Source organism: Acanthaster planci, linkage group LG11 (assembly GCF_054643075.1).
Source record: "Acanthaster planci isolate LZ-2023a linkage group LG11, COTS_SCS, whole genome shotgun sequence".
Taxonomy (NCBI): Eukaryota; Metazoa; Echinodermata; class Asteroidea; order Valvatida; family Acanthasteridae; genus Acanthaster; species Acanthaster planci.
In genome coordinates, this window is record NC_141787.1 from 3593602 (window position 1) to 4039509 (window position 445908).

The window sequence follows — 445908 nt, forward strand, 5'->3', positions numbered from 1 at the left end:
ACGAAAGAGCAGAAGCGCTAGCCAACGAACGGGTGGCGGTTTTAAAAAAAGATCTTATGAAAAAAATTGGCGAATAAGTTTTACAAAGTCGGTTAAGTACGACCGGAGGGAGAACGACCGGAGGGAGTACGAAGAGAATCCACCCACTTATCGAGAAGCGACTATTCCGACGGCACCTGTAAAAGACTGGTAAAGATTTTTTTTTAAATTCTTTTAAAATAAATGGGAGGCAATTTTAGTAGTCTAAATATTTTAGTAAACGAAGACAATTCCTTTACAGCTGAATTTCCAAATTTAACGCACGCGTATAATTTACCGAGAGTAACCACGGATGAAGCGGTCAATCGCTGGTCTAGTCCGAAGTCGATATCGTTTTACCAAAATCAATTGAATTTTGCGGTTTATTGTGCGAGGACGGCCTGCGGTGGGGGATTTGATCTGCTGTCCGACCCTAATCCGTACGTCTCGGCTTTATTTAACTTTCACGTGTATTACACCGTACGAAAAATATTTTACGACTGCGTGATGCCCATTCCGAGCGACGACGTATTTGACGCGTTACACAATAATTACGACCATCGGTTTACCGACACGTGTCTTTTATACGGAGTAGACCCGAATAAATCGTATAAACAAACGAGAGACACTTTGTCGAACGGATTAGGCACCGCTTATTATTACAACAATGGATATATACCTGTTCCGGATAAAAACTACGACGCGCACGACTTACACGTGACCAACGGTAAATACAAGGGATCTACTTACATGGGATTTGGATGGGCTAAGCCACCTAAAGGTTCCGGTCACGCGAGTACATACACAGTTACTTGGATTTCACAGTCGGACGCGGTTACTTTGGCCTGGTGGGATTTTGTTCCTAAAAAGTCTCGGTTGACGGACGTGGGAATCACCAAGGTAAACGAATCAATTCGAGCTTACGTCTACGCGTTACTAGGGGCACAGGCGCAGACCAAGACCAGCGTTTTGGCCACCAGCACCGGATTAGACGCGCGACGGCAATTTATTACGGTCGTGGAATCTTTAATTAATTCGGGCCCCGATCTCGAACAGTCGATCGACCAATATCAAGATTCGTTACAATACGCAAAAACGCCTTTAAACTTCGTAGTCGCCCCGGGTTTGTACCTGGTACCCTCGGACATGGACTTGCGCATCGGTACGTTTGAGGGATATAACAATAATTTACAAGTCGCGACTGAGGATATGAAGACTGGATACGTACCGAGTTTGAATAGCGAAGTGAGCGGAGCAACAAACGGAGCGAGTTTAAAAGGTGATTTTAATGAAGAAGCGATCAAACCAGAACCAGAAGTGTTACCGAGGAGGTCAATTGTAAAGCCGGTTTTTAGTAAGCCTTTAGACGCACACAACGAAGAAAAACTGTCTTTAACCATCGGAGCTGTTGCCGTTAGCGTAATTTGTTTTACGTTATACAAGGTTTTAACTTGAACGGTTTGAACTAAGACATTAAAAAATTCGCCCCAAATTTGGGACGAATTTTTATCTTATTTTAAAATCTAATTTTACCCTTTTTGCACGTACGTCAAAAGCAAAACACCCGCGCCCACGAACAAGGACACGTGATCTGCCACTCATCCAACAGCTTTACTCGCCACGTTAAAAATCCAACTCAAAATGCTACCCATGATCCCGGGTAAAGCATCCAAAGCTTTCAACCCGAGTTTCTTCAATACGTTTGCCAGGTTTTTTAGTTGACGTTTGATCCAATCGGTAATTCCACCTTTGGAAGGAGGAGCTGGCGTTGGTGTCGGTTCAGGCGTTGGTGTCGGTTCAGGTGTTGGTTTGATCGCTCCGCTAGCTCCGGCACCCCTGACGCTGGCCACTATACTACTAACGATGGTACTTACCGCTAAACTAAAAGCCGTTAAGATGCTCGCGATCGTAACGCCCTGTTCTCTAAATAAAATATTAATTCTATCGCGCAGCGTTAAATCTTTACCTAAAGCTGTTTTAATCGTTTCTTTTAACATTCTAAGTTGGTTTTTAAATCCCCAGGTTAAATTTTTTTGTTGTGTAATTGTTGCTTCTAACTCGTTGTTAAGATCTCTAAGCGTTTTAAGCTTCGTTTCTTTTTCTTCTTGAGTGATACCCGGTTCCTTCAATGCATCTTCGGTTGTCTGAATATTTTCTTTTAATCTTGCAATCTTAGCTTCTGCGAGTCGTAATTGACCCCTTACTAATTTCATGCTTTGGATGTAACCTAAAATCTCTCTTGGTTCATATTCTGAAAGAACACCTTCTGGGTCAAAGGTTGCTTCTTCTCTTGGTGCAACGTCTTCTGGGTCAAAGGTTGCTTCTTCTCTTGGTGCAACGTCTTCTGGGTCAAGGGTTGCTTCTTCTCTGCCAAAGTCTCTGTACTGTTGCGCTATTTCTTGAATTTGATCGAGTTTTCGTCTAATTCGTCTACAGGTCCTTCTTCATTTACAGTTTTTTTTATATTTTCTGTAACGACTTCCATCGCTTCTAGACTCTGTCTAGCCTGGGTTACCTTTTTGCCGTAATTTTCAAATCCTAAAATATTTTGAACAAAGCCCGTCCCGGAATATCCGGCCTCTCTCGCGTGTTTGGCAATCGTATCGAGATTTACAAATCGACCACCTCCCCCTTCCTTTGACTAGTTAATAGTACTTCCCTTCTTGCCCATATTTCATCACCTTTGAAAAATAGCCCTTTATTTTTTCGATATGTAAATAATTTGTAATTGAGTTTAGGCGGTACGTCCGTTCTACACATGTCACGGTAATTTTTGTAAAATTCATCGACTTTTGGATTAGTTACCTCTGGGCCAGAGCCGGGTCGGGGATTTAGGTCAAATTTTTGTTCAACCGGCGTTATTGTTTTTTTTTACAATTTTGTCACTAGTATTAAAGGTATTTTCTGGCTCTTCTTTTTCTTCTGCCGTTGCACCTTCTATAAAGGACGTTTCTTGTCGATCTGGAAATAAGTTATCGTTTACAAAATCTTGGTCGTTTTGATCTTGATCTTGATTTTGATCTTCCAAGAGAGGTATTTCCTCGGGATCGAATCCTCCTTCTGCCATTTTTTTTATAATATATGTTTTTAAGCAGTTGGCAGGCTCGCGGGTAGAATACCCTGCGCCACCAACCAACCTTGGGTAGCCAATGCACCGCTAGACAACACCGTCAATTTCAACGCGTCCTCGGCGGACAACCTATTTAGATCTGGTGGTTTTATTTTAAATAGCTTGCTCGATAGCATAGCGTAACCGAGTGAGATTCCCGAGACGACGGCACCGTGGTAAACCGTATTTGCGATTCCGTTTACGTCGATTGATTTAGCGTTACTCATATTTATATATAAAGAACTTTTTAATGAAGCGAAGCGTGAAACGAACGAAGTGTGAATATTCATTCCATATCTAAAATTGGTTCCTGTTTAGGAATACTCACTTCTCGTTTTGGTTGAATAACTTGTCGTGCACTAGGCTGGGCGCTCGACTTGTTTCTCCACATTAAGTAGATCACAACCCCCGCGAGCCCCAATCCACCGAGTATAAAGCTTCTGTTCTCTGTAACCGTTTGATAGATCTTGCTCTCTTCGTTGCTCGCTCCGCTCGCTTCGCCCGCTAATTTCATCTTGACTAGTTGTTGCTTCATCTATTTGTTATGTTCGGCTATTTTTTTTTAGCTTGTTCTACACGCTTCGGATTTTTAGCTTTAGTTACCGTTGACATTTGATTGTTCGCTGGTGTTGGGTTCGCTGGTGTCGGGTTCGCTTCGTTCACTTCGTTTGTTGACATCCTCTTTTATAATAAGAGAACTTTTGTTGAATTCTAGATGCTTAGTGGTAATCAACGCTGCTGTAAGTGGGGATAGGTAAACTCCGTATTTATAACAAACTTCAGTGAGTAAGTGTCCCATCATTTGATTTATAATCGGGTCGTCGTTTAAATCCTTGGTCAGTGCTTCTTCAGACTTTAAGTTGACGTTAAACCCGAGTAGATCGATCGGAGTAGCTATTCCTAGCAAGCGAGAGTAGAGGCTCAAAATCGAGTAACCAAGGGTTCTAACAATCTCTTTGCCAAACTTAACTTCGTACAAATTGAACAGCTTTTCTTGTTCTTTGGGTGACAGAGCTTCAATCTCTTTGATCGTGTGTTCTTTGCCGAGGTACTTCTTACTCTCGCCCGACGCGACTATCGCGCAGAGGTGGTCTTTTACGTTTGGTTGGTGCTCAGTTGATTCGCTTTTTGATTCGTTGAGTATAGATTTAATATCGTCCATTTAATTATATGATTTTTAAATTTCTTATAGGAGTGCTTTAGGTGTAGGTATTCAACCGTATAATAAGTCACGTTAGCCGCGATAACTAATTGAATAACTAGCTGAACGTATTCTAGCAGAGCTGTCATTTAATTATAACAAAAATAAAATTGCTTGAGCACAGCTGAGTTAGCTATGCTCAAGCAAAGGGTAACTAATTAGTAACTAGTTAATCAACAAAGTAAAGCAAATAAATAACTAGCTAAACGTATTGTAACATAGCTATTATTTTGTTATAAGTAATTAAAATTTAGTTACAACTGGGCTGAGTTAGCCCGATTATAACAAAAGTTAACTAGTTTTATAGTAATGGTGAGAGTATTCAATCTCTAGTTTATTCGACTTTTTAGCGTTGTTACATTTTAAGCAGCAGAGGACACAGTTAGGCTTAATATGACCAATTTTGTTATCCAGCCGCTCGATGGTACAAAGATCGTCTCTATTTTCTAAGAATTGCATTTCGGCTTTGCAATCTGGGTAAAAACAGCGCGGATAATCCTCAATTAACCCGCGGCAAAAGCCCGTGTCGATGAAACGATCGGGATCAAATCTATCGTATTTCTTATCTGATTTTCTAGAGTCGCTAATCCAACCTCTAATCGTCACTTTGATTGGGTCAGAACAAATCTTACAATAATATCTTTCTTTTTCGTGTTTGCAAATCGATGCTCCACCACATTCAATGCAACGACATTTTTGTTTCCCATGCTCACAAATCGATGCTCCGTCACATTTAACGCATTGATTTCTTAGTCTTCCGTGCTCGCAGATACCCGAACCGCCACATTTTGCGCATTGATGTCTTTGTCGCCCGTGAGGACACTTATTTTGTTCTTGATAATCTCGTATTTTAGCAATACAATTTTACAAGTCAAATTGACTTTACCGGTTCTTTGTACGGAGAAGTTTGTCAAGTCTAAGAGACAACTACACTTAACGCAAGTTTTTTTTTTACTTTCGATCATATTATTTAATAAAGGTAATTAAAAAATTTTTCTCGTTTTTATTGAACTAAATAACTCGCGGGTGGTTCCGTATTTAAAACCAATTAACTGAACCGAACGTCGCGTAGGTGTCTTTTGATCTCTTCTCGTTTTTCGTCTGGTACAACGTCGTTTTCGTCGAGGCATTGATCAAACGAATTACGATCCTTGCAATGAAATATCGCGGTCCAGGCTGTATTCTCTCGGAAGTCTTTTAAAACCGAATTGTACTTTTGTGTTAGAAGCCAGCAGCTGTGGAGGTAGTACCTACCCGAGAACGCCATTTTAGACAACGCGCAAACTGAACCACTTTTAGACTTCTTTCGATATTTAATAAACTGATCGGCCGCACAGTCGTCGATAATAAATAATGTATTTATCCCATCAAATATTTTCTGGTAGAGTTCTATTGCCTCGTTTAATTCTAGTCTTTCCCGATCTAAATCACAAAGATAAAACGTTTTCGTCGGTGTATATCCACAACCTGTCGAGATAAGTTTTGTTCTTAAAAAGCGTCGGACATATAATTACGATAGCTTCAAAGGCGAATTTATATTCGGTCTCTAAAAGATTTAAAATCCAGTTGGTTTTCCCGCTGCCCGTCTTACCCACGATTAAGGCGCAGTGCGGATTTTTAAACATCTCGTTCATTTAATTTTAATAAACTAAACTCTTGAAGTTTCCGTCCTCTACCGTGAGTTGCGCCAAGAACACGTACATCGTCAGCGGCCCGCTCGTTTCTGCCGTTCGTTCCATCTGTATAGAAATGTCCCCGCCTCCGCCGAGAGGTCTACCCGATCCGTGAGCGGAATTGTCGTCGGAACTTCTGAAGTCGAGCCAGAGACCGTACTTGTCTTTTAGATAGTCGGCTAGGTCTACTCCCAACAAAGATATGTCCGAGACGACCCCTCTAGCCAATTCTTTATCCGAATCGCCGAAATATTTAGTAACTTCGTTCCAATGTTGATATTCAAACAGACCTTGCGAGTACAATTAATTAGGTCTACCTTCGACCGTAACAATCGTTTTTGTGATATGTGGATTACAAATTTTTTGCGGATTCTTGATCGTCGGATCTTTAAAGAGGATCAAAATTCCTTTTAGACTTCTAATACTCTGGTCGATGCTAATGTTCCATAGCGTGTCACTCTTGTTTACCGCTTGCTTCTTCCACGAGTGAATCCGGTCGAATAGGTAATACATCGTTTTTTTATTTTTTAGTGTTTGCGCCAAGTCTCGATTGGTAACGACTTCGTATTCCAAGGTCAAATCCGAAATGAAGTATTCCGCGGCGGTATCTGACGAGTTGACCACTTTGTCGTGCCCGTTAAAAGTTAGTTGATACGTCAGAGGCTCTTTAAACCACGAAGGATAAAACGGGGTGTGATCCGTCAACATAGGCGTGTCTAGTGGAATCGCGTACCTGTTTTTAAAAGCGTCGGCGATTGCCTTGTCCTTACCGTCGTTTGTGGCAGCATTAGCATCGTCAGCCCCTAGACGTATCTTGGCTACGTTTTCTTTCTCTAGTCCACAAAGTACGCCATATTTTTGGTCTGCGACGGGGGTAACCAATTGTCCTTGAAATTGTGAAATACGTCTGCATCCCGGTAACTTACGATCTTGTTTCCCTGGAGACTCACATTTATTTCCGAAACCAGGTTTCTCGCCACGTTGTTATAAACCGTCCTGTTGTCGGCCGAGGCGCCGTCTAAATCCAGTTTAAAAGCCAACTTTGCCGTACCGGGTACAATGACGTCGTCCGTGCCTAAAGCCGGGAATTTTACGTTTAACGTGTGACCCTCGGCTATGGTGCTCGGGTTGTGCGTAATTGTGACTTCGCGCCTTTCGCCTTTGATCGCACGAGGAACTTTAAGTCTGCGACTCGGGTTAATTTTTTTGGTGTACATCTTACTTTTATATAATACGATTCTTATTTTATTTAACCTTATTTTAAAAATGGCTAGTGCTTTGATGATGGTTGGAGGAGCGATAGTAAACGCCTTGGCATTCACGGGATCAAATTTTTTATTTAGCAGTTTATCAAAAAGTAAAGTCGACGAAGAACAAAAGCGTCACGACCTCGCGTTAGAGCAATTGGCGCAAGCGAAGGAATCCTGGGAACAAAAACGCGTACACATGCTAGACTTTTTAAACGAACGAATGCGACAAGAACGCGCGAGTCAGCAGACATTTGTAAACGTAGACGAAGCCCTACGGGCGTATTCGGAATTGACCGGTAAGAGTATTACCCAGTTACCGCCAGAGCCTAAGTTATCCGATTTTTACGAGCCTTCCGAAAATCAAAAAATTCGCGAGTTTGTTTGGATTATAGGTGGAACTGCGATAGTCGGATTGTTGGCTTATCGATTTGCGTAACTTATTTTAAAATGAACCAAACTTTTAAAAAACTATTTTACAGGCCACAGGGTTACTGGCGAGGAGAAAGTGCTGTCGATCGTCTACACGAAAAGACCGGTGCAGACAAATCGGTCGTCAGAAACTGGCTTAAAAAGCAGGCTGTTTGGCAAATATACTTACCAAAACCAAATTACGTACCAAGACCTACAATGTTGCAATCAGAATCGGTCGAACCTAATTACGCGCATCAAATGGACGTTTTGTATTTACCCTGGGACCGCGTTAAAAGAAAAACGTACGCTTTGACCGTAGTAGACGTGGGTTCGCGGTATAAAGAGGCAGAACCGTTGACCAGTAAAACCGCCGAGCAAGTGAGTGAAGCAATAAAGAAAATTTAGGAGCGATCACCTCTGACCTGGCCCAAATTCGTAATGGTAGACTCGGGATCTGAATTCAAAGGTGAGTTCAAACGGCTAATGACAAAAAATAAAGTACAAATTCAAGTGGGTGAACCTGGGGTACACAGATCTCAAGGAATCGTGGAAAGGTTTAACCGCACTTTAGCTGAAAGGTTATTTGGCCACCAATACGCTCAAGAAATGATAAACGTGGGTGTGCGTAACGTGGAATGGGTGGTGCGTTTGCCCCAGGTCGTGAAATCGTTAAACGAGGAAAAAACGCGGTTAATCGATGCCGTTCCTGCAGAAGCTATAAAATTAGCGAGTGGAGTGAAACAAGAATCGAGTGCACCTGTAAGAACTACCCAAAGAGAACTTCCTCCAGACGCGGTCGTTAGGTACCTCTATTACCCGGGCGAGCAAGAGGGCGGCACCGTCAGAAGGGCGACAGATCCGATATGGTCCGTGGACGTTTATCAAATTGGAAGGCGAACAAGTCAATTTAAACGGATGAATGGCAAGAGGGTCAAAACGGGCCCAACTTTATAATATCTGTTAAACGGACCAAATAGGAGTTTCGTCAAAGAGGAACTTAGGTAGTACCCGAGGACACCGAATTACCGGGGTAGGTAATTCCCGTCAGCTCACTTCGTTCGCTTATGCCCGTAAGCTAACGTATCGATTCCATTCGGTAATATGTAGCGCTTTGTGTCCAACGGTGACAAACTAAGTTTATTTTGTGAAATGGTGAACACCCGATGTTTATCCGATCTAAATAGTTGTTGTTTATTGCAATAATGCGTTTTGTCAAATAGGCAGCTTTTATACATCTCGTGGGTCAAGCTTTTCTCAGTTACTACCTTGGAAACCCCTTTCGCCTTCTTTAAATTGTGATCGACCGTCAGAATTAAATACATTTTCGGTCTGATACAAACGGCTTCTAAAATTGTTTTGCCACCAAATTCGTCTTTCATTTTGCCTATAACTTTTTTATTTTTGACGCTGTAAAGCGGATGATCTGGCGGGTAATTACTAAAGTCAAATAAATTGCACTTTTCGTTTAGGTAACCAGTTAAATCGTCGGAGCTTCGCTCGATTTGAACTAATAGAGAATCAGTGTCCGTATAAAGTAAGCGTACTTTTTCACCAAAAGTTGATTTTAGTTCGTTGTAGTAGAAATCGTACATTAACGTTTTTGAGATATCGAGAATACTTACACCGCAATATATTCGCTTATTTAATTTTGTTTTGGTTCGGTACATCTCCACAAACGAAAGAGAACAGTCCCCACATGGTACTGTCGATTTGTAATTTGGTTTATAAGTTAATTTTTTTGTATTTGGCGGCGTCTTGTTCGTCCCTCAGTAAATGACCGTCAATTCGATATCTTACATTTTCCATCGTCTTGCCAAAGACCGAGTTATTCATCAATTTGAAAAAGTCTTTCTCAAAATCATTTTTTGCTTTCTTGCGCAATTTCGTGTTTTTGTCAATATAGCTCTTCATCCACGGCTTTTGAAGAAAACGCAGTACCCGGTGAACTTCTTTGATCCACAACCCTAGTTTGAGATATTTTTGCAATGTACGATAATGAACCACATATTTTTATTTGGTGTTGAGAACGCCACTAGTTTGTCTACCGAGGTGTCTACTCTCGTACTCGCTTCACCATTACCAATTAAATCCTGTTGGTAACTCGAAAACCATTCGTTCGGCACCGACATATTTTCGGGTGCAAGTGGAAAGTCATTATGTTTGTCATGGTGACGTTCCGGGTAATCTAAAGAGATCTCAAACATGTAACCGTAGTCGTCAGTTAGTCGCAACTCTTGGATGTAATAGTAATTAAATTTTGCTAAGTCTGTTTCCCAGGTAAATTCCCCTACGGGCAAATATTTGCTCATCGCCCAGCCGTATAAATTATTTGCGTCTAGGTACATGATCTGTGACTCTGGCTTATTGGGGTCGTAATCAGGTAGTTCTGGATTATTGGCCTTTGCATATCGCTTTGCACCCACACTCGAGATACCACCTCTTTTTGCCCTTTCAAAGAACAAGTGCTTGTCGATGTCTGTCAGTAGTTCCAGTTGGATACCCAAATGCTTTAAGAGGGCGTCCCACGACAGGCCTGGCGCCGTATAATAGTTGGCCGGGTCAAGGCCGTAGTTCTTCTTGCATACCTTCCGGAAGTTTTCAAATACACCCGCTAGCAATAGTGCGTCCGTTTCCACGTATAGGTCGTGGTAGTCGCCTAGGTTTTGGCAATTAAATTTTTCCCATACTGTCTCCGCGCGAGCATATTCTTGCTCGGTTATCCCTCCCTGCTTCAGAGAGCTATAGAAAGCGTCTACTGGTGGGAGTTGTCTCTCTTGGAACCGATCAAAGGAGTCTATATATTCATAGGGGTAAATTCCCTTTTCCAAGAGTAAATGACTATTATTTGTAAACCTTTCGCAAAGTAAGTTAAAATCATCGGTTAAACAATTTTTAACCAACCGATCTAGCGAAGCCGCCATGAAATGAAAGGAGTCTAAAAATCTGAGTTGGCCAAAAGAAAACGAAATGTAGTTCTCGGTATTTTTAGCAATCAACTTAATTGATTTCCCATAAAATTCGTGAGCGCCTTGCATAATCAAGTGTGCGTCGTATTTCTCCAAGTTGTGTAAGATCACCGGAATAGGTGTTTGATCGACCACTATTCTTAACTTGAGATTACAACTAGCGTGCGCTGGGCCTCGGTACTTCCCCGTCACGTGACAATGATCCCTAACCTTTCTAAAATTGTTAATGGGCTTTTCGCAATCTAAGCATTTCCATTCTTTGAACTCTTTGCATTCTTTGCCTTCAACTTTAACTATACGGCAAAACTTGATTTTTTTCTTCTTTTGTCTCTGGTGTTTTTGGAATATCACATTGACAGTGAGATTCATCCGCTTTTGCTCGATCTATCAACTTTTCACAGATCCAACATCTAGTACATTGTTCGTAAATTTTTTGTAATTGATCGTTCCAAATCAACGGCTCTTTGTTTTTAAACGTTTCGTTTATATTCTCTGTTTCCTGAGAAAGTGACCCTACAAAATCAACAGCCGCGTCTTGACCTCTATAAGTCTTTTGGCTAGTGCAAACTCCATCGCATCTGACGACCGCGTATGAGTATCCGCAAGGCTTGTGAATCTGTGTTTTAACCGTGTTTGTGTCTGCAGGCGGTAATTTTTCTAAAACAGACTCAAAATCGGCGTAAATGACAAAAGGCGCGTCTTGTTTATTTTTGTAATTTTTGAACTTGAGTATATTCTCACCTTTGACCGGCAACTCGACCGTACATGTGGGAACGTTTAAGCCTTGACAATCTTCTTTGTGTCTTATTAACTTTTCTTCCGTTTGGAAATGCGACATGCAATTGAAACACCAGTGTTTTTGGCCGTCGTGTTTATTGATGTCACCCGTCAACCTAGAAAAATTTTCAATCCAACAATAATGGTTCTTCTCGCCCTTGTTAAATAAAAGTAAATTGATCGATTCTCTCTGCGCTCGTAGTCCGCTCGCTCCGCTCGCTCCTTCCTCCATGCGGTTGCTTTTGTGGAGAACGTAACGACCGTCTTTTTTGGTGTAACCAAACACATTGATCGCCAAGTTATTTTGCGATTCGATACGTGGAATTTGTGAAATCGGTGTTGGAAAGCTTATGTTTGTAAAATTTAAACCATCTGATTCTGACCGGTAAGTCGAAGGTCGCTCCTTATTAATTTTATATTTTGGAATTGTTTCTAGCTGGCTTTTGACGTCGTCTGAATATAATTTTAAAGCTGCTCTCAACGCCCATCGGATACATTCTTGATCTTTATTTTGGACGTTTATGATTGCTTTTTTGTCTAACAGTTCCTTAGGCAACGGAATGTAAGAAGAACCCACTGGATTATATTTAACCACGTTGATGTAAAAAGCGACGACTTTGTCAAAGATCCAACCCGAGCCTTTTTGTGTATGAGCCTCCACCTGTTCGATTTGTTCTTCGCGTTGCTTAGCAAGTGCATTTTTAACACCAGGTTTATTTGTTACTACGTCTTGATCACTCTGAAAGGAAAGGTGCCGTAGTCAATCGTTTCGTCAAGTTTTTCCAATCTAAACTGCACTTTAAGATGTGTTTGTAATTTGTAACTCCCGATTTCTTTGAGTTCGGCCAACGCTGTTTTCTCTATCAACTGCTTGTAAAAATCAAAAAAATGTATTAAATCGTCTTCATAGAAGCGAGGAATCAACTCTCAATTACGAAAATTATCTTTAAAACGCCTTATACGTTTAATGTCTACTTCCTCGAGTTCTTTAGGTTGTGTATAAGCTTTAATCGCATTGATAAAGTCCTGTTTGACGTATCTGTCTTTGTTTGCATAAGGAATATTATATTTTTGTACCGTTTTCAACAGCTGCCGATATGACTGACTCGGGAGGTACCTAAATTGTTTTTGATCCGCTCGTATAGCGTTTATTAGTTCAAATCGCGTATGATGTTTACGTTTTGGTGCCAATAACGGAACATTATACCGTTTGACAAAATCTTCTAAAAACGCCTTCTTAAATCGATTGAAATTCGTTAGTAGAGGTCGGTATTGCTGGTTGCTCATATCTCTATTTTTATATAGGTTTCTAAATTTTTTTCCATTTTTATTCAACATGTTTTTTAATACTACTATTTTTTATATAAAGAGCATTTATTTAAGGTGGTTTGTTTTGATTTGAACAGAGCCAAGGTCAGTGAAGGGAAATCCCTTTTTTGTTTGTGCAAGTCGGTGCCAGTCACGAGTTCAGATCGGGCAAGTCGAGACTTGTTTGCGAGTGATTGCCAGGTCACGAGTTGTTTACAGCCGGGGTCAAAAGTTGAGTGGGAATCCCCGGCGCTAGTCACGGGTTGTTTAGCCAGCGAGCGAGCGAGCGGCGCCGGGGTCAAAAGGTGAGTGGAAATCCCCGAGATTTTTGGGTCGATGTACTACCCAAGGGTTTTGAGCAAAAACCGGGCAAAAAGGGGCGTGTGCTCCAGAACTGTCCCTCTCCTACTACTCCCGGCACCACTGAATGTTGCTTTTAGCACCTGTGGGTGCGGGGAACGTCGCCAGCGGTGTTCGGGCGACACATTTTGGGTGTGGTTTTCTGATGCACCGGGAAGTGTTGTTTTTTGCACCACAGTTTTGCATGTATTTTTGTATTTTTTAAATGTATATTTTAACTATTTGTATTCTTAACATATTAATATAGGTGTTATTTTCATTGTTTTATATTGCAAAGCGCCTTGGAGCCTTTTTGGATAAGGGCGCTATATAAGTGTGTAATAATAATAATAGTAATACGAATATTAATAATAAAAAATGTGGTATTTTCCTTTTTGTCGTTTTTTAAAGAACTTTTCAACCGGACACTTTTTCAGATAATGCTAAATAAACACTGAAAAGGTAATCACAGGATGAGAAATGTACTGCTCGTGACAAGCAAAAATAGAATTTAGAATTATGGATTTATTAACAGTCTCTCTACAATCTGTGGCTAGATTCAATAACTAATGATGACCACTTACATGTCATACTAGAGCAAATGAAACAAAACAATGTATTTGTATTAATATAAAAAACGAATAACCCTGAAAGTAACATGATAAACAATATGTACATTAACACATTAAAAATGATTCACTGTGGCAGTCTCTCATGATTAGTAATATTACGATTAGCCACAAAAAGTAAAACTCCTAATTCATGGTACAATGATATTTACAATGAGCAACTTTACATGTACAAAACTGGTACAATCTGATATGCATAATAACAGAATCTAAGCTCTGCCTCCAAAATTGTGATAATGGGCTCTCGTTATTACGAAATCAGCCATAATAAAATTCCGGTTATAACAAACACAAAACTGTGGTCCCGGTGAAAACGTGCACATTTCTATGGGGAGACAATCTGTTACAGCGAAATCGCATTTTACAAAGGTTTTCTTGACTCCGTTGCCAGAACCACTGTTGACGGCCCATTTATAACGAGCGTTAATGAATCGTAGTGGTGAAAACACGTGCGCAGTGCACCACAGTGGTTTCCCGCCGGGCCGAACCGTTGCCAACGAAGGCATGGTGGAAATGCTGCAACCAGTCAATGTACAGTTCCTGCCAAAACAGGTCGTATGTTCCACTGCATCGGATACTAATGCTGCTGTACAGCTGTAAGTCGAAGAAACAATGCCGTCACGATTTGTTATTATTTTTTTTAATTTTGTTTGCACGTTCATTCACAACAATTGATCTCATGTCCATTTTTGTGTTTTCCGTGTTCGTGAATTTAATTGGAGATTGTACTGCTCGTACTCAAAGCGAGCGTGCTTCCATAAAATTTGCAGCCGCTGTACGAGGCTTATCGCCCGCCCCGGCCAGATGCGTCACGCACGCTTACAACGCGATATGCATACATCGTTTGCCAGTTTCCTGTTCTCATGACAAGCATAGTGCACGATAACAAAAATCAAAGATTTTTTTTTACATTGATTACACGAATGCCAAAACAAAAAATCCCTTCCAAATTCCGATAAAAATACCCCAAATAAGTGCGCTTAACTATTCTCGCATCTCAAGAGCCCAATAATCGCCCACACTGATTATTCATATTGCTGCGAAAAAAATCTAGCGTACCTGCCAATGAGACTGTGTGTTTTCATGACGTGCTTTTGCAAGACACAGCTATCCATCGCAACATCATGCTTCTTCAGCGACCATCTCGCCCGCGGGTGGCCGCGCCGCAGTGGGCGTGTAAACTCAGACTATCGATCAATCGTGTCATGCAACTGGTGTCGAAAATAATCAGGACAAGCGGAAAATTAAATAAAAATGTCTCTCCATGACACAATTCGTGTTGGAAAGGCTACTTAGTACAGGGATCAGGGCTCCAGTTGATGAGTCTTCACATTCTTCCGGGTACACACAGGCCTACATGTGCATGCCGTTTAGTTACTGTTAGCTTCGTCGTAATCCATGGCGATCGAAAATCTTTTAAAAATCCCTGGATCGATGTTTCCACATGTATTTTTATTTATTTTTCTTAAATCTTACATGCACATTAAACATGTTGTCAGTATATGACAGTGAAGTTTATTATTCTAAACACATCACAATATATTTGATTAATCATAACCGAGAGATTAACATCAACCGCGTTCACGTGTATGCATGTACACTACATAGCATTGTAGATGATTATTGAACCTATATTAATAAGCACTGTATGCTAAGTGCTTGTCCGAGAGCTTGCGAAAAAAAACGCAAAAATACATCTTGAAAATTATTGAACCTGTTCATTCAATGCACCGTAGCCATTGCATTGCGTTCCGACTACAATGAATTTCGGATACACCGAACGATTTTACTTGGTCCCGCGGACTTCGTAATAACGAGAGTCGACTCAGTGCAATATGCTGACTAATTTCTGGGAGTTCCTTAGAAAAATAAACTGAACGGGATTCATTCTGATAAAAGTAACTTGTGTGCGATCAGGTGTCATTATTGTATAGGAGGACTGTTGGGCTCCGGAGACTTGAAATGCGAGCATCCACTGAGAGGCTGGTAGAAAGGGGGCAGATCACACTGTACCTTACACTAAATATTGTCGCAAAGGATTTTGCAAACCAATGTATCAATTTGGACAAGCAGTTGTTTTCTGTTGGCTTAACATTTGTACTTTATCACAGTTAAAGTGAAGCAAAGCCCATGTCCAAATAAACTGGATGGGCTAAGAGTTCTAAGCACGTCTACACAAAGTGGCTGCTTTCGAGTTTTATTTTTTTTCCTACAAGCAAAACAACATTTAACAAGCTTCAGCAACTACCAACTCATTACAGCTTGCATTCGGACTTTGTAGTCATCGCTTGATGTATTCATAACCCCTATATTGCCAAAGGGAGGGGATACAGGGAGTAACAGCCAAAGTTTGTTGGGTGTACATGGAATGATCCACCCAGTATGAGCACATCCCAAAAGTGAACTACAGAAATAAACCAATCTAGCAGTCAAATAGAGGAAAGAACATGACAGAATAATTTACGATTTACATGTACGGATATGGCATTACTGTAGTGCTCACTCTACGTGTATTCCATGGTCAACAATGGGCTCACACTGTAGACAACATAAACCGGTGCAGTTGGGACTTTTCTGTGACATTTGTACAACACTTGTTTTGATCTGTAATAGTTAATAGACTATAGTATGTAACTATGAAATATGGTGAAATATGACTTTCACTGGTGAAACTCTCAACAAAATCAAGACAATTTTCAGATAAGTTACCCATTTCAAATATCAAGTCTTAAATCCTCAACATTAAAATATGAAAATGTTTAGGTGCTCAACGTCCAATTACAGTCTTTCCTCATGCATGCTGAACTTGACTTAATTGTTTGTGTTCCATTTACGTAAGCATTTGTGTCCCAACTATTATACAACATCGACATAAACCATCATGAAAACAATGGCACTGCTTCAAAAGCCAAATGCTATTTCAAAGAAAAATGTTCTTCCTAAAGACGGTGACTCTATACCCAGTCATTCTCATCACTGACTTTGCATTAGTTAGGTAATGATCTCAGAGAAGCTCAAGCTTTGACCTGCCCAAAATACTGTACAGACAAGTCTTCCCACGGCATACTAAAACATACCAACACAAAAAAAAAAAACCCACAAAAAACAAACAAAAAACCCCCAATACTCCATGCCATACAAATGACACATACACACAAAAAATGCTGTCTGAGATGAAGGGTAAGTCACAGTTAACTTATCAACTACACGTACATCATGCAAGCCTCTCTTGATTCTCCACAAGCATCAACAATCAGAGCGCCATATTTTGATAGTTTTATCGTTTTCAAGAGCAGCAGAAGCTATCAGATTCTCCGTGGGATGACATGCTGTGCATAGCACCACATCTGCATGAAAAAATAAGTTAAGAAGTTAATAATTATTGTTTTTGTCTTTTCGAAGCTTTATAAAGTGATTGTTCATACATTTATGAATATGATACATCCTCTTTGTTGTATTCTTTTTTATAAAAGCATCATTTGACAAAAAATCTAAAGAATATATTATGGGAGAAAGTGCATTCCTGGTCTCATTTTTTTTTATTATCAAGCCAAACCATGCTGTGCACACATATCCATCAAATATGAGACATTTACACTTTTAAATGTTAAAACAAAGTTCAAGGTCCATTTACAAGTTTAAAATTTTAAAGTTTGATACTTTATTGACATGTTCTGGTATTCATATTTAGTTTCGACAATGGCTGTAAAGTGTAAATTTGCTTATATTTTGAGCATCAGGAGAAATCCAGTGTCTGGTCACTAAGGATATCTTCTTTTAATAATTTAATGTCAGTTTCCCATTATTAGAAAGTATAATCCACTCCCTGCCCGGGATTCCAGATCCGGACACGTATGCTATGTATGCGTGGCCGGGGTCTCTGAACTCGGACAAAGGGAACAGGGCCTTGAAACAAAAGACCGTACTTGGAACAAAAGACCCGGCTGCTGGGAACTACTGACATTTTTTCACTCTCAAAAGTGGAGATAATCCAGCCTTGTTTTGAAACAGTATACCACGGTTTGGGGCCCATTTGAGTGGGCGCATTCACACGTTAGCGGCCCATACAATCCACACAACCCTAGCTGTATGAGAGGGGGGATTGTAAATTTTAGCATTTTTCCCTTTTAACCGCTCGAACAGGTGTTCCCATTGAGGATTAAGGCCTAACCGCTTGAGTGGGTGATTCTCGATAAAGTGGTAGGATGGGGACAAGGCAAAAGTGATTCACTCGAATATGTGGCTCTGACGAGGATACAGGCCTTAACCGCGAGTGGAAGTTCCCTAACGGGATGTGCCTCCTGCTCAACAGTCGTGCATGAAGCCGACTGATGCGGCTAGATCAAGCCAGCGTTGTTCGCATGATCTCTTATGAAACGAGGGCAAGGCCAAGCCACATTAGTGGGTGCTCTGTATCCTAAGTGGCTCAGATGAGGACTCCGGCCTTAACCGCGATGCTGGATTCCACGGTAGTCAGAAATCCCCCGGGACATCCTTTACTTATGACCATTCTATCTCTCTGCCCTCCAACAGACAACCTAGTCAACTAAGCTAGTGCCTCCACTGACCGCCTAAGACGCAACGAGTCAGCTGAATGACCACCCAGCAAGTTTTTGGTGATTGCGAGCCAGTGGGAAATCAAGGGGTGGGGTATACTGTATTTGTTGTCTGGATTTTTTTTTTAATTTTCAGTACAGAAAATATAAAAAAAAATTGGAAACATTGCAGAGTATTTCCAAACAGTATTATTGTTATTTATGTATCTTTTGTTTCTTTTTTTGGGGGGGGGGAAATAATTTCCATACATAGTTTACAACTTGCTCTCCTATTTCATGTTTAGGAAGGAATGAAATGGAATTTGAATTTCTGAAGTGGAATTTGGGATTTGGCGAAACGGAAAATTTCCATTTTTGAAATGGAAAATCATTGGTTCTACCCATTTAGGTTTGGCTTAGCTGTACTTAAGCTAAGACAAAGCAATGATATTTTCAGCTTCATAATTGTCTCCAAATACATAACAAGTTGTTCCTGGATGGCATCGGCTTAGGTAGAGAAGGTTGAGTTTCATCTGCCAGAGCTTTGGAAAGAGAACATTTAGAATATTTGTTCCATACACCTCACTCACTCACTCACTCATTCTGTGGTACTGATGTACCAGAATTGGAGGTCTGTATCTATTACTGCCATCAGCACAATGGAGTGGATACCATTGTAACAGTAGAATGAACTGGAGCTTGCAGGGGGTTGGATAACAATGTGCTTGCCATCAATTGCTCCAAGGTGCATGGGAAAATTCCACACTTTGTCAAACTGTTTAGAAATGATTTCCACCCAGCCTTGGAACTAGACACAATGATTTATCCGTGAAAAATACCAACTAATAGCTTGTTGAGTCCTTCTTAGAAGGTTCCTTTAATGTACTGCAGTAATAAGCCTGCTCTTTCCAACACCAGAGCCAATCCCTTGCCTAGACTCATTTCTCAGTTCCCTTCAAGATGGGAATTGATGTTGCTGCAGTCTTTTGTTCCCTTGAGGTCATTTTCAAAATTCTCAGCCAAAAGCAAGATACTTCGTAATGTTGTCAAGCACTACTTGGAAATGTTAGCTACTGCAGTTTTAAACATTGCCCTATTGCGAATTACTTGTGTCACATTCACTTTGCATTTGAATTAGTTGATGTGACATTGAAGTTGCCTTGACTGAATATAAAGTGAAACAGACTGCTTGTAACTCAATTGCCTCATGTGAAAATACTTCAATTTACATGTTTTTTACCTGTGTGGCCTTGTAATTTCTGTACAATCTCTTTGGTTTGTAGGTTCCAAATGTAGACCATGTTGTCCTCTGAACCAGACACTATCCACTGTATCATATCAAAATCGAGAGAAATAAGGAGAAATTCAGCAAGATTTCTCCTAATAATGTAAAAAATTGTGATTTCATTATGTGGTTCCACATTACGTATTACAGGTGAAACACACGATACCCACTAAGTTTGCACACAATCTGTCATTACCTTTTATTAATCTATAAGTCCCATACCTTCCCATTTCAATATGTGTTTTTACCTATGCAAATGAGTGGCAGCCTGGACGACAAAATGTTTCAGTTTGAGGATATTGGGCCAACAAACACACCTACAAAAAGTTACAAATAAAACCATGGACATTCCTGCATTTTTGTTAAATGCATGTTCATCTCCATGCATGTTTCACCTTTCAGCTCGTCCTCACTGCAAGGGAAATGCAGTACAGTTACGTTGGTTCCTGTTAGTAAAATGCCATTTTTGTAAATGGACCACCCCAGGAACCAATTTAATACAACAGCACCACTTATACTTGTCCGAAGTTTGCAAAAAAGTCAGGCAAGCAAAATCATCAAAACCAGCAAGATATTTTGAAACTTTCTGCAAATTAATAACAAAATGTTACATGTAGGGTCTATCCACATATACATTTGTTTCTTTTTGTGAGTTTTAAGGTCAAACCTCCCAACTTATGGCAAATATCATGGAAAATTTTCTGCAATGGAGTCATTAGTGTTGCATACACGTATTCCACAGCTGCCTGTAGACATGCGCACATTACATACAATTGTGGATTGAAAGTTATGACCCAAATGGTTGAGAATGCTTAATTAGAATTTATAATTTTGTGCAGATTCATAGGTGCATGTGTGCACAAGCACACGTAAATGAATATGTGAAAGTACTTGAGGACTACACAAGCAAGGTGTCTCCTTCTTTGGGCACATGCAGCTAAGCTGCAACTATGTGCATTAACCACTTCCTGCCGAGGACTCCGAGATCGGAGACGTATGGTTTATATGGGTGGCCGGGGTCTACGAACTCGGACAAAGAAAACAGGGCCCTGTAACAAAAGACCGTACTCCGAACAAAAGACCAGGCTGCTGGGAATTACCGACATTTTTCCTCTCAAAAGTGGTGATAATCCAGCCTTGTTTTGAAACCCGTATACCAGGGTTTGGGGCATTGACAGCGAGCGGATTACCACTGGGGACAAAAGCGCTCCACCACTGCAGCGATGAGCCACAAAGCACCATTGCACGCTAATCTGACCCCTATTGAAAAGAGGTCAGCAGTGCACTAAGCCAGGTTCGTGAACAAAAGACAGTTATACAACACCGCACAATCTGGGCTCTGTTTACAAGGCTTCTAGCCTGGCTGAAATACTCGGGCGTCAATGAAGGTCACCTGTCAACTTAGAGTAGTGCCTAAAGATTACTTGGTGCGGCTATAAACGACTGTTAAATGAAAGGATGAATTTTTGAAGGATTATGAAAACGGAAAAAAAGTTTATACTGTTGCATTCAAACTAAGTTCAAAATTGGCTTGGGACAACTTCCTTTATTTTATTTTTTTGTCTTATTTCTGTTGCTGGGCCATTGGGTCTGCTATTGTATCCAATATGTGCTTCCAATATGTGGATTCCCAAGGAATGCACATGCCAAATTTGAAGTTCTCAAGTCATTGCACTGACAAGATTTCTATCGTTTTAGCAGTTGTGACCTTGACCTTTATTTTTCAGACCCAAATTCATAGGCCACTGAGGATCACCAATAGTAATTCACAACCAATTTTGAAGTTCATACGCAAAGACTTTCTCAAGTTATTGCGCTGACAATAATATTGGGGACATACACACCCATAATTACTTGTTGCATAGTGGTGGGGACAAACACGCGATATTTCACCTATTTTGTGGTGAACAGACATGTTACGGGGACAGAGAAATGTCCCCAAGACCCAGTTGTTATTTGCCTTATAAAAAAATGTCCCCTTAACCTGGTGAATGCCTACCCACACACACAAGGACAGGTGGAAACAGTATGCCCCTTCGACTTCGCTGGTGGTGCATAAAAACCAGCACAAGTCTTTCTACCGTCAAGCCTCAAATACATAACTGATAACACATGGGCTAACATGCTATACATTTCATGAGCGTGTTATGAACGACGTCACAGACAAGAAAAAAAACAAACAAATAAAACTAAATGGAGTATGATTTGTAATAACAAACTTACCTTGCCTCCTGTCACAGAGAAATTTGCAAAAATGCAATACTTTTCATTTTTGTGTCCAGTGTAAGTCTTCAAACATTTGCCTTTGCTGTAGTCCCACAACTTTAACGTGCTAGTGATAAAACAAATTGAAACAAAATGAATCAACCAAAGTGAGTCACTCAAGCATAAAGACTCCAGTGCCACTGTATATTAAACATTGCACTATTGCTACCTTGCAACCTGATCCAGACTGCGGCTTTGAATCTAACACTTGGCCAACCTGTGGATCAAACAAGACACTTTGGTCCTCATATTCCTATATTCCCAGCGACAATAGAGATGGTTACTGTCCTTGAACTAGCTGTGTTGACATCAAGCCAAAATGTTTTATGGGCCATACGAATGACAGTAAATGAGCGATAAGGAATGTTGAAAACTATGTTAGAGCAGTCAATGTCTGTTCTGTGTGCTTGAATAGCAGCTGACATTATCCTGGGTTTTAAGTGTTTTGATGAAGTTCATATACCAACTATTGAAGGTCTGAGATATTATTCTCTGTTTGCCTTTGCAGTTTTCCGTCAACAGTACATTACATGAACTTAAATACTTACTTCATACATTAAACTTCCGCCCCCCAACACTAGTTGGGGTACGAGTCTATTAGAGAATACTCACCTGAATCACCTACAAATGCATTACTTCCCTAGCACCAGCTAGCCATTCGCTGAAACTTCATAAATTGCTATGTGCCCTCCTCTGCCACACTACAACGTATTATTGCCGCCATAATTGTCCCCTTTCAAAAATGTTCCAGTGTCATAGCCAGAGTGGAGAGGACGGGAGGGAATCTGTGATTCGGGTAGGTATTCCCTAGTAAACTAATACCATACTACTGTGGGGGGGAGTCTACTGTGTTCAGTACCTGAATCACCTGCTAATGCAGAATAGCACTGTTTATCGAAGGAGGGTTGGCAAGGACACACCAATCTCAGGATTGTATGATAAATTCTGCTAATGTGATAGCAGATCCAGGTTCATACAATTAATAATATAAATTGCACCTGATCAAAGGGTACATGGAATCACACATAATATAAATTGTGAGATCTAAATGACACTCAGCCACAAAGGATGCTAGATAGATGGACTTCTACAAAGTGGGGGTTGGGGGACTTTGGTATTGCTGATGTAAGAACTGCCCTGCTGTGGGTAGACTCTGTAAAATACCTGCCACTGGACAGAGAGTATACGTAGAAGGGAATTTCCAACATGCCACTTTGCAGATGTCAGCAGTAGGCACACCCTTGAAATATGCCCAAATGAGGCTAATTTGTATTTAGAAATTTGATAGTGGCTATTGCAGTGGGCAGTGGTGTTACGTGTCACTGGAAAAGGGGCTGAGTTGAAGTAATAAATAATTTTCAAGTTCCGCGATGGACATACAGTAGGTGGCGATAAACATTCCCCCAGGCCCAGAGCTTCAATGGTTGTGATTTAAACTAATGGGAACTGCTGCAATAGCTATTGCTACTTGAAGGCCCAAATTATAAAGATGGAAGAAAATCTGTAACGGTACTTATAGATGTATCAGTTTGTGATAAAGATTGGTCTGTGCACCAATAATGAAACCCTGTGTCGATTGTTGTAAATCTCACCATTGACAACCGCTGTTCTTGTGCAGCGGTGGCTGCTGCGTCGCTATAAAGGCCTGTCAACTTGAAGGATCATTGCACAAGGGCCAGCAAGCCAGGTGGAAAATCTCTGACTGTAAGTGTAGAATCTTGGACTTTGGTTGGAAGAGGATATCAGCTTGTTTTGTAAGAATAAGTGGTGGATGGACGAGGGGTCTAGTAAGCTGAGGGTACTACAGTTGGCGTGGCCAAAACTGAGCAATGAGATTGATGTAAGACAGCTCTTGCAATATCTTTGCCAGTACTTCTCAGGAGTTTTATTTGTGGGAAGGCGAATGGGGAATGTAAACATGTCATTTCAACTGATTGCCTACGCCTGTGGATGGGGCAACCAGGAGCTGAATACCGGACAGCCGATATTTCCTGTTGATACGAACAGGTCATTGCCAAGTCTGGCAAGTGTGGAAAATACTGACTGGGTTACTTCTTGGTGAAGTGTCCACTCTGTGGGAATAATAATAACAACAGCAAGACTAATATAGCACCATTCCATCTAGATCATGGCGCTACGCAACACATGATAATGAGACTATACTGGAAAAACATGCCTTTTTAAGTGTTTCCTGAATTATAATATTGTGTCCTGCGACCTAATGTTTGATGGTATTATGTTCCAAAGCTTTGGGCCAGCAATTATGAAGGCTTTATCTATGGAGGTGTTTCTAGATCTTGGGATTGAGAGGAGTGTGGCATCACAATTGGATTGAAGACCAGGTTGGGACACGCTGAGGTGTATGAGGTCTTGACAGTATCGAGGAGCTGTGCGATGAAGACATTTGAAGATGAGAAGAGCCATCTTGAAATAAGATTCTGTTATGGACAGGAAGCCAATGAAGTTCAGTAAGTAATGCAGAAACTGATGTACGCCAATCCGTGTTGAATATAATGCGTGCAGCCTGGTTTTGTAGCCATTGAAGCCTATCAAGCTCCGACTTTGTGATGCCATATAGTAAAGAGTTACCATAGTCCAAATGGGACAGAATCCATGTCACATGGTGACAAGTTTCAAAATGCAGAAACCAGCGAATCCGTGAAATGTTACGAAGTTGGAAATGGATGCTGTGGTTGAGGTTTAGAACGTGATTTGACATTGACATGGATGAATCAAAATAGACACCAAGATTGCGAACTGATTGATTGTTTACATTTAGATTCTGTTTATAGTTTTATTCATAGAGTAATCTCGCGATCCCTCCCTGAAAGATTTCAGTTAGTTTTGTTCTTTGTTTCCGTAAAGCGAGTTCCCCACATGTTTACATTTTGTTCTTTTAGTTTTTTTCCTTTATGGCTCTTGAGCTATTTTTCCGGGTTACATTATCTTGATTGAGAAAAGACTGTTTATGCATCCCCCCAGGCCCCTAATTCTAGTCTTGAATTAAAAAATAGCAGCAGCAATTTGGTTAATGAAAAGAATACAAAGTGGCCAAAATATGCCCAAAATGGCTAGTTGTAGTACTAGGCCTAAGAAATCTAAGAAGCACTAATTGGTCCTTTCAGGAGGTTCACATTCTCAGTGTCTTTTTTTCAGGAGAATACAAACAAGCTATTTGGAACATCCCACAAAGGCAGAGAGTGTGGAGAGGGACAAACGGAAGTATTGGAAGATGGCAGCTGACACCCTTAGGGCCAGTGGTGGAGAACCAAAGGACTTGCAGAAGATTAGGAAAAAGTGGCAAGATATTGCATGTGATGACTGGAAGTACTACAGGGAAAGACAAACAATGGTATTTGGATATGAGACAGTTTCATTGATTCTGATGGATCAAGGGTCTGTGTGCAAGTGGCTCACCAAGTCCATACAAGGAGATTCTTTTGGACAACTTGCGTCAGGAATACACCATAAAATGGACAGAGGTGCTCAGGAAAATGAATGTAAATTCTAGAACAAAATTGTCAGAAATCCATCATAAATGGACTTCTCTTCACTCTCTGACTAAAAAGGTATTTTAAAGGTAAGAAGGGGAATAGATATGTGCTTGGCCGGTCTTAATCTAAGGTTTAAGACTGGCTCAGAAGACTGAACACTAATTAACCCTATTATATGTTGCTGTTTCAGGAAGAGGACAAATGCCAGTTTCAGCCAGCCTACAACATGACACTGGCATTGTGGATAGAGAAGGAAACCTGCCCTGAGGCCACCGAAATTCTGAACCAAGTGGCAGAAGGTAAAAGTGTGATAAATTACTTCTATGAACTCACAAGCAACTGTACCTTATTAACTATGATGTCTGAGAAAGCATATCCCAACTTTACAAACGTACAACTTGAATAGTTAAAAAGTTTTTGAATTCATTTGAAAATTCCATGGAAAGGTACAATTACATTAATCTTTAATTTTATGCAGCCGTCAGTCATACTGAGGACCATGTGGATGTTGGGGAAGTAGTGGTTATGATGCAACAAGGTTGTGACCCTGAGTCACCAAAAGTGAAGAGGAGAAACTCCTCCACTGCAAGAGACAGCGACGTCAACTATGACAAGTTTGGAGACAGAAAGAGAGAAGCTTGCTTTGGAGAGGAAAAGACTGTAAATTCAGAAAGAGCAGCTGCAAGTCTTAAAGGAACTCAACACAAACCATAAGTAGTTCTTCAAATAGAAACCTGAAATAAATCACAGAACTGTAGGGCCAACTTATAGCTACAACCTTCACATACATTCCATATATAATTAAAATTTTTTGTTTGCTCAGCTTGTTTGCACAACTTAATTTGAAATAAACTGGAGTAAAACAGTGCATACTCCCTTGGTTGACACTCACTTTCAATACAACTTGTTCAAATTTGGTTTCATCAGCTGCCTATGAGAACCCTTTCTTTTTGAGACTTTTGACAAATTCACGTTATTGAGGAAAGCTTCCCAATTTTGTGTTACTCTCAATTAAACTGGAAAATAAACATTCACTAAAACAAAAAGTTGGTTACCTTGTGTTTCATTCTAGTTGTTTGAATTTTAGTCTTTTGTAGTACTACGTGTACTATTAGTATGCAACAGTGTTGTATTTGAGTCGATTACAAGTCTTGTCACAAGTCTGTTCACAAGGCTAGTCATAAGTAACAGGGTGAACTATGACAAAGAATGCTTTTCTCACAGCTCATTTGAATGGCTTGTGAATTGCTTCAAACTGAATGACTTGTGATGGACTTACAGGGACTTGTGACAGACGCGAATACAACACTAGTATGCGACAAACACAACATTATTCTGTGTTCCATGAATGCAAGTGCAATAGTGAATTTGTCTTAAAGCAAACTTGACATGCATTACAGATGGAATATGTCTACTGTATATAAAAAACAAGTGAACTCAATATGCAAATGTGCACACATTTTATAACAATTTAGATTTATTATTTTCCTTACATCAATAACAAGAAAGCAGTGTCTTCACAAAGGATGGGAATTGTATATAAACTCATGGAATTCCAGGATGTTGATGTGACTCCCGAGAAGGGGCAGACACCAAGTCCCTGATATTTGTAGGGGAGGCAGGGAGGTGCCCCATCCCCACTGGGAAGTGTCGGTCGTGATGGCAAGCTGCGGAGCAGGTCTTGGGGAAGGAGAGGCCTTTAGTGAGGTTGGAGCTTGATAACCACCAGCTAAGATGCGGGATGATGAACTTCATCGCCAGCATGGGTAAGTCTATTGGGTCCCGGCTGGGGTGGAAGAATGCCAGCAGATGCAGTTGAATTGGACGCATGTAGGGACGGCAGAATGGAACCAGGTCCATGAGACTCGCCATGAGGCCAAGGAGGTGAAGCCAAACCTGGGGCTGAGTGGCGAGGAGGAAGAAGTTGACGCAGGTGACCATGTTGGTGACGTGATTTAGGGTATTGAGTCACGCTGCCCCACTGGAGGTCGCGAGTTGCCCCAAGGTAGGTTCGACGTTGAGTGGGAGTGGGTCTTGACTTCTGGTGGTTTATGAGGATCCCCAGGCTCGTGGAGTGGTTGTAGACGAGGCAGATGGAAGCCTTAACCTCGATTGCGGACTCGCTGACAATGAGCCAGTTGTCCCGGTATTGAAAGATTAGGACGTCTCGGCAATGGAGGTAAGCCATGATAGACCTGACGACATGTGTGAAAACCATGGGGGACGTCGAAAGGCTGAAGGGAAGCACCACAAATTCAAAGGTTTGGACGTCATAGATGAATCGCAGGAACTTTTGGTCCTTGGAGTGGATCAGAATGTGCAGGTACACGTCCTTCAGACGCACTGTAGAGGCCCAGGTTGGGATGGGAAGAGACTGGGTGACTGTATGCAAGGTCTCCATGCGCAAGCGCCAAGGGCAACTTAATCTGTTCAGCAGTTTGAGGTTGAGGATTGAGTGCAATGCTCCTTCTTTGGGGTGAGGAAGAATGTTGAAATGAACTCGTTGCAGGATGGGTGAGAGACTGGGGCAATAGGTCGTTTCTGAAGAAGGGAGCTGGTTTCCGACTCCAGAGTCCGGCATTGGGTGGAGTGGGGATCATAGTCAGACAGAGATGATGCCAAGGAGGCCCAAAACTTGGATCATGTGATGCTTGAGTATGCAGAAATGGGACTCGGGAGGGGTGACGCTAGCCACGGAGTCGATATCGTCTTCCCTGGAAGAGAATTAACCACTTCCTGCCGGGGCAGTTGTCAATGTTGATGATGCTGAGCTGGGATATTTATCCTTTGTTTGTTTTCAAAATTCTTTAAAAATAACTATCTTCATTTACTGGACATTTACAAACACGTGAAGAACTGTCTGGTGACCACTCCAGCGGACAGACAAAATGTATTGATGCTTGAGTATTTCAGCCAGGCCTGCAGCCTTGTAAAAAGAGCCCAGATTGTGCTGTGTTATATAACTTTCTTTTGTTCACGAACATGGCTCAGTGTGCTGCTGACCTTTCAATAGGGGCCAGATTAGCATGCAGCGGTGCTGTGTGGTGGAGCGCTTTTGTCCCTGGTGATAATCTGCTCGCTCTAAATACCCCAAACCGTTCAAACTGTTTCAAAACAAGGCTGGACTATCTCCACTTTTGAGAGTGAAAAAATGTCGGTAATTCTCAGCAGCCTGGTCTTTTGCTCTGAGTACGGTCTTTTGTTACAAGGCCCTGTTCCCTTTGTCTGAGTTCAGAGATCCTTGCCACGCATATAAAGCATATATGTCCAGATCCGGAATCCCCAGCAGGGAGTGGTTAACGGATGGACGACCGAGGGGAACGGAGTGAATCTCCTCAGGTATCCAAGACCAGAGGCAGAGGAGGTTGTGAGGTGCAGGAGCCTTGACAGCATAGTAGACCGGTGGGTTCGGCAGTTCTGGTGACTGGTCCACACTCCAGTGACTCTTTCAATGGGGCAGCCACAGAAAGTGACGGGGAAACGGCCTGTGCTTCGCACTCTTCTGCTTCACACTTTTCTGCTCTTGAATTGGAGTCCAGTGGAGGGTAGAGGCATGAAGTGGGTAGTATTGGTGGAGGCATGGGCTTGCCTCTGTGAGGTGTCTGCAATTCCATACCATCCGGTGATACCAAAAATGGTACAGCCACCTCGCAATTGTCCACTCTCATAGCCGGGACAGGGGCTCAGGGAGCTCTATTACACATGGGGACTGGGGCAACGTCAGCCCAATCCTCTTGATCCTGTGTGGTGCTCAGGACGGTGAATTCCCATGGACACCCAGCTCCCATACTGGTGCTAATAACGCCAAAGCCAATGGGGTATTCATACCTGGCTCTAAGTGGATGTACCCAGTTGCTTCCAAGATGACCTGTAGAAAGCGTGCAGATATGCACGGAGACACAAGAAAAAAGAGAGACACATGCAAATGTACCAAAGTGGCATTAGCTGGAATCGAACCTCCAACACTGCAATCAGAAATCAAAGGCTCTAACCACTAGTCTGCATGCCCCTGAAATTTTGAAAGGTGGCAAAGGGGAAGCCTTAAAGGGATCATTACCAGGCAAAGTTCTGTAAAAAATAATGACAGAGGGACTAAAAAAATTCTTATAACAAGTAAATAAAGCCATAAAGGGTGACTACTGGCCCCAGGAATACAATTATCATAACAAGTGTGCTAGGAAGGACTTGTAAAAATATACAAATGTATAAGAAGGAAGCACTGACTTGGCTAAAGAAAAAGTCTTGGCCAAGCTGTACAAATAGTGGGGGCGCTGTACAAACAGCATTAGCAGGTACGGTGATAAATATATGTAATAGCATGAAAACAAATTAAAATGTATTATTTTGCAAAAATGTGACACAATAGTGACACAAAAAAAAGATATGAGATAAAAGTATGGAATTGTACAATACTCAACAGTTGATCAGGATAAGACAGATCAGCTTTAGCAAAACATTTAATGTCATTACACAATAACCACAACTACTTTGCTATTGAAGGTGAATGAGAACATGGAGATAGATATCATGGAGATTTATGAATGATGCCCATGTGTGCTGTAAAATTTACTATGTGATTGTTGAAGTATCTCCATGTTGAAGCACTGGAGGTGAGTTAATGTGTTGAGAGGATGCAAATTAATGATTTGACATTATTTGCCAAGATCTTTCTTCAAAGCCAGGAAAAAAGTGGATTGAAAGTTGACTCAATGTCTTGAGCGTTCAACTTATGCCATTGTTTCTGTAGGAAGGATTGGTTGTAACGAATTACCCCAACAGCAATCCATCCTGAGTTATTCCTCATGACTCTATGGAATGTTGCTGTTGGCCATCAACAAGTTCAGAGGCTAGGGCTAGTGTAGAGTCGCTAAGCTAATTTACACCAGCCTCCGAAGTAGGAGGCACATGTCTTAATGCAGAACTCAGTACATCCACATGGAATACAGTTTGTTTTGGAAGAATGTCATGTGAAAAGAGGGGTTCCCTCTGAAAGGTCTGAGGAGGTCAAAAGAGATATGCAGGTCCCACACAAAAGGAGGGTTTATATGTGCAGGTCATGTGCATAGTCATGTGGTCACACGGTTATGTGCATACCATCAGTGTGTATGACTTCAGCTTCGAGCAACTCCATGAATCGATCAGCAGATATATAGTTTCCAAAGTGTGGAAGGCCATGTAGGCAGGACTTGACATAAACAAAACTCCTATTGTATTTCAACATGTCTAGGAGATGGAACCATGATTGGTAGTTGTCAGGAGTAAGATGTGGGTGACTGCTCAAAGAAGACACCACATTCTTCATCCAGATACAGTAGGATGAGCCAGTAACCACAGATGGTCATATTCTCTTGAGTTTGGTTAGTGGAGGCTCACCAAGTTATAGCTTTGGCCAAACATTTCATGTGACTGTACAAACGTTTAAAGGAATGTTTAGTAACGTCGACACAAGACGAGCCTCGGGGCAAAAGCTGGAAGCCTGTATCATACTCTATTGAAATGAGCAAACTATCTTGGAAGACAATCAATGTCAACATCTAATGACAACTGTAGGGGAGTAGGACTTGATTGGTCAGTTCCATGTAATCCTCCCCGATTGATTGTGTGGGTCGGGTCTACTGGAGAATACCTACCCAAACAGTCCCTACATATGCAAATTTCCCATGTGCCCATGGCCTTTCGCTGAATAAGACTTTATCATCCAATATGCCCTATGACCTGCAGTCTCACCGCCATGATAGTCGACTAAAGTCGTAGCCTGGTGGAGAGGATGGGCAGGAGAAGACTGTTCGGGTAGGTATTCTCTAGTAGACCCGACCCACACAATCAATGTGGGGGAGGAGTCTACTGCGCTCTACCTACCCAAACAGTCACTACATATGCAGAATGGCACTGTTACTGGTGGTGGGTTGGCTACTGAGCATGGCTACATAAGTCTTGACTTCTCTCGATTGATGATGAAGCCCAGGCGAGAAGAAAGGTCGTAGGTTGGACGAGTTGATGGAAAATGAGCACGTCCAGCTGGCGTAAATGGGCGGCAATGGTCTTCGCAACTCGAGTGCCAGTGTGTAGCCTTGCTGATTGAATAGAAGATCTCAATGCAAAAGCAGTCAAGTGGGATCTCTGGGAGATCCGAGACCCGAAGACTCCAGCCTAGTCACATTGCATTTGAAAGATGCGTGGCCGGTGCCCCTCTTGGGGGGAGCAGGAGCTGGAAGGCCGAGGACTTGGATCATATCATGCTGCAGGAGATGGAGCCTTCAGAGGGGGTGAGGTCGCCCGTTGAGTCGGCGTCGTCTTCTCCTGACGATTGTGTCTGCTGAGGTGCAGCCATGACAGGGTCAGATCTATGGGTGCTCCCGTATGTGACCGAAGGTTCAGGAGGGGGACACCACCTTGGCCCAGGCTTCAGTGAGTACTGCGCTCCGAGTAGTCGTTCGTAACCGCAGAGCGGGTTGAGGCTGCGGGAGCCGGGTGCGAAAGATCCGGGTCCGGAGCGGTGGAAACTTGCTCAGGTCTGTCGCTTAGGCAGCGAACAAAGGAGATCAGAGATTCACTGATGGACTGGAACGCTGTCAACCATGGCTCAGGGGAGCATTCACATTGTTTAGAATGACGTCTCTTCTTGGTCTTCAAAGCAACCAATGAAGGGGAAGAACAGCGCTTGCCTTCTGATCTGGAACGAGGGGGAGATTCAGCAGTCGACGCTGTGGGTAAAGTCAAAGGCTGATCCCCCGGAGGGCAGACAGGAGTTTGACTAGTACAGAAGCCGTCTTCTTGGGGCGGTGGACCAGCCGCACCATCTCCCAAATTACTGGGAATGCCAAGCCAGAAGCCAGAGCCGTGGATGGGTTGTGGAGGTCTGAAGCCATGGCGGCGAAGTAGTCCTGTGGGTTCCGCAAAGCCTGGCGAGTTCTTCCTGGGTGCCCTGGCACCTTGGATTGGAGAACCATCAGGCAATCCCAACCCAGTGGAGCACAGGGAGCCTGCCCTGATGGCGTTGGTATGAGGCCGGCTAGGTGTTGGGTCGGCCGGTGCTACCGAGGATGCAGCCTTGTGTGTAGCAGAGCTACGGAGGCCGGAAGCCGTTGCAGGCGGTTGGAGAACAGGAGCCCCGTTAGTCCGCTGGCTTTTGTGAGCCGTAGGTGTTTTGTCGGTCAACTTGTTGGGTCTTTGACGGTCATAGGAAGCGCTGGCTCAGTTGACTCCGCGGTCTGTTGGAAGGCGGAGAAATAGAAATTATAAGTCCACAAATTCCCCATGGGAGTCTGACTACTGCGGAATTGAGCGTCGCGGTTAAGGCCAGAGTCCTCGTCTGAGCCGCTTAGGAAATGGAATGCTCTCTCGTGTGGCTTGGCCTTGCCCTCATTTCGTCCGTGATCAGAGCTCACGCGTGAACACGCGGGCTGGATCTAGCCTCATCAGAGCCACATATTGGGGTGAAGACCCATGCAGCTAGGCCTTGTCCCCATTAAACCACTTTAAATCAAAAGTGCTCTCTCAAGCAGTTAGGCCATAACCCACAATTGCTGCTACAATTGCTCTCTCATGCAGCAATTGTTGTGTGGATTATACGGGCCACTTTATCAAATGAATGAACCACACAAGCAGCCAAGCCTATGGGGAGTGTAGGGTTGACTGTTCCTTTTAGAACTCACGGTAAACACCTGCAGAATGCACACACAAATAAAAAGACAAAAAAGGGCACCGAGAAACAAGAAAATAACACTCTTACCAACACAAATGAAATCACATAAGGTAAAGGTTTATTCAGACATGATGACTGGATGATACAATCAACACAGAAGTGTGTAGCGAAAATGGAAAACTCGAATATGTCTAAAAGACACGTCCTTTGCGATACGGCGCTGAGAAAAGAAGGATGATCATGACGGTGAGACCGCAGTGCATTGTGGGAGATCATAGGGCATCTTGGATGATAAAGTCTTATTCAGGGAATGGCCATGCGCACATGGGAAATTTGCATATGTAGTAACTGTTTGGGTAGGCAGAGCGAAGTAGACCCAAGTATTTTCCTATGAACAACCATTATCTGGTATGGGTCCACATACAGTATTTTCTTATCAGGAGGCAGAGTAACTTCGGAGCCAAAACTGACCACCTCAAGCTCATCGGACAATGCAACCATGCTGCGGCTAACAGGCAGTGGCTGCCGGACCACATCTACCTGGTGCAACTATGTCAGCCTGGTCTGTTAGGCTGGGGGATTGTGCGGGGTTGGTAGTATGTAGCGATATCAAAGTTGAAGTTCCGGTTGGGAGACGTAGCCACATGTGAAATCATTCAGTGGTTAAGTAGGGTGTTTGAGTAAGGTAGCTCACACAGATAGAACTGACTGGACTACCTCCATGAGTTCTTGCTAGAAATAGCCTAGAGACGATTTGTTATCACGATAAGACACGGCTGTTGTCTGAGTGTTACTAGCTCACAAAGAGCCAGTTGCAAGCACTGAGAGGGTAATTCGAAGCAGAGGTGAAGAGTCTCTTCGGGAAAGTTCGGTAAGCTGTCTACCAACTTAATTCCAGCATTGATGGGCGGTGGAATAGGATTATTGTCCCAGCAATACATGCCTAAATGTCTGACGGTTTCCATCAATGTGAAATTTATTACTATACACCATAGAACATTACTTTAATTAATGCCTAGATGAATACCCTAAAACATGCAAGATGAAAGGGAAATGATCACGTTCCCTGTGGGACTTGCATACCGGTAAACCAGGAAACTAAGTAGTTAGTGCTAGCAAGGGGAAGGGTTCAGCATCTACGCACAGAGAATGCCCCATATGACTACTCATCTACTTCTTACCATGTGCAGGTTTGTGGTAAAGAGTCCACCCATCCTTTCAATTATATCTAACATGACTGGAGGAACCAACTCAAGGCACTCAGATTACTTACTTTTATGATCACGGTGACCCTGACTGTGTCAGACCTAGTAGCAGGCAGTGGATACATCTTGGACACGATCGTACCTTGTGCTTGTCTGCACTAGACCTCATAAGCATATACAGTAAATGACTCGGAAATGGCCACACTCCAGTGAGTGCATGATCGGCTCTACTGGGTGTTCAGGGTAGGCCCATCCTCAACTGGCACCGATCTGGTATTCTATAACCAGGCTGACACCGTTAGGGCAGACACCCCAACACTGACTATCAAGAATTAAGAATCCTTCTCCCCACAATTCAACAGGATGTCATTGGAATACAGCCTACTGAACATGTGACCATATTGAAAATGGTATTTCACTTGTCAATAACAATACATTTGGGTAATGGTGTCAGAATCCATCACGTCAGCTTTCCATGAACATGGAAAAACCAGCACTGCATTGTATAAGAGTTGAGTCTGTGTCCATGATGATGTAGAGTACCGCACGTACTCACCGATTCCACAAAATTTTGATTTCCACAAGAGTTTGCATCATCTGAAATGGTCTGCAATAATTTTCATTTCCTAATTGTCTTGATTCACTGCGAAATTCAGTGAAAAATTCACAACATGGTGCTTAATCTTGGTTCCTAAATGTTCTAGCTAGCAATGCATAGTATTATATACAACATAGCTTGTTGATAGAGGGTATTTTCGTCCGTTAACAATTTTGTTATCTCGTCCATGATTACGTCCATCTCACAGCTGGTACGCATCAAAAGAGGGGACTGCCCCGGATGTGGCAAGTGCAACATGTACTGCACTGACTGTTTGCATAAGTTGGATAAGTCGTGTTACTGTACATTCACAAGATTACATGGATTACGAGTTTCCAGTAATACATAGGCGTGTCAAAATTGTGATTTGGTGGAAATTTTAGGGGCAAAATCAGAATGGCGGAAACTAAGTGAAAAAGCCAAATTTTTCCACCGCAGTAAAGAGGGTTGGGAGGTCTTCTGGGGGTATGCAGTACTTTCTCTACTATATTCCATTACTGTTGAGGATGGCAGTCACGGGATACGATGGAGGCAAGGTCCATGTTTCCTGACCAGGATGAGGCCACTAGGAATTTGCCACACTTCTTAGTGTGCATGGCTGTCTCAGGATACAGGACAAGGTCTGTGTTCCCTGATCAGGGTAAGGCCGCTTGGGGCATATTGCACTTTCTTGCTTTTACCCCATTCTCGCCAAGTGCCGCTGTATCAGGATACAATGGAAGTCTGGGCCCATGTTCCCTGACCAGGATGAAACCGTTTGCGGCATACTGCACTTTCTTCGTTTATTCAACTCTCGGTGGTCAGCAGGTCGTGGCAAGCATGCTTTGATACTATCATTATCAGGGGAGAAACAAACGCACACTTAAAGGATGTACAAGGAAATTCAGAAAATATCCACGCAGAAAAGTGGAAAATTTACTTCAGATTTATTCTCAAAGATTACATAAAAGAGAAAACACAAGACTTTATAAAAAGACAAACCTACTATGAGCTCAGTTAATCAAAATATTAACACAGAAGTGAAACAAGGATCCTGATAAATAGCGAGGTATCAAATACATGTCCATAAAGTATGATACTAAGAAAAGAAGGACGATCACAGTGGCAATGATGCATTGTATTGTGGCAGATGAGGGCACACTGCACTTGATCAAGTTTTAGAGAATGGCAAACTGGCATTAGGGAAATAATATGTTAGCAAGCGTTTCAGGTAAGTTGAACGCAGAAGACTTGACATCATTACTGCAGATGCTACAGATGGGAGAAGTTGAATTTTTACCTTTTTTTAAAGTTTAATTACATTATTCAGTGATAACTCTGCCCACAACAATGGCAAGAAAGTTTGAGGACCCTGGCCATCACAATGCTGAAACATCACTAAATGTGAACTGCAATAGTTATTTGCTACTTGCAACATCAAGGAACAAAGAACATTATTTTGAAATCTGAATACCTTGATATGTGAACTTTATATTTAATGGAAATCATGATACATTAGCAGCCAAATCCACATTAAAATATCTTCATTTTTTTTAGACTTGCAATGCCACTACATGAATTTGTCTTCAAGTCACAAATGAACATTTTATTTATATACACAAAAATTGGACTTGGCCCTTCTTTTATTTAGTGAACACTTACTTGTCTAACGTAGCAGCCAGTATGTACTTGCCATTGGGTGAAAACTTGACAAATGATACTGGGGGGTTGTCATCATCTACAAAAAAGTTAAAAGAACTTGAAAGGCTACACTACCTCCTAAATACATGTTTTTGTGTAAGGTTAAATGATGTAATATTGAATGTGTAAGTTTATTTATGTTACATACTTAAAATGAAAAAGAAATGAGCACATGGATCCCTGAGCTACTCTACACTAACCCAGCAAGAATCCTGCAAAGGATCAATGTACATGTAAAGTATATAATCTAGGTCTCAGTTAGCATTTTTTTCCCTCACTATATATCAGATCTTGCTCTGGGTCTGATGCTACAGTGTTGAGTATGAACACAATTGCTAGATCATGCCCAATACAACTCAGTGTAACCATGTATGAAAGTTCTGAATTCACCCAGCACTACTTCAGACTTGCCCACCCTGAGTTACAGCATGTGACTGAGTATGAAACATTAACATAATTTTCGGAATATAAGCCATGGCTTATACATTGATTCTAATGCTGAAAAATGACTCTGCGGCTCATACGCCAGATGGCTTACATTATGCAGCAACATTTGAAGGATAAATTCAGTCACTGTATGCACAGTGCTTGTCCGAGACTCGGACCGGCCAGCCAACCCCGGCAAGCTTGGTGGTCGAGTGGTTAAGACATCTGCACTAATAAGCAGGAGGTCGTGGGTTCGAGTCCCACTCGAGTAAGCTTGTGAGGTTTCTTTTCGCAAGCTCTCGGACAAGCACTGTGCATACAGTGCTTATTAATATACGTTGGGTAAAGGGCAAACCCGTTATATAATTAACATCTCCCCAACGCAAAAATACATCTTAAAATAGTTCGCGGTACCCGCTGCTTCATTTGACTCGGACCGGCCAGCCGACCCCGGCAAGCTCGGTGGTCGAGTGGTTAGGACATCTGCACTAGTAAGCAGGAGGTTGTGGGTTTGAGTCCCACCCGAGTAAGCTTGTGAGGTTTTTTTCACAAGCTTTCGGACAAGCACTGTGCACACAGTGCTTATTAATATACGTTGGGTAAAGGGCAAACCCGTTATATAATTAACATCTCCCCAACGCAAAAATACATCTTAAAAATAGTTTGTGGTACCCGCTGCTTCATTTGACTCGGACCGGCCAGCCGACCCCGGCAAGCTCGGTGGTCGAGTGGTTAAGACATCTGCACTAGTAAGCAGGAGGTCGTGGGTTCGAGTCCCACCCGAGTAAGCTTGTGAGTTTTTTTTCGCAAGCTCTCGGACAAGCACTGTGCATACAGTGCTTATTAATATACGTTGGGTAAAGGGCAAACCCGTTATATAATTAACATCTCCCCAACGCAAAAATACATCTTAAAAAAAAACAACAGTGTTGTAGTCGAGACCACTTAAGACCTACACAAGACCAGCACAAAACCAACCAAAGACGTCCAGTCTGAATTCAAGCCACACTCTATTCTACTGAACTGCAACAAAAAAATTCCTTTGTCATTGATTAACCTGTTACTTGTGACTGGTCTTAAGCATGGTCTTGTATCTGGTCTTGATTATGTAAAACACTGATAAATAAAGGGCAAGAGCTGCTGCACGGCCCACACATGACATTTTTGACGAGAAAAAGTTCGCTTATGAGATAAAACAATCTTTTGATTTTATTGTACATTCCTGTCCACATAACTTTTGCTAGCCTCTTGGAAAAAAGGGCAAGAGCTGCTACATAGTCTATGCAGAGCAATCATCTAGCATGTATAAATCCTTAATTTTCAGGACTTAAAATTCATTTCTAGTAGTGGTATTCATTTGCACTTTGCTTAGATTTATTAGGATTGCATGTGTAATGGAAATATTGATGTATTGTACTGGCGTTTTACTTCAGCACATAGCACAATGACCTTTGTGGTTAGATTGTCAGCATTGTGATGTGGCTGATATGCCAGTGAGGCTTATACAACGACTTTAAATCTTAATTTTCCAATTCTTGTATGCTGCGGCTTCTACACCGCATGGCTTATATTCTGAATATTATGTTAAGTTACAAGATTTTGCTTAACAGGAACACAAAAGAACTTTTTACAATAAAAAAGGTCCTTTAAAATCTTAAACCTTATCAGAGCTCATAAACTGGGATTGTCGAGCAAAGTTACAGTGTACATCTACTTACTAGAGTAAGCTGTTATCAGCTTAGTTGACCAGATAACTCCTTTCTTCACAAATCACCAAGAGAAGAATGGAAATTCAGTTAAGTCCATGCAAGAAAAACATCACTTACCGATCAATGTCTTCAAGCACTGGCCTGATGCTGTATCCCAGATTCGACTATAAAAGTACATACAAAAGATGCGTATCAACTTTTAAACCCTTGGATTTTCACAAATTTTCAGATGTACACATGTACAAGGTACAGAATGTTTGACCATGTAAAAATGAAAAATTTGACACAACTCATTTTTAAATAAGGTGTGCACAAGGTTTGAGCTAGCTATATGTACATCCGAACAAAATTGTGTCTGGGAATTATGAAAAGTCTAGTCAAGTGCACACAAATTTGTTGCAAACTCAACTACACAGTTGTAGCATAAATGCACATGTACGTGATGTAATGGGTTTGTCAACTGTATAGTGCAGGGGATAGTATAATTGATAGCTCGCTATACAACTGAAAAAGTCGAGTCAAAATTTACGCAAGTTCTATTTTTTAATTCATTGAAATTCTTAGTTTTGAACTAATTTTCTCTTAATTAACCCTTACTCTGCCGCAAGCATACCAGTACGTCCACTTAATTCCCCATCCATAGGTTGCCCGAGTACCAGTAAATTCGTAAGGTAAAGGTAAGGGCAAAACCCGTATAAAAAAGCCCAATAATTTAGTCATTTACATGTTACGGCTGCCTAAGTAAGTGAGGCAGTTTGATTGGCTAAATCCTTTATAATATGGAACATGTTAGCTCATCACAAGATGTAAAAAACCTGCATCATGCATGCAGCTTGTGTTGAGAATGGCATTGTGCAGCAAGACAAACCAAAAATCTGGGAGAGAAGTTTTGGATTCTTACTGTTCTGTTATTTTCACGAGTTCCCTTTGTGTTTTGCCGTTGCAGTTGTGAAAACACGTGTGAAAAGCTCAATGCATCAAAGCAATACTGTGCTGGTTCCTGCAAAGCAGTGCCTATGCAAAAGAACATGTGATAGAAATGTGGCAACCAGTCTAGCAATGGTACACTACACCAGCCATACTTACTTGCAAGCCTATAGTTGCATGTTGAAAACTATCGATAGTACAAGCAGATTTCTGGAAGTTAATTAACAGAACTTAGTCTCTTTTCTGTGAGTATGTTTTCTATGTTAGAGAGTTTAATTTGAGGTTGTTTTGCCCGTACTCGAGGCAAGCATGCTTTCACAAAATTTCCTTTCAGCTAAAAGTGTGAGTTCATTCATTCACGAAGAACTTTTGACAATCAGAATTGTGCACCACACATACAAGCACTAAGAAAGAGAAAGTGTATTAATACAGGCATTTATTTTTGCAGAAGAGGGCATTGCTGCTTGAAGTATTGGCACCTTCAGGACCTGTGTTTCTGTGTACAGGAGTTTATCACATTGTACAGTACATGTACACTGCATGATTTGTGTGTATATGATGTACATGTTCATGAACTGTGCATGCACGGAATTGACATTGAAGCTGGCTTGCCAGCTTCACACGTTGCAACATTTGTGAGTATCAATTCTGGAAGTATTTTGTGCCAATACATTTGCAATGGGACTTATTTTAAAGACTACTATTCATTCCTATTGGTCAGTTGACAAGGTAGTTGCTACTCCATTTTGGGAAAATTTCATGTAACATAATCGGTATCAGCTGTTTCTGAAATTTCTACACCTAGAGAATAAAAGCAAGGCTGCCCCACACCATAATAAAAATTATGATTTGCTGTATAAGGTGCACCCTACATGTACATACGAAAAATTCTGCAACTGCTGAAGGGTTGTGTACACTCCAATTTACACTTTCTGGACTCCTGGTTGTGAGCTTGTGTAACCAAGAGGTCTAATTAACGAGAAAAAATATTTGAAGGAAACAGCACTACAGAAGAAGAAGCAGCAACGAACAGGATCTGGATGTTTTCTTTAGGTAATTAAAAAGAATCACACCCAGTCAGTATAAATTACAGAGTATCAAATTTAGAATCCACCAGAGCCTTGTATAAATTAAACGACAGTCAACTGGTGGCTAAATCAACACTAGATGATGTCAAGACCAATGGCAGGTCAAGAAGGTGGATGAGGTAAAACTTTCATACCGGTATGTATGCAAGACAGATATTCACACAGCCTTGATGATCTGTGCCACCTAGCCGCTATGAATCCCCCAAATCTAGGGAATGATCGCACAGAAATAAAACTCTGCACTAGTGCTGATCAACGGTATAGCTGATTATTACCAATTTTGGCAAGTGTATGGAAGAAGTGCTCTTCATGGAGCTTGGAGTGGCTCTACTCAAAAATTGTGCTATCATGGATCATGAATGACTATCGAGGCCAAAGGGACATTTTGCAAGCTGTCTCCAGATTACAAGCCAAACTAGTTAATAAATTTTGCCTCACAATGTAAGGAATTTACAAACACAAAAGGATGATGTGTCTGAAAGAAATTCACCTCAAAAAGGGGGAAATTATTTTTAATGAGCATGTTTTATCTGCTGTTAACAGGCCATAATATAGTCAGCCAGTCAAACGTACTAGTAACATCTTGACAATGCGAACCTCAAGGGAATAGAGTTATCCTAAAAATTTCTTATGGATTGAAATAAACCACTTTATTGTAGTACCTTTGTGATGCAAAACTTTCATTTCGCTTAGTCTTTTTTACAACATGACACGCTGTACATAACCGCTGCAGTGTCAGTGATTGGACTACCTGAAGGGGGTTACATTTCCGTCCATGGTAGCAATCAGGCTACCTTTGGTAGCTTGAAAGCCAGGATTTGTTGCAGGTTCAAGAATGCAGCTTGCACAGAAGTGGTCCTAGTGAGAAACGAAATGCGCTTGGCAGTGATGACTCTTAACCCTAGACTTACAATGCTTTCAATGCCATTTGAAGCATTGTGGTGGCAGTTTTTTGGATCAGAAACTTCAAAATAAGTGGATATAGTGGTTTGGGCATAGTTTGAGTTACGGAGGTACTGTTGTACATAAAAGCCTTTTAATCCATGATGTACGTAGCACTGGTGTGGTCCACATGTGACATGACCAGCGCTGACAATTTGTGCAGGTGCATTCTGCGTGTATGTGGTGGTGCAGCATCCGGGACATTTCCTCTGTACAGTAGCTGGTGTGAAGGTGTTTTGCAGATCTGTTGTCTGTTCCGATGTTCCTCATCAAAACTGTAGTTTTTCTGTTTTATATACTTACAGCAAGATAATATTTTCGCTTGATAAAAAGGTAGGGAAGATTTACCCTGACAGAACAATGTGTTGCTTCCTGTGTAGAAAACAGAGTCCTGTTTCAGGCAGACCATGATTGCACGCAATGTCATCTGTTATTACGCTCTCTTTTATTATTATGTACATTGTACATGGCCACATGTAAGCACAAATCAGCAATCACAACACCATTGTTCGGTAAATTGTTTTGTAATGTTATTTACATTTTTTTGGTTGGCATGACAATCGCACAGAGTTTTAGCTGGTAACCTTTGTTTTTGAGCAAGTTTTTTTGGTACATCAGCAAATTTTGTACTGAAGCAGCTCCGTGAAATTGGGTCACGTATCAACAGCATTTGCTCATTGTTGATGCTTTTACATTTTCAAAATAAGTGGATATAGTGGTTTGGGCATAGTTCGAGTTACGGAGGTATTGTTGTACATAAAAAATTTTACCTTTGCTTTTGCTGTTGCATCACAACTGATTTTTTTGTGCTGTATATTTATACAGCACAAAAAAATTAGTTGTACTTCTGTGTTCTGTCAAGGAGCCTAAAATATAAGTATACAGTTTCTGAACTAGATATAATCTGCAACAACTTCATACCTAAAGATACTGATTTGGAAATGCTATGGCAGATTTTGATGGAAACAATCAGTTGCAAACAAATTTGTAGATCCATTGTTCGCATTCACAAACATTTCGACACACAAATTTGACTATTTTTCCCACACTTAAAGTACTCTGACTTGTACTCATAATTAGAAATAATTGTACTTGTACTCGGAGATACAAGTACTCATACTCTTACCTGTAGGTACTAGTACTCGTACTTGAAAATCAGTTTTGTACTTGGCTGGTAAAGTAATCGGACTTTCAGGTACTCAGAAAATTAAGTACTTGGCAGCACTCTGTACTCGTAAAAAAGTACTCGACTACAACACTGTGACAATCTACAGCCCAGGATTAAAACAGAGTTTTAAACAGATTGAAACTCTGCGGCAATATGGTGGGTAACCAGAAGACACTAAACAATTTCAGGAGTTTGATGGATTTCAGAAATATACACTGACTAGTTGACGCTACTCAAGCTCCTGTGACTTGAGGTGTTGTGACCAAAGTTATATCAATGCTGTGATAAACTTCAGCTTCCCAGCTTGATTCTGGGCAGCATGGATGGCCTAGTTGTGTTGATGGCCAATGGTGTGACGGTTGTCTTTGACTTGGGCAATGTAGGTGCGGTGAAGGCCACCTCCTTGGCAAAAAGATTCTGATGTTTGGTTATGAGGGTCCACGAAGATAGCCAAATGCACCTCCGCTCCTTAAAAGCCGTGGCTGATTAGGCGAAGACGGCTTCTTAGCGGTGGCAGGTGCTACCTGGGTGCAAGCGTACAGGTCGGTAGAAGACAGCCGAACCGGGAAATGCACACCAAGGCAGTAGCACATAAGGGCATGATGCGAAGCATCAAAACGCCTGTCCATGATTTCAGTTATCAGGGTTTCAGTTGTAGAGCAGAACTGTCTCGACTGTTGACTTAAAGAGCTGCATTTTGACACTACCGCAGGCTGCTCCATCCCAAACAGATGTAAGTTTTCGGGAAGCAATCCAGGCCAGCTGTTGACACTGTTGAATGGCGCTTCTACTATCTGCCACGTTGCAACCAAGGTAGCAAAAGTCCTCGCAGACCGCAAGGGCAATGTTGGTTGTTGTGCGGATGATAGAATGTGGAGAGTCTCTAATGTACATGACCTTTGTCTTGCTGGCATAGAGTCTGGCATAGTAGGCCCACTTTGGCTGATGCTGTCTCAAAATGATGTAGTTGGCTTTGTGCTGCTTCCGCATCATTGGACATTAGCACAGCATCGTTGTAATCCGTCACACTGATAGACGTCCTCTCACAGTGTACCCATCTTCGAGAATGAGCGACATGCACAAGATGTAGTTCATGACGATGACAAACATGTCGGGCACCAGTGTATCTCCTTGAAGTACACAGGATGTTGTGTCAAACTCATCAGTACAGCCTGAGGATGGACGCACACATGCAGCTGTGTTGGCGTACAGAATTTCTCTAAGAGCCCCACGGACAGCACAGTCGAAAGCCTTGGAGAAATCCACAAAGGTTATCACCAAGCTCCACTTCTTTGAGCGGCATGTGTTGATTACCATTCGAAGACATGTAATTTGTTCAACAGTATTACAATAAGGTAAAAAACCAGCCTGCCATGGCAGGATGAGTGTCTCCAGCCGCTCCCGTAGACGAATCAATAGGACACGGTTGAAGAATTTTGTATGAACTGACAAAAGACTGAGTCCGCACTGATTGGTGAGTGACGTACTGTTCCTTTTTGGGGGATTGCGACGATGATGGAGCGTCTCCATTCCAGTGGAGGTCCGCCGCAAGCCAGCATGGTGTTCATGATGGGTGGAACGCAATCCAACAGCGGGAGGGTGCCAACGATGTCAGATGGCAGCTCATCAGGACCTGCAGCTTTCCCAGATGGAGTTTGTAGGGCAGCCTTGCGGAGTTTGTCAATTGTGATGTAATTGATGCTGACATTGATATCTGATGCCAGCGGCAGTGGTCCAGGTGGCGACAGATCCAGTTCTAGGGGCTGGATATTCAAGAGCCCACGAAAGTAGCCAGCTATTTTCGATAGCTTGTCTTGTGTGGACTCAGCAGTGATGATGGCAGTGGGTCACACTTTTTTGCCGGTGATCTTATCAATAGCTCGCCAGATGGCTTGGCTCATGGTGGTGTTGTGAAATCTCAGTGGTTATTTGATGTATAAGCTCCTCCCTCAGCCGTTCATATGTGTTTTCAAGGTTCACCTTCCATTGTCGGTGATTTGAATTTGGATTTGTTTGGGGAGTAGCTCTGAGTTGATGTCTGGCTTGTTTTTCCTCTGGGTCTGCATCCCATAAACATACTCTCCGTGAGGGGTGATGCCCGGGTATAACTTTGGCTGTGATGTGTCTAACTGATTCAACATAAGCTGTGTAGCCTGGTCTTCGGTCCAGCTTTCCCAAAACTTTGTCAATAAAACGCTGTCATGTGGCGGGCATTCTCGGAGCAGACCAAAGCAGTGGATGATCTTTCTGGGCGTGTTTCGTCGACTCCCACAATCTAAGACTGAGTGTGCACGTTTACAAGTGTGTGATCTGAGCAAACGCATCCTGGTTTGATGTTGCATACCTTGTGTATCGAAGTTGTCCATTTCTTATTCACGAAGATGTAATCTAGCGCACACTTTCGTTTCTGTAGTCCATGAAAAGTTGGCAGCTGGGAATGGCACTGTCACATGACACCATTACATGCCACTAGGTCGCTGCTAACGACAAAGTCCAAGACCGCTTCAATGTGAGGTGTCATGCGAGCACAAGCTTGATGATGGCAGCTGTTCTTTACCGTGAAACCATCCGGTGGGAGATCAGCGTTTAGATCACAGACGAATGCCATTATGTCACGACGTGGTTTCGAGGCCAGATATCCACCGACGATGTTGATACAATCGTTGGTCTCAGTGATGTCACCAGCACAGGCAGTTGGCACATGACAGTTTGTCAGGTGCAAGCGCTTATTGTTCAGTTGCACAGTTGTTGAGATTATTCAATAGTGTATCGGTTCTACATTAAGTACAGTTTGATCGACTCTGGGAGAGACCGGAAACCTCCACCCCTGTGGTCCCATGCAAGGGCAGTGGCAAGATGTGCTTTCCAGCCACATCCAACGTCAATGCACATGGTAGGCATGTCCAAAACCCTGCAATGTTCCTGAATCCCATTTATGTCGTAGTTTTGGGCTTTACAGAGCTTGGTCAGCTCATACAGTTGGTAGTCCTTCTTAAGAATTTGAACATTAAAAGTTCCAATGGTCACTGATGCGGGGGCAGATGTTAGTGCCTCACGGCCCGAGCTGGCAGGCTCCAGGTCCGTTGGTGCTGCAGGTTTAAGACGGTTTCCATACACATGGTTTTCAAACAACGGACATTTTGATCTTGTGGTGCTTTTTCCTGCCCTTGTTCCTTGTCTGGTCCTGCGTTTGCACAAACCAAGCCTATCTTTGTTGTATTGTGTTTGGCTATTCACCTTGTGCACAGTCCATGACAGGCTCATCAAGACGATCCTGCTGTATATCATGGTTGCAAGGCACTCCTGAATTGGCAGTTTGCTTGTAAAAAACCTTCAAAAGCAGGAAAAGCAGGATATCCAATATTCTCCAGAGTAATCCAGAGTTGTCAGCGGTGTTGGGAACTCTGATTTGCATGCTCCTCAGGGGTAACTACATCCTGGAAAAGCTAAGAACCTGGATCTTTTCGGGAGCTATGGGAGCAGCCTGTTGTTTGTGGCGCTAACAACTACAGAAATATACGCGTATGCGATAATGATTAGGTCTCTAGGATGAAAAATATACTACTGTACACAGAGGAAGGCTGGGTCATCACCGTCATGCAATTCTAATATTATGGCCCTGATACAATAAAAAGTGATGAAAGAATGCTTGCCTTCATTATGAGACATTACTGTCACGCGCACAACTTTTCTTTGATGAGCTGAGCATGTTCACACGGGCTGCTATTGTCACGTTGACAAGCACTGGGTGGGCATCAACCGCAACCACATAATAAGGCCGTATTCGAAGCGGGCTTCCAGAGCTACGGCTAGGTCTATTGTCTGCGCGTCTCCATGCATTTCCAATGGAGTGAATACCATGACCTAGCCCTAGACAAGAGATTTGGATGCAGCCTAAATCAGGCACTAATGATGTGCCCTCAAGCACTTTGTACATGTATCACATGACCCAGCACAGAAACCCTGACCGACTGGCCCGCGCGCTGCATTATGCGGTAACAGCCCTATCACGCAAAGCAAATGAATAAAATCCCCAAGACGTAGACACAGGTACCGGTACATAACTTCATTGGTTCATTGTTTATTAATGTACCACATAAAAATATGTTTAATGATGATGTTTGAGGAAAACATGCACAGTACGGATAGCCTAAAATCCACTTCATGTGCAACTCAGCTTGCAAGCCAACTGCCGTAAGCCAGTAAGGTAGTGTGTGCACTGAAGCGTGTAACATTCGATAACTCGAACGTCGGATAACTCGAACTTTTCGTCCATTCTCCTGAGCTTTGACTTATCGAGATTTTACTGTATATACTAAAGTCACAGCAAAACATACTAAAGTTACAAATTCAGGGCCAAGGGTTATGAAGAGACAGCAGCGAAAGCCCTCTGAAAAAGGAATGCTGCTCATTTCTTAGTGCAGTTCATAATTTATGAGCTGCAGAGACAAAAGCCTGCTTACCTAGCATAGACAAAGTTCTCCCCTAGGAAAATTCAACAAAATTTCTATGAATGATCGGGGCCAATTTCGCAGTGCTGCTTAAGCGGAAAATTTGTGTGAGTGTGTATGAGTTACTCATAATGTGCCATTTTTCCCAGTTACACTTTTTTCAATTTTTGGGTGGAGAATCAGGGTAGGGAATTATGGTATTTTTAAAGGGACTAGGTCATTTTTCTTTTTTTTTTTTGAAGGGTTGTCAGTCTTTTATGTTCATTGGTCAGAGGTTAGGTCCTAACCAACACAGTGTTGTTTTAGTGGATCTGTGAGTGGACACGATGGCGGAAGCACTGACTACCCTTCAGTTTTGTGGATTTGATCCACTTCCCAATGGTTTCACCCAAAGTTGCCAAGAGGAACCAGTGACTGTTGACCAACAGTCCAGCATCTTACAGTTATTGCAGCATCAAGCCTGTATGCAGAGAGTCATACTGCAACAGTTTCACCAAATCCACACATTGAAGGCGATGAGCACCCAGATTATTGGTGAGCAGCAGCGACAGAATAATTACATCCACAACTTGGAATCCATGCTGAACTTTGACAAGACAAAGTCTCCCAGTAACCCCAATCACCATCAATGAGTCTATACCCAAGAGTCCTGAAGCCCCTAAAGTCCCCTCTAGATACCCGAAAGCAGCCCCTGCCAGTGCTCGAATTGATGAAGAGCCAAACCATGAGAGTGGAGGCGTAACAAGAAGTGGCCACAGTCTGCAGGAAGCCCAGCAGCGAGATCCAGCCATACGGAGGGTCGCGGATATGAAGCTGGACAGTCTCAAGAGGATGAGTCGTAGTAAGATGGCCCATGAGCCCAAGGTGGTGCAGCGGCTGCTACAGGTGTGGGATAACGTGGAAGTGAAGGGCGGCCTACTATTTACAGGACTGGTGGAACCAAGCTCAGATACTTGAAGTACTACCCCACATGATTAAGTATGACATCTTCAGGAGCCTTCACCACAGTATGGAGACATTAAACTTTGGACAGGTGCTAAAACTTGTGAAGCAGAAATTCTTTTGACCCAAACTTCATAATGAGACCATGGCATACACGAGGCAACACTGGAAACAATTCAAACAGACGTCTATGGCTTGACTGCAGATGTCCACGCATGCCATTCCTCCACCAGAGGAGTTCCAAGACTCATGTACGTGGTGAGTCGTTAATACCGGTTTTGTCCCTAAATGCCTGAGTGTATTTGGTTGGTTACCTGTACAATAATAACTGTTTCATGTTGCTAAGTTATGCTGTATAATGTGTATGAATATTTGTATTCAATTTAGTTTCATTTGCATTGCTGAGGACAGCAATGATTTAAGATGGGGCAAGTGTGGCAGAGCCAGAAATGAGTATGTTATTTAAATGCATGTTTTTACACAGCAGTAGTTCCCCTTTAAAAATGTATAGCTTTAGTTTGGAGTCCTTGATTTTTTTTTAGTAGTGTGCCCCACTATTTGTTTAAACCCCAGCTTCCCCCATACAGTGGAATGCTGCTATAACGAACAAAACAGGGTTAATGCTAAATGTTCGGTACAACGGTCGTTTGGTATAGCGAATTTAACTGCTGAACATTTCGTTGCCATGTTGAATAGCGCCTCTCTTGTCTAACCAAAGTGCACCCTCTTGTGATACCTTGGTTCGCTGTTTTCGTGATGTTTTGCCATTGCATTCAAGTTTAAGGTTTCTAGAAATGTATCTGTTAACTATTTTTGTTTTTTATTTAAACTTGAGTCAAAAAGTTGATATCAAGTTTATCCTAAAAGTCGTGAAACTACTGCTCAGGATTGATCTCTGATGCATGCTGTGGCGAATTTCGGTTGACTTGTGTATCAGTGGCTCCCTCTTTAGACTATTGTTAGTGCAATGCCACCGTGCGCGTACGTGTGCTTTTCTTCCGATCATGTAACCAGTGTCTATTCAATACCGTTGACAAATAGTGGCTTTCCCTTCTAATCCTTGGGGAAATAATGGCCACTTGTCACTTTCCAACATGAAAAAATACTGACTGTTTATCATGTTGACGTTCGGAAATTACAAACGGCAACTGAATACTGTTCGGTGGTTTCCATGCACAAATTCTTGGGAGCCAAGGACGATGTTCGATACAGCCAAATGTTCGGTTTAGCTGTGTTCGGTATAGCGGCGTTCCACTGTATAGTGTGGGCTCATGGTCTGGCCACACTCAGTGTAGCAAATCACCAGAGACCAGTCAACTTCATATGTATTTTCCCTCCTAACTGGAGTGTGGTTTTTCTGCTTGAGCCCTATTCTGCTAGAAGTCAGTAATTGAAGTCCTAGTGTAGACGAATAAGGTCAATTTTATCATACACACAATGTGTTGGTCTTGGTTTAGTCCTTTTTTTTTTCATTTTTTTCCAGTACTTTTTCATTAATAAATTCTTGTTTCCTTTTTTGAAGGCAAATATTGGTGTGTGAGTCCTTATTAATTCAGTTTCCTGTGACCTTTCCCTAAAAGATCCCTGGTTTAGTTAGATTTATTATTGTTTTGTGAGGTTCCCCATAGTGTGCCATTTTTCCCCTTTACATGAATAACTATTCGCTGAAAAGACTTAATCATCTGAGGTGCCCCTCGACCTCCCACTATGTACTGTGGTCATGCCACCATGTTTGTCCTCTTCAAAGTGACTAAAAATGTCAAAGTCAGGTGGGGAGGACAGGCAGGAGAGGACTGTCTGGGTTGGTATTCTCTGGTAGACCCGACCCACACAGTTACTGTGGGGGAAGAGTCTACGGTGTCGGTGACAGGATAACAGATGGAGCTGGAGAGGTCACATGCAAAGCCTGCACCAAGGTACTAGATCGACCATACTCGCCATCAGCCTGAGGAGGCGAAGCCAAGTGATGGCTGGTGAAAACTGGGTTGAGCAAAGAAGAGACACACTCCCGGAGCTTGGCAATACGTTCGGCTGTCGGGGTGATAATGCCCTTGTGGAGGTTGAGTTTCACCCCGAGGTAAGTCGGGAATTGAGATGGGACAGACTTGATTTTTCCTGATTGATGATGAAGCCAAGGCGGGAAGAAAGGTCGTAGGTTAGGCAAGTTGATGCTACGGCCTTCTCTGGGGTGCAGCCTATAATCAGTCAGTCGTCCAGATACTGGAAAATCAGGTCCAGCTGTCATAGATGAGCGGCAACAGTTTTTCGCCATCCGAGTTGAAACCCTAGTGCTAGGGCCCCAAATTCGTAGACATCTCCCATGTATATGAACCGAAGGAACTTGCAGTCTGCTTCATGGATGGGAATGTGTAGATAGGCATCCCGAGGGTCGATCTTCCTTGCCCAGGATGGAATTGGGATGAAACATATCACTGAAAGTATGGTTTCCATTCGGAATTTCTGGGGCGGATGTATTTGTTGAGTGGCCTGAGATTGATTGGTTATTTGTCGGTCCACTTCTTGATAGTAAGAAAGAAGGTGGCTAGGAAGCTGTCCTTCACGCGGTCAGGTTGAATGTGACTGACAACTTGGTTCTGGAGCAGGGAGTGTAGTTTGGGAGTGTATGACGGAGGGGTACTCTTAAACTTTAGGAAGTAGCCGTGTGCGACAGTTGACAGGATCCAGCTGTCTGAAGTGATCTCCCACCAGAACCCTGCTAAACTGCTATAGATGACCGCCGATGGGTTCCAAGTTGGCAGCTATAGAATTTGAAGTGTAGGTGTAGTCATTGGTGACGTTCCCTGAAGGACTGGGGGGGCGTGATGAAGATCCTCGACCTGATGGGGCTTGGTTCAGTCTGGTTGAGGTGCGAGTTGAGGCTCAACACTGGGTCGGTTGCAGAAGTGGAGGACGAAAAGAGTGGCAAGAGGAGTATGTCTTGGGTGGCAGTGGCTTGGGGTTCTGAAGCCGGCGTGGCTGAGTTTGGCGTAATACCGGGGTCATTGGCTCTGAGTAGTCATGTGTGACTGCAGAACGGCTTGAGGGTGGAGGATCCATGGGAGGTAAGTCCAGGTCTGGAGTGGAAAAAGCCGGTGGGGGTTTATCGCTCAGACAGCGGAAGATTGAGGAGAGAGTTTCATTAATGGACTGGAATGCTGTCATCCATGGTTCAGGTGGAGATAGCCGTTGTTTTGAGTGGTGTCTCTTCTTGGTTTTTGAAGAAACCAATGAAGAAGAACGCTTGCCCTTGGGCCTGGAAGGTGGGGGTGAACCGGTGACTGATGCAGTGAAAAGGGACGGAGGCCCATCCTTTGGCGGGCAGTCGGGAGCTTGCCTGGCGTGGGTGTCGTCATCTTGGGGTGATGGACCAGTCATAGAAAGTTCTGGTTTACCAGGAATACCAAGCTGAAAGCCAGAGCCGCCGACTGGTTGTGGAGGTCAAAGACCATGGCGGTGTAGCAATCTGGTGGGCTTCACAGTACCCGGTGAATTTTGTCAGATGCGACAGTACCGTGGGTCAAGGAGGTATCAGGCAGGCCAGTCCCAATGGAATGTGCGGAGCCTGTCCTGGCATTATTGGTATGAAGCCAACTAGATGTCTGCTCAGTCGACGGTACCGAAGAGGCGGCCTTGTGTACTGAAGAGCTAAGGCGGCCGGTAGCCGTTGCGGGCCTGCAGGCTTTTCTTAGCCACAGGTGATCAATGGGTTGACTCATTTCTTGGGTGGTCAGTGTAGATGTTGGCTCGGTTGACTCCGTTGTCTGTTGGAGGGTGGAGAGATGGAATGGTAATGAGTCAGGAATGTCCCAAGGGGGGAGGTTCCAACTAACACAGAGACCAAGCTCGCGGTTAGGGGGCTTACCAGTAAGGCCTGACCGTTCTCCCCGGGGAAAGTCTGTGAACTTTTTTTTAACAAAAGAGCACTTGACAATGACGACCGTACGCAGCAAGAACGGTGTATGTTAATCAGCAAACATGAATATTCCGTTCACCCTACGTTCAGAACGTGCATTGTTGTACCTATGTACATTTATGCATGTACATGCACAGGTGTATGTGCATACACTTTAACGCATGGTTGATGTAATATCGAAAAAGATCTCTTGGTTATAGTTCATCAAATCTACTGTGATATGTTTACAATAATAAAATTCACTGTCATATGAAAACATATTAAATGTGCATGTGAGATTAAAAAAAGCAAATACATGTACATGTAAAAACATCAATCCAGGGATTTTTGAAAAGGCTTTCAATCGCCATGGATGACAATGAAGCTAAACAGCATGCACATGTAGGCCTGTGTGTACATGCAAGTATGTGAAGACTTATCAACTGGAGCCCCCATCCATGTAACTAGTCTTTCCAACAAAGATTGTGTCACAGAGAGACATTCTAATTTAATTTTCCGTCTGTCTTATGATTTTTGACACAACCTGCAAGGCATCAGTAGTCCCAGTTCACTCGCCCACTGTGCGCTAGATAGTTACTGAAGAAGCATGACACCATTGAAGGAATATTTCGATTGGATAGCTATGTCTCGCAAAACTTACGCCATGAAAACGCACAGTCTCATTGGCGGATACGCTAGGTCTTTTTGCAGCAATATGAATAATTCAGTGTTCAGCGATTAGTTGGGCTCTTGAGATGTGGGAGTAGTCAAGCGAACGTATTTGGGCGTATTTTTATCGGAATTAGGGAAGGAATTTTTGTTTTGATGTTTGTGTAATCAATGTAAAAAATCACGGCTGTAGAGCTGCATTCTTATACAACGTTCATGTACATGAAGTGGAACGTACGCAACCCTTTTGGGCAGGTATTGTACATTGGCTGGTTGCCGCATTTCCCTCACGCCTTCTTTGGCAACGGTTCAGCCCGGCAGGAACCAGTGTGATGCACTGCGCACATGTTTTAACCACCCTGATTGGTAAACCATTTTTACAAATGGGTCGTCAACAAGGGTTTTTAACAACTTCCTGCCGGGGACTCCGGGATAGGAGACGTATGGTTTATATGGGTGGCCGGGGTCTCCGAACTCGGACTAAGGAAACAGGGCCCTGTAACAAAAGACTGTACTCCAAACAAAAGACCAGGCTGCTGGGCATTACCGGCATTGTTCACTCTCAAAAGTGGTGATAATCCAGCCTTGTTTTGAAATCCTATACCAGGGTTTGGGGCATTGAGAGCAAGCGGATTACCACCTGGGACAAAAGCGCTCCACCACCGCAGCGATGAGCCATACAGCACCGCTGCACGCTAATCTGGCCCCTATTGAAAAGAGGTCAGCAGTTCACTGAGCCAGGTTCGTGAACAAAAGACAGTTATATAACACCACACAATCTGGGCTCTGTTTACAAGGCTGCAGGCCTGGCTGAAATACTCGGGCGTCAATGAAGGTCACCTATCAACTTAGTAGTGCCTGAAGATTACTTCATGTGGCTATAAACGACCGTTAATCGAAATGATGAATTTTTGAAGGATTTTGAAAATAAAAAAATGATAGTCATGCCGGCCCAGCATCATCAACATTGAAAAATGCCCCGGCACGAAGTGGTTAAGGCAACGGCCTCACGAAAACCATTCGTTTTAACAGGAATTTCGTACAATGTGATTTCGCTGTAAAAGATTTTTCCCCCAAAGAAACATGCGCGTTTTTGCCGGGACCACAGACGTGTGTTTGTTACCTGAATTTTGTTATGGCCTATTTCATAATAAAATCCGTGGAAAGAACGTAATATGTGAATGTTTCTCCAAGTTTGATTAACTTAACTTTTGTTCGAACATCGCCCGGTCTGCAGAAAAATGGCAATATGTAAATGTATCTGAGTTGATCGTGTTTTCCAACATTGTCCAGTCCGCAGAAAGAATGCAGTATGCAAATATCTCCGTGTCTCTTGTGACGTAGTTTATCTCTAACAATAGTGGGCGGCTGGGCCAGCTCATTAACTCATTGCATGCTCGAGTGCACACGGGTGTGCAGTTCGCTAACTTTCCGGCCCCTAAGCAACGACAGACTTGCCATGAATAAAGCGGACTTCACGCGGAAGAACGGTAAAGTCTTACTGGTAAGCCCCCTAAAGGCCAGAGTCCTCGTCTGAGCCACCCAGAATACGGAGTGCCCACTCATGCAACTGGATCTCTGCCCTTATTCTGTATGAGATTGGACCTCTAGCAAACATCGTAGGCTCAATCTACCGCTTCAGTCGCCTCCATACTTGACTTTGAGCAGGGGATGTCCCAATGGGGGATCCCCTGCTTGCAGCTAAGGCCTATATCCCTATCAGAGCCGCACGGAATTGAGTGCATCACTCCAGCAGCTAGGCCTTGTCCCCATCTGATTGCTTTATAAAGGAGCGCCCACTCAAGCCATTTGGCTTTTATCCACAAATGAATGCTTAAATAATAAAGTACCCACTCAAGTGGTTAAATGAGAAAACCACTAAAAATTACATTCCACCCTCTCATACAGCTAGTGATTTGTGGATTAGAGTGGCCACTAAAGCATGAAGCCCCCACTCTAGCTGCTAGGCCTATGGGGACTGTAGGGTTGACCAGTCCTCGTAACACTAACGGTAATCACCTGCAGAATGTACACACAGAAAAGATAAGAAAAAAGACACCAAAAACAAGGAAATAACACTCTTACTAACAAGATTAAAAACCACACTAGGTAAAAGTTTATTCAGGAAAGACTACCTGATGATTCAAGCCAACACACGACTGTGTAGTGAAAACGGAACTCGAAAAACAGGCAGATGTCTAAAAGATACGTCTGTTGCGGTATTGCACTGAGAAAAGAAAGACAAACGTGGTGGCATGACCGTAGTGCATAGTGGGATTTCAAGGGGTACCCTGGATGATTGAGTCTTTTCAGCGAATGTAGCTAAACGTGCATGGGGAATTTCCATATACATGTATAGTGATTGTTTGGGTAGGTAGAGTACCGTAGACTTCCAGGTTTAAAAGAAACATACAATTGCGTCATCTGCATAGCAATGCACATCAGGTAAATGTGACTGAAAACATTGAATAAAGCAGATGAGTACATAATAAATAAAAAAGGTCCCAAACAGGAACCCTGAGGGACACCACAAGTAACGTCAAACTTGTCAGACTGTGTGCAGTGTAAGCAGACACGTTGAGCACGTCAAGATAAATATGAAGAAAACCAATTTAGTGCTGAGCCCGAAATGCCAAATCTGGAATGAATATGGTTCAATAAAATGTCACGATCAACAGTATCGAAAGCAGCTGAAAGATCAAGTAAAACAAGGAGGATCACATGCTGAGAATTCCTTTTCAAAAGAAAATCGTTGCTCAGTTTGAGTAAAGCAGTTTCGGTGCCATGATTTGTCCAGTATGCAGACTGATATGTGGGATACAGATTATTGACACTAATAATAGCAGTAATGGAATAACGAGTAACTCTTTCCAACTAGTTGGAAAGGTCCCAGAAATTAATGAACCATAAATTATTTTAGTGATAACTGGCAAAAGGACATCCAAACAGTTAATGACAACTGATGTGGGGACAGGGTCAAGGGAACATGATTTAGGATTCCCGACTTCCCTTTTGGTGACGGGAGAAAAACAATCTAATTGAACTGGGCAATTGTTGTTGACAAAACCTGCAGGAAGATGACCAATCTCTTCCAAACTAGATAACTGCTGATTGAGTTCCACACGGATATTGCCAACCTTTGACATGAAAAACCTTCCCATGCTTTTAGCAAAATCAAATCCACCATCATCAGAAGGGATGGAGGATCTATCTAGATTAAGTAATTTTTGTGTATCTCTGAATAATTTTCTCACATCACTAGAATGTTCATCAATGGTTTTAGTACGAAATTGCACCTTGCTTTGTTCATAAATACTGGTAGCAATATTTCTACTAACTTTATAATACTAAAAATCAGTGGCATTTTTGGTGGATCACCATTTACGTTCAGCTTCCCGCTTCATTCGTTTGGCAACATTGACATCGTGGTTATGCCATGGAACCAAGGGGCCACTTTTGATTCATTAGGTGCATTCAGGAGCATGGCGATCCAACAACTGAGTAATAGTAGTGTTATACACACTAACCATGTCAGAGATATGTCAATGATCAAAGCAATCAGATTCATAGCACATTTTGAAGCCAGCAGATTATTGTTAAATGCTTCTACCTCAATTGCCCTTATGTTCCTAAACATTCGCATTTTGAAACTACTAGAAGGTTTGAAAAATTTAGGTCGCGTAACACTGAAGGGTGATTAAAAATCAAATTACTAATGACAGGCGGGCTATGTATAATAGAATCTGAGTTTCGTGTAATAGTCAGATCAAGTACATGCCCGGCCCGGTGGGCTGGTTATCAACAAACTGCTGAAAGCCAAAAGATGTAACTCAGCAAAGCATCATGATTATTCATTTCATTAACATTAAAATTGAAATCACCAGCAATTAACAAAGGTTCACTAACCAAAATAATAGATTCAAGATAATTCTTCAAAGAATACAGAAGTAGTTACTCAGTGATTTGGAGAGTAAGGTGGCCTATAAATAGCTACTATATGTAATTTATGAGAGCCCAGTTGTAATAACCATTCATAATATTCAAATTAAGACAGTTCTTCTGCGGCAACTTTCTCAGCTCTGAAAGAATCACGTAAAAGTACTGCAGTGCCCCCTCCCATGCAATGACAATGAGGGTGATCAAAACAATGAAAGCCATGTGGTGTTAAGCTCAGTTCTAAGGACAGTGTCAATGTCCTTGAGCTAATTTTCTGTCAAGATGAGAATATCCAAGCTAGTGGAGGAACAGTAGTCTTGTATTACAGCTGCTTTGTTCCTCACTGACTGAGCGTTGATACAGCTAAACTTAATTGATCATCCACATTTAGGTTGACTCAGTGGCAGTAGCTGAGATCTTGCAATCTCTGTCCAGTGTCAGCCAACGGTTGGTCATGTGTCTGCTCTACTACATGTACATGTATGTAAGGCAGGCAAATAAATATACCACAACTACATCTCCATACAATGCTTGAGTATGTTGCTTTGCTAAAAGGTTTTGACTGGTGTTGGTAGAGGTAGTGGGACATAACGTACATGTATCCCTATGTTACAAGAGCACGTAAACACACACTTGCAGTTTATGTAAAATTCAAACAGTGTTCAACTGTGTTCATACAAATCACATAAAGGAAGCATTATGGGCTGTAACAAAACCAACAATCTAGGACACCATTATCATTTTCAGGGTTTGAATTTTATGAAAAAAAAAACACTCAGGAGTAGTAACTGCAGAATTATACTGGATCAGAACTAGTTTTACAAGGCCAGTGGTGGTGGCTTGGCATGTACATCTTTCACTGGAATGACTGGTATGAAGGCAAGGAAGCATCACCATATTTTGACACAATGCAAAAATTTTTTTGTTCAACTTCAATCAATGTAATGAAATTAAAGCATGCCATTAATTAGACATCAACTGAACATATTTGGGTGTCATTTTGTTAATATAGGCAGAATAGAGCTAGCATCAGACAGCAGGCATCAACATTCACAGCTGTCTGTAAACGAGGACGAGTAAGCCTAACTTATTCTTTGGAACAAGTAAAGCTTTAGAACTTATTGCCATGGATGGGTACTCTTCCCTTCAAAGTGCTTTTTTACAACTTACAACAGCAGTCCTAAAATGAACCTTTTACCTTTCTTCCTTTTCACATGCTAAAAATGCTCATGTGATTTTGTCACAAAATATTTCATGCATTGTTCATGCAACCTTGCACATACAAACTGTGCATATGATATTGATTTCAACCCCATGGTGTTGCACAGTGCTCCCCGTGGCTATTCCAAAAATAAAATAACCACTAGGGATGTTGTTGGTATGACGTATGGTTTACATTCAGCAGGGCACTTTTCCACACATGGAAAAAGGCATACAAAACTGAGTTTTAAAATACCAGGGGTTTGAACTGTTAAAGCCTACTTGCACTGATCTATACATTTGGAATTGGCTGACATGTCTCATTGCCCGTTTAAAACAAGGAGCAACTAGCCTAATAATTTAATTCTATATTACTAATTTTGGTAAATTTTGTAGACATTTAATGAACTATGAAATGAATAATTAAGCCATGGAAGTCTTCTGTGGAGAGGCAAGTTCGGGAAACCAGAGATGTAAGTGATCAACGAAGTAATTTCCTGAAAATCGCTGAAAGCCAATAAATTGTGCGAGACTGCGGGGGATGGCTTGCACGACCAAGAAACTAACGGCAGGGGTCCAGATGCCCTTACGTTTTGGGTTTTAACAGATAAAAATGAATAGTTTGAGATACCTTTTTGACATAAAATCAAACACTAATGAAGATGTGATGTGCCATGGAGGGGCTCCAAAGGGCAAATTACATGATGCAGTCATGGCAGTCATGTCAGCAGGCACAGCTCCTTTTTCCCTTTCTAGCTGGGACTTGAACATATTTTGTAATGTTTGGTTTGAATCTCTGTCCCTCCTATGCTGGTGGGTTTCGGAGTTACAGTGTCCAATTATCATCTTCTTCCCGCTTGATAAAATAATAACATAGTTGCAACTTCCATGTGATGCATTTGGCCAAGGCCACTGTTATGAAGCTTGCGCACATAGTCTGACACAAAATATCCATCCGGGTCCTTTTCCTTGAGCCATGTCCACTTGAATTTATTCTTGATTCCCTTGTCAATTTCTTTGATATCCGCTTTCCGATCAACTTCCATGCTGATAAAAAATTTCTATCCAAACACGCAGTCACTTGTCACTAAATTTCGCACATGATCATTCGCACAACACATGCATTGACACGCAATTAATCAACATTTCCTGGTGGTATCGCATTCGCAACTCCATTACCAGTGATGGGATTACAACGGGAACCAACAAACCAGGGAGAGGTAGAAGGTTGCACCAACCTTGTTCCTACTACAATTACAGTACATGTCACCAGTGCGCCCTTGGGATGATACATGTGATAAGTGCATAGGCCATGCATGCGCTTTATGCGTGATTTGCTATGTTGGTGAACATCGAATTGCAGGCCGCCTGCATGTGCCAGTATGGATCATGCATGTATAAATGTACATTATCAAAGTGGAAAATGAACGTTTTGTCATTTCTGGTAACGGTAACTTTTCACACTATTTCCAGAAATCCAGAAATTTCCGGAAATCTTACATCCCTGAGCCAACCCATACTTTAGTGGTTAATTTGAGCGACTTTCCCTTTGTTGATTAGGTAATTGGAACCCACAATTTTAAACTGGTGGGGTCCTGCTAGGATTTTGTTACAATACAGTGCACATACACGTCCATCGGACATGGTAAAAAATTTATTTTGTGGCCTGCTATTCAGTCTGACATGTGTGATCCAGGTTTTGATAAAAAAAAAGCTGAGATGGGGATGGTTAATATTTTTGGCGGATTGAATGCGCGGAATAAAAAAATTAGTACACGGAGGGGCATGGAAAAATTTAGACCACGAGTGATCCAGGTATACATAAATGCTGTTTCAGGAAGGAATATTTTGGTGGATTGGATGCCTGGTATCATTACGAAGTCCAGGTTTATGGATAAAAACAAATGCTGAGACGAGCCTTGTCCATCAAAAGACTCGGCCACTAAAAAAGGCAACTGGCCCCATTACTTTGCAAAAATAAACATTTTACATGGTCAGTCGGTTGTCAATCTTTGTTTAAATAAAAAGCTCCTCAGGGAATTTGTTTGAAATTGAGTGTCGTTGTTAATGTCCGTCCAAATTGAAAATCCTCTCCCACATTAAGTGTGGGTCGGGTCTCCTAGTGATACTTACCCCTGCCCAGCCTATATATGCATATTTCCCATGTGCCTATTACAATTCGCTGAAAAGACTTCATTATGCATGCTGCTTGATCCTCCACAATGCACTAAGATCCCACTGCCATGTTCATCCTTCTTTTTGAAGCAGTGAAAAACCACTGGAGCCAAAGTGGGGAAGGATGGGCGGGAGTGGCTGGGCAGGGATAAGTATCACTAGGAGACCCAACCCACACTTAATGTGGGAGAGGAGTCTCCTGCATTCACATACCCCTGCCCAGCTTACATTTGCAGAGTGGCACCATACCCTGGAGTTGGGTCGGCGACAGGAGTGTAGTTGCTAATAGAAACATAAGGCAGGCGTCGCCAGATCAAGCACTTACAAGAAGAAACTCCAAGAATGAAGTATGCATCGTCTGGCCAGGAACAGTGCTGGATATTGTCCAGATTGCTGAGCACAAGGTAGCTGTGCCATGGGCTGTTTCGCTCTGCAGAACATCTTTCAAGTAACAATCGGTAAAGGTGGAGAGAGATTTCCAACAAGTCCCCTGGCAGATTTCTGCTAGAGGAACTCCTCTGAAGTACGATCAGGATGCAGAAGCGGCCTGAACATCTACGCCCTTACGTGAAATTGGGTCGTCTCATCATGTTGTGTTAGCCAGTTTCAGTTAGCGAATATGATGGCCGAAACCATCCATTGGGTAATAGTGTCCTTTGATGCCGGATGAAAGGGTTTTGCCGTAGTGATGAAGAGTTGAGAAGCAGATTCTTGTCGATGTTTGATCCTGGCAAGATCCCACTTGAGAGTCTGAACTGGACACCACCAGAGTCAGAGTCATCTCCCAAAAGTGAGGCTATGTCGGGAACGATTATATCGAGAGATCAGAAGGTAGGCATCTGGTTTTTCGTCAGGAACCGGATGGTTGGGACAAGACGAACCTTGTGTGGCTCCTGGCGGATGAGCCCATCGGCAATCGACAGGGCATGTAGTTCGCTATCTCGTCTCGATGTAACAACCATGAGGAAGAGCACTAGCTTGATGCTGGCAAGAACTTGAGGAAAGCTTCTGAGGTCCCGGGATAAGATGAGGTGTTTGATGTGAGGACGCTCGACAAATATCCTTTGAAGGAAATACAGGATAGCAGAAACCTGAGTGGACAGTCGGCAATGCCAACGAGTAGTTGCAGATGGCAGTAACCTGGAGGCCCGAGTGAAACAGATACACGAACAAACCTGAGCTTCCGTTGGAGAAACATCGTGATCGTTGTACCCTCTAGTAAAATGCAGTAGGCCGAGGTAAATCTTGTTAGTAGACAGCCGTTGACCCTGGGCCGAACTAGACGCACCATCTGCAGAAGAACCCGATGCCCCAAAAAGTCGTTGGACAATGTCCAGCACATCAAGTGAAAAACTCTGACTGGAGGGACCAGCAGCTGTTGTACCAGGAGTCTCGTCAGTCTTTGAAACCACAGTTGGCAAGGCCAGAATGGGGCGATGAGGAGGATTCGACATAGCTCCGTTCTATCTTGGACAGGACCAGCGGGATGAGGGAGATTGGAGGGCCTGACCAGTCAATCTGTAGGGTGTCTGTCACCTACGCCCGTGGACGAGGGAACCTGGAGCAGAACATTGGAGGGTGGGCATTGTCGGTGAGAGCGAAGAGGTTGAATTAAGGATGCTCAATCTCCACGAAAATTTGGATGACAACATTCAGATAAAGAGTCCACTCTGTCGGTTGGACAGCACCCAAGAGAGTGCATCTGCTATTCTGTTGCTGGTTTCTGCTATGTGAAGAGCTTGAAGGCTGATCCCCTGATTGATTTTCCACATGAAGGGGTGTCACGCAAGGGTGCAGGAGTTGAGGAGGGCGAGTGCTGCTCTGACGATTGATGTACGCCTCTGTTGTTGAAATGTTGCTCTGGACTCGAGCAGAACAACCTACGAACTACTGTTGCAAGTGACGAAGAACGTTGAACACTGCTTGGAGTTCTAACACATTGACATGTTTGCCTAAGGTGCAGAGTAGAGAGAGACTCCCCATCTGCATAGCGACGCATCCATCGTCACGGTCACATCTGGACTTGGAGGGACGAAAGTAAGGCATGCAAAAAAAGGCTGAAATATTCACTAAGAAATGAATAATGAGCCTTGTTACGTAGCGCTTGGGCGTTCTGGGCATCTTCCCATGACCCTGTACCGCCAACTCCATACCTCCAACTCAAGATGTCCCCGCCTCTTCGGCCAACCGAAGATACACAAACCGGACATCCCTCTGCACCCCATCGTAGCGTCTCGTGGGGGTCCAACCTACAATGTCGCCAAGCTCCTTGCCAAGATCCTTCACCCCCTCGTTGGCAACAGGGAGCACCACATCAAGAACTCAGATCAGTTCGCCTCTTTCATCCAAGACCTCACCCTGCAACCTAACGACATCATGGTCAGCTTTGACATTGTATCACTCTTCACCAACGTCCCCACCACCGACGCTGCAACATCGCACGAGAACGCTTGGAACAAGACCCTTCCCTCCAAGAATGCACAGACCTCACTCCGCACCAGATCCAAGACCTGCTCACAGCTTGTGTAACGACTACCAGCTTGCGATGGCGAGACAAGTACTTCGAACAAACCACGGGAACCTCTATGGGATCTCCTATATCCCCGGTTCTTGCTGATATCTACATGGACCAATTCGAACAAACAGCCATCACCACAGCCGATCTCCGCCCCACAGTCTGGCTCAGATATGTTGACGACACGTTTGTCATATGGCCCCACGGTCAAGACAATCTAGTCACATTTCTGGCACACCTCAACAGGCTCTGTCCCAGCATCCAGTTCACCATGGAACAAGAAAGAGATGGCACCATCTCCTTCTTGGATGTTGAGGTGGCCAGACAACCTGATGGGACCCTCTCCCACAACGTGTACCGCAAGCCCACCCACACGGACCGGTATCTCCACAATCGATCATTCCACCATCCCAGAATCAAGAAATCGGTCAACACCACACTTGTCCGCCGGGCGTACGTGTGCGACAAGAACAACTTGCCAGGCAAACTACAACACATCTCCACAGCACTACAACGGAACGGTTACATGACAAGTCAAGTCAAGATCCAAGCACCTACACCCCACCCCGACCAACGGGTCTCCTCTACCCCAGGTCAACCATATAGACACATTAGTTCAGTCACCCTCCCGTTCATAGGCCATACATCCCACCGCATCTAGCGCATCCTTCAAGAACAAGGAATCAGAGTATTCCACACCGCACCAAGCAAGATCAAGCACATTCTCCAGTCACACAAGGACACCCAGGACCCAACGACAAGACCCGGTGTCTACAAGATACCTTGTGAATGCGGCCTGGTGTACATCATGGAGACAGGCAGGGATCTGTCTACACGTCTCAATGAACACAAGGCCCATGGCTGACGAGGAGAATTTGACAAATCATCCATCATCAAGCATTCCCACAAAACAGACCACGTCATCCAATGGCAGAATGCACATCTCATCACCAGCATCGAACGGTGGCATCCCCGACGAATAAGAGAGGCCATTGAGATAAACAAACACAAGACAGTCACCCAAGACATCGGCCTTCACATCAGTGACATCTGGCGCCCCATCCTGTCCAGTGGGTCCCCTATACCCGAGGACACTTAGCGTATTGCCACTTGGGTCCTCTATACCCAGGCAACCACACACCTCAACAGTCCCACACACACTGACACACCTGAATGAGCAGCAACACATCCACCCACAGATACAAGCAAGCAACAGTTCCCGCCTAAACGCCTCAGTGAACCCGCAGCCAGGATCCCATCTTTCACACCTCACCGCACATGCCCAGCATATAAAGCCACACTCAAGTTAGGGTCAAGCAGTCTCCTGACGACGGACAGAGTACACTGTTCCGAAACGTTGAGTAAACCGGTTCTTCTCAGAACCACACATACTCATAAAAGAGAATATTGTACATGGTGTAACTGCAAAAAAATCCTTAACTAAGAGCCTTGTTACATTATACTTTGTTAGAAGTGGCCGTTTGTATCCTTGAGTTAGAGGAGTACGGCCACATCATTATATGCATGGGAAATAAGGTAATTCTGCATCACTGCACAAAATAGAAAAATCTGCAGGTACATGTAAGGTGCGCCCGAAGACGGAAGTCGCTCAATGATTTAAGAATCCAGAAGTATTATAATATTCCCAATTATTTGCTAGCACAAAGAGCATGAGCAGATAAAATGGTGATGTTGAGAAAACCTTGCAGATTATTCCACTTCGTTTTGATTCTGCGGGGTGCAGTCGAAAAGACAACCATGGCAAGCAAATAAAAACAAGAGAGCCCTGACAGTAGCCACACTTTTGCCAGACCTGGTAACATTCACAGTATATACACTCTGGACACGTCCACTACAAAGGAACTCATGTCCGGATAGTATGTGGGGCGTGGCCAGGCCGAACAGAAGAAAACATGGAGATCCCAGAATTATTAGATGAAAGGAGCGTGTGGAATTTGCAACAATGTGAAGTTTGGTGAACTCGGACACCTGAGGCGTAGACACTGAATTGAATGGCGTGATCACCAGTCAGAGATAGAGGAGAGCCTGTCCGGAGATCGTGGTTGATTGTTACTGCACTTGAGTGCCTCGATGACGAAGTTTCAGACATCGGAGGGCTCGATGGGACATTGGGTTTGCAGGTAGGGCATTGAAATCTACTGCAGTCATAAATGACCCAAAAACGGTGGGGAGAAAAAAAACACACAAATGGTTGGCTGATTGTATCGCATTTTATTCACCGGGATAACTCCAGAGAGTGGTAGAGAGATGCCTAAATAGCAGATTTCTCTGATCCCTGCCTAGCTGCCCCCCCTCCCCGCACGGGAGTCTCAGGTGCGAGCCGTTGGTCTGATGTGTAGTGTAGTGGGAGGCCTATAAGCAATTGTCCGAGTCGCAGTCTGGGTTCAACATGCATTACCCAGACTTGTATTCACAAGTATATAGGTACGAGCAAATAATGTAAGATAGCCCAGGAGAGTATACATATACATGTACCTCCTACATGCCTGGATGCCCCTAAAAGTGGACAGATCAAGACATAGGCATAGGCCTGGATAAGAAATGTCACCGCACTGTAAAGAAAAGAATTGGTCAAACAGTGTTGGGCATTCATTATTTGCCCAACCTTGGTTAAAGTTGCCACATCATTGGTTGATTTCCATCACTGTTGGTCAAACATTGACCAACGATTGGAAAAATTTGCACAAGGTTGGGAAGTTGATATTTACACCAACATTGGGTAAAATATCAACCAAAAAAGACCAACCTTTTCACAATGCAGTTGTACCTGGATAAGTTGAAGAATTATTATTGAATGAATTTATTAAGCGCAAATTCAATTAAAAAAAAAATGCATGGGCGTTCATGTATTGGATGGAATGACGGAGCCGGATGTGAAGCCGGCAATGAAGCTGGAAGTCGGAAGCGGAACCGGTTACAAATCCAAGTGAGGATCCGGATGGGGATCCTCACGCAGGGGATTTGGGTCAGGAGCAGTCGCCGGGGAGTGGAGGTTGACTTGAAGCAGCTGACTAAAAGTGGACAGTGTCTCTGAGGGAGCGAACCACCGTCATAAAATTAGATGAAAAAATACATGTATCTTGCTTAGGTGTAGAGCAAGATTTTGAATTTGAAACCCCGCAGAAGACGATTGCTGTGCACGCTTCTTATGTGCAGGTGATCCGGCCGTAGAACCTGAAAGAAAAACCTGTGGTGTCAGCAGAATGTCCAGCATGCTGGTCGTGATCGGCTGAAGTGGACTGAAATGCCAGGGAGCTGTGGTGGAAGCATCCTGGCCGAATAGCCCTCGCCGGCAGCCAGTGAAAGACAAGATCACTCATCATTTCCACGCAAGAGCGATCCAGCCGATATGAGGCATGAAGGGTGGTGCTTGAATAAAGTGTGTCCTTGCCCCGCAGGCGTAGGGTGTGATGACAGGAGTCCGAGAACATGGATTATGTCACGATCAAGAAGGCGGAGGCGGCCCCTCAGGTTGGGTCAGGCCAGCAATAGAGTCAATGTCGTCACCCACTGGGCCATCGGTCGGTAGAGTTGCCCGGGGATGCGGTAAGTAGCAACGCCCGGTACCCACAGCATAGAGAAAGGAACCGCTCATCATTCTCTGGTCACCGTGATCAAGGGTAGTGTTGCGGCATAGCATGCTCAACCCGATCTGAAGAAATGTGGAGTGGGTGTTGATGACCAAGGGTAGTTTTGTGGCCCAGTACGCTCAGCCCGGTCGGTAGGTGTTCGGAGCAGTCATCAGTGATCAAAGGCAGTGTTGTGGCATAGCACGCTCTGCCAGATCAATTCCGGTGGTGGTCATCAGTGATTGATGGTATTGGTGCGGCATAGCACGCTCAACCCGATCATGTAGATAAAGGTCCGGGGTAGTGTTGCAGCATAGCACGCTCAACCCCAGTCTATTTACTCCACTGGGTCTCTCCCCGTCAAGGCTGTTAATCAGATAAAGCAAACTGCACCACAAAGGAGTGGGGCAGCCCGCCAAGCCCCGCTCCACGGCCAGATCTATACAGTGTTGGGCCGTTATTATTCGAACACACGCACCACATTGAGAACAAAGGGCTGCCCAGCCCTGTTCAACAGCCATACACAACACACTAGGACGGTAGGTTACACCCAAACCTGTCAATAATGCACAGAAAAAAGAGGCAGAAAAGAACAACAGAAATACGAGATTCAAAATACGAAAATAAGCACTCTTACCAATAGATAAGAAATCACTTTTTATTCATACACAGAAATCAAGTCAATTCACAAACACGAAAGGTACAGAACTGGAAACTCTGAAAATGCCATCAAGACACGTCCACAAATGATAAGCACTGAGAAAAGGACGAACATGGATGCATTGTGGAGGGTCAAGGGGCAGTATGCATGATCAAGTCTTTTCAGCGAACTGTAATAGGCACATGGGAAATTTCCATATATAGGCTGGGAAGGGGTATGTGAACGCAAGAGACTTTACATTTTGGAAATAGTTTTGTAGTACATGTATCTCCTGCTCATAGCACACTGACCATTTCACTGGAATTTGAGGTCTATTTGAGCTGAAGGCAGACTGAATAATTTTCAGATCTGGATGTAGGAAAATGACTGTACTCAGGCCTTGAAATTCAATCTGAACTTTTGATCTGCTTAAATTTCAAAGATGCAGACACTTTTCTGGGTTCCCTCATGTTCTCCCTTACTTGTAACTTGGGACTCACTTCCACAGGACTCACTCTGTGGCCGAAATTGACAATGGACATCAGCGAGCTTTGTGTGAGAGAGGAATTTCCCTATTCATGCTGCTTGTTAACATAACAATATTGAACACACAATAGGGATATTGTGCTGCGTGTAGCGGGTGGACAGGTAACTTGGAAAAATGTGCCGTGGGGCACCGTGGCGTGCCGATTAAAATCTTTTTGACATTTGCCTAACTTAATTACTTACCAAAGCCCATCATAGCTGCTGGACACAATGAGAGACCCATCACGATTGAAATCAACCTGTCATGGACGAGGAGAAAATATATGGTAAAATATAATGTATACATTGCCACTGTACTTCTAGGAGAGTCAATTAAACCAGAGGAGCTCAAAAGTGGAGTCAAATGGCTTCCCAAGTGCCTTATGTGACCCGTATCACCACAAAACACTTCACATATATTTCGATCAGGAAGATTACGAGCACTATCCACTCTTTCGAACCGGTTCAGATTTTCTTTTTTACCCAGTGCTATTCTCCTTTGTAATTCAAATTTTAGTGGATAATTATTGTATGCATCCAATGCTTTTTCAATCAGATTAGACTTTTTAAAATAAATTATCTGGCATATCAGTATTCAGATCTGCTTCATTTATCATTATGGGTTTTTATTGTTTTTTTTTTCTTAGGTTTGGCCTTTTTCAACTAAGGTTTTATGTTGGTGGTTAATATATATTTCTTTTTTACCTTCTTTGTTGTCTTAAGCAAACGTATGTGTTTTAAATTTTTGTATCTTGTTTTTATGTGCACATTGGGAAGAATTTCACTTTTAAAGTTTTTTTAATTGTGATGAAATAAAATATTGAATTAATTTCATACAATAACCTTGGTACATGTATATACGGAGTAAAACTATCAGTAGAACAATACAAACAGATAAAATGAGTTTCGCTCTTTCCTGATATAATACCCTTTACATTGAATGCTGTCAAATGTTGCTGTCAAAACAAAATTGCCCAGGTGGGACTCTAACCAATGACCACTGGTATAAACGTGTAGACAATGAGATGAGGGTAGTTATTAAAGTGGTCAGCAGGGTGGTTCAGATTCAACACAGCAAGGGGTACCACCATCATTGAGTGTTAATGAAATACTGTTAGCAGTAGGGAAGAGAACAATTTCAACATTGGGTTTTCCCAAAACCGATGAAATGCAATTAACACTACTACTCCATACTTTACTGTGAATCCTTCTAGTCTATTCCTTTCATTTTATTCATACCAGAACTCTCTGCGACTTTTCTTCAGAACGGTCTTCATGATTTTTCTTTTAAACTTTGCAAGATCATAAATTCTGATCCCAAGATATGCATACAACCTAAAAGTGTGATGTCTTGGTGAAGTTATCAAATACATGTATTTAATCACAAATTTATGAAAATTGTTAGGTTTTAGATATAATTCCTACTGAATACCAAAGAAGTGGAAACAATGTCATCACACAATTTATTATAAATTTTTCAAATATTTGTGAGTTTCTCCTTGATATTATCTCTCTGATCTACATGTCCTGTTAAGGTCAAAGAGCACATACTTTATAGAGAGATATGTTTTACATAGTACCGTAATTTTAACCACTTCCTGCCGGGGCAGTTATCAATGTCGATGATGCTGGGCTGGGATATTTATAATTTTTTTTTCTGTTTTCAAAATTCTTAAAAATTTCTATCTTCATTTACTGGACATTTACAAACACGTGAAGGATTGTCTGGTGGCCCCTCTAGCCTGACAGACAAAATCTATTGACGCCTGAGCCATTTCAGCCAGGCCTGCAGCCTTGTAAAAAGAGCCTAGATTGTGCGGTGATATATAACTTTCTTTTGTTCATGAACCTGGCTCAGTGCGCTGCTGACCTCTTTTCAATAGGGGCCAGATTAGCATGCAGCGGTGCTGTGTGGCTCATCACTGCGGTGGTGGAGCGCTTTTGTCCCTGGTGGTGGAGCGCTTTTGTCCCTGGTGGTAATTCGCTCGCTCTCAATGCCCCAAAGTGTGGTATACTGTTTCAAAACAAGGCTGGATTATCTCCACTTTTGAGAGTGAAAAAATGTTGGTAATGCCCAGCAGCCTGGTCTTTTGTTCCGAGTACGGTCTTTTGTGACAAGGCTCTGTTCCCTTTGTCCAAGTTTGGAGACCTTGTTCACACATATATAGCATACGTGTCCAGATCCCCGGCAGGAAGTGGGTAAGAATATAAGCTGTGGCTTAATTGTTGATTCGCACGCTGAAAAATGTCTCTGTGGCTTATATGCTGGGCAGACTAAATGGAAAACTTAGAGGGATAAAAACCAGTTGCAAAAGCCACGCACGGGCCACACATACCACATGCTGGTGGTGCAGTCACGTTTTCATTGGTTGCTGTTTACATAACTTGAACCTCAGAGAATAAATAAAAAATTGAGTTTTTGGATTTTGAATTATTAAATGGAATTCCCCAAGTCATGGTGTCACTGAACACATACATGAACTGTGTACGTTATCAAAACAAACTTTACTTGCTCTGTTGTGTAGCTTTTAGTGATTTTCCCGCTTTTTATTCATTCTTATGGTATATTTTTTGCACCCAAATATTCATTTTACTGACACTTTTTTTGCAACCTAAAGGTTTCTTTCCACCGCCAAATGAAAATCAAACGCTTATATAATACGTGTACCTTATCACTGCATGTACCAAATCTTGTCTTTTCACTGATAGTATTTGGTGTGACATGTCACAGAATTTCGGGTTTGTTTTCAGTTGGGTTTTCTGATGACATCACTTTCTGTGGTCACGTGGTTATCAGGATGAATCAGCGATTGGGTCTGCTGTAGCAGTCAGGATAGCCTGAAAGCAGGATTTTTCGCGGTCAGTACAGGGTGTGGTGTACGCAGTGAGTTCCGTGCTGCGCAGTATGCAACACAGGCAGTTGTGCTTGGCAGTGATGACTTGAACCAAGGTCTCGCAGCGGTCCTTTACCTGCTATTCTGGCAATGTTTTTTTAACATCACAAAAACTTTGAGATAGCCAGATGTATTACGGAGGTATTTTTGTACATATATCATCTGCTTTTAGCGAGAAAAAGTTGGCCTACGAGATAAAACGGTCTTTCAACTTAACCCCTTCACACCAGGAGACAGCTATAGCCGTGCCTAGAGAAAAGTCTAATTGCCGGGAGACGGCTATAGCCACATACCACACATGCAACTGTTGTTCAGTGTACATCTGTAATTTACTGGCAGCTTTGCATTGAATGGAAATCTGGGGCGACTTGGAGAGTTGGTTGATCCCAATACTCAGTAAAAAGGAATTTTTCCTCAGAATACCCCATTGTCTTTGATTGAATATCCTGGGTAATTTTCGGGGAGCGTTGCTCGATGCCGCGGTCAGGGCTTATGCAACGTGCTTTGTGTGGGCTCAGAGTGCTTTGAATACATGCCATTGACATGGTGTGCGTGTGCAATTGTTTACGGTCCTGCTGGGCTGTGAACACGTGGACAGCACCCTAGCACTAGAACTAAATCATACAGATGGTGTGATGTTTGTTCTAGAAATGGTAAAAGAAAAGAGACAAAATTCATGTGTGAAATTTGTGAAGTTCCACTTTGCGCTGTTCCTTGTTTCAAGGTTTATCACACTTGAATCAATTGCTTAGTTATGCAAAGTTTCCTTTATTCCAAGACATCGTGTAATGAAACAGTGCATGCAATTTTAGGGCAACTCCTTCAAGGTTTATTAACTTGAATCAATTACTTATTAATGTACAATAACTTCTATTCCAAGATATCGTGTAATGCACAACCACCCGTTAAGGGGTTAACTTACTTTGAGTTATCAACATTTTATTGTACATCCCCGTCCACATAATTTGGCTGTCTGCTTGGAAAAAAGGACAAGAGCTGCTGCATGGCCCACGCAGGACAATCATCCAGCCCGCAAAATTATTAACTTTTGAGGACTTAACACCTGTTTTTAACGGTGGCACCCATTTGTACTCTGCTAGAATTTACTGGGATTGCATATGTGTAGTGGTACCATTGCCAGACATGTAGTGGAACCATTGAAGTACTGTGTCAATGGTTCCACAACACATGCAATCCTAATGAATTCTAGCAAACATCTAACCTTGCGATACGGATAATGAGAATAAGTTTGGAATGATGGTTATTTACATTTTTGTTGACAAAAGTTTTAGAACCCAGCAAGAAAGTACAAATGATGGTGGGGGCTTAGATGAATTAAATAAAATTTTAAGTAGGCATACCTGTTTTTTATAGGTAGGATAATCACACATGTTGAGTTAAAACCCTGAGAAACTATTCAGATTGAAGTTTTTCAAAATGAAATAAAAACTGAGGTGTACGGTATTGACCTGTTAAGCTAGTTTGTAGTTGTTTTTCATTGATGCGCATCAAAATAATTTTGTACCATAACAATTGTGCAGTAACGAAACATGTATCAGATATCCCATAGTTTATTAGACATTTTCCCCTTTCCTCAGCAAAAGTACGAAAAAAACACAAAGCGAAGCCCCATCCCTCCAAAGAGCAGAAAAAAGGGTAGAAGTCAGTCTCAAACTGATAATTTTGCTGTTTACAAGGACCAAATGGGAGAAATGGGAATCTGAAACAAAGCTAATACATTTAATGTAATAAATGTTAAACAGAGCCCTCAGGTGTCAAATAATATCCAATCACCACTCCCCCACCCCGTATCGGCAAGTCAGGCAGATGCCTCTATCCTTTAATTTCATCCTGGCTAGAATGTTGCCTGTGGTCTGGCAATATTATTCTGATGTGTAACATGACATGACCTCAAAGGTTCACTCTTTGCAGGACAATATCTAGAGAAAAACAAATCTAATTTGCGTTAAAGAAAGTATGTTTTCATGTGCAGGCAGGGATGTGTTACATGTGTAGTAAAAAACTGATACCATCATTAGGATTATGTGGTTGTGTGTCACGTGACTCATTGTTATAGGCAACTCTTTACAAGCCAATATTTGCAGAACTGCAAATCCCATCTGATTAAAAGCTACAGGTAGTACATTTACAGCCAACAACGTTTTACGAGTAAAAGGTATTTTAATATGTTTAAAAGTATTACTTACATGTATAAGCTTGTTAAAATACATGTACTTTTAAACATGACAATGTTTTCAAGGGACACTCTTCACAGAACAATATCTGAAGAATTACACGTATATCCAACTGATAAGATAAAATTCTTGTAACAGACATTATTCAAAACAAATACTGGTAGCCACTGAATTTTCTTGGTCCAAGTATCAAATACCTCCTCCACATACACTGTACGTGTGGGACAAGTCTGCTAGAGAATATCTACCCAGTCACTACATATGCAAATGTCCCAAGTACCTATTGTTATTCGCTGAAAAGGCTTATCATCCACAGTACCCCCTGACTTCCCACAATGCACTGTGGTCAAGCCACCATGTTCGTCATTTTCAAAAGCGACTCAGGTTGGAATCAGAGTGGGAAGGACAGGGGGTGAGGACTGTTGGGGTAGGTATTCTCTAGCAGACTCATCCCACACATTCGTGGGAGAGAAGTTGCATTCAACCTACCCCAAACAGTCACTACACATGCAGAATGGCACTGGTCTTACGTGAAGGGTTGGCCACAACACATTCACTGGACAGGATGAGCACAAATTCATAAATTGTAAATTACGATAACAAACTTGTGCACTAGAGCAGGTCAAAGACCAGATACATCATAATTAGGTCTTTAGGATGACTTGCCATCTACCCACTCTGCAGGAGGTCCCCTTGACCTCTGTGCTGCCGACAGTAAGATATTCTTGCCACTTGCGGAGTCCTTCTGCAAGGCATCCTTCAGAACGTAAATGGTGAAGGTAGAGGGAAACTTCTAACATGCAGCCTTGCACATGTCTGCAGTGGAAAGCCCCTGAAAATAAGACCAAGATAGCTGCCCTTACATCATGGGCTTCAATGTAGCGTTAACTTTTTTCATAAGGGCAAGATGGCCACTTTGGAATGGCAAATTTGATGGCTAAGACAGTCCAGTGGGCAACAGTGTTTCTGGCCACTGAGGTATGGGTAGTGATACATATTTGAATAATGGTCTTTTTCAGATTCTTGGTCTTTGCTGAGTACCACTTCAGTACGTGGACCAGGAAAAAGAGTTTGTCCGTGTTGTCTCTGGTGTGTAAGGCAATCAAGGGCACACAAATATCCAGCGGCTCAAATGATGGAGTCTTTGTGGGAAAACCAATAGTCAGGATGAGATGGACACCACGCGGCTCCCAGCGAATGCAACCTTCGGCAACAGAGAAGGCTTGTAGTTTACTGCCTCTTCTGGAAGTAGCCACAGCTAGGAGGAAGGCTAACTTGGTGCTGGCATGTATTAGGGATGTGTCACTGGGGGGCAGTAAGCATGTGGAGGACTTGCTTAAGTCCCAGGACATGACTAGCCGCTTGTTTGGGGGGGGGTCAATAAACATACCATGCAGGAGATGATGAAGGGCAATGTTGTCGGAGATTGAGGACTGGTTTTTGAAGTCGGCCTGTATGGCAGCCAAGGCTGATCTGTGGTTGCCGATTAAAGAGATTTGTATCCATGAGTGAAAAAGGTACATTAAGAAATATACAAAAGCGCTTAGAGGAGCGATGGTTGGACCACCTGGTGAAAGGCTATATTCTGCTGTTGTCAATTGTATGGGTGGATAAGAGTCGTGCCTGCTCAGCAGAAGGTTCACTGGACAATGTCCAGCATGTTAAGTGAAGGTACTTGCCTGCTGGATCCCTGACCTGGGCTGTTGGAGGATGTCTGGTCTGGTCGGGAAGACAAATGGTTGGTGAACCAAAAGCATGGTTAGTCCTGAGAACTAGTAATATCTTGCAGTGTTCACACTCTATCTTGGAGAGGACCAGAGTGATCAGTGCGATAGGTGGGAAGGCGTATGCTAGTAGGTCGGTCTAATTGATCTGTACAGTGTGTCTATTGCCCACACACTTAGATACCATGCACTGGTTCAAAACACCAGAAGGGTGTTGTCCACTGATAAGAAGAGATCGATGTGGGTCTCTTATCACCAAGAAGAGTGCTCTGACTATGCCGAGATGTACACTTCACTCAGTTGGGCAGAACGTTCTGTAGCAGATAGCATCTACTACTGTATTGTTGAGCCCTACAATGAGGGGTGCTTGTGAACTCGAGGAGTATCCATGAGAGTCATGAGTACTAATCTGTCCGAGGTAATGTCCCGCTAGAACACTGCCAACTGTTGTGGATGGCTGCCAACAGGATCAGGACCGGCGGTCGTAGGTGGTGAAACGATGTGGTCATCGGCAACATCCCCGGAATGAACACGGGGCACATGAATAAATACCCTTGTCCCTGATGGGCTTTGACTCAATCTGGGAGAGGTACGAGTTGAGGCCCTGTGCTGGCTTGGCTGCTGCAATGGGGGGACAAAAGGAGCAATGAGCAGGATAAGTCTGATGAAGTGAGGGTTTGGGTTGGCAGATGTTGCGCAACTGAGGTTTGCTGTGTAGCCAAAGGTGCTGTTTCATGGAATGATAGTTCTTGGTAGTCAATCCGTTTAGCATCGGCCTTCAATATGTTAAAAAAAATTGCCACTGAAAAGATCCTCTCCGTTGAGCAGGAGTTCCTAGAGGCAAGCCTTCACACTTACATAGAGAATGTGAATAGCATCTAGGGCAATGGATCTCCAGGTAGAAGTTGCAAGGCAGAGAATTCGAACGAATTGTCCAAATGCGCTGTTAATTCCTTTGTCAAGGCCGCAGAAGGCTAAAGCCGCCAAGTCCAGGGTAACCGGAGAAGTCTCGAGAATTCCCGAGGTCTTTGGTTGACTCAGGTACTTTTGGAACTGACAGGAAGTTATTGAAGTGCTAAGTAGAGGTAGTTTGATGCAGCTCTATTAGAGCGCATGCTAGACAATGGTATATTCCAACAACAAAGAATATTATTACCATTCCCATGACAAAGACGTGACACCCTAGACCACGCTAGGGCAAACGTGACTTGAACTATGTCTTTAAGAAGGAGCCAGAGATACCGGTAGGTCGCCCCAAGAGAACCCATCATGATAATATATGACCAAAGTAGGATTAATATTTCCCGCACGGGGTAAACCTCAGCAGCCATATTAACCACTCTGATGTGGTAAATAAATGTGGTAAAGGGGCTACACACGTTTACTGTCCTCAATTTAGTCACGAATGCTAGTTGTGTCAGGCCTTGTAACAGTTACAGTAAAGAGGTCTTGGGCATGCCCACAATTATGGTAAACTTATGCCTGAAAAATGCAGGGCAGGTCACCCAAAGGTTAGGCCCATTCACGTTTGGTGTGATACCGTACTAGGTCGCCGGGGGTATATGCTATGTTTCCTATCTTACCCTGATTTTGGTGCGCGTGGCAGTCACAGGATGCTATTGGAGTGAAGCATGTGCTCTCTGACCAAGATACAACTGCTTGTGGCATACCTCATTTCCTCTCTCATATCCCATTCTCAGTGGTTGTGGCAGTCACAGGATACAACGGAAGCCAGGTCCGTGTTCCCTGCAGAGGAGCATTTCTGGTCGTAGCCAGTGTGAGTTAAGTCATTCCGGGTGAAAGGACCAGTTGAGGCATGGTTGGATGTTCTGGAGATATCACATTGAAACCTGGGGTTGCGGATGGGCTGTGGTGGTCTAACACACAGTCATTTTGCATGTCCAAATTCAATTACAGTCACAGAGCCAATGGTATTACAGTCCCACAGCTATCCACAGTGTACGGACTGATAGGATGGCACAATTCTGTGCCTTATTTCATGTAGTTCTTCATGCTTTACTTCAGGTATCGGTGATCTCCGCTGTAAATGAACTTGCGTTCTTTATTTGCACGGAGCTCACGATTCTGGATCTCAGGTAGGTGTTCTCTGAAGTACATGTATATTATCCTACTGCATTGTTCACCCGGCGCCTGACTATATCGTGCTGGTGTTGGTTCGCGAAGTCCGCTGATGTCACTCTGCAGACTTCGCACACTTGTGCTTCCGTCGTGTTCCCCGCATTCCTATGCATGTGGCAACGTATAAGGTTGTAGGGGGCTGACTTTTAAATATCACTGCAGCGCACATGCAATCGGGTGGAGATTTGAATCAGCTTCCCACAGCAAAGCGACCAGACTGGTCCTGATCTTACATTTTGAGTGATTGGGGTTTTCTTTGTTTTTCAATTGTTTCAGTGTGTTCCGTGTGCTGCCGGTAACATTTTGGAAACTGCTTGTGTCTTGTGATAACGTGACTGTGAACATAATTATAAATCTCCGTTGGATAAATTAAGCGCCTTTTTAGGGAATCCCTTCCCTCCTATAAGTGTATGCATTTGTAACACCTGGTTAGTCGAAGAGCACTGTATGATGAAAGTTTAATAATAATATAAATAATGATCGTTCTTCTGCTGAAGAACTGATTGTCTGGACTATTGTCACAGCTACGGTGGCCAAGCTCATAGTCTCATTAATTTCACACCCGTCATATCCTCTCTAGGCCATTTTGGAAACTGAACAAATAAATCATGGATTTTTTGGCCTGTTTTAATTCAACCCACAATTGAGACAATTGGAAATAGGTTTCACCTGGCAAGCTACGCAGTATGTGTCATCATCAATACTTTCTCCAGCACGGATAACACAGTGCATGTAGGCCTATATGTGTGCATGTCTACTGTATAACAGAAAAACCTGAGCTTGTCATCTGCGATGTGCGGACTAGAACTTGCGAAAAATAACTCTACCCCAACATTTGAGTCATTCTTCATCGCTCCACTGAACTTACTGTGCAACTAACTGTGCACTTTTACATGTTGTTTAAATAGCCATGTGTATGGTTCGCATACCGAGCAGTCGACTTGTTCCTAGAAGTAGTTTATGTAGGTCCTATTCCATTACACCATGTGACCGGCACCTTACCATTACACACTGTCGGTTTCCAAACCCTGTTTCCATAATTATTCAGGCTTCATTCAGACAAGCCGGAGGGCGTAAAATTTTGGTTTCTAAAACGGCTCTGACATTGCGCGCTGCGCTGAATGAAAATCCCGCGCTCACTTAGATGTATATGCAACGACTGTTTTATGTACATGAATGATATCTGCAAAGGGAGCGGGCGCGTTGGGCTGTCAGTCGTGGATATATTGAACAAAATCTCCTACTTTACTTTGCTTCTCTTTTTGAAAATAATTATCTATAAACATGAAGAAGAATCAAAAAGCAATTAACTGATGGCAACATTGTTGACTGTCACAGTCACTTTCTGTGACTCCCTCAGACAAATTATTGTGTGGGATAAATGCCATGCACTCATGAAATAATTGGAAAACATCCACAATTTACGTTTCTATTTACAGTACGCCAACAAATTTAATTTCCTTACTTCCAATAAAGTGATCCCGTGTATTCTAAAGATGAACATATAAACCCCCAGATAATTATGTGCAGTTTCTTTCAATACAGTTCAATGATATTAATGTCAGTATATTTCACTCCAAGGATTTAAAGAGGATTCTACCCCCTCTATAAAAAGACAACTTTTCAAATTTCACCACCAATGAAGTAGGTTAACATTTTTCATCAAAATTCAAATTTACACCAGTACCAGATTGAAATGAATTTCCCAGTAATTTAACCTTTTATATGATTATGACATCACATGTCCATTAAGCAACTCATAAATGAAAATCTCGACTATGAATGTATTGGATCCAGACAACATTTTCCTTCAATTCACAGCACAACATTACCACAAATTACAGCTTCCACCAGTTTATAAATTCTCTTAATTCTGGATCCACTGAACTCCTAAACCTCATTCAATACTTTAATTTATTCAATTTCTATATCCTCTCTGGATCCATCAATCTACTTCTTGTCAGCTTCACTGGGATATATTCCAACTGTATCAATTCTCCAGGTCCATTTACAAGATTTTTACTTTTACAAAATTTTTGCACTTTTTCAGTCTCGCTTCTATCAGCCCTTCCACTGGGAACTCAAACGATACTGCTGAAATGTCCACGTCAACCTAAAACAATTCAGTTCTTGCATGGAGAAGCCAAATCCAACTGGGAAGAGCCATGGCCATGTTTGCTCAGAGTGGTCCCTTTCATGTCCCTTTCCTATAGACTGTCTCCTCCAGGTTAGTGCAGTCCAAAGCTCCCCAGCTCAACTGGTGAAAGCTTTCTTCTATGGGCTTCGATTCTCCAATCCCCAAATCTTAAGTGCCATCTAAAAGAGTAATGTGTCAACATCTGATTTACTCTCTCTGCACTGAGTGAATTAGTTTCTGAATGATATTTGGCCTTACTGCAATTACAATGGTACAGTTGGTGTAAATTAAAACAAGATATTTGTAAAATCAGGCTAAAGCTTTTACTTACGGTTAGGAGATTTTCTACCTGTTTTAAGAAAGGCAGCAGAGATTGCTTGTCTGAAAATGCGGAACTTGATGCCTTGAGGACCGATCGCTCGGAGATTCCCAGCCTGTTATAAATACTTCATTCTTTGGTAGGCTGTACCAGACCTCAATGTTCGAGGTATCGTCTTCCAGGCGGGCGAAAAATCATGATCATTTTTAATAGCTGATCCACCGGACAGATAGAGACTGTGTTCCCACTTGTAAATGCCCCCGTATTTCGATTGTAATTTGGGAAAAAGTTAATTTCTTAAACCAGATTTAGCAGAATAACAATATAATTATGGTTCCATTATCCGTTAACACAATGGGAATACTATACATTCCTCCACATTCCTTCGGTGCGATCACTTCATTCTCATTCTCAGTTTCACGTTAATTTTGTACAATCGTGTTTCCTTCAATTATATTGTGGAAAGGCCAAGTCCCTGCATTACGTTTTACCTAATCATGTTAGGAGCTTACAGCAATAGCCATTCTGCTTTTTTATCTGAATGTTTTTGCATTGCATTGAACGATATTTGAACAATGCTTTTTTCTGAATGCCAATCACAAACGTTCTTTGGAATAAATGACGATGTACATGAAGCATGGCAAGTAAGTTTGCCGACTTAGCGTTATTTAAATAAGACGCCCGAATGTCATCAAATATTCGTTAGTATCATTACCATAACAAAGGCGCAGGACATGTGACTACTTCATTAACTTGACCACACATGAACGATTAGCTTCGCTAAGTGCGCGAACTTACTTGCCCTTCACAATGGCCAGATGTTTGCGAACCTTCGTGAACAGTTCTCAAAGTCAATTTTGAAGCCACCCCTAAATGGCTAGGCTTGTAACTAGTACAATAGGGTAGTCATGGCAGATCACACTTCATAGTACTGACGGTAGACACCTACATGATGCACATACAAAGAAACTGAAGTACATCACCAAAATACAATAAATAACAATCTCACCAACAAATATAGAGAGCTCTTTACTTTATTCAGACAGGAGAAAAAGAGTTGACACTGAACTGTTTGGTGAGAACAGAGACTTGAAAAATCAGAAAAACCTGCCTAAAAAGACAAGTCTGTTATGTTACAGTCCTGAGAAAAGGACGAACATGGCGGCGTGACAGCAATGGCTTGCTGACATTGTAAATCAATTGTTGACAGACACGCGTACCAATTAGGTTCATCAAGTCCTTAAAAAATCAAGTTTAACCAATTGCTCCCGGGGAGCCCAGTTTCGAGCTCATAGGCTTTATACAGGAAACCTGCGAGCCCGAAACCACACAAAAAGGATAGGTCTTATAACAAAAGACCATACTTGGAACAAAAGACTGAGCTGCTGGGAATTGCTAACATTTTTCAATTGTCAAAAGAGGAGGAAATCTGTCATTGTTTTGAAAGATTATACCACTGTTTGTGGCATTCAGCACGAGCAGATTACCACTGGGGACAAAAGTGCTCCAGCGCTCCAGTGATACAATACTGCTACATGCTAATCTGGCCCCTAGATAAGACTTGAAGCTATGCATGGTGGAAGTACTAAATTAGGTTAGGCTTGCAGTCACACCATGTACAAGAAAATATCTCTTTCATGAGTGTGTGGTTCTGAGAAGAACCAATGGTGAACACTTGACGTTCTGAACAGTATCTGGCCCTATTGTAAAGACGCCAGCCTGTGCCAGTTACGTAACACTGCACCATCTGGGCTTTTTTACCAGACTGCATGCCTGTCTGAAATACTCGAGCATCAATAGATGTTGTCTGTTAAATTAGAGCAGCCACCAGACAGCCATTCTGGTATATATCAAACGGATACGGACATGGTGTTCATATTTTGGGATCGGACAGAACTTGAATCAGAGTTGATAATATTTATTTCCCACGTTTTGGAGAATAGCAGGAAACTGTTTTCTTAGGAAATCGATAAACGCATAATAATGGGGTGTTGGGATCTGTATAAAGAGGGAAGAAAGGAGTATTGTAATCAGTGCTAGCAAGCACTCATTACAAGACACATGTACATTTATTTTATTGGCATAACTATTCAATAACGTCAGGGTTAAACCCAACACCCGTGCGGAGGAGGATTCTAAATGTTTTGGGGCGTAGGTTTTTCAGGGCATTTTGTAATTTTTTTTTCCTTGACATAGAATCCTCTGATGAAGCGTTCAAGTATTTGAAATGGCAGGAGATGCAATTTTGTCATTCTTTTCAACCTATTTCAGCCATTGTAACTGGTCTTATTGGTTTTAAGTGGGTACCACAAATTACAAAAATGCACAACCTGATGTTTACCAGAAGTCCATGAAGTATTTGCGTACAACATTGATACTATTTTATAAAGTCTTATAAAACTGTTGTATAAAGCATTCAATAAAGGGACCTCTTATCTCCAGTACTGTGCCATTGCCCATTTTAAGAGGGTGTTTAACCACTACCAGCCGGGGACTCCGAAATCGGAGCCGTATGGTTTATATGTGTGGCCGGGGTCTCCAAACTCGGACAAAGGAAACAGGGCCCTGTAACAAAAGACCGTACTCCGAACAAAAGACCAGGCTGCTGGGCGTTACCGGCATTTTTCACTCTCAAAAGTGGTGATAATCCAGCGTTATTTTGAAACCGTATACCAGGGTTTGGGTATTTAGAGCAAGCGGATTACCACCGGGGACAAAAGCTCTCCACCACCGCAGCGATGAGCCACACAGCACCGCTGCATGCTAATCTGGCCCCTATTGAAAAGAGGTCAGCAGTGCACTGAGCAAGGTTCGTGAACAAAAGACAGTTATATAACACCGCACAATCTGGGCTCTGTTTACAAGGCTGCAGGCCTGGCTGAAATATTCGGGCGTCAATGAAGGTCACTTGTCAACTTAGAGTAGTGCCTAAAGATTACTCCGTGCGGCTATAAACGACTGTTAAATGGAATGATGAATTGTTGAAGGATTCTGAAAACGGAAAAAATGATAGTCATGCCGGCCCAACATCCTCAACGTTGAAAAATGCCCCGGCACGAAGTGGTTAACAAGCGTAAAAATAAGACCAATTTTTTAACACCCATGACGGTATCATTGCCAAGTCCCTTATTTTGCCACTTACTGAGAAAATCAATGAGACTTGAAAATTGTGGCGAAATTAAGGCGTGGCGAAATTAAGGCCAGGCAAAAAAAAAAAAACAGTCACAGAGGTAAGAGTGTCAATGTCATCCGACCCTTGATTCCTATGCAACAAACGGTCTAGGGTCAGATACATTTTAAACATGTGAATAATCTTAAATGAAGACACAGGTCAATATCTTTGAAGGATATTACTGTGAAACCTTGTACACTAAAAAAAATCTTCATGATGAGATGTTATATGTCATCGGGTGTCATATTACACAAAACTGAACGTTAATATTTTTAACTTCAATATATTCATATAAAATCAATCATGCAATCTCTCATCTTTCTTTTGTGGCAAGTGTTGACAATAAATTTATGCTCTTGTCCTGAAGGTGAAATCACCTGACCCATGTTTCCAGTCAAAACCGGAAGTGCCTTGTAATTTAAAGGCTGTCTATATTATTTACAGGATTTCAAAAACGGGACTGCAAATTATCTTGAAATATCTTAGTGTAAAGTAAGTACATAAAATAGTGTCAGACAATCTGTGAAATCTTACCACCTGGAATGCTGTCATTTTTGAGAAAAGACAAATTTTAATTTTTTTTCCAAAGGGAAATACAATTCGTCCAAATCATGTTAGAAATACAAGGAAAAATTGGTGGCTGACAGGAGTAAAAAATTGAAGAATTCAAGAGGGGGATTGCACAGGGTCGGGAATTGCCAGGAGCCACAGAAGGAGAGGCCCGTAATTTGAATGATGAGGTTGATTTAGTGGCAGTATTCTTTGGGATGATGCTGTAAAGGGCCCTCGGGATGTAGGTGTTTGTACGGGAAATAGCAACAAGGGTGTATCAGCTGCACATGAATGGGAAGGTCATTCAGACATGGATGGGCCAGCAGAAGTGATACTGGATACTGGCTTGACAGAGGAAGAAGATAGAATGAAGATGGGAATAGAAGAGATAATGTCATTACAAGTTAAAGATAGCATTCTTGCACTACGTCGAGTTGAAGGAAAAGGTTGGCTGATGCTACACGGACTGTTAACAAGATTCTAGATCAGATCAGAACTAATATATCTGATCTTAACAGCCTTGTTTATGCAGGTGCTGTTGTTGTGATGGAACAGGTCGGATGTAAGCAACCTGACAACACCAACAGGGGTGTGACACCTTGGTGGAAGCATTAGTTCGAAGGACAGATCAAGGAACAGCAAAGGGATCTGAGCACGATTGAGCAGAAGGACAGAGGTGCAATGAGGATGTCTGACATGAGAGACAAGCTGCTGGTCAAGAATGGAGTTTTTGGTCAAGGGATGACAGCCATCTAGGAAGAGATCAAATAGCAACCCCAACTATGGTAAACAAAAACGGGGAATACAGTTTAATATACTCGCGTGGTATCTAAGTAATATATACATGTATAAAGTGGTACTGTGACTGCTGAATAAATACTAATAATGTGATAAAAATGTGATAAAAATATGGACCAATTCTATGGGTTTTTCAAAAACTGTCCACGTTTGTACCATTTGGTGGTGCTGTGCAGAAATGCTTTTTTTACCACCGAAAAACTTCATGACCTCACAGGACCTGGTTTCATGGATATGTTTTTGTATGAAGGCCTGCATGCCTGAGCTGCACGGCCTAGCCTGACACTTTTTTGGGAATAAAATAACAACATAAAAAAACATTGAAAACGTCTGTCCTTTACTCTGAACTTACCCACCCATATTTATCAAACGATCTTGGTCTCCTTCACCACCTCGTTCACCGGTTGTGGCCCCATCGTAAGCCCGATCGGGATCCTGTCGGCGCTTTGCTGGCATGATCAGTTCAAAGTGGAAAGGCTCTGTGCCTCGGACTTGGGACAGTGTATTGCTACACACTTGTTCCTATACTTCGTGTAATTATGTGCATTGACTTGACTGTGCCAACTCCGGCTCAGTGAGAACATACATCAGCCGGAGAACCGTTTCCACTGTGCTATGTCGACAAAATCCTGGAAAAGCTCATGAGATGTAAATGAAGCGATGATGACACGCTCCATTCACGAAAGCTAGCAATGGTGCTTGGCAGAAACAAAAGTTATTTTATTTTACCACAAATATTGCTGAATCCGGGTGTATATGGCATGGATGTCTATAATGGGATCCAAGTAAACATACCACGGCCAGATTTCTCATTTTCTTCCACTGATGTGATTGCTCTTTAAGCAGTGAATCAAGGCAAAGGCGGCCAAGGTGAAGAGGTATGAAGATAGGATTAAACAGTTTCATCAGAATAGTCTGTTTAGGGTTAACCAAAGACAGCTATTCCGGAAATTGAATGGGCAGAGGCAACCGAGGCTAAGTCCTCTTAGGGAGGCATTTGGGACAAGCCAGTTTGTCACAACTGGGCAGAGTAGCTTCAAGAAGTGAGGGAAGAACTGAAAGGTTCACAGGAAGCACAGATCAATGTGGAAAAGGTGAAGAAGCAGTTGAGGAAGGTAGTGAATTGGAAAGTGCCGGGTGTGGATCACGTTCACAGGTACTGGTGGAACAATTTCTGCAGGTAGACTTGCAGGGCATTTAGAGGAGTGTGTCGGGTGTGGGAATCTTCCAAGGTAGATGTTTGAAGGTAGGACAGTTTCACTTATGAAGGATGTCAAGAAAGGAAGGGTTGCAAGTTATTACAGACTTATTGTCGTCCCATTGTTTACAAGCTCTTGACAGGGTACTAAGGATATCTATACCCATTTGGAGAAGAATGGCTTATTCCAGATGAGTAGAAGGGATGTAAGAAGACGATAAGAGGAATGAAGTATCAACTGGTGATTGACAAGGCCGTGTTGAAAGACTGCTTTTGGTTGTACTGGTGCTGATGCCATTGTCGCTGATTTTGCAAAAGGTTAGTGCGGGTTGTATGAAGAATAATGATGGCTGCCGAGTCCATCATCTCCTTTTTATAGATGACTTGAAGTTGTTTGCCAAGAATGAGGAGATTGATTCTCTGGTGCAGACAGTCCAGGTGTTCAGGGGATATCAGAATGCAGTTCGGTATCAAGATATGAGTAAACTTTGCTGTTGAGAAGGGGATAGAGAGTGGACTCTGATGGCATTCTTCTACCCGATGGATCTATGCTAAAGGCATTGGTGGAGAAAGAAGGATACAAGTATCTTGGGGTGTTGGAGGCGGACAGCATGATGCATGGGAAAGTGAAAGAAAGCATAAGTAAAGAGTACACCAGAAGGGTTAAAAAGTGTCTGAAGTCAAAACTGAATGGTGGCAATACGGTGAAGGCGGTCAATACCTGGGCTGTGTTGCTGATGAGATGCAATGCTGGGATTGTTGACTGGACCAAGGCTGAGTTGGAGTTTCTTGACAGGAAGTCCAGGAAACTGATGACAATGCATGGAATGCTGCATCCGAGGGCTTTGAGGAATGAAGGAGGACGGGGACTGATAAGTGTGGTGGATTATGTGAGCATGAGAAGAGGAGTCTTGACAGATAAGTTTCTTGGGCTCAGTGTTGACTGCTGAAAACGGCCAAGAAATATGTTGTAGGAATGGAGCCAGGGTGTACAAGAGGAAGGAGGAGAGGTTCCAGGACTGAGAGGTCAAGCTGCTTCATGGTAAGTTTCTAAAAGAAACGGAGGACGAGGCAGGAAACAAGACCTGAGGAAGGTTGAAAAATGGTGACTTGAAGGAGATGGAAGGGTTGCTAACAACAGCACAGGACCAAGCACCAAGGACTAACATGATGTAGGATGTGTGGGGAGAGAGAGGAGACTGTATATTATTTGGTTTGTGAATGCAGCAAGATGGCCAAAACAGATTACAAGGGAAGGCACAACAAATCAGCAAAGGTAATTCCCTGGGATCTATGTTGGAAATGGGGAGTGGCAGTCAAGGGGAAGTGGCGGGAGTGTGTCCCAGAAAAGGTAAAAGAGACAGAGTATGTCAACGTTCTCTGGGTTTTTATCATCCAGACTGACCATATTATAGAACATAGGCGGCCGGATGTTGTTGTTCTACATAAAAAGCTGCGGACTTGTGCCACATTATAGATGTGGCAGTACCGGGAGACACCAGAGTTGCCAGCAAAACATCTTGATACGATTGGTTCAGCAGTCAAGGTGGAATTGCTGCAGAAGGCGGCTCTCCTTGGCACTGCTCGAATTCTACAGAAGATGCTCAAGATCTGGGGCTAAGGGATGCAGCTTGACTCAAGTTATTCCAATGGATAAGAATGAGATCTCTTATCTCGTTGTGCATAATCAAATAACAATCATCATCATCATAATAAGCATTTATAAAAAGCACAAATCCACCTGAGAAATCAGGTACATTTTCATCTACAACAATTCCTTTCCTCGTAATCTGCAATGGTTGAGATCAATGGGATAAGTTCTTCAGGAAGTGTACTTTTAATGTCACGTGACTTGTCCAGATGAAATCATCACCACGAGTTCAATAATTTTCTATATCACTACCCTTTCTAGTTATCCACAAAGTTTCAACCCGATGGAGCACAAATGCCAGGGGATGTAGGGCTTTGAGGAGTTCACATTTTGTCTCGTGACTTGTCACCTGATCATGTCATCATGTCATCATGGCAATAGTCATCTAAATAGCTTCCCTTTAAAGATATCTGCAACGTTGAACCCAATTGGATATATACTTCAGGAGATTTAGAGTTTTAAATAGTGCACTTTTAATGTCATGTGATTTGCTACCTGATGACATCATCATCACATGAGGTCTATTTTGTCTAAAACACTTCCCCTTCTAAATACCTGCCAAGTTTCAACCAAATCGGACATGCACTTCAGGAGATATAGTACTTTAAAGGATGCAACTTTAATGTCACGTGACTCGTCATCATGTGAGGTCAATTTCTGTTTATAAACCTTCCCTTCCTAACTACCTGCAAGGTTTCAACTCAATCACACATGTACAGTACAGTACAGTATTGTAGCGAAATAGTGGGGTGGTTAGAGCGCCCTTTTTAATTATTTGCAGTTAAGCATTTATACCCCATAATCATAACCCGCGCATGTGTATATAAGGAGTGCGCGCGAGCTACTCGCGGTCTTTCCTGTCTTTCTGTTGTTCGGTCATATTTGTGCATGACGAGTTCGTACTGCTGCTTGGTTTGGCTGTCAGAGCAGAACGCTGTGCTGGAGAGTGATTACTGGGCACTAGGTTAGTGCGACTTCATTCAGTTATTGTAATTAGTCCTGATAAGCACTCACATCTCTTTTATGGTCATCTTTTATGTAATTCAGCAGTAAACAGTGCAAGTCAAGACGTAGGTGGTGTAAACAATTTGCAAATCCACAAGCCGCCTAATTAGGAGTTGCCTATTTAGGAGTCTCCTGTTTAAGAGAGTGCCAATATTAAAATAATCAACCAATCAAATTGGAAGCCAACCAGAGTCTTTATTGAGTTCGTCCAGGAAATCCCCCAGTACCAGTAACCCACGGTACCGGCCCCCTTTCTGCCAGCCCCCAAGACCAGACCCGTGGGTGCAACTTGTTAGGCTTCGGCGCCTGGCGGTAGACTGCCTCCAAACGGACCTGCCCCCCTGGTCGCCTCTACAGCCGCTCGTCGGGTCGACCAAAGGCACGCCCGAGGCTCCGTCGCTGGAGACCGCTACAGTATTGATATTGCGGCAAGAGCTTAGACTAGAGATTTTAAACTTATTGTAATGGACATTTGTACAGCTTTTTCACATGTTTTTATTGCCATGTTAATCTATCGTACGGTGCTGAGGGCTGCCGGTGAAGGGCCTCCAGCGGAGTGCCCTGACCTGTTTCTTTTGTGCTGGGTGTGCACCGGAATTGGCTTCTATTTTGGGATTCTTGTGCTTTGTCGGGAGCGGGAGGGGATTTGGCAAAATGCCTAGACGGCCTAAGGAATTGTTATACTATGTTATACATTGCTTGACGTGTTTTTTTTTGTTTAGAGCTTGAGTGTCAAGTTGGCAGTTGTTCTGACAGCAGTGCGGAAAGTTGTCCACTGAGTTTGTGTAGTGAATACATTCAGTTTTTCCAGTTGGAAATCCCGTGTCCGCTCCCTCTTCCTGTTAAGCAGTCATGAGGGATAAGAACCCCTGAGTCCACGCTACAATATGTTCTATTGGCGTTCCATACAATGCGATCTTATCTCCGCACCATGTGCTCGGCGATTTGCCAGGTCCCGAGGTTCAGGCAAGTATATGCTCTATGCACAGCGCGCTGTCTATGTTACAGGCAGATATTGGGCATCCAATGCAAAGTATGCGAATGGGATTTTCGAGTTCGCAATATATACTGTAAGGGTTTTTTGTCGACGGCGCTTCATCTGTGTGAAAAAGTACACCAGTTAAGCACTTCATGCAGCTGACTCCAACGTTTTAGCTGTCATCTAATGGAAACTTCACGCTTGTATCTGTTATGGTTAATTTTTTTTACCAAATTCTGAAGAATAAAAGTACTTTTTATTGTAACTTCCGGTCTGATGATGTCACCGGCCGAAACTTCACACATGTGTTGACTGTGTAAAGATAATCATCTAAATCAATTTTCAGGTGCTTTGGACAAACTTCGCCACAGACATCTATTCAAAATTTATTTTTCACAATTTTTAACCTGTCGCTAGAGGGCGCTCGACAATTACGTGACGTCATCAGTAGATGATGTGAAGAATACTATACCCCAACAGACTAACAACGTTGAAAACATCTTGATACCTATGACCACTTTTAAACAATAAGACCACTTCCCATTTCGACCGGAAGGAAGGGTCATGTGATTTGACCCACACAAGATAAATTGAAGACCACATTTTATCCTGCCACTTGCTGCAAACAGAATGTTGCGGGAGGCCATGTTTGATTTTATATGGACTTTTATAAATTTAACATAATACTTAGATATTGGAAATTTAATAATAAATCACTCGATGACATCAGCATGACATAATTATTTCAGTATTATCTTCGTTTTATAGTTAGTGCTTTGTGTAACTTTGATGACAATCGATGATTGCTAAGTTACCAAAATGGTGCCTTGAAAACGTGTACAAAGTCAATGGGCTGAAATAAATATTGAAAAATCAATAATAAATCACTACATTTATGACATTATGACGTCATTGTTCTAGGACCATCCATACTTATTAAAGGGTCCTTCATTGGTACCAGTTTGGTGAAAATCCAAAGTTGCAAAAGCACTAAAGTCGTGGGGACAAAAAACGTGCACAAATTGAATGGGCTTTTGAGTAGAAGAAGGAAAAGAGGAATAAGAAGAAACGAGAGGTTATCTGTCTGTTTGCCAACAGAACAGAGGGCTTTTTTGCATTCCTTTGTACATTTGAACAACTAAGACATCATAACATCAAGTCATTTTTCGTATATAACACCTCTCAAATTATCTGCAAAGTTTCAACCTGATAGGACATGTACTTCAGGAGATGTAGGGCTTTAAAGAATGCACCTTTAATATCACGTGATTTGTCTCCTGATGACGTCATCATCACCTGAAGTCAATATTCCTCTAAAGCACTTCCTTCACAAGATATCAGCAAGATTTGAACCCGATCGCATATCTACTTAAGGAGATATAGGGCCCTTAAGAGTGCACCTTTAATGTCCTATGACTTGTCTCCTGATGAGGTCATCATCACGAGGTCAATATTAAGCCACAAGAAAAAAAAAAAGAACAGAACTAACGCCTTTTTTGCAAAACTGCAAAAAAGCCTCCTTCTGAAGATGGCAGAGGTCTGCTGATGCAGAGGTCTGCTACTAAATGCCTACCCCAAACAGTCACTAAATATGCAAATTTCTTTTGCATATGATTCCATTCGGTAAAAACTTTATCAACCATAGTGCGTCCTGTACTCCGAAGATGCATAGTGGGGCATACGCCATGTTCGTCCTTTTCAGGTATAAAACTGTCTGAGCCAAAAGCGATGAAGGATGGGACGGAGGAGACTGTTTGTGGTAGGTATTGTGGCCTAACCCCACAAACATATTTATTTAATCTTACGCAAGAATGAGCAGCTATCCAAACGCAAGAGGGGATATCAGTTAACGAACGGTGGATTATGCCTTAGGGGCTGTTCGTTTGGTGGAAGTTACCACTGCTCTATGATTAGGTAATTGATCCCAATGTCAATAAAGATTACAATTAATGTCAATACCAGTGATACAATCTCACAGTGACCAGTGATTTCTAAGGCAATTATATGATTGGTTTATTCAATGTCAGTGCTCAGCTATCTGTTATATACAACAGCAATTAACTATATACAAAATTATCCTCACGAGGATGTAGTCCTACGTGGTCAACTGCACCACGAATGTGATTAATCAGCCTTATCCTTAACCTACACCAGAATAACCCTCACGGTGATCAGGGTAAACCTCACAGCGATCAGGGTAACCCTCACAATAACTAGGTAACCCTCACAGTGATCAGGGCAACCCTCTAGTCTAAATAAATAATCTACCAATGGCTTATAACTGAAAAGTCTTAACCACACAAGCGAATACAATCTTCGTAACTGTACAACACAACACAATGGTGTAGACTTGTACAACAATAATCTATACTGCCTTACGAAGCAACACAGTTCCCAAACTGCAACAAGATTTAAGGTGACTTCAATAACCCTCACCCACTTCAAGTTATTACGAAATAACACAGGTAAGTTGATTAAGAAGGCGATTATAATAGTCCTCACCAGACTCTAACGGAAACCTGCAGCCAGTAAACCTCAATGAGGAAAGCAAGCTCCCAGACAAAGATGCAACCAACTGTCGCTATGCCAACAAGCATCGAACAACCACACACAATCCTTTTAGTCTAAGCTCCGCTAATTCACCAATTAACTGATTCACACGGGTTCCCTAACCCTATAATCTACCACTTCTTAAATAAACGAGACTGTCTAACGATTCCCCAATCTTCAAAGAGATCTGATATAATCGGCAGCTCCGGCAACTGAGAACAAGCACCACACAAACTGATTGCACCAGGTACACTTGAGGTAGATCCCCAACCACCAGCGGTCGTACGTCAGATTTACACACGAAACTCAGAACACAACACAACTCCACAGAGCTCTGGTTAGCACGCTGCCATCTTGAGAAGTCCTGGCAACCCACGCAGCAAGCGCCCAGACCTAAGGTAATGCGCGTCTCTGATTGGTTGCCGCGCGCATGTTTAATGCATGAATTAGACGCTCCTGAATTATTAATGATCCAGACTAAACACAAGTCTGCGCAGCTACCCTGTTTCGCCACAGTATTGAATAGTAAACCTCTCCCACATTTCTGTGGGGGAAGAGTCCTCTGCTTTCAACCTACCCCAAACAGTCAGTAAATATGCAGAGTCGCACCAATCCCCAGGAGGAAGGTAGGGCAAGGACGTACTATGTCCAGAAAGTGTGTTAGAAGAGGATATAAACCTCGCTTAGTATAGTGCGGACTCACCAGATCATGAAGCTGTTAGATAGTTCCAGTGGTGGTCTGCCCAGCTGAAGAGCCCTTCTGCGATGACATCACCGATGACATCCATGTGAGGAGTCTCTTTGTAAGACATTGGTGAGGCAGCATGTGATGAATGTTGATAATGTTGATGAAGACTTCCAACATGCCGCCTTCCATATTTCGTTCATGGGAACGTCTCGGAAATAGGACCATGAGGTTGAGACTGCCCTGATGTCATGAAATCTGATAAGACGTTGAGTCTGATTGTCTGTGGAATTTGGCCAGTTCGGGTTGGCAAATTTAATGGCTGAAACTGCCCACCTGGCTAAAAGTGTCTCTGGTTGCCACTAGATATGGCTTTACTGTTGAGTAAATGAAGAGCTAAAATGTTGTACCTCCAAGCATTCCTAGCTAGGTACCATTTAAGAGTTTGGACTAGCCACCAAGGCTTGTCATTTGGGGTCCCAATGTGTTTAGTAATGTCTGGCACAAAAATATCAGGAGGATGGGAGGACACAGACTGATTCTTGGTGAGGAATCCCTGAGCAGGGATGCGGCAAACACCATGGGGTTTCCATCAGATGTGGCCATCAGCGGTGGAGAACGCTTTCAGTTCGCTGCCTTGATGTATGGGAGTAACTGCTCATAGAAATGCCAGCTTCAATGTCAGGTTGAGTAGCGAAGCTTCACTGAGAGGTTTGAAGGGTGGACCAGCAAGCAGATGAAGCACAGCTGACAGTTCCCAAGAAGGAATTAACCTTTTGGTAGGGGGCACTGAAGAAACATCCCTTGGCCTTCTTGATTAAGGGCGCTGTTGTTGGATACCGTCGAATAATCAGGAAAACCATCATGATAGCTGTAATAGCCGAACGGTAGTTCCAGCAGATTAGAAATACTGGAGGGAAGGTATAGGCCGACATACCTTCCCAGATGATCTGACAAGGCGTTCATTGCCCAAGCCTGTAGGTGGTAGTGCAGAGCACTGGCAGTAGGGTATTCTCTGCTGTTCAGTCTCCTGATCTTGTTGAAGACTTGTTGGACCACACCGGTGCGAAGAGTCCACTCCATTAGGCAGATATTCCCACAGGAGAGGGCATCTGCAATGGAGTTGTCAATGCCCGGTTTGTGGGTCACCCGGGGATCAATGTTATGATCCTGAGCCAACAGGAACATTTGTCTTGTCAGGAGGCAGAGCCGAGGAGAACGCATGGTCCTGACGGCTGACGTACAATACCATTGTGGAGTTGTCTGAACAAATGAGGATGAGTTTGCCTAGAAAGCTCTAACAGAAGGACTTCAGAGCATTGAATGCTGCCTAGAGTTCTAAGACATTGATGTGACTCTCTCGGAACTGGAGTTCCCAGATTTCTGATGCTTGAAAAGGAGGGAGGCTCCCCAGCCGAGGCTGTTATGATTGCTTCTGGCTCCGCTTTGCCGAAAGGAATTCTGGATGAGAGGTGGCTCTTAACCAGCCACCACTGGAGATGAGGGTGGATGAAGTCTGTTATGGGGACAGGGAGATTGATGGAGTCTCCTTTTGGTCTGTAGAAGGCTAGTAGATGAAGCTGTAATGCGCGCATACACAGTCTGCAGAGAGGAACTTAGTTCACCATGCCAGCCATCAGTCAGAGAAGTTGGAGCCACACATGGGCGGGAGCTGACTGCTCGTAAAGAGGACCTTCACGCAATCCAATTGAGCTTAGACTTCTCCAGATTGATAATGAAGCCCACGGCGCTTGCGACATTGCAGGGTAAGATGAGTAGAGGATGCTGCCTCGTCAAATGATTTGCCAATGATGAGCCAGTCATCAAGATGTTGGAACAGCATGACGTCCAGCTTTCAGAGATAAGCTGTATTGATCTTTACAACCCTTGTGAACACTATCAGAGAAGTGGAGAAGCCGAAGGGAAGAGCTCCGAACTAGAATAGTTTCCCATCCTACAAGAAGCGCAGGCACTTGGAACTTTGTGGGTGTATTGGGACATGAAAGTATGCGTCCTTCAGGAAGAGGCCCAACAAGAATTTGGAAACTTGAAAAACTGTCTGTAATGTGTTCATGCAGATTTTTTTGGGCTGAATGAACATGTTCAGAGGCTTGAGGTTGATGATGGGTCTCCACATGGGGCACACATTGCGTGTTTTGCAGAAATTACCTGGGAGTGAAGAGCAGTCCCCCAAAATAAACAATATAAACAATTGTGCTGTATTTGTTTAACTCGAAGTTTTGGTGTAAAATACTTCCACAAAGTGTAAACAGAACGCGGGTCTAGGAATCATTTCTGACACGCAGACTTCGTCTTTTTACACCGGAACACTTGCAAGTGCGCTACAATGATGATCGATCTAGACACATAAACCACACCGGGACCGCAAAATCAGACTTGCAGGAATTGGCCCAATTATTACCGTGGGCCCATTGTAGCCAGTGCGTCGGCAAGCCAACTGATGGCTCTTTACGGTGGCTGCAGCAATGCATTGGAGATCTTTTTGTATGCCGCATGCGCCATACGTACCAAAGTTACCTCTGGCCTAATGGTCTGCCCAACTGCTTGTGTTCGCCCATGCGATGGTTGCCCAATTAGAGCCACAAACCACACCATGCTCACCCGCAGTGGACCAACCATGTGACTGCATTGCAGAGCCTTTGCGTAGCAACAAAACAACAAAAATCCTCAGCAAAAAGTCTTTCAATGAACAAAATAACCACAATGTTATTTCAAAAGTCATCGTAGGAAGATTTACAGTAGCTTTGCGTCAGCGTATAGGTACATGTTATGATACACATCATATTAATGACTTAACTTCAAAAGAAATTGGGACCTTCTTTTAACCACTTCCTGCCGGGGAATCCAGGATCGGAGACGTATGGTTTATATGGGTGGCCGGGGTCTCCGAACTCGGACAAAGGAAACAGGGCCCTGTAACAAAAGACCGTACTCCGAACAAAAGACCAGGCTGCTGGGCATAACCGGCATTTTTCACTCTCAAAAGTGGTGATACTCTAGCCTTGTTTTAAAACCGCATAACAGGGTTTGGGGCATTGAGAGCGAGCACACTACCACCGTGGACAAGAGCGCTCCACCAACGCAGCGATGAGCCACACAGCACCGCTGCACGCTAATCTGGCCCCTATTGAAAACAGGTCGGCAGTGCACTAAGCCAGGTTTGAGAACAAAAGACAGTTATACAACACTGCACAATCTGGGCTCTGTTTACAAGGCTGCTGGCCTGGCTGAAATACTCGGGCATCAATGAAGGTCACCTTTCATTAAATGAAATGATGAATTTTTGAAGGACTTTGAAAATGGAAAAAATGATAGTCATGCCGGCACAGCATCATCAACATTGAAAAATGCCCCGGCATGAAGTGGTTAACTCGAATTTTGGATAACTCAAATTTGTTGTCCATTCCCCAGAGATTTGAAGGTATTGAGATTTTACTGTATTACAGTTTATTTGCTTGTAATATGACATCACTGTGTCAACCTTGTAGGCACACCTCAGGAACAGGGTTAATGGTAATACCAGCTTTACAAGTTCATACATTATACATTAAACAAAATCTTGCATATAAAAAACAATGGCAGCATAAAGTGGTCAAAAAGTGTATGATTCACTATGTGGCCAATGCAAAAAATACATGTACTTACAGCTGACACAGGGTCTGAATGTGCTGGCAGAGTCTTCAGACATTTTCCAGTCTTCACGTCCCATATCCTTACACTCTCATCAAACTAAGCAAACAATCAACAACAAAAATCACTTTTAGATAAAAACTATTATTTACAATTGTATTAGCTGTGAGGCTTTCAACCTTGTATTTTTCTGCACTTGAGTTGTTCTTAAATATTTTACCTTTACTACCAAGTTTTCTTTTCTTGTATTAAAAGCACTGTACATTTGCTAAGGTTTGTTCAAAATAAAGGCATGTACCAGTAGTTACATGATGGTCAAAAGGGCAGCAAGAAACTGGAGCAACTCGAGGTAAAAAAAAATGTACATGTAAACAAATTGTTCTGCAATGTTTGTCATCAAGAATACAGTGCCAAAATCAAAAGAATCATGGAAGGATTTGACGAACTGTTTTGTCAAGAAATTTTATTTGGAAAAAAAATAAGATTCACCATGAATGAAAATTATCATCACCTTGCTGTATGATTGGATAAAGCCTTTAATGGTTTGCCAGAGTTTTGATTATTTCTGTTTGTATTTGTCATTAATAAATTTACCATGCACAATAAAACTAGGAACATGTATGTACAAAGGTTTGTGTGGAGGCAACTTGTATCTTCACCCTCATACCAATAACCACAACAAAAACTAAACACACACACACACAAAATTCAAATTGCACTAGTTCATATGGCCAATACTCGCACACGTTTTGAATATAAATTTGAAATGTGAAAGTATCACATGCCGCTCTAACTGCACTTAAGCTGCTACATGTGGTTCAGAGAAGAAATAGTTTGTCTAAAATCTTGACATTCTTACTTTTAAAAATGTTACATGCATTTTTGTTATTTAAATTGCATTTTAAGGGGGAAAAGTATGTTACTTCATTTTAATTGTTAAAACCCTATACGGAGGCATCCGCTGATTTTTAAGAATCAGTTTTTGCTAATTAGTTGATTAGAAAAAAGAATTTACGACCAACTGCAATCACCTTCCATCTAATCCTACCTCTGTTCATGCTAAACAGCCTGGTTTTGTCACCATAAAGGTTAGGGTGTTGCATTACTTGTTATTGCTCAGTGTTTTTAGTTTACACTTTTCTTTATTGCGTTTTTTGTCATATAAGTTCAAAACCCATCAGCTGGATCTTGTACTTATTATTGATTGTTACTCTTTGGTTGACAATTCTATTTATTTTTGAATAAATGCATGTGAACTACACTTTGTTTTCAAACTGTTCTATTACAAGAATGTGGAATCATGTAGTCAACTCAAAGTTGGTTTTTCAGGTCATGCATCAAATGTTATTTCAGATCTGCAGTTGGAACACCCCCCCTAACACCCCCCCAAAAAATACCTAAGAAAATTTTGTTTGCCGAATTTATTATTTACAGGGAGCAGAGGACATCCACTTATGAAATTAAAACTGTTTAGAAGTTAATCTTTGTTTAGAAATTGATGATAACAGGATTATAAGACCTGTATCCACAAAATCCACATGTCCAGCCGCAATGGGGGAGGGGGGAAAATTAGGGGTTGAAAAGTACATGAAGGTAAATGTGGCTAGTTTCAAAGGGGAAAAATACTTTACTTGACTTTATCTGTACATTCTGTGCATAACTGAACTGCATCAGCAAAATAATGAATTGCTGCTTTACGGCATTTGCATAAAGGTGATCATTGTAAGTACAGCTGCATCTGAAATATTACTTACCGAGCCGGAAACAATCAGGTTGGACTGTGGATTGAAGTTGCAGCAGAACACATAGTTGCTATGACCCTTCAACGTCTTCAAACACTTTCCCTGATGGCAAGATTATAATAATTTTTGTCTTTTGTTTGTTCAACCAAGATGCACATCCAAGTCTAATTCATAACATAACTATTAGCTGAAGGCTGTTAGGTAAAGGTTTTACATGTATGAATTACAGAGCATTTTTATACATATCCGATGCGTTTTCATCTCCATTCATGAACACAGTACAAACAATCATGTACAGTACAATGCTGCTATAATGAACACCACTACATTGAAATAATGGGTATACCGAACATCTCCCTTGGCTCAAAGATTTTCTGTGCACTGTTACCAAACATTAAAATTTCATTTAAATAAAAGAAGCATACAGTGTACTTGGGACGGATGATGATGACTCAAAAATTAACCACTTCGTGCCGGGGCATTTTCCAATGTTGATGATGCTGGGCCGGCATGACTATCATTTTTTCCGTTTTCAAAATCCTTCAAAAATTCATCATTTCATTTAATGGTCGTTTATAGCCACACAAAGTAATCTTCAGGCACTATTCTAAGTTGATAGGTGACCTTCATTGACGCCCGAGTATTTCAGCCAGGCCTGCAGCCTTGTAAACAGAGCCCAGATTGTGCGGTGTTATATAACTGTCTTTTGTTCACGAACCTTGCTCAGTGCACTGCTGACCTCTTTTCAATAGGGGCCAGTTTAGCGTGCAGCGGTGCTGTGTGGCTCATCGCTGCGGTGGTGGAGCGCTTTTGTTCCCGGTGGTAATCCGCTCGCTCTCAATGCCCCAAAGCCTGGTATAGAGTTTCAAAACAAGGCTGGATTATCACCACTTTTGAGAGTGAAAAATGTCGGTTATGCCCAGCAGCCTGGTCTTTTGTTCGGAGTACGGTCTTTTGTTACAGGGCCCTGTTTCCTTTGTCCGAGTTCGGAGACCCCGGCCACCCATATAAACCATACGTCTCTGATCCCAGAGTCCCCGGCAGGAAGTGGTTAAGGAAAATTTGCTTGAAGGAATAATGGCCAATGGCAAATTTGAAAGACCAATAAACAAGTGGTGTGGTCTACATTGGATATCTTCAGGATACATGTATATGTGTGTGCATGCACCGGTGGCCAATACAGACTGACCACTGAATGCGGGAATCCAACACGTCTTTCTTTTGATGGGACATTTTACTGTTGTGGCTCCAGTGCACAGAATGGCTCCTGGCCCATCCATTACTGTCCAATAGCAGCAGAAACCACGGTAAAAAATAATAAAAGTCAAATGTAATCTTTGTAACTATAGGAAATTTTATGGAAACTTAAATTTGTTTCGTAATTTGAACTCTTGTGAGATCTACCTGAAAGGTGAAATATAACCAACACATGCTCATATTGGCCAGAATGGAAGACCAAATGGGCCAAGGAACAGGCACACAGGTGACTAAAAATCACCAAACCGAAGGACTACTACAGTGTATATGTATATCGATCATTTTGTGTGGACCCCATAGCAATATTGGAGTACTCCTACTTATACACAACTGAGTATACCTGAGTACTCAACCCCAAATTTATGATAATGATTATCAGTACTAGAGAAATAAATGTACTTGGCCCGTACTCAATTCTAGGTACTTGGATTTTGGGTGTACTCAACCCCTTAGGTACTTGACCCCAGTACTTGAAAAAAGAAAAAAACAGTACATCATTTTTTATCAATAGCATTTTCTGGTGTTGGGTTGAAAAGTGAAAATTGCATTGCTCAACCTTCACCACAATGCAATTTGACAGTACGTTCACTCTGTAGTCTGTAACATGTACAGAATGCTTACCATGCCCTTGGTACATGTACAAGGGACCTTTCTGCTAGTCTCATGTCTGGCTCCACAGTTTTTACTATAAGAAATCGTAGTGTGATGAACCGAGTTTGCACTTCATGAGCATCACATTGTTTTCCATGGTGCACGCACATGGACTGACACTGACAGATATTTTGTTGCGCTTTCTCCTAGCTTCTTCATAGTGGAATATTTCAGCAATTTCCGATATGTGATTTACTTTTAACTTTCAACACTTTATTTTTTCTGTTCAATTCTTTGGCACTAGGTTCTATGTTTTCCATCATTCTCCAACCTGTAGGTCTCAGTCTTGGAAACAAATGGTTGTCTCAGTCCTGGTGTCTACTCAGTTATCCATTTTTTCTATTGCTTGTTGTAAGAAATGCTCGGTCAACACAAGCTGCTAGAGAATTCGTTGATTTGTTAATATGTAAACAATTCTGCACAAACACACACTACAAGTGTTACTACTTGAGAGATTGCTGCATGGTATGTTTGTTTTAAATAATATACATGTACCGGTAGATGTGTTCACACATTTCATTTATTTATTTATTTCTATTCTTGGTATTGTGCACATGTATTTACATGCATGTAAATGTGCTTGGACGCAGACTTGGGTACTTGGACTCGACCCAGTCCTTGGCCTCGAATGTACTTGGTGCTTTGGACGTGGAATGGATTCATCAATGTAATGGTACTCGGCCCGGGATGCGGCTCCTAAAGTACTCTATACTCAGATTCGAGGACTCAACTCCAACACTGCCCAACAACAGCCTGACGTCATTTGAACCAGAAAGTGTAGTGCAAACAAATGGAATACGCATGTGTTGGTTCACACATACATATATAATTGGGTGTGTGACGTATTCACATCAGTAAGACTATAGTTCTGTATGACATTATAAGGAGAGTCCATCACAGTCTTTCACCAAGTCCCTGCAATTCATAACAAGTGATTCAGTCATGAGCCAAGTCAAGTGGGATTCAAGTGAACTTTGATGAAAGCATTGCTTTGTCCTTACTCACCCTGTTACTTATATGTACGAGTGGTCTAGGTCATTTGATTGGACTAGAAAAGTTGTGATTGGCTTGACTACAACACTGATGGTTAAGCACTTTATTATTAAGGGAAATTTTTGTTACTGTGGAAAGTCACTTAATAACTGCATATCAGACAGGTTTCCACCTTGTGTGTGAACATATAATATTGCATGGGTACTGTTTTCTATCAACACCTTCGCTTACAAGTACTGCAGTGGAATGTCACTATAATGGACGAAGCTATATTGAACATTCAGCTACACTGAACATCCCCCTTAGGCATTTTGAGATGTGACAAAGAGGTCGATGTGGGGTCTGTCTATAGCCTCAAGGACTGAATGTACTACTGATTGTTGTGGTTTATGAAGAACCCAAGACTCTGTGGAGAGGTTGTAGACAAGGCAGGTGGAAGTCATAACCTCGGTTGCAGACCTGCAGATGATGAGCCAGTCGTCCAGATATTGAAAGATCAGGATGTCTCAGTGATGAAGGTAAGCCGTGATAGACCAGACGGCGTGCGTGAAAACCATGGGGGACATTGAAAGGCCGAAGGGTAGCATCACAAATTTGAAAGTTTGGCTGTCGAACATAAAGTGGAGGAACTTCTGGTCCTTGGGGTGAATCAGAATGTGCAGGTACTCATCCTTCAGATCCACTGTCGAGGCCAAGGCTGGGATCAGCAGAGACTAGATGACTGTACGCAAAGTTTCCATGCAAAAGTGCCGAGGGCAAATGAATCTGTTTAGTGCTTTGAAGTTGAGGATTGGGCACCAGATGTTCAGCTCCTTCTTTGGGGTGAGGGAGAATGTTGAAACGAACCCGTCGTGGGATGGGTGAGAGACTGGGTTGATGGCTCGTTTCTGAGGAAGTCACAGTTGGCCCCTGACAGGCCCAGGTTTGGGGCAGATAGCAAATCGATGGAGTTATTAGTGACCGTCCCCTAAATGAATGGGGTATGTGCCCGGAACTTGCACTGGATTTGTGAGACCTGCTGGGAGGCTGTGGTCTGTTGAAGGAGGAGCTGTAGTGTACGGTCAGGGGACAAAAAGAGCTTGAGGTAGAGCAGGAACCCCAGCGGCAAGGCGGAGCAGCCCTAGGCGCAGGGGGCAGAGAAGAATCCGGGAATAAAATCTTGTGGGATGCCTTGATCAACTTGCCTCTGATTGTAGGGTCTTGGTGAACTGACGCGCAAAGAGGTCTTTGCCATAGAGGGGAAGACCCCTGGGTATAGGATGTGCATAACTACCATGGTATTGGGCATTGTTTCAAAATTCCCATCAGTTGGCTTTAGGACAGGGCTATCCGACTGATAAAAAATGGACCGATAGCCACCCTATCACTTTTCCCTGTGGCCATCGGTTGGCTTACAGGATGGAATGTAGGGGGGGCGGGATTGCTTTGGGGCCTGGGGACCTGGAGGACAAGTGGCTAGTTGGGCATTGACAGATGACAGCAGATGGTAACCATTAGCCTGGTTTGGGGTTATACCGAGTTAAAGAGGTTACTTTTACTTTACAATTAGTTGCTCATCTCATGTATACTGTTGGTGTTTTATTCAGCTCTGAGCTTGACTTTCTTTCACATGTCACATCAGCTATTTCTCTGCATAATGTTCATGCCAAAACCATGTACTTATGCTTTTAAAATAAAATTGATCATAGAAGGGGTAAATAACTATTTACTCCTGATTTGTTTTAATCTTTTGGAGGGGGCTTACTGGTAAGGCCTGACCATTCTTCCTGGGGGAAATCCGCTGGAGTCCATGAACTTTTTTAAACAAAAGAGCACTTGGCAATGATGACCATACGTGGCAAGTATGTTAAAATGCAAACATGAATATTCCATTCACTCCACGTTCAGAATGCCCTACCCAAATTTAGGTCAGGTCATTTAAATATCAATGTCAACTGGAAAGTCCACAATTGGAACAGCTGATTCCATGACCTGTGTGTACCGGAGAGTCCAGCCAATCCGCAATTGGAATGACATGTTCATTATAATCGTCGGCTATTATGCTAATCTGAGTTTGGAACTCCTGACATAAATGATTGGAGCAGGTTCAGTGATGATAGTAGGCCAGTGCAACTAGTTGAATGTACATATACATGTACATACCACGCAGAGCATGCAGTGCCGCACCACACGTGCACAAGATACACTCACGATCGCCTGTTCTGAGCAGCAACACGTTGGGAATGCACCATGCCCAATGAATGTAAACATTGTGATAGCGTCTTCTTTACTTGTCAGAAATTTTATTTTACAAATCAGTGTTTAATTTTGTGATGTTTAATTCCAAATTGTTCCCTGTAATTCCTCCACCATCGAAAGGCTGAATTGTAAACTGTTTGGTGCCCGGTTGAATTCATTCACCAAAATAGGGATCATTTATTCTTTTTCGTGTTTAATTTTTAATGTATAAACATTTGTGAAATAAAAAAGTTTTGTTTGCCTAAAGTAATAATTACTTTCTGTGTAAGGTGATTTAAAAATATTTTATTTGCTATAAGCTTTCCCGATGTTGTTTCTATAAAAATAGGGTTTCATCCCTCCCCTTGAAGATGGAAGAGTCTGAGTCATGTGAACATGACTGACCATCCAGGATGCACCTCGTCCGTCAACATGCATCATGCATGTTTGTAAAAGTCATTAGCATTCAGGTGATCTACTCACATGCACAATACAGGCATAATTTTGTGCTCAAGGTTTTGTATATGTGACGTTATTTTACTTCACATCGCGTTCACAAGAAGTACAACTCAAGATTCATGATGTAAAGGTAGAATAATGGACCGTGATACAAGTTCCTTTAATGCAGGGTCACACCAATAGTGATGCCATAAAGCATTTGCTGCTATAAAATTTGCCAGAGGGCAAATTATGTTCAACATTTGCCAACTCTCAAATAACCGGCGCGAACGTGAATGTAATTTTTTTACGTAAGTTGGTGCCGAATTTGTGCTGTGAATTTTCTAAACTGAACACCCGCTTCACAAAATTCGCAGCTGATAATGCATCTTGAAGGTAAAACTGCATTTCAACATACACATGTGCAGTCGACTCTCATTATTATGAAATCCATGTAGAAACATTCGTTCTATCCAAAATTCATTGTAGGTGGAAGGAACACAGGACAACGGCTTTGGTGCATTGTTGTACATATGCACATTTATGCATGTATGCGCATACACGTGAATGCGTGGTTGATGTTATATCAAAAAGATCTCTCGGTTATAGTTAACCAAATATACTGTGATGTGTTTAGAATAATAAATTAATACAATAACGTTTAATGTGCATATACATATGAAAGAATACAAATACATAATACACATGAAAGAATCGATCCAGGGATTTTTGAAAGGCTTTCGATTGCCATGGATGACAATGAAGCTAAACAGCATGCACATGTAGGCCTGTGTGTAAAAGGAAGAATGTGAAGACTTATCAACTGGAGCCCCCCTCCATGTAACTGCTCTTTCCAACACAAACTGTGACACAGAGAGACATTCTTATTTAATTTTCCGTCTGTCTTATGATTTTCGACACTAGCTGCATGGCATCGATAGTGTGAGTTCACTCGCCCACTGTGGCATGGCCACCCCTGCGCAAGATGGAAGCTGAAGAAGCTTGATATCATGAAGGAATTTTGCGATTGGATAACTGTGTCTTGCAAAATGTACATCATGAAAACACAGTCTCATTGGCGGGTACGCTAGGTCTTTTTGCAGCAGTGTGAATAATTCAGTGTTTGACAATTAGTTGGGCTCTTGAGATGTGGGAGTTGTCAAGCAAACATATTTGGGCATATTTTTATCGGAATTGGGAAGGGAATTTTTGTTTTGACGTTTGTGTAATCAATGTAAAAAATCACTGATTTTTGATTCGTGCTTTACGCTTGTCATGACTACAGGAAACTGGCAGACGATGCCTGTGTCTATTGCGAAAAGTGTCAAACTGTGCAGTCACTCAATGACACGTGCAGGTACATTAGAAGAAAGTACAATTTTCTTTTTTTTTTTGGAGGCAATATTGATTGAGGAATGCAAATAATATCTTGCCATGTTTTTTTTCCAACACCATTCCAGAATCATTGAAACCATGAGAATGACAGGTGACGGACGAATGCAGGGGAAATTGAACCCAATTATAGTATTTCCAGCTTAAGACAATTCAATTTTCTTGAAGATAGAAATATACTAGATTTGGAGTTTCATGAATAGACTTCGTGATGCAATTAGGATGTTACAAAATTTTACCCTGGATCAATAAAATTAGGCCCGCTATTACAGTCGACACTACGTTTTCTTGCCAAATGTTTTTCTGGCATCTGAAGGAGATCATTATATCTCTTCTTGTATTTGTGTAGAAGTTAAGAATTTTTAACTGGTTTAAATGCATAGTTTATAACAGTTCAGTTGTAATAAATGTGTTTTAAATTTCAGTTAACTTACAAAAAAAATTCAATATTTAAAAATTTTCAATAAATCTAAACATAACGTTTAGTATACTCTGATCAATTCTAGTTTTGTTTAGCTTGATACATGTACATATGATACGTCTTAATATTGTATTTGACTTCCACCTGAAGCTTAAGCTGACATATGTACATGTATGATTATACTTTGGGCATAGATTAATTCTGGAATTGAACAGTAACATCCTAAACATACATGTATGATGCTCACTGAAACAATTTATCAAGAACTTCATTCAGTGTTTGTATTTGTTATATTCCTCACTTCAACCTTTCTTAAAAGACTATACTTCATTCTTTGAAGTGTGGGAAATACGCATAATCCTTTAATATTACATTTGAGTATTTTCCATTTCTTGCTTTTTTATTTCGTGCTACCGTGTCAATTGAATAAAAATTAAGAATAACCTGATGTTGATATCGATCAATTAATGATTAAACATATCTGCAAATGCAGGAACACGTAACAGCACATGTACTTAATAACCACAAACCTATTAGGGGAAAAAGAAGATCTGATGGTTCCAAAATATTTTCTTGAGAGGTCAAAATATTAACTAAAACTTGTTGAGCAGTTATGAAAGGCATATTTTGATTTGTTTTCAACATCATTCACGTTAGATTTAATTCCTTCCTGCAATTGACTCTGACCTTAATCAGGTCTGAAGAAAAACAGGCTTGTGGCAACACAGTAAAACATATTATACTATAAAGTCACAGAGGAATACTGAAGAACAGCCTTGTATTGAGGAAAAGGAAAGAGAGACATTAAATCATGCCAGCCACACATGGTATATCCATCAACAGTGACTTCAGTTTAGTGAATAATGGTGGGGGTGCTGCTCCACTGAAACCACATAGCCTTGGGAGTAATGCACTGTATCAGTCCAGCCCCAGGCTTTTTTCAGTTGGAATTGGCTGCTTGAGAACAATTCACCTGATAGCCAACTAATAACGAATGTATCAGACAGACCATTCTGTTGGACACCTACCCGATAGGAATTTTGAAATGGTGCCTTAGCGGGATGGGAAGAGGTAATCAGACAGGATATTCATGAGAACTATTTGAAAGCTGTAGTGGTGTTCTGGTCAAGGGTCTGGACAGCATAGGCTGCAAGGTCCAAGGACACCAGTGAATCATCCTCGCAGGCATAGAAAAGCTACTCCACAAGAAGAGACAGGAAGGCTGTACAGTGTAGGCTGGACGGTAGAGCTGTGAAGCAAGCGGTATCGTTGGAAGGGTGGGCTGGCTTCTGTGAGGTGATCACAATGCCAAAAAAGGTACAGCCAACTTTGCAGTGGTCCAGTGGACTCTGCTCTCTTGGCTGCGACAGGGGCTTGGGGAGCCCTAACATGCCTAATACAAACAGGGGACCAAGGAGACATCAGCCCCATCCTCTTGATCCTGTGTGGCACTCAGGATGGTCAACCCACCTAGACGCCCAGCTCCTGTACTGGTTGACACTTAAGGGAATGGGGGTGTTCACATTTGTTTTACTGAGTTATTGGAATCGACACTAAGCTCTGAGCAGATGTGCCCAGTTACTCCCACGATGACCGGTTGAGTGGCCTCCAGATATGTACAGACAAGAAAAAGAGAGAACACACACAAATGTGCCGAAATGGAATCAACCCTTCGACCTTGCCATCAGAAGCCAAAGGCCCTAAGCACTAGGCTACATGCCTCTGATATTGAGGTAGCAAAGGGGGAGCCTTGAGGGATCGTTACCAAAGCAAAGTACCGTAAAAATAACGACAAGGGGATGAAAAATTCTTATACAAGCCAGAGGAATCGTACCAAGTAAATAATGCCATGAGGATAACTACTGGCCCGGAGAATAAAATTATCGGGCCAGGAAAGACATGTACAAATATATAAAAATAAGCATTGACTCATCTAAAGCAAGGTACTGGCCAAGCAATATAAATAGTGGGGGCGCCATACAAATAACCTTATTAGGTATGGTGATAAAAATACATAGTAGTCATAAAGACAAACATAAAATGTGACTTATCACAAAAATGTGATTGAATAGTGACACAAACAGATATGGGTATAAAGGTATGGTACAGTACAACGCCTCACAGTTGATTAGGATAACACAGATCAGCTTCAGTGACACAGAACGCTCGATAAAATGGAGATGGTCGAAAGACACATCTGTAAGCAAAAAGCACTAAGAAAAAGGACGAGCATGGCAGCAAACACACCTTGGGTGGACCGATAGGGGGCGCACTACGGTTGATAAAATGTTCAGCGAACAGTAATAGAGCACTATGGAAACATGCATATATAGTGACTGTCTGGGTAAGTTGACCGCAATGGACACCAGTGTAACTGTGCCTACCAGTCACACACAAATTTCAAGTGATGACTCAAGGGAAACTTGATTTCATTGTGCTTCTAGTGAAGACTACCCGAAAGGTGAAACATGAAAGATGATGGACATACATTTATCAAAATGTAGGAATTTGAACTTTTTTATCTTCAACTTTATTTCTGTGTGTGAGTGCTGGCCACAAATCCTCACACTTAAACTTTTGTGGGGCGGCCGGCAGTGGCACGTTTGAATGGGCCAGAGTTCATAACAGAAGTATGCATCTGTGACTGAGAACTGCTGTACTGAGCAACTGTTCAGTACAGAGAAAATTTTCAACCACAACATATTACAACTATGCGGAATATTTTGTGTAGACCCTGTCAAGTTTGTTTTTATGGTGTTCCACTGTACTGGTCCATGTGAATAGACAATAAATCACCAACTGCTGGAGTTGTCAAGTGGATATTGAATTTGAAGCAAGTGCTCTAGGATTTTGTAACAACTATTTATTCAATACGTACATGATAACATGGATAAACATGAAGAAAATGTTTCTCTAAAACTATTAAATATTTATTAGATTCCCTGAGTGTCTCTGCTCTGTACTTGTAAGTATACTTACGGTGCTAAAATCCCACACTTTGAGAGTTTTGTCATCTGATGCCGACACAAGCAGGCGGGAGTCACTTGACCAAGCAACATCTGAAATTCCCTATAAACAATCATGACATGGCAAATTCAAAAGAAAAAAATGAATAGCTTTAATATCCATATAAGAAAGCAAGAGTTTGAGTATTCTCACTAGTCCAAAGCCTGCCATTGGCAACTTTTATCACAGGATAAAGCACATCGATGTAAGGTATTTAAAATATGTAAAAAATTAAATACATAGCCCCAAAATCAACACAGCATATGCCTGCCTCTGAATTTTTTCAGAGCTTTTTGAAGATTCATGAAAACTGTATTTGGGGCACTTCCACACTAATAGGGTACAACTGATAGCAAATTTAGGATTTGAAAATTGGCCACTGGAGGGTATCACAGAGCAAGACATTGTGATAATTTTTTCCTGTACATTTTGAGCCGTGATAACAAAGTGATTGAAAAATATGAAGGACTTTCTCTGTACTTAAGAAAATACTAGGGCCACTGACAAGAATTATGCAGATAACATGGACTGAATATTTGCTCTTAAGGGTCCACGAAAATCTCCGTGGACACACTGTTCATTAACTGTTTAAAATATTCACTAGTATGCCAATAACAAAATGGGGAATGGAAAACGGAACAAAGGTCCCTTAGTTAATTTTACTGACCCCTCACACGAATGTTTCAATCCTGACTAATGATGGTATTAAGTGTGACATACATTTTAGAACCACAAATCACAGCAAAATTATACAGGTAGTCTAAGAGAAACATGGACATGGCCGCGGAATGTTGAATGTAAAATAAATACATTTACATGTCTATGTATACAATGAATGGTAAAGCAGGTGTACACACAGTACACTCATCGTCGCAGCAATCGGCAGCATTTCTTACCCTTTGCTGTTTGCGTGAAAGCTTCTCTTTGACATTGTTCACAGGCTTTCTTGGATTTCCTAAAGATCATCAGCATGGAATCTGACTTCAATAATCATTTGAATTTCATCCCAAATGAGTCATACATGTTCTCAAGAAAACACTCTGGCTCAAAATGAACACTATGCAGTTTGGAGCTTGCTGTTGGTCCTGACCATTATTTTGGCCCTGGTCAGCCTGACTTTCAATGCTCAAACTTGTCTAAATATTTCTTTGATTGGAAAGTTATGCAGACTTGTCTCATCTTTATAGATATTGCTGCAGCCCACGGCAACACCTAGCAGTGCACGATGATGTATTCTTAAATGCACGCCACAGATACTCAATTTTCTATGTTAATGAGATACCTCTTGGGGGTGGGGTCGTTTCCCAAAATAATTTTAAAAATCTTTTTCTTCAATTTATTTTTCAAAACAACAAGTTTTGCTTCCTGGAAATACTTTAAAAACCTATAATTTTCAGTTATAACTAATACATTTCATTTTTCACAGGCCCTTTTAACCCCTTCACTGTGGGATTTTGACCGCGACTGCTGGGCTGTGGTATGCCCTAAATGGAGGGCTTTGTCCAGCAGCAGACCCCATTGAACCAGCAGCTGCATGGTGAATAGACTGTATGTGTGGTATGCACTAATTCTCACACAGTGGTGCGGTAATAGCAGTCCTCCACAATGAAGGGGTTAAATTGACCCGGACACTTTTTATTATGTGCATAAATTTACCAAAACGTCACCTCATTTATAACCATAACCCATTTAGGATTGAAAACAGCCAAACCAAGCAAAATTTTCCAGGTCTTTAAGACACATGTATGTAATGTACGTAATGTGGGCAAATCTGGGACATACCGGTATCCGTTGATGATACATACATGTATGTAACATTGTGGACAAAATACCCTGTGGCATCTTAAAGATACAATAAATTCCCTTAGTTTTTAACTTTTTACAGATAAACACTGCTGTGGGGATCAGAATTACAGGTAGGTGACAACATTGGTAAAATAAACAAAAATGGACTGCCATACACCCCAAAAACTTACTTGAAAGAAAATACATGTACATGACAGCCTCAGTCAATCTATAACACATTTTCACCTAGAATGCTGTATAGTTTTTAAAGAACAGACATTGTATTTTCTTTTTTCACAATGGTCGGCCAGTAACTGTGTAAAAATTTGTTTCATTTTAAATACCACATCTGTTACCAGGTGCCGATTTCTGTGTGTGGTATATAAAGATGTTATAAGATCCACTACAAATGGGTAATTCCTCCCCCACAGTAGTGTGGGTCGAGTCTACTAGAGAATACCTACCCAAACAGTCACTACATATCCAATTTCCCATGCATGTATAGCTATTCACTGAAAAGACTTGATCATCCATGGTGCCCCTTGACCTCCAACTATGCGATGCAGTCATGCCGCCATGTTCGTCCTTTTTGAAAGCAACTAGGAATGTCGTAGCCAAGTGGGGAGGACGGGCAGGAGAAGACTGGTTGGGTAGGTATTCTCTAGTAGACTCAACCCACACTACTGTGGGAAGAAGTCTACGGCGCTCTACCTACCCAAACAGTCACTACATATCCAGAGTGGCACTGGTCTATCATCGAGAAAGGAATATGCCTGTCACGAGTCCAAGCCAGATATGGACTCAGTATTAGGAAGAAACATTGAAAAGGACACAGCAGGAAGGAAATACCTGGAGTCATGTGTCGTCTAAGGAATGGGAGTCGATGGTGGAGCACATTATGTAACTGTGACAGCAGACAGTTGCTAAGTATGATTGAAAACTGCAGTTCCGAGTCTCATAGTAGAAGAAAAGAATCGTTACTGCACTTACTGGTCTTTGAATTGAACCACTACAATGTACACTGTTCATCCTGCCTTGAGTAGTGGGGAACTGTTTGCTGCTAATGTAGATGTTAGGGATATTAGGGATCTAGGAAGGTCTGAACAACACAAAGAGAATTGTCTTTCCTGGCCAATTCTGACAGAATTACCGGCAGTAAGGTTAACAGAGAGGTATGTACATGTAGGTCTTACATGTCTGACATTTTTACCCTGTTGGAAGGAGACGAAAAGGGTTGTCTGCGACTAAGACCTGAAGACGAGTGGGTCTGGCGCAGGACAACAGTAGCTAGATGTTCCATGTGAAGGAAGGGACAGCAATGCACAGAGTCTGTTGTCAGGTACCTAAGGAACTGACTAGGTCACATTGTGATGTAGTGTCTATTCTACTGCGTGAATCTTTCTCTGACAGCAAGCATATGTATTAGTTAAAGGAGTTGTTGGCCTCGAGATGTGGATTACCTTCGGGTTAATCTCAAAGTCCAATGTTCATAAGAACAACTGTCTATTGAGGAGGCCAAGGCGTAGGGAAAGCATACCTCCGTAGTGATTTATCTGGCATAGGGAGGGCGTACCACTGTAGTGATTTATCCGGTGAAGCTACAATGTGATAACCAACGTTAGAGAGTCTGCCCTGAATGAAGTAGAGGAACTTGAATTTGGAATGGGAATCAAACAATTTAAGTCCAAAAAAGTCTGGGTTGAATCTGACAGGGGTTGAGCTACTTTAAGAGGAACCCCATGTACATGCAATAACTACGTGTGTCAACAGAGATAGTAATTCAATGAGTTTGGCTGAACCAACAGGCAGACATAAATCCAAGAGGGTAGCCGAACGAACAGACACAGGTATTCATCTGATTGAAGAGGTGTCTCCAAACCTTACTACTATAGTAGGTAGCAAAGTAAGTGAAGTATCTAAAATTGATCACGAAGGTACCTGAGAATTAGGTAGCCATTAGCGTCAGGTCTAGGGAACAAGGCAGCGTTGAAGTTCCTTTTTGGTCTGTATCTCCCTACGTTGCCTGTGAGAATTGTGGAGAGGGCAGAGCAGAATTTGGCCATTGTGTGGAACGGTGAGGGAAGAAGAACTGTGGTAGTGCTTGTTCCCAAAATCCTTCGTGACCACTGGTTAGTTTATGAAAGGGCAGGCTTACACTCATCCCTGAACAAAGGTTTTAAAGGGAGGTGTAAATAGAGGTGACACTTTTTGTTTGAAACCCCAAGTACGAGTGTTATTTGCCCTGGATAAGGACTGACCTCATCTTTATCGGGTAAGGAATTGTTGTCGGAAGACTAGTTAAGAGTGGCAGATGACGTCACTGTATTGAAGAACTACGGGCATTTAAACAGCATAAATGGGGGATTAAAGTCAGACTGCATAAATCTGAAAGGATGAAAAGTTGGGAGTCATGAATGGAGCGTCCATGCAAAAACTTAAAATCATTAATAGTACTGCATGACGGAAATACAGTGATCATATTTTGCATTCAGAATCAGAAAAAGTGCAGACATAAGTACCTTTCGAAAGTCCAAATCAATTTCATTTCAATGAATAGAGATTGTTCATCGAATATCAAAAATGATACCAGTCAAGTAAAGCTCTTTGTTTCAATCACGCGGGGCGTAATTGGAAGAGATAACACAAGGTATCATTTTGACAAAATTTGCGGCCGACAGAAGACCCACTTTTGTTGGAACTCGCAACAGTTACAGTAACTACATCTAGACATGCCCACAAGGGGAGAACTCATAGAAGATACAGTACACATGTATGAAATTTGGACACGCCTACATCGGAAGATCTCGTGTGCGGACAGTGAACTTGGCTGGTACGGACGCCGTCTTGTTGGGTTGTGGAGGTTGTAGTAGCCAGGTAGGCTACACTCCACGGTCCCTGGTGAGTTCTTGCTGTGTGTCCCGGCACCGTGAGCCGAGGAATCATCAGGCGGGCCTGACCCGGTGGAACGATGGGGCCCAACCTGGTGTTGTCAGTATGAGGCCGACTAGATGTCTGGTCGGCCAAGACTACCGAGGATGTGGCCTTGCGTGCTGCACAGCTACGATGGCAGGTAACCATTGTGGGCCGCGGGGGGAGGGGAGGAGAGGAACCCTGTTGGCCCGCTGGCTTTTCTGAGTCATAGGTTGTCAATCAGCCTCGTTGAATCTTAGGCAGTCGGTGGAGGCACTGGCTCGGTTGACTAGGTTGTCTATTGGAGGGCGGAGAGATAGAATGGTCATAAGTCAAGAATGTCCCGGGGGGGGGGGAATCTGACAACTGTGGAATCCAGTGTCGCAGTTAAGGCTGGAGTCCTTCTCAGAGCCGCTTAGGATACACTCACGCTTACAGAGCGTTCACTCATGCGGCTTGGCCTTGCCTTTATTCCGTAAGAGAATGAGGGCAAGAGATCAGGGCTCGATCTAGCCACATCAGTCAGCTCCATGCACGACTGTCGAGCAGGAGGTACATCCCCTTAGGGACCCCCCCACTCGTGGCTAAGGCTTACATCCTTGTCAGAGCCACATATACAAGTGAATCACTCATGCGGCCAGGCCTTGTCCCCATCCTACCGCTTTATCGAGAATCGCCCACTCAAGTGGTTAGTCCTTTATCCACAACAGCTGCTTAAATAAGGGAACGCCCGCTCAAGCGTTTAAAGGGAAAACTGCTAAAAATTACAATTCGCCCTCTCATGCAACTAGGGCTGTGTGGATTATATGGGCCACTAACGTGTGAATGCGCCCATTCAAGCAGCAAGGCCTATGGGGAATGTAGGGTTGACCGTTCCTCGTGACACCAACGGTAAAGACCTGCAAAAGCAAATACAGAGAAAAGAAAAGGGCACCAAAAACATGGAAATAGCACCCTTACCAATAAAATTATAATCTCATAAGGTAAAGTTTTTCAGGATGGATGATTCAAGTCAACACAGAACCATGAGGGGAAAATGGAACTCGAAAAACTCAAACATGTCTAAAAGACACGTCCATTGCGATAGGGCACTGACAAAAGAAGGACGAACATGGCGGCATGACCGCAATGCGTTGAGGAAGGTCAAGGTGCACCATGGATGATCAAGTCTTTTCAGCGAATAGCTATACGCGCATAAGAAATCTGCACATGTAGTGACTGTTTGGGTAGGTACACCGCCGTAGACATCATAATTTCATCAACCACATTAAGTGTTGGTCAGGTCTACTAAAGAGTACCTAACCAACAGTTATTACATATGCAAATTTCCCCGGCGCCTATTATTTATTCATTGAAAAGATTTGATCACCCGCGGTGTACCCTGACCTCCCCCAATGCAACACGGCCTCGCCGCCATGATTGTCCTTTTTGAAAGCAACTCAAAAGGTTGGAGCCAGAGTGGGGAGGACAGGTGGAAGAGGACTGTTTGGGTAGGTATTCTCTAGTAGACTCGACCCACACTTACTGTGGGGGAGAAGTCTACGCACTCTACCTACCCAAACAGTCACTACATATACAGAGTAGCACCAGTCTAGGTCAGGGGTTGGCAACAACACAGGTTATGCCTAGAATACACTTTCACATATAAACAAGGAAGAGTGTATAAATTTAAGAAATAATGAATCAACTTCAAGAGGACTTGTCGTCCGTACATCCTAAAGGAGGTCACTTTGACATCTGCACTGTGGACAGTAGGATTCCCCTGCCATTTGCGGTGTTGCTCTGCAGGACATCCATCCAAGTAGCAGGAGGCAGAGGGAGACTTCCAACATGAAGCTTTGCATATGTCTGCAATGTTAACGTCTCGAGAGTAAGACCAAGGTGCAGATACTGCTCTTTCATAATGAACCCTGATGCAGTGTTGACTATGTTGATCAGAGCTTGACGGCTAGACTGGATTAGTAAATCTAATGGCCAAGGCCAACTAGTGGGCAATAGTGACTGACGCTGCAAGACGGTATGGTCTCGTGATAGTCGTAAGCAACGGGGTTATCGTCTCTCTCATGCTATCGTTTTAGTCAGGTACCACTTCAGGACACAAACAGGGCACCAAAGTTAATCCGCATTGTCTCCAGTATGTAAGGAGATGGAGAGTGCAAAGATATCAGAAGGATCAAGTGAGGGAGTCTGATCCTTCCTAAAGAAGCCAATTGAAGGAATGACGTGAAAACTGTGGGGCTCCAAATGTAGACAGCATTCAGCACTGGGTAAAGCCTGTAGTTTGCTGCCCTCTCTAGAGGTAATCATTGTCAGGAGAGAGGTCAACCTGACGCTGGTGTACTTAAGGGAGGCATTATTTAAGGCTCAAAGGAAGGACAGGAAAGTATTTACAGAACCTAGCTTAGGTCTCGTGACCAGACCAATTTCCCGACAAGGGATGCTGGATGAACATATGAAAAAGGTGATGGAATGCCATGCTGCTAGAGGCGGTTGAACAGACTTTGAAATTTACCTTGATAACAGGAGAAGAATGAAATAGGTCGGAGATCGAGACACAGACTTCATGTAACCTAAATAGATGTAGTTTCAGTCTTCATTGAGCAAGGAGTTCCTCACTAAAGGCTTGCTAAGTTGGATGCATAAGTTGTTTTTAGTGGCAGTGTACAACACCGGAACACATGGAAGAGGGTTGAAGACGTTCATGTCAATTTGAAGGTAAGCCAAGTGCCGTGGTAAGCCGTGTTGGGCGTGGCCACCAGCAAACTGACTGCGACAGAAGACATTGATCACTTTCATTCAAGAGTGAAAAAAAAAAGGCTGGTGTAGAGGAGTCAGGCCACATGACAATTGTGATATGAATAATTGAAGGAGCGTCCATAGGAACTCACTCAGACAAAAAGAGAACTCACTGTAGTACACGTTAAACGTGACAACAGGAAATGGCTAATAATTTCCGCTCACAAAAAAGATATCCATAGACAAAAAACCACTTCAATATCCAAAATCGTGCTAAGGATTAACAACTGAAAGCATTTATTTCAGAAACTGACAAGGCGTGATGAAGTACACCTCTTCATTTCAATCACGCTTGGCGTAATCAGGAGAGAATGCCTGTTTCACCATCGCACTAAAATAGTGGGCTCACAGCAAGCCTACTTTTGATGGACCTCGTAGCAGTCACAGTGAGCAGATTTTGGACATGCGTACTTTGAAGTAAATGCACTTGGCTGGTGTGCGGTATGGCAAGGCTCCATGGCAGAATTCATGGTCACGTGGAGCCATGTGAGGACCACAGATTGGTCATTCCGTGAATCACAGAGTTGTATGTGGTGAGCCGCCATGGAAATAGATTCTCACCCCACCTAGAGTGGGATGAGTCTACTACTGCATACCTACCACATTACAAATACATATGCATTATTTCCTATCCATTACTTCCATTCGCTAAATTCTCGATCACCAGCAGTATGCCCTCACTCACTTGACTCCTGCGAAGACGGCCGCCATGTTCTTCTTCTTTTTCGACACCCAAAGTGCACCGAGGCTGCAAGGGGAGGGGAGGAGGGAGGTTGGTAATCTGATAGGTAGGCAGTAGTAGACTCATCCCACTCTAGGTGGGTAGAGAGGCCACTGCCTGTAACCTACACAGATTACCAGTACATATGCAGAGTAGCACGGAACCAGAGGATGGCATGAAGGCGAGAGTGCACTGACAACCCTGAACCCCAGGTGTCATATACAACCTGCAAAGAACAAGAACGACGGATTAGTAAAAGGGTTTACCACTGATGACAAAGTTTCAGACACCAAAAGGATTAGGTGTGTGGAAGTCATAAGGGGTCTGCGGGCATAGCGCAGAATTATCTCCAGCTGGTTCCGTCCCAGGTAACACCCGGTAGGCTGGTAGAAGATCCGGGTTTCTGGTAGAAAATCTTAAGGAAGCCTGTGGGCAAGCAGTACAGTGGCAGGGAAAACCAACCAATGCCCCAGCTACTCGCGGAACCCTGCAGTATGGCGTTGCTGGACCGGACGACAAGCCAAAGTGAGTTGCCCGTGCCACCTGTTTGACGGACTCGCTTACGCCCCAGACGGCCAGTAGAAGGGCGTAGATTGGCCAGAGGTTGCTGGGTGCTAGAAGACTGCCTGCAGGGAGCATCCAACATGCTAAGATTGCCCAAGCGGTGTTACCAGAACCGGATGGTAAGCCGAGCCACGTCAGCTATAAGTCACCCAAAAGCGCGTCCGTGGGCTTGCTCCACCATGCCCCAGAAGGCCAGTAGGGGGTGCGTGGACGGGCCAAAGACACTTGAAGAAGGCCCATGGGTGCGGTGCTGATCGACCGGATGTATCATCCCATATGAGAGGACCAGCCAACAGACTGCTGCAAGTCGTGAAGAACTCAAAAAAATAACTCGCAATGCAGGTATCGCATGGTCATACTTTGGACCGACTAAAGGGAATAGTAAACCTACGCACTGTCCTATTCCCTAGGTTAGCAAGGACCGAAACCACTGCACCACTGTCCTTACTAACCAAGCAATCCCTGGCCCGGGAATGGGCGAATTTATACTCGAGGCAGGGTAAAGAGGAAACTCTCCAAATCTCCCTCTAGAACTTGAATCTAATACACAGAAAGGGAGAAGCAATACCAAAAGAACAAAGAGGAAGCCAAAATTTCCAGCAAAATACAAACAGAAATCAACAAGCAAACACATGTCACAGAATAACGAGACAACCATTCTCAAAATAAGATAATCAACAAATATATACAGATAAGTAATGGGAACAAGCAGAATAAAGAGACAAACATACTCAAATTTATTCTGGAATCATCAAATATATATAGAACAAAGCAAACAGTGCCACCAGGTGAAAACCAACCAAAAACACAGGTACGAAAGCAGACCCCAAGAGGTTCCCATTGAATATGGCCATCAGCAATGGACAGTGCTTTAATTTTGCAGCCTTGACGAGCAGTGATGACGGCTAGAGGAATGGCCACCTTAATACCTTAAAGGTCTCATGTGGAGTCGGTATCTGTCGACCAACTTGAAACACATTTTATCAGATTGTCCATGCGGGCATCCACAGAAACAGCCATGCAGCGGTGGAGATCCAGAACAGCCCAGAGAAATGTGGGCATCTGCGACAGAGTTGTTCTTGACTTGTCGTAGTTGATTAGACACCTGAGACGGGTAAGACCGTGGTGGTGGCTGAAATAGCCTTGGCTCTTGAGCGACCCGGGATTAACAAGTCATCCAGGTACTGAAAGATGAGAATGTCACAGCAACGAAGATAAGCCCCCACTACTTGGACCACTTTGATGAACACTCTCGGTGCAGTGGAAAGACCGAATGGGAGAGTATGAAACTCCTAGGTTTGATCCCGATACGAGAAGTGCAGGAACTGGCGATCGTCGGGATAAATAGGTATGTGAAGATAAGCATCCTTCAGGTCTTTGGAGCTGCCTAAGTCGGAGTGGAGATTGAGCAAAGAACTGTGCAAAGAGTCTTCATCCGGAACCGCCTGGGACAAATGAATTGGTTGAGTGGCCTTAGGTTGAGAATTACTCTCCATTTTCCCACTCTTTCTTCGGGGTTAGAAAAACGGTGGACCAGAATCCCATGCAAGCATGGAGCACTGTAGTGGAATGATAGCCCGTTTCTGCAGCAGGTTTGCAACTTCCAACTCTAAGGTACCATGCTTGGACTGATTTATGGGGATCTGAGTTGGCTGAAACACTGTATTGGATGAAGAGGCACTCGTGAACTCGATGTGACAACCATGTAGAAGAGTATCAAGGACCCATCAGTCTGACGCTATTTTCCCCCATCCCAGAACCCTGTGAAAGTTGGAAGATGGCCACCAATGGGTTCAGGATTGACGACTGAAGAGGGAGCGGAACAATCACCTACGCCAACCCCTGAATGACCACGGGGGCGGCGGGTGACACCACGCTGGGCACTGGAGGAAGCCGGAGCTGAGAAACATGTCTGCTCCCAAGCAGGTTGCAAAGGCAAGTGAGCATGTCTAAGGAGGCCCTATAGGATGACGCACCAGAGGAGTGGAGTGTTGCGGATGTCTTGGCAGAGTCGAACGAGAAACACGAGGGCAAGAGTCGGATGGCTGATGAAAGGAGACCTTCCAACCACTGTTGATTCACTTGACCTCACTTTCGAGAAGAGAAGTAAGCTGGCCCACAAAGATATCGTTAGCAAACAGGGGAAGACTCTTGAGGGCAGAATTAACTGACTCGTAGGGAATATTCATAGCCAGAATAGCTGATTCCCTAAGTCGTGACAAGAAGAGATATCTTAGCAAACTGCTCAAGCCATGTAAGCAAGGAATCATCGAGGCAATGACAAGCCATAGACACAAGCTCTGGTGAAATATCAGAGCCTGGGACAGTAACTTGGTAAGGAGGAGAAAAGAATGCAGCGAATACCCGAGTGAGCAGCTATGTCAACATCCTTTAGAGCTGACTCCATTCGCTGGAGATTCTTATCTTGAAATACGTTGTGAGCAGACTCCACTACGCCCCAGAAGGCCAATAGGGGGTGCATGGACGGGCCTAAGATGCTCGAAGCTCGAAGAAGGCCCCTGGGTGCGCAGCTGGCCTTTTTTTATTTCTGAGAACATATATGTATCGAGAAGAACTCAGAGAGTGAACTTATGAGCTCAACAGTACAGAAATGGAGCAAATGCGTGTATCGCACGGTCGTACCTCGGACCGACCAAAAGGGAAGGAAAAGTAAACTTATGCACTGTCCTATTCCCTAGGTTAGCAAGGACCGAAACCACCACACCACTGTCCTTACTAACAAAGCGATCCCAGGCCCACAAATGGGTGAACTACTCAGAGAGGAGTGAAGAGCTAACTCTCAAAATTTCCCTCTAAAGCTTAAATCTAATGAACAGAAAGGGAGAAATAACACCAAAGAACAAGGAAACGCCAAATTTCTGGCAAAAGAAAAGCAGAAATCAAGAAGCAAAAACAAATCACAGAATAACAAGACAACTGCTCTCACAGACATCCTGATAAAAATCGATAAATATATACAAAAATGCCACAACTGGAGCAAAGCCAATTTAGGTACATACAGACAAGATATGCAAACAAGTAGAGTAAGAGACAAATTTATTATGAAATCAATGAAATATGCACAAGACAGTGCCACCAGGCGAAGTTTAGAAAAAGGAAATACGAAAAATAGGTCGATACAAAATCAGTCTGCCAACCTATGCAAGACTGAAATTATACATGTATATAAAAATAAATATAAAAAAATATATGTATACACAAAAGGAAAAAGGAACCGTCTTACTGTTCACAAGAACGAGAATGAACAAACAAATGAGATGATTGAGAAATGACACAAAAAACACAAGTAGCGAAGGAAAAACTCTGCAAAATTTTCGAAGCCAGACCAAACACGTCCAATTGTAATGGTGCTAAAAAAGAGGAAGAACATGACGGCCGCCTTCAAGGGAGTTGAGTGAGGGCGCACTGCTGGTGATTGAGAATTTAAGAAATAATGCATTTGTATTGGTAATCTGCATAGGTTGCAGGCAGTAGACTTGCAAAATTTCTTCCAGAGGGCCCCTTGGGAAAACGCCAAATTACAGGCTGCTAAGGAGCATGAAAAAACCCCAACAGCTTGAACATTATTAGATTCGGATGCCTGGGGATGCGACTGGAGAGACTCAGCGGTAGGTCTGCATCATGATGGCAAATTCACTGGGCCAGAGCTAAAAAAAGATGGGAAGACTGTCCGGAAAATGCTATTTGTTCGTTTTTGATTGGGTACGGTCATTAGAGATCACCAGGTAAGGCATGGACTCACTTCCCTGTTGCCAGGGTGGGCCTACCAATGGAAGCGAGAGCCACCCCAGAAGGCTGTGACGGAGACTCTGGATTGGGTCCTCATACCGATGGTTTATTCACCACAGCAGCGATACGGGAAGTCAGCCTGGGAAGTGCTACTGTCTGGATGCCCATGCTGTAGATATGTCAGGGGCTATGGGGTATCTCTGTGTAACGGCTGCCTGGATAGGTGGGGCCGTGGCTCATGTTCATCTCCGCAGGGAGCCTGATGGAGTACCGCAATACAGATAAGACAAGCATTGATAACATAAGGAAAATTTTCAGGATGTATTTTTTTTTATTTGTTTGTTTGTTTATTTTATTTATATTTTTTTGGGGGAGTCCCAAGTCTTTCTTATTCTTTGTTTTCCATAAAGGTATTTGTAAAGTTCCAAGGACCTTGTTAAACCGTGTTCCACTATAGTTATCTCAGAAACATTCTTCTGGATGACCCTAGATAAAGGGCAAGCGACGAGAAGCACAGCATGCATTGCCGGGAATTGTATACACTGGGGCCGCTCTGGATTACAAGAGGGAGCGGTTGCGTAGGGTAAAGAGCCTACTTCACACCTGGAAGCCTTGGCGGGTGGTTAAGCAGAGGACCGTCAGGCTGAAGCGGACTGCGATGCATGCCAAGTTCTGGCTACAGACCAGAATATATCTCCACGCATGAACGATCAAGTGGGAGTTTTGGAAAAGTTGACCCAGAAGATTCCAGTCACGCTGTGTCGGTTAAACAAGCCATGACTGATGTCCTCATCTGGCAGAGTGGCTGATGGCAGGCCGAGCACTTGAATCATGTCTCAATGAAGAAGATGGAGGCGACAATCGGATGGAGTGAGGGCACTGATGGAATCAACTTCGTTTTCATCAGAAGACAATACTAGTTGCCCAGCTGGGAAAAGGGCAGTGCCTCATTCAGAGCTATGCGCAGTCCCGTGGGCAGTGGTCTGCTCCTGTGAGGAATGCCTGGCTGGTGTGCATTTCTGGTGTGGAACCCTGTCATCATGGTGAGGGTGGAGGGGGCTGGTCTGCGGTGGAGGCAGGTGGCAGTCTAACGCCAAGGCGGCGAGTAATGGAGGTCATAGCTTAATTGATGGACTGGAAGGCTGACAGCCAAGCCGCAGAGGTATGTTCATTGTGGTCGGAGTGGAGCCTCTTCTTGGGTTTCAAAGAATTTGATGAAGAGGAGTGCTTATGCTCGCCTTTCCCAGTGGCAGGCAATCCGGCGGCAGAGGTAGCAGACAGGGTTGCGGGAGGTGCAACGCCCGGGACACATTCCTGGACGAGATAAATGGGAACTGCAGAATTCCGGCAAGAGGGACCATAAGAAGTAAGGTCAGATGGCCTGGATATGCTCAGCTGAAAGCCTGAGCCATGGATGGGCTGAGGCAGAAGAACCTGGCAGCTTTAGAACCTGGTAAGCTCTGCGGATCCTGAAAAAGAATAAGCAGGTACTGTGGTGTCATGGCTCCACAGTACACCAGCGGGGCAGGCCCCAGCCCTTGTGGGAAGCCCAGCCTGGTGACTTCACTATCTGAGCGAGGGGGAATACGCGTGGGGGCTGCCAAAGAAGTGGTCTTCTTGGCCGATGTCAAACGGCAGGTGGTACTCTTCAGCGTCCCTGGGGGAACACTGGCTGAGATGCCGTGTGGATTCCTCTGCACCATGTTCGGCGAAGGGAGTGGCATACTTCACGATGATAGTAGGACGGGCCCGGGAGACGTCTGATGGTATACACTCTGGGGAGTCCCGGCCGGCACGTCAGGCCAGCAATTGACCGAGGAGACAGGGTTCTTGCCAGATCCTGGTGGTGTTCTTGCTCGGGTCTTCCATAGTTGATCAAGGAGCTTCCCCGTCAGCTCCGTGGAGCCGAACAAACCAGGGGCCTGGCCAGATCCTGGCTGAAACCCCATGGACAACGGTAAGGCCTTTTTCCTTGTCCTGGTAGCTGGAGAAGACAGGGGAGTATGACAGATCCTGACAGCGACCCCCTGAATTCAAGGCCTTGCTAAGGCCTCTAATTTATTGGTAGGGTAGACACAGGCGTAGCTGGAATGAACCTCATAGTACCAAAGGTAAACACCTGCAGGGTGCACATACAAGAAAACTGAAGAAAAGAACACAAAATATACACGAAAAGAACACTCTTACCAATAACTGGATTAAATCAAGGTAATACTTTATTTACAAAGGAAGGAAAGGTGATCAAATCGACACAGAACCGTGTAGCGAAAATGGAAGCTCAATAATCGAAGATGCCGCACTGCATTGTGGGAGGTCAGGGTGCACCATGGGTGATCAAATCTTTTCAGTGAATAAATAATAGGCACCTGGAAAATTTCCATATGTAGTGACTGTTTGGGTAGGTAGAGCATCGTAGACTTTGGAATAAAAGCTGTGTGGTGTATAAGCCACAGCATGCAAAAAGTTAAGATTTAAAATCCCAGTATAAACCGTGGACTCTTTCGTGACCACAGAAAGTGATGTTATCAGAAAACCTAAGTGAAAACAAGTCCTAAATTCTGTGGAATGGTGCATTGTTGATACATTTGTGTGTTGCTGCTGTGACCCTAGGTTAGTTTAGCCCTTACTCCAATTGAAGTAAAAGACCCAGGTAACAAAACAACCCTTCTAATCACTTTACTGTACATTGCATTTATTGATTATTGCTGAATAAATTGTACATATTTCCTGTACCAACAGTTCTCTTGTCAAGGATTTCTTTCTTTACAGGTTCATTGTGTAAAAGGCTAATTAACACTCACAGAGCATGAAATTAGACCAAAAAGTGCTTGGAGAAAATGTCATCACACAATCAGTTTTGTTCTGCCATTTCCAGCTTCTGATCTGCCATGACCGAGGGCTGTGTTCAAGCAAACTACGTGTGTTCTGCAGGAGTAAGACTCGCAGGTCAACGAGGGTATACTCTCATTGCACATACAGAAATACACCACACTCAGGTGGAGGAACAGTGTGAATGCAGCCAACCACTACTGGTCCATATTGTCTGGTACCCAGGCAATATGTCATCCATGGTTACCACGGAAAATTGAACATTGGTTGACAGCATGACCTACGTTTTATGATGCACAAAGAATTATGGGGCAATTTCATGTCTGTGCATATGTGTGTTCATACATGCGTGGCGCAGGGTGGCATGGGCCAGTGATGAGCGATCAGCCATGATGAATGCCTTAGGCGTGATCAAAGTAATTCTAACATAAAACTAATAATAAATTGGACGCCATAATCCCACATATTGGGTTGATATTTTAAGAGCTGTTATTGATATGTTGGTCGGACAATTTACCTGAGCGTCTTTAATTTTTTTCTGACAGACACAATAAGTGCTCAAAAAATGTCTGATGTCCAACCGTACATGTAATTTCACACTGCACTAAGTCACAATTGGCAGTATATTCCTCCAAAACGGACCCGCACCCTTAGCCTTGAGGTCGCTCTGTGTGGTCTCTCGTCTAGGGAAGAACGTAAGGTTGGGAAGCTTGACTCTATCACTAACAGTGCTAGATTTGATCCCATCAACTAAGGGTTTGGCTTGGGCGGTATTTTGGTATTACGGAATACTGCAGTTTTGTTTTTAATACCGAGCAATACCGACTAACAATCCATGAATACCGGAATACCGACTAATTCGGTATTGAATTTCAATACCGCGGTATTCTGGCTAATTTTTTCAGAATGTTCCCACAACCCTCATAAGATGAAAGCAGACAATTATATCCACAACATTGACTGCATACTTTGTGGTTTCAGTCATCCAGCATCACGTTTGTATTGTGTCTTTTGGTGAAGAGATAAGACATAACGTGGTACTTCAGCACGCAGCCATCAACCTGCCTGTCAAAAGGTTTTGTTTCCCTATCGCCGCCGTCAAGTTTGCGGTTTTGGAATAGCTTTTAGGCAGTGCTTTTTGTATTACTCATTGGAACATGTACACACGTACATGTATCACAGCCCTACACGTTGGGAATTAAAAATCAGCTGGTCTTCCGTGTCCGCACTCGACTTTATTTTCCGAATATTTTTATTGGCGGATCAGAAAATGCGAATGCTGCTTGTGCTAGCCTTGTGCTCTCTTAGGGTCTTTTTTGTCCTTTATATACAACATGTACAAGTATTGTGTGAAAATCTATCTAACCAAGGCCAGGAATGTGTGTTATAAACTATACAATGATTCCATAAATCTGCATCTGTTCAACATCCACAGCAATCAACGATCTTTTTTATTCTCACATTCGTTCCAACCATAAGAAAAGAGAAGCAAAAACCCGATTCCTCACTTGTCACAGCTTGTATTTCAGTTTTTCTGGAATAAAATTAGGATAACGTGGTTGATCAAAAAGATCTCTCGGTTATGATTAATCAAATACCTTGTGATGTGTTTAGAATAATAAACTTCACTGTCATAGGACAACATGTTTAATGTGCATGTGAAATTCAAAAAGGCAAATACATGTGAAAGGATCGATCCAGGGATTTTTAAAAGACTTTCCATCGCCATGGATGACGACGAAGCCAACAGTAACTAACCTGCATGCACATGTAGGCCTGGATGTACCTGCAAGAATGTGAAGGCTCATCAACTAAAGCCCCCATCCATGTAAGTAGTCTTTCCAACACAAATTGTGTCACGGAGAGACTTTTTTTGTTTAATTTTTTGCCCCTCTTTTGATTTTTGACACAAGCTGCATGACACGATTTATTGGTAGTCCGAGATCACTCGTCCACTGCGGCACGGCCGCCCGCGCGCGAGATGGTCGCTGAGGAAGCATAATGTCATGAACAAGTACTGCGATTGGATAGCTGTGTCTTGCTAAATGTACGTCATGAAAATGCACAGTCTCACTGGTGGGCACGCTAGATCTTTTTGCAGCAATATTGTGAGGGTCGGTAGCCTTTTCAGGGACACTGTAGTGTTGTCTTCTGGAAACTTCTGGAAAGCGAATTACCGCCCAAGGGCCTGTCGCCCTTAAGCAATTTAGTCCAATCATATTGTAATAAAGTCTCGTTGGAATCTATCATTTACGTGCCAATGTAAAGGTAATTAACCTACAAAAATTTTCAATAATTAATATTGGGTCTAAACTTGCGCGTCTTCATTTTGCAACATTTTTGGTATTGTTCTAGCGTATGAATATTATGGGGAAATGTGTCTTCCACGTACGCCGGACGAACGCTCGCTCCTTTTCTGGCTGACACCGAATGGTGAGACAAGCGTTTTTAATTGGGCCTATTTTTCTGCTTTTTGTTTCTCACATATGCCACTGTTGTTGTAATCTTGAGGTTGGGAGAGTGCATTCACCCTCCCTATGATTGCTGGTTGACTGTCCAGCCAATTGGACGTCTCCTAAATGAGATATTTTGTACCCAAAAATCCTGTCAACAATTCCAGCGATCACATGTGTGTTCATCACATGTGATCGACCGTACGTAACATGTGCGACCATATGTGTACCGTACTGCATGCTCATGTCATGTTGTGCTTTTTCTTGTGTACGCAGCCACTGTGTAGAGCGAGGGCAATCCCGACTGGCGTCCGGGGAATTTAGATTAGGAATTTACTAAGTCCGGGGAATTTATTAGAGAAACCTATCTTTGGGGAATTGTCTTTTGTATTGGAACCTTATTGGGGTAACTTTGTCATCTTTTTTTTGTGATCTGGAGATAAGTTAACAAATATTACAGTGAAGTTAAAACTGAATACTAGTGTGATTGATGATTGATTATTTCTGGTCTGTTGTCTGTTTCCCTTGGAGCATCCGGTCATAAAACACTGGCGGACTCACCACAACGAAGTGCAAAACTGCACTACCCTGTCCTGACCCGTGACAATATGAATAATTCAGTGTTGGGCGATTAGTTGGACTCTTGAGACACGAGAATGGTCATGCGAACTTATTTGGGGCATATTTTATCGGAAATGCAACAATCCATAACAATGACGTGGAAGTGTGTTGGTACAAGGAGAAAATAGGACAAATAGCTTGACATTATTATCCTGATTTATTTCCCAATCCTATGTCACACTTTTGTACCCATTAGTGTGAATATATAAAGAAGAAGCGTTTAGCAATATTTGAATAGCCTTTAGCTCGGCACATTGTAACACCAGATCAAACTTCTGTCATCACACATTTATTCCCTATGTACAGTATATGTGCAAACACACACACACCAAGATTGAAAAGTCAGTAGAGTTGTCTTGTGTGTTAAACTTAACAGCACTTTTGCCCCTCCCCCCCCGCTTCCAGTTTCTGGTCAGTGCATGCGTCGCCATAGACCTATGTGTTGGCAAAATAAAGTAGTTTTTATTTGGTATAAAACGATATCCAAAAGCTGCCAAACTTGTTTTATTGACTGTAATCCTGGTACTGCGTAATTTTAACATGGTTTTGATGGGGTATGTTTGAGTAGTATGAACAGTAACGGAGTCCCCCTAGTTCTCTAGAAATTAACTCGGGCACTCTTTTTCAGATGATGTCATTTCTGTATTATACATTTACATCTGGGAACCAGACAAACGAGGTGCTCTTATGTCCTGTGTACATGTTCAAGCTGAAAATGCTTTTAAATAGTTAAAAACTGCAGGGGCCAGTCTCTTGTAGTGTTGGTAGCAGCTGGTGTTACGTGTGCAAGAAGTTGCAATGGACGTTGTGCGTTATACGCATATCATTTTCAGAAAAAAAGAGCAACGAGAAAAAAGCCACGTCATCGCACCACTTTTGGAGCCAGTTGCTGACCAGAAACCGGAGACTGTTGGGGGGGCCTTATAGCCAGCTTTTTTTTAAAGCAAATAGCACTCTTTGGTAGTGTCCCGGAGTGTTGCAAAATATGAGGTTGAGGTAAAAATGAAGTGTATGAATATAAAACAAATAGTAATATAAAGAATTTAGGGGATACAGATTCTTACCAGTTTGTGGCCAGAAACAGTCTTCTCAAATTTTCCATCATATGCACCCCATATTTTGATCAATTTATCTGCAGCTGTCAAAAAAAAAAGGTTGGATAAATGTATGAGAAGCCCAGTTCAACAATATTTTACATGCATACATGTACATTAGCAGTTTGTATTAAGGTAAATGTTTGTGTACATTTAATAAACTATAATATGGAAACACACATTTTTAGAAGTGAGACAGTGTAATTAACTGAAGCACTATTTCAAATAAAATGAGCCAACAGTACATGTACATTGTACACTCACTTTAGCCTATCAAATTCTGCAGCTGGCTCTGTGTAACTTGGTCAGGCATAATGCAATACACATGTACTCACTACTGTACTTTGAGCCTGGGTGTTACTTCTACTAGTGAAAAAAATCCTTCAGAGTGTTTCATGACATTTAATGCCATATTACACCACCTGACATGCCTGATCACGACTACACGCACGCAAAGGAAAGTCACGTTAGATGCGACTGTCGCTACACAAAATGGCAACCGATGAAAAAAAAGCCAATGGCGCCCTCTTTTTCTCCTGTACATTAGCGCCCTCTTTTGCCATGACTCTTTATGTTTTTTATTATTTTGTTTTTTTATTTTGTTGGAAATCGGAACGTTCTGTGTTTTTGCGGTCTGTAAACTTAAAAATTAGGACAATTCTGATTTAATCGGAACGGTAGGCACTATATGGAATTGGTGTTCTCTGGATTCACTTCATATTTCTGATGATTGTCTTGTCTATTCCCTCCAATAAAGCAAAACCTCTTTTGTGCGTAAATCCTGAACTGTGTGAGGTCAAGAGTTTTTTTCAAAAGGGAGTTAAATCAATACGAAATTTGGTTCCTGCTATTTTGAAATGTGAACCATGGGTTATACTTCTTTGAAACCAATATGTATGGCAGCTAGGTCTGATCTGTAGATACATGTATGAGCTGTAGAGACTTGTAGCTCCGAATGAAAGAAGAACATAGGGAAGTCTGTTATAGCACTCATAGGAGCATTAGCTGGAGTCAAAGCCTGACTATCAAAGCACAACAAAATGCTAAAATCTGCTGTCACAAATTTGAAAGGTGGGCAGATGACATTGCGTTGCTATAAAGTCCCGGTAAACAGGAAGATCTTTAGAAGTTGGGTGTTGTTTGAAATAGCAAACAGATCGACGTACATGTAAGGCCGCTCCCATCCCAGGGAGAGTGTATCCCCCACTACGTTGTCAGACCCTGCCATGTGGATCGTCTGCAGGTCAACTGCATAATCCTATGTCCTTTCCGTTCACATGGCTTTAGTTGGTGATGCGAAAGAGGAGGCAAGAAAGCCGCAAGACTTACTCAAAGACTGATGTGACATTATAATCCAGAGCCCCTAGTGTAACTGTCGTGATAAGAGGGAAAGTAATGAAATAGGCCAGAGTCTGAGACAAAGACTTCATGAAACCTAGATAAAGTTGGTGTCAGTCTTTAACGAGCAAGGAGTTCCTGATGGAAGGCTTGCTAAGTCAGATGCATAAGTTGTCTTTAGCCGCAGTGTATAACACCTGAATATGCAGAAGGGTGCTGAAGATGTTCATGTCGAATTGAAGGTAAGCCGTGTCCCATACCTGGCATGGTGGTCGCTGCTCTTACTGTTATGGAAGACTGATCAATTTCAAGCATGCATAAAAAATAATTATTAGTAATTTCCACTCAAGGGAAGGATCTCCACAAATGAAAAAGCACTTCGATATTGAAATCGTGTTGAGAATAAACAACTAAAAGTATTCATTTCAGAAACGAAAAGGATACCCACTCTTCATTTTGATCATACTCGACGTTATCGGAAGAGAAAGCCCAGGACACTATCCCAACAAAATGTTGTTGTTGGTTTAATGGCGCTTTCAGCAACTCAGACTATTTGCGCCAATAACTGTACATTTCTTCATACACTTTATTAATCAACATCACATTATGGAGTTAGGAAGAAGGTCCTGTTTTTGAGGTAGGAGGAAACCAGAGTACCCGGAGAAAATCTGCGAGAGTGGGTATGGAGTGGAAACCAAATGCACTTAAAGCCTGGGCCAAACCGGGACTCGAACCCGGGCCTCACTGGTGCAAAGCGAGGAAAGAACCACTACGCTAACCCGCTCCCCCTCCCAACGAAATGGTCTACTCACAGCAGGCCTACTTTTGATGGACCTCATAACAGTCACAGTAAACATATTTTGGACATGCCCACTTCGAAGTGAACACACTCTTGGACAGTGTGCAGTATGGCCGGGTTGCACAGCAGAATCTGTGGTCATGTGGAGCCACGAAATGGGGGCCACAGAATGGTCATTCTGTGGAACACAGGGCTGTATGTGGTGAGCTGCAGTGGAAATAGATTCACAAAATTTCTCCTGCAGGGCCCCTTGGGGAAAACTCTGCATTACGGGGTGCCAAGGGTACGGAAAAATCCAAAAGAATTGAAGATAGTTAGGTTCAGATGCCTGGGAATGCAGACTGAAAAGACATAGCAGTAGGTCTGCATCATGATGGTGAATTCACCAGGACAGAACTGAAAAAGATAGGAAGACTGCCTGGAAAAACACTATTTGCTCATTCCTCTCTGGGTGCCCAATGACGTAGTCTCGATTTCCGGTAGATTTAGACCTCTGGCGGTCATCAGAGATCACCAGGTAAGGCATAGACTCACTTTCAAGTGGCCTGGGCGGGCCTACTGATGGCACCAAGAGCTGCCCCAGTATCTGAAGACGTGGGGCAGTCGGTTGACTGCCATGGGCATGGTCGGTGTCTTCCTCCGGAAGGAAGACTGAAGGATCCAGAATCTGGAACATGTCAAAGGCGGTGAAGACGCTGATAAAATCGGTGTCATCTTCAACCAAAGACACAGTCACCTCGCTTGGACTGAAGTAAGGCCATGCTATAGTCAAGCTCCAAGGTGACCCATAGATTCACGGGTGGTTAAGGGGAGGACCATCAGGCTGGAACGGACTCGAACACGTGTCAAGTTCTGGCTGGAGACTAGAATATCTCTATGCACAAACGTTCAAGCAGGAGTTATGGAAAAATTGGCCCGAAAGATGCCAGTCAAGCCATGTCATTTAAACAAGCCGTGATTCATGTTCTCCTCAGGCAAAGTGGCTGACGGCAGGCCAAGAACCTATATCATATCTCACTGAAAAAGACAGAGGCAACAATCAGAGTGAGGGCGCTGATGGCATCAACTTTGTTCCCCTCGGAAGACAATGCTGGTTGCCCAGTCGGGGACAGGGCAGTTTCTCATTCCCAGCAATGCGCAGCACCCAGGGGAGGGCATGTTTCCGGTCAAGATCAAGCTACGGTGCTGAGAAAAGAAGGACGATCATGGCGGTGAGGCCGCACTGCATCGTGGGAGGTCAGGGTGCATCATGGATGATCAAATCTTTTCTGTAAATAAATAATAGGCACATGGGAAATTTGCATATGTAGTGACTGGGTAGGAAGAGATCTGTAGTGACAAAGAATTTTTCATGAAAAAGCGGAATATTCTCCGTACTACCATGAAGACGGAAAATTAATGCTGCATTGTACAAGTTCAAGTCCATGATGATGTAAAGTATCGCATGTGCTCACAGATTCCATAAAATTTTGATTTCCACAAGAGTTTACATAAACTGAAATGGTCCGCAATAATTTTTCATTTCCTAAATGTGTTGATTCACCGCAAAATTCAGCATGAATTCTGAGCAAAATTCCCAGCATGGTGCTTGCATACTTGACATGATCGTGGACAATTTCAAAACAGTGCTCTTGGATCCAAACGTTCTTAGCTGTGGTTCCAATGCATAGTGTTTAACAGTTACAATGCAGCTTGTTAAGAGCAGGCATTTAATCATGTGATTATGTCCAACTCATGGCAAGGACATGTCAAAAGATGGCGCAGCCAGGGATGTGGGGCGTTGTAGTACAGTACACGCACAAGATTACGTACAAATTTTCTGGTAAATGATAGGCATGTCAAAATTGTGATTTGGCAGAAATTTTAGAAAAATTGCAGAAACAAAGTGAAAAAGAAGAAATTTCCTGCCAAAATCGGGAGGGTTGGGAGGTCTGTCGATAGTATTTTCTTACATTGATAAAGGTAAATATTAAATCACTTTTGTGACAATTTTTGGTAGCTGACCTCCCAAAAATTCCCCAACCTACCAACCCTATTTTTAAGAGGCATGTAATCGTAAGAAGAGTCTTCTTGGCCCAACTTGAGTTATGTGTTTTTTTTCCCATCTTTATGTGCTTCTGCATGTTCTGAGATCCAACATGGGCAAAATTTAGAATTATCATGTCACAGTTATATGTGCTGCAAAACACGTAGGCTAAGCTTCTCCACAATGAGACCTTGCAACAAAGACCCATATTTTTGGTTTGTTTGTCCCTAAACTTCTGCTGACTTGTTGCCACTGTGCAAAACAAAGTCCAGTTGCTTGCCATAAAATCCCAGAATCAAGTCCTTGATAGTCTTCCCCCAATCAACTTCGCACAACTGTGATATTCAGGATGACTCAATGTGTGTGACAATGTTGATGTACATGTACAGTACAGTGCATGAACGTACACAATCACGTTGGCAATGAAGTGCTTTATATATTTCCCCAAGTTCATCGTAGCATTCATTGGTGAGACTAGGTGCTTCACATTTCTGATGTGCCCATTACGAGAGGCTGGCTTCGGGTGCATAGCTATACACAACTATGTAGTTTTGTACCTTGGAATTGGAAATTGCAATAATCTAATCCTGGATCGTACAGTCGTAAATGGACAAAACAAATCATAAAACTCATGCTTAGATTGTACAAGTTGGCATCTCTGAGGGATCTTTTATGGGTCCACTAAGTTCATCCTCTAGATTGATCCTCTGAGCAGTATCATCAGCTCACACAGTGGTATTTGTCACACGATGTACAGTTAAGGCCAGAGTACAGGTTCACGCAATGACATGATATATTGATCACACACACGTTAGGTGCAACACACGTTCCTGATATATCATGCAGGGTGTCCTCAATACACACACTAAAAAGGGTTGGCCCGACAACGGAAACGTGTATTGGGTAAACCGCACGTGCTATGCCTTAAGTGGTGTCACTGACCTGTGAACGTGAAGTAGGGAAATGCCGCACGCTCGCAAACTGGCACTGCATTCCGTTCACCACAATTACATGCATGTTGGCATGTCTTTGAAATCATGGCGTACGTGTTACACCCCTTTTAAATTGAAGAGCCGAATGTTTAAAAATCCGATCACGACGCACAACGAACTACACTGAGTTGTCTTAACGTGCAATAATGACCGTAAAATAATGCTTATGATATCGATCGGTGCACCCTTAGTGTAGATATTAATGTCACCAACAAGCAGTCTGTTCACGAAGATTGCTGGCTTGATTTGATTCGGCACAACTGATTCATGAAATCTCATGAAATGGGATTAACAATCCACCTTTAGTGAAAAAGATATCTCTTGTCGCTCTGAAATGATCTGGATTGCACAGGATCACCAGGAATACTTTCCTGACGGGTCAACGTACAGTACATCTCCGTACATGGAAAAAGACAACATTTATCCACTGAGGCATCCATTTCTTCAGCAAGATCGAATCAAGTAACATGCAGATGCAAAAATCAAGCATTAACATTCTTTTCAAGAAAATGTTGGTCAAGGTAAAAAAAAATACGCTCGTGACACCTGTAACTATATTATTTTGCAGGGCCCGCAGCGGGATGCCCTGACGAAAACAAAATTATGCCTGGGCCGCTCCGCTACAACTTCCCCCGCCCAGATTTTGTCCACTGGATTTCCATTCTGCTATCCTAATTTTCCAAAGTACAAAAACGTTTATTGCGCTACGATGGAATAAGTTTGTCGACATTTATATTGGAAATTATGCAGTACCGTCTTTAGATCTGGATACAACGTAGACCCATAAACAGGGCCCAACAAATACTCCTCTGTCGTACCAGTATAGGGCAGAGGAAAACAGAACGTACCATGAAGAAACTGAAGAACGATTTCGTAGTTTTAGATTGCAAAACCAATTCAGTCCAACTGCGGACGGACAATCCACAACTTAATCGCCCACATTGTGTGATCCTGTGTTTTCTTCAAAATAAAAGCTTTTAATTTGATATACAGGATTGTCACAAGCGTAGCTGCCATTTTCTCAATCGGTTTATAATTATCCGGATCAGCAAGTTCGGACAAAAAAATCAAGCTAGAAAGTGAGAAATCGTACGTATCAGTCAGAACCACCCGAGAAATTCTGATTATCTGGCAATGCATATAATTTTGGTCGTGTAACGAAATTCTATTGACTCTGAAACAAAACTCAATTGGGTGTATGTTTTGAAAATTTCACAAATATTATGTACAATGGCTTAACTGAACACGGACCTTCATATGCATCCGTCTCTCAAGAACAAGCAACGTGAAACAGGCACGGACCGACTACGAATGTACCACCGATTGACCAGTCACGTACCTGCATAGCACGACGTCACATAAAATTGATTATGCACGTGTAGTTGGGTAGGTGATCTGTATTACGAACATTAACGAGGCCAAAAGTCTTTAGGATAAATTTAAGTGCCAATTAATTTTTTTTTAATAGCCATTTGATTCAATCAGTCATTTTGTGGCAGGGAGAGCCAGCTTTGCCTTAATTACAAGTTTCATACAGTTCTTTTTTAATAAAAGCTAATCCACGCCGCGTCTGGACTTTTCACTGGTACTACATGTATATTCGCTTCCTAAAATAAAAAAAAATGAAAAAGGAATAAATTATTGCAAGAAAAATCCTGCTTGTCAAAAATCAGCTTTTAATGGCCAAATGCACGTCCCATCAACTTTAGTGTTGTAAATTTGTTTTTAAGAGCCTGAGGAAAGTGGCCAGGAAAAAGCCTCAGTCCAAATGGACTGATGTCTAATAAAGAAAAAAAAAACGGGGATCGGGGGAAAGGGGCGGATGTGGGCGGTGATGCTAAGAATTCATTTTGATAGCTAGAAACACTATTTTCAGACCATGTTGCACTTAGGTGTAGTCATGTGGATGTATTCAGTGAGTTTCAGCCTACATGTATTTCCTTTTCTTTCAGAAAGTGATTCATTGTTTTACGGCCGTCAGATTTTTTTTATCTTATCATAAATTCTTTCAGCTAGTTTGCGTCATTGACTTGGTTGTACTTTCTGCAAAAGTTACTTATTCGACAAAGTTTTGTAAAGCATTGAAGGTATGTTCAAGATTTTGTTGTGACAAAAGCTTTTGAAAATAGTTGTAGCTCTTAAATTATTCATTAAAACCGAACAAGCACTTTTGCCAAATAAAAGCTAAAGCTGGGGTAGCATCTTCATCCAGTTCTCCAGCATTTGTATTGAACATCGATGACACAGGAAGATTTTGAGGGTTTCCTAAATGAAAAAAAGGTAAGTCAGAGATAGGACAGCATATATATCATTGCCACATCTTTTAAAACTGCATCTTAGAACGGTACAGTTAACCTTTAGCCTAAATTACTGATTTCGAGCATACAAAAATCGGTTGAGCACTAACAGTTCTTTCACAAAAATGGTGCAGCTCGTATTTACCACAGTAAACGCTAAACTTAACTCTAAACTTCCAGGGTGATTCCCGAAAGAACACTTCTCCCTTATTGCAAATTCCAGCGGTTGACCGTGTCAAGTGGAATAAACAGGCGATAAGGAAAACCTCAAATGTGATGGCTTTTGATCATTAGGTGAAACTTTGTGCTTGTTTCAACGAGACAGGTTTTGAGTTAATAGAACTATTAAGGCCAAAATGTTATTTTGGACATTTGTCACCCTTGATAAATACATGTACATGAATTCTGATATCTTTTCATCACTAGAAATTTAAAAAGTGAATCAATGAACGTGTGAACCTGGTGTCTGTTGTTAATTCTTTTAATACCCAGAACATGAAAGTTCCTCAAGTCATTTACACCGTAATAGCGAGTGCTCAATACCACAAACTAAACCATGCTATGCACTCGTACTACTCTGTGATTCCCTTGCCCCATAAGGATTGTAAGGAATTGAGTTACAGACAAGAAACCAGGCAAAGCTAATCATTTACGAAAACAGTTTTCCAGAAGACTCGGTCAGATCCAAATTTGTTCTATGCATGAAATCTCTGTAAATTTTTCATGTTTGCACTGTTGGTAAACGCGTATTTTAGGATTAAATATATATTTCTTAAAACAAAAATTGTCAGGGATTTTTATCCGCTTTTCTCAAATGTTTGGGAGTTCGTGCAGCTGGGACCTGGGCACTAAAAATAATCCTTTTCAACATATAAATTTGCTTGTTCATAATTTAGCGGTTGTGTGTTCTCACACAGGTCGTCGAAGTATTTTCTGTTGCGTTTTCTTGTGTATCGTGCTGGGTCACACAACCATGGCCGATAAATAAAGTGAATTCAACATCGCTTGCTCGTGTTGTGTGTCTGGTGAGGTCAGTTGGGGAAAACATGAGTAAACAATTGTTTCCTTGTCCCCAGGAATGGGTAGTTTTTTTAATCATTTCTCCCAGGAATTTCAAGGAAGAATCAGCAGCACTGAATTTTTTTTCTCGGCGTAGGTCAAAGGGTTGTCAGCAGGTCGTCTCTTTCTCCAGTGGATAAATTTGTTCACGCCGATATTGACATCGGTCAATAAAATTATATGTCGCATCATGTCCACAAAACATCGTTCGTATAAGTGTACTTGAGGATGTTTGCATTTACAGATACTTTTTCTCATACAAGTTTATATTTTGCAGAAGCTTCCTGTCAGCTTTCCGTGAAGTGGATACTTCCAACACGAATAACTTTGTCAAATGTGTGAGGATTTATCTGGCCGTAGGGCCGCTACTCACTGTTCGTTGGGAGTTGTGAATTCACTTGCTTCGATTACTGACAGTTTTACAGATGTTTGTTCTCAGTCTCACACAGGACACACAAACACTTCCTTTTAGGCTGTGTGTGTTTTCGTGGATCGCGCTGAATATGGGCTGATAAAAAAGTGAATTTGACACCAATTTGCCAACCGCTTGGTCGTGTGTCGTCCAGTTAGGTTAGTTGGGTAAGACTTGGGTGAAAAATTACGTCCTTGTTTACACAATTTTGAAGGTCATCATGATTTTTAAAGGAAATTGAAGACAGGGTCGGCTGCATAAAAAAGCATTCTTCAGCGATAGAAGCCACGGGGTTGATCGGGTGGTTGGTCACCCGTCCACTGAAAAAAAAATTGCTTCATGATATCAGTGACGACAGTCAACTCTACGTTTTGCATGAAATTCGCCGGGTATGACACGGTTTCCTTAAATTCAAAGAAATTACGGCTTTGCTTTCCGCCAAAAATCTGTTTGCATGATCGTGCAGCTAGGAAAAATAATTATTTCAAAGAACGGTTTGCAAAATCATATTTGAGGATTGGGTATATTCTTTTTCTCGAACAAATTTATATTTTACGGAAACATTCTGCCGGCTTTTGTTTTCGTGAAGAGGCTACTTTAAACACAGATAGCTTTGTTAAATGTGTGCGGGTTCATCCGGCCACTGGGCCACTACTGCCAATTTTTTTTCCCGTTGGGAGTTATTGAATCTTTGTTCAGATCACACACTGCACTTTTGTTCTCACACTGGACACGAAAATATTGCCTGTGAGGCATTGCGTGTTTCTTTGTGTATCGCGCTGAATATGAGCTGATAAATATGTGAATTTGACACCAGTTTGCATAGCGCTTATTCGTGTATCGTGTTCGGTGACGCAGGCAGGGATTGTGGTTGACTGTAAATGGCTTGGGATTGGTTGGGGCTTAGTGGTCTCCCGGGCTAACCACAACTGCGTGTATTGCGTTCTTGCACACACGTTATATAGAGCGTGTCTTCCACTCCCTATACATGCACGCACCCGTTATCATGTATCGTGTAAACCTTTACTCTGGCCGTAACTGTATGCAGATGATACGTACATGTAATTGTATCTTATCAGCAATTCCAGTAAGCAAGTGTTGCTGTCAGTTCTCTGCAGGAGTACATCAAGGATGTTCAGTCATGGGCTACTGCTGACATGGTCAAGTCTAATTGTTCAAAGACTGAGGTCCTTCACTTGATGTCACGATTTTGGAAGTCCAAGAACTTAACACTAATAAATATTGACGGTCAGTTATTGGGATCTCTGAATCTCTGCAATCTGGGGGTAATTCTGGACAGCCATCTGCATCAACACATCCGCAACACTCCTCGAGCAGCATCATACAGATTGTATAAAATTGGGAAACTCTTAAGGGAGCCCGGCGGACAGACTGATGCGTGAAAGCCTTTCAAAGGCTGAGCCAAGCTTCAGCCAAGCCTAGGCCAATGGACCTTCATAATCCCCAGCCGATAAAAATAGACTGAGCTCCTATGAATAGACCTCAATAACGCTCTCTTCTCCAGCTCAGACTTGACTGGACGATCAGCCCTCTTTTGTGTTCTTCCCAGCTGAGTGCATTCCCGCATAACAAAAGAAGCCCGAGCAGCCTTGTTGGGCCTCTTTGATTTTCGTGATTGACATACATGTATGGGGATTATAGGGTTGGTTTTGGCTGGACAAGCTGGTTCCTACTAGGCAAAAAGGCCGGGCTTCTGGACGGCGGCGCCGCTCAATTATTGTTGAGTATTGTTATTCTTTCTGTTTCGAGTCTAATACAGCAATTTGCGTGGTTCGGGGAAGATTATTTTTGTCATGTTTTTATCAAGTATAACTTTTATATCAAATTGGCTCTCCAGCTAGGTGCATGTTTGTGGTATTACTATCTTCGTAAAAATTATTTAAAACCAATTTCAATTTTTCCTCTGACACTCAAAGCAACAGAACAACAAAACAACAAGAACAAACTCCAAACAAAACAAATAACAATTTCAGTATTGTTGTGCCCTTTGGATGTGTTTCTTTTATGTAGAAGTCTTGGCCCCTAGACGAAATAAATGTATCAGGCCACTCTTATTACGAAATCGGCAACAAACCTGTGGTTCCAGCGAAAACGAGCACATATCTGTGGGGAATAAAATCTGTTACAGCCAAATCGCTACCACGAACTTCCTGTTTCAACAACAGGTTTTCGTGACTCCGTTGCCTGAAAAATCATTGTTGAGGATCTATTAATAACGAGTGTTTGCGAATCGTGGTGGTCAAAATATGTGCCCAGTACACCTCACTGGTTCCCGATGGGCCAAACTGTTGCCATAGAAGGCATGATGGAAATGCGGAAACCAGTCAATGTACCGTTCCTGCCAGAAAGGGTCGTACGTCAGCTCTTAGCTCTATAGTTGGAAGTCGAAAAAAACACTGCCGTCACAAATTTTTCTGCAGGTTCATTCACAAAAATTGATCTCATGTCTAATGTTTGTGTTTTCTGTGTTGATGGGTTTGAGGTTGTACTGCTTGTACTCGAAACGAGCATGTTTCCACAAAATTTCCATCCACAGCAGGAGGCTTATCGCCCAATGCATCGATCACACTCGCTTACAAAACGGTATACAGACATCGTTTGCCAGTTTCCTGTCATCACAAACGTAAGGCATGATTCAAAAATCAATGAATTCTTACCCATACTGAATTATGCATATTGTTGCAAAAACCCGTACCCGTCAACCAATGAGACTGTGTGGTTTCATGACGTATATTTTGCAGGACACAGCTGTCCAATCGCAATATGTATTCCTTCATGACATCATGCTTTTCAGCGACGATTTCGCACGGGGGCACGGCGGGCAGACGCGCCGCAAGTGAGCGAGTGAACTCGGACTAGGAATCATTCGTGTCATAAAGTCAGTGTCGAACTCAAAAGAGAGACGGAAAATGAAATAAAAATGTCGCTCCATGACACGGTTTGTGTTGGAAACACTACTCACAAGGATGGGGGCTCCAATACATACAGGCCTACTTGCGCATGCCGTTTAGCTTCGTCGTCATCCATGGCGATCGAATGTCTAATCTCACATGCACATTAAACACGTTATTATATGACAGTGAATTTTTTTTCTATTATGATTGATTGAATCAAAGTGCTGCGCACTGCATGGTATTTTTCTACAATTGTGAACAGAAGTGAGGACAGCCGTCTAAGTGCGCCAAATTTTACAGCTGTACTATACAGTATTCAAAAGTAGGCCGACACCAGCCATGTGGATGCAATGCCTAGGGCCATTTTCCCATACCTGACTTCGGCTACGTCTCATGCTTGAACTGTTTTTTTTTTTGTAAGTGCAGTAATAAGTCTGATAGCGTCACGAAACATCAAGATGCAAATGAGCCAAAGATTAACTTCATTTTAATTTTAAGCTTTTGAGATCGCCATCATTTCTTATTAAAATTATTCTGCCTGCCCAGTTTAACAACGTGGGAGAAAAGACAAGGGGGAAAGAAAAATTGGGATGCCTTTCTTTTGGGAAAAACCAAGTTATTCAGCCCTAGAGAGCCACTGCAGAGATCATTTACATGAAAAAAGAAAGGTAAAGTTGAAATAAGAATAACGCCACACTTCTTTAAATCATTCTTTGACAGGATAAGTTTCCCTCTTCCAGGTACATTGTATGACCCAGCCCCTACTTTAATATCAAAAGGAGTTCATCACAATCAAAGTTTAAACTGACGTTTGAATTTTAATAGGAGGAATACTGCTGCTGTGAGACGAGAAAACTTCGAGGTACAATTGAAATTCAAAGCATGTTTTATTTCATTCCATTTTAAGCAATTTTACAGTTAATTGCGACCACCTTATTCTTTCTTGTAATTTAACAGCTATGAAAACAGCTTAGGCGGCTTTGCAAAAAGGTTGCCGCGGTTTGACCGTTGCGGTCGCCGCGGTTTGGCCGGGTTGCTAAGGATCGTACAAACCACGGTTTGGCTGCATCAAAATCACTCATGCGAAGGCAAGTTAATGAGCTACGAGTGGAAATTGCAGCATTGTAATGCTAAAGCACGTCATGAATAATGCATTATCAGCTGTCCAAAACGCGGTGATCGCGGCACGTTTTTATGAAGACCAAAGTTTTTCGGAACGTCGGCGATCGCTCGTATGCCCACTGACTTGCGTAAATATGAACGCGGTGACTGTGTTGATATCGAAGGAGAATCAACGATCACACATAGTATGAATGAAACACAACGTTTTCAAACGTGATTTTGATCGGGTAATTGCTTCGAAATATAGAACAGCAAATGCTAGCTTAAAACTTGTATTACATACGTGCTTAATGTTTCTTCCACCTTGGTGGTACGAGTGTATAATTGCCTTCTACTACCGGCTTGTATCAAATCCATTGACTTTGCGGTAGGCCGATGTCATGTGCGCTCCAATGGCCGGCGCCAATAAAAAGCCCAAATGAGAGCTGCCAACTTTTACAAACTCATTTTAGTATTCAGAAAAGAAAAAATTGTAGAGAAAATTTGTATTTTTCATGCGGCACTCTCAGTGAAACACTGTACGTGAAAAGCAGGATTTTTTTGCGCCGCACTGATTGTTCGAATTGCAACAACAGCAATGGTAACTAAAAGCGAGGATGAAATTTTCTTTCGGAAAGTTGTAATCACAGTGGTGTAATAAATCACTGGTATCAAAGATTGTGCGCTTCTTACTTTACGGATTCCTGGCCCGGCCAATGGACATCGTGAAACGCCATGAAAAAAGGCGAGACCATGCAACCAGCGTATATGCATTAAACACGTAGTACCACCATGTCACGCGCTCGCAAATAAACTGTGATCCAATAGACAAGACATTCAGTCATTTATCGGTCATATTTTGCCAGCTCTTAGATGCGTTGTGCACGTACAATACACGCACCACACTCAAAACACAAAAACAAACAAAACGATCCGTTCATCACAGACTGGAATTTAAGTCTATGGAATGTAGTGAGAATTTAGGTTCAACACTACGCTCCTTACGCAGTTCTTCGCGCTATAAAATCACATCGTTGTACTTCTCGCAAAATTCTTCATGCGTGCGTATTCCGATGCCCTTGTGTTTTCTTTATCGGGAGCAACTGAACTGCAAACAAGCCAAGTAAAATCACACATCGGACTTATCGATGTCATTGACGCTTATTATCGGGCTTCCTACTTCAGTATAAAGCTCGTACGCAATAATGCGCTCATTTTAACAAATTAAAGCCGTATTTTTAACATGAATATCGTATTGTCGTATTCCTGGTGAATTTCCATGCGAAAATCCGTACTGGTTGGCAGCTCTGCCAAAATAAACCAGCATGCCCATTGATGATACGGACCCGTTGGTCAACTACACATAATTTTACAGTGTTTTCCTACCGGTACCCCAGGCTTTTGACGGAATGGCGAACACTCATGTTCAACATCAAGTGACTGAATTTTTATAATGGTCATTTTATTAGTGTCTCTATAAGCCACTTTGGGACAACAAATATCAGAAGTATTTCACACACATGGGTGGTGGGACACAAAGGCCTTATCTTCCACCACTGCCCAAGAGTTTAATCCCTGAATATGAAACCTGCAAGGACGCTTCTTGCAAAGTTGAAGTCAACGAGTGACTGTCCTTTACTGTTGTTCGGCATATCCTAATGCTTCTAATTTGGTTATGAAAGCAGCCCAAACGTCCGCTAATTTTATTATCAAAACAACTACATAAAAACAAAAAGAGAACCACGGTTATGATTAAACAGACAACGAATCAAACAATAATCACAGAGGAAGAAAACAAGTGTTATTTATGAGAAAACCTAGGATGAGGACATTAAAGGAAAATATTTAAATAGAACAGCAGAAAGTAACAGGAAAACTTAAAAAGCACAGTTGAATGCGCAAAATAGATACGATAACTTTTAATTATCACAAATTAATATTGTAACCAGGAAAATCGTAGCGGCTCCTTTCCCCACCGCAAGTTGTACAACTCCACTCAAAATACATGCAAGGTCCAATTAAAGAGGGTGATTGACACTCCACTGCAAGTTCATCAGGTTGATTGACACTGACCCAGTTATCAGGTCTGCTGTTGAGGCTCCGTTCCAGGATCAAAGGATTTTGCAAGAAGCCGCTAGAATTACAAATAGGGAAATATGATTCGTTCATCCTTGTTTAGCTTTAGTGGTACTTTTTGCGAGCTGTGATTTGGGGATACCGAATTCGGCAGTCGCAGACTAGGGTTTTTACGTTCAACCGCCAATGTGTGTTCTTGTACATATATTTGTTAACGGGAACGGGGAAGAAGCAGGTGTTTACGGAAGAAACAGGTCGGTTGTCATTGTCCTATATGGAATATTCCGAAAAGGAAAGTCCATGTCAGTTGGTGGGATAGCTCTTCATTTGTACTGTTTGGGTTGTTGATAATTTTTTTATTCTCTCTTCTTTGTTTTTGGTTTCACTGGCTGTAAATTCATATTTAAAAAATTGGGCCCAGTTTGGAATGTTTTATGGATTGAGAGATTGCGAAGCACTTGCTCGAACCGATTCACTCGTACCCACCGCCCGTGCAGCGCGTACTATATACTGTAGCGAATTCAACCCACCTTCACTTCACGTACACGGCTATTGTATGTGTACACGGCTATTGAATGTATACACGGCTACTGCATGAATGGGCCGTTGCCTCCCTTTCCGATTTCGACGCTGTCATGGAGACATTTGGGGTAAACACAAAAGCCTGGTAGAACATGTACTAGTGCGTGCATCGCGGCCAACGCGGTCGTGTCGAAGTGATCGAAGCAAACGTTGTTGCTCATACTCTATTTCCATTGCTATACGGTGTTTGCTGATGAATTATGAAAGATGTCAGAACGTAATTTTTCTTCAAATAATTTGCTCCCATGCGTGGCCGAATTCATTCGGCAGAGGGAACTGATAAAGGCCACGCACATTTCTTCGGATCAGTGTCAGTTGTCGTTCGTTTCCGTGAGCGGGAGTGATGCATCTCCAAAATGTCCAATGCGTCCTGACTGGCAACCATTATCTGGTAAGTGGTAGGCCTATGCAAGAATTATTATTTTATGACAGTTGTGATATTTTATATGACAGTTGTGATAAGTTATATTCATTTCTTCAACCTTGCCCTTCCAAGTCTTTCAAACAGTGGTAACTCTTGTATGTGAAAACATTATTGGCCTAGGCAAATAAAATGCAACTTACTGGGGCATGTACATGTTGGCCTACACGTAGCCTTCAGTCAGTCATGGCAGTAGGCCTAAATGTCATATGTTAATACTTGCGGTTCTGATTTTAAGGAATGTTTAGGTTGGTTCTACATGCTCTAAAAGGCCCCATAAACGTAAGTTCATTACGCCAACCCACGTCATATTTGCTGGCCGCTTGGGGACCAAAAATAAAATTAAATTTTGTAGTCAACATGCTGTAGGCCTACACATGTACCATACTCGTATTTCCAGAAATCATTAGAAACTTAAAAACATTTGAACTATTTAAAACACCCACAAGCTCTTCCTTTGCTACCAGAAATTGAGGTACAAGTGCTTTAATTTCAGCTACTAAAATCAAGGAAACAAATGTCACAGTGTACCGACACCAAAATTCACCGGCCCCCACAGTTATGGAATCACCCATTTTGTATATGTAGTCGACATGCTTTTGGCCTACACATGTACCACACATGTATTTCCAGAAATGTAATGTTCATTTAGGCTCTCAATTAACCTTTACACCAGTTACAGGGTGTACATAGACACCCTACATACACCTTGTGAGGTACGTGGACAACCCTACATTGCATGTATTGTTAATATATGCCTAATTGTATTACCTATGGCACCCCCCCCAAAAAAAATGCTGCTTGCCCACACCACTTTTTCTTAGTCAGATGATAAACTAATAATTTATATGAGAATTTTATTTTCTGTAGAAAATGACCTTAAAGCTTGAATGAGTAACAGATAAAGTGACAGGTGAAAAAACAAGGCAGTTTTGTTAATATTTCGTTAAATCTCCAATCTCTTTCTTGTTTAGGTCTGGAGAACACAGTTACACTTCCAGTACAGTCTAAGAGAAAGTCATCTTCACAAGTCAGTGTTTCAGAATCACAAATACAAGTTAAGAGAGGTCGTCCATCCATTGAGGAGCTATTTCCTGGCATCATTGAGGTAACAGAGACCTTCATTGAACAAAATGGATTTGAGGCCCACCGCAGACGACAAGAGACAGCGGGGCAGTGTGGAACAACACTAAACAGCATACGTGATCACCTTTTCCAAGTGGTTCCTGGCCTAAAAGATTACAAAGGAGATTTATGTAAGTCACTTTTTCTCTAAATGGGTAATTCTATAAATAAGGGTTCCAATTTTGTGACATTTTGGTCTCTCCATTACACATGAAATATGCGGTATTTTTGTACCTAATATTATAACAACTTTAATAATGAAACATTAAATTATTTACAAAAATACTCAATGATTTCACATGTAACGGAGAGACCCCAGAATATCCATTGAATCATTGCAGAACAGGTACTGAGCAAATCAAATCAACTCTGCAGGAAAATGTAATCAGGAAAAATCCAGAAAATTATTTTCACATTTCACTTCAGATGTAGAAATACTGCTGCTGTTACTGGCATGATATCATAGCTTTACTCATGAATATGGAAATTCTCATTAGCATAAAACAAAACTTGCAATTACAGCCCATAGCTTTTACGGATTTGAATTTAATGGATAGTGACATGAGAAATAAGTTGTTTGGCATGATTTAAGGGAATGAAAACTGTATTACACCCACCCTTTAATTTGTTGAACATTTGTTTAGGATAATTGGTTTCATTGTGATTTTTTGCAGCCTTATCCACCATCCGCAGATGGATGACAGCTCCAAACAAGCTGAGGACTTCTGCAAAAAAATACAAAGGAGTTATTGATGCTAAGGTCCCAGCCAAGATCAACTCCAGGCGAAATCCTAACGATAATGAACATTATTACTCAGCCCGAGTGAAATATGCCCTGGAGGCATGTAGCAGAACATCGCCATCATTGCTGATGATTTCAGTTGACAATAAGAACAAATTACGGATTAGTTCAGCCACAACAGCAGTAGACAGGAGATGTACCATTACACATATCTTTCCCTCCAATGACACACCCAATTACTGGGATCATGACTTTCCGAACCCTGGATATCTAATTACGCCAGCTGGATATCTCATGATGTCTCCCCCAGACCCTCCTCAGATGACCCATGACAAAAATGGCCGAAAAGCTTACAGGTAACTTTTTAAAATCTTGTTTAGAAAAGTTCTAATTTGAGTCGCCCAAAACAAAGCTAAAAGCCACTCAAGGTTAAGGGTTATAAGCAAGACAATTGACACATGTTCACAATCTTCTTAAACTTATCAACCGAGTCAACCAAAGTGGGGGGGGGCTGTTAACATGGCTCTTCGTTCTGCAATATGATATCTTAATAGTAATGTCTTAATGCTGAAGTAATCTGATTATGAAAGCAGGTGAGTGAAGGGAATTTAATTTATGATTAAAGAAAGTGCATGTATAATCCTGAATATTGTTTCTTTTTTCTTAGCCTGCCTACTCGAAGTGGGATCAAGGTGATAAACCGAGGACCACACTCCAAGACCAGTATTGCTAGCCATGCAAGCGACTTGTTCCCCCTAATCCAGGAAAGTAAGAAGACTTGCATAACCATCTTGGCCGACGGGGGGTCAGACTTCAATGTCAATCATTTGACGAACGAATTTTTCTACATGAGACTATTCCGCGATCTGCACCTTGATGTTCTGCTGGCCACTACCCATTGCCCAGGGTTTTCAGCCCGTAACCCCATTGAGCACGTTTGGTCCGTACTGACAAGGGCATCTGTTTCTATTTATCTTCCGGACCACCTCCCTGGTAAGTCCAATCCAGCCAAGGAGCCAGAAGGAAACATCAGACGAGAGAAGGAGAGGGAGGTGTTCGATGCAGCCCTTGAAAAGTTAGACAGATACTGGAGCAACCTCTACTACGACGGGCTAAAGATTGGTGTTGGCCATAAGAAGTCGGATGATGAGGATCATCCATACACCACAGCTGATTATGAACACTCCCATAAAGTATTGACAGGGTCCTATAGGAATCTCCAGCAAGAAGAGGACATGTGTGAAGAAGTCCGTTTCTTCAAACGTCATGTAGATCGGCGGGTTGGTATGGTAATTTTTGTGAAATGCCTCCCACCAGATCAGTGTAGCCATTGTGTGAGACATTCAATCATCAATGAAGAGGCTGTCAAACTTTACAGGAAGTTCCCTTCTCCCATCCCTTCAAGCACCCATCCCGGACACTTTGCTTCATTCCTGGAGGTACTCGAATATAATAATACCGGTGCACCAGATGAAAATATGCCCTACGTCTCCAGTAAGCAGCTAGGGAGATGTCAGTACTGCAAGTACGTGTTCACTTCTAAGACAGACCAAAAAACACATCGACGATTATTTCATCATAATGGGGAACAGTAACTTCTAACTTCGTCTGGGAAAGGAGTGTGTCAACGTGAGATAGAAAATGAAAGATGAGCAATCCAAAGAAGGGGGACTAGTTCCTTTTTCTTGCTTATTCGATTTCTCTCTGCTAAAAGCATTGCCAAAATCTGTTTTTAAAAATTGTAGACAAGTCAAAATGCATAAATTACAGAAAGCATACCAGACTTTTATTAAATCTTTTTATTATTCAGTTATCAAATATTTTGGTAAATGCAACATCGTTATGAGCATGTAGAAGAAATTTTCCTTCTTTGAAAAAGGTACTTATTGAATGCATTGAAATAATGATGTTGAACTCAGCCCACACTAGTTGTTAATTTTTGAAGACTGTAAAGATATTAATATATTGCAGTTTCATGTGCAAAGCTGATATAAAACACATTAAGGGGATTGCCATCACCTTGTACTTTCTGATCATGACATTTTCAGTCCATTTACAAATTTAAAATGCAAATAATGTATAAAATTGTCAAACACTGGCATTGAACTCCGCACACACTATTAGTTAATTCATGAAGACCGTGAAGACATTAAGTTATTACAGTAACATAATCAAATGTTTCTCCCCTGTCCGATGTTGAATATATTTAGAGTTTACGACATTTAGCATTCACACTGTCTCTAAGCTGACGAAGTTCTGCTCCTGATGAACATCCAGGGTACTCCTTTTCTACTTGAGACAACAGGGCCTTAAATTTATCCTCTCTGCTAAGGGCTAGTTTAACAACAGGTCCCGATTTACTTGGAGCGACACCACCATTATATGAGCGCTGTAACAGTTCCTCCCTGGAGTAGAAGATTGGTAGCAGCTTTAACAGGAGCGCACTACCACTGGTACTCTTGAAGAATACGTCTTCATAGACCCGCTTTTCGATGGCAAGGGTTGCTATATCCGGATCACCGATGGTCACGATACTGCTGTTGGAGTCAGGTGAGATGTAGGATGGATGCCGGCGGCTTTCTCTGCACGGAACAGGATTAGGAACTGAATTGTTCGCAAGAAGTGCAGCTGTTAGGGCCGAAATATTGTCCTTGAATAACTCACTAAATGAGGAGAACTCTTGGGAGAGTTTTGCCAAATCGGATTTGACCGACTGAACCTCCATCATGAGCATCTTCTGGTTTGCCTTTATCTCCTGTAGCTCATCAGTCGGTGCAAACAAGCTGTTGAGAAAGTCACTTGTTAGTGATGTATCTGCTCCAGCCGGCTTCGGGGAGGGAGGCGGAGGTGACATAGCAGATGGAGGTGATGGGGGAGGTGAAGATGAGGGGGCCGGTGGAGGCAACTGGGCAGGTGGAGGCGACGCAGGTGGACGCAACATGGCGGATGAAGGTGACATGGCAGATGGAGGCACCAGGGCACGTAGAGGTGACGGGGCAGGTGGAAGTGACAAGGCAGGTGGAGGCGATGCGGGTGGAGGCAACGTTGCAGTTGGAAGCAGCATGACGGGTGGAGGCGATGGGGCACGTGGAGGTGACGGGGCAGGCGGAGGCGTTGTAGGAGATGGAGATGATGTTGGTCGACGCTTGGCACTTTCAGGTCCACTGTTTGCTGACAAATCGCTGAGTTCCACCTTGCGCTTGTCCCCTGGCTTTAGAAGTGAGACGAGCGGTTCATCATCAGAGTCAGTGTCCTGGTTGGTAGAAGAACCTGAAACAAAGCAGTGACCAAATTTGAAAATAAACCCTTAAAGTATGACAGTAACATGGTACATGTACCATCAAAAACAAAAAGGGGACTTTTTGTCCATCGACACTTCCGTTAAAGTACTCGTTACTTGGGGAACAATATTTCAATCCATATCCATAAATTTGATATACCTAACAGCTCAACCATATAGATTACAAGGCAAAGCATCCATCTGGAAACATAAAATATCTTGTGTGGTAAATTTTGCGTGTGGAGCTATGCTGTTAACCATCAATTGACTACTTCCAATCAAATGACTTGGATTATTCATTTGTACATTTTGCAGGCCAGTCATTTGAAACAATGTAGGGTATATAGGAAGCTATTCCAATCTTTGATTTTTCTAGGAAAAACTTGGGTTGAAAACTCTAGTTCTTGCGTAGATTTGGCTGAGTTCGGGTTTAAGACCCTGAGTAGAATGGATACACTTATTTGGGGTTATGAAGTGAAAACCATGTGAATTGCAACTGGATTCGAAAAAAAACAAAACTGAGTTCAACGAGTCATAATTACAGTGTCTTAATGCCTATGAGAAAGCCGTCTTCTGTTTTGAAGTATAGAAGTATAGAAAAAGAAGATAAAGAAAAGCAAAAAACTCACCAGGCACTCTGACGATCTTCGCTTTGTAGCAGCCGGATTTATAGGTGACTGGCACCACTGCATCAGCGACGATATCGGCATCCTTACATTTCAGCCTCCCCCTTGCTACATCTTCCACAACTCCAGCATATCTCGCTGGAGTTAACCACGAAACAGTAACTTGATTATGCATTGCTTGAGCTTGACGGTGATTTACGTTGACTTCAGTACTCTGCAGAATCGCAAGTTGGAATGCCAGGAACACTTCGTTTTGCTGCTTTTTAATACGCCGTTTGAAACTTCTTTGATTGACACTTGACAGGTGATCAGCGGCAACATAAATTATTGCGGCGCATCTTTAGAAGACCTTCACATTGACTTCTGCAAAGCACTGGGCGCTTTTGTAAAAAGACACCGATCCAGAAACAATCATAAGCGTATGGTCGCCATTTTCCCTTTGACACAATAGAGCTTAATTAGTTGGCATGGCCATCAACTTTAAGCGTTCGTGAGGATGTATTGATCAGCACGGAACTTTTGACAACTTGGAGGAACGACGATGCGTCCACCAGGCCTGATGTATTTTGCAATGGGAATACGAAGTCGGCAATTTCAGTGGTGACTGATAAATACATGTGTAAATCTGTCTGTAATTAATGCACCTTCCTCGCGAGTGGTATTGTGTTTCCATGCTAAATGCCTAGTACGAAGAGTATCAAAAATCCGACACATGAGGGGAATGGATATTTCAGAGCAATGCATTGGGAGAGTATGACATTACATGTATTTGCTGAAGGTGGGTTTATACTGCAAGGGAGGCGGGGAGAGAACGAGAAGTATAATCCCAAACTTCTTTATGGTTTATGGTCTACCCTTTTGCAGTTCATTGCAGAAGCAGATCTCCCCCATTGTTTTGGGGAAAATGCTACTGAATTTTTTTTTCTCGAGGTGACCATGTTCAAAGAATATTGGGTATTTTTTTGAACATTTTTACACAAAACGACTACTGGAAAACTTTTTCGAGGTGACCATGTTCAATGAATTTTGGTAAACTTTTGCTTGGTTCAACATAGCTGAAATATTTCCTAAAAATTTCTTGATTCAAGCTGCTTCCACAGAACGCCGAAAGCCATTTCTTTTCCCCCTTTTTTTTAAAGTTTGACTATGGATCCGCTGCTGGAAAAAATATATAATTTATACGGACAACAATCGGATTTAGGAGAAAATGGGGGGAACCTTAGTATTTGAAATGTGTATGTAATCATGGCGCCGGAAAAAAAGAAGCTTATTAACTACCTTTGGCCAGTAGTACAGACTACAACGCTCGCAGATCTACTCCCTTTCATAAATCTCTGATGAAATTATGTGAATGCGACTTTATTTTGAATGATGATTTCAGTAGGGATAAAAACGTTTGGCAACATGCTAACGTTGATGCTGGTTTTTACTTTTTACAAAAACGCAAACTGTAAGTAAAGTTGACATTAAGAAAAACACAACGAAATTCACCAGGGTTGCAATGTGTTCATCAATTTTTGCAGATAAAAAAGAGCGCGAATACCTTCTGTGTCATGTAAATATAGCAGGACGTCTTGCTCGATACGTACATGTGCATGCTGATAATTCAATCAAATGCATTTTTTTGCAGGAAACTTGAAATTTAAAGCTTCAGTTTATTCACAACATCAGATGGTTAACGTTATCAAAATTTCGTTGGCATTTGGATTTTTTGATCACTTATGGGTCTCAACCAAAAATACTACTTTACGTATAATACATGTACGTTACGGGGATCATTTCCCAGAACTACAAACCAACATCACAAAACACAAACAACGCAGCTGGGGTAAAAGTATGTTCTTAGGAGCAAAACAGTGACATACAATGTGCGCGTTTTTCCCCCTTAAAAAATGCCCGAGAAATATGGGAGTCGGTATGCCGGCTTCCTGAAAAGTACCTAGACAGCTTTGGAATGTCACCGCGGTGGCCGCAGTCAGTTGCTAATTCCTCCGTGGAACCGACCGCGGTCCGAACGTATTTCACACTGGGGGCTTTTCTTTCATATGCTCCTATTTGCAGCGATCCAGCGAAGCGCAACTTTACCTCACGACTGAGGCCTGAACACGCTAGCAAGACCACTAGTACATGTACAGTCTACAGCGCTCGCCGATCTATCACCTTTCACAAATCTCTGATGAAATTACGTGAACGCCACTTTATTTTGAATGATGATTTCAGAAGGGATAAAAACGTTTGGCAACATGCTAACGTTGAGGCCGGTTTTTCCTTTTTACAAAAACGCAAATTCTAAGTAAAGTTGACATTAAGAAAAACACAACGAAATTCATCAGTGTTGAAATGTGTTCATCAATTTTTGCAGATAAAAAAGAGCGCGAATACGTTTTGTGTCATGTAAATATAGCAGGACGTCTGGCTCGATATATACATGTACGTAACCCAGCCCTTGACTTTTTAGTTGAACGTACTGTACATAACGGTTGTGTTCAATACATGTACAAAAGTGTTGAAGTCAACATGTCAAATTTAAGTCAAGTCGGGAGTCGCAAGTAATATTTTTTCAAGTCAAGTCGTGCCTCACATTTAGTCACAAAAAGAAATAGAAATGCGACTCCAGTCATCAACACGGCTCATCCAGATATTTACTCTATAAATCATAAACTGTCAAATGCACTTTTTTCGTGCAGGAAGCTCTGAAATTTAAAACTTCAGTTTATTACATGAGATTCTTATTAGCGTTATCCAAACTTTGTTGGCATTTTGCATTTGTCATCACTCACAAGTCTCAACCAAAAATACTACTTTACGTATACGTTACGGAGATCATTTCCCAGAACTGCAAACCAACAACACAAACAACGCAGCCGGAGCAAAAGTATGTTCTTGGGAGCGAAACAGTGACATACAAGGTGCGCGTTTTTCCCCCTTAAAAATGCCCGAGAAATATTGGAGTCCGTATGCCGGCTTCCTGAAAAGTACCTAGACAGCTTTGGAATGTCACCGCGGTGGCCGCAGTCAGTTGCTAATTCCTCTGTGGCACCGACCGCGATCACCGCGGTCCGCACGTATTTCAATAACAATAGGGGCTTTGTTAGTCAGTTGCTCTGATATGTAAAGTGAGCAGGACACCGCGGTCGTCGGCTTGTAACTAAGGATTGGACAAACCGCGGTGACTTCGGTCAAACCGCGGTTCAACCTTTTTGCAAAGCCGCCTTAGAGAATAAATAGGTGTTTATTCTAATTCTGTTGTGAGTCACCCTGGTGGGATGAAATAATGACGACACTAATTCCCCCCAACCCTCTGTGAAGCCTTCTTGCATTTGTTATTTACAGCATCCCGGATCGCTCTCGCCCCCATCCCAACAGTGTCCCCTGGAAACTCCTTTTCTGCCTGCACAAGTATTGCCTGATACCGTTCTTCATCTATCAGAGCACGTTTGTGGACGATGCCATGTGCTGTCCGGGTTGGTCCTCCGTTGACGTTGCTGCACACAAGCTCGTCATCCCGGAATAGATGGCCAACGAGTTTCAGCACTAAGTGCTTACCGCTTGTGGACATGAGCAATTTATCCTCATAGACGGCTCTTTTCATCGAGGTTGTTGCCCTGCCTCCCCCAATGATGACATCATCGCTAGTTGATCCGTCTAAAAACCGAGGGGTCGCGGGAGACACACTAGGTGATTTGGGAGCATCCTTTGCTCAAATGTACTCTAATAGTTTCGTTTGCAGTCTGTTTGTGTGGTCCACTTTTCTGTTCAGCTGGGCCATGTCGTCTCCCATGGACTTTTGCTGACTGATAAGAGTCCTTACGAGTCCTGGCAAAGCCAGCAGTTCAGCAAACACCGCGTCAGACGAAGATCTGGCCAATAGGGGTGGCGACGCTGGCTCAAGTGCGGCCAACTGGGGAGGCGAAGCTGGCTCCGGTGCGGCCGATGGGGGTGGCGAGGCTGGCCCCGGTGCAGCCGACGGGGGTGGTGAGGCTGGCTTCGGTGCAGCCGATGGGGGTGGTGAGGCTGGCTTCGGTGCAGCCGATGGGGGTGGTGAGGCTGGCCCCGGTGCAGCCGACGGGGGTGGCGAGGCTGGCTTCAGTGCGACCAGGGGGGGTGGCGAGGCTGGCTCCGGTGCAGCCGATGGGGGTGGCGGGGCTGGGTCCGGTGCAGCCGACGGGGGGTGGTGAGGCTGGCTTCGGTGTAGCCGATGTGGGTGGCGAGGCTGGCTTCGGTGCGACCAGGGGGGGTGGCGAGGCTGGCTCCGGTGCAGCCGATGGGGGTGGCGAGGCTGGGTCCGGTGCAGCCGACGGGGGTGGTGAGGCTGGCTTCGGTGTAGCCGATGGGGGTGGCGAGGCTGGCTTCGGTGCGACCAGGGGGGGTGGCGAGGCTGGGTCCGGTGCGACCAGGGGGGGTGGTGAGGCTGGCTCCGGTGCGACCATTGTAGCTTTTGCCGGGGGGGAGGTTGGTTTTAGCTCCGACAGGGGCACGTCGTCATCAGAGTCTTCACTGGATGACTCGTTGAAGATTCTTCGCTTTGGAGCTGTAAAGCAAGAGAGAAGAGGAAAAGTTGGGCAATGTAACAAATCACTTCACAACGCAACCGACGAAAAGGATTTAAACGTCTCCTCTAATCGCCAACATGTTATCTTTTTCTGGATATTACACTGGAGTCCATACTTATACTGTAGTCCATACTTCATAACCATCAGTTATGATCCCAATTTTTGAAATTCCTCATGCATGAAGTGTATCTTTTTATATGCCGCTTTTACAAAGTTTGGACCTCATACAGAATCAAAAGTTATTCTCCACTGCATATTACGTCTGAAATGTTACACAAATAATGAGAACAGGGGCAGGTGGATTCAGTTTAACTCAGCAAAGCTTCATTACCTCTCCCATGGAAAACAATAAATAATGGCAAGTTTGGATATTTCTTAGCTGCCTTCTTTGTTTGTTCCACAAACTTTAGGTCGAGTAGGTTTCAACCATTATTCATCCATCAAATAGTTTCTACCGATGAAAATAATGCTTCAAACGACACTTACGATTCATATCAAGAATCTCCGCCTTGTGAAATCCGCTCTTGTACTTCACATTGTCTATGCTGCCTGCCTGGATCTCAATTCCCTTGTTTTTCTTGGCCATAATTCTGCTCAAGGGTACAACATCGGCTTGATTTTCCTTAACCACTTCGGACCGGGGCATTTTTCAACGTTGAGGATGCTGGGCCGGCAAGACTATCATTTTTTCCGTTTTCAAAATCCTTTAACAATTCATCATTCCATTTAACGGTCGTTTATAGCCGCACAGGGTAATCTTCAGGCACTACTCTAAGTTGACAGGTGACCTTCATTGACTCCCGAATATTTCAGCCAGGCCTGCAGCCTTGTAAACAGAGCCCAGATTGTGCGGTGTTATACAACTGTCTTTTGTTCACGAACCTGGCTCAGTGCACTGCTGACCTCTTTTCAATAGGGGCCAGATTAGCATGCAGCGGTGCTGTGTGGCTCATCCTGCGGTGGTGGAGAGCTTTTGTCCCCGGTGGTAATCCGCTTGCTCTAAATACCACAAACCCTGGTATACGGTTTCAAAATAACGCTGGATTACCACCACTTTTGAGAGTGAAAAATGCCGGTCATGCCCAGCAGCCTGGTCTTTTGTTCGGAGTACGGTCTTTTGTTACAGGGCCCTGTTTCCTTTGTCCCAGTTCGGAGACCCCGGCCACACATATAAACCATACGACTCCGATTTCGGAGTCCCCGGCTGGTAGTGGTTAAGCCACTTGATCTGAACCACACGGGAACTCATAATTACAATTTACGAATATTTAGAAGCTGAAGTGCGCTGGGTGTTTTGGGAGAAAGTGCGAAGCAATTAATGCCGCGATTAGCAGATGTGCTAGTGATGACGCTGCTCCAAGCTGTGATTTGCACGGAACACTGCTTTAACATTGTTCTGACCCCCCTCCCCCGCTGACCCCTTGTCAACCGCAACGCAAGCAAGCACATTGTGCCCTGAGAGGAGCCCCTTCGCCGGTACACATCAAGGGTGAGGGTCTCCTTACTACATTGCCTTTGTGTAAGCCGCGCGGTAGTGCCTACACTGGCCCCAACAACGGATGAGTCCTAGCCCCACAACCTCCGTTCAGAGTGGGCTATTGTTTTGTAGCCACTCGGCAAAAACCTCAAGGATGCAGGGGCCCTTTGCCCCATCCCCAGTTAGCCAATTAAAAATTTAGCCCTCCCATTGCACTTTCCCATTGCATTACTCGTGGTCAACACGCTTGTTTGTCTGATAGCGTGGATTTGCACTTTTAGTTTATGCGTATCTGACTTCCAAAGTAGCTAGTGAAATTCTTGAAGGTTTGTTGCACTGTCAATAATACTGAAGATATGATTTGTGAGGATGGATGGTGACGCCAAACCGGCAGGGATGAGGAACTCGTATTCAAACGACGAGCCCAAGCAAACAAGGAACGACGGCACAAACGTCAAAAGTGTGACCAAAAAAGAGGACGTGCCCCGCTGGAGAAAATTCACCCACAGATCGTTCCAGTGGTGAATGACTTTTTGGCACTCTGTGGACATGAAGCACAGAAAGACAGAAGTACAACAACAGGGACAGTTGGTACAACTATCCCAAAGCTGGTTGCTCACATCAAGGAGAACGTTCCCAAAGTTCTGGAGACTCATCCCAAACTGAGTGAGTATATTGATATCGATAAAAAAGCTAATGACACCCCCAAAAATGGAAGATCAAGAAATAGGCCTACGTCATTCTCTTATAATCGCCATATTTTTAATACCAACATTTCTTCTAGACTGCCCCTTTCCAAAGTCATGAGAGTGCAATCATTTTACACGTACCAACCGAGAACGTAAATTATGCCCCTTAGCGCCACGTCAAGTAAGTGTTTCATGGTAACCACTGTCGCACGGATAGTCATAAAATTGCTGCCGACTACAGTCCATGGTAAAGCTAGCAATGCTTCTCCATTTCCCATGAACTGTTGGCCGTTTAATTTGTAACCACACAATAAAAGAACTTTTTCCTCCGAATATTGGGCAGCACTACGTATTACGGCCCTTAGGGCCTTACTCCCCTGGGGTCAATCGCCGTCCAAATTAATGTTTTAATCTATTTAAAATTCCAAGAGATCTGTTGGTCTCTATTGGGCATGCATCATTCTCACGGAATGCCTATGTTACAGTAGGCCAATGTTTAAAACTTTGTTTTTCATGATCTAACTACTTGTTTTTTTTCCTTCAACAGACGACACAACAGTGGCTCGGATGATGATGCCTCCCAATCAAGAGAGGAAATCGTCTACCGTTTATCGTCAGACGTTCGATGCACGGGTTATGCCAGCTATAAACAAGAAAAACGTCGGCAACGAGGACGACCATTTCTACACAGCAAGGGCGAACTACGTCTTGGAATTTGCGTCTATGGTTGGAGCAGAGGTGCTGGCCATGGACAACAAAGACAAAATCAAGGTCGGCCGTACAACCCTCGCAGTGGACCGAAGGACCAGAAATAAACGACTGTTCCCCCAAGACGACCGGCCAAATTACTACGACCATGATTTCCCGACCCCCAAATACTTGCTCACACCCTGCGGATACTTGCGTCTTACAACTACAGAAGACCCAGCAATGACAACTGATGAACACAGCAGAAAACACTATGCGTAAGTGTGAAAACTCGCTCATGATTGAATAGGCCTAAATGGGTACTTGTGCATGTATACAAGCGGAAACACAAAACACACGGAAAGAAATTTTAAAATTGCTGTTAACAGCCTCACATTTCGACCCTAGCAGGATCTATATCTATATGGTTCGCGGTATCCGCTGCTTCATTTGACTCGGACCGGCCAGCCGACCCCGGCAAGCTCGGTGGTCGAGTGGTTAAGACATAAGCACTAGTAAGCAGGTCGTGGGTTCGAGTCCCACCCGAGTAAGCTTGTGAGGTTTTTTCGCAAGCTCTCGGACAAGCACTGAGCATACAGTGTTTATTAATATCCGTTGGGTAAGGGCAAACCCGTTATATATAATTAACATCTCCCCAACGCAAAAAAAAAAAATACATCTTGAAAATAGTTCGCGGTACCCGCTGCTTCATTTGACTCGGACCGGCCAGCCGACCCGGCAAGCTCGGTGGTCCAGTGGTTAAGACATCTGCACTAGTAAGCAGGAGGTCGTGGGTTCAAGTCCCACCCGAGTAAGCTTGTGAGGTTTTTTTCGCAAGCTCTCAGACAAGCACTGAGCATACAGTGTTTATTAATATACGTTGGGTAAGGGCAAACCCGTTATATATAAAGGATCTATATCAAAGAGAAAGAGAAGAAAAATTCTAAGAACATGTAATATAATCGCATGACAATTTGGTATTCACGTGGCGACGACAGAGAGGGAAGTGTATTCCTAAAAGAATAAGCAGTAAAAATGCGAGAAGGCGGGAAAGGACAAAACTTTAATACAGACAATGAAGATGTGACGATGTTATGCCACTAAATGGCAATGTTTCCTGGTATTCAAAACCCAGTGACCATTGCCATAGATGTAAAAATGATCTAAACGGCAATTTTAATCTTTCTACAGGCATCCAGAGGTCGGGCCATCGTTCTTAGTGAACAGAGGGCCACACGACGAGGTGACCATTGAAACCCACATCGGGGACGTACTTCAGATGGTCCATGGCATGGTAGCTGCAAGGAAGACCATCCTCGTTCTCATCGTCGATGGAGGATGTGATTACAACATCAACCATCCAGCCAAAGAAATCTTCTATGGTCGCCTTTTTAGGGACACCAATCTGGATGGCCTCGTCGTCACATCTTATTCTCCCGGGTACTCATCCCTCAATCCCACTGAACGGCTCTGGGGACAGGTCACCAAAGCGCTGTCATCAGTGTACCTTTTTGACACACTTCCAGGTATTAAATATTTGTTTGTCTTGCTGTGATTGTTTGCTTTTCCTGTTTCGAGTTTTTACCTGGCAGCAATAGATATATACTATATTTACAAATAAACTAATTATCTGTATCATCAAAATTCACCCCCTTTCTAACTAGTTACATAACATGCATATATACTCCATGGTTGCGACGTCTGACTGGTACCCGGCATTTGCGTGTTGTCATTATGGAAATGCACAAACCACTATTTCATTAAGCCATTAAAATGAAAATTCGTTGCTGTGGAAAAAGTACTAACAGAGTAAACATCAACTGAACCAGTTAAGGACAACTGAGATGAATGTGCCCAATATTTTTGCATGTCCTACTTGACGGGAAAATTGTTTCACAATGTGTAATACACATCATGTAGAGGCGTTATAATAATTGTCGAGATTTTGCGGGTCCATTTCCATAAACCATCCGTTTCCTTTTTAATTTCAGGAGAGGACCGCCCACCATGCTCCCGAACTGATCTGACTGAAGACCAGAAGCTTCAGAAGGAGCATCAAGTTTTTAACTTGGCTATGGGACGCCTCGAACGCTACCTCTGCAGTGTCAAATACTGTCAACAGCCGTTGACAGTATCCCATGTCTAAAGTGGCACAGGGAGGGGAATTTATGGTGATTACCATGAGGTAAAGCAAATAATCAATGCCTCCGCAAAGAAGCTCCGTGACCATCGTAATCTTCAGCAAGAGAATCTTTTCCTTCACAACCACATGGACAAACGCAAAGGGCAGCTGATTCTTTTCAAGTGCCAAAAAGCGACTTGTGGCCACTGCTCCTCTCGACCATGTGTTGCCAAAACTCAGACCATGCAGATTCTCCGTGACTTTCTCACACCTGAGCCATCGACGTCTCTCCCAGGGCATTTCATCACTTTCCGCGAAGCCCTCGCTCGACCTCGAGGGCTTCCTGACGGCCATATGCCCTCTGTACGTGACAGCGTTCATGGCCGCTGTGAACAGCCTGGCTGCAGATATATCTTTACGTCGGAGAAGGGACGAAAAGACCACCGTCTGAAAATCCACCAACCATGAAGTTTAAGCTGATTTTGATTGTTCTTAATTGTTAATTGTTACAAAATTCAAATCCAAGGTGTACATTTGGCAGAAGAAAAGTGGCGATTCCGTTTTCAAAAATCCTCAATTCTGTTCCCGATTCAGGAATTCCCACAAAAACATTTCATCAGTATTAGTCTATGACAAGTCCATGTTTCAAGAGTCGTAATTTTATTTCACGTGTATCTTCATGCATTAAAAAATATCCTGTATATAAGTCATGCAACAGCCGTCGATACAGCAAATAATCCAAATCGAAATGTCCGCCATTTAAGTTTACCCACTGGCGAGAATATTTGGAAATTCGTCACAAATGTTAGGGCTTTGTTTGTTTGTTTGTGACTCCAGTTCATACCTCTCTTATATTAGGAAGTGGATAGTTTTTCTATCATGTTCACAGTGTAGTGAGATCCAAAGGTCTGATTTCGTTTGAAAAAAAGGGTTAGTTCTTGTTCTGTTTTGCCGCTGTAGTCTCGTCCGTTCTGTACGGCTGTTCGCCATTAATCAAGGCGTCCATGAGCAAAAACTTCAGTGACATCTTTGAAGAATTTCGGTCCTTTATGAAGTTACGTGATTTCTAATTTAGGTCTATGTGACTTAATAAAGTTTGATGTTACCGGCATTGCAAAAATATGTCCTTGCATAGTGCATTCTTCTAATATATTTATGATGCATTCTTCAAAAATTCAAAAGTTTGTACTCAAGTGAAAGAAATTAATTCCTTATTGATATTTTTCATGTTACCAACATGCCACTGTTTTAAAGAATACTGAATTATGGTTGAATTGGAAGATTAAAGACCTTGGAGTACGTCTGTCGTTGGCATATGATTGAAAATTACCGACTAATGTATTGCTGTTCAGTTTACCACACAACTTGGCTGATAATTCGTATAATTTGTAGATTGTTTATGTTATGATTAAAATGTTGATCTATTAGAAGGGAGAGAATCCTTCGACTCTGAATAACTGTCTCACTCTCCATTCCAGTATGTCGCTAGTTTCCTTTACATAGGACTCTATAATGGGCCTACTTCAATACAGGAAGCCTTTATTAGGCCCCAACACAGTTGTGCTATGCGTCTCAAAAGTAGGGTCGGTAGGCCTAGGTGGGATATTTTTGTTTGTTTAGGGAACAATCTGTGTGCTGATTGAATGGCATCAACGGGGAGACATCTTCCAAAATTATCTCAAAAAATGATTAACACCTGTCTTAATCTATGTAAACATTTCTACATTCCGCAATTCTCAAGAAAATCATACACGATTCACACAGTGCATGCTACTTAGGCGACCACGACGGAAAACTGGCCAACAATGTCCGCGTGTATCGCGTGGTAAGCGTGCGTGATGCATCTGGACCGGCGGGCGATAAACCTTGTGCCACGAGCAGAACAACCTCAAATTAAACTCATGAACGCAGAAAATACATACATAAATAAGAGACCAAGTTCTGTGAATTGCAGAAAACCTCTTCCAACATCGGTATCTTTTCGACCCGCAGCCTTTGGGGTTGCATCTGTGACGTGTACGGCCGATGTAGAGTGGACTTGCACAGTAACATGTACATGACGTGTTTGGTGCAGACTGGATCTGGTTCCTACATTTCCATCACACATTCTTTGCATGGGCGCGGCGGGAACCAGAGCACCTTTTTGTGCATTGAGCTTGTTTTCACGATCACCACTGCGACAGCGAAACATGAATCGGAACCCGTGAAAATAACGCCTTTTTTCAAAAATTGCAAATGCAAGGAGGAAGACATATAAAAACAAGCATTTTAAATATCAAAAAAGATTTTTGAAGGATGTTTGTGAAGACAGAAAAGACATCAGATTACAACTGGCCCATGCAATAGATCAGCTGGTCCGCCGACTTTTCCACAGGTCTATTCTCGGGCCAGCAGACCACCATTTTCGACCCCTGAAAAGTGGACTGTACTGGTCCAGTCAGGCCCCCAGAAGGCCCAGCTTTATTGATTGGTATTCCTTTCTTCACACCCAAGAATGATTCTGTCGGCTCCTCAAAGGAATTCCATATGTTGATTCCAGTTTAGTTTAACAATACTCCCCTGACAAAGAACCAAGATAATGAACTTCTGCTCTCTGCAAGGCCTAGGCTTGGCTCAGCCTTTGAAAGGCTTTCACGCATCAGTCTGTCCGCCGGGCTCCCTAAATTACCTTGACCAGAATTCCAACCGTCTTGTCTTGCCTTTGTGACATCCAACTTAGACTACTTCAACAGTTTACTGTTTGCTTTACCCCACACTCACATGGTACATGAACATGTATCTCTTCAGCATCTACAAAATACTACAACCAGCATGGTTGTCAGGGCAAAGCGCAGTGAACACATCACACCCATACTGCAGTCTTTGCACTGGCTACCCATCAGTCAGTGTATTCGGTTCAAATTCTTCTTCTTGCTTATAAAATTAGAAATGGACTAGCACCAGCATAGCTCAAGGATCTCACCAGGCCAAAGGTCTCAACCAACTTCACATTAACATCTTGCTCAAAGCCCGCACACCAACACCTGTTACGGTCAGCGGGCATTTGTTGTCGCTGCAGCTACTCTCAGGAATAGGCTCCCACCCTTAATACACACATTCAGGACCTAACTAAAGACACACTTATTCAAAATTTGAATTATGCTTAAAATACCTGTTAAAGTGCTTTATGCATTCAATATATTATTGGTATTGTTGTTGTTCTTCTTATTATTATTATATTATTAAACGTAAAAAAACGTTATTTTCAAACGTATTAAACGTTATTTTCAAAAGCTCACACATACATAATGAGACGATCCAAGATGGTGTACACAGTGTGAAAAGCTGTCACAAAATCTGCGTCATCACTGAGTGGAAGGAATGTTATCAAACAGTGGAAACATAAATTTATTTGATAAAAAAAAAAATCACACAGGTTGATCATGTACTTATAACTGCAAAACTGGTGTTTAAAATTGTGCATACAAGTGTGATCAGACTTTTCCACGCTAGTGTATACGTATACTTTTATGAAGGTGGTAGTACTGGTATTTTAACTGAATGAATTTTAAGTTTTCAACAAGGGGGTTTGGTAACATTACATGAGCAAAGGGAAACAAAGTGCACCATTTTAGGGGACTCCAATGTACACTGAAGAAGGAAGTCAAATGTACTTACAAGAGCTGGCTAACCATTCTCCATTGGGGCTAAATTTCACAGAAGAAACTGCCTTTGTATGGCCAGCTAGGGTGAACTTCAGGGAGTAGTTAGGTTTCTGGGGAAAAAAACAATCAACTTTAAGTCTGATGTACACAGCATGAAAAATAGCAAAATGGGTTTGGAACGGGTATGTGCATCCATGACTGCAAATAATGAACGACTGCTACACTGAACCTTTTGTGTGGACCCTGTTGTGTTTGTTACAGCAACATTCCACTGTACATGCATTTTTATGCTATTTCACACGATTTGCAAAAATTTGCAATCTCTTATGCATACAAATAAGATATTGAGAAAATACATACGGCACATGCATGTACTTGACTGGAAAAAAAAACATTGTTAATCTTTCTAAGTCACATTTCCAAATATTTGATGGACTCTCCAATTTTGAAAAAAGTCAACCGACTGGCATACAAATTTAAAATTTCAGGTGTTTAAAATTTCCATATTCAAAGAGGCAACTGATTCCTTACTTTTATTTAGACTATAAATATATGGGCAATAATTAGCCTTCACACAAATAGTCAGTTTTCAATCTGTACCATCTCTGAAAATATTTTTGAAACCCTTCAAAAATGCCAAGTACCAGTATCAAATCAAATGAGAAATTTACAGGTGCCAAAATATGACATAGCACCAAAACATTCAGAGGCTACCGTATGCTGACAACAAGGAAACTGTTAAAAGATATCAAGCTAAAACTTTTTTTCTTTGGTTTGTAAAGATTTTTAGGAGTTTTCTCCAGCGAATCTAATTTAGGGCACATGGTTGGGTGTTTAATGAAGTCCGCTGATATCAGATTTGTCAATTTTTTGATATGTCTGAAATCCAATATTGAGTTATTGATACATGTATATTGAATATTTCCCATGTGCAGTACACTCTCAACTCAAGCCTGGGTTACTCATTAATGAACGTACTTCATGATCATACATGTAGGTAGAAATCCCAGGGGGATGGGGAGATATCATTCTGGGGCAACGCTTTAAATAGCGCCTAAATCAGTCGCAAATGCGACCAAAATTTTGCTAATGCGATCATATTTTCACCATCCAGTCGCCATTTGCGACTTGAGATAGCTTAAAAACTAAATACAAATGTATTTTAACAATTTTGAGTATGCTTAAAAATTAAAAAAAGCAATGATTACGTACTCAAAGTTCGTTCCGGAAATGTAGAAATGGCAGCGCAAGTCACATCGAGTCGCATCGAGTGTGCTGTACATGTACATATACCATACTTTACATGTACATGTGTCGCGATCATGCGCACGGTGTGGTTGGTTCCCAATCTAAACATACGTTGTTGATACGGACACCAGGGCCATTTTACAAACCATGGCATGGCATGGGCTCCATTTTTTGCTGCTTTTTTGCTGCAACGTAAATGAAACCTGAAACGGAGCTCATGTCAGAATTAAAGGGTGTCACTGTGATTTAGAGTGTCAGAAATAGTAAAATTCATGCAGCAGAGTGTCCTACGACACGCTGAAACTACTGATATAACGTCCGTGGCTGAACCCTTGGCAAAAACCCTGATTTCGTGGGTTGACCTCATTTGTGCTTGCATGCAAGTTGTGTGGTAGACGTGTGCCGCGCCAGGTCATGATTCTTCGGCATGGATGGATGATGTAAACACAGGGTATTTATACTACATGTGTGTACGTACGTTCATGAATATTCAGCACACGTGATTACTAAATGTTCATAAAAGCGCTGGCGCCTAGATTTTTCCCCATTAGGAGCCAATTGTTACCAAATATTGTTTTCTATTTAAAGGATTGCCCAGGGAGATGGGGAAATACCCCTCCCCTCCCATTTTTTACCTGAGGGATTATCAATGTAATCAACCCCCACACTTTCAAGTCACTTACTACATGTATGTACACCCTTAGCCTGCACCAGCGACTGCACATGCCAGCCTCACAATCTCACCGGGATGGAGGTCGTGCTGAGCTTTCAAAAATCATTCCCCTCCCCCACATGTGACAAGAAATCTCTGTCCATGTGCATGCTTTATGTACATGAATACCTCAATAGCTTGAAATGCCTGCATAGTACCTGTACCTGATTTGTTTGACCAATACCAAAAACACCATCGAAATAGTCACCAACAAGTCAAGCCAGATCACAAACTTTTCTTGAGTCATTACTCCCCAATGCACTTAGTCCTTTCAGGTGGTATACGATATGCACACTGTAAGCTACATGTACCACTTCATTATTTTAGATTATAAAAAATGGGCAATTATAGCTTTAACACCAATTGCCTTTCTGTATAAGAAAAAACATGTAAATGTATGTAGACAAAGATGCTACTACATCAAATAAGCAATTTGTGGGTGCCAAAATGTACAGTAGCCAACTGCAGCCTGCACACTAAAAGTCTGATTTCTGGCTGTTTGTGGTGGCCAATGCAACCCCATTGGGAAAATTGGCTTTCGAATTAGTCTGATTTTTATTACTGGATGCAGTTCATGGTTCAAGCAAGGCAGCGTGTGTTTACGAATATGGAGCAAAACTAGAAACTACGTCACACAATTTGATTTGTTTATTCACACATGTATATCCATTTAATGATAAAACACTTTTCAGCCAGTATACAGTTAAGGCCAGAATAAATGTTCAAACGATACATGATGTTGCATGTGTGTGTGTATAGGGAGTTGAAGACACACTTTAAACGTGTGAACGAGAACACAATACACACAGCTGCATTTAGCCTGATGGACCGTTACCAATCTAAGCCAATTAAAGTCAACCACAATCCCCCCCCCCCCGTGAGCCTAGCACAACATGATACACAAACAAGCGGTTGGCATAACTTGGCGAAATGGTGTTTATTTGATTTGCTTATTTATTTTATTTTCCAACTCAGATCTTCCTAGCCGATGGGACACCACGCTGTGCAAAAAATCCTGGCTGCAGCTCTTAAAAACTGCCTATTGTACCCAACACTACTGTTATGTAATTGGGCACTCCAATTCTAATCCACAGGGCTCCTCGCAACCCACCAAGAAGATTTAAGGTGGTCCTGCCCTGGAGAGCAGAGAGAGTTTATAACAAAAAGGATCAAAAGTGGGAATCAGAAATCCAACCTAAATGTCTTCTAGAAATTGTCCAAAAACAAATTTTGTAAAAGCATTTGTTTTGAATCCGCCGAATAAAATTTTTAATTATCAGGTCATTTTGAATCACCCTCCAATTGTATCATTCCAATGGTGCCCAAAAATTCAAAGCCATTTTTATTACCAAAATGGTAAATTCAACAAAAGGATGATTACTTTCTGTTAGACTGTACCAATTTCGTCAGTACTGATACCATTTGATACGGTAGAATAGTTAAATTAGAAACATTTCCCTTTCTAACGTCAAAGTAGTCGTGTCCACCTCAGCATGTGCTGGTTCAAGGGTATCCTCTCTTTTTGTCAGAAGTTCGACAAATCAATTATTGTTTTATTGGATGATGATATAATTAAAGATTGGGAGTGTGGCAGATTTTTCCATTACAAAATGTCTGGATTCACACGATTTGCAGTGAAAATTTGGTTCAAATTCAAACTTACTTTACGAAAAAAAATAATCCAGTGGATTCCCCATTTTTTTGTGCAATTGAGACACTATTCTTCTTTGTATGAATCTAGTTTTTATAATCTGGAGAACTCATTTATAATAGCTTTTGATCAAATTTGGCATCACTCATTTTCAGGTGACAAACAATAATTCGGGGGTTATTTTAAAGCGTATTTTTGCAGAACCTTTTATGAAGCAGGGCACAATATCAATGCTACCGAAAAATAAGATGGTTAATTTAATTAGGATTTGTCATATAACATTTCATTATTTACATGTATGCTCGGTTTCATGGAAATCAACTACGGTAAAATTTACATCCTATCTTTTTGCAATCAGAGCATGCAAAATCAAACACAGCCTGTTGGTATGTTGCTGTTAAATGCAAATTGTGTACTTTAGTAATGAGGCGACACTGTACTCCATAGACAACTTATTGTTTCTTCAATAATCTGGAGATAAATGATAATACTGGGATAAGGAAGTAATTGTTCACTTTTGTTTTCCCCCCACTGAATTACAGCTGGACACGATGCAAGAGCTGGTGTCAAATATAATGTATTTATTTATCGGCCCAGATTCAGTGTGATACACGAAAAATACACCCAGCCCAACAGACAATATGCTTTGCTGTCCTGTGTGAGAACACATATCTGTAAAATTGTCAGTAATTTAGGCAAATTAAAAAAAGACCTCGTGATGAGCAGGATCGTTAAATCAATAAAAGACTGGGGAGGGGGATTGCCAACTTAAAAGTGGAACTTTCGGCGCTGTGAACTCGTAAACAAACGTCCATCGTGTGCTTTGGAACACATCATTATTGAAGAAGTTGCATGTTTGTCACAAATCAGGTGTTGGTGATGAATATACGGATACAAACAAAACAAAACAGCCCTTACAAGTGGAACTAAGAAGTGAGTGGGGGGATGCTGAGCTCCCCGAACTCTCCCAACCTACGGTCCTAAACCCATTTGTAGTGCTGTGGCCAGATGAACCCCCACACATTTGAAAAACCTTCTTATGTGCCGAGCTACCACTTCCTTATAAACTTGTACAATAAAAAGAACACACCCAATCTTCATATACTGTACATGTAAATACAAACATTCTGAAATAGTTACACAGACGCATATTTTTGTGGAGAACAAGGCCGTAGTGTCTTTGAATTGATTGAAACCAAGTCAAGCCCAGTGGACTTTACACTATGCAACATAGTATAAACATATTTTTTCCAAGTGCTGCATGTGAGCAACCGCCTGACCAACCCTCTGGCCCAGATCTAGGAAAAAATACATTTTCAAAGCTACTATTTCTTTCCTGAATTGCCTGTCAGAAAATGATAAACCACAGTTTTTTAAGGACAAAAGAAGTAAATGTTCCCCCTTGTTTTCCCCTGACAAATGGCCAGATTTGCTTGCATACAGGCAACAAAATTGCTGGAAATCGGGTCATGCTCGACAATCTGCATGAATGCAACACTGGCATGAATTGGGAATGGGCAACATCAATAACATGAACTTGAGATGATTTTTCAATTTGACTGGTCAGGTGACTTCACTTCTGATCATTAGGGAAGGTATACAATTTTATTGCCGTGGGCTATGGTCTTGATCCTAACTCGTCCTTTGGCATGAGAGGAAGGGTTGTCAAAATCAAGGGGGCCACAAAATAACAAAAACATGCAGAACCGAAGGTCATCTACACGTTCACAAGGTATGATTTCAGGTGCCTTTGTTCTTATATTAATTAAATTCAAGTAAATTTTTGCATCAAATGTACATATATTCCTTCAGTAATGACCTTCAGCGTCTGCAATATTTGAGAATTATGTCAAGCATAGGATAGTCAAAGACTCATGATAAATCAATTATTTCTGTCCCCATTGAGTGTGCGAAAATTACATATATATATGAATATATATACAGTGGAACGCCACTATAATGCACACAACGGGGTCCACACTAAATGTTCGGTACAGCGGTCGTTCGGTATAGCGAAATTAATTGCCGAACGTTTTGTTGCCATGTTGAATAGCACCCGCTCTTGTTTAACTCAAGTGCACCCTCTTGTGATACTATGATTCACTGTTTTCATGATGTTTTGCCATTGCATTCACGTTTCTAGAGGTTCATTGAGGTGTCCAGAAATGTATCTGTTAATTATTTTTGTTTTTATTAAATCTTGAGTTACAGAATTGCTATTTATTTTATCTTAAAAGTTGTGAAGCTACCGCTCAGGATCGATCTCTGATACACGCTGTGGCGAATCTCAGTTGATTTGCAACTACATAACGTTCGGTAGGTTTTGTGCACAAAATATTGGGACCCAAGGACGATGTTCAGTACAGCCAAATGTTCAGTGTAACGGTGTTCCATATAGCGACATTCCACTGTACATTGTATGAACCCAACTACACATGCACAATCAGTTTTTCTGTGACATCACGGCCATGTGCATTGCCAGGCCAGCCTGTTCTACGTAGAGTCGAGACTTTCAAAAGCATTTATTCACTCGATCATTTGAATGTCTTATTTTTGTTAAGTATGTGTACTAGAATTCCTTTTCATGGAAAGCATTTCAATGCCTGAAGAAATCAGCTTGTTTGTTGATTCCATCTGGCAGAAACACAGATGCCTGTGTTGATTAATTTTAGCATTTTCCATGTGTTCAGGTGTAACATGTTACATTCAACTGAAAGGGAAAGTGGCATCGGCATTTGGGATGATAGTGTTTCAGATCATTTGAGAAGGGGGATATTTTGGTATCTTTTTTACAAAAGGTGGAAAGTTACTCCCATTTCATTTGAGATTTCATAAATCAATTGTCCTGCAAACTCAGCCAGCAGTCTTGGTGATCAGGTGAGAAAATCCTGGCCGGTGGAACAGAGGAGTGCTTGATGGTGGCATTCTTATCTGCGGTAAGGTACAGGTATTGTTGCGCTTTGAATGTATCAACTCGTGTAATTCCTTTTGCATTATAATCAGATTTGTAAGCATGGGCCTCTTGATTAGTGATTGTACATGTAAGCAGCAATTTTCAGGACATTATCGCACAACTTGCTTAAGATTGTGGTAAATGAAACACAATGCCCCTGTGTGAGCATGTACGTGCAGCACTTCCCTTATTCAAAGGTCAGTAACACTAGTTAGGGCACTGCATATGCGGTTTACGCAATACACGTTTCTGCTGTCAGCCAACTCTGATTGGTATGTGTATTGAGGATGACCTGCACTTTAAATCAGTACGCATGTACTGGGCTAACGTATGTGCGACCAATGTATTGTGTCATTGCTTGAACATTTATTCTGGCTTTAACTATACATGTACAAATTATGAAATTACATTTTTGACCGAAAAGTACATTAGAATCAACAAAAGGAAGAAGCAAGTTTTCAATTTGACAGTCCAGCATTGCAGAGCAGGCTGCAAATTCCAGCCGATGGTGAATACACGGCTCAGGGCCCACTGTGGTGTTGCGAGGCACACAGTTTTACACAGAGGCTCCCTGTATTTCAGGGAGACTGTAGGCAAGGCCAAAGGAACGCCAATACCATGGAGGAAAATTTGCATTATGTATTGGCAAAACAAAGGAAATCTCTTTGTGCGCACACACTATAAGCACAACCATGCCAAGCATCACCATGAGATCGTGCCAACAATTAGCACAATTTTCTTCTGTAGTAAGCATGACTATTCTGCTTACTGTTCAGCAGCGCCATGGCAATTGGCCCAGATAATGGCGCACATGATTTTACGATGGTTTATTTTCCAGTTACAGGTACCAATTGCCACTATGTTGCAAAGCAAAGATAATGTAACAACCATGTTAACTCACAATGGAGATTCATTTCTGTCAATTATCTGGCTTGCATTTAATGTTTTTGATAGAACGTCCAGTATCGAAATTTTTGACATTTCGACATTGGCAAAATAAATTTGATATCACATAATCAAGTAATATCGATACCTTGAAAAACCTCTGGCTGAGTGGCCGAACATGTTTCTTTTGTCAATGTATTACATTGGGTGCGTACCGGAAATTGTTTCTATTTTGGAGTTCTATTGTTTGGTCACACGGGAAGGGCTTGGCCAAGTTTTAGGATGGGTAAAGTTATACAGTGTTATAATGCAAGTGTTGTTGAATACAAGTTACTGGATATAGCTCTTGTTGTTATTGTGCTGACAACATCATGGAATCCACCACTCTTTACTTTTGAATAAACCTGAGCTTTCATGATTACAAATTCCATGTTCATGTGTCCCCTCTTTTTGGAAACCCTCAATAGGAGGACAAGAACCTGATAGTTTACGCAATACTATGACTAAGCCTAAGCTGGCCATGTGTGATATTTGGATCCTTGGCATTCTTGACGCAACAAACTGAAAATGTTATGACCAGGAGATTGGAACCAGTCCAGAATTTTGTGCTTATGTACAACACTGTGTCTGGCTTTGATCACAAATGCTGCTAAGTGCTATACGGTTGTGCTGAATAATGATGGCAAACTCGTTATGTTCGTTCCATAAAGTGTGGTGAACTTCTTGCCATTTAGATAAACTGTGAAGACAGTGGAAAATAGGGAAAATCCAATGAAAAAAAACAGCAGGGCAAGGAGAATTTTGGCGGGGTGGCAAAACTTTAGTAAGGCGGTCTAAAATTTGTGCAGGGCGACCCGCCCTGCTAAAACCCCACGTGGAGAATACTGCCAGTAATTACCACATGATGTACGTTGATAAAGGTTTGGAATCTTTTACTAAGGTCATTAAGTCAAGAATCAGAACATATAACAATATGAAAAGCCCAATTACAAAAATGGTTTGATTTTTTTTCATGATCAATTTAAGAAAATTACACATAGGTGCTTAATTTGCATACAAATACACGTACATTGGCTTTTAAAGGTTTTTATTCTGCACTGATTGATTTTGAATCTACTATCATCATCTCTTTTGCAGTTTCTTAGGATCTCTTTCATAGTTAGGTGGTTTAATTATATTTTTTCAGTCACCCACGGTTATTTTAATTAGTTGTAACATTCACTGAGTATGAAATTCCTCCTCCACAGCAGTGTGGGAAGAGTCTCCTAATGAATACCTACCCGAACAGTCACTAAAATATGCAAATACCTTTGCATTCGCTTCGATTCGTTAAAAACTTTATAAACCGTAGTGCACCCTCTAGGCCCATGATGCATACATAATGGCACAGCCGCCATGTATGTCCTTTTTCAGAGCATGAGGCCCAAGCCAGTGTGGGGAGGACAAGAGGGCTGTGAATGTTTAAGTAGGTATTCATTACAGTAAAAGGTAATCGATGACTCGCGGTGTCGTGTTGCTGGTAGCGACGTTTCGGCTGCTAGTGCTGCTAGCCTTCATCAGGCAACTGAAGTCTGGATGCTGCAGGGTCTGCTATATACCGCCGGACCGCGTCCTCCGCGTGTCCCCCGCCGTGTATTGCAGACGCAGTACAGGTGACCTCAGCGGGCGTCGCCCGCTCCACTTCATGGGCGTGAAGGGGCGTGTCCTCGGTATGGCTCCGTTGCGCTCCGGTGGTTGTGTTGGCGGATGGTGGGGAGCCAGAAACCGGGGATGTCGATGCCGCTGTCTCTGTTGATGTTGTGTCTATTCAGGCGGATGTGGATGGCCTCCTTGACGCGTCTTGTGTACCAATGCTGGTCTTGGTCCACGCACTGCACGCTGTCCCAATCGGGGTGGTGACCAGCTCCCCAGGTGTGCTCGGCTACCGCTGACGACTCCACACGGGAGAGTCTCACGTCGCGTTGGTGCTCCTTGATTCTCTCGCCGATTGGTCTGCCAGTTTCGCCGATGTATACCTTGCCACAGTCACCGCATGGTATCTTGTAGACCACTCCTCCGCGTCTTCCGGGTGGGATGGGGTCCTTAGGGCGCACGAGTTGGCTCCTTAAGGTGGTGGGTGATCGGAACACGGTGCGGACGCCGTGGTCTTCCAGGATCCTCTTCAGCCGTCCGGAGATACCGTCCACAAAGGGAAGAACGGTGAAAGCCTTGTACTCCGGTCACTCCACTTCGATGCTGGTCTTGGGTCTCTGACTGTCGGATGAAGGACGCTGGATACCCGTTCGCCTTGAGGGCAGCGGTGACTCGGCGTCTCTCGGAGGCTGTGTGGCGTGGTCTGGTAACCAGGCGCGGTCATGTAGGCACTTGGCCACGCCCCTCTTGACGGACACTGGGTGGTGTGAGTCAAAGGCCAGGTACTGGTCGGTGTGGGTAGGCTTGCGATACACAGTGCTGGTCAGACTGGTATTCATTAGCAGACTCTTCTCGCACTGCTGTGGGGGAGGAGTCAACTGTGCTCAACCGACCCAAACAGTCACTAAATATGCAGAGTAGCGCTGTACCCCAAAGGAGGTAGGGGAGGACGGACTGAAAGTATGTGTGTCTGTGTGGAATGAGGGTCTACAGTAGAAAGCAGGAGACCATTGGATACCATGTAGAGCTGGAGGTAACTCACAAAATGTGGGTATTTGTATTCTCGGTGAAGAGGCAATATAGACACGCCAGGAAAGAACTTGTCACAAAACTTTATTAAGTTAGCATGGCATGAGGTAAAGGGCCATAGAATTTCTTACATTTGTCACGTGAATAACTTCCCAAGGACACTGCCAAAGGATGTTGGCCAAGTATGCCATCCTAGCGCCATGCATCACGATAGGGTGGCTGAGATTGAAGTCTGTGAAGGTACATGTAAGCCATTTGGGATAGGTGAACTTAATGGCTGAGGAAACCCAACTAGCTGGAGTATATCAGGGTAATGTTAGAAGTATAGCACCTCTCAGCTTTGAGTCCTGAATAGAAATCATCACAAAGATTAGGGACAGGACAGCAAGGCTTGTAATTAGGAGAGCAGGAGTACTCTATGACATTAAAGATGAAGTTGTATTGTCAGAGAGCTGAGAATGAATAGCCAGACCACAATCCAGGAAAGAAGTAGTTACTGGAAGTAGAAAGGCTGGCCTCACTGATATGTGTGGCGATAAGGTCTCTACAAAGGATTCCAAGGACATTGGAAGGGCTCACGGACACGCTACGGGTCCCAACTGGGTATAAACTGGTTGGAACAAATACGGAGAGAATGTGCCAGGAAGAGAGTACCCACTGTCAGTGTTGTCTGGAGGAAAGACTTCAGGTAGCAGTGACTGCAGGCAGTAGCTACATGCTATTGCTGACTGCAGTTCCAAGTTATAAAGGAGAAAAGAATCAGCTCCTGTGTTCGTTGGTGCCTGAATTGGAAGCACACTCTGTTCGATACACCATGAACAGAGAACTGATTACTATTGTTGTAGGTGTATGCCAGAAGCCTGGATAATTGCAGCACCAGGGTTGAAAGGCCTGAATTGCATGAAAAGAAGATATCTATCTTGTCCAGTTCTTGCTGAATTTTCAGGATCAGAGCCAACGGGGAGAGGCAAATGGACGAGCAACCCTACCCTGCTGAAAAGAAAATGGTGCAGAACATCAGCAACTAAGTGTTCCATCGGGGGAGGGAAGTCAGTATTTAGCTTGTCAAGTGCATCTAAAGACTGACTCAGTCACGTCACTCAGTGACGGACTTGTCGTGATGCATGAGTGAGCGGTGGACGTGCCCCCGTGTTTGATGAGGTTTTCTGCATTTTTGGGGAACATAACGTAACGCAGTTACCTCCGTTTGTTACAAATATATTCTAGTCGTCTTCCAGACAGTCAGTTCTGGTTTTTATCAAGATCTTGCCAGTTTTGGAGCATATTTCCTGATGAGACAGCAGCCATTTCATTGACTGTGAATGTGCACATGTGTACGTACATGTGGACAGCAGCCATTTTTTTGCTTATGTACTTTGATTTTCCAATCAGCCACTACAGACGGGAAGTAGGACAAAACTGCAATTATATGTGCTTATGAGGCTAAAGAACATCACTACTTGGTTTTAAGACAGTAACCTGTAGTTGCTTCATTTTGCTAGTCTGCATGACTCTAGTCATTTCTTGGCGAGTTCTTTGACGACCACGTCACCTTTCTACGTGCACTGTCATTGAGTATGGCCATCCAGCGGCAAGCACATCTGGGGATTGTGTGTTACATGCATAGGGCTTTGTGTCCAACATATTGGTGCCTAGTTTTCGGATAGTGGGTATCATTTTCTCGCTGCTGAGCAGACCAAACTTTACTTGTGTCATTGATTTCACGATTTGTGGCCATGGCCCGTAAGAAGGATATTTCCAAAATAACACAATATAAAATCAACCCTGACCTCCCGCAACATTCTGTTTGCAGCAAGTGCCAGGATAAAATATGGTCTTCAATTCATCTTGTGTGGGTCAAATCACGTGACCCTTCCTTCCGGTCGAAACCGGAAGTGGTCTTATTGTTAAAAAGTGGTAATAGGTATCGAGTTGTTTTCGACAGTGTTAGTCTGCTGGGGTATAGTATTTTTCAAATTATCTACTGATGCCGTCACCTAATTGTCAAGCACGTACCCTCTAGTAACAGGTTAAAAATTCCGAAAAATGAATTTTGAATGGATGTTTGTGGCAAAGTTTGTCCAAATCACCTGAAAATTGATGTAGATGACCATCTTTACTCAGTCAACACAGGTGTGAAGTTTGGGGCTGATGACGTGATCAGACTGGAAGTTACAATAAAAACTTCTTTAATTCTTCAAAATTTGGTAACAAATCAACAGTAAGAGATATATAAGCGTGAATTGTGCACGAGATGACAGCTAAAACATTGGAGTCAGCTACATGAAGTGCATAACTGGTGTACTTTATCACACACGTGAAGCGCCGCTGACAAAAACCCCCTAAACTATAAATTGCCAACTCGAAAATCCCATTAGCATGCTGTGCATGTGTGTGGACGCCCAATATCTGCCTGCAACATAGACGGCACACAGTGCGTAGGCTACAGCTAAGAAGTTGACCTGGGATGAAGCAGTTCCATTGCAGTTGGAAAATTCTTGGTGTTCCCGGGTGCAGTCACAACATCAAGCAGTTAAAAATTTCGTGATGTATCAAACATGAGTTTGATGATGCTGTAGTAGAACTCCATCATTTTTGTGATGCAAGCTCTAAAGCCTATGGTTGGTGTAGTTATGTCAGGTGTGTCAATGAGTGTGGCTTGATACATGTACAACTGATTCTCAGTAAGAATAAAGTTGTCCCACTTAAGTTGTGTACAATTCCTCGCTTAGAACTTCAAGCTGCAGTGCCTGCAGCAAAGGTTAATGCACTGTTGAAACAGGAATTAGATATTGAGATCACTAGGTCATATTTCTGGACAGACTCGGAGACAGTTCTGAAATACATAGGTAACGATAGTAGGAGATTCCATGTTTTTGTTGGCAATAGAGTTAGCCTCATAAGAGAGTTGACAGAACCAAAACAGTGGAATCATATTATTAGTAAATCTAATCCAGCCGACCTATTGACAAGACCGCAGTCATGCTTGAAATCAGATGACAGATGGTTCTGTGGTCCAGAAATATTGTATGGATACAAATATGAGTGGAATCTAGGTGAGAGAAAGTCAATCGAGTTATCAGGTGATGATCCGTAAATCCCCTACTATCACACCTTCTGACGTCGTTGTGAGTCTTGGTGCTACAGGAGAGGGGGTGTGCCATTCGAGCCAAATTGTTGAGAATGATCCTTTAGAGCATATGATGAACCATTACTCCTCCTGGAACAGGATGAAGCGGGCCTTAGCATGGTGGTCAAGATTTGTTATGTATCTTATGTATGTAGACACCATTATGCGAAACCATGTCAGCAACTCATGGCCGATCTACCTAAAGAGTGTGTAGAATCTGGTAAACTGCCATTTTCATATGTTGGTATAGACATGTTTGGCCCATTTTATGTCAAGTATGGGAGATCAGAAATCAAGCGTTATGGTTGTTTATTTACCTGTTTTGGAACTAGAGCAATTCACATTGAAAAACTGATTGCTTTGGACACGGAATCATTTTTAAATGGTCTTAGACGGTTTATTACAATAAACGTAGAGGTTACCCAGAGGTCAATTATTCAGATAATGGTACCAATTTTCTTGGTGGTGAAGCCGAGTTACAAAGAAGTATGACAGAGCTTTCCCAGAAGATTATTAATGCTTATGCTGTAAAACAGAGTATCGTATGGCATTTTAACCCACCTAAAACATCACATATGGGAGGTATTTGGGAATGTTTAATTGGTCTAATTAAACGAGTTATGATTGCCGTACTCCCAAGAACAGTAAGATTGACTGATGAAATTCTGGAGACTGTGTTTTGTGAAGTAGAGGTCATTGTTAATGGACGATTGTTAACCAAGTTGAATGATGATCCTAGTGATCCTACGCCTATTACGCCAAATCATTTATTGCTCTTGAGAGACAGTTCCAGTCATTCTCCTGGTAGGTTTAGTCATAAGCATCTGCGTAGTCAGTGGAAACACGTTCAACATTTAGCGAATCAGTTTTGGCAAAAATGGTTGAAGTTTTACCTACCAGAACTACAGCGTAGATCTAAATGGGTAAATCCTGTTGAAAATCTTGCCGTAAGTGATCTTGTACTTATGTCAGAGGAGACGACGCCTAGAAACTTGTGGCCACTTGCCGTTGTCAAAGATGTGATGCATGGTAGAGATGGCTTGGTTAGATCAATCAAGTTGAAGCCTCGAGCCATAGAACTTGTGCGTCCGTCTAGTGACCAAAGTTATTTTACTAGAAGCTTCGGGATCATCTTAAATTGCCAGTTAAATCAAAGATTGTACGTCAAATTGTTGTAAGTAATGTTTATAAGACAGATCTATTTTTATGAATTGTGATCCTATGCGAAAAAGGTACTGATTAACGGTTTATGACTCCTGCTGGACAAGACTTTATGGATTTGTAATAAGATTTATATTTTGCATATTAAACTTTGCCACTCCTACATGTTATAAATCTCAACACGTTAAATATTGATGATGAAATGATTATGGTCTGTTTAATTGGTGATGTAAATCTCGTGGTCCAATGACAGGTTTAAATGTGTGATTATATTGAGAATTATAGCGATTGTGTAAGAACTATGACGTCTAATGAATGCTTATGCATAATTATTATGGTTGTGAGTTATAAATTGTGAAAGCTTGAGTTTGGAATTGCTATTCGGGGGAGTGTTATCGTTGCCGATAAGTTATTTTACTTGTAGCGATTTGGTGTTGCGTAATTTGCATAGTACAGTACGTCTAGTCCAGCTGTAGCAGCTGGGTTCGACTTGTGCGAATTGTTGCCTTTGAAGATTCCTTTTTATGACTGGGTTAAACTTGCATATGATGTCAGGCCACACGGTTCTTACATTCCTTTATGTATTATTATTCATTGGAATGTAATTTGCAATGCATATTACGTCATGTGGTATCATTCAGCCAATCACGTTTCGCTATTCCCTTGCCACGTGATCATACCGAGTACATCAGTGCGGGAAATTCCATTTCGGGTCATTCTTCGTTAAATGCCGTCGGAAGCTGAAGACTGTAAGTTAAATTGTGTTTTCTTCATGTTAAAGATAGAAAATATGCCCACGAGGTATATTTGAGATCCCTGTGTATTTATTGATATCTTTTCTTACGTGACTTGGAAAACTTATTGCAACACTGCTGTGTATATTTGTTCGTAATTTGAGTCGACATTTGGAAGGTTTATCGTCGTATTTTGCATGGGCGTATGCAGGCTATATGGAATTATGTGTGAGTTTGTAAAAGTATTTGCCTGTTGTGATATGTTATTTGTGACGTTTATCTTCTTATAGTTGCTCGGTGTATTTTTGTATTTTCAGCACCAGAATGCCACTGTAAACCCTGAAACCTCCCGCTAGCCCGTTTATTTCAGTAGGTATCTTGAATACAATTCACTGCGTGTATTCCAGGGGTGTCGATCCCGAATACAATTTGTAAGTGTGTAATTAGACATACGTTGTAATGATAGGCCTACATGTGATAATGTATGCGTACAACTGAGGGAGAGATCAATTTATTGAATATTGAAGATGTTGTAAATTCATTTGAAAGTACAATTGCAGGCAACAGAATCTCGTTTAGCAAAGCGGTAAAATTCCTGAATTTTGACAGAAGATTGTATGTTAACATGTAGTTTGGGCTTGATTATAATTGAATTTGAATTTTTTATATGCCCACTTATAAACTTCTAATCTATTTAAATGTATCTATTTATTTCAGTTTCACCGAAACCTCATGGAGTTGTGTTATTGGGATTGGCATCTTGCGTCACTGCATTCCATTCTTTGGTGTTTTCGTGTGCACATCGGTGACAATATCTAAAAAAAAATGCAACCAATAGGACATGAGATATATAGATGCATGTGTATATATGTCCCTGGCATATTTTTTCAAGATTTCTGCAATAATTGTGAACACACAGACCAGGTTTTGGAAGCATTATGCAAAGATTCAGCAGTTACAAGTTCCTGATATTTTAAACTTGTTCCCAAGTCTTCTTAAGTCTTTTCCTCGATATTTATCGGTGCGCACCCCAAGCGGGCCCGAGAACTCCTTAAGTACATGCATGTGATTAGGATGGCCGCAGCGCGGTTTGCGGGTAAGGGCTGGTTAGAATACGATCGCCAATTCAGGTTGCGCCAACAATTCCACCCAAATAGATCCTGGGCTATCATTTACGGCGAACTGTGGGCCCTGTTTGTGACCGCCCCTGCTGGCCCCAGCTCCAGCCTTGGGACCCAAAAAGGGGTCAATTCTAGCTTTCCCAAGCAGCGCCCTTTCAACTTCTTTCGTGGCAGGGCTTCATCCCGTGGATCCAGATTTTGTTTCGCATTCAACCGCACAGAGTGTACCAATTCCCAATAAGCAAGTACGCCCACAAATGTTCCTCCTGCCAATCCCCCGAACACGGGGGCACCTCATGCACAGCACAAAACAGCAAATCTAGCGTCTCCCACCGCTAAGGCGCTACTTCCCACTCCTAGTCCTTGTAATCCGAACATCTCAACAACTTGCATTAATAAAACCCATTGTTTATGCTGCCTAGCATATACTCCAGTACAGTTGTCTGCTTTATTACCATTTCTTGACCTATATCCTTATAAAGAGGCTGCGACGTGCCTACGTAATGGGTTTTCCGCTGGGTTCAAACTGGGGTTCCAAGGAGCAAGGACTAGTTTTGATTCTCCCGATGCTCAATCTGTCAACAAAAACACTTCTGCTGCCCTAGATAAATTGTCCAATGAGATTGCTCATGGGCGCATGGCGGGTCCCTTTACAGATACGCCATTGCTAAATCTCAGAATTTCCCCAATAGGGCTTGTCCCGAAACCGGAACCAGGACACTATCGTCTTATACATGTACATAATTTGTCTTATCCAGAATCTGGGTCAGTTAATGAAGGGATCAACACACAGCTTTGCACGGTGCATTACACAAATTTTGATCATGCGGTCGACTTGGTAGTAGAGGCAGGAAAAGGCGCATTTTTGGCTAAAGCAGATGTAAAATCAGCATTCCGTCTGCTCCCCATTCACCCTGACGATTTTTGTCTCTTGGGCATCAAATTGCTCGATCACTTTTACGTTGACAAAGCTCTGTGCCGTGCTATTCCTCCCTGGGCGGGCATTCCTCAGACGCCTCATTGACCTACTCTCAGGTGTTAAGAAGCCCTGGCACTTCATTCAATTGTCGCGGGGTCCCAAGATCAACCTGAATATGTGGCTGGTATTTCTGCGTAGTTTCAATGGAAGGGCCATCATTCCAGATCGGTTTTGGTTGGAAGACACCGACCTGCAGTTATTCGCGGATGCAAGCGGTGGCATCGGGTTTGGTGGCTACCTCAATGGAAATTGGTTCTGTGACACTTGGCCCCAGTCCGTTTTGGCTGATTCTCGGTCAATCCCATGGCTGGAATTCTTTCCGGTAGTTGTTGCACTAGCTCTGTGGGGAAAGCGTCTGACAGGTAAGCAGATTATCATTCGCTCTGACAACAAGGTTGTAGTTGCTATTGTTAATAAACAGTCTTCCAAGTGCCCTAAGATTATGCATTTGGTCAAATTCTTTGTCCTGCGGTGCCTCTCGGACAACGTCTCCTTCAAGGCCACTCACATTCCAGGTGTTAAAAACCAAATTGCTGACGCCTTGTCTCGTTCCCAGATGACCCAGTTTCGGGAGCTGGCTCCACATGCGGCCATTCAGGGTATGGAAATCCCAGCCTTCCTTTGGAAAATTTAATGGGCAAGGCAGAGCGACTCCTCGGAGCTTCCATGGCCAGCAGCACGTGGAAGAGCTACAATAGAGGGGTTTCACTGTTTCAAGAATTTCGCCTTCAAACTGGCTTACAGACTTGCTGGCCGGCTCCATATGGCCAGGTTGTGGCATTCATAGCTCATTTGTCCCTGCAGGGCCTGGCCTCTTCCACAATTAGTTCCTACACCTCTGCTATTTCGTTTGTTCACAAAATACACAACTGGCCCGATCCAACTAATAACTTCTCGGTTCAAAAAATTAGGGAGGGTTGCCGACGGCAGTCTCATCAGTCAGACAGCCGTCGCCCCATCACAGCTGGCCTCTTGCAGAAGATCTGCACCATATTAGGCCACATCACTTCATCGGATTTCGAACGTTCCTTGTTTTGTTCTGCTTTCCTCTTAGCATTCTATGGGTTTTTACGGGTAGGTGAGTTTACTGTAGGCAGTAAACATGCCGACAGCTCTCGCACTCTGGGGCTCAATGATGTTTGGTTTTAGGGCTCCAATCCATTAGTCATGACTGTAAGACTCTGTGTTTCCAAAACCGATCAGCGGGGAGAGACTGCAACTCTCTGTTTTCATAGTACGCTCCCCCCTTCCTGCTGCCCAGGACACTCACTAGCAGGCTATTTGCACAAGCGGCCCACTTCAGGGGGTCCCCTCTTCATCCACTTTGATGGATCCCCCTAACCGCCTTTCAGTTCCGTCACATGCTCAAAAAGTCAGTGGAAGCAGCAGGAGTTCCCTCAGCAGGCTTCAGCGGTCACAGCTTCCGCATAGGAGCCGCCACATCCGCGGCCCTTAATGGTATTCAGTCTCAGAGATTCAGACTCTGGGTCGTTGGAAGTCCCCAGCGGTAAATCTCTACATCCGTCCCCATAGGGTCTAGTTAGGAAAATATTTCATTCCTTTATTGCTAAGTACAATTCATCAGGTAATTGACTTTAACACTGGGTTTTGGAAAGGCCTTTGCTCTCGTTCCCTTATTTTATTTATCAACAGGCACTACACGCACATGGGTAATTGGAGACAGCATCGTCTTCAGAGCCAGTCAGTCCGACCCTCGATGTTCAGCTACACAGTGCCTCCAGTGGTTTGGCGTGAGGGGAGCAAAACTAATAGAGCTAATTCCCATGCTCAACCGTCATTTGAAATCAAGGCCAGTGCCAAAAACCCTTGTCATTCATTTGGGTACAAACGACTTGTTCTCAACCTAAGTCAGGGAGCTACGTCGTAAGATTAAAATGTACCTCTGTACTGTTCGGGAAATACTCCTGACCACTCGTATTGTTTGGTCAGATATCTTATATCGATTGTTTTATTATGGGGAGACAAACATGGGGTTGGCAAGACCAATGTTCATGCTTTAAACAAGTTTGCTCACAGGGTTTACCACCAAATCGGCAATGCCAGTGCAATCATTCATGCACACAACATAAATGCATCAGATCAATCCCTATTCTGGCGCGATGGCCTACACCTCTCCGCTGTTGGCAATATAAAATTCTGCGAGAATTTGCACAATGCGCTGGCCTTCTTTTCACTCTATCCAGATGCACCTTGTTACCCAGCTTAATGTTTAGAGGTTTCACGCACCCCCGGGACCGGTTTGGCTATTTAGTCTGGTTAATTTTGTTTTTTGTTTTTTGGAGGGGAGGGTTGGCAAGTTTCCTGAATGTCAACTTGTTTGGTGATATGTCTATTCAATTTGAGTAGGAAATGCCCCTTCTCTAGCCTAGGGACATCTTCCCAAGGCTAGCCTCCCTGTACATTGGGGAGGTGGTTTAGTTCGAACTTCATCTGATCTCTTACAGATTTTAATACTTTAAATCATGTACTTGTTCAATGTTCTTGCTTGTTGAAAAAGTTTGGAAAAAAGTCAAGAAAATTAATTCGGTGGTGGACAACCGAAGAAATGGCAGAAAGTTGTCTCTGTGTTCTCATTTCCTCTGGAGCCATTTGATTAACGTGTTAAGGTTCATCAAAACAACACCGTGCCTTGTTAAATATGCCAACTGTGGCAGCACTTTCATAAAAGTAATGACTTCTGTGCAGCACAAAACCTCAGGGACCCAGCTCGCACAATCACTTCCAGATAGAACCTGGATCATCAAGTAGAAACTCGTCAAGTTCATCTACAGGTACATATTTCAAGCAATACAGTATTTATGAATATTTGGTTGAACCAGACGGAATTCTTTTCTTATGATCAAAGCATAAACAGAAGTAGCCTCCTAATACATACACATGCACATTATTATTAAAATAGTTTCTCACTTACATGGCCATCACCAATAATAATTTAGTAAAGCTATAAGCACACAAACGCATGAGAAACTTATACATTTTATCCTGTTGAGAAACGATTAATTTTTCAATGAAAAGTACCTTTACAATCAGCTGTAGTAATTAACCCTGGCCCCCTAGGCCTTTTTGTTAGGCACCATCCTCAATCCTTCAAAACCCTCTGATTATCCATGCAAAAATTGCATTCAGCAATTTTGCTGATGTTGGCCAACATCCGCGCGATTACACATAAAAACCCTTCTGGGAAATGCTCCGAATGAAGAATCCAATATAATAATTATGTTCTTTGCTTTTACAAAGTGCTGACACACAGGAAAATTCCTTAAGCGCAGCACCGGTATAGCTATTGAATCTTGCTTCGCACACTTCGCGGATAATCGGAATGCGTACTTCGCGCAAACAGTAGCCTACTTAACATAAAATTACAACAACAAAGGCTATTGTCATGCGATACAAATGAACCTGCTAAGCTCCTCCTCCACTGGTAACTAAGGATTAACTTAGTTCGCGAATGTTCGCTGACTTCGCAAACGGTCAATTTTGAAGCCAAGCCTAAATTGAATAATTTTCAAAACTGGAACTAGGGAAATGACTATTCTTTTAATTTGACATTGTGGTCTTCATTACACTAAATTTAATGTAACCAAAATTGACTGTGTTGAGTTTTGATTTAAAGCAAAAAAATGTACTATGTTCACATACCAGTGCATTCTTGTACTGAAGAAATGCCAAAGAATCACAAGAAAGCTGCGAGTGGTTAAGGCATGAGGTCAAAATACAGACGGTTTAGAAACAGTTAAACGGTTGGTGTTAATCCCCCTTCATTCTGTTCGTCTTTTGGTGTTGGACAGTTCAATTATTTGAAAGGAACCGTCTACCCTAGACTGTCTAGCTTCACAAGCAACCCTAGCAACAATGGAGTTTGTGGCTGACACAGCTATAGTTGTGAACAAATGATCCTATTCAAGAAGAACTTCACTGGCTCCGGTCAGCCTTCCTGGGCTGGATGTGAGGATTAGTGGTTAACATCTTGTGAAAGAGACGCGAAATCAACCGCATTCTGGCTACAGACATTTCTTTAGCTTCATGAACGTTTTGAGTGGGTATTTCAAGACAAAAAGACATCGCCACAAGATCACTGTTCGTTTTTAAGCGTTTTTTAGACTGTAAAATAAATATGTTTATACGGGAGTGACGGGAAATGCCAATTACGGTTGCCTCATTTTACCACCTGATCTATCGTCTCTGAAATGAAATATCCACACACGCACATTATGAATTTATTTGGAACTTCAGTCAAGTGTACCATATTCTTTTAAGGTAATAAAAAAGTCAAACTCTGCATCAAATAGTGCTACAAGTATGTGTAGAGGTTCGGTTCTGTTTGGACAGGGCTCGGACATTTTTTGCCGAACTTTGGATCGGATGGGGTTCGGACATGTACACACATGTACACGTACAATGCACACTGAGACATCGAAAGACTCGTTAAGATCGTGCCGCAAAGGGCTATAAAGTATTTCTATGTATAAAATTATGAATCTCCCATCTGTCCCCATCCGCGAGCAACTTTGATTTGAATACTTTTTTAAATAAACTGTTTCCCCGGAGTCTGTCTACGAGTACATTCCATATAAAATTACCGCCTGAGGTGTGACAGTTTCTGACCGTGTTTTGCCGACCAGAAGCGGTTGTGCTGGGACCACGTTTGACTCAACAAGACTATCGTAAAAAATGTTCAAATAGAAAAAATCCCAGCATGCTCAAATAGGACTTTCCTCCAGTACAGAATACAAGGTTAAAATCAAATTTCGAGCAAATTGTGTTTTGGTTATTTTTGCAAAATAGACGGCTTTCGTAAACTATGAAAATGGCTTTTGTTGCATATCTGAAGAGGAACCTTTCCAAGGGCAGCGTGCACGTGATCAAAGGGGCGATTTTCCATCAGTCTCTTTTGGAGGGATAACAGCATTTTGTTTTTGAGATCTGGCAAAAATTCCATTACAACACGTTCGCACTACAATCAAAGCCTTCATGGTCAAATGAAAGGCAAGTTAGGCCACCGCACGAACAAAATCTCCTCGCATGCTGCGCTGAAGCACATCATCCACCGAACCGCTTGGCAAAATTTTCATCCAGGGATGCCTTGGATCGAGCGCAAGTCTGACTGTGATCGGCATCCAACCAAATTTCGTTTTGCACTCCATTTACGAGACCATTGGCCTAATATGGAATGTCATTACCCTAATATGGAACGTAAGGGCGTGGCTATCGGAGATTGGCAAATAAAATAATAAATCTGAATATATATGAGCAACACAACTACTCAATACACTTGTTTTATCAGGAAGTTAAAACAGTCTCCCCATCTAAATCCTCCTGCGGAGGTGCAAAGGAAAGAGCTGTTGTTATGACTCATCCACCAGGCCGCAGAAGTCTATGATGAGGTAATGCGATGAGCTGACCATTGTTTACTGGAAGCTGCAGAGTGCAGGTGTACTCGACCGCAACGGTTTGGCAAGCCTCGTCAAAGCGTTCGTCTGTTCGATGTTGACCATCGGTTGGGCTTACCGTTAACAAAGCGTTGAATGCTTTCAAAAACGTTTGTATTTTGACTTCACGCCTAATTACGTCGTTTCAATGGGGAATTATAAAACATTGTTAACACCACTGATAAGTTGCATTTTTCAAGTGTGTAGTTATTGACCTGATGAACAATAGATTTTTACAACAGTTGGCAGGGGGTATCATGCACTGTGCAGACACTTTGATTACCGTGCATTAAACATTGTTACAACGGTAACAGTTTTACCATGGTGAGCATGTTCCATTCTTTTACTGTGAGCACTACTGGAGTTTTACCGACAAAACAAAAAATGAACCCATTTTCTATGGCTTTATCGTGTAATAAAATCCCTCCCCCTCCGTTTATATGTGGCGTATGTGTTGTTACCTTTGGTAAATTAGAGATAGCTGTAGTTGATGCACTAGTTGTGGTTGGAGTTGTAGCTGGTGAAGTTTTGCTGTGTGATTCCTTCTTAATTTGCTGCTCCACCTTTTTGTCTTCACTGGTCGCCATTCTGTAACTACAAGTCAACAAACTGATAAAGTTGAATACTTGAACATGAACTTCACTCACCTCACAATTAACTGAGTTTATCTACAAAAGTAAAGTAACATTCTACATGTCTACTGATATTCTACTTTTATTTCATATACATCACATACATGTAAATGTGCCTCATATCTCATAGTTTTACATGCAGCCCGTCCAAAGACTCACAAACATGTAAAGGATGGAGGATTCAGCTTTCTACCATCCATACACGTAAATCCCAATAGGTGTGTACAGTTACATGTACGTATATCACAGAGGTAGCAACAAGTCATTTCTTACAAGTCCAAGCCAAGTCAAGTCGCATGTCATTATATGCAAGTCCAAGTCAAGTCACAAGTCATTAGGTCCAGTCACAAGTCAAGTCACAAGTCATTTGGTCTAAACACAAGTAACAAGTCTCTTTGTCCAAGTACATGTATAAGTCTTGGGCAGATTTTCAAGTACCAGAGGCCCTTAAGTTATTTAGATTCAATAGCCATTTGTAGCCAGATATTACATGACCATGAAAACGATGATCTACAGCGCAGAATGGCTGAAAATCTATTTCCTGTAGGCCTAGGCTTATTTGTGGGTAAGACCCCCCCCCCGGCACACAAGTCACAACATTACTGCTTATCATGGGGTTTGTGATGCTGCACGAAATTACTCATTGTGTTTGGGCCATCAGTGACTGCGGATCCACATATTTTACAAACAGCAGACCGTTTACTTGCTGTTGAATTGTAATCGTGGTATGCGAAATTAACCAACTGTGGATGGAACAACACTGCTAGAAGCCACCATGGTTGCTTGTCACTGATGACATAATAGGCGCTGTTTATCCCAGTCACGTGTCAACGCAATGCAACGTAGCAGCATGGTTTGCATTCTGCCCTGATTTACAGCTGCAGCTAAGTGAAATAGAAGCCAAGCAAGCCGAAGTCCGTTTTTTATGAACATGTAACCCCGTCCCAAAAGAGGTCTTGGGTTACAATTTCATTTCTTTATGACTATGTTTTCCTTTTGCATGTTTAAATTGTTCTTTCCTTAGCTTTTGCCTTTTCTACTGGTAAGTAGTGTTCCAGTGGTGAAATTTGATCTATTGCCTGTTCCTTTTGTCAAATAGCCTGCTCTTTCTTCAGTTTATCTTTAATGTTCCTGCTTTCCTAGAAGATCTTAGGATGCTCTTTGTATCCACTGCCTTTAATCTCTGACTAGTACACCAGCGTGTACACTCCCAGTAAACTTTTCAGGAGATCAGCAGGATGTTGGGACACTTAATCCCTAATTGCTGTTCACACCTTACCCAAGCTGTGAAAGCCATAAACTTCTGCTGAGTGCTCATCTGTCCACAATGTAGACACTAAATGACCAATCAGTATTGGAGTCGTATGACATTTGTTAAGTTGTCCAATGAGAGCTGGTCATGTGGCAAGGGCATGTTCCGGGGGGGGGGGCAGTTTGCCCCAGAGTTTTGGCAAGCTTTGCATTCCAAACTTTGCCATCGTGCTGACTACATACTCGCCACATCTTGTCCGCACTCTCCACTATTTTTCTTTGGACTGGAGAACCCCAAAATCTACGTCTTCCCCTTAAGTTCACAAATGTTGGCTCTCTATCTTAGTTACTGAACTGCACATTCTGAAAGAGGGTCTGGAGGGGAGTCTCTGTAGTCCACCTGAAGAGCTGTCCGCAGGCATCCCAGCCACTGAGCTATTGTGACTTGCAGACACAGTACACCAAGGCATCTGTGGCATTAATCACCCGCATCAACCTTGCAAGATCCTTAAGTATTCCTTTGTGTTACATTTCTTCTGAACTTTTGCTCTTCACTTTTGTCAACTGGCTACACAACATGACAAACTCCTGTTCTCCCACCTTGGAATGACTCGTTGCAACTCATCTCTACATCTAGAACTTTGGCGCCAATTTTTTTCCTTGAGCTCAAAGTGTATTCTAACTTAACTGGATCCTGCATTTTCTGTAAATCTCCTGTTTTAATTTATAGCCACCTGAATTGGTGTTCTCTGGATTCACTTCATATTTCTCACATTGATTGGCTTGTCTATTCCCTCCAATAAAGCAAAATCTCTTTTGCACGTAAATCCTGAAATGTGTGGGGTCAAGAGTTTTTCGAAAGGGAATTAGATTAATATGAAATTTGGTTCCTGCTATTTTGAAACGTGAACTACCGGTTACAGAGGCAAGGTGTAAACTGAATAGCTTAAATTAAAAATATACGGGGCCAGTCGAGTAGCGTCTGACTTGGGTTAGTAACAAGTCATGTTTTGCAAGTCCAAGTCAAGTCACAAGTCATTTTTTGCAAGTCCAAGTCAAGTCATAAGTCAAAGCTGGTATTTACGACTCAAGTCAACAAAATAGCGACTCAAGTCCGGCTTGAGGCCAAGTCACTTGACTCAAGTCAGCAACTCTGTTGTATCATGTTTACACTGCAAAACTGACATGAAGGACGGTGTATACGTCTGTTAATTAAATGAGACAAGGAGTTTCATATTTGCCTAAAAACTGTGAAGAAAATCCCTCATCAAGCTGTGTTTGCCACTTTTATATGAAAAATCCTGTGCAGATGCACATGTATGTGGGATAGTAAGCTACAGGTAAAGTGGCTCGCTTTGCAGAACAATCAACAGTACAAGTAAAATGAGTGAATAGTACAGTCCCCTAACATGGCGCACTTAAGCATTTACATGTACCTCATCTTTCGTTGTGCATTTGCCGAAAAACATTAAACTTCATCCAGTAAAATACTTGTAGCTGCAATACTACCCTGATAATACATGTAAATGCTGTTGAACCTACATTGTATTTGGTGCGAAAGGGCTTATTTTGGGACCCATCTTAAAAATTTAAATGTGTCCTGTACTTGAAAACAATTGGAAAATTGGGCCAAAGTTTCTTTGAAACTTTTAGGTGGGTACGTACAGTACAGCAACCTTAGGATTTTAATATGAGAAGATTGATAACATTTCACTTACTGTGAAATTGGAAGTGAACGTGTTGCTCTAGCAAGGCAAGAAGGTCGAAAACTGAAACGTCGAAACACACCGCACATTTAGGAACAGTGCTATGCAAGGATACATCAACAACATATTTCATGCAAAGAGACACATGTACAATTTTTTGTACATAATGAGGAATTTGGATGGGTATAGATCTCTCTCACAGGACATTATATTCATCTATGGGAAAAGCATAACTGCGTATTCAGTGCTAATAGGTGCATTTGCATGTAAATTGGACCAGCTAACCACTGCCAGCCGGGCAACCCATTTGGGGTACATAGGCTTTATATGCAGAGCTGGGGAGCCCAGAACTGGGACAAAAGAGTTGGGCCTTATAGCAAAAGACCATGCTCAGCACAAAAGACTGAGCTGCTGGGCATTACCAACATTTTTTCACTCTCAATAGTGGAGATAATCCAGCCTTGTTTTGAAACAGTTTACCAAGGTTTGAGGCATTTAGAGCGAGTGGATTACCACTGCAGACAAAAACTCTCGACCATAGCACCACTGCATGCTAGTCTGGCCCATATTGAAAAGAGGCCAGCAGTATACTGTGCCGGGAACAAAAGAATCTTACATAACACTGCACGATGTGGGCTCTTTTTCCAAGGCTGCAGGCCAGGCTGAAATATTCAGGAGTCAATGAATTTACCTGTCACTTTAGAGTAGCACCCAAAGAGTCCTTCATTTTGGTATAAACGACCATTAAATGAAATGATGAATTTTTGAAGAATTTTGAAAACGGAAAATCTTGAAAATGACCCGGCATCTTGTCTTGCTCAAGAAAAGTCCACTCGGCAGTAAGTGCTTAATAGGACCCTTGGCATACTTCTCTGTCGATACTGGACCCTCACCCAAGAGACAGGTTAAATGCATGACTTTTAAATGCCCTGACTTCTGCTACATTTTATTAGCTTAAATTTCACCAGTATGCTTACTTCTTACGTACATGTATGTGCCAGACTACCTGCAGGTTTCTATTTACTGGGAACTTATTTTTCACTACAATTTAGGATGAAAGTTTCATTGGCCAGACAGACCCTTTCTCAAGGCTCCCACTGCTTTAGAAGTGTAGGGCTGAGGGGTTAAATGCCAGTCAAAATCTCTACATCTAGAAAATTAATGCAACAAACAGTTTTATGGTGGCAAAACTATTTTTGAAATTGTTTGGAAATGTACGTGCTCTGCGAATTATTGGCTGTTTCGGACACTCGCCGAAACAGCTTTTGTTTTTCTAAAGATTAATTGGATTTTTGCAATTTCATAAAAAATGCATTCTTTTAGTTATGTTTAAGGGAGGGCTTTTTGCAATTTTGCCAATATGGCATTATTTTTGTTCTGTTTTTAGCTTTTTTTTTCAACTTGGCAAAAAAAGGAATTCTTTTTTGTGTTTTTTGGCTTTTTCGCTAGATAAAAAAAAGACATTCTTTTGGGGTTTTTTTTGGCCTGGGGGCTTTATCGCAATTTAGCAAAAAAGGCATTACTTCTGTTATTTTGGGGGGTTGCAAGTTGCAAAAAGGAAGTTCTTTTGGTTTTTGGCTTTTCACAAGTTTCGAAAAAAGGCATTACTTCAGTTCTTTTTTTTTCACATTTTTAGGCAAGTTGCAAAAAAGACATTCTTTTTGTTCTTTTTTTTCATCTTCTTCTGATGATGATGACCCAAATCCCCTTTGTTTTGAACACATTTCCTCCATCACCGACTTTAATCCCTTAGCAACTTTGGATCTTCGTCAAACTTCAATCAATGAAAGACCCTTGTCTAAAGATGTGCATGGAACATTGACGTCATGATGACATCATCAAGTAATTTTTTATATTGACTTTGCACACGTTTTCATGACAGTATTTTGGTGATTTGGCGATTTCAATTGTAACCAAAGTTACAGCTAACAAAGACCCTGATGCAAAAATACGTCCAAATTTATGACATGATTACGTCATTACGTGATTTTATGATAATTTTTTAATATTTAATTTTTCCCTATCGGTTTTGTACACGTTTTTCAACAGCCAGACTTTGGGATTCCGGTCAATCTAATTGATTTGATATTTGTGTACAATTGTAGTCCAGCACGAAGAGAAGGTCCCAGAACAAAATCGTCATAATGCCATCATCAGGGGTCACGTGACATCAGATTAAAGCTGCAGTTTTTCTAAATAGGTTTTGTACAAGTTTTTGTACTTACATTTGATTTTGACGAGTGAGTAATAATTAACTTCGGCAGAAGATTACAATGAGAATGAAACAGAAACTTTTTTTTTCATCTTCATTTGATTTGAAATATACCCAAGAGTCAGAATATCAAGTAATATTTCATAAAAATGTTTCAGTTTAAATGCAAATCATGTGACTTGAATTTAAAGGTGCAATTTTCTGCACTGGGATTTTTAGCCCCTTGACTTGGTACACGTTTTCAAGCTACCATTTTCGTAACTTGTCAATCTTCGATTATCATAAAACATACAACCAACAAAAAAGCCTGACATAAAAAACACGCCAATTTTATGATGTCACCTTCTGATTTTTTATTGAGTTTTGAATATTTTATATTCCCCATAGGTTTTCAAAATGTTTTTGTTACACAACCAGGCTTCAGCAATTTTCTTAATTTGATCCAAGAACAACATCGTCATAATGACATCATTCGCTGTCAAGTGACATGACATTAAAGGAGCAAACTTCACAGCCTTATATCTCCCGAAGGACATGTCCAATTTGTTTGAAAGGGAAGTGAAATAGACAAAAATTGGCCTTATGTGATAATGATGTCATCATGTGACGAGTCACGTGACACTAAAGGGTCACTTTTTCAAGCAATGTATCTTGTGAAGTACTGGTCCTATGGGTTCAAACATTGCATTTACATGTATCTGGAAAGAGGAGGCCTTTAGACGAATAATGGCCCAATGTGATAATGACGTCATCAGAAGACAAGTCATGTGACAGTAAAGTTGCACTCTTCAAAGCCCTATATCTCGTGACATACATGCCACATTGGGTTCAAACCTGGCATGTATCTTGAAAGAGAAAGGCTTTAGACAAATATCGACCTTACATGTATGTGATAACATCATCATGTGACAAGTCACATGACATTAAAGGTGCACTCTATAAAGCACTGTATCTCGTCATACATGACCCATTAGGTTTAAACTTTGCAGATATCTTGAAAGGGGAGGGCTTTAGGCGAACATTGACCTGATGTGATGATGACCTCATCATGTGACAAGTCATATGACATTAAATTTGCACTCTTCAAAGGACTTTATCTTGTGAAGTACCTGTCGGACTGAATTCAAATCTTGCAGATATCTTGAAAGGGGGTGCTTCAGACAAACATAGACCTGATGTGATAATGACGTCATCATGTGACATTAAATGTGCACTCTTCAAAGTACTGTATATCATGAAGTACATGTCCCACCCAGTTGAAACTTTGCAGATAACAAAGGGAAGGGTTATAGACTAAAATTGACCTCATGTGATAATGACATCATCAGGTAAGAAGTCAAGTACAAGGTGCACTCGTTAAAGCACTTTATTTCCTTAAGTTCATGTCTAATTAGGTTGAAACCTTGGACCCAAATTGTCATGATGAAAGAATTCAGGTTTGTGCAGTGAATTAATTTTTCAAATTTACAAAAGAATGCGGAAAAAAAATCTGTTCTGTTGGTAAACGGACAGATTAGCTCTTTTTTTTTTCCTTCTTCCACTTTTTCCTTACCGACATAACACAGGTCGTTCTACACATGACTTTTGCCTCTTACTCGTACTTACAGCTGATGCCTTTCAAATTTTGCACATACTTAGACTACCATCTGAAGATGTGTGCCGAATTGTGATGTCATCATGACATCATAGCCTGAATTCTTTGAATATTTAAATTTTCCCCATGTTTTGTACACATTTTTCAAAGCCCTTTTGGGCCACGTAGCAATTGCACCACATTGCACCATCATCAGTTATAGAAACCAAAGCCTGTTACACCAAAACTGTGCCAGAATCAGGAGTCAAATTACAAGTGCTTGAATATTATTTATGTTAAATGTTTAAAGTTCCACACAAAATCAACCATGACTTCCCGAAGATTGCTTTTTGCATGTTGCTGCAAGAAATATTGAGCTCTGAAACTTTACACTTTAGTTCAGAGAAGCCACTGTAAACCATGATTACCATTGCAAGAAATAAACAAAGAAACATTCATCTCATCCAAACATAATGTGACTTTGTAAGCATGCCCTCTTGGACGTTGTTAAAGTAACTTTTGATGTGAATAACTATTAACCCTGTGTGAAGGATGAACAAGCACTGAATTTAAAGCTTTGATTGAAAACAATCCTAATCAAAACAATACTGAGTCCACTTTCAAATTTCACATACATCTTTGTTTTTAAGATTCCTCTCCATTTCAGCATTGGCCCCTTATCGTTAAAGTCAGTTTTCAGATACATGTTTTTATAATTAGTAAAATATATTGTTTTCTTTGTAAATTGAAAGTTCCATCTGATCATCAGAAAGAAATTGGCAGAGATAGTTGATTGGCAGATATGGTTGGTGAAGTTTTACCAGTACTTTAATTGCAAAATGGTTTTTAGTCTGGTCTAGTAAGCTCCTTTGCTCTGCACCATCTGGATTTGCTACATTAAGTGGGATGTCCTCCCATTCCTGCTTGTGTTTTATAGAGAAAACAATTCTGAAGCATGAATTGTAGGTTTGTTTTTTTTCACATTTCTTCAATTACAAATAAACCTGAGAGTCAAAACATCAACCAATATTTCGTTAAAAAAATTCAACTCAAACACAAATCATGTGACATGAATTTAAAGGTGCAGTTTTTCTATATACATGTACATTGCAGATATTTTATATGTATTTCTAATGACTCAGGCTCAAGCAGGTTTATCTATCTGATTGACTTCATACTGGGGTACATTATTTAGTCAACCAGCTAAAGAGCATGTCAGAACAAAATCGTCACAGTGACATCATCAGGTGTCAGGTGACATGAGATTAAACATGCAGTTTTCTCCATAGGTTTTGTGCATGTTTTTCTAAAGTCAAAGACTCAGGCACTCATCCATCCGACTGACTTCGCATTATGTGCATATTTACTCCATCAGCCCAAGAGGGTGTTAGACAAAAATTGTAACTGTGAGGGGTCATGTTGCAGTTGTAGTCTTTCTCCATAGGTTTTCTATACTTTTTTCACTATGCAGTTTTCTTAACAACTCAGTGGTTCCCAGCTTCAGCTAAGGATTACTAAGAGAATTAAAAAGAAATAAGAGGAAATTTTAACTGTTGTTTGAATAAAAATATACTCATGTCAAATTATCCAGTAATATTTTTGAAAGATTATTCATTTCAATGTTTTCTACAAACGTTTAGGGCACATTCTTCTGTCACAGTTCAAGTACTCATCCATCTGACTGACTTTGTATTAAAAGCATATGTACAGGTAGTCCATCAGCCCCAAAGGTGTCAGAAAAACATCATCCCTGTGACGTTATCAGGTGTCACGCAGTGTTGTAGTACTCATATTCGGTACTCAAGTACTACTCGAGTACCGTTTTCAGAGTACTCGTACTCATACTCGGATGTCCAAGTACTCGTACTGAACTACAATTCTTGTACTCGCGCTACAAAATACTCAGAACTCGACATCCAAAAATTGTACTCAAGCATCAAAGTACTCGTACTCGGTTAACAGTACTCGATTAAAAAACCCTTTAAGTTAACTTACCACGCACAGCCGTCAAAATTAGGCACAAAAATATAGACTCCAATGACCCAATATTCGATACGGTTCTGACAACGAGAAGGCCGAGCGTGGGACCATTAAGGCATATGACCCATTCGCCGTCTGTGCGCATACTTAACCAATCACGTGCGCAAAATTATATTGGTACTTTAGAATGGTTCTGCGATTTACTTGGGCATTGGTAGTCTGGTTCCTGGACCCGAAAATTTTAACAATGAACCCAGCATACAGAAAATCACAGGCATGTGAATAATTGAGTCCGGAAAATAGACTTCGCCGCGCTGTGCACGTTGTGTCAACTGCTGTAACGCACTTGTAGTGACCTTGATATTGCTAGCCAAATCACTTGTTCTTGTAGCCACGTCATCTGCATTCGGTGTTTCTTTTATACAGTGGCAGGTCTTAAAGAGTCTCTAAATTAAGATAAAACTACTTTTGAATTAGAAGTACTTGTACTCGTACGTGCAAGTACTTGTACTTGGAAACCAGTACTTGTACTCGGCTGGCAAAGTACTCGCCCTGTATTTGTACTCAGAAGTGAAAGTACTCAGCAGTACTAGGTACTCAGAAAAAAGTACTCGACTACAACACTGGTGTCACGTGACATGACACAAAAGGTTCAAACTACAATTTTCTATATTTTTCGATGTACTTGTTCAATTTGGATGAAATCTTCAGGTATCTAGAAAGGGGAGTGTTAGAGACTCTATCTGCAAACTATAAAATTCAATGGGATATGTAAATGTACTTCAGGTTTCAACACAATTAGAATGTTCATGTACTTCAAAAGATATGGAAATTTAAGTTTACACCTTTAATGTCATGTGACACCTGATGACCTCATGGTGATGATTTCCTTTGCAGACCCTCTCTGGGCGATGGACTTAATATGAACCTGATGTGAAGTCAGTCAGATCGATAGCAGTGCTTAAGTCTGTGGCTCTAAAACATGATATCAAACCTATTTTTTACATCCTCTGGGCCCGAAAGACTAAATATGCAACTGATATGAAGTCAATGGATAAAAGTGCTGGAGTCTGTGACATTAGGAAAACGTGCACAAAACCTTGGAGAAAAACTACACCTTTGGAGTCATGTTACATGATTTGCACTGGAATCAAAAGTTTTTACCAAACATTGGTTGACTTTTTACGAAAGCCCTGCAGTGCCATCAAGTATATTTTTCAAAAAGTGAATTGTATTTTTTGAAGTCCATTTTAATGTATTTTTTCTGACTTGGTTTTTGCGAGATATATTTTTTAAAAAGTTTATTCTCCAGTTCGTTGTGATGAGACCTGTATTTAGGAATATTTTTGATATTTTTGGTTAACATATCATTTTTATGAGATCTATTTTTTATTAAGTTTGCTTTTGTGAGATACATTTTTTCCAAGCTAATTTTCAGGAAATTTACATAAAAAAACATCCACACTTGAAAAAATCTCGTTAAAACAAATTAAGAAAAATATACATGTACATGTATCTTGTAAAAACAATGTTGAAACAACAATAAAATTTTTAAAAATTAACTTCGAATAAATATACTTTATAAAAATGAACTTTGAAAAATACAGTTTTTGAAAATATATACTTGACGGCACTCAAGGGCATTTGTAATAAGTTGACTCTTGGATATGTTTGTAATCGAATAAATATGGGGAAAATGTGATTTCTCTCAGGATCAAACTGCACATAAACAGTGTATAAGTACACATAATAGAAAATGAAGAAGAAAGACTTGGGGCCTGGCAGTTTCCCTTGTTATAAGCGAAATGTTTAATGGTGCTCTTTATACCAGAGTTTGACTGTACACTTGTTCATTTGAACAAACCTGAAAAAAAATAAAACAATTGGGTGGTTGGAAACATTGTCATCATGAAATAAGGAAAAATACAAATTTTTTAGAAATGTTAAAGCACTTTCCAAAAGCACTCTCCCACCTCTTATCCAGAAGCAGAGTTTTCCCAAATTTCTGTTAAGTGACTATATCCTATTCCTGTACATGCAGTAGGTGAATGATGAACTGAATAAGTGATCTGACTTGAACAGTAGATTGTGCATCTGATACATTGCACAGAATTTGGGTGGTCTTACTACATGTGAAAGCTTTTGTTTTTTCAACCAAGGTATTTGAAAAAAGAAATTAAACTGGAATAAATAATACAATATTTTCTGACAAGTGCACTTATTTTCTGGATTTATTTTCTTCGTTCTTTAATCGTATGAACATTCCATATTGTCGCTTTCCTTTGATAGTCCTTTTTCTGTTTGCTTCTTGTCCTTTATTGCTATGAAAGCTAAACAAATGTGGCCAAAAAATGCTTCAAAACCTCAGTGACTTTCTGTTACAAGGAAAATTTCCCACTAAACAAAGCAGAAATGCAAGCACAGTAGTCTGGTACCATACAATCATACTTGACAAAGTACGGGTAAAAATACGCTACCACCGCATCACCATTCTAAGCATATGTGTTCTTGTGAAAGGGAAGGGTCCGGTATAATGGAGATCAATGGTCTGGTCTACCAAAATATGCGACATGCAGGATCATTGCATGAACAGTGGAACGCTGCTATAATGAACACGACAGGGTCCACATTACATGTTCGATACAGCGGTCATTTGGTGAAGGGAAATTGTTTCGTTGCCATGTTGAATAGCGCCCTCTTTTGTCTGACTGAAGTGCACCCTCTTGTGATCCTATGATTCACATTGGAGGTTTCTAGAAATGTATCTGTTAATTTTTTCATATGATAAAGATTGAATTGACAATATCCCTCAGAGCTACATGTACATGTAATCGTAGAAATAGGTGAGGAACTGGTGAAAGTGATAACTGCATTGTGTCAAAAGATTTGGGAGACCAAGGAGTGGCCCTATGAATGGACTCAGGCCCTGGTCATAGCCTCCCCAAGAAAGGAAAGCTGAAGTTCTGCCAAAAACTACACGACAATCAGCTTCATCTGCCATGTCACCAAAGTGATGCTGAGAATTATTCTAAAACATTTAAAGCCTGCTGCAGAATAACTCTTGGCTGAAGAACAGGCTGGCTTTCGGGCAGGAAGAAGCGCAGTTGAACAAATTTTCAATGTTAGACTCATCACAGAAGAACATTTTTAACATCAGCACATCATCTTTCATAACTTCATTGATTTTAAGAAGGCCTTTGACCCGGTCTGGCATGATGACCTATCATTTATGGCACATGATGCAGGACTTTGGCATTGAAAAAGGGTTGATCCAAATCACTGAATTGCTGCACAAAAACACAAGCAGTGCGATGCTCCTCAACAATGAAAAAGGTGAACTCTTTGAGACAACTGTAGGCGTTAGACAGGGCTGTTTACTTCCCCCGTCCTTTTTAACATCTTCCCTGAGCACATCATGACTGATACCCAAGCTGACTATCACACCTCAATTTCCATTTGCAACTAGGGATTCGCTGATGATATTGACCTCATGGCCAGCAGCAACTCCGAACTGCAGCACCTGAAAGACAGGCTCATAACCAAGGACGCCCATAGAAGAAGCTGGATCAGTAATGTGAAGAAATGGATGGACCTCAATATGCAAGAGCTCCTCGCAACAGCCTATCAAAGAGAAAGACGGAGAGCTCTCTCTATTGACATAGCTTTTCAGCTTCCCCTACAATCACCAAGATGGTCATGGAACCAAAACCAAAAGCAAGATCGATTTATCTTTTGAACAAAACAAGCATTTTGCAAATTTCTTTTGGAAGACCTCGGCTAAGGAACCTACATGTACATTTTTATGTTAGGAACATTTGTGATGTTGTGATGTCATCAAACAGACAATCTGTCCGATGAACATGAAATTATCAGTGCTGACTTCCTACAACTTACTTATTTGTAGTAGTAAAGTTAGGACTTCATATTTTCTCCTGTGTACGTAGAAACAAGTGACCGTTGCTTCCAGTCAAAACCAGAAATGCCTTATTTGAAACTGATAATCGAATACATGTGCATGTATCTTGCTTTCAATAGTGTTAGTCTCTGGTCATATAGGTCAAGTTTGGGCGGCCTGTTCTTGACATGTTTCTTGTTTTCACACTCGAATGGCGGGAACACGACTCAAGAACACTGTTCTTGGAACAGGATCACACACCACCTCCTAGTCAGGTTTTACAGGAACACACAGTAAAACTCATGAGATTTTGAGTTTTGAACAGCAGCAAAAAGTTGAGAGATGGCTTCCAAAGCCATAGACAATGGGAAGTTTTGCAAAATTAACATTAATTATTTTCCATAACACAGAAATGAAGGTTCCTGTTTATATAGAAAAGAATTCAGTCCATCCAAACATCAACTCTCGAATAACGTAGCCCACATGGATGCTGCCATGTTGCATGTTGCTTGTCACTAATACCTGCGATAACCGGTTCTTTGTTCCCCACGTTCAAGCCGCCGGTCCATGAACAACAAATCGAGCTGTTCGTGCACAAACGGGAACAAACCACCAGAACTCGGCCAAAGAATATTTCAAAAACTTGGACTGGTGACATCAAGCCATTCTCGAGCGCCCTGTGGCAACAGATTTAAGAAATTCCAAAATGGATTTTGAGTTGATGTCTTCAGCTGATGTTTGCTTGAAAATTAGTAGACAATGATCTTAATACTTACATTTATGACAAAATTCGGGTTGATGACCAAAGCTATGATGAAGAGACGTTCAGTTCTTTAACCCTAACCCTCAAGCATATCATTTGGCTAACAGGACTCAGTACTACTAAATACTATGTACATGTAGTAATCTGAGCCTGAAGGACCGAGCCCTGCAAATTACTACTGGCTAGGGCACTTCGTCCGTACTTACTCACACAGGGCACAATAAAGTCATGCATTTACAGTGCCATAGCACTGTACGGTGCATTGTTTTATCTATTGTATTTTCTGGCTTCAGAGAGTAAGGTCAAATACTCATACAAGCGGCAGCACTGTTTGTCACATTTTACTACTAAGTAGTAATTTTCAGTATTAGGTAGGATTAGGGTTAGTCTTAAATTGCTTATCAAGTGATAGAATATACATCAGTAATTTTCCAAGGTTTTGGGCTCGTCTTATTGTGTATATATACGCAACCGTTGATGACGAAAAATACCTACCGGTAACTGCCATCCGCCTCTAATGCAAGCAACACTGAACTGTTGAGTGTAGACTGTATGCTTTGTACACGTACGTCTTACACGGCGGTTCAGAGCCTGTTTAGGGCTGCAAGCAGCAGCATGACCATGTAGCATTGAAGGCAAGCGTTCATGTATGTTAAGACTGCTCATTGTCATATGCTTTCAGAGACAGGCAGAGTCATGGTGGGGAAACCAAATCAGTGTGTGGTGTAATGGCTAGCAAGGAGTGTTGTGGTCTGGCAGACCTAAATATGATTCCAGCTTGTTACGTACATGATTTTTTGCCACCCCAAAGAGGAGGTAAGATTTTACTTTTATTTTTTTCAACGGATTCCTATAATTCAGGTAGTTTATTCTTCCTGAAATTCAGATAATTATTTTTCTTTGGAATCATCTCAAATTTACCTTCTCATTTGTATTCGAGGATCCAACTGCTAGTTTGTTATATCAAAAGATCGTTCCTCTAGGGGACAGGAGTATTAATTCAAAGCAGGAGAATCAAACAAAGGCCTAACTCATATTTTTATAAAGGGGGGTGACACCACTGTTATTTTGCCAAGATTTTACAAGATTGGCTGATTTAGGGGTATAAATTAAAACCATACCCTCCATTCCACTGACTTATTTCATGTTTTGATTAACTGCTTTGAGAAGAATTGAGAAACACATAGCGGCCTTTTCCAAGGTCAAATTTAAGATCTTGTAATAGGCCTATAGCCCCCCCCAGCACAAAGTCTGAGAGAACAAACAATGTACACACAGGGTCTGTCTGCAGATGAAAAAGCGTGATATATTTAGGTGCTCTTGCCCTTTAAAATAAGCATTTTTCCACAGCCAAGAATACTCAGTAAATTTACGTTGAAATAATATGCCTCTTCGACAACGTAACACTATGGATTCACAGGAAAAAAATTTATGGGAGTGGGGCGGACATCATACCACACAGTTCTGGAAGTAGGCCTACACGTAGGTACAACTAAGGGCAAGTTCGATCAAGGACAGGCCACGACAAATCGCCTGTCCAATAGCCCGAGGCAATCAAATGTTCCTTCCGGCAATTAAAATTCTAACTAGGTGTGCCCATTCGGGCAAGTCCAGAAAAGCTGATTTCTTTTCTGTCTTCATAAAGTATCTTTCAATAACTTTTCCTCAGGTTACAATGCTTGTTTTTGTATGTTTTTGTACTTACATTTGCAATTTTTGGAAAGAAAACTTTCGTTATTTTCACAAGTTGTCATTCACGTTTTTGCTAGCTGTGGGCATGTGTTTTCACCACTGTGACGTCACAGTGGTGAAAACACATGCCCACAGCTCAATGCATTAAACGAACCTGCTCTGAATCCCGCCGCGCTGCGCCCATGCAAAGAAATGTAGCATTCAGAACCAGTCTTTACATGTACTGTATGTTCCGGTCGATTAATCTACATCTGCCATACATGCACGCAACCCTAACGCCACAGGCAAAAAAAAAATCGATGTTGCTAGAGGTTTTCTGTAAGTTCCTTCACAGAACTTGGTCTCTTATTTATGTCTGTATTTTCTGTGTTCATGAGTTTAATTTGAGTTTGTTTTATTCGTACTTGAAGCAAGCATCTTTCAACAAAGTTCCTGCCACGGCACAAGGTTTTTCACCCACTGGTCTGGATACCTCACGCACCCTTACCACGCGATACATTGTTGGCCAGTTTGCCGTCGTGATTGCCTGAGTCACACTGTGTGATTTGCCCATAATTCTTGTGAACTGTTACCTGTACAATTTTTACATTGATTAAGCAGGTATGCCTCACGAATGCCTTGTAATGGGATTCCTGTTGAAAATGCGCACATTCTAAATTTGCATGCGTAATGTTTAATTTTGCACAACCATGTGTATTGCCATAAAAACTATGCACATCAATAAAAATTGTTTGGATACATAAACTACAGACAGCTTTCGGACGTAAGAGATTACACGTTCTGCACGATTTTGTCAGGTCTGTTTCGCATGTGACATGCACTGTGTGAGCTGCATGTACAGCACGGTATATGTACTTGTGGGGCTGAGGCAGCTACATTATGCATCACACCGGCTGGCCTGAGAAATTTCACCATTCAAGCATTTTGATGAATATTGCCATGTGAGAACTATTAAATTCCCCTGTTGACATTTAATTCGGAAAATTCTTGGAGCCGTACATGTATTTATTAGAAATATATCTGCAATAAAATTAAAAGTAGGATCTCTTAATCAGTGTTGTAGGTCTCGAGACCGGTCTCGGTCTCAACAACCAGTGGTCTCGATAGTACCCAGTGGTCTCAGTCTTGATCTCGGTCTCAGATGTTGAAGGTCTTGATATTTTTCCTGGTATCGAGTCGAGACCAGTAAAAAAACATAGATCAACCATACTATGCACCATCTACTGTAATTCACGCCTTTGTATGTACTTCATGTTTTCAACCTCAGATTTATTCGGTGTGCTCTTGCATAGTATGACTATAGAATCATTGTAATAAGCACTGGGGGCAAGTGCAGATACTGTGGCACGTACTACACGGAGTATAGTACATGTATATCAGTCAACCAGTGCATGCATGTGGTGCGTGCTAGGGCCAACCACACACACGACTAAGGTACCTTTCCAAATGCACGTCAGCACTTGCGCCAAGCATTGCATACCAATCCAAATGACTCTGAGAGTAATTTTGATGGCCGAACGCAATACATACATGTACATGTGCTATGTGAATGTCTAAAGTCTGGTTGCCCGAATTTAATTTTCAGTTGCCGGACAAGAATGTTGTTGGTCTCTAAGCTTTTAGTAATTACAGTTGTTTTCCTAGTTCCGGATCTCTTGAAATAAATAGGCCTAGGCCTACCCACCTTTTTGCTATTGCTCTGCAGCGTTACACGCCTAAGACGTCTTCTTTTTGAAAGGTAAAATGAAAGTCTTGCTGTACAAATTTTGCTCCCAAAAAATTTCAAGAAAAGGAATTCTGGCCAAATTTGCGAATTGCACTTCAAAGTTTGTTGACGGTTTTTCAACAATCACAGAAGCACAAAAAAATCAACACCAAAAAATTACAGGTCAGTAGGTCACTTACTACACAAGATTCCATAAATGTTTTTCCTAGTTTTAGATAGAGCATGCACGTACACATACGAAAGTCTTGAACTCAACTACACATGCTTAACAGATTTGACTTAATGAGTTTGTCAACTTTGCGTCAAGAAGGGAATTTATGACTGATGGCTTGCTGAGCAGTTAAGTCAAAATTTATGCAGGCTATCCATTTCAATGCACTGAATTCTAATATATAAACTAATCCCCTTTAAAATGAGACATGCTTTACCAGAAAATATGCTTGTTACAATGTTTTTAGCTGAGAAATGGGTTTACGCTTCACTGCTTTTTATGTGTAAAGAAGATTTTAAAGAGATCCAGATTTGGCTGAACCGATCCAGTACTAGAAAAAGTGTCTTTGTCACTTTTGTAAGACAAAGTTAAAAGCTTAAAATTTGAAAATATTTTTGAAGTACCTCCTGCATACATGTACAAGGTAGACCTCTGACCCAATTTCAATGGAATTTGAAGATAATTGAGCTGTAACATGACTGAATAAATTTTTCACAATCTGGGAAACAACTGAATATAGACGCGACTGCATTGTTCATGCCAACTATTCGACCGGACATACCATGGTGCACCTACCCAAACAAGTACAGTTGTGCAACATCAAGGTTAGGATGTCAATCTTTTTTGGTGGTCTTTTTTTGAGATCTTTTGTCTGTGCATGGTGCTGAAATGCCTAAAATGCCGCAACCAAAAACCAGGTAATTGCCCATCAGGCTGGCAGCCTGAAACATTTGGTTGTCCAACAAAATATTTGGCTGTCCCGGGACGTCGGACTACCGATTCTGCAAGCCCTGATCTAACACAACTTTGTTTTATTTTAGGATGATCTAGGGGAGGGGGTTGAAACCTGCTAGAATTTAATCAATTTCATTTTGTAAATTTGTGCTTTCTTGATTTTACTGATGTATCATAATACTGCTATCCGGGAGCTTGCAAAGTACATGTATGCTCTAATGAGTAATGACTAAAGCATACATCATTAAAATTGTCTTTCTGTCTAAAAAATATTTCTTTGAAGATTACTTCTTATGTTGTGCCATTTTGTCAGCACATACATAAAAGGAGCAAGACAAGCATTTAAATAAAATGCTTCTTTAAAATGGACACAGTAATCATGGTGCTGTTAGGCAGATTGACATTAATTCTTTGTGTATGATCACTCAAGGTTATATTTTTTTAAGTCGTGGTTGACTGAACATGATAACAATGCAGCTTCCTTCCACACAATGCCTGGGAGAGCATCTTCTCCACACACCAATGCACAAACAATACACATCTCTGCTTTCTCTGCACACCCAGGATAGTCTTTTGTATATTCATGAGCGTATGTTTAAATGCAAATGGAATGATGTTAATTTTCAAGACGTATTTTTGCGTAGGGGAGATGTTAATTTACATAACGGGTTTTGCCCTTACCCAACATACAAGTATATATTATTAATAAACACTGCATGCTCAGTGCTTGTCCGAGAGCTTGCGAAAAAAGTCACAAGTTTACTCAGGTGGGACTCGAACCCACGACCTCCTGCTTACTAGTGCTGACGTCTTAAACACTCAACCACCGAGCTTGCCGGGGTCGGTGAATGAATAAGAATCAGACGTCCTAGGTGTAGTGACAAAAGCAACTGTTGATAGTAATTAATTATCTTAACTTTTGGAGTGACCGCTGACTTGTGATATGCCATTAGTGGCTCTGATTGTTCCTTGAGGTATTGCTGTTGGAAAAAGTTTTTTTAATTTAATAAAATTTGAGAAGTGTACATCGAACCTGTGGAGATTATTTCCCCACCATTGTCATTGAGCACTGTTAGAGAAAGGCACTAGTTCTGACAGTGGTTATTTTATACTTTGGTGTCACAAGTTTTTGTTCATAGAAAGACATTTTTGTTGTCAATCAGCTGACAAATAATACATTACATGTACTGTAAATCATTTAAACTGTGCACCTTTGTGTAGCAAATCTTTCTGTTGCGTTGTGCATGTGTGGCGCATTGCGGTGGTCCCATTTCTAATACCGCACTGCAACGCAGTGCCTTGCACATGCGTACTTGGGCAGGGTTTCCCGATGAGTCAGACGACCTTTTTCATCACATGAGGGTGCACCTGTGTGAGATTTGGCTACGCAAAAGCTCTGCATTGCAGTCACGTGGTTGGTCCACTGCGTGTGAGCACACTGTGGTTTGTGCCTCTAATTGGGCAGCCATTGCACGGGTGAATGCGAGCAGTTGGGCCAGACCATTAGGCCAGACTTAGCTTCCATACGTGTGGCGTGTGCGGCATACACAAAGATCTCCAATGCATTGTCACAGCCACCGCAAAAAGCTATTGGTTGGCCTGCCAACGCACTGGCTACTATGGGCCCACAGTAGCAATTGGGCCAATTCCTGCAAGTCGGATTTTGCGGTCATGGTGTGGTTACGTGTCTAGATGGATCATCATTGTAGCATGCTTGCAAGTGTTTCGGTGTGAAGAGACGAAGTGTGCATGTCAGAAATGATTCATAACTAGACCCGCATTCTGTTTACACTTTCTGGATGTTTTTTGGCAGCGGTTTCTTTTGGATCTCCTACACAAAAACTTCGAGGTAAACGAATCTGGCAATGTGAGCAGTTCAAGTTACGGATTTGTTTTTGTACATGAAAGCCTATTCTTTCAGCCGGAATTAATTATTCTTCGAGTTAAGTGGAGTTTCGAGTTAACAGATTTTGAGTTATTGAGATTTTACTGTACGTTGATAGAATTTACTCCTCTGTGGGTAGGAAGCATGAGAGACTGTGACAAGGTATGACAATAAATCTGTCCCTTGTCAGGAGCTCTAGGGTGACACTGCAACAGTACTTTATGAGTGTCCAGTGCAAGCAGTTTTCGAACATACACTGGCCCCATGTTAAACTGATGGAGTTTGCAAGTTCAATGGGTCGAAATCAGTGGAAAACAAAGCAGTTGTCAATGTCATCAATCTCCGAGTCGCTGTCATCATCATCGGTGATGGTGGTGCTCTAAAGCAAACCAATTTTTGAAGAGGCTTGAAGTTGAAACACATTTGAGCACGGATGGGGCGAAGTGGAGATGGGGCGAAGTGGTTAGGGGCGAAGTGGTTATGGGCGAGGTGGTTAGGGGCAATGTGGAAATGGGGCGAAGTGACTGTAAACAGTGTCAGACACCTTATATTTATAAATAAATCGGCACATTCAAAATCCCATAGTGTTACAAAGCAGCGAAAAGTTGCACTGTGAGGCACACGTAGGATATGGAGAGCGCCTCAAAAATCTGGGATAGAGGAGAACTTGCCCACGTTGGTCACAGTCATTGACAGTCATGACATTGATTAGCCTAACCGTTACTAACCATGCTAATTGCGTTTGTGTAGTGAGTCCGAGTCCAGGCAACGTTCGTCATGTTCGTCGTGCTCGTGGACGGGGGCTTGCAAAGCTTGAAACAACACACTCATCATGCTCACAGTGTCGTAGTCATATTCACATTGTCTTGTTTGTCATGTTTATGAAACAAGATGTAATACCTACCGTTTTAAGGTTAGCCTTGTCGAGTACGAATTGCACCAATACACAACACGTGCTCCAACCTATACCTCGAATGTTCCCACATGCGTGCATGCACCAAACCATAGCACGAGAGATGCAACGCGACGCCGGTATGCTCTTAACTACGGAGGCCCGTTAGTGCCAATTTGAACAATGCAAACATTTTTTGTTGCAATATTGTTCTTATAAATCATTGGTAATCACACCAAGGATTCCTCAAAAGCACCCTCAGCACTGTAGCTCACAAGCCTGAAGAAACCTGTAGAGAGGAGGGTATAATGCGCACGCATCCTACTCTTGTTAACCGGAGCAACCGCGCCAACGTGCCCCAACTGTTGCATTATTTCGCAGAGTTATTGCATTATTATGCAATATTATTGTATTCTTTCATGATAAGCATTATTTTTGCAGGGTTAACATTTCGCAAGACTGTTGCGTTATTAAAAAAAATGTTGCGATATTTTGCAATATTATTGCGTTATTTTGCAATAAACAAAATTTTTGCACACATGTAGTTAAAATTGGCACTAACGGGCTTCCGTCGTTTACACGTCAGGGAACCAGACTAACGTATTATTTTTGGCTTGCGGCCACTGATCTCGATTATACTTGAAGCACAGATGTATATAATAAGGACTCGCAATGCCCTTAATAAGCTTATGGGTGCAGACCAGTGAATCAGTTGCCATAGACAACAGTGAAAGATATCCTCACTTCAAAAAATCAGGAAAAATACTCACAAGTTTCACAGGTGTTCAAGACACATATCAAATTCATCATCTTTCATTTTTCCCTTCAATTTTCAGTGGCTTAACCGATGACTTTTGAAGATATTTCTCTCCAGAGAAAATCCCCCCTAAAAACAGTCAGGGGGTCCATCCGATCCATTTTGGAAATTAATTCCTACATTCCAAGGCAAAATAGAGCCATTTGGAGGGCTCCGTTTGGTCCGATACTTTCAGAAATACAAGCTGACAGTCCTGCCCCTGTATTTCATCCACCTTTTTAACAAACCGCACAGTCCGTGTGCCACGAAAGGCTCTAATAGAGAATTTGACAGCCTACAAATCGCGATTTGGTCTGCATGGGCAATTTTTCACCTATTTACTTGCATGCAATCTTATAGAGTTTGAATGCACTTGGGACCATTTTACCGAGCCGAATACAGAGCTTGCCCGGCTCTCTTCTATTGGCGTCGGGAAGAACAAAGACAGGCATTGCCAGGAAAGCTTTGTATTCGGCTCGGTAAACGTGAGTGGATTCAATGATCTCTACAAGGTGATTAAGGGCATTGCGAGCCTGATTTTATTATACACATTTGTATTCGGCTCAGTAAAATGGCCGCTGGTTGACTTCTATTTCATACAAAGCTGGCAAGTCCAGGTTTTTTGAAAATACGTCCATGGCTTGAGGCGGATTCCACCAAATGGTCGTATTTCTATGCACGAGTCATTGATATTTACAGTAAGACAGGCCATATCAGGAGGCATCGTAGAAATATATCTATAAATCCCGAATTTAGGACTGATAGTTTCCAGTTCAGGGGATTTCTTTCACAAAAAGCCAAACATTGCAGGCCTAAATTGGACAGAGGCGGGCGGCTACATTCAGAAATTAGCGCTTAGTTTTACTGCTATTTTTGGGGGTATTTTCGTTTAAAGGCGATAAAAAAAATTAAAATTCTTGACTAGCCCCATGAAATTGAAACGAAAAGTTATCTTCCGGCCATAATCTTGAATATCCAGTGAAAAAAAAAACGGAGGCCGACCCCTTCACGAGAGTCAACAGGCGGCTCTATTTCGGTCCGATTTTGCACTGTTTTCTACGGGCGCGTGTTTGGTGTAGTGCAACCTTGAAATTACACATGAGTCTATGGAACTGGCCGCGGTCAGTTCCTATGGAATTGTGTGTTATTTTCGGCAGTAGCCAAGTGATTCGGACACGTACAGCCTATCGTTGACACTGCATGTCCCGAAGCTATTATTTAGTCAAGGTGCGCGCTTTGCTCGTCGCCCAGCACCCGAACGTGGCGCTGGGTTGGCAGGGCTAGGGCAAATGGCATTGTATCATTCCCATGGGTACGATACGATTTGCCGCCTCAAACTGGTTCCCACTACGCCTTGCGCGATCTAACCCATAGTATTTCTATCATTTAAATATCCCACTATATTTAAATTGGGCCTTTAGTGAGTGTGTTTACGTGCGATGCAGATTTAAGCGTGCGTGACGTGCAGGAGAATACGTGGACGCGAGCGTGCATGCTTTTGCAATACACATGCGATCGACTTCACTTTTATGTATGTTCATCCCGTAGACATATAAACCACTACCCGTGGACAGACAGCTCCTATTCAGAGAAACGGCGGGGTACCGTAGCCGAGAGGGCATCCGACTAAATCAAAAAGTGTGGGCAAATTCACCCACATAATTCTTCAACTGTGTGTAAATTCAAAGGGAATTTGCACACAGTTGAAGAATTGCAGCCATGACATTCTATGAAGCCATTTCGATTGTGAACAAAATCGTCTATTTACTTAATCTGGCCCATGCATATTCCAAACAATGTGGTTGCAACATTTGAAAAGAAAAGATAACAGTACCAAAGAGTAAAAAAGAAACGTATTTTGAAAGCACATGTAAATAAATCTGCATTCCCAGTGCGTCACGTGCAATTCGCACTGACGCGATGCCATTCATCGTTCGCCCACTGCTTGCCCTCCCTTTTCAAAATCAAGGTTGTACGCGCAACACTGGTGGTCTATATGTCTGTGGTTAACAGTTCATCCAGGGGTTAGTGAAGGAACGCGCACGCAGCCCATGTCGAGGTTGGCCTTGTACCAACCTGTGAAATATGGAAGGGCTGCGTTGCACCGTGATCAGAATACCGACAAAAATATAATATCAAATCAATGCTCTGAAATGTGTGATTGCTGAGCTTTCGGTAACTGAATACCTTCTTCAGGGCAAGCAGATTCAGTTCGGAAAGAACGCGGAAAAATTCACCTTCATTCCCCCTGGATGCAGCGTTCCAAGCTCGAAAATGACGCGCTGCTCCAGTTCCTTACACTGTACATCAGATGACGCTTTCCGCAGGATGCAGACGCTTACGCCACCGAGGGTATGTGGCGGCGCGCAAAAGTGCTGTGCAACAGTGAGACCAGGTGTTTGTTGGCGCACACTGCGCAAGCGTTCCGCGAAGCGGTCACCAAGGTGACGCTTGGTCTCTCCGATGTAAAGTTTACCACAGCGACGACATGTAATGCAATAAACCACATAACTCCAGTGGTCCTCGGTCGAACTTGCCCATGGCGGCTCAACTGGTAACACGAACTTCTGGTTGCATGACACCAAATACGTTCCCGTAGAAACAGTGCAAAATCAGACGGAAATAGCGCCGCCTGTTGACTCTCGGGAAGAAGGTGGCCTCCGTTTTTTCCCCGGAAATTCAACATTATGGCCAGAAGATCACATTTCGTTTCAAGTTTATGGAAGTTAGCCACGATTTTTTTTTTAATTCGCCTTTCCTCGAAGATACCCCCAAAATAGTAGTAAAACTATGCGCTCAGCTCTGAATGTAGCCACCCGCCTCTATCCAAAATAGGCCCACGATTTTGGTCTTTTTGTAAAAGAAATACACGTACCCCTAACTGAAACCTACCAGTCCCATTCAGGATTTATAGAAAATCCCTCCTGATTATGGCATGTCTTATTGTAAAAACACTGTGGGATAACAAATACTAGTGAGCTCGTGCGCAGAAATCCAACGACTTGGTCTTGGTGGAATGCACCCCTCAGAAGACCTGGCCCTGGTAGTCTTTCGTCGTGCCAACAGCCGATGTGCGCAAATATAGACTGCGATGTACTATCCTCCCTGAGCTGAAATGTACCCCCCCCCAATCGGCGGAAGAAAGACAGATGGCATGGGGGGTTGCGCATGATGTGCTTGCAACGGCCTGTGCGCCTCTTCCATTTATTAGAAGAGGGTGTTCGTAAGGAACTGCTTCATGTAGGGCTATAATATCCAACGTTTCTGTTATCTACGAGGATTATTGAAGCACTAATTCTATTTCCAGTGTGTTTACGAGTCCTTTGTCTCATGGAGATTCTAGAATTAGAAAAGGATTCCCATTTTGGCTTCTTGGTCCTGCTGTGAATCCTGCACGCGAACACGCTTATAATTCATACGCTGCGCCGTGATCTCCTCAAATTAACACCTCTAACATCCATGCATAACAACAATTTATTTTGTAAAACTCCCACCTTTACGTTGAGGTTTTTCCTGAAATGTGAAAGCCTCACCTGCAGACTGTAGTCGTTAAAAGGAACCCTTCCCTTCAACTTGACTGTTTTTTTCCACACCGTTGTTTAAAAAATAAACGATGCGTCCCATTTAAATTCTGTCCAGTAAGTTTGGTATGCGTATCCGCCCGAGTTGAAGTGCACCCCAAGCAGCAAAAGAAAGACAGATGGTTGTAAGTTTTTCAAGCGGGTTGTTGCACACGTTCTGCCTTTACGCAAAGACCATACTTTAATTGAGGAATAAATTCGTTACACGTACTCGGCGTACCCCGCGTCGCAAACGTGCCACCGATCTCCATTTTTCAGTTCATTTTTATGATTTATATTTTGGAATTTTTTTGTTAGAAATAAATCCGAACCTGGCAATGTTTTTTCTTGAAAGTTAATTTGGAAATAATACAGGCCTACCTCATTGAAAAAAAAGTTCATAATACAATATAATTCCTAAAAACTATTTGTTACCAACAAAATGGAAACATTATTTATAAATATATATGTTACTAGAACGAACAAGTGAATGTGTGTCTCGAACAAGCAAAATTTGGAAAAACGCTGTTTTTTTTGTCGAAAAACACTGGGTTTTTTTCCCGAAAATCTCTGCATTCAAATCTTGCCGCCCTCTGCTGGATTGCTTCTAGTCTGTTTTTGTGATGTTGGTGGTACGGATCCCAGAAACTAGCACAATATTCCAGCTTAGGTGTGACTAGGGTTTTGTAGGCAATATCCTTCACCATTAGAGAGCAGCTGTGGGGGTTTCTACGGATTAAACCAAGCATTTTGTTTGCCTCTGAAGAGACACTGCTTATTATCAGCCCAACTTAGTTTGTGATTTATTTCTACTTCCAGGTAAGTATGGCTATTTGTCTTCTCGAGTGGTTTTCCGTTCATCATGTAAGTAGACAACATAGGTTTTTTCTTGTGAGTAATATGCATAATGTAACATTTTGCAATGTTAAATTTAATTTGCCCACATGACTCCCATTTGCTGAGCATGTTTATGTCGTCTTGAAGAGCTTTAGCATCATTTCTTGTCTTTCTTTCTCGATATCAAAAGAGTTCCTCTGGTAATTTTTGGATAATAATTACTAACTCGAACCACCCCACGAAACACTCATGTTGGGATTTTACCTTTGTCCCCCTTAACCAACAGTTAGGAAAAGTCACACGGAGATGGGGAAAAAATCAATGAACGACTTTCACGTCTGGCGATATGGTCCCAGGTCTCTTTGTTCATGCACGCTTGTTTTCACTGTCAGTGCTTACGTAAAAACAAGGTTGTAAAACGTTGCAAAGATTTACATTCCTGTAGTCAATGGGCTGTATGTTCCGTTGATTTGACATGACGCAGTTGTTGTCAACAATGGTTAAATAGAATATTACAATCTCTCTTACAAGTAGGTCATTGTTGTAAATTTATCAGCTAATAAATCAGTAGTAGGGGAGGGACAGTTCTGGAGCACACGCCCCTTTTTATCCCGTTTTTGCTCAAAACCCTTGGGTAGTACATCGACTCAAAAAATCGTGGGAATCTTTTTGGTGAGAAAAAATGGGAAAAAATATAAATTACGTGAACCCCCGGTTTTTGCCCACCAAAAACCCCTGGGTAGTACATCGACAAAAAAGGCCCGGCTGTGAGGTGCCGGGTGAATATATACATTCTGAGCCAAAACCTCCTTTCACCCATCACACTCACCGCTCGCTTCGCTCGCTCACCTTTTGACCCTGCTCCCTCTGGTCGCTTCGCTTCGCTCGCTGTAAACAACTCGTACTAGCGCCGGGGATTTCCGCTTCACTGACCTTGAACTTTTGACTAGCACCGATCGCACCAGCAATAACTCACAAACAAAAAGGGACTTCCCGTCGGCCTGAACTCGTGACCTTGGCTCTGTTCAAAGCAAAACACGCTGATGTTTACAATCGCCTTAAATAAATGGCCTACATATAAAAAAATAGTATATAAAAGAAACATGGCGACAAAAAATGGAAAAAATTTTAGAAACCTACTTATAAATAGAGACATGAGCAACCAAGAACAGAGACCTCTATTAAAATATTTTACTCGATTTAAGAAGGCGTTTTTAGAAGATTTTGTCAAACGGTATAACGTTCCGCTACTGGCACCAAAACGTAAACATCATACACGATCAGAACTAATAAACGCTATCAAAGAAGATCAAAAACAATTTAGGTACCTCCCGCGTCAGTCATATCGGCAGCTGTTGAAAACGGTACAAAAATATAATATTCCTTTTGCAAACAAAGACAGATATGTCAAACAGGACTTTATTGAAGCGATTAAAGCTTAAACTCAGCCGGAGGAAATTGCGGAAGTCGACATTAGAAACGTCAGGCGCTTTCAGGGTAATTTTCGCAATTGGGAATTGATACCTCGTTTCTTTGAATACGACCTAATACACTTTTTTGATTTTTACAAAGCTTTCATCGAGAAAAAAGCTTTGGAAGAACTGAAAGAAATTGGTTCGTACAAATTGCAAACAAATATCAAAGTTCAGTTTAGATTGGAAAAACCTGAAAAAACTGAATTTGGCGTATTCCCCTTTCCGAGCGACAACGATGCCGTCGCAAATAAAGCCGACGTTAAAAACGCACTCGCTGAACAACGCGAAGCGCAAATAAAAGAGGTGGAGGCTCATACACAAAAAGGCTCGGGTTGGATCTTTGACAAAGTCGTCGCTTTTTACATCAACGTGGTTAAATATAATCCAGTGGGTTCTTCTTACATTCCGTTGCCTAAGGAACTGTTAGACAAAAAAAGCAATCATAAACGTCCAAAATAAAGATCAAGAATGTATCCGATGGGCGTTGCGGGCAGCTTTAAAATTATATTCAGACGGAGTCAAAAGTCAGCTAGAAACAAATCCAAAATATAAAATAAATAAGGAGCGGCCTTCGACTTACCGGTCAGAATCAGATGGTTTAAATTAAACGTAAGCTTTCTAACACCAATTTCACAAATCCCACGAATCGAATCGCAAAATAATTTGGCAATTAACGTATTTGGTTATACCAAAAAAGACGGTCTTTACATTCTTCACAAAAGCAAGAAATAAACGAATGCGACAAGAACGAGCAAGCTTGTAGATAATCTCCATTCCCCAGACGAACCTATAAATTTACTTTACTTTAACAAAGGTGAAAAGAGTCACTACTGTTGGATTAAAAAATTTTCTAGGTTGACGGGTGATATCAATCATCACGATGGTCAAAAACACTGGTGCTTAAAATGCATGTCGCATTTCCAAACGGAAGAAAAGTTAACCAGACACAAAGAAGATTGTCAAGGGTTAAACGTTCCCACATGTACGGTCGAGTTGCTGGTCAAGGGCGAGAATATACTCAAGTTTGAAAATTACAAAAATAAGCAAGATGCACCTTTTGTAATTTACGCCGATTTTGAGTCTGTTTTAGAAAAATTACCGCCGACTGATACAAACACGGTGAAAACATAGATTCACAAGCCTTGTGGCTACTCATACGCGGTCGTCAGATGCGATGGAGTTTGCACTAGCCGAAAAACATTCAGAGGCCTAGACGCGGCTGTTAATTTTGTAGGGTCACTTTCTCAGGAAACAAAGAAGATCAACGAAACGTTTAAAAATAAAGCGAAATTGATTTGGTCACCCGAGTTACAAAAAATCTACGAAAATTGTCATAGATGTTGGATCTGCGAAAAGTTGATAGATCGAGCAAAGCGAGCGGATGAATCTCACTGTCAATGTGATATTCCAAAACCACCAGAGACAAAAGAAGAAAAAACCAAGTTTTGTCGTATAGTTAAAGTTGAAGGCAAAGATAAAGAGTTCAAAGAATGGGTATGTTTGGATTGCAAAAAGCCCATCAATAATTTTAGAAAGGTTAGAGATCATTGTCACGTGACGGGGAAGTACCGAGGCCCAGCGCACGCTAGTTGTAATCTCAAGTTAAGAATAGTGGTCGATCAAACACCCATTCCGGTGATTTTACATAATCTCGAGAAATACGATGCGCACTTGATTATGCAGGGCGCTCACGAATTTTACGGGAAATCAATTAAGTTGACCGCTAAAAATACCGAGAACTACATTTCGTTCTCCTTTGACCAACTCAGGTTCTTAGACTCCTTTCATTTCATGGCGGCCTCCTTAGATCGGTTGGTTAAAAACTGTTCACCCGATGATTTTAACTTACTTTGTAAAAGGTTTACAAATAATAGTCATTTACTCTTGGAAAAGGGAATTTACCCCCTATGAGTATATCGATGATTCCTTTGATCGGTTCCAAGAGAGAACAGTAGACGCTTTCTATAGCTCTCTGAAGCAGGGAGGAATAACCGAGCAAGAATACACTCGTGCAGAGACAGTATGGCAAGCCTTTGGTTGTAAAAACTTGGGGGATTACCACGACCTATACGTGGAAACGGACGTGTTATTGCTAGCGGCTGTTTTTGGGAACTTTCGGAAGGTATGTAAACAACACTACGGCCTTGACCCAGCCAACTATTACACGTCACCGGGTCTGTCGTGGGACGCTTTATTAAAACATTCGGGGGTCCAATTGGAACTACTGACAGACATCGATCAACACGTATTTTTTGGAAAGGGCCAAAAGAGGCGGGATTTCTTCTGTGGGTGCAAAGCGATATGCAAAGGCCAATAATCCAGAACTACCTGATTACGACCCAAATAAGCCAGAGTCACAGATCATGTATTTGGACGCAAATAATTTATACGGCTGGGCGATGAGCAAATATCTGCCTGTAGGGGAATTTACCTGGGAAACAGACTTAGAAAAATTTAATTACTATTACATCCAAGAGTTGCGACTAACTGACGACTACGGTTACATGTTTGAAATCACTTTAGATTACCCAGAACGTCACCATGACAAACATAATGACTTTCCACTTGCACCCGAAAATATCTCGGTACCAAACGAATGGCTTTCGAGTTACCAACAGGATTTAATTGGTAATGGAAAACCGACCTCGGTAGACAAACTCGTGTCTACTCTCAACACCAAAGAAAAATACGTGGTTCACTATCGTACATTGCAAAAATATCTCAAACCAGGGTTGTGGATCAAAGAAGTTCACCGAGTATTAAAATTTCGTCAAAAGCCGTGGATGAAAAGCTATATTGACAAAAACACAAAATTGCGCAAGAAAGCAAAAAATGATTTTGAGAAAGACTTTTTCAAATTGATGAACAACTCGGTCTTTGGCAAGACGATGGAAAATGTCAGATATCGAATTGACGGTCATTTATTGAGGGACGTACAAGATGCTGACAAATACAAAAAATTAACTTATAAACCAAATTACAAATCGACAGTACCATTTGAGGATTGCGAGCTTTCGTTTGTGGAGATGTACTGAACCAAAACAAAATTAAATAAGCCAATCTATTGCGGTGTAAGTATTCTCGATATCTCAAAAACGTTGATGTATGATTTTGTACTACAACGAACTAAAATAAACTTTTGGTGAAAGAGTAAATTTACTTTACACGGACACTGATTCTCTATTAGTTCAAATCGAGCGAAGCTCCGACGATTTAACTGGCTACCTAAACGAAAAGCGCAATTTATTTGACTTTAGTAATTACCCACCCGATCATCCGCTTTACAGCGCCAAAAATAAAATCGGTAAAATGAAAGACGAATTTGGTGGCAAAACAATTTTAGAAGCCGTTTGTATCATACCGAAAATGTATTCGATCTTAACTACCGATCACAATTTAAAGGAGGCAAAAGGGGTTTCCAAAGTAGTAACCGAGAAACGGTTAACCCACGAGATGTATAAAAGCTGTCTATTTGACCAAACGCATTATTTCAATAAACAACAATTATTTAGATCGGATAAACATCGGGTGTTTACGATCTCTCAACAGAAACTTAGTCTGTCACCGTTGGACACAAAGCGCTACATATTGCCGAACGGAATCGATACGTTGGCTTACGGGCATAAGGACATAAGCTAATCAACAGCGAAGCGAGTATTACCGAAGCGAGTATTACCTACCCCGGTAATTTGGTATCTTCGGGCACGACCTGAAGTTCCTCTTTGACGAAACTCCTATTTGGTCCGTTTAAAAGGTAATATAAAGTGGGACCTGTTTCGATCCTCTTGCCTTTCACTCGTTTAAATTGACTGGTGCGCTTTTCAATTTGATAGACGTCCACGGACCAGATCGGATCCGTTGCCCTTCTGACGGTGCCGCCCTCTTGCTCGCCCGGGTAATAGAGGTACCTAACTAATACACTTGGAGGAAGTTCTCGCTCGCTCCGCTCGCTCACAGGTGCACTCGGCGTCTGTTTCACTCGGTCTAATTTTATAGCTTCTGCAGGAACGGCATCTGTTAACCGCGTTTTTTCCTCGTTTAACGATTTCACGACTTGAGGCAAACGCTCTACCCATTCCACGTTACGCTCACCCACGTTTAACATCTCTTGAGCGTACTGATGACCGAATAACCTTTCAGCTAAAGTACGGTTAAACCTTTCCACGATTCCTTGAGATCTATGCACCCCAGGTTCACCCACTCGAATTTGTACTTTATTTTTTGTCATTAACCGTTTGAAGTCGCCTTTGAATTCAGATCCCGAGTCTACCATTACGAATTTGGGCCAGGTCAGAGGTGATCGCTCGTAAATTTTCTTGGTCGCTTCGGTTGCATGTTCGGCAGTTTTACTGGTCAACGGCTCTGCCTCTTTATACCGCGAACCCATGTCTACCACGGTCAAAGCGTATTTAAACGTTTTTCTTTTAACGCGGTCCCAGGGTAAATAAAGTACGTCCATTTGATGCGCGTAATTAGGTTCGACCGATTCTGATTGCAACATTGTAGGTCTGGGTACGTAATTTGGTTTTGGTAAATATAATTGCCAAATGGCCTGCTTTTTTAGCCAGTTCCTGACGACCGACTTGTCTGCACCGGTCTTTTTGTGTAGATGATCGACCGCGCTTTCTCCTCGCCAGTAACCCTGTGGGCTGTAAAACAACTTTGAAAATTCTCTCTCCATTTTAAAATAAGTTACGCAAATCAATAAGCTAACAACCCCACCAAGGCCGTCCCGGATATAATCCAAACAAACTCTCGAATCTTTTGGTCTTCGGAAGGCTCGTAAAAATCAGACAATTTAGGCTCTGGCGGTAATGGGACAATATTCTTACCGGTCAATTCCGAATAAGCTCGTAAGGCTTCGTCCACGTTTACAAATGTTTGCTGACTCGCGCGTTCTTGTCGCATTCGTTCGTTTAAAAAGTCTAGCATGTGTACGCGGTTTTGTTCCCATTCTTCTTTCGCTTGCGCCAGTTGTTCTAACGTGAGGTCGTGTTGCTTTCGTTCGCTCGCTACGCTCGCTTCACCTTTTGATAAACTGCTGAATAAAAAATTTGAGCCCGTGAATGCCAAGGCGTTTACTATCGCTCCTCCAACCATCATTAAAGCACTAGCCATTTTTAAAATAAGGTTAAATTAAATATGGATAACGAGCGAAGCGAAGCAACGAGCAAAGCGAGTTTTACCGAAATTAATAACAAATTAATCGAAATTCAAACCGAACAGGTAGAAACTCAGCTAAAGATCGACGACGTGCATGCTAATATTGTTCATATGTTAGATAATTTCCCAAAGTGAAAAATACGAAAACCTGTTTTTTTGTAGCGGGTTTTACGTTTGTTGCTTTTTATTTAATTTTTAAAATAAAACAAGAACCGTAAATAAGAATAGTATTATATAAAAGTAATGTACACCAAAAAGCTAAACCCGAGTCGCAGGCTTAAAGTTCCTCGCGCGATCAAAGGCGAAAGGCACGAAGTCACCATTACGCACAACCCGAGCACCATAGCCGCGGGTCACACGTTAAACGTAAAACTTCCAGCTCTAGGCATAGACGAAGTCATGGTACCCGGCACCGCCAAACTCGCTTTTAAACTCGATCTAGACGGCGCCTCGGACGATAACCGGACAGTTTATAACAACGTGGCTCGAAACTTGATTTCAGAAATTAAAGTGCGTCTTCAAGGCACGGACATCGTAAGTTACCGCGACGCCAACGTATTTCACAATTTTAAGGACAATTGGCTACCCCTGTCGCAGACTAAAAACATGGCGTATTATGGTTTGGAAAGGGAAAACGTCGCCAAGATACGTCTAGGGGCTGGCGATGCTAATGCCGCTGCGAACGACGGTAAAGACAAAGCGATTGCCGACGCTTTTAAAAACAGATACGCGATTCCACTGGACACGTCGATGTTGACGGATCACGCTCCGCTTTATCCTTCGTGGTTTAAAGAGCCTCTGACGTATCAACTGACTTTTAACGGACACGACAAAGTGGTCAACTCGTCAGATACCGCTGCAGAATATCAAATTTCGGACCTGACCTTGGGAAACGAAGTTGTTACCAATCAAGACTTGGCGCAAACCTTGAAAAACAAAAAAACGATGTATTACCTATTTGACCGGATTCATTCGTGGAAAAAACAGGCCGTAGGCCTAAACAAGAGTGACACGCTATGGAACATTAGCATCGACCAGAGTTTCAAAAGTCTAAAAGGGGTGTTGATTCTATTCAGAGACCCGACGATCAAGAACCCGCAAAAATTTTATAATCCGCACATCACAAAAACGATTGTTACGGTTGAAGGGAAACCGAATCAACTGTATTCGCAAGGTCTGTTTGAGTATCAGTTGGAATGAAGTAACTAGGCCTAAGTATTCGGAGACTCGGATAAAGAATCAGCTAGAGGGACCGTCAAAGATTTAAACTTAACAGGAGTAGATCTAGCTGGCTATCTAAAAGACAAGTACGGTCTCTGGCTCGATTTTAGAAGTTCCGACGACAATTCGGCCCACGGATCGGGCAGACTTCTCGGTGGAGGAGATATCGCAATTCAAATGGAACGTGAAGCCGAAACCGCAGGACCGCTGACGATGTACGTGTTTTTGGTGATGGATGCGCAACTGACGGTGGAGGATGGAAACTTCAAGAGTTTAGTTTATTAAACTGGACTTAAATTAAATGAGCTCCATGTTTAAAAATCCTCACTGCGCCTTAATCGTGGGCAAAACTGGGTCGGGTAAGACTCAGTGGATTTTAAATTTGTTAGAGACGGAATACCGTTTTACGTTTGAAGCCATAGTCATATATCTGCCCGACGCTTTTTAAAAACAAAACGTATTTAGAACGACTATGGATATACACCGACGAAAACGTTTATCTTTGTGATTTAGATCGAGAGAAACTAGAATTAAACGAAGCGATTGAACTTTATCAAAAAATTTTTGACGGGGTCTATACTTTGTTTATTATTGACGACTGTGCGGCCGATCAATTTATTAAGTACCAAAAGAAATTTAAGAGTAGCAATACTTGCGCTCTCAGTAAGATGGCGTTCTCCGGCCGACATTACAACCATTCGTATTGGCTTCTAACGCAAAAGTATAATTCGGTGCTAAAAGACTTCCGACAGAATACCGCTTGGGCCGCGATATTTCATCGTAAAGATCGTGGTTCCTTTGACCAATGTCTCGACGAAAACGATGTAGTACCGGACGAAAAACGAGAGGAGATCAAAAGGCACCTCCGCGACGTTAACTTTAGTAAATTGGTATTAAATACCGAACCGCCCGCAAATTATTTAGTTCATTAAACTAATGTTAACTTGCTATGAGCTAATTTTATTTGCTTCAAATTAATTCCCTTTTGTTATAATCGGGCTAACTCAGCCTGGTTATAACTAATTTTATTTTTAGTTATAATTAAATGATAGTCTTGCTAGAATACGTTCAGCTATTTGCCTAGTTAGTTATAGCAGCCAACTTGACTTACTATACGATCGAGTACCTGTGCTTTAAACAAACGGTCAACAAATTTAAAACGTATATATTTAAATGGACGACATCAAAAGTATTGTCACCGATTCAAAAACAGAATCAACCTCAAACGTAAAAGATAGACTTTGTGCGATAGCCGCGTCAGGCGAGAGAAAAAAATATCTCGGCAAAGAATACTCGATCAAGGAGCTTGAAACCGTGTCATCCAAAGATCAAGAAAAATTATTCAATTTGTACGAAGTTAAGTTTGGCAAAGAGATCGTAAAAACTCTCGGCCACGCGATTTTGAGCCTGTATTCTCGCCTACTCGGTATAGCTACTCCGATCGATCTACTCGGATTCAACGTCAACTTAACGTCCGAAGAAGCGCTGACTAAAGACTTAAACGACGACCCGATTATAAGTCAGACCATGGGACACATACTAACAGAGATCTGTTATAAATACGGGGTTTACCTATCCCCACTTACAGCAGCGTTGATTACAACAAAACATCTAGAATTCAACAAAAGTTCTCTTATTATAAAAGAGGATGTCAACGAACGAAGTGAACCAAACAAACGAAGCGAACCAAACAAACGAATCGAACAACAACCAAATTCAGACGGTAACTAAAGCTAAAAATCCAAGGCGTGTAGAACAAGGTAAAAAATTAGCCGAGCAAAACAAAAAGATGAAGCAACAGCTCGCCAAGATGAAACTAACGGGAGAAGAAAACACCGAGGAAAAAAAAATCTAGCTTTACCCAAACGGCCTTTGAAAACAGAAGCTTGATATTTTGTGGATTGGGTATCACTGGGGTTCTTCTCTATTTAATTTGGAAAAACAAGTCGAGCGCTCAACCTACTCGACAAGTTATTCAACCAAAACGAGAAGCGGAGCGAGAGATAATTCCTAACCAAGAACCAATTTTAGATATGGAATAAATTTAAAAGTTCTTCATATATAAATATGAGTAATGCTAAATCAATCGACGTAAACGGAATCGCCAATACGGTTTACCACGGTGCCGTCGTTTTGGGAATTTCTATTGGATATGCTATGCTGTCGAGTAGGCTTTTTAAAATAAAACCGCCGGACCTAAATAAGTTGTCTGCCGAAGACGCGTTGAAATTGACCGCGCTGTCTAGCGGTGCATTGGCCACCCAGGGTTGGTTGGTAGCGCAGGGTATCCTGCCCGCGAGTTTTCCTTTGAGCGGTTAAGTTTTCTTATTTTAAAGTTAAAGTGAAATGGCTGAAGGAGGAGTTGATTTTGAAGAAATACCACTAGAAAACAAAGAGGAGACCGATCAAGACTCGCAATTGGAGTGGGAGGACTTAATACTTAATCCAACGCATGATTACTGCGTGATCTCTGCTAATCAACATGGTTTTTTACCTCATAGATCTTGTGTCACTCAATTATTGAATGTCTATCATACTTGGGCCGCACAGCTTGATCAGCGTAATCCACCCAGAATTGATGCTGTTTTTTTGGATATGAGCAAAGCCTTTGACCGCATGCCCCATGACACACTTCTGCATAAGCTCGCTTCTGGGTTCAGCATAGGAGGTGCTCTCTGGAGTTGGATAAAAGATTTCTTGGTGGGCCGACTTCAGAGAGTGACTTTTGTTGGTCGAACCTCGGAGTGGTCTTTGGTGAAGTCCGGTGTTCCTCAGGGCAGTGTTTTGGGGCCCCTACTTTTCAACCTTTTCATCAGTGACATTTCCCGCAACATTAACTCACCTTGTGTTTGGTTGCAGATGACGTACTATTATATCGTTCCATTCGTACAGATTTGGATGTCTCTGAACTTCAGAATGATCTTAATGAGCTGAGTGCTTGGAGTGCCTCTAATGGTATGACCTTCAACACATCTAAAACTAAAATTATGCACATTTCCCGTAAGCGGGCTCAGTTCTTTCCAGCTTACATTCTTTCCGGCACTGCTCTCACAGCATCAAACACGGTCAAATATCTTGGCGTCACTCTAAGCGCTCAGCTCTCATGGAATGATCACATTAAATCTGTCAGCTCATCAGCCAATCGTATGCTCGGGTTTATCAAAACCGTGGCTTTTAATGCCTCTGTACACGCTAAACTGGCCCTTTATAAGGCTCTTGTTCTCCCCATCGTAGAATATGCACTCCCTGCTTGGCTGCCCCAAACAAAGAAGCAGGATGATACGCTAGAAAATATTCAACGACGTGCCACTCGATTCATTTTAGGTCAGAAACGTGGAGTTATGTCTTACACAGAGAGACTTGAGATCCTCAACTGGTCAACTTTATCCAATCGCCGTAATTTTGCAGTGTTGTCCCTTGTATGTAAGTGTCTTCTTAATCTTGTCAAGTGTGAAATGTGTCAGACTAAGGTTACCGTGAATTCCAGACATACCAATATTGTTAGTTTTAATCATCTCCAGCCTAGAACACAATCTCTTCATTTATCCTGCTTTCATCAGTTTCCCCGGTTGTGGTCTAATCTCCCTGAACACGTTTCTAACACTCTTATTTTGAAACCTTTTTCACAATTCCTGGCAGTATTGAAAAATACTGTCCTTTACCCTGATTCTTAGGCTTGTTTTTTGTTCTTGTTTATTTGTTTTATTTTGTTTTTCCATTTAGGCCTACCGCTATTCAATTCATGTAGTGTGGAAGTTCTTCTTTTATCTCCATTTATATCTTTTTACCTCATGTTTGGCTACCCTTGTTTTGTTAGTGCAATCCTCTATTCATTATTTTGTTTTTGTTCCCATATGCAATCTCATAATGTCATTTATTGTATGTGTATATCCTGGATAATTTTTTTTTATTATTATTCTGCTTTTTAAGTATTTAATTACAGAAGAAGTAACGCTTTATTGTTGGATGAATTTATTTATTTATTTATTTATTGTTTAATTTATACAAGGTGCCACAAAGTATTTTTAAATGTGTGTTTTTTAAAATTTATTCTTAATGTCTTCATGTTCAGTGTTTTTACATGTACATGTATATACAGTATACTTATTTTATTAATTTGTTAATTTCCCACATCTTGATGTGGGGAGACAGGTCTGTGACCACAGTGATTCCGTATTACTTTTGTCTCCCCTATGCCCATCTTGCTTGTGATGTATATTGAATTTTTGGCATGAATAAATAATAATAATAATAATAATATTCTTTTTCACCCTCTTCGCCGTTTTTAAAAGACAGATTATACTTCTGCAACGTTTTTCTCGATTTTGGTGGTGGCGGTTTTCTCCAAACGTGATGATTGTAGTACCGATCTCCCATGTCGGCGGGGGTGTACGAGGAAACCCAACCGAGAATTAGACCGCAATGTTTACAGACGTATTTTTCGTCCATTTCGTGTATTTGGTGGTTGCAAGTGTTTTCCGGTGTACGTTGGTTCCCGCTGCCCGCTATGTGTACTTCCTTTAGATTCAGCAAGTGGCAAAGTTCCGCATCAGTCATTTTTTATATCAGGGTTTATTTATTTAAGGTAAAAAAAAAATTAACCTGGGATTTCTACATCAGCGTCGTATTTAATAATTAATCCAATTTTGTATAAGTCCGCGTCGAGTTTAGACGATGAACCGGGCAGTGGCTCGTTCTCTCGCGCGTGCCTCAGCTTTTTATGCTTGCCGTCTACGAGCACCACGTGATCCATTCCTTCCAACTCGACACAATTTACGCAGCAGGTGCAGTAGGTACAACCAAAACATTCGATACAATTGCTGCATTGGTAACAGTCCTCGCAACTGTCCAAGGCATTTGAATTTCTGCAGTCGTATGAATTAAAACAAGCCACGCAATGTATACATCTACCACAATCGTCGCAGGTGGAGCAGTCCTTACATCTGACGCAGTCTTGACATTCATGACAATTGTGGCATTCTTTACAATCGATGCATTTGCGTAAACTTTTGGAATTTAAACAACGAAAGCAATCGTACGAATCTATCAAGTTGATCGAATTTCTCGTGTCTTTGCAAAAATAACAATTCACGTTTGTAGTTTTATCTACCATTTATTTTTATGTATTTTTATTATTGTTTTTTCGGGGTTTTTTTTACAATGGGAAAGTCGAGACTTATTTGTGAGTGATTGCCAGTCACGAGTTGTTTACAGCCGGGGTCAAAAGTTCAAGGTCAGTGAAGTGGAAATCCCCGGCCCTAGTCACGAGTTGTTTACAGCGAGCGAAGCGAAGCGACCAGAGGGAGTAGGGTCAAAAGGTGAGCGAGCGAAGCGAGCGGTGAGTGTGATGGGTGAAAGGAGGTTTTGGCTCAGAATGTATATATTCACCCGGCACCTCACAGCCGGGCCTTTTTTGTCGATGTACTACCCAGGGGTTTTTGGTGGGCAAAAACCGGGGGTTCACGTAATTTATATTTTTTCCCATTTTTTCTCACCAAAAAGATTCCCACGATTTTTTGAGTCGATGTACTACCCTAGGGTTTTGAGCAAAAACGGGGTAAAAAGGGGCGTGTGCTCCAGAACTGTCCCTCTCCTACTACTAAATCAAAACAGTTTTATCGACACACTACCGTAAAATTTCAAACCGTAAACGTTCATCTGCGTAAGAGACCGCCGCATTGGACTGTTTTTCATGTATTTTAAATTTTCGAAGTGATGGGTCAGTTTTTGACAGGATATTTCTCTTTTAGGTCAGCTAATTTTTCAGTTTTTATAAATTGATATACTAACAAATATGTTTCAAAGCCCCTTTTCCACGTTGGTTTTGTTAAGAAGAAACTGAACGAACAAAATGTTACTAATTCTAAAACTTGAATACGTTATTTTTCCTACCCGAGGGTTTCGGAAGTGCGCCATCAGTGATCAACTTTCAGGCTCTACACCTTTTACACGGACGTTAATAGAGGGATCCCAATACGACGCTTTTAGCGTCGATCTGCGCACTTCCGCGTTTGCGCGTGTGACGTACCGAAGTGACTACGTGACGGGCACACGACTGTGTGTGCAGGGGTAGCTTACATAGTGACGTACGTTGCATTTTTGTATTTTTAGTCATTTTTTATCTAGTGTTTTTCTTGTATTTATTGAAATTTTTATGCAGACCCTCCTGACAGTAATTGAGTTCGCTTTTAGATTATCTGTTAGGGGTGTCAGCAAATATTGTTCTTATATATTCATATATTGATCGGTTTTTGTATTTTGTGTTGGTTTTTGTACCCTGACAAATAATAATAATAAATGAAACAGTGTTGGCCTCTCTGTACAAAAGAAGCCCACGTAATACATGTATACGGTGTGATGGCGTTGTGTGGACTCGCACACGTCCACACAATGTTCCCCTCTCTCTGAAAAATAGTTTCTGAGGCATTTTGGGGTCAAGGCTACCTGTGGCAAAATGAAGAGGAACAGTCCAGGAAATCATCACCAAAATTCCAGCTCGAAGGAGTTATCCTAGTAGGAGAAAAGGAGCTTTTTCCTCAAGTTTCCTTGCAGACGGAGCTCTTCTATGTATTAACACAGCCACGAATCGAGGTCGGTTTGTAAATCGAGGACGTCTTCAATTCGCAATAAAGTGAAATTTGAGGCCACAGTGAGCATTTGTGATGGTCAGCGAAATCTCAAGGCGTTTGGAAGCCATACTCGGTGTACGTATTTAACATGCCAGGTGTTTACGTTTACGTTTACGTTTAACGTGTGGCCGGCTGCTATGGTGCTCGGATTGTGCGTTACAGTTACTTCGCGTCTTTCGCCTTTGATAGCACGAGGTATTTTTAACCGGCGGTTTAGGTTTAGTTTCTTTGTGTATTGAATTTCCATGTCTTTTTATAATAGACGGTTTTATAATTTAAAAGTTTTCAATTTGAGGGTCAAATCACAAACAGGTTTATTTCCAAATCACAAACATAAAAGACAACGCAATGAAAGACACACCTGCCGCAAAAAAAGTCTTCGTATTTACCCAATAGATTTCTCTTACAGAAAGTTTCGACACTCATTTCTGCCAGCACGGCGCTGATATGATCAATGTCTGTTCGCACGTCACCCAGCATACCCTCAATGCTAGTTTGAACAGTTTGCATTTCTGTCAACTTCTCTAAAAGTTCTTGCTCCATTTTAAAATATATAAAATAAAAAGGCGAGTGCATTAAAGACGGTCGGAGGAGCCGTAGTCAATGCGTTGGCGTTCACCGATTCCAACTTTTTATTTAGCAGCCTGTCTTAAAATCAAATCGATGCAGAAAGAAAGCGACATGACCCTGCCTCGGAACAACTGGCGCAAGCTCAGCAGACCTGGGGAAAAAATTGCGTACAGTTGTTGGACTTTTTAAACGAACGGACGAGACAAGAGTGTGCGAGTCAGCGGAAGTTTACCGAAGTAGACCAAGCGTTGCGTGCTAACTTTGAGTTGATGGGTAAACACGTGATGGCTTTGCCACCAGAGCCCAAGTTGTCCGATTTTACGTGCCTTCAGAAGATCAGAAAGTTCGTGAATTGGTGTGGATTCTAGGCGGTACCGCACTGGCATTTTTTTGGCATACTAGTTTGGTTAACTTTATTTTAAAATGGACAAAGAATTTTCAAAATTGTTTTACAGCCCACAAGGCTATTGGAAAGGCGAAAACGCTGTAGATAAGTTACATGAAAAAATGGGTGCGGATAAAAGCGTGGTAAGAAATTGGCAAAAAAAGCAAGCTATTTGGGAAATTTATTTACCTGCCCCTGGATACGTGCCCAGGCCGAGTACTTTACAACAGGAATCGGTAAAACCCAACTACGCCCATCAAACGGATATATGATATTTACCGTGGGACTAAGTTAAAAGAAAACTCATAAATACGTTTTGACCGTAACTGACATTGGGTCGAGATATAAAGAAGCAGGACCGTTGGTAATTAAAACGGCTGAGCAAGTTGCAGAAGCTATAAAATGGATTAATGGCAGGTTGGAATTAAATTTGCCCAAAATTGCGATGGTAGACCCGGGTTCGGAGTTTAAAGGCGAGTTTTAAAAAGTCTTGGCCAAAAATAAGGTTGAAATTCAAGTAGACGAATCTAGCGTGCACAGATCATAAGGAGTCGTTGAACGGTTCAACAGAACTTTGGCCGAACGATTGTTTGGTCATCCGTACGTACAGGAAATGTTAAACGTTGTTAACGTGACGTGGAATGGGTTGCAAGATTACCTCAGGTTATAAAAGCGTTAAATGAAGAAGAAAAAAAACAGATTTACAGATAAAAAAACAGCAGCAGCCATAAAGTTAGATATAGTGAAGCAACTACCGGCCACACCCGTCCCAAAAAAGGAGAGAAATCGAACTACCTTCAGATACAGTCGACCGGTATCTATGGTACCCCGGCGAGCAAGAAGGCGGTAATGTCAGAAGGGCAACAGATCCCATTTGGAGTGAGGACGTTTATCAAGTGGAAAAACGCACCAGTCAGTTCAAAAGGATCAAAGGCAAAAAAGGTGAAAACGGGGCCGACTTTATATTATTAACTCCCCGGTTTGAATCGGGGTCCCAAACGGAGCTTTGTTAGAGAAGACCTTCAAGTCGTGCCTGCGGATACCGAAATACCGCCTGCTTCTAAAGTTTGATAGAAATGATAATGGCCGTAGGCTAAAGTATCGATGCCAGTTGGTAATAGGTTACGTTTTGTGTCCAACGGCGACAAGCTCAATTTATTTTGAACGATTGTGTAAACCAAGTTTTTCTTCGATCTACTGTGATGCTGGGTCGTAAAAACCTACTTGCAACCAAACAACACTTCTTTGTCAGCTTCGTGTCGCAGTTGTTTCTCAGTCACAACTTTTGTTAGACCTTTCGCTCTTTTCAAGTTAACTTGGCCTTCGAGTAGGATCGAATGGGGCGTAAGCAAACGACTTCCTTCACCGGTTGGCTGCCAAATTCGTCTTTCATCTCACCGATGACTTTTTTTGGATCGTGAAGCACATGTGCGGGTGCATAGTTGGAAAAGTCGAATAACTCACGCTTTTGACGTAGGTAACCATATAAGTCCTCGGTTTGGATCTGAACCAGCAAGCCGTCGGTGTCAATAGACAAACGTCGTTGTCAAATTCTGCTTTTAACGCGTTGTAATAGAAAGCATACATTTACGTTTTAGACAAGTCGAGCTCGCTTACGCCGCAGTAAATGGGCTTATTCAACTTGGTTATTATGCGATACATTTTGATAAACGAGAGATTGCACGGTGTAGTCGATTTGTAATGCGGTTTAGATACCAGGCGTTTATATCGTTCTGCATCCTGTAAGTCTCTCAGCAGGTGACCGTTTATTTGGTATCTTACGTTTTCCATCGTTTTACCAAATACCGAGCTGTTCATCAGTTTAAAGAAGTCTTTCTCGAAATCAGATTTGGCTTGTTTGCGCAATTTGGTGTTTTTATCGATGTAACTGGGCATTTAAGGCGCCTGCCTGAAGGAGTTTACATGATTAACCCTTTTTAACTGTAAACCGAGTTCTCGATATTTTTGCAACGCATGATAGTGAATCACGTATTTCTGTTTGGAGGAAAGCGTTGCCATGAGTTTGTCTACGGACGTAACATTTTCCCAGTTGCATATCAAGTCTTTCTGGTATTCGCTCGGGGTTGAAATGTTTTCAGGTGCCAGCGGAGAGTCATTGTGTTTATTGTGCAAATCGATCAAACGAGTTTACGTACTCGTATGGGTAAATGCCTTTCTATAAAAACAGGTTTGTGTTTTGGGGAAATCTTTCGCGCAATAACTTAAAATCGTCTGGGGAGTATTTTTTTACCAATCGATCGAGTGAAGGGGCCATAAAATGAAACGAGTCTAGAAAACTAAGCTGACCAAAAGGAAACAAAATATAATTCTCAGTATTTTTAGCAATGACTTTGATTTTACTCCCGCATGATTAAATGCGTGTCATTCTTTTTCAAGTTGTGTAGCACGACCGGAATAGGCGTTTGTTTAGACACGATCGGAGTTTGAGATTGCAATTAACGTGTGCTGGGCCCCTGTAATTACCCGTTACGTGGCAATGTTCGCGAACTTTTCTAAACCTGTTGATGGGTTTCTCGCAGCTCATACAAAATGTAGTCGACGTAACCGCGGTCGTTTATGAAACTAAAGTCGATCTTTTGGGTTTTAGTTTTTGGGTCGGCTGGGATAGGACATTGACATTGCGATTCTTTGGTTGGATAGAGTGGTTTTTCACATACCCAGTAGATGTTGCATTTGTTGTGGCGTTTATGAAGTTCTGACGTCCATTGAGGAGGCTTGGATCGGCAAACATTTCGTTAATAGTTTTCGTTTCTTGGATTACGATTTTACGAAATGAGTGGCTGCGTCTTGCCCTCGGTATGTTTTGCGACTCCTACATACACCGTCACATCGCACAACTGCGTAAGAGTAACCGCATGGCTCATGAAGTTGCGTTTTAATCATGTTGGCTTCTTCTGGTGCGAGAGATTCTGAAACAGATTCGAAATCAAAACAAACGGGGCGTCTTGTTTGTTTTTGCAGTTTTCAAATTTGATAATGGTTTAGCCTTTTTCGGGCAGTACAACTTTAGAAGGTGCTGCATCTATGCCTTGGCAGTCTTCTTTCTGCCGGTTTGGTCTTTGTTTTGATTGAAAGTGGGATAGGCACATGAAACACCAATGTTGTTTACCGTCGTGATTGTCAATGGCACTAGCCAACCGGAAGAAATTTTTGATCCGACAATAATGGGCTTTTTCAGCTCAGTTAATATGAAGTAAGTTTATGGGTTCCTCTTCTATTTTGGAATGATAAATTATAAACACGCCGTCTTTGCAGGTGTACCTAAATACATTGATCGCCAAGTTGTTTTGAGCTTCGATGCGTGAAATCTGCGATATTGGAGTAGGAAAGTCTACGTTTGAAAAGTTTAAACCCTCGTCTGTTGTGTACGTTGAAGTTCTTTCGTCGTGTATTTTGTAATCTGGATTGCTTTGGAGTTGATGCTTGACGTTTTTTTTAATTTAATCCTAGAGCAACTCTTATCGCTCAGCGTATGCATTGTTGATCTTTTTTGTTTTTAACGTTAATGACCGCAGTTTTAACCGATAGTTCTTTAGGAAGTGGAAAGTAAGTCGCTCCTTCTGGATTATAACGCGCCACGTTAATATAAAACGCGACAACTTTGTCAAACATCTATCCAGAGTCCCGTTGAGTAAGAGCTTCTACATCTTCCATTTTTTTCTTTGTTGTTTTAATAAGTTTTTGATATCTGGTTCGGGAAACATGGCAATATTTTTACTCGAAAACGCCAACTTTCGTTTCAGGTCCGGGCTTTTCTATTTTAAATTGAACCTTGATCGCGGTGTGCAACTTGTAAAATTCGGCAAATGCTTTCTTTTCGATGTAACTCTTGTAGAAATCGAACAAGTGTACCAAGTCGTCTACAAAGAAACTAGGCTTCAATCCCCAATTTCTGTAGTTACCTTGAGAGCGTCAGACGTTTTGGATGTCTGTCTCTGCAATAGCTTCCGGTTGAGTTTAGGCTTTAATCGCGGTAATGAGATCTTTCCGTAACACGTTGCCGTTTGCACCTGTGGCAGTAAAGTTTATGTCGTTGTCTTGTACTACCTGTAAGAGCTGACGGTAAGTTTGGCGCTGTATGTTTCTGAATGAACGCTGGCTCGCTTGAATTGCGCGTACGAGCTCTGGTTTAGTATGTTGGCGACGGTGAAGTGGAGGTAATGGTATGTTATATTGTTTGACAAAGTGGAATACAAATGATTTTTTAAATTTGATTAAAGCCTGACAACACGGGCGGCGTTGTGGTTTGGTTCATGGATTTCTGTTCATGTTCATATTTATACATTGGTAATTATAATTTTATTTCTATTTTTCTTGAAGCCTCAAGTTCCCATTTGTTTAGGGGGCTTGAGTTCTTTTCTTTTCCCGGGGGCGACAAGGATTTTATATGAGGGTGAGAAACTTTTCCGGAGGTGGGAGAGGGCCCGAGAAAGGGGCCGGGTAGGCATAGTGGGGAAATTTGGGGTGGTACTGTCATTCTCACACTACTAATGGTCATGCATGATGCATGAGGTTAAAAGGTCAAAAGATATAAAGTCTGCACCTCAAGTTCGCGCGTTGTGTACGTGCAAGATTTGTGTATTCTGTATATGTGTACATGCGCATGTACCCCCCACATGCTCGCACATATGGGCGGCCAAATGGGACCAAATTAACAATGACAAGAACTTAAGCAATAATCACCGAAATAAAGATAACAAACGCAGATATATAAACACAGAAATAAAAATGTAACCATGCATAATGCAGGGAACGAGAACGAGTAAAAAAAGGGGGCGCTAGAATTCCAAGATTTGCGGGTGCGCAACACTATGATTGTACCCACGTGCACACCAAGAATGTACATGTACATGTATTTTCTACATGTCACACTGCAAAAACTGGGGTGTTAAATTTAACACCTGCGGTGTTATCAGAAGCCTACACCAACACTTTTCACATGGTGTTAAAAGTTTGGTGTTATTTGGTGTTACTTGTGACAACTTCTAGTGCGCTGTAACACTTATAGGTGTGAAAACTAACATCATCAGTGTTAAAGTAACACTTTATGGTGTGGTCACCTGATAACACCCAAAAGTTTTGATTTTAACACCCGAGCTTTTACAGTGCAAGCCTGTCGGCCGGAAGTGGACTACAATGTTAAACCTTTTGGTTGAGCTGAAGAAGTTCGGCGGGCTTCTGATTTTTTATTCATTTTGTTTCCTTCTTCGGGAGTGCTGTAAAATTCGGCAAAGTCGTGGTCACTTTTTAAAATCGCGACGCCAGCCAGCAAACGACTGTACCAAAATCCATCTGCGGAGATCTTCCGCATTGTGGAAATTCGATTCAATTCTAAAAATACGTTCGATTTTGGAAAAAAAGCATCCCGTTTCGTCAAAACATGTTTCAATCTTTTTGACCCGAACTCTGCTTCGCAATAAGTCAGTGTAATACTGCTTCCTATTTCTCGAATGCTCTTGTTGTCGTCATTTCAATGGGCCACTGTACGCGCGAAGTTGGGTCTCTTTAGTGAGCATTGTAAGTGCGGTATATGTTACAATTTTGATAACAAGTTATTTCGTGCTTAAAGTACATGTACCTAACAAAATTTCAATAACAATTTAAAAATCTCGAAAGTCCACAATGCCGACAAAGTAAATCAAACAACGGTAACAGTTCCTTCAGACAAAATTAAGCTTGACTTTTTCTAGACATCATTAGGCTGTCATCTACAAAGCAGAGGTGTTCCCCCGCATATTTTGCCCAGATTCACCACTTAAAATACGGGCCAGGCTAGCTAGACATCCCCTGGAACACCATTTTTCTAATACCACAAAACCCTAATGGGCCTTTCACATCCTTAGGCTAATGTCAGTTCATGTGAAAAGTACTAGGAGAGACAGCTCAAAAACATCGTTATACATCTGAGACCTCTGTAACATTTGTTACATTCTTGGATATATTAACCGAACGTATTTTTTGTCTTTGTGTGTACGTTTTCGGTGAATAAAGTTTCATCTATATGTAATTTCTATATTCTCAATCATGCCAATAGAAATGATGCAGACACCGTTTTGATGTCGATACTATTACACTGGAATGAACCTCTGTGCAGGAGCCCTGCTTTTACTGTTGAAGAGGGAGATGTAAAAAAAAATGTCGAAACGTACGCGTTGCATTCTATTCAGCCCAATAAACCGTATCTATCCTAAGAACGTCGAATGAAACAGGGCATGCACCCAGCAGACTTCGCTCCCGTCAAACTAATGGCCGGGCACCGCTATATTCCGAAAAGAAGACATGAGTTGTTGTCACACTGCTTCCTATTTCTCGAATGCCCTTTTTTTGGTCTACACTCTAGTAGAAGTCTCTTTATTTGAGCATAATTAGTCTCACAATTGTCCATCTCAGCTCAATAAACCCATGATCGCGAAGCGCGGCAACCCGCTAGAGGTGCATTCCACCAAATGGTCGTATTTCTGCGTACGAGCTCATTAATATTTTGTGATCCCACGGGGTTTTTACAATAAGACATGCCATAATCAGGAGAGATCGTAGACATATTTCTATAAATTTCGACTTTGGGATCACAATTTCCAGTATGGGGTATTTCCTTCATAAAATGCCTCAAATTGCGGGCATAATTTGATTGGGTAGAGGCGGGCGGCTACATTTAGAGCTGAGCGCACAGTTTTACTTATATTTTGGGGGTATCTTCAGGGAAAGGCGAATAAAAAAAATTCGTAGCTCCCCCCCAAAAAAACTGAAATGAAAAGCAATCTTCTGGCCATAATCTTGAATTTCCAGTGGAAAAGACAAACAAACGGAAGCCAACTTGAACCTCTTCAAGAGAGTCAACAGGCGGCGCTACTTCGATCTGATATAGGAGTGCACTGAACTAATTGAAGCCCCATTGAAAAAAATGTAACATCGATCACGTTTGCAGCCCCGGTGTGAGCAATCGAAGTCCCTCTGGCCTCTCAAACAAAACCAAAGTCTTCTGGGGAATTCAGCTTTCAATTGATTTTCAATTTTTAGTAGGTTAACCAATGAAATTTTTATTTATCCATAAAAAAAAACAATCACCCCCTCCAAAAGTGAACGTTTCCAAGTCTGTCAGTGGCCATTTTTCAAATTAAAACCCCTCCACTTTTTAGGCTCTTGGGACAATTTTTCAGGACCATTTTTCATGCTTTGCCCTTGGACGGGAGCCTTCGAATCTAGGGAGTTCATTCTGGGCCATTCTTCCACAATTCCACAATTTTCTTGGGCAACACAATCTCCTCTTTTTGAAATAAACTGTTAGTGGTACCTTTAAGCGCCTGCGCCTGGCGAAGAATTTCCCTTTAATTGAGTAGTGCACTTTTAGTGTAGTGCAACCCTACTGGGTGCACCACTACAAATAAATTCCCATAGACAGCAGTGATAAATCCCCATACTTCACAAATATTTTAAAAATACTCACAACTCTGCACAGAAAAATGATGTTCCACATGTCCCCTTTCATTTTCCTTTCAATTTTTGGGGGGTTGACCAATGAATTTTTGATAAATTTTTACCAGAAGCAGACCACCCCTAAAATGATGAAAAGTCCCTGTCCAGAAAAATATCCATTTTGAAAAACCACCCCCCTGCAAAATGGCTCAAATAGTGCCACTTTCGGACACTATTGCATCCAAATTGCTCAGAATTGGAAGCCCCGAGTCCGGCCCAGAGGTTCAGTCGCAGATTTCTTCAATTCCCCAGTTCCATGGCTCTCAGGACCCTCTAATATAGTGTTGTGAAATTACTCAACATGAACTGTTGATCGGTTATTAGTTAATGATTATTAGTTATTTCTGGTATTATTACCTGACAGCGCTCTGCGATTATTAGTTCGTTCACGTCGCGTCTCCAGCGTGCATTGACAGTGCACAGTTGAGTTACCGCCGCGTGCGCGCTGTCTGAGCCACTTGCTTGCTTGGTCGCGCTAGCGGCCCTCTTGCGGTGAGCGTGAGACACTAATGTTCTTTAAATTACGCGGCACGCTGTTTTGTTCTACCTTATGTGACTAAATGTTGTGATGGAATGTTTTGTTTAATACTTTGTGAAAACAAGCCCAACCTGTATAATAGCCACGCTAGATTGTAGATAGAGAGTTCGTGTTCTGAACTTGGACCGTTCGGATCTGTGCCCGGAATTAAACCAGCTGTGAATTAAGTATAGATCTGTGTGACTGCCCTTTAATTTGCCCGTTTCGACGGCGAACCCGCGACAATAAATATTTTGAGTCTACAACTTTTATTAATGAGCTCGGCGGACATATTTCTGGCCTAAACACGAGGGTGCACCCTTCTCGTCTAGTACATCAACCTCGTTCGCACATGTGAGTGTAGTCCACTAATTCAGGCGCCATTGAAAACAGTGTTCGGGCCCAATAATATGCGTACCAACATCCCTGAGGCATCTGAAACACACGTTAAATGATTGTATGTATGGTCCATAATCTTTTACTTTCTTTTCAAATGTCTGTGGGTGAACCGATTACAGTTTCAGTTATTCTCTAAAAACAACATTACCCCCCAAAAAGTGATTTTTCCAAAGTCTGATTGCAGCCATTTTTTCAAGTGACAACCCTCAACTTTCTCGGGCATTTAGGACTATTTTTCAACAGTGTTTTTTTTAGCCACTCTGCTCTCAGATGAAAGCCCAAAGACCCAGGAAGTTGATTCTGGCAAAGATTTACACAATCTCACCATTTTGGGGGCCATACAATCTCCTTTTTCAAAAGATAATGCGGGGGCACTTTTAATGCTAATGAGGTGGCCGGAAATTCTCGCTTGAGTATTAAATGGACTGCACCCTAATGAGCTCGCCGGAAATTTTCGCTTGAGTTATAGTGGACTGCTCCCTAGTCTTGGCCCAAGACGTCAGTGATCGATAGTTGTTTTATTTCTGTTGAAAAGCGCCCCGCACAACTAGGGGTCCAGCCACGATTTTTTTATATGACGTCCGTGGGTCCAGCCCACTAATTCAAGCCCCATTAAAAACAGTGTAAAATCAGCACCGTTCAGGGCCCAATAGCATGCACGCCAACATCCCTGAGATTTCTGAAACTCAAATGAAATTCTTGTCTGGTCACTTATCTTTCAATTTCTTTCAATTTTTTTGTGGGTTAACCAATTACATTTTTAATTATTCCCACAAAACAAATCACCCCCCAAAAAGTGAGTTTTCTGAGGTCTGATTGCAGCCATTTTTCAAGTGGCAACCCTCAACTTTCTCGGGCACTTAGGACCATTTTTCAACCATAGTTTTTAGCCCTTCTGCTCTCATATGAAAGCTCAAAGACCCAGGGAGTTGATCCTGGCAACGATTTACACAATCACGCCATTTTGGGGGCCAAACAATCTCCTTTTTCAGAGGATACTGTGGGGGAGGCACTTTTAATGCTAATGAGCTGGTCAGAATTCCTCACTTGAATTAGTGGTCTGCACCCCTAGGTTTTACTTACTCTCACTGGCGCACAGTCTAATTATGAGTCGTTAGCGGGCGCACTATGCACGGTGTCCGCTATCAAGCACTAACGTCTTGAAACCAAGACTAACTGCACCCATGTACAATCTTTCCGCGCCATGTTTAAACCCGCGGCGTGTAGCAAAAAAGTGCTACACCATTGACTTGTGCACAAACCCGGTGCTACACAATGCTACACGGGAAAATAAAAAAGGAAGGGGCCGCAGCGTGTAGCAAAAAAGTGCTACACCATTGACTCGTGCACAAACCCAGTGCTACACAGTGCAACACGTGCGTGAGACAAGTCAGAGGAAATCGTGCAATAAAGTTTCGCGGGTGTTCTGTTCTGTTCTAAGGGTGCAGTGTCCCAATTCAAGGAAAATTCTCCGCCGGGCCGAGGCGCAGAAAAAGTACCCCCAGAGATTGTTTCGAAAAGAGGGGTCTGTTTGGGCCAGGAAATGGTGGAATTGTGTCAGTATGGCCCAGGATCATCTCTGTAGATTCAGGGGCACCCATCTGGGGGCAAAGCAGACAAAAATGGGATTGAAAATTAGTCAGAAGAGCCCCAGGAAGGTGAGGGATGTCATTTGAAAAATGGCCGCTGGGAGGGCTTGGCAACATTCACTTTTTGGGGGGTGAGTTTGTTTTGGGCGGATAATTAAAAAATTCATTGGTTAACCTACTAAAAATTGAAAATCAAATGAAATCTGAAGGACCAAACAGCACATTGATTTTTGTTTGAGAGGCCTCAGGGACTTCAGTTGCCTGCCATGGGGCTCCAAACTTGGTTGATTTTACACTATTTTCAATGGAGCTTGAATTAGTTCAGTGCACCCTATATTGCCAAGATGGCGGCGTCCTGGATGTCATGGCGGTTGGATTGAAAAATCATTTCTCACGTTTGCGATAGTTACACCAGTGGTGGAAAGACCGGAACAAGCCAGGGATAGCAGTTTTATGAATTGTGAGACATGAGAAACATTTGATTGTTGGCAGCAACACTCCACTGGTAAATACCCATGCAATCATGTGGAAATTCTGAAAAACAATTAACTCTGTCACTGTTCATGCTGTTTTGCGTGTAATTTTCAAGAAATCAGCAGTGACCGAAGGACTTGATGGTTTCCGTGGGCCAACCCTAACCGAGCTTAACCCTAACGGAGGCCAACCCTAATGACGGCTAACCCTAACGGAGGCCAACCCTAATTATGAAGGGTAACCCTAACAGGGCCCTAACCAAGGGTGGGGGTACTTCCTCGATGGTCAAGTACAGCCCGCGCACCAACTGACCAAGCTGTGGATATATGCGCAGGTGACTGAAAGTTCTCGAAACACTCTCCTTGGTGGTTTGTTCCACTCTTGTGTTGGAAGTGCCCTATTTTGGGCTCAGGTTTTCAACTCTTGGGCTGGAGCGTGTCAACAGGAATAAATTCTACGTAGAGCTTTCATGTCAAAGCATGGCTGAAGTTTCATAATTTTCTTGTATTTGATCTCTGCTGTTGGTAGTGTATGGCCAAAGCGGTAACCCTTCCTTATCAGTAGGACATGCTAGTTGAAGCTATTTATGGGGAAAGGTGCAATTTTCAAATGCTGATTGGACATTCTTCTGTTTGCACTATAGTAGAAGTGTACATGTACAGTGTATGTATAGGCAGTTTGTGCACATTTGCTATTGGCTGACCTTGATGATTTACTCCCCATAGCACAGCCAGTCGACTTTTTTTTCCAATTTATTTTCAAAAATTGAGTTTTTTGGAACATTCTCAACCATTCAGCATTGTTTCTGTGTCAGACTGTGAAAAAGGGGTGTATATAAAGGGTGCAGTGTCCCAATTCAAGGAAAATTCTCCGCCGGGCCGAGGCGCAGAAAAAGTACCCCCAGAGATTGTTTCGAAAAGAGGGGTCTGTTTGGGCCAGGAAATGGTGGAATTGTGTCAGTATGGCCCAGGATCATCTCTGTAGATTCAGGGGCACCCATCTGGGGGCAAAGCAGACAAAAATGGGATTGAAAATTAGTCAGAAGAGCCCCAGGAAGGTGAGGGATGTCATTTGAAAAATGGCCGCTGGGAGGGCTTGGCAACATTCACTTTTTGGGGGGTGAGTTTGTTTTGGGCGGATAATTAAAAAATTCATTGGTTAACCTACTAAAAATTGAAAATCAAATGAAATCTGAAGGACCAAACAGCACATTGATTTTTGTTTGAGAGGCCTCAGGGACTTCAGTTGCCTGCCATGGGGCTCCAAACTTGGTTGATTTTACACTATTTTCAATGGAGCTTGAATTAGTTCAGTGCACCCTATATTGCCAAGATGGCGGCGTCCTGGATGTCATGGCGGTTGGATTGAAAAATCATTTCTCACGTTTGCGATAGTTACACCAGTGGTGGAAAGACCGGAACAAGCCAGGGATAGCAGTTTTATGAATTGTGAGACATGAGAAACATTTGATTGTTGGCAGCAACACTCCACTGGTAAATACCCATGCAATCATGTGGAAATTCTGAAAAACAATTAACTCTGTCACTGTTCATGCTGTTTTGCGTGTAATTTTCAAGAAATCAGCAGTGACCGAAGGACTTGATGGTTTCCGTGGGCCAACCCTAACCGAGCTTAACCCTAACGGAGGCCAACCCTAATGACGGCTAACCCTAACGGAGGCCAACCCTAATTATGAAGGGTAACCCTAACAGGGCCCTAACCAAGGGTGGGGGTACTTCCTCGATGGTCAAGTACAGCCCGCGCACCAACTGACCAAGCTGTGGATATATGCGCAGGTGACTGAAAGTTCTCGAAACACTCTCCTTGGTGGTTTGTTCCACTCTTGTGTTGGAAGTGCCCTATTTTGGGCTCAGGTTTTCAACTCTTGGGCTGGAGCGTGTCAACAGGAATAAATTCTACGTAGAGCTTTCATGTCAAAGCATGGCTGAAGTTTCATAATTTTCTTGTATTTGATCTCTGCTGTTGGTAGTGTATGGCCAAAGCGGTAACCCTTCCTTATCAGTAGGACATGCTAGTTGAAGCTATTTATGGGGAAAGGTGCAATTTTCAAATGCTGATTGGACATTCTTCTGTTTGCACTATAGTAGAAGTGTACATGTACAGTGTATGTATAGGCAGTTTGTGCACATTTGCTATTGGCTGACCTTGATGATTTACTCCCCATAGCACAGCCAGTCGACTTTTTTTTCCAATTTATTTTCAAAAATTGAGTTTTTTGGAACATTCTCAACCATTCAGCATTGTTTCTGTGTCAGACTGTGAAAAAGGGGTGTATATAAAGGGTGCAGTGTCCCAATTCAAGGAAAATTCTCCGCCGGGCCGAGGCGCAGAAAAAGTACCCCCAGAGATTGTTTCGAAAAGAGGGGTCTGTTTGGGCCAGGAAATGGTGGAATTGTGTCAGTATGGCCCAGGATCATCTCTGTAGATTCAGGGGCACCCATCTGGGGGCAAAGCAGACAAAAATGGGATTGAAAATTAGTCAGAAGAGCCCCAGGAAGGTGAGGGATGTCATTTGAAAAATGGCCGCTGGGAGGGCTTGGCAACATTCACTTTTTGGGGGGTGAGTTTGTTTTGGGCGGATAATTAAAAAATTCATTGGTTAACCTACTAAAAATTGAAAATCAAATGAAATCTGAAGGACCAAACAGCACATTGATTTTTGTTTGAGAGGCCTCAGGGACTTCAGTTGCCTGCCATGGGGCTCCAAACTTGGTTGATTTTACACTATTTTCAATGGAGCTTGAATTAGTTCAGTGCACCCTATATTGCCAAGATGGCGGCGTCCTGGATGTCATGGCGGTTGGATTGAAAAATCATTTCTCACGTTTGCGATAGTTACACCAGTGGTGGAAAGACCGGAACAAGCCAGGGATAGCAGTTTTATGAATTGTGAGACATGAGAAACATTTGATTGTTGGCAGCAACACTCCACTGGTAAATACCCATGCAATCATGTGGAAATTCTGAAAAACAATTAACTCTGTCACTGTTCATGCTGTTTTGCGTGTAATTTTCAAGAAATCAGCAGTGACCGAAGGACTTGATGGTTTCCGTGGGCCAACCCTAACCGAGCTTAACCCTAACGGAGGCCAACCCTAATGACGGCTAACCCTAACGGAGGCCAACCCTAATTATGAAGGGTAACCCTAACAGGGCCCTAACCAAGGGTGGGGGTACTTCCTCGATGGTCAAGTACAGCCCGCGCACCAACTGACCAAGCTGTGGATATATGCGCAGGTGACTGAAAGTTCTCGAAACACTCTCCTTGGTGGTTTGTTCCACTCTTGTGTTGGAAGTGCCCTATTTTGGGCTCAGGTTTTCAACTCTTGGGCTGGAGCGTGTCAACAGGAATAAATTCTACGTAGAGCTTTCATGTCAAAGCATGGCTGAAGTTTCATAATTTTCTTGTATTTGATCTCTGCTGTTGGTAGTGTATGGCCAAAGCGGTAACCCTTCCTTATCAGTAGGACATGCTAGTTGAAGCTATTTATGGGGAAAGGTGCAATTTTCAAATGCTGATTGGACATTCTTCTGTTTGCACTATAGTAGAAGTGTACATGTACAGTGTATGTATAGGCAGTTTGTGCACATTTGCTATTGGCTGACCTTGATGATTTACTCCCCATAGCACAGCCAGTCGACTTTTTTTTCCAATTTATTTTCAAAAATTGAGTTTTTTGGAACATTCTCAACCATTCAGCATTGTTTCTGTGTCAGACTGTGAAAAAGGGGTGTATATAAAGGGTGCAGTGTCCCAATTCAAGGAAAATTCTCCGCCGGGCCGAGGCGCAGAAAAAGTACCCCCAGAGATTGTTTCGAAAAGAGGGGTCTGTTTGGGCCAGGAAATGGTGGAATTGTGTCAGTATGGCCCAGGATCATCTCTGTAGATTCAGGGGCACCCATCTGGGGGCAAAGCAGACAAAAATGGGATTGAAAATTAGTCAGAAGAGCCCCAGGAAGGTGAGGGATGTCATTTGAAAAATGGCCGCTGGGAGGGCTTGGCAACATTCACTTTTTGGGGGGTGAGTTTGTTTTGGGCGGATAATTAAAAAATTCATTGGTTAACCTACTAAAAATTGAAAATCAAATGAAATCTGAAGGACCAAACAGCACATTGATTTTTGTTTGAGAGGCCTCAGGGACTTCAGTTGCCTGCCATGGGGCTCCAAACTTGGTTGATTTTACACTATTTTCAATGGAGCTTGAATTAGTTCAGTGCACCCTATATTGCCAAGATGGCGGCGTCCTGGATGTCATGGCGGTTGGATTGAAAAATCATTTCTCACGTTTGCGATAGTTACACCAGTGGTGGAAAGACCGGAACAAGCCAGGGATAGCAGTTTTATGAATTGTGAGACATGAGAAACATTTGATTGTTGGCAGCAACACTCCACTGGTAAATACCCATGCAATCATGTGGAAATTCTGAAAAACAATTAACTCTGTCACTGTTCATGCTGTTTTGCGTGTAATTTTCAAGAAATCAGCAGTGACCGAAGGACTTGATGGTTTCCGTGGGCCAACCCTAACCGAGCTTAACCCTAACGGAGGCCAACCCTAATGACGGCTAACCCTAACGGAGGCCAACCCTAATTATGAAGGGTAACCCTAACAGGGCCCTAACCAAGGGTGGGGGTACTTCCTCGATGGTCAAGTACAGCCCGCGCACCAACTGACCAAGCTGTGGATATATGCGCAGGTGACTGAAAGTTCTCGAAACACTCTCCTTGGTGGTTTGTTCCACTCTTGTGTTGGAAGTGCCCTATTTTGGGCTCAGGTTTTCAACTCTTGGGCTGGAGCGTGTCAACAGGAATAAATTCTACGTAGAGCTTTCATGTCAAAGCATGGCTGAAGTTTCATAATTTTCTTGTATTTGATCTCTGCTGTTGGTAGTGTATGGCCAAAGCGGTAACCCTTCCTTATCAGTAGGACATGCTAGTTGAAGCTATTTATGGGGAAAGGTGCAATTTTCAAATGCTGATTGGACATTCTTCTGTTTGCACTATAGTAGAAGTGTACATGTACAGTGTATGTATAGGCAGTTTGTGCACATTTGCTATTGGCTGACCTTGATGATTTACTCCCCATAGCACAGCCAGTCGACTTTTTTTTCCAATTTATTTTCAAAAATTGAGTTTTTTGGAACATTCTCAACCATTCAGCATTGTTTCTGTGTCAGACTGTGAAAAAGGGGTGTATATAAAGGGTGCAGTGTCCCAATTCAAGGAAAATTCTCCGCCGGGCCGAGGCGCAGAAAAAGTACCCCCAGAGATTGTTTCGAAAAGAGGGGTCTGTTTGGGCCAGGAAATGGTGGAATTGTGTCAGTATGGCCCAGGATCATCTCTGTAGATTCAGGGGCACCCATCTGGGGGCAAAGCAGACAAAAATGGGATTGAAAATTAGTCAGAAGAGCCCCAGGAAGGTGAGGGATGTCATTTGAAAAATGGCCGCTGGGAGGGCTTGGCAACATTCACTTTTTGGGGGGTGAGTTTGTTTTGGGCGGATAATTAAAAAATTCATTGGTTAACCTACTAAAAATTGAAAATCAAATGAAATCTGAAGGACCAAACAGCACATTGATTTTTGTTTGAGAGGCCTCAGGGACTTCAGTTGCCTGCCATGGGGCTCCAAACTTGGTTGATTTTACACTATTTTCAATGGAGCTTGAATTAGTTCAGTGCACCCCTAAGCGTACGTAGATACGTGATGCTTTCTCAGCGTACCTGTGAACTTCTGCTCGTTAATGCGCATGCTCAGTTCTGCAGCAGAGTATAGCAGCGGTGCAACTAGGGCCCTTTTTCAATACTCGACTTGAGCGCCACTGAGGCTTCGTTCCCAAAACCAATCCCCGATTGTGGGCTTGAAGCGTTTACATTAAATTAGATTGATGTAATTTCTGGCTTTCTTGCATTTTATTTGATGTTCTGTGACACTATTAGACTAATTACTGCGCTTACAGCTTCAAAGTCAGTTAGCTAAAACAGGTGAACCTGAGACGGAGCCAGAATTGAGTATTGGAAAACGGCCTCGGGCCGTTTTCCAACTTTCGGCTCCGTCTCAGGTCAACTGGTTTTTTTTTTTTACCAGCTGACGTTGAAGCTGTAGGCACCATAATCAGTCTACTAGTGGCACAGAACATTAAATAAGATGCAAGAAAGCCAAAAAATTACAGTAATCAGATGTAATTTAAACGCTTCAGGCCCACAATCGGGGATTGGTTTTGGGAACGAACCTGAGACGGAGACGAAGTTGAGTATTGGAAAACGGCCAAGGAAGACCGTGTGGATATGGATTCGGCCATCTCTTTTGTGGCTAGCATATATGGCCATGTTGGTTCCCGGCGCGGCTCGGCTTGCGCTTGCGCGAGTTGGGGTTGCACCGCACTAGCACTAGTACTATACTGCGGACTGGCGCGACACGCATTAGTACAGTAGGCCACAAATTACAAATTCAATACATTGCCATAAAGTCTCTTCGTGTGTCCCATCCTCCATGACATGTCCTATGATTATTTGTACAGAACCGTAAGTTTCCAGTAACACACATCGAAAAAGTCAGCGTCGTTACAGTCTTAAGTTAAAAGGGTAGGTATATTACATGTTGTTCGTAAACTCATTGAAAGAAAATGACAAAGCAGTGCCACTGCCAGTTACCCACGGCTAGTACTACTAGTACTAGTACTAGGCTAGGGAGTCCAGCGAAATGGCACCTTTAAATTGTATATCTGAAAGCGTGTAAATGTGTTTGTTTTCAATCAGTGATTTCTGCCCTTTTTGTGCATCAAATTCTAGATTTTGAAAAACATTTGTGTTGTGAAAAAACTGAAATTAGTGTTAGTACCATTTATTATGCCGGTTTAGGTCGAGTTTTGGGTGTAAAGTATGAAAATAATATAAGAATCTGGATTGGAGCCGCTTACTGTACGTCAACAACTGTTATGACTGTGTGTGGCCATCTTTGTTGTCGTGTGACGTAGTCTCGTCTAAGCCTAATACCTTGTGAGTCTCAACCAGGTTTAGAACAATGATGTCATTATCTTGTAGAGCTTATAATAGTTAATACTCTTTCATTTGATGTACGACTCCAGGCATCTGACCAAAGCACCGTCAAGACTTGTTTTGGCTTGTGAAGACTACAAGAGGGTAACAAAAAATGTGCAATTTTCTGTTGAAAATCCCCCAAAACATGTGTAAGGAGTTGATGAAACATATATGAAATGGTGTTTATTTGGAAGCTTGGAATTTCAGGAAGAAAAGGAAGTTGTTTATTTGTCAAAAATTGATGTCGAACTGGTGCCAAACAGCCCTTTTGTATTGGGGTGCTATCGTGCATCTATGGTGTATGTATGTTCATCAGATTGGTGCATGGTGTACGGGTAGCAAGATGCAAATAACAAGTGCATAAACCACACATGTTGTTTCAATCAAATGTTATCAAAAGATCCTGTCAAACACGAACACACTTTAACTTATGACACCTGACAGACTTGGTCCCTTATTTTTATAGTTATTTATTGACGATAGAATATCACATCATATGTGTGCTTCAGTGATCTTTCACACATCACTAAAAATTTCAAGCCCAACTCAACTGACCTGTTACTGTATACATGTACATGTATCCTTGTTAGGGAGCAGGCCATGACAATTTTTTTTTTTTTTTTTTTTTTAGTTTGCCCATTCGGGCAGGCCATGGCGTAAATTTGCTTCTTCTCCTACCTCCATGATTTAACTAAGGCCTACTGCATACTTGCAGTATTTTATTAGGCTAAAAACACATATGTACATGTGATAGGCCTACATGTAGTTGTGCTGTGCATGCAATGTGCCTCTCAAAAATTGGGTCAGTAGGTCAGAACTTTGTTTTGTTTGGGGGTAATTTTGTGCTGATTGAATGGCATCAGCGGGGAGGAAAGATTCCAAATGTATCTCAAAAAGTGATGAACTTTGTCTTTATGTAAAAATTTCTACATACAGCAATACACAAGAAAATTGTGAAAAATTCACACAATCACGACGGCAATCACATTGGTAAACCGGCCAACAATGTCCATTTAGGTCCTAATGCAGTAATCTGGTAATGGTGTAGGCTATCGCGTGGTAAGCGGGCGTGATTCACTTGACCAGTGGGCGCTAAAATGAGCAGAACGACCTCAAATTTCTCATGAACGAAGAAAGTATAGACATAAATAAGAGACCAATTCTGTGAATTGACTTGCAGAAAACCTCCTGCAACCATTCTGCAACATAACATTAATGTCTTTGCGGCCTGCAGCTGGCCTTTTGCATTCGCAACGCGTACGGCCGATGAAGAGTGTTTATGTACAGTACATGCAGTACATGTACTGTACAGACTGGTACTGGTTGCTACATTTGCATTATGCATTCTTGTGCATGGGTGCGGCAGGAACCAGAGCAGATTCGTTTAATGCACAGAGTTTTGCGCACGTGTTTTCATCACTGTGACAGCGCGCAAAGAATTATGGGGTGATTTGTGCAAGTGAATACATGTGCGGTGTGCACGGTGTTCCAGTCAAATGTAAGCAATCAAGGAGCGATGTGTATGCTGTTTCTGTGTGCCTTGCTGAACAGGGTCAGTCGGTATGCATGTGTAGGGCACTACAACCAAGAGAAAAAAAGGGCACTGCCATCTTGGCTTTTGGGAGGCACCACGGCCAAATGGGAGGGCACCGACGGTCATGGCCGTCGTGAAATTCAAGGCCTGCCATTGGTACATGTAGTATATTATCGCTCAGTCGGTCTTGACATGGAACAGCTGTCGAGAAGATTAGGGGTCAAGTGACGTAATGTTCAAAGACCCTATTTTAAAGATGGCGACTGTGAGAGCGAGCCCGTTAGATGAATGGATTAAAGGCAAAAAGTCTGGAAAATACCTGCATAACGTGAGTGAAATCATTCCATAAATGGCTTTTAGAAAGTGGAAAGGTCAAGGATCATATCGGTGTGCAAAAGAAATTTTGCCCAAGATGATAAGTGGGTACCCCGAAAATTTTCAGTACGCTGACATGAAATTGCGTATACGGATGTGTGGCTAAGGTCAGTAAGGATGGAGCGGGAGTGAAAGTCTGTGCCACACTAGTGGGGCTAGTAGTAGGCCTAGTAGCCCCACACGTCATGCACGTAGGGCTGTGGTGGCTCGCTTTTACAATCTGTCTCTTTTCTGTCGCCACCTCAAGAGACATATGGTAAACAGAGCCACTACACTACAGCTACGTATAAGGCTAGTAACTCCCAGAACTGTAGGATCCGATGTCCGCCCCACAGTTCCAGGGGTAGGCCTAGCTCAGGTGGACTCCCTGACTGTACTATGTTACGGAGGGAGTCCAGGATATAAAGGGTGCAAAATCGGAGGAAAAATTTAGTAAGTAAAATTTGCAACATTTCTACCTTTTCCAAGGAGCCAGTATCACGTCTGTAACTCCTATGCTTCCTTATCTCCACGTTTGGTGGGTTAAGAAATTCAACACATCACTATCAAAGGCAAAAATGGGAAAAGTCGGACATAACGTTAACCCCTTGACGACAGAAATTTCTTCCCGAAAGCCGACTCCAAGAATTCCAGCCTCACTTGGCCACGAAGGCCACCTGCCAAACCGCAAATTCTCCGTTTTTGGCCCTGCATGCTCTGCATGCTTCAAATTACATGGTGAAAAGGCTGATTGTTTGGTGGCATGCGGCTCTGCTCACCCTTCCATGTTCCCGTTGCCTCTTTTCAAAGTGGGGACAATTGTGAAGCTGGTGATTATGATGCAAAATCAGTCTTTTCATTTCTGGGCTCCGAACAAAGACCAATTACCATATATACAAGAGCCAGGGTCTGCCTTCTTCCACAGTGTTCGCTCGAGAATGGGCCGAGAATAATAGCTGAAAAGCGGGCTGAGAATCTCGATTTTTACGGCAGCTCTATCGGCGTCCCGGTCTTGCCATTGTTGTGGACTGTTTTCAGCCGTTCTCCGGTGAAGTTCGTAAAGTGTGCGTGCGCAACTATTCGGCGTACCAGCTTCTGAGCTGTGTACACGCACATCAAAACTACATGTTCTGACTGGAACCAGTGAAACTTAAGTCTAACTGAATCCATTCAGAACTGAATCTGCTTGCCCTGAAGAAGGTACTCAGTTACCGAAAGCTCGGCAATCATTATTTCAGAGTACTGATTTATATTATATTCTTGTCAATATTCTAACCAAATCTACTGGTTTCGAAAATGCTCACATAAAGCACGGACCGCACAACATGGTTCTCACCATTGATCTCCATGCCGAGTACACACAACATTGGGCCGGAAGCGAGGCTGTGGCGTGCGTTGGGGAAAATTGGCCTAGTATAATACCTGCACGCAAGCTGAGTCTACTATGGCTAGTACGGGAAAGTTAAAATTCATGATTTGTACAAATCCTGGCCATTTTTGAGCATGTATTATGTGTTAACAGGTGGACTGTAATAGACAGACAAAAGGTGTCCACAAAATTCAACAGTAGTTAAGGGATCCGGCAGTTCCGTGTCGAGTGGAAAGGGTATTATCCAGCAAGGCTTTGGCACATTTCTGTTGCTAGCAATTTACTAATATCTGTTGATTTGTACCATTTTAAAAGTTATACCAAATACATTTTTTGTTAGAGATGGAGAACTTTTACAGAAAGCGCTAGTTAGATAAATGTTTTTAATAGACTAGACTGATAATGAGAGTCAAAAACAGTGATTAACAATCATGATCTCTTTGGCCTGAATTTAAAAACAAAAAATCACCTACTTTGAGGTTTAAAACTTTTGACATAGTCTATCTCTCCATTGCTCTAAAATCAAACTCGTCACTGCCAATTACCAATTCAGTCTGTTTATTGTATGTATAGTTTAAGAATAAAAAAGGAAAGGCTGATCAAAAGCCTGATTTGTACATGATTGCTCCTTACCGCACATGCACGCGCCAGTACTGCCTCTTCATACTGTGTTCCCGATCAGTATAGCGTCGCTCTTGCCTGTTCATCACAATCATCATGCCCACAATATAATCCTCTTTCCATTCCTCAATTATCAAGATAAGTTACTGTTTCATTTTGATAAAAAAACAGATCTCTACAATATTGTTTATTTATACATCTAACCAATAAAACTCTATGAACAAATTAAACACGTTTAATACTTCATAGAGAGATTGTTGATGAACTTCTTCCCTTACAACTTCAAGAACCCTGCATATACAAAGCCTTCCACGCTAACCGAGGTTATTCTTATAAAATAGCAGGCTGTGTCACAAATTTATGTTTATAAACCGAAATTTAAAGCAGAACAAAATATGAACATTTTAGGGGTAAAGAATAGGGGATTAATTGGTCAGTTTGAAGCCCCCGATCTGACTGATACGGAACTGCGTTTTTTAATATCGGCTTGACGACAGGCGGGTGAAAGCCGGGTACCAGTCAAGGCCTCCGTGTAGGAGGCGAGCACCATACCTTCACTGGAAATTGCACAGGAGTAGTGTGTGCACGCAGCTCGGATTCTTGTATTGTACGTGCGTGCACTTCACAACTAGTCCCGAGAACAGATGAATTACGTCTACAAAAGTAACGTCTTTCACTTAATTTCCTCGATTTAATAGTCTATGGTTCGTTCTGAAATTCCAAACCCCCCCCACGAAAAACTTGCAAATGTGAAAAATTAGTTTCTTCAACAAGGTAAATCAAGAACAAATTAGAACCAATTTTGTGTTCATTTTGTACACAACTTTTATACCCTGGACATCAGTCGTAATGAAATGAAGACAACGTCCAACCTGGGCTAGGGGTATGTCTGACTGCCAGTGTGACTATTCCTTTTTTTGATTTTGAACGGGATCGGCCATACTATTAACTAACGCTCCACAACAGTACGTATAGTAGGTATGTCAACAGTACGGACCGATTTTCCTGGAGCGGCCGGTATCTACACCAACTTCATGTCACCAAAAATAGGAATGATCACTGTGTAGACCCCCAAAATCGTCATATAATTTGTTTCATCCTTTGTCTTTCAAATACATGAAAAAAATGTGGAGTATCTTCACACATAAAGTGGAGAATGAGGTTTTAAAATACGCATTTGTCCATGGGCAGCATCAAAATCACCTTTTTGGACTCACAGCTACTTGAATCTTGCCGCTGAAATGCAACATGTTCCGATCTTTTCATCGCGCTTTCGAAATGATATTGTCTTCATATCCCACAAAAACTTGCCTTTTTGGAAAGTGGATGTTCCCTAGTTTGATGTCAGAGGTCAAATATATTGTGCATTTTGCCTTCTGTTTTTGGCAACGTACGAAGGTTCTACTATCTTCGCTGACCTTAGACTTTTGACTGACGTACATTGAATTCTTAAAAAAAAAAGAAACGTGCTTTATATATTTTGAATCTTTAGTTCATATTCTACAACTTTGCTGGAGAACATGTTATTGTATCTGTTCAATATCACCTCACAAAATTCAATTTTGTTTCGTTGCATCGGTATAATAAATTTTGACGGTCTTCGTGCACATGGCAGCATGGCAGCAATGCCTTCTTGCGCGAATGACACGACGGGCAATTTGCACGTTGAACTTTGCGAGCATGTTTGTGGCTGGTATCGTCTGGAGATCGACAGTTTGGTCTTGCATCAAGTCCTACCAGATACAAGTACATAGATTCATTTTGTGTTACTGTTTCGTTATAAAATACAAAATTAGAGGAGTATTTTTCGTTTAATGATGGGTGAGTAAGTCGGAGAGAGGGAATGGTAGATTTACGGTGGGAGCCCACACAGGTCACTCTCAGTTATTACGCCATTGTGCATGTGCAGTAGGTCGAAGCCATGTGTACAATCATTGTTACGCCCTCTGAAACTACATTTTAATTGGATTTATTGAAACTCTGGGTTTATAAATCACAAACTGATCATTAAGTACTTCTTTCGCAAATGTTTATCTTTTCGGCTTTTTTTCCCCTTTTTGTGGCCTCTATTTTTTCTACTTTTCTCTTTATGTCTTATGGGATTTTTAGCTGTTAGTTTTTTCTTTTTAGCTGTTTCAACAAGAGCCGGAACAGGTTGTTTTTTCGTTACAATTTTAAAAAAAAAAATTTTGTTTGGGCTTTTTCGCAATTTTGTAAAAAAGGCATTCTTTTTGTTCTTTTTGTTGCATCTTCTGCTCAAAAGCCCATTTGTTTTGTACACGTTTTTGTCACTGCCACTTTAGTGCTTTTACAACTTTAGATTTTCATCATACTTAAAACAATGATGAACCCTCATGCACAGATGGTCCCAGAAACATTATGTCATGATGACGTCATCAAGCGATTTATTATTGACAATTTCAATATTTATTTTAGCCCATTGACTTTGTACATGTTTTTGAGGCACTATTTTCGTACCTAAGAAATCTTTTATCGTCGTCAAACTTACAGCAAGCACTAACTATAAAATGAAGATAATTCTGAAATATTTACGTCATGATGAGGTCATCAAGTAATTAATTGTTAAATTTTGAATATTTAAATATTCAGGAGGCAAGTCACGTGACATTAAAGGTGCACTCTTTACGGCCCTGTATCCCCCAAAGTACTTGTCCGATCAGGTTCAAATCTTGCAGATATCTTGAAAAGGGAGTGCTTTAGAGGAAAATTGACCTCATGTGATGTTGACGTCATCAGGATTGAAGTCATGTGACATTAAATGTGCACTCTCTAAGCCTACGTATTTCCCGACATGGATGTCGAATGGGGTTCAAATCTTGCAGATTTCTTGAACATGGAGTGCTTTAGAGGAAAATTGACCTCATCTGATGATGACTTTAGCAGAAGACAAGTCATGTGACATTAAAGGTACACTCTTTAAAGCCACATATCTCTTGAAGTAAATGTCAGATTTGGTTCATATCTTGCAGATTTCTTGTGAAGGGGGTGCTTTAGAGGAATATTGACCTTATCTGATGATGACGTTATCAGGAGACAAGTCACTTGACATTAAAGTTGCACTCTGTAAGGCCCATTATCTCCAAAAGGACATGGCCCAGTGTGTTGAAAGTTAGCAGATATCTGGAAGGGGATGTGTGAAAGACGAAAATTGACCTCATGGGGTGATGACATCATCAGTACACAAGTCATGTGACATTAAAGGTGTATCATTTAGAGCCTTATATCTCCAAAAGTATATGTCTCAGCTGGATGAAACTTCGCAGGTGTGCAATCACGGCGATGGGTTTTTCAATGAAAAGCAAAAAAGCCCTTTGTTCTGTTGCAAACAGACATAGAACATCTCTTTGGCTTTTTCGCAAGTTTGCGAAAAAGGTATTCTTTTTGTTCTGTTTTTTTGCTTCTTCCTTTTTCCTCTGCTCAAAAGCCTGTTTGTTTTTTACACGTTTTTTCTACCACTCACTTTAGTCTTTTGCAACTTGGATCATCATCAAAGTTATACCAATAACAAACCCTTATGCACAGATGGTCCTAGAAACATGATGTCATGATGACGTCATCAAGTGATTTATTATTAAATTTTGTATATTCAAATATTCTGTTAAATTTATAAAAAAACCATATAAAATCGACCCTGGCCTCCTGCAACATTCTGTTTGCAGCAAGTGACAGAATAAAATGTGGCCTTGAATTCATTTCGCGTGAGTCAAATCACATGACCCTTCCTTCCGGTCAAAACTGGAAGTGGTCTTATTTAAAAGTGGTAATAGGTATCGAGTTGTTTTCAATGGTGTTAGTCTGCTGGGGTATAGTATTTTTCAAATTATCTACTGATGATGTCACCTTATTGAGGAGCGCCCTCTAGCGACAGGTTAAAAATTCTGAAAAATGAATTTTGAATGGATGTCCGTGGCGAAGTTTGTCCAAATCGCCTGAAAGTTGATGTAGATGACCATCTTTACCCAGTCAACACTTGTGTGAAGTTTGGGGCTGATGACGTCATCAGACCGGAAATTACAATAAAAACTTCTTTTGTTCTTCAAAATTCGGTAAAAAATCAACTGTAAGCGATATAAGCGTGAATTGCGCACGAAATGAAAGCTAAAACATTGGAGTCAGCTGCATGATGTGCATAGCTGGTGTACTTTTTCACATACATGAATTGCCACCGACAAAAACCCCCTTAAAATATATATTGCCAACTCGAAAATGCCATTAGCATGCTGTGCATATGCTACTGTGTGTGTGTGGATGCCCAATATCTGCCTGTAACATAGACGGCACAGCGTGCGTAGGGCATTATACTCGGGACTTGGCAAAATGCCGACCACGTGCTGCTGAGAGCAGATCGCATTGTATGGAACGCCAAAAGGGACAAATAATTAAGATGTCTAATCTGTGCCTTTTCCGCGTTAAGTATAATGTTTTGTACTGTATATTGTATTGTACATGTCTTTTTGGGTTGAAACCTTGCAGGCAGTTAGGAAGGGAAGGTTTACAAACGGAAATTGACCTCAGGTGATGACAATACCATCAGCAGACGAGTCGTGTAACATTAAATGGTGCCTCTTTTAAAGTTCTATATCTCCTGAAGTGTATATCCAATTTGGTTCAAATCTTGCAGATATCTTGGAAAGGGAGTGCTTTAGAGGAATTTTGACCTCGTGTGATCATGACTTCATCAGGAGACAAGTTACGTGACATTAAAGGTGCACTCTTTAAGGCCCTATATCTCCTGAAGTACATGTCCGATTGGGTTCAAATCTTCCAGACATCTTGAAAAGGGAATGCTTTAGAGGTATATTGACCTAATGGGATAATGACGTCATCAGCAGACAAGTCACGTGATATTAAGGGTGCACTCTTTAAGGCCCTATATCTCCTGAAGTACATGCCTGATCAGGTTCAAATCTTCAAGACATCTTCAAAAGGAAGTACTTTTGAGGTATATTGACTTTATGTGATGATGCAACATCAGGAGACAAGTCACGTGACATGAAGTGTTAACCTTTAAGGCCCTATGTCTCCTGAAGTAGGTATCCTGTTGGGTTCAAATCTTGCAGATATCTTGAAAATTAGGGACTGCTTTAGAGGTATACTGACCTTGTGTGATGATGACGTCCTCAGGAGACAAGTCACGTGACCTTAAAGTTGCACTCTTTAACCACTACCTGCTGGGGACTCCGGAATCGGAGACATATGGTTTATATGCGTGGCTGGGATCTCCGAACTCAGACAAAGGAAACAGGGCCCTGTAACAAAAGACAGTACTCCAAACAAAAGACCAGGCTGCTGGGCATTACCAACATTTTTCACTCTCAAAAGTGGTGATAATCAAGGCTGCTGGCCTGGCTGAAATACTCGGGCGTCAATGAAGGTCACCTGTCAACTTAGAGTAGTACCTGAAGATTACTCCGTGCGGCTGTAAACGACCGTTAAATGAAACAATGAATTTTTGAAAGATTTTGAAAATGGAAAAAATGATAGTCATGCCGGCCCAGCATCATCAACATTGAAAAGTGCCCCGGCATGAAGTGGTTAAAGCCCTATATCTCTTGAAGTATGTGTTCTATCAGGTTGAAACTTTGCAGATAACTTGACATGAGATTAAAGCTGCAGTTTTCCACATAGGTTTTATACACGTTTTTCTACTACGCAATATTATCTTTCTTCTTGAGAGTAGTCCTTAACTTCGGCTGAGAATTGCTATGAGAACGAAAAAAAAATCTTTTTTTTTTTCGTCTTCGTTTGATTACATGTATGCCCAAGATTCTGAATAACAAATAATATTTCATAATTTTCTTTCAGTTTAAAAGCAAATCACATGACATCATAAAGGAGCAGCTTTTTGCATGGGTGTTTTCAGTCCATTGACTTTGTACACATTTTCGAGCCACTATTTGGAAACCTTCGCGATGTTTGATTGCTATGAAAGTGATATCGAACAAAGACCCTTATGCAAGAATTCTTCAACAGAAATGACGTCATGATGATATCATCATGTGATTTACTATTGATTTGTCAATAGTTATTTCAGCCCATTGACTTTGTACACATTTTCAAGCCATCATTTGGGCAATTATCAGAGGTTTGATCAACATCAAAGTTACAGACAACAAAGACCCTGGTGGAAGAATTATGCTAAATTTAAGATGTCGCGATGACGTCATCACCTATTTCGAAATTGATATTTTTGATATTTAATCTTCCCCCATAGGTTTTGTACACATTTTTCAACAACCTGTCTTCGGCACTCAGGTCACTACGACTTATTTCCTTCAGTGTACGCTTGAAGCCCCTCGTGAACAGAGGCTCCCACAAAAGAATTGTCAAAATTGATTTTTCAATATTTGTTTCTGCCTTTTGACTTTGTACACGTTTTCAAGCCACCATTTTTTGGGTTATTTTGAGAGGTTTGATCAACATCAAAGTTACTGTCAACGAAGACCCTGATGAAAGAATTTTGCTTAATTTATGACGTCATAATGACGTCATCACCTATTTTCAAATTGACTTCTGGATATTTAATCTTCCCCATAGGTTTTGTACACGTTTTCCATCAGCCTGTCCTCGGCACTTTGGTCAATCTGAATTATTTCCTTCAACATACACTTGAAGTCCCTTATGAAGAGAGGCCCCCAAAGTAAAATCGTCAACATGACATCATCAGGGGTCACGTGACATGAGATTGAAGCTGCAGTTTTCTCCATACGTTTTGTTCACGTTTTTCTACTACGCAATATTATCGATCTTAATGAGAGTAGTCCTGAACTTCGGCTGAGAATTACTTTGAGAACGAAAGAAAAATAGTAAATTTTTTTTTTCACCTTCGTTTGATTACAAATATGCCCAAGAGTCCGAATATCAAATAATATTTCAGATTTTTTGTTCAGTATAAACGCAAATCGCGTGACATGACTTTAAAGCCACATTTTCTTCCACAGGTTTTGTGCATGTTTTTCTATAAACGTCAAAGACTGGTGCACTCATACATCTGAGTGACTTTGTATTGGGAGCATAGGTAGTCCAACAACCCGTGGGGCTGTCAAACTAAAATCGTCATGTTGATGTCATTACGAGTCACGTGACATGAGATTAAAGCTGCATTTTTCTCTATAGGTTTATTGCCATGCAAAATATTGTGTGCGCAAAGGGGTGCATGGGCAAAGTGGCGCGTACCATGGGGAAAGTGGTACATGTATGTGAATGGATGACAGGGTTGTGATAATGTGATTGAAGTGGTAAATGGGCGAAAATGTCTGCTGGTGTACTGCCCTTGCCCTTAGTGGTGTAACTATGGGGGGGGGGGGTTGCGCCCCCTCCCCCAGTGGATGCCTGTGCCAAAAGCCATGTATGTAAAGGCAAAACCAGGTCAGGGGGAGAGGGTAAATGTTATTTTTTTTGAAGACAACTGTTCTTATTTTACCAAGATCTTTTACATACTGATAGATATCTCCTTAAACAAATTTTCTTTTTTAAAAATTCTACGAGAACAGTGATTTTATGATGACATCATCCGAGGTCATGTAACACGCCTGTGAAGTTAAATCCTTAGCAGTCTGACTGAGATTAAACTTTTGCATCTTCCCAAAACATTGGTTGGTGTCATGATGACCTCATCTTTAACATTTTAATATTTTTCAGTGTGATTCTAAGCAATAAAAATTTTTCAAACATGAACCAATCACCATAAAATTCATACAGCTCTTTGAACCTCAGCTCCAGATATTTGCAAAGTGATATATCATGATGACATTATTAGGTCGTTTATTATTACATTTTGAATATTCATAAAACATACAGACTTTCAGTGTCAGTTGCATGCCTTATAACTGGAGAACTTTGAGTCTGATTGGTTTAGTTTGTGTTCGTATGTAGTTGGGGATGTGTTATAGATGATAATTCACAATATAATGAGGTCACTTGAATAGAGGTCTCTGACATCTCAGAGGCGCATAATTTAAGACCTACATGTGTAACTAGAGAACCTTGAGACAGATTGGGTTCACTCTTGGTACATGTAGATAGGAAGACTGGACGTGATTCAGTTTAAATTAAAGTTGACTATCCGATGATTTCATTACAGGTACATGTATGATGTCATCTTAGAGGTGAACATTTTTATGGGTCTATGAAAAAGAATTGTAGATCCAATTCCATTTATTGTTGTGTGTAGGTAGATAGGGATGTATCAGCTGATGCTAAATTAAACATTTTCTTCAAAAATTTATTTTTCTCCATATCTCATAGACTTGTGCACAGTTGTACATGTATTTCGTCAACGTCTCTAATAGCAACATTCTTTTGACCAAACAAGGTTTTTCTCAAAAGTTGAAAAGGCAGAAAATCTGTCTTCTGTTGTCGGACACTATCTGTATATTGACAGTATCTGATCATCTTTTTCATAAATTTTTATTTCAGTCCATCTTCACGTGGAAGTTTGCTGTGATGGGTGATGTCAAAAATTTTCTGTACAGTTTCTGTGGCAAGAAGAAGGTGACCCCAGACTATGAGATCAAGAACTCTGGCCCCAAACATCGGCAGAGGTTTTTGTGTGAAGTAAGTAAATGCAGTATTGGTGAGCTGTGAAGCAAATGTGAGCCTGTGTAATCCTGATTTCTGTCTGTCTGTCCGTCTGTCCGTTTGCCGTAGTGTAAATGTACATCTGGCCGTCTGCCCAATTTTGAAATTTTTGCCTGTGGTATGTTGGAAATAGTATGTGTCAGTTGTACTTGTTTGTTTGAATTTTGTGTTTTATGAGCATCAGAACTTTATGTGTGATCATTTCTTTGAAATTTGTTTATATACATGTACACATTTGATGAAGAAATTGAACCCCCAAATGTTTTTGTGTGTGTCACATGTAGACACATGTACATACATACATACCATCTGATTGAGATGATTAGGTAAGGGTGAAGAGTTGAAGATGGATAGAATGATGGAATGGGGCGGAGTAGAGATTAATGGAATGATGGTTTGTGGGACAAAATAGAAGATGGATGGGATTATGGGGTGGAGGCAGAGTCAGACATAGATGGATAGATGGGATGGGGCGGATTAGGGGATTGATGGGATGGGACGGAGGTGGAAATGGATGAGATGGTTTGGTGGAGGAATTGGAGATGGTTGGAATGACCACAGCATGAAGGGGCGTAGTAGGAGATGGATGGGAAGCAGAGTCGGAATTGGATGGAAGAATAGGATGAGCAGAGTTGGCGATGGATAGGATGATGGAATGGGGGTTGGAGTAGGACCAGTGTGGGAATTCAGCTTTTTAGCTGATTTCAGTTTTTTTTGTTTAGATGTTGATCCTGAATTTCATTTTTTGTAACACCTTGTCTATAAAAAGTAAGGGAACTTTTTACATTTCAGCTTTTGTTAGCTGTTTTCAGCTTTAATTTTAAGTTGCTACTCATACCCCTGGTAGAAGAGGGATGGGATGATAGAATGGGGGCTGAGTAGATGGATTATATTTTGCTAATCTAAAAGGAATTTGTAAAAAGTCCCTACTAATTAATACATGTTTTGCCTTCAAAATGACACTAAGCATTATGAAATATGAGGGATGGACAGAAACTTCATTCTGAAAAGTAAGTTTTGTAGTTCAGAAAAGACAGAACACCTGAAATTGTTTTACATATTAATAGCTCACATGTTGTCATACTGTAAAAGGTTGGGATTAAACTGAAAGCCCCACAGTAATTAACAGGAATGGGGGCAGATTAGGAGATGGATTGGATGATGGGCTGGAGGTGGAGTCAAGAGATGGATAGAATGATGGGCTGGAGGTGGAGTCAAGAAATGGATGGAATGATGGGATGAGGTAGAGTTGGAGATGGATTACAGATGATGTTAGGGGATAGAGTAGGAGATGGATAGGATGGTGGGGGTATGGGTGGAGTACAGGGGTGAGATTTGTCAGCTTTTTAACTGATTTCAACTTTTTTGTTTTGGATTTCATCTTTTTTCTTCACGGGCTGTGTACAAAAGTATCTATAGAAATTTTCACAGTTCAGCTTCTTAATGCCTCTTTTCAGCTGTTTTTAGCTATTTTTATCATTGGTCAATCTCACCCTTGACAGTAGGAGATGGATGGGATGACAGGGTTGGGGCATAACCTTTTTGAGTATCATCCAATTTTTTTTTTACTGGTACTTGCTGTTTGTAAAAATTGTGGCAGAGCTTGCACTTGTTTGGTATGATTTCCTTGTACGTGTATTAGTGCCATTTGTAATTTGCATGGATGACTCTTAACATGAGCATTTTTTTCGGTTACAAATAAATTTAGGTAAATATTAAGAAAATGTACATGGTGAATGTTCATATGTACATGGTGAATGTCCATACGTACATGGGCATTTGGTCAGCTTGTCTGGCTCCTGTCATTTTCCTGGAGATAGGAATAAGTTATGAATTATACTCGGATTCACAAATGAACAAACTTCAAGACCAACTAAAGGAACATGGTTGTGAACAACTCTGAGCTGTTTTGGAACTTTCTGTTTTTTTCTACCATTTCAATTGTTGTGAGGGATGGCCATTCATAATAATTCTCAGGCCAGTAGCGTCATGACCTATTAGCCAAACCTGCTGGGTTTGATGTTACTGACCCAAAGATTATAAAGGTAAAGGTGAGTGGAAGGTGCAAGTTTGTCCTTATATCCCAGCGATTTGAATATGAAAAGTCACATGTACATGTACATTCAGGACTTCAGCAGTCTACATGTCAAAAATTCTCTTGAATTCTTCCAAACGTAAACGGGCTCACACTATCATTTGAAGTTTGCTACACCTACTTGTAGCAACAGTGTGGTTGAAAAACTCATGTTTTTGATCTGAAATCTGATGACAGTATCACATGACTTTTGCAGTCACACATGCATGTAAACATACATGTACATGTACATAACACAGCATCTGCTTGCTCCCCTTGCAGCTAAACAAGCTGACACCTTTTGCCACATTGCCGGATCAGATCCCCCATCGGGTGGATCAGATCCAGCAATTGTGTGCAGTGGGAACGCTAACCGTTATAAGGTGAATCAGGATCAGATCCACCTTTCTTGATCCTCCTCTGGAGCAGGATACAGATCCCCCAATTGGTGGATCAGATCCTGCACAAGTGGCGCAAAACTTTTGCGGTCTGATGAACAAAGAAATACACTTTGGCGTGTAGCTCGTGAAATTTTTAACATGCACAGTATGCGCAATAAACAACTGCTTAACTTCGGGCTAGCAAAACGTGTCACCAAGCATGCGCAATGCGTGCATGCCACGATGTGTACCTAGCCCTTTTACAATTTTTGTTGCACATTCATTCGTTTCTTAACCATTTTCATTTGTGTAATTTCACTTGCTTTCCATCAAAAACTAATTCTATGTTAGCGTTTAGCCCGCAGCGTGTAACAGAGTATCAAAAATGGAAGCAAACTTTGAATAGACAACCTCCGAAAAGGTGGATCAAGTATAAGTGGGAACGCGACTTGCGGTCTCATTGCGGTAAGATAATGATCACACCAAAATGCTGCATCAAGATCCACCTTTTCCCAATTCAAGTGGGAACATGCTGTTAGGGTACATGTACGTAATGCCCTCGTATTAATGACTGTAAAATTCCACAAGTGGGGTGGCTTTCCAAAACTTTATAGGTATGTATCCGTAGCTGGGCACAGCCCATCTACGGGTACACGTACATGTACCTATTGGTTTGTTGTGTTCCATCTTCCTCACTTTTTTCCTGCTGTTAATTGTCTGGGACTTTTATCTGAGATGATGTACCACATAAACCTGAAACTTGACACATATCAATATCAACCTTATTCCCTGGATCTGCATACAAATGAGATGTTATGATGGTATCATCAAGTAAAAAAAAAATGTGATTTTAGTAGAAAGAAACTTACCTTTATCTCATGAACAGTTACACATACATGTACATTGTACAGTGTTCATGTTTTGGGATCTGACGGATCTTGGGTTAGACATAAGGCTGAGTCAATTCGAATATTTCACTATTTGAATATTTGACTTTCAATTCGATTGAATATCCGAATATTCAGTTGTACTGACTGGCAGACTGTCGATGAACAAACCATATACAAAATCAGTTGCAATAGTGTACACAATTGTGCATTGTAATCACAATAATAGCTTCTCACTTCTAGAACTACATGTACTCGGTACATGTGTCTCAAGCCACAATTTAGCAAGATTTAACAGATGAACAATACTTCCTGCCCTGCTGAAAATTTCTTTTCTTTAAAATTTGTAGCCCTACATATAACAATGCCAAATCTTTGATTTTAATGTAACCCCTTCCCAAAAGAGGTCTTACATGTAGGTTACAATTCCAATTTTATTTGTTTATGACTATGTTTTCCTTTTGCATACAGTACTTAAATTGTTCTTTCCTTAACTTTTAACTTTTCTGCTGGTAAGCAGTGTTCCAGTGTTGAACCTTTGATCTATTTCCTTTTCCTTTGTTTGTCAAATAGCCTGCTCTTCCTTCAGTTTATCTTTAATGTTCCTGCTTTCTTAGGAGATCACAGGATACTCTTTCTATCCACTGCCTTTAGTCTCTTACTAGTACACCCGTGTGTACACTCCCAGTAAGCTTTTCAGGAGATCAGCAGGATGTTGGGACACTTAATCCCTAGTTGTTGTTCATACTTTACCCATAGTTTATAGCTGTGAAAGCTATAAACTTCTGCTGATTGCTCATCTGCCTAGATACTACTAATACAGAGACCGTTCCCAGCCGTGCGAAGGCCAGGAATGCATTCTTTTGTTCAAGTTACATGTACCTCCACTTTGCACGCGTGAGAACGGCTGTCCTGTTCCCCGCGTTTCTCTACAACAAAAGACCCGTGTGCACACGGTAAGATGTTGTGACCCCCATGGGTGGCACAAAACCTGTGCGAAGAAAATGTGGTAGGGAAGAGGAAGAAAGAAGAAAAACAATTTTATCGACCAAACACTGTTGACATTCAGCCAAGGCTCAAGAACAGCTTGTATGCATGTTCTTCACATCTTTGTTGTGACCCTGCTGTTCTCGCACGCACAGGAACGGCCAACAACACTCTTTGAATCACTCATACAAGCGAAAGGGGAGGAACAAGTGCTCTTAGGAACGAGGATGAAGGGGAGGGCGTGCAGAACGGAAGGGAATGGGTGCGAACAGTCTCTGTATTTTGATCCCATCCCTAAATGACCAATCAGTATTGGAGTCATGTGTGACATTTTTTAAGTTGTCCAATGAGAGCCTGAGCTAGTCATGTGGCAAGGGCATTCTGGGTGGCAGTTTGCCTCAGAGTTTTGGGCAAGCCTGGTATTCCCAAACTTTGCCGTCATGCTGACTACATGCCTGCCGAATTTTGTCTGCGCTCTGCACTTTTTTCTTTGGACCGGAGGACTTCAAAATCCAAGTCTTCCCCTTATGTTCATGAGTGTTGGCTCTCTATTTTAGGTAAGTTTGAGTTCCTATTTATATCATTTTATACTATTGTGTGTCGTTTCTGGGGTTTAGCCATTGCATTTTTCACGGTGAATCTTGTTTCAAATTATGAAAAGAATTGTACCGATTGATTTTATTAGGTGTGGACTTTCGGATGTCTGAGAAGTCTAAGCAAATTCGTGATGTTGAAGGTTTTGTTATCTCGTACTTTCCACTAGCCAGTAATCTTCTGAGACTAGATCCAAAAGAAATGTTTCCTCGGAAAGCTTTCCTTTTACATTTAGCTTAAGACATGTGTTTAGTGAATTATTTGAGGTGGTTTGAGTGTACTTTTCAATCATTTCATGTTAAGAAAATCGCTGGAGGGGAAGTGGACACATTCCAGTATTCAGAATGGTCTGTTGCAATTAATTATCTATAGACCACCTTACTCTGTAAATCATCCTTTTACAATCAACCAGTTTGTCAGTGAGTTCGCGAACTGTTTGGAATCATTGTCTTACCTCCTGAACCAGTTGTAATAACCGGCGATTTCAATATTCACATTGACATTCCTGATGACCCCATCACCGATCGGTTTTTAGTGCTTCTTGAATCTATGGGTCTTCAGCAACACGTAAACAAGCCTACACACGAGATGGATCACATATTAGATCTTGTTATTACCTGTAATGTTGTATTCTGTAGTGTTGTACTTGTATTCTGGACATCAGAAATTAGAATTTGCAAGACGGGTTAATGATCAATAATACTAAGTGTGAATTCCTGATTATTTGACCCTGGCAGCAGTTGCAGAAAATAAATTTCCAACGTCACAGTGGGCGATTCTGTAATCCCTCCATTCACATGCATCAGGAATTTGGGATCATGGTTTGATTCACAAATGACAATGGACATCCACTTCACTAAGGCTTGTGCAGCATTTTTTTTACCTTCACAATCTTAGGCACATCAGTAAATTCCTCTTTCACGATTTGCTTTCAGTGTTAATTCACACATTTGTGACCAGCCGTCTGGACTATTGTAATAATCTTTTGTATGGTTTATCAGCAGCACAGATAATGAGATTACAGCAAATCCAGCATGCTATCTGCAGCTACCTGTAGAGTTCTTACGAATACACTCAAGTTTCAACACATAACACCAATACTGCATCACCTTCACTGGTGACCTGTTTTGTACAGGTTTCACTTCAAAATCATCCTGTTAACATACAAAGCCATCCATGGTCTTACTCCTAGATACTTAATGAATCTTGTCATCATTAAGGAGGAGTCTAGATATCATCTCAGGTCAGCAAGCAACGGTCCTTTGTTAAGTTACCCCAACGGTAAAATGCTACCCAGACTTGGCGACAGGGCATTTGCAATTGCTGCTCCCCAATTATGGAATGCCTTGCCATGGCACATGTGGTGCAAGCAGAGCCTTGCCGTTTTTAAATATGAAGTGAAAACTTTCCTTTTTAAATTTTGCATTTGCACAGTGATATTGCACTGCAAAATTCATTTTTTTATTAGTTTTATCTGGTAGGGTTATTATTATTTTTAAACGTAGGTTTAGCTGTGATTCGTTATTTGAGTGTCACAATGTCTGATATAATTACTTCACTCTTATCATAGATAGGGTTAGAGGCCTCTGTCCCGGGAAAGATTGAGACATCACTGATGCAAGCAGGTTAGGTTCTCCCTCTTGGCGAGACAGACGTATCGCCGTACTACGGTTTGGGTACTATTGCGATGACACTCATTTATCCTTATTCATTTATCCTTATGTTTTCATTTCTTAAATTAATTGTTTTTACGTTAACTTGTACTGCGCCGTTGATCATTTTTATGAAAACGGTGCATTATACATTTTCAATTATTACTATTAAAGTTATCTGACCTTTGCTTTTGGCGTTATGAAGGATCAAAGTTCAGATGCATTTGACTGTCAGATAATTTCAAATGAGTACATTGGTCAATATCTTCTAAACAGTTTACAGGTAGGATATAAACGCAAAACCTTGTACCAACATCAACATAAAAAGCATGAAAACTCCAGCACCGTATTGTAATACATGTAGGTTGAAAAGTAAAAAAGGCATTTTCAGTTGATGTGTGTCTGCCCTAATTACGTGTACTTGGAATGTGTTTTCTTTTGATTCATGAACACTGTATAGAAAGTGCTTGTCTGAGAGCTCATGAAAAAATTGAAAAGATTTTTAAAAAGATTTTAACGTTTGTGTACATCTCTAGTTGAGTTTGAACGCTATTTTTTACTACGTAAGCATGCTTTTTATAACATGCATTATACATAACAAGTTCATTTTGAGCATAATATTATGAATGTGGGAAAGCCATATACATGTAATCTGTTGCAACTGGACATGTATAGAATGTCTTGTGTATAATTTGCTGTTATAAGTTTCCTTTTCTTTGGTGATCTGTGCTTCTACAATTGACTTCCATTATTACGAAATCGGCTGTAACAAAATAACAGTTATAACAAACACCCATCTTTAGTGAAAATGCGCACATTTCTATGGGGAAAAAATCTGTTACAACGAAATTGCATTGTATGAAATACAACAAAAGGTTTTGTGACTTTGCTACCCGAAAAACCATTGTTGACAACCCATTTGTAATGAACGTTTACGAATTGTGGTGGTTAAAATGCTCGCAATGTGCTGAGGCAATGCTGCACTGGTTCCTGCCGGATTGAACCACTGTCAAAAAACACATGATGGAAATATGGCAACCAGTTCTGTATCGTTGCTCAATGTGAACACAGAAATTGATCCCCTGTCTATGTTTGTCTCTTCTGTGTTAATGGATTTAATTTGAGGTCGTACTGCTTGTACTGGAAGCGAGCGTGTTTTCATTAAATTTCCTGAAATTTTGCACACATCTGCTTACAATGTGATATATAGACGTTGTTTGTCAGTTTCCCATTGTGATGAGTAGCATTGTGCTCGATTAAAAAATGAATGATTTCTCAGAAATTGATTATAGCAAAGCTAGAACAAAAACTTCCATTGCCAATTCTGAAAAAGTACACCTCAAATAAGTTCGCTTAACTACTCTTGTTTCTCAAGAGCCCTGATCGCCCAACACTGAATTATTCATATGGCTGCTAAATAACTACGACGTACATTTTGGAAGACATACATGTACATGTAGCTATCCAATCACAATATTCCCTTCTGACATCATGCTTCTTCATTGACCTCGCTGGACGAGTAATCTCGACTATAATTCTTTATCGTGGTCATTTGGCTAGTGTCGAACATCAAAAGACAGAGGGAAAATAAACTAAAAATGTCTCCCCATGACACAATTTGTGTTTGAAAGACCACTTACATGGGGGGGGGGAGCTTAAGTTGATGAGTTTTCACATTCTGTCAGGTACACACTGGCCTACATGTACGTGCCATTATGTTAGCTTCATCACGTTCCTCATCCATGGCGATTGAGTCTTTAAAAAATCCCTGGCCTGATGCTTTTATTTGCTGTTTATCCAACATGTACATTAAATATGTTTTCATATGACAGTGAAGTTTATTATTCTTAACACGTCACAATGTGTTTGATTGATCATAACCGAGAGATCTTTTTGACATCGATCACGTTCACGTGTATGCATGTACATGTACCTGTACAGTACATGTAAATGTGCATGATATTGTACACAATAGGACCTGTTCATACATGTACCCGCAGCCACTGCAGAGCATTCCACCAATTACAAGTTTCGGATATAGTGAACATTTTCACTACATCTCAACAGTTTTGTAATAACGAGAGTCGACTGTACATGTACATGTGCATGTACTTCGCAATGAACCAACAAGTAACCCTTCCTCAGAAAATTTTTATAATAAGCAAATTTTGGGTTCACAATTTGAATTGAAAAACAGAAAACCAGCAGTGTCTTCCCTGAATGACATCACAACAACAGCATCTTCAGTTGTCAAGAATGGCATGGACCATGTTATGTAAAGTGCTCTAATCAGTGCAGTTACATGTAACTATAACCCCAAATGATAACCCCAAATGGATGTAAAATAGTTGTCATGTAAATACATCAAAGACGTTGTACAAAAATTGCATGGAATCATCAAATTGATTCTGGCTGAATCAAATAATTTCAGTAAGGTTAATTTAAGTAGGTAAATTTACAGTAAGTCTTTCAGATGAAATTTTTGAAAAGATTCACTATTAGTGCCATTTAAAATCTCTTATAGGAGTGAATGCAGTTCTTAAAAGAAACAGTATATCACATTTTGGACAGAATGTTCAGTCTGTTGTCAGATGTCTCCTGACAATTAACAGAGCAAGTTACGCAAACCGTACTGTATACATGTACCCATATATGTACTGGCTCTTTTCAGAAGCACCACAAACCTTTCTCTCATTGTGTGGGGGTATGTCCACCGTGAAAAAACTTCAACTGTTTAAGTGAGAAAATAAATTTCCAACAAATTTAATAACGAAGACATCTTACTTCATGGTTTTGTGGTGCATTTTATTCATGCTGCAGGTTCGAGTGCCTGGCTACAATTACGTTGGAGCAGGGAACTCCACAGGGAAGAAAGATGCTCAGACCAATGCTGCTAAAGACTTTTTACTGTACCTGGTACGAGTAGGAGAAGTCAGGGAATCAGACATACCAACATTAGCACTGGTAGGTTTACACGTGCCTAGTTCAGCTTTCAGATTTATGCATCTGTCTATTATACACATAGTGGGTGCCATTGTGACTTCTCCAAACTTGAGTGAATGGGTAGTTTAATAGACACCTCCACTATCCCCATGTTCAAAAAAAAAAAAAAAAAGCACATGTTTTCCAACAGTGGGAATTTCAATGGTGTAAGATCCAGAACAGGGGTCGATATTAACTTCAATCTCTTGGCCCCCAGGGCCAGTGGGAAGTGCATTGCACTGGCCCTCATGAAAATTTGGTTGAGTACGCCTTGGATAATGCTTATATTTACTCTACATTTACCCTATTTGTGCATGTGTGAAAATTTGGGCTGATGATGTGGAAAAGCCCTATGTTCTGTTAAAACAGATTGAATCTTCAGTTTTTCACATATGTGTAAGTGAAAAAGCCGTTACGTTTGTCTTTTTTTCTTTTTGGGGGCAGGTCCAACCCATAGACTTTTAACATGTTATACTCCACCAATGACTTTGATTGAAAACAAACTCATATTCCACTAACACTTAACAAAATCCCTTAACCACTTGCTGCCAGGTATCCCTGTTCGGGCACCATGGGTTTATACACACAGCCGGGGTGCCCGAAATGGGACAAAAGAGCTGGCCCGTGTAACAAAGACTGTACTCGGAACAAAAGACCTGCTACTGGGAATTGCCATTATTTTTTGGCTTGCATTTTCGAAGGTAATCCGTCACTGTTTTCAAACAGTATACAACTGTTTGGGGCATAGCGCGCCCGCGGATTAGCACTGCGGACAAAAGTGCTCCAGGGCCCCATTGATGAGTGACACAGCACCGCTGCATGCTAATCTCCGCGTTTGAAAAGATGCCACGTGCATTCACTGGTGACAAAGGGAATTACACAACACCTCACAATTCTGGGCTCTCTTTACAGGGCTGCAGGCCTGGATGAAATCTCAGGCATCAAAAAGGTTGCCTGTCAGCTTAGAGTAGCCACCAAACAGTCATTTGTGTGGGTGTAAGGCGTGAGGTCAAAATACAAACGCTTTTGAAAGTGTCCAATGCTTTGTAAACGGTAAGCCTCACGGACGGTCAACATTGTAAAGACGAACGCTTCAGCGAGGCTGGCCAAACCGTTGCGGTCGAGTGCACCTTGCACTCTGCAGCTTCCAGTAAACAATGGGCAGCTCATCGCATTACGGCATCACAGACTTCTGCGGTCTGGTGGATTAGTCATAACAATAGCTCTTTACTTTGCAGCTCCACAGGAGGATTTAGATCGGCAGACTGTTTTAAACATCGTGATAAAACACGTGTATTGAGTAGTTGTGTTGCGCTGTCGGTTTCTAGACCCAGTCTTTTCAGGTCTCAATACCCTGTAATCTTGATATTTTGTCTCGGTATCGTGAGTTAAATACACACCTAACTGTATACCTGCAGAATCGAATATACTAACTCGAAATAGTATTTACCTGAATCATACACGACGTAGTGTTCTGTTCGCCAACATGTAGTTACAGATAAAATCTTTTTTTTTTTGCCTGTGTGCACAAGCTGGGACTCAGCATTGCGTGCTCGCACGTTCTCATGTGTAGGATCGAGGAAGACACGTACGCGAACTACGCACTTTCTGCTTCGAAGCTGTCCCTGCACCATTTAAGGATACAAGTACATGTTTTTTCTTGAAGTCAATAGTACATGCGTGCACGTTGCAATGTGTTTTGTACATACGATTCTTTTGTACTCTTTGAATACTTTGTGGCTGCACAAAATTCTTGTTGGCAAAACAAACATGTCGGGTTTTATACTTATCTCTGGTGTTTGACTTTACCTATTGAACTTAAATGCACAGTAAATTAAAACAATAAACACAATTTAATCTAGTGCTGCCGGTGAACCACCGAACCAAGGCAAAAATCATCAAACAAAGCACTTTTGAACCGAACCAAACTGTTCGGTTCGGATGTACGGCTTTAATAAGGCATTTTATTGATGGCATGCGGGAAAACATACAAAAATACAAGAAAACTTAACAAAAACAAACACAACGAAAAATGGATAATGAGTTATACAGCGTGCTCCACACGTGCGTGAACATACTGAAACTTACAATGGCCCGCATCATGAGATGGTTGTAAAAAGCATGTGGTGAGAATCACTCAGAAATCAACCAAGAACATGCAGCGTACGGCATTGTCGCTGCATAACATTTCTAAATTCTCACTACATCCAATCGTGCTCATGTATATTCAGATTTATTATTTTATTTGCCAATCTACGATAGCCACGCCCTTACGTTCCGTACGAATTTTGGTTGGATGCCGATCACAGTCGGACTCGCGCTCGATCCAAGGCATCCCCGGATGAAAATTTTGCCAAGCGGTTCGGTGCATGCTGTGCTTCAGCGCAGCGCGAGGAGATTTTTGTTCGCGCGGTGGCCTAACTTGCCTTTCAGTTGACCATGAAGGGTTGTAATGGAATTTGCCAGATCTCAAATAACAAAATGCTGTTATTATTCCTTCGAAAGAGGCTAATGAAAAATCGCCCCTTTGGTCACGTGCACGCCGTCCTTGGAAAGGTTCCCCCTCAGATATGCAACGAAAGCCATTTTCCTAGTTTTCAAAACTATTCCTAGTTTTCAAAACTATTTCGCAAAAATAACCAAAACACAATTTGCTCGAAATTTGATTTTAATCTTGTATTCTGTACTGGAGGAAAGTTCCAATTGAGCATGCTGTTTTTTTCTATTTGCACAAGTCTTACGGTCGTTTTGTTGAGTCGAGTCAAGCGTGGTCCGAACACAACCGCTTCTGGTCGGTAAAACACGGTCGGAAACTGTCACACCCTCGAGGATAACTTTATATGGAATGTACTCGTAAACAAGCTCTTGGGAAAAAGTTTATAAAAAAAGGTATTCAAATCAAAGTGCTCGCGGATCGGGAGAGATAGCAGATTCATAATTTTACACGTAGAAATACTTTATAGGCCTTTGCAGCTCGATCGTAGCGAGCCTTTCATGTCTCAGTGTGCATTGTACGTGTACATGTTGTGTACATGTCCGAACCCAAACCGATCCGAAGTTCAGCAAAAAATGTCCAAGCCCTGTTTGAACCGAACACATACTTGCAGAACTATTTGATGCAGAGTTTGACATTTTTTTTATTATCTTCAAAGAATATGGTACAAGGGACAGAAGTTCCAAATAAATTCACATTGCGTCTACGTGAATATTTCCTTTCATAGACGATATATTAGGCGGTAAAATGAGGCAACCGTGTTTGGCATTCCCCGGCACTCCCATATAAACGCATTTATTTTCCAGTCCAAAAAAACCCTTAAACACGAACAATTATCTTGGGGCGATGCTTTTTGTCATGAAATACCCACTCAAAACGTATCTGAAGCTAGATAAATGTCTGTAGCCTGGAATGCAGTTGATTTTGCGTCTTTCTATCACAAGGTGTTAACCACTAATCCTCACGGCCTGCCCGGGAAGACTGACCTGGGCCAATGAAGTTCTCCCTGAATAGGATCTTTTGTTCACAACCAAGGCTGTGTAAGCCACAAACTCCATTGTTGTCAGGGTTGCTCGTGAAGCTAGACAGTCCAGGGCAGACGGTTCTTTCCAAACCGTTGAACTGTCCAACACCAAAAGACAAACGGAATGAAGGGGGATTAACACTAACCGTTCAACTGTTTCTAAACCGTCTGTATTTTGACCTCACGCCTAAATGTCCATTAAATGAAATGATGAATTTTTGAAGAATTTTGAAAAATGAAAATCATGAAAATCTTTTGTGTGTGTGCGCTTCATTTTTAAACGCACCTGACAGCAAGTGGTTAAGAGATCTGTGTCCTCAAAGAGTGAGGTTTTGATGATGTCATCAGGTGATTTATTATTGAATGTCAAATGTTTATTTCAAGCCATTGATTTTGTAGACAGTTTTTCAAGAGGCCTTTTAAACTTAGCAGTCTTGCATCTTCATCAAAATTACACCAAGGAAAAACTTTTATGCAGAGATAGTCATAGAAAAATGATGTCATGATAGCACAAGGTGTTATTATACAAGCAATTAACAGTTTGGTATTTTTATCTTTTAAAGGAACCAGGAAATAGAAATATTTTTATACATTTTACTGAAAACCCTTAAAATGGCATCTTTGGGTTTCAATTAAATTAACCTGTTTTTAAATTTTTGTTTTGCAATCTTAACCCATATTTTGTGCTTTGTTGGTTTTTATTCTGATATATATTTGCATATTCATGAGCAGAACTATGATGTCACCCAGTGCACTGAATCTCATTGTTGCACTGGTTTGTGCACAGAAAATTTCTAGATTTTTTTAACCTCTGCTATGGCAGATTTCATTTTCTTTTGGCAATTTATTGCTGTGTAAGTACTGTTATATGGCAATAATCCAGTAAAACTCCTTTTCACAGAAATGTTCCCAGATAGCAAATTTAGGATTCGCAATTTAAACATGAAAACATGCAACCTGAACCATGTCTTCCTGGATTTACATCAAAGTGAAAGCGCCCTCACTTGTCCAGAATGTTTGGTCAACTTTTAATGTATGAAAAAGTGCACTGTTTAATTCACATAATAAAAAAAAAAAGTCAAACAGTCTTCATACATGGAAAAGAGTGTAGAGATACACAAAAAGTGATTCTAAGAAAAATTCAGTTCCTGGATCCTTTAAGATTCATATAAAAGCACTTGTTTGATCCCTTGGCTTGCTTTATGCGGCAATTAACAGAGTAAATTTAGATGTTAATTTTTTGTTGTGTGCAAAATCACGTGTCTCCTGTGTTCACATACCCATGCCCAGCCTACATATGCAAATTTCCCATGTGCCTATTACAATTTGCTGAAAAGACTTGATTATACATGCTGCCCCTTGACCCTCCAAAATGCGCTGTGGTCCCACCGCCATGTTTGTCCTTCTTTTCTCAGCGCCTATCATTTACGGACATGTCTTTTATGGCATTTTCCGAGTTTCGAGTTCCGTACCTTTCACTTTTGTGAATCGACTTGATTCCTGTTATGAGATAAAGAGTGATTTCTTATCTTTTGGTAAGAGTGCTTATTTTCATATTTTGTTCTTTGCATGCTGTGTTTTTTTGTTCTTTTCTGCCTTGGCTGTCCTTCATCCCTCACAAGGGACGTTCTTGAAGACTGAAGTGGTCTCTGTTGTCCAGCCAGATCCATTCCCCCGGCACCGGATCATCTCCCGGCTCGTAGTGGCTCTATCCGTTGGCATTGCAATTGGGGCGAGTAAACTTACTCCCCCGTTAGCTCGGTCTGGGCGTTTGACATTCATCCCCAGTGCCCGTGCTCTGAATTCTTTTGGTGGTCTCCGTACTACCAGCGCTTACCGTTGAAGACGTGTATTCATTGTATGGCTCACCAGTCTACACACCAGGACAGCCCCACGCCTCCCGGGCCAGCTACAACGACTGCCACACGCCATGGACTACGGCTATCAGATGAACTTCTCAGTGATTCACTCGGGTTTGACTTGGAAGTTACAACGCCTCAGGCTGATGGCCCATCGTTTTCATGGGTGCCAATTCAGAGGTGCCACCTACCTATGTGGGCTCTTCACCAACCACTTTTCAGGCTACAGAACTGCATCATTGCCGTAGTTCTTGAATGCCACTCATCACTGCGGCTTCTGGCTACCGGCTACAGTTATCTGACCAAGATGTTTCTGTCTCAGCTGTCCGGCAGCTCGGTGCGCTTCGACCTATCACAGCCTGCATTCCAGACATGCTGCTGATGTTCCGGGTTCTTAGGTTCTTCCTTCAGGATCTACGACCGGATTACTGCACATAAGAAGCGTAAATGCAAGAAATACCGCTCTACACCTGGGCATTTCTTCACGCTGTCCACCTTAGCCGGCTGCCATGAGTCAATCTCCACTCCCCTGGTGACTGCGCCAGATTCGGATGCCCTGTGTGAGAATCCTTGTATCTGGCTCCGCTTCTGGCTTCAGATCCAGTTTCATCTCTGGCTTCACACCCTGCTCCGTTGATCTGTCTTATACATGGCAGCGCCCGTTTACACATGTATTTTGGGAAATGAATTTGTCCTTAATAAATTCATTCAATAGTAATAATAATAATTCTTCAACTTAACCGGGTTCTATTTACGACTTGCATCTAGCCCCACCCATGTGCCTCTGCCTTGATCTGTCCAGGCTTTAGGGCATCCAGGCGTGCAGGAACTACATTTGCACTCTCCCGTGTGGAGTCGTCAGCGGTAGCCGAGCACACCTGGGGAGCTGGTCACCACCCCAATTGGGACGGCGTGCAGTGCGTGGACCAAGACCAGCATTGGTACACAAGACGCGTCAAGGAGGCCATACACATCTGCCTGAATGGACACAACATCAACAGGGACAGTGGCATTGACATCCCCCGGTTCTTAATTTAACACAATTAACACGAGCATGCTTGAGACGAAATCACGCTTAAGACGAGCATATTTCTTCAGTCCCGTTGAAAATGTACACATCACATACAGTATTTCTAGACATCAGAAGAGCTTCATGGAAAGGCACTTACGAAGACAAGTTAGTTCCATCTGTCGATGCTCTGAGATTCCACCGGCTTAGATCTTGCTGGGTAAGTACAATTTGGGGGAAATCTTTGCAACCTGTTTTCACTTACCCAGATATTTCTTAATATGGATAGTCTCCCGTAAATCGCTTTCAGTTGATGTGGAATGGGATACTGAGGAGAATGTACAGAAAATTTTAAAAAATGTGCAATTTCTGACAAGCTAATCAATTATGTGGACCTGGTTGTTCTTGTAAGGAATGTCAGAGTACTGTTAGCAACCCTGAATCTGTGACGATTGAACATGACAGTTAAGATACTGACTCTGCATCGTTGTCCATTTGTAGTGATGTAGACAATTTGAAGGATATTCCAGAAGTCACTGAAGACACATGTTCAGTCCATAGTACAGATGAAGACTGCTATGAATAGATTAGTGTCTGACTAGATGAAAACAGTGATAAATAGATAAGTGTCTGACCAGATGAAAACAGTGATAAATAGATTAGTGTCTGACTACATCACCTTGTTCTTTTTTTTCCTTTTCCTTTGTGAATGTACATGTACCTACATGTACATGCATGTTTAAAATTTAAAACTTTATTTGCATTGCTTTACTGTAAATTGATAAATGCTAATATCGGCAGGGTTTGTTTCATTTACCACTTAATGCCAAAGTTGCTATACATACATGTATGTAAAATATATGTGTGTATTACATTTTTTAAATTGTACCTTGCCATCCTTTTCATGCAGTGGTAGTGTTGTATTTGAAAAGAAAATTACTGTTTTTAAGTCGCATGAACAAATGTATAGCATATGTGCTTGCAGGCTTATCTGGGCTTCGTGAACAACTATATAGCTCTTGTTTAAACTCAAATGCGCATACGTTATCAATAAATTCCTCAGTTTGCTTGAGCCATTCAGACTTCAGTGACATTGTTGCAAGCAGGGTTTAATGTACATGCCATCTTATGATGATCGGTTTGGGGCCCATTGGAGTGGGAAGACTTTCATGTAGACCTGTGGGAAAGCCTCAGTGCAATGCTTTTTTGAAGATGGTCACCGGTTTGTGACACTTGCAAAATCTTTTGAAAACACTGACACACATTTGTGGATTAGTGTTTTATGGTGTCACAACTGAACAATAATAACAGTGGATGTACGAGAAATGGGAATTACTAAATGAATAGACAGGCCCTAGGTTAAATCCCCGACAATACACAAGTGCAAGGGCATTTTCAAGAGATAACTGGCCATGCGTTGGTGGTAGACAGCCTTTAAGTGCTAAATTTAATGGTGTTATACATAGTGGATTGGATTAGCATTAGTCGCAAATGCTCTGGCCTAGATGCCATTTTAGTATAGTATAGTTTGACTAAGAAGCTATGTTAATGGGGGTATGATAAGGTAGCTCACAGTAAGCAGTTATTTGGCGACTAAATGAGGTCAGGAAAGATTTAGAAGACAGTAAGCGAGTTCACGTAGTACGACTCGATAGCAAATTGTGGGCAATAAGCCTACATGACCAGACCGGCCCCTCGATATTCAAAGAAGGATGACACCAAGTAGCGTTTGCAATTTTCGGCGTGGACCCAATTTACAAAGTTTCAGTTTTGACCTGGCAGTTACAAGGAGCTTTGCAAGCGATGGCCTCAAGAAACGTGTTTTTTTGGCAACGTCACAGCTGTAGAAGTTTTCGTACTATGCATGGCAAAGCGATGACAGATCACAAACACACATATTCGGAAATAAAATATGATTATAAAAATTATTGGAAAATGTAAATGGAAAAAACATTATGGCAATACTTCTCATTTCAACAATCGTTGGAGGAGAAAGAGGATTGAGGCAATAGAATTGTTACAGCGTGGAAGAACATATTTGTTCTTCTGGCCGTTCATAAAAATGTGTGGCTAAGGTTAATAAAGCGAAGGTCTGTTAGGCATACAGAGCGATGGATATGCCAGTTGTGATTTAAATCACAATGCTTTTTGACAAGATTCAAGGAATAAGCCCGAAAGGAAGAAGTGAAAGGCAATGTTTCTGCAAGAAGTGGGCTTAAGGGACGGATCCAGCTTCAGGTGTCAGGGGCAAATTCAAGAGAGAAATGTGGTTTTGAACTCATTGAATATGATGTTGGGGACACAGATTAAAGCTTTACTCTTGGTCCTGACATCCATGCTTTTATTTATTGGTCTTGTTTTCTTAGGGTTTTGTGGCTTATATTTAATAGAAAGACACCGAAACACTTTTTTCTCACTTACCTAGGATGGGTTCTGTATATTAAACCAAACCAAACAAAAAACAAAACCAAAAACAAAACAAATACAAAAAACCCCACAAAAACCGTAAAAGTTGACATCGCACTGAGTGCGCCCCTATGGAATGTGTACAAGGAGTACAAGGGACCAGTCAACCTGGCATACATGTAGGTGCAATGGAAGGCAATCAGGGCCCTGGTGATCATGGCCGGGGATGGTGATTGACCTATATCATAGCCAACCATTTTAGCTTTATGCCTTTGAAACGGTTTTAACAACCTTCCTCCAAAAAAGGGAGTCTTGAAACAGTAACAAATACAGTAGAAATGGAAAATAAAAAAAATATACATTTGTGTATAATTATATTAAAGAGGGAGGTGCCCTCTGGCTATGAAAGTAATCAAAGATTGGCTCAGCGAAAGGGCAGGAGAGGGAGAGTAACCAATGTTTGGCTCCATGGAAAAACCAGGAGCCTGAGGAAAAGGGAATTAATAAGCCCCTTGGCTATAATAAAAGAAAAGCAAAGATGGGCTTGCCAAAAGAAAGGCTGGAGCAGGGAAAAGTCAATTCCAGCCAAACTGGGAAATGCCCTCTAAAATGTTGGCTTCTCTTCCAAATCTCTGACTGCATTACTTTGAAGGTACATGATCAGGATGGGCAAAAAATAGCAAAATTTGATATCATGAAAATAAGGGAAAGTAATGACATCTGAGCATCATATCGATCAATTATGTTTGGGGGTCAGGCCGTAGTAAAACCATTTTGCTGGCTACTGGCCGTAGTTTGTGCGTTTTTGCTCTGAATGGCACTATGTGAGCCGTTCAAGCATTTGTGCCTTGGCTATATTAAAAAAAGGCAATGGCTATATTAAAAAAAGGCAAAGAGTGGCTTGCCTCATGACAGAGAGGAGCAGGGTAAAAGGGAATGACCCTGTTTGCTGTGAAAGCATGCTTACAGTAGCTCGCCAATCGACGGGAGCAAAATAAAGGGGAATGAGCCCTTGGAAATAGGTGTAAACAGAAAGAAGTTGCATTTGACAAATAAGTTGCGCAGGGTGAGATGGCGGTGAGTTAGGGATGGGTGAGATATGGGGCAGGAAAGGGGTTATGCCCGCATTACAAAGGAGCAAAGGGAAGGAAGGTTGACGGGATCTGAAAGTTGCAGCAAAGAATCTGTCTGCCCGTACCTCAGACTAAAGACTCTGGAGCTTGAACAAAGCGAGCATGAGGGCACAAGAGGCCATCAGTTTAAAATCAGGTTGCTGTAAAGGGCGGATGGCAATAAGTGGGAGCATAGTTTAACAAGATAGGGGTTAGTTGCAGAGAAACGCATGAAGCCTGGGGAGGAACGTGTCTTTTTAAAATCCCACCCACCCCCAAGGGAAAGGGTCGCTTGCTTGGGCTCTGGTGCCTACGCTCGAATCTCTCAGAAAAGACTCTGGAGCTCGAACAAAGCGGTAATGCAGATAGTTTACTATTGCTTGGTGGACAGTCTCAGCCATTGTCTTTGCTAGCCGGCTCAGTATGATGAGATGACTTGGGCTTACGTCAAGGCCCATGATGTTCGGGTCACCTCTACATCCTGGTCATACTTCAGAGGGGTTCCTCCAGCTGAAATCTGCCAGGCGGCTTGTTGGAAATCTCCTTCCACCTTCACCGAATGCTACCTTAAAGATGTTCTGCGGAATGAAACGGCCCATGGCAGAGCAACCCTGCGCTTGTCAGTCCAGGCAACATCCAACGCTGCTGTGGGCTGGGTGGCTGATAGCTAGACTTAGTAGGGTCGCTGGGTGGACACTCACTCTCACGATGCCCGCTGTATGTTCTCCTAGTTAATATACTCCTGTCGCCGACCATCCTTCATTGTTTAGTGCCACTCTGCATATGTAGGCTGGGCAGGGGTATGTGAACGCAGGAGACTCCTTTCCCACGTGGAATGGGTTGGGTCTCCTGCTGATACTTGCCCCTGCCCAGCCACTCCTGCCCATCCTTCCCCACTTCGACTCCGGTGACCTTACTGCTTCGAAAAGAATGACAAACATGGCGTTGGGACCGCAGTGCATTGTGGAGGGTCAAGGGGCAGAATACATAATCAAATCTTTTCAGTGAATTGTAAAAGACGCATGGGAAATTTACATGTGTAGGCTGGGCAGGGGTCAGTATCACAAGGAGACTTGACCCACTTCACGTGGGGAAGGACTCTGAGCATTAGATGTTCATCATGAATCATATTTTATATCTTGGACGTCATTTTTTGGGCCGTTTTTTGTGAACGTCATTCTGTTTGACAGATTTTCTTGTGAGAAAACTTAGTACAAAGAGAAAAATCTCGGAGTATCGCCATTCCAAGGAGGTTCTCATGAATATCAAAAGAAAAAGAGGGCACACTCTCTGGGCTGATGTCAAAGGTCAAACAGCCCGTGATGCAGCAAAACATTCCCCTAACGTCACCGTGAGATATTGACTGATGCTGCAAAATTCATCATGATCGGTATTGGGACTGTGGTTCTCTGTAATGTACTTGGAAGAAAATGTGATCGATCCAGTCAAAAAGATGATGGTTTGGGGTGCTTTTGTGCCCTTTTTTTGGAGAGCTTGTGTTGTGCAACGATTTTGATTTTACTCGCTGTTTTTCGCGGTCAATTTTTTGACAGAATTGAATGACGTTCATGACTGCTGAATAAATTCATTGCTGTTCGCTTCATGAAAAATGAACCCCCAAAGTTAAACATAATCTAATGGTCCATATTTTGAGGAGCTTGCAAGTTGCAAAATCCCTCTGTTCTGTTCTTAACCCCTGGACGATGGGAATTTCTTTCCGAAAGACGACTCAAAGAATTCCAGCCTTGCTTGGCCACGAAGGCCACCTGCCAAACCGCAAATTCTTGGTTTGTGGCCCTGCGTGCTCTGCACACTTTGAATTACACAGTGAAAAGGCTGAGTGTTCGGTGGCATGCGGCTCTACTCAAGCTTCCACATTCCCGTTGCCTCTTTTCAAAATGGGGACTATTGTGAAGCTAGTGATTATGATGCAAATTCGGTCTTTTCATTTCTGGGCTATACACAAAGGCCAATCACCATATATGCAAGATCCAGGGCTGCCTTCTTTCACCCTGTTCACTCGAGCGTGGGCCGAGAATAATAGCTGAAAAGCGGGCTGAGGATCTCAATTTTTACGATGGCTCTAGCCGTTTCCCGGTGTGAAGGGGTCAAACATACATAGACCTCTGGTTACGTGTACATGTATGTCTTGGGTTGTACGTATGGGAGCTATATGTATACATATACGGCACTGGGTACAGAATAGTCTGTAAGTTCTCAACACTGACCTTCTAATGAAGAAATAGTGTGCGATGGCAGTGGATTGATTTAGATTTCTTTTGATTATGAACCGTAAATGTTGAGTCACGCTCATAACAACTGTACCAACATGAAAACTCGACAAAGGTCGTGACTTTGTTCCTTGTTCCCTGTTTTAGGAAACATTTCATATGCATGTTGCCCATACATACTGGGTACAAGGCTGTGTTTCTGTGGTTAAACTGGAATACACCAGCAAGTGTAGGCTCCACGTGGTACACATTGCATGTTAGTAACAAACAGGACACGATTGCAATCACGGTTAGAAAAGTCTGCAAATTTAATTCTTCACAACAGTTGCAGATTCCTTGGGTGTTCTAAATTTACGGATGGGTTATTTTTAATTGATTGGGGCAACTGGGCATACTGAAACTTTTGGCAGTAATAGAGCAGCATCAGCATGCATGCTTGTAACCACTCAGGACACCACATGTTACGAATGTTACCATAAACTAAGATGACTTTACAAAATACACAATCTCTCAGTTATTCACCTGAACTTAGGTACAGGCAGTAAGAAGACAAAACAACATCAAACACAACAGGAATAAAATCAAACCACATTACAGACTTTTTTAATCCATCATTATTTCTATGTCACATCTTGATGTCTCATTTACAACCATTACCGTCATATTTAGTTCCATGAAAATGTGATGGTTGTGTTCATGATAACGTTATTGCATTAATAACTAGTTTTATTCAGGTTTTTATAAACCAAGCCTCATGTTTCCGGTATTAAATAGTTGTACATTTGTCTGTTTTGAAGATGTGTGCTTGTAAACTTGGCATACTTGGGTTTATTTAATCGTATATTGAACATGTAGATGGATATGTGCCTGTATTAATACTGTGTGTATGATGAAACAAATCTTTGAGAAAATCTTTGAGTATCAACTTAAATACATTAAATTTGATTCACTTTTAGCCCACACATGAAGAAAGTCAACCCCCATGTGAACTGCCAACAGGAGTGTCCCTGGCCCCTCACCTTGCTGTTGGAGATTTAGCATACCCTCCAAAAGGTAACAAAATCTTCAATTGTTTATAGTTGTATCTTGAGATGCACAATTGCACATGCAGGAGAGAGGAATGGTCATCCCTACATCTTTTTAGTTGCAGAACTATAGTGATGAGTTTGATGTATGGATACAGGTATTTGTGAATTGTGCAGCATGTATGTGTATATAATGCCAAGTTCTGTCTGTCCATCTATCCATCAGGCGGCTGTCCTTCCTATTTGTCCGTACATTCAGCTATTTGCCATCATGTTAAGACTTTGAAGTTTTGCTTGTCGTTAATAGAGTACCAAAGTGAATACATCACGTGTACAATTAGTGTGTAAAATGCATTAGGGCAAGAACCAGCGCTTGAACCAACACGTGCGCGTACTCCATTCAGTTGCACTAAACTTTCTGGTTCACAGTGACGTCACACATCAGTACTCCATATGGAAATAATAAGCAGTGGGTTTGGTTTTTTTATTTTATCAATACTAAAACCTCACATGTGCTGGTAAGAGGATCATATGGTGGTGCCATTTTTTGCACTGCAACTTTTGAAATGTTGGAGACAAATTTTATGTGCCAGCTGCATGCAGGTAGCCTAAATTGTTTGTGTTTGCGTGGGTAAAAAAATTATGTTGGTTTCAGTGAGACAAGAGAATTTTTCTCCCATAATTCACGATTTAAAAAAATTGATATAAAATACGGCTGTGCCAAATGTCAGAATATTCAGACATGTAATCTGAATTATCGATTAGTCGAGCATTGTTTTTCAAAATTGAATATTGGGATGAAAAATTCATGAATAATGAAAGGAAAAATTCATTTCTTATGTCACATTCTATGCCCCAGTGCAGTAGTTACAGTTCTCTTCCAAAATGTAATTCTACAGCTAAGTTTGTTGCAGTGCCCTTCATATGGAGTGAAATATGTAAACGCCTATCCTATGTCTATTATTACTATTGCTGCTACTGGTATATTCATGTAGTTTTTAATCCAGAGTATTGAGAAGCACCCGGATTGTCTGGTCTGTACTCTACCATAAAAAAAACATGTTGGAAGGATTTGGCTGAGCAGTACTGAAAATGAGACTACTGTCCATTTGTGCAGTTACATTTACAGAACATAAATGTCTCAGTTGAACTTTCGGTAATGGAGGTTTGCTCTCTAGCTCCCTGCACACATTAGTGGATAGATGTCATGGAACAAAATAACAAGTACAACTTCATGCAATGAAGATACCTCTGTCTCATTCATTAGCAAAAAAAGTTCAAAAATAAATAAGACACAGATACTGTATGTGCAATTGGTGAAATTTGAGTTCTTTCTCGGGCTTACGTTTAGGTTTTTCTTATTGCAAGTCAAATCACAAAGAGAAATGCATAATTTTGCATCAAGTGTAGTGAAGAATAAGATGCATCAAAATATACAGGTTACATGCTCGGGAAGTACTGTTGCACTGGTTCCCACTGCTACTGGTACATGCTACATGTGCCGGTAATTGCAAGAAATCAACTATCATGGATTGACCAGCAGCTGATTTCACGAAACTTTACGCAATGACGTAACTCCACTTACGCCACATTTTATTGCGTAAGTTGTGCAACAAATAAAACTTATTTTACAAAACATACACACTGCATAAGTCCGGGACTTATGCAACAAATTATGGTGTAACTTGCGCAGTCATTTTAGGTGGTGTAGGTTGCGCCAAACGAAGTGACAATGAATGATTTGACATGCTTGTCGGGTTCGGTTAAGCCTCATTACTAGAGTCATTAACCACTTCGTGCTGGGGCATTTTTCAATGTTGATGATGCTGGGCCGGCATGACTCATTTTTTCCGTTTTCAAAATCCTTCAAAAAATTCATCATTTTATTTAATGGTCGTTTATAGCCGCACGAAGTAATCTTCAGGCACTACTCTAAGTTGATAGGTGACCTTCATTGACGCACGAGTATTTCAGCCAGGCCTGCAGCCTTGTAAACAGAGCCCAGATTGTGCGGTGTTATATAACTGTCTTTTGTTCACGAACCTGGCTCAGTGCACTGCTGACCTCTTTTCAATAGGGGCCAGATTAGCGTGCAGCGGTGCTGTGTGGCTCATCGCTGCGGTGGTGGAGCGCTTTTATCCCCAGTGGTAATCCGCTTGCTCTCAATGCCCCAAACCCTGGTATAGGGTTTCAAAATAACGCTGGATTATCACCACTTTTGAGAGTGAAAAATGCCGGTAACGCCCAGCAGCCTGGTCTTTTGTTTGGAGTACGGTCTTTTGTTACAGGGCCCTGTTTCCTTTGTCCGAGTTCAGCGACCCCGGCCACCCATATAAATCATAAGTCTCCGATCCCGGAGTCCCCGACAGGAAGTGGTTAAGGATTATACGAGAAATGAACAACAATAATAAACTTGTTTGGCTGTGAGAAAACTGCAAAACTTTTTGTCCAGTTCCGACGAAGAAAAGATGAAAAATTGTTCAATATGAAGGGCAGATGTGATTCAACGACTGTTTGATGACTGCTGTTATATTGGAAAAGAACAGCTGTTGTAAAAGCAATTTTTGTCCTCGTCCAAGAAATTTAATATTTGACGTGGTGCATCTACGCAACTTTTTGTGAAATCGAACGTAAGCATATTGCACAGCTACGGCATAAATTTGTGGCGCAAGGCTTATGCATGGTTTAAAGTTACACCACATTTCGTGATGTTTGCTGCAGGAGTCAGTTTTTAGCTTTGAACAAACAAAAGACCTGTCATGGTCTGTGCTCACAGCAAGATATTGTGGCCCCCATGGTGGCACAAAACCTATTCAAAGAAAATGTGAAGTCCCTGAAACAAGAATGATGTACTAACATCCGTCCATGGGTAGGAAATAAAATTCTTGGTGAATAGCGAATGGCAAGGAAAATTGAATTTTGGGCCACTCTTCTGATTGGTATTTCTTTTTATTTCTCTGAAGTAGAGCACTTAAGCATTGCATTCCACAAAGTAATACAAAGATCTGCATTTTTTAACCACTTAATCACCAAAAAAACTCAAACAAACAAAAAACAAAAACATCTTGAAATAGTTCGCAGTACTCGCTGCTACACCTGACTCAGACCGGCCAGCTGACCATGGCAAGCTCGCTGGTCGAGTGGTTAAGACGACTGCACTAGTAGGTGGGAAGTCATGGGTTCGAGTCCCACCCAAGTGAGCTTGTGAATTTTTTCGCAAGCTCTTGCACAAGTACTGAGCATGCAGTATTTATTGATACATACGTTGGGTAAGGGCAAAACCTGTTGTAAATTAACATCTCCCCAACGCCCAAAAAAAAAAATCCATCTTGGAATGGAACAAAGTTGTTTTTTTTTTACGTATAAACCTTAGTAAGTTCGGCAATGATGTGGGTTAATTGGACCCGATACACAAGTCACATGGTTCATTTTCACTTCGTTTGGTGCAACTTACATCACCTAAAATGACTGCGTAAGTTATGCCATAATTTGGTTTGTAAGTTTTGTGAAATCCGTCTTAATTTGGGTTGCAACATGCGCAATGAAATGTGGCGTAAGTGGAGTTATGCCATAGTGCAAAGTTTCGTGAAATTGGCTGCAGGGCTTTTCAACAAAAGTAAGACCACTGCTGATTTCTAACATTTTGGAAAATGGCCCATGCAGAAAGATGAATTAACCAAAGCACTGAGTAATAGGTAAAAGTGTGTCCACAGAATTAAGAAGTAGCTTCCTTGAACGGGGTCAACGGCACAGCACTTCATACTAGAATAAAAAATGATCTTATGAACATCATCGACAGAAAGTCGACTAAAACTGGATGAAGTATCAAATGAAAAAGTGCCAGAAGGGGGAGACGACTGAGAAGAACTTATTGCATATGTCAATTTAAGTTGAATATTTGATATTTTCTTGACCAAAAAATCACCCCATCTCTTCAGTGAACGTCAAATCATCCGTATGTGAAGGCAACAAAACATTATTTGTGCTCTGCCTAAATAAGTCGTAGTCATGCTGAAGCTTGCTTGTCATCCATTTACGTTCAAGTTTCCCATGTTCTCTTTTCATTCGTCTAATCTCATCATTAAACCATGGAACGCAAGGCGGAGCATTAATGGTTTTAGTTACAGCAGGAGCATCATGATTAACAATAGAATGTAAAACGTTATAAGAAGTGGAAAAATAATCAGAGTCCTTAGAATTACATGATGTTAAATCACCGCAATATAAGTTCAGATGACAGAATATAATTTTTGAACCTTTTCATGTCAGCAAAATTGATGCTCCTGTAAGACAGTTTTCATAGATAAGCTCGGTCTACTCAAATTTAATGTACACAAAACTGGAGAATGATCTGTAAACAAGTAATCACTAATTGGGCTGCACTGAAGTAATGAATCTGACTTCTGAGTAGTGAGTAAATCCAATGTGTGACCTTGTACATGAGTGGGTTGGTCAAATGATTCCATTATTTTGGAAAAACGAAGTGCATCGCTGTCATCAGAGACATCAACATGAATATTAAAATCACCAGCAATTAACAAAGGTATGTTAGACAATAAAACAGTGTTAAGATAATCAGAAAACTCACATAAAAACAAGCATGATGTGACACAATGGTTAGAGGAGTACGGTCGTCTATAAATGATGACTATACGCAATTGGTGAGAACACACACCTACAATCCATTCAGAAAACTCAAAAGATGACTTTTCAGCAGCAGCTACCTTTTTGGTACCTTTTTTCACGTAGAAGGGCTGTTCCGCTACCACATCTGCTGTCACACGGGCGATCCAGAAGTTTGTTACCTGAAGAAGTGGCTGCTGATATATAAGCACAGTCACCGTCCTTTAACCAGGTCTCGGTCAACATGAAAATATTGACTCCACTGGTGCAAACATAATGAAGGAACTTAATATGGTGTCCACCTGACTTGGGAGGAGCATTCTGAAATGAAGGTGTAACCAGTGTTTGGCCAGCAGACACAAATCATGATTGATGACGAATGAGTGGTTGATGGCCAACAATGACAGAGATTTTATCTTTACAGTTTAGACCTCGTTTGTGTTGTTTTGCCCATTTTCCTCTGTGTTTTAAAATTTCATTAATTTTAAACAGAAGTTTTTCTGTGGTAACATGACAACATGATGAATAACGGAGATGCAAAAGTTCATCTTGAGAGTATGAATGTGAAGGACCAGTAGTACACAGTCAGTGGAACACGTTTCTGTCACGTTGAGCAAGGAACTACCATCATCATTGGAACAAAATTAATGAGGTTCTGGATTGACAGCCACATCTATGAAGATGGTAATATCCAGAGAGGGATCTCGACAATTCATATAAACACAGGTCTGTTCGTGTTTGGACCGTTTCGAAATGGGTAATACTAGAACAAAACCAGCTCTTAATGCTGAACGATGATTAACCCTAACACTCCTCAGTCCTCCAACAGGTGAAGGATTGAGGAGTGTTAGGGTTAATCAAAACTGAAAGGAGTACTAGAATCATAGGATGAATTCTCCTGCGACTACAGCTGATCACTTGTGGAGTACAAAACTCAGTGTGGACATCATAAGTTGCAGCAGGGCTGCTCCTCTGTACGAAGTGAGTACACACGGTACTACCATTGTTCTACATACATAAGTAGCTGCCATATTAATGTTACAGTGCACACTAGACAATCAAGGGTCCAGACATCTAACTGAGGAACAGCAGAATCCAAGAATTTACAGCACATTACACATAAAAGTCCACCAATAAGTGCCAGTACAAAGGAAACAGCAATAATACGAAATACAGATGGTGAATACAAATGAAGATAAAATAAGATTAGAAAACTATAGAACGGAATTTAAAAAAGAAATGGCAGCTCCTACAAAGAGTGCCCTCTACCAACCTCATCCCATCTTCTATCAAGGCTTGGAAACATTTCGCAGTGATTTTAAAAGCAAAGCACAGGCCTGTAAACAGTGCATCCATCGGTTCCCTGATGTCTCTGTAGACCCCAGCACTCTCCTGTAATGGGGAAAATGTACATTGCTCCATTTTTATTGCATATTGGCCCTGGTGTCCCTCAAGCAGTGCCATAAACACCTGTGAGTTCGTTTCATGTGTCCCTAGACCTTGCTTCTCCAGGGATTGACACCTCAAAGTCCCCTTATTTTTAAGGCCATCTAAGGGCAAGGATCAGATGTGACACTCTTGGCGAGCCTTGAGGAACTAACCTTAATTACATGTATGTCACACACCCCCTCCAGGATGAAGCAATTAGTGCTGCTGGAAGCCTGTAACACACCTCTGTGAACACCTGCACACGACTGCAGCTGTTAAATACAATATGAATGTAACCCATTCCCAAAAGAGGTCCGGGGTTAGAATTCCAATTTTATTTGTTTATGACTATGTTTTCCTTTTGCATACTTAAATTGTTCTTTCCTGAGCTTTTGACTTTTCTATTGGTAAGCAGTGTTCAGTGGTGAACCTTTGATCCGTTGCCTATTCCTTTTCTCAAATAACCTGCTCTTTCTTCAGTTTATCTTTAATGTTCCTACTTTCCTAGGAAATCACAGGATGCTCTTTGTATCCACTGCCTTTAATCTCAGACTAGTACACCAGTGTGTACACTTTTCAGGAGATCAGCAGGATGTAGGGACACTTAATCCCTAATTGTTGTTTGCACCTTACCCAAGCTGTGAAAGCCATAAACTTCTGCTGAGTGCTCATCTACCTAGATACTAAATGACCAATCAGTATTGGAGTCACTCGTGACATTTTTTAGTTGTCCAATGAGAGCCTGAGCCAGTCAAGTGGCAAGGGCATGTTCTGGGTGGCAGTTTGCCTGAGAGTTTTAGCAAGCTTGGCATTCCAAACTTTGCCATCGTGCTGGACCAGAGGACCTCCAAATCCAAGTCTCCCCTTATGTTTACGAGTGTTGGCTCTCTATCTTAGTTAATGAACCGCATGTTCGGAAAGAGGGTCTGGAGGGGAGTCTCTGTAGTCCACCTGAAGAGCTGTCCCCAGGCATCCCAGCCACTGAGCTATTGTGACTTGCAGACACAGCACAAGTACACCAAGGCATCTGTGGCATTAATCACCAGCATCAATCTTGCAAGATCCGCAAATATTCCTTTGCGTTACATTTCTTCTGCTGAACTTTTGCTTTTCACTTTTGTCAACTGGCTACACAACATGGCAGACTCCTGTTCTCCCACCTTGGAACAACTTGTTGCAACTCATGTCTACGTCTAGAACTTTAGCGCCATTTTTTCCTCGAGTTCAAAGTGTATTCTAACTTGACAGGATCCTGCATTTTCTGTAAATCTATTTTAATTTATGACCATCTACATTAGTGTTCTCTGGATTCACTTCATATTTCTCATATTGATTGGCTTGTTTATTCTCTCCAATAAGGGAGAATCTCTTTTGTGTGTAAATCCTGAATTGTGTGAGGTCAAGAGTTTTCAAAAGGGAATTGAATTAATATAAAATTTGGTTCTTGTTATTTTGAAATGTGAACCACAGGTTACATGAATCTCAGCGCACTGGACCATATCGCCACACCCATGCAAACAATAGGTGTAAATGCCTTCAGGCAGTCACAACTCGATTGTGAAGCGAATGGCTACATCCTACTGAAGTCAAGAGCCCAATGTGGCATAGCTGTACGCAATCTCAACAGACTGGTGGCTGCAGCTCAAAGTTGCTGCTTAATAGCTGATGTGAGCATATTTGCACCTCCGCATCTGAAGGGACAGACTAGGGCAAGCCAGGTGCACAGCCACACTTGCCCACCTGTTAAAATAAGGATACTAAACTTTACCTTGCATCCTCCGAAACCTTGAAAGCAACACACACAGTCATAACACTATTAAACCCCTGCAACCTGATGAATTTCATATTTTGGTATACTCCCAGGGTATTCATGTATTTAATACTGAACAAGCCCCTGGACCACCTGGAAGTGGGAACGCCAGATACGCGACTGATTTGTCATCTGTTGCCCTCAATGTCCACAGCAATGCAAATGGTCCAGAAAATCAAGAAGAATCTCCTTATATGGACCTGGTGCACATGTGGCGAGTTGTGCGTGCTGTGGCTCTTAACCAACAAGAATTGATTAAAATGTCTTGTATACATCCAGGTGGTAGTGTGTTTCCATGCAGTGGGCATTCTCAAATCACAGCAGACATTATCAAATGTGACCCACCATCCCCAAACCAGGCTGAAGTCAGTGTTTGTGATGTTGGACAATTCCTCGCCTTCAGTTTTTTTACACATCAAGGTGATCCTTGTTAGATGTAAATTCTGTCTACAGAAAGCTTTTTACGGGTAGTAATAGCTGTAAAACTCCCATGAAGATTTGAATAGTGGAAGTTCCACTATTTTAGAGTTATGAAGTTACCTACTGCAGCTTCGTTTTGGGATTTATGAATGTTCAGTAATAGTGCATTGAAAATTGGGGAGCAGAGGGCATACCTGATTGTTTGGCATTGTGGTGTTTGGTATAGTAGGATGTCATTGGAGCGGCAGAATACATGTATCTGTTATAACCTCATAATCATTGCAACCCACCATATCTTTTGTAGGAAAATTAAAACAAAATCTCAAAAGGGGTAGTTCTCATTTGCCTGCACTTTTAAAGCTGTACTAAAACTGAATTGAGAATTGGGATTTTGTCCCTCAATAGCATGTACTGTTGTAATCCTTCACATATATTTGCTAACAAAACATTTCCAATGTTTTCTTCAGTCTGAAATAGAGCAGTTTTAGGCCCTTTTGTCCAGGCTGAATAAGCCTTTTGTGAAAACGGCTGTGTCGTCATCCAGCAATTTGCATATCCTGCATAATGCATGAATGAACGATGACATAGGCGGTGATACTCCATCAACACATGCTGTGTACTGTACATGTACATCGTGAAAGTGGAAAAAAACCCCCAAAAATGAAGATGTCTGGGAAGAACATAGCATTGACGAGGAAAAAGTTGATTTATCTGAGGCCAGTGGCGAAGATTCATCAGATTCGGACCCACCAGATGACCTCGAAGGCGATGAAATACATGATGCCGAGGCCTACCGCTTCAAGCCAGTTGGACCATACTGATGACGATGGGGATGGTAACGCTGTGTCAGCTTTCGGTGGACAAGAGCAAGATCAGTTTGGGAACACAGATTGGTAAAATGGTAGGCCTAAATCACAGTTTTTTGTTGCCATTGAAATGGCTGAATACCTCGAACCTGACTTAGTACACGTATTTTCAAGATGTATTTTTGCGTTGGGGAGATGTTAATTATATATAACGGGTTTTGCCCTTACCCAACGTATATTAATAAGCACTGTATGCTCAGTGCTTGTCCGAGAGCTTGCAAAAAAACCTCAGAAGCTTACTCAGGTGGGACTCGAACCCACGACCTCCTGCTTACTAGTGCAGATGTCTTAACTACTCGACCACTGAGCTTGCCGGGGTCGGTACTATTGGTTTTCCACATTATTATTAGTGTTTCCAATTTTTTAAATTTTTTACTTAGGAAATATCGCCACATGGCATATCGTCAAGCAGTTCGGTGGTGTTGAGGTTGGATGCCACAACAGTCCCATTGCCATCATGCATATTCAAATTTAGACAGCGAGTACAAGGGATTCCAATATCCTTAATTGGATTAGTGTTTTGTCATTTTTTTGTATGTAGGGTAAAAACACAACACACAATCTTTATTGTGCATGCGAATTCTTTTAATCCTCCTCAATACAACTTGCTGCTTTTGACTCACTGCTGTCAACTTATTCTATAACTGTACAAGCAAGTTTTCAAATCCACACTGTGGTTACAGTACATGTATTCAATATTGAATTATTGCATAAGTAATACTTTGAAATAAACTAAGTGCATTCCAGCATGAAGCATGTACATGTGTACATACATGTATATTTGTGGAGGAGTATATTATTTCAGCACCCATGTCTATTGCCATTTGATCTGTGCCTAAGAATTAGGTATAATGCTCTCAACTTGCACATATTTCTCACAAAACAACCTCTTTTTCAAAGTTTCTTACATTAAATTGTCAGATCTTTTTCCTTTTAATATGTATTGTTCCTGCTCTCAAATTGGATTTTTTCCTGACGTGAATCCTCAAAATTGGTTTGTTCAATTTGGGTCTGAAATACATGTACATGTATTTCACACAACAGAGATGTAGGAACTGAATAATTTGTGAACCTCAAAAAAAAAAAAAATTTGAAATGTATCTACATTCTCACCCTGCCAATCTGAGGTCTTGGAACTTTACGAATAACACGTACCTTGTGTTTTTATGACAGAAACCTTGTGTTTTTACGAGTGGAATACATGTACAAAGAAAAATAAAGACCAGGACCTAATCTTTTTGATGTAACATTTGGTATGGTAAACATTGTACGCAATGTACATTTATCAACAGTGTTCTTCTTCTTTTGCACCATTGTTGACTGGGTGCCATGGTAGAATCGCAGCAATTCATCGCAGGAAGGGGCTGTAACACAAAAACACAGCCCTTCCCAATAAAACAGGTTTGTCTGCCTGCTCCCAGAAAATGTAGATAGGGATCAGTCCATACTTCAAACATTATGTAGCCTACATAACTGGGGGACTTTTGTTTCATTTTTTTGTAGTTCTTCCCACATGGCCAACTTGGACACACGGCAATTACATTCTGCTCCACTGCCCATTTTTCCCATAGGATTTTGAATCACTCATGCTCACTGATAAGTGATATAGTTTACTAATACTAGGCCCTGCCTCAGCCTAACTATCTTTTTTATGTCCAAGTGTTTAGGCCTTGGGTATAAGTCACACATTTCGACAATTCGTTTTAAGGTCTTATTTCAGTCCAGTTATAAATCTTAAAACCAAAACCATGGCATTAAGGTCCCTACTTCATGTTACAACTGAAAACAAAATATCCTCCAGAGTTTCGAAGAAATGCAAAGGATTTAAGGCTCTATAATCCAAGAAAATAAACCCAAATGTTCGGCCTAGGCCTACCCTTTGTTTCTCCCTCTTCTCAAATGCAGTAGCTGAGAACTGACAGTTCTAGCGCAATCCCCTTCTCCACTCTCCTTCGTCCTCTTCGCCGGGGGTTGGCACAAACATCGCAGGTCAAAGATCAAGGTAGTGAAGTGGGAAACCCTGGTGCTTCTACTGCACAAACATTTTGGCTCTCAAACAAAAAAGGGACTTCCCCTCACTTTCCCAAGTGCCTTGCCTGAACTTGTGACTTCCACTTAAAGCGTGGCTCTGTTCTAAGCAAAATGCGCTGTGTTAACAACCGCCTAAAATAAACGGACTATATATAAAAATAACAATATATAAAAAACATGTCAAGTCGCGGGAAAAAATGAGAAAAATTTTCAAAAACCTATATATAAATAGAAACATGAGCAACCCAAAACACAGACCACTATTATCGACCTTCAATCGTTTCAAGAAGGCGTTTTAGCAGATTTTGTCAAGCAGTATAACATTCCATTACCGGTACTCAAACGTAACTTTCACACCAAACCCGAGCTCGTCCAAGCCATTCGAACGAACCAAAGGCAATTCAGGTACCTCCTGCGTCAGTCATATCTCCAGCTGTTAAAAATGGTTCAAGAACACGACATCCCATTTACACACAAGGGCAGAGTCATCAAACAAGATCTCATCAAAGCGATTAAAGCTTACACTCAACCCTAGGAAATTGCAGAAGTTGACATTAGAAATATGAGACGCTTTCTGGGTAACTACCGCAATTGGGAATTGATACCCAGCTTTTTTAAATACGATCTCGTGCACTTTTTTTATTTTTACAAAACTTTCATTGAGAAGAAAGCGTTAGACGAGTTAAAAGAAATCGGCTCTTATAAATTACAAACGGCTCTAAAAGTGCAGTTTAGATTGGAAAAACCTGACCGAACTGACCTTGGCGTATTTACCTTCCCGAGTCAAAATAAAGTGGTCGTAAGTAAAGCCAACGTTAAAATTGTACTCGCAGAACAGAGGCAAAAACAGATAGAGGACATAGAGGCTCATACACTACACGGATCAGGATGGATCTTTGATAAAGTTGACGCTTTTTACATCAACGTGGTTAAATATAACCCGGTGGGTGCGACTTACATTCCACTACCTGTGCAATTGGCTTACAAAAAAGCAATCATAAACGTCCAAAACAACGACCAGCAGTGTATCAGATGGGCACTGAGAGCAGCTTTAAAATTATATTCAGACTACGTCAAAAATCAGTCAGAAACAAAACCAAAATTTAGAATAAACAACGAGTGCATCTCAACTTACACAGAAGCAGATGGTCTAAATCTTACGAACATAAGCTTTCCAACACCCATTTCACAAATCTCACGCATCGAAGCACAGAACAACTTAGCAATTAATGTGTTTGGTTATGACAAAAAGACGGTGTTTACATACTTAACAAAACTAAGCGCATGGGCGAACCGATCAATTCACTTTATTATACCCGAGGCTAAGAGGCAGGTGATTTTGTTAGGTCTCTTTCTGAGGAAGCAGACAAGATCAACAAAACATTTGAAAATAAAAAGCTGTAAATTTGGTCGTGCAAGATACAAAAAAATTTACGAAAATTGTAATCGCTGTTGGATCTGTGAAAAGCTTATCGGCAAGACAAAAGAATCTCAGTGTCAGTGCCCAATTCCAAACGAACCAAAAACAAAGGACGAAAAAGCCGCCTTTAGTTCAGTTAATGAATCCAATTTGTTCATAGAATTCCTCTGTGTGACGTGTACAAAGCCTATCAACAAATTTGGAAAGGTCAGAGATCACTGTCACATGACGGGTAAGTACCGAGGCTCCATGCACGCCAGTTGTAATCTCAAGTTAAGAGTTGTCCCAAATCAAACGCCCATTCCGGTTATTTTACACAATTTGGAGAAATATGAAGCGCATTTAATCATGCAGGGCGCTCGCGAGCTTAACCGCAAAGAGAGTAAATTAATTGCTAAAAATACCGAGAACTACTTTTCGTTTTCATTTGACCAACTTAGGTTCCTAGCCTCCTTTCATTTCACGGTAGCTTCCCTAGATCGATCAGTTAAAAATTGTTCACCCGATGATTTTTAACTTACTTCGGGAAAGATTCCCAGAAACACGGATTTATTATTGGGAAAAAGGTATTTACCCTTACGAGTATATCGACTCCTTTGACTGTTTTGAAGAAGGGAGCCTACCGCAAAGAGACATGTTTTATAGCACTTTGAGACAATCCACCATGACCGAGAAAGAACACGCTCGTGCACAAACAGTATGGCACACGTTTAACTGTAAAAACCTAGGCGACTACCACGACCTATACGTGGAAACGGATGTTCTGTTACTAGCGGGTGTATTGGAGAACTCCCGCAAAGTCTGTAAACAGAACTACGACCTTGACCCAGCTAACTATTACATGTCACTGGGCCTGTCGTGGGATGCATTGTTAAAGCACTCGGGTGTAAAATTAGAACTATTGACTGACATTGATAAGCACCTGTTATATGAAAGGGCAAAAAGAGGCGGTATCTCGAGTGTGGATGCAAAGCGTTATGCAAAGGCGAACAATCCAGGCCTACCAGACTATGACCCAATTAACAGAGACACACAGTATGTACCTGGACTCGAACAATTTGAACGGCTGGGCCATGAGTCAATCGTTACCTGTTGGAGAGTTTCAGTGGGTTGAAAACTTCGACAAGTTTAATCCTGAGTTTATTCATAACATTCCGCCAAATGACTCGCTTGGTTACATGTTTGAAGTGACTTTAGACTACCTGCAGCACTTGCATGACAAACACAATGACTTTCCGCTGGCACCTGAGAATTTAGTTGTTCTCAATGAATGGTTTTCAAGCTACCAAAATAACCTGATTAACAAAGGTAAGAAAGTAACCTCGGTCGACAAACTCGTGGCGACTTTAGGCACAAAACATAAATACGTAGTTCATTATCATACGTTGCAAAAGTACCTGGATCTCAGCTTCCAGTTAAAAGAGGTTCACCGCGTAATGTCGTTTAAACAGGCGCCTTGGATGAAAAGCTACATCGATAAAAATACTGAGTTATGTAGATTAGTCAAGTCCGATTTTGAGAAAAACTTTTTCAAATTAATGAATAACTCGGTTTTTGGCAAAACGATGGAAAATGACAGATTCCGAATGGACGGTCGTTTATTGAGAGAGGTACAAGATGCAGATAAGTACAGAAAATTAACCTTTAAACCGAATTACAAATCGATGGTACTGTTTAAAGAGTGCGACCTTTCATTCGTGGAAATGTATCGCGTAAAAACCAAGCTGAACAAGCCCATTTACTGCGGGGTAAGCATGCTCGACTTATCCAAAATGTTATTGTATGATTTCTATTATAACACTCTGAAGGCTGATTTTGACGCCAAAATAAGTTTACTTTATACATACACTGATTCTCTGTTAGTCCAGATTTGTGCTGATGATTTAAATGGCTGCTTGAGTAAAAAGCGTAAACTATTTGACTTTAGTAATTACCTGCCCGATCATAAACTTTACGATCTCAAAAACAAAAAAGTCATAGGCAAGATGAAAGATGAATTTGGAGGTAAGGTCATTTCGGAAGTCGTTTGCATTAGGCCTAAAATGTACTCTATTTTAATGGAAGACCAAAATTTAAAGAAAGCGAAAGGCGTGACAAAAGTAGTCACCCAAAAAAGGCTAACCCTCGAGATGTATAAAAGCTGCCTATTTGAACGGGTACAACATTTTAATAAACAGCAGTTATTTAGATCTGATAAACACGAGATATTCACCATCACACAAAATAAGCCGAGTCTTTCACTGCTAGACACAAAGTGCTATATATTATCAAACGGCATAGACATCGTTAATTTGCGGATTTAAGGCGACTGACCTAGAGCGCGCCACGCAAGTGTCCACACGAGCGAAGCGATCAAAAGAACTTGAGGCAAACGCTGTACCCATTCTACGTTACGTTCACCTACATTTAACGTTTCCTGTGCATATTGATAACCGAATAACCTTTCAGCTAAAGTTTGATTAAACCTGTCCATGATCCCCTGTGACCTGTGAACGCCCGGCTCTCCCACTTGTACTGATACGCCTTTCTTAACAAACATCTTTTTAAACTCGCCTTTAAATTCCGACCCCGAGTCTACCATATAACCTTGGGCCAAGTCAAGGGTGATCTTTTATAAATTTGTTTCACGGCTTCTAATGCTTGCTTGGCGGTTTTACTGGTCAACGGTTCTGCTTCTTTATATTGCGAACCGACGTCTACTACAGTTAAAGTTTATTTAAACATTTTTCTTTTAACTTGATCCCAGGGCAAGTACAAAATATCTAATTGATGGACTTCATTTGGTTTGATAAACTCGGTTTGCAACGTAGGCCTTGGCACGTACGTAGGTGCAGGTAAATAAATTTGCCAAATGGCTTGCTTTTTTAGCCAGGATCGCACGGTTGACTTGTCTGCACCCGTCTTTTTGTGTAAATGGTCAACGGCGCTTTTACCTTTTCAATAGCCTTGCGGGCTGTAAAACAGTTTTTTAAAAGTTTCTTCCTTTCCTTCCTTCCTTTCCTTTCCTTCCATTTCTTAAAGTTAAAGCTTTTTAAAATAAACTTACTTTAAATCAAAATGGCAAGCGCTTTAATGATGGTAGGAGGAGCGATAGTAAACGCTCTGGCATTTTCGGGTTCAAATTTTTTGTTTGGTAGTCTGGCAAAAAGTAAAGTCGACGAGGAACGTAAACACCACGACCTCGCGTTAGAACAACTAGCGCAAGCAAAACCAGAGTTGGAGCAAACTCGCCTACACATGTTAGACTTTCTAAACGAGCGAATGTGTCAAGAGGGCGCGAGTCAACAGACATTTGTAAACGTGGACGAAGCATTACAAGCTTACAGTGAATTGACAGGTAAACAGTTGCCGCCGTTGCCTCCTGAGCCAAAGTTGTCTGATTTCTATGTACCTTCGGAAGATCAAAAGGTTAGAGAATTAGTATGGATTCTAGGCGGAACTGCTTTGGTCGTTTTTTTGGTTTACTGGTACGTTAAGTTCACTTTATTTTAAAAAGAACTTAAACTCAAAAATGAACCAAAGGAAGAAGAAATTAAAGATAAGTTGGCCAATATACAAACTGACCTAAGCAACATCGAGCAAATACTTGGTGACATTTGTGCCGACGTAGATCACATTGGTGATATGGTTTTAGAAATCCAAAATTTTTTAGCTGAAATGGAATCTGAAGCGTTTGGAAAGCGAAATAATTAATGGAATATGAAGACCTATTTTTTGCAGCGGGTATATCGTTAATCGTGCTATCTTTCTTGTTTAAGATTTTTCAGTAAAATAAAAATCGTATATATTAAGAAAATGTCTCAACAATACACTAAAAAACTAAACCCGAGTCGCAGGCTCAAAGTACATGTACCTCGCACGATCAAAGGCAAAAGATGCAAAGTAACCATTGCAGTGGGTCACACGTTAAACGTTAAATTCCCTGCTTTAGGCATAGACGACATAATAGTACGCGGCACTGCGAAACTGGCCTTTAAACTCAACCTAGATGGAGCATCAGACGATAATCAAACCATGTATAACAACTTGGCGAGAAATTTGGTTTCAGAAATTGACATCAGCTTACAGGGAATCAAAATCGTCAGTTACAGAGACGCAGACGTATTTCACAATTTTAAAGACAACTGGCTACCAATTTCACAGACGAAAAACATGGCGTACTTTGGCCTAGAACGTGAAAACATGTCCAAGTTGCGTTTAGGTGCGGGCGACAAAAACGAAGCTGCGAACAATGTTAAAGATAAAGCAATTGCAGATGCTTTTAAAAGCGATACGAGGTTTCATTAGACATGCCGATGTTGACCAACCACGGACCTTTCTATCCGTCGGGGTTTAAAGAGCCTTTGACGTATCAGTTGACTTTTAACGTGGTTAACTCGGCAGACACTACCACAGAATATGCAATCTCTGATATGTCCTTAGGATACGAAGTCCTCACAAACCGAGACCTGGCCCAGCCCTGCAGGCCAATCACAAGGGTGCCATCTATTACCTATTTGACAGGATTCATTCTTGGAAAAAAAAAGCGGTAAACAAGTCTGATACACTATGGAACATCAGCGTCGATCAAACAAATAAAAGTCTAAAAGGCGTCTTGATTCTGTTCAAAGATCCGGCCGTGAAAAACCCCCCAGAGATTTTACAATCCGCACATAAGTAAAACAGTCATAACGGTCGAAGGCAAGCCAAATCAACTTTATTCACAAGGGCTATTTGAATATCAACATTGGAACGAAGTCAACAAGTGTTTCGGTGACTTGGACACTGGATCGGCTCACGCGGTATCCAAAGACTTAAACTTAACCGGAGTAGACATGGCCGACTATTTAAAAGATAAGTATGGTTTGTGGCTCAATTTTAGGAGCTCTGATGATAATTCTGTGGATGGATCGGGTAGACCACTCGGCGGAGGTGGCAACATATCGATACAGATGGAACGCGAGGCTGAAACTGCAGGGCCTTTGATGATGTATGTGTTTTTGGTGATGAACGCGCAGTTGACGGTAGAAGATGGAAATGGAGTTTGGTTTATTAAGTAGATTTTAAATTTTAAAAAATGTTAAATAAAATGAACCAGATGTATAAAAGTCCACACTGCGCTTTGATCATGGGTAAAACTGGCTCAGGTAAAACAAAGTGGGTGCTTGATTTATTGGAAACTGAATATCGGTTCACGTTTGAAGCGATAGTAATTATATGCCCCACGTTGTCTGAAAATAAAACTTATTTGGAGCGGCTGTGGGTCTATGCAGACGACAACGTTTATTTATGCGACTTAGATCGGGAACGACTAGAGTTAGACGAGGCAATTGAACTTCATCAAAAATTATTTGACGGTGTGTATACTTTGTTTATCGTAGACGACTGCACAGCTGACCAGTTCATCAAATATCGTAAAAAATCCAAAGGAAGCAGCACGTGTGCTTTGAGTAAGATGGCCTTCAGCTGTAGACATTACTTACATAGCTGTTGGTTATTAAGCCAAAAGTACAATTCGGTGCTCAAAGACTACCGCGAGAATACGACGTGGACTGCTTTATTTCATTGTAAAGACCGTAACAGTTTTGATAGTGTTTAGACAAGAACGATGTAGTCTCCAATGAGAACATGACTCGATTAAAAATCATTTAAGAGACGTAAAGTTTAGTAAATTGGTTTTGAACACAGAGCCACCGGTTAGTTATTGGCTTTGGTAGTTACCTTGAATAGATGTTCAATGTTTGCTTAAAACTGGCTTAGGTTTGCTTAAAACTGGGGTAGTTTAGCTAATTTTTATTTTGTTATAAAGAATAGCAATGTTGCAATTGATTCAACTAGTTACCAAGCTAGGTATTGCGATCAATTTAACGTACTACACAATTGAGTACCTACGACTTAAACATACGTTTAACAAATTTAAAACCTTTATATTTAAAACATATATAACAAAATGGACCAACCAAATCACGAAACTGTCAAGAGTATCCTCACAGACAAAAACCGCAGAACCCAAACCTAACATCAAAGACAGACTCTGTTCAGTAGTGGCCTCAGGCGAATCAAAGAAATACCTCGGCAAAGAATTTACCATCAAAGACATCGAGTCCTTAACCCCGGCAGAACAGGAAAAGCTTTTTTAATTCGTACGAAGTCAAATTCCACAAAGAAATTGTCAAAACCTTAGGTCACTCAATTTGCATCTTGTACACGCGTTTACTAGGAATAGCTTTTGCCTTTGTCTAAGTCTGTTTTTTATTTCGGGTAAGGGGTCATTTGGCATAATTAATTTCAGTCTTTTATAAATGCCATTTATAAATATTAAAAAATCTTTATCTCTCTGGTTCATACAATTGATACAATAAGTACAAGTAAAACAAGAGATACATTCGATACAACTTTCACAAGAATAACAGTTCCAGCAACTATCCCATTCCTGACAAGATTCAAAATCAGAACAATTGGTACATCCTGCGTAATGTGTGCAATGCCTGCAGTCCTGGCACGGATAAATATGGCGACAGTCTGAACAGCGGTTAGAATAACTGCCGTCTATTACGTTAACAGGCGTTTTTACATTTTTGCAAAAGTGACAATTGACGTTGTTTGGTTTTTTCATCTCTAATTTTTATATAAGGTTTTAAAAAAAAATCTCATTTTTTCTCAATCTTCAAACTCGTCTTTATAATCAAATCCACTAAATGCTTGTAGCACAGATTTATTTGAAATAAGACCGTCATTTCTAATTTTCAACATAGCCGCCTATACTTTATACCTGACACTGGCACCACATGACATTGAACCGTGAGTACCGTAGTGTACATCTTTTGGGTGAATAAAAGATTGTGCGTCACATCTCTTATCGGTAAATTTTTCGATATTTGACTAGTTAATAGGTCTTTTTCGGTGATCAAATAGAGAAGCATAGGGATCTATTTTAACATACATTCGATTCTTGGCCGTGTAAGGTGGTTTAACGACGTATTCGATCTTGTTCAAATCATCAATATCGCGACTGGCTTTGTAGGCGTTTATGGTATTAGACGGAATGTTAGACCTGATGGCGACTTGAGATTTGATAAACCTATCAGCATGATCGGTAGCACTGATCCCGGTGGCTATGGAGGGCAATTTCAAACTCGGTACTGCTCCCGGCTTGAGTATGTATCTTGTCTTCAGGCCAAATTGTTGCTTCAGCCCAGACGACCGATCTTGCCAGTTGTCATCAATTCTAAGTGTTAATTCCATACTTGTACTGCCGAAAACTCCGCCTGAGTGGTGCAGACAACTCGCACCCACTTTCGACAAACTCGGCTGTTTTGGGGAATTGATAAAGCGTAACATTGCGATTCTTTCGAGGATGTTCTGGCACAACCGCCAATCACACAATCTGGGGGCATGCTGAGATGTAGGCAGAAGTAGAAAAATTATAAATTCTCATCCGCGTTTTCACTCGATCCCGTACGTGCACTGAGCTATGAGCTGAGCACTAGCGCTGGTCGCGAGACTACTACCACATTCGTCACGACTTTGCGCGGTTCCCTTAATTCATATTGCGTTGATGTTGGTTTCGGACAGAGAACCAGGAACCCTGTTTTATGTAGCGCCAACAAAGAAAGTTTTCTCAAAACGACGATCTGCAGACACAAAATTCTCAGTTTTTATTAGTCATTTAACACCATAAGCCATTATGAAAAACAACCAAAAGAAGTATTGCTGGAAACTTTGAGACATTGTTTATATGGTAAAAAAATTTTATTTCGTTTTTTCAACTCTGTCATAGTGCAGCTTTAAATCATGGTTGGCGATAGTCAGAAAAGTTAGAAGCTATCTCAGTTAATAAAAAGCAGTTTTGTGTGTTAAGGAAACTGCGTCTGTTGTGTCTTGTTCATCTGGTCCAAATGTTCAAATAAAATGCCATTTTTCTGTCAGCTGTTAACTTAAAATGGCTTCTTCAAAGCAATCTTTTAATGGTGCAATATATTGTAAATTGTTTGCATTTAGAAACCACCTAGCCCCATGAGAACCCAGTCTGAGCCTAAAAGGGGTATTTGGTGGATATTTTGGGGATGTGGGTATGTTGTCTGTAATATTAAAAACATTCCTGGGATTTCAACAAACAATGACCAACACAAAGGTATGTGTGTGGGGGGGATGTTCTCTGTCCCATATCTTGCTTCAAATGTACATGTTTAGGCACATTTGAGATGATTTGCAGTATACTTTTGTAACTTTCTAAATGAAAAAGGTGGTCCCAATATTGGACAGGAAGATCAAAGGGATAGTGGACTGCCATCCTACCAGCGGAATTTCTTTGATAGGAGAGGGGAGAAGAGGAACATTGAAGAGGTAAGACAGATAAGAGGTCGTCCTGATTCGAAAATCATGGTGCAATCTGAAATCATGAATTGCTGTACAATTTGAGGAATTCTTACATAAACGTGCATCTCTCAGTTGAATAGCCATTCATCAACGACAAACTGAGCTGCTTATTGTACATGTCCGAGGGTAGTTAGTGACCTTGACTACACTCCTGGTCAAAATTTTTGGAATATCTGGTAATAGCCATACCTTCCATAGGTTCCCTATTCTCCCTGGTCAATGTTGTCATGTTGAGCTGAAGCACAGACCGCACATTGAGACCCAACGTTGAGGGGGGCACAGGGGTAGGAGCCCAACATCATTTGGCCAGGATTGCTAGACTTGGTTCACACCATTGGTGTGCACTTGTATACCATGCTGTTATGCATTGCCCTTTTTGTATTTGTGGAAAACAAAAAATGGCAGTCGAAGGTTGAAGAAAAGAAGGTACTTGCACTTGTATTTTTTGGGCAAATTGGACAAGTGAAAGAAAAAGGGAGATAACTACATGTATTTATTTTGTGTTGTGTAACAGTAGGCAAGTCCTACAGGGAAAACAATTAAAAGGCATTTTTCTGGGATGTAGTGCAATGCACGATCCTTGCAATGTACATGTAGAGTGTTATGTTTTAACACTTAGGTCGAGTTCGGGCAGCCTGTTCTTGACACGGGTTTCTTGTGCTCGCGCTCGAACGGCGGGAACACGACTCAAGAACACTGTTCTCGGAACAGGATTACACACCACCTCCTTGTCGGGGTTTTACAGGAACGCACGGAAAAACTCGTGAGATTTAGATTTTTGAACAGCTGCAAAAAGTAGACAGATGGCTTCCAGAGCCATAGACAATGGGAAGTTTTGCAAAATTAACATTAATTATTTTCCGTAACACAGAAATGAATGTTCCTGTTTATATAGAAAATAATTCAGCCCATCCAAACATTAACTCTCGAATAATGCAGCCTACATGGAAGATTCCATGTTGCATGTTGCTTTTCACTAACTACCAGCGATCGAGCAGCCGACCCATGAACAACAAATCGAGCTGTTCGTGAACATACGGGAACTAGCAGCTTGAACTCGACCTTAGAGTACCCGTTAATAAGAGGCAGTCCGTGGCGCTCTAACTACCCAAACAGTCACTACATATGTAAGTTTCCCAGGCGCCTACTAATTGCACCCTGACCTCCCACAGTGCAATATGGCCTCATCGCCATGATCGGCCTTCTTTTTTCAAAATGTGTCTTTCTAGGGATCTTCGATTTGTCAAGTTTCCATTTTCTCTGAACAGTTCTGTGTCGATTTGATAATCCATCCTTCCTTCTTGAATAAAGTTTTACCTTCATTTTCACACTTCATGTGGTAAGAGTGTTTTTCTGGTATATATTTGGTGTTTTTTTTGCAACTTTGCGAAAAAGACATACTTTTTGTCCTTTTTGTTTGCTTCTTCCTCTTCTCCTGCTCAAAGTCCATTTGTAATTTGTGATTTATAAAATCAACAGTGGTCTCCCGCAACATTCTGTTTGCGGCAAGTGCCAAAGTAAACTTGTGATGATAATTGAAAAATTGTGAATGTAATTAGGAAAACAAATAAATACGAGTGTTTTGACTTGGAAAAGTTGAGAGGTGTTTTGTGAAGAAAACTAGGCCAAAATATTTGGCCTAGAATGGCATCAAAGTTTCTCTGTGTGGAGAATGAGAAGTTCCCACTCTAGTTGTTATATATGGCTCTATGAGAAAAATATGCTCATTTACATCCAGGTATTGTATGTCATTGTCTGGGACATATCTGGGTTCCTGGGTACATGTGACTTATCAAATACATGGTTGTTAAACTTCCACCCACTTGCTATGTTTTATTGTGATATACTGTACATGTACTTTTAATACAGGTAAAACATGATAATCTAATGTAAGGTATTCATTTTCATTCCTTTCGCATAAAGTCTGAAAACTTAGATCTGAATGCTGGTATCCATGGCAACTGGACACTATCTAATGCAAAGTCACGTCTGCACCAGTATCTCCAGGTGAACCGTCTACCAGCTGAATACAAGTACTCATCAGTCGGTCAAGACCACAACAGGTGAAGCTTTGCATCCTTTTTTCACTTGAAAGTGGGGTAAATCTTTAATTTGACTTTAGTCAAATATTAAATATTTTAATACTGTAAAATGTAAGGAACTTAAGAAGTCTCTATCGTCAGTGTTGTTTTCATAAATTAAAACATTTTGAACCCCCAACATTAGATTGGTAAGATGTGGGTGTTTTTAATTTGATTTTTTAATGAGGAAGTCAAGCCATGTACATTTATGTAAGAGCTAACTGAGGTGGCTATTTTCATTTCCAGTGTATGCATTTTAAAACTTCTCTAAGGCACATGGTTAACTCGATCTGACATGCGAAATCTGAGTTTGCATCTGAAATTTATTTTGTTGGAAAAAGTAGCTGCAGGGGTTTTCATGTTTATTTATAATCTAAAATATGTGTTTTTGCCCTTCAAATTCTAAAAATCTACAGGATTTTTTGTTGAAATTTGCTACAGTTAAAACATAAGAACTCTTATTTTCTCACAATTTCAGTTCGCAAGATCTGGGCTACGATTATGTGTGTTTGAAATGTGAAGATCAAATGAAATATAATGAATTGTGTTGAAAGGTGTAGCAACACCTCTTGTTCCAATTAGTCAGATTTCCTTGCCTACAACAGGGCACTTGTTTATATTCTTAATTCTGGAAATTGAAAGATATGCACATTGTACACTTGTACATTTTATTTGAATTCTGAATAACCACTTGCTGCTGGGGAGCCCGGTTTCAGGCACATATTCTTTATATGCACAGCTGGGGTGTCCAAAATCAGACAAAGGGAACTGGGCCTTGTAAAAAAAAGCAAAAACGTACTCGTATCAAAAGACCAGGCTGCTGGGAATTACCAACATTTTTTCTCTGTCAATAGCAGAAATAATCCAGCATTTTTTGAAACAGTATACCACTGTTTGGGGCATTCAGTGCGAGCGGATTATTAGTCTGGTTCCCTGCTCAAAGATTCCCTGACGACCCTTGGTAAAGAATCTTAGGTCAGGCATCACCCATGGATATAAATTGATGTGATGCAAGAGTCAGAGGTCACAAGTTGAAAGCCCGGATGTTTTCGATTTCATCCTCTTACGTTGTGTGTTCCAATTCAGCTGAGTGTTCCCTAATGAGACGCACTTGAAACAATCTCAGAAAATTCAAAATCATGCATAATAATTTTCAAAATTCTTTTAGTTGATCAATTCTTTCCACGCACACACCTATCAACAAGTAAGTTGTTTGTAACTTTGTTGTAATATGCCTATGCATGATTGCTGACAGTTTACGTTCAACAAGCCCGCCTACCTGACCGGGAGTAACTGTCAACATCAACGGTACCATCCGAACATGCAGAATGTAGATGGGACGACTTCGGAATATTTCTGCTATTTCTGGAAAACTGGAGGAATTCCTCCAGTCCATTTGGTGATACCGGACCCTTGATTCATTGGGTAGTCAGAATCATCGGGTCTGGTATCCAGACTAGCGGATTACCACCAGGGACAAAACTGCTCTACCACTGCAGCGATGAGCCACAAAGTACCGCTGCATGCTAATCTGGCCCCTATTGAAAAGACGTCAGCAACGCATTGTGCCACTTTCGGGAACTAAAGAAAATTATGTAGCATGCACAATTTGGGCTCTTTTTAGAAGGCAGCAGGCCTGGCTGGAATGTCAATAGATGTCAATAGATGTTGTCTCTCAGATTAGAGTAGGACCAGACAGTCCTTTGTGTGGGTGGAAGTGTCCAGTAAATGAAGACATGAATTTGTAAAGAATTTTAAAAACAGAAAAAAAATGAAAAATACTCTGGCCCAGCAGAATCAACATTTATAAATGCCCTTGGCAGGAAGTGGTTATGTTGCCTATAACTGGAAATTCTTTTGGAGGCTTAATTTTTTGTCTTCAGCAGGGACTAAAAGGTGTAACTGTGACATACATGTAGCATTAGCCATTTTGCATGTAGAAGTCTTCTTGTAAATTTAGATTGATTTGTGAGAAGATTTCTACAAGAATAAAACTGTACAATATACACGTTGTTTTCTTCATGTGGGCTGTGTAAATAGAAACCCTGAAGATTAAAAACTTTGTATCGGGAAAAACTATCTGTTAGCGACCCTGTCAGTGCAGTGTGAAGATGTGTCACAGAGAGTCACATACATACATACATGCATAAATCTTTTCAAACTGAAAGAATGATGTTAGTGACTCTCTGTAATACTTCTTCATTTAAGGGGTCACATGGCCATTGCCTTTGACTTGGTGGAAATCATCAGCCCAGATCTGGTGAACTGATGGAAGTGGACAAAATTATTCAGCTGATCTTGTAATAAAGGTTTGTAACTTTAAGACAGATGTAGCCTGTTCTTTAAACAATTTAGTTGCTTTGAAAAAGCTGATTACATGTAGTTTATTTTGGGGTATCAATCCTCCATTGGACTATTTCACTGACTGATTGTCAACACCCAAATTGTAACATAACCCTATATTTTTTAAAAACTTTAAAAATATGGTATAACAATAGAAAATTATTTACATTTTTGTTCAACCACCCACGAATATCAAAGATAACATATGACTTGCTCTGACGAGAAGACACAAAAGGACAAAATAAATAAGTCTGTGTACAAATACTAGCCCAACATAAAAATCTGTCAGGATTGTGGCCGTGATCTGGAATCACTCATTCACACCTGAATGAATAGGAGGAAGTGCAGTTTCTAAAATGTTGGCACATTCTATCTGATCTAGTATTTTGTAACCGATATATTGCAATAAATATAATGCTATCTGTTCTTGTGTAAACAAGCAAGATAATAATCTGCTAATTTGCAGATTTCAGACTTTTGGAAAAGAAAACTTGTCGTCCTCACCCAGCTTTCTAAGTTTAAATATGCAAGAACGAAAGAGAAATTTTCCCTTTCGTTCGATTACAAATGTACCCTAGAGTTCAAATATCAAGTAATATTTCATACATATCTTTCATTTTAAATGCGAGTCAAGTGACATGAACGTAAAGGAGCAGTTTCTCTGCATATGTATTTTAGGCCATTGACTTTGTACGTTTTCAAGCCACCACAATAGTAACTTTGCGATGTTTGGTTGTTATCAAAGTGAAAGTCAACAAAGATCTGATACAAAAATTTGTGTAATTGGATGACGTCATGATGACGTGATTATCTGATTTGTTATTGATTTTTCAACATTATTTCAGCCCATTGACTTTATACATTTTCAGGCCTCCATTTTGGTAACTTCCTGATGTTTGATCATCATCAAAGTGACAGCCAACAAAGACCCTGATAAAAAGAATTTTGCTAAATTTATGATGATGTCATGATCATGTCATCACCTATTTTTAAGTTGATTTGTGGATATTTAATTTTCCCCATAGATTTTGTACATGTTTTTCAACAGCTAGTCTTCGGCACCTTGGACAATCTCACTTATTTCATTTATGTGCGCTAGAAGTCCACCATGGATAGAGGCTCCCAGGAAAAAAAATTGTCAAAATGACTTCATCAGGGGTCACGTGACATGAGATCAAAGCTGCAGTTTTTCCATATGTTTTGTTCACGTTTACTACTGAAAACTTGTGAGTAGTTGTTAACTTTGGCTTAAGATTGCTATGAGAACGAAAGAGAAATCATGTATTTTATGTTGTGTTATTTAATTTAATACGTACCCAAGAGTCCAAATTTCGAATATTTCAGAAAATGTTTTCTGTTTAAAGGCAAATCACGTGACACAAGTTTAAAGGAGCATTCCTCCTGTTCTGCATGGGGATTGAATAAATCCAACAATAGGCCCTTTCTCCCAGGGTAGAACTCCCAGCTTAGGTGAGTGCCAAGGGAAGAACAAGAGCTCATTAGAAGTTCCATTTTGTGCGTCCTTTGTGATGTTAATTTTCCATCCCCCATGTTCATGGATGCCTGCAACAGCAGAATGATGCGAAACATGGCAAGTTGTGATAATACAGAGCATATACAATGCCAGCGGATGATATGCAAACACAAACTTTGTAACGGAAGGGCAAATTTTTGTGTGAGGAGCACATGAGTGCTGCATTGGGCAGGCGGCGTCAGCCAGGCTTTAGCCGGGGCATGCACAAAGCTTCCTTCATTTCAGTCACATGGCCACCAGAAAGAATTAATGATTGCAAGCTACATTTGGGCGGCTTGCTTGAAAGCTGAACCGGAGTCAGAGGCAGCATGTAGGGAGAATTAAAAATGTTAACATCTCATAATTTGCAAATGTTGTCTAATGGTACCTTGTTTTCATTTTGCATAGTCTAAAGTTTATAACATCATGTTTAATGTTTAAGGAGTGGTACACTAATATCGTAAATTTTTTTATCAAGCAGCAAGAATTCTTGCTTCGCTCATGTTACAAGTGTGGGATAGTACGTGTAGTTCTTTTTCAGCTGGTTAAAGAAGTTTCTTTGGTTATGCATTTAGATCATGTGCATTTATGCAGTATAAAGAATTATCGCTGTGTTTGATACACCGAATGACATATTGTCCAAGAATATGCATACCTAGCTAAGCCTTGTCAAGATTGCAGCATGTAGCCCGCACATGCTGGCCCAGCCCGGCCTGGCCCAGACACACAATGTATGGACAACATTAACAAAGCAGCCTGCTTTTGCATTCACAAGCCTACACTAAAAGGGTTGGTGTTGATCGTGCATTCTTTGCAACTACAATGTAGCACAGTATGCTGTTTAATGCGTTTTGCCAAAATGGATTTTATTGGCTAGCTTTGTCAATTTGGGGGTGCTGATTTAGAAAAATACATGTAAGGTGCCATTTTTTTCTGCATTTTTTTCTTAGTAAGACAATCAGATAATATGAGTTTCCAGCTATACCCAGATTGCTGTTCTTCTCAGATGGTCTTCTTCCTATCCCAATTGACAAGAGCTTTTGTCCATGCCATTGAAGAGTACAACATGGAGCCACCAAGTGAATCTGAAGTAAATGATTCACAAAGTATTGAGAGCCGAAACAAAGCATGCATCATTGATGCAATGGCAGTCATCCAATCTATCAAGAAAGGTCCAAGGATGGTTTATTGCTCCAATTTTGCAAACGCCTTTGTTTTATCAGGATTAGTGGTGTAATAATACCACTGTCGCGATATGATACGTATCAGGATACGTATCATAAAAACAAAGAAACAAATAAGACGAAAGCCAATTTAAAACAGTTCACTTGGTAACTTAATAACTTATAGATGATGAGGACAACAAGCTTCTGCCACTTTCTCACGGTACGATACGTATCGCTATACTTAGGTTGTAATATGATACATATCATGATACGTACTGTAAAATCAAAGAAACAAATAAGACGAAAGCCAATTTAAATCAATTCACTAGGTAACTTACTAACTTATAGGTGATGAGGACAAGAGCTTCTGCAAGGTGAAAATTAAACAAAGAACTGCATTTATTTCTCTAAGTGTTTGTGGTTTATAAATATTAGGCCAAAGAAGGTGATAGCTATGCTTCCTAATACATTAAAAAAAAATTGGGTAGGTGGGTAATATCTTTTTTTTTTTCTTCTAAAGTTTTGGGTCAAATATTTTAGGGTGGAGAATCCTTTTTTTTTTTATTAAAAAGGGATTTTGATGGTCTGCGGTGTATTCCATCCACTGTTTTTTCTGTGGATTTGTAACTTGAGGATCAGTCCTGTCAAAGATTGCATAAATCAGAGCCTCTTCAGACAGTTATATATTTGTGTTGTACTGACATTTCGATAAATTAATATCCAGTATTGTTTGAAAGCTTCTACAAATCCTGCTGTGACACAAAAACTTTAAGCGCCCCTCCCCAGTTGTCACGAAACCCTCTATCACATTGCCGAAAGCGAAAATGTGCTAATCTTTTTTCAAGCCACAAATTCACCGTGGAATGTGTACTTCTGCAAGTAACAGTGGAGATTGTTAGTCACTACATCTGATCAAGGCTGTAATGAGTCCCACTGACACACGTATGAATATTGATGTTCCATTGACAGCCAATCACCCCAGCCACACTAGATCACTGTAGGCATGTATTGTAAATGTGTATATACTGTACATGTATGTAGATTCACTTGTGTGCATTACAGAGGTCTAGTACTGTTCGGTGTCTGAACCAAAGATCGTACAGGTCTGCGTAGAACAAACGGAAGGGGAAAAAACTGTCTAGGCCTAAACCTGATAAACTGGTGTGGTTTTGCAAATAAAAGGATTGAGTCCGATATGCATCCAATTTCCCCATGACATTGAGATCGGTGTGAAGGTTTGGTGGCACCATGCATGCCCGACCGTCACGTCACTCTTGCGTTCTATTGGCAGGTAGGCCTACGTTATGTACGTGCGGCGAGTTGGCCGTGATGCTAAGCCCATCCAAGCTATTTCTTGCAAGAGTAATCATACAGGCAATATTAAAAACATAAAGCTGTATATTTTAAATTAAATTTCTATTAGGCCTAACTTTATTTTCAACTTAGGGCACATTTTTATCACAACCCCCCTTCCCCCCAAATATCACGATTCACGTTTTAGGATCGTGGCATTTTAGAATCACGATTGTTGATGCATCTGTGAATCGTTACAGCCCTAATCAGGATATGCTGAAGGACGTGTTATCTTCGACAGATAGATTGACAACTCTCTGAAAGCTCAGACCCGTGGCAAGAGGTCTGCTGGAATTGACCCTGTTTGGTTTGACTCAACTGATAACGAGCTAGTACCACTCAAAACCCTGCTGTCTCACAATGAAACAAAGTCCAAACTAACAAAATACTTAGGGAAAGCTCTACTTCAAGAATATGCAGGCAGTTGCAAAAGCATAGTACATGTAGTTGTCTATGGAGCCTCAACATACTCCAACAAACCAGATGTGTTTGATTCTAACATTGAACACTTGCACGAAGAGGCAGACACCTTGATCCTACTGCATGTACTTGATTCATTCAAGTCTGATGGACACATGAGACATAGACGTGTATTCACCAGATACAGATGAGTTCATTACCTTATGAACTCAGTTTCCTCACACGACATTCCAGGTGAGCTTCGTTTCAACACAGGAAAAGTTAAAGTGAAGCGTGTAATTGACGTACACAATAGATGTGTAGCTATTGGAAGAGAGAAGCAAAGAGCAAAGGTCTTGTAGGTCTTCATGCCTTTAGTTGTGCTGATTGGGGAGGCAAATTTGCTGGTATATCCAAAGCTAGGTGGATTAAGCAGTATCTAAGCCTGGAATCAAGTTGTGACATTGTTGATGTTTTCCAGAAATTTGGTACGGATGATTTTGACCTGGACAGCATGTCAAATGTTGTTGAAAAGTTTGTGTGAACAGTATATGCCTAGAGTACCAAATGCAGCACTGTAGAGGAACTGAGATGGGAATTATTCAAATGCAAAAATCTTGAAGCTGAAAAGTTGTCACCTATGCTTGGAACACTGAAACTGCACATTCAGAGAGCAAACCTAATATTTAAAATATTAGGTTACAAACTGCTGAGGCCCAAATACCCCTTCTTACTGACAATGGATGAGAAAATACCTCAGATGAATCAGTTCCTCCAAAGATCTGTCTGGAGTTACCTGCACCTCAGGCTATTACTGAACTTGTCAAATGTGGATCGACATCCACATATCCATGGTGTATGTACCAGCCATTTCTCCAGTCTGAAGAATTACTTGCCATGTACACATCTTTGTAAATCTAGCGACTGTGGCAACACAGTGGATTACAATGTGAGAGGTCAAGAAAAAGACTTTGACTAGGTAACTTTGTAACTGTTCCAATGTAATTTAGCACAAGTCAAGAAAGTCAATCAGGAAAAAGACTTAAATTCCATACAACATTACTAAGCTTCCTTTCGCTGAAATTGAAACTAAAAACAAAACTCATACAGTAGTGAAGCGTTTGATGTGCCGCATCTGGATTTTCTTCAGACACTTAGTTACAACTGTGTATGAGATATTTAATTAGCCATACATGTATTAGCTGTGCTTGATTGATGTGGACCCACTGAAGAAATATGAAACTGTAAGAAACAGGTTAAATAAAACTGAAGCAGATTTCCATTTAACTTCTTTTGTATTGATTTTCTACCATATATTTTATAGTTTGGGAATCTTTGTCTATTGCAATTGCAACCTATGTACACCGTACATGTACATAAACTACTTTTGGTTCAGTAATACAAGAATGGTGGACATTTTTTAATCTACTACAGTAGTGGCATTTGAGATTCTGCACCAATTGGAATCTTTGCCAATTTGCCATCGAATGCGTATGACCATCAGTTTTGGGTTTGGCACTGCTTGCAAGGTTGAATGCATGTCAAGGTGTATGTATATATGATGGCCATACTGACATTCAACGTGGCGGCCAAAGGGAATAGATAGGATGACAGCAGTTTTAATGGAATCCCTGGTATCATAAACCTGGGTGTCTACTGCCTGCAACCTACACAGATTACCAATACTTATGCATTATTTCCTAGTCCATTACTTCCATTCGCTAAATTCTTGATCACCATTAGTGCGTCCCACCCACTCGCCTCCGCACTCGCCCCCCTGCGACGGCATTGGCCATGTTTGTTTTTTTTTCTTAACGCCATTATGTTACGGAAGATGTTGTTCCAGCTCAGAATTTTCGGTAGTTTTTCCTTCACTAACGCATGTTTCGATGTTACTCCTCGGTCACCTTGTTTGTTTGTTTATTTGTTTTGGCTCTTGTGAATGGTAAGATTATTCCTTTTCCATTTTATTTCTAGATTCTGGGTTTTCTTTCAGTCTTGCACAGGTGGCAGATGACCTTGTATTGACCTATTTTCATAGTTTGCCTGGTGGCACTGTTTTGGATAAATATATTTCCATTGCTTCAATACATATTGAGTACGTGTGGTTATGTATTCTGCTTGCTTGAATATACTGAATGATTCGCCCCAGTTGTGGCATTCTTGTTTATAATTTGATAAGTTATTTCGAAAGCAGTTGTTTCATTATTTTCAGATATTTTGCTTGTTGATTTTTCATATCGCTGGGTATTTCAGCATTTCTGGTTTCTTGATATTTCTAATATGCTTGTTGATTTTTTGTAATTTCCGGATATTTTGGCATTTCTGGTTTTTTTAATTTCTCTCTGTGTATTCTGTGTAATAGATGATCGAGAACCTGAGGGAAATTTGAGTTAGTCTTCACCCCGCTTCGAGATATTTGCCCGCTTGCAGGCCAGGGATAGTGTGGCCCGCTCGATTTGTTGGGTTGCTTCTCGCTTAGTGTTCCCTTATTCTTTGATGTTGGTTGGCTTCTGGCAATGGCTTCTCACCCAACCACTATGACAGAAAAAGAAAACGGCGGCTCAGGCCCATTCCAATTCCGGTAGAGATCCATCAGCATCCGGGATTGGGCCCACTCCAACCTATCTGGCCCGTTCTTCACACAGGGACACTGACACTCTCGGGGCTTTCAGCCGCCCTCTATTTCTGATCCCCTTCCGGGAGTCACTGTGCTCGCTTGTCGTTCTGCGGCTCCAGTTCAGCGGGACGACTCTAGCTCTTTCTTCCAACCAAGAGGCTTAGGGCCGGCGACCATTTAGACCCGGTTTGAAAAGGGCCCCCCGGTAAGCTCGCCCTGTTGCAAAAACCCCTTTCATACCGGCCTAGTTACCGGCCTGGGATGCTAGACTGGTTGTTGATCTCGAACTTCTCCATCCTGGGGTCTATTGTTTGCAAGTACTGGTACATGTAATCTATCCCAGAAGGAACCTGCTTGTGGTTTTTAATCCTTCAGCTCTATACAATGTTTACACCAATCCGCTTAGACCCCTATTCATCTGTGGAAGCATGGTGGGGGAAGCCTTTCATCAGGGACTTTGAAATGCCAATGTGCAGACAGGCCTGATACCGGCCTGGAGCAGCCTGAATACCGGGCAGGCATTATAACGGGTGGGCTACCGGGGGCCCTTTTCAAACCGGGTCTAAATGGTCGCCGTCCCTTACTGAGCGCCCTACGCCTTCAACTACTGCCTTCAGTCATTCTTTATTTAGGGCATTCTGGCGTTGGTAGACGCTACAATGTATGAATGTACATGCTACCAGGCCACCCCCTGTCATAGCCAATTTTACTGTCCCATAATTAAATATATCCTTGTCTGATCTGAACCAAACTTTGTATGTTTTCAATGTAGACTACCGGGGGGCCCTTTTCAAACCGGGTCTAAAAGGTCACCGTCCCTTACTGAGTGCCCTACGCCTTCAACTACTGCCTTCAGTCATTCTTTATTTAGGGCATTCTGGCATTGGTAGACGCTACAATGTATGAATGTACATGCTACCAGGCCACCCCCTGTCATAGCCAATGGGGCCCCGGTGGACATAATACTGGTAACGCAGGCATGATGCAGACAACAATGTAGATAGCATTGTACATTGTACAGATAGCTCTGTACACTGTCTATTGCTGCGTCTGTGCCTCAGCCAACCATTCTTTGCGTGCATTAAGGCATACACTAAGTGCTACTCTTAACCGGGCCACTCTACATTGTCTTCTGGGGTGGCCTCCGGTGAATTACGACACTTAGTCACTTACACTCAGTGTAAGCTGTGGCTGAAATAACTCCTTTCAGTACGCTACGTATCAGTGCTTGACCATTGCTGGGGGAGCTTAGCCAGTTAACAGAGAAGCGCATTATCCCGTTTGATTCCCCTTCACACCCTGGGCTGTTCCGGTGAATACGCAGCCTACTGGGTGTAACGTTGCACAGGACCTTCGGGAGATAATTCTACGCTATGCCCGCTGACCCCTTATGACCTCCACACGCCTGATCCCACTACTGTCTGAGACTTTGTCATTGGGGAACCTAGGCATGTGCTCATCAACAGCAAACCACGGGTAGACTGTCCTCCATTTTTGGCCCTGTCCTGATAGCTACACCGTTCATATTTGGTCCTGTTGCTTTCTCCAATTTATATTCGCATTGTAGGCATCTGAATTCACGGAACTTTACACTGTAGTGGATTCCAAATGCTTCTTGTTATCCAGATGCAAGATCCTCTGATGTGGGCGTGTCCAAATTCTGTCATTGTTATGAGGTATGACAAGAGTTGGTCTACCGTTGGCTGCAATTTTTATTTTGAATGCCCTTGGGTTCCCTCTTTGAATTACACTGGCGTGATTGATACGAAGAGCTATACTAATTACTGAAAATGGGTTACTTTGGAGACAATCCTAAAAGAACGTGCACAAAATTTTACTGTCCCATAATTAAATATATCCTTATCTGATCTGAACCAAACTTTGTATGTTTTCAATGTAGACACTAATCTATCATCTCTCAAAATTTGGACAATAAAATTCGGCCTCCTTCCGGTAGATGGGGCATTAAGGAGACATTGAAATGTCTCCCTAATGACCGATGTCTCCCTGAGGTCGAAAATTTACCACAAAATGTCTCCCTCATGACCCATTTGTAAGAATACTCGGAAGGGTTTTTGTCAGATTTTCAAATTTACATTTGAAAATAGTTTGGAATATTGGAGTGGTTTTTCTTGTCCAGAGTTCTGCTGGTCCTGACTGCAGGTAAACGTTTGAGACTAAGCTTTTTCTCTCTTTGGCCGGATGCATGCACTCTGTTAATTCTCTCTGTACTAATAGTGGGCCAGGAATCAAAGCTGAGAGGTATTGTACTGCTTTTATCATTACCATGTCAAACCTTGCTACCCTATCACAATCCACGACGCTAGGCTTATATACATGCACAATGTCGACATCTTCCGTTAGTGTATGCCAGCGGTTATCTACATGGCTATATGTTAGATAATGCTACAACCATTTACCTTAGGCTGCCCTTAGCATGGCTTGCAATGAGTTCTACTGAGATGTGCCAATTATACCCTCTTCGCCAAGACCACAAGTACTTAATCTACCTTCAGCTATACTCCGTATCTTTGGGTGTCCTCCTTTCATGGTGCTACACACTATTAATTTTGGTATGTCGACTGGCCCTCTAGCCCAGATGACCAATGTAGACGACACATTTGTGCCCATTATGTCCAGGCCGTTTTATCAGTAGGGGCCTATTTCTAAGGGTTTTTGGAATAGAGATTTTTAGAGAACCTTGTATGGAAACCCATACCCTATTCACCTCCTGTTACCTCGATGATGTTTGCAGGGGGGGCCATACACATGGACTAACTGTGCGCTGGACGGCATTGCAGTAGTTCCACTGTGGACCATCCTCTACCATTGCAGGAGGAGGCACTCAAGCAGTCACTATAAGGTGGCTAGGTACTGGAAGTGTGTCCTCGCCTTCCCATCGTCCATTGGTTCAGTGCTACTCTGCATATGTATTGGTAATCTGCATAGGTTGCAGGCAATAGACTCTCCCCCCACCTAATGTGGGTTGCGTCTACTACTGCATACCTACCAGATTACAAATCTCCCTTCCTCTTCCCCACACGGCCTCAGCAAACTTTGCGCATCGAAAAAGAGGATGAACATGGCCGACGTCTTCGCGGGGGGCGAGTAAGTGAGGGCGCATTATTGGTTATCAAGAATTTAGTGAATGGAAGTTATGGACTAGGAATTAATGCATAGGTTTTGGTAATCTGGCAGGTATGCAGTAGTAGACTCGACCCACATTAGGTGAAGGGAGAATTGCCACCATTTTTAACCCCCCAAGTTACAAGTGGAGATAGGGTGAAAACATAAAGAAAATGGCGGCCATTTTGAAATTGAAAGTGGCGACCGAATACGTGGCCGAAAAAATGGCACCTCATTTTTTTGAAATCAGCACCCCAAAACTGACAGAGTTAGTCAGTAAAATCCATTTTGGCAGGAAAATCCGGCTGGATCAACACTTATGACATAATAGACTGCATTAAGCCCATTATGTGTAGATGTCGAAAAGTGTGTTTATTATTTTTAACAAACGATTATCATTAAGTCAAATTTAGTCAAGTCATGGCAAGTTGCAAATCACGTTCCTTGAAGTCAAGTCCGAAGTCATTTTTTTCCATGTCAAGTCTCAAGTTAATATTGAAAAACAAAAACAAGCATTCGAGTCCGAGTCAGCAGCTCAACACCGAAAATTCCATCAACCTTTGGTGTAACCCAAATAAAGGCTATTTCAAGAACAAGTTTTATTCAAAATGCACATGTAACTCTATTTTCCCAGACTTCTTGATTTGTTGATCATTAATATGGTAAAAATCTAAACTCATCTGCCAAGAACATGTACAAACATAGGTCATCTGCAAGAGATATAGGCCTATGTAGGCCATTTCTTAATACAGGATATTTAATGTGAGGTTTCCAGGCCCATCGTCATCGCCACACAGATGTGTTGTATTGACGTCCCGAGGGCGTCAAGTATGACCATTTCTTGGAGCTATCTTTATGCAGTTTCAAGCATGATCCCACATTCTAAAGGGGGCCTGTGTGAATGCAAGAGTATGGGGGATTAAGAACAACTGTCCCATTCCTCCCATGCACCCGCTTCGGAATGGGAAAAATACTTTTGATTTATGCCCTTAGCTATTTGCAAATTTTCAATTTAATGGCACACGTTCTTTAGGAGATATAGGGCTTAAAGGATGTATCTTTATTGTCACATGACTTATTTTCTGTGATATCATCATCATAGGATATCAATTTTCATCTAAAACATTGCCCTGTCAAGCAATCTGCAAGGGCATTTTTGTCATTAGTAATGCACATTGTGTATGAACAATACATTTAGCAATCTTGGGTAATGGATGCAGATATTTACTCAAGTGTTTGATGGGCAATTTAAAGCTCTCACTGTTGGGATTGATTTTGTAGCGATTTTTAATAAATTGAAGTTTTTTATTGTAACTTCTTGTCTGATGATGTCATCAGCCCAAACTTTTGCACACATGTGGCTGGCATGAGGGTCATTGTATGTACCCATTTTCAAGCGATTCTGGCAAAATTCGCCACAGAACTGTTTTCAAATAGGTTTTAGAGATTTTGCAACCTGTTTTAAGGGAGTGTTCGAATGTTGCATGACTTCACTGGTGCATGTTTTGAGGAATAGTGTTATGTCGAAGACCAATATCCACTATAAATAACAAAGCACTTCCAGTTTGGACCTGTTTCGACTGGAAGTAAGAGTCAAGTGATTCTATGTACACAAGAAGAAATTAAGATTGAAGATTACTCTTAACCACTTGATGCAAAATACAAGCTACTGGAAGTCCTGGTTGATTTTACTTGGAATTTTGAAGATTTCACACAAATAAAAATTGAAGCGTGTGCAATTTGACACCTGATGGCATCATCGTGATTAATTTTTTTAGTACATTTTGAAGTCTAAGGCTTTGGTTTGATGAAGTTGCAAGATCGCTACCACTACATAAAGAAATTGCTGAATTCTGTATTGTGGGTTTGCTTCAATGAAGGAATGAAACAACTATAGATTAATAGTAAAGGGACTCTCTGGCTTTTAGGCAATTCTGCAAACATGACTTTTTAAGGACACAATTATATGATGGACTTACTTGTATAAGAAAGAAAACAAATGGTCCATTACATCTTTGAAATCTATCATTTTCTAATCGTGTATTATCCAAATTCTCTTTTCAAACTCTTAACCACTTCCTGCAGGGTGGATTTCTCTTGAGTGGGATTAGATGACGGGACCTTTTTAAGATTTTCTGTTTCCAAAATTCTTCAAAAATTTGTGTCTTCATTTACCGGACGTTTACACCCACACAAACGACTGTCTGGTGGCTACTCTAATTTGACGGGCAACCTTCATTGATGCCCGAGTATTCAGCCCAGGCCTGTAGCCCTGTAAAAGATAGCCCAGAATTGTGAGGTGTTTATAATTTCCTTTGTTCCAGTGAATGCTAGTAGTGATGCTAGTCATCAATGGGTCCCTGGAGCACTTTTGTCCATGGTGCTAATCCGCGGGTGTGCTATGCCCAAAACAGTGGTATACTGTTTACAAAAGTGCCGGATTACCTTTGAAAAATGGAAGTTGAAAAATGATTGCAATTCCCAGCATCAGGTCCTTTGTTCCGAGTACAGTCTTTTGTTACACAGACCAGCTCTTGAGTCTGAAACCGCACACCCCGGCTCTGCATATAAACCAGGCACCCCAGCAGGAACTGGATAATGGACACTTTTTTCAAGACATACTTGTACAATTTGCAGCTGTCTGCTTCAACATCCCCTTAAGATTGTAAGAATTATTCAAACTTATGAGTGCAATGATAAGATTAGTTTCAGCAAGCCAAAGTTGAGTGTAATGGAAATTCAATCAGTCATTTATTCTTTCCATGGCATTCCACGGCATGTATGAAACTTTCATTCTTTGTGTCACATGACCTGAATAAATCCTTCTTTCTTTTTCTGCCTGTTGTAAAATCAGTTCCTGACCGTACCCATGTTTAGATGGTCTCACAATGTGTGTAGTCTTCTGTTTTCAACCTACCCTAAACAGTCGCTAAATATGCAAATTCCTTTGCATCTGATTCAATTCAACTTCTGATCAACTGTAGTGCAGCCTCTAGTTCCATGATGCATAGCGAAATGGCCGCCATGTTCGTTCTTCTTTTCCATAGCCTGATTCTAAACGGACGTATCTTTTTGACATCATCAAGTTTATTGAGTTTCCGTTTCGCTCCACACCTTTGTTATATTCAGATCAAACCGTAAGGTATTGTAAAAAATGTACATTCTATTTTTCTGAGTTAAATGGTATATTTTCTTGTTTTGTGTGCATTTTATAGATCGTTTGACTGTACACTATTACTACCAAGTGATACATAGGGTCAATGGGGCATCCCTGGGATTGGTGGGGGTTCCTTGAGGCGATGTGAGCGATCCGATACCGAGGTCGCCCTCTTTTCTTGGTATATATAGGGTCAATGGGGCATCCCTAGGATTGGTGGGGGTTCTTTGAGGCGATGTGAGCGATCCGATATCGAGGTCCCCCTCTTTTCTTGGTATATATAGGGTCAATGGGGCATCCCTAGGATTGGTGGGGGTTCTTTGAGGCGATGTGAGCGATCCGATACCGAGGTCCCCCTCTTTTCTTGGTATATATAGGGTCAACGGGGCAACCCTGGGTTTGTTAGGGTGTGCGAGGAAGTGCGAGCGTTCTGAATTCCACAACCCTACATTCCCCTAAAGACAGACAGGAGTCGGTCTGCAGAGGATTGAGTGGCATCACGCTGAACTTGTGATCCCTTGGTTGTTCCCTGCTGGCAATACCATTTTTGGTTCAGTTCAGGGTTAGCCCATGCCACGCTTCAAGGGCCTGAGCTGCAGTATGTGCAATATCCGTATGCTCAGTTCCCCAACGTAACACGGAAGCATCCCAGTCCATGCGGACAACACAGCTCACCGACCTCCTGCACTGTCGGGGGGGCTTTTGACCTCCGTATTTCACCCCCTCTTCCAGCTACTTTCTGGGCCTTACTGGGAAGACTGCTTCTACCTCTGTAGTTCTTTATCTTTACTGCTGTCTGACAAGCCTCCGATGCCCTAGCTCACCAGTCGTCGACCGCTGGCTCTACAACCAGTTCTCCAGTACGCAGGAAACATAAACTTCTTCGTCTTTTTCTAAGGAGTCTAAGCATAAAACGTCTCACTCCTCACAGAAGGTGGATGCTTCAGCCGACATCAAGTCATCGGTCCGCATGCTCTTGGAGAAGCTCTCTTCTATAGCCAGCCGTCTAAAGCCCAATCCTGCTCCCGCAGCGACGGCTCCAGATCCGGACCCTTTGCCGGTGAAACGTGATCCACATCCGGATCGGCATCCGCATCCAAACCTGCATTCATCGGCGATCCGATCTTCATATAATGGTTTCGTCCCTTCGACTTACCCAGGTTCTGGCGCAGACTACAGCTCTCTCACCTCCTGCTCCGGCCCCATGCCACCCAATAAGACATAATGACGTTCCTCCTTCCTCAGATCAACTCCGGATGGAACGGGATACGTCCTCTGAAGATCAGGATATCTCCTCTGCAGCCAACCTTAACCCTCCTGAGGCATGGCTATGTTTTCTTCAGAAGGATATGATCCTCATATTAGGCCAGCCTTCTAATCAGTCTGCGGATGAGGCCTCTTAACATGCTTCCTTCAAGCGCCACCCTGCTAGGTTGGAGGCATCAATGCCAATTTTACCCAAACTTCCACTTGACCGTTCATACATTGAGATGTTAACCCTAACACTCCTCAGTCCTCCAACAGGTGAAGGATTGAGGAGGGTTAGGGTTAAAGTTCTCGCTGTTGCCAAATGACATCCATACCTGCGCAGGTCCTCGACCTATTTCCAGTTTGCTAGGGAGGACTTTGACAACTTCCTCTCTGTCCCTGAGATTCCAACGGAGGCTGAAGATAAACTTCCCTCTGACGCTCACAAGCCTACAGGAAAGTCTCCATTTAAAGAAAAGGACAATCGTTTCGTTGAGTCTACTCTTGCTAAACTTGACAAAGCCTCACAACATGGCCTTCGCTGCACCGTGTGAGAAAGAGCGTGTGACAGAGATTCACCAGTTACTCTGGACCTGGCAGCTGTCGCACTTTGAGGGCTCGATGAGAACGTCAACTCTATCTTCGAGCAGTTTGTTCAGATCTCCGTTTTAGCCACTTCTGCACCCAGATACAACACTTTAGACTCTATGAATATTCCCTATGAAGGAGTCAAGTCAAGACTTCAGGAACTTCCTCTTTACAGCAAAGACCTTTTTGTGGGGAAATTCATTGAGATGATGGAGTCGGAAGTTAAGCGCATTGACACAAAACATAAACCTAGCTTCCTTGATCTCCCTTTGGTGGCTCCACCTTGCCAATCCTGTCCTGATAGTTGCCGGGCTTGACCCTTCAGACCTCCATGTCAGGGCAGGTATGATTCCTTTCGCCCCTTTCGTCAACCCGTTACCAGACGAATCGTGGCCGTCCATCCTCCTCTCAACTTACCAAACCACCCAGAGGAGCTTCAAGGGAGGAACTACCAAGTCGCACTACCCCGACCTGGGGGTAGGCGTTGCTTACTATTGAGATTTGCCTCTGCTTGCCAATCCCAGACCCGTTGGGCGGATGACTTCAACTCTTCGCAGGGACTTCAGAGAAAGTCACATCGGACAGCTGGGTGCTCGCGACCATTCGCTATGGGTACGCCCTCGAATTCACGAGCACCTCTCTGTCTGTAGTTATCCTCCATCCGACTTCAGTTCCTACCGAAACAATTGCCCTGTGTTCCACCTACAATGAATTTTGGATAGAACGAACGTTTCTACATGGATTTCATGATAATGAGAGTCGACTGCACATGTGTATGTTGAAATGCAGTTTTACCTTCAAGAAGCATTATCAGCTGCGAATTTTGTGAAGCCGGTGTTCAGTTTAGAAAATTCACAGCACAAATTCGGCACCAACTTACGTAAAAAAATAACGTTCATGTTCGCGCCGATTATTTGAGAGTTGGCAAATCTTGAACATAATTTGCCCCCTGGCAAATTTTATAGCAGCAAATGCTTTTTAACATTATTATTGGTGTGACCCTGCATTAAAGGAACTTGTATCACGGTCCATTACTCTACCTTTACATCATGAACTTTGAGTTGTACTTCACCTGAATGCAATGTGAAGTAAAATAACGTCACATATACAAAACCTTCAGTGCAAAATTGTGCCTGTATCGTGCACATGAACAGATCACCTGAATGCTAATGATTTTACAAACATGCATGATGCATGTCGACGGACAAGGTGTGTCCTGGATGGTCAGTCATGTTCACATGACTTGGACTCTTCCATTTTCTTCCAGGGGAGGGATGAAACCCTATTTTTATATAAACAACGTCGGGAAAGCTCATAACGAATAAAATATTTTAAATCACTTTACACAGAAAGTAATTATTACTATAGGCAAAAAAATCTTTTTATACATTAAAAATTAAATACAAAAAATGATAAATGATCCCTATTTTGGTGAACGAATTCATTCGGGCACCAAGCAATTTACAATTCAGCCTTACGATGGCGGAGGAATTGGGGGGAACAATTTGGAATCACACGTCACAAAATTAAACACTGATTTGTAAAGTAAAATTTCTGACAAATTAAGAAGACTCTATAACAATGTGTACTTTCATTGGGCATGGTGCATTGCCGGAGTGTGGCTGCTCAGAACAGGCGATCGCGAGTGTAGCTTGGGCACACGAGGCACGGTGCTGCATGTTCTGCAGAGCTTGGTGGGTACTGTGTAGTTGTGGGTACGTACACGTACGTTTGTTATAAAAAGTTCATGGACTTCCCCTGGGAATAATGGTCAGGCCTTACTGGTAAGCCCCCTAATACCGGCAGTTCTCTCCAAGATCGAAAGGGAACGCTGCCGAATCCTTCTCATCGCCCCCTTCTGGCCACACCAGCTGTGGTTCCCGCGTCTGACCAGACTTCTCGTCTGGGTACCATTGATCGTTCTGACAGACCGGATCTGCTACATCAACCAAAGTTAGGCGTGCTTCACCCTCATCCGACGTCACTACACATGACCTGTTGGCTATTAACAAACAGTCCTTCAGATCAGCAGGACTTTCTGATAAAGCTGCCAAAATGGCCTCGAAGAGTCAATGCCAGTCTATACGCAACATCTATGACTCCAGATTATGACCTTTTACTTCGTGGTGTTCAGAGCGAGGTTTTTCTCCGACCAAAGTTTGTTTCCAATAATACTGCTCTTACACATCTACTCCGGGAGATGTTTCTTGAGCGTCCCTCAACTAAAAGACTATTCCTTCATGGGACTTGTCAGCTGTCCTCCAACTGCTTGCTGGTCCCCCCTTTGAGCCTCTCACAGCTACACATCGTTGATCAACTTATCAGTGAACCTGGCATTTCTACTGGCAGTTACTACCTCACAGCTCGACAGTGAACTGAAGGCATTGTCCATCACAGATGGCCACATCCATTTTTGTACCAGACATTACCAAACACGCTGGGACTCCCGATGACAAACCATGGTGCCCAGTGTGGACTCTTAAATGGTACTTAGCCAAAACCAGAAAACTCAGAGGTACAACTTCACAGCTTTTCATCACCACAATAAAACCTCACCGAGCTGCAACGAGACACACTATAGCCAGATGGGCAGTTTCGGCTGTCAAGTTTGCCAACCCAGATTGGCCGAACTCTATGGACAATAAAACATTACCCCTCATCAGGGCTCATGATAACCGAGCAGTTTCCACATCATGGGCCTACTTCAGGGGCGTACCGATGGAGGAAATATGCAAGGCAGCATGCTGGAAGACCCCATCTACTTTCACCACATTCTACCTCACCGATGTTCTACAAAAGGACTCCGCACATGGCAAAGCGGTCTTGACATTGGCCACATCGATGCCGAAGGGTTCCTCATCAAAGCAGGTGACCACTGGAACGACACAACTCCATTATTTGGTGAGCCTGCAATAAAGTTTGGACAATTTGCGTCCTTGCCGCATCCCCGTCCAAGGGCTCGATGCTACTCTGCATATTTAGTGACTGTTTGGGGTAGGTTGAAAGCAGAAAACTCCTCCCCCAGAGAAATGTGGGTGAGGTCTGCTATTGTATACCTACCCCAAACACTAGGCTCCCTTCCATCTTTCCCCACTTTTGGCTTGGACGGTTTTAATACCGGAAAAGAAGGATGAACATGGTGGCTTTTCCACTTTGCATCATGGGACTAGAGGGCGCACTACGGTTGATCAGAAGTTTTAGCGAATTGAATCATACGCAAAGGAATGCGCATATTTAGCGACTGTTTGGGGTAGGTATTCAGTAGCAGACCTCAGCCACATTTCTGTGGTTGAGGATTTTCGTTCCTAATTATGAAATTGATTTGAAGAAAGAACTCAACACAGCCAAAATCAGTTTTAAATTTATCAGCGATTCAGCAGGGAGAATGTATAATGATCAACGTGTGTTTGTTCCATTGAAGTAGGAGGTCATAGAATATTACAGTTACCATAATTTCTTTTCTAGACAAGGTTTATTTATTGACACATGTTGTGTTGATCTTGACAGGAGTTATGTGGCAGAGCTATCCCTCTACATCAAGTCATGCCGACGCAGTGAGTATCCATTTGTTCCACAGGAACTTTCACTCTGAAGCATGCTACATTCTAATAGTGGGAACTAGGAATGCTTTGCTTATGTTCCCTGCTGGGAAGTGCTTTTCTAGAATTGAACATGGGCTGTGCATGCGCATTGGTAGATATTCCCTTTTAGTATCACCCGGTGGTGATCATGACATCATGATACACATGATCTGTGTGGAGGTAATCTTTGAAGTGATCAGCTGTCACCCTGATTTTTCAGTGAATGTTGTTGTGTATGAATCCATCCATTCCAAGTTAGCCATATCCTGCCATGGAGCCCGGTTTTGGGTACCTTGGGTTTGTATGCATAGCCGGGGTGCCTGAAATTGGACAAAAGAGCTGTGGGCCTTGTAAGGCTTGGCTTCAAAGTTGACCGTTCGTGAAGTCAGCGAACGTTCGTGAACTAAGTTAATCCTTAGTTACCAGTAGAGGAGGATCTTAGCAGGTTCATTTGGATTGCATGACAATGGCGTTTGTTATGGTAATTTGATGTTAAGTAGGCTACTGTTGGCGAGTTCGCGAAGTGTGCGAAGCCAGATTCAATAGCTATACATGTATACCAGCACTGCACTTAAAGAATTTTCCTGTGTGTCAGCACTTTGTAAAAGCGAAGAATATAGTTATTATATTGGATGCTTTGTTCCGAGTATTTCCCCAAAGGGTTTTTTTTGTGTGTGTATGTTTTTAAAGGTTACAAACTTGCTGTAACGGGAATTGTGTACGTTATTACGTGTACTGTTGATGTTGAGATCAAATGAAAGCCAAAACTCATAAAACAAAGGGCAAGAACTTCACCATTACTTTTCACAATATGAAATGGTAACACATCACCTCAAATCAGCACCCGATACTTTTTGTCATTTTTTTTCAGGAATGAAAATATGACCAAACTCCTAAAACCAGTGTGAGGAATTTTTTCATTCACAAGTAAAAGAAGTATTCTTTTACACAAGATGAAATAGTGCAACAAGTCAGAAAACGCACAAAATAAATGCCCAGGAAAATTGAAAATAAGTGTTCAAACTATCCCTCAGTGGATGGTGTGGTATTCCCTGAAGCATGGGTTGATGCAGAGGGGCTGGTGGCACGAGTCGCACTCAAAGTTGGTCTGCTTTCGTCGCCCCTGGGAAAAGCAGAGGACACATCGGACTCTTCCCATACAGTGGCAGATTGCCTTGGCTAATGGCCAGCAAGTCCCAGCAGCTCAGTCTTTTATTCAAGGATTATACAAGTTCTGTCACCTTGGCTTGAGTAAAGGCCTCAGGAACCCATTATTGCCTACTTCCCTTGGCTGCTGGCCTTAACTTTGGACTGAGGGCAACAAACCAAAAAAAAAAGCCCAGCAGCTATATTAGTTTTTTAAATTAAAGTTCTGATTTCGAGCTCCCCGGCTCCATGTACAAAGCCTATGTGCCTGATACCGGGTCCCCCGGCGCAAAGTGGTTAAGGGAGTTCCATCAATTGACGTTTTTAATACAGGCAGCATTTTGGAAATCCTCCAATAAATTCATATCCTGCTAACTTTGGGATGTCTTCCAATCCTGAGGGCTGTTTCTGAAGAACAATTTTGCTGACAGCAAGAAATGTACATGTACATGTAGCTTATTGAGCCTCACATAACACCCCTCACTAGTCAGAAGACACGGTTATGGTAAGGCCATGCTTATCTCTTCTAGCTTACCCATATTAACGTACTTGTGATCATTGATCCGTATTCATAATGACCAGTATATTGATGAACCTTGCTCAACCCAGTCCCACAATGTACAGTAGCATCTCACACTGACCTCCTGTTGTCCAGTGGTATTCTGCATAGATTGTGGCTCTATGAGTAATATGAGTGCTGTAGACTCCCCGTCCCCGCACAGAACTGTGGCAAGGGTCTACTAGTGAATACATATCCATAGCCCAACCCTCCCTCCTCCCCACAGGGAGACTTGATGCTAAATCTTGCCATAGTTCTCGAGAGAAAGAGAAGATAAGATCGCAGGCATGCTACAAGGCATGGTGGGTAGCCTGTTGTGTGAACTCTTAGCGGATGTATTGTGCCCTCTTGGGAAATATGCATAGGTAGTGGCTCTACAGGTGAGTATTCGCTAGTTGACCTTTCCCACATGTCTGGGTGGAGTAGTATTGCAAAGTATCTTGTGAATGGGAGAAGTCAACCTTAGGTCTGAGTCAATTCGAATAATTGACTACTTGAATATTCAATTGTACTGGCTGGCAGATTGTCATTGAACAAACCGTGTACTGGTACAAAGTACATTGCAATAATGCACACAATTGTACATTATAATCACTATAATAGCTTGTCACTTTTAGGGCTATCTTCAGACCTTAGTTAAGAGATTTATCTTCCGTCTAGATTGGGTCCTCTCGCTTACCATGTGATACATGGACATTGTTCGCCAGTTTGCCGTCATGATTACGTGACTAGTGTTGTGCATAGTGGTGTGAATTGTCCATAATTCTTACGAATTTTTGACTACAGAAATTTTTACATAAAGGAGATTAAGCCAAGTTTTATCACCTTTTTGTGGAAATTTTCATGCCATTCAATCAGCACAAAAGAAGTTGACCCCCGAAAAACTTTGAACCTATTTTTGAGAGACATATAATCAGCAGCAAAACTTTTTTTTTCTTGGCCTTTGGTGTCCATGAGGGATTCCATGCAAACTAATACGCCTTTTCCCACAATGGCGTTGTAAACCACAAAACCAAAAGAAAACTGCTCGTGCATAGATGTGGAACAGTGGAAAAGACTGGTTTGTTCAAAACAACAACATACAGGTCAACCGTACATTGTGTTTTTTGTTAACCAGTCCTTTAGTACTGTATTGTAGTGCTACTAACTTAAAATTAATGACATTACATCGGTAACAATATCAAAAATCTATAATGCATCATAATTTGCATTGTAATATTAATCTACTGATGTTAAGGTGGGTAACATGTTTAAGGTATAATTTGGAAAGAAGAATGTAAGACAGTTTAGGCACTTCCATTCAGATGTCCAAATCCGTTAGGTGGCCATTCTGACACACAGCCATACATCAAAATCATTGGAAATGTAGAATCTTGTAAACTTCTTTTTACTTTGTGACTCAAAAGGTATTTATGAAAGCGCTTGGCCAGTCATAGGATCATAACCAGGATTAGGATAAGTATCATTTTCTGGATCAAGAAGAGTGGACGCTGATAATACCGGAGCCAAAGGTGATGGACATTATCAGTGTCCGTTTTCCTGACTGGTCTTATACATGTATGTTTAAGACTGGCCAAGCACTTACAAGTATTTATTCTGATGAAAACTTTGTTCATGAAGAGTGCACAGCAATGTTACATTTATTTGCACGGATGTGTACATGCTTTTTATCTGAAAAATTTATGTGTTCCATTCAATGCATGTTCTTATTTTCTCCACCTAAATATTCTTTGGTTGGTGGGGATGTTGCATAACTATATGTGTATAATCTGTGAACCTCATAGTGCGTAAGCACAGGATCTTTATGAACTAAGTGATAGTCAGCCCACGCTAAGTGTATTGTAAGATCAAGATGTATATTGAAATATTGAATTTGTAGTCTGACTTCTCTTTTATAACTCTCTAAGATCATTCCTTCTACGTGAATTTCTTTCCCAGCCATCCATGCTAGGGAGCAAGGGTCCAACAAGAAAACAGCATCACTGTCTTGTGCCCTCTCTCTTGTCAGACAGCTGTATCATATGGGAGAGATTGAAGCTTTCACAGGACAAACCAAGAAACGAAAGACTGAAAATGTAGGTTATTTCATGTTTTTTTTAAATTAATTATCTTGTAGGTGGCATGTTGCCCAACTAACATGCACAATACCTGAGGAAAATAGTTGGTTCTGTTGTCCAGTTGTTGCATTTTCTTCATGTTCACATTTAACAACAGAGTGCCCCTTTTAACATGCATACCTTTGCAGATGTGGATGTGTAAAAAGGTTTGTTTGTAATGTGCATGAGAACTGTATTGTTAATAAAGCAATATTTGTTTGCTGCCCCAACTTATCAATTTTGTATCATATTAGACTTGGAAAGGAAAAAAACACTTCTTTAAATAGAGCTGTGTGACAACTTTTTTGATTGTAATATTAACCCTGCAAATTCCCAAGGGTTGAAGCAGGGACCCCAATTTCGTAATTATTTTAATTAAAAAAAAGGTAATCCTTGCCTGAGACCTGCACTATTAACCACTTGCTGCCAGGTGCTTTTTTTAACCGTTAATCTTCAAAAATTCATATCTTTTTTTCTGAATGCCTAAACCCCATAAAATGGGTGTCCCGTGGCGAGTCTAGCAAGCAACCTCCATTGACCCTTCGGTTTTGCGGCCATGCCGCCAGCTCTGTATAGAGCCTCCATTGTGTGCGTTACATAAGGGCTCGTTTGTTCCGGGCCTTGACCCAGTGTGTTGCTATGCCGCCGTGTTGCTATGCGGAGCGATTGACGGTCAAGACCTCAGCGTGTAACATGCGGTGAGTGAATGGGAAGCTGTGCACGTGCACTGGGCTTGAGTGAATGGGAAGCTGTGCACGTGCACTGGGCTTTGTCAACTGTTCAGTGAGTGCGGGCAATGACGGACAAATGAATTCATGCTGTAAAAAAAGGGGTCTAAAAGTGTGTCTTTTTCGTGGCGCTGCTGCTTGTAACTTTTGCTATTTTTTGAAGCTATTGGGGTTATTTTCTGTTATATATTTTCCCATCTACCAAACTTATATCCCCCCAAACCACTCTCATATTTTATCTCCCAACTTGTTCATTTTCCCTCCAATAGTGTAAGATATTTCCCTTCCAAAACTTTATTTCCCAAACAATTTCAAGTAAAATTTAGAAAATAAAAATAAAATAAAGTACACATAGAAATACACACAGACAAATATTTGGAGAGAACTTCTTTTTCTCTTATTTTCTTCTTGTCATTTCTCTTACGTTTTCTTTTCTCATTGAAGTAGTTGAACTCATAAAAGTAGTAAAATAAATTTCCACTCTTTCTAATCAAATGAAAATCAAACACCAGTGCAAGGAATAAAAAATACTTCCCAGAAACTTTGTCTTTTTTGTCATTTTTTTCAAAGGCTGAAAATATGACCACCTAGTAAAACCATTACAAGGAAATGTGCCACTTTTTCAAGAGATGAAAATACTACATCCTCAAAGCAGTACGTTCCAGAAACTTTGTCTTTTTTGTCATTTTTTTCAAAGGTTGAAACTATGACCACCTAGTAAAACCACCAGAAATGACATATTGTTTTACACTAGATAAGTGGGGCATCAAGTCAAAACACACATGAAAAACACAAAATATAATGTCAAAGAAAATGTCCATGAAAATAAATGTTCAAAGTGTCAATTAGTGGACAGTATGGTACTCCTTGAAGCAGGGGGCGACGCAGAGGGGCTGGTGGCACGTGTCGCACTCGAAGTGCGTCTTCTTTCACAGACCACGGGAAGTGCAGAGGACACACCGCCGATAGCGGAAGTCGCCATAGCTGGTCCTCTCAAAGTCCACGGGGAAGTGTCGGCCAACAAAGCGGGAGTTGGTGAATGGTGGAGTATCGTGCTGAGGGCGGTACTCGGGCAAGGGCTCGTCGAACAGCAGCTCACGGACAAGACTCAAGCGGTAGTCGAGGAAGGAGAGGCAGTGACCAACGGCCAGGTACACGGCGTAGGTGTTCACCAGCGTCAAGTCAAGCAGGTAGAAGAAGAGCTTCTTGTACCACTTGAGGGACTTACGAGTTGCTCGATGATTTGCCGCTAGTTGGTCGCTCTTGTCAACGTCCCCCATCAGGGCGTTGTACTCGATGACACAGGTCGGTTTCTGCTTTTCCTGCCCTGTCCTGTCTTGCTTGCCGGTGCCATGAATGTCTGCCGTATGCATGGTGGAGAGCATACGGATGTTGCGCTTGTCTCGCCACACCATGGCCAGGAGAGAACCGCTGACACCCAGGTCGGCCGACAGGGACGCTGTTTCGCCCCGCTTCAGCTTGACGGACTGCAGGTCTTTCGGCATCCCTTTTCTGTTCCCCGTGACGGTGCCGACGACGTTGAACTTCTGGTTGTGAAGTCGTGGAAACAAATCGGGACTGCTGAAGGCCCGGTCGAGGGCAAGGTTGTAGCCCTTACCACTTAGGTCGTTCACCAAGTCCATCACCACTTGTATAGTTGCTGGGAGGTCTCCTTTACTTTGGCCGGTGTAGATTTTGAAGTTGTAGCAGTACCCGGCGGCACTCCCGGTGCTCTGGCACAACTTGTACATCTTGATGCCGAAGCGGGCCCTCTTTCTGGGGTTGTAGGTAGCGAAGCGGAGACGCCCGTAAAACTTCAGCAGGGAGTCGTCGACGGAAATGTCCCGTTGAGGAACATAGACAGTGGCAAACTTCTGAGCAAGATGGTCAACGACTGGGCGCACTTTGAAGAGGCGGTCCGTGCAGTCATCTGGCATGGCGGTGTTATCGTTGAAGTGCAGGGACTGCAGGATGGCAAGGAAGCGATCTCGGGGCATGACGGACGGGAATAGGCTCATCTTCAGTAGTGGGTCGGTGGACCAGAAGCTATGAAGGGTGGGGTGCTTCGCAATGCCCGTCCTTATGCAAAGGCCCAGAAAGGCCTTCAGTTCTCTAGTGTTCAGATCAGTCCATGATCGCATGTGCGCCGATGTCGTAGCGGGCCTCTGCACGGCATACCGGTTGCTCTCTTGTTGTAGAGAATGTTGTCAAAAAACAGTTCAAAGGCTTCACTGCAGGTCGAGTCGCGATGCAGGCGGGGATCGACGGCACCACCATTACCGGTGAAGCCGTACTTCAGCAGTGTACTGTCTTCATCTGTCCACCGGAACGGTGCGGCACTGCTGCTGGTCAACGCGGCGGTCTGTGTACGGGACTGTCTCTTGCGCTTGGCATATACCACCAAGGGTACATCACTGTCAATTTCTGTACTTGACTGTACTTGAGCAGGTGACGGCGGTGATGAAAAAGACGAAGAAACTTTGTCTGAACTCAGATAAAACTCACTTTCGCTGGAAGAATTGGACTCTCCGGATATAACTTCAGCCATGTTGTCTGTACTCTAAATAACACGATACCCAATATGAACACACGTGAACACTGCACGGCGTTTTTATTCTCAAGCAGGGAGGGCCGTGCCCTGTCAGTCAACGTGGCAAGGGCCAGCAGCGCCCGGGCCGGGTCATTCATGGGGCGCAGGTGCATAATGAGCCCGCACAGCCCGCGCTTTGTCTTCGGTGCAGTGCAGCGATAATCCCCTGTGAGCGCCCGGCAACGCGAACAAATGCGCTCTGCAAAACAATACACGGATTACCTCCGCTAATTGCAGCGCTCTGCGCTGAAAGAATACAGGGATTGATTGGCAGTGCCCAGCAGCTCTCAGGAGCTCGTACTTTTATTCAAGGCTTTGATAAGTTCGGTCACCCCGGCTATAAAATAAGTTCGGTCACCCCGGCTATAAAAGAAGTTCGGTCATTCCGGCTATAAAAAAGTCACAATTCACCGGCAAATGATGGCCTAAACTTTTTAACTGAAAGCCCCCAACTTTTTAAGAAACGCCCAGCAACTTTTTTTTTATAGTAAAGTTCCAATTTCGGAGTCCCCAGCCCCAAATATAAGGCCTATGGCTCCGGTACCGGAGCCCCCAGCATGAAGTGGTTAATATGTGCAGACACCCTTAGTGTTTGACCCCGGGTTATGCTGATGGGAGCCTGACAGTCTTGGCTGGAGGCCAGTGGCCCATCCATTCACAAAAGAAGGTCCCTTGAGGGTAAACCATGGGTGAACAGTGTAGGGCTTGATGATGACTGGACAAAGGCCCATGTAATCAACATATCTGTTTCCTGTCAAGGACCAATCAGGTGTGAAAGGGTCCCTGGATTGATCTTTGAAACTTGTTTACTTTCTATTTGGGGCGGGGCTCAGCGCAGTGCAATACATTGCGTCCCTGGATGGACCCGGGTTAACGGATAAGTCCCTGTTCAAAGTGCAGTGAAAGAAATTCAAAGAAAACAATCTTTTAGACTGAAGCTTGGAGGAGTGGTCATTTTTAGCTGGTTAAGCCGCCCCGTGGTAATCTTTTAAATTGAAAATCATTATAGCACTCTTCCCTCCCCCCGTCATTCAGATCTTAAGAAGAATGGTCCATCCAGACCTGCCAACTAATACCATTTAGCCGTATTTCCTATGAGAGATTCTTGAAAATATGATCGTACGTTTTTGCCCCCATAAAATATAGGTGTTGACTATATTGACATTTCTGGAAAAAAAATTGTAGTTCAACGGTTTGCGAGTGCACGCTATATTGGAAATAAACAGCCTCGAACCATTGCACATGTACATATGTACATGTATGTGTGTACAGGGTATGCATGTGCATGTACAAACCTGGTGTGTAGACGGCATCCGGCAACCACCCGACATTATGTTGTGATTTTCGGCCCATGAAATATCAATATTCATGTTGCATTAGTAGGACTCCTAGTACGTGGGAGGAAGTAGTTACAAACAGCCTCCAGTAATTTGTCTAGCACCACCATAGATATATGCGGCTTGAAATGAGGTTATTAATTTTATCTGCTTTCACTGCAATAGATGGCCTCGTGGCAACTGGTGTGGGGCAACGGAAATTGTGTCGTACATTACTGCACGGCTTTTACAGGTTCTGTGTGCGTCTTTTTTTTACGAGATTTCAAACAAGTTTTGGACATAGACTCATCAACTGTCAGTGCAACACCTGTTAGAGGGTACAATTTGGATGTAATTTTGACAAGGTCAACCCTCAAGTTAAGCATTTTGGGGAAATAGAAAAAAGGATAGAGACATTTTACAGCCGGCCAGTGAGCAGGGGACAAAATCCATGCCAGGAAATTCCAAAAGCCTGGACTTAAAATTTAGATTTCAAGATTTCACATTTTGAAAATGTGATCAATTCAGGTAGGAATAGGGCCATTTCACTCAAATTATGCTAATTTTTTTGCAAAATATGATTTTTTAATGAAAAATACGACTTTTGAATTTTCAGAATACAGTTTTGTGATTCAAGAGGTTGGCAGGTCTGTTTAGAATATGTTTTAGAGGTTTGGTCTATAAATAAATATAGAAATAGTTACACCTAAATGAAAAGCTTGAGTCTCGGTCTTCTCCGGCCGTTTCTTGTTATAGATATTTACAAAAATAAATACTAAGAAAATGTGGCCTTCTGCGCGGATATTCACCATAAGGAGCAAACACTGCCAAGCGGTATCCTACCCCCACATCCCGACACAAGTAGAACAAAATAAAATGGCTGCTAGTTGAATTCAGTAGTAGACCAGTGGCTTCTTGAAGCTTTGCTGCACAGTGAAGGAGTGAGTGGCATGCTGCAAGCACTGAAGCTTTTTATACTGCTTTACTCAATGGAGTGCCTTGCCGTGTCCATTGAATTTAATTATAAAGGCTGCAAATCTCGACAGTGATGGGATTATCAGGGCAGGAGTGTAGAAAGCTGTTCCGGAATTCACTACAATATAATGTATGCATTGATGGGGGAAGGGGTCGAAGCCACTCTGTATGACGTGAAAGTGTAAGGGGAGGGAGTCCAAAAATGTGGTGACACTTCTCTAAAATGCAATATATAAAATGGGTCATTCCATGCCAATTCAAACACCCTTCAGTGTAATTTGATTTGGATTTACCTGAAAAATTTCTAAAACTGCCATTACTCACTTTAAAATTTGTCACTGTTTTCCTGAAGAGCCACACAAATAGATTTTGTAGAAAAACTGGTTTTTGAGTCATTACTCCAGAAGCTTTTATTTCAAAAGTGCAAAAGTACCAATATGGAATGAGTTTATGCAGTAAAAAACCACAAATGATTGTTTGAGATGTCAACATTTGCCTCAACCAAGTGATTAAAATGAACACGGTGGTTAATTAGCCAAAATAGTAAAGATGTGCATCTGTTTGTGAAATCAAAAATCCACAGTCTACTGCCTGCAACCTACACAGATTACCAATACATATGCATTATTTCCCAGTCCATTATTCCATTCACTAAATTCTGGATCACCCAGCAGTGTGCCCTCACTCGCTCGACTCCCGCAGAAGCAGCTGCCATTATATTGCTCTTTTTCTTAGCGCCATTAGTAAGAGACGTGTTTGTGTTAAGCTCCGATATTTTCGGGATTTTTTTCCTTCGCTGTGCTTTGTTTTGGTGTCATTTCTCAATGATCCCTTTATTCTTTCTAACATTTGTTATTCTTGTTCTGCTGAATGGTAAGGCTGTTCCTTTATTGCTTTTGAAGCAAATTTTTCATTTTGTTTCATTTCAGTTTTGCTTAGGTTAGCAGTCTGCCCCTTTTACCCTTGCCCAGACTTCCCTAGTTGGGTCTTCTCTCAGCGTTTCTCTGCCTGTCAGCATTGTATTTGTTGCATATATTCCAATTTCAAAATAAATTTGAAGAACATCGTCTTGTTACTCTGTTATTTATTCGGTTTCTTTGTGTACATATTCTGATTTCCGTAATAATTTGATGAAGATTGTATTTCTGACCCACTTTATACGGTCTCCTCACCTGTTCCCCTTCGTGACGATGTTCAAGTTCTACGGGACACTCCCATGGCCTCGCTCCCTCCTGGTCTTTCTTTTCAGCCGCTCAGGTCAGGGTTTCCTCTGGAAGGAAACACAAGTTGACTGAGCACTTGTCTTCCCCAGGTCGCTCTTCCCCAAAGAAGAAGGAAACTAAGCATTTGAAAGGCACTGGCTCTCCCTCTACAAAGGAAACACTGCGTTCCTTTCCGAATCCCCATCAGAACTAGTTTGGCACAACCCTCTGCCGCCTCCGACTGCTACATACCCGGATCTGGAACCTTATTCTCCACCCCCGGTGCATTCCGATGGACTTTCTGCTCTGTTCCAGGCCTTCTCAGCCTGCATCTACTGAGAGCTGTTCCCTTGATCCTCCTACTTGTCCTAACCCATACTTGTATATTTCTGATTCAGGTCAGTCGTTTGACGAGGATGAGCCATATTTGGCGAATGATCTCTCTCATTCTGATTCCCGCCTCCGTTTACTTCAGCATGAAATGATACATGTTCTGGGACTGTGCCCTTACTCCTCCACCCCCTTGTTCAAACATCGTTTGCCTGGGCAGACTTCTGTTTCGCCTGTCTTCCCTGAGCTCCCGCTTGACAGTGCCTGCATAGATGCTGTGGATGATCTAGCCAAGGCCAAGTGCTTGCACCCTTGTGTCTGCTGTCTACATTATTTCAAGTTTTCTTCAGGGGACTATGATACCTTTCTGTACTGGAGATGCCTCAGATGGCCAAGGATAAGATGTTTTTGCACAGAGGCAAATCTGGCCATGTTTTCCCTGATTGAAACCTTCAATGGATGGACGTAGCTCTCAAGAATATTGACCTGACTGCCGGCACGGGTATTCGCTGCATGTCTTTTCTCCTCCTTGCTGAATTTTTATCTCGTTCCTGTGAGGAAGATTCAGGTATTTCTCCCAAGTTTGTCACAATGACGTTCCATTGTTTTGATGACTCCTTGATCATGGGGCTTGAGCAATTTACCCATGTTTCTCTCCACGTAGGGAATCTGCTATTCAGGCTCTAAATCTTCCCCACTTGTCAGTTAATTGCACTCTTGAGGGTCTTTTTCTCTGTTCACCGAGGACCTTTTTGCGGGCCAGTTTTTAGTATCCTGGAAAATGAGGTCAAATGAATCAACAGCACTCGGACAATTTCCTTTTGCCAGCCAACTGAGTGTCATACGATTCCCGTGAGACCGCCAAGCCCTGCTCCCCCCTGCTGTTGTTACAACCGCAGCATGCTCTGCAGCATGCCCATAGGCCATTACTTTTCAGCCGGGGATGGCTGAGCCCTACTCCCAGCTCTGCCAGATCCCAGCGTGGCCTCATCTGCCACCCCATGCACTCTGCCGGGGATTGGCACTGGTGTTTACTCCGTGTCACCCAATTATGAACCTGTTGGCGACCGCCTTTTAAATTTCACAGGGTTCTGGGTGGAAATTACTTTCGATGGATGGGTTCTCCCTTCTCTTTACCGTCTAGAATGCACAAACTTCCCCTCTGTCCAGTATGACATTCCAACCAACCCTGGCCCCACACGATCTTTCCAAACAATGTGTTTGGAGTCAGAAATTTCAGAAGTTCTGCAGAAGCAGACCATCCTTCTGGTCCCACCACATCTCACCTATTCAGGCTTCTTGTTCACTTTCTTTCTCTCACCAAAGATGGAATCCATAAAGTGGAGACCAGTTTTTCAATCTAAAACCAAACCGCTTCAAAGGGCAAAAGAAATTCCGAATGGAGACTCTACGCACCCTTCTGCAGTCGATCTACACTGCGGCTTTGGTATCTTCGAATGATCTATTAAAAGGATGCATACCTCCACATTCCTATCCATCCCGACATTTGTTAGTTTCTATGCTTTTCATACTAGAGTTAGGTTGATGAGTTTCGGGTGCTCCCCTTCGGTCTTCCCCGCTTCCCAGAGTGTTTAATGCTGTGGTTCAAGCGGTATGGGCCCATCTCCGTTGGTTTAGCATCCTCGTCTTTCCGTATCTCAACAACTGGCTGATCATTGAGTCGATACTGTTCTGGTAACCGTGGTCACCTATGCTCTCACCACCCACCTCGGTTTTCCAATCAATCATGACATCCAGGCCAACCCTGAAACAGACACCTACTTTCCCCGGGCCTGTCCTTGACTTTCAACGCAGCATTGTCACTCCAACAAATGCCTGTGTAGACAATAATACAGTGTGTTGCCCTGTTTCGTGGTCAGCAGCGCTCGGGCGTGGCTCCACCTCCTGTGACTGATGTCCATCCTCATCAACCTTGTTCCTTGGTGCCAACTCCACATACGGCCCCTTAATCTTCACCTCCTATCCCACTTCAAACCAAACACGGACTCAGTGTTCCAATGTCAACTTTCATGCACCATTATCTGATCTGGTGGTCTTCCAGAACCAATCTCACAGTGGACCTTCCTTTCATCTCTCCTCATCACGACATAGTTGTCATGATGGACATTTCAAATTTCGGCTCGGGAGCTAGCCTTCCACTATATCAGATCTCTGATAGATGTGATCTTTCCCACTGCCGTAGGGTATAATCCTCATCGCTCCATTTTGGCCATGCCAACCATGGTTTCTCCTCTGTACCAGACTACTGGTGGAGTCACTGATTGTACTACCAGACAGACTGGACATTCTACTGACGTTGGGTGTCCTTCACCTGCCAGCCATTGTCCAGCGATCCTTTAGAATGGCCGGCCTTTCTGTCGACCCTGCCGGTGTGGCTGCAGGGGGACAACTCCTTTCCACCCGTAAAGTTTACGACAGCAAAATGCGTCATTTTACCTGTTGGTGTGAGGACCAGGCTCTGGCTGTGACCAAAGCATCTGCAAGCGCCGTGGCCGTTTTTTTCATGCATCTTTTCTTCTCCCACTTCCAAGTAGCTACAGTTAGTTACTGCCAACGACTCCTTGGTCACAGATAACAATTCTCTAAATGACAACATCAAAAATACATCGACCATGCAAATGCCAGGAGCTGCCTCCAGTGACAGGCGTCCGAACGGCCCAGTGCTTTCGCGTTCCTTTACAACAAATGTGTGAAAATGTGTGAAGTCCCCCCACAGGGGAGGTAAAAGGGAGTTTTAGATTTTCGCGTTCACATAGTGGACTGTGATGTGATGACATCATTTTGACAATGTGCGTATGTGCCGCGTTTTCTGGCCCGGCCACTGCCAGAATCCAAGACACATCCACCATGCCGTTCACATGAGTTGAGCACGCTGTTCACAGAAGACGCCATTTTTCTGGTAATTTTTGTAATTGAAGTCAACATTCATTGGACAATTACCATCTAACGCAACATAAATTCCTCAAAATCCAATATTTTGCCAAAATAATAAAAAAGAAGTGCTTCACAGAGTCAATGGACGTTCGCCATGCCACCTAGCTGAATGATTGATCAGTCAAAATGGCGCGCATGTGTGAATATTCATTATGAAGATGTCACATGATGTCACTATGCCTTGAACGCATATCCACTGAAATCGAAAAAGTTTCAAAAGGAATTGAACAAGCGTGTTGACTGCCTGAGTGAACATCTGCTGTGTACATGAATGGCGTTCTCGCCCACACAATCTAAACCCTCAACTACTGATACTGCGGGTAGGAAAAAATCTCTTGCTGCGGGGAAATTAAAATGTTATGTTAATCTTAGCAATTCAACCCAGGGGCATTTTTAGCGATTGCGTCTTCTGATCGACAGCCCGCCTTGGCATTTCCTTATCAAACCATGGACCATGTACGGCTTTTATGTTTCCCTGGCCATTCCTTTTTTTTTTCCTGCACATCCATCCCACCATATATCAATTCTTACCACCTCAGCATTTCTTTTCCATCCAAACCTGGACCATGAGTGGTTTTTATTTTTTCCCTGCCCCACAACATTTTTTTATTTCGAGCACCCAACTTGACAAAATATTAATTCTTCCCTCCTGGGCATTTTTTTCTATCCAAATCTAGACCATGTGTTTTTTTTTTCCTGCACCATGACATTTTTTATTCCCAGCACCCAACCCGCTCAAAATATTAATCCCTCCGATCTCAAGAATTTGTTCTCTGTCCAAACTTAGACCATGTGTGGTTGTTTTTTTTTCCTGCACCACCTCATTTTTATTTGGAGCACCCAACTGGCCCACAACCCTGGTGTCAACAGAGCCTTGATGAAAGCGTCACCAAATATGGTCATAACTTTTTTCCAGTGGGCCAACTTGGCAAAGATTCCATGTAGTCCTCACCCCAGGCAAACACCACAAGCCTGTAGACTCCCATATTTCTGCATGTTATATGCACTTCCCGGGTACACACGGTAAAATTACACATTTTTTATTCCATAGCTGGTCCGTTTTCTCAAATTTACTGATGAGTGGCGATTTTATGAAGGGCATCAAGCTGAAATTGCTCAATCTTTTTTTGAGAAAAGTTGGCCCAGACCCTGATCATGCTGGGGAAGACGCACAAGTTGACAACGCCGACTTGGCCGATGTCACCATTCGTGGGCATGGTGATCAGGGCGCTAGTTGTGAATGCAGTGACCTACTGCAGCATCTGCTCTGTCTTCCATTGCCCTCAAATGCTAGGTATCACAGGTATTTATTCAGGCTGGGCTTCCATTTGAAAGCAGTAGACAAGCAGTAGAAGGCAAGGTGAAATTGTGTATGTAAATGATGTGTCAACAGAAGACCTTGTTGTAGATGCAAAGAAACTTTCAAGAGGCTATCGAGCTGTCGTCCAGTGAGGAGTCCAGTGATGACAGTGAGTTCCACCTTCCAGGAACAGTCAAAAGGCAAGCAGACTTAAAAGATTCACATTCAGTTGCACAGTTTCTGAAAGAGAAGATTCATGAAGTACCAGTTTAAAACCTGCCATGGCCACCAAGATCCGAAGATTTATATTTTATTCAAAGTGCAGAAAGAATAGTCCCAAGCCACCTTTACAATTTTTTAGCTTGGGTAGTTGGAGGGTCTAGTGAGCTGCCTGAAGGTGATGCTGACCACGTGCATGTTGGAAGTGCAGACCTTCATAGAAGAGTCTTGACTCTTTCACAAGACATCATATATACTGCTTCTGGGGGCAGAAACAGATCTAAAACATGTTTCCCTTTCTGTGGCAGTGAGGCATCTTGCAGGTTCTGCACAGATTATTGGCTTGCTCAGTAGATTTGGGTAGTGCTCTTCACATTCTCGTACACTTGAGCATGACACTGCTTTGGCACTTCAAGAAAAGAATAAGGGAGATGATGTCCTACCTCCATGTATTGAGAAAGGCCATTTCGCCACAGTTGTTTGGGACAACAATGATTTCCAAGAAGACACAGCAACAGGGAAAGGCACTACTCATAATACAAATGGCATTATCATTCAGAGATTCAAGGACAGATGCACCTCTTCAGAAACCCCAAGTGTTCCATCTTGCATCAAGAAGACAAAGCAACGGTCCATAGATCCATCACCTCCGAGCATTGCGACAGCCATTTGCATCTGCCCAGAACCTTGAAATGGCTAATTACCTACCCATTACGAAGTTGTCAAAGTGCAGGGATCTTGCCTACTGTCTCACAAAGTTTCAGTGCGAGACACACTTTCCAAATTGGACTGGTTTCAATCAATTGATCTCAGAGATTGGTGATACGACTAGGAGCTTTTCACACTTTGATGTCTTACTTTGGCTGTATTGGCAAGCGATTTAGGGATGCAGGACTTCAAGACATAGTCATCGAGTCAGAAGTGCTCACCACCGGGTCTGTTAATTGAGCCATGAAAGAAACTTGCTAAAACAGAAGTGTGCAAATGCATAAAATTGTGTACAAGGCATTGAAGCATATTCAGATTGAATAATTCCTGACATCACTCCCAACACAGAAAGCAGATGAAACCAGTCAGCTGATAGAGAAACTAAGGGATGGCTATTGTAACCAAGATTTTCATGATTTGTCAGGAATTTTCTGATTTTCAAGAATTAATACAGAAGTTTATCTCATTTTCTTCCTCAGAAAACCCGACATTCACATTCTGGAATTCTTACCTCAATATGGTAGAAGTTGTTCTGATGTTCTTGAGAAGTACAAGAGAGGGCAACTGGCAACTTCATCTCTTGAGTGTGAGATGCATGCTTCCATAGATATATGCTTATCACCGTCTGAACTACTCCCGTTATCTTCCTGCATATTTCCTTGAGATGTGCTATCTTGAAAAAACTCACCCAGAGGTTCGTCAACAATTCATGAATGGTAAATTTACAGTACAACGAAGTGGCATGGCATTCTCACAAACGGCATGTGACCAAACCATAGAACAGACTGTCAATCGAGACTCAAAAACTAGAGGAGGAATGCTTGGATTCACAACAAAACCTGGGGCCGTAAACAGATGGATCTGGTCACATCATCAGTGGGCTGCTGTCACAAGAGAGTGTGAAGTAATGTCCGGTAGAGACAAGTAGTCTGGGTAGCATGCAAGTCACCAGCTAAATCCAGACAAAATAATGAGGCAGTAACAAGCGTCATTAACACAGTAAATAACATGATAAATCCTTTAAATTATGATTTTGAAGATTTACTGCATATTTCATCAGGTGTTGCAGCAAAGGATGATGTTGCCGAAGATTTCAAATTAGCTGAAAGTAGAGGCAATGCAGCATTTGTCAAATTTACAGAGGAGCGTCTTCAAAAGGAAACTGACACTACATTTGTCAGTACTCTACCAAAGATGAGACTAAAGATATTTTTGACAATGGCAAAGACTTCCAAGTCTAAAGTTGCAGGTGAGGATGTTATCCTCAGAAAAGACAGGGGGTTTTCTAGCAAGGCTTGTCGTAAGTGGAAAATTTTGCAAAATTTACTTGGAAGAGCTGTTGAGATATAATCTTGGTCCTCTACCATTGCCACTTTCCACACCTCAAGGATTGCTAGTGAAAACCAACAAAGCCAACTTGATGCGAGCCATCGAGAGTAAACTTGACAAGAAAGCACCTGAAACAAATATTCCTAGAATGGGTATTTACATAGTGGATAGTATGGCTTTCGTTCAGCAGGTGAACACAAGCAAGCTACAAACGAACCAAGCCAACAAACTTTTGCCAACCTAGCCCATGTTTTGCTAACTCAATTAGGCAATATGGCCTGGTCAAATTATGCTTCTTGCATACATTTTGTGACAGACAGGTATCCAGAGGTGTCCATAAAAAATGCCGAAAGGAAAAAGTGTGCTTTGCGTGGCTCACAGATTACTCAAGTCTATGGTCAAAGTCTACCACAACAATGGAAAAAGTTTCTTGCAAGTGGTACAAACAAAGAAAGTCTTGTGCAGTACCTGTTTGAGACATGGAAAACCTACAAAGGGGTAGATTTCAAGGGTTTAAGGGTTTACCTTGCCCATGGCAGTCGTCACATTTTTTCTGCTGTTACTGTGGTTGATATTCATGAAGAGCCACTCCTAGCAGATACACGGTTGTTCCTCCATGCCAAATATGCAGCCCAGGATTGTGAAGATGTAATCTGTAGTCCTGATACAGATGTATTCATCATTGGACTCTCCCTACATTCACTCATAGAGGGGCATATCCACTTTCACACCGGTGTTGGCGATAGAAGACGCACAATTGATCTGCGGATGATTCGGCAGAGCTTAGGTGATTCTGTGTGTTCTGCATTAATTCGTCTTCACTGCGTTACAGGGTGTGATAGCGTGAGTGCCTTCTAGGGTAAAGGAAAAGCCAAGGAATTTAAGATGATTTTGGAATGCAGCGGCCATTGTGATGTTCTCACTGAAGTTGGGAAGGTGTTTGACATTGATGAGCAGCTTCTGCAGTCACTGGAGAATTTTGTTTGCAAACTTTATGGCCAGGATTGTCATAGTGTGAACACTGCTCGCTATTACATGTTTCGGCTTTCATGCAAGGAAGAGTTGGTAATGCCACCTAATCAAGATTCACTACACAAGCACTTTCAAAGAGCAAATTATCAGGCAGCAATATGTGAACCAAGTTTGCAACAATTCCTTGAAGTTTGCCTCCTACGGAGCATGGATGGAAGATGGATGAAGGCTACTTGGCCATTGAGTGGTCTTCATTGCCAGGAGCTCCGGAGTCTGTGCTAACTTTGGTTCATTGCACCAAAGATTACAAAGCAAGTCAGTGTTTAAACGTAGAAAAATGTACTTGCCTTGCAAACAGTTTGCTTTGTACAGATCTTTGTTTCTGTAAACGAATTAAATCATGACAAGAGCCAAATGATTGAGGATGAATATAGCGATCCACGTTTTCACTCGATCCTGTACATGCACTGAGCTATGAGCTGAGCACTAGCGCTGGTGGCGAGACTACTACCACATTCGTCACGACTTTGCTCGGGTTCCTGCAATTCATATTGCATTGACATTGGTTTTGGACAGGGAACCAGGAACCCTGTTTTATGTAGCTCCAACAAAGAAAGTTTTCTCAAAACCATGATCTGCAGACACAAAATTCTTGGTTTTTATTCGTCATTTTACTTCATAAGCCAACATGAAAAACAGCAAGAAGAAGTATTGCTGGGGACTTTGAGACATCATTTATATGGTGAAAAAATGTATTTCCGTTTTTCAGCTCCGTTATAGTGCAGCATTAATTGTTTCTTCAGAAATTGTTTATTTGCCACTAAATGGAAAAATATAGTGGTTGTTCCTTTGATTGTCCACTTCCAGGATGTTTATCATTTTTTTCTGTTTTCAAAATTCTTTAAAAATGCCTATCCTCATTTACTGGACACTTTCAAACACGTGAAGGACTGTCTGGTGTCCACTCTAGCTGACAGACAAAATCTATTAACGTCTGCATATTTCAGCCAGGCCTGCAGCTTTGTAAAAAGAGCCCAGATTGTGCCGTGTTATATAACTTTCTTTTGTTCACAAACCTGGCTCAGTGTGCTGCTGACCTCTTTTCAATAGGGGCCAGATTAGTATGCAGCAGTGCTGTGTGGCTCATGACTGCGGTGGCAGAGCGCTTTTGTCCCCGGTGGTGATCCGCTCGCTCTAAATGCCCCAAACCGTGGTATACTGTTTCAAACAAGGCTGGATTACCTCCACTTTTGAGAGTGAAAAAATGTCTGTAATGCCCAGCGGCCTGGTCTTTTGTTCCGAGTGCAGTCTTTTGTTACAAGGCCCTGTTCCCTTTGTCCGAATTTGGCATACGTGTCCGTATCCGGAATCCCCGGCAGGGAGTGGTTAAGAAATGGTGCCGACTTGTCAAATTTCAGACCAATCAGTAATTTGTGCTTCGTTTCAAAATTAGTGGATCGTAGAGCTGCAGATAAATCACTGCTCATAGGCACAAGAACAATTTCTTCCTGACAAATCAATCAGCTTGTAGGCAGTTTCACAGTTCAGAAATCATGCTCTGTAGATTTCCTTCAGATGTGTTTCGTAATATGGGTAACAAACAGGTAGTCATGATGGTTTTACTTGACTGTAGTGCTGCATTTGATACAGTTGATCACATGTTGTTGCTCCGAATTATGGAAAATAATTTTGGTGTTTGTAAGACTATACTCACTTGGCTGTCGTTATACTTCAGCAACCCTTACCTAAGGGTTTTAATTTCAGGTGCTCTGTCGGAATGTATTGGTATTGAATTTAGGGTTCCTCAAGGTTCATGTTGAGGCCCTATGCTTTTCATGGCTTATTCAAGTTCTCTGTTGAAAGTCATAGACAGTTACATGATAAGTGTTTTTGGTTATGCGGATGATACCCAGTTGTTGCAATTTTTTCTCCCAAACTGTGTCATCCAACTCATTCATTGCAAAATATTGAAAAAATATGTCGTTTCAGTTCAAGCATGGATGTTGAAACACTGGAAAAACAGAGGTCATTTTGTTTGATTCTATACAACAGCTGGATAAAATCCACATTGACCATGTTAAAATTGGTAACGACCATTTAAAAATTGTTGACAATGTCTGTAGTCTTGGAGTCTGGCTGGATTCAAGATTGTCTTTGGACTCTCACATCAATCATATTTGTAAGAAGGTGAATTATAGCTCCAAAGCCCATTTGTTTTGTGCACGTTTTTTCTGTACACGACTTAGTGCTTTTGCAACTTTAGATCTTCTCCAAACTTGTATCAATGAAGGACCCTTATGCACAGATGTGCCTAGAACAATGACGTCATGATGACGTCATCCAGTGATTTATTATTGATTTTTCAATATTTAATTCAGCCCATTGACTTTGCACACGTTTTCAAGGCAACATTTTGGTTGTTCAGCAATATTCAAATGTCATCAAAGTTACACCAACGGAAAACCTTGAAGCAAAGATAATACTCAAATAATTACGTCATGATGATGTCATGAAGTGATTTATTATTAAATTATTAATATTTAAATATTACGTTAATGTTGTTAAAATCCATATAAAATCATCCGTGGCTTCCCACTACATGTACATTCTGCTTGCGGCACATGCCAAGTTAAAATTGGGTCTTCATTTCATTTCGTGTGGGTCAAATCATGTGATCCGTCCGGTCGAAAGCCGAAGTGGGCTTATTGTTAAAAGTGGTAATTGGTACAATTTCGTTTCAAGTGTGGCAGTGGGTGGGGGTATAGTATTCTTCAAATCATCTACTGATGATATCAAGAATTACAGCATTAAGAATTATTACTTTTTCATTTGCCCTTTTTAGCTTGAGCCTTATAATGTGGCCTTAGTTGGAGAAGTGGAGGCCAAACTAACAGATGTACTTGATCAGCTGAAACTACATTTTGCTCCAGAGCCTGTTGGTATGGTAAGTAGTCATTTCTAAGGAAAATCCCAAAACTTTAAATGTTCTGTTCTCTTATAGAATGTGCAGTTCAAAAGGTGAGGCATATCTGGTAAGAAGAAGGGATTTAGAAAGTCTCCATTTGAAATAAGTTGTGTTTATTCTTGTATGTAAGTCTGTCAAATATTCAAATTGAGGACACCATGTTGACTGGTCGCCTTGCATGCATACATGTCCATCGCCATTTGGAAAATCACGGTGCACTTCATCACTCGTTGGTCAAATGTGCCCACATTCACGATCTAAACCTCAGTCTCTATAAGGTGTTTCCACCCATTCTTTTAAAAAATAATAGGTAGTTTCTTGTAGATGTACCAGACAGCCTCTAAAATTCTACTTGAAAAAAAAGCCTGTATTTAGTTGATCAAGTTCCAGAAAACCTCACCTTTTTTCGTAGAATTTTCGATGCAGAGTTTGGGCAACTCAAACCCTATCCATTTTTGCAAAATTCGATTAAAAATAGTGTGGTCCCTTGGGTTAGAAATCAATTTATTGCACCATGTCTACGGGGAGTCGGGCGACCACGTGTTTGTACACAATGCATGTGCAGTTGCCCATTTTGGTCCCTACACATAGGCCCAGTACACAACCATAACTCACATCTGTTGAGAGTGTGTTTGTTCCGTGTCTCTGACATTGGCGTTGTTCAGAATCTATCCGGCCTAGACAGGCAGGTTTGCGCACCAACATTTTCACACCTTTTTCAAATCACTTTTACATTATTTTTGCACAGTTTTTGCTTTATTGTCACTTTATTTTTGCTCACAATTTTTTTGCACAACGTTCGCAAATTGTTCACTCTGTGCTGTTTGCATATTTTTCGCTATATTTTTGCAATTTTATTGCACTGTTTTCACACACTCTTCCCACCATTTGCTCATTTTTGCACCAGATTCACTGCGAATTCACAGAGGGGAAAAGTGACGGTCAAAATGCGAAATTCACCGGCGAATGCGAATTTTTTCCCAGGTGTTTTCCCAGGGATCAACTTTCAATTGCATTGTAGTGTATCTATATTTTTGGGTTACTTATTGGATTGGAAGTGTTTTTATCAGGTGATATTGCATTAATTGTTCATTATGTGCCACAGCCAGAATTCGTTGGATGCTTTGTGTTATACAGCTATGCAGATGGTGGTTGTTATTTTTTCCACTTTTATGAATGCAAAGTGATTATTCAAGTTTGAACAGTGAAACTTCTAGATTTGTGCGTGAAGTTGTAAGTTTACTCATTGCCTCTTCTCCTCAAAGGTCATTCCTGTCCCTTCCTGATCATTTTGATTCATGACATACTTGCAAAGACATTCATTATGACAGAGAGTACATATACACCCATGGAGTTTCAATTCAATCCAATGTGGGCGTTTGTTTTTATATCCATTACAGCCTCACTCTTGTCAGTCCTTTGACATGTACATTGACTACATCAATGGGAAAGTTAACATTTGGGCTGACTTCTCTTGGAAAAATAAGCAATAAAAGAAAATGCATAAAATTGGTTGAAATCTATTGGAAGGCATCACTTGAAAACTACTAAAGAACTGCTTGAAAAGAAAATACTTTAAGTTGATATCAGACAAATGTGGGGGGGGGAAGTAAAATTCAGCCTTTGACATAGATGTATGTTTTCATTATTCCAAGCATCATCTCACACAACAGGACGTTAATTATAAAAGAAAGTTTCATAATGATGCATGTTTTGCTGTATAACTTAACAGATTGAACCTGTCCTGCTTACTGTGGAGAAGAATGAACAGACTTTTGAGAACCCAGAGGGCCCCAGGGGTGCTTATGGAGTCTCCTGGTCACCCCCTCAACCCAACTGGAATCCATGGCTCAACTGTAACATTGATGAGGGGCCATTAGCACAAGTGAGTCTTTAAAAAATAAAAATGGATAAAACAGTCCACCTCATTTTTAGAATGTTTGCAGTATCAACATTTTTAGAAGATTGTAGAGAGAAGGATACAGAAAGAGAAAACTCTAAAATTACTTCTGTATCTCACCAATACTTGGGGATTTTTTCACAACAAACCAGTCTAAGGTGCAGTATGATATGTTGAAAAAATCTGAACTTTTTAAAATGTCAAGATACTTCAGCCATTATTCTCAACTACACCTGTAAGTGGGATCCTACAAATGCTGTTTCTTGAGAATCATTTGGACAAGATGTGTAGAAAATTCTCAATATAACATTGTTTTTTGTACACTCTGAGGCAGGACTGAAGAGCGATACCTAGTAAGTACATGACCATCTTAGGGTACGTCACATGGTGGCCCGGCCTCACATCTATGGACTAGTTAGACCTTTGCTTAACGTATACATGTACAGTACCGAGAGGATTACTCAAGCATGAGTTCATGTACATGTGCATATCACCTACTTTTAAACGTGTATATAAAGATCAGCAAGTTGCAGATCTGCATATTTGGTTGCACAAAGTAGTTCAATTCTTCCAGATTTCAAAGTCCACTTCATATTAAGAAATTTTTCATCTAATCCTTTTGCTATTTCATTTCACCCCTTCTCTAAAATCATTTTTCTGTTGAGTAGAAACTTCTTTATGTAAAATGTTGGATTAATTCATTTTATTCAGATGATCTGAGTTTGTGTTGTATTGTTTTTAGATGACGTTGGAAGATGTCAGCAAAGAACTCTATCAGGACTCGCAGCGTAAAAGGCAGGATCTCAGGTTTCAAAAGGTAAAAGCAGTGCTGTGTTCTTGTCTTCAAGTGTTGACAGATTTATTGTTTTTCATCAAAGATGTGACTCCTAATTACTGTAATTTTAGGAGTATACGTTGATTCTCATGCTGAAAAATGTCTGGGCGTCTTATACGGCGACTTTTGATGGACAAAATCAATCACAAAAGCGCCGCCTAGACCATGCATACCACTTGCTGGTGGCACAGTCATTTTTTGTTGGTTGACATTTACATCTTATAACTCAAGCCTTGAAGAATAAATAAAGACTTAAGTTGCCCGGATTTTAAGTTAACAGAAGTCCATGAGTGATGGAGTCACGATACACACATGAAATGTGTCTAAACTTTACTTGCTCTGCTGTGGCAACATTTTTTAGTGATTATCTTCCCGCTTTTTATTCATGTTTATGGTGTGTTTTTTTGCAAACAAATAATCATTTTACTGAGATTTTTTATTGTTGTTATCTAAAGATTTATTTCTACCATTAAATAAAAGCAACCACTTAAATGGTTAATCTTCATGTGGTAAATCTTTCGCCCTTTTGCCAATCGTGTTCAGTGTGACTTGCCCCAGAATTTGGGTTTGCTTTCATTTGAGTTTTCTGATGACAACACTTTCTGTGGTCACATGGTTATTGGAAAGAGTCAGCGATTGGACTGTTCATGAATGGGTCTGTGGTAGCAGTCAGGCTAGCCTGAAAGCAGGATTTGTCACGGTTGCGGTACGGGTGTTGTATGCAGTGTGTGTGCCGTGTGCAGCATGCATGCAACACAAGTGGTTCTAATGCGAGGTCTCATGGCAGTTTTTGAAATTTTTGAATTGATTTTGCACCGGATGTAGTGTTGTGGACTTTTCAAGTTACAGAGGTATTTTTAGAAATAGTCGGCCTATGAGATAAAATGGTCTTCCAACTTCGAGCTATCAAGAGTTTATTGTATTTGTACATCCTCGTCTGCATAACTTTTGCTGGCCGCTTGTAAAAATAGTCAACAACTGCAGCACGGCCTGCACAGGGCAATCATCCAGCCAGCAAAAATTGTAAAATTTTGAGGACTTAAACTTTGTTTTGAATGGTGGCACACATGCCCACTTTTCTTACATTTATTATTAACCACTTCATACCGGGGCACTTTTCAATGTTGATGATGCTGGGCCGGCATAATTATCAATTTTTCCGTTTCCAAAATTCTTAAAAAATTCGTCATTTCATTTAATGGACGTTTATAGCCGCACGAAGTAATCTTTAGGCACTACTCTAAGTTGACAGGTGACCTTCGTTGATGCCCGAGTATTTCAGCCAGGCCTGCAGCCTTGTAAAAAGAGCCCAGATTTTTCGATGTTATGTAACTTTCTTTTGTTCTCGAATCTGGCTCAGTGAACTGCTGACCTCTTTTCAATAGGGGCCAGATTAGCATGCAGCGGTGCTGTGTGGCTCATCGCTTCAGTGGTGGAGCACTTTTGTCCCCGGTGGTAATCCGCTTGCTCTCAATGCCCCAAACCCTGGTATACTGTTTCAAAACAAGGCTGGATTATCACCACTTTTGAGAGTGAAAAATGTTGATAATGCCCAGCAGCTTGGTCTTTTGTTCGGAGTACGGTCTTTTGTTACATGGCCCTGTTTCCTTTGTCCGAGTTCAGAGACCCGGGCCATGCGTATAAAGCATACATCTCTAATTCTGGAGTTGGCGGAAGGAAGTGGTTAATGGAAACATTGATGCACCGTACTGCCACTTCAGCACGCACTATGATCTTCATGCTTGGATTGTCAGTGCTGCAGTACAGCTCATACACTGTTGATGCTCACATGCTGGCTTTAAATCTTAATTTGCCGATTTTTGTGTGCTGTGGCTTATACACCACGTGGCTTATATTATGAAAATTATGATAAGGCATTTTTTACCATCAGCTATCAAAAAAGTGTTATGAAAATGCATACAAATTGAAATGATTAAATTGAATAAAGATTTGAATGGACAGTGAATCAGAAAAGGAAAAAAATGTGTATCTAAATTTGATTGCTTGTTATAATTCTGCATGTCTGTATTTGTGTGTTTATGTATTCCATATTTGCCATACTCATTTCAGATGTTGGAAGAACGACATTCCCTGCCCATCTTTGAGACCCAGCAGATTATTGTGGACACCATTGCTCGCAACCCTGTGGTTATCATCCGTGGAGCCACTGGCTGTGGCAAAACTACACAGGTCCCCCAGTTCATCCTGGACAGCTTTATTGAGAGAATGAGGGGAGCTTTCTGCAACATCATTGTCACCCAGGTATGGAGGGCAGACTTGTAAAGACGGAAATATGAAATAACAGTCCCTTGTCAGGTAGATAGTAATATTTGACAGCCTTCTGCGAAGTGTATTTAACATTCAAATAAGTACATGTAAATTGAATTGTAATGATCTTACCACCTTTTATTTATATAGTTGAAATGAAAAGGTAGATACACCTGCACCAAAAGAGTTTCCCTTCTAGTAATTTGGACTCCAGTAGTTCCTTGTAGTGAGTTCCTTGGTGTGTTTGTTTCAGTGGAATAAGAAATCATTTTCTATACAAGTATTGAACCAACATCAGGTTTTGAAATGACTTATTGGGCTGTTTTTAAAAATGTGCCATTATCTGCTGGTGCAAAATTACCAGACAGTACACTTCTTCTACATTTAAACTTTAGTGTTTTAGAAAATTCCAGACTGCAGTATGCATGTATCCATCTATGACATTAGCCCTTTGTTGCTTGAAATCTGATGGATATTTTCATGAAGTCAAAATGCTGGAACTTTATTTGGGTCTGTATATACATGATAGGATGCCCAGTTCTTTACTTTATCAGAAGTATTTTTGGGTTTTTTAAAATTCATACCTCATAGCCCTGGAGCTGAATTGTGTTGAAATACAAAGAAATTCTGTATTAAAAAAATTAATTTAAGTGTAGAGAAAAAGATAATATTTACAGAAATCAAAAATCCTCTTAGAAATATTAATGGAAAATACAAGATAAACACAAAATGGATTATATTGTATGTGTATGCAGCTGCAGTCCGGCGGCTTTGGCCTGGCTGCTGTGGCAAAGTTGAATAGTCTGACGGGCTTGAGATAGTCAATTTTGACTGAAGTTGCCCTGCCTCCTGACATGCCTGATAATAATGAAATTCTGTATCAGGGCCCATACCATATTTGGATGTTCACAGGAAAATTCTTGGGTTCATTGAACTGAGTAAGCAGTTTCTACTCCCCCACAGTTTTCATTAGATGTCAACGACGATTTGTCATCCAAGATGGTCCTTTCACCCCAACTTAACATCCACGGCTCTTGTTGACGTTCATACTAGACATAATCTCTTTAGAGGCTGGTTGAGTCTTCAGTCTTGCCATAACTCCGACTTGGGGAAACCTTCGCCAAGAGCATGGAATTTGTAGCCAAGGCTATCTAAAGACAATGTGATTGTCTCCAGTTTCTGGCTTAACCTACTGTAGACCTTGTGCGCATACATAACTGATCACCAGGGTGATTTTGATTCCACCATTTTGGTGACCACCCCTTCATTTGTTGCTGTCCATTAATGTTGCCAAAGACACTGCAATCAACAATTCGGTCCTCACTTGTTTACGAAGTGAATTAAAATAAAAAGGCTTGTTGTGTAGCTGTTGGATGCTCAAACAGGGTAGGGAAGACAGGCATGTCTCTCTCGCGTTTTCCTGCCTGTGGCTGTGTAGTGAACATTATCTTTCTGGTAAGACATGAAATAAGTAGCCTACCGGTTGGGCAGCTGCAGCCTAGGCTGATGTTAGCACACCACTACCTGGCACTGCTGGTTAGGCAATGCCTATTTTCATTCTAGTCCACTGGTGTGGCCAGGATGTACACGGATATAACAGTAGAAGGCCATTGAGTGTGACGGCTTTTAAAGTTTAAAACACATTTTGAAAGAAAGCAATTTAGGCCTACAGCCCTTTGTGTACTGGGAATGTAATTATTATTGCAGAGGCAAAAAGAGAGACGTTCTCTCTGGCGGAAGTTGGATAGGAATCAGTAACCTGCACGTTTTTACTTAACAAGAAAACTCAGAAAATGCTCTAAAATGTCTAGTATTCAATGAGAACAAAAACAAGTATGCTACCGTATGTGAATTCAGACCGTAAAACGCGGGGTGAGACTGACAGTGTTTGGTCACAAGAGGGCGCTAGTCAAAATTATCTATGCATGACTGCGTACAGCGCACATGTTCGGCGGAACAATGCATGATGCAGTTGAAACAAATGAAAGGAATGGAATCAACGTGACTCAAAGAAAAGGAACCAGCGTCAGGTGAGAGTAGGGCGAAAACTTGACCTGGTTACACACATAAACATGTGCGCTAACCTTACATACCTAGTGTGGACTTGTGAACAAAACATGTCCACACAATGCAGGAAAGGAAGACGTTATGTGGACTTACACATGTCCACAGAACATTTCCCCTTCTCTGAAAAAGAAGTTTAGAGGCATTCAGGAGTAGGGGCCATAAATGAAACAGGAATAGTCAAGGAAACCTTGGACAAAAAGCCAGCTGAAAATTGTGTTCCCAGTTCAAGAAAAATGAGTATTTCCACTTAGTTTTCTTAACTGCACAAAAAGAAAGGAATGTCCACACTAGGTATGTGAGGTAGTACACACAAGATGGAGTACACACAACACCATTGCACCTTACATTATGTACATTATGTGGTCTTCTTTTGTTCAGAGGTCCACACTATGTATGCCATACCTGGGCACAGTGGTTGCTGTAAACCTGACAAAACTCCCTGACAGGATTTGTATCACAAAGTATGATGCAAATATAGTGCATAAAGTCACCAAGCTAGACTAGCAACATCAGGAATATCACAAGAGCCCTTTGCAGCCCTCAGACAATAAAAAAAGTAAAGCAAATGCCCCAAATTACAACTTTTCAAGACAGCAAGTAGCACAAGCTCTGCTATAATTCGGGTGCCAACGGCAAAAAAGGCCTCCTGTTCCAATGTCACTGGGCCAGCGCGTCCGTCCACTCACATAGGCTGTTCAGTCGTTATGGTCATACTCCTTTTGTATAACTTTTAGGTCAGGCTTTGCTCATAGTAACCCCAGTATTACCAGTCAGTAAACAAATAAAAAGAATGAAATAATTTCCTAAACGGGTCCCCAGTACAATAAGTAGGGTGAAATGACCAGAAGGGAGTCACCCAGGGCTCTGAGATTGGAATGGCATAGCCGAAACTTCCTCTCAAAAGTACATGCCTACACCTACCAAACATAAACTTGTTACCAGTCACCACAGGATGCAGCTCCCCACACACCAATCGATCAAGTATGCACCACACTGACCTTGAAGTTGGTTAGGATAAATAACATGCATATCGATTGATGTGCTCTTTGCAAGTTCCATTGAGAAGCGATGAATTGCAATCATGCCTGCCGCCCAATTACATGCCCCCATTGTGTGGTGTGGTGTAATTTCCTCTTCTTTGCTGGACAGCAGTGTTACTATTCAGAGGAATTGACAGTCTAGCAGTGCATGGGCCATGTGGCTGAACCAGCCATTCACTGGGCACACCAGGATAATGAATTCTGCGCAGCGGTATTGTCTTTACTAATGCGGCCAGATTCCACGAGCGCAACTGTAATGTATAGCTCATCTCTGGAGCGCTTTTGTCATTGCTGATAATCTGCTTGGGTTGGCAGTGGCAATCAAATGGTACTGGTTCATTGATGGATTAATGCCATGATTGGCAAGTCCCAGCAGCTCTGTGTTTTGTTAAAGAAAGTTCCGATTTTGGGCACCCTGGCCATGAAACGCCACACTTTGTCTCCAGTACCAGGCACCTGGCTGCTAGTATGTGAGTTTACAAAAAGTGAAGTCCCCTTAAGCTGACCCCTGGTCCAAAATAGTATTTGAGACACTGCAGATGTTCAGCTCATTCAAGTACAGAGGTGCTACAACTTGAAGATGAAAACTCAAAAATCATTACAAATGTTAAAATGTTTAGGCAGAATGTTCTCTGTCTAAAACTATTATGAATGTGACCTGTTTGATCAACCAAGCTTTGTGAGAAGTTGGACTGTACATCTAGCTGTATGCATAACTTCCTCGACATCCAGAATACTTCCGGCAAATCACTTTATGATCATATGGATTTTGATTAATAATTCTTTCCTGCTTTTGCCTCAGGTGATGCAATGATCGTTAATAAATTAACTCTGGTGTGCTTGCTTACCTCGCTTAAAAGTACAAATAACTGTGGAGGTGTAAACCATAAAGCTTTTCTTTCTGACAGCCTCGTAGGATTAGTGCTGTGTCCATTGCTGAGCGAGTTGCTGTTGAGAGAGGGGAAGATCTTGGCATTAGCTCTGGTTACTCAGTGCGATTTGATACAGTAAGGCCACGCCCTCAAGGGGCAGTGCTCTTCTGTACTGTTGGTGAGTTAATGTTATTTGGCAGAAATTATGGCACTTGGCTACACTGTGGCTACTGCATGACTGAATTTGTGCAAATCCTTTGCCAAATGGGTCAAAACACTGACAAAGGTTCCTTCCATTCTTTTTAACTTTATACAAATTTCCCTGAGCATTTTGCATCACATTTAAATGAATTCCCCAAGCCAATGTGACAGGCATGTAAGCTAGTGAAAGTAATAATTGAAACTGTTAGTTTGGCCTTACATTTTTATATCCTGACAGCGAAGGTGAAGGGGCATGGTATTCCACCTTTTCCTTCCCTGTGTGGGTTAGTGTGTTTGTGACCAGAAAAAGTCTCATCAGCATAATAACTTGAGAAATACTTTACGTGAACATTGGGTTTGTATTGCTCTTGGTACTTCCAAGAAGCGTATTGCATTCTGGGCTGGAAGACCAAGATAACGTATGTACATGTTTGTAGGTACTCTACTTCGGAAGTTGGAGGCTGGTCTGAGAGGTGTGTCCCATGTTATTGTGGATGAAATTCACGAACGAGATCTTAACGTAAGTATGTGGGTAGGCAGTATCACGTTTAGGGATTAAGCTGTTTTGTTAGGAACATAGGTATCGAGCTCCTTGAACGAGAAATTGCCCCTATAACATTTTTGATCCCCACAACAATTGAACATATGTAGTCCCTACTACTGCAGAACAAGTACATGTAATTTTTGTCTTTTCTCTCTCTCAGTGATTGCATTTTATCAGTGAGTGTTTGTTTAGCAATTAGTTATGCATGAATCTGGAATCCATCATTTCTCAATCGGCTCTTAAAAAGTAATTTTGCTGGATTGCATATCTGAATTTTGAGAAACAATAGTATTAGTTAAATTGTGGTTTTGTTTTGTGTAGCACTGAAAGGTATCTAATAACCTCTGATGACATGATCAGGTGTATGCTTGTGCAGATATGCAGGCACATAAATCATTGTCAACCTAACTGGTGGCTTATGCCAGTTTGTCATTAGGTTCTTGCAAGTGATCTCTGACAGATTGATGAACATGTCCTTTCAGACTGATTTTCTGCTAGTGGTCCTACGTGACATGCAGAGAGCCTTTCCAGAGATGCGCATCATTCTGATGTCAGCTACCATTGATACTACCATGTTCAGTCGGTACTTTGGTGACTGCCCTATTGTTGAAGTCTATGGGCGATCATATCCTGTGCAAGGTACCAGTGTTGCTGATTTTCTGTTTACATATAACTAAGCAAATTTAAGCTTGCCCTGAATCATTAGGTATAGCAACAGTGATTTTGATGTGGCGAATTCAAATTATCATGTTCACGTGAATTTAAAGAACTCAATATACCAGCTTTTATTCAACTTTTACTTGCAGAAGGCTTATTTGAAGTGCAGTTGGATTTTATTTGGAATAATGATGACATAATGATGACATCCTAAAAAGTGAATTTTTTTAAACATATCTGAGGTAGTATTTGATCAGTTTTATTGCTGGGTAAGTATAAGAAGTTCCATAGAGTTTAAAGAAAGAAAAAAAAGAAAAATAAATAGTGCTGTCAGGGTGACATTATCTTACAAATTCTTATTTGTGAATATTGAATATTTTCTTCTTGGCATTGCTTCTGTGGAACTCTATTGCGTGTAGGTCAAAGCGCATGCTTTTAGTCAGTATTGAATGTTTGCGATCCAGAACTAGGAAAATGACTGTACCAAACCTATGAACAAGTGACCAAAGGAATTGTCTTTTGTGGTGGAGGCGCTGTTGATGTACACTTGCATGACCTGTATTTGTAACTTTCAAACCCTGTTGGTCTTAATGACTTTTGTGCAGATGTGTTAGTGCTTACTGTTTGAGTTCAGAGTATTTTTTCAAATAAAACAATATGAATAAAAATTACTTTATATCGGGATTGACGACAAAGCGAGAGTGGATTGTGTAATATACCAGCAGTACTGAGATTCCATATGTACGGTAAGTAGTGATCACGCAAAAATTGTGCAGTTGATCAGCCTCTATTAGCTGGTAACCAAAGCACTGAATGTGTTCTGTAACCCCAAAGAGTCAGAGAACCAGTTTAGTTTTTGAAACCAAGAAATATGCCATTTCAAAATTTTTTTAAAATTAAAGCATTATGAATTTCCTCAGTGATTCAGCGGAACTGTGGATGAGGAATTGAACAAAAAAAACAGGCAGGATGTTTTCTGTATGTACAAAAGCATTTCAAATCTAAGTGTTTCATTCGAAAAAAGGGAAATTTTGACAGGTCACAATACAGTCAGTCAAATGTCATTTGTTGAAGTACTTATACATAAAATCTTGACAACTTGTATCTCAGGGGAATGGATTTATCCTATTAAAATTATTACATAAAATAAACCAATTTATCGTGGTACCTTCAAGTGGCAAAACTTTCGTTTGTTCACAACGTGAAGTGCTGCACATAGTCCTATTTTTTTCACTTGGGCTTCCCTATGTGTGGTGACATGACCTTTCCCTTTGTGGTAACATGGCCACTGCAGTGTCAGTGACTGGACTGCCTGAAGGGGACTACAATTGGGCCTGCGTTAGCAATCAGGTTAGCTTCAGTAGCTTGAAAGCCAGGATTGCAGTTTTAGGTAGCATTGGTTTATTCAACCTGCATACAACTGGTGCTTGTGAGAAAAGAAATGCACTTGGCAGTGATAACTCCTACCCCTATGCAGACTTCCAATACTTTCAACGCCGTTTGAAGCATTTCTGTTAGTGGAATGAGTATATGAAACACACAATTTTTGAAGAGGAACATCAAATAAACAAACAAACAAACAAACAAACAAACAACCCAACAACCCAACAAACAAACAAACAAACAAACACCCCAACAAACAAACAAACAAACACCCCAACAAACAAACAAACAAACAAACAAACAAACAGAAGATGATTGCAAACAACCAACACACCGGCTACCATGCGAGGGACACAGACAATACCCGGCTACCATGCAAGGGACACAGAGAAATGCCCGGCTACCGTACAAGGGACACAGAGAAATACCCGGCTACCATGCAAGGGACACAGAGAAATGCGCGGCTACCGTACAAGGGACACAGAGAAATACCCGGCTACCATGCAAGGGACACAGAGAAATGCCCGGCTACCATGCAAGGGACACAGAGAAATGCCCGGCTACCGTACAAGGGACACAGAGAAATACCCGGCTACCATGCAAGGGACACAGAGAAATGCCCGGCTACCATGCAAGGGACACAGAGAAATACCCGGCTACCATGCAAGGGACACAGAGAAATGCCCGGCTACCGTACAAGGGACTCAGAGAAATGCCCGGCTACCATGCAAGGGACACAGAGAAATGCCCGGCTACCATGCAAGGGACACAGAGAAATCCCCTTCATTCTGCGGAAGATCGAGTGGCATTCCATCTATACTTGTAATTCTGTGCTAATTCCTGCTGGCAGTACCATCCTCTGTCCAGTTCAGGGTTAGCCCATGCCACGCTTTAAGGGTCTGAGCTGTAGTGCGTGCGAAATACGAATGCTCAGTTCCCCAACTTTACCACCGAAGCATCACAGTCAATGATAGTGCAGAGTGGCACTGCACTCAGGGTGAAATTTTCGCCTGCACACTGAGGGCCGAGCATGATGCCTATTGAACCCGATTGCTATAGTTCCTCAAGCTTCCCTACCCTTGTGCATCGCAGTCATCAAAAGTGTAGAGTGGTTCTGAACTCGGGGTGCACCACCACCACCACGCGTAACAGTTCCCAAGTAATGTCGGCCAGCAGCGACCTGTCCTCAGCCTACTGTAGCCTACACCTACCCACCTGTTTGGCTCACAACTCCATGGCCACATGCTTCCCACGCCGGTGGTGCCGACCACCTCGGGTGCCGTCATCTTCAAACATCTTTTCAACTAGTGCACCAGGGCATGATAGAGATGCTACTCTGCCTCGGACCAACAACCCATTGCTATCCGGGGCAGCCCCTGCAGAGACAATGCCGGGCCATGAGGACACTGCACCACCCGCGTCCCAGGCAGCAGAATCACCCTGGATCACAACCATTCCCATTCATGCGGCATGACTCACAAGGCTTGCGGTGGGACGACCCCACGCAACCCACACGCCAGCCCCACTGAGCGCCCTGCGCCTCGAATGACTGTCTTCAGTCACTCTTCATTGCGGGCATCCAGGCTTGGGTAGACACAATCTGCCACCGGACTGCCCCCTGCCTTAGATGATGTGGCCCCAGTGGACGCAATACGGGTCACGCAGGCACGATGCAGACCACAACTCAGGTACCCGGTCTGCTTTGCGGCCGAGGCCTCTGTATACTGTATGTCACTCTGTCGTCTACCTCCACCTCTACACTCGTGCCTCAAACCTACCATTCTTTGGTGCATCCAGGCGTGCAGTAGACACTAAACTCTACCAGGCTGCCCTACGTTGTCTTTTGAAGCAACCTATGGTGAATACGAGACCTGGTCACACAAATTTAGTGCATGCTGCTGCTCAAATAACTGTCATTACGCTATGCATAAGACCCTGACCGGCGCCTGAGACCTCTGCACCGGGAGTGCTAAGCCGTGAAACATTGAAGTACACTATCCAGGTGGACTGTCCATGATTCTTTGGGCTACCACAGTAAATACGACTTTAGACTATGTACGAGCAGCCTACTGGGTACAACCTTTCCACCACCGGTACCTGCTCATGGAGGCCTGCAGGAGACGATTTGACCTGCCACATGTGGGTGGTGTAATCCCCCTGCATTGTTAGATGGGCCAAAATAACGTGGCTCTTTGAGGGTTAAAATCTCAGATGCTTTTTATGCCCCAGAGACACAGCATACCAGTGAAGTCCTCTAACGTGGTGAACTTCAGTGTTTCCTCGACTCTCCTCATGCATTGTTGCCAAATTACATTGTTGGAAAAATGATGAATTCATTCAATTAAATACTGGTATTAGTAACCTTGTAATATGTGCTATTGAACCATAAAAACAGCAAATTGGAACATTGTCTGTAGAATATCATTTGAACTTTCCAGCAGGTACATAAACTCAATATTTATAAACAGACATATTGGGAGCTTTGTTAAATTTTCACTTTCTGTGAAATTTAAAGTGAAATATTGTTCCAATAAGGCGCTAGGGGGTAAAAAGCAAGGCACACTACATAGGGACTGCGCCACGTTACCAGTCAGATTGTATGGGCAAAACCCTAATACATCTGACTAAAAGAGTTCACCAAAAACACTCAGAAAGCAGGGTTGACATGGATTGAGGCACTTTGTGTAGTTTGTAAAAAATTACAAGTAATATCTATGTGGTAATAAAGCAAAGGGGTAACTAGGCCATTACAAACATACTTTTTCAGGCAGTTGTCCCACATGATTGTGGAAACTGACAAGTTTTGTGTGGTTTTTATGCCCATCTTAGAATGCACCTCACTTGTGATACTGAACGCCATTGATTAATCACTGTTCCAACTTGGGCAGTACCACTTTGGCCCTTTGTCATTTGGCTAGAAAATGGGGCATTTTAGAGGCTGAAAAATTGCCATGGAGAACTTTGGTTGAATTTTTGGTGGTATTCACGACAGTCTGATGAAGGGTTCTGTGTGGAAATTTGGTTATCGACAATGTCTGGGTCGGTTATGTCAATTCTTACTGGCCTACTGATGAAAGCATGACATCACTACGTCAATATTTCAGTCTGCATTCTTTTCTTGCAGAATATTATCTGGAGGATATTGTCCAGATGTTGAACTTTGTCCCACCTGCCAACATAAGGAAAAATAAAAACAAGAAGGATGACGATGATGAAGAGGAAGCTGAAGATGAATTCAGTGTAAGCTTTCAGTAAACCCCTGAATTGGTAGGAGTAAGAGCTAGTAAAGATGGAGGTACAGTAAACTTCGGCTTAAGTCGGCACTCTTGGGACTTAGGAAATTATGACGACTTACGCAAATTGCCGAGTTGTGCTGTAAGTCGTCATTTTGACATGACAACTTCCACATACACATGTATTGCCTATGTACATTATGATTCCTTGCACTGATTCAATGGCTTTGATTTACCCTGGTTTATTTCTACCTCCATGGTTGATCCCAGCAAATTCATTCTCGATTATTATCCTCATGGGTTGAAAATTCGATAATTGGTCACGTGCCTCTTAGGATGAAACAAAGACTGCAAGCCATTTGCATATCACATCACAACTCGACAGTGCAGTACGTACATTTACATGATACAGTTACGGTACAGAAAACATACACTCATCTACACGCATTGGTAAAGTTTGTTCAATAAGGCGACCCCCAAAATGGACCGAGCGCATGTGTGTAGCACTAGAGGGGTTACTGGTATTGATGTACTCAAGCTGATTGTCAACCATGGCCTGTGCTGCTAATGTACAGACATTAGTCAAGCAGTGTGGAACTTGTCACTTGATACTTCTTGGCAACCATGGTCAAGGAAACTGATACTGAAGCGTGATTTTTTTTAATGCCAACTTACACATAGGAATTTTTGTGGTTTTTTGGAAGAGGGACCAAGAAAAACATGCTGACTTATACGAAATGACGACTTATAAATGCCAACTTAGAAATGAAATTTGAAATGGAAATGCATTACAAACGATCGGGACTTTTGATATGACGAGTTGCGCGATGCCGACTTAGTTGAAGTTTACTGTACATTTAAGTGGCTAGGGGTTTGATTATATGGCCATTGAAGCTCTGTTGGCATGATGCACAGCCATAAGGAAATGATAGCATCAGATGCAGCCTTACCCTATGAAATAAGAGGACATACTTTGGCTGGTATTAAGTCTGTTCCATTACTAGAAATTAAGTTAATGATAGTGGAGTGTTGTTCTTCCTCAACTTGTAAGTGGTTCCAAAAACTGTTATTAGAAATTTATGGAATTTAAAGAGCCCAAAGGATTGTTATTTTTCATCAAAATGTACATTATAAAAGAAAGACTAACAAAAATAATCACTGTTCAGAATATTACGTGTACATATTGTGGGTCATTCTGCAACTGGGGTCCAATTTCTATGTTTTTCCCTGTCACATCTGATATATGAGTTTGTAAGCTTAGAAAACATTCTTAAATTTGCAAGAAAGACATGCAAAGAAGTAAAAAGTAGTTTTGAAGTCAATTTCAATGATGCATGTATTCTGTGTCCTGTTACACAGGTCAGGTGGAAAGGGACAGAAAAGTGTCATACTTTTGAACCTCCTTTTTATGAAATGACCTATTTGAAAAGGACCTTTCACCGTAGTTTCTTGGGTTTGTTTCCATTTCCTGGGCTTTGGGTGTGATCCTTGATGATGAATAGCATCTACTGTTGCACCACATTTGGCAAGCTGCCCCAGAACATAGACGTGTCACAATGGAATGTGTTTCCATAATAGCCAAGGTGGATGGTTTCTAATATACATATATATATTTTTGGATCAAAGTTCTGCGGAACGAAATGCAGAGTGTTTGAATGCAGCTGTAATACCTGAAACCAGCCTGGGATTATTACAATCAGGAAAAATACAATTCTAAAGTGAGAAACCATGATCTATTTGTATGTTTTTTTGTTTCATATTCTGTTACCTGCTGTTTTTATTGGCCAAATATTCTCATGATTTCTTTATTAGGAGAACCTAAACAAGCAAGTTTCCACTCAGTATTCAGAACGAACCCGTAATGCTATGGCACAGATGAGTGAGAAGGAGATGAACTTTGACCTAATTGAGGTAAGACTTGATTATTCATGTGTTTGACATCTTCAGAGTTTTGGATGCACTCTTTTGGAACATCGAAAGGAAAAACTGATGCAAATGACATATTTTGAACATTGCATTACACATGTTTACCAGCCTTGTGCTAATTCTTTTTCTAACAGGCCTTCCAAGCTTGTCAACTGTAGCCCATTTTACAGTTCACCATCCAAAGAATATTTTTATGAGGGGGTGATTTTGTGTACCAATATTAATGTACACTTTCAAACAAATTTAAAAGAAAGACAGATTTCAGTTTGAGGAATAAGGAAATGCAACAGATACATGGAACAAGAGAAATAATTTTTCATATTCATGGAAATTGTGAAGCCATAAAAATGTTCCATAATTATGTATAAAAACTTCATGTGCATAGACAAGACAACTATGGATGAAACCACATGAGTGCATAAGCACATGAGCATTAATGTGGTGGAGTCATCGAACATGTTGCCCTGCTATGAGGCGAAGAATCCATAGCATAAATGAATAGGCCTGTCACCCCTAGTTTTACTTTGAATGATTTTCTATAGTTAGGGCCTGGTTAATAGCTGGAAATGAAGGGTTTTTTTTTATTTTTGAGATTTAGAACTTGGAAATTTGACTTCCAAAGAGACATTTATGGGTAAGAGAACAAAAGATTTGAAGGACAAATGAATTTTACGTTAGTTTATAAGTTTGGTTGGGGCATTTTTCTATTCTCTTTTGCTCACTTGTTTTTTTTTGGGGGGGGGAAGTTTGTTTTTTTATTCGGGCCCTCTGCTGGCCTGGGAATCACAAATGCTCATTGCTTGTTGTGTTTGTTGGGATCAGGCAGGATGGGAAGCCCCCACAAAGAAAACCCTTTGATCACTCTGGAAATTTAAAAATTGCAGTCATGGATTAGTGAGCATTAGGCTTACTATACTGTTTTGATTTTAGTAAAAACTTGCAAGATGAATGTTGTATGGAATTATTATTATTACAAGAAAAATTGTTGCAATAAGAAAATGTCTCTGACACCGCAATTTGTGGTCACCTAGAGACTACTTAGAATTTTGTCTGATGCAGCCATCTTCCTCTTCAGACTTCATTCAATTTCAAGTTGAAATTTTGTCATGAAGGGTTTCATAATATTTTATTTTAACAGAGTTTGCATCACTACATCATTCATGCAAAGAATATTCTCTTAGCACATTTGTAGTTTTATTTAAAAGCTATTTCCATATTCTAGGATGGACTCTATATTGGGCTGTTGGGCATATCAGTTGCCTTCAAGTGTCTTGAATCTGCTTGAAACAAGCCTCCATAGTGGGATTTTTCTCATTAAAAAAGTATGAAAATAGTTACTGAATATTTGATGATTGATTATTCAGATATTTGGCACAGCCCTATTTTGAACAAAACAAAAGGAAAAGGGATCCTGGATAGGGCTTTTTCCAGTTGGGTATTGGGTATTAGGGAGATCCATCACAGCCCTGATATACATATTTCGTTCACGTTGAAAGCTATTGTTCCCTTTTTTCTCATTTTTTTATCACTACTTTGTTTATTGAGTTGTTTTCCTGTCATTTGAATTTATCTCAACTGTTATCTTTTGTTTAGTCCAGGGATATGTGTACACATAATCCATCCAGTGTACTTATTAGAACTTTCCTGCACTGTCTCGTGATAGCTCCTACTTAATAATGGTGTTAACAGTGCATTTTTATGTAGGAAAGTCAATAATCTACATCTTATCTGTATTATGTGAACAGGCATTGCTGACCTACATCAAGAACCTCAATGTGCCTGGTGCTGTCCTTGTGTTTCTGCCTGGTTGGAACTGGATCTTTGCCCTGATGAGGCACTTACAAGAACATCCAAAATTTGGTAAGCCAAGAAGGCCAGGGGTGGGATAATTATTTTTGTTTGTTTTCAAAATTCCTTAAAAAATTCATATCTTCATTTACTGGACATTTGCACCCACACAAAGGACTGTCTGGTTTCTACTCTAATCTTATAGACAACATCTATTGACACTGGAATATTTCCCCCAGACCTGCTGCCTTGTAAAAGAGCCCAGATTGTGTGGTGTTACATAATTTTTTTTTCTTCACGAAACTGGTACAATGCACTGCTGACCTCTTTTCAATAGGGGCTAGATTAGCGTGCAGTGGTACTGTGTGGCTCATCGCTGCAGTGGTGGAGCACTTTTGTCCTCGTTGGTAATCCGTTTGTGCTTAATGCCCCAAACCGTGGTATACTGTTTCAAAACAAGACTGGATAATCTCCACTATTGAGAATGAAAAAATGTTGTTAATTCCCAGCAGCCTGGTCTTTTGTATGAGTATGGTCTTTTGTTAGAAGGCCCAGTTTCCTTTGTCCGATTTCGAAGACCCCGGCCAAGCGTATAAAGAATACGTGTCCGAAACCGGAATCCCCAGCAGTAAGTGGTTAAGGGGAACAAATAGAAAACATGTAGTTCACTTGACATATTTTAAAATAACAATAAATATGTAACCATTTAAAAGACATAGTAAATTTAATGTTTACACCTTTAATTGTAATCTCAAAATGTATAAAAAGATCTTGTGTTTCCCCACCCACAAATAATCCCCTTTTGGCCTTCGTGCTCCCGGGCTGATTGGATGACGTTATTGCCAGAATGCTGAAATGTACATTGTACATATACATTGTGCACAGTACATGCAGTACCGCGTGCTTCAATAGACCACATTATGTTTCATGTACATGTAGCTTGGCCCACAGGAAAACCTGGCTCAGTTCAAGACACAGTCCTACCCTGTATTTCTTGAACTAAGACAGTGTTTTCCTGTGGGCCAAGCTACATCAAACACAACGTGGTCTGTTGAGGTGCTTGATACTTCATGTACTGTGAGCTATGTATATGTACTCTGTATATGGCAGCGTTCTGGTGTTGACATCATCAAATCAACCTGGGAATGCGAATGGCTGAAAGGGGATTTTTTTGCGGGAAGAGAAATGCAGGATCTTTCTATTCAACGCAACTAACAATATCCACTATAAACTGCAGTAGCACACGTCTCACTGTAAATTTGCAGCTTGAAAGAAGGTAAGTAAATTTTCACTTTGACCAACATAGGGCTTTGTGACTATAAGTGCAAGGCAAAGTTCATGTGTCATGCATTTTTGCATGCATTTTTACATGCTCAATGTGCATCGTTTGGTATGAGACTTCAAACAATTTTTGGACATAAATTTATGCGGAGGTAGAATCATGTAATGAAATTAAGTTTCCTGAGTCATCACTTAAAAATCGCATGCAACATGTAGGAAAGAATACACTGCTTCCTGTTTGTACCAGACACCATGCAAATGCAGTAGTACTGAAGGCTTGATTATGCACATGTCTGTAACAAAATGTCAGGCAATCATTTTGTAAATGATTGAAACTAGCAAGATATTCATTGAAGGTTTCTGTAAGTTGAGCAACACATGCTAGGGTCTATTTGTGTATGTATTTCCTGTTTAGTGGTTTTTAACTCAATCTCCCGCCTATGTAGCGACTACCATGCAAGATTTTCCATACCAGAGTCGCCAGTATTGTATACCATACACGCATACACATACTTGGTAGCTAGTCTGTAAGTGGCTGCCTGTGGACACACACACATTATATACAATATACACTATCAAAAGACCGTGCCATTTATTGGCCACTGTCCCATCATGAGTGCAATCTTTCTTATATTTGAGTTATTATCATTACTTCTATACATGTTTCTTTTATCTAAAAAAAAATTGTCGTGTTTGGTAAAAGTGCACAGAAACTTTGGGTGCCAGGTATACAGTCTTATGTAAGTAAACCATGCAGCCAGCATTATGGCTAAAGAGCAAACAGGCCAGAAGCTAAGATCTATAGCCTCCTGGGCAACATCCAGAAGGACTGTTTGGAGCACAGCCACTGTGGCCTCTGGAACACCATGGTCTATAACACACGATGCAGCATTAGCATTGATGTGCAGTTGTGCTACACCACCAGCTTTAAGAGATTGAGAAATGTGATCACCTTTCCAACCAGATGACCTGGATTGCGATTAGCAATCATCTTCCCCAAGGCATTGGCATTGGCTTTGCCAAGGTTCAAGTGTGGGAGTTCAAGGATCTACACTCTGTCATCCTCGCCCAGTATGGGGAGCACTTTGCTGAGCAGAGCTGGATCCCCATACTTCTGCTTGCCTTCTACTCAGAGTCAGGTCTCCTGAAGGGTCTTAAGGACTGTGAGGCCATCACTGCATTCCAGAAGTAAATTGAGGTCTGGTTTCAAGTTGTTTAGAAACCAACATTCTAGCATCATCAGTAAAGTTACTCAGGGCAACAAGGCTGGCAGCTAAACACTAAACAGGAGGTTTGTCACTGACTGGGTGAACTTGACTTGTTTGTCCACCACAGAGGTGGCCCCTTGGTTACCTACATACTACAACAGCTCCAAGCCCCTTTATACCCACCTATGGGCAAGCATACGAGCAGGGGTCGATTTAGAAAAAAGTTATCACATGCACTGGTCATGTAGACTTTAAAAACTTACATGCACAAAACAAATTTGACAAGCACAAAAATGTATCCACAAGTAGTAACACTAAGTGTAATGGTATTTGTTGGTATAAAATGTGTATTCCGACATATCTTTTTAATGTAGTGAGTATTATTTGTTGATAAGAATGTGTTCTATACTGTTACACTAATTGGCATTCCCAGGTTGCTTATTTCATCGATGGATATCAATTGTTGACATTCGCAGACTCAAACTCCAAAAGTGCAGTGTAATATATTCTGACCTGGCAGGCTAGGTCCTCCCTATGCAATGATTCCAGGCATCACTCTCAAAGTCAGGTGATTCCCAAGGGGACTCATTTTCCAGTTCTGCAGCAAGTTTTGCCAATCCTCCTCCAGACTTGCCTTCACCAAGAATGTCACTATCATGATCAGATTCAGACTCAGTGGATGATGATGAATTGGATTTGTCTTCATCAGCTTCTTTGATCTGTTCATGTTGTTGCTGAGAAACTGTTTCCTCATGACTGGGCACTGTTGGCTCTTTGTCTGAAGTATTGTCAAGAAGCTTGGATTTTTTGCCATGTCTGTCTTTACCATTGGGCTTGGTGTTTGGATGCTGCCGTTTCTTGCACTGTAAGTTCCACAGGCTCCACTTCAGGATAACTCAGACTGGATTATAATTGGTGAAGCTAAAATTACTCAGTTTCACTATCAGACGAGAACACATTGCATGTGTTGATAACTTAGTACGTTTAATGTCCATTGTTATGTTCATGTGGCTAAAACCACGCTCCATGCTGGCAGTGTGAACAGGAAGAACGTGGATTATTTTGATAGTGACAAGAATATAATATCAAATCAGTGCTCTGAAATATGTAATTGCCAAGCTTTTGGTAACTGAGTACCTTCTTCAGGGCAAGCAGATTCAGTTCAGAATGAACATGGAAAAATCCATGTTCATTCCCCCTGGATGCAGCATTCCAAGTTCGAAAATGAAAAGCTGCTCCAGTTCCTTACGCTGTACATGTAATAAACCACATTACTAGTAATGCATGTATGATCCCCGCATATTCTGTAGCTACCCCGGGGGCGACAACCGACGGGCTGTTAACTATGTGGGGGCACATGTTACATCTGGGGCGCTGACAAAGGGAATTGCTGCCTGCTTTTGACAGCGAGACGGAATCCAGCCGGGAACGTACAACCAAGTCCCAGACAGAACGATCGTGCCTAAACACGCAAATCGGGGGTTCGGCGTAAATGGAAGCTGTGGCCGCATCATTTCCGTGTGTACGCAATCATGTTGCTTAGCCTCAGAGCTGTTTTGCGTGGGATTGAAGATACGGCATTGAAGGCAGCGTGATAACCGGAGGTTAATCGCTCTGATGAAAGAAACCTAGCATTTCCTTCCCACACACAGAGAGCTCAGCATCGCTACTACAAATCCTACGCAGTGGAAGAAACTGAAAGTAAGGGATGGAGCTCTTACTCTTAAGGGGTGAGACAATTAGTACTGCAGGTAGCTGTAGGAATCTATGGTCTCACTGTTGCACAGCACTTTTGTGTGCCACCACATACCCTCGGTGACGTAACCGTCTGCATCCTGCGGAAAGCGTCATCTGATGCACAGCGTAAGGAACTGGAGCAGCGCATCATTTTCGAACTTGGAACGCTGCATCCAGCGGGAATAAACATGGATTTTTCCGTGTTCATTCTGAACTGAATCTGCTCGCCCTGAAGAAGGTACTCAGTTACCAAAAGCTTGACAATCACATATTTCAGAGCACTGATTTGAAATGATATTTTTGTCGATATTCCGATCATGGTGCCCTTCCATATTTCTCTGATTATTTTGATATGGCTGAAAACATGCACAAAGGTTTGCATCTGACAAAGTCATTTGCCACGTTATGGACATGCATAAATGGTTTTTGTTTACTTGAATGTTCCATTCTTCAGCACCGTAATATGTAGTACTTTTGCTCCAACCACTTTAATTTGCAACTGTTGATAACTACTTTTCTTAAATCAAGTAGTGGTTGAAATTTCTTGAAGAGAACATCTGTTTCATCCTCACCATACTGATCTAGAGCAACACGATTTTGTGGCCAATTCTGCAGGTTAGCGGTTACTGCAGCTTGCACTGCTTTGTCAACAATGAAAGTGTTGAATCTTTCATTTGTGTTTTGCATTGTGCAATTTTACTTCTTGGCATCAAATCCAGAACTACTTGTAGTGTTTTCGAAGTGCACAACAATTGGACTCCAGTTGTTTTCAAGTGCAGTCAATGACCTGGGATGGTGGGTGACCCATCGCATTCCTACTAACTTGACTGGCCTCTTAACTTTTACACCCAGCACCTTGCCTGTTTCTTGCAGACTTTTCCAATTGGTTCTGGAGTATTTATACATTTTGTATGTTTCTTGAATCACTGCATCCATGTCATCAATCTCTGAAACGGAGTGGTGGACATCTTTGATTGCAAGTTCTAATCTACTTGCACAGCAGTGGACTGCCACTAAATGTTTGGTATCTTTGGCTAGCCTTGGTGCAATTCCTGAGTGGATTTCATGTATACTGCTGCACCATCAAAACAACATGCCACAAGATTGTCAGACCAACATCTCCCCAACAAAAAGAAAAATGTTTTGAAAAAAATACATCTTGAAAATTGTCAGACCAGTTTTTGATCTTCATTTTGTTTTCCATGGCAGTTATCAGCTGAACTGTTATGTTCCCTGCATTGGGTATGTTTGCCGATGCCATGGTCACAAACTGAGTAATTGGTTTGTTATTTTGCAACATGGTTCTGTATGTCATTTCCTGTTTAGTGCTGTCATCTTGCAAGTACACTGATGAAGTCATCATCTTTTATCAGAGTTTGAACATGTTTTTTAAGATGTCATCTGCAATGTGATGTATGAATTCCCTATATTTTTTATCTGTTCTGTACATGCCATACTGATCTTCCTCTTCACGACATCTAAAGTTGATCAAAATCTGTGAATGGCTTGCTATCCGCAATTAGTACAGTGTGTTATGTCCTAGTTTTTGATCCAGCTGGGACTTTTGTGCCAAAAGGGATTTTGTTGACTGACTTTGTCCAATTTGGGGTGCTGATTTAAAAAAGCGAGGTGGTTTTTTTTTTGGCCATGTCTTAGGCCACCATTTTGAATTTCAAAATGAGCACCATATTGTTCATTATTTTTCCTATATTTCCACTTGTGAATAACCTGGGAGAGTAAAAATGGTGGCAATACCTGTTTATATTTATGGTTGGTTTTGGTGAAATGAGACGGCAATTAACAGACTCACCATTTGGGGGTTCCACATGCAGCCGCCATGTTGTACATTTTTTATTCAAGTACATGTATGTGGGTGTCGATAGAACGTGTAGTTCTTGCCATAACACAAAACGATAATACAACAATTCCCAAGTTTTTAAGGCCAGGGTCTCCATTCAAACTGCTGTGATCCTTCTATCTAATTCCTTTTGGCCCCCATGTTGAATGTCAGTATGGCCGCCATATACATGCACATGTAGACTGTTCTACGGTTGCTAACATGCTCATAAGCTCCATTTTCTATCTACAATGCATTTGGTGCTGTAACTCGCAATGACTCCTAGTTGGTATGGTTGGAGTATGAGTAAAAATGGCCCTATTATGTCTGGTAACTGTAAGGGTTTGATATGGGCGGACATAAGCACATGACCAATGTTGAGTATACTTGTCAGTTTATTTATTTATTTATTGGATTGTTCTCTATGGTGTGAAGAACCCTATTGAATTTGGATGCCACCCTCAATATTTTGACTCTTCTGTTTGGTCACAAGTGGAGATATGGGTGAAAACATAAGAATAGTGGTGGCCATTTTGAAATTCAAAACGATGGCCAAAGAGGCGGCCTAAAAAAGGGCTTATCAGCAAATGTTGTGAAATATTTCTTCATCCTTTCGATTTGTTTTTCACTTAACTTTGTCAGACTTTTCTCTTTTGGTTTTCTTATTGGTCAAGTTTTGAAACATCATAGGCTGCTTGACCTACTTTGTAGGATTACTATTTTTATGTACAACAACATTGCTGAATCTCAAACTGCTGCAGCCTGTATTCCTGGAAGCCAGGAGGGGACAGAAGGGGTTTGCGCGTGATGTGCGCGTAATAGTCTGTAAGCCTATTCCATTTATTAAAAGGGGGTTTTCATAAGGAAATTTTTTGTTTAAAGTTCCTATCTCCAGCGTTTCCATTATCTGCAAGGATTGTTGAAGAAATTTTTCTATTTTTAATACGTACACCAGGCTTTTGTTTTATGGAGATTCTAGAAAAGGATTCCCATTTCAGTTTCTTGATCCAGCTATGGATCCTGCATGCAAACACGTTTGTAATGCTGTGATCTCTTTTAATTAACACCCCTAAATTCTATGCATAACAACGATTTAATTTGTAAAACTCCCACCTCCAACATTGATTTTTTTTCTGAAATGTACGATTAGAGACGTCACCTTCTGACTGTAGTCGTTAAAGGAAATCTTTCCCTTCCACATGACCCTTTTTCCACAACATAATAAAAAATGTGATGCATCCCATTTAAATTTTGTCCATTGCTTTTGGGTACGCATATAGTCAAAGAATTCTTCACGTTCGATCAAAATTTCAGTGCGTGGAGATGCAACATGCACCACCGACCGTTGCACGCAAACATGTGTGCGGGCAATGTGTTGGCAGGTTGGCATGATACTGTCATAAAGGAACTGCAGGTTAGCAAATGCAAAATATCTCTCCTGAAGACAATTTTCATCTCGATACGAGATTTCTGTCATGAGTGAGAGTCCCATATAAGAAATCTATCATACAGGTTTAAACACTCCAAGTCACAGTTGAAATTAATAAATTATCAATCAAAATTATTGCTGGCTGTTCATGGTCCATGTTCAATGAGAAGAGTTTGAACGTAGGGGGCGCTTGTCGCACAACACCCTCCTGTCCCCCCCTGCCTGGAAGCATTGTGTTTGTTGCTTTTATCATAGCACTCGCAAACAGTACAATACATACATTTGCGTGATGTATCAAAGATCAGCCATGGATTGCCATCTTTCCAAGAGTCATGGAAGCGATACACCTTGCAGTGCTTATGGTCATGTTTTGGCCCACCATTGTAAGAAGACGAAGCCAAAGAGGAAGGAGATTATCATTTGTACATTAGTATTGTTGACATCACTAGTGTCACCACTTTCACACGATTCTGCTGGTGCACATGTAGGTGGGTTATTGCATGAGGTTGGGCACAGTATGTGATGGTGTCCATTGTAACATGGGTTCTGTAAAAATGAACAGCTACATTTCCCTGCATGTGGATTCCAACTAATACATCTTGCAAGGCTTAATACAGGGGTGTGTGTTGTTTTTACACTGTAAATGACCTCCTCTACAGGTCATGACAGGTGGTAAAGGTTACCCATGTAACAAGGACTCTGGTCACAAATTATACTCCAACCTCATGGAATGACCCAGCACAGGCCTAGTCACAATTTCAGTCTCAATCTCATCATGCAGCTTTTTTCCCCAGATTGATAAGATATTAATTTTTTATTGAGGTTTTCAGCACTGATGAACTTTTTTTCTAAGGAGGCATTTTTAACTGACCATGGCACAGATGACGGATGGCAGTCTAACGAGTCATGCTTACAAACTTTCAACCAGTCATATTGCCCATAACTGTAACAGCGAGCTTGCAATACAATACACGTGAACGCACAATATACAGACCTGAGGGGTACTTTCAGTTGCTCAATAGTGCGATACCCCAGTCTTTTTACTGTCATTTTTTAATGTTGCCACTATGTTGCTTGCGTGGTGAATTACATGAAGTCGGAACGTTGAAGAAGAAATTGTTTACAAAACAGCCACAAGCTTTTGTGTGCGCATGGTTTGGTGACACGTGCCATCGTATGTACAGCGTGCTGGATAGTCTTGCTTCCACGATGCCCTTAGCAGTACATTGTTACTGATGGTTCATGTGAGGTGTGTGCGAGAGCACACACTGTAAATGTATGTGTACTAGCCGAAAACCATGTGGCACCGTGGGTTCGTTAACCAAATAAAAAGCAACGACTTGGAACCAAGACTACATGCTAGAAGGATCCACATAGCTGTTGTTGCATGTATAATGAATCGAATAGATCACATGTGCGTTGTGGCTAGTTTTTCAACGTGCTGAATTATGATTTCCAGTAGGTAAAGTTGATAAACCTTACTTATTATTTTGGTAAGGCCACAAAAAAGTATGTGCACAATAGGCACATTGTACCAGAGGGTTTACATGCACTGGGGAAAAGTATACATGTATGCACCTATGCATGTGTGCACCTGTCTTAATCAACCACTGCATGCTAGTATACTCCCACATCAACCTCCTCTGCATGCTGCCGCACTCTGAACCCAAGAAGGTTGTTCTAGTGGCCATCAGTAGTATCTACATGTATAACGAAAAGAATACGCTGCTCAAGCTCAATGGAGTCGTGCCCTATATAGCTCTGTGACTTAAGTAAGGAAACGTGGTTGTTGCCTACTCAAAGAAAAGTTTCTCCCACCTGTAGGTCTAGCCCAGTAGCACAACAAGGATAAACGGCTGTCTATGAATATCAGAGACAAAACAAAGCTCGACCGCCCAGCACACGTCCGACCTGCCACAACCTCTTAGCCGGCCACCCACTCTGCTACCTGTCAGCAATGACAGCAACAGCAAAACCATGCAGGTCATTGAGCTGTTTGGGGAACAAGACCCTCTGATCTTTGCCCTTACCCGACGCTTAATGAAATAGATGCAGGGACTTGATGAGAGACTGCATGGGCTCGAAGTACATGCCACATGTCATTGTCTGGGATGAGGCGGCACGGTGCCCCAGCCAACCGTCAAGACTTTCCTTAACTACTCCTTGCCGGGACCCCGGTTTCAGGCACATAGGCAGGGTTACCCCTTAGCGGTCGTCTGCTCGCCAAATGGGAGTGAAAACAGTCACGGGTGAGCCAAAACACTTCACTCAGTTGTCTGGCGGGCGAGTTAAAATATGTACACGTTCCTTGTTTTTCTGATGTGATTAAAGAAAATAAAACAAAGTCTTGATTTCAAAGCTTTACCTTTTGTCTGTCATGAATGTAACTTTAATTTATTGGAATCAAATAAACCCCAACATTGCTTCTGACTCGCACCTGGAATCCCATATTGTGTGCTGGGACTACGTGTACATTGTACCTAGTACCTATCATCAACGTATCAATGATAGTTTCTCCAGTAGTCAGTGACCTGTATACATGACCAATATAATTAGCATACAATTCGTACTGGGAACCAGATACTAAAAACCGATACTGCATCCAGAGACTGGTGCAATCCGGTTCGTAAGTGACTTCACTGTACCACTGATTGTAAGCCCCTCATTGGACAATCATGCCAGGTGAGTGAGTAGGGAACGGGAACCAGTCTACCCACGAACTGTTATCACCCCATGTGATAGCGGTTGATAGAAACGTCTTGGTGGACCAACCTTCTTAAGTCAAAAACCTGCTTTATTTGTTATTTTTTTCACACATTTCATGGGCTAGTAAAAATCTCTGTGGGCTAGTAAAAATCACAGTTTACTAGCCCGCCGGGCTACTGTCAGAAAAAATAAAGGGCAAGCCCTGCACATAAGCCTTATACACGAAACCAGGGAGTACGAAACCGGACAAAAGAGCAAGACCCTGCTACAAAAGACCGTACTCGGAACAAAAGATCGAGCTGTTGGAAATTGCTAACATTTTTTTAGATGTCTAAAAGAGGAGGAAAAAAGCTGTCATTGTTTTTAAAAGATTATACCACTGTTTGTGGCATTCAGCACAAGCAGATTGCCACTGTGGACAGAAGTGCTCCAGCACTCCAGTGATGAGCAATACAATACCTCTGCATGCTAATCTGGCCCCTATTGAAAAGATGCCAGCTGTGCACTGTGCCAGTTTGGGTAACAAAAGAAACTTATGTAACACTGCACAATCTGGGCTCTTTTTACAAGGGGGCCTGCCTGGCTGAAATACTTGGGCATCAATAGATGTTGTCTGTTAGATTAGAGTAGACACCAGACAGTTATTCATGTGGGTGCAAACATCCAGCAGATGAAGTTATGATTTTTTGAAGAATTTTGAAAACGGAAAATCTTGAAAATATCCTGGTTTTATGTCATGCAACTTCAAATTCCACGTAACAGCAAGTGGTAAACTGACTCCATCAGTGGAACATCCAGGTTGTCTGCTGTGGCAACCACCACCCATTGTGGGTGAGATACCGCATAACTGGTTATGCCAACAGCAGCCTACTACAAGGAAGTCAAGGCAGACTGCAGGGTAATAGATAATGTTCTCAAGGCCTCGAAAAGGCATATCCGTCTTAAGCGTGACAGAGGTCTGGCCATCTAATCTCACCCCTGTTGCATCCATCAAGTAGGGCGGATGCCCCTATCTTTTAATTTTATCTTGACTAGAACCTTGTATTTATGTTTTATATTACTTGAATATATAATACTTCAATTAAGTGATAACATTTGGCAAAAAAGAGGCTTTTCACAGGAGTGCTAGTATGCACAATTGACAAAGCCAGAGAAGACCAGTCGCCCAGTTACATAGGCTAGGGCCAACTTTGAGGGATATCCAGCTCCTTTAGATGCTCTGAGCGGTATTTTTTTACTGCAGAATTCTGATCCTGTATCTCATAATTTGTTTATTACAGTTTTCGTATATATCATGTCTTTTGTATTTGCAGGTAACCGTGACTACTTGATCCTGCCATTGCATTCACAGATTCCCAGGGAGGACCAGCACCGAGTCTTTGAATCAGTACCAAAGGAAGTGACAAAGGTATACACACTCAACAGTATTATATCATGCTCTTTACTATACTTTTACAAGGGTTTGTAATTTACTGCAGCTATCATGTTTCCATGTTTAGTGTCCATGCTTCAAGAAAAAGCAAGAAAAGCACAGTGCGTTTTCAATAGTCGAATCAAAGATCCTGTCATTTATCTTCCACACAACTCGTAGACTGCAGAGCATTCCGGACTGCATAAACAATGCACACACAAAGTTAAACTGCAGAACAAATATGGACAGGTGCTTTCTCCCTCTAAAAAGTATAGTTTTCCATGGTCAAAAAGACGTGTGTGTAAATTTACCTTGGATTAATGCACCTCATTCAGTACCATAAAATGCGGTTGACCCTTCAACATACATCAAGCAGTAACATTGTTGCTGTCAAGGTAATGTGCGTGCACCACCACCATTGGGTTAACACATGGTCAAAGAGAATCCAAAACAGAAGATATTGTGACTGGGAAAAGGAATAGAAGTTTTGACATCTGGAAATTGTGGATCTTATTCATGAAAATTGGTGTTTCATTGTGCAGTTCAGGCATGGCAGCCGTGTTGCCCAAGTACTACACATTAGGCAGTTTAAGTCATACTATTTTTCCTCTGGATTGGTAGTAAGATAGCAATATCTTTGGAATGGGGCAAGAAAATTCTTATTTTAATTTTTGTCTAATAAATAAAATTTAGCTTCAACCTGAGCCAAATTCTTGGGGGGCATGCATCTTACATTTTTTTCCCCCTTCGTTCAGTTCATCTTGTGTTTGGGCATATTGATTTGGTGTTTTGTTTTGACAGCTTTAGCATTACCCATTCTAAATATTTACCCATTGATTTAGGCTGTTATTTACAAGTAAGGTATTTAAATATTATTTTCCAGATTTTACTACTATATTTTACTACGCCACTATAACGAACACGACAGGGTCCACACTAAATGTTTGGTACATGGGTCGTTCGGTGTAGCGAAATTAACTGCCAAACATTTCGTTGCCATGTTGAATAGCACCCTCTCTTGTCTAACTGAAGTGCACCCTCTTGTGATACTATGATTCGCTGTTTTCTTGATGTTTTGCCGTTGCATTCAAGTTTGAGGTTTCTAGAAATGTATCTGTTAATTATTTTTGTTTTTTATTAAATCTTGAGTTATAAAATTGCTATTTAGTTTATCTAAAAGTCGGGAAGCTACTGCTCAGAATCAATCTCTGATGCATGCTGTGGTGAACCTCGGTTGATTTGTAACTACATGTACATACTGTTCGGTAGCTTTTGTGCACACAAAATATTGGGAGCCAAGGACGATGTTTGGTACTACTGAATGTTTGGTATAGCGTCGTTCGGTATCGCGACATTCCACTGTAGTGTATACAGTCTTTAATATTATCTGTAATCATGAATACTTTAACATGTAAAATTCCAAAACTTTTAACAAATTTTCCAGAGAGAGCTCGCTTTGAATTGTTGAATTAGTGTAGGAATAACCAATACTAAGCACTGCTGAGCCAGTAAAACAGAAAAGTTTGAATCAATAGTAGCATTCACTCAAAATCCAACTGCTATATTCAAGTCTGAAAATACAAAATGATAAGTTATAAGGAGTTTGGTTTGAGTCGGTAGCTGGAAATGATAACAATGGTGTCAAATTTTCCCTTTCCTACAAAGGATGGGAAAATTTGTAAATGGTTATAAGACGAGGATGGTGTTTTTATTATATATTTTATTATTAATTTTCCTTCATACATGTACATTCAACTTCTGAAGGGAACTTTTGTCAAATTGACTTTGCCCTTTTGGCTCCTGGCCTTTTTCATTCCCAGTTAACGTTGGCAGGGTGATCGTGTGGCCAATCTAGGTTGGAACATTGTACATCTCTGTAGGCATCATCTCCAAATTGACTAACCATTTTTCCATGCATTGTCCACTTTTTCCAATCGGTCTGACTTTGCTAAGTATAGGGGAAATCCGCAGACACGACGGAGGTGTGCACTAAAGCATGAGGGGTTTAATTAGGCAAAAGGCCGTGTGCTCATTTGTCATCAGTACAAAAAGGATCCTGAATAAGCATGATTTCTCCGGAACTCATGAATACCGACAGCATTCTGCGGAAAAGATGTTCCCCCATTACCAGTATCAACATTTATTAAAGACGATGGGGTTGCTACGGTCGTTTAGAAATTTTTTGCCCAACTTTGGTTCAGGTTGGGACATGTACATGCATGTGTATACGTACATGTACATTTATTGTACATGTACATGTGCAATGGTCAATGCACATTGAGACTCATTGAGAGCTCACTACAAATGTGCCATAGTACTTTGTGTATTAATGATACATTAATACGAGTATTGAATCTCCTTCTCCATCCCATATCCATGAGCAACTTTGATTTCAACAGTTTTACACATTTTCCAAAGTTTATTCTGTGGAATGTTATCGTCGGAGACAGTGTGACTTTTCCAAACATGTTTTGCCAACCCAACAATTGTGTTGAACCACGCTTGACTCAACAGAACGATTGTACATGTGAGATATGTGAAAACTGCAAAACCAGTCAGCATTCTTTTCCAGGACTACAATCTTGTCCAAGTTGCAATTTAAAATTTTCCATCAGTCTTTTTTTTTTCCAACAGATAACGGCATTTTATTTTAAGTCTGTGAACAACTTACAGCTGTGGCAAAATTCTTTCACAACATTTAACTATTACAATTTTGACCAAACGAAAGCAAAGTTTATTGGCCCCTGTGCGTGCACCAACTCTCATCGAGTGCTGAAATGCTGCTATACTCCACCTGTCAAAATTGTTTGTTTTTCCTCTGGAGTTGCCTTTGATCGAACGCAAGTCCAACTGCAATCAGCATCCAATCAAAATTTGCTTTGTGTGTTTATTTATGACATCATTGACCTAATATGGAACTTTAATAAATGCGTGAATATTGGAGATTGGCATAGGTAATATTGGTCATTGGTCTGAAAATACATATGCACAATTGGATGTAGTGAGAATTTAGTACTGTTCTGCAGCTGAAATGGCTATACATTGCACGTTCTTGGTTGGTTATTAGTGAATTCTCACCACGTGCATTTTACACCATCATGTGATCCGGGGCCGTAGAAAATTTACTGTACATACCCGCTATACGCACCACGCGTATTCACACATCTGCCGAGCATGGATGCGGCATGCACTGAAACTCATTTCCCATTATCAAGTTTTCTAAAGTACATTCCGTTTGCTGTCAATGCCATGCCATATCGAAGCTGAACATCCAAACCAACCATTGCATGTGATTTGGTTTGGTTTGGTTCGAAAGTGCCATGTTCTATGATTTTGGGCTCGATCCGGCAGTTTGGCTGCAGCACTTACTGTCACTCTTGAAATGTTGTTTAGCCGCTTGTCTCTTTTCTTTGTTCCTCCACTGGGTGTTGGTAGGCATATCGCGGGCTCGTAAAACTTTAAAATGAAACTTCTTAAGGGCTGTAACTAGTTTGCAGATCGACATTAACGGTAAACTGTCCTGACAAGCAGGAACGTCCTGTGCGGTCCATTGTGTTTTGTAAGACAAATTACATGAGTTGCACTTTGAATGTTAAAAGTGAACAGCATTTTTCTCAATTTTTCTCAGAGCAGTGTACTCAAAAGCTGAAATACGTCCCTTGAATTGATGAACAAAGTAAGTCACAAATCCCCAAATCGGTCAATTTCAGCAAACTACAGTACATGCAAATTCTGCTCTGGACTTTAAACGTATGCATCCATTTCAGAATTCCCACCAGGGCGGCTGATGAACTTCAGAAAAAAAAAAACCTTGTGATTTTCAAGTTGGCAGCAGATATGCATTTTTGTCTTGTTCTCATTCTGAAATGTACCTTTCTATTTGACATCAAAAGGATCAAGTAAATGTTGAAGCTTTACAGGTTCTATTATCAGAAATTTCACCTCTGATATCTCCAAATATATTTTCAATGTACATGTTCAAGCTTTTTAGCCAAAAAGAACAAAAACCATGACTTGCACCCCCAACGAACACACACATTAGAATTCAAGGTATTTACACCTTTTTCACCTTGTGCGTGAGTGCACTTTTGTGTTTGTTTGAGCAGCAGCTTCACACAGTACAAGTGCTTGCAATTCAGAGCATTTTTCCAACACTTTTTACTATTTATACAAGTTTACCTAGTTAGAACCTAAAATAAAGAAAAGAACACTTTTAGTCTGATATAAATTGTGTGGTGAACCATTATCACTCCTCTACCTCTTCCATCGCATCTGGGCAAGTATAGACATTAATTGCATCAATGAGATCTTTTCGTAGCATGTGACCATGCGGGCCCATAGCTGTGTAGGGTATTTGGTTGTCTTGTACTATTTGTAAAAGCTGATGGTATGTTTTACACGCAGTATTTTTAAATGGGCACTGACTCGCTTGGATCGCATGTATGAGTTCTTGTTTAGCATGTTGGCGGCGTCTTTGTGTTGGTAGGGATGTATTATACTGTCTGACAAAGTCAGATAAAAATTACTTTTTATAGTATCTCAAGTTAGATAACATGGGTCAATAGCGTGGCCTGGCATCCCTATTATTGATGTGTTCATTTTGTTTTATATTACTTATTTAATATTATATTTACTTTTTTTCAATGTAATTTAACCCACTCTCAAATTTTAGAGTGGGATATTTTCTATTTAGTTTTTTAAAGATTTCGTTTAGCTTTTATTCTTTAATGGTACATACCCAGCACTTTGACTTATATTTACAATGCTCACAAGATAGATCTTGAGGTGTGTAGCTTTTGGTATTTCTTGCTACTTCTTTGGTAACTGGTCTACATTCGCAACAGTTATATTTATACAACCCATGTGTACAGGTACACCGCTTTTTATTACCTGCTAAACATTTCATTTCATTTGTATATGTTTTGTTGAGTTTTAATTTAAACTCTGAGAGTGGTTTTTCTTTGTAGCAATGGTTACACTTTTTGATTTCTATGTTCATTTTGATTTTAGTGTTTAGAGATTTTTTTTGCACTTTAAGTCATGGAAGCGTGATGATATTTTTCAATTTTTTAACTGCTGGGTTGGGTAGGTATTCAGGGGAAAGGGTTTGTCCAGAATTTTCCTAGTAGCTACTATGTTTACCTTCTGTTTTTCCGCTAGATCATTTTGTCCACCAACATTGCTGAGACCAGCATCACCATTAATGATGTGGTGTATGTGATTGACATCTGCAAGTAAGTCTCCCCTTTGCTTGTGGTGAAATACTTAGGGAGTCTTTTTCTTTTAAGGACTCCAGTGTGAAAACCTATAATGGTATGCTTTGGAGGGGTTGTTGCAAGGCCACAAAATTACATTTTCCATTATGAGTTCATTAGTTCAAAAAGCTACACATTTATATTTTCCTACATTTTTTAAGGCACAAAGCACAGGGTTATAAATCAGTAATTTTTATTAAAAAAGCAGGAAAAACACGTATAGATATTCATAATGTTGGTATCTGAAATGTGTGGTGTGTGAAAAATTACATTTTTCCTGCTAAATGGATGTAGAATTCTGCCAGTAAACCAAATTTGATTTTTATTGTTCTCCATGTGCCATTCATTTCAAGGGGGGGGGATGTGATGCAGTGGTTAGGATGTTATTGCTTCTGATCATAAAGTTAGGGATTTGAATCCAGCTGGTGGCAGCCTGTTGTGATCTTGGGCAAGTCACTTTACCCCCTTATGTGCCTTGCTTCATGCAGAAGTAAATGGGTACCTGTGAGGGCAGATACGGTTATGGTTAGCCATTTGCACCGAAATGGCAACATCGGGTTAGTATACTCCCCAGGAGCTGAGATGGTTTCACAGAATGTTCAAACATTGTGAGCACAATGCACAAGGTTCATAACAACAGTGCCTTGAGGGATGTAAACGAGTTCGCCAAACAGGTGGCATGGGCGACTTGCTTTGCCTTGCCATCCGGTCCGGCAATGCCACACTGCAGGGTTATGCAAGTGGTCGTACCATTGGTTGGTTGCCCCTGCCTTTGTACTGCTCGTCTACGGGCTTCCTCAAGATCTTCTACCAGCCTGTTTCCACCCCGACTTTCAGTCGCTGACGTGTTATAACCTGCTTGACTGGCTCAGATGGAGGTACTATGTGACAATGTATTATTAGTACCTTGGCTATTCACTTTGCTATGGTTCAGACCGTTCCTCTTGATAGTCACAGTGTTTGGCGGTGGCCCCATTCACTCCGGGTTACACGTCACGTAACTTGCGTAGTGGCTGGTATACCCCTACGTTGACCGTGTTTAATGGACAATCCGGCTGTGGGTGATCAGGGTTATCCTACTTACCTCATCCTAGAGTAGTTCCCAAATCCTTTGGGGTTGGTTGGCTTTCGGCTATGGCTTCTTTGTCAGTCTCCGTAACTTAAAGATGGCGGCTGCAGCCTGCTCCCATTCCGAGCGAGATCTATAAGCATCCGGGATCGGCCCTCTCTGGCCTGTTCTTCACGCAGGGACACCGAGCCCTTGGGTCTATTCCGTCGTTAGGGCTTTCGGCCTCCCCCTATTGCTGCCAGGCCCAATTGTTTGCAGTGGCTGTAGAATTTGAACTCCTCACAGTCGGGTATGACTGGGTGTGGCCCGCTCGACTGTGTTAGTTGCTTCTTGCCAAGTGTTTCTTTCTCTTTGAGGTCGGTCGGGTTTTGGCAACAATTTCTCACCCAACCACCGTAACTCAAAGATGGTGGCTCAGGCCCATTCCAATGCCAGTAGAGACCCGTCAGCTTCCGGAACTGGGCCCGCCATGGTCTATGTGGCCCACATGGGAATGCCAGGCCCTCAAGTGTACTCCGATGTCGGGGTTTTCAGTCTTCCTCCATTGCTGGTCCCCTTCTGGGAGTCTCTGTACCTGCTTGCCGTTCTCTGGCTCCGGTTTAGCGGGACAACTCTCCGGCTCTTTCTTCCAACCAAGTGTCTCACTGAGCATCCTACGCCTCCAGCCACTGCCCTCAGCCATTCTTTATCGGGGCATTCTGGCGTGGGTAGACACTACACGCTACCAGGCTGCCCTCAGTCGTAGCCAATGTGGCCCTGTTTGACATAATATGGGTAACGCAGGCATGATGCAGACTACAACACAGATAGCCGGTCTGCGCTACTCTCTACCAGGCCACTCTACAATATACATTCTCTTCTGCGGTGGCCTCCAGTTAATTTGACACTGAGTCACGTACTCGGTGTGAGCCATAACTGAAATCATTTTTATCACTACGCTACGTATCAGCCCCCGACTGACACTTGACTATCTCTGGGGGTGCTGTACAGGGAAACAGAAGTGCACTGTCCTGTTTGACTCCCCTTCATTCCCTGGGCTGAACTGGTGATTACGACTTGGCCTAGGCACGAGCAACCTACCAGGTGTGATCTGGGGCGGGATGTGGGCATATCCAAAGTGCACTTACTGTCACTGTTACGAGGTTCGACAAGAGTGTTTCTACCATTGGCAGCAAATTTTGGTATGAGTGTCCATTGGGTTCTCTCTTCCAATCATACCAGCATGATCGATATGAAGAAGTATACGCGGCAGGGATTTGTTTATTTTTCAAGTATATACTTGCGTTCATTGAACCGGGAATAATTCGGAATATCAGAGTTGTTAACTATTTCAAAGATGGATTTGCGCCGGGAGATGAGATTAATTTTGGATTCGTCCCACCCGACGTGTATTTTAAACACTGTATGCTCAGTGTATGCCCCTGAAGGCTTTTGAGAAAAAAAACACAAGTGTACTCGGGTAGGACTTGAACCCACGACCTCCTGCTTTCTAGTGCAGATGTCTTAACCACTTGACCACCGAGCTTGCCGATGTCAGCTGGCTGATTTGAATCAGATGTAGCAGTGGGTATAGGGAACAACTATTTCGAAGATGGATTTGCGCCAGGGAGACGAAATTAATTTTGGATTTTTTTTTGCCCTACCTGATGTTTATTTTTAACACTGTATGCTCAGTGTATTCCCCCTAAGGCTTGTGAGAAAAAACCACAAGCGTACTTGGAGTTGTTTACATTCCCACTGTAGTTCTGGTCCCTAATGTGGAAATTTTAGAGGTCAAATAGGCAGGACAGACATTTGTTACCAATATGTTTATTTCTCACAGATGCTCCATTGAGAGCAAGCTTCAATCTCATCGCCAGGATGCATGCGCTCAGACTTTGATTCCCCATGCATGTGGTAAAATGGCTGAAGTTCCTTCAATACAGGAACTTCCAAGGCCATTCTAAATTTAAGACAAAACTTATTTTTTCATTCTCCAGAAATGCTTCACCATCATTCTCATGTACTGGAGCTGTTCATTGTCACTAAGCCCAACTTCCACCCGACCTAGCTAGTCTTCCGGCAATGACTCCTCGCTCAATGAAGATAAACTTTTCTCCAGTCTGCGACCCTTTTCATTGTTCATAGCTCATCAGAGTACCTTCTTTTACAGCTTGATAGCATTTTCCCCTGTTGTCCAGCTTTCACTGCAGTCTTACTTGGGGCACAGAAGATATGTCACCTCCCTCTAGATAATTCATGAGGTTTTCATGTCTATCCACACCTACACGTAAGACTTTGCCCAGGAATAGGTGTGGTGAACTTCCCATGTGAAAGGGTTAATTTAATTCCATCTCTAGACGGGAAAAACACTAACTGGTGGACTCAAAGATTTGGAGGAGATACAGTGGAACAGTTCTGGTCCTCCTTCCCTCGCCAGTTTTTTACGCACCGGTCGAATCCCGCTTTGCCTCTTCATCAATCTTCATGGGCAGCACTTGGGAGATAGACCAGAGGGAATGTTGACACTGTTCCCATCCCCGTTGGTCTAATGCTTCTTGTTACATTGACGTGCAGGTGCCTTTGCAGATGCCCAAAGTCAAGGCACTCTCTACAGTAGCAAGGTTCTAGAAGACGTTTCCGCAGCCAAATGAGTACCTTTGTCTGCTCATTCAGCTACCCTCTTGCAGTCATATCTGCCCTTCGTTCAACTGCGGTCTTTATTGAATTCCAATCTTTGTTGGTACAGGTAATTGTTACAGGTGCATAGGTTCCTGTAACAGCAACTCGGCCCCTGTCAGGTTCAACCCAAGCTTTGTTGGGATGTTGTTTTACTTCCCACTCCGATCTTTCCATCGGAATTCCAGTGTCCTAATTCTACGATTATTGGCCTTTTACATTCTCTGATCCAACTATGTTCCTCTCTTGCCCTTCACCTGGGCCTTTATCCCATAAGCATATCTTTGGCCCGAGGATGAATTCCTTCCACCCCCCCCAAAAAAAAAACCACCTGATACCTCTTACCATCAAGACACACCTGTTAACAGTTGAAGCTGACAGATCGGCCTTCAACTACTGGTTTCTACTGGCTCTTCCTGATCTTCATGGGGTACACCTGTCCCCAAACTTCCAAATTTCAGGCACAGGAGTAGATTGGTTAGTACATTGTTGCTTCACCAGATAAATTACACGGAGGTGCTCTCTTGCTACGCATTGGCCTTCTGAAAAAACTTTTTGTTAGTGTATATTGGCAGTTATCTGCATGGCTATATGCTAGATAACACTACAACCATTTACATGTACCTCAGGCTACCCTTAACATGGGCTTGCAATTCGTTCTGCAGAGACGTACTGATAATACATGCTTCCCAGCATTAAGAAAAGAGTATTGTTAAATGAGAATCTCTGTAACAAGTTCTCAGAGAATTTAACTACACTCTTAGTCCTTAAAGAAGACATGTCACGTAACCTTAAGAAAAGACAGTATTTCAGAAATCCCAGGACAGAATTTCATTTAAATTGAAACTCCCAGAAGACATGGGCATCTATATTTTGAAGAATTCCCATATGTCTTCTTCAGGGTGTGCAGTCTATTTCTGATAAAGCACAAGCTGTGTAAAAAGAGTCAATTCGTAAGTGTGATGCTGGTCGTATATTTTGCCATGTACAGGTACATGTATTACTATAATATAGTATAATACCATTATGTTACCGTGCAATATCACATTTTTTCATCAACTGTGCTAACTTTGAGAAGACCTGGAAAGCAAACAAAATATATTGTGCCTCAGGTTTTTAATATTTTGTAGAGAACTAATTGGGTTTTAATTTTTACCCAAGTTTAAATAAAGGTCATGCGATCCAGAAGGTCAAATTGCTTTACATAATATATTAATCACTTGCTGCCAGGTGGTTTGAAAAATGCAATGCACACAAATGAGACATTTTGAAGATTTTCAATTTTCTAAATTCTTCAAAAATTCATCATTTTAATGAATGGACATTTACACCCAGACAAATGACTGTCTGGTGGCTACTCTAATCTGACAGACAAAATCTGTTGATGCCAGAGTATTTCAGCCAGGTCTGCAGCCTTGTGAAAAGAGCCCAGATTGTGCGGTATTATGTAACTTTCGTTTGTTCACGAACCTGTCACAGTGCGCTGCTGACCTCTTTTCAAAGAGACCAGATTAGCATGCAGCAGTGCTGTGTGGCTCATCACTGCGGTGGTGGAGCGCTTTTGTCCCCGGTGATAATCTGCTTGTGCTAAATCCTCAAAACTGTAGTATACTGTTTCAAAACAAGGCTGGATTATCTCCACTATTGAGAGAGAAAAATGTTGGTAATGCCCAGCAGCCTGGTCTTTTGTTACGAGTACGGTCTTTTGTTACAAGGCCCAGTTCCCTTTGTCCAGTTTTGGAGACCCCGGCCACACGTATAAAGCATACGTGTCCGGTACAGGAAACCCCGGCGGCATGTGGTTAGGGGCTTTGGAGTCCTTTCATAATTACCTTTGGAAACATACCAGTATTAACAACTTTGCTAATTGATTCTGGAGATGAAGTGATTTAAAAAATGGTGGTTAAGTCCATTTTCGCCTAATCGACCAAAAATGGTGGTTGTTACTTGAAAACTGTTAGTGCAACAGGGCCGAAACTAGAAATTTCAGCTTTTTCAGACAAAATTACCTCATAAGCCAAAAATGAACCAGTTTTAAGGGGTCAAGTTTAAGTGATGATCGTGATTTGACGTGGAATGACTCAGTAAAGTCAGTTCAGTTTTAGAATGTCCTGGCCCAAGTTTGCTCCTCAAATTTTTCACTTTTGCTCTATGCAAAATAAAGCAGTGATGTACACATTTGCTCAAACGTCACATGTTATTAAGTGCAAATGAGTTCATTTCAGGGCAGGAAAACTGTTTTCTAATTTTGGGGTGTATGCCCCACTTTTGACCCCATAAAAAAGAAAAAGATGCTTATGTGTGTGTATTTTACCAAAATTGCTTTTGAGAAATTTTCTAAAATCTTAAAACTGAAACTGATCATTACAATAATATTTGTCTTGCTTGCTGATTACATGAGTGAAACTCTTTTGCAGTACATACTGTAGTAAATATCTTGAGGTCTTTTACTCACAATTAGCCCGTCATTTGTGTAGAACGGATATATCTTTAACATTTTCTCTGGATTTGTTCTGTTACAGAGCTAAGACAAAGCTTTTTACATCCCACAACAACATGACCAATTATGCCACCATCTGGGCATCCAAGACCAACCTGGAACAACGGCGTGGCAGGGCTGGTCGTGTGCGCCCAGGTTTCGCATTCCACCTTTGCAGCCGGGCACGCTTTGACAAGTTTGTAATTTGAATTGTTTTATTTGTAAAAACTGAAAAAGTGACAAGGAGTAAAGTACCATTATTTTTGGGATATAGGCCACATGGAGTATAAGCTGCACCAAGCAAAATCTGCAAATGAAGATGTAAAGTTGAGGTATTAGCTGCACCATTGTATAAGCCACACTGTATGCTAATGACAACGTCACATAAGTCATCACACCTACAGCACTGCTGATGAAGTGTTAGTACTTGTGTATGTACATTGTGGACTATTACTTGGCATGATTGAATGTTCACTTGACTTTATTCATATAGTGCAGCCAAACCTCTTAGTCAAAAAACTTCAAATCGAGTCGGTTAAATAGTGATGATATTGCCTTCACGATACAGGCTTTTGACCCTTTTGAGCTATTTCATTGTCATGGAATTTCGTCAGCAATTCAAACAAAGTCTCCGGAACTTGGGCGAGAATTCAGCTGAATGTGCCCTAATCTGTCGCCCTTGAAAAATCTCTGAAAATCCCACAAAACATTTCAGAAGTTCTTTCAACTTGATATTACATTCACTAACATACCCACCCCCCAAAAAATTGTAAAACAAAATTGGGGTCGCATTTGAAAGAGTTGGGGAAACAATTGAATTATCTGGCCTAAATAAATTGTCATCGAAACTTTGTAGCAGGTATATGAAATTGACATTTATTAATCAGAATACTTGGAGTTTGATCAAATTTCACCTTTTGTGAAACTGGCGGTAAAATATTACTCCAATAATACATTAACATTAAAGGGAGAACATTTAAATTGCCCATATTGGGGCCCATGCCACTTTCGGGTTCACAATCTTCAGGTACATATATAAGCAGCGTGTGAAAGAGTGTTTCGGTACTTATGGTACATTTACAAGTCTATTCAGTCCCTCTGGACTGGTTTCCTTCATTTCCAACACGCGAGAAGAGCCAATTTGAAGGGCAACCAACAAAAACATGACTGTCTTGTCCCCATGCCTGCAGCGCAGCTCCACTTGAGTAGTAGGGGTGAGCCAATTTGAAATCAGTGACTCCAGCACTGTGTCTTCACAAATCAGACCTCATAACCCCATTCCAGATCACTGTAATTCCCCGGGACTCTCTCACTTCTCGGGAAACCGGCTCAGCCCCCGAACACTCCGGAAAAAAGGAGATTAAATCTAAAGACCACAGATAAAACAGAGACATGAACATTCCACTAAAATCACAATTTTTTATTCCACTAACGAGTTATTTGGCGGCCAAGAAAGCTTTTTTTTACATTATAAATAAAGATGACTCCGAGTGCATTCACTGGGCGTTGCGAGCAGCTTTAAAGTTATATTCAGACTACGTAAACCACCAGTTGGAAATTAGTCCAAAATATAGGATACAGGAAAATAGAAATTCTATTTACACTAAGGAAGACGGCTTAAATTTCACAAATATAAATTTTCCAACACCAATTTCACAAATAGCATGAATCGAATCACAAAACAACTTGGCAATTAACGTATTTGGTTATATTGAGAAAGAAGGCTTCCATCTCCTTTATAAAACTAAACGCACAGAAGAGCCCATTAATTTTCTTTATTTCACAAAAGGTGAAATGAGTCATTATTGTAGGATTAAGTGCTTTTCCCGGTTAATGGGCGACAGTAACAACCACCAAGGTAAAAAACATTATTGTTTTAAATGTTTAAATCACTTTCAAACGAGAGAAATACTCGGCAGACATCAAGAAAAATGTCAAGGAATGGAGATGGCACCTGGTAAAACAGTGTTTCTTGTAAAGGGACATTTCAACTCAAAACTATAAGGTAAAGGCGAGCAAGCCGGGAAAAACTAAAAAAAAATTTCAAAGATTTTCTAAAATCAAATGACTCTAACTGTAGTCACTAAATTTAAATACGCTAAATTAAATTTAAATTAGTCGCCGCTCACGCAACGTGGTTAATCATCAATGGCTACGAATCACAACGAGATTTAATTGCACAGGCAAAACTAGACGTGCAAAACCAAAGGCACCGCATTTGTTTAGTGAGAAAGACAAAGACTGGCAAAGAAGTTTACAAGCCGAATGAAATATTTATTCTCGATGATTTATGCGCCGCTTAAAAAATGAAAAATAAATAGAAACTATATAAAAGAAAATGATGAACCGTAAAACAAATGTGAATCGTTATTTTTGCAAAGACACGAGAAATTCAATTGATTTGATAGATTCATACAATTGTCTGCGCTGTTTAAATTCCGACTGTTTATGCAAATGCACCGACTGTAAAGAGTGCCACGATTGTCACAAATGCAACGACTGCACCAGATGTAATAATAGTGCCACTTGTAACTACTGCGGCAGGTGTATAAATTGCGTGGCTTGTTTCAATTCTTACGACTGTCAAAATTCAAATGCCTTGGACAGTTGCGAAGACTGTTACAAGTGCAGCAATTGTATAGAGTGTTTTGGTTGCACTGCCTGCACCTGCTGCGTAAATTGTATTGTGGCAGGCGCGAGAAAACGATTCACTGCTCAATTCTGTGACAAAACTTGACGCTGATTTATACGAAATTGGATTAATTTATTTTATCGCTATGGGATAAAATGCATTATTCACCACAACGCACGTCGTTTAGTCATTGAAACAGTCCTGGTCATCTGGCTTATACCATGGTGAACAAGGCACTACTGTCTCACCCATCACGGTCTTGCACTAGCTGGCTTAATGGGATCAGCAAAGTGGCTGCATGGCCTTACATCAATCAACAGAGGCCTCAGAGGGTTCAGAGAATGTAGTACTTCTTCCGGGCTCAGACACCTAAACTGTCTCGAGGGGAATAATTGGTGAAGCCAGAAGGCCACAAGGAAATAACGGTTGAACCACAGCAAGTTTGGCACTAAAAATGGGCCACTTCGGCTTAGATTTTCAAGGCGGCAACACACAAATTAAACTCTGCTGGTTTGAATGCTGCTTTTGAACAACGGTTGTTCTCTATCGCCGTGCTGTTTCAGCCAAGGGGGGATTCCCTTGTTCTGTGTCTGACATTTCCTTTACACATGGAAGAGGCAACCCATATGGATTGCTGAAGTTACTACTTGAAATTACAGGCGTCGGCTTGCGGATTGGTTTACTGGGACTGCGTGCGAGAGGTTTGCGACATTTCCTTGGCGCGGACAAGCTGCTGAGGTTGCCAGCACCTTTCCCCAGCTGGGTTGCCGAGCACCAGTCACGGCGTAGTATGCCCCGACAGCAGCAGCCACGGAAACGCCGGGCCCAACGGTCGCCTACACCGTATGCCCCTCGTCCCCGCGGCCGGCCCCGCAAGTCCTCGGCTGCTGAGTCCAGGTCTGCGCCTACGAGTGCCAGTGCCTTCACCACTACGGTCGAAACGGATCCAGCCAACCCATCAGTCGGCAGATCGAGGGCGGAGGATACCGGTTCAGCGACGTCCCCCACCCCAGTGACGAGCGGACAGGCCGGGAGTCGCAGCGCAGGTTCCGCCGGAAGCGGATTGCCCGGAACTTTCACCTCTTCAGGTGGTGAGTTCAGTTCAGTTGCATTAGGACTGCAACCTGACGCAACGACACGCCAGGACAATGCTGGGGATTCCCCGGCTGTAGGGCTTGCTCTAAACACGGCTTTAGGCCCAGGCCAGCCTCAGATCGAAACCGATAACGTGGCAATTACTCAGGCCCAGGCTCATCAGATCTCAAGTACAGGCTTAAGCAACTCCCCTTTTCCAACTTGGGCGATGGCCAACAATTCTCTCAATTCTCCAGTAGCCCTGCCCGCTATTCCTAACGATTTCGGAAACACTAGACCTGTCCCACTGCTCGCCATGGGAGAAGGGGCTCCCCTTGATATTCACGTTCCGCAGTCAGCCAAAGAGAAGATTTGGAACGGAAAATATGTGGATATGGCGTTACTATATCGTGACAACGCTCTTAAAGCGCTGGGGGCCGCTTCCGAGCTGACCTTAGCTGTCGAACAAGGCCGTGTAGTTTTTAAGCCAGCGACGACGCACCCGCGTAAAATCGAGTCCGTTGATAAATGGCTCAGTGCCTTTCATGTGTTTATGGCAATTTAGGCAGTGCGTCACCCCAGCCGCATATTCGATTTATTGAAGTATGCGGAAATTATCCGCACTGCCGCCGCGCAATTCCCCGGCCTAGGCTGGCGCAATTATGACGAACAGTTCCGTTTGCGTATGGAAGTAAACCCCTCTCGTTCTTGGGCTACCATCGACATGGAACTGTGGGTTACTGTTGCAGCCGTTGGTACGTTACCTTCAGCGTCAGCCCCAGCGGCAGTCGCTCGGACCCAACAGTACAATAAACGTGTCTGTTTTCCCTTTAACTCCCCGACGGGTTGCCGGTGGGCCTCGTGCCGGTACGTCCATAGCTGCACTCGATGTGGCCGTTCTGGACACGGGGCGTCCGACTGCAGAATAGCTTTGGGGCTCGGGCCCGCATTTCCAGCCACCCCCGGTCCCGCGCACCAGCCGATTGGTCCCGGTCGCGCTTCACATGCGTATACGCGTTACACGAAGACGCCGTTGGCAGCGTCAGGCGCACGGCAAGCGGCTCGGCCGGCTTTACCCAGTACAGTAACAAGGCTGGACACGCACAATGTGAGCGATAACAACCGCCAATCGGCGGGTACTGCTAACGGGGACAGAAATACTACTTTTCGTCCCCCCAACACCCGTTAATATCGTAGTCCTCAAGCAATGGTTGTCGGGTTATACAGATAAATCGGCGGCTAATTTGCTGTATAACGGTTTTGCAAACGGTTTCTCGCTGAGCTATCATGGTCCGAGGGTACGTAAAGATTCTGATTGCCTTAAGTCCGCGAAGGGTAGGCCAGAAATCGTCCTCCAGAAATTACGCGATGAAATTGCATTAGGCAGGATTGCAGGTCCCTTCTCGGACCGGCCATTTCCAAATCTTCAGTGTTCACCTATTGGTCTCGTGCCAAAGCACCGACAGGGCTCTTTTCGCCTTATTCACCATCTCTCCTATCCACTAGGTGAGTCTGTGAATGACTTCATTGATAAGGACGAGTGTGTAGTTCATTATGCATCATTCGATACGGCTGTCGATTTAGCGATGTCCGCCGATTCAGCAACATGGCTAGCAAAAACGAACATTAAGTCGGCTTTTCGGTTGCTTCCCGTCGCCCCTTCTGATTATGAATTGCTTGGCTTCAAGTTTCACAATCAGTTTTATTATGATAAGTGCTTACCCATGGGATGTTCGGTGTCCTGCAGGCTTTTTGAGGCATTTAGCACCTTTCTGGAATTTCACTTTAAGCAACTGTCGAACACTCAAACTGTCACCCATTATTTAGACGATTTCTTGTTTATTGGGCAGTCCAAGCGCTACTGCCAAGTGCTGCTTAATACCTTCCAGGACATGTGCGCCCAGTTGCGAGTGCCGCTAGCTGCAGAGAAGACCGAGGGCCCCAGCCAGGTAATTACTTATCTCGGTCTAGAGATCGATACGGTTAAGCGCGAAGTCCGAGTACCACACAACAAAGTGCTTGCCCTCCGGGAGGAGATTCAGTCATTTTTGGGTCGGCATAAATTGTCCCTGAAAGAAATCCAGTCCGTGGTGGGTTCCCTTAATTTTGTATGCCGCGCAATTGCGCCAGGACGGGCGTTTACGCGTCGGTTGATTGGTATGTCCCGCGGGCTGCAGAAGCCCCATCACAAAGCCCGCCTATCTCACGGCGCGAAACTTGATTTACGTATGTGGTTAACCTTCCTTAAGCACTTCAACGGGGTTTCCCCATTCCGAGATCGGATCTGGCGCGACAATGACGCTTTAGAGTTATTTACAGACGCTGCTGCAAGCATTGGGTTTGGTGGGTACTTCAGCGGTCGATGGTTTCACGGGCGTTGGTCCCCTGAGTTTAGGGCGCTATCCCCGTCGATAGCATACTGCGAGTTTTATCCACTAGTGATTGCAGTGCATTGTTGGGGTTCCCAGTTAGCTCAGCGCAAAGTGCTTTTCCGCACAGACAACGAAGCAGTAGTGCACATCATCAACAAACAGTCATCCACTTGCGACCAGATCATGCAGTTAGTGCGAGCTTTTGTGTGTCAGTGTCTGCGGTTCAATATCACATTTAAGGCCATGCATATCCCCGGAGTACACAATGAAATTGCCGATTCCCTCTCACGTTTCCAGGTGCATCGCTTCCGGGCCTTGGCCCCACAGGCGGACATAGCAATGACACCGCTCCCCGACCTTCTCCGGGTGTAATAGAAGGTGAGATGCATCGGTTATTGGTGGCTGCTTCAACAGCAAACACGCACAAAACTTACCGGACGGGTTGGCGTGCGTTTTGTTCATTTATGGGCCAACGACCTAATGAAACTAACTGTGCTTCAAGCAACGATGTTCGGCAGTTTATAGCATGGCTGTCCCTCCAGCGTCTTGCCGCGTCAACTATAGCTACTTATGTATCGGCGGTGGGCTATTTTCATAAGCTTCAAGGTTGGCCCGATCCCACGCGGGATTTTCTGGTGGCGAAATTATTGACAGGTTGTCGCCGGGACAAACCGGGTGGCGATGAACGGTGGCCAATGACCTTACCGTTATTGACCGATATCATTAACGCACTTCAGCATGTGTGCCCCACAAGCTATGAAGCTGCGCTTTTCCGGGCTGCCATGTTATGCGCATTCTTTGGGTTTATGCGCATAAGCGAGTTCGCTGCAGTTGCCAAGTCTAACATCCAACAATCACTCCTCCATGTGTCTGACGTACATATTCAGGAGGCAGATGATGACAATGCAGCGGTGTTCATTTCCCTCCGGCATACGAAAGCTAATCAAACTGGCCGTCCTCAAGTTATTCGCTTGGTGCGCTCAGTTGATGAACGTGTCTGCCCGGTCCGCGCGCTGACAAACTTCTCACGGATTCGCCCCACATCGCCCGGCGCGTTCTTTTGCCACTTTGGGGGCGAGCCACTGACACAGTATCAATTCAATGCCACTTTAAGAAAAATTCTTTGTTTTTTAGGGCTTGCAGACACCCACTTTCGCTCCCACTCCTTTCGCATCGGAGCGGCGTCAACCGCATTCGCCTTGGGTTTTCCCCTTGAGCAGATCAAGACAATGGGCCGCTGGCGTTCGGAGGCCGCACAGCGTTATATTCGCCCGCTGATATCGTGTCATTTTCCCGACGTGTAGTCAGCCAGAGACAATTGCTGGTCTTGTGTGCATAGCCTAGAACTTTCCACCTTTTGGATGATATTATTAAGGATAAATAAATAAAAAAAAATAATAATAATAATAAGAATAATACTACCACTATTAATCATAATAAATAAAAATAAAAATTAAAAAAAAAAAAAAACACCCATATATATCGATATATACATATGTATAAACTACTGAAAGTAATACTCATATTTAACAGCAACAACGGCACCGGAACATTCCTGGTTCCTCTCCCCTTTGTTCACAGGGGATGTTTGGATACTTGGAGATTCCATCATAAGTCGAGCAGAGACCACACTCCGGACTAGGCACGACGTCCGCTGGAATGGCCTGGGTGGAGCGAAATATGGTGACGTAACCAAATTAATGGCGGAACTCGCAGCAAGATGGCCTTGTCCGGCCATGCTAATCGTCCACTTAGGCACTAACGAGTTGGTTCAGACCGATTTTTTCTGTTTCCGACAAAGGCTGGCACTTTTTATGCGAGAGTGTCTTGACACTTACCCAGAGGCGCAGTTGGTTTGGTCAGATATTTTACCGCGCGCCTGTTACTTTGGGTCTACTAATCCATCAAAAATGGAAAAGAAACGCCGCGCGATCAACAGGTGGGCATGTTCGCTCGGTAGTCGACTGGGAGTGTCAGTGCTGCACCACCCTCAGTTCCGATGGTCGGAGTTCGCATTGTATCGTTACGATGGTGTCCACTTATCTGACATGGGCAACGCGTATTTTAGGGCCAACTTAGAAGACTACATCATTACTGCCTTGGAAAAATAGAATCGTTTCCCGGGATGTGGGCCTAATGGGTGGCATTGTGCAAGTGTTTGAAAAGGGGGGCTCGAAGTCCGGGCGGTCGTCCCAGTGGGGCGCGCGTTGCGCGTCTGGCGGGAACTACCTGGGAGCGACACGCAGTTTCCGAAGTAAACAAATAAACAATTTAGGCGAATTATCTCGCAGTGATTATAACGTAAAGTTAGTTGTTAGTAATGTTTCATTTCGTTTTTCTTCAACACTACGCCAAGCACCCTCTTGTTCTGGTGGGGCTTATTCTAACCGCCTGTTCAAGCGGTGGAAAAAACGGCGTGCCTTATGTAAGTTTTTCTTAAGTTGTAAAGGATAAATAGAATCACATGACTATTCATTATAGGACAAGCACCTACTTGTTCCGGTGGGGTTTGTCTGCATGGCAAGTGTGCCAAGGAATTCCAACCTGTTATGCCAAGTGTGGCAAGTCTTTCTGCTAACAACCTTGCTTTTTTCTGCCAAGTGTGGCAAGCCTTTGGCGAGTTTGTTCCTGTTTTTCTGCCAAGTGTGGCAAGTATCTCTTTGGCAAGTGTGCCTAAGTTTCTGCCAAGTGTGGCAAGTATGGCAAGTGTGCCAAGAAATCTTACAGAATTTCTGCCAAGTGTGGCAATAGAAAGTGGTGTTGAAATCAGCAAAAACAAATAAACTTGCCGCTCGAAATCTTTGCCAAAAACCAAAACGTGGTGTCAATGTGTGGTTTGTGCACATAGAGTTGGAGAATAATTTATTTTATCGCTATGGGATAAAATGCATTATTCACCACAACGCACGTCGTTTAGTCATTGAAACAGTCCTGGTCATCTGGCTTATACCATGGTGAACAAGGCACTACTGTCTCACCCATCACGGTCTTGCACTAGCTGGCTTAATGGGATCAGCAAAGTGGCTGCATGGCCTTACATCAATCAACAGAGGCCTCAGAGGGTTCAGAGAATGTAGTACTTCTTCCGGGCTCAGACACCTAAACTGTCTCGAGGGGAATAATTGGTGAAGCCAGAAGGCCACAAGGAAATAACGGTTGAACCACAGCAAGTTTGGCACTAAAAATGGGCCACTTCGGCTTAGATTTTCAAGGCGGCAACACACAAATTAAACCCACCACCTCCCCATCTCCACCATAATTTTGGACTATGAATTTAGCTTTTACTGGTTTAATGGCGGGAACTACCTGGGAGCGACACGCAGTTTCCGAAGTAAACAAATAAACAATTTAGGCGAATTATCTCGCAGTGATTATAACGTAAAGTTAGTTGTTAGTAATGTTTCATTTCGTTTTTCTTCAACACTACGCCAAGCACCCTCTTGTTCTGGTGGGGCTTATTCTAACCGCCTGTTCAAGCGGTGGAAAAAACGGCGTGCCTTATGTAAGTTTTTCTTAAGTTGTAAAGGATAAATAGAATCACATGACTATTCATTATAGGACAAGCACCTACTTGTTCCGGTGGGGTTTGTCTGCATGGCAAGTGTGCCAAGGAATTCCAACCTGTTATGCCAAGTGTGGCAAGTCTTTCTGCTAACAACCTTGCTTTTTTCTGCCAAGTGTGGCAAGCCTTTGGCGAGTTTGTTCCTGTTTTTCTGCCAAGTGTGGCAAGTATCTCTTTGGCAAGTGTGCCTAAGTTTCTGCCAAGTGTGGCAAGTATGGCAAGTGTGCCAAGAAATCTTACAGAATTTCTGCCAAGTGTGGCAATAGAAAGTGGTGTTGAAATCAGCAAAAACAAATAAACTTGCCGCTCGAAATCTTTGCCAAAAACCAAAACGTGGTGTCAATGTGTGGTTTGTGCACATAGAGTTGGAGAATAATGATTGAATATGACGTTGACGCTGAAAATTTAATTAAAGTAGAAATTCCACCCGAGTTAATACACGCAGCTGAATAAAAATGAGAAAAATGAGAAATTTTTTTGACAAAGCCGGGAAAATCATAACCATTTCAACCCAAGTATATATCGTTTCAGATGACCACGAGCGTCTCAATGCTGACAACTGCGACCCCAATGTCACCTACGGTCCCTTTGATCCGAGTAATTTAATCGTGATTAAAGAAGGCATTCACGTGAGTCAGTGCAGCTCGCCTATTTTTATCATCACAACGGTCAAAATAAACGTCTGTTGATTATGACGATCGAGCCCTGTTACGGCATAAACCCGTTGTATAAATACAGCTACCGAGATAAAACACCGGAAAATTTAGTAGAGTGCCAAATCTGCTATCAAATACAACCAACTACCGCGGGCATACTCGATAACATAAATTTAGCCGTTTACCTGTCTATGGAATTTCGAGCTGGCACAGGGTCTAATCTCCCGTCTAATACAATAAATGCTTATAAAGCTAGTCGTGATATTGTTGACCTTAATAAAATAGAATATGTGGTTAAAAAGCCTTATAAGGACAAGCACTGAATGTACGTTAAAATAGATCTCTATGCCTCTTTATTTGATCACGGAAAGCGGCCCATTGACTCGTCAAATATCGAGAAATTTATCAATATGAGATGTGACGCACAATCTTTTATTTGCCCAAAAGACGTCTATTACAGAACTCACGGTTCACTGTCGTGTGGTGCCATTGTTAGTATCAGTGGCTATGTTGAAAATTAGAAACGACGGACTATTTTCAAACAAGTCGGCATTGCAAGCGTTTAGTGGATTTGAATCTGAATCCCCCTTGAAATTAAAGGTGGATTAAATTTGAATTCTATTTTGTTGTCTTGCGCTATCTTTAAAAGCTGGTGATATGATTTCCATGTGAGATTTTTAAATTGTCGTTGACTCTCTTGAACCGCTTTTATGAGCTCCGACTCTGTGTGTTGTTTGCACTTTAGTGCTGGTAAAGGAATGTTAATGGACTGTCTTTTCCACTTTGCCGAATCCCGAATTCCACTTTAGAAATTCAAATACCGTTTCATACCTTCGTAAGAGTGAGAAAGGAGAGCAGGTTTTAAACTATGCATGGAAACCATTAGCCCAACCATACTCCGCCTCCCCCCAAAAAAAAGAAAGAAAAAGAAAAGAAACAAATATTGTTTGGAAATACTCTGCAATGTTTCCACCTTTTTTATTTTCTGTTGTGAAATTTGTTAAAATCGATGCAATAAGTACGGCATCCTCACCCCTTGATTTCCCTCTGGAGTGATCGTCAAAAACTTGATACAATTAATCAACGAACAATTCATGTGTCACTCCACATGTATAAAATCAAATTCCATTTAAAAACCATGTACATGTACAGTGAAGTTGTAGAGTATATCTTGCATGCAACAGTCGTTGATCACAACATGTTAATTTTGGACATTGACCCCTCTTTTTTATTTGGCAGTGGTGCGACAAAATTTAGAAAGTTAACATTAAATCTGAGCCTTAAAATGCATGTTTGTGACTGAAAACTTTGCTTTTCATCGAACACTTCCGAGGACGCATTCAGTCATGGTACACCAAGCTTACTAGGTTTGTTTAATTCAAGGAATATGTAATAAGTCCTCCATTTTGCAGCCACGGTTTTATTGTTTTTATGCGGTACTAACCTTGTTTCAAGGTGTCTATGCGGATTCACAGAATGAATTCAGCACATGTGCAATAAGCATATGTGTGAGAATGAACTTGTTTGCGCCTTGATTTCAATTCTTGTACGGTGCATTTTTGTGCATGTACCGTACCTTACTGCTGCACTGTGCCAGCTGCCGCTGTGTGCTTGAGGCTCACACATGCCACAGAGCACTTGCAAGTATCGGTACTGCTGAGGACGACCCAGTCATGAGGTGGAGTGGTGCAATTTAGCATATTGCCACCATAATTTGTTTATTAAAAGCAAGCATTTTAAAACAGTTTGGTAGGCATTTATTCATGGTTCTTTGTGGAAAGTTTTTCTTACTTTTGAAGCCATTCTTAGTGGAAAATTTTGCTAGTTCCGTTTCCATTAGTGAGTCTGTCCGTTTTCCACCACCGTATAAAATCATTGGCTTTACTCACCCAATTGACCTTTTTCACAAGTTGTCTATATTCAATTGGCAGTGAGGTTTAATTTTTGTATTTGTTGAACCAAATATAAAAAAACGAAAGCAATGAAATAATAGTTCATTACAGATACATTTCATTTACAATGATGAATAATTTAAATGTGTGATTTACTCTATCTAACTGTTTCAAGCATTATATTGATATGAGTAATTTCAATACATGCAATATCAAAATTAAAGTGCATTGAATAATCTCGTAAATGTATTACCATCACATTGACATTTTTGAAACAAAATAAAACTGAAGTAATGGAATAAAAGTTCATTTCAGATAAATTTCATTTACAATGTAGAATAATTTAAAATTGATTCATTAAATCTAAATTTTTTAAGCATTGTACAATGTGATTAAAGATTTAATACATGTGATAGCAATATTAACCAGGCATATAACTTTTCCTCAGATGATTTCCTTGCTCATATCCTCATTTTCCACTTCACACTCATGCCATTAAAATTTGAAAAACACTGTACAAAGTCTTATAAAGATAGGAATTTCCTCATTTTGTGTCAAAGCCAAATCCAGTATTAAATGTTCAATCACATCAACATACCAAAAACTAGCTCTGTACACACTGAGCTCCCCAGAATTGTCTTAGCAGTCTCTCATAGTGTTAGCTATTGTTCTGTTTTGTAATGAGAAAGCTCACTTTCAGATGTTCATGTTTCCTACAGACTAGAAGAGTATACCACTCCAGAAATCTTTCGTACTCCTCTCAATGAACTGGCCCTGACAATCAAATTGTTACGACTGGGCAACATAGCAGACTTCTTGAACAAGGCTATTGAACCACCACCCCTGGATTCAGTTGTGGAAGCTGTAGCTGCCTTGAAAGGTACCTTACAATCCTTGGCCTTTGCTTCTTTTTGTTTCTCTTAAGAATTGACATTGTGGAAAAGACATTTTGCTATATTTTTTTGACAGAATGCTTCTTTGGGGGAGGGGACAAAATGCATCAAACACCATCAATAAAATATAACATTTTTCCCAATCTTGAGAGATCGGTGGGTTTACCTTGCCATTTGTCTTTTCTTCATGTTAGTCCTTAATTATGAAAACATGCCTATAAAGCCTCTAATAACAACTTATTTACAACAACTTATTAACCTCTGTTAAAGCAATATCACCCTGTGGAAACTTACTTAAGAGAGGTAAATAAGTTGTCAGGAGAATCCCTGTACAAGGTCAGGAACACATTGTAAAGTGTACCGATGATGATTAAATGTAGAGTAATGGACAATAAAAATGTATATAGTCAGTTTTCTTGACCCTAATTTTCGTAACATGTTTCCATTTTAATCATCAAATACACTTTCGAAAATTGGTGTTTAATTTTCTAAAATCATAGTTTTGTTAATAATGCACACTTGCAAACCAATTATTAACCACTTCCTGCCGGGGCAGTTATCAATGTTGATGATGCTGGGCCGGGATATTTATCATTTTATCTGTTTTCAAAATTCTTTAAAAATTCCTGTCTTCATTTACTGGACACTTACAAACACGTGAAGGACGGTCTGGTGTCCACTCTAGCCTGACAGACAAAATCTATTGACGCCTTGAGTATTTCAGCTAGGCATGCAGCCTTTTAAAAAAAGCTCAGATTGTACGGTGTTATATAACTTTCTTTTGTTAACGAACCTGGCTCAGTGCACCGCTGACCTCTTTTCAATAGGGGCCAGATTAGCATGCAGCAGTGCTGTGTGGCTCATGACTGCGGTGGTGGAGCACTTTTGTCCCCGGTGGTAATCCGCTCGCTATAAATGCCCCAAACCCTGGTATACGATTTAAAAAATAAGGCTGGATTATCTCCACTTTTGAGAGTGAAAAATGTTGCCAATGCGCAGCAGCCTGGTCTTTTGTTTGGAGTACGGTCTTTTGTTACAGGGCTCTATTTCCTTCGTCTGAGTTCGGAGACCCCAGCCACGCATATAAACCATACGTGTCCGGATCCGGAATCCCCGGCAGGAAGTGGTTAAAGTGAAGGGAGGCACTTAGAGCATGAACCGACATGCATGGTTCCAAATGGTTGGAAAGAAGCCTGTGTTTTGATAATCTTATTGAATTTGATATGATCTGAATGGCCTAAAGTGTGAGTTAAACAAACAAGTACATGTACCCTATTTTGAACATTCAGCCGTATTGAACATTGTCCTTGGCTCCCAATATTTTGTGCACAAAACCTACTGAACATTATGCAGTTGCAAATCAACTGAGATTCGCCACAGCATGCATCAGAGATCGATCCTGAGTGGTAGCTTCATAACTTTTTGGATAAACTAAATGTCAATTTTGTAACTCAAAATTTAATGAAAAACAAAAATAACGGATACATTTCTAGAAACCTCAAACGTGAATGCAACAGCAAAACATCACAATAACAGGAATTCATAGTATCACAAGACGGACACTTCAGTTAGACAAGAGAGGGTGCTATTCAACATGGCAACAAAACATTCGGCGGTTGATTTCGCTTTACTGAACAACCACTGTACTGAACATTTAGTGTGAACCCCGTCGTGTTCGTTATAGCGGCGTTCCACTGTATATACATTGTACATTTACATTGCAAACTGTACATGTAACTGTTTTTATGGATTCTTTGATATTACACTTAGAGGTCAATGATGCATTCACAAGAAGTTTTCTGTTCATTAAAATCAATGATCAAGAAACCCTTAAGCATGTTGAGAGATAAGGATCTGACTTCATGTTTAGTCATTGGAACTCTGACAGAGTTCAAAATGTTTTAGAAATTTTGTATAGTATATCCTGGTATTAGTCAAGTGTGCCTTGCAAGAAATTGGAACCCTGCTGTTAAGATTATTGTAGTAATTGATTGTAGGGAGATGAACCAATGCAGTTTGTGTCATTGTCATATTTAGATATCTACAATAATAATTATGAAATCATCCTAGCTATTTCTACCTGAAATATCAGTGAAAGACCGCTTTGGCACACAGAAACTATATTTGGCACATAACCAGTGTGGAATTAAAAGGTTTTTATGTGTATCATCTTTGAGTTTTGAGAGGCTGTTGATGTGCTGTTTTTGTTGCAGATATGCATGCATTGGATATGCAAGAAGAGTTGACTCCTCTTGGTAAGATTCTTGCCAAGATGCCTATGGAGCCTAAGTTGGGCAAGATGATCATACTTGGCTGCTGCTTGTTGTAAGTAGTATGCTATAACAAGCACAAAGGAAAAGTCTTAATAGAATTATCTATTCAACTAACTAGAGTGAGATTTGAATATGTATCTTTCAGAGCACTGCATCAGATCAGTAAGCTAAGTAGTCCCTTTACTGGAATTATCAAGTTTTTGTCTTTTGTCTCTTGTTTAACTTCTTAGCCATCTTGAAAGCAGCACTTTAACAGACATGGACAAAAACTGCCAACTGAAGGCTTGGTAGCCCAGGCATTTGTGTCATAAGGCCCTTTCACATGAACTGCTGGAAATGCATGTCTGCAATGTTTGGTGTTGAGTGTCTGTCATAAGGGTCCCCTGCAATTTTGATGGTACTACACAGCACATTAGCAAATGTCCCTCAGTTTGCAGCATCGGCATAGCATCACTGGTACTGCAGTATTCTTTGAATGGTGGAAGTATAGAGCACCAGTGAATTCCCAGCCATAATATGCTTGTATGCTTTTTTGCAAGTTTCCACAAACATTTGTGTATTAATTCAATGACAAAACCTGATTTGCTTTATGGAAGCTGCCTTAGTTTTTCCCTTATCTGTCTTCTACATTTTGTATTCCTTTTTCACGAGTGATCCTGCGTGTTTTTCATTTATGGGACACACAAGTAGATACATTAGCGGTAGATTTTCAGTGTAATGGCCTTGTTGCCAGTGCCAGTATTGCGCCTGATAACATTGTTGTCCGATTTATAAACAGAACATAACAACTGTGAATCACGCTGTGAAGAGAATATTTTCTTTTTCCTCTTCCTTCTTCATGGCTCCAAAGGAATTTTTTCAAAGAGAAATAAAGTGCAATTTGTCTTGTTATTCATTGCTCAGACTGGATCCCTCCCTTTTTATATGAAAATCTCTAAAAATACGTGTGTGGAACCAGATGGTTTTGAGACTATCACTAACGGGTGGTATATTCGTAAATCGCCCTTTTGAACGACGGCAAAAGCAAAGGTGTGCATGTGTAATGGACTTCAGCGCACACCATCCTTGCGAAAATTGCATGCTTTACATTCAGTTCACACAACCAATCCTTGTGATAATCGCAAGGATTTGCAACCCTGCGAAATTTTGGAGGAGGTCTTGATTCGTGTGACGATCACACATGGACCCTTGCGACAGGGTGACTTGGATACATTTTCACACAACACTATATCTATGCGATTTCACCACAAGGGTCCCTGGTTTTGTGCACTCATGTAAAAGGGCCTGTTGGTGCAGCCTGCACGTAAATCTCATTTGAAAGAGCCTTAGTGTTAGAATTGAAATGCCAGGCCCTTTCAATTTACAGCAGTGAACAAATTCTGAAACAAACTATATAGAGAAACTGACTAGGTGCATATAAATTATTATAAAGATATACAAAGAAATTGACCAGTGAACAAATTGTGTAATATTTCAATCTTTCTTTTTCTGTAAATCTCTTGAAGTGTTGGAGATGCCATGAGCATAATAGCAGCCAGCACAGTTTTCTCAGAGCCTTTCATCACCCACATGGGCAAGGTGACTAACTTACACAAGTCATACTGTGGCATTCGTCACAGTGACCACGTCGCTGTACTGGGATGCTTTCAAGAATGGGAACAGACTCTGTAAGTAAACATAGAAACACGTTTATCTTTGTTAGAGGTGGAGGATGTGAAGGATGTGAGGAGGGTTCATTGAGATCGATTGGAGGGACAATTTGGGAGGTGGGGTGTAAGGTTATAATATTTTACCGTTGAACATTTCTCTGATTTGGCTCACTGTTTATGGTGTAAATTCATTGAGCACTTGAAGCATGTTGTTATTTAGGTCATTAAGGTCATTCTTCAATCATTTTCAATGGAAGATGAGCACAGCCATCTCTATGCTTAAAAGCGGACTATCTTTGGTCCTGTTTTCCACCCCAAAGACATTGCGAGATTCTCCTTTTACTTTTTAAAATTGATTCCTGTTGTTCATTGTTTTTTGTTTTTCCATTCCTAGTTCTGGTGTTTGATTTAAAGTGAAAAATGCAAATTGAAATATGTGTGTAACTAAAATGAACAAATGCATTTTATCTCAAAACAGAAAAATGTGCAGAAATTCTCTGTCCTCTTTAAACAGACACAGAATCTCTTTTTATTAGGTCCAATGGGGGTGAAGATGGTGCTATGAATTACTGTGATCGCAAACAGCTGCAGATGACCTCCCTTCGTATGATCTACGAAGCTAAGGTAAAGCTTGCAATTTTCTTTTTTAAATCCACATACAGTAAAATTTCGATGCCTCGAATCTCTGTGGAATGGACAAAAAATTTGAGTTATCCGAAATTCGAGTTAAAAGAAGGTCCCAATTTCTTTTGAAGTTAAGTCATTATTGCAATGTGTATCATAACACGTACTTATACACTGACACACATTTACCATAAATCTCCTTACCATGACTTTTGAAATGATATTGTGGTTATTTTATAATTTGGTGCCGCAAGTTTTTGTTCATAGAAAGACATTTTTGCAGACGATTTTTGTTGTCAATCGGCTGACAAATAACACATTAAATGTACTGTAAATCATTTAAACTGTGTACCTTTGTGTGGCAAATCTTTCTTTTGCGTTGTGTATTTGTAAGGCATTGTGGTGGTCCCATTTCTGATACCGTACCACAACACAGCGCCTTGCACATGCCTACTCAGGCAGGGTTTCCCGATGAGTCAGACATATGTTTTCATCATTAAGGTGCACCTTTATGCGCTTCAATAAAATTTTGCAAAAACAAAAATATTGGTGTCTGTTTTTATTTTTGTTCTTCGTTCTTTAATTTCAAACTTTGTTTATTTTTGGGAAGTGAGATTTGGCTACGCAAAAGCTCTTCGGTGCAGTCATGTGGTTGGTCCACTGTGTGTGAGCACGCTGTGGTTTGTGGCTCTAATTGGGCAGCCATGGCACAGGTGAGCGCGGGCAGTTGGGCCAGACCATTAGGCCAGACCTAACTTACGTACGAGTGGTGCGTGTGGCATACACAAAGATCTCCAATGCATTGCCGCAGCCAACGCAAAGAGCCATCAGTTGGCCTGCCAACGCACTGGCTACAATGGGCCATGATAATCGATCATCATTGTAGCATGCTTGCAAGTGTTCTGGTGTGAAAAGACGAAGTGTATGTGTCAGAAATGATTCATAACTAGGCCTGTGTTCTGTTTACACTTTCTAGAAGTATTTTGGTGGCGGTTTCTTTTGGATCTGCTACACAAAAACTTCCAGTTAAACAAATCCAGCAACATGAGCAGTTCGAGTTACAGATATGTTTTTGTACATAAAAGCCTATTCTTTCGGTGGGAATCAATTATGCTTTGAGTTAAGCAGAGTTTCGAGTTAACCGACTTTGAGTTGAGATTTTACTGTACAAGTACTTTATTGTGTAATTACATTGAAAATGAAGAGAGAAATTGGAAAATTGTGGTCTAGGTTAAATAAAGAAAACACTTGTAGAAGGACATTCTAATCCAAGTCATGTAGCAGTATTCTCCATAGACCAAAATTTAGTCGGGTGTAATGGTATCCTGATTGTTCACTGCAGTATGTATCCATAAAGTATAGACTAAAACAAATGTCCTGAAAATGAAATCTGTCCATTGATATTGATAGAGGAAGGTGTCATGCTTTGAATAACGTGATCTTGACTGAATTTCATGCCTGAGTACCCAGGGCTGTTTTTATAGTCTCCTGTGTTCACATACCCCTGCCCAACCTACATATGCAAATTTCCCATGTGCCTATTACAATTCGCTGAAAAGACTTGATTATGCATTCTGCCCCTTGATCCTCCACAATGCGCTGTGGTCCTGCCGCCATGTTCGTCCTTCTTTTCTCAAGGCCTATCGTTTAAGGACGTGTCTTTATGGTATTTTCGGAGTATCAAGTTCCATAACCTTTTACATATGTGAATTGCTTTGATTCCTATTTACGCATAAAGAGTGATTGCTTACCTATTGGTAAGAGTGCTTACTTTCATGTGTCCTTTTTTTTTTTGTTCTTTATATCCCTTTTTTTCTGTGCATTATCTACAGGTTTGGATGTAACCTACCAAATACCATGGTAAGTGTTGCGTGTGGCCGTTGAACAGGGCTCACGGGCAACCCTTTGTTCTCAATGTGGAGCATGCATTCGAAAAATAACGACCCAATGCTGGATGGGTCTGGCCGTGGAGCGGGGCATGGCGGGCTGCCCCGCTCCTTTGTGATGTTGTTTTTGCATTATCCGAGATTAACGGCCACGTCGGGGAGAGACCCAGTGGAGTGAATAGGCCAGGGTTGAGTGAGCAGTTGCCGCAACACTACCCTTGATCACTGATGACTACTAGTACACCTACCGACCGGGCTGAGTGTGCTGTGCTGCAATACTGCCCGTGGTCATCGACACCCACTCCACATGTCTACAGATTGGGTTGAGCTTGCTGTGTTGTAACAGTACCCTTGATCACGGTTTACCAGAGCGTAAGGAGCTGTTCCTTGCTCTGTGCCATCGCTACCTACCACACCCCCGAGCGACCCTACTGACCAGTGGCCCAGAGGCTCTCACAGGGAAACGGTCCACCGTCTACCCCAGGTCCCTCACTGGCTTCTACTCGCTGGGTGGTGTTCGCTCGGAAGCCGATCCAGTCAACCCCCTCCAAGCGAGCAACGTGTTCCACAGCGGCTTCGCCACTCTCCACTGATTCAGCCATGGCACTCAGCCTGCTTTTGCATCGGATGATGTCGCCCCTTTTGGACTGCTACACCGCTGGGGCTTTTGTCCACCACTCCCCATCCGCAGCTCCGGTCTGCTGATGGACTCGGCCATGAGGCCACCGATCCTGACCTGGGATGCGCTCGCCTGCAAGATACACTCCAAGCCTCAGCCAGTGGCAACAGCACCCAACCTGGATCCCCTCCCGGCTGTCCTTCCTCCCTCACAAGGGGCGTTCTCGGAGGCTGAAGCGGTCTCTGTTGTTCAGCCATATCCATTTCCACAGCAGGACCTGGCTCTGGATCATGTCCCATATCATGGTGACTCTGCCTGTTCGACGTTGCACTTGGGGCGAGTAAACTTACACTCTTCGCCAACCACTTTTCGGGCTATAAAACAGCATCATCGCTGTGGTTCTCGAATGCTACTCATCGCTGTGGCTTCTGCCTACTAGCTAGGACTATCCGAGGTGCTTCCATCACAGCTCCCCAGTGGCTCAGCCTGCTTTGACCTCTCACAACCTGTATTCCAGAGATGCTGCTGACGCCCAAGGTTTTTAGGTTCTTCCTTCAGGTTCTACGGCCAGATCACCACACATAAAAAGCGTAAACACTCATCGTCCTCTATGGGGTCCAGATGCAAGAAATCTCACCCTACACCTAGGCAAGATATTTCTTCATCGGGCTTGATGGCGGCAGTCCGCTCTCTCAGAGACACTAATACTAAAAATTGACCGAGCTCGTTTCTGCAATGTATGCATTGTCGGACTAGCGCTAATAGTTTGGTTTCAAAATGAAAGTTCATTTTCAAGAAGTTGTAGCTGTCCTTGCTCTATGGTTGTAGGCCTTCATCATCATCCAAAATATTGCACAAATAAGCACTGACAAGGATGTCTCTAACCCTATGAAGATTCGCCATTTTGAGATCAGTTTTATTTGCATGCGATATTTGATTACACTTCCGCATTCCAATGTCACGTGATTGCACCACAAGGCCCCCGTCCCCGTCAGAAATCAAAATGACTTACACACAGGACGGGAGCGTGTGTATAGGGACTGTCGCGTTCAGTAAGACTCCCAATCCTGTGTCCTTTCCCATCGTGAATCCAAAGCTCGCTACTGCCCACTTTAGCCAGCCGCCTTGAGTCAATCTCCCCTCCCCTAGCGACTGCCCCTGACTCAGATGCCCATTCGTTTTACGTATGTATTTTTAGCTGCTTTGGTGTACTGCCGAAGCAGCTATTGCTTTCATTAAAGTTTTTTTTTTCCCCTTTTTCTAGCTGTTTGACAATCGGCTGAAACAGCTATTGTTTTTGTTCTGGTTTTTTGGCTTTTTTGCAGTTTTGCGAAAAAAGGCATTCTTTTGTTCTTTTTGTTTTTTTGGTCTTTAACATGTTTTTCAACAGGTGACTGCTTTTGCACTGTTATTGATTAACTGAGTTCGTGTTAGGGGCACACAATAAGACCACAAGCTAGAAAAAGTTCCTTTACAAGTTCCCATAAAGACGTCATCAGCTGGTGAGTCATGTGACATTAAAGGGGCACTCTTTAAAGTGCTATATCTCGTGAAGTACATCCCCGATTTGATTGAAACTTCGTGTATAGCTCAAAAGGGAAGGGTTTGAGACCAGAATGGACCTTATGTTATTATGACGTCATCTTGGGAAAAGTCACGTAACATTAAAGGGGCACTTTTTAAGTGCTTTATCTCAAGAACTACATTTCTGATTTGATTGAAACTTTGTGTTTAGCTTAGACCCGGATTGATCTCATGTGATTATGATGTCATCAGGTGACAAGTCAGGGGACATTAAAGGGGCATTCTTTATAGTGCTATATCTCATGAAGTACATGTACATGTCAGATTCAATTGAAACTTTGTATAAACGTGTACATGTAGCTCGAAGGGGAAGGGTTTTAAGACCACGACTGACCTGATGTGATGATGACATCATTTCTTGCCAAGTCACTTGACATTAAAGGGGCACTCTATGAAGTGCTATATCTCGTGAAGTACATCTCCGATTTGGTTGAAACTTTGTGTGTAGCTCAAAGGCGAAAAGTTTTTGACCCAAATTAACCTGATGTGATTGTGGTATCATCGTGTGACAAGTCATGTGACATTAAAGGGGCACTGTTTAAAGTGCTGTATCTTGAGAAGTACATGTCCTTTTGGGCTAAAACTTTGTGTGTAGCGTGGAGGGCAAGGGTTTAGACCCAAATTGACCTGATGTGATGATCGGGTGACAAGTCATGTGACTTTAAAGGTGCATTTTGTAAAGCCAAATATCTCATGAAGTACATTACCCATCGGTTGATCGTTGCAGATAGCTTGAAAGGGAAGGTTTCGAGATGGAAATTGATTTCATCTGATGGTCGTATCATTATATGATATGAAAGTCATGTGACATGTATCGAGATGACATGAATTGTAAACTTTCCGTTGCTTTATTTCCACTTTCGGCCATTATGTAATAATTATATCCAAAGATTTTTTTGAAAACCCTTTGAAACCAAAGCAGCTCCGTGGTTGTCCACAACCACGGTCTTCTCTTGTTTGAATTGAATTTGTGCTCAATAAACTCATTCAATAATAATAATAATTCAACTTACCCAGGCTCTACTTATGACTCACATCTAGCTCCACCACGGAAACATGCTACACCTGGGGGCATCTCCTTTCCGTATTGGATACAGCTAGTGACGTTTCCCATTAAGGCCTACGCCTCTGCCTTGATCTGTCCAATTTCGGGAAATCCAGGCGTGCGGGAACTACTACATATACACTCTACCGGGCCGCCTTACGTCATTTGCTCATACGGCCCATGGTGAATTTTAGTCTGGGTCACGCATACTAAACCCTGACTGCGGCTCAACAATTGCTCATAGGCCTACCGCTACACTATGCATCAGACCACCGGCTAGCACCCGAGACTCCTGTGCCTGGGGCCAGCTAGGTGGAAAACAATGAAATCTGTCATCACTACACCATTTTATGGAGCTGTCCTAGTGAATAAAATGTGATACGATCAGCCTACCATGTGTATCTAATTCTGACCATCCGTTTTCTGTGCATAATGCCTGCGGAGGATGTCATCGCCCTACCCGGAGACCTATCGATGTCTGAAACTTTGTCATCGGAGGCACTCAGGCGTGTAAAATCAAGGCGACCCCACTATTTCTGACTGGTGATCACCCATTCAATTCAGTATCCATGTCTTGTGCGTCCTAATTCACCAAACTTCACAAACTTCGTGAATTCTACATGCTCCTTTGATCTATTAATTCCTGACTCTCCATATATTCTTCCACTCGGCCTGGCCATGCCCCACATTGCTTTCCGGACACCAGTTCTTCTGTAGTGGGCATATCCAAAGTCACCTCCACCGACAATGCCCATCTCCTGACGTTCTGCTCCAGGTTCTCTCACCCGCAGGCATGGGCGACAGACACCCTACAAGATCAACTGGTCAGGCCTTCTGGCGTATGCCTTTCCTCCAATCTCCCTCATCCCACGGGTCCTGTCCAAGATAGAATGAGAGCCATGTCAGATCCTCTTCGTCATCCTGTTCTGGCCTCACCAACCGTGGTTTCCAAGACTTACAAGACTCCTGCTACAACGGCCGTTGGTCCTTCCGGTCAGGGAGGACATCCTCGGTCAGCCCAAGTCGGGGATCCTCCACCCAGCATCAGAAGCTCTTCACTTGACATGCTGGATGTCGTCCAACGATCCTTTAGAGCATTGGGCCTTTCTGCAGATGCTGCATCCATGGCGGCCTGGGGTTGACAACTGTCTGCTGGCTATATTTACAACAGCCGTCTACAACATTTTACTAGATGATGCGACGACCACTATGTTTCTCTGACCAAAGCTCCTGTGTGCTCCATCACAGACTTCCTCATGTACCTGTTCCACTCGGGCCTCCAGGTTGCCACCATCCGAAACTATCGGTCGGCTTTAGTGGCTGTCCACTTTGGCTTTAGTGATGGGTCGACTGTCTCCAACAACACTGCCATCCACCATCTTCTTTGAGGAATGTTTGTCAAGCATCCCCATGTCAAACGCGTCATCTTATCCTGGGATCTCAGAAAAACATCCTACGTGTTCTTGCCAGCCCCCCCTTTGAGCCTTTGGCTGATGCGTCTGACCTCCATCTCAGCATCAAGCTGGCATTCCTTCTGGTGGTCGTTACTTAGAGTTGAGGTAGCGAGCTACATGCCCTATTAATTGCCAATGGTCATATCTGCTGGGAGCGTCATGGGGCTTGTCTCATCCCAACCATTGGGTTCCTGACTAAAAACCAGATGCCTACCTTCTGACCTCCCGACATATTCGTTCTCGATATACATCACTTGTGGGAGACGACACTGATAAGAAATGGTTTGGACTCTCAGGAGGTATCTTGCCCGAACCAAATGTTGCGGGGAATCTAATTTCCAACGCTTCGTCACCACAATGAAACCCTGACACCAAGCGTCTAAGGACATTATTGCCTGATGGATGGTCTTGGCCATCATCTTTGCTAATCGAGACTGGCCAGCACAGCATGATGACACGACTCAGGCATATGTCAGAGCCCAAGATGTTCGGGCCACCTCTTCTTCAGAGGGGTTCCTCTAGTTGAAATATGCGAAGCGGCTTGTTGGAAATCTCCCTCCACTTTCACCAAATGCTACCTGAAGGATGTTCTGTGGAGCGAAACGGCCAATGGCACAGCGACCCTGCGCTCGGCGGTGCTCCGGACCGGGTGGTTGATAGCTAGAATTAGTAGGGTCGCAGGATGAGTGTCCACTCTTGCGATGCCCACCTTGTGTTCTCCTAGTTATTGTCCTTCCGTCGCCGACCCACCCTCAGGATACGGTGCCACTCTGCATATGTAGGCTGGGGAGGGGTGTAGGCAGGCAGGATACTCCTTCCCCGTGTGGAGTGGATCAGGTCTCCTCTTAATGCTTACCCCTGCCCAGCCGCTCCCGCCTGTCCTTCTTCACTTTGTCTCTGGCGACGTCACTTCTTCGAAAAGGATGAACATGGCGGCAGGACCGCAGTGCATTGTGGAGGGTCAAGGGGCAGAATGCATAATCAAGTCTTTTCAGTGAATTGTAATAGGGACATTGGAAATTTGCATATGTAGGCTGGGCAGGGGTAAGTATCACTAGGAGACCCGACCCACTCCACTTAGGGAAGGAAATCATCTTACAGTTGGCTTGTGTGAAAAAGGAAGGGTTTTAAAAAGGATAAGAGTACATGAAATATGACTGTGGCATGTGCTTTAACTAGCAGTTCCTTGGAAGAAATTGTTCAACTTTTAGTCATCCACATGACTGCCATTTCTTCAAAACAGATTTGTGCCGTCATCATATCAGTATATCACTTGTTTCAAGTGTAATATGGGATTTTAGTAACGAACTGTCACTATTTTTTCTGAAAATGCATGCTGTACTCCACAATTGTTTGAAGTCTTTGCAAATATTGCAATATGAGAAGCCCCTTTTTTAGCATGTATCAATACTGCAGTATGGTGTTGTAGTCTTAGTATATGGATTCAGAATCTGGCGTTGATTCCCAACTTGGTCTCACCCTTGTGGGTAATTAATAATGCTTTGAAATCACCTCTGCACAGTAGTTGGCATCTTGCAATCCTACCTAATATGTGCTCCCAGTGGTGAAATGACCAAGACTTGAATTTCACTACGTACCATTTGCACATGTATATGTATCCAGATTTTCAAACCTGTATTTGAGAGAATAGAAATCTAAACCTCAACAAACAAAATGCAGTTATGTACATGGTGAGGTGACAGAGTCAGACAAAATATAAATCGTGTCACAAGCAGTCAAGTTAATTTTAATGGAATTGAAACTTATACTGGTAGTTTACCTGATAGATGTACCTCTACTATCACTGGATGTGAATCCCGTGTAAACACACCAAAGCATTGAAATGTTTTTCAATTTTTTTCAGGGAATTTACCATTTTGAATCATCATTCACTGCTATTTGGCTTTTCCATGATTTGCTGGAAAGCCATTTTTTCAAAAGATTTTTTTTCTGTTTTCCTCCTCCATTTTCTTTTCTTTTTCTTGTTTTCTGTCCAAAATCCCATAGACTTTGCACACGACATTTGGTGGCACTTCAGCCAATTTTAAATCTTTAATCTTGAACACTTAAACAAGCTAAGTTTGAAAATGAGTGCAGAACACCGACATCTTGAAGACATCGCAAGCCATTATTGGTCACTTTGGTTAAGGTCAATATCTCCCACACTACATGTCTGATTGAGTTGTAGCTTTGCCATCATCCTAAGTTTGATGTGTAACAGGCAAAAATTTACATGTCTACATGATTCTTTATTTTATTTTCTTATGAGTTTTTTCTTGTTTAATTCTTCTTGTCCACTATCTTCTGAAAAAAATAAGGTATACTCTTTTCTGCCAGACCTTCGTGAATTGATGTTAAATATGGATTATTAATCACGTTAGCAATATGCTTAAACTCTCTTGGGTCATTGCAATCAATCTCTGGGACATCAAGAGCTAACTGGTCACACCTGCCTTGGCTAAGAAACTTTATCCGTTTGTGCCAGCCGGCAGGATTATCCATTTCTAAGCGAGGAATCTTACTGTGATAGTAATTTCTTTCAGCTGACAAAATAGCATGTTTTACCCTGTTCTACAGATGATGCCGTAAAGTCCTGTTTCCTTGATGCCATGCCTTTTGTCTTTGTGTGATGATTTCCTTAATCTCAGCTGAGATCTAAGGCTTGTCAGTCGGGTGGAAGCAAATAACGTGAGTGGGCAAGTTTAAATGTAAATGTTCTTGGATTGTCTTGCAGAGTAGTTCACGCTATTGCGATGGGTCAATTATGTGGTAATTTTCTTCCCAAGTGTGGTTGCTAATCTATGCACCAAACGACCTGCGGTCACTATCTGTTGTTGAATGGACAGTCATTTTCCTTGTTTTATTAGTTCTTACAATGTGACCTTTAGGTGTCTAGGGGACACAAGCATGGTCTCTTCTATCTATTGGGCATAAAGTTTGAGTTTGGTAATAGAACTGATTGTAATTGGTGAAGATCTTGTCGAGGATGTTGGAGCCTCTGGTCAGTTGAGAAACAACTTGAGTGAAAGATTTGTCGTAAAGAACTTGTTGAATATCCAAGTCATTGAGATCTCCGATGATGGAAATTCCGGATCCAGGATACTGCTGAACAAGTGAGTTGATACTTGAGATCATATGATCAATATAGTCTTGAGCATTGGGGTTCCTCGGTGGAAAGTAGACCACACAGATGACGAGAGAGGACCCCTGGCATGGTAATCTAGGCGGTCTCATGTGCATCCACAGTGCATGGACGTGTATAATAAAATCTGGACTCGCAATGCCCTTAATCAGTTTATAGAGTCATTGAATCCACTCACGGCCATTTTACCGAGCCGAATACAAAGCTTTCCTGGCAATGCCAGCCTTTGTTCTTCCTGACGTCAATAGAAGGGAGCCAACCCACGGTTTTGTATTTGGCTCGGTAAAATGGACGCTGGTTAGCTTCTTTTTCATACAAAGGCGTTGCAAGTCCAGTTTTTTTTTATATACGTCCGTGCCACAGTGCCTCAATATCATCAGGTACGTATAATGGCAGTCTCCTGGATTTTAAATAAAATGCAACTCCCCGCCTAAACGGTCACTTTTGGCTTTGAAGAAAAGAGAGAAACGAGGAATGCTGAACTGTTTGAGAGGTGTATCTGGATGGAAGCAAGTTTGTGTTACAGCTATGGTATCTGCATTGTTGGTATAGGCTACAGTAGTCATTTCATCCAATTTGTTGAGTATTGATCTCGAATTTAACAGGAGCAAGGTAAGCAAGTATTAAGCTTTAGTACCATTTTTGTACAGTTGTCAGCTTCAGCTTCTTCAGGCCAATTGATTGCAGCCTCGTATCAATTGCTGCCTCGAGGCGAGACATTGCGGGCAGGCATAGGCAAATAATTACAGGAATCTCGCTACCAGCAAATCTGGGTAGTTGGCAGGCATTGACCATGTTCCGTGGCCTTTTGGTTTCACCACAGTTTCCACAACAAGTTGCAGGTTTAGTGTTTATTTCCAGTTCCTTAATGATATTCCAAATGGGAGGAGGTACTATCAGCCTGACACATTTTGCTCTTAAGCGATTGTATGTACATGTTGGTTGGAATTCTGGTAGATCGAATTGTGTGTAGTTGGTCCAGGGTTAGGATTTACGTCTCCACGTTGTAGTAATATCTAGAATGTTGCGGTGGAATTCTCATAATACTGCACTCTTGGTTGGACGTGTTTGACAAATATACATGTACATGCTTTGGTCGGTGTACATGTGTGCAATAAGGCTGGACATGATCAATACACATGGGCCTGCAGTGTTACTCAGTCTGCAGACGTGGGCCAGTGAGAGGGAGATAACAAGCAGGACATGGCATTTCATTGTTCATCTGGTTCAAAAGTGTGCAATCTGTTGTAGATCTCAAATACAAGAACTGGTGAATGTCAACCCCCTGGTTATTTAATCGCCTATTTGAGGCCCCGGTTGAGAAAACAGTATATGTATAGACTTCCAAATTGGAATATTGGAGATAATGTGATTGTGTTGAAACTTGGTGGGAAGATGATGTATATATTCTGCATTGCAAATGCAAACTAATGTTTTGACATCGATTGATTTTGTATTATTTCTTTATGATGTATTTCCTTCTACTTTTAATTTTATTGCAATTAATTTAAACTTCATAGATATAAATTCCTTCAAGATGAAAAGTGTCCATCAAATTTATATTGTGATGACATCATCAAGTAATAATATTATGATGACATCATCAAGCAATTTAATGTGGATTTTTAAATCAGTAACTGACTGGTATTGACATTTTAAATGTACGTTTTTTCTTACTGCAAACCCAGTGAGTTTTAAAACACTTATAAAAAGCAAAAGCCTTGCGTTCTTTGTAAGACACACAAACACAGATGCAAACTCTAGTTTCAAATGAAATTTTTGCAGAACAGGAACACTACCACTCCACAAGCAGACAAACACCAGAGTGTGAAATTTAACCAAAAAAATTGTTTGGACAAAATGTCCTAACACAGTCAATTTTGTTCTGCACTTACCAGCTTTTGATCTGCCATATTATATAAGAGGTAGAATTGGGATTCCTTACCCCATTATTATTTTTGTTCAGACTATGGGGACTGGGAAACAATCTAACTCGGGGCATGTTTGAGCCATGACTAAGGGCCATGTTGGAGTCAGCTACTCACGTTTGGCTGGAGTAAGACCCGCAGGTCAACTAGGGTATGTTGCCATCGTACATACAGAAATATAATGCATATGCACCACACTCGGGTTGAACTGGAGGAACCACGCAAATGCAGCCAACCATTACTACTCCATATTTCCTGGTACCCAGGTTATGTGTCATGCATGGGTTTCCACAGAAAATTGAACATTGGTTGATGAGAGTATGACCTACATCTTATGATGTGCAAAAAATTATGGGGCGATTTCATGTCTGTGCTAGTATACATGTGAGTGTTCATACACGCATGGCACTGGGTGACATGGGCCAGTGATGAGCGATCAGCCCTGATGAATGCCTTTGGCATTTATTACTAATAATAAATCGGACGTCCTAATACCATATATTGTGTTGATATTTTAAGAGCTGTTACTGATATGTTGGTTGAACACTTTGCCCAAGTATCTTTGATTTTGTTCAGATGAACACAATAAGTACTCGGAAAATGTCTGATGTCCGACCGTAACTTCACGCTCTAAAACACTATTCTGAAACTTATGAGTGACATCTTAAAATGTGTTTATGTAAATTAGATCTATTGAGATATGCCTAGAGCTGTATGTGATACACTCTTTCACCTCATGAAATTCAACACATTTTCAATACAACTCTTTCTAGGGTTTGTACCACTTTTGAAGTGTTAAATACTGAGTTTGTGAAACTATATAATCTATTCTAAGTTGCAGTTTTGTTGTTTGTTTTTTATATAATTTCCATCTTTTTAAAATAACAGCAAGTGATGCATACCTGCCAATGAAGAATCCTCAAAAAGCCATCGAACAGCATAAATGTACTGTAACAACTGCAATTTCCTGAATTTGCTCTTTACAAACTACTGTGATGAAATGGCTGCAACAAGTTTAGGTTTTAGTTAAAAAATGACATCATTCTTATCTTTGTATAGGTGCAGAGAACGCACGAATGTACATTAGCATTAATCTGTGTGTAATTTCCCATGTAAATGTACATGTTTAAGGCAGCGCGGGACTGGTGCAAGTTTATGTTTTGTCTAGTTTGTGCCATGCCACGCGCGGTGTAGGCAGTTTCGCAGAAGTCTCAAGGCAGTCTGGAGGCCTTGTTCAGTGATTGAACAGCACTGTTTTGTGTGTGCTACTGCTGAGAGTCTGCTAGCAATTCAAGTACTGGTTCCGCAATCTAAGCACTTAGTAAATAACCGTAACATATCAGCAGTAGTTGACCCATTGTGTACTGTTCTTAGTATACGGTCAGAAAGGACTGTGGGTAGAACAATACTGTGTGGGTAGAGTTGTGGGCAGAATTGTCGAGGTTGTCTGAAAGTCACCGTCTAGAAAAGCGGTGAAAGATTGGACAGTCAGAGTGGCAGCAGACGCCCTGAGTTACCCGTTAGTTTAGTTTTATAGTTAATTAGCACCGGTAGTCCGCCGATATCTTGGGTGCAGTCACCCGAGTGCAGATTGCAGATTGTTGGCGGCATCTTTGCAGAGTGTGGATTGTGGATTATTGGTGGCACTTTGCGGATTGCGGAGTACAGATTATTTAAGTGTTCTTTTGTATTTATAGTTCGTATTATTCTTTTGTAACTCTTGTATAAAATAAATAACTCTAATTGTGTAAATACCGGGATTATATAAGCTAAAGAAAAGTTTATTAAATAAGTCCTGTTGCTCTTGCCGGTAATGTCTTGTTTACGCACATGCTCATTGTTGTATCAGTCGACCAGGTCACCAAATCAATTACCGATTGATGGTATATTTTCGCCAAAATGACCCCTAACCCCTAGACCTTAGATTACTCATCAAACTCAAGGGCCAAGGCAGATAGTTTAGATTTAGGTCAGGTGACATTCCCCACAGTTGGAAACAGTTTGCCCAGACTCACAAGACTTAGGCTGGCTCGTGGGAATAAAATGCCACACTACCTTGTCCTTTGGGCTCTTGTCATAAAATGAGTTTTATTCATGCACATAACAGCTGTAAACTAAAGTATGAGTTGACTAACATCGCTGGCAATATACGTGTACACCTTTTGATCAACCTTGTCCCCCTGTTCCAAAGTCAAGAGGGTTTTAGACTTGAAGACAAAATATTTAGATGAAACAGCAACCAAGAAGAGGCCATATTTATGCTAATTTTTCTCCCATTGGCCAAAGTAACCTTTCTTGATATTTTGTCCATCTTTTTTATATCCAGAATCAACTAAAGGATATCCTAGTAATGGAAGGATTTCCAGAACGTGAGTAACTTTCTCTGACTTAACTGTTCATTTTTAGGGCTTGGTAGCGTGTAAACAAAATGCAGTGAAACTCACTATCAGGTTTCCGCTTGATGCAGTGTTATGTTTTATTGTGCTAGTTTTGGCTTTGTCCTTGTATGTTCCCAGTTTTTGTCCCCAGGGCATTTTCGGTCCACATAAAGTGTGAAAAGATGAGTGTGTGTCCGCACAACTATGGTGAGTGTGGGTGTATGTGGGTGTGTATGGAATGTTCTTGATTTGCAAGATCTCAAAAATGGACTGTCAGATTAGGTTGAAATATCTCACTGTAAAGTAAGTTCATAACAGTGTCTGACAATCTGTGAAATATGACCATCAGGAATGCTGTCATTGTTGAGAAAAGAGAAATTTTGTGTTTTTGCCAAAGATCGTCCAGACAGACAATCTTTGGAAAATACAATTTGTTCAAATACTGCAACTGTTAATGGGTGGAATGAAAACCTGTGTGAAGCATTGAGCTGTTGGAAGAGTCTGTATTAACCCTTTCATGCCGGGAAGCGGCAAGAGCCGCGCCTGGAGAAAAGTCTACTAACTGGGAGACGTCTCTGGCGGCAAACCACACATGCAACTTTTATTCAGTGTACACCTGTAATTACTGGGACCTTTGCACTGAATGGAAATCTGGGGCAACCTAGAGAGTTCGTTGATCCCCTGATACTTGGTAAATGTTTTTTTTTTTCATCAAAACACCCCTTTGTCTTTGATTGAATACCGTGGGTAATCTCTGTGGACCGGAGCTCGAGGCCGTGGACAGGGCTTATACAACACGTTTTGTGTGGGCTCAGAGTGTGATGAATACAGGATATTGACATGGTGTGCGCGCCATTGTTTACGGCCCTCCTGGGCTGGGAACATGTGGGCAGCACACCAGCACTACGCACTCGGGGTATAGATGGGCCATTGTTCAGTGTAATTAGTTATTTGTTTCGTCGAAAAGCAGCGTTTTCTGTAGCGCTGGGTTATATTTGCTTAGCTGCTTCCCGGCCCTTCAGTTGCATTACACAATGTCTTCCAGTGACAAGGAAACTTTGATCTAGACTAGTGGTTCAGATTTCATTTCTGAATCTGAACATAGTTCAGAAAATGAAACTAGTGACAGCAATTTTTAACGGGCAACCACCGTTAGCGAGGCCTGCCAAGAAGGTCAAGACTTTGTCCATTCAATGGACGGCTGATGACAACTTCCCCTGCAGACACAGCTTTCAAGGCGCAGCGGGTGTTCAAGTACAAGAACTGGACAAGAACAGCACTCCTCTCGAAATCTTCGAGCAGTTTTTCACCCCAGAGCTGACATTGCACATTTCCAATGAGACCAATCATCATGCCGCTGATGAACACCCGAAAAGTCAACCAGAAGCAAGTCCAAGTCACATGCGAAGCTGGTTCGACACAACACCAGACGAGATGTCTGTGTTCCTGTCCATGATGATAGTTATGGGACTGATTTTGAAACCCGACTTGAAGTCCTACTGGACGAGAGACTCAATACTTCAGACTCTGTTTTTCCTGATACCATGCCCCGCGACAGATTTATGGACTTGCTGGCCTATCTGCATTTCGTCGATAACAGCCATGCAGATGTGACTGATCGACTCTACAAGCTCCGCCCGGTGGTAGACAAACTGACCGAGAAGTTCAAGTCCATCTACATTCTGTCCAGCAAGATTACTATCGACAAGACCCTTTGGAAATTCAAAGGGAGACTGAAGTTCAAGCAGTACAACGTGTTATTAGTCTGGAGAGACAAAAAAGATGTCCGTATGCTGTCCACGATGCACACAGCTGAGATGGCTGACACCGGCAACTGGAACCATGATAGCATCGCTTTGGAGAAACCCAAGTGTGTACTAGACGACAACGAGGGGGTGAAGGGTGTGGACATTGCAGACCAGCTGGCATTGTCACACCGTTCAGTCAGAAAATCAATCAAATGGTATAAAAAACTGTTCTTTGTTTTGCTTGATGTTGCTCTTGTAAACTCTTATCTTGAGTATAAGGAAATTGGTGGCACTGACAGTTTTTGACATTTAGACACATGTTGGTGAGTGAAATTTCAGAGTTGCGTTTACCAAATTTGCCAGTGTATCGATCTAGAGGTAGACCAACCCGTCTTCCTGGTCCAGGTAGACTGATAGGAAGACATTTTGCTGTAGAAATTCCCCAACTGGAAACCAGCTAGATTATACAAATGGTGTGATGTTTGTTCTAGAAATGGCAAAAGAAAAGAGACTTAAAGTGATGTGTTAAATATGTGAAGTGCCACTTTGCGCTGTTCCTTGTTTCAAGGTTTATCACACTTGAATTAATTGGTTATTTATGTAAAGTTTCTTGTATTCCAAGAAATAGTACATGAATTTTTAGGCAAGTCCTTCAAGGTTTATTATATTTGAATCAATTACTTATTCATGTACAATTTTGTACAAGAATTTTCTCCTGTGTCAAGACATCGTGTAATGCAACTACTCTCTGTTTTCTTTCCTTTTTTTGGCTAATTTTTTTACAACAGTTTCCTCTAATTTGAAGACTTCGTGTAATGCAATTAATCTTTTTTTTGGCTAAGTTTTTTACTGGAAGGTTCCTTTTTTTAATAAACTGTTGAAGAAACATAAGTGATTGTAAGTATGAGAAGAGAGAAAATAAAATGATAAGTCGTCAAGAGAAGAAGAGAAGTGAGAAAACTTTGTCTCGTGTGTTTTTCTTATGTCTGTTTATTTTATAATTATGGGGAGGATTAGTTTGGAAAGATAGTTTACAGGAGATGATTCAAACTTTACTTAGAAGGGGCTGTTAATATGTATCATTACATACCGAAAGAGGATTTGAATAGAACTTGCAAAAAAAAACAACTTAGAAATGTGCAAGAAAATTATGAGCAAACTTTGCGCAAAACAAAAACATTAGGGGAATTTTACAGGAAATCTTCACTGGGTATTAGCTGAAATAAAAACTTGTGAAGTGCGTTCAATGTACAAGTTGGGGCTGGGCATTGATGCTGGGCATACATGGACTACTGGGAAGCAAGCATAGACTATGTGAACTTAGCAGGCGCTGCACTCCCCGCTGTGACCGAGCGTCCTTGGGTAGTTGGCGTTGGCGCGTGGGCAAGGCAAGTGCTGGGTACCTGGTATTTTGTTGAACAGGATCTAAATACCCCAGCAAGGTTCATGAGTACACAGAGCCAGGCTGTGTGCAGTGTGTGACCCAGCAAACTTGGCAGATAGGCTTGATGGCCAATCTAGGCGTCTGTGGTTTATTGGAAAAATAGGTAGCTGCGGTAAAAACATCCTGGCATGAAGGGGTTAATGGGTTATGTACATACTGCTAACATGCCTTCAGTAAGCCTTAACTCATTATCAACTAATAAAATATAATCATAACGTCTAAAGGAGAATTTGGATGGGTTTGAAATTTGTTTCTTTACGAAGCTTTGGAAGTTTACCTCATTTGAATATGTCATCTTACTATCACCCCTGAAGATAATAGTGTGGTTCAATGGCCGTTCCTTTAGAGCTCTGTATCGTAGCCCAGTTTTTTCAAACAAAATCTCCAATTTCAAGACATTTAGCTTTGTTTTTCCAATAACAGTAACTGTAAATGCTTGGATAGTTGCCATATTTGTTTATTTGTAAAGTGTTCATGATGGGCAATTATGGTGTGTGTAGAGTTTATGACCAACACACATGTGAAGAACTTACTTTGTGGTCGATAGTACACGTGTACATGTGGTGGCGCAGTGACTGTGGGGATTGCAGTCATTTCACTGCCCTATAAAACAACGTTTATTAGACAAATTCTCCCCATTGCATTGTTCAGGAATCATAAACGTGAAGGTAAATTTGCCAACCACTAGTACTACACGAAGTCATGGAAAAATGCATTTTTGAAGGCCATAATCCATCTGCATATTGACTCGCCTGTGTATTGTACAGGCACTTAAGATTGTCCTGTGCCCCATGGATTTTTGCGAGACAAATGACACGAGCTGCGCTGAGTTTTAAAATGAGTGGCCTTTTTCTCAAAGCAGTGAACCAAAAAAAAAAATGAAACAAGTCTCTGGCATGATATACAAAGTAAATCACAAACCCCTAAATTGTCAAATTTTGACAAACTGCAGTATATGGAAATCCTATACACTGCTTTGAAGAAATACTGTATGTATGAACATCAGATTTGTTTTGTGAATTGCTCTTGGTAATCCTCAGAAGCCTATTGTATTTGGGGCAGAAAAGTCAAGGGTCAATAACAAAATAGCTAACTCAATAGAAATCTTGCAAGCACAAATGAAAGGTTTTTGTTTAATAGGCATTGGCATGGCAGGAAATGTGTTTGAGAGCACATTATTCTTTCAAGATGTGCTTTGCATTGGGATATGTTGATTTTAATTACCGGTTATGTGTTTCACTGAAATATATTCATAATACTGTATGCTCAGTGTTGTTTGGACTCAAACCCATGACCTCCTGCTTATACTTGACCATCGAGTTTGCCGAGGTCTGCTGGCCAGTCTGAGTCACATGTAGCAGCGGGCTTTGCTAACTATTTCGAGTTATGCTTTGTATTTGTGAGACATTAATTCTTTAACAATAGGTTTGCCCTTACACTGACATATTCATAATTCATATTCATTCATGTTCAGTGTTTATCCGAGAGCTTCACAGTTCACAAGCTTACTTAGGCGGTACTCACCAACTCGTGGAGACATCTTAACCATTCAACCCCTGAGCTTGCTGGGGTTGACCAGCCAGTCCTAGAGAATGTAGTAGTGAGTAAGCTAATGAATTTTTCCATAAGCTCTTGGGTAAACAGTGAGCATACAGTGTTATGAATATATATTAGTGTAAGGGCCAAACAGATGAGTAAAACGTTCACATCATGCTTGTCTCTGACTGCAGTGGAATGTCAAAAGTTACACAATCAAAGATAACCTGGTATTAGTTTACTTTGTTCCAAGTATCTGATTTGTATTATTATTTTTTTTTTGGTGACTGTGTGTATACAGATGTGTCCTATTATCTGATGTTCTTTAAAATTCCAATTTATAATATGTAGAATGCCTGGAGCCAGAGTACTTCAACTTTGGGGGACCAGACATAAAGCTAGAGGTGGTTGTCAGCCTTCTGGCCATGGGCCTGTCTCCAAACATTTGCTACCATAAAGAGAAGCGCAAGTTACTGACTACAGAGAACAAGGCAGCCCTCATCCACAAATCATCTGTTAACTTCAGCAAGTTTGACCAGACATTCCCTTCACCATTTTTTGTCTTCACAGAAAAGGTGCACACTCAAAAGACTGCATTTGAGTTGAGTCACTGTTAATAGAGGTTCACTGTGGTATGTTGAAGGTTGCAGGTTCAAATCCTTTCTCGGTGCATTAGTGTGAAAGTTAAAAAGATAAATGTTTTTCTTTTCAAATATCTAGTGGCAACCTTTATTCAGTTTACACAACAGTAATTTATATCACTTTAATTTGATGTATCTGTAATGGTTGTAGTACCACCAGGGATAGCAGTTCTCTATCTAAAGCCAGAAGTTTTGAAAGCAGAATTCAGTAATCCACCCCTTCATAGGCAGACAAAGCAAACTATGTTGAACCTTGAAACTAAAAAGTTTTTTGAATCCATAGTTTTTGTTCAGCCAGTGAAAACATCTATTACTTGCATGATATCTGTGACGAGCTAGAAGTAACATTTACTATATCCAATGTTTATAGTCATGCAGAATGCGTTTCAACAGCACTTGATGAAAGTTTTGTAGACTGAATACAAACTCAAGGCATTTACATGTGTGTGATATCAGTCATTTTAAAGCCAAGTGGACAATTGAACATCTGTAATGGTGCCCTATGGTGGTCGCTGTGTGTTAGCATGTGTCTGGGGAAACACAAATATGCATACATCCACTTGTGCAGTGGAACATGATGTACTGCAACAGTTAGTGCTGCATTTATGGAACAGTGTAACTAAATTCATCTTGACTTTGATGGTCTAAATTTTGAATTAAACATTTTAATGCAAGAATGGCAGTTGAATGACATGAAGATGTAAAAGCAATCAATTTGGGAGTGAGGAAAGACTTTAACCACTACCTGCCTGGGACTCCTAAATTGGAGCCGTATGGTTTATATGTGTGGCCGGGGTCTCCGAACTTGGACAAAGGAAACAGGGCCCTGTAACAAAAGACCGTACTCCGAACAAAAGACCAGGCTGCTGGGCATAACCGGCATTTTTCACTCTCAAAAGTGGTGATAATCCGGCGTTGTTTTGAAACTGTTTACCAGGGTTTGGGGCATTGAGAGCAAGCAGATTACCACCGGGGACAAAAGCGCTCCACCACCGCAGTGATGAGCCACACAGCACCGCTGCACGCTAATCTGGCCCCTATTGAAAAGAGGTCAGCAGTGCACTGAGCCAGGTTCGTGAACAAAAGACAGTTGTATAACACCGCATAATCTGGGCCCTGTTTACAAGGCTGCAGGCCTGGCTGAAATATTCGGGTGTCAATGAAGGTCACCTGTCAACTTAGAGTAATGCCTAAAGATTACTGCGTGCGGCTATAAACGACTGTTAAATGGAATGATGAATTGTTGAAGGATTTTGAAAACGGAAAAAATGATAGTCATGCCAGCCCAGCATCATCAATGTTGAAAAATGCCCCGGCACGAAGTGGTTAATAGGTTCATGAAATGGCGCACAAGTTTGATGTCACCAATGTTTGTGGCAAATCCTCCTGAGTGCAGCAAATAGAATATGCAAATAAGTGAAGTAACCTGTTTTGCTTTTTTTAACACAAAATCAACAAAAGTAAACATGGAGTGTTAGCATGAGGTATATATTTTCTTCAGTATTAATGGGTTTTGTTGTTACACTCTCATACTTGCTCTCTTTGAACAGATCCGCACACGTGCTGTGTCTGCCAAGGGAATGACTATGGTGTCTCCACTGCAGCTGCTATTGTTTGGTGCAAGGTCCATTGAATCTTGTGATGGTTTGATCAGGCTTGATGATTGGTATGTACACACTGAGGCAAATACCAACGTCTTTTTTTTTTAAGGGAGTAGTGATCATTTGACCCAAACCTTTAAGTATATGGAGTCACCAAAATTTGGCAAAAATGAACAAATCTCCTGGAAAAATGTTGATATACTATAACATACATGTACACACACATTCTGAATCTACACATGTACACATTATGAATAGATTCCATATTTGTGATTTTAAGTGGTTGTAAAATGTGCCATAAAATGAAATATGCGGTAGCAAAGTGTGCCTTTGTTTGAAAATGAAAAAAAAATCATGAAATGGCATTTTGTGGTTTGTATTCACATCTTCCACTGGAATAAGGTATCTCCTCGAGTGTAAAAACTCCTTGACAAATCAACCTTACATTCTTCAGCTTTCACTTCATTTCCACAATTTTGGTGGAGTGTAACCTGTGGTTCACATTTCAAAATAGCAGGAACCAAATTTCATATTAATCTAATTCCCTTTTTAAAACTCTTTACCTCACACAATTCAGGATTTACACACAAAAGAGATTCTCCTTTATTGGAGGGAATAAACAAGCCAGTCAATATGAGAAAAATGAAGTGAATCCAGAGAACACCAATTCAGGTGGCCATAAATTAAAACAGGAGATTTACAGAATAAGTTAGAATACACTTTGAGCTCAAGGAAAAAAATTGGCGCCAAAGTTCTAGATGTAGAGATGAGTTGCGACGAGTCATTCCAAGGTGGGAGAACAGACATCCGTAAAGTTTGAAGCCGGATGACAAAAGTGAAGAGCAAAAGTTCAGAAGAAATGTAATGCAAAGGATTGCTTGCGGATCTTGCAAGATTGATGCTGGTGGTTAATGCCACAGATGCCTTGGTGTACTTGTGCTGTGTCTGCAAGTCACAATAGCTCAGTGGCTGGGATGCCTTGGGACAGCTCTTCAGGTGGACTACAGAGACTCCCTTCCAGACCCTCTTTCAGAATGTGCAGTTCAGTAACTAAGATAGAGAGCATAGTGATCCATGCTACATTACTAACATAACCACATTTACGGGGTCAGACCAACGCAACCGACTTTCTATGGGTTATGTGTTTTGGTACAGCTGTACATCGTGTATGAAAGCCTCACAATAAAACATTATCTTGCATGTAAGTAAGCACGTAAAGGAAAGGTATATCTAAGGCACTGACTTAGAACAAATTTTAAAACTAGACAGGGTCACCCTAGGAATACATTTCTCAGCCCCACATATCATGAGATAGGAATCAGTTGGGGAAAACTCCAACTCTTAATCTGACTGGTTATATATAGTTATATGTGAAAACAAAGTCTAAAGCTTGAGCAAGAGACAATTCATATCTCTAATTTCTGATGAATTCAACGCACATCAAAATCTATTGAATATACGTGAAACCCTGTTCAAATAAACTATAGTCATCGAAAAGCATTACAAAAACATCAGTCCAAACTGTAGGATTCCAACTGTCTATCACTTACACCATGGATATGATGGGTGATAAGTCCTGACTTACACATATATTCAAAATCTGCTTATATTTCTGAATGCAGTGAAGAGCACAACTTATTCCCAGCCTCCACTAAGTTATAAGTCAAAGTGATTGAAAAGTACACTCAAACCACCTCAGATAATTCGCTAAACACGTTTAAGCTAAATGTAAAAGCAAAATTTTCCAAGGAAACATCTCTTTTGGATCTAGTCTCATAACATTACTGGTTAGTAGAAATTACAAGATACATGTACCAAAACCTTCAACATCATTTGCTTGTACTTCTAAAAATATCACAAAGTCCAAACTTCGTAAAATCAATCGGTATACATCTTTTCACAATTTACAACAAGAGTCACCGTGAAAAATGCAATGACTAAACCCCAGAAAAGATACACAATAGTATAAAATGATATAAATAGGAACTCAAACTTACCTAAGATAGAGAGCCAACGATTGTGAACATAAGGGGAAGACTTGGATTTTGAGGTCCTCCAGTCCAGAGAAAATAATGCAGAGCGTAGACAAAAATCAGCAGGCATGTAGTCAGCAGGATGGCAAAGTTTGGGAATGCCAGGCTTGCCAAAACTCTGGGGCAAACTGCCACCCAGAATATTCCCTTGCCACATGACTAGCTCAAGCTCTCATTGGACAACTTTAAAAAATGTCACACGACTCCAATACTGATTGGTCATTTAGTATCTAGGCAGATGAGCACTCAGCAAAAGTTTATGGCTTTCACAGCTTGGGTACGGTATGAATAGCAACTATGGATTAAGTGTCTCAACATCCTGCTGATTTCCTATAAAATTTACTGGGAGTGTACACACTGGTGTACTAGTCAGAGATTAAAGGCAGTGGATACAAAGAGCATCCTGTGATCTCCTAGGAAAGAAGGAACATTAAAGATAAACTGAAGGAAGAGCAGGCTATTTGACAAAAGGAATAGGCAATAGATCAAAGGTTCACCACTGGAACACTGTTTAGGAAAGAACAATTTAAGTATGCAAAAGGAAATATAGTCATGAATTATAACCCAAGACCTCTTTGGGACGGGGTTACAGGAGAAACTTCAAATATCATAGACACTGACACTGTTTCCTCTACAACCATGCAGAGTGCAAAATTAGACCAAAAAAGATCAATGGCACTGCTGCTGGTAGTGGCTCAGAGGAGTTAGCTACAATTGCGCTTCTCCATAAATATGGCCAAGTTGGTTTTCCAAACAAAAAAAAAAGATAGACTATTGTTTATACAGGAGTTAGTTTCTATGTAATAGAGACGTTGAAGTCAGAAGTTGCTTATGAATTTATACCACCTTCCTCTATGTGCTACCTCTGCCCGTGGTCTGTCCTTCTTGCCTATATTGCCTTTTATTATGCTCGATCATCATCAAATACATGAAGCACTCACCATAAAGCAAAGATAATACGCAATAATTATTCGTGATGACGTCATCAAGTGATTTATCATTAAGTTTTGAATATTTGAATATTCCGTTAAATATATAAAAACCCATAGAAAATCAACCGTAGCCTCCAGCAACATTATGCTTGCAGCAAGTGCCAGGATAAAATGTGGTCTTGAATTCATGTCGTATGGGTCAAATCAAGTGACTCTTCCTTCCTGTTGAAACCGGAAGGGGTCTTATTGTTTAAAAGTGGTAATAGGTATGAAGTTGTTTTCAACGAAGTTAGTCTGTTAGAGTATAGTATTCTTCAAATCATCCACTGATGACGTAACCTAATTGTCGAGCACCCTCTAGTGACAGGTTAAAGATTCTGATAAATGAATTTTGAATAGATGTCTGTGGCGAAGTTTGTCCGAATCGTCTGAAAAGTGATATATTTTCAAGATGTATTTTTTGCGTTGGGGAGATGTTAATTATATATATAACGGTTTTGCCCGTACCAAACGTATGTTAATAAGCACTGTATGCTCAGTGCTGTCCGAGAGCTTGCGAAAAAACCTCACAAGCTTACTGGGGTGGGACTCGAACCCACGACCTCCTGCTTACTAGTGCAGATGTCTCAACCACTCGACCACAGAGCTTGCCGGGGTCGGCTGGCCGGTCCGAGTCAAATGAAGCAGCGGGTACCGTGAACTATTTTCAAGATGTATTTTTTTGAAAATAGTTCGCGGTACCCGCTGCTTCATTTGACTCGGTCGGCCAGCCGACCCCGGCAAGCTCTGTGGTCGAGTGGTTGAGACATCTGCACTAGTAAGCAGGAGGTCGTGGGTTCGAGTCCCACCCCAGTAAGCTTGTGAGGTTTTTTCGCAAGCTCTCGAACAGCACTGAGCATACAGTGCTTATTAACATACGTTGGGTACGGGCAAAACCGTTTTATATAATTAACATCTCCCCAACGCAAAAAAAATACATCTTGAAAATAGTTCGCGGTACCCGCTGCTTCATTTGACTCGGACCGGCCAGCCGACCCGGCAAGCTCGATGGTCGAGTGGTTGAGACATCTGCACTAGTAAGCAGGAGGTCGTGGGTTCGAGTCCCACCCGAGTAAGCTTGTGAGGTTTTTTTCGCAAGCTCTCGGACAGCACTGAGCATACAGTGCTTATTAACATACGTTGGGTACGGGCAAAACCGTTATATATAATTAAAAGTGATGTAGATGACCATCTCTACACAGATAACACTTGTGTAAAGTTTGGGGCTGATGACCTCATCAGACCGAAAGTTACAATAAAAACTTCATTTAGTCTTCAAAATTTGGTAAAAAATCAACCGTAAGTGATATAAGCGTGAATTGTGCACGAGATGACAGCTAAAACATTGGAGTCAGCTGCATGAAGTGCATAACTGGTGTAATTTTTCACACACAGGAAGCGCTGCCGACAAGAACCCCCAAAATATAAATTGCCAACTCGAAAATCCCATTAACATGCTGTGCATATGCTACTGTGTGTGTGTGGACGCCCAATATCTGCCTGCAACATAGACGGCGCACAGTGCGTAGAGCTTGTACTCGGGAGTTGGCAAAAAGCCGACCATGTGCTGGTGAGAGCAGATCTCATTGTACGGGGATGGAAAGCCAAAAGAAATAAATGCTTAAAATATCATATCTGTGCCTTTTTCCGTGATAAGTATAATGTATTGCACTGTACATGTTGAAACCTAGCAGGTAGCTAGGAAGGGAAGGTTTACAAATGGAAATTGACCTTACGTGATGACAATACTATCATCAGACGAGTCACGTGACATTAAATGGTGCCTCATTTAAAGTACTCTATCTCCTGAAGTGTATATCCAATTTGGTTTAATTCTTGCGGCTATCTTGAAAAGGGAGTGCTTTAGAGGAATTTAGACCTCGTGTGATCATGATATCATCAGGAGACAAGTCACTTGACATTAAAGGTGCACTCTTTAAGGCCTTATATCTCCTGAAGTACATGTCTGATCGGGTTCAAATCTTGCAGATATCTTGAAAAGGGAGTGCTTTAGAGGGATATTGACCTTATGGGATAATGACATCATCAGTAGACAGGTCACATGACATTAAAAATGCACTTTTTAAAGCCCTGTATCTCCTGTTGCCCTGTCCTTCTTATTGCCCCATTCTGGTCGTGACAGCCATGGCTTCCCTGCATCGTCAGACTCCTGGTCAATGTCCCCCTGATACTACCTCAGTGCCCAGACCTGCTATTCCAGCCCAGATCTCGCTGCCTTCATCTGGACCTGCTTCATCATACCTAATGTGTTGATATTGTTCAGCAATCCTTTGAGCAGGCAGGCCTTTCTCAAGACGCTACCACCTTGGCTACCAGAGGTAGGTGGCTGTCCACAAGGAAAATCTGTGACAGCCGAATACAACATTTCAATTGTTGATGCAGACTAGGGTATGCTACGGATCCGACCGAGGCCTCTCTTTACCTCGTGGCAGACTTCTTTATGCACCTCGTCCGTTCTGGCCTCCTTGTTTCTACAATCAGGAATCATCGCTCAGCACTAGCAGCAATCCACTGGGGCTTCCCTGATGGATCTTCTATTTCCAATGACTCAGCGATCCATCACGTCTGTGGAATGTTTATAGAACATTCTCCAACTAAGCGGCTCATTCCTTCTGGTGCTTCGGTAATGTCCTCTGGCTTTTGGCTGTCCCCCCCCATTTAAACCTGTGGGCCGCGCTTCCCTCCTCCAAGTTACTATGAAACTCGCTTTCTTCTTGCCATAATTACCACTCGCAGGGTCTGTAAGATTAAGGCCCTCTCCATCGCTGAAGGTCACATTTGATAGGAGCCACCTGGAGTGCGCCTGGTTCTGCAGATTGGCTTCCTCACCAAGAACCAGACTCCATCTTTTCAGCCCCCAGACATCTTTGTTCTGGCAATTCAGTTGTTGGCATCCTCTTCTAACAGACTCTGGTGCCCTGTCCAGATGCTCAAATGGTACCTCAATGGACAAAGGACATCTGCGGGTTGGTCTCACAGCTATTCATCACCACTACCATTCCGTATGCAGCCTTCAAAGACACAATTACCAAATGGGCAGTTTTCGCCATTAAATTTGCTAAAACTCTGACTGGCCTACTAGCACCGATGAACGATTTGAGGGCGCACTGCTGGGTGATCGAGAATTTAGCGAATGGAGTAATGGACTTAGGAAATAATGCATATGTATTGGTAATCTGGTAGGTATGCAGTTGTAGACTTGGAGAATTTGCTGTAATTGAAAAAGAAGAACACATGCAATTAGAGAGCCTTATGCTTTCGATCACTAATTTGATTGCACCAATTGGGTACTCTTGAATGCTTCCCCACAAAAGAATATGACTATAAAAAGAAACCTGAATGGCGATGCTTAAATCTTGTGTGCCCGGTAATAAAATTGCAAGCAGTAATAGGGGAAAAAAAACGCAGTATGGATAGAATTGGAAAATCTGCACACATTCGAATTTGTATTTGAAAAAATGAACATTGTTTTGCAGAAATTGCTCACAAACTGTGTTGCTACTGTGTGTTCCAGAGCTATTTTGTTTGGCCATCTGGCTCAGCCCTCTCATATGTTGATTTCTTATGGGTCTTTCTTCATGTTACCATTAGTAGGCAATTTGCTCAAGGCAATTATATTCTCTGCAGTTTTGCTTCAAGACTGCACAGTGTATAGACGTAGCATGAACATCAGTCCTGATCCCAAGGTGTTCATATTCATGCTCAAAATCAGAAGCTATTTTAGACTATAGATTCTATATAACTGCTCATGAAAACATGAGAGAATGTCATTCGGTCTGTATATGGGACAAAATGTGGTGAGAATGAAAACCTTGATGCCAGTATTTGTACATTATTGTGATGTCTTTAGTCATCAGATATGAAATTACTTGGATTTAATTGCAAAAATTTTGAAAAATGCAAGTTTCGAAAAATGAGATGGCATTGTTCATATTTTGAAGTCTGGCACCACCGTAGTCAACATATTGGTTGGGATCATAAAGTTGTTTGACCTTTGCCTCCAGGTCAGCCAAAAGCATAAATTCAGCTCAAAAAGGCAACCATTTTACTTTATCAAATATCTAAAATGTTGAGTGGTATGCAAAATTTCATGCAAGGGTTGATAATGTTCTTGCATGAAAGGGTAAAATGGAATGACATTAAATTGGATTGAAAAGATCATAATAACAGAAATTATGCACTATATACCTCTCCCTGTTTGCCTATAATTTGTATGCTTCGCCAAAGTTTGCAGAAAATTCCTCTTTGGTTGGCTTTTATTTTACTTCGCATTCCTTTGTAATGTACATTTGTCCCATTAATTTCAAGAAGGATTTATTTTTATTTCAGTATTTAGTAATATGAGTATTATTATTTGGTGTTTAGAAAATTGCTTGGGATTTTGAGAGCTTTCTATTCCATTTTCTCCTGACAGCCCGCCATAAATTTACAGCCAGGTTTGCAGGAAAAACGCAATTGGGACATCAAAAGAGCTGACCTTTGAAGATTTAAATTATTGCATTGTGTTTTGGGAGTTTTATTTGTGCAGGAGTCACATTTCTTTGAACTCCACTCAGTCCACTTTTCTTCTGGATCTAATTATTGTTTTGTTTGGTGGTGAAATGTATGAGTGTACCCAGGGTTGCCCACCCACAAAAGAAAACAAATTAGATAGCGTGTGGGAACCAGTGAAATACGCCATAAAAGGATGCATCTATAACTTTTTAAACTTAAGTACTATTCCTTTAATCCACCAGGATTCAACTTCGCATGCCTCATGCCTCAGCAGCCAAGATTGTGGCCTTGCGGCCAGCAATTGAAGCCCTGATCTTTAACATGACAGCTAACCCTGACAGCATAATGTCGCCATCTACTCAGGATGAAATGCTACTTAATATCATTCGTGAGTTATCCTCAGCCAAGGCTGGATTCTTTGGAAATCCCCCAGAGGATTCAGGACAACAGGGGTAAGTTGTTTGGGTAAATGAAATTAAATTTAAATGCTAAAGTTAAATGTTTCATTCATATTTACAGTCGACTCTCGTTATTACAAAATCAGCCAAAACGAAATTCCGGTTATAACCAACACAAATCTGTGGTCCTGGCAAAAACTTTCACATTCCTATGTTGAGAAAATCTGGTAATTACTTGCTGGAGGGTGGTTTGAAAAATGCAGTGCACATAATTGGGACAATTTCAGTTGTTAAAATTCCTAAAATTCATCATTTCAATTAATGGGCATTTACACCCACATGAATGACTGTCTGGTGGCTACTCTAATCTGACTGACGTAATCTGTTGATGCCTGAGTATTTCAGCCAGGCCTGCAGTCTTATAAAAAAGCCCAGATTGTGCGGTGTTATGTAACTTTCTTTTGGTCATGAACCTGGCATGGTGCACTGCTGACCTCTTTTCAATAGGGGCCAGATTAGTGTGCAGCGGTGCTGTGTGGCTTATCGCTGTGGTGGTGGAGCGTTTTGGTCCCCGATGGTACTCCGCTTGCACTTAATGCCCCAACAGTATACTACTGTTTTGGGCATAGCGCGCCCGCGGATTAGGACCGCGGAGAAAAGTGCTCCAGGGCCCCATTAATGAGAGACACAACACCCCGGTGCACACTAATCCAGCCGTGTATGAAAAGATGCTACTGGCATTCACCGGAACAAAGGAAATTATGCAACACCTTACAATTCTGGGCTCTCTTTTACAGGGCTGCAGGCCTGGGTTGAATACTCAGCCATCAAAGAAGGTTGCCTGTCAGATTAGAGTAGCCACCAGACAGTTGTTTGTGCTTGAAACTAAAATTAAGATGAAAAACATACAAAGTGCAAGGCACTTAACAGAATCTCTTAGAGCAGTACATGTGTTGTACAGAGATGTGTTGGGTAGACAATCAATAAAGGGCCTATTTTTTATCTAGTTGTTAATATTCTGATTTGATTGGAATGGGTTTGGATGAGTGAAATAAGATCCAGTGGGTTTGCTTGACTATTAACGGGATTGTATGATGTTGGAATCTCTCATTTTGTTGGGAATTCATTACTCTAATGTTTCTGGATAGGGGGTTTCATTTTATTTGACCAAACTTATCATTAAAATAAGTGTACATGCTTGCAAGGTATGAAATGCATTTAGTGGGCAAAATCACATACAGCCAACTTTCAATTCCACTTAACTGAAACTTGTATGCATAAGTTGTCGTGTGCCATGGCCACTTGAATCATTGTCCCACTATCATAGCAGAAAACCAGCTCTGACTGCAGGGCAAACCCCATAGTGCAATAATCTTTGGCATAACTACAGCTTACTGGAATTATCACATGACACATAAATTTGACCCGTTGAGTATTGGCATTATGCACTGAAGAACTTAAATCCAAGCTCACAAATAAAGCCATTGATGGTAGAAAAGATTTTTAAAAAGGTTTGCTTTACAAAGTTGACTTCAGTCAAACTGGGTGTAAAAAATGTGTTTGTATTAAAAAAAAGTCAATACAATTTTATTGTAATTTTAATGGAATGACAAAGGAATACCCTTTTGTCATTCATCACTGACACTTGGTCCCTTTAAAGGGTTGTATTTTTCTTCTGAAAAGTATGGAAGCACAAACCCAACTGAGTATATGTATGTCACATCACATCAAAAACTCTTGTCCATTTCAGTGTCATTAGGTTACCAACATCATCAACATTCATAATTAGGAAAGATAAATAGTTTTGAAAAGAAAATCGTTTGAAAGTAATACATCATTGGTCCTTGCCCTATTTTACCCACAACCTCATTTTAAAGTTTGAAAAATGTGCCTGAAATGCAATTCATTACCAGGGAATTGCCTGAATCTTCACTCTTGTGTTGTCCACAATTGAACAATGGCATTGTTTCTTATCAATTTTACATTACAGTTAAAGTGAGTTCTGATTGGTGTGTTGTGCACTCATTCACATCAAAGTTTGCTTAAAACCCTCCTTTGGTTTTACAGCACAAATATGCACAAGTGTCCAAGGTCACTCTCTTGCATGTTGGTGCAGTGCACAACACAACACAGCTGTGCTTCTTTGAGGTGTTTACCAAGTGACCCAAAGAGTGACTTCAGCATAGGAGGGATGTGTTGCTATCAAGTGAACAGATGAAACTCAGACCATGGGTTCATACTCAAACAATTTAAGTGTGATGACTATTAGTCTCATTGCTTATTTTTCTTGCAGACGAGGCAGAGATCAACCAGGACCATCTCGATTCAGATTTTCGACCCCACCTGGCTACTCTGGAGGCCAAAGAGGTGACAGGGGTAGCAGGAGCTTCAGGGATCACTTCAGAGGGGGAAGAGGGGGTGGAGAGTATGAAGGTAGAGGAAACTTTGGGGGTGGTAGGGAACATGGCTTTAGGGGAGTTGGCTACAGTGCTGGGAGGCAGGGATTTCGGGGAGACAGAGGAAGATTCAGTGGGTTTAGAGGCTACCGAGGTGGTAGGGGGAGGGGTGGAGGTGGTTTCAGAGGTGGGTACCAAGGGGGTTGGTAGAGGTAAATGGTGAAATAAAGGAAAATAACCTTAGATAATGAAGAGTGTACGTCACAAGGTGAAAAAGATGAAAAACAGAGATCTGAATCCCAAGAAAATGTCATGTAACTCTTATATATCCAGTTAAATTTTCTCATGATCAGGAACATATTGAAAAATGGTACATGTAAGGAGTACAGTGGCATTTAATGAAAAAGTAGAGTATGCATTTGCAGTATTTCATAATTTGTAGGTCTTACAAGTGTATCACAAAGATAAAGAACAATCAAAATATTGATCGGTTCACTGATGTGACATTTGAATAAATGAATAGGGTTGAGATGACAGCTGCATGTTGGCAAATCTAGAGGAGACTGACAAATAGAAGAGGAAACATGAAGTCTCAGAATTTACTTTTCTTTGTTGTTTTTTATTTTGGGGTGGTTTAGTGTATTTGCTTCTTGTTTGGATTTCTTTTATAACCTTTTTGCTTTGCGTGGTCTTGATTTTTGCTGTGGGATTTGTAGAATCTGCTTAAACTGATTTGTATTGTGGTTGATTTTTGTTGATTAATTTAATGTTCCACTCATATGGTGCATTGTTCATGTTTTTATATTAAAATTGTTGAATGGTTGATACTCTTTATCTTGATGAAGCTCTCTTTTCTAGATACATCTAGTTGCCTGATATTAGGCCAACAACTTTTCTTGGTTTCAATGGTATATGTTTGAAATGATTTGTGAGCCTGAGATTAGTCCAAAGCGGAAACATAACTAAGATTTGAACTTGTATCTGCAGTAATAATATGCTTGCTGTACAGAATGTGCCAGCATTTGGTAACCTTAGGGGATGTCATCACACAGGTGAACTGGGTACTGGTCTGAATTTTTAATAGTTACAAATATTAAACTGAAAGTGTGCTTGTGATCTTGAACAAAATTTTGATACTGCACAAAATAAGTGCTTGGTGACATATTGGGTCTTAAATAAAACTTTGCCCTTTTGCATAATTCAGTGTTGACATTCTAGTATTACGCCAACGTTTGATCTTAGAAAAAGTTTGCTCTGTAAAAAAGTTCATTTTGATTAAAAGAAGTTTGAATGCGTCTTTGAAAAATAGCATTGGTCTTAAATTGATTCCTTGTCATTCTCTGTATATAGGATTTTGGTTGTATTTTATGATTATCTCTGCAACACCTAATCAAATTTAAATGACATTTTGAGTGTGTCAGTTTTGAAAAGATGACACACAGTAAGTGTCATTCGACACTAAAAACAATAATTCCTGACAATTATTTTGGGGAGAAAACAAATGTTTCTCTTGGACCAGGGGAAAGTTCCCAGTTTGTATCACTCTTAAATGTGGTAAAAATTTACTACAATTTCTTTTTCTAGGGGGGTGGGGAGGCAGTAATATCAACGTAGCTGTGTAGTGTAAACTGCCCAGTAAAACAGACCACATAATTTTTCCCTCGAAGCAGTGTCCAGCTCATGTGAGTCAGAATTTCACAGAGGCAAAACTCGGCTATATATCAGAGCAGGCTGAGTGTAACCGTAACATTGCATATGTGCACTACACGTATGTGTACTTAATTGCTTCGGTTAATTTTGTTTTCATTGTTTATATTTGTAAAGGTTGTAGATCTTATGGAAACCCTTGAATGGCTATTATACATTACTTAATAGTGTACTGCTTACAAAGTACCTGTAAGTTAGGATATAGATTAAATGACCAATATCGGATACATGTTAACTTGATTAATTTAGCCATGGACTTTGTAAAGTGTTAGAAATAAGAAATCCCCTTTAAACAATGATTAAGTTCCAAGAATAGATTGTTTATCATAAATACGTAGTAATAAGTAAAAAGTAGTAATTGAGCCAGGTAGAACTGAGCTGAGTCCTCTAAACATGATTTTTTGAACCATCAGTGTTGAATAAGTACAAAATCTGATTTTAGCAGGAAAACTGGAAAATAGCAAAGTCAATTGCTGCTAATTGTTCAGTCTGCTTCTCTGGTAGCAGAAAATGGGAAAACATATTTTACAAACCACTTTTCTGCTACCGTAGACAAGCAAGTGTCCTCTTTGAACCTCCATATGCAAGTGAATATGCCCTAAATTGCCGGCGCGGACCAAATCATGATACGCATGCGATCAAATTCTCTAGAGCATTTCGTGGCATGTAGAATGGATGTGGACAAGGATGGAAGCAACCATCAGGACTGCCATCTTGTATTTTTGAAAGCATAAAACAAAACAGGCCCTCCGAATTGCAGAGTTTATATTCATTTAAGGCCGAAATATGACTTCAAATAATTTATTGTCCCCAAGACAGTGTTGGTATGCGCAACTCGGAACAAGCCCTCCTTTCTCATGCCAACGTGTGGTCACTGGTTAATTGATACAAGGTCGTACATACGAGTACTCGTTTAGCGGTCCAGAAAACTCGACCGTTTGCCAACTCGACTTCGGACAAATGGTTTCGAGTCAACTCGGCCCCAAATCAACTCGGACCCATACCAACTCGGACCTACGACCAACTCGGACCCACCCTGAGTCAACTCGAACCCAACCACAGGAGCGTGACCAACTTGTTGAAAATGTTGAATTTGTCCACTTTTACATTTTAGCATTTGGTAAATTAAACTTTTGCAGTGCATGCTGTCGAGATGTAACGTCCTCTCTACACGTAATGCAGGGAAACAGTGGCACAGGCTTCCCAGAATTTCTCAGGTTAGGAGTTTAAACAGGCATGGTGGTTAAAAACGTACAGGACTAGATTGATGTCAGTGATGTCTTGGAACAAGTGATAAGTAAAATAACCGACGAGCGTCGTATTTTTTTATGGCGGCACATTTGCTCTGATGTCTTATCTGCCGCTTGTAATCTGGAATCTTAATGAGGTATCAGCTTCCGAGGGGCCGACGTGATTGACCACAAAGACTGATTTTGTCACCTTCCATTCTTGAAACCCTATGATCGGGGAGTGGGAGCTTGGGACAACCAATGGGAGCAGCTTTTGGAGTGTGATTGACAGAACCAAATCATTGACGCCCTTTCTCCGAAGTTTTTTTGGCACTCCAGATCACCAGAAGAAATCGAATGAACTGTCACCAAACAGCCCCCAAAGTTTTTGTTGCAATAAAAAGCCACAGATAGGCTCTTCTGATGTACATGTACATAAGAGATGCTGCATGCGTACAACACATACTGCAGACATACATCAATATCACGAACATTGACCTTTTATAGTGTCTCATGGTGTTATCCCCCACCTCACTTTTGAAATTTTTTTTTTGGGCCTGGCAAGTCTTACACCTCCTCCTTGCCCCACCCCCCCCCGAATACCGGCAAAATTTAGGCAGATGGAGGAATTCATCCATACAGGCCTAAACTGACTGTCCACACAACGCAAATAGGTTGGTAATTTCGAACAACACAAATCAAATCATTTTAAAATAAAAATGTGGAATATTTCCTATTGTCTTAAAACTTGGAGACGGTTTTGAAGCGTCGTATGTCTGCTCGCGAACTCATCAATATTTTGTGATCCACGTTGTTGTTTTTTTTACAATAAGACGTGCCATAATCACGAGGGATCATAGAATTATTTATATAAATCCCGAATTTGGGATGGACAGTTCCCAGTTCAGAGTATTTCTTTCACAAAAAGCCCCACATTGCGGGCCTATTTTGGATAGATGCGGGTGGCTACATTCAGAGCTGAGCGCATAGTTTTACTAATATTAGGGGGGTATCTTCGGGAAAAGGCAAAAAAAAAGTTCATAACATTGAAACGAAAAGTGATCGATCTGACCATAATCTTGAATTTCCAGCGATGAAAAATTATCTTGAATTTCCGGCAAAAAAATTAAGGCCAACCTCTTCGCAAGGTTCAAGATTCGGCGCTATTTCGGTCTGCGGGCGCCTATTTGGTGTAGTGCAACCATAAGACTCAGTGGGTCCGACTCGACTCGAGGTTGGTCCGAGTTGGTTGTGGGTCCGAGATGGTCGTGGGTCCGAGTTGGTCCTGGGTCCGAGTTTACCTGATCCCACAAGTTCCTCCCCCAGTTGTCACCGAAGCAGGTCAACTCTTACGCCCCCCAACTCGGACACCGACTAACTCGTACGCCGACCAACTCGTACGCCTAGTGTAACTAATGTTTTAGAAACATCCTTAATAATTCCTGTCTCTACCTTGACTGATAACGGGGATCCTACTTTCACCCAAACCTCCCAATAGTGTGAATGAAGATTTGAGTAATTTAAGTACGCGCTGCAAAGCTCTACAGAAGCTCTGTTTCAGTTGTAAAATTACGGAATTGTTCCCGTAAAATGGGAAATGTCCATTACGAACACCATAAATTTCCGGACATTTTTTACAGTGACGTTACCAATCTTTAAGGATATCTAAGCATAAACTAAAAATATCAGTCTCGACCTAATAAGAAAAAAGTAATGAACAATCAGCTTATCTGGTAATTTACATTTAATTGATTTACAGCTAAAAGTAAATTTGGTTAAAGCACGGCAGCTAAAGCTTGTACGAGGTTAATGCTCCGACCATGACGCGCGTGTGAACCGCCCGAGTTGGGCGGCTTACGAGTTGGGGCGTACGAGTTGGTCAGCGTACGAGTTGACCAGCATTCGCTGTCACAGCTGTAACTGTCAATCCCTATAGTTCCATGTCCCAGTACTGCCAGTAGCAGTATTACCGTTGCCGCAAACGAAGCATGCTAACGAGTGTATGTGAGGATTTGGGCATGGGAGTTCCCGAACCAATACAAGAAAAAAATTGGAAGGGGATTATGTAGAGTTTGGCTCCCCGCTACGGCCGAATACTAACAACCACGTGAATCAAAATGACTGCGTGTTCATGGTCGGGACGCAAGAGTCACCAGCTTGGCAGATTCGCCTGCACCACACTGCTCACAACATGCGCATCACATCGATTGAGCAGTGGACATCGGCCTTTCTAGTATTTTCGTCCATTATTTGATGCGGCATGCAGATCGTGCTCGGCAGCTGCTTAAGTACGCCGACATCATCCGTTCGGCCGCTTTTTCGTTGTATTGGTTTTGGCTGGCTTGATTACGACGTCCAGTTCCGTCTGAGACAAGCGCGCATGCATGCGCGTTCTTGGGCCAGCACCGCCGCAGAATTGTAGCTGACATTAGTAGGTGCCCCAACTCAAACTAATTTTCGTCCCTACTCGTACTCAAAGCCTGTGCCACAGCGCGTCTACGGATCCTCCAGCGCCGGGCTTGGTCGTGTCTCTCAGCACAATCAACGAGCCACGAGGATACGTTCCGACTTGAACCAAGGTCAATGCTGTAGACCTGAATGTCGGTTTGCCCACCAGTGCTCCGCATGCATGTCGCTTGGTCACGCGGCCAACAATTGCCTAGGTAGCTCTCGCACCGCACGGGCTACAGCCAACTCAACAGCCACTGCCAACCCCGGTAAAAATAGCTAATATCCTATGCTCCCATTTCTGAACACGTCGCCTATCCAGTCAAACAAGATGCGCACATACTTAGAGATGGGTTTACCCTTGGTTTTCGCTTGGGTTATTCCGGCCCGCGCGTTAGTTCTAACTTACGGAATTTCACGTTTGTTCGTGAGAACGAAACATTGTTGCAGGAGAAACTAGAACGTGAAGTAGGATTAGGTAGCATTGCTGGTCCATATACGAGCCCGCCTTTGCCCAATTTACGCTGTTCCCCAATCCGTGACAGCACGACGGGCGACGCACGACGGGCGAATTTTATCTGAATTTTTATCGGGCGAATTTTTATCTGAATTTTATCTGTAAGGCTGTACATCCTGGCCATGCATTTCAGCGTCGCTTGCTTGATTTTGATTTGATTAGTGGCGTTCAAAAACCACACCACCGTGTCCGTATTTCGTCGGGGGCGTGAGCTGACATGTTGGCATGGAGGATCTTTTTGACCCATTTAACGGTTCAGTCATATTCCCTGAGAACATTTGGCACTCCAGCGACAATTTGCATTTGTACACTGGCTCTCCGGCAGAGATAGGTGTTGGCGCATTCTTTGGGGGTCGCTTGGACACACGGACGATGGCCTTCAGCAGTTCGTTCCATGCAGTTGCCAATTGCTTTTCTTGAGCTTTTCCCCATTGTGCTGGCACTGCGTTTGTGGGGATCAGTGTTGCGGAATATGCGGGTAGTTGTTCTGGTCTGATAATCAGGATGTTAGCCATAATAAATCGTCAAACTTGCCGTTGTCCAAAGATCATGAATCTGGTTCGTATGCTTGTTTCCGTTGTCTGAGATTGAATAATCATTTCAAAGCACGTCATGTCCCAGGCCTTGATAACGGTATTGCTGATGCTCTCTCCCGCTTTCAGATGACCGGATTTCGTCTGGGGCAGATCCCACTATTACTCCCTTGCCAGAAGACCTTTGGAGCAACTTCAATTAGAAGTTCAGGGTCTTTTAGTAGATTCTATTTCGCCTCGCACTCATGCAGTTTACCAACGTGCTTGGCGATTTTCCCGCTGGTTCCTTTTACGTCATAATCTTTCTCCTGATTCCCATACGTTCTTAGATCAGCTTGTACAATTTATTGCATTTTTGTCCATTAACCAATACTCCCCTGCTACAATAGCGTCATATGTGCCGGGCATTGCTTCCACCTTGCGTCTATATAGTTAGTCAAATATCACCCAACCTCAAACGGTTGTTAGATGGTTGTCGGCGGCGTAACAAAAGCCGTGACACACGACGCCCAATTACATTCGATATTCTTCGCCGTATCATTCCAGCCTTGCAATCAGTTTGTCCCAGTCAGTATGAAGCATTGCTGTTTCGTGTCGTTTTCCTTCCTGCATTTGTTACGCCCCAACTATAGTTGGGACAGTCCCAACTAACTGTAGTGCTGCAGTTCGGCTGGCCCAGCTATTGTTAAGCAGTGTCTGTGGAAAACGTCTCAACATTATCCAAGTCAATGTGTTTGACACTTGACACAACCAAACTATAGTTGGGACGAGCCCGACTACAGCTGGGACTGGTGCTATAGTTGGGGCTCAACACATTTTTGGGTTTCATGCGGGTTGGTGAATTAATTGCACCGACGCGTAGTGCGAATGCACCTTTAAGACATTCGGATCTTTCTCTTCGCCATCTCCCTTCTGGTGATGTAGTCGAGATTCACGTCCGTTTTTCTAAGACCGATCAATATGGCAATGGTTGTGTAATCTGCATTCCCCGTGTTTCATGCTGCGATATTTCCTTGTGCCCTGTTAATGCCGCCTCGCAATATTTGCGTGACAGCCCCCAGCACCATACCCATTTTCTAGTACATTTTGATGGTACACCAATGACTCGCTCTCAATTTACAGCTTTTGGGCGGTCCCTTACATTCGATGACATATTCGATTCCCGTTTCACGTCCCTTTCTTTTGGCATTGGTGCAGCTACATCAGCGGCGATGGCTGGCATTCCCAAGCAGGAAGTAGGAGGATGGGTCGTTGGCAATCGGGTGTGTATCGGCGTTACATTCGCATAACCCCAGCCCTTGCTCAGTAATGTCATAAAGAATTGAATAACGAGCTTATATTTCGATAGGTCTATATCGTTTAATCATTTGTTATTTATTGCATGTATGTTTCTTTGGTGTTCTTTTCCTTTCACGATTCATGGTGCAACTCGTATACAAGCCGTTGGTGTGGATCGTTGGTGACTCCTTCGTTCACTGGTTGGGCCAAGCTGTATACCTTCATGCGATCCTCAGCAACGTGGCGACCATCCGATGGCTGGGGAAACGGGGCCTCCACATGGATGAATTCAATGACTTTTTACACCAGTGCTGGGAATCTGAGCAGTTAAAGAATCCCAAATATATACTAATTCATGTCGGGTCAAACGATCTGGGAACCCTCCCAAAGCAGGCCACTTTCGAGATCATTAAGAGTGTGTTGACAGTTACACGTCCCCTACTGCCCCACACCATCATGTTTTGGTCGGCGAAGTTGCCTCGTGTTAATTACCCCGGCGCCAACCGCCCAAGTGACAAGTTGAACTGGCCAGGCGGGCCATCAATCGTTGGACTGTCGTTTTAATGCGGTTTTGCGGCCGGTGGTATAATTCCCCATCCCCAGATCGTTTGGGAGAATACTAATCTGTTTCGGCACGACGGAGTATATCCGTCCTTCGAAAGTTCCCGTATTTTAACTCTGGACTTTCACCAGGCATTGATGGCGGCTTTTACCAGCTTTTCGTGCTCCACCAAATCAAGCCGCACCTTTCACAATATCCGCCAATTTCTCGTTTTACTCCTTCGAAACGCCATCGCCTTGAGAAATGACACCCGAGGATTCCTCAAAAGTGCTCTAGACACTGTAGCTCGCAAGCCTGAAGAAACCTGTCGAGAGGAGACAATTAGAAGCAGTTACAGTTTTAGAGTGAAAACCAAAGGACTGTCAATTTCTTTTAAAACACGCCCTCTTTTGTTCCCACTCAGAGCGGATAGCAGCTGATAGTAAAGCTTATGGTTTCACTTTGCTCACAATGAGCTAATATTTATCACTGTTGTCTATGGCAGCTTATTCACTGTACTATTGGCAAAAATAGTCTCTGGTTCTGGTGAGTGCGCACATCACCGCAGACCTGCGATGCACAATTTCAACATCACCAGCATGGTAGATTACAAAATGTCCACCATTCTTCTATTCATCGGTTGAAAACATAAAGGAGCACCCAGGTAAGTAGGCCAGAAATATGTGCACCGAGCTTATAAATAAACGTTATGTGCTCAAAATATTCTATATTAGAGGGTCCTGAGAGCCATGGAACTGGGCAACTGAAGAAATATGGCACTGAACCTCTGAACCTTCCAATTCTGAGCACTTTGTATGCAATCCTGACCGAAAGTGGCAATATTTTAGCTGTTTTGCAAAGGGATGCATTTTCAAAAGGGCTTCTTTTCCGGGCAGTGACATTACCGTCATTTTTGGGGTGGTCTACTTTGGGTGAGGATTTCTCGAAAATTCATCGGTCAACCCACTAAAAATTTAAAGGAAAACGAAAGAGGTCAGAGTTGAGTTGTGAGAGTTGTATGTTTTAAATATAAGTATGGGGATTTGTCACTGCTGTCTATGGGGATTGCTTGCTGCGGTGCACCCATCACTAATTCAAGTGAGAATTTCTGGCCAGCTCATGGGCATTAAAAATTCCCCCCAACAGTATCTTTTGAATAAGGAGATTGTTTTGCCCCCAAAATGGTGAGATTGTGTAAATCCTTGCCAGGATCAACTCCCTGGGTCTTTGAGCGTTTATATGAGAGCAGAATGGCTAAAAACTAAGGTTGAAAAATGGTCCTAAGTGCCTCAGAAAGTTAAGGGTTGCCACTTGTAAAATGGCTGGAATCAGACTTCGGAAAAATCACTTTTCTGTGGGTAATTTTGTTTTGTGGGAGTACTTAAAAATGTAATTGGTTAACCCACAAAAAAAAAATGAAAAGAAATTTAAAGATTAGGGACAAGACAATAATTTCATTTGTGTTTCAGAAATCTCAAGGATGTGAGTATGCATGTTATTGGGCCCTGAAAAGTGCTGATTTTACACTGTTTTCAATGGGTCTTGAATTAGTGTACTGTACCTTATGAACAGTGGCGGCCATTTTGAAATTCAAAATGGCGACCGAAGACGTGGCCCCCTAAAAATGGAACCTCACTTTTTTTTTAAATCAGCACCCCAAAATTAACAAAGTTAGCCAATCAAATCCATTTTGACACAGAACTCCAGCTCGATTACACAACATAATGTACTAAAAGCCATCAGCCCTTCTGTTACGTGACCCAGCGAGGGATTTACATCCTTTAGATACGCCAAAATTTGGAAGGTACTTGAATTCGCTGGAGAGAGCTTTTATTTCTCAGACTGTCAGAATCCTGGCGGCAGAGGGCGTACCATTTCTACTCAACATCCTCCTTTTTTATTAAATACAAACTTAATGTTAATTTCAAGATCTCAAACTGAATGCAAGTTTCAAAGTCTGAGCTTTCCTGTACTTTTGAGCAAAGCGTAGGAGGACAAAAATAAAACATAAGGATGTTTGCATTGTTGCCACTTAAATTTGCCAGTGAGGAAGTACAACTAGACATTGCCAAAATGTGTTGTTCCTTTGTAAGAAAAAAAAATGCAGCTTTTTCTTCTTTTTTAAAAACAAATGAAAACAGTTGTTAGTGTACACTCCATGTACTACGCACTTCTTACTACATGTACTTGAGAAATATAAACCAGAAAGCAAATGATCTTTTGTCTCAGAACTAATGACAAGATATTGGCTGTATTGTCTTAGAGCAAAAAAAATGCCTTTGAATATTAAATCAGTCCTCAATTGTTCAATGACAGACATAGTCTTACAAATAGCTTGGCACTTTACGGATCCTTCCGCTTGCGTGCACAGGCTGTGGTGGAGCTGGTGGGTTAGGTTTTGGGAATGTTTCTGGGCTACTGCTCTGTCATGGCTTGACAGAGTTCAGGGTGACTGTCAGTGGCGGTTTCTGAGGCGTTGGTGCGGTCGAGGGGGCGGTGGTCGGTAGCCATAGTGGTGGTGCATTCCGGGGTGCACCCTCGTAATTAGGCCAGAAATATGTCCGCCGAGCTCATTAATAAAAGATATAGACTCAAAAATATTCTATATTAGAGGGCTCTGAGAGCCATGGAACTGACGAATTGAAGAATATGAGACTGGACCTGTGGGCCAGACTCGGGGCTTCCAATTCTGAGCAATTTGGATGCAGTCGGGTTTGAAAGTGGCACTATTTGAACCATTTTGCCGAGGGAGGGTTTTTCAAAATG

General features: G+C 41.8%; 5 protein-coding genes and 1 pseudogene across 12 annotated transcripts; 5 read left to right on the forward strand and 1 right to left on the reverse strand.

Moving 5' to 3' along the window:
- The first annotated feature begins 12887 nt into the window (after nucleotides 1–12887).
- On the forward strand, nucleotides 12888–25974 carry LOC110988618 (uncharacterized). Of its 2 annotated transcripts, XM_087143638.1 has the most exons (3): nucleotides 12888–13018; nucleotides 25451–25559; nucleotides 25739–25974. In XM_087143638.1, the coding sequence occupies exons 2-3, from the start codon at nucleotides 25487–25489 to the stop codon at nucleotides 25972–25974; spliced, it is 309 nt and encodes a 102-aa protein (XP_086999764.1). In that variant the 5' UTR covers nucleotides 12888–13018; nucleotides 25451–25486. The 2 variants fall into 2 exon arrangements, with proteins under 2 accessions (XP_086999764.1, XP_022108012.2); XM_022252320.2 differs by lacking the exon at nucleotides 12888–13018 and having other exon boundaries at nucleotides 25436–25559.
- Nucleotides 13558–233845, reverse strand: wdr5 (WD repeat domain 5). 4 transcript variants are annotated; one of them, XM_087143635.1, is made up of 14 exons: nucleotides 233761–233845; nucleotides 211316–211487; nucleotides 184582–184714; nucleotides 161449–161545; nucleotides 126443–126516; nucleotides 106923–107012; nucleotides 96587–96676; nucleotides 94848–94931; nucleotides 67388–67443; nucleotides 38641–38687; nucleotides 36350–36425; nucleotides 21725–21833; nucleotides 19457–19544; nucleotides 13558–17028 (listed from the first exon to the last, which is right to left on the reverse strand). In XM_087143635.1, the coding sequence occupies exons 3-14, from the start codon at nucleotides 184705–184707 to the stop codon at nucleotides 16928–16930; spliced, it is 1038 nt and encodes a 345-aa protein (XP_086999761.1). In that variant the 5' UTR covers nucleotides 184708–184714; nucleotides 211316–211487; nucleotides 233761–233845; the 3' UTR covers nucleotides 13558–16927. The 4 variants fall into 4 exon arrangements, with proteins under 4 accessions (XP_086999761.1, XP_022108010.1, XP_086999762.1 ...); XM_022252318.2 differs by lacking the exons at nucleotides 211316–211487; nucleotides 233761–233845 and adding an exon at nucleotides 205286–205426; XM_087143636.1 differs by lacking the exons at nucleotides 211316–211487; nucleotides 233761–233845 and adding an exon at nucleotides 198628–198647.
- Nucleotides 140163–146372, forward strand: LOC147797258 (uncharacterized). The gene is made up of 4 exons (XM_087143457.1): nucleotides 140163–142460; nucleotides 143465–143746; nucleotides 144290–144713; nucleotides 145025–146372. Exons 1-4 carry the CDS (start codon nucleotides 142277–142279, stop codon nucleotides 145950–145952), a joined length of 1818 nt encoding a protein of 605 aa, XP_086999583.1. The 5' UTR covers nucleotides 140163–142276; the 3' UTR covers nucleotides 145953–146372.
- On the forward strand, nucleotides 146801–151549 carry LOC147797259 (uncharacterized). The gene is made up of 2 exons (XM_087143458.1): nucleotides 146801–146907; nucleotides 147119–151549. Exon 2 carries the CDS (start codon nucleotides 147297–147299, stop codon nucleotides 147642–147644), a length of 348 nt encoding a protein of 115 aa, XP_086999584.1. The 5' UTR covers nucleotides 146801–146907; nucleotides 147119–147296; the 3' UTR covers nucleotides 147645–151549.
- LOC147797260 (uncharacterized) lies at nucleotides 179280–180538 on the forward strand (annotated as a pseudogene).
- A 198-nt stretch (nucleotides 233846–234043) lies between the features above and the next one.
- dhx9 (DExH-box helicase 9) lies at nucleotides 234044–436973 on the forward strand. 4 transcript variants are annotated; one of them, XM_087143419.1, is made up of 30 exons: nucleotides 234044–234274; nucleotides 255761–255898; nucleotides 265317–265460; nucleotides 278570–278666; nucleotides 299461–299561; nucleotides 301518–301657; nucleotides 322696–322742; nucleotides 326413–326549; nucleotides 344037–344138; nucleotides 345892–346044; nucleotides 346802–346876; nucleotides 348965–349156; nucleotides 353178–353319; nucleotides 353780–353862; nucleotides 354369–354525; nucleotides 359051–359166; nucleotides 360972–361070; nucleotides 362831–362945; nucleotides 374385–374479; nucleotides 379643–379716; nucleotides 385987–386139; nucleotides 398851–399011; nucleotides 401238–401349; nucleotides 402803–402964; nucleotides 403483–403570; nucleotides 417555–417597; nucleotides 422686–422909; nucleotides 424526–424641; nucleotides 432338–432547; nucleotides 434787–436973. In XM_087143419.1, the coding sequence occupies exons 2-30, from the start codon at nucleotides 255788–255790 to the stop codon at nucleotides 435097–435099; spliced, it is 3762 nt and encodes a 1253-aa protein (XP_086999545.1). In that variant the 5' UTR covers nucleotides 234044–234274; nucleotides 255761–255787; the 3' UTR covers nucleotides 435100–436973. The 4 variants fall into 4 exon arrangements, with proteins under 4 accessions (XP_086999545.1, XP_022094914.2, XP_022094915.2 ...); XM_022239222.2 differs by lacking the exon at nucleotides 234044–234274 and adding an exon at nucleotides 242775–242987; XM_022239223.2 differs by lacking the exons at nucleotides 234044–234274; nucleotides 255761–255898; nucleotides 265317–265460; nucleotides 278570–278666 and adding an exon at nucleotides 292259–292544.
- The last annotated feature ends 8935 nt before the right edge of the window (nucleotides 436974–445908 follow it).

What these genes read in the sequence shown, in the direction of transcription:
- wdr5 (XM_087143635.1), bottom strand. Translation starts at nt 184,707, where the DNA reads ATGGCGACCAGTGAAGACAAAAAGGTGGAGCAGCAAATTAAGAAGGAA. An exon ending in AGAATGGTTAGCCAGCTCTT is followed by an intron (nt 126,517 to 161,448) that starts GTAAGTACATTT and finishes TTTTTTTGACAG; the next exon opens with CTGCAGATAAATTGATCAAA. An exon ending in CTGTTTCTGGCCACAAACTG is followed by an intron (nt 107,013 to 126,442) that starts GTAAGAATCTGT and finishes GATTGTTTATAG; the next exon opens with GGAATTTCAGATGTTGCTTG.
- LOC147797259 (XM_087143458.1), top strand. Translation starts at nt 147,297, where the DNA reads ATGGCGGATGAAGGTGACATGGCAGATGGAGGCACCAGGGCACGTAGA.
- dhx9 (XM_087143419.1), top strand. Translation starts at nt 255,788, where the DNA reads ATGGGTGATGTCAAAAATTTTCTGTACAGTTTCTGTGGCAAGAAGAAG. An exon ending in ACAAGAACATCCAAAATTTG is followed by an intron (nt 362,946 to 374,384) that starts GTAAGCCAAGAA and finishes TTGTATTTGCAG; the next exon opens with GTAACCGTGACTACTTGATC. An exon ending in TTGATCAGGCTTGATGATTG is followed by an intron (nt 424,642 to 432,337) that starts GTATGTACACAC and finishes TTAATCCACCAG; the next exon opens with GATTCAACTTCGCATGCCTC.
- LOC147797258 (XM_087143457.1), top strand. Translation starts at nt 142,277, where the DNA reads ATGTCAGAACGTAATTTTTCTTCAAATAATTTGCTCCCATGCGTGGCC. An exon ending in TGACTGGCAACCATTATCTG is followed by an intron (nt 142,461 to 143,464) that starts GTAAGTGGTAGG and finishes TTTCTTGTTTAG; the next exon opens with GTCTGGAGAACACAGTTACA. An exon ending in AGATTACAAAGGAGATTTAT is followed by an intron (nt 143,747 to 144,289) that starts GTAAGTCACTTT and finishes GATTTTTTGCAG; the next exon opens with CCTTATCCACCATCCGCAGA.
- LOC110988618 (XM_022252320.2), top strand. Translation starts at nt 25,436, where the DNA reads ATGTTGCTGTTTCAGGAAGAGGACAAATGCCAGTTTCAGCCAGCCTAC. An exon ending in TCTGAACCAAGTGGCAGAAG is followed by an intron (nt 25,560 to 25,738) that starts GTAAAAGTGTGA and finishes AATTTTATGCAG; the next exon opens with CCGTCAGTCATACTGAGGAC.